The sequence below is a fragment of the Cavia porcellus genome, unplaced genomic scaffold (genome assembly GCF_034190915.1).
Source record: "Cavia porcellus strain 051 isolate PalLab524CR breed Dunkin Hartley unplaced genomic scaffold, mCavPor4.1 scaffold_1, whole genome shotgun sequence".
Lineage (NCBI taxonomy): Eukaryota > Metazoa > Chordata > Mammalia > Rodentia > Caviidae > Cavia > Cavia porcellus.
The window spans coordinates 95,191,470-95,768,185 of record NW_026947484.1 but is presented as its reverse complement, the minus strand read 5'-3'; the positions used below and the strand labels follow the sequence as shown (position 1 = coordinate 95,768,185).

Sequence of the window (576,716 nt, the reverse complement as noted above, 5' to 3'; positions counted from 1 at the left end):
TTGACATGTGGCACATGCCTGCAGTCCCAGCACTCATGAGGGTTGCCTGGGGTTCAAGTTCATACTGGGCTGGTATATTGTGAATCAAGGCCAGTTTAGATCCTTAGGTCATCAAAGGGCCACTGTGACCCCTATTTGCTGTGATTCCATATGAAAAGCACTTCTGGCTCTGAAGGCTCTGGGGCACTATCTTAATGCCTAGAAAGCCTTTGGTGCCGTGGACTCAGCTGGGTTTCCTGTGCACAGGGCCTTGGTTCAGGTGGGCCAGCTTCATTCTGGACAGTGCAGAAGTTCCATGTGACTTGATGGTACTATTGTGTTACTGTACATGCAGAGATATAGCAGTATCTTGGTTTTATTTCAGATGTGGTATATGTTTGTTAAACCAAAATGTTGTATAACAGTAATGGACACAGAGAACATAGAATCCAACTTCATATCATTGTGGGAGGCTGGTATATGTATGAAACATCTTCATTTTATTTATATCTCTTGCCCTCCAGTCCTCTCTTTCAATTTGTGGACCCATTCCTACTGATAAAAAATCTATATCTATTTCTTAATATTTGACTCATTACTTAATTTTGGTCTTCTTATAAAGCATATATCACACAGTATTTCACTGTGTGTCTGACTGTCTTTGGTCAGTGTTATAGATTCAACATGTGTCCATTTTTCCCACAAATAACTCAAATGGATCCTTTGTAGCTGAGAAGTACTTTATTGTGTATGAATACTACATTTTATTTATCCATTATCTTTTGGGGAAAATAGCTATTTCCAAAATCTAACTTCGTAAATTGTGCTGCAATAAAAATGCGTATTCATGCTTCACTGATATACGGTATCTTTTAACATATTTGAGAAATAGCTAGTAGGAAAACAGACTGGTGGAACAAGATTTCTATTTCTCATTTTCAGAGATCTTCACACAGATTTTCACAGTGGTACTAGTTTACACTGCTTTGAAAAATGCAGAAGGAAGGGGCTAGTAAAGAGTTCAGCAACAAAGCAACTGCTTGGCAGGTTCAAGGTCATGAGTTCCATAAGTGTCAAAATAATAATAATAATAGTAATAATAGTAATAATAATACGGGCTCCTCTTTCTACACAGCTTCATTAACATTTCTTATTATCTAATTTCCTACAAGTACTCATTATTTCTGAAGATTGAATCCCTGTGTTGTTTTAATTTGCATTTCTGATATGGTCAGTGATACCGAACTTTCCAATGTAGTTACTGGCCATTTGGACTTCCACTTTGCAGAAGAGTCTAATCATAACAGTTGCACATATTTGGACAGGGTCTTCTAGTTTGAAAGGTTTGATTTTTGGGTGATTATACTGATGTTAATCTTCTGCCTGAGGAGTAGCTGGTTATAATTTTTCTTATTGTGGAGAATGTTTCTCTTTTGTTACTTATTTTCTTAGCAGAGCAAAAGTGAATTTGATATAATCACATTTCTTCCTTCTTGAAGCTATTGCTTGTGCAACTATGTTTCTATTCACAAAGTCTTTGTCCACACCTATGTCTTCAAGAGTTTTACTTACCTCAAGTTCCAGCAGGTTAAGTGTTTCTCTTTTAACACTTTGATTTTTGGTTAACTTTGATTTTACTGTAATACAGTGTGAAAAATGGAGCTAGCACCAATATTTTGCTTGAGTGGAAAACAGCTTTCTCAGCAACATTTAGATTAAAAAAAAAAAAAGCTATTTTTCTTCCAGGGTAAGTTCTTGACCCCTTAGTCAAAGATCAGGTAGCAGAATATTTCTGGGCTGGTTTCTGCATCCTCTATTCTTTTCCACTACATCACCTGTCTGCCACTATTCCATTTCCATTCTGTTTTTAATCACTGTAGCTTTGTAACAGAATATGAAATCTAGGACTGGGATGCCTCCTGCTTTGTTCTTGTTGCCCAAAATTTACTGTGCCCTTCTGAGTCTCTTTTGGTTCCATATGAATTTTAGCATTCTTTTTTCTAGTTTCATGGATGTTGTTGATGGCATATTGATGGGACTACATTAAATCCATATTTAAATTATGGTAGTACAGTCATTTGGACAACGTTGGTGCTGCCTATCCAGGAACAGGGAATATCTTTCAACTTTCTGATGTTTTTTGTCTCCTTGTATATCCGTATTGCTTTTATTGCACGTTTTTCACTTCTCTGATTAGCTCAATTCCTAAGTATTTCATTATTCTTGATGCTATTGTGAATGGTATTATTTTCCTAATTTCTTTCCCACAGTGTTCCTCTTTGGTGTTCAGGAATGATACAAAGCTTGGACAAAGAATCTGCACTCTGCTGCATTGCTGAATTTGATTAAGTCTAGTGTTCTGGTGGGATTGTTTTAGAAGTTCTATGTAATGGACCTTGTCTTCCTCAAATAAGGAGAAGATGAATTCTTCTTTTCCTGTACATATTTCTTTTTTTGTTTCTCCTTCCTGATTGTCCTGGGCAATGTTTTGAATATTATTTTGAAGATGAATAGTGATAGTAAATATCCTTCTCTTATTCCTTACCTTAAAAACAGTCTTTATAGCTTTTCCATATTTGATACGATGTTGACAGGCAGTTAAAAATTTTTTTAAGAAAGGAAAAGAGAACAAAGGGTAGAATACAGAATTTCAAAAAATAACAAGAAGAAATCAACACTAATTCACATGTTACACATTGTTATACTAGAAGTAGTTGCACAAGTCACAAAATCTAAACATAAAAATGAACAGACAAGCAATGACAGCACAAACTATTCATTCTTATGAACTAACAGAATAAGTAGTATGGATATTTAACTTGCACACTTAAATATACAATCATATGTGTATACCTACAAGTTGTCTTTCTGTTTGAGCAATTTCACTTTCATTACTACAATATCTGTTGTACACTTTGGATCATATTACTCTTTCAGTTTACTACTATTTATTTTTTATACTAGAAGACAATACGATATTTAGAAATGTGACTGATTTATTTCACTCATGTTTGTAGTCTCAAGTTGCCTCCATTTACCTAGAAAAGCCTCCAGGTCATCTTTTTATGGCTGAGCAATAGTCCATTGTACTAAAATACCTCACCTTTTTCATCCATTCTGTGGTGGATGGGCATTTTGATTGATTCCAATATTTAGCTATTACAAATTTGGTGCTTCTATGTACATGGGTGTACGTATATCACTGTGACATGACATTTTCAATTTTTCTGATTAAATACTCATGAGAGAAATAGCTGGATTGAATGGGACTTCCAGTCAAAGTTTTTTGAGCAATCTTCATACTGATTTCCACAGTGGCTGCACAGTCTACATTCCCAACAGTCCCCACAGTCCTGCCAATATTTGTTATCAGTTCACTTCTTGATGGTAGTCATTTTTTCTGCAGTGAGATGAAATCTTAATGCCATGTTAACTTCCATTTCTCAAATGGCCAGTGATGGTAAACATTTCTTCATGTATTTATTTGTGATTTGTATACCTTCATCTGAGAAATGCGTATTCATCTAAATGCCCATTTCTGGAGTGGGTCTTTGAATTGGGGGGCCTTGATGTTTTTCAATATTTTGTATGTTCTAAATATAAGTCTTTTGTCTGAGGAACTACTGACTAAAATTCTTTCCCATTCTCTGGATTTTCTTCTCACTTTGTTGGTGATTTCATTTGAAATGAAAAACCTTAAATAAATGAGATCCCACGGGGCTGGGGATTTAGCTCAGTGGCCTAAGCACCTACCTTGAAAGCAGGCAGTCGTGAGTTTGATCCCTGGTACCGATAAAATAATGAAAAAGACAAAAAAAAAAAAAAAAGATGAGATCACACTTCTTGCTATAAAACTCTTTTATCAGCTTCAGGAAGTTCATTCTATAATAATTTTTCAGAAATTTAAATTATGAATGAAGATTTTTCTCAAAAATTTTGTACACTGAAGGATATGGTCTTGTCATTTGATTCCTTGTTTCTGTTTATGTGCTCAATTGCATTTATTGGTTTGCATACACTGAGTCATCCTTGCCCTTTTGGGGTAAGAGCCACATGGTCAGGATACCTTATTTTTTGATTAGTTGCATTCTATGTGCCACTATTTTGTTGAGAATATTTTTTCTTTATTCCTTAATGAGACTGCTTATAGTTTACTTGTTAATTGGGTTATTCTCTAATTTTGGCATCAGAGTTAATGATAGTGTCCATACATGAGTTTGGAAGAGCTACATTCTTTTCAGTTTCATTGATCATTTTGAGGATGACTAGTGTTCTATCCCCTTGGAAGACAACTTACACAACTGAATGGTGAATCTTTCAAGGAGTGTCGTCTTCTTAATTTGTGGGGTTTGTATTACTCTCTCCACTTCAGTGTCTCTTATTGGACTGTTCAGACTATTGATGTATTCCTGCTTCAGTTTTAATAACTCAAATGTGTTTAGGAAACCACAAACTTCTTTGCCATGCTCCAATTTATTGGAATACAATTTTCATAGTCCTTATTAATGATCTTCTGGTCTTCAGCAATATCTGTTGTGATTCTTACTGTGCTTTCTAAGTGCAATGAAATGAGTGGGTTTTTTTTCCTTCTTTGAGTCAGCTTAGCTAAATGTTTATCAATTTAATTCATTCTTTGAAAGAACCAGTTCATCTCATTAATTCTTTGCATTAGTTTTTCTCTTGATTTTGTTAATATCTACTCCAATTTTATAACTGCTTTAATGGCACCTACATTTCTTTGGACTGTTCTTGTCTTTTAGTCTGCAGTGGTAGATTATTAGTTTATTTCATTTTGATTAGTTTGTTTTAAAAATAGCTATTGTAGCAATAAATAAATTAAAAATGAAAACCTCCAAGGAGATGTCAAAGCCTTATCCAGAGCTTCCTCTATGCTGATGTCACAAGCTGATTTTGAGGAAAGAATTGCTATAGAGCCCTGCAAAAACCTGTCTTGGTAGCAGGCTATGTTCCAAGCCTTTCCTCTGCCAGGCTCTGGGGATCCTATTACCTTAATTGACTGGAGTGATAGGACCTCTTTATGGTACTTCCCAGAATTTTCTTCCCTAATACCTGTACCAGAAGCCACCAGCCAGGGCACTGTTCACGATCTCTCTACCCAAAGGGGTCTGTTTCATTCCTCCCACAGAATCTAGGCTGAGGGCCTCACTTTGCCTTCAGGCCAAAGTTCAGGGCAGTGAAGGCTGTATGAGAGGCTCCTCATACAGCCTTAGGCTTGCCTAGTATTTGGATCAATCATAGGACTGCACCTAGTGTGCTCCTAAAAAGCTGAATCACTTTCTGAATTGGATCTAGTGGCTCCTCTCTCAGATGCACAGGTCCCACTTGCTCTTTGTATTTCTTGCAGGACAGGTTTTCCCTTCTTAACAGTGAGTACTTGCTGGGAGTTGGCCAACAGCCATAAAAAAGATTCTAAATAATCCATACAGAGAAATTCATATTTAATGGGAGAAATGGGAGACTTGAGCTATTCCTCTTGATGGATTGTTGGGGCACAATTATAATGTAGAAACACAACCATAAGATGCAAACACAGATATTTCATGAGCAATTAGAGGTCTCTGGCCAAGTTACACTTCTGCTGTTTCTGCTGAATTCAAATGACCTTGATGGTGTCCACAGCCCAGCTGCATGCCTCTGATGAGCACTGAGTCAAAGTAATAGACTACACCTTAAGGCACCCTGGGCTAATTCAAGGACCCCTCCCCAGAATGTTCCTATATTATGGTAATTCCCTTAACTATGCTCACTCTGTAAGGGTCCTCTTCCCAAATATTTCTATACTATGGTGGTTCCCTAAACTATGCTTATCCTGTAAAGATCTGCTCTTCTTCCTCCCAGAGTGTTTCTATATTTTGATAAACAATTCTTTTGTTTCAAGACTATACTGCCTGTCAATATATGACTCAATGTACCTAACTAATTATGTAAAATTGATGGCTTGCTTTGAGTCTCCCATTTCTAAATTCCATATAAACTAAACTCTTCCTATATTCATGTCTGTTGCTTTTGAGGAATTATCCCTGCAACAGTCTACTGGTATGAAGTTCCAACAGTCTGCTTGTGTAAAGATTAAACGCTGCTTTCTTATCTTCTCAGTACAGCTTCCTTTCAGTTTCCTTTGGTTTGTTTTGGCCTGTGAATTTTCTGGAAACAGGGTAAGGCTGTTCTCTCCCTAGTCCTGCCTCCAGTGAGGATATACAAATATTTGTATAAGACACAAGCATAACCCCACAATTAACAAAGTTAATTAATAGCTGACATGCTATTAATTAATAGTAGGTCGATAACTGAGTGCAGGACAGTTTGTTTTGCTCCGCTCTGATTTTGAGAATTTCACACTGTTTAATAATTCTCAATATGATCTATGAAAGGATTTTGCCCCAGATAGGACACTGTAGCCCTTGGGAGGCTGGAAGGCAGAACCAAGGAACTCTATCTTGAGGTCAACTTTCTTGTCCCTAGGCAATTGAACTGTGGCACCAAATGAATACCAATGGGCTGCCAGTGCATCAGTAATGCCCCTTAGGCACCACCCCAAACCTAAGCTACAGGTATGCCCCCACACCACGTGTCTGGCGGAGAGAATGCCAGACCCGAGAGAATGCGACACCGCAGAGGGTCAGGGGGTCTCTCCCCACATTCTTAAAATTTAAAGTCGCTTTTATTTCATACTTCTTATCTTTTCAGCCACGCCAAAATTCTATCAGTCTACAGAATGTACACATTCCCAATTTAAATATCATTATTCAGGTTTGTAGAATGGAAAAGCTCATCCTAAAATTCCAATAAAATTGAAAGGGTGTCTGGATAGAAAAAACAATCGAAAAATAAAAAGAAACATGAGGCACTGTATTCTTCTTAACTTCAAAATATACCACAAAACACAGTAATACAGGCTTAATACAGGCAAATAAATATTTTAACTTTGTATTAATCATTCATCCTTATGTGTGACATCAAAACCATAACCAAAAAAAGGACAAAATACATACATTGGGCATCATCACAATTAAACATTTTCAGGCTCAAGATTACTATGAGGACAATAAAAACTCAAGTTATAGAAGAGACAGACTGTACATAAAGCACAGATACAGAATGGTCTAGTATCCAAAACATTTAAAGAACTGGTAAAACTCAATAACCATCAGAAAAGCATTTGTCCAAAGAAGGTACATAAAAGGACACAGGACAGCAAGCACTTAAAAATCTACTGACACCATTAGTCAGTAAGAAATGCAAATCAAAACCAGAAACAAATGCAACCTCTAAAACAATCTGGAATAAAAATAATTTAAAGAACATGTTCTGAAAATATGGAGAAATGGGAAGTTTCTCACATTTCTGACAAATTACTATGCTAATGACAAAGGATACAAATTTCAGATTTCTGGAAAAGATATCAAGACATAAATTACAGACCACAATGGAAAGTTTTCTAATGCACATGCTGTATTAACAGAGGCATAGGCTGAAAGCAGGAAGAACCATCAACAGACATTTGCATGTGACCAACACTTCAGAAATGAGCAGAAAATGCAAAAACTTAGATGGAATTCACAATGGAAGAAGGGATAGATGTGTGAAGATCATTGGAAGAAACAGCTAAATCAAAGATTTGGCATAATTTGCCTTTTATAAAAATAAGCAATAAGTAAAAAATAACGGTAGGATAAGATCAAAATTTTTTCCATCAGAATGGTTAAAAAATGACAGAAAAATTCTCTAGACCTTGAATTTCCTACTAGACTAGAATCTAAGAATGACAATGTTATTTTTGATACCTGCAGACAAAAAAGAGAAGTAGACTGTGGCCAATGTCCTTGTTTTAAGATTTAAAATGACTATCATATCACATATCAAATGATGATGATGACTAATTGCTTTAATTTATATACCATGCTCAGAATGATAAGGGCTTCTTATGTTTTAGTCTTTATACTTGAATCCGGTTACAGATTATTTTCTAATGGTCTAAGTGTGTGAGCAGGAAAACTGAGAACATTCCCAGAGAACTGGCCAAGAAACTTTCTAGTGTCAGCTTGATTTTTCACAAGGAACAGGCAGAAATAGCCACTGACTGCATTATTACACCATGCAGGCTGCAGGGAATATCCAACATTCTAGAAAGAACCACTGCTACTTTGTAAACACACCATCTGACTGCAAAAGCATATGATACATCATGGAATTTCACTTTCTATATTAGAAAATTTCTAAATTTTTATTGTGTGTGATGGTATGGACAGCTATTTGGAAGAAAACGAAAGACATTAAGATACCCACTGTTGATTTCCTGTTGTTTAGAAAATTTCACTTTCACTTTCTATATGCACAGAGTTAAAGGTTTTCAGGACAATAATATTAAATGACTTCCAACAACCAGGAAAACCCTCTGATCTGTGAAAATGATATACACTCCTCTCAGCATTCCCCTCTGCAATGCTGTCAGAGCAAAATCATTACCACTACTCCAAATCAGATTAAAACCTTACATTTAGTTTCTTTTTCATTTGTTACATCATTCTCTTTGCTATATTTTCACTATCAGTCCATGATGCAATTGTTGATGATGAAGTGAAATTCAATCTAATTGTCAGTCTAACAATGCAGAGAGAATTGCTTTGGGCTATTTCACTTTAAAGAGGCAGAAACTGCTCAGAAGCAGGAATCTCACAGGAAAAAAGGATAATAACACATATACATATGTAAGTAGAGTGTACTTCTATGTATTCAGAGTGCTCAATAGAGATAAAAACAAAGAAAGATAATAAGATGCATAGATGAACCACAGGATTCAGGAAGTAAATTAGTTCACATGACTATTGTGGCTCAGAAACTGCACAAAACATGGGACCATCTACAAGCAGAAGCTCCTGTGACACCAGGAGTATGGTTCATTCAATCATGAAAGGCCTTAGAAACAGGGAAACTCATTCCAATTGTAATTTGAGACCAGCAGAACAGACATTAGACTCCTAAGGGCCAGGGACTCTGCACTTCTGCATTTCCAACTGTGCCATAAAATGAAATAAATATAGTAATACAGGTTTATTAACCTGTCTCTTTTTTATTTTAGGGAGAATAAAATGAAACAAAGAAAGCAAATCAGAATAGAATAATGCAAGTGATACAAGACTTCAAAACAACAGGAAATCAACAGTGGCTACCTTAATGTCTTTCGTTTTCTTCCAAATAGCTGTCCATACCATCACACACAATAAAAAAAAAAAACAGAATAAAACTAATCAAAACAAAGGAATGAAAGCCTTACAAGTCTTCAAAACAAGATAACAGGAAATTAACCATGGTGACAATAATATATCCCATTATACATTGTCCCATTGTGGTCTGTGACTTTTTTTTTTCATTTGTCTTCCAGTTAATCACAAGATCTTGCTTCTAATAGATTAGTTTTCCAGGGGATCCTTTTTCTTCCTTCTTGTCTTACCCACAATACTACTTTCCAGCACCTGGAGCGTACCTGTCAAAGAGGCTGTTTACTCTGCTTATTGTTTTGGCATCTTCCCGGAAGCCTGATACTGACTTTTGAATTTCCTGCATAGCTCTTTGAATTGTTTCATACTTTGTAATTGATTCCTATATTGTTCATTAAAGGTTTCCATCATTTTCCAATGCTCCTTTTTTTTAAAAAAAATATACTCAACAGTTCTTTCATTATGATTGTGATTTCGTTTGCCTGAGATATTATTTCTGATCTGATTACTTTACAGTCTCATGAAGTTATTTCTTTACTTCAGTTGTTATCCTCTAGGAGATAATATGTGTGTGATTTTCATTTTCTTTCATGTCTACACTTCCCAGACTTCTGTGTAGGTTGGATGTCTGAGATTGCCTTTTGCTCCTTTGTATTCACATTTTCCTGAGTTTCTCCCAACAAGCCAGTTCTGTGGATCTAGACACTTGCCACATTGGCTGCCTCTAAAATGTGTAGGGAAATGGGTCAGGCACACGACTTTCATGAAGCCTGGGTATCAGGGTATAAGGTGGGATTTGCCCAACTCATGCAACTACACTGAGGCTTCACCAATTGTGGGTGGTGGTGGTGGTGGCGCTGCTTCTTTTCTCAACCTGGATGTCTACACTGGGATGCCCCTGATGACAGCAGGCAAATACGGTAGTGTTTATGCGATTTTCCCGATGGGCACTGGCTGCCTGAAGGAAGGAAGGTTCTCTAAGGGTGGCTTGCAGCCACATGGGACTTATCTGACTCTTTGTCCCTGCCCACACTGCTTACCTAACAGAGGTAAACTTTCCATTGGTGATGGTGGGCATGACAGTGACAGGTCTGGCTGCATCTCCCTCCTGCCCTGGCTACCCACAAAAAGGAAGCTTTCTGATGGAAGTAGCAGGCATGCATAGGCTATTAAACCTATCTTTAACTAACACAGAGGACATGTCTCCCAGCTCTATCAGGGAGGTTAAAATTGCCTTTTCTTTGCCTTTTTTGTTTTATCTGGGACTGCAGATGACTGGGTGTGTTGGAAATGTTGATTTCCCTTCAATTCATTGATATAACTGTCAGTTTCTTCTGGAAACACTGCCATAGACATGCAGAAACAACCCTTCTACTATTTCTATAGGTATACCTTCATCCAGCTGATTTGAAATAAACAACTGTCTTCACAACCCTTATATGAGATTGTGAGAATTACCCAGATTTGCCAGAGTATCCAATATGGAAACTAAATCCAGGCTCAGGGCAAACTGACAGCTGAAACTGAGAGGGACACTTTGGGAATCTCACAGTCAGGATCCTGAAGTGACACAGTGGATGGTGCTGGTTGGGAAGCAATCCATGGCTGGCAGCATTGCAAATGTGGGAGAGAGTATAGACTGGAAGACTCTTCATTGGCTTTATATACAGCATGTGGAAAAGTGTCTTTCCACAACAGTTATAGGGCTCATGGGTAACACTATTATAATAAAAGACAGATCACAAGTGAAATAGTAACAAATTTATCTAACAAAAGATTACAAGTTTTGGTAGCCATAACAAATGAAGAAAAAGAAAACTATATATATGAAGACAAAGAGAGAAAACTATATGTTAATTTTTAAACAAAATAATAATAATATATTATTTCAAAACAAAATAACAGATTAATAATGGTTAATACATTGCATGTTGTCACTTTAAAAGTAGTTGTTCACATTACAAGATACAAGCATGTGAGAATGATCAAACAATGAAAGCACTATTCTTTTTTGATGAACTAACAGAGATTAGTAGTATAATTATCTACTCTGGATATGTGTGTGTGTGTGTATGCGAGTATATATACATATACATATACATATACATATACATATACATATAATCTTTTCTTCTCTTTCCTCAATTCACACATCGCAGTTTGTCTTTCAGCAGTTTTTCATTTCAGTTTCACAACATCTACTGTATATTTTGAATCTTATTTATTCTTTCAGTTTATTACATTAGGAAAACAATATGATGTTTACACATGGGAATCTTATTTATTTCACTTATTAGTATGGTCTCAAAATGCATCCATTTACCTATAAAACACTGAGTTTCTCCATTTTTATAGTAATACTCCATTGTATAGAAATAGCACATCTTTTTTTTTTTATCCATTCCACAATAGATGGGCATTTGGGTTGTTTCCAAGATTTAGCTATTACAAATTATGCGTTTATATACATGGGTACACATATATTACAGTGGTATGATGTTTTCAACTCTTCTGTGAAAATGCCAAGAAGAGAAAGATCTGGATTGAGTGGGACTTCCAATCCTAGTTTGTTGATGATTCTCCACACTGAATTCCACTGTGGTTGAGCAGCCTAAATTCCCACCAACACTAGAGATAGCCCCCAAACTTGTTCTTAATTGATTTCTCCATGACAGACATTCCTTCTGGAGTGAGATGGAATCTCAGTGTTCTTTTAATTTGCATTTCTATAATGACCAGTAATGTTGTATGTGTTTTTACATATTTCTTCATTTTAGAAGTGCGTATTGAACTCAGATGCCATTTTTTGGATTGGGTCATCAATTGGGGAGGCCTCATTATTGTTCAGTTAACTTTTTTTTTATGAGGGACAGATAGCTAATACTTTTTCTCCTCCAATGTACAAAGCTTTTAATGAGATCCCAGCTGATGATTCTTTAAAGTACTTCCTGCATCATTTGCACTTTGCTCATGAACTATTACTATTTCTTCAAGACTCCTGCGTACATCACCATCTGGTAGGCTTTGTGTTCCTATTTGAATATTGAGATCTTGGATTCATTTTGACTATAGTTGAGTGCATGGTAATAGACATGGATCTAATCTCCGGCATGTCAAATACTGATTTTTCCAGCATCATTTACTAAAGAGGCTACCATTCTTCCAGAGAACCTTTGGCCACTACGTCAGAGGCAGCTGAGGGTCCTTGTTTCAGCTGCATCTCCTATTCAGTTCCATTGATCTTCAGGACTGTTTTTGCTAGTACCATACTGATTCAATCACAGAAATTTTAGTATAATTTCAAGTCAGGGATTGTCATGTGTCCTGAGTTGTTTTTGTTGCTGGTTTTTTGGCAGTTTGATTTTTTTTTTTTTTTGAAACAGGAATCAAACTCAGAACCTTGTGATTCCCAGGCAGGAACGGTGGCACAGAGCTATATCTCCAGCCCTATTATAGGTCTCATCTATTTCCAAATGAATTTTATGAACCTTTTCTCTAGACCTGTGAGGCAAGTTAAAATTTTCGATCAGGATTGCATTAAATCTATGTACCAATTTTGGCAGGATGGCCATTTACACAATGTTAGATCTTCATATCAATAAGCAATGGTATGTTTCCATTTCCTGACATTCGCTTCAAGCTCCTCTTCCAGAATATTCTAATTTTCAATATATAAATATTTTACACTTTTTTTAGATTGATTCCTACCTATTTCATTTTTTGGATGCTATTGTGAAAGTGCTGTTTCTCTAATTTCTCACAGTGAGTTTGTTGTTTGTGTACAACAATGCTACAGAGTTATGAATGTTGACTTTGTATCCAGCTACATTGAAAAATTTGCTTATTAGTTGTAGTAGTCATGTGATGGTGTTTTAGGTGGTTTTCTATGTAGAGTATCATATCACTTTCAAAGAGTGAAAATTAACTTCTGACTTTCCTATCCTTATTCTTGTTATTTCGCTTTTCCAATCGTTATCGCTAACGTCTCCACAACCATATTGAAAAGGAATGATGATAGTGGACATCCTTACATTATTCCTGATTTTAAGGTGAATATTTTTGTCCATTTAGTTTGATGTTGGCTGTTAGTTTGTCAAAGAGGGCTTTTATCAGAGCAAAGTTGAGATCATCTATTCAGATTTTCTCTAGGATTTTATCATGACTGAATGTTGTACTTTATCAAAATCTTTTTCTGCATCTATTTATATGATCGTATGATCTTTCCTTTGACTCCATTGATATAGTATGATACATTTATAGATTTGCATATGCTGAATCATCCCTGCATTTCTGGGATGAATCACATTTGGTCAACGTGTATACTCTTTTTTGATGATTAGAAGCATTCCGTTTGCTATTTTGCTAAGCATATTTGCATTCATTAGAGAGATTGGCCTGTTGTTCTGTTTTGTGATTGGGTCTTCCTCTGGTTTTGGGATCAGAGCAATACCTGCCTCCAGAAAGGAGAGAACTTCTTCCATTTCAATTTCATTAATGAGTTTGAGGTTTACTAGTATTAAATCTTCTATAAATTTTTTTGGAGATTTTAGCTTTAAAACCATCAGAAGCTGGACTTTTCTCTGTCAGTTAGCTTTTAATTATGTTTTCAAATTCCTAACTGATATTGGTTATTCAAAACTTTTGTATCTTCTTTATTGTTTTAGTAAATGATACATTTCTAGGAATCTGTTGATTTCTTCTATATTTCCAATTCTGTGAGAATAAAGATTCTTGAAAGTGGTAGTGCACAGATCTACATAATTATATATACTAATAATATATAATTATATATTAATTTCTGCAGAAATCTATATGATTTCCTCCTTTCTATGATTTTTGGGCTTGAATTGCTCTTTATTTTCCCCAAGTTCAGATGCAGTATTAGATTATTTGTGCTTGTTCCATTTTTCTGATGTGAGGACTTGCTGTTATGTATTTCCTACTTAGGACTGCTTTCATTATGTTCTGTAGTATCCAGTGTTTTTGTTCATTTTAATTTGATAACAAATATTATTTTCTTTAATTTTATCTGACACCTATGGATTGTTCATAAGGGTGTTATATAACTATCGAGTGGTTATGAAGTTTTTCGAGTTTCTGTTGCCATTTATTAATTTTCAATTTCATTGCATTATGGTAGGACAATATATATGAGATAATTGCATTTATTTATGCATGTTCTATAGGCTTATATACTGTCTATTTTAGAGAATGTCCCACGTGCAGCTGAGAAAAATGTGTATTATAATGTCAATGGATAAACATTCTGTAAATGCATATTTTTTGAACATACAATGTTACATTTTAATAACATTAAAATTTAATATAATCAATATATTTGTATTTCTTCAATATACATATTTTTGGCACCATCAACACAATAAGAAAGATGGATGATTTCTAACATTTTATTTTAAAGAGGGTAAAACCAAGCATAACAAAAGAAAACAAAGCAGATCAGAAGAAAACAATGTAAGTAACACAAATTCCAAAGCAAGACAACAAGATATCACCACTGGCTATCATATGGTCTCTTGTTTTCTTCTAAACACTTGTCCATATATTCACACACAATGAATTCATGTACATCAAAACAGTATTAAACTGATCAGAACAGATTGATGAAGGCATTGTAGGCCTTCAAAACCAGACAATAGGGAAATTAACAATGGCTGCCATAATGTCTCTTGTTCTCTTCAAAATTTTTGTCTATCTCTTCCTGTATGTTGAAATAAACAATAGTATTGAAATAAACAATACCAAACAGACTAAAATCACTCTAAACAAAGAATAATAGTATTACTGGATTTCACAGCATGACAGTACGAAATCAGCACTGGATACCATAGTGTCTCTTTTTCTACATAGCAGCTGTTAATTTCATCGTGCATTATATAATCAAACTGTTTAGAAGCTCATAAACAGTTTAGAAGTTACATACATGTATGAGCCTTTACATGTACACATATCTTTTCTGCATTAGAGGGAAAAACAAAACAAATACCTAGAAAAATACGAAACAAAAAAGACAAACTGTTTAGAAGTTCTCATAAACTGTTTACAAGTTCTATACATGTATGAGTCTCTACATGTATATTTATCCTTTCTGCATTAGAGGGAAAAACAAAACAAAACAAATTCTGAGAAAAACACAAAGCAAATAAGACAAATAAATAACAATAGCAAAGGGCTCAAAACACTGAAACTATAAGACTCCAAAACAAGGTGGTAGGAGCATAACTAAGGTTGTTAGTTTACATGATGATCCGCAAGAGTTCCTCAGATCACCATACAATAATATGCACAATGGTTCCAATCCAATGAATGTTAACTGTTTTCTCCAAGACCATAGAATTTGTAACACAATGATCTTAACCATCCTAAGTGTGTTTATATAATTTTTTATTTTTTTTACCTTCCTTTTTCTTTTTCCTCACTTTCTCTGAGATATTAATTTTCCCCTTTAGGCAGATTCTTGTCCTTTCACTGTATTTACTGAGTATTTTGTATCTTATGTACTCTTACCATTTCTTACACTAGAGAGACTATACAGTATTTACACATGTGAGTTGACTTATTTCTCTTACAACTATGGTATTGATTTGTAATAATTTAATTATAAATAACCCAATGTAATCATTCTTTAAAGCTGAGTATTCCATTGTGTAAAATACCACATTTTTTATGCATTACTCAGTTGATAAGAATTTAGGTTGTTTACAAGATCTGACTATTAAAAATTGTGCTGCTATAAACATGGATGCACTTATATCACTGTAGTATGATGTTTTCAGTTCTTCTGGGAATATGCCCAGAAGTGCAATAGCTAACTCAAAGGGACTTCGAAAGCCAGCTGTCTGAAAAATCTCCAGACTGATCTCTACAGTGGTTACAGCAGTCTCCACTCCCACGAACAGTGCAGAAAACTTCCTTTTGACCCACAGCCATGCCAGAATTTGTAGTTGGTAGCATTCTTGATCATGGCCATTCTTTCTGCAGTGAGATTGAATCTCAGTGTGGTTTTATTGGTATTTCTCTAATGACCAATGATGCTAAACATTTTCTCATGTACTTACTTGCCATTTGTATTTCTTCACCTAAACTGTGTATTCATCTCAGATGGCCTTTTTTGGATTGGGTGTTTGAATTTCAGGGATCTGGTGTTTTTTTAATTCTTATATGTTCTAGACAGATGTCCTCTGTCTGAGGGACAGATCACCTAGATTTTTCCCCAATTTGTGGGTTTTCTTTTGACTGTTGAACATTTTTTGACATGAAGAAACTTTTAAATATGGCATGATCCCAGTTACTGATTCTGTGAATTGTTTGTTCAGGAATTCTCTGCCTACCCACATGTCTTTAAATTTCTACCTACTTTGTCTTCCAATAGATTTATATATTGAGATCTTTGATTCATTTAGAATTTAGTTTAGTACACGGTGATAGGCATGGGTCTAATTTTAGTGTTCGGCATGTGGAGAGCCAATTCCTACATTCCTGGGATGAATCCTACTTGGTCATGGTGTATAATCTTTTGATCATTTGCTGTATTGTTTACCAAAACTTCATTAAGAATTTTTGCATCTATATTCATTAGGGAGATTGACCTTTCTCTTTTTAGGTTGGGCCTTTCTCAAGTTTTGGGATTAAAGTAATATTTGCCTCCAGGAATGAATTAGGGACAACTGCTTCTCTTTCAATTTCATTGAAGAGTTTGAGGAGTGTCAACATTAAATCTTTTTAAATTTCTTGTAAAATTCCACAGTTAATCAGTCTAGACTGGTGTTTTCTTTGTTGGTAAGGATTTAATTACATTTTCAATTTCGTTAATTGAAACTGGGTTATTCAGCAGTTTTATATCTTTTAGATCCAGATTTGGTAGTGCATGTCCACTTCTTCTGTTATCAAATCTATGACAGTAAAGGTTTTCAAAGTAGGTATTGATGATCTTCTGTATTTCCAGAAGGTCTACAGTGATTTCATGCTTTTCATTCCTTATTCCATGAATTGAGTTTTTTCTGTCCTTTTTAAAATAAGTTTGGCTAGGTGCTTATCAATTTTATTTATTCTGTCAAAGAACCAATTCTTTGATTCACTGATCCTTTGGATTGTTTTCTTAGTCTCTATTGCCTTCATTTATGCTCTGATCTTTATAAGTTTCTCCCTTCTGTTGGCTTTGGGCTTGTCTTGCTCTTCTTTTTCTAGATGTTTGAGGTGTAGCATCAGGTTGTTTATCTGTGTTCCTTGTGTTTTCCCGATGTGGAAATTCTCCACAATTTATTTTCCTCTGAAGACTGATTTCATTGTGTCCCACAGGTTGCAGTAAGATGTATTTCTATTTTTGTTTGCTTGTAGATATTGTTTAATTTCCTCTTTAATTTCCTCTGTGACCCACTGATTCCTCAGGAGTGTATTATTCAATTTCCATATGTTTGTGTGGTTTTTGCAGTTTCTTTTGTCATTAATTCCTAGTTTCATGGTGCTATGATCTGATAACATGCATGGGATATATTCTTCTTTTGTATTTACATAAGCATATTTTGTAGGCTAATATATGGTCCATTTTAGAAAGTGTTCCATGTGCTGCTGAGAAAAATGTACATTCTGATGTTGTTGGGTGGGAGACTTTGTATACGTCCACCAAGTCCATTTGTTCACAGGTGTGATTCAGTTCTGTTATTTGTTGGCTGATTTTCTCTCTAGTTGCTCTGTTTCTTTGTGTCAATGGTGTGTTAAGGTCTCCTGTTATAATTGTACTATTGCTTATTTGATTTTTCATTTGTTAACATTTGTTTTGTATAGCTAGGTGCTCCCAAATTTCGTGCATACATATTCAAGATTGTTATCTCTTCCTCTTGAAGTATTCCCTTAACTAGTATGCAGTGACCTCCTTTATCTCTTTGGATCATTCTTGGTTTGATGTTCACATTGTCTGCAAACAGAATGGCTATACCTGCTTTTTTTGGTTTCCTGTTCCATGAAATATTGTTTTCCATCCCTTGACTTTCAGTCTGTGAGTATCCTTTTGGGTTAGATGAGTTTCTTGTAGACAGCATATGGTTGCATTTCGTTTCTTGATCCATTCTTCCAGTCTGTTTCTTTTAATTGGTGCATTTAATTGGTGCATTGAGTTCATTTACATTAATGCTTATAACTGTTACATTAATGGTTGGTTTATTGCTGACATGTTATCTTTCTGCTATTGCAGCTTTATCTTTCTGTTTGTCTGCTTTGCTTAGTGGTTTTTTCCTAAGTGTATCTAAACTGTCTTTCAGTATTCTTTGCAGGGTTGGTTTGGTGATCATGAAGTTCTTCAGCTGTTCTTTGTAATAGAAGCATGTTATATCTCCTTCCATTTTGAAGGACAGTTTATCAGGGTACCTCAGTGTAGGTTGAAAATCATTTTCCTTTAGGATCTGAAATATTTCACTCCATACTCTTCTTGACTTCATTGTTTGTGCTGAGAAGTCTATTGTAATTCTGATAGGCTTTCCTTCTTAGGTGATCTGTGTTTTCTCTCTGACAAGTTTTAATATTCTATCCTTATGTTGGATTTCTGGAATGGTGATTATTATATGCCAGGGTATAGTTTTATTTTGGTTATGGCTATGTGGAGTTCTATATGCTTCACTAATCCTAATGTCAGTTTCCATTCTCATGTTTGGAAATTTCAGCTATGACTTCTGTGAATAGGCTTTTGATATCATTTGTGCTGTTTCCTTCATTTTCATTTATCCCTATTAATGGCATGTTGTTTTTCTTTTCATCATCTTGCAGCTGTTGAATTGTTATTTCCTGATTCCTTGTTTTTTAAAAAGATCTTCCTTTTTCTGTTCACCAGCTGAAATCTTGTCTTCGAGGTCTGAAATTCTATCTTCCCTTTCATTGAGTTGGTTTTGACAACTTTCAATGTAATTTTTGATTTCCTGTATATCTCTTTGAATCTGATTCCAGCATTCTGTTTGTCTCTTAAATTGTTCATCCACGGTTTCTATTTTTTTCTATTTTTGTTTGCTTGTTTTCTTCCTCTAATTTTTAAACTGTGTCTTCTTATATGTGTTTACCATCTCTTTCATTACTTTCATCATTTCTTCTTTTACCTGGGAGATTGTTTCTAATTTGAATTCCTTTAAAGCTTCCTGGAGTTGCTTCTTTATTTCAGTTCTATTATTACAGGTATTTCAGGTGTATGGCATACATTTTCTTCTATGTACATTGCTCCTAGAGTTTCATGGGATGGGCTGGAGGGTTGAGATTGCATTTTGGTCTTTCATTTTGTCATTTTCCTATATTTCTGTGTTTCAAGTGTTTTTCTAAGGCTTCCACGGGATGTGTTGGAAATCATCTGCTATATCCTAGACTCCTGGACTAAATGGAGGTTGTTGAGCATGATCCAGTGAGACGCTCAGGCCGTCCTGTGCTACCTTCAGTGTTCCAGGTAGCTAAGCATGCACATACCCACTGTGGATGATGGGCTAAAGCCCTCCCTGAGCAAAGAACAATGCCAAGAAACTCACTTCATCTGCTCTCCACTCCCTTTATTGAAGAAGGTTGGTGGGGGTACTCTACTCAGGCTGCAAAACTTCCCAAAATGAGTCTAGTGTGGCTGGGTTCTGGGCGGGTGCTTGAGCTCTAGGAGCAAACTGTGGGTGGGGAGCAGACTCACCCCAGCTGAGAGCTCCATGTATGAACTTTTTTATTGGATGATTATTAATTTTCACAGCAATTTGAAAGGAAATAAAATCATCCCTCTCATTGTGACCGGTCTTTGACCTTAGAGATGTGTACATCTTCATCATACTAAAATTTAATTTATCATCCATACTCACATTTATCAGTATTTTCTATTAGACCTCTGACATTAGAGTTGTGGCCAAATAGATCACCTTTGCTTCACCATTATTTTTAGTATTCTGTAATGATTTCTAAGGTTTGGTCTTTTTACCTCATAATCAGCTCCATATAACATCATATGAAGGCATTAACATCAAATAGATTGCTCTCTATTGAAACATACCTTAGTCAATACATAATAATAATTTTATGTATTGTTTCATTCTAGTTGCTAATACTTTATTGGAGCTGAAGCATTTACTCCAATGGCAGGTTGTCTTGTGACTCTGTAGAATTTACCAATATGTAGTTTTCTGTTTCATTTCTGGTAATTTCTCACATCTGTGACTCCATTTCTGGTGTGATAGAATTCTAGTTGAGATTACTTTATATAATTTATTAGAATCTCAAAAATCTTTATGTGACAATATGTTACAGTACTGTAGTATACACATATTCCTGAGACATTTTCAGATTTAATGTAAATTAGTTTAGAACTCTTTTACCTAATACTAAATTTGAATTAGATCACATTTCACACTTTTCTGTCTTTCACATTTTTAGAACTATAGAGTGGTAACAGTGGCTTTTCTAAGACTTCCTTTTTCTCTTGCTTTTGTGAAACTTGAAAATGCTGAGCAGCTTCTTTTATGAATTGTTCAGTCCCTAGAGCAGTGATGGTGAATTTTTTACAGACAAGGGCCCAAACTACAATGCACAACTCGTTTATTTGTCACAAAGAACCAACAGTGCAATTAAATCTGACTACTGAGGTTTTACTTTAGAATAAACCTAACACCTTTTATCTTAAAAGAAAAAGAAACCATGTGTGCCATAGCTTCACCAACACTGACCTAAAATGATCTTTCCTTGTGCCCATTACTTCTGCGGTGCTCAAATTTGATTCCATCCACAGCAGCTTCTTCTCAATGCCTAAAAAAAATACTGGCTGGTTGATTTTGCAATTTCGCATTCCAAGGACTCTCAGAATTTTACAATCAACAAACCACCTAATGTATCATCACAATGCATAAAAACCTACCCATGGTCTGCTGGAATTCTGTGACTGCGTTCTCAGTTAATATCTCTTGGACATTTGGGAGTTATTTGGTTCTCAAGTTCTTTGTTGTGCATTCTTTAATCCCAGACACTCGCTCACTGACTCTCTCTTTCTCTCTGTCTCTTACCATATAACTCTACAAGTAAACTTTACAAATCTTCAATTTGTGTATTCCTTCTCTCACATATATTATACCAAGTAGGAGGTTAAAATTTTGTCACATATTTCCTTTAATGAGAAATCTAAAACATACATAAATAAACGAATAAAATGAAGACAAAATAACATGAATCCAATAGGGAAACTCTTGGAAATATCAAAGGGGTTCAGATGAGGGGAAGGAAAAAGATGGAAAGAAGGTAAAGCACTGCAAGTGAGCAATGGACCAACATCCTCGAACAAACAATACCTTATATGAGACAGAAGCTTAAATTTTAAGTTTTAAAAATTGTTACAAATATAACAATATATAGCAACTGTACTCAGATTGTTACTGCAACAGAGCTACAAAAGTGGTCAAATGTAGTAAAAAATGACTCAGGAAAACTGAAAGGGAGAACAGAAAGTGGGAAATTCCGGTGAAACAGAGAAGACCATCCCATTTAAACAGACTGCACCCATGGAGGAAGGATACTCACACTGGAGACTTTGCTCCATGATACAGGTAACAGACAACACCTTTCTGGTTCTCATCATGACCAGCAGGTATATCCTCCAAGTCACTCTCCTGCTGGCTTTCACCACATCTCTTTCCTTAAGTTACAACTTGCTTCAACTCACGCAACAACAATGCATCAGCGGTTTGGTCTATCTGGAGCTTCTGAGAGAGGTGAAAGGAAAGCCTGAAAATTGCCACCAGGACAGGATCTATTTCAAGTTTCCAGAAGAGATCAAGCAACCACAGCATTTCCAGAAGGAGAAGGCTGCTCTTGTCATCCAAGAGATGCTTAATAAAATCTTGGGTATTTTCAGAAAAAAACATCTCCTCCACTATGTGGAATGAGACCAATGTGGAGAACCTACTTCTTGAACTCCACCAACAAATAGATAATATGAAGTTAATGATCCTGCAGGCAAGACTGGAGGACAAAACCATGATCATGAGGGACACCACAACCACTCTGTGTCTGAAGAGCTATTACGGGAAGATCAGCAGGTACTTCAGTGCCAAGGAGAACAGCATTTGTTCATACTGTTCTCCAAGGAGAACAGTAGTCCAGGCAGAACTCATCAGGACCTTTTCCATCATTAACAGACTTACAGATTACTTACAAGATTGAAGATGTGCCATTCTGTGTCCTTGGGACAGGACAATGCCTTCAGGAATTTTCATTCAGTGACTGGCAACAAATGCACTGCATTTAGAAGGACATGAGTTGGAAACAATTTATAAAGTTGTGAATTAAGTTATTTGTATTCTTATTTAAATGTTTACCTTGGAAAATAAAGTATTTATGACACAAGGACAAAATGGAAGTCTCACATTCAATTAGATTTATGTAGCCACTGATGTTAACAATTGCTGAGCAGCTAGTAGATGTGCTTTATTAAACATGCCTGAAAAGTAAGAGTTTCAGGCCCTTGTCTTTGAGGAATTTAAATCCAAGAAAGCAAAATCAAATATACAAGGCAAGAGATAATAAAGGGACCTAAACTTTCTAGGAAAATCAGTGTAACACAAAGTGTTATGGACTGCAAAGGAGGGGGCAACACAGCTTATGGATAGAATTAACCCAGAGAAGGCACTGGAATAAGTGGGAGGTCAGTAACAGGACACAAGGAAATCCATTGTCTTTCAACTGAGGAGTTAAATTCTTTTTGTTGTTGTTGTTTTGTTTTCTATCATTTTGCCATCATTTTCTCCTGAAATGATTTGCCATCATTTTCTCCTGTTTCAGTCCACTCAAACACAGTGATAGCTTTCTAGGAATGTTCAGAGCAGAAGTGAAAAATGATTCAGTGACAAATCCTGAAATTAATGAATCAGGACCTTCATGTTTTCACTGCTAATATGTTATATCGTTGTAAACTTAAGATAAAAGTAATTGAGAAAGCAATAAAATACTGCCCAGAAAAAAAAAACTTTGACCAAAAAAGTCTCCATGATATTTTAAAGTTTCTGAAACCAGTTCTTTTTTTTTTTCTTAAGGCTAATGTTATTAACCATCATGTGCAAGATTTACTTGCCCCACATTTGCTCTGGACAATGATGAGCTCAGAAGCTGAGTTGAAGTGCAATCACCTCAGGCACAGCTCAAGGTGGAGATGAGATAGGAACTGTTATGACTCAGAAATAAAAAGGAGAGTGATCTAGAAATGCCATTGGTTATTTGCTGGGTGCCTGGCTTTTCTATATTCACATACATGTCTCCTGCAGTTGAAGGCAACTGAGGTAATGAACATCATTATATTTAACGTATCAATTTCTCCTTTGTTCTTCTTTTGGGGAGCTAAAACAGGTAACTCTTTCACCCATCCTGAAAACATTACTATTGATAATATAAGGATTCTCAGTAACGCTGGGCAGAATAACTTATTCCTGTCATTTTAACACTCCTTGCATTTAGGAGTCTGAAAATACATTACCTTTGTTGTACAGATGGACGTTATGAGGCTTTTGTATTAACCCTACAATCTTCCTAGAACTAAGAATATTTCAAACGCATATGTACCTAAAAATAACCAAAGTAATAAAAAGGTCACACTTCCCTTACAGTAGGAAAATAGGGAACTGTATCTATGAATCTCTCCCTCAGTACAAGAACACAGGCACTCAGAAGACCTGAAAATACAACATGAAAAACGCATATCCCGAGAAACTATACTGTCCAAGTGAAAGGAGAGTTAAAAAATGAAACAAAATCAGAATCATAAAAAGGACTAAGTTCACCCTCGCACAGAACACACTTTCACAGCACACATGGCTGGGCGCCTGTGAAGACCCTGGGCACAGGGCTCTAAGCCTTCTCTCTGCAGCCCACAGCCTCACCCTGGCTTCTGCAGCCCTGAGCCCAGGTCCCTGAAGGAAGCCTCGCCCCCTCCAAGCCAGGTAACCTTGTCTGAGAAGGCACCAAGAAGGAGAAGCTGAGGGCGGTCCTGTCAGTTCTCTCAGCCACACAGTGCTGAGTGCCAAATCCCCCTGGCGTCCTCTTTCTTGCCCTCCGCGCCCCTTTCCCGCCCCCGCACGCCTTTCCCGCCGCCACCACAGCCCGGGCGCCCCGCGCGCCCTCCACGCCGCAGCCCGCGCTCCCGGAGCCCCGAGTCCTCGGGAAAGTACTCCTGGCCGGAAATGGCGCCTCCTCACAGAGAGATCCGGAGATGCTACCCGGGCCAAGCCCGCCGGTGCTGTGGCTGAGCCGCCAGTAGGTCCGCTGCGGGCGCCTGGTCCCTCTGACTCACTGCTTCAGCTCCTTTCCTGACGGAGGAGCCTTGCAGGGGCCTCGCGGGCCGCAGCACCCGCGGAAACCGCAGCTCAGCTATGCAGCTTCGCACTTCCCTCTGGGCTCACAGCTCCGCCCTCCCCCACCCAAGCTGCTGCCTCCTGCGGCGGTGCCCGCGCGCCCCCTCTCGGCCGCCCGCTGAAGCGCGGAGCGCTCAGAGGCCCACAGCTGTCTCCTGAGGGAAAAAGGGTGGGAGGCCCTGCTGCAGCCCTGCATGCTCACATGCCTGGAGCCTTCCTTGGGGCCTGGAAGCCAGGGAAGCAGGTGTGCTCCTATGGAGCTGCTAGTGATCCCGCCTCAGAAATGCCTAAAGGGCACAACGGGTTTCTACTCTCCTTGGAATAAAGGAGATACTTTCCTGGCACGCAACAAGACACCAGCCAACTGAGCCAGCAGATCTCCCATCTCATCTGCCAGAAGGACAAGCTTGCTGCTGGGGTTCAGGTTGTCTATGAACTACACTTCGGGAACCTTGCTCAGAAGCAGGACCACTTAAAGATGACACAGGCAGATACTCGGTTTCTCTATCCTTGGGATTTGCTTTCCTGAAAAATTTGAAAGGAATCACCTGTGCCCAACAAAAAAGGAAAACAGTTCCTCACCTTGGGAGATTGACAGGGAAGACATTCCTCACTGCTTCTCTGTCCTTAGCAGTTCCCTGGGAAAAGTTAGCAAGTGAAGAAGCAAGCTCCATTTTTTTCTCTAGCCCTGCTCTAATTTTCCAGAGTCCCAAATGCAAACTCAGCTCAGGTTTTGTTGCAGCTGAAATATATTTGAAATAAAAACATGACATTGTTTGTACCATACACTGGGCATTATTCATTATGAATAAACACCAATGTAGAAAATATGTCCTTTGTTTTCTACCAATAATGTTACAGTTTCTGATGTTTCATTAGAAATTCTATAGGAGTATCAGAAGTTCTAGAGTCTGATATTTTTGTAAGAAATATTATTAGGACACTTTTAAAACACATCTGTCATCAAATTGATAGATTATAAAACCTCTAGTGATTAGAACGCAGTGCCAGTGTCTGTTTCTTCTACATTAGAGCTCAGTGCATGAATTCCCGTTCACATCACTAGTTCTTCAGCCTACACTCATGTGGTGACTCCTGGACATAAGTGATGTCTATGTTTTGGCCTTGACATCTTCCATATATGACTGCAAAGGTGTCTATTGCACTTCGCTTACAGGGGGGAAAGCTCTAGTGAATCAGAAGGATGTGTTTTCATGGCCTTACACTCTAGGCAAAAAAAAAACTCACTTCCTTCCATACTTAATTAGTCCACATGTATTCTCATCTGATACTTAATGCCCAACAAAATGGAAGAGAAATTGTAACTGGGTGAAGCAATGACAAGTTCTTTCAATAACACCATCTTTCATTTGTACAACAATGTACTAATGATACTTTTAACAGGAAAAACAACTGAATTTAATTTAGAATTCATTTTATGAAAATAATTTTCTACCAAAGTCAAAATGCAATTTTACATATAAGACATGTTTTGCTATTTTCAGTTAAAGCATCATGAATATATATTAACAGTATCGACAGAAGGACTTGGACCACATTAAGAAATTAAAATTCTGTCCTTAACATGTGAGGAGGTAAGGAAAGCATGGATACAGCACTTTTTGCCCATTCTTGAAGATCACTGTCACAATAGAAGCGAATGAGTCTTTGATTACTACCCAGTTCTTTGTTTCTGCTTAATATTTTAATTGACACAAATTGAAATCTGATGAAACAGTTCTCCAACTCAACTAATTGTTCTCTTTTGTAAATCTTCAATATAATCTTGCAATAAACTCATTAAAGAACTTTGATGAATAAAAAAGCATTCATGTTGGGAGCCGCTGAGGCCTGTAGGAAGGAGCAAAGCCTGAGCTAGATTACCCCTCCCATCGAGTGAGCCAAGTTGGCGCCTGCTTCCTGCCCCCTGATTGCCCTGGCGACTTAAACAACCCGCTCTGTAAGATAGTCTGCCTAGCAACAACTGATGTTAGCCAGTCAGCCTGCATCGCGCGCTTTGAACTGATTGGCCACTGTTACCCTATAAAAGTGAGTGCCTCTCCCGCTACGAGAGAGAAGCACAGAGAGAGATAGAGAAAGTCCACCAGTAAGAAAGGACTGGTGGCAGAGCAGAGGCCTCGCGGGGCCCATGCGGAGACAAATAAAGACAAGGTTGCACACCGTCAGAATCTGTCGTGTGTTTTTCCTGCCGGCCAGGAGCGACACCGACACATTCATACATCTATTCCATATCAATTCACATGTTCAGTATGTAATGATATTATTTCTCTAGAAATACCAATCAGTTTTTCTCTCATAAGTGTTGACTGGTATGATCCTAGCACTGTGGGAGTTTGAATCCAGTCTGGCTACCAATTATTCATAAATAATTAATGATGCTCTGTCTCAGCATAAAAAGTAAACAAAGGGCTTTGCCTATTCTCAATGAAAAGGGCCTAGGTTCAATCCACACTACCAAGGAAATAGAATATATATATATATGTATATATATATATATATAGCCCAGTTCCTAAAGTGATAGAGGTTGAACAACCCTACATCCATTTGATAAGATGATTTCACTGCTTAAAGAAGTCACGTATATTATAGATATGAAGGCTAAAAAAGAAATGAGTCAGTTAATAAAACTTGTATTTCTGAGCTACGAAAGGTTAGACAAGAGAATACAACAATGAGAAAAGAACATTGGTAACATTCTCTGGCAAAAAGCATTGAACCAGGGACACAAAATACATTTGGATTTCAAGCTGAATAATGCTGTAATTTTGAAGGCCAAATTTCAAGCATCCAATGGAAATAGAGGATTTAAGGCCCTATCAGTGGACATACATAACAGTATCATGTCATTATTCAGCATTTTGTCCATTGAAAAAAACAAAAGTCAAAGACACACTAGCTTCAGTTCTATGCTGTTTTTGTGAAATTATTTTCTACTTCTGCAAAAATACTCTTTTGATCTCAGTCCCTCTTCTCTACATTTATTGTGACACAGCACAGTATTTGAGACCAAATACTTAAGGGAACTTCGTATAATTAAAACAGAAGCCAAGGCTATTTCCCTATAAATAAAAGGTACAAAGTAACTGACTAGAGGGGAAGCCACAGGGTTTCTCAACTGAATCATCTTGCAACATGCCCCAATCTTCAATTCTCCAGGTATCCTACAATTTTCATGGCACTAATCTATGCAGAGAAACTTTAGATCTGTGAAATCTGAGCCATAGCTTTCTCATTCCATTCTATTTAGTTCCTTATTTCATTTTTCTTCAGCTCATGTCCTCAGACTCATAGCTAGGGTGCACAAAATTTTACCAAATATATTCAACTTAATGAACATATACTCTGAAGAAGACAGAAACTAGACAACAAGACATGTCCATGGTATGAACAAGGTTACTAAGCACCATGTCTGACTTAATCAAATATCACTTTTCAGACAAAGACAGTGAGGAGATCTGAAAGGAAAGAAACTGCCATTATACAAGAAGGAGTCACCTTACTTGAACACACAAATCAGTCCAGTTGCAACTCTGGTTCTTATGTTCAGAAATATCCCCAGACAGCAGGTAACAGTTGAAGATTCAGACTGGTATTTTCTCTCATGGTGGAGTCAACAGTGACTGCATAGCTCCTGGGCTCCCTGTGCTTTCATGATTCCTGCTGTATACTGGAATAACAGTGGAACTGCTCAATGTGTGCCTTAGTCACTCATGTCTCTATTGGCTTAATGGTCTCGGCACAGGAGAGGCTTTCACTAGGTATGAAATCCTAGGTTCCTATTCTCAGGAACAAATGAGAATTGATTGACTAAGTGCTAAGATTAGTGTGTAACTTATAACAAGCAACAGGGAATAATCACTGATCTTTGAGTCAGAAGCTCTTGCTACATTTATCTGCTTTGCTTCAAACATTTTCCTATGCTTTCAACAAAAACTTGTTCTCCATCTTGCTGTGTATGAAGAACTAAGTTGCATTTGTCATTAATTCCCCCAGCAGAATATTCCTTTCCCACTCTCATTATTTTTTTGACTTTGACATGCAATTTTGTTTTCTATTTGTCAACAGTCAGCACATTAAAAAAAGAAACAACTGTTACTTTCTATGAAAAAGGAAGTGCATGATACACAGGATAATGAAATAGTCTATTTACTTTTGTACACTTACATCATTGAGTTATTTGAATCGTAATGCAAATTTTGAAAAGATCAATCTGATCCAAATCAGTATGAATAACATTGCCAAACACGTATATTCTTTGGGGATGATATAACTCCCATGTGTGTCAAAATTCATTAGTCAGACTATGAACAGCCTGAGGTATTATAATGCACTCTAGTCCTACAAATGCAGTTCTTAAGTTAATACAATGCCTTAGAACTTATTTTGGGTAGGCTTGTATAGAATTTGAAAGACACAGACATTGATTCATGAAAGATACCCAAAGTACCTGCTGAAATCCTCTGGACCATATGAGTTTGATTAGATTTTTCTTGCCATTTTATAACTGTTTCTCTAATATTGGGCAGCCACTGATTTTTTGTATTTGATTCTCAGTGTACTGCAGATTTGATTTTCCACTGAGGATCAAATCTGAAAATGTTTAGGGTTGAATATGTTCTGGGTTATGTGAAGGAAAGAGAAAATGTATTTCGTATTTAGTTCTGTGATCCATAATGGATACATCAAGAGTTACATTCAGTTTAGAGAAGAAACAGTATTTACTATATCTAAATGAGAGTCTATCAGCTAACCTAGTCGAGGAGTATTTCCTCATATTAAACAAAATTAAAGTATTTTATACTAATAATGGAAGTTAAATATATTATATTTAAGTATTTTAGCAGTTTTAAAAGAGATTTAAATGTTTCACTATAGTAATTTAACTTTTACAATTTGAAAAATAGGAATATTATGTGACTCATTTTAATTTATACAAATATATACATGATACAGAACAACTAAAGTATAAGAATATATATTATTTATAAGAAAAAATCAGAAGACATAAATTATGGTTAAATTTTTATAATAAAAGTAACTTACATTTTTAAGTTGTTAATTATCAATAAGTAGATATCATTTTACTTTTTTTATAGGCATGTTGGCAGTATACATTTACACACTTGAGAAAGATGACACATGTACATCATATATCTTAATTTCTTTCCTTTTTTTTTTTTGGTATGGAAGGTGCAACTCACGATCTTTCACTTGTCAAGCAGTGCCCATGCTACTGGGCAAAATCCCCAGCGTTTGATTCCTTTTTCCACCTCTTTCCTCTCCTTAACCTTCTCCACCTCTTGATCGCATTACCTTCAGGAAATTTCTATTTTCCTATCTCCTACATCTTTTATTTTGCTATTATCTATAATCTGTTCTTCTCAGGTATGGGAAACTACACAATATTCAAATTGTCTGTTTGATTTACTTTATGTGACATCACAATTTCATCTTTTTTTTCCAAAAACCACTTGTGTCTAATTTTTTTACCAGCAGAATAGTCCCCTGTGGCATGTAAATAACACCCTGGCTTACTCATTCATCCAATGAATTTATAGAATATAGCTTTTAAATTTAAGTTTCAGCTTAAATTTCTGTTTATTCGACCTAATATTGTTCTTAAATAAAATAGTTTCATGGTCTTCTCATGTGTAATTCAAAGATATGAATCCACTACATCAATATATTGTACACACGGATATACATATACATAAACATATTACATAGAGATGATATCTTATAAGTCATATCCAGATCAATGGATTTTAATTAGGACTTAATTTAGGAAAACAACCCCAATCTAACTATATATACCATGTGCAGTGAAGGCAATGATGAAAACGAAGAGGATGAGAAACTTCACTCAAAAGCCCAGTAGACAAAGCAAAAAGGAACAAGAAAACAGAAGTAGAAAATAAAGGAAAGGCATTTAGAAAATGAAGCTGATGAGTTCCCTATTTAAGTCATCTGAACACACCAGAGTCTTCAGAGAACCCACAGGCAAAGGTTCAGGGTCACACATCCACTTCACACAGACCAGCAGCATCAGCAGGATCCCATGGCCTGGCCATTGTCTGGATTGGTGGCCCTGCTGGTGCTCACCATCATGGCATCATGCTCTCTGGCCTGCACCCTGCCTCAGACCCACAGCCAGAGGAATGCCAGGGCCCTGATTATCCTGGAACAAATGAAGAGAATTTCCACTTTCTCCTGCCTAAAGCACAGACAGGACTTTGGATTGGCTCAGCTGGAGTTTGATGGCAAGCAGGTCCAGAAGGCTCAGGCCCTCTCTCTCCTCCATGAGATGACCAGGCAGACCTTCAACCTCTTCACATCAGAGGATTCATCTGCTGCCTGGAACCAGAGTCTCCTTGAAACATTCTGTACTGGCCTCCATCAACAGCTGAGTGACCTGCAGTCCTGCCTGACCCAGGAGGTGAGGCTGGAAGAGCCTCTCCTGATGGATGAGGACTCCAGACTGGCTCTGAGGAAATGCTTCCACAGGATCACTGTCTACCTGAAGGAGAAGAGCTACAGCCCTTGTGCCTGGGAGGTGGTCAGAGCAGAAATCGTCAGAACCTTCTCTGCAACAGAAAAACTGGCAAGAAAGATGCAAGACTAAAGAATGTGTCTAGGTTTAACACCGAAATGGTTGTGATCAACCTTATCACACTTTCACAGTTCTACCATTTGAAGACTCTCATTCAGTTTCTCTCTGTAACATGCTCTATTTGTGCAAAGTTTTCAGGAGTACTGGGCAACACTGTGTTCATCTATTTCTGAAGATGTTCTTCCAAACCTGGGAAGGATAAAAGCATCTATTTATTTATCTCCTTTAATATTTATTTATTTTTTATGATTATTAATTATCTTTGTACACAAAACCTCATGTATGCTGTTAACTTAATAAAACATCCTTTGTTCTTTATATTACTCAACTTGTGGTTTTGCTTTACCCATACATTGTAACATAGGAAAACACTATCTGTTTGTTTATTCTTTAAAGGATACTTCAATTCTTAATGTGACAATTTATCAAAACTTGGAAGATAGTACTAAATACCTATTGCCATAGAACTCAAGGTTTAAGGAAATATTATCCTCTGGGCTGCTATCTAATTCAGCTCACCCAACATGGGTGACAATGAAGCCACCTTAGACTTTGCAGAGACTGAGAGATGTTCCAGTATACACCAATGAGTCACAAAGCACAAGAAACCTTATTCATGGAGGTGATGCAACTCGGCAATCTGTTTCTTTGTATGTTGTCTAAGATAGGGTCTCAGTCTGTATTTCAGGCTTCCTTTGAATTCACTATCCAGCCCAGGCCATCCTTGATCTCACAGCTGTCCTCTGCTTCAGATTCCTCAGCACACACATTCCTGTCTTAATGACCAAACATTGTAATAACTGTTCAGATTCAAAACTTTTCATTTACTTTGTATCATTCTATAAATCTTTTTTAAGGAACCTCAGTGTCCATTTCTGTACAGTGTACCTTTTTATGTGGTACTGTGTTAAGGTAATTTCTACTCATGCTGTGCAGTATAATACTGTGATTTTATATGGTTCTACATTAGAGGATGGGATGCAACACAGATGTAATAAAAGTAAAGTCATTGAATTGTAGTTTCTTTGGCCATTTCTAAATATTGACGTATACCGATTGCAAGATAAAATTTCTCATTTCATGACTGTATTCTGTAGGGTTAGTTCATCATTGTACTTGAATCTAATTTGCTCAGTTGCAAACATAAAATTACAGTGTACCCCATGTGAGTGTTTTCTTGGGGGCAGAATACAGCCAAAAAACTCCCTTCTATCCATAAATAACTAGTCCAACTGTATTCTCATATAATGCTGATTTTCAAAACTTTTGAAAAGGAATTGCATATTGGTGACTTGTCGGTGTGAGACTACCTTTCATTCATGTACCATGTGTACTAATGCTATTTTTAATAGGAAAAAGTAATCAATTTATTTTGGTGCTCATTTTATGAAAAGAATTCTGTCCCAAAGTCTAACTCCACAATTTACATGCTGGACATATTTCACTCTTTTCAGTTCCCATGATCACAAATACAGTGAGGACAAAGAGAAGTTCATGGACCACAGTATAAAATTAAAGTTCTGTCCTTAACACAAGAAGAAATGCAGAAAGCATGATCATTTGACTTCTAGCGGGTCCATGAGTAACAGTGATACAAAACAGAAGAATGAATCTTTCATTTCTAAAGAGGACTTGTATTTCATGTACTGCTAATCCTAGTACTCTGGAGGACTGAGGCAGGAGAACTGGGCAATCAAGTCCAGTACAGGCAATTTAGCAAATTAGCAATTTAGCAAGACCCACTCTCTAAACAAAAAACAAATCGAGGGCTGAAGATGTAGCCTAGTGAAAAGACCATGCATTATATCTCCACTACAAACAAACAAACAAAGTAAATATTGATTGACCTCCTGAGATGACAGGGAATCAACTAACATAAACCTACTGAGTGACATAATTCATATCATATAAATTCTGGAGAGGTATTCTAAAAGGGAAATTGGCCACTTTTTAAAGGCCATGCATAAAGAATGAGGAATTTTCAGGCAAACCATTGTACCAGCGCTTCACAATTCTTGGTGTTTCAGTGTAAACTGGTACGCTAAATATTCTATGTCAAATTTTGAAATTCAAATGGAAATGGAACCTGAAATCCCATATGAATGAATATACATAAAGCAATGAAATGATTGTTCACCATTTCCGTGCATTTAGTGAGAATCCATGACTTCAAAGGATAATCATGAAGCTATCATTTTTAGAAAGAACACAGAAAGGCTCCATTTCAATGTTCTTTTTGGTAAAATTATTTTCCAACACAGCAAAAATACTTTTTCTCCAAATCCCTGTTCTCTGCCTCTGTCATGATACTGCCCAGTATTTGAAAGCAAATGCTAAAAATATATCAGTCTAATTAGTACATTAGTGAAGCAGTTGCCTATAAATAAAGGGCACTGCGCAGCTGAGTAGGCAGCTGCCCAGAATGTTGGTCTTCAGAGTCACTCACATGTAATGTGCTGGACTCACCTTATTTCTCAAGCAACACTTCCATTTCTTTACCACTCATCCATTCCGTGAGGCTTGTCAGATGTGCGAGTTCTGAGTCTCAGTTTCTTGATTTCACTCACATTTAGTTTATGTATTAGGGTTTTATCTATTTATTTTTTGGGGCACTGGGGATTGAACTCACGACCTCATACTGGCCAGTAAGTCACTTACACTGCTGAGTTAAGTCCCCAGCCCCTAGTTTATATCTTAAGACATGAAACCAGAGGGCACACAGTAATTAACAAATATATTCAGTATTAGGAAGATGCACTCTGAATAAAACAAACTAAGAAAGAAGATGCATATATTGGACAAGATTTGAAATAATCTGTCTAAATTAAGGAAATGAACTTTGAGTCAATGAGAGTCAAGAGAGATGGAGAGAAAAAAATCTGGCATTCCACATGCAGGAAGACACTAGAAAATACAGATCATTCTAGATGCAGCTCTGATTCTCATGGCCAAAATATCCACAGAGAACAGATAAGGGTTAGTGACTCAGATTAGCATTTTTTGACACAATGGAGTCAGCAGTAACTACACAGTTCATGAGTTACCTATGCTTTCATGTTTCCTGTTGTAAATGGGAATAAAAAGGGAATCTCTCGCTGTGTTATGTCTTCACTGATGTGTCCACTGACATAAATAGTCTGGGCACAGGACAGGCTTTTTACATATATGAAAAATGAGAGCAGTGACTAAGAAGTTCTATGATGATTTTTTAAGTGGTTAAGAGCAATATTTGACTTAGAAGCAGCATTTACAAAATTTAATGATTTATGCCTTTTACTAATATCACCGTATATTAACTGAAATGAACTAAGTGGGGGTGTCCTTTGAAACAAACATTTTATTTTCTTCTTTCCTGATATGGCATTAAGAATATTGAGGCTCTGAGTTTAATTATCTTGTAGGTGAAACCTTGACAGAACTAACACTGTTTATTACCCAGAGAGAATGTTGTGCTCTGACAAATTTCTGCTTTTGTGTATTAACTTTTGAATTGGTTAACATGTCTTCCTCGCCTCTCTGTGATGACAGAATGCACCAAACATAAAGACCACTTCCGAGCCAGGGAATCATCACTTAACTTTCAACCAAGAGTTCTTGCTACCTTTATCTACATTGCTTCAAAACTCTACCTGTGCTTTCACCTAAAGTTTGTTCTCCTTCTTCTTGGGCACAAGCGAATAAGTTACATTAGTCTCTAATTCCCCCAGCAGTACAATCCTTTCCTTCTTTCATTATGCTTTACACATTGGCCCATACTTTTGTTTGCTATTCATCCACAGTCACTGCAATGCAAAAAGAAACAACTTTTGCTCTCTATAAAAAAGAAAATGTGAGCAGATATCTGTTCTATTGCATGATATATGATAATCATGTATATGTACATCATTCAGGTATTTGAATCCTACTGCAATACAGATACAAATCAATATGAAAAACATTGTTTCACACGTATTCTCTTTGGGGATGCTATAACTTCCATTTGTCTAAATTAATTAGTTGGACTATGAACACTCAGAGGTACTACAATGGCCCTAGCAACACAAGTCTAAGGATATATTATCCCTTAAAATATCAGAAAAGAGAAGGACAACTCTTGGTCAACAATAGGAAAGACCCAGCATCATAAAAATAGCTACAGTCTCAAAATTCTGGTACAGCTTTAATGGAATCCTATTCCAAGTACCATTAGCATACCCCACAGAAATAGATAAAACATTTCTAAACTTCATTTGGAACCAGAAGAGACATAGAATAGCAAAAGCAATTCTGGACAGCAAAGGCAAGAAAGGGAGAATTACAAGTCCTGACTTGAAATTATATTACAAAATTACCATGATAAAAACTATGGGATGTTGGTAAAGAAAAAAAGAAAGAAAGAACCTTGACCATCAGTTGAACTGATCAGAGATGTATAATCAACTCCAAACACAGTCAGACACGTTATCTTAGACAAAGGAGCCAAACATATTCAATGAATAAAAGATAGTCTCGTTAATCAATAGTGCTAGAAAAACTGGCTTTCCAAATGTCAAAGACCAGGTCCAAGTCCAACACCATGCACTCGAGTAAAATTGAAATGGATCAAAGTTCTAAATATTAAAATGAAAATACTAAATCTTCTGGAAGAGAGTATAGACAGGACTCTTCAAGACATGGGTATAGGTAAAGATTTCATGAACAGAACATTAATCACACAGGAAACAATATAAAATTCAATAATTGGGTTATCATTCTAATAAAAAGATCTCACATATCAAAGGAAATCAACAGTGGAATGAAAAGACAACACCACACAGTGGGAAAAAATCTCAACCAGTTGTTCTTCAAAGGAATTATATCCATAACATATAAAGAATTAAAAGAAATTAGAACCACCCAAAACTAAAGACCCAGTTCAAAAATGGACACCTGTGAGGAATATAAACTTGTCAGATGAAGAAATTCAAATCACAAATAAATACATGAAAAATGTTCCAACATCATTGGATAGTACAGAGATACAAATAATATTATGCTGTCACACAATTTTACTCCAGATAGTGTGAGTATCATCAAGAAATCAATCAATATTGGAGGGGTATGGGAAAAACGGGACCATGCTACTTCACTGAGGAGAGTATAGACTGGTACAACTACTGTGGAAATCAGTATGGAGACTCCTCATAAAACTAGGATTACAGGTTCCGTTTGAGCCAGCTATTTGACTTTTGGGTTCTCCCTACACCACATTGATATATGCACACCCAAGTGAACAGCGTCACAGTTTGTAGTAGCAAAATCTTGGAAACAAATCAGGGTTCATCAACTGAGGAACAAATAAGATGTGCAGGGTTTTGTTTTTTAATACAATGGAGTACTACTAAAGCAAGAAAAATGGGCCATTTCTTTTTTTTTTTTTTTTTTTTATTTAAGAGGAAAAAGAGAAAAACACAAAACAAACCAAAGCGGCATAAGGGTACACGCAATACAGAACTACAAAAAAAAAAAAACAAAACAAAAAAACATAACAGTAAGAAATCACCTGCTAGTAGATTACACACTATCTTCTTGAAAATAGTTCCTCAAATCATAGTATCAAAGAACACAAGGTGGACATTCAAACAGGGAGACTGCAAACAGCTGTGTTCAATGTTCCAAAAACATTGATAAAGTCAGCTATTTAACACCCCCAAACACACTTGCTGTTATATCCGTTAGAGCTCTTTTTCTTTTTTTTTTCCCCCTCTCTTTTTTACAACAAAATTTACACATCTTGGATTTTATTACTCCTAAGTGCTTATTACTTTCTTTGGGGGGGGGGAAGAATACAGTCAAATATGGCAAAACAAAGCTGTCAGTCAATACCAAGGATAGACATAGCACATGGTGTAGAACAGAGTACAAGTTTATCAACAATGGTTATCAACGTTGTCCCTTGTTTCCTTAAAAAGAATTGTCTATCTCATTAGATATTATAAAGTTGGACAAAACAGTAGAGAACAAGACCAATAAAACTTAGGCATTGTAAACATTACAGGACTTCCAAAGAAGACAATAGTCAAACCAGAATGGGTATCTTAGTGAATCTTACTGTCTTCAAAGTAGTTGCCTATGTCTTCAAACTTGATACTATCATATAGAATGGAACAGAGTCTAATCAGTCAAAACAAGATCGTGGGAGTACTACAGGGCTTCAAAACAAGTTAATAGGAAATCAAAAAGAGTTACTATTTATATATCCTAATTTTTTTGAATTTTTTCTTTAATTAAGAGAAACATAAGAAATGACTAAATAATTTTTTTTGAAACAATAAGGGGGAGATTGAGATAAAACAGGACATAACAATATAACAATAGAGGTCACAGCATGACTGTTTCAACAACCTAGTACTTCACCACCTTATAACCTGACTTAATAGTAGTTACCATAGTGTCTTTTTCCTTCAAATATTTGGATAAAACTTCATATACTCTAGCTTCAAATATTTTCATATCAAGAAGCCCAGAATAAAGCCTTTCTAATTAATGAGTGAAAACTTTATAAGGCTTCAAGGCCACCTAATGGGGAATCATGATTACCACATATTTTTATATATTTGAATCATTATTTACATTAGGGAAACTATTCGGTATTCACACATGCGAGATTGATTTATTTCACTAATGAGTATGGTCTCAAGCTGCGCCCATTTATTGATAAATATCTCAATGTGATCCTTCTTTATAGCTGAATAATACTCCATTGTATAGAAATACCACAACTTTTTTATCCATTCCTCAGTTGATGGGCACTTGGGTTGTTTCCAAGATCTGGCGATTACAAATTGTGCTGCTATAAACATAGGTGCACATATATCACTGTGGTATGATGCTTTCAGTTCTTCTGGGAATATGCCTAGAAGTGGAATAGCTGGAATAAATGGGATTTCCAGTCCCAACTTTTTGAGAAATCTCCAGACAGATCTCCACAAAGGCTGTACCAGTCTACACTCCCACCAGCAGTGCAGGAGAGTTCCTTTTTCCCCACAGCCTCTCCAGCATTTGTCACTGTTGGTTTTCTTGATCCTGGCCATTCTTTCAGGAGTGAGATGGTATCTCAGTGTGGTTTTAATTTGCATTTCTCTAATGACCAATGATGATGAGCATTTTTTCATGTATTTATTTGCCATTTGCATTTCTTCATCTGAGAATTGCGTATTCATCTCAGATGCCCATTTTTGGATTGGATCTTTGAATTTTGGAGGTCTGAGTTTCTTTAATTCTTTGTATGTTTTAGACAAGAGGCCCTTGTCTGAGAGAGAGTTCACTAAAATCTTTTCCCAGTTTGTGGGTTTTCTTTTCACTGTGCTGGAGATTTCTTTTGACATGCAGAAACTTTTTAATAAGAAGTGGTTCCAGTTATTGATTCTGGGAAGTATTTCCCGTGCAGTTTGAGTCCTGTTCATGAATTCTTTACCTACTCCTATGTCTCCAAGGTTTCTACCTAATTTGTCTTCCAATAGATTTAGTGTTTCTGTTTTAATATTCAGATCTTTGACCCATTTAGATTTTAATTTAGTACATGGTGATAGACATGGGTCTAGCTTTAGTTTTCGGCAAATGGAGAGCCAGTTTTTCCAGCACCATTTATTAAAGAGACTGTCGTTCTTCCAGTGAACCTGCTTGGCTCCTTTATCAAAAATAAGGTGGTTGAGTGTGTTCGTAGTTGTGGTTGTATCTTCTAATCTATTCCACTGATCTTCAGCTCTGTTTTGATTCCAATACCATGTTGATTTTACTACTGTTGCTTTGTAGTATAACTTCAAGTCAGGGATTGTGATGCCTCCTGCTTTGTCTTTGCTGCTTAGAATTGCCTTTGCGATTCTAGGTCTCTTCTGGTTCCAGATGAAATTTAGGAGTGATTTCTCTAGATCTATAAGGTATGTTGATGGTATTTCTATTGGGATTGCATTGAATCTGTATAACAGTTTTGGGAGAATGGCCATTTTCACAATGTTTGTTCTTCCTATCCATGAGCAAGGGATGTCTTTCCATTTTCTGAGATCATCTTCAATTTCCTTTTTCAGTGTATTATAATTTTCACTGTATAAGTCTTTCACTTCTTTCGTAAGAGTAATTCCTAAATATTTCATTTTTTTGCTTGCTAGTGTGAATAGTCCAGTTTCTCTTATTTCCCTCTCTGTAATTTTGTTGTTCGTGTATAGGAATGCTATTGATTTCTGAGTATTGATTTTGTATCCAGCCACATTACTGAATTTATTTATTGTATCTAAGAGTATTTCAATGGAGTTTAGGGGGTCTTCTATGTAGAGTATCATGTCATCTGCAAACAATGATAATTTAACTTCTTCTTTTCCTATCTTTACCCTTTTTATTTCTCTTTCTTGCCTAATTGCTCTGGCTAGTACTTCCAGTACTATATTAAATAGGAGTGGCCATAAAGGACATCCTTGTCTTGTACCCGATTTTAAAGTAAAGGCTTTCAATTTTTGGCCATTTAGTATGATGCTGGCTGTTGGTTTGTCATAAAGAAATGGGCCATTTCTAAGTAAATAGATGCAGCTTGAGAATATATTTGAAGTAAAATAGATCAGACTCATGTGTGTAATCACTGCATTGTCCTCTAGATAAACTGAAAATTAAATGATGATTGAAATCCACAATAGATACTGTAAAACGGAAGAAATTCTTCAAAAGGAAGAGAGTAACTAAGGCGGGGAAAGGCAGAAAGAAAGGAAGGGAAAAGGAAAAAGTGATTACAAAAAGATAACATGGAAAAAATTTGCAAAATGAAAATGGAAGAGGTGTTGAAGAAAACAGAAGCGATTGGGAAAAAGGAATCAAAATATTTCATATACAGGTACAAAGTCTGCATCATTAGTAAGAGCATTATGTTTATCCAAAATGTCACAATAAACAATTTCTAAAAGGTAAAAGAAGAAGTCCCTAAGTGGGCCCTTGTTTTACAAACTCAGTTGTTCACGAGAGCTGGTTATATTTCAAACTGGTTTTAAGTCAAGACTACATTTTCCATAAAAATTAATGAAAAAACCTGTTATACACTCCAAAGCTAAAAAAACCTTAACTAAATTTTTCATTGTAACAAGGGTTATATATTATGTATAATTTATCATAAACACCAATAATCTTCCTGGTGTACTCACAAAGAAATTATACAGTGTGCCTAATTTCATACTATACACACCATTCAAGGTGACGTCATGGTTTTCAGGAAAAAGCGAAGGAATGGAAAGTGGTTCTCCTTTGGAAGGAGATTCCTTTTCCATAAGAACATCAGGAATTGGGCTTTCACCTGCATCTGGGCTCAATTGATGTTTACCTATGCTTACATAGGCTTTTCAAGAATAGCGAGTCTTTGTTTAGCAGCACATAAGCGCCTGGCATTCGGATTGTAACTCAAAACTTGGATGATGACTTGAAACTAACATTCGAATCTAAATCAACTTGCTGATATATGAAGGCAGACATAACTGAAACATCCACTTTGACTCCTTACTTCCTATTATGTGTCTTTTATTTCTCATTTTTTAAAAAAATACAACTTATAATTCCATGGGTCTTATTTCAGTTAACATGAGGACACAAGGTCACTCAATTATTCACATAAAACTCAAGTTTATGTCTTTCATCATGACAGAGTAGCAATCCACTGCATGCAAATACATAAGCTTCATGTATTCATAAATTGTTGGAAATAAAGAATGCTTCCATGATATAGGGATGGTAAATTCTGCTACTATACAATTTTCAGCTTAAAATTTTTATATAGTCATCTTAATTTTGTTTAATTAAAAACTTCACATTTTTATGTGTAAAAACACAAATTCAGTCCATAAATATTACATAACAGTGCCTTTGAATTGTAATCAGAAATTCATTTAGGAAACCATAATCTATGAAAGTGCATATGACCTGTGGAGTGAAGGAAGTGATGAAAGCAAAGTGGTGAGAAACTTTACTGAAAACTCCAGTAGAGAAAACAAAAAGAAACAGGAAAACAGAAGTAGAAAATAAAGGAAAGACATTTAGAAAATGAAGCTGGTATGTTCTCTATTTAAATCGTCTGAACACACCAGAGTCTTCAGAGAACCCACAGGCAAAGGTTCAGGATCACACATCCATCTCAAACAGCCAAGCAGCATCAGCAGGATCACATGGCCTGGCCATTGACTGGATTGGTGGCCCTGCTGGTGCTCACCATCATGGCATCATGCTCTCTGGCCTGCACCCTGCCTCAGACCCACAGCCAGAGGAATGCCAGGGCCCTGCTTCTCCTGGAACAAATAAAGAGAATTTCCACTTTCTCCTGCCTGAAGCACAGACAGGACTTTGGATTGGCTCATCTGAACTTCGATGGCAAGCAGGTCCAGAAGGCTCAGGCCCTCTCTCTCCTCCATGAGATGACCAGGCAGACCTTCAACCTCTTCACATCAGAAGACTCATCAGCTGCCTGGAACCAGAGTCTCCTTGACACCTTCTGCACTGGCCTCCATCAGCACCTGAATGACCTGGAGGCCTGCTTGACCCAGGAGACAGGGCTGGAAGAGCCTTCCCTGTTGCATGAGGACTCTAGACTGGCTGTGAGGAAATACTTCCACAGGATCACTGTCTACCTGAAGGAGAAGAGCTACAGCCCTTGTGCCTGGGAGGTGGTCAGAGCAGAAATCGTCAGATGCTTCTCTTCATCAAAAGAACTGTTGAGAAAGATGCAGCACTAAGGAATGAGTCCTGGTTTAACAAGAAAATCATTTACATCGATTGCATGACACTTTCACGATTCTATCATTTCCAAGATTCCCATTTAGGCTCTATTCATAACCTGCTTTGTTTGTCCATTTTTATCAGGAGTCCTGGGCAACATTGTGATCATCTCTATATGTTTTTCTTCCAGCTCATTTTTCAAACATAAAAGTATTTATTTATTGGTGTATTTAAGATTTATTTAACTATAAGACATTTTGTGTTTACTATGCATAAAATATGCAGACTTCTAAATTGCAGTTAATAAAACATGTTCTTTACATTTGCTCAATTTGTCAGTTTGCTTTTTCCATTTGATTTGTGTCATATGAACACTTCCTATATGTGTTTGTCCTTTAAAAGATACTGCAGATGGCAGAGTAGCAAGCAACAAACAGCCTCTTGAGAGACACCATCTAGAATTGCGGGTAGACTATCATGAAGAACACAAGAGAGAAGAAAATTGGTACCCTGGACATAGAAGAGTCTGAATTTTGAACTGAAGCTCAGAGACAGTGAAAAGGAAAACTTCATTGAAGAAGGCAGTAGCTGGCGGCGGCTTCGCCATCAGCCAGACTCACTGCTTGAGGGCAACAGTTGGAACATGGGCATGCTTGGTGGTAGTGGAAGCTGGCAAGCCCTCAGGCCTCTGTGGAAAAATTTGATGGCAGAGGGGAGCAGTGGACGTGGAGAACATTGCTGGATGCTGTTGAGTGCCAGGGACTTGGTCCTCCTGTGGAAGAGACCATTGGTTGGCAGTCATTTTGGAGCTAGGCCAGGTAAGTCCAGAATGAAAACTATTGAAAGCTTCCTCCAGAAGACTCTAGCTGGGCACAGAACTGTGCAAAAATGCTAGGATGATGGTGAGCCAAATCAGTCTGGTCTCAGGGCAGGCCTGCTAAAGTTCTCTGCTTCTGTCCTCACAGCAAAACCTGGATTGTGGAGGTGAAGTAACAGGATTTGGGATGCTGTCTCCACAGGCTCTACTAAGTGAATCCAGAGAGAATCCTGAAAGTGGACTATGTTTTTGTTTTGTTTTGTTGTTGTTTTTCTTTTCTTCTTTTCTTGTTTGATTTATTTAGTTTTTTTAATCACTCTTTCTCTTCCATCATTTTCCTTTCTTTTCTTTTCTTTCTTTTTTTTTAAGCGTGAGTGTGGTTCTTAATCTCCCTGTAGGTCTGGTTTTTGTTCTCTTCTACCTTTTATTTCTCCCAGCTCTCTTTTCCATCAGTCTTCTGCATCGATGTCTCCAAGTTGGTGGGATCCATTTTTATGCTTGGAATCCAAGCTACTTGTAATCTTTTTCTTTCCCACTTTTCTGTGTTCTCTTTAATCTATTTTGAATCTTAACACTTGAGACAGAATTGACATAATTATACATTGATATACTGAATACAATTGTTGTGCATTCTGTTGAAAAGACATGAGAAGACACTTAAACAAGACATAACCTCAGAGATTTAGTTTACTAAAGCAAAGCAAGGAAAGAGTGAGGCTGGAAAATTTGAAAACCCACACCAGGTCTCTGCAAAATGGTAACAAAGCAATTGGATAAGGCTCTGGAAAAAATGAAACCAGAAATACTCTCTCAAAACTAGCAAAGGAACATGAAAAATCCATCCAGCAACTACTAGATGAGACAAACAGAATAATTTAAGATTAATTGGAGTCAGTGAACAAGCGGGATATACCACAAATGACATTAAAAATATGTTCACAGACATTGTGACAGAAAACTTTCCTGGTAGAGAAAAATACAAATAAGTGAGGCATATAGAACTTCAATTACCAATGATCAAAACAGTTCTGCATCCAGGCATGTCATAGTCATGATTCCAGAAACTCAATACAAGAAAAGAATTTGAAAAGCTGTTAGGGAAAAGAAAAAAATCACTTATAAAGGAGAACCCATCAGATTACAGCTGACTTCTCAGTACAAACTGTCAAGTCTAGGAGAGCTTGGAGTAAAGTACTGCAAGTTCTAAAGGAAAACAACTTTCAACCCAGATTGATGTATCCCACAAAACTATCTTTCAAAATTGATCCAGAAATAAGATACTTCCATGACAAAGAATAGCTGACAAAATATATGACAACAAAACCTGCACTCCAAAATGTTCTGAAGGACATTCTAGAATGAGATAACAAAGACGACATTTCCATGAACACTAAAAGAAGGAATTCACCAGGAAAGGCAAACAATTAGAGGGAAAGGGAAAAAAGATGTGAGGAGGCCAATAGCAGGAAAATAACATGACAACGATAAATCTATACATATCAGTTTTAACCATCAATATTAAAAGTCTCAATTCACCAATCAAAAGACACAGACAGGCAGAATGGATCAAGAAACAGAGATCCAATAACATGCTATCTACAAGAAATACATTTAACCCAAAAAGAATGTCTAAGGATGGAAAACAATACTCCATGCAAAAGACATTCAGAAAAAAGCAGGGGTTGCTATTCTATTTGCAGGTCATGTGAATTTCAAGCCAAGACTGATTAAGAGAGACAAAGAAGGTCACTACATTCTGGTAAAGGGAAGTGTCCAAGAGGAAGACATAGCAATCATTAATATATATGCAACTAATATTAATGCATCTAGTTATATAAAACAATCATTACTGGGCATGAAAAATCGAGTAAGCCTTATTACAAATGTATTGGGAGACCTTAATACCTCACTCTTACAAAAAGGCAGATCAACAAGACAAAAAATTAATAATGAAAAATTAATTAATGAAAAATTCCAAGACACATATGAATTACCTAACCTGAATCCAGAACTGACAAGAATTCTACATAACCCAATATCAATACATGAAATTAAAGATGTAATTAAAATCCTGTTAACAAAGAAAAACCTAACTAAATCAAAACTTTGAGCAGATGGACTTAGTAGATTCTACAGAGTGTTCCAGCAAACAACATCAAAATACACATACTTTTCAGCTGCACATGAGACATTCTCCAAAATAGAACACATACTGACTCATAGAATATGCTTAGTTAAATGTAAAGGAACTAAAATTATCCCACACATACTGTCAGGCCACAGGGCAATGGAAATGGAAATCTGTGCCAAAGGAAACCATACGAACTTCAACACACAGAAATTAAATAGCACACTATTGAACAACCAATGGGTGACAGGTGAGATTAAAGCAGAAATTAAACAGTTTTACAGGTGAATGATAATGCAATACAACATACTGGAACTTGTGGGACACAATAAAAGCAACCTTAAGAGGGAAATTTACAGCAGTAAATCATCATATCAGGAAAACAGAAAGCACATATAAACAACTTAATGTAGAGCCTCAAATTTTTAGAAAAAGAAAAGCAAGCTCACCAAAAGCTTGTAAAAAGGGGGAAATTATAAGGATCAGAGAAGAAATTAACACATTTTAGTCTAAAAAATGAATACAAAGAATCAATGAATTGAAAATTTGGTTCTTTGAAAGATTAAATAAAATTAACAAACCCTTGGCCAAACTTATCCAAAAGGAGAAGACTCAAATCCATGCAATTAGGAATGAAAAGTGTAAAATTACAGCAGACACTGTAGAAATCTAGCAAAGCTTCTATACCTACTTTGAAAACATGTATTCTAATAAGTTGTAAAATACAGAAGAAATGGACAGATTCCGAGACACATATGAATTACCTAAACTGAATCCAGAAGTGACAAGAATTCTACATAACCCAATATCAATACATGAAATTAAAGATGTAATTAAAATCCTGTTAACAAAGAAAAACCTAACAGATTCACTGCTGAACTTTACAGGAAATTTAATGAAACTTAACACCACTACTTTTCAAATTCTTAAATGAAATTTAAAGAAAAGTAATACTCCCAGATCCATTTTTAGAAACAAGCATTACTCTAATTCCAAAACCAGAGAAGGACCCAATGAAGAAAGAGAAATATAGGTCAATGTCTCTAATGAACATTGTTGGAAAAATCCTTAATAAGATACTGGCAAACAGACTGCAGCAAAATGGCAAAAAAGAGTGTACCATGATCAAGTGGAGTTCATCCCAGGGATTCAGGCATGGTTCAACATAGTAAACTCAATAAATGTAATACATCATATTAACAGAGCCAAGGACAAAAATCACATGATCATCTCAATAGATACAGAATAAGCTTTTGGCAAAGTCCAGCATCCATTCATGATAAAAACCCTACATAAAATTGGAGTAGATGGTCTTTATCTCAATCTGATAAAACCCATCTATGAAAAACCAACAGGCAACATCTTATTAAATGTACAAAAACTGAACATTTTAACTCTAAAATGAGGAACCAGACAAGGATGTCCACTGTTTCTACTCTTAAACAACACAGTCCTGAAAACTTTAGCCAGAGCAATTAGACAAGAGAGATAATGAAACAGAATAAAGATAGGAAAGGAAGAAGTTAAATTATTATTATTTTCAGATGACATATTACTCTACCTTGGGACCCCAAAAACTCCACCAATGAACTTCTAGATTCAACCAGCAAACTTAGTAAGGTAGCTGGTTACAAAGTCCACTCTTAAAAATCAATAGCCTTCTGGTACATGAATAGCAAATGCACTCAGAGAGAAATCAGGGAAACAATACATTTTACAATAGCGAACAAAAAAATTGAAATAGCTAGGAATTAATCAAATGAAAGATGTAAAATACCTCCAAGTTGAAAACTATAGTACTCTGGAAAAGGAGGTTGATGAAGATATTAGAAAATAGAAAGATATCCCATGCTCTTGGGTAGGAAGAACATGTATAGTGAAATTGATCATATTTCCAACACTGTTATACAGATTCAATGCAATCTTACAGAATTAGAAAAAGCAATCCTAAAATTCATCTGGAATAAGAAGAGATCAAGAATAGCAAAGGTGATTGTTGGCAATAAAGTGAAGCCAGGGGCATCTCAATTCCTGACTTGAAATTATACTACAAAGCTAGTGTGATTTAAAAAAAAAGTGTGCTACTGAAGAAAAAAAACAGACATGAAGATCAATGGAACCGATTAGAAGATGCAGAAATAACTGTAGACACACTAAGCTACTTTATCTTTGACAGTGGTGCCAAACACATTCTCCAAAAGAAACATAGTCTGTTTAAAAAATGATGTTGGAAGAACTGGTTTTCACATGCTGAAGATTCAAACTGGACCCATATCTTTCACCATGTACTAACCTAATCAGAATGGATTAAAGATCTTAATATTAAAACAAATGTTAGATATGTTGGGAGACAGAATAATTAAAACTATTGAAAACATTGGTATAGGCAAAGACTTTATGAATAAAATCCAGATTGCACAGGGCTAACTACAAATAATCAGCAAATGGGATCTTTGTCTACTAAAAAGCTTTTGCACAGCAAGAGAAACCACCAACAGAGTGAAGAGACAGCCCACAATGTGGGAGAAAATGTTTGCCAAGTGTTACTCAGATAAAGGATTATAATTGAAAATATATAAACAAAAACATTAGTCCTCACAGATTTAAAGACCCAATCCAAAAACGGGCACCTGAGAAGAACACACACGTAGCAGATGAAGAAGTACAATGGCAAATAAATATGTGAAAAAAGCATTCAATAGCACTAGTCATTTGACAGTTGCATTCGAGAATTAGAACAACACTGAAACTTTACCTCACCTCAGAAAAAATGGCTAGTACTAAGAAATGAACCAATTACAAATGATGGAGAGGTTGTGGCAAAAAAGAACTCTTCTCCATTGTTGGTGGGAATGTACTCTGGGGTGCAATTACTGTGAAAGTCAGTGTGGAGATTTCTCAAAAAACTAGGTTGGAGGTCCCATTTGACCCAGCTATTCCCCTTCTCGATATCTTTCCAAAAGAATTAAAAACATCATACTGCAATGATATATGGGCACCCATGTTTATAGCAGAATAGTGTTTAATAGCCGGATCTTGGAAATAACTTAAATGTCCATTGACTGAGGAATGGATAAGAAAGATGTTGTATTTATATTCAGAGAGTACTACTCAGCCATAAAGAATAATAAACTGGACAATGTTATAGGTAAATGCATGCACCTTGAGGACATACTTATTAGCGAAATAAATATGTCTTTCATATATAAACCTCATATTGTTTCATTAGGGTGACAAGCTAAAATAAAAAATAAAACATGGATTTTGTCCCAGAGAGAATGACTTCATCCAAAGCAATGACTCCGGCCACACCTGCCTTTACTTTAACTAACTGATAGTGAACCATTTTGAATTGACTTGAATGTTTTGAAAATTTTTTATGTGATACAAGGTTTGGAGTTTCTTTTTGCATGTAAATATGCAAATGTTCCAGTATGTTTATTTAATTGTTGTGCATCCTTTCTCTATTTAATTGTTGTGCATCTTTGCCAGAAAGCAATTGTCCATTATGTGGGTATCAATTTTGGGACTTCATATGGGTTCTTTGGTGGTTTGTCTATCTTGATAGCAATGCCATTTTGTTACAATGGGTATAATTTTGTGGTAAGTCATGGGATTAGGGAGGGTTGGAACTCTAATTTTGTTCCTTTATCAAAGTTGATTAGACTATTACGAATCTTTTCTATTTCTACAGAAATGAAAGAATTAAAATAATAATTTTTAGGAAAAATGATGTTGGCATTTTGATAAAGGATTGTGTTTTCTGATCTTTATTATTTCCTTCTAATCATTTTTTGGTTTTGTTCTGTCTCTTAGTTTCAATTTCTAATGAAAGATATGAGGATATTTCCTTACTTTCTTCTTTTCTCATAAATGTACTTGGTCTTAAAATTTTTTAAATGAATAAAAAGAAAAAAAATACTCCAAACTTCAATGTACAACCTTATGAACGTATGGAAGAAGGAATCCATTTGCCCATCACTGTCAAACTCAAAATAAAAGGAATAACTTATGCTCTCATGGCCTGGGATGAAAGTGCAGTTGAAGAGTGCTCATGCAGTATGTGTGAGGCTCTGAGTTTGATCCACATCACTTCAAAAAACAATAAAATAAAATCATAGCTCACTGACTTTTATAGATAAACAACCTAAAAAGAATAATCATAGATACTATCAGATATATGAACTGCCACAGTGAAACAAAGGGAAAGCCAATAAAACCTTCTCAGGAATATATGGATGTTGAAATACGTTAAGATATAAAAATGAAAAAAATCAGACATCTAAATATCCACTGTTCTTCGAACCCATGACCTTCATTCAGAAAAAGGAAGCTGCTGGAAATTTTTGCATGGTGACTACAGTCTCAGCAATACAGGTGCTCATACAGAAAGGGTTTGGAGAGAAAAATTTAAACCAGGAGCTGGATTCATCAGGATCTAAAAACAGCAAGTGAAGAGTCATACAGAAAACAAAGGTAAAAGAGTCTTAGAGTAGAAAGATAAAGGAATGGTGATAAAAGGGTTTTTAAGGAAATCAATCTGCTAAGGGAAGGAATTTTTGGAGTCATGTAAGGCATGAATTGAAACTGCCCACTACATCTCTCCCTCCACCTAACACCCCATTCAAAGGGACCTCCTTCATGTTCCTTTGTTTAGAGATTTTTGTGTTCTGATGGTTACTAATAGGAGAGACAACACCAGGCACACACTCTCCTTCCTGAAAATACACAAGTGGCTGGTCTAGAACATGATTAAGATAGAGGAGTCAACTGGAGATCATGGAAGGAGGACAGAGATGATTAAAGTGTCTGCCAGAATCATGGCAGTCTTAGGAAATGGTTTATATTGAGCTACGTTTCCTTTCAGATCACAAGATCTGAAATCTGCATGCTGAGTCCTTAAGATTCTCTCCATAAGCAGTAATCGATTGCAGTAAATGCTGAGAACACAGAGATTTCCTAGAGGGGTACAGACAAATAAAGTGCCCCCAACGAGGCTCACACTGAAAGCATCTCGCTCTGAACACTCATGATGTACAAAGCATAGGAGATTCTATTCATGAAGACAGGGCAACTCAAGTTATGTTGAATTCTCTTCAGATGCAGGCTGCTTTAAAAATAAACAGTCCAAAAGCAACAGGGTCTGACTTGTGGAAGAGCTTTCTAGAACACAAATAAATCATGTGCATATTGGAAGGTCCAAATTTCTCAAAGGAATGAATTTTTTGAAAGAAATTTTTTATCTCAATTGACTGAAGAAAAGATTTTAAACATATGAATTATCTCTCCTTGCAGTCTGTGCATTCTGCAATGTTTATGTATATTTAAACATTGCTTCCCTTCCTAAAGAGTAGAGCTCCCAATGATCTGGATGTAGTGTTATACCTCAATAATGCCAGGTTGAGGAACGAGGATTGTCAGTGTGGGCTGTATAGTGAATTCAAGGTCAGCCTGAACTACATGGTGAGAACACACACACACACACACACACACACACACACACACGCACACTCAATTAGAGGCAGCAAAACACATGTACATGAGTAAAAAATTAGAAATCTTCACCATGAATGGGATAAAGAGCTATCTATCTCAGCATGTGAAAGTTCACTATAATGATAGCGACAGTAGAGTCATTAATAAGGCAAACAAAAAGAAGTTAAATCAAAAAGTTCATTTCTTAAGCTTGACATGGTGGCACATGGTGGCACATGCCTGCACTCTCAGCACTCATGAGGATTGCCTGGGGTTCAAGTTCATACTGGGCTGGTATATTGTGAATCAAGGCCTTTTTAGATCCTTAGGTCATCAAAGGGCCACTGTGAGCCCTATTTGCTGTGATTCCATATGAAAAGCACTTCTGTATCTGAAGGCCCTGGGGGACGATCTTAATGCCTCGACAGCCTTTGGTGCTGTGGACTCAGCTGGGATTCCTGTGCACAGGGCCTTGGTTCAGGTGGGCCAGGTTCATTCTGGACAGTGCAGAACTTCCATGTGACTCTGTGGGACTTCTGTGTTAGTGTACATGCACAGCTATAGCAGTATCTTGGTTTTATTTCAGATGTGGTATATGTTTGCTAAACAAAAATATTATTTAACAATAATGGACACAGAGAACATAGAGTCCAAGCTGATATGTAAATCGATTTTTTTAGCATATGTTTACATAAACTAATGAATACAAACATTGCCAGAGGCTGGTACATGTACATGACACATCTTCATTTTATTTAAACCTCTTCCCCTCCAAGCCCTCTCCTTCAGTTTGTGGGCCCACTCCTACTGATAAAAAAAAATCTATTTTTTATTAATTTATTCTTTTATTATAGACTCATATTTTGTCTTCTTATAAAGCAGATATTAAACAGTACTTCACTGTGTGTCTGATTTTCTTCGGCCAGTGTTATAGATTCAAGATGGGTCCATTTTTCCCACAAATAACTCAAATGGATCCTTTGTAGCAGAGAAGTACTTTATTGTGTATGAATACTACATTTTCTTTATCCATTATCTTTTGGGGAAAATAGCTATTTCCAAAATCTAGCTTTGTAAATTTTGCCGCAATAAACATGCATATTCATGCTTCACTGATACACGATATCTTTTAACTCAATTGAGAAAATAGCTAGTAGGAAAACAGAGGGGTGGAACAAGATTTCTATTTCTCATTTTGAGAGATCTTCACATGGATTTTCACAGTGGTGGTACTAGTTTACATTGCTATGAAAAATGCAGAAGGGAAGGCTTGGTACACAGTTCAGCAGCAAAGCAACTGCCTTGCAGGCTCAAGGTCATGACTTCCATCCTCAATATCAAAATAATAAAAATAACAACAACAACAACAATAATAATACAGGGTTCCTCGTTCTACACGGCTTCATTAACATTCTTATTATCTAATTTCCTACATGTACCCATTCTTTCTGAATATTGAATCCCTGTGTTGTTTTAATTTGCATTTCTGAAATGGCCAAGATTTTGAACTTTCCAATGTAGTTACTGGCCATTTGGACTTTCTCTTTGTAGAAGAGTCTAATCATAACAGTTGCACATTTTTGGACTAGGTCTATTTTGAAAGGTTTGATTTTTGAGTGATTCTTCTGCCTGAGGTGTAGCTGGCAATTATTTTTCTTATTGTGAAAGATGTTTCTTTTTCCTTGCTTATTTTCTTAGCAGAGCAGAAGTGAATTTGATATAATCACATTTCTTCCTTCTTGAAGCTACTGCTTGTGCAACTATGTTTCTATTCACAAAGTCTTGGTCCACACCTATGTCTTCAAGAGTTTTACTTACTTCACCTTCCAGCAGGTTAAGTGTTTCTCTTTTAACACTTTGATTTTTGATTAACTTTGATTTTACTATAATACAGTGTGAAAAATGGAGCTAGCACCAATATTTTGCTTGAGGAGAAACAGCTTTCTTAGCACCTTTTAGATTTAAAAAAAAAAAAAAAGCTATTTTTCTTCCAAGGTAAGTTCTTGGCCCCTTAGTCAAAGATCAGGTAGCAGAATATTTCTGGGCTGGTTTCGGCATCCTCAGTTCTTTTCCACTGCATGACATGTCTGTGACTATGCCATTTCCATGCTGTTTTTAATCACTGTAGCTTTGTAACAGAATCTGAAATCTAGGACTGGGATGCCTCCTGCTTTGTTCTTGTTGCCAGAATTGATTGTGCCCTTCTGAGTCTCTTTTAGTTCCATATGAATTTTAGCATTCTTTTCTCTAGTTCCGTATGTGTTGTTGATGGCATATTGATGGGACTGCATGAAATCCAGATTTTATTTTATTTTATTTTTTAATTTTATTTAAGGAGAAAAAGAAAAAAAAGCAGAGAAAGGGTACAAGTTATACAGACTTACAGAAAAAAATAAACAGTAGGAAACCACTAGTTAATGGATTACATTTTGTCATCTCAGAAACAATTGTTCAAGTTACAAAATTAAAGCTTATAAAGTGGACATTCCAACAGTGAGACTGCAAACAGTTCTGTTCAATGATCCAACAAAACTCAGTAATATCATTATCTATCTAATACACTTAAATATACATGCAGTTATATCATTTAGAGTACTTTCTTTTCCTCTCTTTTGTACAATGACAATTATACACTTTGGGTTTTGTTGCTCCCACAGTTCTTATTACTTTTCTGGAAGAGAGTAGAACCAAATGTGACATAACAGAACAGTCAAATCAAACGGGTGGACGTAATAGATAATGTAAAAGCATAATACTAGGTGATCAACAATGGTTACCATAATGCCTCCCGCTATCTCTAATAGAACTGCCTATATCATTAGTTATAATAAAATTGAACAAAACAGTAAAGAACAAAACCAACAAAACCAAAACATTGGAGACATTATAGGTCTTCAAAAGTAGATAATAGTCAACCAGAATGGGCATCATAATGAATCCCACTATCTTCACAGCTGTTGCCTAAACTTTCGAACCTGGTACTACAAAGCAAAACAGAATAGAGGAACATCAGTCAAAACAAGATGGTGAGAGCAATACAGGGCTTTAAATCAAGATAATGGAAAGTCAAAGTGGGTTACTATAATATATCCTGCTATTTTTAATTTATTTTTCCCTTAATTAAAAGGATAAAAAAGTAAATAATAAAATGGAGATTGAGATAAAAGAGGGCATAACAGCAAATCAGCACAGATCAAAACATAACCATTTAAGCAAAATAGTGTTTCACCACAAGATTATCCCGACATAAAAGTAGTTACCATATTGTCTCTTTCCTTGAAATCTTTGAGTATAACTTCGTATATTGTAGCATCAAATATATCAAAACAATGTAAAACCATTTAAGAGAATGACAGTATTACAGGGTATTAACTAACAGAATCAACTAACAACTAACAGGTAATCAACTAACAGAAAATAAACAAGAGTTTCTGTATAATCTCCTTGTCTATAAAAGGTTTTGCTTATATTATCATATATAATAAAATCCAATAAGATACCCCCTGTTTACACCAATGGAGACAGAAGAACAAAAGCTTGATGAGACTTCAAAACAAGATGGTACTAAATCAGTATTACCTCTTAAGACGTCATTTTCTCCAAAATAGCTGTTCCTATCATCCAATCTTCTCTACCTCATTTCTGTTGAGCTCTTTTTCTGTCATTAGTTGTCAGTTTGTCTTCTTCATTTTGTTTTCTGCTCCATTCATTGTGGCCTCTCTGCCACTACCTCTGGATTCTTTGTATTTTTCTTTTTTAGAATGTCTTGCAGTATTTTCTGTGGAGTTGAAGTGGTGGTTGCATATTCCCCTAGTTCCTCTTTATCCTGGAAGCACCTTGTTTTCCATCAATTTTCAGGGATAGTTGTGCAGGATATATCAATCTTGGCTGGAGATTATTATCTTTCAAAGCTTGAATTATTTCCCCCCATGCTCTTCATGATTTGATGGTTTGTGCCGAGAAGTCTGCTGTAATTCTAATGGGTATTCCCTTGTAAGTGATCTGTTTCTTGTCTCTGACGGCTTTTAGTATTCTGTTCTTGTATTGGATTTCTGGAATTTTAATTATTATATGCCTGGGTGTTGCTCTGTTTGGGTTGTAGGTGGCTGGGGTCCTGTATGCTTCATACAACTGAATATCTTTACCTTTTGCTAAATTAGGAAAATTCTCCTGGATTATTTCTGTGAGTAGCTTTTGTAGTTCATTTGTTTGTGTACCTACTTCTTCTTTTATGTTCTTAATCCTTAAGTTATAGACCCTCTTATCATCTTCTAGTCTTTGTATTATTGCTGTTTGTTTCTTTGTTATTTTTAAGAAGTTTTTCATTTCATGCTCCCATATTACAAATCTGCCCTCCAGTTCAGATAATCTGTCCTTAGTTTCTTTCAAGCTGTTATGCCAGTTTTCCATAGACTTTTTAGTTTCTTGGTATTCTCTTTGAACCTGCTTCATGAATTCTATGCGTTCTCTATTTTCTCCATTAAATAATTCTCCCCTCTTTTTCTGTTCTTCCATTCCACCATCTGTTTTTTCTTGGGTGGTGCTTAGCATTTCTCTAACTATTCTGCTTATGTCTAGCTTCAGGTCATTAATAACTTCATTCCTGAACTTGTCTATGAGGCTCTCGAGATAGCGCTTTATATCTATTGCTGCTGGGTCTGCTGTTGCCTCTTTCTCAGGATTGGGGGCCGAGGACCCTTTCTTGTTGCTGCCTCTTCCCATATTCTTTGTTCCTTATATATGCAAGCATATATAGGAGGCCCAGCTTCCTTCCCTGTCAGCCACAGTCTGATTGAATTGAGCTGGCTAGGTGTTCCCACCCACCGCAGCGCACCAGGAAGTTGCAGACCAGGCAGCCTATGCGGGGCCCGCCCCTCCAGGTCAATCTACCTTCAGGAGCTGGGACCTGGGCTGTGCTAGCCTACTGGGTCTCAGCCAGCAGCTTCACGTGGGCTAGGCACTGCTCACCAATCCCGCTTGAGAGGGGGATACGTGACTGAAGTCACTGCAGCGCCCTGTTCCCACAAGTCTGCCCAGTCCCAGAATGTCCTTTGTTGGAGTCTCCTAGACCGTGGAAGAGTCCCAGTTTTCCCTCACTCACCGGAGGTGGATGCACGGCTCCCCGCCCGTCCCGCTCTCAACTCGGTTCACCGTTCTCAGAACTTCCGCGTGTCTCTCTCCCTGCCGAGCCGATGCAGACGCAGTGGCGGTGGCGGGAAACCCAAATCGCGGCTTCCAATGGTGCGGGCTCCAGCTTCCACGCTGAGGCTTTATCTTTTCCTATTATAGCACCAGGATTGCATTCCCAGTTGGTTTCTCTCAGCCCAGTTCGTTCTTGGGTCACCGGGGAGTATGTCCTCTTGCTTATGATTCCTTACTCAGCACCATTCCTGAATTCTAAGCTGGGTGTTTCAGAGAGCCTCCGTAGCTGCTGCTATCTGTCCGCCATGTTCTCCCGGAAGTCCATAAATCCATATTTTAATTACGGTAGTATAGCCATTTGGACAACGTTGGCTCTGCCTACTCAGGACCAGAGAATGTCTTTCAACTTTCTGGTGTTTTATGATCTCCTTGTCATTACCATTTAGCTTTTCATAGGATGATTTTAACAGTTTTGTCCTGAAGAAAGATTTACAGCCTAGTATACAGCTTGTTTTGAACAAAGTTCCACTAAACTCCTGAGATTGTGTGTTCTACTCTTGCAGGATGGAACACTGTAGTGTTTAAACCTGTTTGTTCAAAGTTGTGGTTCCCCTTTGAAATATTTTATCTAGTTGATATGTATATTTCTTATACTGACATATCAAAGTACCCCGATAGGATACTGTTGATATTTTTCTGATCTCTTACAATCAGGCATTTTAGTTTTATGAAGTTTGGTGTAGTGATGTTGGCTACACATATGTATACTCTGTTATCTCTTCCAACTTGATTTTCCCACTAATTAACATGCAATGTCCTTCTTTTTCACTTTGATCAGTTTTAGCTTGAAGATTCACTGGCTGAATACAATTGTTAAACCTAATTGCTTTTAAAGTCATGATGCATGGCACATTGCTTTCCAACTCTTTGATTTCAGTCTGAATTTCTTTCTAAATTTAGTGAGTCTCTTATATGCAACACACCATTGCCTTGTGGTCTTTGAACCAGTTCACAAATTGGAGTTTTTTAATTGAAAATCTGAGGCAATCATGATTGAGTCATGACTGCAAGCACTCAGTTATTCCAGTGATGGCATTCAATTTGCAATGTTCACTTCTTTAGATTCTCTTTATGTTAACAGGTTACTCTGTTTCATGAATTCATCTGACTTTTGCTCTATGTTGCTATACTGTCTCAATTTAGGAGATGCTGGAGATGTATTTGGAATGCTGGTTTGGTGTTTATGTATCTCATCTTGTTTTCACTGTCATGGAATATCCTCATGTCCCCATCAGTTTTGAAAGGTAAATCTGCAGGATATAGTAGTTTGAGCTGGAAGAAGTACTGTTTTAGGGCTGGGAACATTTTATTCCACATTCTTCTGAGACTTAAAGTTTATTTTGATCAATCTTCCATAATCCTAATGGATTTACAGTAAAAGTTCATTATTTTCTTTTTCTGATAGCTTTTTAAGTTGGTCTTCTTGTTAGGCATATGTCATTTAGAATTACTTAGCCTGGGAAGCTCATTTTTTCATTGTATTTATTTAGCATTCAATAAATGCCACTACTTGCAATGCTGTGTTCTTTTACCATATTTGGAAAGACGTTTGCTGTGCTTCTATTAAACATATTTTAATAATTCCGTCCTCTAAGTCCAATTAGTCTTAGCTTAGTCATAGCTTAGTCTTCTTAACACCATATGATAGAGTGCAGTGTTTGTAGTGCACTGGAACATCTTATTGATTACATTCTGTTTTTCAACATTTGTTCTTGGCTTTATTTATTCAGTGTTATTGTTAAAACATGAACCTATTCAACTGATTTGGATTAGACTGTCATCTGTGTTGTAAAGAGAACATTTCTAATCATTACAAGAGCATCTTCAGCTTCAAGCACACATTAATCATAACTATTAAGCCTTGTTTTAAGAATTACACCTTTGCCAATACCCCTTACATATTATATTGTACTGCTATCTATGTCTTATATGAGATATGGAGGGTGGGGAATGGGCAAGAAAGGGAAAAAAGAAAACAAGAACATTAGTGAGAAGAAAGAGAATTAAGACATGTCAATAGGTTCAAAGAGACTGGATTCTGTTGGAATTATATTTATAGCTCAGGTAAAGGTCTAGCACTGAGGAGCTTGCAGAGAATATGTAGGCAGATAGAAGTATTCAGATGGATGGAAATGTATTTAGAAATGGAGGGAGTCTGTCAGATTTTCAGAACCTGTTCTCATATTTCTAGGCAGTATTGTTTGTTTCCTCTAAGCCCAACTATGTTAAGGATTATCCTCATATGCACTTGAATGGTACTGCTTCACTTATACTAGTATTAGCTCTTATTCTCTAATGCAGTTATACAATTCCCTGTTACATAAATGCCATAACACAGGTTAAAAGGAAGAGGGGAAGCTAAGTGAGATAATGAGAAAGAGAAGAAAACAAATAACAAGGAGCAAAAAGAATCACAAATTGGGAGACAATAAACTGACAGGGAGCTGGGCAAAATGGAAAATCTTGAACTTCAACTATACTGCTAAACAATACCAATAAAGAAGCAATAACCAGGGAGTTGGCCAACAGCCATAAGTAAGATTCTAAATAATCCATACAGAGAAATCCATATTTAATGGGAGAAATGTGAGGCTTGAGTTATTGCTCTTGATCGATTTTGGGGGCATAATTATAATGTAGAAACACAATTATGAGATACCAAACATAGATTTTCATGATCAATTAGCGGTCTCTGGCCAAGTTACTCTTCTGCTGTTTCTGCTGAATTCAAATGACCTTGATGGTGTCTACAGCCCAGCTGCATGCCTCTAATGAGCACTAAGTCAGAGTAATAGACTATACCTTAAGGATCCCTCCCCAGAATGTTCCTATATTATGGTAATTCCCCTGACTATGCTCACTCTGTAAGCGTCCTCTCCTCAAATATTTCTATATTATGGTGATTCCCTAAACTATGCTCATCCTGTAAATATCTGCTCCTTTTCTTCCCAGAGTGTTTCTATATTATGATAAACAATTATTTTGTTTCAAGACTAGCCTTCCTATCAATATATGACTCAATGTACCTAACTAATTATGTAACATTCAGTGGCTTGCTTTGAGCCTCCGATTTCTAAATTCAATATAAACTAAACGCTTCCTAAATTCATGTCTGTTGCTTCTGAGGAATTATCCCTGTAATAGTTCACTGGCATGAAGATCCAACAGTCTGCTTTTGTAAAGATTAAACACTGCCTTCTTATCTCTTCAGTACAGTCTTCCTATCAGTTTCTTTTGGTTTGGTTTGGCTTGTAAATTTTCTAGAAGCAGGGTAAGCTTTTTGTTTTCCTAGTCCTGCCACCAGTGATGATATACAAATATTTACATAAGACACAAGTGTAACCCACCAGTTAACAATGCTGACATGTTATTAATTAATAGTAGGGGGATAACTGACTGCATGACAGTTTTTTTTGCTCCCCTCTGCTTTTGAAAATTTAATACTGTTTAATAATTCTCAATATGATCTACGTATTGTATACATTCCCAATTCAAATATCATTATTCAGCTTTGTAGAATGGAAAAGCTCATCCAAAATTCCAATAAAATTGCAAGGGTGTCTGGGTAGACAAAACAACCTGGAAAAATAAAAAGAAACATGGGGCAATTTATTCTTCTTAACTTCAAAATATACTACAAAACACAGTAATACAGTCAATACAGGCAAATAAATATTTTGGTACTTTTGTATTTTTACCGGTACCAGAGATTGAACTCACGACCACACGCTTGCAAGGCACAAATAAATATTTTGACTTCGGATTCATCATTCATCCTTATGTGTGACATCAAAACCATAAGCAAAAAAGGACAAAATACATATATTGGGCATCATCACAATTAAACATTTTCAGGCTCAAGAATTACTACCAAGACAGTTAAAACTCTAACTATAGAAGAGACAGAACGTGGATAAACCAGATCTTGTAAGGGTCCAGTAACCAAAACATTTAAAGAACTGGTAAAACTCAATAGCCACCCGAAAGGCATTTGTCCAAAGAAGATACATAAATGGACACAGGACAGAAAGCACTTGAAAATCTGACTAACATCATTAGTCACTAAGAAATGCAAATCAAAACCAGAAACAAATGCAATCTCTAAAACAATCTGGAGTCAAAAAAATTTAAAGAACATGTAGTGAAAATATGGAGAAATGGAAAGTTTCTCACATTTCTGACAAATTACTATGCTAATGACTAAGGATACTAATTTCAGATTCCTGGAAAAGATACCAAAACATCAATTACAGCCACAAGGGCAAATTTTCTAATGCACATGCTGTATTAACAGAGGTATAGGCTCAGAGTAGGAATTACAATCAACAGATACTGAATGTGACCAGCACTTCAGAAATGAGCAGAAAATACAAAACTCTTTGATGGAATTCACAGTGGAAGAAGGGATAGATGTGTGAAAATCATTGGAATAAACAGCTAAATGAAAGACTTGGCATAATTTGAATTTTATAAAAATAAGCAATAAGTGAAAAATAATGCTTGAAATAAGATGAATTTTTTTCCTTCAGAATGGTTAAAAAATGACAGAAAAATTTTCTAGACCGTGATTTTTCCTACTAGACAAGAATCCAAGGATGACAATGCTATTTTTGATACCTGCACACAAAAAAGAGAAGTAGAATGTGGCCAATGTCCTTGTTTTAAGATTTAAAATGATTATCATATCACATATCAAATGATGATGAAGACTAATTGCTTTAATTTATAAAATGTCCTGAGAATGGTAATGGCTTTTTATGTTTTAGCCTTTATATTTGAATTTGGTTACAGATTATTTTCTAAAGGTCTAGGTGTGTGAGCAGGAAAACTGAAGCTATTCCCAGAGAACTTGCCAGGAAACTTTCTAATGTCAGCTTAATTTTTCACAAGGACCAGGCAGAAATAGCCACTGACTGCATTATTACAACATGCAGGATGCAGGGAATATCCAACATTCTAGAGAGAACCACTGGGACTTGGTAAACACACCATCTGACTGCAAAATCGTATCTTACATCATGGGATTTCAATTCCTGTATGCACAGAGTTCAAGGTTTTCAGGACAATAACATTAAGTAACTTCCAGACAACCAGGAAAACCTTCTGACCTGTGAAAATGAGACACACTCCTCTCAGCATTCCCCTCTGCAAGGCTGTCAGAACAGAGCGAAATCATTACCACTTCTCCAAAGTCAGATTAAAACCTTACATCTAGTTTCCTTTTCATTTGTTACATCATTCTCTTTGCTATTTTTGCACTACCCGGTCCATGATACAAACCCTGATTATGAAGTAAAATTCAATTTAATTGTGAATCTAACAACATAGAGAGCATTGCTTTGGGCTGTTTCACTTTAAAGAGCCAGAAACAGCTCAAAACTGGAAACTCACAGGAAAAAGGATAATAAGACATATACATATATAAGTAGAGGTGGCAGAGATTATTCTCATGTACGTCTATGTATTCAGAGTGTTCAATACAGATAAAAACAAAGAAAGATAAAAAGAAGCATAGAAAGACCACAGAATTTAGTAAATAAATTAGTTCACATGACTCTTGTGGCTCAGAAACTGCACAAGACATGGGACCATCTACAAGTAGAAGCTCCTGTGATGCCAGCAGTATGGTTCATTCCATCATGAAAGGCCTTAGAATCAGAGAAACTCATTCCAATTGTAATTTGAGACCAGTAGAACAGACCTTAGACTCCAAAGGGCCAGGGACTCTGCACTTCTGCATTTCCAACTGTGCTATAAAATGAAATAAATGTAGTAATAAAGGTTTATTAACCTATTTCTTTTTTATTTTATGGAAAATAAAATAAAACAAAACAAAGCAAATCAGAACGAATAATGCAAGTGATACAAGACTTTAAAACAACAGGAAATCAACAATGACTGCCATAATGTCTCTCATTTTCTTCCAAATAGCTGTCAATACCATCACACACAATCAAAAAAAAAAAAAAAAAAAAAAAAGAAGAAAACTAATCAAAACAAAAGAAAAAAAAAGCCTTCACGTTTTCTAAACAAGATAACAGGAAATTAAATCATTGTGACCATAATACATCCCATAATACATTGTCCCATTGTGGTCTGTTACTCTTTTCTCATTTTTCTTCCAGTTAATCACAGGATCCTTGCTTCTAATACATTAGTTTGACAGGGTACCCTTTTCCTTCCTTATTGTCTTCCCCACAATACTATACTTGAGCACCTGGACTGTACCTCTCAAAGAGTCTGTTTACTCTGTTACTTGCTTTTCTCGCATCTTCCTGGAAGCCTGATACTGACCTTTGAATTTCCTGCATAGCTCTTTGAATCTGTTTCATACATTGCAATTGCTTCCTATATTGTCCATTAAAGGATTCCAACATTTTCCTATGCTCCTTTTTTTAATCTAAGTTTTTAAAAAATACACTCAACAGTTCTTTCATTTATTGTGATTTCATTTGCCTGAGATATTTCTGATTTGATTAATTTAGTCTCATGAAGTTATTTCTTTACTTCAGTTTCTATCCTCTGGGAGATAACATTTGTGTGACTTTCATTTTCTTCCATGTCTACATCTCCCAGTCTTCTGTGTAGGTTGGATGTCTGACATTGCCTTTTGCTCCTTCGTCTCCACATTTTCCTGAGTTTCTTTCAACAAAACAGTTCTGGGGTCCCACACACTTGCCACATTGGCTGCCTCTCCACTGTGTAGGGAAATGGGTCAGGCACATGGCTTTCCGAAGCCTGAGTAGCAGGGTATAAGGTGGGATTTGATCAACCCATGCAACTACACTGAGGCTTCACCAGTGGCGGGGGTGGGGTGGTGGTCGCGCTGCTTCTTTTCTCAACCTGCATGTCTACACTGGGACACCCCTGATGACAGCAGGCAAACAGGGGAGTGTTTATCTGATTTTCCTGGTTGGCACTGGCTGCCTGAAGGAAGGGTCTCTATGGTGGCCTGCAGGCACACAGGGCTTATCTGACTCTTTCTCCCTGCCCACACTGCTTACCTAACAGAGGTAAACTTTCCATTGGTGGTGGTGAGCATGCAGGAACAGGTCTGGCTGCATCTCTCTCCTGCCCTGGCTGCCCACAAAAAGGAAGCTTTCCGATGGGCAATAGGAGGCATGCAGGAGCTATTAAACTTACCTTTAACTAACAAAGAACACGTCTCCCAGATCCATGAGGGAGGATAAAATTCTTTTCTTTGTTTTATCTGGGACTGCAGATGACTGAATGTGTTGGAAAATGTTGATGCCCCTTCAATTCATTGATTCAGGTGTCAATTTCCTCTGAAAACACTGCCACAGACATGCAGAAACAACCTTTCTACTATTTCTCTAGGTATACCTTCATCCAGCTGGCTTGAAATAAATAACTGCCATCACAACCCTGATGAGTGATTGTGAGAATTACACATATTTGCCAAAGAACTGCCTAGTATCCAAAATGAAAACTAAATCCAGGCTCAGGGCAAACTGACACCTGAAACTGAGAGGGTCATTTTGGGAAATCTCACAGTCAGGGTCCTGATGTGACACAGTGGATGGTGCTGACTGGGCAGCAACCCATGGCAGATGGCATTGCAAATGTGGGAGAGAATGCAGCCTGGAAGAGTCCTGGTTGGCTTTATATATAGAACGGGGAAAAGTGTCTTTCCCACACCAGTTATAGGGCTCATGGGTAACACTATTTTAATAAAAGACCTATCACAAGTGAAAAAAGTAACAAATTTATGTAACAAAAGGTTACAAGTTTGTGGTAACCATTACAAATGAAGACAAAAAGAAAACTATAGATAGATAGATAGAGGTAGATATGAGAGAAAAAGAGAGAAAACAATATATATGTTAATTTTTAAACAAAATAATATTAATAATATATTATTTCAAAACAAAATAACAGATTAACAATGGCTAATACATTGCATGTTGTCACTTTAAAAGTAGTTGTTCAGATTACAAGATACAAGCATGTGAGAATGATCAAACAATGAAGGCACTATTCTTTTTGATGAACTAACAGAGATTAGTAGTATAATTATCTACTCTGGATATGTGTCTGTGTGTGCATGCAAGTATATATACATATCCATACATATACTCTTTTCCCCTCTTTCCTCATTTCACACATCCCAGTTTTTCTTTGTCTTTCAGCAGTTTCTTTTCATTTCAGTTTCACAACATCTACTGTACATTTTGAATCTTATTTATTCTTTCAGTGTTTTACATTAAGGAAACAATATGATATTTACACATGGGAATCTTATTTATTTCACTTATGAGTATGGTCTCAAAATGCATCCATTTACCTATAAAAGCATTGAGTTTCTCCATTTTTATAGTAACACTCCATTGTATAGAAATAGCACATCTTTTTTTATCCACTCCACAATAGATGGGCATTTGGATTGTTTCCAAGATTTATCTATTACAAGCTATGCATCTATGTACATGGATACACATACATGGCAATGGTATGATGTTTTCAATTCTTCTGTGAAAATGCCAAGAAGAGGGAGATCTGGATTAAATGGGACTTCCAATCCTAGATTTTGATGAATTTCCACACTGACTTCCACTGTGGTTGAGCAGCCTACATTCCCATCAACACTAGAGAAGAATTCTTTTGGCCCCATAGCCCCCAAACTTGTTCTTAATTGATTTCTTCATGACAGACATTCCTTCTGGAGTGAGTGCAATCTCAGTGTTCTTTTAATTTGCATTTCTTCAATTACCAGTAATGTTGAACATTTTTTCACATACTTCACATATTTCTTCATTTTAGAAGTGTGTATTTATTTCAGATGCCAAGTTTTAGATTGGGTCTTCAATTTAGGAGGCCTCATTATTTTTCAGTTTTTATATTCCATATACAACTTCTTTTTATGAGGGACAGTTAGCTAAAATTTTTTCTCGTCCAATGTACAAAGTTTTTAATAAGATGAGATCCCAGCTGATGATTCCTTAAAATGCTTCCTGCACCATTTGAATTTTGCTCATGAACTACTACTATTTCTTCAACTCTGCATACATTATCATCTGGTAAGTGTTGTGTTTCTATTGTAATATTCAGATCTTGAATTCATTTTGACTTTAGTTGAGAGCATGGTAATAGACATGGGTCTAATTTCCAGGATGTCGAATACTGGTTTTTCCAGCATCATTTACTAAAGAGGCTATCTTTCATCCAGAGAACCTTTTGCTACTATATCAGAGGCAGCTGAGAGTCCTTGTTTTAGCTGCATCTCCCAATCAGTTGCATTGATCCTCAGGACTGTTTTTGCCAGTACCATACCGATTCTATCACAAAAGGTTTTAGTATAATTTCAAGTCAGGGACTGTGATGTGTCCTGAGTTGTTTTTGTTGCCAGGTTTTTTGCTGTTGGATTTTTTGAACCAGGAATCAAACTCAGAACCTTGTATTGCCAGGCAGCCACTGTGCCACTGAGCTATATCCCCAGCCCTATTATGCTTCTCACCTATTTCCAAATGAATTTTATCAATGTTTTCACTAGATCTGTGAGGCATGTTAATGATATTTTTATCAGGATTGTATTAAATCTGCATACCAATTTGAGCAGTATGGCGATTTAGAAAATGCTAGTTCTTCCTATCAATAAGCAATGGTATCTTTCCATTTTCTGACATTTTCTTCAAACACCTTTTCCAGAATACTATAATTTTCAAAATACAAATATTTTACACCTTTTGTTATATTGATTCCTAAGTATTCCAATTTTTGGATGCTATTGTGAAAAGTGTTGTTTCTCTAATTTCTCTCAGTGAGTTTGTTGTTTGTGTACAACAATGCTATAGATTTTTGAATGTTGACTTTACATCCAGCTACACTGACGAATTTGCTTATTAGCTCTAGTCATGTGATGGTGTTTTAGGTGATTTTCTATGTAGAGTATCATGTCACCCTCAAAGAGTGATAATTTAACTTCTCACTTTCCTATCCTTATTCTTATTTCTTTCTCTTTTCCAATTGTTCTCACTAATGCTTCCACATCCATATTAAATAAGAATGATGATAGTATACATCCTTACATTATTCCTGATTTTAAGGTGAATATTTTTGTCCATTTAGTTTGATGATGGCTGTTGGTTTGTCAAAGAGAGTTTTTACCAGAGTAGAAACCATCTATTCAGATTTTCTCTAGGATTTTATCATTACTGAGTGTTGTACTTTACCAAAATCTTTTTCTGCATCTATTTAGATGATCATATGATCTTTCTTTTGGCTCTGTTGATATGGTATAATACATTTATAGATTTGCATATGCTGAATCATCCCTGCATTCCTGGGATGAATCCCATTTGGTCAAGGTGTATATGCTTTTTTGATGATTTGCAGCATTCCGTTTGCTATTTTGCTGAGCATATTTGCATTTAAGTTCATTAGAGAGATTGGCCTGTAGTTCTGTTTTGTGATTGGGTCTTTCCCTGGTTTTGGGATCAGAGCAAAACCTGCCTCCAGAAAGGAGTTAGAGAGAACTTCTTCCATTTCAATTTCATTAAAGAGTTTGAGATGTATTGGAATTAAATCTTCTCTAAATTTTTTGGAGATTTCACCTATAAATCCATCAAAAGCTGGGCTTTTCTCTGTCAGTTAGCTTTTAATTATGTTTTCAAGTTCACTAACATACTGGTTATTCAAAATTTTTGTATCTTCTTGATTGTTTTAGTAATTGATACATTTCTAGGAATCTGTTCATTTATTCTGTATTCTGTGAGAGTAAAGATTCTTGAAATTGGTAGTGCACAGACCTACATAATTATATATACTAATAATACATAATTATATATTAATTTCTGCAGAAATCTATATGATTTCCTCCTTTCTATGATTTTTGGACTTGGATTGCTCTTTATTTTCCACAAGTTCAGATGCAGAATTAGATTATTGGTGCTTATTCCATTTTCCTAATGTGAGAACTTGCTCTAATATATTTCCCTCTTACAACTGCTTTCATTATGTGCTGTAGTTTCCAGTGTTATCTGTTCATTTTCATTTGACCACAAATATTATTTTCTTTAATTTTATCTGTCACCCATGGATTGTTCATAAGGGTGTTATGTAAGTTTCGAGTGGTTATGAAATTTTTCAACTTTCTGTTGACATTCATTAATTTTTAATTTCATTGCATTATGGTAGGATAATATGAATGAGATAATTGCATTTATTTATGCATGTTCTATTGGTTTGTATATTGTCTGTTTTAGAGAATGTCCCACGTGCAGCTGAGAAAAATGTGTATTAGAATGTCAATAGATAAACATTCTGTAAATGCATTTTTTGAACATACAATGTTACATTTTAATAACATTAAAAATTGCATATAATCAATACATTTGTATTTCTTCAATATACATATTTTCAGCACCAACAACACAAGGAGAAAGATGTATGTTTTTTAACATTTTATTTTAAAGAGGGTAAAACCAAGCATAAGAAAACAGAACAAAGCAGATCAGAAGAAAACAATGTAAGTAACACAAATTTCAAAGCAAGACAAGAGATCACCATTGGCTATCATACTGTCTCTTGTTTTCTTCTAAACAGTTGTCCATATCTTCACACACAATGAATTCATGCACAACAAAATAGTATTAAACTGATCAGAACAGAATGATGAAGGCATTATAGGCCTTCAAAAGCAGACAATAGGTAAATTAACAAGGGCTACCATAATGTCTTTTGTTCTCTTCAAAATAGCTATCTCCTCATGTATGTTGAAATGAAACAATAGCAAACAGACCAAAATCACTCTAAACAAAGAATAATAGTATTACTGGATTTCACAGCATGACACTACAATATCAGCACTGGATGCCATAGTGTCTCTTTTTCTTCATAGTAACTGTTCATTTAGTTGTGCGTTATATAATCGATTAAACTGTTCAGAAGTTCATAAACTGTTTAGAAGTTATACACATGTATGAGCCTCTACATGTAAACCTATCCTTTCGGCATTAGAGGGAAATAGAAATACCTAGAACACGAAACAAAAAAGAAAAATAAATTGTTTAGAAGTTCTCAAAAATGGTTTAGAAGTTCTACACATGTATGAGTCTCTACATGTATAACTATCCTTTCTGCATTAGAGGGAAAAACAAAACAAAAAATTTGTGAGAAAAATACAAAACAAAAAAGACAAATAACAGTAGCAAAGGGCTAAAACACTGACAGTATAGGTCTTCAAAACAAGGTAGTAGGGCATAACTCAGGTTGTTATTTTACATAATGATCCTCAGGATTTCCTCAGATCCCCATACAATAATATGCACAATGGTTCCAATCTGTTTTGCTCCAAGCCCATAGAATTTGTAGGACAATGATCTTAGCCATCCTAAGTGACTTTATATAATTTTAGATTTTTCCTCTTCCTTTTTCCTTTTCCTTACTTTCCCCAAGATACTATTTTTTCCCTTTAGTCAGATTCTTGTCCTTTCACTGTATTTACCGAGTATTTTGTATCTTATGTACTCTACACTAGGGATACTGTACAGTATTTACACATGAGTTTGATTTATTTTACTTATGACTATGGTCTTGAGTTGCCTCAACTTAACTATAAATATCTCAGTGTGATCATTCTTTATAGCTGAATAGAACTCCATTGTATAAAAATACCACTTTTTTATCCATTACTCAGTTGATAAGAATTTAGGTTGTTTCCAAGATCTGGCTATTACAAATTGTGCTGCTATAAACATGGATGCACTTATATCACTGTAGTATGATGTTTTCAGTTCTTCTGGAAATATACCCAGGAGTACGATAGCTGGCTCAAATGGGACTTCGAAAGCCAGCTTTCTGAAAAATCTCCAGACTGACCTCCACAGTGGTTATATCAGTCTCCACTCACACCAACAGTGCAGAACAGTTCCTTTAGACCCGTAGCCTCGCCAGAATTTGTTGTTGGTAGATTTCTTGATCGTGGCCATTCTTTCTGCAGTGAGATTGAATCTCAGTGTGGTTTTAATTTGTATTTCTCTAATGACAAATGATGCTGAACAGTCTTTCATGTATTTATTTGCCATTTGTATTTCTTCATCTAACTGTCTATTCATCTCAGATGCCCATTTTTGGATTAGGTGTTTGAATTTCTGGGATCTGGTGTTTTTTTAATTCTTATATGTTCTAGATAGAAGTCCTTTGTCTGAGGGACAGTTCACTAAGATGTTTCCCCAATTTGTGGGTTTTCTTTTGACTGTGCTGAACATTTATTTGACATGCAGAAGCTTTTAAATATGGTGTGATCCCAGTTATTGATTCTGTGAAGTATTTGTTCATGAATTCTCTGCCTACTCCTATGTCTTCAAGATTTTTACCTACTTTGTCTTCCAACAGATTTAGTGTTTCTGTTTTAATATTTAGATCTTTGATTCATTTGGACCTTAGCACACGGTGACAGGCATGGGTCTAGTTTTAGTTTTCGGCATATGGAGAGCCAATTTTTCCAGCACCATTTGTTGAAGAGACTATCTTTCTTCCAGTGGACATGCTTGGCTGCTGTATCAAAGATAAGTTGGCCAGGCGTTGTGGCTCACGCCTGTAATCTGAGCACTCGGGAGGCTGAGGAGAAGGATCATTATGAGTTTGAGACCAGCCTGGGCTACAAAGTGAGCTCAAGGCCAGCCTGAGCTGCATAGCAAGACCCCATCTCAAAAAGACCAAAAAAAAAAAAAAAAAAAAGATAGGGTGGCTATTGTGACTGATGTGGCTTCTCTTTTTTCTAACTCAGTGATTTTCCTGTTACTATATAGCAATTGATTTTTGAGTGATGACTTTGTATCCTGCTACATTACTGAATTTATTTCTTATGTCTAGGAGTCTTTCAATGGAGTTTTGGGGTTCTTTTATGTAGAGTATCATGTCATCCGCAAATAATGATAATTTAACTTCTTCTTTTCCTATCCTTACTCCTTTTATTGTTCTCTCTTAATTGCTCTGACTAGTATTTCCAGCAATAAACTGTATAGGAGTAGTGATAATGGACATCCTTGTCTTGTGCCTGATTTTAAGGTAAGGGTTTTCAGTTTTTGGACATTTAATATGATGCTGGCTGTTGGTTTGTCTTAGATGGCTTTTATCATATTGAGGTAAAGACATCAATTACAATTTTCTGTAAGGTTCTCACCATGAACAAGTGTTGGACCTTATCAGAGGCTTTTTCTGCACCTATAGAAATGATCATGTGATTTTTATTTTGGGAATTATTGATATGGTGCATTACATTTGTTGATTTGCATATGTTGAACCATTCCTGCATTCCTGGGATGAATCCCACTTGGTCATGGTGTATGATCTTCTTGATGATTTGCTGCATTGTTTACCAAAACTTTATTGAGAATTTTTGCATCTGCATTCATTAGGGAGATTGACCTGTAGTTCTCCTTATTGGTTGGGTCTTTCTCAAGTTTTGGAATTAAAGTAATATTTGCTTCCAGGAATGAGTTATGGACAATTGCTTCCCTTTCAATTTCATTAAAGAATGAGGAATGTCAACATTAAATCTTCTTTAAATTTCTTGTAAAATTCCACAGTTAATCAGTTTAGACTGGTCTTTTCTTTGTTGGTAAGGATTTAATTACATTTTCAATTTCCTTAATTGAAATTGGGATATTCAGCAGTTTTACATTTTCCTGATCCAGCTTTGGTAGTTCATGTTTCTAGCAATCTGTCCATTTCTTCTGTTATCAAATCTATGACAGTAGAGGTTTGCAAAATAGGCGTTGATGATCTTCTGTATTTCCAGGTCTATAGTGATTTCATGCTTTCCATTCCTTATTGCATGAATTGAGTTTTTTCTGTCCTTAAAATAAGGTTGGCTAGGTGCTTATCAATTTTATTTATTCTTTCAAAGATCCAACTCTTTGATTCATTGATTTTTTTTGGATTGTTTTCTTAGTCTCTATTGCCTTGATTTATGCTCTGATCTTTATAAGTTTTTCCCCTTCTTTTGGCTTTGAGCTTGTCTTGCTCTTCATTTCTAGATGTTTGAGGTGTAGCATCAGGTTTTTTATCTGTGTTCCTTCTGTTTTCCCAATGTGGAAATTATCCACAATTTATTTTCCTCTGAAGATTGATTTCATTGTGTCCTACAGGTTCCAGTAAGATTTATTTCTATTTTTGTTTGCTTGTAGATATTGTTTAATTTCCTCTATGACTCACTGATTGCTCAGGAGTGTATTATTCATTGTCCATATGTTTGTGTGGTTTTTGCAGTTTCTTTTGTCATTAGTTCCTAGTTTCATGGTGCTATGATCTGATAACATGCATGGGATAATTTCAATTCTTTTGCATTTACTTAAGCATGTTGTGTGGGCTATTCTAAGATCTATTTTAGAGAATGTTCCATGTACTTCTGAGAGGAATGTATATCCTGATGTTACTGGGTGAAACACTTTGTATATGTCCACTAAGTCCATTTGTTCACAGGTGTGATTCAGTTCTGTTATTTCTTGGCTGATTTTCTGTCTAGTTGATCTTTCCCTTTGTGGCAATGGTGTGTTAAGGTCTCCCTTATAATTGTATTATTGCTTATTTGATTTCTCATTTCTGTTAATATTTGTTTTTTATAACTAGGTGCTCCCAAATTTCATGCATATATATATTTAAGATTGTTATCTCTTCCTCTTGAAGTTTTACCCTAAATAGTTTATAGTGACCTTATTTATCTCTTTGTATCATTCTTTGACCCGGCCCGCAGGTCAATCCGGATCCGTGGGGCAGTTTCCTGGAGAAGGAATGGGGATTAACACAGACAGGGCCGGAGACAGAAAGATGGAGACAAGTCGAGGGAGTCCGATCAAGTCTCGTTTATTGAGGAAGTGGTCGCAGCTTTTATAGGGCAAGGGAAGGCCAGTGGGACAGGAAGAGGCTGCAGGGTGATCTCTGATGGGTCATCGTAACGACCGTGTACGTGATGTGAGCAGGAGAGGATTATGGTTAATGTAGGCACATCATGTGCCCATATGAGGGAGAGGTGGGGAGACAGCAGTGGGGCAGTCACGCTGCTCCCTACATCTCCTTCCTTTCTATATTTTTTAATCAGGAGTATGGCAGGCCCTGTGAGGACAGCACCTGTCTTAGGTCAAGGACCTCATTACATGAACCCACCCAGGCCTTACCCATCATGGGCTTGCAGGACAGCAGTTGGTCCTGTTCCTATCTTAGGCGGCCAGTGTTGTGGCATGTATGTCCTAGTTGCCCGTCTCTGGCTGCCTGTCCATTGCCTCAGGGTGGTTAGGCCACATCGTCATATGGGCCACTTGTGGGAATTCTTTCCCCATAGGTTAATTTGCCATCTTCAGCTGATGATAGTGTACCTGAAAGGGCTTTGCCATAAACGCGTCTGTCTGATTATTACTGAGCGCCATAATCCTCTGAAAAATACAAGAACCCACAGAGAGGAGAAGCAACAAGGCAGCTAGGGGCTCCAGGAGGGGTGCTAGGTAGGGGAAGAGCCCTCCCCAGAGCATGGAGAAGGGGTTACAGGCCATTTGTGATGGGAGGTCCAAATCCACCATTGGTCAAGGGTGGTCCAAGGAGGTTCTCGAGAAGGCACCACATAATCCATTGGTTTGGCATTTTCCGTAAGGAAGCACAAGAAGTTGCCTCAGGGTATGTGTTTACTCCTGGGCCTTTTGGGGGTTATTATTATTTGGCTCATTAATTTGCCTAACAAGGCTTTCGGGGAGCCATCTAGCCTCTTTGTCTTGGTGGGAGTATATGCACACTGAACCACGTCCCCATATGAGAACAGGGTCAAGGCCATGCCATGAATTAGTGAGGGGGTCTCTCCATAGTATAGAAGCAAATTGCTTTTGTGTTTCAGTATGCCAAAAATGCATGGCTGCTGACTGTCCAGAAGCATCCAAATTTTAAAAATTAAGGATGAATAAGGCATGAGATAGAATATTTTGGGGGGATCCTTGGACAGGGTACCATGATCCCCCTTTGACTTTATCAATAGTGAGTTTGAGAGAAAGATGTGCACGTTCAACAATGCCTTGGCCTTGTATGTCCTAGTTGCCCTAGTTGTGGGTCAATTGGCACTACCTGGGGCTTGGGATGCCATTGCCAGAGCCCTTGGGAATACTGAGTAAGGGTTAGGTGGGCTAGCTTGTGACCACAATCGACTGAGAGAGGGCCCTGCTGTTGTTTAGAGGGCAGTCCCGGACAAAGTGCCCTGATTGGTCACATTTAAAGCATTTACCATTATTTTTTTGTACAAGACTTGTTTGACCGTGGTGGCCATAGCTAGACCCTGGTGGTAGGCGGGGCCTATGTCGGTGCATAGGCATATGTAGTCAGATAGATCTTTCTTCTTTTTATGAGGCTGAATTGAGGCTTGGCAAGCTGATGTAGCATTCTCATAGGCTAATTGTTTAATTAGGGCTGCATTAGTTTCAACGGTGCCAAAAAGGCGCTCAGCTGCCTATACGAGGTGGTCAACAAAATCAGAGAATGGCTCTTTTGGCTTTTGTCTAATCTGAGTGAAGGAGGAGGTTATATCACCCCTGGAGGGAAGTTTTCTCCAAGCCTTCATAGCGGCCGCATTGACTTGTGCGAAGAGGCCAGTATCGTATCTCATTTGGGCCTCTTTGGTGTTAAAATCACCAGTTCCCATTAACATGGGAAGGGTCCAGGGGTTTTGTCTAGCGGCATTATCTCTAGCAATATTTTCACATTGTTCCATAAATTCAGACTTCCAGAGTAAATAATTGCCCCTGGAGAGAGTAGCTTTGGCTAAATCCCTCCATTCATTTGGAATGATCCAACCTTGGGTCATAGAATCTAAAACAGCAAGAGTGAAAGCAGCTGTAGGGCCATATCGAGCAACTGCTGTCTTTAATTTTTTTAAAGCTGCCACTGTGAATGGCATATGGGTCCTAATGACTTGTGGAGCTAGCAGCATGGCACCATCTTGTGGCTGTGCGGTGCCATCTTGGGGAAGTACGTTTGTTTCCGTCACCGGAAATGCCATTTTGAGGAGGGGCCCACCCTGATGTGGCGGAAGTGAGGCAAGCACCATTTTAGATAGAGAGTTGTAGCAGGCCTCGGGTGATAGGGGCTCAGGTGGCAGCGAGCCGCCATCTTGGAGCCTTGTTAATATATCATTTGACTCACTGGAGGGGCAAGAAGGTTTAGATTCATCTCCTGAAGGGAGCGATGTTGGCAAAGTGGAAGCGTGTAAGGCAGCTTTACCTTGGGTGATTGTTTTATCAATTTGAGGGTCTTGGCAGCGCTGTGTAAGTAGCTCCAAGATTGGGTTCCAGTAGGCAAAGGCTGTAACCAGGACCTTTTCAGGGCCAAAGACCTGATAGTAATCTTTTAATGCATTTCCTACTCTTTCCCATCCTTTTGCATCAATAGAGCCCTCTAAAGGAAACCAAGGGCAAACCTTATGAATAAATTGAAAGTACTGCAATAAATCTTTTTCTTTAGCCTTTATCCCTATTGTCTTTAAAGCTTTACTTAAATCTGACACAAAGCATTATTTAATGCCTGACCCATGCCGGAAACAAAGGAAAAGGATCACCGTCCACTTACCATGACTCTAGCAGCGCGGCAGGCTCCCACGTAGCATTGGTCACAAAACTTTTAGTTTCACTTTTACGTGCGCATCTCAGGATGGCTCCCTCATTGAGCCCTTTGTGCCAGGAGCCCCACGACAGGCACCACTTGACCCGGCCCGTGGGTCAATTCAGATCCGTGGGGCAGTTTCCTGGAGAAGGAATGGGGATTAACTCAGACAGGGCTGGAGACAGAGAGACAGAGACAAGATGAGGGAGTTCAATCAAGTCTCATTTATTGAGGAAGTGGTCACAGCTTTTATAGGGCAAGGGCATGCCAGTGGGACAGGAAGAGGCTGCGGGTGATCTCTGATGGGTGATTGTCAAGTCTGTGTACGTGACATGAGCAGGAGAGGATTATGGTTAATGTAGGTGCATCATGTGCCCATATGAGGGTGAGGCAGGGAGACAGCAGTGGGGCAGTTGCGAGGCTCCCTACAATTCTTGAATGAAGTTCACATTGTCTGCAAACAGAATAGCTATCCCTGATTTCTTAGGAGATTCCTGTTGCATGAAGCATTGTTTTCCATCCTTTGACTTTCTATAAGTTTTCTTTGAGTTAGGTGGGTTTCTTGTAGACAGTATATGGTTGGATGTTGTTTGAGCCATTCTGCCAATCTGTTTCTTTTAAACGGTGAATGGAGGCCATTTGCATTAATGGTTATAACTGATACATATTGATTTACTTTTGATATGTTATCTTTCTGCTGTTGATTTTTTTTCCTTTCCACTCTGTTTAATTGTTTGCCTTGCTTAGTGATTTATTTCTATTTTTATCTAGGGTGTCTTTCAGTATTCTTTGCAGGGTTGGTTTGGTGGTCATGAAATTCTTTAGCTGTTCTGTCATGAAAATATCTTATTTCTCCATCCATTTTGAAGGACAGTTTTGCAGAGTACATCAGTTTGAGTTGAAAATAATTTTCCTTTAGGATCTGAAATACTTCAGTCCATGCTCTTCTTGACTTCATTGTTTCTGTTGAGAAGTGTGCTGTGAACCTGATAGTCTCTCCTTTATTGGTGGTCTATCTTTTCTCTCTAGCAGCTTTTAATAGTCTGTGCTTATGTTGGATTTCCAGGATGTTGATTATTATATGTCTCAGTATAGTTTCATTTTGGTTATGGCTATTTAGAGTGCTATATGTTCACTGATCTGAATGTCAGTTTCCATTCTCATGTATAGGAAATTTTCAGCTATTTCTTCTGTAAATAGCCTCTTGTTATCATTTGTGTTGTCACTTTCTTTTCCATTTATACCTATCAATCTTACATTGCTTTTCTTTGCATCTTGCAGCTGTTGAATTGTTATTTCCTGATTCCTTGTTATTCATGAAGATCTTTCCTTTCCTGTTCAATAGCTGCAATTTTGCCTTTGAGGTGAAATTCTATCTTCATTTCTGCTGAGGTGGTTTTGACAACTTTCTTTTTTTTTTTTTATTTAAGAGGAAAAAGAGAAAAACACAAAACAAACCAAAGCGGCGTAAGGGTACATGCAATACAGAACTACAAAACAAAACAAAACAAAACAAAACGAAACAAAAAAACATAACAGTAAGAAATCACCTGCTAGTAGATTACACACTATCTTCTTGAATATAGTTCCTCAAATCACAGTATCAAAGAACACAAGGTGGACATTCAAACAGGGAGTCCGCAAACAGCTGTGTTCAATGTTCCAAAAACATTGATATAGTCAGCTATTTAACACCCCCAAACACACTTGCTGTTATATCTGTTAGAGCTCTTTTTCTTTTTTTTTCCCCTCTCTTTTTTACAACAAAACCCACACATCCTGGATTTTACTACTCCTTAGTGCTCATTACTTTCTTTGGGGGGGGGGAGAATACAGTCAAATATGGCAAAACAAAGCTGTCAGTCAATACCAAGGATAGACATAGCACATGGTGCAGAACAGAGTACAAGTTTATCAACAATGGTTATCAACGTTGTCCCTTGTTTCCTTAAAAAGAATTGTCTATCTCACCAGATATCATAAAGTTGGACAAGACAGTAGAGAACAAGACCAATACAACTTAGGCATTGTAAACATTACAGGACTTCCAAAGAAGACAATAGTCAAACCAGAATGGGTATCTTATTGAATCTTATTGTCTTCAAAGTAGTTGCCTATGTCTTCAAACTTGATACTATCATATAGAATGGAACAGAGTCTAATCAGTCAAAACAAGATCGTGGGAGTACTACAGGACTTCAAAACAAGTTAATAGGAAATCAAAAAGAGTTACTATTTATATATCCTAAATTTTGAATTTTTTCTTTAATTAAGAGAAACATAAGAAATGACTAAATAATTTTTTTGAAACAATAAGGGGGAGATTGAGATAAAACAGGACATAACAATATAACAATAGAGGTCACAGCATGACTGTTTCAACAACCTAGTACTTCACCACCTTATAACCTGACTTAATAGTAGTTACCATAGTGTCTTTTTCCTTCAAATATTTGGATAAAACTTCATATACTCTAGCTTCAAATATTTTCATATCAAGAAGCCCAGAATAAAGCCTTTCTAATTAATGAGTGAAAACTTTATAAGGCTTCAAGGCCACCTAATGGGGAATCATGATTACCACATATTTTTATATATTTGAATCATTATTTACATTAGGGAAACTATTCGGTATTCACACATGTGAGATTGATTTATTTCACTAATGAGTATGGTCTCAAGCTGCGCCCATTTATTGATAAATATCTCAATGTGATCCTTCTTTATAGCTGAATAATACTCCATTGTATAGAAATACCACAACTTTTTTATCCATTCCTCAGTTGATGGGCACTTGGGTTGTTTCCAAGATCTGGCGATTACAAATTGTGCTGCTATAAACATAGGTGCACATATATCACTGTGGTATGATGCTTTCAGTTCTTCTGGGAATATGCCTAGAAGTGGAATAGCTGGAATAAATGGGATTTCCAGTCCCAACTTTTTGAGAAATCTCCAGACAGATCTCCACAAAGGCTGTACCAGTCTACACTCCCACCAGCAGTGCAGGAGAGTTCCTTTTTCCCCACAGCCTCTCCAGCATTTGTTGTCGGTTTTCTTGATCCTGGCCATTCTTTCAGGAGTGAGATGGTATCTCAGTGTGGTTTTAATTTGCATTTCTCTAATGACCAATGATGATGAGCATTTTTTCATGTATTTATTTGCCATTTGCATTTCTTCATCTGAGAATTGCGTATTCATCTCAGATGCCCATTTTTGGATTGGATCTTTGAATTTTGGAGGTCTGAGTTTCTTTAATTCTTTATATGTTTTAGACAAGAGGCCCTTGTCTGAGAGAGAGTTCACTAAAATCTTTTCCCAGTTTGTGGGTTTTCTTTTCACTATGCTGGAGATTTCTTTTGACATGCAGAAACTTTTTAATAAGAAGTGGTTCCAGTTATTGATTCTGGGAAGTATTTCCCGTGCAGTTTGAGTCCTGTTCATGAATTCTTTACCTACTCCTATGTCTCCAAGGTTTCTACCTAATTTGTCTTCCAATAGATTTAGTGTTTCTGTTTTAATATTCAGATCTTTGACCCATTTAGATTTTAATTTAGTACATGGTGATAGACATGGGTCTAGCTTTAGTTTTCGGCAAATGGAGAGCCAGTTTTTCCAGCACCATTTATTAAAGAGACTGTCGTTCTTCCAGTGAACCTGCTTGGCTCCTTTATCAAAAATAAGGTGGTTGAGTGTGTTCGTAGTTGTGGTTGTATCTTCTAATCTATTCCACTGATCTTCAGCTCTGTTTTGATTCCAATACCATGTTGATTTTACTACTGTTGCTTTGTAGTATAACTTCAAGTCAGGGATTGTGATGCCTCCTGCTTTGTCTTTGCTGCTTAGAATTGCCTTTGCGATTCTAGGTCTCTTCTGGTTCCAGATGAAATTTAGGAGTGATTTCTCTAGATCTATAAGGTATGTTGATGGTATTTCTATTGGGATTGCATTGAATCTGTATAACAGTTTTGGGAGAATGGCCATTTTCACAATGTTTGTTCTTCCTATCCATGAGCAAGGGATGTCTTTCCATTTTCTGAGATCATCTTCAATTTCCTTTTTCAGTGTATTATAATTTTCACTGTATAAGTCTTTCACTTCTTTCGTAAGAGTAATTCCTAAATATTTCATTTTTTTGCTTGCTAGTGTGAATAGTCCAGTTTCTCTTATTTCCCTCTCTGTAATTTTGTTGTTCGTGTATAGGAATGCTATTGATTTCTGAGTATTGATTTTGTATCCAGCCACATTACTGAATTTATTTATTGTATCTAAGAGTATTTCAATGGAGTTTAGGGGGTCTTCTATGTAGAGTATCATGTCATCTGCAAACAATGATAATTTAACTTCTTCTTTTCCTATCTTTACCCTTTTTATTTCTCTTTCTTGCCTAATTGCTCTGGCTAGTACTTCCAGTACTATATTAAATAGGAGTGGCCATAAAGGACATCCTTGTCTTGTACCCGATTTTAAAGTAAAGGCTTTCAATTTTTGGCCATTTAGTATGATGCTGGCTGTTGGTTTGTCATAAATGGCCTTTATTATATTGAGGTAAAGACCATTTATTCCAATTTTCTGTAGAGTTCTTATCATGAATAAGTGTTGGACCTTATCGAAGGCTTTTTCTGCATCTATAGAAATGATCATGTGATTCTTATTTTTGGCTTTATTGATATGGTGGATTACATTTATTGATTTGCGTATGTTGAACCATCCTTGCATTCCTGGGATGAATCCCACTTGGTCATGGTGTATAATCTTCTTGATGATTTGCTGGATCCTATTTGCCAATATTTTATTGAGGATTTTTGCATCTGTGTTCATTAGGGAGATCGGTCTATAGTTCTCTTTTATAGTTGGGTCTTTCTCGGGTTTTGGTACTAGAGTAATATTTGCTTCCAGGAATGACTTAGGAAGGATTGCTTCCCTTTCAATTTCATTGAATAGTTTGAGGAGTGTCAGCATTAGCTCCTCTTTATATTTCTTGTAGAATTCTGCAGTGAATCCATCTGGGCCTGGGCTCTTCTTGGTGGGCAAGGACCCAATTACATTTTCAATTTCATTAGCAGAGATTGGGTTATTCAACAGTTTTATATCCTCTTGATCTAGCTTTGGTACTTCATATGCTTCTAAGAATCTGAGGTTTTCGAAATAGGTGTTAATGATCCTCTGTATTTCTATTGGGTCTGTAGTGATTTCTCCTTTTTCATTTCTTATTGCATGAATTTGAGCTTTTTCTTTCCTTTTTTTAATAAGGTTGGCTAGGGGCTTATCGATTTTATTTATTCTTTCAAAGAACCAACTCTTTGATTCGTTGATTCTTTGGATTGTTTTCTTAGTCTCTATTGCATTGATTTCTGCTCTGATTTTTATAATTTCCTCTCTTCTTTTGGCTTTGGGCTTGACTTGCTCTTCTTTTTCTAGCTGTTTGAGGTGTAGCATCAAGTTATTTATTTGTATTCGTTCTATTTTCCTGATGTGGGAACTCAGTGCAATAAATTTTCCTCTCAGAACGGCTTTCATTGCATCCCACAGATTCCGGTAAGTTGTATCTGCATTTTCATTTTCTTTTAGGTATTGTTTAATTTCTTCTTTAATTTCTTGTGTGACCCACTGATTACTCAAGAGTGTGTTATTTAGTTTCCATGTGTTTGCGGAATTTTTGCAGTATCCTTTGTCAATAATTTCTAATTTCAGAGCGCTATGATCCGATAATATGCAAGGGATGATTTCAACTCTTTTGCATTTGCTTAAATATGTTCTGTGAGCTAATATATGGTCTATTTTAGAAAATGATCCATGTACTGCTGAGAAGAATGTGTATTCTGATGTTGTTGGGTGGAACATTCTGTATATGTCTATCAAACCCATTTGTTCACAGGTGTGATTCAGTTCTGTTATTTCTTTGCTCATTTTCTGTCTGGTTGATCTGTCCCTTGGTGTCAGCGGTGTATTAAGGTCTCCTGTTACAATTGTGTTACTGATAATTTGAGTTTTCATTTCTGTTAATAATTGTTTTATATAACTGGGTGCTCTGGAGTTTGGTGCGTATATATTTAAGATAGTTATTTCTTCCTCTTGGAGTTTGCCCCTTACGAGTATGTAGTGACCTTCTTTGTCCTTTATGGTCATTGTTGGTTTAAAGTTCACGTTGTCTGCAAACAGAATGGCTACTCCTGCCTTTTTTTGGATTCCTGCTGCATGAAGAATTGTTTTCCAGTCTTTGACTTTCAGTCTGTGAGTATCCTTCTGGGTTAGATGGGTTTCCTGTAAACAGCATATGGTTGGATTTTGTTTCTTGATCCATTCTGCTAGTCTGTTTCTTTTGATTGGTGCATTGAGACCATTTACATTAATGGTTATTACTGTTAAATGCTGGTTAATTGTAGGAATGTTATCTCTCTGCTGTTGCATCTTTATCTTTCTGTTCTGTTTCATTATTTGCTTTGCTTAGTGCTTTTTTCCTTTGTGTATCTAAACTGGTTTTGACAACTTTCAATGGAATTTTTGATTTCCTCTACATTTCTTTGAATTTGTTTCATGCATTCTGTTTCTTATATTGTTCATTCAAGGTTTCCATCTTTTGGTGGTGTTTCTATACTTTTTAACTATGTGTTTTTTAGATGTGGTCAGCATTTCTTTCATTACATTTATCATTTCTTCTTTTACCTGGGAGATTATTTTTGATCTGAGTTCTTTTACAGATACCCGGAATTTTTTCTTTCTTTCAGTTATTATCCTTTCAGGAATTTCAGGTGTATGGCATACATTTTCTTCTATGGCCATATCTCCTAGGCTTGCTAAGGTTGGGCTGGAAGTTTAGAGATTGTGTTTTGCTCTTTCATTTTGTGATTTTCCTATATTTCTAGGATTCAAGTGATGTTTCAAAACTTCCCCAATGTGCTCAAGATCACCTGGTCCACTTTTGGATCCTGGGACTGAATGCAGGCCCCTCCTAGCCTCTTGGAGGTCATTGGATGTGGCCGCATCCTCTGGTGACTTGAGACACTGGGCATGGTCTTACCTGCTGGGAGCCACATTCCAAAGCTTCCTCCATGGGCTGGGAATCAACTCACACATATTCAGCTCCCCGGGCTTGATTTAGGCCCCTACTAGCTACTTGGAGGTGGCTGGGCATGGCCTGTAAATGCCTATTAAGTCCATTTGTTCACATATTTGATTCACTTGGGATTTATTTGCCTTTTGTGTACTTGACCTATCTCTTTTTCACAACTGCCTATGGAGGTCCCCATTACAATTGTGTTATTGCACATTTTTAATACCCATTAAGATCTTTCTTGTGCTCTTTGTCACCTGGGGACCAGCGTGTGGTTTCCTGCCGGGACCAGCGAGTGGGGCCTAGGCAAGGAATCCTGCCCTGGTCTGGGGGAACTCTCTTCATTGCCTGGGGATCTGCCTGCAGTTTCCTGCCGGGACCAGCGAATCAGGTAGGTACGGAATCCCGCCCCAGTCTAGGGGAACTCTCTTTGTCGCCTGGGGACCAGCACATGGTTTCCTGCCAGGACCAGCGAGTGGGGCCTTGGCACAGAATCCTGCCCCTGGAATCCCACCCAACTCTAGGGGAACTCTCTTTGTTGCCTGGGGACCAGCACGTGGTTTCCTGCCAGGCCCAGCCAGTCAGGTCTAGGCACGGAATCTGGCCCCAGTCTCAGGGAACACTCTTCCTCACCTGAGGGGCCAGACTGCGGTTCCCTGTGGGCCCAGCCAGTTGGGCCTAGACATGGTCTGGGGAAACTCTCTCCCTCACTTGGAACAACACTTGAAGCTTGAAAACATAGGAAAATGACAAAATGAAAGACCAAAATGCAACATCAAACATCCAGCCCATCCCAAGAAAGCCTAGCAACCACATGCATAAAAGAAAACACATTCCACATACCTGAAATACCTGAAATAATAGTAACTGAAATAAAGAAGCATCTCTGGGAAACCTTAAAGGAATTCAAAATAGAAATAATCTCTCAGGTAAAAAAAGAAATGATAAAAGAAATAAAGGAAATGCTGAACATATCTAAAGAAGACACAGTTCAAAAATTCGAGGACCTAAACAAAAAGATAGAATCCCTGGATGAACAATATAAGAAACAAACAGAATACATAAAGCAGATGCAAAGATATATACACGAAATCAAAAACTCCATTGAAAGTTATAAAAACCACCTCAATGAATGTGAAGATAGAATCTCAGACCTCGAAGATAAGATTGCAGCTAGCGAACAGGAAAGGACAGATCTTTTAAAAATAACAAAAAATCAGGAAATAACAATTCAACACCTGCAAGATGATGCAAAGCAGAACAACATAAGGTTGATAGGGATAAATGAAAAAGAAGGGGACAACAAAAAGGATGTCAAGAGGATATTTAGAGAAGTAAAAGCTGAAAATTTCCCAAACACGAGATTAGAAACTGATATCAAGATCAATGAAGCATATAGAACTCCAAATAGCCATAACCAAAATAAATCTACACCCAGACATATAATAATGAACGTCCCAGAAATCGAACAAAAGAATAGAATATTAAAAGCTGTCAGAGAAAAGACAGATCACCTATAAAGGAAAACCTATCAGAATCACAGCAGACTTCTCAGCACAAACAATAAAGTCAAGAAGAGCATGGAGTGAAGTATTTCAGATCCTAAAGGAAAATGATTTCCAACCTAGGCTGATGTACCCTGCAAAACTGTCCTTCAAAATCAATGGAGAAATAAGATACTTCCATGACAAACAACAGCTGAAAAACTTCATGATCACCAAGCCAACTCTGCAAAGAATACTGAAAGACAGCCTAGATACATTTAGGAAAAAACCACTAAACAAAGCAGACAGTTAAACAGAGTGGAAAGATAAAGATGCAACATCAAAAAGATAACATGTCAACAACAAACCAATACATAACAGTTCTAACCATTAATGTAAATCGTCTCAATGCACCAATTAAAAGAAACAGACTGGCAGAATGGATCAAGAAACAGAATCCAAGCATATGCTGTCTACAAGAAACCCACCTAACCCAAAAGGATACTCATAGACTACAAGTCAAAGGATGGAAAACAATACTTCATGCAACAAGAACCCAAGATCTTTCTTGTATAGTTGGGTGCTCTCATATTGAGTGCATACATATTTATGATTGTTACAAATTCCTCTTGAACTTTCCCACCAGAAAAGCATTCAGTGACCTTCTTTATCTCTTCTGATCATTTTTGGTTGGAAGTTCAAATTATCGGCAAACAGAATGGCTACCCTAGTGCATAGACCATCATTTTCCATCCTTTGACTTTCAGTCCATCAGTTTCTTTTTGAGTTAAATGTATTTCTTGCATATGGTTGTATCACCCAACTTTTGAAGTTTTCTCAATTTTCATGAAGTCATATTTTGGGACAGCAGGCCTTCACCTTCACAAAGAGGTATTATATAGAGCCCCTGGAAAACTAATCTATTAGAGGCAGGATCCTGTGATTAACAGGAAGAAAACTGAAAAAAAGGTCACAGGCCACAATGGAACAGTGTACAGGTAAATCTCTCACTGTTACTCAGGACCTGACAAAGTATTGTATGGGCCATTAAAATTATGGTACATATTATTTGGCTATCCCCTTATTCTTCCTAATCAACCTCAAGAAACAGGTGCATGATCAAAGCCATGATGGCTTCTATGAATAGCTCAGATGAGAAAGCAAAACCATAGAGATCAACAAAGAACAGAGAACAAGCAAAGCTCTTACTACTGCATGAATTATGACTTATGTTTTTCCTTTGGAGGCATTCAGGAAATTAAAAAGCTGTTTCTCTTAAGAAACAGTGACTTTTCATTTGGGTCTACAAGCATCCAATAGGTACATTTTTAAAATGCTATTAACGCTTTCCTACTGTATCTGTATCCTTTATTACCTTAACACTATGAGTCAGACCTCTGTTCAACTCTCTATGTGGACATACAAATAGGTGAGTCAAAAACATAGCAAGAAGTTTATTACTCATAAGTTTAATCAAATTATCTCATTCCCACTTCATCACTGAAAACTCAATGATAATAGATTCAGAGGAACATATACCTATCAGCTTTTTTATCCACTCCATTGAGTTCCTAGAAGCTCAATGACTAGAGAGTCACTGCTGTGAATCTGCAATCTCCTTGGATTGCAGCAGAGATTGCCAAGCTGAGACTCCAGTACATCCCACAGCAGAAGCAATCATCTCATGGAAAGATGATTGTCCCTCGCAACTATGGTCTTTATTGTGGAAGCAAAGATCCATGCTAGACAGTGACAGTCATTCTAACTGAAGGTCTGAGTCAAGACAACTGGGATGTGGGCAAGGGTTAAGGACAGGGTTTGAAACCAGCAGCACATAGGACTTGGCTGGATGCTCTGTCTCTTCACAGTTGATGGGAGATTGTCATCTCGAACATCTGCTCATTTCTGTGGTTAAGGAGAAACCAGAGTCTTTGCAAGAGCAGCCTGGCACTAAGTAAGTGTGAGTGAGTCAGCAAGTGGAAATAGAAAGACAGGCTCTTTCCTCTATGGAACATAAGTTTTTGCTTGTGGTTCCCAAGTTTTACAGAAACTCTTCACAGCTGAGCAAACTTTCCAGTTTTATTAAGACTTTTTATGAAATTCCCATTCACTGCATTAGTGTAGAGGGTATCAGGTTATTTTGTTTTGCTTTTTGTACTTGGGATGGAACTCATGACCTTGGTCTTGCCAGGCAGGTGATTATCCTGCTGAGCTAAATCCTAAGCCTGAGGGTACTGGTTTTCAACTGGGCTTTATGTACATTTCTGTGTCATTATTACTTGGCATCCACATTAGCATAGTTTCTTGAGGGAGGACAGATTTTACACTAGGTGTAGAACTGTAGTTAGGAGCTAACACAGTGAGTATCTCTGCCCAGAAAAATACCACATTTTTTCACTGTGATTGAAATCAGACAACAAATAAAGAAACGACAGTAATATTATACCAAAAGCTCACAATAATCATCTCCAGTTAACCATCAAAGGAGGTACTTGTAATTGTTACCAACACCAGTAATTTTCAAACCCTTTGGTTTCACTAAGAATTGACACATCTTTAAAAAATCTTTAAAATTATGGATACTACAAAGAGCCTGTGATTCTGTTCTATGTATGAATATTTGTCATATTAGAAGGGAAAAATTAAAAATGTGTTAAAAAATAACAACCATATACATGAATGCACATTATTCCTATTCAAAATTAGAACACATGTTGAAATTGATTTTTGTTCATGATTACATCCATAACAAAGTACAAAATATGTTGGGATAAAATATCTTGGAGTAAATCTCAGAAAACACCAAATTTATTAAGGCAATAGTAGAACATTTTTCATATTTAAGAAAAGCCTCCTAAAATGGCAACATACACCCCTTTGCCTTTAGTTTTAACATATATATTACTAAATATTCAACAAATGAAAACAAATTTGTGTTCTTAATGGGATTCTGAATGAATATCCAAGATCTGAGAGACAAACAGATAAGAATCAGGAGTCACAGCTGCCTGGAAGCAGGACCTTGCATTTGGAAACCACTGCACATTCAGTAGGAAGGTAGGGAAATGTGAACAGAAACTGAAAATTGCTGAAGTCTTAAAACGAAGACTTTGAAACTTTAGAAAAACTAGTTATAGGAGGACTCTTACACTTTAGAGTTGGATTTCATAGCAAACATCAAAGAAAAGTCTCCCAGTGCTTCCAGTTGGAGGGGGCCATTATGTAGTGTCCCATTCTTCCTAACAAGATTTGCCCTGGGGAGAAAGTAGCTACTCACAGCCCTAACCTGATGGAGGTATTACAAGAGACCAACTGACTGCACTGAAAGGAACATCAACAGCAGACCATTCTAGGTTCCCATGTGGGTGAGGGACAGACTCCAAGGGTAAGGGAAAGAGAAATGGAGTTAAGAGATGGAGATGTTCAGACAAACACTGGTAAACTTCACACTTCAGTGGCATAGACTCACTAAGAAACTGAGCCACGAGGGAATAGAAAAAAAATTTTTTTTAAATAGTTATACTAGTTTCTCTTAGTCCATTGTAAAGAAAAGGCTTTGTACTAATATCTTTTAGGAGAATATTTTATGTCCATGTTGTGTACACTGATTAATTAACAATACTCTGATTAAGTAAAGATACCAATACACAATCTTTAACTATTGTTATTCCCCTATTATTTTGTTATGAAAGTTTTACTTTTTTCTATAAAATAAAGCTCAATAACCAGACCAAAAACACAAAGGAATAAGAGTTAAACCAAAGCAAAACAAAACTGAGATTTAATCATAGGACTATCTAACACTTTTTTCTAAGCCACCCCAACACATTTTTAAAAGCCTAATTTAGTAGGAAAATGGTAAGACACACTAAGAGACAAAGCAAAACAATAGAAAAAGACATAATAGTGATGTTACAATTACCAGAAGAGGAATTTTGGTGTTGTTTGTTTGGTTTTGGTACCTAGGATAGCACTCACAACCTAGCACTTGCAGGGCGCTTATGAGACTCAGCTAAATCCTAGGCCATGGGAAGAAGAATTTTAAGCAAGGTTGCTTAATATGTGAAAAAGGAGGGGCTGGGAATTTAGCTCAGCGGCATAAGCACCTGCCTTGCAAGCAGGCGGTTGTGAGTTCAATCCCCAGTACCAATTAAAAAAAAAAAAAAAACTGTGAAGAAGGAATGAAGCAGATAACCGGGAAATACATACTCAATAACTGACATAAATACTAGGAGAACAGCAGAGCAACAACAATCTTACTTTTTAAAAACATTATTAGTTTTAACACTCATTTTTTCTAAAACCCATAAAAGCTGATATGCAAGGATCAATAGGCTACACAGAATAAAACCCAGTTAAGGAAGAATCACCTTATAGGAGGACTCTTATGCTTTTAGAGTTGGCTGTTATAGGAAACATCACAGATAAGCCTAGTGAGTTCCTATTTGTGTGTAAATTAGTTTATTACAAAAAAATACGTGGGGGCTGGGGATTTAGCTCAGCGGCATAAGCGCCTGCCTTACAAGCAGGCAGTCGTGAGTTCAATCCCCGGTACCGATAAAAAGGAAAAAGACAAAAAAAAAAAAAAAAAAAAAATACGTGGTATGCCTTGGAATACTAGAAAATTATGTAAGGAAAAAAAGGGTGAAATTACCTTACACTTTCAGGTTTATGTTTTTTTTTTTTTACAGTGCTACAGACAGAACCCAGAGCCTTATACATTGTAGTCAAGTAGTCCACCACAGAGTTACATTCCTAATGCTCAACCTCGAGTTTCACTAGACAAATAAAATTACTATTAAAGTGTTGGTATATTATCTTTTAATGGTTTTTACTCTACATATTTTCCATAGCTTGTTATATGTACTATTTTATATTGAGTCTTTCAATATAACATTATTTTTTGTTTTTAAATGACATAATTATTGTACATGTTCATGTGGCAGAGAGCCAAAATTATTATAGATTTATACAAAACATGGTAGTTAGCATTTCTACCTGCGTTAGTTAGCTTTCAATTATTATTTATGATTAACACTTTAAGAGATCAGATTTAGTTTGATTCATGGGTGTTTGGATGCAATCCATGACAGATTGTCCCCACTGCTTTTGTGCCTGTGGTGAGGAAGCACATTATGGCAGGAGAGAGTCGCGGAACAAACCTGCTCACTACCAGGTCAGGGAGCAAAAGAGTGAGGAGGGGCCAGGATGTCAAAATCCACTTAGAGACCACAAGAACCAAGGCCTAAGGAGCACCAAGTAGGCGATGGCTGCCACAGGCTCTGCCAATAGCTCCCTGCTGAGAATGTAGCCTTTTGAACTTGTGATGGTTAATTAATTAATTAACCAACAGTCCACTTGAGTGGGGAATGCCCAGCTGGACTGAATCAACATGGTTCTGGGCATGAAAGACTTACTTTAAGGAGAACTGATTCAGAATGGTATAGGATGGAAAATGGGAAGGAAGGATTTCAGCTATCTTCCTTGGAGGAGCTTCTCTGGGATCTGCTTCTTGTCAGAGCAGTTTCTACAATTTTTTGTTTGTTTGTTTTGTAAAGAGGTTTGTCTATTTCCTCACTTCAGATGAGCTTCAATCCTTGTCTTCATCTTAGATGTCACCTTCTGGCTTCCAGTGAAGATCCCTAAGTGCCCCTCAGGCAAGCACAAAGTCAGGAGCTTGATCTCTGGTACCAAAAGAAAAAAAAAAAAAAAAGACTGAGGAATTATGAAATTTAGTAACATTAAATTCTCTTAAGTGTACTAAATTAAGAAGAAACCTAAAGCCACTCTCTTTGAGGTATGTTGTTATCATGGGGGAAAATGTCACTCACAAATATTTAGATAGGTACTAAGTGAAAAGCAACAGATTTTGATATCACATTGCATCATCATCTTTTCAGCACTATTCCTTCAAACAAATGCTCTTGCAATTATATTTGAGTGCTACTAAAGTACTAAGTGAAAAGCAACAGATTTTGATATCACATTGCATCATCATCTTTTCAGCACTATTCCTTCAAACAAATGCTCTTGCAATTATATTTGATTGCTACTAAAGTAAAAAATCATATGCATATATCAGCATAAAAAATATACATATATTTTTTAATTTTCAGAATAATAGCATATCAATTATTTGAAATGCTCTTTTAATTACATATATTTGTGACATTGGTCCATATCAGCTAATCTTTATCTTCATGGCTCAATATTTTCCATTTTGTCTATACCACATTATTTAAGCAGTTCTCTTTCAATGCATATGTCATTTGTTAATATCATATCACAAACATTTAAAGATATTTCATGTGTGTATAACACAAAGAAACACACACACCCTCTTATGCAGGAAGAATTATGTCATTCCTAGCAATGGTATTGCCAATTAAAGGGATAATTCCATTGCTTAAAGTTTGAAATACTTTGATAATAATAATTTTTAAATTATTTAATTATTTTTCTAATAATTTTTTGAAAAACTTGCCTGTTTCCACACAGTCCCTGCTTGTGAGCAAGTTAGAGCTTCCCTGGAAAGCAGACTCAGGTCACTCAGGCCACTCACATGGTAGCTGAATAACAGTAACAATTATAGCAAACAAAGTAGAAGTTACAGTGTCATTTCTGACACAGCCTCTAAAACAGGGAGCACTGTGACTTTCACGGAGATCAGCTCAGACACAACCACAAGAGGCAAGGACACCATCTCCTGATGTGCAGAGTCACAGTCACACTCAGGTTGTCATACAGGAAGGGAGACATGGCCCCAGATATTTAAAAAAAAAATTCCCATTCTCCAGTGGGTTTAAATAAATTTATACATGTGAATTACAATACCTATTTCCCACATCCTTTGAAAATCTAATTAAAAATGATTACATCATTACTAATTTGATGTACCTTTGTATATCTTTAACACTGAACAAGTTGTCCTACATTGATCAGCCCCTTAGATTTCCATACATAGATAGAATCTGACCATTTATGAACTTTTATGGGATGATTCTTAATTTTCAGATCAATTTGAAAGGAAATAAAATCATATCTCTCATTGCAATTGTAAATATGCTTTGAAAGGAAATAAAATCATCCCTCTCATTGTGATTGGTCTTTGACCTTAGAACTGTATATATCTTCATCATACTATAATTTATCATCTACATTCACATTTATCAATATTTTCTGTTACACCTCTGACATTAGACTTTGACTAAAAAAGATCACCTTTGCTCCACCACTATTTTTAGTATTCTGTAATGCTCTCTAGGGTTTGGTCTTTTTACCTCATAATCAGCTCCATATAATGTTATATGAACCCATTGACATCGAATAGTTTGCTCTCTCTTGAAATATCCCTTAGTCAGTACATAATAACTTTTATGTATTGTTTCATTCTAGTTGCTAATACTTTATCTGAGCTGAAGCATTTACACCAATGGCAGGTTGCTTATGACTCTGCAGAATTTACCCATATGTGGTTTTCTATTTCATTTCTGGTAATTTCCCACATCTGTGACTCCATTTCTGATGTGTTAGAATTCTGGTTGAGATAGTATCTTAAAAATCTTTATGTGACAATATATTACAGTAGTGACTTATATGTGTATTCCTGAGACATTTTCATAATTTGCATGTAAATTAGCCTAGGACTCTTCTTCCTAATACTAAATATGTATTAGATCACATTTCACACTTTTCTGCCTGTAACATGTTTAGAAATATAAAGTGGTAATAAAGTGGCTTTTCTAAGATTTCCTTTTTCTCTTGCTTTTGTGAAACTTGAAAATACTGAGCAGCTTGTTATCTGAACTGTTTAGTCCCTAGAGCAGAGATGGTGAATTTTTTACAGACAAGTACCCAAACTGCAACCCACAACTCATTTATTTATCACAAAGAATCAACAGTGCAATTAAAGCTGAATATTGAGGTTTTAGTTTAGAATAAACCTAAAACCTTTTATCTTAAAAGAAAAAGAAACCATATGTGCCATAAGTTCACCAATGCTGCCCTAAAATGATCTTTCCTTGTGCCCATTATTTCTGCAGTGCTCAAATTTGATTGCATCCACAACAGCTTCTTCTCAATGCCTAAAAGAAGTACTGGCTGGTTGGTTTCACAATTTCTCATTCCAAGGACTCTCATAATTTTACAATCAACAGCCCACCTAATGATAACATGCAAAACCTACCCACGGTCTGCTGCAATTCTGTCAGTACATTCACAGTTAATATTTCTTGGTCATTTGGGGCTCTTTGGTTCTCAAGTTCTTTGTTGTCCTTTCTTTAATCCCAGGCGCTCTCTCTCTCTCTCTCTCTCTCTCTCTCTCTCTCTCTCTCTTTCTCTCTCTCTTCCCTCTCCTCTCTCTCTCTCCCTCTCTCTCTGTGTCTCTCTCTTTTTGCCATATAACTCTACATGTAAACATTACAAATCTTCAATATGTATATCTCTTCTCTCACGTATATTATACAAAGTAGAGCTTAAAATTCTGTCATATATTTCTTTTAATGAGAAATCTAAAACATACATAAATAAATGAATTAAATGAAGACAAAATAATATGAACCTAAAAGGGAAACTCTTGGAAATAACAAAGGGGTTCAGATGAGGGGAAGGCAAAAGATAGAAAGAAGGTAAAGCACTGCAAGTGAGCAATGGGCCATCATCTTGAACAAACACACCTTCTGTGATACAGGAGCTTAAATTTAAAGTTTTAAAAACTGTTACAAATGTAACAATATATAGCAACTGTATTCAGATTGTTACTGCAAGTGGAGCCACAAATGTGATCAAATGTAGTAAAAAATGATACAGGAAAACTGAAAGGGAGAACAGAAAGTGGGAAATTCCTGTGAAACAGAGAGACCATCCCATATAAATAGACTGCACCTATGGAGGAAGGACACTCACACTGCAGACTTTTGGAGACTTTGCTCTACCGTGCAGGTAACAGACAACACCGTTCCGGTTCTCATCATGGCCAGCTGGTATATCCTCCAAATCGCTCTCCTGCTGTCCTTCACCACATCTCTTTCCTTAAGCTACGACTTGCTTCAACTCCAGCAACAACAACAACGCAGCAGTTTGGCCTGTCTGAAACTTCTGAGGCAGGTGAAAGGAAAGCCTGGAAATTGCCACCAGGACAGGATCGATTTCAAGTTTCCAGAAGAGATCTTGCAACCACAGCAGTTCCAGAAGGAGAAGGCTGCTCTTGTCATCCAAGAGATGCTTCAGAACGTCTTGGGTATTTTCAGAAAAAACATTTCCACCACTGTATGGAATGAGACCATTGTGGAGAACCTCACTGATGAACTCCATCAGCAAATGGATCATCTGAAGTCAACGATCCTGCAGGAAAGACTGGAGGACAAAAACATGACCATGAGGGATACCATGACCACTCTGCGTTTGAAGAGCTATTACTGGAGGATCAGCAAGTACCTCAGAGCCAAGAAGAACAGCATTTGTGCCTGGACAGTAGTCCAGGCAGAACTCATCAGGAACTTTTCCATCATTAACAGACTTACAAATTACTTCCGAGACTGAAGATCCGCCAGGCTGGTCCCTGGGACGGGACAGTACCTTCAGGAATTTTCATTCAGTGACTGGCAACAAATGCACTGCATTTGAAAGGACAGTAGAAGAGTTGGAAATAATTTATTAATTTATAAATTAAGTTATTTGTATTTATTTGTTTACTTTGGAAAATAAATTATTTATGACACAAGGACAAAACAGAAGTCTCACATTCAATTAAATTTATGCAGCCACTGATGTTAACAATTGCTGAGCAGCTAGTAGATGTTCTTTATTAAAAGTGCCTGAAAAGTAGGAAAGTTTCAGGCCCTTGTCTTTGAGGAATTTAAATCCAAGAAAGCAAAATCAAATATACAAGGCAAGAGATAATAAAGGGACCTAAACTTTCTAGGAAAATCAGTGTGACAGGAAGTGTTATGGATTGGAAGTGAAGGGGGCAACACAGCTTCATAGATAGAATTAACCCAGAGAAGACACTGGAGTAGGTGTGAGGACAGTAACAGGACACCAGGAAATCCACTGTCTTTCTACTGAGGAGTCAAATTCTTTCTCTCTCTCTTTTTTTTTTTTTTTTGTTTAGTTTTTTATCAGAGTCAGATTTGCCGTCATTTTCTCTTGCTTCAGTCCACTCAAATGCAGTGATAGCTTTCAAGGAATGTTCAGTGCAGAAGTGAAAAATGATTCAGTAACAAATCCTGAAATTAATGACTCAGGACCTCCGTGTTTTCACTGCTAATATGTTATTTAGCTGTAAACTTAAGATAAAAGTAATTGAGAAAGCAACAAAATACTACCCAGAAAAAAAAAAACTTGATCAAAAATGTCTCAATGATACTTTAAAGTTTCTGAAGCCACTTTTTTTCCTTAAGGCTAATGTTATTGAGCATCATGTATGGGATGTACTTGCCCCACATTTGCTCTGGACAATGATGAGCTCAGAAGCTGAGTTGAAGTGCAATCACCTCAGGCACAGGTCAAGGTGGAGATGGAACAGATGTTAGTGATTCACAAGTGGAGGAGGGTTATCTAGAAATGCCATTGGATATTTGCTGGGTGCCTGGCTTTTCTATATTCGCATACATCTCTCCTGCGGTTTAAAGCAACTGAGATATGGAACATCATTATATTTAATGTATCAATTTCTCCCTTGTTCTTCTTTGGGGAGTAAAACAGGTAACTCATTCACCCATCTTGAAAACATTACTATTGATAATACAAGGATTCCTAGTAATGCTGGCCGGAATAACTTACTTTCTGTCATTTTCACACTCCTTTCCTTTAGGAGTCTGAAAACACATTACCTTTGTTGTAAAGATGGACGTTATGAGACTTCTGTATTAACCCTACAATTTTCCTAGAACTACGAATATTTCAAACTCATATGCATCTAAAAATAACCAAAGTCATAAAAAAGTCACACTTCCCCTACAGTAGGAAAATAGGGAACTGGATCTAAGAATTTCTCCCTCAGTACACGAGCAGAGGCTCTCAGAAGACCTGAAAATACAACATGAAAAACGCATATCCGGAGAAACTGTCCAAGTGAAACGAGAGTTAAAAATTGAAACAAAACCCACATCATAAAAAGGACAAAGTTCACCCTCACACAGAACACACTTTCTCAGCACACGCCTTTGGGCGCCAGTGAAGACCCTGGGCACAGGGCTCTAAGCCTTCTCTCTGCAGCCCTCAGCCTCACCCTGGCTTCTGCAGCCCTGAGCCCAGGTCCCTAAAGGAAGCCCCGCCCCCTCCAAGCCCAGTAACCTTGTCTGAGGAGGCGCCTGAGTCTTGAGAAGCTGAGGGCGGTCCTGTCAGTTCTCTTGTCCTCACAACGTTGAGCTCCAAATCCCCCTGGAGTCCTCTTCCTCGCCCTCCCCACCCCCTTCCCGCCCCCGCAGCCCCCTTTCCCGTCGCCACCACCGCCCGGGCGCCCCGCGCGCCCTCCACGCTGCAGCCCGCGCTCTCGGAGCCCCGCGCCCTCGGGAAAGCGCTCCGGGCCAGGAAAAGGTTCCTCCTCAGAGAGGTCCCGGAGACGCCGCCCGGGCCCAGCCCAGCCGGTGCTGCGGCTGAGCCGCCACTGGGCCCGCTGCGGGCGCCCGGTCCCTCTGACTCACTGCTTCAGCCCCGAACCTGACGGAGGAGCCGCGCAGGGGTCTCGCTGGCAGCTGCACCCGCGGAAACCGCGGCCTAGCAGCGCAGCTTCCCACTTCCCTCGGGGCCCACAGCTCCGCCCTCCCCCACCCAGGCCGCTGCCTCCTGCGGCGGTGCCCGCGCGCCCCCTCGCGGCCGCCCGCTGAAGCGCGGAGCACACAGCCCCACAGCTGTCTTCTGAGGGCAGCAGGGAAGGAAGCCTGCTGCAGCCCTGCCTGCTCACTTGCCTGGAGCCTGCCCTGGGGGCTGCAAATCAGGGAAGCAGGTCTGCTCCTATGGAGCTGCTAGGGATCCCGCCTCAGAAATGCCTAAAGGGCACAACGGGCTTCTACTCGCCTTGGAAAAAAGGAGATACTTTCCTGGCAGTCAACAAGACACCAGCCAACTGAGCCAGCAGATCTCCCATCTCATCTGCCAGGAGAACAAGCTTGCTGCTGGGGCTGAGGTGGTGTATGAGCTACACTTCGCGAACCTTGCTCACATGCGGGACCACAAGCAGAAACTCGGTTTCTCAATATTTGGGATTTGCTGTCCTGAAAAATTTGAAAGGAATCATCTGTGCCTTTAACAAAAAAGGTACACAGTTCCTGGCCTCGGGAGAGTGACAGAGAAGACATTCCTCACAGCTTCTCTCTCCTTAGCAGTTCCCTGGGAAAAGTCAGCAAGTGAAGAAGCAAGCTCAATTCTTGACTCTACCCTGCCATCAGTTTGCTAAGGCCCAAAGGTTTACTTGACTCAGGTTTTGTTGCAGCTGAAATATATCTGAAATCAAATCATAACATTGTTTGTACCGTATACTGTGCATTATTCATTATTGATAAAAAAATTGTCATAGGAGGAAGACGTTTTGTTTTATTACAGTTTGTAATGGTTTATATGTTGAAATTCTTGAACAGTTGTTTCCAGTTTCCCACACTTTATATTTTTCATACAAAGATTTTTCAAGATGTTATTTTTAAAAACACCTTTATCCTTTAAGTTGATGCTCCATTAATTAACATGTAAATACTACCAGTAATTAGAACACAATGTACATTGGTCTTTCCTTCATATTAGAGTTCAATACAGCAATTCCTGATCACATCAGTTGTTATTTGGCCTACCTTACACTGTAATTCCATTTGAGTACTGTCTAGATTTTGGCCTTGAAATCTTCAACATATGTCTGCAAATGTTTCCATGGTGTTTGAGTCTAATCTAATAAGTTACAGAGGGGAAAATTATAGTAAATTACAAGGATTTTTTTCATGGGCCTAACTCTAGGCAAAAACAATCACTTCCACCCATCCTTAACAAGTCTAGATATATAGTCCAGATTTGCCAAAAAATTTAAAAGGAATTCTCTATGGGCACCTTGTGGGAACAAAGCGCTAATTCTTTGAGTAAGGCTATCTTTCATTATACATTAAATGCACCAAGGCTATTTTTAATAGGAAAAAGTAACTCAACTTATTTTAGCATTCATTTTATAAAAATAACTCTCAAAGTTTAATTCTGCAGTGTATATGCGGAACATGTTTCATTTTTTTTCTGTTACCAGCATCATGAATACAGCTATAAGTAGGGAGAGAAGGTCTTGAAAAATATAAAATTAGACTTCTGTGGTTAACAACTGAAGAAATGGGGAAAGCATGATCATGTGGCTTCTTGTAGATCCTTCAGGATCATTTTCACAAAAAGGCAAAATGAGTCTTTGGTGTCTTGCCAAGTTGTTGTTTCTTATACTGATATGCTAAGTAACACAGAAACTTGATAAAAATGTTCCCAGACTTACATATTTTCTCATTTTTCCTAAATACTCAACACACTCTTGTAACAAAACTTTCTATGATGAAGCTTGATGAATTTAAAAATAACTTTACATCTGTTGTCCTTTCACCTCTGTGTGTTGTACTTAGTGGTATAGCATTTAACAATTATTGTTCCTTTCACATATATTGACTTGTGTAATCATAGTACTCTGGGAGGCTGAGGTAGGTGGATTGGAAATTCAGGTTCAAACTGAGAAACTTAGAAGTTTAGTGAGGTCATGTTTCAAAATAAAAAATAAACCAAGTCCTGGTGATAGAACTCATTGTAAAGGCTCTGGTTCAATCCCCCAGTACCACAAGAAAATTATGAGTCAGTTCCTGAATTGATAAGGACTTGGCTGATGCACATAAATTGGATGAGAAGATTTTTTTCTGTCTATAGTTATCACAAAAGTTCCTGGAGAAGTATTTTTAAAAGGAAACAGTTCAGCTATACAAAGTCATATCTCTGGCAGCTAGAAAAGTGAATATAGCCATGTATAAAGAAATATGAGGCCATTTTTAGGTAAAAACCATTGGTTTTTCAATTCAGATTAACATGTAAGTATTACATGCCAAATTTTGAAAAATCAAATGTAAATAAAGACCTCTATTCCATATGAATGGATGTAGACAGAAGTACCAAATGTTTATTCACCATTCGTTTGTGTGAAGAGACCCCACACCATCAAAGAATATTGCTGCAGTTATCACAGGAATCAAGATTTAACTAAAACAAAAAGCCAATAAAAAGTCAAGAGCACATTAGCTCTTTTTCTATGCTAATTATTGTAAAACTATTTTCTACCACCCAAAACACTCTTTTTTCCCCCCGAATTCTTCTTTGGTTCTGTCATTACATCACCCTGTATTGCGTACCAAATCCTCAAAATAAATCAGTGTAATCAACCCCAGTAGCCAAACCTACCTGCCTGCAAATAAGAGGTACCAAGCAGCGGAGTAGGCAGGTGACCTCTAGCGTGTGTGTCATCTGAGTCATCCTCTTGTAACACGCTGGACTCTCCTCATTTCTCCAAATCTCCTTCCATTTCCACATCACTAATCCATTCAGTGAGCCCTTCCAGCTCTGAGCTCTGAGCCTCAGTTCCTTGGTTCCATTTTATTTAGGTCCTTGGTTTCATTTTGCTACAGTCCATGCCTTAAGGCATATATCTAGGGTACCCGAAGTGTTTAACAAATAAATATATTCAACTTTATGAAGATAAATTCTCAAGAAGATGAAAACTAGAAAATAATCCATATCAGAAAAATAGACAAAGTTAGTGACTAAGTAACATGTCTGCCTTAAGCAAATCAGACTTAGTGGAGGAAAGTAAAGAGTTGGAGAGAAAGAATCTGCCATTCTACAGGCAGGAGTCAACTTACTGGAAAATACAGATCAGCCTACAGTCAGCTCTGTTCTTATGGCCGGAAATATCAGTGGAGAGCAGCTAAAAGCTGAAAATTTAGAGTGGGACTTTGGAGTCATCAGTGGCTCCACAGTTCGTGAGATCCTTGTGATTTTGCTTTTCCTGTTGTAAACAGAATGAGAGTGGAAGGTCTCCATGTCCTCCTTACTCACTGATGTCTTCAGTGGCTTCATGGGTCTGGGCACAGAAATTTTTAATAGATATGAAAAGGTCCAGCAGTGGTGGTGAACTTAAGGCATATGTTACTTGTTTTTCTTTTAAGACAAAGGACATTAATGTATGAGTTATTTTTTTCTGAGCTAAAACCTCAGTATTCAGGTTTAATTGTAGTGTTAACACTTTGTGATAAATATGTGGGTTTTAGGTTGCAGTTTGGGCACTTGTCTTTAAAAGATTTGCCATCACTGAGGTAGGGTATTTTCAAATGAGGATTGATTGTCTAAGTATTAAGAACGGTATCTAACTTACAATAATAAGCACTGTATATAATTTATGATTTATTCTTTTTATTAATATTACCTCTATCATCTAAATATACTATGTTAAGGAAAGTGTCCTTTAAAATAATCATTTTCCAGTGGTGTAGCTAGGGTTCATGCAGCTCAGGGTGGTACTACAATTTGTCACCCTCCAACATCTCCAAACATGTTAACTTACTTAAATAGAAAATTAAAATGATTTATGAAAAAACTGTGGATAATTTTTTCGATTATTTATTAAATAAAATTATAGTAACCTACAATGTTACGTAAAGTAGAAGATTAAAAATTCAGTGTATTTGAATCTCTACCCTATTAAAATGGAGTAAATTCTTACAATATAATTTTTCTCTTGGTCAATAACACCACCCAAATGTATGCAGTCTGGGGGATGGGCCACCCTACTCTACCCTAGCTATGCCACCATCATTGCCTTTGCTTTCCCCTGATATGGCGAGAGGAATACTTATCTTCCTAGTTTATGTATCTAATAGGACAGATCTTAATGGAGTTAACACTTGTTCCTTACCCAGAGAAAATGCTGGGCTCTCACGAATTTGCCTTTTTTGTATATAGTATGGAGATCTAGTTGTTATGCCTTCCTTGACTCTCTATGATGACAGAATGCAGCAAAGCTGAAAACAACCTTTGGACTAGGGAATAATAATTTCTCTTTGAGCCTGGCCTGATTGCTAGCTTTATGTAATCCCTTTAACCATCTTGCTCTGCTCTGTACCTGATATACATATACATAAATATATTACATAGAGATGATACCTTATAAGTCATATCCAGGCCAATGGATTTTAATTAGAACCAAATTTAGGAAAACACCCTGAATCTAACTGTATACATCATGTGCAGTGAAGGCAATGATGAAAATGAAGTGGGAGAGAAACTTCACTCAAAACCCCAGTAGAGAAAGCAAAAAGGAACAGGAAAACAAAAGTAGAAAATAAAGGAAGAACATTCAGAAAATGAAGCTGGTATGTTCCCTATTTAAGTCATCTTAACACACCAGGTCTTCAGAGAACCACAGGCAAAGGTTCAGGATCACACATCCATCTCAAGCAGCCAAGCAGCATCAGCAGGATCCCACGGCCTGGCCATTGACTGGATTGGTGGCCCTGCCTGTGCTGACTATCATGGCATCGTGCTCTCTGGCCTGCACCCTGCCTCAGATCTACATCCAGGGGAACACAAGAGCCTTGAGTCTTCTGGGACAAATGAGGAGAACCTTTCTCCTCACTTTCTCCTGCCTAAAGCACAGACAGGACTTTGGTTTGGCCCAGTTGGAGTTTGATGGCAAGCAGGTCCAGAAGGCTCAGGCCCTCTCTGTCCTCCATGAGATGACCAGGCAGACCTTCAACCTCTTCACATCAGAAGACTCATCAGCTGCCTGGAACCAGAGTCTCCTTGACACCTTCTGCACAGGCCTCCATCAGCAGCTGAATGATCTGCAGGCCTGCCTGACCCAGGAAACAGGAATGGAAGAGCCTGTCCTGATGCATGAGGACTCCAGACTGGCTGTGAGGAAGTACTTCCACAGGATCGCTGTCTACCTGAAGGAGAAGAGCTACAGCCCTTGTGCCTGGGAGGTGGTCAGAGCAGAAATCGTCAGACTCTTCTTTTCATCAGAAAAACTTACCACAAAGATGAAGCACTAAGAAAGGAGTCCAGATTTAACATGGAGATGGTTCTCATCAAGCATATCAAATTTTCACAGTTCTGCCATTTCAAGACTATCTGGAACACAGAAACAGTTTTGAAACAGTTTTGTTTCAATCATAACTATTTTATTTTTGCCCTCTTATCAGGATTACTGACCAATATTGTGTTCCACTCTACAAGAAGTTGCCCTTCCAGTTGTCCTTGTAAAGATACACACATCTATTTATTTGTCTACTTTAATATTTATTTAAACTTTTTATAAGATTTAAATTTTAAGGGGCTGGGGATTTAGCTCAGTGGCATAAGTACCTGTCTTGCAAGTAGGCAGTCGTGAGTTCGATCCCTGGTACCGATAAAAATGAAAAAGACAAAAAAAAAAAAAAAAGATTTAAATTTTATTTGTTCACACAATGTTATGCATACATTTAAATTGTGGTTAATAAAATATATTCTTTATATTTATTCAACTTGTCATTTTGCTACTTGACTAAATTTGTATCATAGAAAACTTTCTTGCATGTGTCTCTTCTTTTAAAAATTACTCCAAGCTTTAGTGTGCAATCTTATCAAAGCACAGAAATTGGTTCAAATTACTCATTATTATCAAACTCAAAGCATTAGGAAATCTAAACTTCTACTAAACTTAGCAGGAGTACTCATGCAGCATATGTGAGACTCTGTGTTTCAACCCCAGAACTTCATAAAACTAAAAATAAAATCACATTTCCCAGATTTTTGCAGATAAACCTAAAAATAGCAATCATAGTTAATATCATTCATGTGAATTGCTACACTGAAAAAAAGGAAAAGCCAATAAAATTTTCTTAGGTAAAGTGGATTGAAGCCTGTTAGGTCATAAAAGTGAAAACTCAAAATAGATTAGTAGCCATTTAAGTCAAATATCCATTGTTATTTGAATGCATGACTTTGAAATGTACAAGAAGTAAGTTGCCAGAAATTCTTGTGTGGCCACTGAAATCCCAGCAATGGAGATGCTTATGTGGGGAGACTTGAGAGAGAGAAAAAGATTCAAACTGGGTGCAGAAGGATGTACATCTTTACAGAGAAGAAAAAGAACCACCACAAAGAAAACAATGTGAAAAAGCCTTACATTAGAAAGATAACAAGACACAGTGGTGATAAAAGTGTTTTTAGGAGCTAGGTGTGGTGGCATACCTGTAATCCCACAGCACTCAGGAAGCTGAGGCAGGAGGGTGGCCATGAGTTCAAGGCCAGCCTGGGCTGCACAGCAAGACATTATCTCAAACAAACAAACTAATTAACTAATTAACTAACTAACAAGTATACTTAAAGAAACACACCTGCTTAGGAGAGGAATTTTTAGAACCACATAAAGTGTGGATTGAGTGCTTGACAGTGCATATATTAAATGTTAGAACAATAAAGTGTGGATTGAAATTGCCAACTGCAGTTTTTCGTTTTGCCTAACACTCCACTCACACAGGGCTAATTTCTGTTCATGTGCACCCTAATTTAGAGGTTTCTGTGTCCTGACTGTACTAGGTGGAGACCACACCAGGCACAAACTTTCTTCTGCTGAAAATACTCAAATGGCTTGTCAGAAACAGGGTGTGGCTGAAAGAGTCAATTGGATGCCTGCCTGGCAAGTGCGTGGTCATGAGTTCAATCCCCGGTACCAAAAAAAAAAAAAAAAACAGTCAATTAGAGATCATGGAACAAGGACACAGCTGATTAAAGTGTCCACCAGAATAATGATAGAGTCCCAGGAAATGACATCAGTTAAGTTAGTTTTTCTGTTAGACCATAAAATCTGAATTTTGGATTTAGAATCCTTCAGCTTCTCTCCCAAAATAGAAGGTAAACATGACTGACATAGATTTGGGAAGCACAGAGGTCTCCCTGAGGAATATGGGGAACAAGAGTGCCCAGCATGGTTGTCACTGAGACTTCTTCACCTTGAACACTGTTGAAGACAGTGCATCTCAAGTAATCTTAAATTCTGATAACGATGCAGATTCTTTTGAAAATCAACAGTGTAAAAACAATACAAATAATGGGAACATTAACAGGGTCTGAGCATTTGAGTAATTGAGAAAAAAGAGCCTTTTTAGGAAGATACAATTAGTAATGTGTATATTGGAAGATCCCAATTTCTCATGGGAAAAACCTTTATGAATTTTTTTAACCTTTGTTCACTGAAACAAGGACCCTGATGGATCAATTGTCTTCTTTCTTTGCAGTCCATGCATTCTGCACTGACTTAAAAAATGGGGACCCTTCCTGAAGATTACTGCTCTACATAAACACACCTGCATAAGTAACAAATTAGAATTCTTCATCATGAATGGTATTGCTAAAGAGCTACTATATCTTAGTCTGTGAATGTTCACCATAACTACGATGATGATGGATCTTTAATAAATAAAATAAAAAGGAGATTTTTTAAAAAGCTCATTTCTTGTCTTAGAAAACTCCAGTGAAGCCCACTAAAGGGCCATCATGGGCCCCACTTGCTGTGATTCCTTAGGAAGCAAGCCCTTCCAGCTCTGAAGGGTCTGGGATGGCATTTTAATGATCCAACAGCTTTTGAGGCCCTGACACATTGTGTTGATTCTGGACTGGAGAAAAAGCTGCGTGTCATTCTGTGGGTCATTTGTGTTTGTGGAAACAAGGACTTATGCCAGTATCTCAGCAACGACTGGGTTTTTATTTCACATTTGCTATATATTTGCCAAACCAAAATGACATCTTTAAAGCTTAAGCAATATAGAGAACATAGACACCATGTAGTTTGGAAAACCGCCTGTTTTGATGCCAACCATCAAACCATATTAGCTTAGATTACCATGCTAATACAATTTGTCTCGTGGTGAAGCCAACCCTAGTTGGTTAAGTAGCCCTGTAAGGGGCTAACCTCAGCTTAAAAGCAACTGTTAATAGGAATCTATTTTATGAACTTTTGGAATTGAATTCAAGCCTCTAATATAGGATTTTGTTTAAAAGCCCTAGTCTGGCATTTCCTCCCTGAGCTTGTAGGGGTTAGTGAAAACATTCGTAGGGCTGTTGTATTAAATATATACATACGTTTTAAAGAATGTACGGTGTACCTTCCAGTGAGTGAGTTATTGGTGTACAGTAGCTATCTTCTTATTTTTATATGCAGATCGACCTCGGGATACTATTTGTGTATTAAGCCTCGTGAAGTTGTCCTACCACTTGTTAGAAAATGTTGTCCAAAGCAGGAATTCTGTGGACTTAAGGGAGAAGTCTTGGAAACCATGGAAAAACTGTCATTCTCCTGTCAGAGCAGTGACTGAATGATGCCTGTGGCCAGCAGGGATGCGAACCTCTGGGCAGAGAGTCCTGGCCAGTGCAGAGTGAAGACCCGGTGCTTGCCAGCAGGGCTCCTGGCCCTGCCTCTCCGAATCAGCCGCGCCCTCTCGGCAGCGCAGCGCCTCCCTGCGCCACCTGCCCATCCACGCTGGGTGTCTGGTTCTCCAATGGTTCCTGGCCTGCAGATTTCTACAGGGAACGTCACAAGAAGAAAACAAAGTTAAATGAGCCCTCTAGGCTTTTCAAAACCGCGGTAACAGATTCGTATCTGTGTGTTTCCTGAGCCCTATTTCGGAGGTTTTAGGGAATGTCCCTGTTACAATGATGTAACAAAACCTAAAAGTGAAAGAGATCCTCTAAATCCTGTTTCCCAAACCGGCTCACAGAACGAAGACGCGGATTTGTGCCCCCTGCCGGCCACGCGTCGCAAGGGCGGAGAACTGTGGAGTACAAGCTTCGACACCTGCGGTGGGTTTATCTCCCAAAGAAAAGCAGACGTAGCACTTGAACGCTGCAGTTCTAGCTTGAGACAAGGTTTGTCCTTTTTTGGACATGCAGCCATGGAGAGAAAGGAGCTTGCATGTACTTCCAGGACTCCATCCTGCCGTGCAGTCATAAACACCTGAGAGTGCTCTGGTAGCCTCATGGCCGTTGCCTCTTAGGGTGTTTGCTGGTTTTCAAGGAAACAGTCACTTCAAAATTCTCTGTCTTTAGGCGGGCTTGGTGGTACACACCTGTAATTCCAATACGCAGGAGGCTGAATCAGGAAGCCTGCCACCACTCTGGACTACATAAGCAAGTTCAAGGCCAGCCTGCACTACTACGTTTTATAAGATCTGTCTTTAAAAAAACAAGTATCTCTGACTTTGATTTTTTTGACAAAATTGATTGCAATGTGTCCCTTAATTATAGTAATATCTTCTATGGAATGTGTAGGTAGGGAACTTCGTCACTGAGCAAATATAGACAATATTTGTACAAACCAGATACATGCCTTACCACACATCTCAACTGTAGGAAATAGCTACCACACCCAGGCTACAAACCAGTACATAATTTTACTGTGCTGGATACTACAAACAATTGTAACACAATGCTATTTAAATATACTTAAGCACAGACAAGGTATAAAAATGTACTGTAAAGATTTCTAGAAAAGTGTGCCTGCACAGGACATGAACTGAGCCTGCAGTAATGAAGTCCATCTGAGTCAGTGAGACAGAGATGGATCATGTGCAGATTTGGGACATCTCCGCATCCTAAATGTTGTACACTAGGGCCACACTCAATTTATCAATTTTATCAGTCCAGCAATAATTCAACCTTTGTTTCCTGTAACTTTTTACTTTATAATATTTTAAATATTTTTAATCTTTTGACACTAGTGTAACACAAGTTAAAACAGAAACACATTATACAAAAAATGAAGATGTACAAGAATATTTCTGTAAACATTCTTATTCTGTAAGCCTTTTTTCTAATTTTTCCTTTTTAAACTTTTTTTGTTAAAGGCACAAACACATATTACCATAGGTCTATGTGGGGTCATTGTCTGCTGCTCCAATATCTTGATCCATAAAAGTTGTTCAGGGACAATAACACGATGGAACATCTCCTGTGATAACTGTGCCTTCTTCTGTAATGGTAAAGGCCTGCCCGAGCCTCTCTTTTAAGGAGTTATCACTCTTTCCAGAAATATATCCATGGTGGTTTTATTTATTTTTTGATATTTGGTTCTTAAATGTCCCCCAAAATCTCATGTGTTGAAGCCTTGGTCTCTAAGGCATTCAGGTTCAAAGATGGGGCCTTTAAAGGTGATCAGGACATAAGATCTCAAAACTCATTAGTGGATTAATCCACTTATAATTTCATAGCTTCATGGGCTTTTGAGAAGTGGTGGAAATTTTAGGAATAGAGCCTAGTTGGAGGAAGTAGTAGTTCATTGGGGAAATGCCCTTGATAAAAAAGGTATGTTTTGTCCCAGGCCCTTTACTCTCCTTCTCCCTTTTCCCCCTTTTCTTTCTTACCTCTCCCTCTCCTCTCCCTCTCCTTGTCCTCTCTGTCTTCACAACCCCTGCCATGAGATGAGGAGCTTTGTTCTACCACACTCTCCCCACCAGGAAGCTCTGCCTGGCCACGGGCCCAAGCAATGGAGTCAAATAATCATGGACTGAAACATTTCCTGCTTCAGGTTTACATCTCTCGGATACTTTTTCATTGTGAGAGGTGGCTAACACAGATTTGCTTATAAGCAGATAAAGCTCTGTAAACATTCCTATTAAAGAATATCTTTCAATATTGGACTCAATGATTGCAAGCCTTTTTTAGTTGACACATGAAAACATATATACTGAAGGGTTATCATGTGATATTTCAAAACACATACATTGTGTACTGTTCAAATTGGATCTTTTCTTTATGATGGAAATATTCAAAATTTCTTCCTCTAACTTTTTTGAAATATACAGTACATTATTGCTACTAAATTTTCAACTTCTAAAAGAACATTTTGAAGTCTGCAAAAGTTTCTGATAATCATCTCATTGTGGATTTTCCTGAGAGATTTTCTTTTTCTTTGCAGTTTCCTTTTCTCTTATCTCTTCTTTAGCTACGTACTCATGAAGCAAGAGGAAATTTTCAGCTCAATTATAATCTTATGGGACTACTGTATGCATGTTTTTCATTGTTAACCCAACTGTCATTGTATGCCATATACATAATTGTATCCTTTATTGAATAGATCTTGCTTGGGGTTACTTAAAGAGTCTGTGCATTAATATTCCTCTCAAGATTTAGGAAACAGTCAATTTCATTTGAATAAACTTTCTGCTCCTATCTCTCATCACTTTCAATATTTTCATAATTTATACATTCATACATTTGATAGTGTACCCTAGAACCTTAACACTCTCTTCCTTTGTTTTAATTTCAATTTATATTTGATCTTCTAATTGCCTAATTTCAGACACTGTGTCTTTGAATTTGGTAATTCTTTCTTCTGCAGTTTTTTCGGCTTCAGAATTTATTCATTTCTTTTATGGTTTCTGTTTCTTTATAAACTCATTTTGCTCATAAATTATTTTCTTTGTTCTATATAGCTTCTTGTGTTCTCTTGTATTTTCTAATGCTTCTTTAAAATGCTTTTTAAAATTCTTTTTTAGGTAATTCTTTCTCAATTTCCTTGGAGTCAGTTACTAGTGCTTTATTGATTCCATTGATAGTAGCATGTTTGCCTGATTCTTCATGATTCATGCGTCTTGCATTTTTTGTCTGTGCATATAAAGAAACAAACAGCTGTTCCATTCTTTACAGACTAGTTTCAAAAGGTAGAGATCTTCTATTGATTTCCTAGGCTAGTGGAATTGCCTCTGAAATCACAGTGAAGTAGAATTAAAGCCCAGTCATGTGGCTGCTTTTGAGTCTCGACCAGGATCTTAAGCTGGCAGACCTGTTGCTAGGGTGTTGGAGCAGTGGTGTGCGTGGACCTTGCCTTGTCACTGGATGGAAGGGTGGACGTTCTACCGCTGTAGAGGTAAAACTGCTCTCACATCATAACTGAGAGGAGCTGCAATTAAGTCATAGGAATGTGTCGGGACCCCTGGTCAGACCACAGTTAGAGGGTAGGCATGAGTGAGTGTCCAACTGGTTCCCCAGACAAGGAGAACCTCTCCTTGACCGTGGCTAAGAGGGAATGGGGATGAGCCACTGGTCATTTCAGAGTTCACAGCTAGCAATGAGTTCAGCTGACCTGCTTCCCAAGGACAGACATCCATGTCTCCTGGGTTGGTTGGGAGATAATGCTGGGGGCAAGCCAAGGCCAAATAGGCCTGTAGCCACATTAATCAGAAGTTAGGGCTGATTAAGGTCTGTAACTGTCTTTTCCACGACATGGTCAGTAAAGCTGCCACCTGAGTGAAGTCTTGCTTTATCAAAATGGACTTCCTTGCTCATGTGCCCTGCTGGGGTTAGACCCCTAGCTGAATCCTAGTACTTCTACAAAGGCACTTTTGTCCATGGGGAGCTGTCAGAGTTTTGCCGTGTGGCTTCCTTTTCTGCCACTTTCCTAATGTCACCTCATACATTTCTAGTCTAATTGTGTCTACACTTAAAAATAACAAAGTATTCATAAAATATCCAAATAAGCTACAGATACAAATAAACTATGACTTATGTGTATTTATGGCTGTCTTAGTCCCTCCTCTATGTTATTCTGGTGACACTACAATGGACGTTGCAGATTTTCTAAGAAACTTTTCTGATACATCCTAAATTCTTGCTGATAGTAGAGCACTACTATAAGGTCTTCTTTCTGTAGTTAGGAGATCTTACTCTGTACCAGAGGGCTCCCCCACCCCTCAATTTCTTTTCCTTTTATAAGGTGTATTCCAAAAGAATCCCCTTCATGTTAATGTCATTCAAAGGTGTCCTGTTTTATTATAATAAAATACATGGGCCAATTTGTGCTACAGTTTAACTATAGTTGCTAGAAAAGCTAATGTTAAGTTTGGAGTAGGATATTAATTTAAAAAATTCTCTGACACTAATCATAGACCTCAAAAAGAAAAAGGCCAAGGGAAGACTAAAACACACCTTTAAGATTTAGAAGGATCTGGAGCAAAACATCAGGACACTCTGTTTAGGTCCCTAATAAAACCCATATTCAAAACAATGTCAACTTTTAGGAACTAGAGTGTCTCCTATATTTGAAGCCATCTCAAAATTTTTATTGATAAATGAGAAATATTACTAAAACTTTTGTTTGTGTACATATGGAAAATTCTGATTTCCATCTAAAATTTTAAGTGATTAAATGTTATGTTCTCTATGTTTCACTTTTGGCAGAGTCCGATGAACTAGTCTGTCAACACTGTCCCCTGGTGATATGATGGCAAGAATCATCCTTCTGATTCAAACCACAGCGGGGACTGAACTAAGACAAATTTCATTTGATCCAAACTAGTAAACTCTTGGGTATGATGTAACATGATTAACCCTAAATACCTAGTTAATATTAAAATGAGAAAAGGAGAGATAGATGGAGGGGAGAAAGGAGAGAGAGTGGGAAGGAGAGGAAGAGAGAAGGGGAATAAGAAGAGATAAAAAGATGTTTAATAATCTCATTTCTACTGTCTGGTTCCTTAAATCTAGTTTCTTAAAAATGATCAGCTACATTTTATTCACCATAATCATTCTTTTTCTTTAACTTGCTTTTTCACTCAGCATCACTTAACATACAGTGAATATTTTTAGAAGATGGTAATAATCTACTTTATTAAATTTAATGGGCATATAGTATCCTAGAATATGAAGGGACAGTCATTTACTTAACTATTCCTCTTCAACTGCACAATAATTTGACTTCAGTTATCCTTAATATAAATAATGCTGCAGCAAACAAATCTATGTGCATATTTGGAAAGAAATACTTAGAACTGTATTTGTTGGATAAGTTGTTTAAAGATTTTGGTAAATTTTATCAATCACCAATAATTTTTGAAAATTATATACTTTTATCAACAATGTATAAATGTTCATTCTTACTCAAACCGTCACCAAACAATCCCTTTTTGAGTTAATCAGGTTTTTTGTTTATTTGAATTATCCATGATCATTAGAAAACCTGCTTGTTTTGGGCTACCTTTATTATCTACTTGTATATATCTCTGCTTTTTAAATTGCCTCTTTATGTTCTTTACTTATATTTCCACTGGATTTTTAAACATTTAAATCTTTCTATGTTGAAAATACTTCCCTGTATGTTTTATGGTTTTTTCCAGCCTTGTGTGCCTTTGCATTTTCCTTATGTCCTTTACTGCATAGATTTTTAAAATTTTTATATGCCAAAATGGTTGTTCTTTTTCTTTATGATCTTTGAGTTTCAAGTTATTCAAGAAGAGCTTTCTTTCTGATGATATTAAAACTTCTTTTATACCTATTTCCCAACACTTAACAAGCTTACTTTTGTTTCATACATTTGTTTAAAGCAAGAATATTTGATTCATTTTTTATTTTTTTATTATTTATTTATTGTACTAGGGATTGAACTCCATGACTTCACAGTTGCCAAGCAGGCACTTATACCACTGAGCTAAATCCCCGGCCCTGTTTGATATTTTTTGAACATTCCAGACATCATTCTAACATTTTTGTAAACATAATTTAATTTGTTCTCATAACTGCTAAATTATTCAGCTATTTTTATTGTACTTGCTTAACAACTACATAACCTGTAGCACAGAGAAACAAACTCACAAGCTCATGGACATCAAGTTGTGTGTAACAAGGCTACTGAAATTCAGATCTTTGTGACTTCTTTTTCTCATTTGCCTCACATGAGAAATAAGAATAAATTAGAAGATATTACAGAAAACAAAACAAAGCAAACAAAAGCTGTGGTGCTAGCATAGGAACTAAGGATATAATTCCCAGCATTTAAAACAATCCCAAGGTTATGGGTTTTTTTGTTTTGCACAATCTTGTGTTTGCCAGGTAGGCACTTGCCAGGTAGCCACTGAGCTAAATCCCCAGCCCAATAATTCTGGTTTTGATTTCAAATATTTCATTCAGTTTAACAGCTCACTGTCTTCCCTCACCAATCCAAATGATTTCCTCTTTCTTTTGTGTTTTGAAAGCAACTATATTTTATTTAGTCTAAGGCTTACACTGAATTTTAACATGGAATAAATTCATTAAAACAGTGAGCTCTTTTATGTAGACAAAAGGTAGGATTCGATCCAGCAACTCTATTCTTTGTTTTCCCCAAATCTCTTTCCACTTTTTTATGAGGTATTCATCTTCACTTTCATTATCCAACATCTCACTAAACAAGATTCCATACCTTTCCAATGCTAGAAGGTAAACCAGTGAGGTAGTTTCTGTGTTATTGTTCTTTTCCTGCATATCTGCTGTGTGGCATTGGCTACCTAAACCCACATACACTAGAGAAAAATTGCGATATAATTTTACTATTAGTTCATGGAAACTCTAAGCTAACGATCATCTGTGCTGTCCAATGATAATGATAAGTTAAACTTTAAGTATACCAATAAGAATGTTACACCTCATAAAACTATTAAAGTGAGCCATTTGTACTATGTACATGTATTGATTTCATAATATTTCTTTGAATGTTAAGGATTTTTAAAATACAATCTAAAATGATCTCATTGGGACCACTAAATTAGTGCTGAGGAGTTCAATATTTCCTAGCAGTTGAGGTTTTAGCCAACCTTCACCAAGCTAATTGGGTCCCAAGGCAACTAATTAATTAATTCATAATAGGTGCCAGGAAAAGATTGTCTAAGATGACCAGACCAATTAGAGAGAAGGAAATCCTCACATGGTGTTCTTTCCATCAATTCCTCCCTCATTGTATTGTACCCTTAACATTCAACAGCACAAACCATCTTTCCAACAGAGAAAAATAGATACCAGAGAGAGAGCTCTTTGTTGTTTTTGTTTCAGTAGTAGCTAATCTAAATGTTGAGTGTAGACACTAAAAATAATTAATAGCTTAACATCTCCATCATTAATTTATATGTTTGGGCAAAATAATGTAGATCTAATACTTCTTCATTGTTACATAAAAATTCTCTTTAAATGTTTAATTGACCATGACAATATGATTCTGACTTACTCCGTGTATTTTTACAGCCTGAGGTTTGTGACACCTCCCCACCCTATTCTGTATTCATTGTTTTTGTTTTCTATTATGAGTCATACTTCCTGTTTCTTTATATTTCTCACGTTTTTGCTTGAGGAGTACACAGTTTAACAGTATAATATGCCAATTCTGGAAATCAGTCCCCTCAAGAGTTTGTTGTGGGATTGTGTTTGTTCATTTAACCACTTACTGCTCCAATTACTTAAATACAGAATGACCAAAAATTACATATTTTTCATTAAGTTTTAAAAGACAATATAACAGGAAATATTAAAACAACGATTTTATCAAAATTTTTCAATAGAAGAATCAACTGTGTGAAATGACTCCTGCCTGAGCCATGCTTGGGATAGTCAATATGTAAACAAATGCACTGCCCAAGTGCTGCTTCCTCGGGTAAAGTGTTAAGTGCTTATTGACACTTTTTAACTAATTCAGTAAGATCTCTCTTCCGTGTCATGTGTAGCCCTCAAGTATTTACTCTGGAACTGAGAGACATTCCTCAGTACTAGGACCAACCATCTCTCTAGTTTTGCCATGCTAGAGTATGACCTCAATACTCAAATAGGCTGTTTACAACTCAACCTCAGTCTTCATTTTCAGAGATTAGGGCCTTCTTAGTTATTTCCTGAGCGTTCGTAAACCTCTAAATATGCACGATAGCCCTTCTAGACTCTGAGAAGTATGCCAGAGTTTTTCAGACTCCTAAGGACATCTTGTTCCTTAACTTTTCCTTTTAAGCCTTTAAACTGGTCATTGTTTGCTCCACTGTTATAAATAACGTCTGGTAGCCACTACACTAAAACACTCATCTAGAAGTGTTTTTGATGTACTACTCTTAGGGACAGGCTTTTGACACTGGGGAATCTCTGGGACAGGTCAATAAAGATAAGTCTTTCCACCGACATCTCAGATAAGGACAATCTTTAGGACTGAGGTTTTGAAATACTTAAATCCAATTTGCCTCCTTCTGGTACCACAGATATGAGATGTTATCTTTTAAAACTGTTGCCGAGTTGAAAACTATGTGTGGGACTGGTACAAGTGACAATGCTGTAGATCTGCTGTGCTCTTTGAGATTCAGCTGCTTTTCTCAAATATGTTCTTCTGAGAAGCAGACTTAATTTCCAAAATTCTGAAAAATTTATTCTGATAAACATTGCAGGTTTTCCCTACTTTTATGGAAAGGCAAATTTTTAGAGTTACTGTTCTGCCATTGTTGCTAATAGCAGCTGCGCCCGTTTTTGTAATAAGTTTTTCAGAGCCTGACCATCAGTGGCAAAATCGAGCTGTTTTGGACCATTAGTTTGGACATGATTTCAAGATTTGACAACTGTAAGGATTTTTAGTTTCATAAAACATACTCAAATACAGCCATATTATTCTGATTAGTTTTCTATGCAAGTGAAATATTTTCTTTTGCAGATCATTTAAAGAAAATTAAAAATCGTAAGATAAACTGTAGTAGAAAGATGAATACAGATCTAAAAATATAAAGTTCTCATTTCTAGGATCACTTTTTGTTTAGCTCTTTGTGCTTCATTTATCCATTCTTTATTCTTAGGTGGGTAGTACGTCAAAATGCCTCTTCTTTTATCTCAATTTCCTGCATTCTTCGAAGCAGGAGAGCAGTATGACGCATCAATGTAACCTATTAACTAGTGATTTCTCACTGTGTATTTTTTCTTGAAATTCTGTATTACTTGTACCATTTTACTGCTTTGTTTTTTTACGTCCTTTTTTTTTTCTCTTTAAATAAAAAAAAAATTTTTTTTAATAATCCTATTTAAAAAAAATATTTCCTCTTTGGCCAGTAGATGGCAGAACCACATCAGTTTATCTCTCAGGTTAAAAGGACAGTTGCAAAACTGAGTACTTGAAGAGCAGACAAGGAAGGTTGCCTGAGGTCTTTACTCTCCTATTATTTTAGGCTGATCCATTGATTATTAAGCTGGATCACCAAAGAAGGGCCAATAGAAAAATACAGAAATAAGTATTTTGAAATAATGGCAAGATGGGCCAATCCTACTTTTTAAATTCTACAATCAGACCTAATAAGATTCAGATGCCTTCTTGGACATAAATTGAGAAGAAAAAAAACTTTAAGGGAATCATCCATTGGTGCTCCTGTACAACTTTTAGTTGTTTCCTTAATTATAAATGTATTTTGCTACAGTTTCAAATCTTGTCTTTAAAATTATGTCAGAAGACATAATCTCTAAAGAATATCATCACCATTGAAAAATATTTTAAATTCCACAATTATTATTAATAATAATAATTAAAGCCAATGTACAAACTAGATAAGAATATCACAAGGTTTATCTTAAACCTTTAAAATAAAGTGTTCATCTTACAACAATAAAAGTTTCAAGTAGATCACCATCCTACTGACTAACTGATGCCTGAAAACTTCCTATTTGAAATAGTGGCACACAGCATCCAGAATACGTCCTTAAGAGAATTTAAATTAATATCTTCATATTTTCTAAAGTCAGGAGGCAATTTCTATTCATTACCTTCTTGGTATCTATTTACTTTCTTGGACCTTCTCATCTATCTATGAACATAATACACCAGCGTAGGTACTCATACCCTGTCTTACACACATATTAGGCTCACTAAAATACAGCCACTCCAATAAGACTTTTCAATGGATGGTAAAATCACTTAAAATCATGAAACACTTTTAAATATTTATTTTTAAAATTTATGAAAATTTTAATTCAAAAGTTAAGACAAAATTGAAAGCCCTTTTAAAACATAGATTCTTCAAGAACATTGGAGAGTTAAAAAGCCGATGACGTGTAGAAAGCACGTAAAAATAATGTAAAAAGTAAAGCATAAATCTACATAATTCATCAATGAACAAATCATGTTTAAGATAATAAATACAAGTCCCTGCCGAGAGCACAATGAGAAATGCAGCGAGCGTGGCCTGCTCCCCCAGGGCCCTCCAGGCCCTTGGCCACACAGATGGTGACCAACGTGGGGAATGGATGGCACCTCAGGCCTGCCCCTGCGGGCTGGGCCAGGTTTTGAAACACAGGCAAGCCACTCCCACCAGCTGCGGAGATCATAGTGCTTCGCAGCGGCTGCAGTTGGTATGGCAAGAAGAATGGCAGCTTCTCTCTCTAGTCCAACAACTTACAACCGTGGAACAGCACTGAACTGGTCCTGGTCCTGGGGTGACTGATGTGTCCCTAGTGGAGGGGGCCACACCTCCTTGTCACTGAGAGGAATAAAAGCTTCCTTCTCCCTGGTGAGGGAGCGCAGGCTGAGGCTGGGTGAAACGTTTAGCACAGTTGCCATTCCACACTTGGCTAATTGGAAATGACCACCACCCTCTGGGAGGAGTTACCGACCTTTTTTTGTCCCCCTAATTTTAAAGGCAATAAAACCAAACAAAATGAAACAGAATAAAGCCAATCAAAACAAAACAATGAAAGTGATACAGGACTCAAAAAGAAGATATAGGAACTCAAGAATGACTATCATAATATATTTTGTTATCAATAGCTGCCCATTCCATCAGACATAATAAAATCAAACAAAACAAAATGAAACAAAAAAAAGAATAAAACAAAACCAAACAAAACGATGAAAAAGATATAGGACTTCAAGACAATGTAGTAGGAAATTAACAATGGCTACCACCTTCCCTTTTTAGACATTTCCTCTCCTTTCACTCTCAAAATACCTATTAAGGATTTTTTAAATCCCACTAACTCCTTCTGTTATTTATACTAGGGAAACAACATGATGTTCACTAGGTAGATCCAAACCATTTCACCCATGAGCATGATCTCAAGTAGTATCCATTTACCTACAAGAGCCTCAGGATTATCCTTCTTTATGGCTGGATAGCTTTCCATTGTATAAAAATAGTACGTATTTCTTATCCATTCTGCTGGGTAAGTTACCCCTGCTTTTTTTCTGGGCCCTTCATATGGAGCATTGTCTTTTTTGCTTTTGAACCAAATGTGTTTCTTGTGTACAACACATTGATGGTTCCTGTCACCGAATCCACTGTGCCTGTATTTTTATTGGTGAATTAAAGCTATATACATTAATGGATATGACTCATACGCACTGGCCCATCCCTGGCATGCTATCCTTCTGCCATTGGCCCCTCACTTTTTCTTTCCATTCAGTTGCCTGCCCCACTCGGCAACACCCCTCTGCTGTTATTTGTGGGACTGTGATCACCTTTCTTTCTCTCTAGAATATCCTTCAGCATTCTTTGTAAGATAGGTTTGGTGGTCATGAATTCCTTCAATTGTTCTTTATCATGGAAGTATCTTATTTCTCCATTAATTTTAAAGGATAGTTTTGCAGGATCTGAGTTGGAAGTTGTTTTCTTTCAGGACTTGAAACACTTCATTCCAAGCTCTTCTTGACTTGATGATTTGTGTTGAGATGTTTGCCATGATCCTAATGAATTTTCCTTTATATGTGATCTGTTCCTTTTCTCTAACAGCCTTTAATATTTTGTTCTTGCGCTGAATTTCTGGGCTCTTGATTATTATATGAATAGGTGTAGATTTATTTTGGTTATGTCTATCTGGAGTTTGTATGCCTCGCTTATCTGAATGTCACATCCTTTTCCCATGATTGGGAAGTTTTTTGCTATTACTTCTGTAAATAGTCTTTTTATGTCATTTGTGTTGACCTCTGCTTTTTTGCTGACATCTATGTTTTAAATTATTTTATTTTTCTTTGTATCATCTTTCAGCCATGGCATTGTTATTTCCTGGTTCCTTGTGGCTTTTAAGTGATCTTTCCTTTCATGATTTCTACCTGCTACCCTATCTTCAAGATCTGAAAATCTATCTTCAGTTTCTTGCAAGTGGTTTTGCTAGCTTTCAGTGGAGTTTTTAATTTCTTGAATTTTCTTTGAATCTGTTTCATGGATTGTAATTCTTTCCTATGTTGTTCATTTGAGATTTCCATCATTTTTCTATGCTCATCTTTTTTTACCTATGTCTTCTTTAGATATGCTTGGCAATTTTTTCATTATAATAGTGATTTCTTCTTTTACCTGAGATATTACTTCTGATTTGATCACTTTGGCAGCCTCATGAAGTTGTTTCTTTACTTCAGTTGCTATCCTTTCAGAAATGTCAGGTGTGTGACTTCCATTTTATTCTGTCTGTGTCTCCTAGACTTGTTCTGTGTGAGCTGGAAGTCTGAGATTGCCTTTTACTTCTTTGTTTTGACATTTTCCTGAGTTCCTCCAGGCAAGTCCACTGTGGGGTCCCAGGTACTTCCTGCATTGACTGCCTACCTGCAACATAGGGGAATGGACCAGGCACTTAGGTTTCTCCTGACCTGGGTTCTCAGGGAGGCAGTGGTATGTATGGAAGGCTACACTCCAGTCATGTGTGGCTACACTGAGATTCCCCTGATGGAAACAGGCACATGGTGGCATGACTTCACCCAGCCCATATTGGCTACCAGTCCCTGATAGTGATGGCTTTATTGGTTGTTTTAAAAAGACCTGTGTATACAATATGAAAAAGCTACTGTCAACATTTTCCCATACCTTTTTAAAGGAAAATTTTCTGCATCTGGAAATATAGATGTAAAGAAGTTGCCAATGAGTGATAGAAAATCATGTGTCTTGGAAACGTCCATTTGTTTTTTAAAAATGACAAAGGAAACATCTTCTGAAGTGACTTTTTGAAATAGAATTCATTAGACTATCTGGAGAAGCAACACTAATAGTGATATTTGTCCACATTTATTGTGTGGGTTAGAGGGCATGGAGCAGAAGGCTATGAGAAGGAAGTGTCCAGTACCAGACTGGCTACATGTAGAGGACATTGTTTGTATTGCTTTGTGCATGCATTGTAGTTCTCACTGCTATATACAGAATCTGCCAAAAAATGTATGCACACTTCAGGAAAAGAAAATAGTATAATGTTTTATCAACAGATGGTGTTAGGGAATGGGGGTTTAGCACAGTGGCATAAGCACCTACCTAGCAAATGTGGTCATGAGTTCCATCCTTGGTACAAAAAAAAAAAAAAAAACCATAGATGGTGTTATCCACATATGGGGTTCCCTAGGGAATGTCCTGTGTCACAGAAAACCCACTACATTGCCAGGCCCTCGAGTAGAAATTGAAAATGCAGGTGCAGCAATCTCAATGACCACAGTAATAAGCGGTAGTTTGCTGTGCTAATAAACACCTGGAAGTTAGTAGCCAGCTCTCTGAGCACCTCTTGTAATTACAGAGGCCAAAGGTAACTTGTATTAATCTCATGATATTCCAATAAATCTAGTATTAAAATATTTATACAAGTTTTTCTTTTCCTGAAGTGTGTATATGATTTTTTGTATATATAACAATGTTAAGTACTTTATTAAAATATCTGGTCTTTCAAGACAGTCTTAAGTGCCTGACACATGTTTAAAAGTTGAAGTAGTAAAATAATGTGTTTTGTAAATTTGTAACACTCATGAAGTGTTATTTTGTCAGAGGAATAGGCAAGCCTACCTGGAGTAGTTATGCACTGGTTCTCGAAAGCAAAGTAAATGCAGAGTACTGCACTAGTGCACTTACAGTGAGGCAAGTTGTGACTGTGCTTTATGTCTGCATTTTGTTTTACTTTGCCGTGTTCACAGGCTATGTAAAGGGTAAGTGAGTCTCCTTTCAACACCTAGTCTGCCTAGATGTTAAAAGATTGCCAGTTTTGACAAAAATAGAGTTAATGAACTAACAAATTTCGTACGCTTTGTGTTAAACTTCTTGGGAAAGATTGTCTTGTGAAAATTTGAGCACTTTAAGCCACTGGGTTAATTGGAGAAGGGAAGGATTCTAGACTAGAACACTCACATTTTCAAGATCCTTTTAACTATCATTGCATATGTCCAGTTTAATCAAGACTGCTCAGTATATATAATGGATAAATTGAGTCCTTACTTGAAATATCTAGTCATAGCTAAATGTTTAGAAGTAGCAAAATATCACTTTGTAAGTATTTTTGCTAAAATTCACATGAAGTTTTTTTTTGTGTGAATGGAATGGCCAAACCACCTCAAACAATATGGTACTGTCTGTGTTTGATGGTTTGGAAAAGGTGTGAGGGGAACAATTGCAAAAAATGGTGTTTTAGTGCATCTTGTATTTGGACATTTTTAAACATCATTTTTCTGTATGCTTTGTGGGTTTTGTTTTTCTGTGTATAAAGAGACCGTATATCAGGCAAATAAATTCAAATTTTGCAACATCTAGTCCTGATGTTAAATATGGACTATTTTGTTAAATATGGATGTAAATATTAAAGAGGTTTCCAGTATATGACGAAGTAGTTAAATTATACATTTTGTATACTTTATGTTGAAATACACAGAAAAGTTTGTCCTCTGGAAATGAAGTTTAGATTCAGTCATCGCCAACATTACAAATGCCTATACTTGTCCACTGGGTTGAAGGCAGAGAAAGAAGTGAGGAAGGACTGGTTCTAGCCCAAAATGGCCATATTTAGAAGATACCTCAGATTTTAACTATTGTCACATGCACAATTTTACTTATCAGTGTGTATCACAGCAGACAAGGCTTTAAATGAAAAATCTAGTTCTAGATACTTAGAAATACTTGGTATATTTAAAAGTAGTAGTAGAATAATACTTTCTATAAATTCCTTTTAAAATTGATGGGAAATACAATGTTTGGAAATAGAAAGTTTAAACCACCTGTGAACAGTGTACTGTCAGCACTTGTTCATTGGGTTGAAGGAGGTGGGAGGGAAAAATTGTGAAAAGTATTTTGTTAAGTGTATGGTAGAAAATTTCAGCTTCTCCACTTCTTATAGGTTACATGCATTTCATTTAACTGTGCTACACTGTTTATCTAGTGTATATACTGGACCTGTGGCCCTAATTTTATCATATGTAGTCTCTGAATATTAAAAAAGGTTGCCAAAGTATGACAAAAGTAGAGTTAGTACTCTCCGGGCATGGTGGCACACACCTGTAATCCCAGCACTCAGGAAGCTGAGGCAGGAACATTGCTGTGAGTTTGAGGCCAGGCTAGGCTACATACAGTGTTCAAGGCCAACCTACACTATAGAGTGAGACTTTGTCTCCAAAAAATATTAGATTTAGTAAGCTAACACGTTTTGTATGCTTTGTATTAAAATTTGTAGAAAGGCTGTTCTCTGAAAAGGACAATAATTATAAAATCACATTTGAGTGACACATGCACCCAATGTCACATTTGGCAAGGAGAGAAGAAATTGGAAGAAATGGAAGATTCTAGACCATAATGATCCTACTTAGAAGACACTTTCAGATATAACCATTGTTACATGTTTTCTCTGCACTGTTGTGTATATAGTGAACAAATTGAGTCTGTATTTGAAGCATCTAATCTTTCTAGATGTTTAGAAGTACACAAAGGATGTTAAAAGTAGAGGTAGTAAACAACCCATTTTTAAAGATATCTTTTCATTAAAATTAATAATGGAATACTATCTTTAGGAAATGGAATGAGCAGTAGATGTAGCTGTGCTGGTTCAGAGAGAAAGCAGGAAAAGGAAGTGCAAAGGGCTTAAATCAGTGTGGTTTTGGGGAAGTATGATTGACCATTATTCCTTATGTCTGTGCATTATATTTTACTTGCCTGCCTATGTAGTTTTATATAAAAGTAAAGGAGTCCTAATTTATATCTAGTCTTTCTTGACGTGTTGGTGAGTATGCTTGTGAATTCACAGGGTGTGGATGGAGAAGTATGCAAAAAGGAAAGCTGAGTGAGTTCAGATTGTCCTGCCATTGTTCCAGATGCACATTTTGGTTAATACTGCTGGGTGTTAAAGGTTAAGTCCTCCTACACAAGTTATATTACACGTTGCAAAGCAATCCCTATGAAAATGTTCTTTTGTTAGTTTTTAGGAAGAATCATGTTCTTGAAGTTTCCTCTTGGAGCTAGATGTGGTCCTGAGCATAGTCAGTGAGGTAGTGAAGAGGGAAAGGGAGACTGAGGGTAAGGGCTCCTTACTATCTCCATATCTTTAGAGTGTAACTGTAGGTCTGTATGTGCAATCTTAGTAAAGTACTTGGGGTTATTTTGCACAAACTTCATTATCTTGCACAGCATCTAGTCTTTATAGATGTTCTGAGGTGATAATGTATAATAAAAACTAGAGGCAGAGACTTACACACCATTTAAGTGTATTTTTGTTATAAATGATAAAAAGATGTATTTTTTACTGAGATGTATTTTGTATTTTCTAGGAAGTGTATCAGGACTTGTCATTAAGCTGGCAGCAGAGGGGCAGAAATAAGCACAGAAAGAGAGATGTGTGCAAAGCATTCTCATTTACATTTTGGTGAGGACATCAGTGTGTGCTCATTTTCTAGTTATTCTATCAGAATATATTACTAATTCAGGGTGAACCTATCATCTTGCATATATTTATATACATTTTTTTGTGCTGGGAATTGAACTTGGGACCTCAGGCTTTGCCAGGCAGGTGCTGTGCCAGAGTTAAATCTCCAGCCCTCTTTCTAATATCTTAATAGTAGAGATACATGCTTGGTGTATGTTATAGTTGAAACATTGTGTAAGCTTGAGAAGTTTAGAAGTTTTAATTAAGAGACTCAGCAGGGAGCCAGGGTTCTTACTTTGTAAATACCCTCATCCTGTGCAAGGGCAGGGCACAGAGATTTTGTGAGTGCCACACCCACCCTAAAGTGAGGGTGAAGGGGTGTGTGTGCTTATGTACAATATAAAAGAGAAGAGACCTGTTCTCCACCTTTTGCTCTGGCTGCTTTTAAAGTGATGCCTCAGTGTCATGCCACCCTGGCTTGGAGACAGCTGATTATGGACTGAAACCTCCACAACAGTGAGTAAATAAACCTTTCCTTGCTTCACTTTGGGCATCAGGTATTTTGTCTCAGTAACCAGGAAAAAAGTAACCAAGACAGTGTATTCTTGCTTTATGTCTCATTTTAAATTGAGCATTAGGGAAATGCAGTATTGTAATTGTAACTTTACCAATAATTCTATCTAGAAGTCTGCTGCCATTTTCATCTTCAGTGAAATTTTTGTTCTCAAGAAAGGCAGGATTATAATTTTTTCTACAAGATTGAGTGGGTGTGGAATATTATTGGTTATCAAAAATATTCTTGTAGCTTTTGGATTTTTTATTGGTAAATATTCATGATGTGTAGAAAAACATAACATAGATTGTATAATTTCATTCACACAAAAAGGCATGCTGTATGCATACATGAGACCTAGAAGGACATATCCAACTAAGCTGCTTGTGACTTTGTTCTTTGCTTGTCATGTTTTGTCTTTTGTAATGAAAATGTTAACTTTAAATAAATAAAGATTATTTTAACAGTCAAAAAATATAATAAATATAACCTCCCTAAACTTCCTTATTAAAGTAGTTTTTAGTTATTTAAAACACAAATCTTTTTATTTTTTGTCATAGGAGAAAAGCCTAAATAAAAAAATACTATAACAGTTAAAGGAAAAGTAGATAAGGTCAGAGGAAGATAATCCAATGAAACAAAGTGACTAAAATTGGAAATATTAATATGCTGTTTGTTAAAAAACAATATAAATAGGAAACAAGTAGAATTTATATTTAAATTATAAAATCATAGAACTAAAATTCAGATAATACACATTAAGCAAAAAATGTCATCAATATGTAGAAATGTGAACAGAACATGATAATATTAAAATTTTAATATAATTTCATTAGTCTAAAAGTAACAGAAAAATAATAAAGATGAGATTGGAAAATATGATCTAGAAGATAAAATTTAACAGGTAAGATTTTGAAATATTACATTATAGCTCAGTATAGGAAATACAACTTCTTTGATATCTAGGCAAATCATTCATAAAATCATGATATATTAGACCACAAAGAAAATAACAATTATTTTTCCTGAGCAAAAATATTCCCAGTTGCATTCTCTGACCACAATGTCTCAAATTACTTTTAAAATAATTTTTAAACCAAACACTTAGATATTTAATATCATCCTGTTAAATAATACTCATGCATTGTTTAAGGACAGTGATATGTTTTAATGTATCATTACATGATTTTGTTAATATGTAAACAGCAGATCATATGAACATGAAGTAACACAATTACAGCATGACTAGGCATATAGTTTTATAGAACCACCTTTATAGACTCAGTCTCTTATTAAGCAAAACATTATGCAGCACATGACTGTACAGTCAAGTAAGGGAGAAAAACATAAAATGAGAAATTCAGTTAGAAATGGAAATGAAAGCAAAATTCATAAAATTCAATCAGTTATGTACTTTGAGAAACTCCTAATATATGAAGCGTTTTGAACTAAAAATCAACTCAGTTCACTCTTTCAAGTTGATGTAAAGAATTCTAAATAACATAAAAATAAAAACTAATGTTTATTGAATTTTTGATCTGTATCAGGGATTGTGTTAAGTTACAGAAAATACATTTTCATCTTCAACTTGCAGTAAATAACTAATATTTACTGATCACCTATTCTACATAAGATAAGCAAACCATAGAAAATAGTTATCTTTTTTAGAAAATGCTAAGTAGCATAAACATGATTTAAATCCCACTTATCTTTTCTCAATTTCATATGCTTTTCACTGACACAAAAGTTAAAAAATACATTAGTAGATGTATTTTTACTTCAATATGCAACATAAGTGCAATCATGCAAAGTATTCAAAAGACTCATACAGAATATTAAAACACATACAGAATGATAAACACGAGTATCTTAAAATGCAAGAATAATTTGGTATGTGAAAACATATTACACAATGCCTCATTTAACATGCCATATTTGATGAATAGGAGTTTTGTAAGGATTAGTTGTCATGTTGAGTTTAAAACCAAAAAAGTGGACTCTGAGTTCTGATGCATAAAAACCTATGCACCAACCTTAAACACAATAAAATTTCTTGCATTGGTCATTTAAAAATGAAATGCTGAAACATATAGCTCTTAAATATGTATATATTTCCATCAATATCATAATACAGTAATTTGTGAATATAACTTCTATTGGGGGGGGATAGCAGGGATCGAACTCATGACCTAGCACTTGTCAGGCAGACGCTTAAGCCACTATATCCCCTAATTTTGTCACTAAAATATTTAAATATTGAGGAAGTCATCAATCTTACAGTGGCAGATTAAATTTTTTCAAAATTTCAACACATATCACAAATACTTTTGGTTGTTTTCTTGAAGAGACAGTATCCCTTTAGAATTTTTTGAGAAAGTATTTGTCAAATGACCCAATCTAAATAGCCATTGTTTCTTTCACCTTTTGAAGTAAAAATATTGAGTGGAAAGTAGTTTAGCTCGTATCTCAAACAATTGCATAAGTGCTTATCTTTGAAAGAATTATCTGGCTTCGATATGCAATGTAAGTGCAATCATGCAAAGTATTAAGCAGGCTCATACAGAATATTAAAAACTGCATAATCAAAAGACAACATTTTTACTACTTTTTAAGTGAGGTTGCATGTGAACTTTGTATTTTACTCTGATTGAAGTTCAGTAAAATATTTTCATTATAGTGAAAAATTTATGAATGTATTTTGGTGCCATTGCCTTGAGAGAGATTTAAGCACCAGCTTTTTTACCCACCATTGTTTTTGTCCCATCAGTGCAAATTGTTAACATGCTGAAGAAGGCATGTAATGTCCTCATATTGTTATGAGAGTAATCTGGGGAACATGAAACTCCTTCAAATGTCTTGGGAACTCCCAGAAGGTCATGAACCATGTTTTGATAATTGCCAGTCCAAAAAACTTTCCTAGGCCTTTTCTGACCAAACCAATCTCAAACTTTCCCTGTCTCTAAAATCCAACATCCTTCATGTGTCTATCATTATAGCCCTGTCATTTTTCCAACACTTTGGCCTGCCGTAACTTTCATCCACAGTCCAGTCCACCTGCTCTGGACTTCACATTTTACATATAAAACACTCTGAACATTATGTTCATGCTATATGGCCACTCTCTCTACAATTTCTTTCTCCCTTGAAAACTACTTCTACACAATATTCAGACTCCTGTTCACCCTTGAATACTTCTTATTACTTCTTATTACTTTCCTGGGGAGGGAAAAATTAATGAGTTAATTATGCAATGTATTGCCATAGCACCTTTTGCTTCTCCTGTATAGCCCAGAGACTGAATTTAAATACCTAATTTCATTCTCACTACTCCTTCAAAGGCTGTGTCTCGTGTTCTGATGTAAGTTCTACAAAGACAGTGCCTGGGTTGGAGTGGGGCAGGACTATGCATCTCATTCTCAAGATTTTACATCCAACCAATGCATAAACAAGCAAGTAAGATGTGAGGGTTTCTTCAAAGTGAGGGTCTTTTTTTAAAGGAAGAAAAAGTCTTAAAATAAAATTAGTGAATGAAAAATTGTATTTTTATTAAAGAGAATATGGTTGTATATTAATAATATAACACAGAAATACAAATAGTATAAGCTAATGAAAAATTTTAAATGAATATTTCATAAGTTGCAGTTATAAGGTGTCCTAAAGACCTTAAGAAATATACCAAGTACATTTCTTCTGTCTGAACAAATGCACAGATATGTTTATTATTATTGATATATGTATTTTATATAAAATTCAAGTTGTAAGGGAAGCAAAAATGAACAGTTTTAGCTATAACCGAATAACGAAAGTCTTATCTAAGACATTAGTTATTGGGAATTTGGTTTTATCTTACCTCTTGAGTTTTCTATGAGCTTGTTCATGAAGAAGCTCTTCCAGATACAGTCACTAAAACTTTTGTATCAGGTAAAAGGGGATTCCCTAAAGTATCTTTGCACACCCCTCAAATTCTAGGTGGGATCTTCTCCCACTCAATGCCCCAACCAAGTCTCCAGTCTTGCTGAAGTCCAGTGCAAAGTTTATTTAAGGAGGCTCATCCCAAGTGGCAGAGAATTCCTTCATGCCAAAGAGCTTGAAGATTTGCTCAGGCTTCTTGGGGAGGATACAGATGGTCTTAATTTTTCAGAAAAGGTTACCGTTGACCTGCTTTGCTGGGTGGTGTTTAAAGTTGGTCCTATTCTTCAGACAAGAAAGAAAAGCAGTTGACTTCATTTGGCACAGAATTGTGAATGCTTTATCAAGTCAAGGCTCTGAGACACGTCACACCTAAGAGGCCAGAAAGGGCTAGAAAAGACCATGAAGAATGACAGTGAAGACATTAGTAAATAGATATTAGTAAAATAGAGACTAGTAAATTCTGGTTAAGAAAGAGTATTATGAACTGTATCCTAGCTTCTCTGAGAATCTTCTGCCTGAAGACCTCTTAACTGCTGAGTAGGAGATTTCATTTTCTGAATTTTTGCTGCATTTTTCTACACCATTATTTTGGCTTTCCTTTTGTTCAAGGCCCTGAGAGACAATTCCTGTAATCTTTTTAAAATATCAACATTTAAATTATTCATTAAAAAGTTAGAAGTCCTGGGGCCAGAGATTTTGCTCAGTGGCATAAGCACCTTCCTGGCAAGGACAAGGTCAGGAGTTCAATCCCCAGCACCAAAGGAAAAAAAAATTAGAAGTTCTATTCAATGGATGGTTATCATCCTAACAAAAACTGAATTTGAACTAGTAATAAAACTGTCTGGATCTTCTTGATGTTCAGAAAAACTTTTAAGGAAGCTTTACTAGGTTTTTATTAAATTTTTTTCTACCTCTCTAGATTTCAGTCTTGAAAGTACTGATACACTAAATCAGTGTGTAAGATATAATCTTTATATGCATGGGTCTCATTTTATTTTCTGGTTTACCCTCAAATATCAGGCATGTTAAAATAATAGCTTTCTTGAGCTGGCGTGGTGACTCATGCCTGTAATCTTAGCAGTTGGGAGGCTGAGGCAGGAGGATCATTGCGAGTTCAAGACCAGCCTAGGCTACAGAGCAAGCTCAAGGCCAGCCTGAACTGCATAGAGAGACTCTGTCTCAAAAGACAACAATAAAATAAAATAATAGCCTTCTTGGTCAATCTTTAAACCATGGGAGTTTCACCTGATTGATGCTAGTATTGATTCACAAATGGGACACGGAGAAGTCAGTACAAAAATAGAAGTTGTCTTTCTTTATTGGAAGTTGCTTGTGCAGTTGTTCATTAAAGGTGTAGTTTCCTTCACTTTATGCTGCTAATGAAATCTGCCAAAGATACTAGACCTGAGAGAGAGCGAGAGAGAGAAAGAGAGAGAGAGAGAGAGAGAGAGAGAGAGAGAGAGAGAGAGAGAAGTTATAATATTCACTATTTAAAAGTTATTCATTGTCAAGTTCTCAAAACATGGAGAAGCATTCTTTTCAGGTAGTTTTTCAGAATCACCAGCTTCCAGGGGCCCTCCAAGTTGCTGTGCTGCTCATACTAGGGGGAATGCATGCCATCCCTGTCTGCTATTTGGACTGTGATCTGCCTCCAAGCCATGGAAACTGCAAGACCTTTACACTTTTGAGTCAGGTGGAGGTAGTCTCCATGCTGTCGTGTCTGAAGTTTAGGACTGACTTTGGACTTCCTCAATGCCTGGAGATAAGAATCAGCTAGCGATGGTACAAGTCATGGCCATCATGTATGAGATGCTCCATGTGAAGAACCACTTTACACCAGCAAGTATTATGCAATTTGGGATGAGACCTTCATTGTACTATATCATCAGTTTAAACACCTAGAAAGCTATCTGGGAAAGAAAAAGCAAGTTAAACAGTACTTGGGAAGTGAAACTTCCAGATAGGCTATGAGGAACTACTTCCACAGACTGGGGTTGTATCTGGAAGAGATGTACCACAACTGGAAGGCTGTGAGGGTGGAAACCAGTGTATGCTGATGCTTGTGATGTTTATTTCTTTATTTAAATTCTTTGAAATTCTTAACCTAGTTACCATTTTAAATATTAAATAATTATTGAACATTGCTTCTTATTTACATTTTGTACAAAACTACTATTTATTTTTTAGCTGTGAGGCAATGAAGGCAATTTTTACTTTCACATACGCAGAATAAAAACCTAAACTAAAGACTGGATTCATAAAATATCCCTGAACAAATTGAGGCAGGAGGATCACTGTAAGTTAGAGGCCATCCTGAGCTACATAGTGAGTACAAGGCCAACCTGCACTACATACCAAGACAGTGTGTCAAAAGAAGAGGAGGAGGAAGAGAAGAGAAGAAAAAGGAGAAGGAGAAGGAAAAGGAAAAGCAGTAATCTGTGGAGAAAAGCCCAGGGGCATGGGCACAGTCACCTGCTTGGTACTTGTAACAGGTGGCGATGCTCCGAGGTTGTGTACACACTGAAGTAAGCCAGCAACTCTCTGTGGATCTGGAGAGTCTTAGAGAAGACTGAAGAAAAGCAAATGTTCTTCTGCTCTTGCCCCAGCCCTGATGTCTCATTTTTCACCACTGTATCCTAAACATTTCAAGCACAAACTAAAGGATCCTTGTAATCAAAATAAGTATACTAAAATTTACAGTAAAAAGCCCTTTTATAATCCAAGATAGTTCTATATATTTAATTACTCTGATTTAACAAATACTGAGCTCATACTGTATACTGTGTACTACATCTGACACTGTGTGTTAAAATACAAAATTGAAAAACATTTTTCACTTCTGTTTCAGGTTGCACATAATCTTGCTGACCTAAAGAGAAAAAAGTGAAGGTTAGCAAATAGTATGAGTCTGAAAAATCAAGGCAATGAAGACACATTAGCATCTCTCATACTCAGACTCATTGACATTCAACCAGAAATAAAGTCTGATTATTAATGGAAATTTTTTCAGAAAAACTCAGATTAGATGGGAGAAGATATCAGGAAACAAAATAAAATTCACCAGACTTTGTGAGGGTATCCCAATAAATTTAAGAGTGGGGGTTGGTAATTGTTAATTTGCATGCCTAAATATGACCACCTATAAAATTAAGGATAAAATTAAGCATCAAATTCAAAAAGGAAGGAATAAAACTATCTCTGTTTCAACATGACATAACCTTAAATGTAACAAATCCTAAAGAATAAACACACACGTGCAAACACACTCACACAAACACAACTATCAGAACCAATGAGTGAATTCGGCAGTTGCAAGACACAAGATCAACACACAAAAAAAATCAGTTGTCCATTAGCAACAAATAATCTGAAAGAGGAAATTTTAAAAAATATTTCACTTACAATAACATCAAAAAGAATAAAATAATTGGTAGTAGAGGCAGTCCGCAGTACAAGATTTATATACTGAAAACTACAAAATATCCCTGAAAGATATTAAATAAATATAATGTTCACTGATTGGAAAATTCAATATTATTTAGATGTCAAAATTCCCAACATGATCTACAGGGCCCATGCAATCTAATTCAAACACAATTATATGGTTTTACAGAAAGCAACAGTCCATCTTAAAATTCTTATAAAAGTAAAAGAATCCTGGGAGTTTCAAAACAATCTGGAAAAATAGACTAAAGGTAGGCATAGTTCATTTTTCCTGATCTGTAAATGTAATACAAAACACCGTAATCAAAACACTGGAGCCCTAGCAAAAAGGTTCTTATACATATAAAGCAATGTAATGGAATTCAGACTACAGCAGTGAGCCCATACTACATATCCATCTGATTTTAAACAAGGGTACCTCATGTAAGAGGAAAAGAAAAATCTCTCAAAAAAATGCTGCTGACACATAGATATTCATGTGTAAAATACTGAAGCGGAACCACAAGCTCACATCTCACAAAAAGGATAAAATGTCTGAATGAAAGAACTTAATCTAAAAGTTTTAAAAGAAAACATAGGAATAAATCTTTATTTCTGATTCACCATCGACCCTTGTATATGACAACAAAAGCATAAACAACAAATGAAAAAATCAATAAATAGGACTTTATCAAAGTTAAATATTTTATGATCAAAGACTGCTATCAAGAAAGTGAAAAGTCAACCTATAAAAGGCAAAAAATATTTGTAAATCATAGATCATAAGGCTCTAACACAAAAGAAACATTTAAAGTACTGGTAAAACTTAATAACTAAAGGAAAAGCATTTTTTCAAAAAATACAGAAATGGACAAGGACTTGAAAACGTGGTTAACATTATTAGTTACTAGGGAAATGCAAATTAAAACCAGAAAAAGATGTACTGTCACTAAGAATGCTGGAGTAATCAAAAATATGGAAATATTAGTATTGATAATAGGGAGAAATTGAAAGCCTCACACATTTTGGGTGGGTTACTATGCTAATGACTAAAGATACAGAGTGAAGACTCCTGGAAGACACAGGAAAAACAAATCAAAACACCAGTTTCCAGAATGGTAAGTTGCTAATGGACACACTGTATTTGCAAAGAACTATAGGCCACAGATGGGGGGGATAACAGACAGACAGCACTAATGGAAAAACACAGAAGACATTGAAAGAACTGGACAATGAAAGAAGGAATACAGGTGTGCAGACCATTGGAAGAAAGAGCTAAATCAAAGACTTGCACAATTTGCATTTTATAAAAATAATAACTAAAATAATAAGGGCTATGGATAAGGTCAAATTTTCCTTTCTTCAGAATGGCTAAAAATGACAGAAAAATTCTCTAGGCCTTGAATGTTTCTGCTAGAATTCAAGGACTGTGATACTACTTTTAATATTTTCACACAGGAAGGGAAATAGACTGTGGCCAATGTCCTTATCTGTAGGATTTAAAATGATTATAGTATTACATATCAAACAAGAAAATGATTAATTGCTTTAATTTATGCAATGTCCACAGAATGGTAAGGGCTCTTGTGTTTTAGCCTTTCTGTTTGAATCTGGTTACAAGATTATTTTCTAATGGTCTAGGTGTATAAACAGGAAAACTGAGATCATTCCACGAGAACTGGCCAAGCAACATTCTAGTGTCAGCTTGATTCTTCATGGGGAAGAGGCAGAAATAGCCACGGACTGGATTATTGCAGGATGCAGGAAACAACTTGTAGCGTGCAGGGAATATCCAACATTCCAGAAAGAACTGTTGCTACTTGGTGAACACACCAGCTGATTACAAAGGCATATCTTACATCACCAGGTTCTTTTCCTGTGTTCAGAGAGTTGAAGGTTTTCAGAATAATATTAAGTAACTGCCAACCAGGAAAACTCTCTGATCTGTGAAGTTAAGACACATGCCTCTCAGCACTCCTCTCTGCGCGGCTGTCAGACTGGAGGGAAATCCTTACCACTTCTTCAAAGTCAGTCTAACAGCTTATATTTAGTTTCCTTTTCATTGGTTACATCATTCTCTTTGCTATTTTTGCACTACCCAGTGCATGATGCAATCCCTGATGATGAAGTAAAACTCAGTAATTGTGCATTCTAACAATGTAGAGAGCATTGCCTTGGGCTATTTCACTTTAAAGTGCCTGAAACTGCTTCAGAAACTGGAAATTCATGGGGAAAAACATAAAATAAGACATAGACATGTGTTAGTAGAGGTGGTAGAGATGATTCTGATACAGTTCTAAGTGTTCAGAGTGCTCCAGAGAGACAGATACAGTAAAATAGATAAAAAGATGTAGAGATAGACCAGAGGATTTAGTAGTTAAATTGGTTTGCCTGACTATTGTCCCTGAGATACTGCACAAGACATGGGAATCCCTTACAAGCAGGAGCTCCTGGGATGCCGTCAGTGTGGTTCATTCCACCCATGGAAACCTTGGAATCAGAGAAACTGAGTCCAATTCTAAGTCTGAGGCCAGACCTGAGAATGGAACTAGTGGTATAAGTCTTGAGGTTCAAAAGGCCAGAAAACCTTCAATTCTGCTGTCCGCCTGTGGGAAGAGATGTGTGTCCCAGCTCCAGGAAAGAGGAAAAAATGCCCTTTCTTTGCCTTTTCTCTTTTATCTGGGGCCACAGCCAATGTTGATCTTTCTCCCTCAATTCATTGATTCAGGTGTCAGTTTTCCTCTGGAAACACTATCACAGACATGCAGGAACAATCTTTCTACTATTTCTCTAGGTATTCCTTCATCTAGCTGTTTGGACACACAGAATTACCATCACAACCTCTTTTAGTGATTGTGGGAATTACATAAATCTGTCAGAGAACTACCTGATATCCAAAATGAAAAGTAAATCCAGGCTCAGGGTAAACTGACACCAGTATCTGAGAGGGTCATCTTGGGGGGTCTAGCAATCAGGGGTCCTGGTCAGACACAGTGGAAGGTGCTGGGTGGGCAGTAACCCATGGGCGGTGGCATTCCAACTGAGGGAGAGAGTGCAGACTGGAAGACTCCTGATTGCCTTTATATGGAGAAGGAGAAAAGTATCTTTTCCTCACCAGTTATGGCTAACATTCCTATAATAAAACACAGATGACAAGTGAGAAGTGTAACAAATTTATTTTTAAAAGTTTACAAGATGTGGTAGCCTTCAGAAATGAAGACAAAAAGACCGAGAGAAAACTGTATTTTTATGTTTAAGATGGAGGAAGTGGTAGTATATATTGAACAAAAGGGATTCTGACCTAATGGTAGTGAATGAGGAGAAACTCAGTACAGTGTATTTGTTCAGATCTTTCTTCACGTCTTGTCTTTTCATTCCGTTCCTCCAGGCGTAGGACAGGACTTCTGTCCCATGAGTATGACCTACTTCTAGTGGAGGAGGCCAGAGAATTCTTTTATGGCCAGCACACACAGAAAAGAGAATGGCTTCCTGACTTCTGTGGTTTTCTTGATTTCCATGATGTCATTTTGGGATAGAAGAATTTAACATCCACATCAAGATGGGGTAGCCACTGCAAACCAGCCTATTAGCAGTAAGATCCAACAAAGTCCAGGGCTCTTACTTATCATAGGAATCATAACTTGTGTTTTCTTTTGAGGCATTAAAGAATATAAAAGTTGCTTTTGTTAAGAAGCAATGACGTTTTACTTGGGCCTACAAATGTCCTATGGGTAATTAAAAACAAGAAACACTTGACATTTCTGTATTCATTTTGTATCTATGTTCTTTATTGCCTTTAAACTCTGGATTAAACCCAGCACACAGGCAAGATAACGGTTTAACAACTGTCTGTCTAAAACCTGTCTTATTAGCCCTAAGTTTGCCTAGCATATCTCATTCCCACTGCAGCACTGAGGAGAGGATGCTAAGAGATTTTTTTTTTTTTTTTAGGAACATTCAACTACCAGCTATTTCCCTCTGGTATGGGTGCCTAGAAGTCTCTAGCCATTGGTGTGAACCTGCAATCATCTTGGATTCTAGTGGAATCCAAGTGCAAAGCTGAGGCTTCAGTACACCTCAAAGCACGAGCAGTCATCTCCTGGGAAACTGAGTGAACTCCATTCCCATGGACTTCACTTGAGCTGAAAAGCCAGAATAGAAATAATGATCAACTTCCTCCAGCTCATCAGCAACCTCACACAAACTGGTCTCATTACTTTATTAATGGCCAGTGTGAACTTGGTCAGAACTGTGTCCTTCCTTTCTTCTCAAACTGAAGCTCTTCTCATTTTCTTGTCCTTCTCAAATCTATTGCCTGTAAGTTCATGCTGTTGTGTCACTTTTAATTTGCATTATCTTGGAAGCAAGGATCCGTGCTAGACAGTGACTGAGCCATTCCAACTGTACGTCTGAGTCAAGACAACTGGGATGTGGGCAAGGGCTGAGGACAGGCTTTGAAACCAGCAGCACATAGGTTTTGGCTGCATGCTCTGTCTCTTCACAGTTGATGGTAGATTCTCTCCTTGAACATCTGCTCATTTCTGTGGTTAAGGAGAAACCATAGTCTTTGCAGGAGCAGCCTGGCACTAAGTAAGGGTAAGCGAGTTAGCAGGTGGAAATAGAAAGACAGGCTCTTCCCTCTACCCAAATGTAAGTTTTTGCTTGTGGTTCCCAAGTTTCACAAAAACTGTCCTTAGCTGAGAAAAATTTTTCCAGTATGATTAAGAATTTTGATGAGATTGCCACTTATTTTATTAGTGTGGAGAGTAGAAAGGTATTGTTTTCAACCAAGCTTTCTGTACTTTTCTGTGTCCTCTTTACATTGCAACCTCTCCCATCCCTATCTTTTTTTCCTTTTTGATGGATTGACTCCAACTGTAACCAGCAGCTACCCCACAGTGAGTTTTCTCTGGCCAGAAAAATACATTTGTTTTTCTGTTAGTTACATAGGACAAGAAAAGAAAAACAGTAATGTTATAAGCTCATAATACTCATCTCCAATGTAAAGTCAAAATATGTTCTATTTACAAATATTAACACCAGCAATTGTCAAGTACTTTGATTTCATAACCAATAGAAATGTCTTTAAATTATGGAGACCCCAAAGTGATTGTGGTCCTATGTATCTATGTATTGATAGTTGCCATATTAGAATTTAAACATTAAAATCTGATTTAAAGTACACATGAAATGAAGTTATTTCCATTCAAAATTAAAAACACAATGAAAAAATAATTTTGTTCATAATTACAATAACATCAAAGTATAAAATATACTGGGATGAAATACCCTTGCACTAAAACTCAGAAAGAAAGCACAGGATTTATAATGAAGCCAACAGTAAAACATTTTTGGGAGACATTTTTTAGAATAACCCAATAAAATGACAAGATTCATCATTGATCTTTAGGCTTAATATACATTATTGAATATTCAATAAATAAAAATGATTTTTCTTTTGAAGTGCTCAATATATTTTCATTAGTAAGTTAATAAATAATACATATTCATTCCGCAGGTGGAGGAACAGACTTGCCCTTGCCTTCTGGTCTGTCCTACACAGTCTGAGTACCTACAGATGCTTCCCAACCATCCCTAGCTGAAATGTCCCTTTTTTGCTCAAAAATACTAGCAGGTGAGAGAAGTTCCTTAATCCTCCTTGATGTTCAGTGTGAAAAAAAGAACTCAATTTAAGAAGAAAAACGCATCATTTCACTTGTTTCTCTTCATCTTAATTAAATTAAACTTTAATTAAAGCCAGTTCTGTTGTAAGGAGCTTGGAAACAGCTACTGCGTCTTAACTAGAAAACTATGAACCAAGGAGGAAATCACAAGCTTCCTTTTGACCCATAGAAGTGAAGACCTAAGGCAATCTGCTGCCAAGAGTGAAAAGACAGACTGGTGAGAACCAGAAGTCACAGCTTTTTGAAAGCAGGGCCTTGCATTCAGGAACCAAGGTAGGAAAATGTGAACAGTAATTGAAAATAGCTGAAGGCTTAGAGCTAAGAATTTAAAACTTAACATGACCCAGTCCTAAGCAGATTCCTATACTTTTGAGTTTTATTTGGTTTTCACAGTAAATATCAGACAGAGAAAAGTCTCCTAGTGCTTCTACCTGTGAGGTGACCAGGAGGCCATTTTGTAGTGCCCCATTCTTTCTAACAAGATCTGCCCTCAGACAGAAGTAATTACCCAGAGCCTGGCCTGCTGGTATTTACAAGAGACCAACTGCCTGGAGTGAACACCAACTGAAGGAGGTATTCTGAGAAACACCTGGAAATGTCACAGTGCAGTGGCATAAACTCATTACTGGGACCAAATCATGGAACACTTCTACCTAAGTCCACTCCCAACCAATTTTTTAAAGTCTAATTTAGCAATAACATGTAAAGACACACTAAAAGACAAAACAAAACAATTTGAAGAAACAAAGAAAGCATCATGGTAGTGATGAAAAAGACTTACTAGTGATGTTTCAATTACCAAAAGTGAATTTTAAAGAACAGTGCTTAACATGCTAATTGCTTTAATGGATGAAATAGACAGTCTCCAAGAACTGGTGGGCAATGTAACCAAGGAAATGGAAAACCTAATAGGGAACCAAAAGAAAATGACAGCAGCAAGCAGTAGTGCATATTTTTATTCTAGAATTCAGGAATCTAAGTTTAATCCTAGCATTCAGGAGTCTAAGGCAGGAGGGTGCTAATTTTGAGTGAAGTCAAGCAATATAGTACTGTAGCAAGACCCTGTCTCAAAATACAAAAAGGCTGGGGTTGTAGCTTGGAGCATGTCTATGGCCTGAGTTTTAATGTTTCATCTCTTATAATGGTTTTATTTGAGACTTCTCCCTTTTCTTTTTTTTTTTTTTCACTCTCATCAAAGGATTGTCCATCTTGATTACATTTTTGAAACAAAACCTCCTAGTTCAACTGATCTTTCTTTTTTTGTGGTCTCTATTTCATTATTTCTGCTATTACTTTTATAACTTACTTATCTCTATATAGTGAGAGTCCTTTCCTATCCTCATTGAGGTCCAGGAAGTTTATATTTGTAATTCCATGGAAAAGTTATTGAAATCCCAATGAGTTAATCCCAATCTACACTTCCACATGGGTTGTACTGGAAGTGGTAGATTGGGATTAATTTACTGGACTTCATCAAGAAGGGAGTCGCTTGAGGATGAGTGACTGAGAAATACATAGGAAATACATGAGTACTGTGAACCGAGCCAGCAGGGAGGCCTGAAAACACTTCCACAACATGCAGAGGATATGTGAAAAGACCAATCTGCATAACACAATTGGTAGCACTTAATGTTTTGGAGGTTGGTGCTCTGGTGAAAAACTTTTCTGCCCTGGGAAGTCATAGCCTCTTACATTGAGGCTCCAACTCCACTGATAGCCCTGGAGCTATGGCTCTTCATTCCAAGCAGTTCAACCATGTTTTGGGAGTCACAGGGCAGGGAAAAGTGACTGTCACCTAGCTTCAAAGGTTACACATAAGCACACCAGCTAGCCCTATTTACATTGCTCAGAGCCAGTTCTCCAGTGGTTTTGAATAAATTCATACTTTTGTGAAGTGTATTACAATACCTATTTCCCAAGCTTGAAAATCTGATTACTTAAAAATGATTACACCATTACCAATTTGATTTATATTTGTATATCTTTAACATGGAGCAAATTTTCCTGTCTTGATTGACCATGATCAAGATAGGAAATTTTGATTTCTATTCCTGGATTCTGAGCATTTATAAACTTTTGTTTGGGGTGATTATTAGTTTTTAGAGAAATTTGGGAGAAAGAAAATTTGTCCCTTTCACGGCAACTATAATATGGTTTGGATGTTGTGCTTCCTTTCATGTTTTCATAGCTTTTTAAATTTTTTTGTCATACTGAAATTTATAACTTGTACATAGTCATACTTTATCAGTATTTTTTATTTACTTTCTGGGTTTAGATCTTGACAAAAAAAGATCAGCTTTTCTCCAGTATTATCTTTAATATTCTGAAATTTTTAAAATAAGATTTGATCATTTGACCTTGTAATCTTCCCTGTATAATGTTACAAGACTGAATATCTTGGCAATATCTTCTTAGTCACTACATAAGAATTTTTATGTACTGTTGGATTCTAGTTAAGGTTTTCCCAAGTTTAAGCTTTTTTCCAATGCCAGATATCCCCCCCAAAATTCCCATTCCTTGTGATTGTAACTACTTTACAAAAATTTAGGTTTTTATTTTATTTCTGATTCTTTCCTACATATATTACTCCATTTCTGATGTTTTCTACTTCGATTTGTATTGTTTTGTATTATTTCTTAATATTTTAAAACTCCTTTGGTGACAGTATGTTGCAGTTGTGGCCAATGCGTGTATTCTTGTGACATTTTCATTATTTGTAGATAAATAATTCTACTTTTCTTCTTTCCCAATAATAAATACGTATTACAGTCTATTTCTCAGTTTTCTGTTATCATTTCTATAGAATATTAAGTGGTCAAGGTGGTTTTTCTAAGAGCTCCCTCTTCTGTTACTTTTGTGAAATGTTTAAAAATTTACCACTTGTTTTCTGAATTGGCCCCTAAAGCAGCAGTAGTGAACCTATGGTACAGGTGCCACAGCAGGCACACAGAGCCCTCATGCTGGCACACGAGACAGGTTTCTCCAGGATCTCCCAGAAGCTGAGCATTCAGGTTTAATTGCAGTGTCGGCACTCTGATATACACAAATGGGTTTGGGGTTGCAGTTTGAGCACCTGGTCTCTAAGGTTGCCATCATTGGCCTAGAGTAATCCGTCCTTTTCCTTATCCCTTTATTTTTGTTTTGCTCAAATTTGATTCCATCTGCAACAGTTTCTTCTCATTGTAGTAAACCTATCTCCAGAGAAAGCCATGGCTGGTTGGTTTCAAAATTTCTTACACCCTACAGCAGTCCAAGGATTCTCCAGATTTACAAAGAACTTCATAAATAATCTACTATTGCAATGGGCAAAATACTACCCAGGGCCATCTTCTATACTGTGATTGGCTTTTCAATTAATATCTCTTGGCTATTTGAGAGCTCTTTGGTTCTCAAGTCCTTTGCTTTCTTCCAGGTCCTTTTCTCTTCTTTTTGATTTTGTAATTTCTGAAGCTTCACAAAACAGTAGAAATTTTCACTGTTTGTATACTTTTTTCCTCACATATACTTTATAAAATAGGAGTTTTAAAAACATTAGATATTAAAACGTTAAATGTACTTAAAGTGACATAGGAAAACTGAAAGGGAGAACTGAAAGTGGGAAATTCCTGTGAAACAGAGAGACCATCCCATATAAATAGACTGCACCCATGGAGGAAGGACACTCACACTGCAGACTTTTGGAGACTTTGCTCCACCGTGCAGGTAACAGACAACACCGTTCCGGTTCTCATCATGGCCAGCAGGTATATCCTCCAAATCGCTCTCCTGCTGTCCTTCACCACATCTCTTTCCTTAAGCTATGACTTGCTTCAACTCCAGCAACAACAACGCAGCAGCAATTCGGCCTGTCTGAAGCTTCTGAGGCAGGTGAAAGGAAAGCCTGAACATTGCCAGCAGGACAGGATGGATTTCAAGTTTCCAGAGGAGATCAAGCAACCACGTCCATTCCAGAAAGAGATGGCTGCTCTTGTCATCCAGGAGATGCTTCAGAACATCTTTGTTATTATCAGAAAAGAATTCGCTACTACTGTGTGGAATAAGACCATTGTGGATGACCTCCTTGATAAACTCCATCAGCAGATGGATCGTCTGAAGTCAACAATCCTGCAGGAAAGACCAGAGGACACAAACATGACCACTCTGCGCCTAAAGAGCTATTACTGGAGGATCAGCAGGTACCTCACTGCCAGGGAGAACAGCATTTGTGCCTGGACAGTAGTCCAAGCAGAACTCATCAGTAAGTTTCCCATCATTAACAGTCTTACAGATTACTTTCAAGACTGAAGATCTGCCAGCCTGTGTCCCTGGGACAGGACAATGCCTTCAGGAATTTTCATTCAGTGACTGGCAACAAATGCACTGCATTTGAAAGGACAATAGAAGAGTTGGAAATAATTTATTAATTTATGAGTTAAGTTATTTGTATTCTTTATTTACATTTTATTACCTTGGAAAATAAATTATTTATGATACAAGGTCAAAATGGAAGTCTCACATTCAATTAGATTTATGTAGTCACTGATGTTAACAACCGCTGAGCAGCTAGTAAATGTTGTTTATAAACATGCCTGCAAAGTTGGAGAGTTTCTGGCCTCTGCCTCAGAGGAATTTTTAAATCTAAGAAAGCTTCATATATTATACCAGGTAAGAAACAGCAAGGGAACTTTATCTTCTGGGAAAATCAGAGTGACATGGACTGTTATGGTATTGGAAGGAAAGGGGCAAACAGGTGTGACAGGAAATAGAATTTGGGGTCCCCACTACTCCTACTTTGTAATTAAGATAGAATTTGGTTGGCTCTCTTGGTAGTCAAAGAAGCAAGTCAGCTCTTGCATTCACTCTGAGCCCTTCTTCTGTTATTGGAGGAATGCCCTCTTTTCAGGGGATTTAAAAATATACCTTTGACTCCAAGTCTAAGGGTAAGAAGTCCCAGGTTTTTCTCTAACACTTAAGTGGTTTTATTTTGCTTTTCATTGCTTAGCCAAGATATGTGAGTTTCACAGAGAAGATGAGTGTATCTGTAGGAGAACAACCTTCTTTATGCCCTGGCAATCTGGCTTTTTTATCCCCAGTTTTCTTAAAAACCAAGTCTGCTCCTGGCACACACAGAATTGGCTGTGTAGCCCACAGAAGTCAGTGGGCCGCCAAGACCCATTGCTGAGACATCTTCAGCATGCTCTAGGCTACTGTAGGTGCTGCCTAGAGTCCTTGGACTTGGACACACAGAATTTTGGGGATATTCTATCTGATTTTTCTGCTTCTCTGCATCTTGGAAGCCTCACACTGCTCAAATCCAGGACAAGTACAGCAGGTTGAGTCCAGTTTAAAGTCAAAGAAAAAGCCACGAAGCAAGAGAGAGATAAGGAAATATAGATGGGGTAAAGGAGACCAATATGCCCTAGTGCTTAACCTGGGAAAATCAAGCTTTCCCAAAAGCTCTTTGGATACCTAGCCAACATGTACCAGCTGGCTAGGTTTTTTTGTCTTTGGCCCCTTGGCTCTTGTCACCCATAGCTACACTTACTGCAAGATTCTAATAGAACAGGCACTGTGCTGAATATTATGCACCTAGTTGGCTTTCATCCTCTTCACATGCACCCTTAAGCAGGAATCATTACCCTGTTCTATTATACAGGACAGGTAGATCTCAAAGAAGTTAAATAACTGCCCCAAAATGGTATAGCTGCGGAGAGTTTAAGAAAAAAAAAACACATATAGCAGAATAATAAAAGTCTTTACTTGGATCTAGGCATTTTGTCAAAGGATAGTCAAGAAATTTGAATTCCCCTCAAAGGGATCAAAATTGAGAAGATATCTGCCAGGTCCTGTTTTGCTGACAGTGAACTCAGATCTCCTCCTTCCTGCTTGAGGCAGAGTAATACAGTAGAGATGCCGTCCTGGTGGGCCTGTGCATAAATCCAAACCAGTTTAGTGCCCTATGAAACAATCAGTACTCCTTCTGTTATAAGGGGAGCTTCTTCAGAAATGGCTTGCCAACCAAAAGTATTCTAGGTCCTTCTTGCCTTGAACAAAGAAATGGACAAGACAAGTCAAAACGATGCCCAAAATACATTTGAAAAGTGAAAAGTAAATGGGTATAGGAGAAACCAGCTCTGCAGCGCCAACTTAAGCAGAACAAGAGAAAACAAGGTAAAAGTCAAAATAAAAGTACATACTGCCTCTGGGAAAAGCAGCATGAGCTACCATGGGAGTTTGGGTAGTGGCTCCCTGTGGCATCTGGTCTTCTTTCAAGTCCTCTGCATCTCCTAAAGCTTGCGAGAAGTTCCACGTCGGGGTCCTGAGACTTACTGACACTGTCTTGGGATCTCATAATTGACAGGTACCTCTCATTTCCCCAGCCAGCTTTGCCATGCCTTATCTCCTATATCACGTTCTCCTCCAGTTCCCCATTTCAGCTCCACCAGAAACTTTTCTGCAGCAGGGACTCCTTCTCCATGGAGGTGAAAAACAAAATACAGAAATGCACATAGCCAGTGGTGGGGAACCTATGGCACGCATGTTGTTTTGTTTCTGTTTAGACAAAAAGTGTTAATGTAAACCTCAGTGTTCAGGTTTAATTGCAGTGTTAGCACTTTGCGATAAATAAGTGTGCTTTGGGTTGCAGTTTGGGAACTCATCTCCCAAAGGTTTGCCTTCACTGGACTCTAGGCAGCACCTGGAGTAGCTTAGAGGATGCTGAAGATGTCTCAGCAATGGGTCTTGGCTGCCTACTGACTTCTGTGGGCTACACAGCCAAACTGAACCAGAACCTGGCCAGGTTTTGGAATGGCCTCATTTGCCTGTGAACAGGGATCAGAAGAACAGAGGCTTCTAAAGAATTTTAAATGCGATGTCACAACTGAGAATACATATCCCATCGGAATCATCCATAATACAAAAAGTATACCCGTCAGGAGTAGAGAATAAATAACAATTAAAATTAATTCTACGAGGAATAAATGAGACTAGTCTAAGGTGATATTTACATATGCTAAATAGGTAATTATGTACCAGGTCTAAAGCAAAATAAAAATGTTATTTTAGCTGGCACTACTATTTCACAAGATATTATTTTTTAAAATATCTAAGCAGAATTTTGAGAAAGTAAGAGCTTGAAGTTATGAGGATGACAACCCAAAAGACAATAAAACATCTAGAGCATGCTGAGTTTGAGTAGGTAGCCTCCAAATTAATGTATTGTAACCTTAATTCCCCAATGCAGCAGTTTTGAGAGGGGAACCAGGAAGGAGGTGTATAGGGCAGAGCCCCTATGAATAAATTTTCTTTCTTGCAGGAATTGGGTTAGCTATTATAGAAATCCAGCCTCACATTTTCTCATATGTATATATTCTTTCATCCTTTCTACTTTCCAGCATGGAAAAGTTGCAGCATAGTGAGGCCCTCACCAGAAGCTGACAAGTTGTGACTTCTCAGACTCCAGATCCATAAGCCAAAATAAACCTACAATATTTATAAATAGCTCCATCTCAGGTATTTTGTTATAGCAACAGAAAATGTTAAGACAACATATTTTTGGTGTTGGTTTGTTCTGAGGAGAAAAGAAGCCCCCTAACTAGTTCAAAACTGTGGTGCTCCCTTAAAATTTGTAATGAAATGGAACATAGGACATTTCAAAACAAAGCACCACACATGTAACTTGAAACTGTATGCACCAGTGTGCTGAGACTCTCTAACCCACTTTGTTCCAAAATTTGGCAAAGATCCCTATCTGTATAAAATATTTATGGGTGTAGATTTCTGTGTATTTCTCAAAAGTGTCCAGGTTTATAATGTCAAGTAACCTAGCGTGGCTGGAACTTCATAGTGAACCAAACTAGCAGGGACGGAAGGCAGAGCAATGACAACAGAGCCACCTTTCCCTTGCCATCTTGTACCAAAGGACTTTAAAACAGTCACAGAGTGGGCGCTGCACTTCCACTGGCATGGATTAAGAGGTGGAGCTTCCTGGGTTACCTCTTAAGCAGTGAGAGGTGGCAAACCAATAATATATAAACATGAAAATGTTGTTTAAACACATGGACAAGCAAATGCAGAGCAGCATCAGGAAATAGTCTGATAGTGTGCTTTGCAATTATTGGAGCAAATACGTAGGCACTTTATGTGACACTAAACACTTTCAGGTACTCAGATTACATCTGATCAGGGATTTACTCATAAAATACTATTTTTTATTCAGGGTCTCACTATATAGTTCAAGCTGGGCCTGAGTTCATTATGTAGACCAAACTGGCCTCAAACTCATGACGATCCTCCTGCCTCAGTCATCCGAGTGCTGAGATTATAGGCGCCACCACATTGAACCAATACTCTTTTATTTTTTGAGATAGGTTCTTACTCTGTTGCTCAGATTTCCCTTGTACTCATGCTCCTCCCCTTTGGTCTCCTAAGTGTCTGGAATTTCAAGTGTGAACCATCACACAGGTTTCATGAAATATTCTTTTTTTGTTTTTTGGTTCCAGGGATTGAACTCATGACTAGCGTGCACCAGGCAGGTACTTATGCTACTAAATCCCCAGCCCCTCACAAAACATTCTTAAGGAAATAAAAAGAGTATGCCTCAGACTGTGAGAAAATATTTCAAATCACATACTGATAAAACACTTACCTTCATAATAGGCTTCAAAAATACTCTGAAAACTCAATAACAAGAAAAAAACTCAAACGAATGGGAGGTGTATTTCAATAGACACTTAATCAAAGAAGAAACATGAATAACAAGGACATGGAGATGGTAAAGCCATCCTTGGGGACTGTTGATGGTTTCATCCAGATGATGAATATAAAGTGTACTTAGGTTGCAGAGAAGCCCATTAGACTCTGAGGGCCTCAGGTAGCCCCTGCTCAAAATGGCTCATGACCAAGGCCGTGTGTGATGCATAAGAGGTCTGTCTGGCAGACATGACTGAGTCCTAATCAGTATGGACATCCCTCTTGGCTGGTCAGATTGTGAAGAGTGGGCAACTAGTGGGTCAGAAAGTATGTGTACCCGGAACCAGACCCTGACTGTTACAGCATTTTTCTCTAAATCTTTTGCAAAAGTTCTTACTGAGCCTAAAGAATAAACTGTTTCACGAATCTTTTTGTTCTCAACACTAACTGTTGCTTTTTAAACACCAGTTTCAATGTTTCAAGTCTCCTAGAATAGTACATTTTCAACAAACTCCAATACTCTAGTCTTAGAGTACCAGTGCAGTGCTCTCTTAATTCAGTAGGACCAAGTTAATGATTTAACTAATTAATTAACTTGATGGAGAGTACTCCAGAAATTTGTTCCCATCAGAATTACCAAATCAGTAAATTCTGCCTCAATTGACATTGACTGAAATTCTTGCTTTTGTTTATTCCCTACACATAGTGCTCTTTCTTTTTCTTCTTCACAGTGATCTTTAGAAACCCAAAATATATTATTTAAATCATAGCATCTCAACAGTTCACCTAGGAATTTTTTAAAAATAGATCCCATTTCAAAATACATTCTGAAATCTGAGTGGTGGTTCATGCCTGTAATCCTGGCCCTTGGGAGGTTGAGGTGAGAGAATCACTGGTAGTTTAAGGCCAACGTGAATTACATAGTGAGACTGTGCCTCAAAAACAAACAAAAAAACTTCTTTAGACAAAGAAAAAACATGTAATAGTCCTCAAGTCATATATCTGACAAAGGACCAAATGAAAGCATAAAGAACTCTCAAAACTCAATGGTGAAAAACAAAATAACCCACTAAAAGATGGACAAAAGTTTTGAACCTATGCTTCACCAAAGAAGATACATAAAGACAAATAGGAAAGAAAAATATGATTAATATCATTAGGCACTAAGGAAATACAAATTAAAACACAAAGAGTTGACTAAGTGGTACCTGACTGTAATCTAGCCTCTTAGGAGGATGAGACCGGACAATGAGGTTAGCCAGGGTGACTTAGTTAAATTCTGTCTCTAAATAAAAAATAAAAACAGAAAAGTATGTAGCTCAGTGGTGAAGCTCATGCTTAGTGTGTGTGAGATGTGTGAGGCCCTGGGGTCAATCCCTAGTACATTAAAACCAAGCAAATCACACAGTGAGACACCACTACATACTTACTAGAATGGCTAAAGTTGAGATTCACTGTATCAAACATTTGTGATGAAATGGAGCAAGTGGGACTCTTACAGTGCCACCGGAAATAAAAAATGATACAGCTACTTTGGAAAACTATCCTGTAGTTTATTAAATAGGTAAGCATATACTTAATGCATAAGTGAACAAATCCATTCCCAAGAAAAAAGAATGCCTACACACTGGCCTGCAAATGAATGTCCTAGGGGTTTTATTTGAAGTAGTCTGGAACTAAAAAACAATTCAAATATTCATTTGTGATACTTGGGAACCAAAATGTCTCCCCAAAAGGTCCACAGTATTAAAGATTTGGTTGGATCATGACTGCATCATGAGGATCACAAGAGCTCTAACCAGTCAGCAGTACAATCCGCTGGTGAGGCCATAACTTTCTGACATTATTGGAAGGTGATGAAAACAGGTGGCAGAATTTAACTTAAGTAAGTAGATCATAAGATGTGAGCTCGGGGACTATATCTGATTCCTACCCTTCCTCTCTGGCTTTTCCCTTGCTCTCTGCTTTCTGGCTGCCATGAAGTAACTGACTTTCCTGGGCCACATCCTCTCACCATGATATTCTGCCTGACTCTGGACCCAGAAGCAAAAAAGCCAAGTTCCCATGGGCTGAAACCCCTAAAACTGTAAACCAAAATAAATCTTTCCTCCTTTATGTTATTATTATCAGATATTTTTTCACAGCTATGGAGAACTACCATAGAAGTAAATGAATGAAATTATAGTTTATGATTTCCAGTGCAATACTATTCTTCAATAAAAAGAAATGAATCACTGACGTACACAACCACATGACTGAATGTCCAAATAAGTATGCAGTCCAAAAAAGAATAAATTTTGTATCATCTCATTTCTTTTCTAGAAAAGCAAACTAATTTATAGTAACAGAAAGCCTAACAGAGCTTACCTGGATATGGGGATAGTGGTATCAAGGAACAAGAGATTGCAAAGGGAAACCACAAGAGTTCTCAAGGGACATGGATATGTTCACCAACTTGATCATGATAATGGTTTCAGGAATGTGTACATTTGTGAAGACTTACCAAAGCATTTGCTTTAAATATGTGCAGTATATTATATCAACTATGCAAAAATGCTGCTGTGCACATACACAGCTATATGCATGCTATATTTTGTGCATTCATTGTCTGTCAATGGATACCTAGATTGGCTCCATCTTTTGGCTATGGAGACAATGCTGCTATACATAGGAGTGTACAGTGTCTATTCAAGTCTCAGCTTTCACTTCTTCAGGGATACATAGCCAGAGTTGAAGTTTCTGGACAGTATTTCATAATGCAAATCTTTGCAATGATGATATAATGCAAACACAATAATAACAGCCATATTTTTTTAAGGACTTACTATCTTCAAGTGTTTCTGTTGAAGATTAGATAGCCATTTTATTTAATCCTCCTAAGAACTATGAGGAAAGTATTGTTATCTTTACACATAAGAGAACTGAGGTTCAGTAAGGATCAGTAACTTGCCTAAATCCCCAGTTACAGAGATATACTTGGAACCAGAGGTCATATTCTACTATCATTTGCTACCAAGCCAAGTGTCCTTTTCATCCAACTGCATAGTATTAATGTTGTCATTTAGAAACAACAGAAGACTGTCTCCTGTTGCTCACATTACAGATCCCGGCTTTGCTCAAACTGCTGCTTCATTAAGATCAGGGGGCCCTTGTGGAATTTTTGTGGGAAGAACTGCTGTCCTTACTCAAGCAGCTGGTCTCCCTTCCAACCTCATTCAGAACCATCTCTCTGTCTCTGTCTCTCAGTCTCTGCCTCTTCTCCCACCCTCTTTCTTTCTCTGGAGAGAAGAGCAGGAAACTCCCTGTCTGCTCCGTTGCCAGACAGGCAAAGCTTTTGGATGCGAGGGTCTGGATCATGAGTCATCAGGTTCTCTGGCACGGCCAGTTTCCCTCTCTCAGCTGCTGTAGTTTTATCTTGCTCTTGCAAGAAGGTCCCGCATGCAGTTTCCCTTTCAGTCTGGCACACGCTGCTTTCATTATCTCATAGGAAATGTTTAAAAATGAAAGTGGGTTACATTGTTTAATAGAAATAAATAGCAAATTTCTCTTTTCCTTACTTCTAATTCCTTAGCTCATTTTCTATTTATGACAATCCAGAGGTAAGACGATTTCAATGCACAAAATGATCTCATAGTCCAAAAATGCAGGAATTAGAAAAATCACGAATTTAAAATTTCAAACACTCTTTTAAAAGGAGGGAATTGGCTATACTATAGTGACAAAAGCACAGAGTAAGAAGAAAAATAAATGTGAGAGCTGGTGTAGATTGTGCCACTTTTTAACCATATAATGTTTGATAAGTCACATAAGTAAAGAATAATCACACGCCAAATTTTTCAAGATTGCTATGAGAATTAAAAGCAATAGCAGGATGCATGCCACGGTCTAGCACATGGCCATGTTTATAAAATATGCCCCATGTTGAGTTTAGTTACAAGTGATTAAAAGTTATAGGCATTACAGGGCTGGAGATTTAGCTCAGCGGCATAAGCGCCTGCCTTGCAAACAGGTAGTTGTGAGTTCGATCCCCAGTACCGATAAAAAGGAAAAAGACAAAAAAAAAAAAAAAATTATAGGCATTTCTTGCACAAAATTAGATGGGCTTCTAGAACACCCTTCCCAAACTGCCTGTTTGGGGCACAGGCAGTGCCTTTCTATGGTTAGCCTGGAATATGCCACACTGGAAGAAACTCCTTAAGAATAAAACCAACTCAATGGCAGCAGAAAGGAAAGATGCACGAACATTCATTCTTGACAATATTATATAAGTTATGCCTGAAGTCAAGTGAATCTCTAGCATGTTTAAATTATTTGAGTCTGGAAAAGAAACTAGAAACCTATACACTTACTCCGAGGCCTTTCTGGTGTATTCTTTCATCCTAAATTTTGTGAACTATGCTCCATATAGGTCTGCCTTTAGAACATAGAGAAGAAATCTAAGGCTATGGCTAACTGGCCCCTTCCTTGCCCTTCCAGCATGAGCTGATGTTTTTACACTAACCAAGATCTATGGTTTGTGAAGCTGCCTACAGCCACCCCTACTGAAGGTTTAAATCTAGGAGAGCAGTTGAATTGCCCAAAGATGATGACCAAGGTTTCAGGGTTTAAACGATTTTCTCATTTCTATCCAAAAGATATGTCATAGAAGCATGCAGGGTTGTCCTTCACTGCAACTCAACAAATACTCTTCAAGTGTATATTGAATACTAAACAATGGGCTAAGCCCTGGGCTCACACAGACAAACAAGATATGCACATTGTCCGTAAGAAGCTCATTTTGAGATGGAAGGAAACATATAAGTGTACAAAAAATTACTAATAATTATAGCATGATGACAAATGTCATTCTAATACAATGAACAATTTCCTATAGAAACCTAGATGAGAGTATGATTTCATCTATGTGATAGGATTTGAGCTGTCTTAACAGAGATAATATTTGAACTTAGACTTGCAGAAATAGTAGCCTTTTAAGATGAAAAAGATAGGAGAGAAGACATTTCACAAAAAGAGTTGAATTTGAGCAAATAATGAACACTCATGACCTCTTTGAGAAATGTCACAAATTACAGTGAAACTAGACAAGTGCCAATAAAAATGGGAGAAAATAAGCCTGAAATAATATTGGATTAGATGTTGACGGGCTAGTCAGGTAGATTGGTTTTTTAGAACCCAGGATGGAACGCAAGGTCTTACACATGCTAAGCAAGCACTTTATGGCTGAGCTGTACTCTCAACCTCATGAGCTGGATTGTTCAGGCAGAGTGGTGTGGTCCTATTTCAGGCTTTGGCAGGGGTCTCTGGTCACAGCTGGAAAGAGTGGGCTGGAGTAGGATGAGGCTGGCGGTGGAAGGGCTGCTGCTGAGGGCTGAGCACAGGACAGTGGCGGCCTGAACTAGAACCAACATAACAGTCTACAGTTCTCCGATAATCTCTCAACCTTCTTATGACATTTTTGTTTCATATTCCTGTCTTGACTCCAGTGTTGCCATAATCAGATGACAGTTTTTTGAAAGGACTGAAATTGTACTTCTCCATTAGAGTAAGACTCAACAATAGATGAGCCACTGTCCTAACCCCAGAATTTCTCAGCTCACAAAAAGACTGAGGATCTCTAATGCAGAGATCATCCAAAACAGGCTAGGTCTGCAAAGTCTGAGTAATTTAGCATTCTCTACATAAGTGTGAGGTACAAATTCATGTCTGTACAAGACAAAACATTGCCCCTATCTGACTGTACTTCACCGTTATTGTGGGAGCACTCAGAAGTCTTTCCTGTCCCATGGGGTTATTGACAAGCTCTCAACTGGGTAAGGCAGGGGCCTTGCTCTCTGCCTGTGTCCAGCAAAGCTGTGACTTTCCACCTGATGTCCTCTCTCTTACTTGCTAATGAGAAACTCCTAATCTTAGTAAAATTCAGTCTCCGGGACCAGGGTATATTTGGTTTCTAGGGTAACTGTAACAAAGTATTACAAACTGAGAGGCTTAGGCAACATAAATTTATTGTCTTATAATCCTAGAAAGTATAAGGCCAAGTTCAATGTGTCAACAGGGGCGGCTCTGTCTCAGAGCCTCTGTCCCAACCCCTGGTAGTCTGCTGAAACCGCCCTGACTATTGGTGTATCACTCTTGGTGGTGGTGGTGTGTGTGTATGTGTGTCTAAATTTCCCCTTTTCTATAAGCACACTATTCACACTGGAATAATAGTCTCCCCTAGTACAGTACAACTCAATTTAACTAATTAGAACAAGCCTTTGTCCAATCACAGTCGCATTCTCATTATTAGAAATTAGGGAAGTTATATCAGTCAGGGAGGAGGGAGACAAGGGGAAAATGAGAAACTCCCCCCAATAGTACCTCATGTGGGAGGAAGGGAATATCAACTCTTTGGAGATTTGGGAGATTTTTGTCCCAAAGGCAGGTCCTTTTCTTCACCTCAGCTTCTTCCAGCCACAATAGCAGGAAGCTGGAACAGAGACACCTTCAACTTTCCTTAAAAGCCTGCCACAAAACCAAAGTGAAAGCCAAACAACTAAAAGACCACAGAAATCTTTAAAGGCTATGAAAATTACACCTTCTTTCTACTTTGCTGTAAACTTTATAAACAGCTTAAAACACAATGTATCTGGTGTATTGGACTCAGACCAAAAGTCCTCTGTTGCACATGTGTGGATATTGGCATACATCAAGAAAGGACACGCCACACGTAGGGAGGGGACAGCATTCAGTATTAGCTCCCCCTGCCACCACTTACTCCTGCAACTTGCAATCTGCTAGACTTCAATATAGCGCTGAGTCACTTGATTAATTTCCTATTATAAATAATAAATGTGGGCTGTCTGAGAGATTCATTTTCTATTTATCTAAATTTGTTTTTTTTCCTTAGGTCCTAATTGTATTTATGAAGCTTAAAATGCTAAGCCATTTGTGCTTTCTATGGGTGGCACAAAAAAGGTCCATTCTCAGATCACTCATAAATCTGAGGCTCCGGTTGGCTTGGGTCTATGTGAAGGAGGAAGTGGCAGAAAGTTACATACTGTATCTACCACCTGTGTAGGACTTTCCAGCACAATGCCTGGCATATGGTAAGGCTCACTACACAGTAGCTTTTTTCCTCTTTGCAGAACATTTTTGTATATTATTCTTTTATTAAAACATATGATCCTTTATCCTTGTACCTATGTAGAATTTTTAAAACCTGAGATAGCTCAATCAATAATTTTCTTCTATGCAGTTAAAAATGCCAACATGCTCATGTAACTGTCAACCAAATAGAACCTAGCTCTAGGTCCGTATGTAACTCAGAAATATACATATATTGAGTAAGTGGCCAACACGCTAATCTTCAAATTCTGTGCCAAGTTAACTGTCTTGTCTCTCACTACAAAATTTCAGACATCATTGCCTGACTTCAGCTTCCCACCGCAAATCTCATGAGGTTTTGTATACCACACTGGATTTCTAGGCTGACTGCAGTCACTACCCCCTGAAACCTAGCACCAAAATTTTAAAAAGCACAAAATAAATAAGTACCAAAATAGAAAAAGATGAGGACAGTATTCCATCTGTAACTGTCATATCACAGGCAATTGTTTCCAATCTCTAATAAGCACCTGTCTCCTTTGCTATATTGCTTTCTTTTCCGATTATCACTTGGGAATGGACAAACAAGCATCTATAGGTTCAGTCATTAGGAAAACCTGGACAGAGCCAAAGCCCTTAAAAGGCTCTGAGGAGGATGATAGACTATCAAGCCATGAAAACTTCTTAGATCTCACCATTTCACTTATCGGTGATAACTTTTTAACAAGTCTAAAATCTCTCTTGATTCCTCTTCTCTTCCTCCTCTTTGTTTGTCTTTCACTCTTCTCCTTTTAATTAATAGAAATAATAAGTGATAACAACTCAAAGAGAAAATAAGAAAGGAAGGAAGCAGCAGGAAAACAATTTACAATTCTAATTTGTTGACTTTAATAAACTGGTTCCATTGATCAATTTTAAGGAGACTGCCCCATTGCATGATATTGTAATCGTAAGTGGTACCTATTTGATTGTATGTGAAACATGTTTTTCCCCACTAGTGAGTGGTACATTGGTAGTCTTGTCCTCCAGAACTGAAACAATATAGAAGGAAATGTATTCATATAAGGGCTCCCCAGATCTGGTCACATAACAACAACGTTTGCAAGGGTTCCAGGCCAAACAGGCTCAACCAGTTGCAATTATTTCCCTCCTGGCCAAATGACTCGCCCAAGAGTACACTATATTCAGTATCAGTACCTTCTGAATGGATATAAAAATTATATTTCAAAAAAATCAATCTGTCAAAGTGCAAATGAAAGATCTGAGCACCAAACAATAATCTGCTAAGTAGTAAGATTCAAAGTCTTGTAGAATTTTAATTGGCGTAGGCACTGTTACTGTTTATTAGTTCTTTTTTTTATGTAGCTGTCAGGGAGGGATTGTATTCAACATATATGAACATGAATGACAATTGAGGAATCTTTAGCTTTCTTTGTATTTATTTATTGATCTTTCATTTTACAAATATCAATTAGACAGATTGTAAAACAGAAGCCATAAGAGACACAAGGCCTATCCTCAGGAGCTCGGTGGAGCACATGACTGCAGTACAGAGACATAAGCGAGTCCATGACTAGCACCCCCAACCCCAAAGGCCAGTCTGGTTTGATCACAAATATGAGCCTGCTTTGTCCTCCTGCTTAGGCCTTCGTTATTCCCACTCCACAGTCACATCCCCTCAAAGAACAGTTGAAGATTTCAGCAGCCACCTTCAGAGCTTCTATTGTGTTTAACCTCGAGCAAGAGAAACTCAACTTCGACCACATTAAGTAACAATGAATTGCTTATAGCATCAAAGTAAATACAGCAGGAAAGGCAGTTTAGGGACCACAGGGAAAAAACAGAGATTCACTTTGATCACAACCTGCTCTGTCCTTTTCTTGTCATTATTCTACCTGACTAGAGACAGAGAGATTGGGCAATCTAGAAATCATACAGTTACTGACTATGATCAGAGAAGAAAGGAAAGATTTCAATATATTACTGCTGACTCTCACTTGTTAAGAGATAGTGCTTTCATCATTTTTGAAAAGAGGAAACAAAGTAATAGAAATTAGGTAACTTGCTTTAAGTCTTGGTAAAGAGTAGGGGCTATCCCACGGCCAGGTTAGTCATTCTGATTCCAAAACTACTTCAGTTGCACACTTCCTACCAGAGCTGGTTGAACGAGGGGATGCATGAATACGTGCCTCGTACAGCTGGGTGAAAGCTAAACCTCTTCCAAATCACCCTTAGTTCCACTCTAGTCAGTGAAATTATTGACTGTTGATAATTTCATTTTACTCTACAAGATTCCCCAGAAGTGAGACAGTTTTAGCCAAAATGAAAAAAGAAAGCCCTAAAGATTCTGTTCTGGTTTTGGTGGGTAGAAACTCCTATCAGGAAGATCATCAAGGTCTTCTCAAGAGGAAACACACCAAGAGAGCTGAGGAGTTTGGGCTGGCAACCGAATACCACATCAGCAGGCAAAAGCATCTCTGAGCACCCAAGTACTGGATGTGTTGACAACACAACCCTCTGGACCCAGTCACATTTTTAAAACACTTTGAAAATGCTGAGTAAATGTGGACATGTTCTTAAGCTCTCCACTGCTGGGAGCTAAATCTTTAGTTGCATGGAGCTGTGGTAGTTAGCAAAGATAATTTGGGTGGGCCAGTGGGCGGTCCATCTTCTTACCCTCCCTGCCTGATTCCTGATGACTGAGCTAGTCCTTCAGTAACTACTGACACAGGTGGTGGATAGATTTCTGCAAGAGTAGTGGAACAGTTGACTCAGTTATGCTGTGGTCAAAAAAGAAAAGCAATAATGGGCCCAGGAGAGATGAACCACATCTTCCTGCTATCTATCTCTGCATGCGTTGGAAGAAAAACTGTCATTTTGGAGCATCTGAATTCTATGGTAGAAAGGCAGAACCCCAGGGGTAAGAAGAGACTATTCTAGGTCACATGAAGTTTAAGCCAGTGAAATATTAAAAACACAGATAAAATTATTGGTCCAAGACAATAGATCATTTCTCCTTTTATCTATTCCTCTTCCCAGTATCTCATGACAGTAATCAAATTTTCAAGGAGTAGAATTGCACAATAGTGCTTAACAAAGATGAAACAAGACATAGACTTAATTGTATCATTTATACTCATATTTATTTCCACAAGTATTCTTGCAAAGTGATCAATGAAGAGTGAAACATAATTTAACTATTTCTTCTAAGACAACATTTAGCTACCAATAACAAATCACCATATTAACAGTAGATTAGATAGAAAGAGGTATAAACTACATAAGATCCAGTCAAGTCAGGGAAGGTTTTCAATGATGCTGCCAGGGAACTGGACTCTTCATTTTTGTTGTGTCACTTAATCGCTTGTCAATTCAAGGCCTTAACATGGCTGTCGGGCCTGAAACATTGTCCATACATTTCAGCAAAGATGTGTCTATGTGCGTGGTGGGGAAGTGTTTACCTAAATCAGGACAGCAGGAGCTCTTTCAGAATTCCTCTTTGCTCAAATGGAGTCTGGACAAATGAGTGTTTTTGGCTGGACACATTGCCTCTGTTGATAAGGAGGAAAAAAGAATAGAAAAAAACTGAGTTTCAAAAAAATTGCATTAATGTCCAATAAAATCTAGGAGAAAAAAGGCAAGTTGAGCACTGATATAATAATAACTTCATTTATTATCTTTTTTTTGTTTTGTTTTGTTTTGTTTTTTTTTTTGTCTTTTTTCTTTTTATCGGTACCAGGGATCGAACTCACGACTGCCTGCTTGCAAGGCAGGCGCTTATGCCGCTGAGCTAAATCCCCAGCCCCCATTTATTATCTTTTAAACAGAGTAAAAAGTTATAGACTAAATTCATAAAGCCATCAATATAGAGTTTAGTACCTTATTTAGAACTAGAAGGCTGAGAATAAATAGTAAAACAAAGGAAGCAAATAAAAAAGGGAGCATTGTGAAATGGGAGAGGATAACTTGTGGTTTAAAATGTGTTGCATTGTTTTCATTTCTTTTAAAACAATGTCCATGTGATACATTATAGTGCAGAAAGAGAGAAAATCCCATGAGCATGTGTTCTATTTCAAGCGGGTTAGACAAGCTAGATCAGTTGTTAAAATGCCCAACAGCTAGCTCAGTCTAACATATTTCAACACATATATGAATAAAAAATTTATAAAATTCTTTTTAAATAAAAAAATGAAGCCAAATATTTACACTCTAATAAGAGTCATGAGGGAATGACAAAATTTAGAATACTTGATGCTCTTCATTTTTGTATGACTTAGTTACAGTTTATAACTGTTACCAGTCTCTGCTGGAAAGGGCAACATATGTGATTACCTACATTTTATGGATTACCAAGATCTTGGTATCTTAGAAGCACCTCTCCAGCTATCACTTTATGCCTAAAATTCAGCTGTTAAAATTTCATTCTTGTACCTTAAAAGTGTGTGAATCAGTTTAAATGTAAACAGCAAAAAAATATTTCAAACATATATAAATCAGTGTGCATACATTTGGCTTCAGTACCTGAGGCTTCAGTAGGCCCTCGGAAGTGACGGGGCGGGCACGTGAAGGGAACTACGAGAGAGCACAGCCACCGCGAGACAGAGACAAGACAAGAGAGCGCGGAAACGAACTTCACGGACCTCATCATTTTACCAACAAAGAAGAGTCTCGAAATGTCTGTTTCTGCTGGGTTAGAAAAGTCACTTCATTTAATGTTTTTTTTTTTTTTTCTCCCTTTTCTTGTCTCTGAAATGAGAAAAAGAATACCTACCATGGATTTATCTTGGAAATATTTTTCACTTATTTGTTTTTAAGCAGTGTCACAGATTACTTGAAAAAGTAAAAGTAAGAATGAGGGAGAAGCTGGCTCTGCCGAATGATCTCAGGCCAAGTAAAAGAGGAAAGTGCAAGACAGAAGAACACCCTGGAGAAAGCAAGGTGGGTATCATGAGAAAAACCATGATGGGGGAAGTATTTTTTAGGAAGTCATAGGAAATTATGTGTGCTGGGAATGTCAAACATTATCCATTCGCCCTGAGAAACAACCATTTGCCCTGACTCCATGCTTTAAAAATTACAATTGTCCAACATTGTTATAAGAAACAAGCACCGAATACAAAATAACTGTCTAGAGATATTATTCTAGTTATATTATCTAGATATATTATTTGGGATTTCCAGTTACAGTACTTGATACATAACTTTCTAGTGATACTACTAACGGATATGGCAGTGAAAGGGAAAAGAAAACAACAGTCCAGAATTTCAAAACTGTATATTCCTTTTCACTTGGCAATTCTGCTTCAAGAATTTTATACTAAAGAAATAACTGGACAAAGTTTGAAAAGATGTTAAACGAGATGTCTATTATTTCAGATAGTAAGAATTCCAAAATTTAGAAGTACAACAAAAATTTCTAACCATAGAAGATGGATTACAAATATTTTACTACAGTTTAAAATGGAATACTATAAAGCAATTAAAATGGTTATGCTAGAGCTTTATGTATTGACTTAGACATAATTATGTACCTTACACTCTAAGTGGCAATGGCACATTTCAAAATAGTATGCAGACTATAGTTCAATTTTTGTGAGAAAATCTATACAGGCATGTATAAAAGAAAGCCCAGAATTAACATACTAGAATAGTAAAGGAATTATCTCTGAGATTCATGAAGATTCATTTCTTCTTTGTATTTTTCTGAATATTTAAAACATTCAATATTTAAAAATGACTTTTATAATAACTTAGTAATAATACAGCTATCTCAGTTTGAAAGAACGAAAGACATTGCCTGCAATCTTATTGTGATCCTAATGAGTCCTTTGCCCTAGTTTACCTTGATACTCCATTTAATCTTCCGTGTGCCTTCAGCAAAGTAAGTAAAACCATGGAAATAAGTCCTGTTTGACATAGTTAAAAGGCCCAGCTTAATTTCTGAGACTCACATAATGTTAGGATTTTATTTCTCAGTGTAATCTTAAAACATATTTACCCACTCGTAAACCTTTATTGCGAGTACAAAATGCTCTAGATTGAGATTTAGGAGGCTTTCGTACTTTTCCCGTCTCAGTACAAGCTTGCTTGGGCTAATTGCTATACTGCACTCTGTAGGGCCCCACAAGGGACTCCAGAGGTTTAAGCATGCATGAATTTTTCTTCCCACAAAGATTTAATATCTTATCTTATTTCCTTCTCTAAGATTATAATTTAATGTAAAGGACTTTGCCTTAGGGGCTTTATAGGTCTTAATGCAGAAGGTCTGGATTTAAAAACTATGTATATTTGAATTGTGTGACCTTAGACAAATTTATGGATTTTTCTGAAGTTCATCTTTGTCACCTCAAAAATGGGCTAATAGAATGATCTACCTCTTAAGATTTCAAAAATGAGTAATCACATCTAAATCCTTTGGCATAATGTTGGTATTTTTAAAGAAATACTTAGCGAGTGTTAGATTTTGTTATCATTGGTTACAGCAGTTACTCAACTCTCCTCAAAGATGAAGCCCTGGTTATCAGAGACTATATAAAGTTGAGAAGAACAAAACAAGTTTTCTGAAGTGCAGAGAGGCTTATATGTTGATAAGTAAGGATTTACTGAAAGGTTTGAAGAAAAAAGAGAGGGAGAGATGGTTCATACCCAGAGTTTCCTGAGTACTATCAAAAGATTCTTTTTTCTTTTGGTGCATGTTTGCAATACATAATAGTTAAATCAAAGGGCTTCTTAATACACAAAAACTTGAGAATCATCTTTTCTTATCATTAGTAAAAACAATTTGTTTTAAAATGTTTGACATCAATCACAACTTAGAATACTCTGATGAAACCAGCTCTACATTTCATAATAGTAGTTAAGCAGAGATTTTAATTAAAGTATTTATTTCAGGATACTCATATCCATTTAAAAATCTTCCTCAATAAATTGCATTGAAGCAGTTTTAGTACCCAGACTTACACAAAGATTGCCTGGGATTTTAGATAAACATAGATGTTTTTTAAAGCAGCACTTGAAAGTGCTTTTGTAATTGAACCCCTAGATTCTGAGTTTAAATGGAGAGTATGGGATTTACCAAATATGTGATGAAAAATCATGTTTTCATGTCCTTTCAGTTTGGCAGGAACTCTTGTTTTAATTGAAAACATTCTCTTACCACTACAGAAACCCAGAGGGCAATCATGAGTTAAGACCTGGAAAATAAAACTGAGAGAAAAAAACTGGAACAACATGTGGTTGTCATTTTCAGGGCCACAGAGACAGGAAGTGGTTTTCCACTGCTAGCTAAGCACAGGCAGGCACACACACCATGTTAATGTGGAGCCAGTCAAAACAAAGTGCCAGCGTCCTGCCTTCCTCATTCATGGCGAAGCAGGTGCTGACTTGCTTAGGACTCTGACACCCTTCATATCTGAGATAATAGTTTTCTGTTTACATTTGTGACCTTTCACAAACTCTGTGAGAGACGTGCCCATTTTAGTGACCCAGGCTGCTTTTCATAAAGATGTACCTTAGTAGGTTGTAGTACTTCCCTAAGACCACACTTACAAGTTTGACTAGAAATCTCCTTTGCTGAATTTTCTTCTTAGAAATTATTGTCTGTCCATGCCAAAATAGTAATGCTTTTTTTTTGACAAAGCCAGTTGTAAAAACAGCATTAAGATATATCATGAAGCAAAGCACCTCAAAGGAGGATTTTAAAATAACCCATAGACGGGGCTGGGGATTTAGCTCAGCAGCATAAGTGCCTGCCTTGCAAGCAGACAGTTGTGAGTTTGATCCCCGGTACCGATAAAAAGGAAAAAGACAAAAAATAAAAAAAAATAACCCATAGAAAAAACTACACTGTTCTAGTCTCCTTCATAACTTGTGCTCACTTTTTCTATCTTTGCTTTTGATCTTTCCTTATCTACTTCAGACTTGAATACTGCTTCATGTGTGCTCACTCAAACAAGGCACATGGGAATGGTGGTTCATTTCCAGCCCAAGCCAGACACCGCTGGTTGATTACCGCACACACTCCATCTAGTCCAGATCCTCAGAAGCCTCAGAATCCTTGTCACTCTAGAAGTCTCATTCCAGTTACTTGAGATAAAACTTCCTTTTCTCCAAGTTAGAACATGGTGCTTTAACTTCACTCAGTGGCATTGCCTCTGCCAGCATTTGCTATCATTTCTGAGGTCATTTCCCTCACCTGTGAAATATAATTGCTCCTTATTAAGCCTGTAATGACATAATGTAAAGAACCTCACCATACAAATGTACAGAATCATTGTGCTTCACATAATAAGAATGGGCTTTCATTCTACTCATGTTAGTTATTCTCATCATAACCAGCTTTCTCCTTTAGAAAACTCTGGCCTGCCTTTACATGGTGCAGCTTCTAGCACAGTGCCAGTGCATCGTTTGCTCTCAATAAACATTACCACCTCCATTCTTGTTGCTTACTCCTAATAATATTGCCCATTTCATCAGTGTTGGTGTTGATGGCACATTTACACTGTAATCAGTCCCCACTAAAATAAATTACAAAGCACAGATGCTCAAGAGGATTTTAAAGCAATATCTTGACAGGTTTCATATTCATTCACTCATAGGTCTCTACAACTTTCCTTCCATATAAAGGAAGAATTCTGTAATAAATGTGTCCATGGGGGAGACACCCAGGCTTTCTTCTCCATAACAGGATAAGGATGGGCTGCTGCTGCTAATGATGCTGATGATGTTGGGGGAAAGGTGATGGTAATAAACATTGATCCAACATACCTCCATACCAGTCTTTGGTCGTAATCTTTATAAAAATTTTATGTGCTAATATATGATCTTCAATTTATAGCATGAAATTGGCACACAAAGGTTAAGCAACTTGCCGAGGTCATGCACTATTGAATAAGCAGGTTATGTCACTATTAAGAGAGGATTCAAACCCAAGCAATCTGGTTCTCAGCAATTTGTTCTCATAGCTACATGTCGCTGTTTCCTCACTCTCTACTTTTCTCTTGGATTTTGTGAAGCTTTTGTCAAATACAATGGGTTCTCCCCAGAAGATATGTTATTAGCAGCAGCCTCTTCCTTGCTTGAGCCTCTTTCATTCATTTGCAAGACAAGATGGGACCTGCTCGCTGGTGTGCCAGGAAGGGAACAAGTCAGCAGAGATCCAGCCATGTTGGAACTTGGAGGGCTGAACAAGAAAGCAACCTGCCCTCCTTCCTGGCAAGTGGCAGTGGTGCAAGCAAGCAGTAGGAGCACCAGGGATAGAACAAGTCGGTGTTTCCCCTGAGCCTGCTGGCAGGCGGGCTGAGAATCAAAGGCCCCATCTCACACACTCCGCCCCTGTTACCAGCTGGATGGTTAGAGGTCAGCCAGAGTTCATGGCAACTAAGGCACATAAAGCAACTAAATGCTTGTATTGTTGGGCTGATTATGCTGCCTGGGGCCAGCGGTCTGTGTATCTCTTGGGAAGATGACCATAAGCAATGTAGCAAATATGGGGATTTCCTTCTGTCTTCTGTTTGAAGGCAAATGTTTTCGTTGTTTTGTTTTGTTCTGATTAATTGTTTTGCTCCATTCAATATTCTGTTTTGATAGGTTTCATAATGTCCTGTATTTGGTTTGATTTTACTATATCTTATTGAATGGACAACTACTGTGAAAATAATGAGATATACTGTGGTACCTATTACTGTTATCCCAGCATTCTGCCGTGAAGTTCTGTACCAGTTTCACTGCACTGTCTCGACTGGCTTTGTTCTGTCTTGTTTTGTTGAATTTTATTTCCCACCCCCACCAAAGATGGGAACTGCTCAGATACAGCCTAGTTTCCCTGCACAAGAGTATATACTTCAAGGCATGATTTTGGCTTTTAAGTGTCTCATGGAAAGACGATAGCTGTGGAAATATTAATGTGTGTACAAACTTCTGAATATGAAAGCAGCATTTGTCTTTTTTTTGTTTCCACATCTGCAATACTTGACATGGTGTCCTACACATAATCAATTCCCAATAAAATCAAGAGAAGGAGTGGGTTACTAATCCCATTCATCAAAGCTCACCTTACCACAAAATCATCTCCCGAAAGGACCCACTTCCTAGCACCATAACCTTGAGCTTAGGTTTTCAACATGTCGGTTCTAGAGGCACACAAACATTCAGATCCTAGCAGGGAAAAAGGTGAGACAGAAATGCCCAAGATGTACTCCTACCAGTTCTCCCACGCAAACAGTAGAGTAGGTAAACCTCCAGAAAGTGGTCACCGTTCTTAGACTTTCTGTCACCATTCATGGTTAGATCACTCATAAATCATCAATGTGTGTAATGCGGATTGTCTTAGTCACGTTCTCAATATCACATTCTCAGTTTCACAATATATTCCATATTTGTGAGTTCTTTTCATATTTCTAGACAGAATTGAGTATAATTAACTTTTAAAGACAGTAAAAAGATTCCTCTGATGAGACTGGATTGAATTTGGGACAAAATGGTAACTTAGTTAACAGGAATTCTTTACACATAAAATCAGTTATTTACAATTGTGCATGTAAATTTATGGGTGAAGTTTGAATTTAATGTACAAGCAACATATTTAAAGAACGTACAATATTCTTTTTTGAAAACAATGCAGTATTTCTGAAATGGTGCTATTTATCTTCCACATTACTGTGTTTCACTAAATCTTAGTCCTGCACACTTTCTTCTAAGATTAGCATTTGTATCAACACTCACATATTGAGTGATTTTCCTTATAAAAGATACTGTCCACATGATTCAAGAGCATTTCTGTCCAAGAAGATTTTCTGCAATAATTGAAACATTGTTTCTTTTGTCTAATATACTGGACAGTATTAAACTCAAAATTTGCTTAGTGTGACTGAGAAATTATTTTTGAAATTTCACTTAATTTAAAATTTAATAGTTCACATGGCTGGTGGCTATCATATTAAACTGTCCAATTCTGTGTTCTCAAGAACATAGAATTGTGTGAGAAGGAGGACATGCAACTTCTTCAAGCTTTGCTGTTCTGCTCTTCATGTAAAACACAGCATCCATAAAAGCTATGTTTATCAATTTAGTTGGCCTAGAGTATACCTTCCAGCCATGTCATTATGACACATTACACCTAATACTGTCCCTCTCGCTTTCCTATTTATCACCATCAGAAAAAAGAACTGTAGCTATTTATTGACTTATTGCTAATCTGCCCCTAATAGTGTGAGAATTTTGAGGTCATGTCCCATAGAAATGAAGAATGAAATCACAGGTGAAGGAGGCAGGGTGCAGGCAAACGTACTTAAAAGATACAAAGAAAAGGGGGAAAAAAGACACAGAGGCAAGGAAATAGAGGTCCTACTAGCCAGGAAGTTGTCCTGAGTGGATACCAGCCAGGTTCTTTGTCCAGGAGATTTAAAGGGTTTATAAGGTAGCTCAGGCCATTGTGTAACAGTATAATCTCTATCCTGTAGAAGCCCACATACTTTTTAGGCTCTAACCTATGAATACAGTGCTTGAAGGGCTCATGTGTCCTTGTGCCGATGACCTGACTGATCCCACTCTGATGAGGTCCCAGCCTGCTGAAGGACACCTGGCAGAGGTTTTTGTAAGACTCCGGAAGGTAGTGACTCAGCAGGCTCCATTTTGGACTTCTCACCTCCATTTTGGCTCCACTGTCCTTACTGCCTATAGAATCCTAACTGCTATCGCATCAGTTATATCTTATTCCCCACCTTGGAAGAACTGACCTTAACTGTTGTTAGGAAAGAGGGTTGATGAGCACCCTAACTGCTTTGAGCCTTACAGGGGCAGCCAAAAGGGGCCAGCAGTCAGGTACATTTTCTTGAGAGGTAGTCTAATGGCTCACAATAGAAGTTAGGTAGAATCTCCATGGGAGATTTCGTTTAGACCAGCTTTGTTTCCTCTGGGAAAGAGGAAACAAAGTGAATAAAGAGACTGACAGGGTTAAACAGAGTTAAAAAATATAGAGAGTATCAAGAGCATTGACACTGGTATGAAGGGTATTTAGGGGTTCAGGGCAACCCCATGGAGATTTAAAGGGGGAGCTTTCGAACCTAGACTAGGTGAGAGACTATTTCACAAAGGAGCCCATATCACAAACAAATCTAGACATTGGGGATGAAGGATGGTTAAAGAATCTGATGTCATGGAGGGCACTGGCACCAGTATATTTCTCCTACTATGAGAGAGGCAGAATATGAAATCAGAGTAGAGGAAATACTGGCCTGTTTTTGTGAGGGAGATGGCAGTGATCTTGCCCTGTAGCCACGCAAATTTAAAGTTGGATTGTAAATCTACATCAGTGGAAGAGATGTTGGATCCCAAGGTGACCGTGGGCCCATGGAGGAGGGCCTGGTTCTAGAAAGTCAATTGTCTATGTACAGAGGTAGAGGGGGTCTTGAGTGCTGATTGTGGAGTGCTTGACCTGTAATGATTTTGATAATGATTTTGAGTAAATAGAGAAAAACTAGAGATGGATTTATGTCCTGTCTCATTGAGTACAGGTCCAAATACTAGGAGAAATAAACCCAGGTGTTATTATTGGTGTCACTTACTTTTAATATTGATCCTGTCCATGTTCCTGAATAGTTATAAAAGACCACTGCTGACAGTCAGATTAGAGACGGGAGCTGAAACCTAAGGAAGAGTGATTGATTATTGAAGAGTCCATGGTATAGCCCAATAGGCACCTTTGAGCAACAGGGAGATTTAGAAGGAACCTAAGCAAATCAAAATGAACAAAAACTTAACCAAACATGCATCCTTATATAAACCTCATCCTCTAGAAATGTTTTGACATACATGGACTCTTCTAGTTTTGCCACTGTCTTTCATTTTTTTCCATCCTCACAGGACTAAATCTTATTATATCAAATAATCTCATACCAAAAGTATATCTTCATACATTTTACTTTCTTTGCATTTTGTTTTCTACCCTACTTAATGGTTTCTTTCTGTAACAAGCCTAGCAGTCCCTTGGATTTTAAAATGACCTCATACTCTATTTTTTTCCCTTTAGTCTCAGAGTGAGTCTAGAGTTGTTCTATTCTCATTAGGACTGCTAACCAACAAACTCTCAAGTGGCCTTGAGTAGCATCCTTATATTAACTCCAGCAGAGAGCAACAGAACAAGTTAACCCTGTAATTGTAGTTTAAGAACTGTCTCAATGCACAAGAAATGGTTTAAGCATGTCAACTAGACCAAAAAAACTTGAGTTTGAATCTAAAAGTAAATCTATCAATCAGCCAAGAGATGCTTCAATTTCCTCTTGTTAACTTCTCAGATTCTGCCAGGAAAGCTGTTCCCTCCCCTGCTGTCTCTAGAGATAAGTTAACCCCAACTTTGTTATCTATTAGAACCCAGAGCACCCTGCATATTGTTCAAGCACTTTTCCCATCTGATATGCAGATCATAAACCGGCCTCATGGGATTAGAACCCAGAGCACCCTGCATATTGTTCAAGCACTTTTCCCATCTGATATGCAGATCATAAACCGGCCTCATGGGACCTCTAGGATGAAAGCCATAGCCTTGGTCGAAAAGCATCAGTTTGTCTGACATTTAGGAGGACAGGAGAACAATTTGGCAGGTGGGAGTGGTCGAATCGGAAGAGTTTGACCACCAGGAAAAGTGTGATTCACAAGGGAGACAAAATATTACAGGAAAACTCCAGAATGCAGGAGCAACCCGGGCAAAACATTCATGGTATAGGAAAAGATTATGTGGAAGACATTGTATTCATTCGTTGTACAAACATAAGGCATAAAACTAGCAGACACATAGGTGCTATCTTGAGCCTGGCGGGGTTTACAGTGCTCTACTCTGTGACTGAGTTACCTTTTAAGGAAGTCTCTAAAGCAGCAGATCCCCTAATGGCCTTTGATTATCTTATCCATGTTCACAAGAGTGCAAACAGGCAATTAAGACAGAAAACAAGGTATCAGGTCTTTCTTACCTCCTCGCTCAGTTCACCAAGAAAAGGAATCATGATAAGGAAAGTCAGTTTCTTCCCACTAATGCTTCTGAAGTCCTTTCTCTTCGTCAGTGGTTCTCAGAAATTAAGTGCATAAGGACCACTTGGGGAAAGCTTGTTAAATGTTTTCTGGGTCCCATCCCCAGAGGTCCTGGATCAGGAGATTAGATGAAACCCAAGCCTGCATGTCTAACTAATTCATAGGTGAAATTTTTAATCCAGGTGAAGCCCAAACCTTGAGAACTACTGTTCTAAAAAGGAATTCCTCTCACTTTGGTGTATACCACGTCACTTAGAGTCCTTATTTATCTATAGGTTCTGATTCAGTACATTTGGAGTGAAGTTCAAAAGCCTGAAATTTGTTGTTGTAATTTTTGTTTGTTTTTGGTGATATGGGAATTGAACACAGGGCCTTTGAACTGAGGCACAAACCCAACTCTTTTTATTTATTTATTCCATCTTGAGACAGGATCTTACTAGGTTGATAAGTTGCTTAGGCTGGACTCAACCTTTTGATCTCACTGCCTCAGCCTCTTAGAGTACAAGGATTGCAAGCATGCACTAAGCCCACATTTTTAATTTGGGCCCAAGTGATGTCAGATGCTGCTGGTATGGTGAGTACTCTTTGAGTATCCAGTGCTCCCCCATAGTCACCTAGCAGTATAGTAAATGGAACTGTCTACAACTTCATTCTGTTCTATCAGTGTTACAGTCTACATTATGTTCCTTAGAGATATGCTGAAGTCTTAGTCCTCAGTACCAGTGAATGTGAATTTATTTGAAAATAGAATCTTTGCAGGCATAATAATGATAATAATGTTAAAGGAAGTCACACTGGATTGGGGGAGGCTCATCAAATGACTCCAGTTCTTAGGAGACAAGAAAAATTTGGACACAAAGACACAGAGAAGAAAGTCACATGAAGACAGATTCAGAAATTAAAGTAACACATCTACAAGTCAAGAAAGGTGAAGGATTTCCAGGAGCCGTCAGTAGATAGGAAGAGTAAATGAAGAATCTTCCCTAGACTTTGAGTTTCCAGAGAGAATGTGGACTCCATAAATCTTGATTTTGGACTTCTGGCCTCCAGAAATGGGGGATGATGAAGTTCTGTGGTTTTAAGCCACCAACTCTATGGTACTTTGTTCCAGGTGCCTAGGAAGCTTGGTTCACAAGGCTTGGCGACAAGGCCCTGACCTGACCCACTTCATGGCCAGTTTTGTCCTCACTTTGATCATGACGTCACTCACGGTCTCTTGATCTCCCATATTCCCATAGTCAGCTCTCTATTCTCTAATCTCTCTAACACACCCAAGGGAAGACACATTCCTGCCTATTCCAAGTGGGAAGAAAAACTGAGTCTCTGAGAAAAGGCTCAGGGATCACATGCCTGGGAGTAACCTGCTGTCTTTGTGCTCTCTTAGTGCGTCCACCTTTCAAATGTTCTTCTTGCAATATGAAGACTTAAAATCTCTCCTGGCATACATGAAAGATCATGTGTGACTTCAGAATTCTCAGAGAATTTTTGAAAATCTCTGAAGGCTTTTGTTTACTAGTCATGAGTTTAATAGAGAATATATGCTGTGTATGTTTCATAAGATTTAAAAATTAAGAGTACAATAGAAGACATTAGTAAAATAAAAGTAATGATGATTTGCTTTTTAAATACTGTTTGAGGAGGAATTTTTGAATCCTACCTATCGTGATACATGGTCATATATCCTGATACATTAATTTTCACAGAAATGAAAGTACATTCATGGCGAAGTCAGAAATCTGTCTGGTCAGGCGTGGTGGTACACCTGTAATCCCAGCACTAGGAAGGCTGAGGCAGAAAGATCACCATAAATTCGAGGCAAATCTGGGCTATAAACTGAGTTCAAGGCCAGCCTAAACTACATAGCGAGATCCTGTCTCAAAAGAAATCAAACAAGAAAGAGGAAATAAGGAAAGAAAAAAGAAAAACAGAGAAAGAATGCAAGCTGTCTATGGAAATTGGATTACAATAAATGCGCAATATTTTAAAAGTTTTGTTTTCTCCTAGGATACTTAAATTAAATCCAGTAGTGTATACTTAAATGCATTTAAATTTCTGAGTTTTGAACCCAGAGATGGATGACTATAACAAGCAGTGTAAGAAAGAATATGAATGATATTTGTCCTAAAATGCCATGTTACTGGGATACAGTCCATCAAGTGTAAATCTAGACCAATTATAACTACTCACCTAGTCATTTGAAAAATTAAAGGAGATACACAGTATGTAGAAATTCATAGTAAAATATTTAATACAAAGCAAACTTTACATCTCCTTTCAAAAATATATTTAAAATTAATTGAAAAAGCTGGGCACAAGTTCCTAGGAGGTTGAAAATTCCTCTTGAAACAGTATTAAAAAATTATCATTACTTTTATTTTACTCTCTTTCATTGCACTCTAATTTTTAATCCCAACACTCTAGTAGGTTAAGACAGGTGCATCAAGAATTTGAACCTAGCCTGGGAGATCCAGCAACTTAAGGAAGTCTTATCTCAATAGAAGTGCTGGGGATGTAGCTGGGTTCAATCCCTAGTAATGTGAATAAATTAATACAGTAACCCAACTCAAGAAACTTTCTACATTATTTGTCATTGTAGTTTCTTACTCCATAAGAAAACCTACACATACATATTAATAAATAACCACAGTAGATTTATTTAACAAACAAGCTATGATTTTATTTTAAGAGAAACCACAATCTTCATTATACCCAAAGTATTCAGGATGAGGTGATAGCTGACACATGAAACAAAACATGAATGTGTCAATTTCCATTGATTACCAGCAACATTTTACTCAAAAATGAGTGCGCCATGTTGTAAAAGATATAGTTTAGTGAATTTGTTAAATGTCAGCTATAATAGTGTGTCAGGCACTTTACTAGGTATATCTACCCAGTAGGATATCTGTCTATCTGGTATACACACACATACAATGGATGTTTTGGAGTGTGGAGTGAATTAAGAGATTCCTACAGAACTGGAAATGTATTACTTATTCTCAACCATTTTATTAATTACATTTAATGCTTAAGTCAATATGGTGCCCATGTGACCTCTGAAAGGGAGGAGCCAGGTGGTTTGGCACTGGCTAGAACGATAGGGCTGTCGCCTCGCAGGTGTCTTTGTGAGGGTGTTTCTGGAGATCGATGCATGAGTTGGTGGAGTCTGCCCTCAGTGAGTGCACTCACACTGAGTCCACTGAGGTCCTGATTAAGGCACTGTGCAGTCAGCTACTGCCCAGAAAGAACAAAAAGATAGAAAAGGGACAAATAACTGCTCTCTTTTCTGCAGCTAGGACAGCTTTCTTTCGCTGTTCTTGGATATCAGCTCTCCAGGCTCTTTCATCTCAGAATCTAAAACTTGGACAAGAATTGCCCCTACCTGATCCCATGACTGGTTGTCCAATGTTTGGCCTCAGTTTGAGTTATACTCTGGGCTTTTTTAGTTTTGAAGCCTTCAGATTTGAACTGAGAATACTGCAGGCTTTTCTGGTTCTCCAGTTTGCAAATAGCCTATCCTAGAAATTCTCAGCCTCCATAATGAAGTGAGCCAGTTCCCCTAACAAATGCTTTCTTGTACTATATATCTCTGTCAAATCAAATGATGTTTAGCAACAGGATACATTCTGAAAAATGGATCACAAAGTGATTTTTCTTTTTTTGCAAACATCATAGAGTACACCTCCACAAACTAAAATGACCTCATCACTAAGTGATATACCTTATGGCAACATTAACAAATGTCATGTGTCACTGACCAATATTCTGTTAGTATTTGACTACATATAACAGTCTGTCTCTGTAGAAAACTAACACAGACATCAAACAATACAACTTATTCTTTACTACAATGCTGTGAGTTGTAACTATTACTTTATAAATAAGGAAACTAAGTTCTAAAGAGATACGTAACTATTGTAGTCAGGGGTTGTGAGAACAATTAGAATCAGGACACAGAATTTATAATATTACTTTATGATGTTCACCTAGAGTTTAACCAAGAAAGTGCAGGAAATTGATCCACATAACTAAAGACCCAGAATATTCAGTCAAGGGCCTGAATCCCACAGCAGTGTCCTGCATGAATCCAGATAAAGACCTAGAGCCCATGACAATGCCTCCCATAAGTCCAATTAGAGGTCTAGAGCCCACAAGAAGGACTCACTCTAGTCTGTTTTACAGATCTGCACTGGGAAAGCCCAAAGGTCAGCTGTGGAAGCTAGAAAGTCTATGCCAGCAGGGTGAAGGAGCTGTGCTGATAGGTTGAGGGTTCTACACTGGAGCCAAGAAGTCACACTCCAAATAAGGACGAGGGCTGCCCTGAAGGACAAGGGCTGCCCTAAAAAATACCGCAGCCATCCTGAGCAACATGGGGTCACAAGCTCCTCTGATGATAAGAACAATCAAGTATATACCAGACAGCCAGCATGACAAGGTTTCTCCTGGAGATTAAACAGCACATATCTTCCCCTCCAGAGCCAGGAAAGGCTGCTTGCTATAAGGACCAGAGCTCCCCCAAAGTAAGCCACAGCCACTCTCACCAACATTAACCCAAGGTCTCTTAGGTACTAATTCCAACTAGGCCATAGTATTCATGCTATTTTTGAAAATGCATCAAAGGTACTCTGACAATACATTATTATGGGTTAGTTATCTCTTTAAAGACTTTAGTTAACCACCTGTCGTTGTTACTTTGTGTAATATATACTAGGATATCTACAAGTACTGCATCCTCAAAAAACCAACATTGTGCAACACCAAAATATCAATGCCAGAATATCAATATTGTGCATATTTTCCCATCACACTAAAGAGCAAATCAATCAAAACTACCAAGTTCTTTTAGAAACTAGTATGTTTGTGAAAACTAAGCTTACATAGCCCTGTACTGCAGCCTCCTAGGAAGTGTGTAAAACTCAAAGCTGTGCTTTGGTGAAATCTCACACATTTTGACAGTATTTTCAAGTTGTTAAAGCCAAAAAGAGTAAATACCTATCCTTCAAACATCTTCAATGCAGTATGTTTTGGGGAGAGCTAGTGATTTTCCTATCCAAATATTATTGATATTCAAGAAAAGTTTTGAATACATTTGTTCTCAGAGAGAGAAGGAAACTGCACATTCCCTAACCTCTTTCCCACATTCCAGCTCCAGATATACCCTGTTGCTGGGGATATAGCTCAGCAGCATAAGCACCTGCCTGGCAAAGCGCAAGGTCATGATTTTGATTCCTAGTACCAAAAAAAAAAAAAAAAAAAAAAAAAAAAAGTCGTTGTAGATATACCCTGTCTCCAGTGCCTGAATAACTGAAATCACTTTTGCTCTACAGCACTCTTTCCCTGAGTCTTCAAACATGCAGTCTCTCAACTGTGGATAAAAAATGTTTCCCTTGGTAGTAATATCCATGATTTTTGTGGAATAAGATTCTTTAACCATCCCCAAGGTGTCTTTATGGGATTACCATTATGGGATTACCTACAGACGTTCTCAATGGTAGCTGTTTCAAATAACATTAAACCTCATGACATGAGTATCTGCTCTTCACATTTTCCCTACAGCGGGGGGTGTGTGTGTGTGTGTGTGTGTGTGCAAAGATTCTTGTGTTAAGGAAGCTGAAAACATGATGAAGAAGCAGATAAACAAGTCACCGCAGTATAGCACCAGTGAATGTAAAGCCTAAAATGAGAATGAGGATCTAAGAAGGAGAAGATAGAGAGAGGCAAAGGACAACTGTGGGGCACAGAGGGCTGAGAGGAGAAGGAAGTGGTTAAGAGCTGGCAGGAAAACCAGGAAGACAAAGCTCGAACTTCAAATGTTTGAACAGCTCGACTGTGAATGCAAAGAGAGAGACAGGGCAACAGCTGGAAAGGAGCTGGGAGCCAAGGAGAGGCCTCTGAGCACGCATCTGAGCATGCACCTTGAGGGGGATAAACTTAATTGCTTTAGTACGAAGATTGTTCTCGTCTGGCTAACAGCTGCCATGAAAAAATTGCGACTGATGGTTATCTCAACAGCTTCAGATGTAATTAAATTAATTTGGAGAGGAAAACATATCCTCTGGAGCACTGTCTAGAATTTTAGATTAGTGCTAACAGCCAAAACTCTGTTTGTTTAACCAATACCACCTTTAGAGTTTTAAAGCAATTTTTAATTTAGCATTTGAAAAATAATTATGTACTAATAGTCTTAAGGTACTATTTGTTGGACGAAGCTTGAGTTCAAACCCTAAATTTTCTGCTCATTCAGCAAGGTTAACTCTGGATACCATCCTTCAATTATCCATATTCCAGTTTCCTCATTATAAACTGGAGATTTGATAATAAATAGTACTTCCATGGCAGCTTTCTGGAGGAGCAAACAAATTAATGCAGATACAATATTTGGAATAGTGATAAGCAATAGTAATTAGCAATCATCAATGTTATAATTAGGTACACCATATTTTGATCTTGTCTTGATCATAGCTATCTCACTTTACAGATGAGGGAAGCAAGCTACCCATGAGTACATTATTACAGGGTGTTCTGTGAGCGGGATTACAGCAAAGATCTCAAACATTCATTCTTACACAGCCCAGTTTCTAAAAAATTTGAATAGACTTTTATAGCAAGGGTGCTATCATTCCAAAACAATCTGGACTTCTTTTTTTAAAAAAAATTTAGGCACAGTTTCTTCTTTTTAATCACACCTCTGCTGGGTCACATGATTTATAAAAGTTAAAGCAAACCCAACAGTACTGAAAAAAAATAAGAACAGTAAAGAAAATAAAAAGAAATGTTTGTAATGAAGCATCCAACTTTATATTCATAAGCATTCCTAAATCAGGCACGGTGGCATACACCTGTAAATTCAGGAGGCTGAGGCAGGAGGATCATTGTGAGTTTGAGACCAGACTGGGTTACAAAGTGAGCTCAAGGCCAGCCTGAACTACATAGCGAGAATTTGTCTCAGACCAAAAGCATTTCTAAATTCATTGAGTCCTTGAGAGAGCTATCATCTGAACACAAACACAACAGTACACCAACACTAGTGTTTTATGTCAGCAACACATCAAGGAAAGAGTTTTTGTGATTTCCATTTCATAGAATAATCACAAGACTCCTATTCACCCCTAGAGTGCTATAAACTGAGCATGATAGAAGATTCTGGTCTTAGTTCAGCAGATTCAAATGCTGAAAGAAATACAGATGGTAAAGGCCAGGATAAGGAGGTCACAGTTGGAAACAAGGAATCTGTTGGCAATTGAATTATAGACTATGTGTGGTATGCTCTGGTAGATAAATGCGTCCACATTTTGCCCATGAACTGAGACTGTACCACTCTGAGATTAAGGGGGTGGACTAAGTAAACTGGCTGAGGAACTGCTGGCTCTTTATAACCATATTTACTGTGCGAATCAGGATTGAGAGGTAGAAATAAATAATTTGAATTTTTTTACTAGTGGCCAAAAAGAAAGTGCCTATAAAGTTAGGCCATGAAATACTGGGGAAAAGGAAAACACAGTTGCTAAAATGATTACTGTTATAAAAAAAGAAGCCAAGTACTTTGCAGCAGGACAATAGGAAGGATGCCTTGAGGGCTCTGTGTGGGCTCAAATGTGCAAAAGTGAAAGATTTGCGTTGAGAAGAGGCCCAGGAAGCCCAGGTCATTCAGAAACAACTAGAAAAGAGGTACGGGGGTCTGACTGCTCAAGCAGACAGGAGAACTTGATGTCATCCTCTTGCTGTTGATTTTACAAGCATAAAGAATGCAAGAGCTGTAAGGTCAGGAAGGCTTCTATTGAGATTTCAGAAGAAAGCCTTGGAGGCCGGATAGTTCGCCTCTGAGAGGGAAGCTTGTGAAAATGTGGGAATGGAACAAAAGTGCAGTGGAAAAGGCAGGAAGTTGGACAAATTAGTGCCACCAACCTCAGCATCACTTGTGCTCATCCAGAGAATCTGCAGAAGGTTCCACACCATCCTGTGGCTCCAGGACTGTGGCTGCTGGTGTCACACGTATCTTCATGCCTCATTATGAATGTCCTGGCAAATGTCTTCACATCCTCTTGCTCAGGAACCATGACTGCTTGTGCCACCATGCTCAGCATCCCCTTTGCCTGCACTGGTAACCATGGACTCAAGGTTATAAACTCCAAAGGGGACCTTCCCTTGATCCTGTGGGACAACTGTGGTTAGTGCTAGGGATTATAGCACTGTTTGGCCACTTCTTGTAGCTATGGGCCACACAAAGATATCTTTTTCAGGTTCCAAGGGATAACACAATGGTATCCCTGGTCATGCAGCTGTGGATGAGTCTGTGGGCTATGGATGAGTCCTTCCCTAGCATATGTACAAGAAATATTTTAGTTTTTGGCTCTATTATCCATATGCCTAGAGGTATTAGACATTAGAAGGCTTCTCTGGGTTCCGTGTGCTGGGAATTGGTGCTTTGGAGGGTTTATGACATTCATGCTTATGGTTCTGAAGATACAGGATATACTTAGGAATGTTCCTAGGTCACCAGAGCAAACTTTGATGGATAGAATACCTGTGACACTGGTAGTCTCTGTTCTGGAACTTCAGGACTTTGGTAAGACCTAACCTTGTCCATACAGACAAGCCTGGATGTCACCAAGGTATTCTGCTCTAGTCCCAAGGCCATGGTGTAAGAAGCAGCCTTTCCGTAATTCCCACTGAGTGAGGGCAGGTAGTGCCAGAAATTGGGGCTGCTGCTAACCATGTTCCTGGAGCTCTAAGACATGGTTTGGACCTTTCCCAGCTCCTGATGGACAGGTGCAGGTGAAGCCAGGACTTTGTCACAGTAGTGATGGGCTCAAGACCATGAGCTGGGGAGGAGAGCTTCCCCTTAATTCCTAGAGGGCAGCTGCCTGTGGGACTCCAGTGTGTGGCTATCACTGCTGATGCTCTGAAGCTGTAGGAGGAGAGGTCTTCTGCCCAGTGAGACATAATAGTCCGATGCCTCTAGTGGTGTCAGTAGGCCAGCTGGCTGTCAGGCTGTCTGGCAGAATTATGCCTAAGAGTGGCTACTGCAGTAACATAAGATATGAGGGTTGGAAAAGGCACCAAATGAGTTCTTTCTACAGAAGAGAGCAGTCATTGTCACACCAGCCAATCCCACCATGTGGGTTTAAGTCCTGTAAGGACTACAGAAGTCTTCCTGCAGTCAGAGCTGCCTGATTGCTGATACATTTGGACTTGCTGGCATTTCCTGGCTCCTCTGTTTTTGGGCATTGTGGTGTCCCCTGCTCCCAGTCATAGAACTGGAGTTAAACTTTCCGTTTACTTTGCCCTTTTCTCCAGGTTACCCTCCAGCTCTGTGCTATTTAGAGTCCTCATCACGTCCTTCCTGATTTCCAAGGTTCATCTTCAATTACTTCCCTTGAAATGTAGTTTTTCTTTGATGCTCTGGCCCTTGTCTGGGGCAGAATCACATACAAGGCACCTCTATGCCATCATCTTGAATCACTTCTCTTCGAGAATGCCCACCCGCATCACTGTAGATAGCATCATGCAATAAGTTATAGCAGGGATTAAGTTCTTGGTGAAGGATTAAATTGCATTTAGTACTTAATTTTAAAAATAATGAAAATGGATACTGCATTTCACAATAATTTCTATTAAACGTCTTTAACATTTTGTATTTCTATGACTAAGCATCAGATGCTGTGTAGAAAACTCACCTGTATAATTGATTCTGATTCTGGACATAACAGAATAATGAATAACTTACTATGAACAATTATAATACTTGACATAATATATGAATCAGTCGTTTTCCAGCACTAAACAGAAGACTGCATGGCAGCGATACCTCCAAGAAGAATATGTAATGTGAGCTACATGTTTACACCAACCTCTGCCTTGGGTTATTTTCTAAGCTATGGCTCAAGAAAGTAAATCCTTATTTATTTAGTTGAGGCCAAAAAAAATCTTTAGAGGACATCAAGCTATTTGCCACTATTGCGTGCCAGCACAAAATTCACTACTTTTTTTAAAAAGACAAGAAGATCAAAATTCTCAACAAATATCAATATAATTTAATAATAAAAAATTTTTACACATGAAGAAGCAGGAATATCTAATGCAAAAACAAGAAGAGACAGGTCAACAGAATAGACTCCAGAAATACTTCAGATGTCAGAATTATCAGACTTGAAAATAACTATTATAAATATGTTCAAAAGTATAAAGGAAAAACTATGTAGGTAAGTGAACAAATAGAAATCTCAGCAGAGAAATGGAAACTATTATTTTGAAAAGTAATGAAATGTAAGTTATATAGCTCAAAAAGATAACATGTTAGGTGAAGAATTAGAAAGTCTAATTATTGATTGATATTGCAAAAGATCAGTAAATTTGAAGATAGATCAATAGAACCTATAAATTAAACTACCTAGATAAAAAAATGATCAAAGTAGAGCCTCAGTGACTTGTAGAAAAATTTATTAGACTCCTTTAAAAAAAAGACCCAAGCAGGGAAAAATGCTAGACAACATAACATGAAAATATTTTTCCAAGACTGATAAAAATTTCATAGTCTAAGAAACTCAACAAAACTTAAGCAAGTAAATATGAAGAAATCACATCAAGCTAAAATATCAGTCAAATTGTTTAAAATCAAAGACAAAATCTTCAAATTAGTCATGCAAAATCAAAGCATAATGTAGAGGGAACAATACTAAGAATTTCTACTAGCATCTCATCAAAAATGATGTCAGCCAGAAGATTGAGGAATAATGTTTTTAATGTGGTGAAGGAAAAAAAATGCAACTATGAACCTAGAATTCTGTGTGTAGTGAAAATATCTTTCAAAATGAAATAGACAAAAACAAAGAATTTATCACCAGTCCCTTATATTAGAAAAACTATAAAAGGAAGAAAAATAATACCAGATGGAAATGGAATCTATATAAGGAAATGAGAGATCCTGGAAATGGTAAGTATAAAGATCCCCCTCACTTAAAAATTTATTTAAAAGATAAACAACTTCTCAAACAAAATAATTTATAATGTATGTAAAAATTTATAATGTGTATAGGTGTAAAACATATAGTAGAATATAGAAATAATTGGAACAGTGACTGTACACAAATTACAGCATTCTGATGTAAATTTCTTACAATAAATGTAATGTGCTACAGTAATTCAATGTAGATTACAAGTTAAATATGCAACTGGTAAGTCTCAGAACAGCCACCAAAAAATCAGCAACAACACAGCTAAAAATCTAATACAGGAACAAACTAAATCTCACAAAGAATTGATGATTCAAAAAATGTTAGATAAAGAGAGAAAGGTTAAGCAGAACAGACAGAAAAAAATAGTAAGGTGGTAGAAGTTAACCCAGTAATACTATTGTATAAAGTATAAACTAAATACCTTAATTCCAAAAGCAGAAATTGTCAGACAGGATAAAAAAACAAAATGCTGGGGCTGTGTGTGTAGCTCAGTAGTAGAGCATGTGCTTAGCATGGTTATGACTCTGGGCACGACCCCCCCCCCCAACACTCTTCCTAAAAACATAAAACCCAACATCGTATACTGAATTTATAAGGAATACTATTTAAATGTATAGAAAGAAGCTAAAAGTAAAAGAATAGAAAAAGATGTATCATATAGTCATTTGCCATAAAAATCTAAGGCAACTACATTAAAATTAGATAAAATAGACATCAAGCCTAAGAAAATATTAGGAAATATATAAAAGGGTACCTCGTGCAGGGTCCATCCCATTAATGCAAGTTTAGTTTATCACATAAACAAATATAATCTCAGTAGATGCAGAGAAGTCTTTTGCCAAAATTTTACACCCATTCATGATTTTAAAAAGACTCAAAATTCTCAACCAAGTAATAATAGAAAAATACTCCTAATTTGACAGAGTAGCTACCAAATATGTACTGCTAACCTCATATGTAATGAAGAAAGGCTAAATCATTGATCCCTAGAAACAGGAATAAGTCAAGGATAGCTACTCTCAACACTTCTGTTCAACACATTGCCTTGGGCCTAGATGGGATAATAAGACAGGTAAAATAAGGCAAGCATCCCTGAGAGAAAGGAGCAAATTTAACTTTATTCATAGATGGAATACTGTCATTCTAAGTAATTTACTAAATATAAGTATCAGAACTAATTGGTTAATTTAGTGAGGCTACAAAAGACAGTGATTATATGTAAATAATTGTCCTCCCAAAGATAACATGAGAAAATATATTGACCATCTTATAAGCAGCAAAAGTTACTTAGAAATAACAGGAGATTCTTATGAGAAAGAAAAGTTATAAACTAGACTTTGCCAAAATTAAAGCTTCTGCTCATCAAAAGGCACCACTAAAAAAATGAATTGTCCCAAATTATGATAATACTTGCAACAGGAATATATGGCAAAAACCTTTCAGTCATAATACATATATACATTCTATAATTCAATAATAAATACACAATTCTATAAAAACATGAAGAAAACATTTGAACAGGAATTTCAGAAGGGAAGATTAAAAAATGGTTATTAAGTGTGGTTATCAGTCATCAGGGAAATGCAAAGTAAATTATAGTGATAGACCATTATGCAAACCTGAAAAGTTAAAATTTAAAACACTGATCATGTCAAATGTTAACAACAATGGAAAACGCTATTGCTTTACCAGTGGTATGTAACATAGTACAATTTCTTGGGGAAACAATTTGGCAATTTCATATGAAGCAAACATGCATTTTTCAGGATTCAACAATTCTACTTTTAGGTAATTACCTACACAAATTGCAAACAAATGTCTACATGTAGACCATGTCCAAATAAATGTCCAAAAATTTTGATAGATTCTTTGTAATGTTCCCAAATTGAGGACAATCCAAATGTCTATTGACAGAATAATAAATACATTGCATTATATTCATAAATTGGGATAATATTCAACAATAAAAGTGACTGAACCACTGATAGAAACAACTTGAATGAATCTCAAAGCATTATGAGCAAAGGAAGCCAGATATGAAAGAGTCATAGTGAGTGATCCCATGTGTAAGTTTTAGGTTAGACAAAATGAATCTGTGATGATAGAAATAAAAGCAGTCATAATGGAGAAGGGGAAAGAAATTAATTAACTTAGATATAAAAATTTTCTAAGGTGACAAAAATTCTCTACATATTCACAGAGTATGGATTATCTTGGATATATTCATTTTCAAAATTCACTGATTTTCATATTCAATGTTTGTTTATTTTACTGTATGGAAATAGTGCTTGATATTTAAAACCTGTAGGATATTTTATTTTTTTGAAGATGCCCCACTGTCTATATTTTATTTTCCCAACACTTTATAGAAGAAAATCCAATTTTCAATGTGCATTCTTAGCACTTTTGTCAAAAATCAGTTGGATGCAGATGTATGAGTTTGCATCTTGGCATGTTCTTCTGTTCCATTAGTCTGTGTGTCCTGTTTTATACCAATACCAGCATGTTTTGATTACCATAGCTTTGCAGTGTATTTTAAATTCAGATAATGCAATACCTCTTGCTTTATTCTTTTTGCCCAAAATCTCTTTGGGTCTTCTGTTTTGCTTTTGTTTTGTGGTTCCATATATAGTTTGGGATTATTTTTCTAATTATATGAAGAATATAATTGGTATTTTGATACAAATTGCATTAAATGTATAGATCACTTTGGGTAGCACGGACATTTTAACAATATTTATTGTTTGAACCCATGAACATAGGATAACTTTTTGGTGTGAGCGTGTATGTGTGTTTATTCTCTTTGATTTTTTAAATCAATATTTTAGAGATTTCTTTGTGGAGATCTTTATAATCTTTTTTATTAAATTTATTACTAGAATTTTGGTTTGTTTGTTTTGTTTTGTCTTTGGTAGCTATTATAAATTATATTTGTTTCCTGATTTGCTTCATTTAATTGGGTATCAACATATACACTACTGATTTTTTAATGATGATTTTTGAATGTTTAGCAACACTGCTAAATCATTTACTAATTTAATAGTGAAACCTTAGGGATTTCTATATACAGTGAAACATCATTTTTATCTGCAAAAAGTGACAATTTGGCTTTCTCCTTTCCAATTTAATTACAGCTCATTTCTTCCTCTTGCATAGTCCACAGGTAAAGACTTCTAGTACTGTATTGAAAATGCTGAGTGTTGGTCTCCTTACTGTGTTCCAGATTGATAGAAAAATATTAACTTGACTATTCAGTTTGCTAGCAGTCTGTTGAGGATTTTTAGATCCATGCTCTTCAAGAATATTGCATATAAGCTTTCTTTTCTTTTGTATCAGGGCGATGTTGACCTTGTGAAAAGACCGTGAAAGAACTGCCTACTCTCCACCACTGCAGCTTTCCTGCTGTGTTGTTCTGAAATCCTATGTTATTTGCATTGTTTTGCTCTGATCTGCTTTGCACTGTTGTGTTCAGTCCACCGGAAATTTAATTTTTATGTAGTATGTGCCAGGAGTCCAACTTTATTTTCCCCCCAGATGGACTAAACACATGTGTCAGCTATTTCTTAAATAAACACTCCTTTCCTTGTTAACTGAAGCTTCATTTTTATCTAACATTATATTCTGATGTATACTAAATTCGTCAATAAGATCTTGATTTTTTTTAGTTTTCTCTTTATTCCAATGCCATGATGTTATGATACATTGTCTTATATTTTTAAATATTTTTCTTGTGATATATTTTATTTGATTCTTGAAACTATCTCTATTATTATTTATTATTGTCTTGGCTATTCCTGGAAATGTATTTCTCTATATGAACTTTAAAATTATATTATTCAGTTGTATAGTCTCCTTACTATTCTAATTATAAGTCATTTGGGGAAATTGTTAATTTGAGGGATAGTAAGAATCTGTCCAAGAGCAAGATATATATTTTCTATTTGTTTCACTTTTATATATAATGATAAAATTATTTAATGCCCTTCTTACAGGACATATCTTTCTAGCTCATTTCTAGGTATCTTGTTACTATTGTAAATGAATTTATAATTCTGTTTTCCTTGAACTAGTTATGGCTTTATAAAGAAAGAATTTATAGTTTTTAAATAAAAACAACAATGCAAAACAACAAAGCATTTCCAACCACAGTCTTAAAAGTTATATACGCGATAAACATTATTCCTAATGGGTAACCATTATTCCATTATGCTCTTGAAGAGTGCCCATGTAAGTGTTGTTGTAATGGACTAATAAACCTTAAAGATCAATAGATTAAATTTTGGAGAAGTTTAAGTGCCTACTATTTATGTTAAACTGAAGTTTTCCTTTTCCTCTTTGACCCTGATAGCTAATTGGGTAAAGATGCAATTTAGCCCTTTTCCTTTTCCCTGTAGCTCCACTCTAGAGAGACCCAGGCTCCCTTACCTCTAGTACCTTCAGTCAAAGACAGGGAAATTAGTTTCCCGTGTGTACAGCATGCAAATGGAAGTACAGCTTGCGGATAACAGAACTGTGTTTCTGCTCTCTGTTTTGTTTAGCTGATCTTCATCTAAAAATCCAATCAAGATATTCATATCTGGCTTCAGCTTTGTCTGATCGTTCGCAGCACTGTCTAGTCCTGAATCTACCTCTTTCTCCCCTGTGTCCTCCTATCTCCAATCAGTTCGGTACTTCCTCGTCCACTACATTTTCCTTTTTCTTTCCTTTTTCCTTACAGTGCCAGGGACTGAACTCAAAGACACACATGCTAGACAAGTTCCCCACCAGTGAGCTAAGCTCACGGAACTATGACTACTCCTTACTACAGACATGTGGTGGGCATTTTCTGGCCAAAGGTTTAAATTCTTGAATTTCATGCAGGTGATCACCCTTTTGCCTACCATTACACACACTTTCTTAGTCCCACCTCTAATCCCTAGTTTCCTTGTCCACAGGCTTTCACACAATTTGTCAGGCAGTATCCTGGGTTCTACCTTAAAAGGCTGGAGCAGGTTAATTTCTTTTTTATTTATTTATTTTTTATTTTAAAGAGATTAAGACAAAAGAGAACATAACAAAGCAGATCAGAACAGAACAATGTAAGCAACACAGTATTTCACCACAAGACAACCCAACATTAACAGTAACTACCATAAGGTCTCTTTCTTTGAAATAGTTGACCATAATTTCAGACCATAATTTGATACAATAGTATCAAACATAACAAAATAGTATAAAACCAAGAGAATGAAAGTATTACAGGGCATTCAGAACCAAATAACAGAGAACGAACAATGGCTAATATTTTATCTCATTTTCCATAGAAAATTTGTTTATACTATCACACATAATAAAATCCAATAAGATACAATATCATTGAACCAATGGAAACAGAAGAACAAAAGCATGGTAGGACTTCAGAGTAAGATGATATTAAATCAGCACTGGCTATTATAATGTCTTGTTTTGTCCAAAATAGCTGTTCATACTATCACAGATAATAAAATCAAACAAACCAGGATAAAAACATTCCAACTAATGAATGCAAACATTATAAGGCTTCAAAGAAATGTAATGGGGAATCATGATTACCATAAAATCTTATGTACTCTTACCATTTTTTACACTAGGGAGACTATACAATATTTATACATGTGAGTTTGATTTATTTTGCTTATGAGTATGGTCTCAAGTTGCACCCATTTATTTATAAATATCTCAATGTAGTCATACTTTTTAGCTGAGTAGTACTCCATTGTATAAAAATACCACAACTTTTTTATCCATTCCTCAGTTGATAGACACTTAGATTGCTTCCAAGATCTGGCTATTATAAATTGTGCTGCTATAAACATGGGTGCACATTTATCACTGTGGTATAATGTTTTCAGTTCTTCTGGGAATATGCCTAGGAGTGGAATAGCTAAGTCGAATGGGACTTCCAATCCCAACTCTTTGAGGAATCTCCAGACTGACCTCCACAATGGTTGCACCAGTCTACACACTCACCAACCATGCAGGAGAGTTCCTTTTCTCCACAGCCTCACTTTATGTGCTCTCAACTCCCCTGACTGAAGAAGGTCACTGGGTATAATCTAGTCAGGCTGCAAAACCTCCCAATCCTAGTTTAATATGGCTGGAAGCTGGCCGGGTCCTTGACCAATGGAAGTGATGATCTGAAACTCTCTTGGGGCTTGGGATGGTGAGCAGGAACTCACTCCCACCAGCAGCACAGTTCCTCAGATTGAAAGAGGGTCACAGCAGGTTAATTTCTAGGCTTACCTGGCCCTTGGTCTCATTTTCATTTGGACCTTGATAGTTATCTCAATTGATCCTCATATGGGAGGGGATAGGACCTGTAGTAGGAAAGGAGCTGGCCAGGGAAGTGGCTTGGTGGTAAAGCACTTGCCTGTTATATATAAGACCCTGGTTTTTGTCTCCAGTGGTACAAAAAAAAAAAAATACACAACAGGACTGTGGCTCAGAAGGGCTTTAATGCTTGTCAGACATCACACAAGTGAAGTCCAAATCTGAACGGAAGCCTCTGACTATAAATTCCTTGCCTCCTGTAACTTCTGATTCTGAGCATAACAAAAAAAGAAGTCTACTCTTTTACAAAATTATGGACTCCTTGAGAATGGAGACTCTAGGTTTTTGTTGGTAAATTCATTCTGTCCCAAATATTCAGTAAGGACATACCTACTATAAGGTCTTGTGCAATATTTCTGACAAACAACAATTCTGTAGAAAGTATGCACAAGCAGTAGAGTGAAAACATGAAACCAAATCATGAACAAAGTAGTACAAACATTAATGGCACCTACGGTTTATGGCTTTTCTAGAACAGCTTTCAAAGAAATTCTATATTTGAGATACGGAATTAATCATACTGTTAGAGAATACAAGCGCCAAATGACTGAAATTTTTATGATTTCCTCACCCAGTCTTCTTTAATACAGAGAACAGCCAACTTTTGAATGCAGTATGATGTGCAGGAATCCGAGGGATCGGCTTTTTATCTCAACTTGAGAAATTCACCATGCAAGGAAAGAGCCTGTTTATATTTCTTTTGCAACCGGGTTTTAGAAATGTTATTAAGTTTTGCAAATGTACAATGTGAGCTATGTTTGTCTAGAAAAAGTTAATAGCTTTTAGATAATATGTGAGTGCATAAGTTGTTTATAAATTTATCTTTGGTTTTTTTAACTTTCCTTATTTAAAAAATGGATTAGATACCTGTAATTCCAGCGGTCTGAGAGGCTGAGATAAGCAGATCACAAGTTTAAACCCAGCCTGGTCAATTTAACCGGAAATATTTCAAAAGTAATAGATAAAAAAAGAACAAACAGACTGGGAATATAGCTTACTGTGAAAACTCTGTGTTCAGTCCTCCACAAAAACAAACACATGCACACACGCACACACACACACACACACACACACACACACACGCATGGGTGCGTGTATTTAGAAAACATGTTGCAGTTCTGCTTTTTGATCGTATTTATATCTTAAAACCACAAAGTCTTGCATTTTTACATGATGTTTCATTTTTAAAATGCCTTGTTGGTAGGAATGTAAGCTAATACAACCACACTGTGGAAATCAGTGTGGAGATCTTTCAGAGAACTAAAAGTAGAAATTCCAGGGGACCCAGCTATTCCTCTATTAGGTGTCTTCCTAAAAGAGTTAAAGGCATCGTATTACACTGATACATTCACAATTCAGAATAATAAAATCTTGGAAGCAGTCTGTATGACAGATGAAACATATAGAAAATGTGATGTTTACACACAGTGGAGGGCTGGAGATTTAGCCCAACAGCTCAAGTGCTTGCACAGTAAGTGCGAGGTTGTGAGTTCAATCCCTGGTACCAAAAAAAAAAAAAAAAAAAAAAGGGAGAGAAAATAAAAGGACACTTAACCTGGTAGAGTACTACCCTACCAGAGAAGAGGATTAATTTGAATAACCTTGAGATTATAATGTCAAGTGAAATAAATCAGACATACAAGTGTAAATATTACCTAGATTCTCCAACATGAAAAGCCTCAAATATAAATAAAGAGCAAAACTAAAGCTAGATAATAAGTAGGAAGTGGGATCTTTTCAGTTGGGAAGGGCATCAAGAGATGGGAGGTGGGGGTGGCGGGGAATGAATGGCTGCATGACTGACATGTGATGTGCCCATGCACCAGCTCCACAAGATGGCTTTCATGATCAAGTCCTACAAACACGTACTAATACAAAGACTGAAAAATGCCTTCCTTCAGAGCACCAAAAAGCAAGACTGTCTTTAAAAGTGTTCAGAATATAACATAAATAATTTTATCTAATGTCATCATTAGAAAATTATATTCTTTTGAAACTGTATCTACAACCCAGATAAGGTTTCAACTAAAAAAGTAGATTTTATCTTTTAAAAGTTACTACATTTAGGGTTTTTTTTTAGGGTGGACTCCTCTAAGCAGTTTATAAGGTGAATTAATCTAAGAGAATCACTTTTTCGCTAAGAGAAACTTGTAGGAATAAGAAGTATATACAAATTTAAATAAAGCCTTGACTATATACGTGTAACAGTGATAACAATTTTGGAATCTATTCATGTGTTATTCTCTTTGTATTTCTCACCTGCTGGAGCTATCTTTTATCTCAAGAGACTTGCACATACTGTAGTAAAAATGTAAAAGGGTGGAATGAGCTCACTCGCAAACTCTTCCTATCAAAATGGGACTTTTGGTCCCTAGTGACCAGTAGAACTGAGAGTTGAACACTGGAGAGAGTAAATGGAACTCCCAAGCTTCCCCCAAAGACTGGCTTTATGATGATAAAACTTTGAGAGCTGTGAATAAAGCATTAAAGTAAGCACCAGAGACAGAGACCAAGGACATGACCATAAGGGGATACATACCTGCCCAAGGGACTAGTGGACTGGCTGCTAGGGTGAAAGGAAAGAGAGTCTTAAAAACAAAAATAAAGCATGAAAAAGCAGAAAGTGGAATGAGAGGGGAAGCACACAGGACTGAAATCTCTAAACCAGAATCTCTGTTGTTCCCTTTCACCCAGCTCCCTGCCTTGGGTTTAAGCCAAACTACCAAGTTGGTCCCAGGTATAATGGGGATGGGAGGTCCCTGGGTAGAAAAGCTTAAGAGACCCAATTTTGCAAGCCAGAAAAGAGAGTGCCTCAGATTTTGTGCCTGGGCAAGCCAGCTTTACCTGGTCCTGGCTCTGCGCTGAGATGGGATTGTGGTCATGGAAACACCCCAAACAACAGGGAAAGGCAAACTGTAGCGCAGTAGCCTGCTTTCCCAGGCAGGAACAGAAAAACCTGGGAGCTCTTACAGTAGCTCCACATTCAGAACAGGTCTGTGTTCAGAACAGAACTGTGTCCAATGCAAAGCAGGAGAGACAGGCGAGCCCACAGACAGTCAGGACTGGTGTGGCTGAGGCCCCAGAGCTTGCTCCAGAGGTTTCCGCCCAACTACCTAGGGGAGAGAGGAGACAGAGAGGTGGTGGCCTGAAGGAACAAAGGACTAGGAAAGAAGACAGAGGGAGGTAGCAGGCAGGACTACTTGAGTTCAGACTCACTGAGGCTGCATGTAGTGCAGTAGTGCTCTGACTCAGTGCAACAACCAGAGCCCTTCAACAAGAGACCGTCAGGAAACTCAGTGGCCATCTGTGGGTTCAGTGCACAGATCAGGAGCCCATTTTCTTCACATTTAGGTCATGCAAACTGCCATACACACCTTGGTACTCTAGAGAGTAGGGCAGGAACTCAAGAGATTCAGCTGCAGAGTATTGAGTCCTTTCCATTGGTAAGGATTTTCTTGGTTTTGTTTACCTTTGATAAATGGATACTGTTTCATGAACAAGAATAAATCAGTTCTTCAAAAACAGATAACAAAATGTTTCTCTTTATAAAATGTTAGTATGTTAAGCTATAATAGCTTTACTAAAGTGCAAGACAACCAACAGACAGTAAAATCTGTAAATTTCAATGTGATAGGGTTTAAGATACATACCATCACCACACTCCAGACAGAGACCATCTCCATCCCTCCCCCTCCTTTGCAGTGTGTCCCTCAGGTCCTTCCCGTTAATCCATTCTCAGGCGGCCACTGATTTGCCTTCTGTCGCCGTAGACTAGTTTCCATTTCCTAGAATTTAGAGTAGTGAACTCATGCAATGAGCACTCTTTTTAAAATCTTATCCTCAGCATAATTATGTTGAGTTGCACCCCTGTTTTCCAGATGAGTAATTCATTTCCTTTTCAATTGCTAATATTCTATGCATGGCCATATCGTGCTTATCTGTCTGTTCTCTACTGATGGACCTTTGGGTTGTTTCTAGTTTGGGGTCATTTCAAGTAAATCTGCGCGTGACAGTCCCAGCTAACCTCTTAACTAACATTTCAGGTGGTGTGTCTTTTTAAAGTAGATTTCTTTACGTGTGCGCAGTGGTATCTCATTGTGATTTTTATTTGTACTTCCCTAATAAATAATGACTTTTGAGCATCATTTTATGTTACTTACATTGCATTCTTTGGTGAAGCATGTGTTCAAATCTTTTGCCCATTTTTATTTTGTCCCTTGTCTTCTTATTGACTGCTGTAAGTTCTCTCTATATTGTTTGCATACATGGCCTTTATTAATCACACATGTGATAGTTTCTCCTAGTCTGTAGCTTGCCTTTTTCTTCAGTTAAAATTATCTTTTGATGACCAGAAGCAGTAAGACATTCTTGATTAGGTATTTAAAAATTATCTAAGAAGAATCTATGAAAAAAAATCCAAGAAATATCTCCCTGTTCGACAGCACAATACTTTTTCTATGTGCTTTCCTCTAGAAATAGTATTTTTTTAGCTTTTACAAGAATGTTAACATTTGGTTCTATTACATACAATATAAAGCATATTAGTACTGCAAACAGATACTGAACAATTATTTGAAATAAGTTAATAGAGAATAGTGGTGAGAATTTGGATGTCTAAAAACAGACTAAAGCTCCAGTGCAGGTTCCAACATTTATTAACTGTGTGAGCTTGGTCAAAATAATTAACCGGTCTGACTCGTTTGCTTGGTTTTAAAAGGTAAAAACAGTTCATATCATATAGGCTGATCTGAAGATTATGTGATATAAATGAGAAATGTTGTTACACAAATACAGCAAAGAGTACCAGAGTAAAATGAACTGGGTGGGAAGAATGTTCAAGGCTTAGAAAATATATTGAAAGATGGTTCTGGCATAACTGAGTGAAACAGTCACATTTGAATACATTTGCCTTGGAATAGGACAGGGATTAAATTGAGGAATTTCTGACGCAACAAGGCAAGCATGTAAGCCTTGGGGTTTGGTTTTCTGAATGGAGTAGTAAAGGATGTTGACAGACTAGTTCATTGGACTCTGCCAAAAGTGAAACATAGAGAACATAGCATTTAATCACTTAAAATTTTAGATGGAAATCAGAATTTTCCATATGTACAGAAACAGTTTTTAGTAATATTTCTCATTTATCAATAAAAATTTTGAGATGGCTTCAAATACAGGAGACACTCTAATTCCTAAAAGTTGACATTGTTTTGAATATGGGTTTTATAAGGGATTTAAACAAAAAGAGTGACCTGATGTTTTGCTCCAGATCCTTCTAAGTCTTAAAAGTGTATTTTAGTCTTTCCTTAGTGTCTTAGTTACTTTTAATTCGTGGCTGAGACAAAATATCTGATGACCAATGTTGGGAAAGGAAAGGTTTATTTCTCACAATTTTTGGAGGTTTCAGTCCATACTCTCCAAGGCAGGGTGGCATGGCAGGGCTGTAGTTCATGATGGCTGCAAACAGCAAGGCAGGAACCAGCAAGAGAGGCACACCTTCTTCCTGCCATTACGTTACATCCTGACTCCACTCCTAGGCTGATGTAGCACTCACACCCCCATTCCAAGCTCTAGACAATGAACCAATCACAAATGCATAATGGAAATGCATGAGGCCTGGGGGCCACCAGCATAAACCATGACAAAGCCTCTGCTTGATTTTAAAATATTGTTTGTTGATTGTTGGCTTATTTTTTGTTTGACAATTACAAAGGAGCTTTTTATGTGTGTGCAGGAGAAAAATGTAGTTCCAATGATGCTTATAGGATGGCCTTGTAGGCATGGTATAGAGAGAGGATTCAAGAAAGGCCAGTTGCTTTTCATCCTGGTACTGGACATCCAGAAACTAAAGTGCAATGCTGGTGCTCAGTAGACAATCTTCGAAGAATAAAATCAATAGTATTTGACTGCATTGAGAGACACAATAATGTCACCCATAATTTAAACCCATGTAGCTAGGAAAATGGTGATTTCTCTGTGGGAAATAAGGCAATGGTTTGGGAAGAAAGAAGTAACCCTATCTTAGCTGGAAAGTAATAGAATGGTTTCATGAAGACAGATCTAGAAGCAGAGATGACATTCATAAAAGAAGCAGGGCTGCAGATAATACAGTTGTATCTTGATACTCATTGGCTTTAGAATTAGTCTGACCCAGTATAAAAGGCTTATATTAGGCCAAGAAAAGGCTGCTATTAGCCCAGTAAAATGTGAAAGTTTTGGGGAGAACTTTCACAAATTATTTCTAGTGGGAAAATTTGGATTCTGTACTTGTTGGTTTGGGCACTTGTCCTGCTTTCCAGAATGAATTAGCAAGAAGTATCAAGGTCTCACTGAAGTCAGAAGTGGTTAGGAAGGCGATAAAACCATGTGTGGCGAGTGTCTGTGCTTAAGGATAACACAGTGACAAAAAAAAATATGACCAAGGGCAGCCCCAAGAGAGGACCCATCCAGAGAGACAGAAAGGGCAGAGCGGTAGCAGAGTGTGGGGAATTGCAGAGACATAAAGGCAGGAGAGGAGAAAGTGTGAAATACTATCTGCCAAGGAGGCGGAGCTGCGGGGCTGTTTGTAGTAATTTTTCCACGCAGATTTCCCATTCTCTCTCCCACCCCACTCCAGATCTGGGACTTTCTGGGTCTCTGCTTCCCCCAGAGCAGAAGTGGTCTTGATAGATTCCCTACCAGTGTTTGAGAACTATTAGTTTGTTCTTCAGATTAAATACTCCCTAAAATCAATGACTGTTCAAAAATGGGGTGGAGTTGATTGAGTATGTTTGGCACTCAATTTAAGATAGTGCTGAAGAAATAAAGAGAGATGCAGAGTAGAAAGGCCTTTGTTGTGGGGAGGGGAGAACTGCAAAGGAGTGCAGGTGGGGTACTCAGAACAAAAAGTGAAGCTATCTTTATCAGGTTTGGCTGGGGGAGGAGTTTGAGAGGTGGGCAAAATGACAGATCAACAGCTGATTTGAAGGAGCATCTGCCTGTGGAGACAGAAAGATTTACCGGGTGGCTGGGGATGGAGTGCTTGGGTGTTTGTGGAGTCTTGGGATTGGAGAGGGTTTGGAGCATGCACTAAAAGGGAGCTGGAGGTTTATCTCTGGAATGAGAAGGAGAAAATAGAAATCACTCTTGGAGAGATAGGTTGCTTCTCTGGCCTCAGTTGGGTGGACGTCAAGTTATCCATAGCTTAGCCCCAGGCTAGAAGACTCTATGCAGAGGGGAGGGAGGAGTGGGCTGTCAGCAGAGTGATGTAGGAAAGGGACAAAGGGTATCCTGAGAAAGCAGTTTCAGGAGGTTGGGAAGCCATCCCCCAAGGTGTTATGGAACAAGATGTCAAGTAATGAACTAAGTACCTGATTATGGGAGACAGCAAGCAGGGAGTTAAGAGTTTTAATTCTAAGGTAAGAGTGATCCGAGTGTGTTTCTAAGCTGTGATGAAAGGTGATGGAAAGGAGAGGACGAAGACCAAAGGAGACTAACCCAGCAGGTTTGAGAAGGGAACCTGTTATTCTACAGGCAAGAGGTAAATCCTTGGTGGACGGCAGGGAGTGAATCATTTCTCTGCACTATAAGAAGGTGCAGAGAAATCCAGGGATGAAAGGTGTTTGTAGTGACTGGACTATGAGAAAGAAAACTATGACCTAATGGGGGGAAATATTCACCTCCTTTATCAGTTTGTGCGACCCACGGTAACAATATTTTTTAAATCTTTATCTTCCTTTTTCATATGTGGGGCAGTAGCTTCCAACTCCAGTGAGTGCTCTGTCCCACTAGGTAAAAGCCTTCTTTGTGTGTTTCTGTTTTAGGGCAGGATAGTCGGCAGACGGTCCCCATCTTATCAGTGAGGGAGTTCACCTGACTGTGGAGCGGGTGATGAGGGATACAGAAGGTTTAGCAGTGCTGGGCATAGGGTAAGGAGATCAATGCAATGTGAATAAAATGATTTGGCAAGCGTCAGTAAGGACTGAAGGCGGGGATGGATTTCTGAAGGAATCACATCCTACATGGAAGAGGTGCTGGGGACGCATCATCACCAGCCTCGTTTCTGACTCTCTCACAGGTGAGTTGTATAGAGACGCCCACCCTAGGACCCGCGCGCCCGGGAGGCTTTGGGACGGGCGTCAGTTAGTTTCAATGCTCCAGGTGCAGCTCGGGAGCACTGCTGTCCACGGGGCTCTCCACGAAGAACAGAGTCGTGATCAGAGCTGTGGTCCGGAGGCCGCCTCGAGCTCTCTCCACGCCCCGCTCAGCCTTCATGGCGCGGCGCTGCGCTGCGCGGAGCAGCAGGAACTGGGTTTTCATCTCCTGCCCGCGCTAGCCCTCAGGCTGGTTCTCCAGCGCTGCTGAGCGTGCAGAGGCCCCGCCCTGCCTCGCACTGCTCCGCCTCCGCTGCCAGAGTCGCTTCCCGCAGGGCGCGGAGGTCCCGGCGGCGGCCCCCCATGGGGCGCGTGGCGCTGCCCTCCTGGCTGCAGCCCAGGTAGGACGCCCCGCTCCGCGGCGGCCACAGGGGAGGGCGCGGGAAGAGGGGCCCCCGGGGCGGGGCCCCAGCACCCAGCACCCAGCACCCAGCAGAGCTGCGCAGCCCTGCGCCCACATCCCCAAGAGCTCTGACCGGTAGTATCTAATTTAATTCTCACGGAAGCCCTGGGAAGATTCTTTCTCCCGTTTAGACGAGGAAATGAGGAGGCCTGCGTGGCCACCCTCTCCCTCTGTGCCCCTCTGCCAGGCCTGCTTCCCTTGGCTTTGCCCTCCCTGCGTTGAGGGTGAGTTTTGGATCTTCCCGCTGTAGAAGCCGCCATCCCCTGTGACTCCAGGGAAAGTGATTCCCAGGCAGAAAAGTAGGGTCCAGGAGTGCACGTGTCTAATGGACAAGCCAGTGCTTCCCAAGCAGGATGGAGGAGGATTTCCACTAACTCTTGTTCACTGGTCATATAAAGCCACCGCTACAAGATACGGCGCCTGCCTCCAGCGTATTTGCCTTGTTTCTCGAGGTTTCACATGATCCACCAGAAGTGTCTACACTGGCAGGGCCACATGTGAGGAACTCTTGGGGACAATGCAAACAGTGCGTTCCGTTCCCAACTCCCTCAAACCGTGCATCTGTCAATGTTCGCTTAGTCATCTGCCCGGCAGCCCACAGCGCATTTTTAAACTTGACTTAACTTCCTTTTTTTCCCCCCTGTTGGCTTGAGTAAACTATTTGCTACGCGCATGCTGAAGGAAACTCTCTCTGCCTTTGCAAAATATAGTGGGAGGCAGTGGGATGGTACTGACTCTGACCGCGCAGTGCATCCCAAACTCGGGTCCAACACTGAGTTGTCCACCCTCCAGGACTGTGGGTGTCAATGCTGTCTTCTCAGAACCCTAAACAGAGTGTTAGGTCCCACACTTAGCTGACTGAGCTACTCGAGTGTGTATGGACCTTATGAATTCTTCTACATCCATCTTTTCCCCCCAAATATTTGATGTATCTTTGCAGCTATTGCTTTTACCCCTTGGTGAGCGGCAAGAATAGAACTTTATTAAAGATGAAAGTGGATTTTGAAAAAAACCAATATTTTGTCTTATGCAAATATATTCATTTTAGCAGATATTTGGTGGAGTATTATGGATCCCTTTAAAAGCAAATGTGTTGGGGGGTGGCAACCAAAGAAGACTCATTTAGAAGATTGCTTTTGCTCAGATGGACTAGGACAGGAAAGGACGTGTGTATCATGATGAAAAGGTAATTATAAGAAAAGTAATTAATGGCTTTGTCCTTTTTTATAGGTATAGGAAGAATGTCTATCTTTTCATCTATTATTTAATCCAGTTCTGTGGCCACTCATGGATATTTACAAACATGACAGTCAGATTCTTCTCTTTTGGAAAAGGTAAAACATCAAAATGGTGTTTTATTTTTAACTTCTGATCTTTGTTTTCATCTACAAGTACTTATATTAACATTTTTTCCATGAAATTCACCTAGCAGTCTTCTTTTTTCTAAAACTTATATTTTCCAGTTTTGTTTACTGAAAAACCAAAATCTTTTTGAAGAGAAAAGGTAGGATAAGGGAAAGGAACTTGACTTTTGCCCAAGTTGGCAGATTGCCCTGAAAATGTAGAGATATCATTGAAATAGTGCCATTTTGCCATTCCTTTTTAGTTCTGCATGAAATCCTAGCAAATTTGGGGTGTTTTGAGGAAGTCTGTAAACTGCAGTGTAGCAGTTTGTGCAGGGTAATCAGGATTAATCAAATTCTTCCAGTGTTTTTATTCCTCAGGTTTAGGGTAACTGGAGACTACTAGTAACTGAATGACAAATGTTACTCTCCCAGGACATTCTTTGACCCCTTTCTGAAGTGAGTATAAATGACACACTTGTCGGTGACTAATCATTTACACAGGAGCTAGTAATAATGACATAAATCATTAGCTTCCTCCAATTTCCTAAAAAGTAAAAAAATGCTCTTTTAAGGAGCATTCCAATTTTTAAAAAAATGAATCACTAAATGACTGTAAAAATAAGTCTCTTCATATTGTATCCCCTCATGAGTAAGTGTCATCACGGTTTACAGCGTTGGGTGAGTTGACAATTTGAGCAACTGCTGGTTTCAGCTAAAAACAAAACACGTAGAATATATCTGGAAAAAGCCATGCTGTGCTCATCAATTCAGACTTCTGTATCTTAAGGAAATTAATCTACTCCAAGGTACCATACGCTGTTTTGTTCTAACTGAAAATTTACACACAAATTCTTAAAAAATTTTTTTAAAATAATTATTAATATACATTATACAAAATAATGGGTTTCCTTATGACATTGCTATTCATACATAAAACATGCTTTGATTGTATCTACCCTCCCTAAAACCTTCTAACACCCTCGTCTTCCTCTCCTGGGCCCCTTCCCCTTTGTTAATAGTCCCTACTCTACTTACATGTCACAGTTTTCCTGAAGATTCTGCATGAGAACACATGCAGTACCTGCTACAGATGAAGTCATGCCTTTGTTCTTAACCTCAAAGATACTATAATCTAATGCTGGATTTTAAACTATAAGCATTAAGACTTTTCAAGCAGAGGAAAACAGGAGAGGGGAAATTTTTCTTTGTTTTTTTTTAGGGGAAAAAAAGCCATCACTTCTAAGTTTTGGAAGTTAGCTAGAGCTGTGTGGACTACACACCACTCATGACAGGCATCCAAAGCCAAGGACTCTGAGGCTGCCTCTGCTTCCCAGTGGGAAATGTTGCTTTAGTCAGTGGTGGTTTTGGTTTTTGTAGTGGTAAGGGACTCGGCCTCCTGTGTAGGCAAGTACTTTGCTCCTGAGCCATACCCTAGCCCTTATTTCTTAGCGACCCTGCTCTTCTTAATATGGAAGCCCTAATTATTCAAGAAACACAGCTGACACATTGAAAGGGAGAGTGAGAACAACTAAGTTGCGGGGGGTTGGGAGGGATTCAGCAAAATTCATGAGTCCATATAGCACAACAGCAACCTAAAACCCTGAACTCCTGACACCTTCTGCCTTTTTCCTTCACAAAGCTGTGGAATTGCCAGTGCTCTGCTCCTGCAGGTTCAGGCAGTTGATAAAAGTGTGGGCTGACTGTGCTTCAGGAATTGCCTGTGAGGAGAATATGCAATCACAATATGCAATATATTAACCGTTGTTAATATTAATTATTATTAACCAATGTCCTATTAACTTGTTTTGAAATTCCGTATTATTGGTTTTTATTTATTTTTTCCTCTTAAAAAAAATAATAGTGTCCACTTTAGGTTGCTGCTGAGAAGAGAAACTCTTATTTCGAGTTTGACTGTTGCTTATATCAGTGATTGACAGGCAGGAAAGCCTACATTGCCCCTACAAGTTTCTAATCATGGTGGGATTTTATCTTAAAACTTAAATCAACACATTTACCCTACTTAGAGGAACATTTGTTTTCCTTTCGTTTCAGCTCCAAGGGTAGTATTTCACTTGGACCCTCTGTAAGGCAAACTCCTGTAAGTTTTGATCAAGGTCCAAATTCAATGTTTAAAACAAACACAAAACCAGAAAGCATTAGCCAAATATGCATAGGACCCAAATGGTAGATGCACTTGGTATTTGGTATCACGGCACAATTAATGTCATTTCTGTAAGGCTGCTCTTACTGGGACTGCCGAGCAGCTTCTTTAACAAGTTTGCCCTCAACCTACTTGCTCTTGAGGTGGCTTAGACTCCTGCAGATCACTTTCATGTGGAAACTACTTTAGAAGCTCATCATGGGTAATACTCCAGCTTTGGCTGTAAAGACTTTTACTTTTGGAAGAGGGTCAGCTAATGCATACTGTAGTATGAAGTGCTTCCTTTGTATTCCATTCTTCGTAATTTTGTAGACTAGAAAAATTTTCATGTGTGCAATCTCAATTTTCACTCAAAGTGCTGCATAGGGGCACTGTGATCTAGTTTTTACTTATGACAGATGTATTTTTAATCCTCCAAACACAGATTCAATGATCGATACCTTTTATGCCATTGGACTTGTCATGCGACTTTGCCAATCCATTTCTGTCTTGGAGCTGCTGCACATATATGTTGGTATTGAATCAAACCATCTTTTCCCAAGGTTTTTGCAGGTAGGCTTTAATCCTATTATTATTACTAATACTAATACTATTATAGGATGTTTAATTTTCAACTTTGTTCTATTTACAGTCTTTTGGTTTTCATTACATGGAAGAATTACCTTATTTTCAAACACTGCACAATGAGAACAGCTAATAGGAAGCATTAGAGGTGGTGATGCTTATTGATCTGTGCATGCCATTTATGTTATCCTAGGAGGATATTTCATGGCCATTTCCCACCCTCAATATGTCACTGCTCATGGTAGTATAAAATGATGGAAAGCCATAGAATTGAAGCCATTCAGACTTAATTTGATGCCCCCGTCTTCCAGAAACTGCTGTAGGATTATGCAGCCCACAATCATTGACTCTTGCCATGAAGAAATGTAACACACAATACATGGTAAAGAGTAGATGATTAAAACACAAACACTTTAAAGAGTTTCCTTTATCTCTATCCAAAGATTGGAATATTCCCCAGCCATTTTTTGCTCATTCCACAAGTTTTGACCGAATACAATGGAAAGGGAAGATATCTAGTACAACATCTAAGGCAGACTTGGTAGTCACACAGACCCGGACTCAAATTGCAACTTTTCCTTTTTCTGGTTGGATAAACTTCAAACAAACCATTGAATCATCTGAATCTTACCATCTGAACCTGAACCATTGAATCATCACATCATGTGATGTGAAAATAACATACTTTATAGAGTAACTGAGAAACATGGGTAGGAAGAGTTGATGGTACCTAGTTAGCAATACAATACTTTGTACCATTATTTTTTCTGTGATTCCCTTTACAATGCCTCTAGCCTAGCCTACAAAGTTCTTTTAAAGGCAGCCTGAAAAAAGATTGGAAATTTACTTGTAAAGCTTCAAGTAGAAAATCATTGCTGAATTAAGGAAACATACACACACAAAATATTTTCTACAAGAAAGAGGAAGTAGTTAAAATACTATGAAAACTTAAAACATATAGATAGCAGTATAATCCTAAGAGATCTAATAGGAAATCGACATTAATAAAATTAAAAATATTTGTGGGGTATTTTAAAACATTTATTAAATAACAGTAGAGAAGTAGCCTTCACTGGGATATAGACATCTTAAGTGTATCAAATGTAAAACAGGAACCTGAGCAATAGTGTACAACATTGTAATACTGTAATATAGTTAATGTAATACCATGGTAGTCTGAATAAAACCTAGAAAGAAGTTCCTGAAACAGATTTCCTCACAGAAAAAAGATACAGAACTGTCCCAGAAGTTACATATAATTTGGAAATAAGATTTATTGGTATTTATGATTTATTGAACATCTGATGTACTTTGAAAAAATTAAAGTGCCTATTGTATCAGCCTCCCTAGTTTTCAAGAACAAAATTAACCCTGCTTAAATGAAAGTTGTATTCTGTCACATGCAATTATTTCACTGGACATATGATCAAATTTACCTAAAATCTGTCAATTTTCGTTTGCTATGCTTTTAAGGACTTTTTACTTTTTTGACTAACTTCGCTAATGCTATTTTATGGTAAAATAACATTTTCAAATACATATTGACACTTTTTAAGTGAGCTTGCAGTCTTTTTGGGAGTGCATTTGCTTTTTGGTCTTGATTCCTTGGGAGGGTTAACAAGTCAGGGATCACCACATTAGAAGACAGTTATCATTTTTATGCTGGTTATTAGTTTTTTGTGATTGTTTTGCTTCCTCTTTTGGTCTCTTTTATATATGCTTTTTACTGCTATCTTTTATTCACTTATCTTTTCCATGGTTCTCAGAATGGAAGTGGTATTGAAAAGGCTACAAAAAACATGTATGTCCTAAGTTTCATTTTCTGCCCCCTTCCTTTTTTAGAATTCTGCAGGCAATTACAAGTCCCTCACTATGAGATGACTCTGAGCCCTCTGCTTTAAAATAACAAAACAAGACTCTGTGGTTGTGTAACCATTGTTGGTTTTCCTGTTTCCACATTTTTAAAGAAACTGTAGTCAGAGCAGCTGAGCTATGCTCCTGGTAATCACAGCTGACTGCATATACAGTAACGTGACAGATGCCTAGTTGGCCAGCTGCTTTCAAGGAGCTTAAAACCACACCTGCACCACTGTGACATTTTCTTAGTACCTTCAAGAGATTTCTAAGCCTCAACTGAGTTGCCACTTTGAGAACTGGTTTTCCAAAATACCAAATAAGTAATTCCAGCTGACAGAAGAAATGGATTAGCTAGCTGAACAATTAGTATCATACATATCAAGTGCTAGTGGTGTGTGAATAGGGGGTCAGAGTGTGTCCTGTGCATTTTTAATTGCTTTTACACTCACATCTTTATTTTGACACGAAAGGGAAAAGCCATGAAATTTTAAAATTACAATTGTGGAAAAAAAACCTCAATGACTGAGACAATAATCATTTAACACTGGTATATCATTTAACACTACTACAGCAGTGATGGCAAGCCTCTTAGAGCTTTCAATGATTTTAAATTTTTAAGTGAAAAGTGAACAGATCATATTCAAAATGATGATAGATGGATATACTTTGAAGAAATTCTCAGAGTAATAGTTTTTCTCTATCTCTGAGAAGTGCTTTCAGTGCAAAGACTTAATCTGTATCTGAAATTAAAATTCAATTTTATTTCCTTCCCTCTGTATCATTACAAATTAACTGCTTCATGTGAATTAATTTTAGAAGTTTAACAATTTTTTAAATCTATAAATCTAATACTAGAAATTATCCTTAAATTACTATACCTACAGAATTTCATTTATGAAACCGTATTACATGAACCATTTTTATATTTGCTATCTATTTCTAATAAGGGAAAATGGGGATCCACTTACCAAAAATCACTCCAAAAATTCATAGTCACAAACTAAAGAGAGCAAAGTTGAAGGAATTCATAAAGGGTGTTTTATACTCTTCCAAGAAAACTCAGTTTCTATTTAGCTATGAAGGAAATTTGCATTGCTAGACCCTAGTTTTCTGAATATTCCATAAAATCATACACATTTTTCTGAAGTGTTGCTTTAATAATAGACTTTATTATTAGAGATAAAATTGCAGACGATAGTATTGAGCAGTAAAATTCTTCAAAATTTGAAGCTTCCTGGAATGAATTACACATACAGTTCATTGTATCGATAAGATTTTAGATTTTTCTTTTTCTTCTTTTGTATTTTTTTTGCACTTAATTCATGGAATTCATAGAATAATTTTCAAATGCTAAAATTGACTTTGACTTTTATCCACTGGTAGTCTTTATGTTCAAAATGGTTTTCCTATAAATATACTAATTATTAATTGTTCTTTTAATATCTTACATTTATTTAGGGCTTTCTATGTGTCAAGTGCCCTCCCATATATATTAAAGTATATATTAGAATATATATATATATATTAGTATATATTACAATTCTCTCTGCATGTAAATATATATAAATATATATTACAATGTGTTATTTAAATGATTTTGCCTTGCAGAGGAATGTAGTTGGTGGTTTTCAATATGTAGAGATATATCTCTGAAGTTCTCAAAATAAGTCTTTGAATTAAAACTATTGTAAGATTCTAGCATGTCTCCCCAAAGTGTTGTTTTACTTACTTCTTCAATATCTTGTAAATGCTACCTGCCATTTATACATTAACCTTAAGTTCTGGATTCCCACATGGAACATAAAAGTGCAAAGTATTCCTATTTTGCAGTTATCATACTTTTCAGGGTATCACATCATCACCATGTTTATTTTCCAAAGTTATGGGATTTTTACAATTCCATTTATTCTGTCTGTATGAGTTGCAACGTGACAAAACCCTCTGTTAGGGTGGTCATATTTTTAAGGATTTATTAAAAATGACAAGGTGCTTAGTTTTCCCAAGTGTAAAGGTCTAAATAATAGTTATCATGGAAATTAAATTAACATTTAAAATATCTTCTCAAAATTGTTTTGTGTCAATTAGAAGGCTCTGATTAGAAGGTCTAAGTTTTCAGAAGGTCTTTTAAAGAATAGATTGTCGCCTGCATGGCAGGTTCTGGAGTAGACCATAAAGCAATAAAGGTGGAGTGTTTTAGAACAAGTGATTAAGAATCAAATCATCTAGACTTTTATACCAGATTTGTAGGAAAATCACATTTCATTTAAACTTTCATTTAATTACTTTCATTTCATTAATACATTTTCAGTAAAATGTATGTCTTTTATAAAGGCAGAAAAATAACAGTACCACATAATTCTTTGGGTCTTTATGGAGAGTAAATTAAATGATGTATGTTTAGAACCTGGCAAGAAAGTAAACTATAAATACTTTTATCCACTTAGGAGTATCTCCTAAATTGTCTCATTGTGTTGACATTTAATGTGCAAATAAGAGTTAAGTAACTATCAGATAGTTTGCTAATTATGCCAACATTTATACATGGAAGGAGGCTTCATATATCCACATGTCCATGTGCTTAGGTTTGGGGGATTGCCAATTGCTGATTTGTACGCAACTGAAAATCCATCGCTAACATTCACAGGCCTCAGTTAAGTTTTTCAATACACTGAGTTTTATTGTGCAGTCTCCCTTTCTGGAAATTTTCTATTCTGTCCTCAACTGAAGACCTGTATGACACAATGGATACTTTATAGCTCTGGAGGTCATCAGACTTAGAATACATGTATTTTCTGGTCTGCCACTTGTTAAGTTCTCTGTATCCTCAAATCCTATTTATAAAAAGATGCAGTGGGCTCATGTTGGAATATTTTATTTAGAAGGGACTCTAGATATTGTCTTAGTAAGAGTTAAGCTTTTTTCAGTAAAGAATGTAATTAGAAATGTATCCATGTGTATCTTTTGAGAGTTTTAGGAAAAACAAAACAAAACTCCAGTAAGTTTTCCTAATTACCGAGCACTGATAAAATGCAAGATGAGACAGTAACTACTTCCTTACTGCTTAGGTTTTTTCATTTAAAGGCTGCCAGGCATCATGACAGTGAAGTTGATCATTTAGTAATTATACTTGTAATTCTGCAGAATTCATTATATAAGGTGTTGAATTAATAAACTAGGGTATTACATTAGAAAGACTGAGCAAAGAAAAACTTCTATGTAGATGGCTTCTACAGACTGACTAAAGTTTGAATCATACTTTAGTTCCCCTTAGCTACTAAGCAGGGGTCTTCTTGACTCACCTCTGTGGTCATAAATATGCTGATAAAGCTTGCACATGTGAACTTCTGATCATGTGGCTGTTGGCAAATCTTGGATTTTTCTATACAAACAGCCTATGATTCTGACAGATTGTCCCAGTGTTTTTTCCCCTTAATCAGCTTTTAAAATAAAGACAGCTACTGAAAAATATAAAGCAACCCCTTTATATTTTTCTTTAATCTCATATATATTTTCTTTTGTCCACTGGGAGCAAAGCAAAATGTTCTATAAAACATACAAAAATATAGAATATACAGGACATTAATGTAAGTTTTACAGTTTACAGTGGGGAGAGGGGACTGTATTTTATTGAGCCTAATAATTGGAGGTAAACCAAAAATGTGTGAATTTTCAGTGATTTGTAAATGCTTACTGACTTGGAATATGTAATATACATTCTTAGAATATGTTAAACATTTTTTTTCATTTTTTATTAGTGTATGAAGCTTGAGATTATATTACACCACTGAAAGAAATCCTATAATGGCTTCTCTATCTGATGAAACCTAAATTTCTTAGCTTGTCACCTTCCCAGCTCACCCCCAACACACTGTCACTTTTGTCTTTTTCTTCTCTTCTCTGGCCTCCCATCTCTCAAGCCTCTGTGCGGTCAGACCACTGCCTATGCTCTTGCTACTCCGAGGACGGCCTTTCTCACACCCCAACTGCAAACTCCTATCCGTTTTTCAGGACCCAACTAATCCATAGCCTTCTTTGCTCGGGCAACAAATATGACACTCACCTGCGGTCCCATGTGTGCCACGTACTGTGTATAGTTACTTTCTCTGCCATTGCCGCTCTCTGTGGAGCAAGGAGCATGTTTTCATTACAGAATCTAATGCACAGTGAAAGCTGAATAAAAGCTTGCCAAAGTTAACAGAAACACATGTGCATGTGGCAAGGGGAGAGGAAGTATCTTAATTCAGAGATATTTTCATTCATTGTATGTACTTTGGAAAGTAGAGAAAAACAGAAAGGAAGAAATAAAATTTATCCATAACCCAGCTCTCTCAGAGACAATCATTGTTAATAATTTAGTATACATAGCTCCAGCTAAAGCATACTTTTAAAAGATGCTCTGGTTTTAAAAATTAGAAAATTACTTACATGGCTTAACAGATGATCCTAATTCTTGACTCTGCTGTTCATTTGTTAGCTCACAGAAAGAATAATCATCCTTTTTGTGGTGATCACCAGTCAAGAGGAAATCCAAGAAAAATATGTGGTGTGTGTTTTATTCATCTTTTGGAATCTACTGGATATGGTTAGGTAAGAAGGCAAACTAATTTCTTAAGAGGAGGCCAAAGTGCTTTCTACACTGAAAACAGTAATAGCTCCTTGTATTTGGTTACTCTGAATCAGACAGAAGAACTATTTTATCTTGATATGAAAATGCTTTTTAGTGCTTTCCAGAATGGGCATGTCAAAATAATAAAAGCCTATCATGGTATTACAAGACAAATCAGCACCTGCAGGTTTTCAGCAGAAGGCTTGGCGCAGCACCAACCCGGAGCAAGCCTCATGTTGTGTGCTAAGGAAAGGCACTTCTTATGACTGCTCTGTACACACTGCTTCCATAAGCAAGCAGGACTTTTATTATGTCACTGTCAGACCTTATTAAGTTGATTTTTATGGATTCAAGAATATTTTAAACATAGGACCTTGTCTGTCTGGAACAAAAATATGCACTTTCACATCTTTTTGTATGTAATTACAGTGGGTCCAAAATGGTTCAAGTGCTTTCGTGGTACTCTAGGAACTGTGGCCCTAGACAGTCTTTAGTTTCCTCTAAATTCTAAATCTTTACAGTGAGAGGTGCTCTTTAAGCCCTTTGCTTGGTGAACTGCATCACTCTTTGGGATAGTGTCCTAATTTGTACTTTAGCTCCTAAAATGACCTGTCACCCCCACATGAAAGTGCTATATGTGAATAGGTCACAAGAGTCCAAGATTTTGCCAGGTATGGTGGTGCATGCCTGTAAATCCCAGTACTTGGGAGGCTGAGGCAGGAGAACTGCCATGAATTTGAGGCCAACCTGGGCTACATAAGTGAGTTAAAGGCCATCCTGCACTACAGAATGTGAACTTGTCTCAAAAAACCAATACCTTCCTCCAACCCCTCCAAGATTTTATATTAATTATGTATTATATTAGTAATGGCTGGATTAAAATGTCTAAATAATGGGTAGAATGCCAAGAGAAATGAATAAAATATTTAGCTGGATTAAAATGACTATACTTCATTGTATATATCATTAGTAAATTATTTCTCATTTTTCAAGTAGTTTTGTAGACTAAGTGCAAACTTTGTTTTTGGTACTGGGAATTAAACTGAGGACCATGCACTTGCAGGCAGGTACCTACACTAGTTATGGCCCTGTTCCTACTAAGAGCAAACTTTATGGGCTTTGTAGCCTATGACTCACTACTAATACGATGTTGGAGCCTCACAGTCTTTTAATTTGTTGGAATATGAGTATGCTTGACTCTCAGAACTGAATTAGTCTGACCCAGCAGAGAACAAAAGAACTTTTGCATCAAAACTGGTAGCAAGCTATCATAGGATGACTCTTGGATACACAGGTAAAACACCTCAAGATGAAATTATTTGCTAAATGTCCCAGGCAAAACACTTACCTTGTATTTTTCTAACAGCCATATTGAGATATAATTCAAATACCATAAAATTCACCTTTTAAAAGATAAACATGTGGGCTTTATTATATTCAAAGAGATGTGCAACCATACCCACTATCTAACCTGAGAACATTTTTATTACCCCAAAAGCAACTCCGTACCCAGTAGTAGTTACTTCCCATTCCCTGTAGTGAACATACATGTACAAGATTTTGTGTGCACATCTTTTACTTCCCTTATGTCTTAGAATGAATTTTTTTGGGCTTCTGGTTTGAAATTTTAATTTTTTCCACCTCTATAAAATGAGTGCACCTAATCTCTCCTTGGGCAATTCTTTAATGAATGAGTTGACTTGCAAAAGGTACTTGTGAAAAGTTGACTGCTAACATCATAGTTAACTGTGATGACCAGAAGCAACAGGAAGATGTACACTCTTTCCTCCTCTAGTCAGCATTGTATTGGAAGCTCCAGCTATGGCAATTATCAGTGAAATAGAACATCTTACAGACAGATTGGGAAAAAAGAAGTAAAATTATCTCTACTGGAAGATGATATGCCAAATACAGGAAAAAAAACCCATAAGGGACACACAAGTTTATAGAATATAAGATCAATACAAAAATCAATTTATTTCTACACTTGCAATGAACTTTCTTAAAATGAAATTTAAGGAATTTTTGTTTAAAATAACAGCAAAGAGAATAAAGTAGTACTTAAAAATGAATTTAACAAAAATGTGCAAAATATAAGGAAAATTATAAAACTTTGAAAAATTTAAAATCTTAGTAAGTGGAAATATACCACATTGGTTGAAGACTTAATGTTAAGATCCAAAACTCCCAAAATGGTGTGTAGATTCAATGCAGTCCCTCTAAAATTCCAGCTGGCTTCTCTGCAGAAATTAAGAAACTGATCCTAAAATTCATAGGGAAACACAAGGAACCTAGGCATAGCCAAAACAATCTTGGAAAAGAACATAGCTGCAGAACTCACACTTCCCAATTTTAAAATTGACTACAAAGTAACAACAACCATGAGTGTGGTACTGGCATATGGAACAATCATGGGATTACACTTGACAGTCTACAAATAAACTCTCATTTTTGGTCAATTAAGTTTTGACAAAGGTGCTAAGAGCACTCAATAGGGAAAGAATCTTGTCAGTGAGTGCCATGAGATGAACTGGATATCCACATACAGTAGATCTTTACCACAGCTATGAGGGTGTATGGACATAATCAAGTCACAGTGGCTGCATACATGGGAATACACAGTAATTTCCATTAATCTGTACAATAAAAAATTAAACACTTAGAAGAAAACACACAGCTGAATCTTTATGACTGCAGCTTTGGCAAATATATTGTTTGATATGACACAAAAACCACAAGCAACAAAGGAAAAAATATATAAACTAGATTTCCTTCAGAATGGATCTTAATATGAGAAGATCCCTATCCACTCTTGTTTCTAGTAAGAGAAAAAAGATAGTAAGATGCTATTTTTCAGATTAAAAAAGTGTGATAACATGCAATGTTAATGAGGGTGTGGACCACGAGTATACGTATATGTATAGTAGTAAATATGCACATACCTAGGCATATGAAAAAGTATTTCTAGAAGGGTCCATAGGAAACTAGAATTACTCATTATCTCTAAGCAGCTGGGTCTGGAGATGGGAAAGGTTAAGTTTTCTCTGGTCATGTTTTCAAGGTTCTTTTTGGTTGGTTCTGTCTTGCCATGTATATTTGTCTATACTAGTGATTTTTACAGTGTGGTCCCTGGATTGAAGTCATCAACCTCACTTGAAACTTGTTACTAATACGCATTTTCAAGTTCTACCCCAAACCTACATTATCAGAAACTCAGGGAAGTGGGGGTGGGGGGGTTATAACCCAGCAACTTGTGCTCTAACAAGACATCTAAGTCATTCTGATGGATGTTGAAGCCTATTCTATTCAAATAAATACAAATTTGCATACTGCTTTGTCTACTACTTTACAGTGGTCAGTTTAAAGCTGCCTACTTTATCCCAAACCAGCTTCAGAACCAGCTCTTATAATTGATCATGTAAGTTGGAACAACAAAAGATACTGAGGGATGCCAAACAGAAGTCAGATTTTAATATTGAAAATCTTGAAATATTGATAAACATTTGTGTCTTAAAAACAAACAAACAAATAAATACCTATCTGCTTACTTGCTGCATAAGATTGGTTTGGCTTTTTAATAAAATTGAAGTCACTAATCAAGGAAACTTGTAACTGTAATTTCTTGTGAGGGGGTAATAGTTACATTTTTGCTGTATTCAACCCTATAATTACCTATGATCCATCCTACAAGATAAGCCAGAGTGACAGCGGTCCCCACCACCATTTTTTAAACCTTTCTTCCTTAAATTACAGGGAATACAAGTATATAGTTGCACAATTCCAGTTTTATCCCTGTATTTATGTAGTAAGGTATTTTCCTGTTATTTCCCAGACATCAGCAGCAAATGATGCTCCTAAGCTCCTTCTTTCCTTTCAGGTACACATACAGCATGCTGGCAGTCATAGGAACGTCCTATGCCATCTTGACATGGCTCAGTCAAACACTGTGGATGCCCATTTATCCCCTGTGCGTTCTCGCTGAAGGTAAGAAAAGACCTGTATTGCTGACTGACCAAAGCCAGTGGTAACAGCTCCCTAATTTTCGATGATTAAACTGGTATTACTCAATGTACCTTTCTTGGCATATTTCCCTTGCTACCTTCAGAGGCAAAGCTGGAGAGGGAAGTAGCACTGTACCATGGACAAAGCACTGGATGAAAAATAAAGACATTTGAGTTCGAGCTTTACCTTTGTTGTCTATGCACTTGAGATAACCTATTTATTTATTTATTTATTTATCCTTTTTATCAGTACCGGGGATTGAACTCACGACTGCCTGCTTTACAAGGCAGGTGCTTATGCCGCTGAGCTAAATCCCCAGCCCCGAGATAACGTATTTAACCTGAGTCTGTTACTGGCCAAAGAGGCATTAAGCATTTAGAAATGCTATGATCTTTTATGTTTAATACATTGTGTTGGTTACTTTTCTTTCATTGCTGGGACAAAATACCTAAAACTCAAAGTTAAGGAAGAAAAGGTTTATTTAGCTCACAGTCAAAGGAGATTTCAGACCATGATCAGCTGGCTCCAAAGCAGGATGTCATGGCACAGGGGCAACACTTCAAGGTAGCAGAAGACAGCAAAGCAACAAGAACAAAAAAGGTGCAGGGGGAGCAAGCCTCTTCTTCCTTACGTGGTAAGCTGGCTGTGCCCTTTGGATAGGAGTAGCACTCACACCATCTTCCAGCCCTCCTCCTGCACAGGCTGAAGAGGTTTACAAACTAAGGACCCTGGCCCTCTGCTGTAACACTTAGTTAAACTTCTGACTTACTCCAATTGACACAATAAACAACATCCTGAAGTGGTAATGGCGTGTCCTCGACGCCCCAGGATGGAGAGCTGCTGAGTCACTTAGTTAAGCTTCTAGACTTCTCAAGTTGACTCAGTGTACCAACAATAACACCCACAGGATTTCAGTTTAGTTTGGCTAGACTCTCTTTTCCACTTATCATCTCCCATGGCACTTTTGGAGGAAAGTATTCCTTGACTTGTCAAGGTAATTCCCTTGGAACAGCGTCATGAACTGGTCTTCTGTGGGTTCTATCTCAGTTGTAACTAGGTATCTGCATGATTTTCTGACTAGAGAATGTTTTCTGACTAGAGAATTTTTAAGATGCATGAAGGTACAGGGATAGACTTGTTTCTTTGCTTTCTTCCTTTCTCTTATGCATTAGTGTACCTACTCAACCAACACAGATGACCTACTGGCTGCAGCACAAAGTAGGCTAATTACATATATTAAATATAAACCTGAAATTGAAATCAAATAATTAAAATCAGCAATTTGAAAAGAGTTTGAGTATATTTGGAGCTTGTATCTGCTTCTTTCTATAACTGATTTGACAGATTGTTAGGAGCTTTCGGGAAGTCATGATTAAAGTTTTTGAAAATGAAAAGTATAAAATAATAAGCATGTTAGGTTAACTAAAGGAAAACATAAAACACATTTTGTATCTATTGGTGAGCAAAGAAGGTAAGCTTGGTTATAATTAATCATATTAGAAAGAATTTAAAATTTTTTTCCCAAAAGGAAAACTTTATAGAGTATACTTTCATAAGAATTCAGCAGATAATCTAGAAAACCCCCGAAAGCTGATTGTCTATTTTTTTTAAAGGAAAAAGGAATTAAAATGTGTTGTATACGTATGTCAGTTCTCCCAAGGAATGTAAACACTGTTTACTACAAGCATGCAGTAACAGAATGAAATATTTTACTTATTGAACATGAAGTGCATTCCTTTGTTACATGAAATTACTATAAAGGACATAAAAAGAGAATGGTGGAATAATGGTCAAAGGATATAAAGTTTACAATATGAAGAATGCATTTTTGAGATTTCACAGTAGGATAGCTGTTCTTAGTAAATGTGTATTTCAAAACAGTGTAAACTTCAAATGTCTTCCTACCCAAAGTAAATGAAATGATAGGAAGGTTAGCTTGACTTCATCATTTTGCATTTTAAACATGCATTCTATGATTTGTCACTTAAAAGTACAGCTATAATTTGTCAAGTAGAATTAATAAAAATTTAAAAATAAAATTTAAAAAGATTACATAAATGGGTAAAACTATGACTAATCCCTTCTTAAAAATAAGCAATGAACAAATGAATGCATAGGAAATCATTCCATTCTTGTGAATTCTAGGCCTACCTTTTTCTAGGAAAGCCATGTTCTTACATAACTGCCATACAATCCATATTCTTTTAGTAGATTTATAAACTTATAATTGCAAGGTAACATTTTGTGCAGAAAAATCTAGAAACATCAATAATGTTTAATATCAATGATTAATTTAGGGTTGTAGAATTTTTAAGTCTGTAATTTTATCTTTATGTTTCTATATATTTCCAAGTGTACTGCAATATAAAAGATGCATTTAAGAAAACTTTATCTGTTAATAACTAGTTTAAAAATATTAATAAAGTTAATTTTTAAATATCTGTAATCTTCCCATACAAGTAACACAGCTAAGCAATTATATGATGAAGTGTTAGAGACTTAACATAAATCTTAGATGGCAAATTTGTATCAGTTGCAGGTCCTGTACCATTGCTGCTTGTGCCTGACTGCTTTTATTTCCTATCTTTCTTTTAAAAAATATTTTATTTTGACATAAGTTTAGGTTCACATGCTTGTACAAAATTGCCATGTACTCTTCACCCAACTTACCATAATGATAACATCTTACATAACACAGTACACTATCACCTTATCCCATGGAATGTGAAAAATCTGCACAACCTCCATTTCTATCTGATACCAGCTTCCTCTTTCAAAATATTTTTGGCCAGCATTTCTATCTGAATTCCTTAGCATATTTCTTAAATACTACTGAGGCCTATGGAGGAAGATGATGATATTCCAAGACCAGTTACACTGATAAAATGTTGGGTGAGCCAGATTCGGTGGTACAAGCTTGCAATTCTAGGACTCTGGGTGTCTGAGAAAGGAGGATTGCAAGTTGACATGCTGCCTGCATGAGACATGACTCAAAAATGACTGGGGATCTAGTTCAGCGTGAAGATCTTTTTGTTCAGTCTCCAGTACTGAGAAAAAGTTAGGCAATACCAGTTTTTTATTGCAGAATCTTAATTTGATTCTCAGACTCACAACTTCAGTGTTCAGTGTGTGTTGTGCTGCTCCAAAGTAAAAATAAATGCAGCATTTTCCAAATTCATTTGCTTATCACTGCTATTTGTGGCAAGGGTGACATATGTATTCTGAATTACCCTTTTAAGAAATACTATGGTCTTGCCACATAAGTACAACATAAAATATACAATGTAAAAATTTGGAAAGTCACACTGCTATAGCTGCCTTGCCAAATTAATCTTGTTTCTATTTCTATAACAAACTGCAACATTAGCAATCATCAAAAAAACTGTCATTGTCAAATTCAAAATATACTGCAACTATGGAGACATATACACGCATCCCCTTAACAAGGAAGGAAACTTTTGTATTTTTTTTCTTTAAACAGCATTCACCATCTACCAATCGCTGCCTTATTTTGAATCATTTGGCACTTTCTCCACCAAGCTGCCCTTTGATGTAGCCATCTACTTTCCATATGTGCTGAAGCTGTATCTCATGATGCTCTTTATAGGTACGTGGTTGTTTTATTTTTCCACTCTTCCTGTTCTTTCTAGTTTATGCTGCCATCTGCTTTAATAAACGAGTTGTAAACATGAAAGAGACCAAAGAGGAAGCCTAACATGATGAACTAGATTGTGCTGTTAAAGGTTTTAGAAGTTATAATGCTTTGAGCAAGACATTGCAAGACCAAATAGATCACTGTTGCACTGTATGAACGGCAATGGTTTTACTACTAGAAAATATAACTGTGGAATGAAATATAGAAGTTTTGACCATAAGCACTAATATCTACGGAGTACATGTCAAACTGAGCAGGACTGGATATTTCTAATTTTCCCATTTATATCTATTCTTTCCTGTTTGGCCTTACACTTTAGTTCTTCCTAGCAAGCAAATGGGAGTAGGTGCTAAGATTCAAGAAAAATTTATGGAACAAAACTTTGCAGTTGGGTGGGATTTCAAGAGGCTGAACAGAGGCACCCAGCACTCACCAGCAACAATGAAAAACCAAAGCAACAGGTGAACAGCTGCATTTTGATGTGAGTGGTCATGGGAGAACACTGGAAAGCAGTTGGAGAGAAACTAGAAACTCTTACCATTCAGACTTGGAACTATAGCCTAGTAAGAGCAACAAATAGCCTAGTACCCACTGACCTGGCTTCACAACCTGGGGAAGGAGAGTCTCCCCTCTGTAAGAATAAGAATGAGAGGGTTCCAGCAAACTCTTATCAGTGCACATACTGGCAATCCTAGCTACTGGAAAGTTTCACAACACTCACAGGTTTCCAGCTTAATATGCTAAAATCTGCACATTAGCACTTTTTTGAAAAGGATTTCCGATAATCCCTAGCAAAACTCCAGGGTGCCAAAGCCAGGAGAGATCTTGGAAAGAGGCATGTCTGAATTTGGACAGCTGTGGATGTTAGGGCTTCCTTGTTCAACCTCTCAGGCTCTGCAGACATCCCACTGCACTGGCCAGTATGTAGCTGCCTTAGCAACCAAATCTGGCCCAGGAGAATGAGTGAGTAAGACCAACTGTATATCCTGCATGATAGGAGGCAGGTGAAACAAAGAGAACACAGAGCACCACTCTCAAGAACCTGGAGTTGGGGAGCTCTGCTCTGACACCAGGGATAAAGACAGTCACTCACCCATGTGGTTCCTGCCACCCCGCTACACTCAGTGCTGTGCACAAGTGCCTGGCACTAACAGGCCTGGGGATGAATTCCTGGTTGCACTCCTGCCCTATATAAAGGAATATCTGAAGAAAGAATATCTGAGCTTGAAGATAAATCTTTTGACATATTCCATTGAGGCAGAAAAAAGAAGAGAATACTCAAGAGTTTTGAGATGCCATTAAATAAATGTCTATATCATTGGAATACAGTAAGTCCCCAATTTGTAATGGTTTCCATTCAGGGAGAAGTCCAACAAAGTGAGTCTTACACACCTTTGACACATACACAGTGTTCATTGCTTTGAGCTCCCTAGCAGTCCCCTCCAATTCACTGCTTTTCCTCTTGATTCCAGACATCCTTGGCTCTGACTGAGCACCGTACTGATGCACACCAACACACGGTACAGTACTCACAGAGCAGCACAACTGTGACAAAGTCAGGGAGACACATGAGCTACTTCCATGATCTGTTCCCATCTATGAATGTTTGCAATGTGAAATTGGTTCATATCTGTGTGAAAGTCTCATGTTTGTAAGGAAGGAATTTACTGTTTCTAAAGGGAAGGAGCTGAAAGCTAAAAGACATGCCATGTACAGGAACCTAATTCTCAATGGATGTAAACATTATATGTCATAAACATAAGATTAATATTAAAAAGAAAATGGGGAAAAGGGATTTAGAGGAGGATGGAGTTAGGAGCAAAGGGGAAAAGGCTTAAGAAAACAAGAAAACATATATATATATATATATATATATATATATATATATATATATATGTGTGTGTGTGTGTGTGTTTGTATGTGTGTGTGTGCGCGCGCGCGCCCAGTACTAAGATGAGTGTAAACTGCATGCAGTAGAAATGTACTAAAAAACAAACAAACAAACAAAATCACAGACAACCTACTCATTAAAATAATAGCAGAAAATCCTCTAATCTTTGGAAAGACAGAGACACCGTAATATAGAAGGCGCATAAAACTCCACATAGACATGACCAGAAAAGAGCTTCACCATGAATATCAACTCATGTTTTCAAAGTATAGTACTCAGGAGTAATTTTAAAATATGCAAGAGAAAAGTGCCAAGTCCAAATTCTTTAGACTAATAGCAGGTTTCTTAACAGAACCCCTATAGACCAGGAAGGAATGATATGTATTTTAAGTTCTTTAAAAAACTGACAATCAAGATTACTGTTCCAAGGATCTCCTTCAGAAATAAAGGAGAAATAGACTTTTCAAGATAAGCAAGCATTCAGGGAATTCATGACTAGCAGACAGGCATTTCAAAAAGTAAAAACAAACAAACAAACAAAAACGCATAAGGAAGTCCTACATCCAGAAATGGAAGGAAGACTACATCATGATAGCATCTGAAAGTGTAAGTCCCACTAAAAGATTCCATAGACAAAACAGAAAAAGGAAAGAACCAAACATAATGAATACAATAGACCATTAAATCACAAAGATGAATAAGAGAAGAAAAGGATACTGGAAGAAAATCAGAATAACAGACACAAGTCCATACATTAAGGACCATAAATGTAAATGGACTAAATTCTCCAATTAAAAGATACTGACTGGTTGAATGGATTAATAAAACTAAGGCCTAATAATAGGTTATTTACAAGAAACTCACTTTGCCAGTAAAAATGCATGTTCAAAGTGAAGCTAGAAAATTATATATCCAATAAAATGGATAAAGTGAATAGAATTAATTATGCTTAAAATACGTTTTAAGAAAAACACTGTAGAGACAAATTCATTTTACAAAGATCAAAGGATCAATTACTCAAGATATGATAACTGGAAATCTAATTACAACAAATAAAAGAGTGCTTAATTTTATAAAACAAACACTATTGGAACTAAAGTATTGATTCCAACATAGTAATACTGTGGGACTTCAATACCCTACTCTAGATGGTCAGCTCATCCAATCAGCAAAGAAACATCGGAGCTAAAGAATATACACAGAATATTCTGTATAACAGCTGTAGATTGTCATTGTTTTCACTGGAACATGGAACATTATCTAGAACAGACCATATAACTAGGGCAGTGTTGGTAAACCTATGGCATACACACCACTGTAGTCTGTTTGTATCAATGAAACCTCTAAAACTGAACTGGTCATAAAACACTGAACTATGTCATAAAACAGAACTTAAAATTTAAAAACTTTAAATCATATTGTTTGTCTTCTGATCACAAAAGGATGAAAAGAGAAAATATAAAATGTCTGAAGTACCTGGACACTGGACAAACCCTTTCAAACAAAGAGTGAGCCATTAAAGTCAGAAGAGAAATTAAATTTCTTAACAACAAATGGGAAAAAACCACAAGAAAATTTGTGGGGTGCAGCAAAATCAACACTAAGAAGTTTGTAGCAATGATTATGTGCATAAAAAAATAGGCTTCATATAAATAGTCTAACGGTACATTTCAAGGACTTCAAAAAGCAAGAAAAAACTACACTCAACGTTAGTTGATGGAAAGAAATAATAAAAGTCAGAGCAGAAATAAGTGAAATAGATTTAAAAATACAAAAGATAAATGAAGTAAAAGGTAGTTCTTCAAAAAAAACTGACAAACTTTTAAGTAGACCAAGAAAAAAGAGCTCCAAAACAAGAGATGAAAGAAGAAGAAGAAGAAAAAAAAAAAAAACTACAACAGAGATACAAAAGATCAACAGGGATTATTTTGAGAAACCATACACTAACAAATAAAAAAATCTGCAAGAAATGGACACATTTCTGGACATGTGACTTACCAAAATTCAATCAAGAGTATATTGACTTGACTAGCACAAAACAGAGAATGGATCAGTAATAACAAGTATCCCAACAAAGAAAAGCACAGAACTTGATGGCCTCATTGATGAATTTAATCTAACTTTTAAAGAAGTAATGTCAGTTCTTCTCAAATTATTCTATTGCATTGGAAGGAAGGGTAGCTTTATAAATTCGTTTCATGAGTCCAGAGGCCAGGATTACCCTGTTACCAAGACCTGAGAAGTACATGACAATAAAAGAAAACTACAGACCAGTATCCTGGATGGACATAGGTGCAAAAGAAAATAACCTCAAGAAGTAGCTATATATAAAATTCAGTAGCACATCAAAAAGATCATATACCACGATCAAGTTGGTTTCATTCCAGAGATGCCAGGATGCTTCAAGATATGCAAATCAATAAACACAGAATATTCATACAAATAGAATGAAGGCTAAAAACCACACGATTATATTAACAGATATAGAAAAATCAAAATCTTTTTGTGAGAATTCTGAGCAAATTAGGTATAAAATGATTATATAACAAGGAAAAAGCTATATATAACAAGCCAATAACCAGTATCATAATGAAGGATAAACTAAAAGCATTTCCTCTAAGAACACATCAAAGGTGTTCACTCCCATTTTTTAAATTCAGTATATTACTATAAGTTTTAGCTAGACCAGTTAGGCAAGAGAAAGAAGTCAAAAGCATAAAAACAGGATGGAAGGAACTCATGATGCCTGTTTGCAGATGATAAGATTCTCTATACTGAAAAAAGACTCCATGAAAAGTCATTGAGGGTTAATAAACTAATTCAGTAAAGTAGCAGGTACAAAATCAGCATTCAAAAATCAAGTAATTTTTCTAGGCACCAATAATGAATTTGTTGAGAAAGGAAGAAAGACAAATCCCATTTACACTACACACACAGTACCTGTAAATAAGGGAATGAAAGACTTCTTCATTGAAAATTATAAAGTACTAATGAAAGAACTTTAAGACAGTAAAAGATCCTTTCATGCTCATGAATTGAAAGAATTAAAATTGTTAAAGTCATATTAATTAGACTGATTTACAGATTCAATACAATCCCTATCAAATTGCCATTGACATGCTTTATGGAACTAGAAAAAAGCAATCTTAAAATTTATATGGAAGCAAAAAGATGCAAAATAGCCAAAATAGTATGGTATTAGCATAAAAACAGACACAGAGAGGAATACAACAGAATGCAGAAACCAGAAATTAACCCATGAATCTACAGCCAACTGATTTTTGACAAAGTTGCCAAAAAAGATATATCAGAAAAGGGACTATCTCTTCACCACATGGTGCTGGTCAAACTGGATATCACAGAAGACTGAAACCTGACTTCTATTCTTACCCTGTACAAAAATAAACTCAAAATAACATCAAAGGTCTGAAACTACTACTTAAAAAACATGGAGGAAACAATGCAATACACAGTATTGGTCTGGCTAAAGATTTTTCAAAAACACAAAAAAGCAGAATTGACCAATGGGATTAAACTAAAAAACTGCATAGCAAAAGAAACAATAAAGAGACAACCTACAGAATGAGAGAATGTATTTTTCAGCTGTTCATCTAACAGAATATTCAAAATATATAAAGAACTAAAGAAACTTATTTAAAGTAAATAACCCAATTAAAAATGAGCACATACACTGAAGAAATACAAACTGCCAATAAACATATGAGCAAATTTCAGTATCACTACTGGTCAGTGAACTGCAAAGCAAGACTACAGTAAGACACCATCACACCCTTAGAAGGGCTGTTATAGAAAAACGGGTAACAAAACATGCTTACAAGAGTGTGGAGAAAGACTCTTATGCACTATTGGTGGGAATATAAATTTGCATAGCCCACTACTGGGAACAGTATGGAAGTACCTAAAAAATCCCTGTATTTCCACTCCTATTTATTTAAGAGAAATGAAACACACAAAAGAGATAACCTGCATGTCTATCTTTTTTTTTTTTTTTTTTTTTTTTTGTCTTTTTCCTTTTTATCAGTACCGGGGATGGAACTCATGACTGCCTGCTTGCAAGGCAGGCGCTTATGCGGCTGAGCTAAATCCCCAGCCCCCTGCATGTTTATCTTTATTGTGGCACTACCCCAACAGCTAAGATAAGGAATCAGTCTAGGTGTTCACCAACAGATGAATGGATACAGAAAATATGGTGTTTTCTATATCCATATCAGGTATCAGCCAATTCCATAACAATGGGTTATTATTCAGCCATCAAGACAAATGAAAGTTAAGAAAAATAAAATTCTGACAATTGCAGAAAAATGGAGGCAGCTGAGGGACCTCATGTTGGGTGAAGTAAGCCAAACTCAGAAAACTATCACATATGTCTCATATGTGCAAACAAAGAGCTGACATGAAAGTAGAATAATGATTCCTAGGCCTTGGAAGAATGACAGTGGGTACGAGGGAGGGTGATTGCGTATGATCAGGGCACATTGTATGCATGTATGGAGAGAATACACTGAATCCAATTAATATGTGCAATTAATATGCTAACATTTTAAAAAAAGAATAAAATATTTACAAAAAACCTTAAAGAGTAAAACTGCTAACAACATTTTTTGATTAATTAGTTTTGCAGGAAATTGGGAAAAATGTTTCCATTATTAAATGTCCTCAGCTCTAACATTCATAAAGCCTCAACACAATTATCTCTAGGATGTAATAGTTATCTGATATAAAAGAACAACCTACATAGAGAGCAGACTAAGGTAACACTACAGAGGTAGTGAGGAGAGCTAGCCTGAAAAACATTTTGTGTGTTAAAAGTAGTAAGAGGAGAGTTTAATTTACCTCTCCTCCTGCATAAAATCTGGATACTACATTAAGCATTCCTTCTTCAAGCTCCCTCGTTTCTTGTCCTTGGAATTCAGGCAGCACTCTATGTTATGAAATCATGGCTATTTCCAAAGATTGACATAATCAACTTTTCTATTTGCCACTTTTTTTCCTCCACCGTAGGTATGTACTTCACCTACAGTCATCTTTACTCAGAAAGAAGAGATGTCCTCAGAGTTTTTTCCATTAAAAAGAACATGTGAAGCATAGCACTGCAATGTGACATGAGAAGAGATGGGATTCAGGGGCAGCAGACAACACAGGAAGTATTCCGGTGGAAGAATACTACTTAATAAAAAGCGATGGCATTAAATAATTACCAAATTCTAAGTGACAACAGGTTTTTTTTCCTCTAAGACATAAACTCTGTACATCTTGCTTTCAAAGTTGTGAACTTTATACAAGTTACATCTATACTGAGTGAAGTCTGATTCTTTTACTGTAAGGTTGAGGAGGAATAAGTTCAATAAAATTGAGAAACCAAACTTTATTACCTGAATTACATGTATTAGTTTTCACTTCAGAGTTCTCAAACAGTAGCAGATCTATAGGAAAGAAGCACTATAAAATAATGCTCTGCAGGTGTCTAGGATGTCACACTTCATAGACAAATGTAACTGCTCATGGAACTAATAACTCAATGTCCACCTTAAATATTAGATATATTTATGAAATTAACTTCTTTTGAAGTCCTATCTTAGCTTGGGCTGCTATAACAAAATCCCCTAACTGGGTGGCTTACATAATATTAATTTACTTTTCATTTTGGAGACTGGGAGATCCAAGATCAAGGTATCCACCAATTCCATTCTTTGGGTTTTTTTGTTGTTGTTGTTTTGTACAGGGATCGAACTCATGACCTTGTGCTTACCAGGTAAGTGCTTGAGCCACTGAATTAAATCCCCAGTGCTTTCTTAGATTTGTTTTGTTTTTGAAAAGGTCGAGCTTCAAAGCAGAACTTTATGGCTCTGACTTTTTTTTGGTACTGGGGATTGAACTCAAACAACCTTGCACATGCCAGGTAGACACTTACACCACTGAGCTAAATCCCCAGCCCCACAATTCCATTCTTATGAGGCCTCTCTTTTTTTTTTTTTTTTTTTTTTTTGTAGTACCGGGGATCGAACTCACGACCTCACACTTGCCAGGTAGGCGCTTATGCCGCTGAGCTAAATCCCCGGCCCTCTTTTTGGTTTAGAGATGAATGCTTTTCTGCTGTATCTTCACATAAGACAGAGATCGACTTCCTTGCGTTTCTTTTTATAATGACACGGGTCTTATTGATGAGGGCTTTACCCTAATGGCGTGATTACCTTCAGAAGCTCTGTGTCCAAGTATCACACTGAGGTGAGGGCTTAACAGATGAATTTTTGGAAAAATAGATTCAATCTATAATTCTGCACCTGGCTCCACCAAATTCACATCCTTATCGCACACAAAATACATTAATTTTATCCCAACAGACTTTATTCATTCCTGCATTAACTCCAAAGTTTCATCACGATATTATCAAAATGAGGTAGGCAAAGCCAGGCAAGTGGTGCACACCTGTAATCCCAGCACTCGGAATGCTGAGGTAGGAAAATCACCTCAGTTTAAGGCCATTATGGGCTGCAAAGTTCCTGGCAGCTTGAATTACAGAGTTCCTGTTTCAAAAAACAAAAGAAAATTAGGTAGGTGATACTCAAGGTAGAATTAATCCTGAGGCAAAATCTTTTTCTAGCTATGAACCTGTGAAGCCAAACAAGTTACGAGCTTCCAAAACGTAGTAAGTCTAGTGGTACAATAGGCAAAGGATAGACACTCTCATTGCAAAAGGCAGAAAGAGTGACAGTTCTGCAGTAGGTCCAAAATTTAGCAAGGCAGACTCCATGAGGTCTCAAGGTTCAGAAATAATCCTCTTTGGCTGGAGGCTGTATCTTCAGGACCCATTAAGACAGAAGTCTTCTCCCCAGGTCTCTGCTTGGGGAAATCAGGCCCCACACACCTTTGGATGGCCTTGACCCTACGGCTCCAGGAAACCACCTGCCTGTTTAAACCAAGGTCATGACTGTCTGTGGAAACAAGATGCATTCCTGATGATGTTAAAGTCACCGTTAGAGTCATTCTTTCTTTGTCTTGAAGAATAATGTACATTCATGGCCAAAAATCCAGTCTTAAAAATTCTCAGACTTCCAGCTGCCTTCATTCTGTTTTACCTCCACTTTTTCCAGTTGCAACTAGCGGTGTTCCCACCTGAGTGGCTGATTAAGGCTGCATTTAATATTCATGTTACTCATTGGATGGTCTATTGCACCCTTAAGTGTTCTCTTTAGAATGTTTTCTTAACTTTTGTGATGGGGCATGCTGAGAATTCCCCAAACCTTTAAATTCTGGCTAGTTTTGGTTAATAATTATGTCTTTCAATCTACTTCTTGCTTATCCTATTTTACTGTAAACAACAGGAACCAAGCCGCTCCTTTAACATTTTGCTTTGTGTTCTCCTCAGCTATATACCCAATTTCATTACTCATAAGTTTCACCTTCCACCAATCACTAAAATAGAAACACGATTCAGCCAATTTCATTGCCATTTATAACGAAGATCCCAGTTTCCAATAAAATGTTACTGGTTTCTATCTGATACCTCATCAGATGATCTTTACTATCTTTATTTCAACCAACATGCTGTTCATGAAAAAAAGGCTTTGTCTCCAGCTTTATTCAATCCTTTCTCTCCCACAACAAAATCACCTTTATCAATCCTAAAAGGCAGGAACAGCTACTTCCATCATGCACCTTACCTCTTCCAGTTTCTATGCATTACTTCATTTCAAAGCTGCTTCCACATTTTTATGCATTGATTACTACAGCAGCCCATTTCTTGATCTCAACTGCTATCTTAGTTTTGGCTACTGTAACAAAATCCTGTGAATACTATGCCTTGGGTAGCAGAAATAGGTTTCTCACAATTCTAGAGACTGGAAAGTCCAATATTGAGGTGTTGCCCATTTCAGTTCTTGGTGAGGCTCTAAGATAAGAAATGATCTTCTTTATGGTTTGGAAATGGATATCTTCTTGCTGTATCCCCACATGGTGGAGAAAGAAATCACCTCTCATGTCTCTTCTTATAAGATCACTATGCCCATTCTTGAAGGCTCCACTGCATACTGTCTTGCTTCTCCAAAGCTCCATGCCAAATAATCACTCCAAGAGAAGTAAACTTTTAGCAATTAACTTCAAAAAATGTTATTAATAGCCTCTTAGTTACCACATACCCATCATAGTACAAATAAAACACAAAGAAGTTTTAGGCATTTGCATGGATCTCAACATCTGTTTCAAATACACACTTTCCAAATCAAAAGTCAGAGTGTTTGGATATTTCTGAGAGACAAACCAAAGCTTAAACCCCACACATTAATTTGTTAGTATATGTCTGCATGGTATTTATCTTGGCAACTTGTGTTATAAAAACTAACAGAAAATGACTTTTAAGGAAAATTTCCTTTTGTGTATACTTAGGAACATCCATTATATAAAAAGCAGAGACCTCTAGTTTCTGGAGAACAAACCAAAAATCTTGAGAAATTCATTTCTTACCTGAGATTGTATAGTTAACCAAAGGGGAGGCTCTTTTTATTCCGCTGACCTATATTTGGCATATTTCGATTTTACAATCTTTCAATTTTCAAATTTAGAGTCTGCAGAGGTTCCAAAACAAAATGTGGGGGTTAGGGAAGAGTGGTTAGACACTTTTTTTTTTCAATACTGGGGGTTGAACTCAGGGCCTTTTCACCAAGCTACAACCATGCCATCCTCTTTTGAGATAAGTTCTTGCTAAGTCGCTAAATTGCCCAGGCTAGATTTGAACTTGCATTTGTGATCACTTGTCTCAAACTCCTGAGGCACTGAAATCACAGACATGCACCAAGGAAATATCTTACTCCTCCCTTTTGTACTCTTCTTGTCAAGGGCAGGAGGGCAAGCTTTGAGAAGAAACTGGGCTGAAAAGAACAATCTGAGTTTAGAAGTCCAGGCTGAGTCTTCTTTACCTCACTTGGGCATTAGCAATCTGTGACTACTGATTCAAGAATGAAAAAAGGTAGTCTTTCAGTGCCTGCCTCCTTTTCAGTCTTTCTCCTTGCAACCATGGTTTGCAAGGTGATCCAGGAATCTAATGTCCATGAAGACCTACTCTCAACTTCCCAGTTGCCTAGTAACATGAGGCAATGGAATTTGATGGTTTTTGCTTTCAAATCTGAGTGATCAAATCTTCACTAAGTTAAGAGCCACAGAAATAGCTTTGGATCTTAGGTTGCAGGACCCTGGTTCTAGGTGAAGATCTTCTATTCACTGGATGTGTTTACTGCATTTTAAAGTAGAAAATACAGTGGTACCTCGGTTTATAAACTTAATTTGTTTCACGGTTTTGGAAAAGGTGACTTTGGTTGTGTCTGTCACCTGATGGGGAGTTTGTGAACTGAAGCAAAATTTTGCCCAGTGCTTTTGTTTGTGAACCAAATTGTTTGCAAACAGAAGCATTTTAGGTATTGTGGCAAGAGTTAAGCCAATGTAATCAAAAGCTCTCATGTACTAACCTAATGGAAAATGGTAGATGAATTTTAACCTCTAATCTGTAGGAAGTAACAGAGCATATATAGGTGTGGGTAGAAGGAAGCTGGCTTGTAGTGTAAGTTTTCTACCCTTTGCTTCCTTTAAATTCATTTCCTTCTAGCTCAACCTCTAAGAAAATAATATATTTGGAAAACAAAACTAGAAGAGCTGTTTTTAACCTAGGTGACAGGTGTATTTGGTGACAACATGAAAGCCCAAGCCACATGGAACACTGGAAGTTCCATGGCGCTTGTGAAGCACTGGGCTCTGCACTATGGAGTGATAGACACACAGACACAGTATTTCATTGGTGTAGTTTTTCTTCCCAACAATCTCATATATGTATGTATCAGTATGTTGTATACTGGTAAGACAAAGCCCTGATTAATGGGTGCAGGAAGGAAGGATAATTAGCAAACAGATAAAATTTAAAATGTTGGCTGAGTCTTAAACCCTCAAGTGAAATGCAACCCTTGAACATATGGTTACAGAACTTTGTTTAATTTAGGCCACTTGTCATGCTGATTAGGAGATTTGCACTTATCGAAAAGATTGATCCTTAAAAAAGATATGTGTCATTCTTTTCCCTGCCTAGTGCTCCATCAGATTTCTCCTGGGGACACCTAGTTTAGATGGTTTGGATGGAACTGCCTGTGCCCTCTCTGTTCAGGGACTTAGGAGTGGACATACAACCCAGGCCTTGCAGATGATAGGACTCCTCTTCCTTGGGCCCAGATAGTTGCTCAGAGACTTACAATAAAGTGACCCAGACTAAGCCAGAATCCTTTCCACATTGCTTCTGTCATACTTGGGGAAAGATACTTTTCCTTAACTTTGAGGTTGCTGGAAAACATTGTGCACACTATGTAAAGTGATTCTGAGAGGCACAAAATCTGAAGGCATCATTGGATTCATTAGACATAGCTGTACCTCCTAATATCTACTCTTAAAGTTTTTGGTTTGAGAGTTAATATTCTGCTTTCCTGGACAAAGCTGTTTTGAATTGGGTAACTTTCACTTGCATGTAGAAGAACAAAGGTAAGAAAATTATAGCCATCACTAATGAACCTGACTTAACTAATACTCAGGGTCATGCTTATTATTTCAATGTGTACAGTATTTCCAAAAAGAGTGTTTTATCATGAGGAATAAAACTTGTTTCATTGAGTCAATGAATATCTATTTAGAGATTTCACAGAAAAGAGATGAAAACACAACTGTCAATCACTATAGTTTGCTTTTGTTGGTAAAACTTTTCCACTTGCCTTAATACAAATAACAGTCACATGTGCAAAATTCACAAGATTATTTTACTAGAATTTAATAGAGAGATAATACAGTTGTTTTTGCAAAGAAAATCTTCATGTTGAACTCTGGCAAAAACAAACAAACAAAATTCAAGTTTCTGTTTCAGTCTCAACTGGGCAGGATGCCAAAGAAATGTACCCTTTTCCTGGCAATGCCATGCCATGCTGTCAGGAATATGGCCATCTTTTCTTGACCCTTAACACAGGACCAATACCTCAACAATCCTGGACAGAAAATCTGAAAAATTTCTTCCATTTATGTGGTTTGCCTCATTCAGCTAGGTATGCTGCTGGCTACTGCATAGCTATTCACCAACCATAGGCTCTGGTCCACACCGCCTTCTTCTTAAACTCCGGGAGAGTTCTCAAGGACAGCAGGGTGGCTAGGGTTACAGAAAACAAAGCACACTGTTGCACTGGCTGAAGCTGTGCTTGCAAAGACCATTTTGATCAAAAAGGTGTCAGGACAGAGTTGAATTTTTCTCACTTGGCTAATCTTCCATGCTAAAAGTCCCATCAAGACTTAGAAGGATTTTAATGGCAGAGAAGTATTTAAAGGATTGGGAGCTTGTTTGTTCATTTTTTTAAGTTAGCCTGTAATCAGTTCTTGGCAAATTTTTCAGCTTTCAAAACTGGAAACTGACCTTTCTGGATTGCTGCTGCTGTTTGCTTTCATGATGTGTGTGTAGACTACATGGAAGTCTTCTCATTGTAAAAATCTACTGAAGGTGTGCTCTTTTCTAGGTAAATATGATCATCTTCATCATGTGTTTAATTAAAGCAGAAAACAGACAAATAAAAAAACCAAGCCAGGTGTGATGGCGCACACCTGTAATTCTAGTACTTGGGAAGCTGAGGTGGGTGAATTGTCTGGGCTATGTAGTGAATTCAAGGCCAGTCTAAACTATATAGCAAGACCATGTCTCAAAACAAACACCAAAAACAAAAGAAAACAAAACAAAAATCTCCAAAACCCAAGGCCCATAAAACAGTTGAGCTCATGTGCTCAATGGGGTGAGTATGACTGTGCTAAAGTGTACTTGGACATGTATTTACAAAGCTACACATTTCATGATCTGTCACCAGTCCTGTCAAGGATCAAGCATTCTGGTTAAGTCCTCTAGGTAACTTATTATACATCTTATTTTAGAATATTCATATATGCATATTGAGATACTTTTAAATATAATGTGACATTATTTAAAACATAATGTAAATCTAAAATATCACGTAAGTCAGAGTTCAAGACCCAGAGTCAGAGTTATAAGTTCATGACTATATAATCAGGTGAACACGTACTTCCTGGAACCAAACGCTTTTCTCATTTGGTATCAGTTGTTAACTCTGTAACCTAAAACAGTATGCGTTTAGAGCAACTGATGGCATTATGGACCCATGGTCATTAAAAATTATTCCAAACTCCCTGAGCACAGGATGAATAGAAGAAGTCCTTACGGCAAGTCTCTTAGGATGGACTCATTCTGGGTTCTCAAAAAAGTTCGCGTGGGGCACTGTTCTCTCCTCGGAGTGCTTTCTCCTTCTCTTGGAGAGACGTTGGAGGATTAGAACCAATGAATTCTTGCTTGTTTGGTAACCAAAAAATATGCCACACTTAAAGTAAAATTTGGACCATACTAGGAATCTAGATTGGCCACATAAATTATTACGCAGCTGCTGAGCAAGGCCTTTGAGGGCACTGTCTAAAACGTGTCAAGGACAGAGCAACAGTCCCTGGCTCCAAACCTTGAGTCACACGTGACAAGCAGAAGCCATCTCAGGTCACAAGCCAATTCCCAGATGGCGTCTCAGATATGAGTAAAACAATTTACATAACTTTCGTGGTCTTTCGTGTTTGAAAGTCATTGTATAACAAAGTCAATAGGGAAGAATAAAAGACATGAAAATCACTTGAGTGTCTGATAGTATGAGAAATGCCTAGTTCCTTTGTAGAATACTATGCAGTCATCAATACGAGTTATGAAGCCAGTACAATAACAGGTTTAAATGCTTAAAAATGTTAAGACAGTAGTACTGAGATTGTTTATGTATATTTTATCAATTGTATATAATTATAGATACGTAAAACAATGCTTGTACAATACAGATACTTCTGTGGAAATTATCAGAATTGTCTTTGGAAAACGAGACTTCATTTCTTATTCCCATTCTTTTATTTCTCTGAATTTACCTAATTTTAATTAAAATAATTATTTTACCATTACAATAAAATGTTTTAGAACTATTTAAGTCAAAGTTAAAGGCACTTTAACTCCTTTCTTGGTTCAAAAATGCCACTTTCGTGGTCACTCTAGATTGCTGAGCTAAACTAAGCCAAGCCTTTCAGGAACCAATATACACACATATGCCCTTCTGCATCACAAACCATGGATGATTTCTATCTGCAATGGACATAAAGCATGAAGTAATACCTTTTAAAAGATCCCTGGACTTGGTTGACAGAGCTTCTTTAGGACTTTCCATGATATTGAATAGCCAATCAATGAACTAGAATGAAAATGGACAATGTCAGTGAAGAAAACACTACTATCAGTATGACATCAGTCAGTCCTTTGGGCCTGCATCCATGAGCAAAACTGCAACTCCTACAGGTAATTCCTGCCTGGGCTGGGGAGTAGAGATGAAACAGGGACTGAGCGCAGGAAAGGAACAAAGTTCACATTTAGTCAAAGACCTCATAAAGTCTTAACAACTTCCCCTGCTTAATACCATGTGACCTAAAATAGATTTTAAGATCAAGTAGACAAGGATCCAGGGGGTCTGGGTGATTATGTCTACTCTGAGAGGCCCAGAGAAGATCACGGCTTTGCCCAATTCTATTTCCAATGAATAGCACAGCCAAGATTTGAACCTGGCTCCAAAGCCCTATATGCTTTTGCATTATGTGGACTCCATGTGCATTGGGCCTACATTCCAAGGTTGGGGAGTAAATACAGAACTCAAAAAACATGAGCTCTCATACTGAAACAAAATAAATATCTGTAGATGAGCAGAATTGGTGCCCAAATGAATATGAAATAGAAATTTAAATGCAAGAGAAGAGGTTTAAAATAATTTAGCTGGAGCCAAGTGTGTTAACTGAATAAATCCTACAATGAGGTAGAAACTCATAGTACTCATGGGTTTGACTGATTTCCCAGGATGCAGCCAAAATTGTTTTTGCATTAGATGCAAAGTAATTTCATCAATGACTGAATATTACTCATCTTGGCTCACGGAAAAACACATTACATTAGAAATAGGTATTAGCCAGTCAGTCGATGAGAAGCTGAGTTGAAGAAAGCAAAACAGAAAGAAAATTTTCTTAATTTCTTGCTTTGGTTAAAAATTTTTCTTTATGTTCCTTTTTACATTTTGTTTTATAATATTCTACTAGTTGGTGAATAAATCGGCCACTACAAATAATCTAATTGATGCAAGATGTTTCCTCCACTGTACTCCAAAGTGAACCTGGTGTCTCAGTCTAGAAATAACATGCAAGGAGACCACATTTAAATTTATGCTGATTTAGAATGAAACACACAATCCAAAACTTGGGGTACCAATACGTGCTTATCATATTTAAGGGGGAAAAGTATTTATTTGAGATATTCTGTAGAGTTATGCATAACAAAGCTGTGGGTTTATAGCTCAGAAATGTTTTTAAAGATTAATGTTCAGCTTTCAAGAATAAGCAATAAAAAGTTAGTCTTAAGCTTTCACCCTCATGAAAAATCCAGTTTTGATTAAGTGGGATTCAGAAGGGAACCTTCCAGCAAGAGTATTACAGAGGGCAAAACTATATAATGAGAAGTCTCCAAAGCACAGTATTCTGCTAGTGGCCTTGGGGCCCCATATTAAAAAACCAAAAGGTTATTTCCTATAGTTCAGGTTTTCCTGAGGGCAACAGCAATCATATCAGGCCTTTAAAAAACTCTGTTTGGTACCTATCACAGACAAGGGGCCTGGGCAGGCCTCAGTCTCCGAGACTCTGCATCTAGCAGATATTCAGGTCTTAGTATTAAGGCCTGTAGTGTGATTCAGGTTTCACTCAACTCCCACCTCAATTCTATGGCAGAACTGTGAAAGACAAAAGCCATCTGCCCCGAGCAGGTGGCAGCCGACCTCACCTTCTGGGTCTGTTCCTTCCAGGGTTCCTTCTGTAGCAGCAGCAGCATGCTATTGGGGAAAAGAGTGAGGGCCTCCTGCAGAGTGACCCTAGGGATTTCACTTTTGCCAAGGATGTTTGATGCTGGTCCACATGGGCCATCTCGATGCCATGGTAACCAACTAGCACTGAGGCCAAGGAGAAGTGGAGCCTCATGGTCTGCCCACGCCACCACTATGGTCGCAAATATCAGCAGCAAGAAGTCCAAAGCCTGTGATGGACACAGAAGCCACATCAGACGATGTATTATAGCAATTCAAAGTAACACATGTTCACATTCAACAGCCCCCATCACGATACAAGGGCATCTTCTCCTGTTTCGTCCGCTCCAAAAGAGGAACCGGACTGAACAACAAGCTCCATTGCCATGCTCAATGAAGACCTTTCAGGGCTTTAGATGGTTTCTATGGTCTCCTTAGGTGAAGACGAAAGGTCCAACAACTTCATTATTATTGTTCTAACATTTCTAGGAGAAATATAATTTATTCCTTATCACATCAACATCCAAACACTCCTGATTTTTGGTACTTTCAAAGAGATTAAGAAAGACATTTACTGTTCCATGGCCAAACTAACATTTCAAAATACATATTATTTTTTTTAAACAAATCTCTCTTTATGATTAAAAAAATCTGGATGGACTCCATCCATTTAAATTTTAGGCTAATCTACACACTTGTAAAAAAGAAATCTAAACATTAGTAACACTAGTAACTCTAAACACTAGTACCCTCTGAATTGTTGAACGACTATGATTTAAATTATATGTCTTTCTGCTAATCTGTATTCTCTATGTCTTTTAAGGTTTTTGTAAGAAAACAGTTAATAAAAACACGAAGTACAAAGAAGCAGATTATGCTGATTTTAAAATGACTCAGTCTCTTAAAATTCTACTCTAATGAACTGAAATTTTTAAAAAATTAAGAAGATACACAACTCTTCAGGAAAACTGGGCAGATTTTCAAAGAGCATTCCAGATCCTGCGAAGTTTACTTACCATGAAGCACGCTTATAGAAAATGTTTTGCTTTTACTAAAAAAGTACAGCAGCACATTCAAGAAAATGGGAATGAGAAAGAACCATCTTCCTTTTATTTATTAACTTTTCTTTTTTTCAAAACTCAGTACCAGAGCTGCTTACTTCTTTGGGTCACAGACCATACTGTAGGTATAGAGAAAATTCTTTTCTAATATGTGTACACACGCAGTACAGTGCACGAAGTTTATGTGCACACACTCAGGAATCTCTTCCACACATGGCCAGACCTGGTACTCTCACATCCTTTATGGGATGAAATTTAAGTGTATGGGGCCTTGGGTTTCCCTCCAGTGGGTATCCTTTTGGTTCTGCTTGTCATAGGGCCATGTTTTGCAAAGGGCAGTCCCAGGGGTCTCCACAAATATGGTAAGAATATCTGCTCCCTGTGGCACCAGAGAGTCATTGTCAGCATTTCTCAAAGATAATAGAAAGGAGAGAAAGAAAAGCTGCAAGTTGCATGCCATGGTTTGGATCCTGAATGTTGCTCCCCATAGACCACGTGTCACCCATCTTGGTCCCCAGAGTTTGTTACTGGGAGTTAGTGAAATCTGGGGAGGTGGGATCTAGTGGGAGGTCTTTGCGTCATTAAGGTTTGTCTTAAAGGGGACAGTGGGACATAGCATTAACAGGCTCAAAGTGACGGGGTCCATTGATCATGGTGAGAATCTCCAAACCTATGAGCCAAAACAAAACCTTCCTCTTTAGAGGTTGATTATAGGAGGCATCTGTACAGAGATGGAAGGTTAACTAACACACAGCAACACATTCCTTTTAACGTAAGTTCTGTGTGTTAAAGATACTCTAAACCACTGCTCTAGGTTGTACCTCTTCAAGTACCACATTCTGAACAGACGCTGACTTGTAAGCAACATTTCTGATATAACCCATCAGTTCCAGGAGCCACTCCATTCTCTTCAGCACACCTGAAATGAAAAGGATATTTTCTTGCTTATCATAATTTTGCTTTGAAATGGAAAACAGAACAGCAATAATTGCCTTAAGTAAGGCAGAAACCTGGTGAAGATTCCATTAAACAGTTTTAAGTTCCCTTGAATTGCCTGACACTTATGATTGCTTCTGAGAGAGTTGAGATCTTTCATATCATATAACAGCATGTTAGTCTTTTCTCTCAAACAGGAGAGGGATCAAGTGATGGAAAGAAGCAGTGGGGAAGGGGATGAAAAAAAGAATTAAGAGGTGTTAAGAACATGTACCAACTCCCTACAAGCAAAGGAAATGTCGTGGACCGCAAACATGTACTAATAAAAAAAACTGAGTTACATATTGTTATCTTAGAAGTAGTTGTTCAAGTTACAAAATCAAAGCATAAAAAGTGGATACTCAAACACTGACAATAACAAACTATTCTGTTTGATGAACTAACAAACACTTAGTAGTATGGTTATGTGATTTCTTTCTAAAAATTCTGTATTATTTCTACCCTTTTTTCTATTTTGCTTTTATTCTCTAAATAAAAAAAAAAAATTGAAAAGGTGAATCTATCCTTTATGGTTTCCCTGCTCACTAGTTATGTTTATTGAAGCTTCTCTCTCAAATTTAAACACACTGGGAGAAATATGATATGCCAACTAGCCAGTAATGTTGAATTTGGGTAATTACTTGTTTTTATAGACTTCCTTTGCTTAAATGTTCCCAGTTTTGCCAAAATTACAGAAAAAAGCTATCACAAAGATATAAAAAAAAATATAAAAAACTAGCCATTGTAAGGTAACTGGAGAACAAACATCAGCATAAACATTGATTTTGTACTTTAAAAAAAATTTTTAATGGGGATTCCTAGCACAGTAAAGATTCCTCAGGAAGACTTGCAAAATTTAGAGAATAAAGAAAAATAAAAATTGAATATTGCAATGATGTGTGTCAGTTTTCCCTTAAAACGATGAAGATACAGACATAGATGGGGAAATGGATACATAAACATAAGTAACTTGCCTAGGATCAAAAAGGCTTCTCAGCCACCTCTGACCCAGGAGATCCAGGGAGCTAAGGGATAGCTGTTTCCAGGTGTTTATTACAGTACGATGTACCAAATGGCCCAAAAGTTGTACCGTATGACTCACTGCAGAGCTTCAGGCTCAAGGACACAGGTGGCTTGCACAGACTGTAGTATTTCCGCCTTCAGGAGGCTCTCCTACTGCAGGGATGGCGAACCTTTTAGTGCTCTCAGTGCTAACAAACAGCCTGCTGCAGTATGTGTGCTACCACCATCCTACAGAGTAACTATTCAGTTTGGTGGTTTCACTTTGACTATTTATTAAATGACAATACAAAAGCCATTTTCATTAAATCATCAGGCAGAATTAATCTATATATTATGTGTTTGGGAAACTGAGTTAAATAGGCAGACACAACATTTGTTTCCATTCTTGAGGTGCTAGAGGGCCAAATACAATATAAAAAACTCTCAAGAGTTCATTGCCACATTCAAGAAGGAGGTTCTGTGAGCTGTAACTGCTCATTTCCGTCTAAGTCCTCTTCATTTGGGGTGAGAAGGCCTAAACTGTGTTGAGAAGCACTAAACTAACTTTAAGTCGAGAAGGAAAGTACAACTTAAAGAATCAGGTCAGTTCTGTGTATGTCCCTGATGTTGGCGCAGGCTGGCCTCACCTGTGTTTGCATGGCTCACAATCCGTGCCTGGTACAGGCTGAGCATCATCATCCAGGCCAGGGCCTCCTTCTCGTGGTGCTGCACAGCAACACTGAGTAAGTCAGTGAGGCTCATGAGGGGGAACCGTCCTTGAGAGACTAAGTACAGCTTGACAAAGGCAGCCTTTTCCATGTTGCTCTACAAAAAGCAAATCATTCAGTCTCTATTAAATTAACTGAAGTGGCTACATAACCTCAGGGCAAGGGCACACAGAAAGAGTGAATTTGATGCTGTTATTCCAAAGGCAGAAACTGTTCATTTCCTGCAGCATGTGACCTTGTCTGCCTGTGTGCTATATTAAAATGCACATACAATAAAGGGTTGTCATGTCATCTTGTTTCTTCATAAAAAACATGATTGTGTTTAGACATTAACAGCATTTAGGAAGCATACACAAACCACATAGCTAGCAAATATGATACTTATCCTATGCGAAACACCACTCTAAGCACTGAACATATATTAGTCCAACAATTCTCAAAATACTATACACAGATCTCTAGCGATTCCAAGACCACTTAAAAGGTTCTGTGAATTCAAAACTATTTTTATAATCATACCACACTATCCTAGAACTCACTGTATTTTTCATAGGCACTTTTAATTTTTTTAAAAAGCCAATTCTGCTTAACATATCCTTGTAAACAATAAAACAATAGTAGTTTCATTAAATCTTAGCCCTTGGGTACACATCTTTCTAATATTTTATGAGACAAACTGGGACATATGCAAAAAGAATTTCTGCTGTATATGTAAGGACAAAGGTTGTTCCAAGGAAAAACACTTGTATAAGACTGAGTTGTGAGTTAAAATAGAATCTAATGGAACACCATTTACTGAAAGGATGATGGAGAAAATATGCTTAGTCAAACTTGCTATTTAGGAAGTGAGTCTGTTGCTTCAAGGAAAATATCTAACAGTATTTTTTGCCTATGATAAAATCTGAGCTTTCTAGCAAAAATTAGAACTTTAGAAAATCTGTAGTGGCTATGATAAGGTTCTTGATATGAAAAAGGTATTTCTGGTAAGATTGGTAGAGATATTAACAAATTTGGAAGGTCTTGAAAGCCCAGTGAGCCAACATTTTCCAAATGACCACTGTATGATATAAAATCATACCTGGGTAAAGACTGAAGTGTAAGACAGAACAAATGTATTTTAATATAACAATATAAAAATTTGATTGACATGGTTTTGGATTCCATATTGCAAATAATTTTTAAGAAACTATTAACACACTTCCTCACTCCAACTACATATCTGTATGAGGTTGAGATTTCTTCACATCAACAAAACTCTATCACACCAAACTGAATGAAGCAGCCATGAGAATCCAGCTGTCTTCTGAACCAGACATTAACGATAATTACAAAAATGTTAAACAATGGCTCTTTTCTCTCAACTTTGTGTGTACATTTTTTAGAAAATATTTTTTATCATTTGTGTTAAAATATAATATTTTGAGGTAAGTATTTAAATATTTTCCTAGTTTTAGTTTCTAATAAAAATACGAACATACATATACATAATACAAATGAAAGCTCTTTGGAGTCCCCAATACTTTTTAATAAAATAAAGTGTTCCTAAAACCAAAACATTTATTATATCAATCGTTTGGCTCACATACTAGTCCTCTGCAGTAGATTACTGTCATCCCTTTACAGAAGAAGAAACTAAAGCATAGAGGTTAAGTAACTTAGCAAAGATCATAGAGCTACTGCAGACAGTAACAGCTGGAATTTAGAAGGCCTGGCCTTTTAGCACTACTTCTTATTTCCATTCTTTCCAGCAAAAGAAATAGAAAACTCTGGCCTCAGTGGAACAGACTAATTCTTTAGGGGACATCAGGAAGCAGTTTAGTACATTTTAGTGCCAATGTTCTGAATGGTACATTAGCAACCCAAACAACACAGCGACCTTTAACTCTAGGTCCCAAAAAGTAAATCACAGGCAGTATTTCCTACTATATTATGTGAATGTAAAAACAGGATATGCAGTATTTAGTTACATAAATATAATTATAATAAATAATTACTAAGTTCTTGAACTGTTTCATGTACTTAACATGTTTTAAGTCATTTAATTCTCAAGAGAACACTAAGCAGTAGATGCTATCGTTTTCCCTTTATAGATGGGGAAGCTAAGGCAGAGAGCGGTTATGAAGCTTAACAAGGTTCATATGCTAATAAAATGCAGAGTTGGACTTCATATCTGAGCAGTGAGACTGTAATCCATCTCTTAACACTTCCTTATACCGTAACTGTTTAAAATACAGTAATCTACAAAATACCGATACTCCAAGTACTCTGAACAGTGGCTGTCAACCTTAGTACACACCAGCCTCATCTGGAAAGACTGTTAGAACAGACTCCTAGGTGTTACCTCTAGAGTTCCTAATGAAGTTAACATGGAGTGGGCTTGAAAATTCACATTTCTAGTCTGTTAGCAGACAGCACTGATGCCACTGGTCTCAAAGTCTACTACTATATCATACAGAAAGTCAAGGATCCAGCTGATTAAGTAAACCTGCCATAATCATAAATAACAAGATGTCTACCAGTTATTTGTGTGAGAGGCGGGGAGTAATAGTATTAGTTGTATACAAGGTTGCATTCAAATAAGTATGTCAATTGGGATGCAGTTATGCTACAAAAATTTTACTGCTTATCTGCAACTTAAATTTAATAAAACATTTTATATTTACATAATACAGCAACTTTACTGAAACACTACTTTCTGCTCATTCATCATTTGACTAGGTAAGGGGTACTTCTAAATTATTCTGTGTCAGGGCTAACAGCGCTGGCTTTTCAACTGCTCATCTACATTCCCAAAGAAGAGCACTGAGTACAAAAATACAAACATGAGGACAGAACTATTTATTTATGCCTTCCATGCACTAGAAAGTTCTTTGGCCAGAATGTTCCTATTCTTACTAGTTTTGCTTTGAAGAAGTTATCTATAGGTTTTGATAAAGTGAAATAAATTGGACTTAAAAAGTTACTCATCTATCTATCTATCTATCTATCTATCTATCCATTTATATAACACGTACCAATCTCAGTAGCAGGCTGGGTGTTAGACCTCACAGTGAAAGAGAAAGACAATTTTCTGAAGTTAACCAGTAACAAATACAAAGCTAAACTACCTTTAGTCAAAAGGACAGTATAGTCACTTTTTCGACTGTAATTTCTTCATATATGGAGACAGACAGAAACAGAGAGACAGAGACAGAGACGAGGGAGAGAGAGATTTGTTATTACCTTAGTAATTTGGGAAAATCTGCTGGCATCATCATCTGTCATTTCTGAGAGGCACTTTGCCAAAATGATATACAGCTCTAAGCAATTTCTCTGTTAAAAGAAAAATCCCAAGCATATCAATATACAGTGTAAAACAAGAATAAGTCTATTCTCAACATTGTGACAAACTGTTATCACAGTGAACAGCCCTTGATGAGATTTTAATTTTAACCAAACCAGAACATATATAGTCAATTTTCTTTAAGAGCATCTTTCCAGTTGCTTTGGGTACTTTTTGGCCTGTATTTTTTCTGCTTATCAGAATTCGATTTTTAAAGGGGATTTTTAATTTCTTTGTAAGCATTTACTTCAAGTGTCTAACTGGGGAGTTAATGGTAAGCTATTTTATATAAACGATGTATTGAACTGTATGCCCCATGACTCTCCAGTTGCAAAGAATAAAGATTTGTTTGTTGATCTTTTACAGGTATCTGGGTAAAAAGGGCTAACAGCAAATATTTCCTGGTGCAATGCTGGTTAGCCTGCTTGTAAGCACGCTCAAAATTCTGGTTCCAAACACTAAGTCTCAACTCAGATCTTGGAAGCAAACACACTTCTAGTGAAGTTTGTAGTTATTTCTTGCTAGTCTCTCTCCCACCCCCATATTTTTAAAACATACACCTCCCACTTTGCCAAAAAGGCTTTTAAAAAAAGCCCAAACTTAAACTGTCAGGAATGTAAACATTTTTGTTCCTCACCCCAATCTTATTTGGCAGAAGGTCAAAAATCTTCCCAGTAGCTTCACAGAGCAGATTCCAGAGGTGATGGGTAGGGCTAGGCAGTTTCATAGCCTGGCTCAGACCCTGTAAGGCACTTAGGCATAACTCAGGATTGTACAGTGGGGAATCTGCTCTAAAAACTGCCACCAGGAAGTTTTCAACAAAACTCTGAATCTGTTCATCAGTAACATGTTTTATCCAGACAGGCACAGATACCAGGAGGTATTTCTTGATATTCACCTGGAAGTAAAGCAGAAGAGGTCGAGTATAAACAGGTGCATCTGGGTTTGCGGTATTCAAAGTTCTAGGCTGGTGATGGTGAACCTTTTAGAGACAAGCACCCAACTGCAACCCAAAACCCACTTATGTATTACAAAATGCTGGCACCACAATCAAATCTGAATGTTCTACAGCTTTGATGATGCTGGGGTGATTTGGCTTATATGCTCACAAAGGGGATTCTGTGTGCCTGCTGTGGTCCCCCACTGCTCTATGTTATCACTGTGCCTGTGGGTAGACTCAAGAAAAAAAGGCCAGCTCCTCCCCCTCCCTCATTTTCCCATAGCTTCGTGGCTAAACAGGTCACCAACAGGAGTAAGTCTGTTGCAGTTACTTCTGATCCAGAGTGACTGGTGTGTATGTGATGTTTGCCAGACTGTCTGTGGAACACTCAGTTTAAACTTAGGATCTTTTCAAAGGAGAGAATAAAATGCTCCTTCTAAAAATACATGACCATTGCTGCTCAGTTTTAAAAGATCACATTCTCCAGCAAGAAATGCCCCTAAAGATGAAAAGCTCATTTTCTGGAAATCAACTCAACAGAGCATTTAATATAAGTAATTTGTTCTTCTAAGGAAACATAAGGAAGTAATAAGCAGAACTAGTATGCGGAGGCAACTGCTCCCAAAGAACCACTAGCTGAGCATGGGGAACTAACCAAGGGTTCTAGGAGTTCAGAGACTCAAGGAGGGTTTCAGCTCTGCTCTCTGACAGAGGATTTAAGAAACTGTCCTTCAAAAAGTCTTATGATACCGAAGGACAGCAAATAGAAAAAAAGTATAAAAAAACAAAATCAGTAACTTTTCAAAAGAATTTCATGCAGTTGTCATCAATTATCTGAAGAGCTCATTTTAGTTTTTTCATTTTGTTATTTTGAAGAGAGAAAAAAACACAGAAAAGAAAAACAAAAACCAAGAGACATACCAATAATGAAGAGGTCCTTTTAAATATGTCATTTCAGATCATTTTGTCAGAAAATAAATTTTAAAACTTGTTAACTAATAAAGATAAAAGGAAAGATTCATAACCAAAGACAAGTGCAGAGCTGCAGAAATCTAAAAAGGAAATGTAGAAAAATGTCCAAAGTTCAGTAAAACAGGCTATTCAAGATATACTTGGTTCAAAAGAAAGCAAGAGTTAACAAAATGGGCTTTGGGGTCAGTTAGATTTTTAACTCTTATTTGTTAACTATGCAAACTTTACCTGACCTCCATTTGTCTCAGTTTATCAACCTATAAAGCGGAAATTATAAAACGCACGTCTCAGAAGTAAAATAAGTCAGATACAACAGAAACCATATTATACTCTAAAGAATTTCCTATATATATGAGATTTAAATGTATATACAAATTCTTTTTAAAAAGGCAACATTATAGACAAAAGATTAGTGGTGGTCTGGGATTGGGGTTGGGAGTACAGATTAAAAACACACTATGAAACGTATGGTAGAAATATTCTTAGAAATGACTGAAAACTCCAATGTACTAAAACTAAAAGTTTATACTTACAAGGGTTATTTTTAGGGACTATAAAATTATAACTCAATAAAGTTATTTAAAACATTGATCTGTTAGAACTGTAGAGATTAAACTGAATGTCTATTATTACACACTGGGTGCTAACAGGTACTGGGTCCCTAACAAGAACTCAGTAAATGGCAGGTAGATGGGAGCCACTTGGAGTGACAAGGTGGGGTAATGATAAGACGGACAGAAAGGATGCGGACCACAGTGACATGCACCTTCAGTGTAAGAAGATAAAAAGCAATACAAGAGGCTAAAAAAAGCCATAAAATCGATGTATCTAGTCTTTGGACTAGATACAAAGATTGGGAAAATAATTAGAGAGCTTTGCACTACTTTTGAGAATTAAAGCCACCTAGAACTGAAAACCCGATTTTGAAAAGAATTCAAAGATGAAGAGTATTTACTTTATAATCAGCTGGTAAACATTTGAAATTATGGAATCCATTTATCTGAGCTTGAAATATACACAAAATTACTACCATCACACGTGTACACATTCTTATTGTGCTCTTCCTGTCTATTCCCACCTATACCTGGAAGTGCTCACTCTCTCTTCTCTATTAAAATGCCAGGTTGGGCTTCATGCGAGCTGAACACCCCAGCAGAGAGTTTCACTCTTTCTACTTACACTCTCACACCTACTTCTCCTTAGTGGCTCTGACTTGATTCTTAACCAAATCTTACCAAGCCTTCCAGGCTCACCTTAACTGCTACCTCGTTAAAGCTCATCTTAACTCATTATGTGGATGAGTCATATGGGTGAGTCCAGTGCAAGTGAATTTGCCTGTTTCTTAGAACCCCTGAAACAACAATGGATACCATATAATCAAATATAGATCCAGATAACTTCATATATTTCTAGTTGCCTCATCTTGAGTGAGAAGCTTTAATACCTCTGGTCACATTTACCTTTTTTTTTTTTTTTAATAAATGATAGCTAAAATATAAATGGGAATGGCAATGGTGAAACACACCATTTTCCAAGCCACGGGCCAGCTACCACCAAACTCAGTTTTTATAAAATCTCTTTTATCCACTCTTGATTTTGAGCAAATGCTCATTTTCTCCAAAAAACTTTGCCTTCCTTTTACTGAACACCCTTAACTACTACATACACTCAAACCATTGATGAGTGGTGGCATCACCCACAAGCCCAACAGCGCAGCTGCGCTTGGAGAGGTCTGCGCCTGGGTCACCATGATTTCAAGGCATAGCTGCTGCACCTCTTCACCTGGAACAGAAGAAAGGAAGAGAATCTCTAGACCATGGTGGCTTCTCTGACTCATTCTGAGGCTTTAATGTCCACATCAAAGCATCTGCTTAGGTAACTTCTGCAAGTGGCAGAACTTTAATAAAGCAAAAGGAAAGAGACCGTATTAGTGATGAGACAAAGAATGTCTCCAAAGATGTCACAGTCTCAAGTCTTGGAAATGGCAATGACCTTAAATAGCCAGGGAAATTCCTCTTATGGTAGCTAGAGAACCAACCACTAATAAAAATATGAGAAATGGATGAGGAAAACATAAAGACATTCTAGCTAGAAGCCTCTTGGTCCCTATTTTTCTGTTCCTGTCCACTTCCTGTTCAACACAGAAAGAAATCTGTGTATGTCTGGTAGCTTACAGATATAGCCACCTCCTTTGGTGATCAGGTCTTTTCAGTAGTCTGAGGCCCATTTAGTAGATTTATTTTCCAATGATATTTTTTTCTACCCAATAGGGCGCCATCATATGTATAAGACATGAATTGAATTTGAATAAAAACATTTACCAAAAAAATGTATATAGAGGACCAGGGATATAGCACAGCAGCACAAGCACCTCTCTGGCAAGTGCAAGGTTCTGAGTTTGATTCCCAGTACCAAAACAAAAATGTGTATAATCATAAACATCTTTATCTCTTTTTTTCAGTTTTAATTTTTACTTCTACATGTTTGCAGTACATAATAATTACATTCTTTGTGACGAGTTGGTGCACACACATAGAAGATCTGAATTCTTTTTTTATTTTATTCTCCTTTCTTTCTTTCCTTGCCTCTCCATCTCTTTACCCCTTCCCATCTGAAGAAAATACATCTCCTTACTTCCTGTGATCTGTTTTTTTATTTTGCTTTTTGTTTATATTTTGGGTTTCTCATGTAAAAGGAACCAAACATTATTATATTATAAAGTCATTCTGTACATCACAGATAAGTCAGTATCTACTATAAGTGAAACAGAAGCTACGGCAAATGTACATACACAATTTTACAACACTGTTTAAATTGTCCAGTTCCCTCTCTTGCTCCCTCACTCTGGAATTGTGGCAGGAAGCAAGCATATGAAATTATAATTGCATGTGATAATTCTATTTGTTATAAGAGCGGCTGCAGTAGGTAAAGAAGAGGTGCTGGTGTGTACTCCCTTTGCCACTCACCACCAAGAATCTCTGGTGGGCAGAATAGTGCACCCCAATCATATCCACATTTAATCCCTGGAACCTACAAATATATTACCCTACATGCAAGTGAACTTTAGAGATGTGATTAGGGTTAAAGATCTTGAGACTGGGAGATTATCCTGGATCATTTAGGTGGGCTCATTACTCACAACAGTCTTTAAACACAGAAAATCTTTTCTAGCTGCAGAACCAGAAAAAGGGCAGTGTGAGAAGGCCTCAGCCATTCATAGTTTGTTTTGTAGATGGAAAAGGGGGCTACAAGTCAAGGATGTGGGGGGCCACTAGAGGCTGGAAAAAGAAAGGAATGGATTTTCCCCCCAGAGCAAGGTTCTGCTCTGCTAGTACCTTGAATTTAGTTTGGTGAGAATCATGTTGTACTTCTGGCCTAATGAGTTATAAGATAATCAACTTTATTCTGAGGTACTAAGCCTGTGTTAAGTTTTTACATTAACAACAGAAAACTATGAGAGCATTGCACACAGTGCTTTGTTGAAAGCTACAGCTCTAGAAGTATGATTACCACCAAGCAAGATGCACACCCCACTCAGGTGCTGTTTTTGATGTCTGTGTCCTTATGCATCCTCTCCTCTCTTAGCTGCTGGAACTCAAAGCCTTAGTAAGAGTAATCCAGCTACCCCATCTAAGATGAGAAACCTCAGGACTGTGATGCAGTCTATTTTTCTACCTTGTTATATTTTAAAGGAAAATTCAGTGACCCAAATACAATGATATTTACCAAAATTTAGCCTCATAAGTGGTGAGAGAAGTGCAGCCCAGTTCGCAGGAGGATATTGGTAACTTTCTCCAACAGTTGCTATGGGTTTCATCACTATTTTGAGAAGGGAAGGAGGCACAGCTTCAGGACCTGTAACAGACAGTAAAAACCAAACCAAAACAAGACAAACATCACCTTGGCAGCATCAAGAGAGGGGAAAATGTCAACTTTCCCTTCTTTCTTTAGGTTTCAAAGAATTTGATGTCAATATTCAATTGTGTCCAACTCTTTAATTCTGTGCTTTGAATCTCAACTCTACTTGCTACAAAATCTTTCTGCCTTGTTCTTTCTCATCTCTAATCTTTCTCTCTTATCTGCACAGAAATATTCCACACTTTTATCTAGCAGTCCTCCACATTCCTATGTCTTTTTATCCAGTTTTTTTTTTTTAAAGAGAGCAACTTATTCAATATTATTCCCTCACTGCCCACTTACTCTAATGCCCTTCCAAGGATTATGGATTACCCACAGCCCCTGTGGCCCTAACTCATTCTGTTCCATGTGATTCTTTACTTCTTTTGCTTCCTAACCTGTGCCACAATGACTGTTCTAGAGGTAAGCAACAACCGAACAATGGCTAATCCATGGGCTAGCCACTTACTTATTACCATCAGCTAGTACCATTACTTTAATGCCATATTCTCTTCTGGGGGGGGGGTTTGTAAAACTGAGAGTTAAGCAGAATATAAAATGTAGTCAGGATGGGAGGTGATATTAAAGGACACAGAAAAGTTAAAGTATAATGGTCATAAACAGCATATAAACATGTAGAAGAACAAGAAGGAAAAGCAAACGCTGCAGCAAAAGACAAATCAGCATCAGCAGGAAGAGCAGTCAGAGCACCAAAAGGGAAACATTAAAGACAAAGAAAGAAAAAAGGAAAATCACCTGTAGGAAAATGAGGAGCAGGCCAAGATCAGCAAATAAAGCACCAGAATGAGAAGAAATTTAAACAGGCAGACACAGAGGTAGAAGCAGAACAAACAGCTGCAGAAAAGAGAAACATAGGAAAAGAACGTGTGGAGGCAGAATCAGCAGAAACAGAATCAGAAAACAGTGGAAAAGGGCAAAGCAGAAGTAAAAGCAAAGTCAGCAAAAGGACAAACAGCTGTAGAAGGGAGAAGATGGAAAAAGGAAACAGAGGCAGAATCAGTAGAAACGAGAACAGACTCAGCAGACAGTGCAACGGGGAAATCAGCTCAGTAAAAGGAAACCGCTGCAAAAAGGAGAAGCAAGGGAAAAAGGAGAAGCAGACACAGAATCAGTAGAAACGAGAACAGACTCAGCAGACGGTGCAACGGGGAAATCAGCTCAGTAATGGGAAACCGCTGCAAAAAGGAGAAGCAGGGGGAAAAGGAGAAGCTGACACAGAATCAGTAGAAACGAGAACAGATCAGCAGACGGTGCAACGGGGAAATCAGCTCAGTAATGGGAAACCGCTGCAAAAAGGAGAAGCAAGGGGAAAAGGAGAAGCTGACACAGAATCAGTAGAAACGAGAACAGATCAGCAGACGGTGCAACGGGGAAATCAGCTCAGTAATGGGAAACTGCTGCAAAAAGGAGAAGCAGGGGGAAAAGGAGAAGCTGACACAGAATCAGTAGAAACGAGAACAGACTCAGCAGATGGTGCAACGGGGAAATCAGCTCAGTAACGGGAAACCGCTGCAAAAAGGAGAAGCAAGGGGAAAAGGAGAAGCTGACACAGAATCAGCAGAAATGAGAACAGACTCAGCAGACGGTGCAACGGGGAAATCAGCTCAGTAACGGGAAACCGCTGCAAAAAGGAGAAGCAGGGGGAAAAGGAGAAGCTGACACAGAATCAGTAGAAACGAGAACAGACTCAGCAGACGGTGCAAGGCAAGAAAGCCAAAGTGAAAGCAGAGTAAGCACAAAGGACAACTAGTTGAAGAAAGGAGAAGCACGGGACCAAGGAGAAGCGGAGGCAGAGTCAGCAGAAAGGGGAACGAATCTCAGACAAAGTGGGAAAGCATAAGTGAAAGCAGAGTCAGCAAAAAAGGAAACAACTGCATAATGGAGAAGCATAGGACAAAGAAGAAACAGAGACAGAATCATTAGAAAGAGGAAAAGAATCAGCAGATAGTGAGGACCAGGAAAACAAAAGTGGAAGCAAAGTCAGGAAAGCAACCACCAGGTACCAAAAGGAGAAGCACAGGACGAAGGAGAAGCAGAGACAGAGGCAGCAGAGGGTGGATGGGAAAAGAGCAGAGACAGCAAAAGGGCAAAGAGCTGCAGAAAGGAGATGACAGGGAAAATGAGTAGAGGCAGAATCAGCAGATACTGAAAAACACAGAAGTGGAAGTGGAAAGAAGCAGAGGCAGTAGAATCAACTAAAACAAAACAGCCAGTGAAAACTCATACACAAACTGGGCCAAGAACTTGAAAGGACATTTCTCCAAAGATGATACACAAATGTCCAGCAACATATGAAAAGATGCCCAACATCATCTGAACACTGAAACAATGGAGATCACAATGACACAGATATCACTTCACCATTAGCATAACTATGCTAAAAGCAAGCAACAAAAAGACCAGAAAATAACTAACACTGGCAAAGATACAGAGAAACTGGAACACTTGTGCACTGTTGGAGGGATTTTAAAATGGCATACCCACCATGGAAAACAGTATGGCAGTTCCTCAAAGAAGTCTAAGTAGAATTGTCTTAAGATTCTACAATCCCACTTCTTGATATATGTCCAAAAGAACTGAAAGCAGTGTCCTGAGGAAATATTTGCACATTCATGTGCATAGCAGTACTATTCACAAGAGCTAAGTGGTGTGAGTGATCCAAAAGTCCACTGAAATGTAAATAAAACACATTGTCCCCTTCATCCAAGGGGGACAAATTCTAAGACCACCAGAGGATGCCTGAAAGTGTACACTGCTTCAAACTATAGCATATGTACCATACTTTCAGTTTTCTTATACATACATACCTATGATAGTTTAATTTATAAATGAGACACTGTCACAAATTAACTAGCAAAACAGAACAAATGGAGCAATAAAACATAATACACCTTATGAGGATAGTCTCTGTCTCACTCTTTCTCCCTCTCCCTCTCTCTCTCTCTTACACACACATACACACACAATTATCTTATTAATCTGTACTTATTGTTCTTCCAACAGCTACTCTGAGATGACAGTTGGGAGCACTGTACGGCTTGTCTTCGGCATATTCAAATTGCTAGCGTCACTGCTCTCGTGCTTTGTGGATTACTATAGTTTGAGTGTGCTCCCCAAATTTCACATGTTGTTAGCTTGATTCATTAATTAAAATGACAATAGTATTTTAGAATGGGATCTTTGGGAAAGAATTAATGCAATGGAGCTAGAAATCAATAGCAGATTTCTGGGAAAACTGGAAATTTCAAATGTACTCTATCAACAAAGAAATCACATAAAAATTAGAAAATTATTGAGACAAATTAAAGTCAGAATACAAAATACCAAAACTTACAGGATGCAACAAAAGCAATGCTCTGAGAAGATTTACAGCAATAAATGTCTATATTTCTAAAAGTACAAAGAACTCAAATCAATGTACAAATTTGTATCTCAAGGAACTATGAAAACAATAGCATATATAACCAAAATTATCAGAAGGAAAGAATTAATAAAATTGAGAGTCCAGATAACACAATGTATAATAGAAAATCAACAGAACTAACAAAACCAAAAAACAAATCTTAAATAAAATTTAAAATGTTTACCTAGCCTGAGAATAGAAAGAAAAACATAAATGAATAAAAATAAGAAAGTATATGTATTTCTATTGACCTTACAAAAAGGATTATAAAACAATACTAAGAAAAAGTATATACTGAGATAATTTAAGTAGAAAAATATCTAGAAACACACAAATTACCAAAACTGAGTAACTGAAAGTATGATCAGTCCTATAACAAGTATAGATAAATCCAAAATCCCTCAACAGAGAAAAATCCAGAACCAGAAAGGTTCATTGATGAATTATATTAAAGACTTAATAAATATCAATCCTTTTTAATTTCTTCTTAAAAAGAAAAGGACTGTCCTAACTCATGAGACTGGCATTAGCTAATACCAAGCCAGACAAAAATATCGTTAAGAAAATGAAACACAATATTCTTTATAAATATAGGAGCAAATAATTTTTAAAAAACATGGCAAACATGATTAAAAGGAATACATGCCAAGATCAAACAGAATTTATCCTAGGTTTCATAGGTTGTTCAGCCTAAGAAAATCAATGAAATAAACTTTAATAGAATGAAGAGAACTTGAAAACCAGGTAGGCTTTCAATTGGTATACACCTTTCCTAATTAAAAAAATATATTCAAAAAACTAAAATTAAAATTGAATTATTTCAACATGATAAAAAGCATTTGTGAAAAATCCATGGCTAACATCATATCCAGTGATGAAAGGCTTTTCCTATACAGCCAGGAGCAAGACAAGACGTCCACTTTCCTCACTTTGTACAGATGTTCTAGTCATAACAATTAGGAAAGAAAAACTAAAAGACATTGAGATTAGAAAGAAAGCAGTAAAACTGTTGTGTAGATGACATGATCCTATATATAGAAAAAACTGAAAGTAAGGGTATAGGATCAATACACAAAATTTAGTTGTTTCTCTATTCCAACAGTGGATTATTAGAAAAGGAATTTAAGAGACAATTCTACTTGCAATAGGGCCCAAAGTGAAACACAAGAGACATAAATTTAGCCCAAACAAAAGACTTATATTTCGAAAGTACAACGTATTACTGAAGGAGATTTAAAAAGTCTTAATTAAATGGAAAGAAATCTGGTCATGAACTGGAATATTTAACATCATATTTAATGAGAGGTATAAGCCAGATGTAGTGGCACACACCTGTAATCCCAGCACATGGGAGGCTGAGGCAGGAGGATCACTGTGAGCTCGAGGCCAGCCAGGTCTACAAACTGAGTTCAAGGCCAGCCTGAACTGCATAGTGAAACCCTATCTCAAAAAGACAAACAAAAACAATAGTAACAACAACAACAACAAAAAACAAAAAGAAGACGATAATTAGTACTCAACATGATATATGAATTCTATGTAATCCCTATCAAAATTCCAAGGGCATTTTTGGCACAAATAGAAAAGTGAATCTTCAGATTAATATGGAATAAGCAAATCTTCAAATTTATATGGAATTGTAGGGGTCCAAATAGCCAAAACAATCTTGAAAAAGAAAACACTGGAGGGCCAGGGGTTTAGCTTAGAGGCATAAGTGCCTGCCTTGCAAGTGTGTGTGGTAGTGATCTCGATCACTAGTACCAAAAAAAAAAAGGAAAAAAATTGGAGTATTCACACACACACCAATTTTAAAACTTACTATTATGCAGAGATACACTAATCAAAAGTGTGTGGTAGGGCTTGGCATACTGCTCAGTGGCTCAGCATCTGCCTGGTAAGCACAAGGTGGTGAGATCGATCCCTAGTACCAAGAAAGGTAAAAAAAAAAAAAGAAGTCACACCTTAGAAAATTGTGTTGTATAGGCCCATTAAAGGACAGGACCTACAGACCAACATAATGAAACTAAGAGTTTAAACATAGGCCTATGCATTTAGATACAATTATTTTTTCCACAGTGATGCCAAAACCATTCGCTGGGGAAAACAGTGATATCTTCAACAAATAGTACAAAGTCAAGTAGATATTGAAGTACGAAACAGAAGTTCAGTATCTACAAAACAATATCCATAAAATTAACTCAGAACGAACTAATTGAAATGTAAAAGCAATTCCCTTAAATGAATGTACTCATGTACTGCAAGCATGTATTAATTAAAAAAGGGTAAAATAAAATATATGTATAAAAAAACAATAAAACCAATCAAACTCTTTGAAGAAATATAGGAGTAAATCTTCAACTCTGGATTTAGGATGTATTCTTACATATGCACTAAAAACATGAGCAACAAAAAAGAAATAGACACTTTGGACTCTATCAAAATTAAGAACTTTTGTGCATCAGAAGATATTATCAAAAAAGTAAAAAGACAACCTACAGAATGAGAGAATTAGCAAATAATAAATATGGGTCTAGTACCTAGAATATACAAAGAACTCTTACAGCTCAACAAAAAAGGCAAACTAATTGTTAAAAAAATATAGTCAATTACTTTGAAGATAATTCTCCAAAGAAAATATACAAATGAACAACAAGAACATGAAAAAAACTACTCAGTATCATTAGTCATTGGGAAATGCAAACCAAAATCACATGAGATACAACTTCAGCTACAATCAGAATTGAAAACAGGTGTTCAAACAGAAACATGTGCACAAATACTAAAAGCAACACTATTTCCAATAGCAAAAGGTAAAAACCCAAATTCCATAACTGATAAACAGATAAAATATGGCATAATCCATGCAATAGGTCGTAATTCAGCTGTAAAAAGGAATGAAGTAGTGCTGCCCACAGCAAAATAGCTGAACCTTGCAAACATTATGCTGAGTGAAAGAAGCTAGTTAGAAAAGGCCAAACATGATTCCATTCCAATAAAATACGCAGAAAAGGCAAATCCGTAGAGACAGAATTTGCACATTATTGGGTGCTAAAGGATAGGGGAAAGAGTAAAAAGATGGTAACTATTCAGTCGGCTTAAGGTTTCTTTCTGGGGTGATGAGAATGTTCTGGAAGGAGACTGTGACAACAGCAGTACAATGATATGAATGTGCTAACCACCACTGACTCTACTCTAAAACGCAACCAGAACAGTCTCCACATTCAGAATGTCTTCTCCATGAAGCCAGCCACTCACGTGCCTCCTAAGGCTCAGCTGCTTCTTCCTGTGAACAGAGGAAGGTAAAACTGGTAGTTTTTCTGTAAGTTCGCTTTCCAATATTTTGCCTCTAACATTGTTTTGGTTTTCAAAACTGTTAAGACTGAAGATACCCACCCCTTTTCTATGTTGCTACCAGTAATTGTTGCTTTACTTCTGTTCACCTTTAGATATAATACTAGGGATACAGGAAATACAGTCAAGGAGTTAACCATTACCATCTGACAAAGAAACATATCCAGTTGAACATTTTTTGAATATTCATCAAAAATCAGGTACCACTGCCAGCAGTACAGATAGCTGAACAAGACAGAACAGGTCGTATGCTCATAGAACTTATATTCTAGTGACAGAACAAATTAAACAAGGCAAAATCAGATATGATCAATTCTGTGATTAAAAATAACATGACAGGCACTAACTGGTTGGCTGCTCACATAATGCAATGCTGATTGTACATTTCTGACAGATATTTCTACATAATGTCTGCTGCAAACTGGAGTGTTTGATTTCACACACAAAAATCCCCAAAATTAATTTTTCTTTTTAGGGTCGTTTTGATAACATGATTCATAGAAACAGCCTCATGAAGTGGCAAAACATTATAGTAAGTACTCCTGAATATCTGTCAGGAATAACATAGAATTACATAGAATAACATGTTTCCTATTAAGATACATTAGGCTGAGCATGGTGGCACATGCCTGTAATCCAAGCACTCAGAAGGCTGAAGAAGGAGGATCCTTGTGAGTTTGAGAACAGCCTGAGATAAAGTGAGTTCGAGACCAGCCTGAACTGCATGGCAAGACCCTGTCTCAAAATAAAAAACAAAAACAAAAACAAAAACAAAAAAACACGTATACAATTCCATATTGGAAATTATTACTTCAAAGCAAATTTGTATTATTTTAAAAAATCAAGTGCTTTCAAAATTACATAAAATTTTATTCCAAATCTTTGAACAGAGTTCACTACAGAAATTTTGCAGTTTCTAGAGGACCTACAGAACCAGGAAAAGGTATTCAACCTGTCCTCTAATACCAAGACCCTCTGACAAATATGATCATTTCTTAGATGTTTTACTGCTTATACAATGAGCTCTCTTCTGACAAGACAAGAGAACTTTCTTCATTAATGACTCCACTTTTCTATAACTTTACGTGTTGTTTCTATATTCACTAGAATGACCTGATATATAACCAGGTGTCAAAAATGAGAAGAAACTATAAAATGGAGAACAGAGTTAAAAGTATGTAGTGCTATAATGCAATAAATCTTCTACAATTTAAAGGGTAGAGAATTTGGGCTGGGTAACATAACTAGAGTCACAAAAATTTCCACTGCATTTGCAGGGAACAAATTCTGATATAAAATGGAATGGAGAGATATATAAAAACTTTTAAGTAACAAAGAAACTATTTGGCAGTTCCAGGCATTTGGGGGAGGTATAGAAGAAAGGGAGTCTCAAACTCATGGAAAGCACAGTTACTATTTCTTTCTCCAGGGATCTTTAGCATTGAATAAAAGAATCCAAATCTATAAAGAGGAATGATCACTTTTTTTTATTTCAGAGCTCTGTCTTTCCAAACGAGTGTCATAGATAAGAAGAAACACTGGAATGCTTTATGAGCAATGGATTTGAAACAGAATGCCTATGGCTAATTGTTAAAAAGATCCAGATGTTTTAAAGTTATAAAGTTGCTTTAAATCTTTTATTCATTTGATACTCAAAGCTATCAATGGCATATCTGAATATAATGAATTACAACCTACTTTGGCTACAGAGAGAATCAGAGGATCGGATCTCAGTGTCACAGTGCATATCATAACTACTTCATGGGAAAAAGGCTAGTAATGACCAGACTAACAGGGGTCTATATATCCTCTAATTCCAAAACATTGTTCGTGTGACACAGACATGTCTTCACTTTCTCCACTGTCAGTGTTGCTAGAGATGATTCAGATTATCCACAGATTATTGTGTGTGTGTGTATATGTACCCACACATGTATAAATAATTAACGGTATAAACTAACAAGTACTTGAATACTATCACATGCCAGATTTCTATTATAGCATAGAAGATACAGGGTAAAATATGTTCTCCCTACTCACTGAAGAAATTACAGTCTAATGAAAGACAGGTAAAGTACTATGAAAAATATGTCAGAAATGGTTACATAAGAAGTCTAATTAAAGAGCAAAATAAAAGACAAAGAATAGAAAACAGAAAAGTCTTTTGAAATGAAGAAGTCAGAGAAAGGGGAGAGAGAAGAGAGTAGAGGAACATAAAAAGAATTAAGATAAGTTATGTATACATACTAATACCATATCATGAATGTAATCATTATGTACTAAAAACATATATTGATAAAAATTAAAATTTTAATAAATGAAATCTAATTTGAGAACACAAAGGAAGGCCCAATCTTCCCCCACCAAAAGAGTTTTTTAAAAAATGAGTGTTCAAATCAAAATGTAAAAGATGAGCAGGATTTTTCTCGACCAAGTCCATAGAAAACAGAGACAAAGATAATTATAGTACCACATATCTGTGCCAACTGAGAGAAACTTTGCCCTTTGCCACAAACCACTCTACAACCAAGACAGATGCAGAAAACAACCGATTTGAAATATCAGATACTAGAAGCTGGTGAAGTATTCTGTCTTAAGAGCAAACCTTCAGAGTATGAGAAGCAAAAACATCAAGGGCCCCTGGGGAGCAGGAAAGCCTCTAAGCAGGTTAGCGGCCAGTGGCGGTGAGAACCTGAGTAAGAAAGACAGCTCTGCAGGATGACACTCTGCGGGCACACAAGGTTGGTCACATAACGTGGACGAGGCAAAGGAGGGAATATATTGGGGATAACAGAAGCCAAGTTTGTGAACGTCAGAGAAGGGAGGTAGGAATATGAAAAGAAAGGTAGAATAAATTCCGGTGGTTCACAATTGGAACAGCAGACACTGGTGTGAACTCAGGATTATATATAGATAGAGCTAGATATATAAATACACATAGAAATGAAACGGAACATATATTTCCTAGCTCTGTTCACCATAACAGTGAAACACAACGTACCCAGATCTTAGCTTCTAAACAGCATTCTTCATTAAAAGGAACCTGGGTTACCTGGCTATTACAGAACTGAAACTACTACGTAAAAAATCTAGAAAATGCCTTGTGACACAAAGTAAGGAAGAACTCAGAAAATAATGGGGTCACAAGAGCAAGTGGAGGTGGCTTTTACAGATCAAATCTGGGACAATTTGAAGACTGAAATAATCAGTAAAATTGAATAATAAATAAAACAGGAAACAGTCCACACTATTTAAAAAGAAGGGAGAAAATGGGGGGAGAAAAGAGAAGGAAGGCAAGCCTTTTCCTTATGGCAGAACAGCTACTAAAAATATATATGCAATAATAAAATTTTTAAAACTCACCTTTTGCCAACTGTCACAGTAGTAATTAATTCAAGCAAGATACATTACTAGACACCAAAACTAATGGGTAAAAATAAAATGAAATATAGGATACTTACAAAGTTTCAAAATATCTCCATGTAACATATTTATTGATGATAAAAAAGACTTTTTCATTTGGAAAAACCTGGGCCTTGGCTAGCGCTCCAAGGTAGCCTACCACACTCAATGACCCCCCCACTATGGCATGTGTCTAGATGTCTCCCCAAGCCTCATGCAGCCACAGGCAGGGCTTTCCAGAGATGGCTGGATGTAGGGTGTGTGCCGCTGGGATCAAGAGTGTGAACTTGTGAATTAGTCCAATGATTGGTTTGGCAGAGTTCTGAGTGTGAATAATGGGAAGGCCTGTACTGCTTGTGAGTTCTCGCCATTCTAAGAGGGAATAGTCTGTTTAGAACATGAAGGACAAGAAAGAAGGCAGCTATCATTGCTGCTTGCTATGCTACTGCTTTGCTGCATGCCTGTCTTCTGTCAGCCATGAACTGTTTCTCTTCTGTGATGCTCCTCTGCTATATCACCCTTCCTTGGAGCCTGCCAACTATGAGCTTAGACCTCTACAAACTGTGAGCCAAAATAAACATTTCCTCCTTTTACCCTAAGTGTCTGGTATTGTGTCTCAGCAGTGAGAAAAGTAACTAAGACAGTCCCCTAAGTTAGACAAGATAAAACAACCTAAAAGACATTTCCTTATCCAAGTGATGAAGGTCAACCTCACTGTGGAGGGAGATGGACATCTTATACCACCTGATGAGATACACTGAGACGAGCAGAGCCCCATTCCTCTGATTTTCCTTCCAGAAATTACTGGCCAGATTCGAAGATGAGAAATATCAGGCAAACTCAAATTGAAGAACATTCTAGAAAAATAATTGGCTTCTAATCTTAAAACAGTGAAATCACGAAAGTGACAGGATGAAGAACTGTTTCAGATTAAAGATAGAAGAGACATGCAAGTGAAATGCAAGAATCATTCTGGATTAGACCTGTCTCTATTAAAGATGTCACTGAGATTGTTAGTGAAACTTCAATGGGGTATTTGGGTGAAGTTTAGGAATATGAGAGTTTTCTTCTTTCAGTCAAGATAGTTTATAACTTCTCTGCAAATTTTGCCGACTTTTCTGTATATCTGAAATTATTTCAAAACAAAAGGTAAAAGATATAAATTCTAAAAATGAAATTAATATTTAATACTAAATATATGTAAAATATATTTAATACTAAATATATATAAAATATACTTAATATTAAATATATGTAAAAAATATTCACTTTCTTCTGATAATGAAATGTAAATAATAGTAGTCTGCAGTTATACCTCCTTGGTTTTTATTATTATTATTATTATTATTATTGCTTTATCTATGTCATTTTGATATTACAACAGAAGGGGTTTATTCTTTGTTTCCTAAATACTATTGCATACAGTGACACATAACTTCTTTAAAACTCTACAGAGAAGATTCAGTTATTTTTCTCCATTTCACAGAAGCCATTGGGGCATAAGGACTTAGGTGGTTTGCCTGAAGTCACATACACAGCATGCAGTTGAAGAGTGATTTGCACCCATGTAGCTGGGCTCTCACACTTTTACCCTCGATGTTAAAAGACTGAACTGAAAACTGGCCCAGTTCTTTTGAAGAGTAAAGAGATCTTGCCAAACTTCTAGCCACCAAATCCTCAGGCACACTAATAAAGTGCTGAGAATATATCTTAAGGGAAGCTATAGCAGGAGACGGCTACATGCATAACAATGTACATTATAATGGAAAAATTTTAGATGACAAATAATAATTTATCATTTGATAAAATCTTCTAAAGCTACTTAAAAATAATAATGATGGAAAGATATAGGAAACATTTATGCTGTTAAGTTTAAAATACAAAGTATATATGAGTACACATTAAATATAATGTATAAAAACTGCATTAATATCTAACAATATCTATCAAGAATCATGGGATATCAGTGACTTTTTCCCTTCCAAATATTTTAGTGATATTTACAACAAAAATAAAACTCAAACTCACAGGAAATACATGAGGAATAAATGTCCAGAAAGCGAGGCAATAGGTTCTTTGCGTATTTTGTCTAAGCCTCCTTTGGAGGAGATGGGTGTGATTTTGTACATTTACAAACCATTAAAGTTTTTAAAAATAAGATTAGATAGTAGAAATTTTATGAACAAACATAACTGATGCATATACATTCAGAAGGATGGGGCTACCTATAGTAGCTATCTCTAGGTAGTGATATTATAGGGGATTCTTATTTTCTTCTTTGTATTATTTAGGGTTAAATACATGTACTCATTTCTAATAGTATTTTTTAAAGTTGTAAAATATTATGAAGTTCAATTATTCCAAAATTATGTGCAGTCTTGGTAACCACATAATTTTACCACAAAATACACAACTTTGTCATATCACTTATTCTATAATTAGAATTCAGTAGTTCTGTTTATGCAGTTAAACACCTTCTCTGCAAATGTATTTCATGTTAAGAGTCCCAGCATAATGACAATAAACCTACTGATGATTTATGCATAAGCCCAGGATTTACACACACAGTTCACTAACCAATGAATTCATATTAAGAAATGCCATTCATAATGATTGTATTACATGAATTTAAATATACTTTTCTCAGGTAATACTTCTTACTGTGATCTTTAAAGCCTAATTATGAAATACAAGCTTAGAAAGTGTTAGTCACATTCCCCAGAAACAGAATGATAACAAAAATAATCCTATTATGTAGAGATGTCTGATGACAGCATTAGAAATCAATTATTACATTTATTAAGCACTTTTAATATGTTTTAAAAGAAGTGAACAAAACCCTAAGTTCAAGTGAATAAAATCTTGATGACGTTTGAACATAATACAAGTTTGAGAAAACATAAAGATCATACGTCAGTAAAAAGAATAAAAGCATAGAACAAAAGGAAAATGGGAAGAAAAATTAGAGGGCTGTAGAGGCAAAGCAATCCCCACGATAGCAGGAACTAAATTGTGAACAAAGATTTCAAGCCTACATAGTTAAGAACTGTCCACAGAAGTGGAAAACAATGATGACAAAAGTTAAGGAATAGCACATCTAACAGTAACAGCCTAGGGTTAACAGGGAGGAAAAAAGAATAGCACAAGGTATATGCAAAAATAGTTATGCCCTGTTACGGTTTGTGTCTGGAGATCCCCCAAAGTTCCATACAGCCACGGGGGCGGAGGTGCTGAATCTAGAGTTTGTGATTGATTCATCGTCTAGTGGTGGTATTATGGGTGTGTGTGCTACACCCACCCTAGAGTGGGTAGACTACATACGATATAAGGGACAGAGAGTCTTCTCTCTCTCCTTTCTCTTTGTTCTTGTTGCTTTTGCTGTTTTGTGGGTGCCATTAACTGTTGCTCCTCTGTCAACTGTCACCCTGTCTTGGAGCCAGCTGATTATGGACTGGAACTTCCACAAACTGTGAGGTAAACCTTTCCTTCCTTAATTTTGAGTGTCAGGTATTTTGTCTCAGCAATGAGAGAAAAGTAAATAAGACATATTCAAAATCATGAACCAAATTCTTTCAAAACTGAAGGAATTTCATCTACCTGCTGTGGTTTTATAGTGCTGACCACTTAAAGAAATACATGACCAGGAACCTCTCACATGTTCTATCACTGAAGTAGTAAAGTGAATATCCGAAATGAGAAAAGTCCTAAGTATTAAACAGCAGATTAACAACAGATTAATATGCTCACTATCTCAATCTGATTGGTTACAATGGAAATCACAATGCCCAATCTCATCCTGGCATTAGAGTAGACCAAACAGAACCCACATTTCCCACTTTCCCATGAGCTCTTAAAGTTAAAAATAGAACACAGAGGCAATGAAACCATTCCATCCTTGAAGTTCTGTTTTATGCCTATCCCAAGCATGATTTCTATTTTCTAAAACAATTTCTTCCTCAAAAGAGTTCAGCAAAGTTGTCATCCTTCTTACTAGCAGCCTCAACCGGCTTTGGTGAGTGACATCCAGACATTTAAACTCAAAAGCTGCTTCAGAAGAGAGTTATTAAAATTCAAATGAGCTAGGCATATTGAAGAAGAAAACTCTCGTTTGCATGCACACCTACGCTTTTGGCCATCCCATTTAGTCCCATAGAGCAGGGTCTGGTTTTGTTTTTGTAAATGGGCTTCAGAGGCGGAGGTCAGCCTCCCACGGCCCGCACTCCTCTGGGGTCATCGTTAGTAATGTGTAAGGCTGAATAGATTTTTCTCTGAATCTAGTCAGCAAACCTGACAAGAAGGCAGCCCTCTCCCACAACCTGAAAATACCAAAACTCAAATAGTAATATGGCATTTTTTAATACTTCATTTATCTGTGTTAAAATAGTTTTCAGCAAGACTGCACATCATGCCACCATGTCCAGTTCACCTGATTTCTCAGTCCTACAGTGAAATAGTTCCTGTTGTATCATGACTGCAAAACTGTAAAAATATGACATTTAAACAAGAACTCTGCCGTAAGATTCAGAGAAAGTTCATTTGTGCGAGGAAATAGGAACTTCAGGAGCCAACATAACATTTTATGTACCAGAAAAGCATCTTTCACTTTACCTAACAGTTTTTATTTCTCATAGAAATGTATCACATTACCAAAATTTTACAAGCTAGCAAAGCATAACCTAATAAAATATATAGCAAAAATGTAAAGTCTTAGTAGTCTAGCCATGGGAAGTTTAGATGATAATTTAGTTAAGAATTCAATTTCTTATTAATGAAGCATCTCTCTTATATCTAAAGTAGACTTAATTATGACAATGTAGTCAATAAAATAATTTGACATTAAATATAAAATTGTTATATTATATACAACAATAATATAATTACATATTGCTTTCACTGAGGATAATTAAAAGCAAATAACGCTAACTCACAACCCTAGAATAACAGCATATATCCTAGAACTCCCAAAACTAAAGGGAATTATCTTCAGGCTATGAAAGCAGTTTATATCTAAAAGCTTCAGGCATTACTGTATCTAGTAGGAAATCAAACAATGTGATCTTTACTTTCTTTCCAATGGTAAGATCTTATTCTTCCATTAGCTTCTTTAATCAAAATATTTCCTCCAGTCTATACTTTTAATTCACTTTACAACTCTTTTTCTTTCAAAAATTGTAAGTCTTGCCATAAGATAGTCACTCATTTAAACCAGTCGAGAAAGAAATGAAACAGGCAAATATCAATGAATAACCATTACATTGGGGCTGGGGATTTAGCTCAGTGGCATAAGCATCTGCCTTGCAAGCAGGCGGTCGTGTTTGATCCCCGGTACTGATAAAAATGAAAAAGACAAAGAAAAACAACAACAACAACAAAACCCATTACATTAATGAAGCTGGTAACTAAATTACAACATATTCTATCTTTTTTTTTCTACAATGCTTCAAAAGTATGTGTCACAAAAGAACACTTTCTCAAAAACTCCATGGTATTATTCTGGTTCCAGTAAAAACAAAAGACATATAATCTACATCTCTAAATTGCTTATATTCTAGTGTGGCTGGTAGCAACACAGAATCACAAAGGAACAAATAGGTACAGAGAAAAAACACACAAAAAATAGGAAGTAGCAGCAGAAATTTACAGTGTAATCATATACAGTACAGAGACAAGAGCTACTTCCAAGACAGTTCTGGGTTAGAAACTGCACCCAGGTGTGTTTTCTCTGGTGAGAGCACACTGTCACTTGAAATAGACAGAAAAAGTAATGTGTGTTTTATATTTCTGAAGGGCCAGATAGAAGATTAAGGCATCCACAGAACCACTGGAATCAGAGACTGTGACTAGAGATAACAGAATGTGTATGTTTATACAGCAATTATTGTACTTAGCTTCCTGACTCCAACAGAAGGTTAGTTTAGCAGAAGAAAATACCCCTTGAGATTTGTATTGTTCAATCCCACAGAAGCATGACTAGGGAACATAAACTTACTTAACATGTAGTAGGAAGGATAAAATCCAACAGATGTGTTCACTTGCCTTTTTTTCCTCCTGTAATGAGGAAGCCAACGGCTGCTCTAATAAAACTGCTTTCAGGCAAATAGCTATAGTCAGTAGGAACTGTGGAGACAGAAAATGATCAAATTAACTGGTGAACTTGGCAGGACTAATGAAGGAGAGATAACGATCTCATGGTGCCATCACGGTGCCATATCAATGTAGAGACAAAGTAGAGATGAGATGTTTACGCTGTTAATCTCAGCACAATACTCTGTGGCTACAACTAATTCTATTAGTTTAGATGACTGGCCTTGATCACTTAAGCTATACAGCAAATCTAAGTGGTGGTAAAATGAGTAGAGGCTGAAAAAAACATCACAGAGGACGAATACATAATTAAGCTGATTTAAAAATTCTTTCCACATTGTCACATCAGTGATTCCCAATGTAGTGACCTCCTTGGGGTCATCAGAAAGTTTGCTGTGCTTTCAGACTTCAACCTCTGTTGCAGGCAACTCTTAAGGACAGATAAATCAGATATATGAGCCAAGGAAATTCAACCACCAGCACTCACACACCAATCTCTTACCTAGTACAAAGGCCTCTAAGTGATCTACATGTAGTTGCCTGGCCTTTAATGGTGAGGAAATGATATTTAATACTGTTGAATCCTGAGAGCCTCCTAAATCCTTTTCCTCCCAGTTCCCCATAATTTTTCATAAGATGGTTGTTACTGCAATACAATTGGAAAATTCCATCAGAAACAAGTAGCTGTACTTTTCCATACAGTTATTTTTTCCAGAAGAACCCAAATGTAGAATGATTGACTACTACCTGATCTGAGTCTATGTAATGGAAGACAATTTAAAAAACATATATACAAAAGCAAAAATCAGACAGAAATAAATATATGCTAATATACCAGGACACTGTGAGTATCCTGACCTTCAAAACTAATACTATCAAGGCTTTTCAACATGATTTTTTTCACATTTTAATATGACAATTTCCAGCTCTCTAAAGTTCTTTACATTAGGAAGTCTATAGACCAGTGTCCTATTTCTACATCTGCAGAATAAAGTGAGAAAAACAGTAACCACAAAGGCTTACAACCATGGCATTGTTGTTAGTAGACTATCTGACCATCAGGGGTAAGTGAAACCAAATTTCAGTGGGAATCTTCAGCACCTAATCTCTCAGCCCTGGGCCCAAGATAGGCACGGGTCAAATCTCTATAAAGAGGAACGAGGAGATATAATCCCCAAGTACAAACATAAATTAAGCATGTATGGATCACAAATATCAAAAAGCTAAAAACAGAAAAAGGTCCATTGTATTATGGATTAAGGATTTCAATTCTATGGCTGAAGAAGTGCACATCTTTAAATGTAGGTACTCCATTATTTTTATACAACCAGCACCAGAAAAATTTTATATATTAAATTAACTTCTTTATATATATATAAAATGTTATACATTAAATTAAATTTCTTTATATATATATAAAATTTTATATATTAAATTAAATTTAATATATAAACACTACACCACAACATTTAGTAAAATAAATCTGCTCCACTCTTCAAGGACCCACTTTCTCATAATACACAGAATTGTCGCTAAACTAATTCTATATGTCATATAATTCTTCTAAGCCTCACATGCTTCGTTTGTAAAATATGGGGTTAGACTGTCTACACCAGTGGTGGTAACCTTTGGCATGCGTACTGCAGCAGGTTATCATTAAAAGCTTGAAAAGGTTTGCCATCACTGGTCTAGGCTATCCTCTAAAAGAGGCAGAGAGGCTGAGTGAGTATACAAGGGGTTTGGAGGTCAACAAATCTGAATTCAAACCACATGTCCACCATATTCCGACACGTGGCCCTAAGTCAGGAAGCTTCTCCACATTCCATTTCACTCTGTTTAAAGTAGAGTGGAAATACACACCACTTCGGGTTGTTGTGGAAATTAATGCTCTCAGCAAAGTACAGAGCTCTTTTAGCTCCAGCATTTTAAAACTTTAATCTTACCAGAGGTTCTGCTCTGATTTGAGGACAGAGTAGACAGATGAAGGTGTCCTAGAAGCCAGATTGCATTTGTCTGAAGACCAATCACCCCAGAGACACTGATGACCTACAGATAAAAATTTAACAATTCAGTGATGGACAAGATTCAAGTTCCATTCAATAATAGGTCATACAGAGTCACTAATCTTTCACGAGGTGGTAGTTCAGCTGACAAGATGTGATATGTGTCTTATACACTAGACCTTGGTCATGTAGGTGCTCAATAAGTGTTGCTAAACTAATGAATGAACCACTCAATCAGTGAGGGTAGGAAGTGCTAGTGTTAGTGGTTTTCTCAATTTCATTGAGTTAGAATGGTCTCAAAGGATTTTTCAAAAAAGTACTAAATGAAAATTTAAAACTAGAAATGAAAGGCAGGTTACATAAGACTAAAATAAGTTCAGGGATTTAGCTCAGTGGCATAAGCACCTGCCTGGCAAATGCAAGATCATGAGTTTGATTCCTGGTACCAAAACAAACAAACAAAAGACTAAAATACCTTTAAAAACTAGGAGACCTTATTTTGTTCTCTTTAAATAATTTTCCATTACTGCTTTATCATTCATAAGCATTTTTAAATTAATAGTTTCCATTTACAGAGTTCTCCAGGTACACAAACTTAAGTTTCAATAAAATTCTTTTTTGAAAATTTAAAATTCAATAAAATTCATACATGGAAAGAGCTTGTTCAGAGATTTATGTTCGTTTTTAAAGCATGAATTACTAAAACTCCTTTATGTGGTGGACATTATAATAGCCATGTTTTATAAGAAAAGCTATAAATGAAAAGATTATAATGTTCTATATAGGGTAAGGGTGCCAATCATGCAAACAAAGTAAAAATGCTTGAAAAAAGATATGACTGAATATTAGCAGCAATTGCTTATTTTGGAGGACCATCAGTAAGATATGTTTTAGTTTTTTTCAATCTGTTCTTCCACATTTTGTGCAATGACATAATTTTTTAAAATAAAAATCTTTAAAGATATAAACACTTGGGAGCAGATGAGTGTGCTTTTTATTTTCTGTGAATAACCATGGCAGTGCTTTACCCAAATACTTTTTATCAGTAACTTTTATCAGTGAATTAGTGCCTCAATCATTCTTCCTAGATAGCTGATCACCTTGATCCTCTTCCAATTTCCCTTGTCCCAAGTGTCAAATGTTGCTTGCAGGTCAGGTTTTAAATTTTAAGGGAAATCTATATCACCTGAAAATACCAGATTTTTTCCAGATACGCTGTAGGTCCGTGAGTGAATACAGATCCACACATCACGCTCAAACACTCTTTCAACTCAGCACAATAACCAAAGATTTTCACACTTTCCAAGTAAAACATTTTGGGTCAAGTATAGGAAAAAAGATGATTAGCAGAAGTATGTGTTTTCTACCCAAGGATTTTAAATTCTTCCTCTTACCTGAGTCAGGGTTCTAATGACCTCATTCAGTCTGCCTTGAAAGTGAGAAGACTGCATAGCTTCTGACTTCAGCTGGAAGAATAAGGAGAAATATCCATCACCCCCAATAAAGAGTAAACAATTATATTTCCAACATATAAGCAATATCCTTAACTAGGGAATAATTAATCATATGTCTTTATATTCCAAACACATGAGTTATGAGTCCCTCAAGGGCAAGGCCCATGCTTTATTTATCAGTGATATCTTAGCACTTATGCAGTGTGGCAGGTAGCAGTCACTCAATAAACTTTTACTATATGAACAAAGAACTTCCTTTACAATTACTTATTAATGTATAGGCACATACGCCCACTGTAAAATCATTGTGCAGTTAAACATGGCAAACTTAAACAGATGCAAACTGGAGTTTCTGTGAATGATTCTTTAACTTTCTTAGCATTCAGTCACTTTGTTCAGGCAGGGAATTTATGGGAAGTACCTTTACTGGCAAGCTTTAATCCAAACACATCAAATAAAATAAAAGACTACATCCTACAGAAAGAATTCTTGGCCAAAAATACTTTTCATACAGCAAGGCTTTGAAAAGCCCAGTATCACTATCACAATGAACATGTATTTGTCTGTCCTTAGCATATGAAGACCATGGGTAATCTCTCCGTGCCATGAATACATACACCTTTAGATTCCTTTCTTTACCTGTACAACATCCCCTTCAGAGCCAACCACGGCCACCATGCCATGAAGAGCTGCCAGACAAAGCATTGTAGGGGTACCCTGAAAACAAAGGATCACAGTATGTCAAGAGAAAAATACTCCTTGGGGTTGGATTCTATACAGGTTATTACTACACAGAGAAATAATTTGTGGAAGTGGTACTGAATGTACAGAGTCATAATAACCTGCATAATTCAAGCAAAAGTCATAGTAAACTAAAATAAAGTAACAGATGAAGGTTGTTAGATCCTAGGTGGCATTTATTTTTATTTTTAAAAAACACAACATCATTTTAAAACTATAATACTGACAAAATATCCAATTTAAAAAACAACTATAGTGGTTGACAGGATGTATTACTTATACAGGGTTAAAAATATACTTTTCTTTCATTTGAAATTGCCTGTTCTTTTACTATTGAACTATATTATAGTAGTGCCTAAAAACAGTCTAATGTAATAGTTTTTTCTTTTATAAAAATACAAAATGGCACAAAAAAGGTGACCTCTACCTCTGAAAGAACAACTCTGATCCAGCCAGGAAGAAGTTTGCTACCTAGGTCTTCAGCTTTTCCATGTCCACACACAGACAAACCATGAACTATGTTTCCTAAGGCCAGGGAAAAACCTGAGGTCTGTAGGGGGATGAGAAAAGGAAAAGAAAAAAGACAGAATATTTATATACATACAATATATATATATGTATATATATAAACATAAAAATATATATATGGCTCAATATAAGCATTTCTAGGGGTTCCCATCTCTCTTTCAAGTTCTTTCACCTGAAAGTCAGAGAACACACACACACAGAGTTAGCAACAAAACTTCAGAGTCTAATTGCCAGGAATTCATCTGTGGTGAGTAGTTTGTCTTAGGAAATACTGTACTACCAAGGAACTTAGTTCAAACAATCCAAATACTCAGAAAGAGTGAATGGTGAAAATACCAAAACAGACTACACAAGGCCTAAATTCCTAAATAAGAAGAGAAAACATTCCACAAAGAGTGCAGCATATGAAAAGTTTTATATTTTGATTTTGTAAAACATTCTAAATGCAAGAAAGCAATTATACAACCAAAAAACAGTAACAATACCAGCTAACCCACTATGGTCAATCTTAAGTGTTCAGAGAAACCTGTTAAAAAGCAAATCCAGTGGGGAAATTATATAGAATGTGTGACTAGAGGGATATTTTCTCAATTTTTTTATTGTAATGAAATACACATAAAATTTACTATCTTAGCCATGGAAGCCTCCATTTCTCCCTCTCACAGCCCCTGCACGCATCACCCTACCCTCTGTCTCTGTAATTCTGACTGCTCTCAGTCCCTCATGCAGGTGGAACCACACAATATTTCTCTTGTGACTGGCTTATTTCATTTAATGTAATATCCTCAAGGTTCATCAATGAACAATAAACCATGTGCATGAAAGCACATGTCAGAACTTTCCTTTTAAGGTTGAATAATATTTCAGAAGGACTATCTTCAGAGTATTTCATTTGTAGGTATTTAAATTTCCCTGTGCAGGGGCTGGGGATTTAGCTCAGCGGCATAAGCACCTGCCTTGCAAGCAGGCAGTCGTGAGTTCGATCCCTGGTACCGATAAAAATGAAAATGACAAAAAAAAAAAAAAATTTTCCCGGTGCAGATTTAGTATGGGCAGAGATTTTCTGCCTTCAATTTCCTGAAGTTTGACTTTACAAGACTTCTTTATGTGTTCCTACCTTCACAAATTTTTGGTGCTAGCCTCACATAACTTTTATATTCCCTAAATATATATCTTAAAAGTATGTAAATATAAAGCAATAGTACGAGAGAGAAGGGAAAAAGCCTACCAATACATTCTCAAAGAAAAGAAATCTCTACAGAGATGTCAGGGGGTAAAGAGAGATAAACAAACAAAAAAGAAAAAGAAAATGTGTGACTCTTGGCTTCAGTAGTGAGAGAAAAGAATAGTTCAAAGTTTCTCACGTATAGACATGAAAAATATCGCATGATAGCCTAACACAGAGTAAGTCAAAAGCAGGATTCAGCAGCAGCATGAAACCCACAAAGCGCAAATCGAGGCACATATTCCAACCTGCTGGTTGTTCTCTACCAACATTCGAAGCTTGTCCATGATGTCTTCAGCCTCCGCAGCCTCTATGATGCCAGCACTGAACGCAGATGTGCACACACAGCTAAGGGTGTAGGCCAGGACCTGCAGAGGAAGTTACAGCAGAAAATGTTCTTTTCATGAGACAAAGAAATCAAAGAGCATGACTTGTTGACACTGACATTTTGCCAGACATACCCCAGGATAAGAACTTCAAATCCATTTATCACAGGCTGGGAACATTATGTTCATACATTTAATAACAATGCCATGATGAGTATCACTACTTCTACTTAAATGAGACCTTGAGGCTCAGTTACAAGCAGCCGGCAGACAGAAATAGGATTCAAACCCAGCTCTTCAGTCACTGAGCCAAAAAGTTTCCTCAATGCATTGTGCCAGAGCACAGCGCCTACCAACACCAGAAGGAAACAGGTAGTAGTGGACGCTAATGATGGCCTCACACCCTACCCAAGGTCACATGGGAGAGGATGTCCAAAGAGGTGAAACACAGCTACGTTAAGATTTCCCAGGAGAAGTGGTGCAGCATGATTGCAACCAGAATGTATATTTGGGAGTTCAACTGTGTAAAATGGGGCTAGTACTAGCTATTTTCCAGTGCTGCTGTGACAATTTAGCAAGTAGATAAAACAGATGAGTAAACAAAGAAATCAATGAATATATATATAAATGGAAAAGAATCTTGGCAGTGGAGACAACACTTAGGCATATATCCCAGTTGGCCATTTACCAGCTAAGTAGCGCTGAGGCAGTCACTCAATCTGAGTTTCAATTTCTGCAAGTCAAGGAGTCTTCATCCCCTCCCCACCACCTTACATTTTCATAGTAAACCCTTACTTAGAAGGATGCTATTAAGGTACACTAGAAAATTCAACTCCTAGTGAGGTCCATGCATGAAAAGTGGAAGCAGTTTTCAAGGTAGAAACTAGACAATAAAACATCAGAAGGAAGAGGGGAAAAAAAAACTGCTCGTTTAAGGTCTTATAAATCAAACCATCAAAGCGGACAGATGCATCGCTTATAAAAACCTTGCTTTTATGTATCAGCCAAATTGCTCTTTGGTCACATGATTTTCTCCTTTGGCTTGAAAAAATATGTACTTTTAAATCATGCTTTCCACCGCTTTAAAAATGGAAATGTGGTGCATGTCTTAGAACAAAACTTCACCCTCTGTGCCCCAAAGAAATTCACCAATTCAACCAGTCCTATTGCTGAGAGCAGAGGAGCTGAGCAGGGAAACACAGCAGCCATTATGTGCTCATCAATAGCTGGTGGGCAGGCTAGGATAAAACAGATCTGCTCTAATGAGAGGGAGAATCTGGCCAGGCCACGAGGTCACCCCTGCTCCTCCCAAAGCAGTGCAGGCAGTTCAGCTTCACCTGGGCACCACACAGGCCTAGCATTCCATCTAAACACACACAGATTGTCTCACGTACTCTGGTTCTGCAGTTTTGTGCCATATTGTGCAATAAAGGAAATTTCCTCAGTAATTTTTCATGCTAGTGGGCAGTTAAAAAAAAATCAAATCCCTTTTGATCTGTAATAATTGTAAGCTTTTTTTTTTAAGTTATATTTGGTTTGGACACTGTTCTAAAAATCTCCATTTACCATTTTTCAGAAACTGCGGCTCTTCTTAGGAACAGCCTTCTAGTGATGCTGACTTGGGTTTCTGTATTCATTAAAGGCTCTTATCTCATAGGCAGCATTTAAATCTAAGTTGCTTTATACAGCTGCACAACTTGAAAACCTCATGATTTAATATAAGTTGCTCACCACTCATATTTTCTGTTTAGCACAGTTGAAACAGAGAAAGAATTTAAGCTACCCAAAAAATGAGTGAAAAATAAGCAGCGACAAGAAAACAAAAGATAGCAAAGGGAAGAAAAATACAACTTCCTCTCCTACCTCCTGAAAGGTCCTGCTCTGGCTCCCGCTGTCATCCAGGTACACAGACAGCTTCCGCAGCGAGGCTGCCACATGAACACGAGACTCCACGTGGCTGCTGTGGCTCATGAGAGACAGGACAAGTCCAACTCCCAGTATACAGCCTGTGCTTGGGTACCAAAACAGATGAGGGGTTAGAATCACGAGAAAGCCGCATAACTGCTCTTTGATTACCACAGGGTTCACAGTGCTCCGAAACCGAAGTCAGATGACAGGATTCTTATCTTTCTACCAAGTCCTTAAAAATGTGCTCCATGATTCATGACATATATATCTGCCTCTCCTCTCACCAGAAAACTTCATATCAAATAGGTATCCCTGGCCCAGTGCTCTCCACTCACTGGACAAAAACAAAACACAGGAGATGGTATGACTGAAACTCTATGAGGAAAAGAGGAGACAAAAACCAGCTGTTTTTCTGCCATGACAGAAAGGCTGTTGAACTTTTCCATCTACCTATGCTGAGTACACTGTGATTATCTGCAAAAGGAAAGAAAAAGATACATTTCCAGACAGGAGCTGAAGATGATATCTGACTAATAATGGGAGATGAATGCAAGGCATGATTAGGAGGTACCACTGAGTGCTTCGTGTTTCCTAGTCAACTTCAACAAGTGGAATTCCTTTCTTAAAGAAACTGTGTATTCATCTGTGCACAATGACATTAATCCTTCTCTCCCCTCTGATCTCTCAGAGTACCACTGGGTCAGAGGAGAAAATGGACAAATGACAGGCTTGTCAAAAGTTACCCTATGTGACAATTCAATTGGAATCTGAGGCTTTGTGCCCCAATTCTGCTGAAAGAATACATACCATTTGAAGAAAGGAATTGTTCTTTCATAGAACTTCAAGTTAGTATGATAAGATGATGCCTGTGGAAATTTTTTTAAAAAAAGTTTTTGTCATCACTGTTCCTTTGTAACTGGAAGAAACACTGAGTTCTCCTAATTCCTCAACCCTGAAATCATCACAGTGTCTGCTGCTTAACAAGATGCGTCTCAGAGCATTACTCCTACAGCATATTCCAAGTCTCCATTCCATGTCATTTTTCTCTTAAATGGTATCTATAATCTTGGATGGTGTCAAGAACCCTCCCATCATTTTAGGAATGTATTACTAACCTTCCCCAACACCTCTGTGTAAATGAAACATCTACATTTGATCATAGAGGCCCAAAAGGATGGGCAGTCATTAGGGTTGGCTCAAAGGCACACAGAGAGCTTTGAGCAGAGCATGATCTGAACAAGAGGACTTTTGGTTCCCAATCTTCTGTTTTACCTGTCAAACCTAATACCCATCTCAGTTGCCTGCATGAAGCTTGTGAGAAGACAGCATATCTTCAAGAGTTTTTATTTTTTTATTTTTAATTTCTATTGCATAACAATATGGCTTTAGAAAACCCTTTCCAAAGAAGCTCGTGATATAATCATCCCTCACTAGCCAGGCAGATCTGCTCCTATAGCTTACATGAACTGAACGAGCTCAGCTTGCACACTGGATTTCCAATCAGTGAAATCAACATTATCATCTGACAAATTTGCTTTTAAAACAAACCAGATTTCCAAAGGAAGAAAGGCTACTCCTTATTGGTATATATTCAAAACCTTTATTTTAATTTAGAACCTACAGGGAAGTTTTTTCTAAGCTATCATTCTATATTCATGCAGACAAAAATTTGAAAGAATTAAACTAAAGATATAATTAGACACAGACTGATTACTTTGACAGTTTTGACTGTTGCTCTGCCTCTGACTATGTAATTGCTACTTCTGCTTAAGATTGCACATGTGACTTTCTCAGGGCCAATTTATGTGCCCCGGAGGAAACCTCTTTAATACTCTTCCCAGCACCCTGTCTGAACTTACTTTCTACAACCTTGTAAATTCTGATGAGGATGATTTGGGAGATTGTATGGCTTCTATCTCTGTCCTAGCCTGCAAACTCTATGAGAGAGTATTCCTTTTCTACTGTTTCCAGATGCATTATCTGTAGTACCTAATACAGTGTTTGATGTGGATAGGTGCTCAACCAAAACTTACTAAATGCTTAAGCACTGACCAAATGCAGAATTGAACAAAAGTTTAAAGTGGATGGAAGCTCTATAGGGAAGAAACAAAAGAAAGTTAAAACACACACATGCACACACGTAAGACCTGATATTTATGCTTTAGTTGTAGGCAAACCATAATTATGAGTGGGAAAATCTGTAAAACATTTCTAAGATTTGATCAAGAAAAACTGACTTCTATTTCTTTGCAGAAAATTTAAAAAGATGGGCTGTATTTTGGGGAGAAAGAATTCTCTTAAAGCTGACTCAAGTAAGAATTAGAATTCAGCTTTCTCAATAAACAGGCAAACATTCAGTTCCTGCTTTTCAAGTTATCCTGGACAAGTCTCTCTCCCCTGATTGTTGTCTTTTTCATTTTTCTAGCATCCCAAAATGTACACAGGTACAAAGGCTTAGAAAAAGACAATTCATCTTCCACATTTACCTAAATATTTTCATAGAAATTACTATTAGATGAGGTTATCAATCTAATTGTGACTGCAGTGATAGTTCAATTCTATAGTATATGGATCTATAACCTAATTACGGGTACACATGTCCCCATATAAATATGTTAAGAGTGTATGCATCGGTACCAGAATAAATCTGTTAGACTGCACGCATCAGTTACTTTTTAACAGTTTTTTTCTACTTTTTCTAAATTTCTTAGTATAGCCATAGAAAGTATGCCTAAGGCTGTATTCCTTCCGATTTCAAAGTCTTATACATTTTAAAGTATTTGTCCTACATCTTCAAGATTGCCGCAGGCAGCTGGGTCACTGTTGCTATTAGTTTGCATGTTTATCTCATTCTAGGTACTTTCAGATATGTCTACCATCTCCAGACCAAGAATAATTTGGGCAGTGAAAAAGCATTCACAGATTTATGTCCATTAAAAACAAAAATGAGTTATTTTTATTCCTCAGATAAGTGGAAATAAAAACACTACTAATATTAAGTATAAAGACAAACTTTGAAATTGCTAACATAAATATTCTAGGAGAATACTAACAAATGACTAAGAGAATTTGAGTTTTAAAATTCTATATCCTATAATGTCATTACTTATTTGACTTTCTTTCCAGAGTATATTGAAATATTATCAGCAAAATGAAACTCTTAATGTGTTGTTGAATCAACTGAGACACAATGATAATTTCTTCTAGACTAACCAGGATGAATGTTGAAAACCCTAGCTTATTGTTGGCAAACCTGGCAAGACCACCTAATAACCAGTTCTAATAATAATTAACATTTGCCCTTTACAAGTGCTATACAAATGTTACTGTATTTGCAACAGCTCAGTAGTAATTAACCAAACCTCCTCCTGTGAAGGGCAGAAAGACAAGTTAGGGCTAAAAGGACAGCAATGGCACAATGAGTGACCACTAGATGGCAGCAAACCTCTAGTGACAGGGACACTAACACTGGCCAGCCAGGTGCTCAGCTCTCTCAGCAGGGAAAAGTCCATGAAATCAGGGAAGCGTGGTGAATTTGTTCTGGGTGAATTCTATCACTTGAGGTAACATGCTTCAAGATCTATGAACCACTTCCTATTAATGCTTCCCCTGTTTTACTGGAGGGAGGAAGCCCTGGACTCCTGCAATATCCATAGACAGGAAAACTTTAAAGCCATGAGCTAGGCATTTAGGAGGACTGTGAGTAGTTAGAAGACCAAGAAAAAATAATTTTATTTCAACCCTTTCATGACAGGAGAACAAAAAACAGTAACAATAAAACCCATCCCACTGTCAGGTGTGAGACTGCCTATTTCTAATCAAAGCTGTTCTCCACACTGTGCTATGCAAGAGAAAGAAACGTGACGTCAGACGACCTAGCATCCTCTCCAGCTCTGCCACTCAGGAAGCATGTGACCTTGAAAGAGCTGGCCTCGGAGTCACTTTGTGAATCAAACAGGCGGTGATTCTTATGTTAGCGTTATAACTGAGTCATGATAACTAAATAAGAAATAGATAAGAAATATGCCTAGTTCAGTACGTGGCTGCTAAGTGTCAGTTGAGCTTGAAACCTGAAACAGAAGAAACACATACATAGGAGTGACAACCACAAAATTTGAGGGAATAAGGAAATACTAAAGATTTCATGAACTGTAGGAGTAAACGGTTTGGAGAAGATACATGAAAGCTTAACTGGGTTCTGATAGATAAGCGGGGCTATGAAAGGGACAGGAAGTGTCTGATGACTCTGTTCTACTTTCCTCTGGGGGACTACGTCCCTGTCTAGGCCCACCTTTACCTCTCCCAACTATAACTAACTGTTCATTAAGAAGGTAAGAAAGTACAAACAAAGAAATAATCTTAGCAATAACAAAAATATATTTTTAAGTTAGATATGCTTAGTTAAGTGATGTTTTAAGTGCATAAATACCTGCACTGTGCATAAGTAAGTTATCACCCTATTCCCCCTATATTCAAATAATGTTCTTGAGATCCATTGAGGATAATATGTCAAAGTCAATCCTAACTTTTCTAACTGGCTGAAAGTCTGCAGCATTTTAATTGCAAATTTCCCCCAACTTTATAGTATCCCAAGCTACATGAATATCCTGTGTGAGCGGAAAGCAAGAAGAACACGCGTGGGAGAGACAGCAAGAGAAAGACAGTGAGAGCGAGAGGTAAACAATGTCACAAAAAAGCAATTAGCTTACTCCTTGGTTATAAAAGGCAACAATTTCAGGGCGTGGGTTAGGCTTAAAATCTAAACACTTTAATTGACCTACACAGCAGGAAAATGTTCCTATCTCACCTGTTATTAGCCATTTTGTATATTCCAGAGACTTCCATAATGTCATCAAACTCTCTTTGATATCCACCCCCTACCTTTAGAGATTTCATTTGATCTCTAAAAGTGTTTCTTGGTAAATTGGATCAATGGTTCCTATGCAATCCTAGCCTGTCTGTGGTGAGGAACCCATAACCACCACCTACTAAGTGGACTTTTGACATTATTAATATATGATGAAATAATTTGTACATATAGTTATTTTATCATTTCATTTGATCTTTTGTTAGTGTCACCCAAACAGACTAGATGGTATAAATGTGGAGGCCAGAAATATAAACACCGACTTAACTCTTCTTTTTATCAGTGCCCATTATACCAAAGATGAGTCAATTAATATATTAGACATTAATAATCTATTGTGTGCCCCAAAATTTCAAACCTGAGGCTCCAAAATGTGGAAATTCAAAAAGGTACAATGTAGGTCTGTGTTGGGCTCAACATTTCAGAAAGCCTAACAAAACCATATATTCACCCCCACAAGTCATATAGACATCTAGCTAAATCAGCATTTTATATTGCACTGATTTGTTTTTTATTTTTGATATCAGGGATCAAACTCACAACCTTACACTTGCCAGGCAGGTACTTAAGCCGCTGAGCTAAATCTCTGGCCCTAAATGATTATTTTAATACTTTAAAAATTATTCTGATTAGTCCTTTTCATTTTTGTTATTTTTTACTACAAGAATGAGGAAACAAATGTTTACATAGTTTAACAGACAAAATCTTTAAAAAACGTGAGATGGGGGAAGGAATGACCCATTATTGATAAGAACCCCTGGTATAGCAAAGATTTGTTTTCATTTTAATTTTTCAGCTGATGATTTTTATAGGAAAGTAAAAATCATCAAAAATTCTCCTTAATCAAATCAAATTCAAATGATTTCAGAAGATCTTTAAAAAGGTTAAGTCATGCATCCAGGTCCCCAGATACATGCCTCACTTGATAGGTAGAAGATAATACTAAGGTCTTAGTAATACAAAGACTAAGCCATAAAATCCTATTTGCCACCTTGTATATCAGCAAAATACTGCCAAAACATGGTTTTTAAAATAAATAAGCCTTAATTATGAAGTTTTAAAAAGTTATTGCTGAAACCTCTCCACCAAAACATTGAAGATCCAAACCCTGTATTTCACTATAGCATGCAAGATTTATGTCACAGTAGAAACCAATCTCTAAATGTCTGTTAGAACAAAAATGGAAACAACATACTTATATTCGAGACTAGTGTCAAAACAGCAATTTTCCAGGGTATCCAAAGACTTCATCAGAAGAAGGTTCATCTGTTGGCTAGATATATCACTGCATAATGACCAAGAAGGGAAAATGAGTTATAAATGTTCAACAGTTCAAAATATTTAGTATGAAATACTTTGCTTACAGTGTTCTATGCAAAATGTCAGCATTTCTTTTTTAAAAAACGTTAGTAAGTAATAATAATATCAGTGATCCTATATACTTACTTTGTAGATAGAGAATCTAATTCAACTAGGTTGAATTCAATTCAATTAGGTTTCAGAACAGTACAAGCATTTATAAACTGATAAACCCTAAAGCTTCTACTTTCGATCTTTCTCTTCATATTCAAATTTTCAATCATAGAAAACTAAAAACCAGAGTCAAAATTTCAAACCTTTCTAAGAATGCAAATGTCATTTCCTACAGAATATTTCATAACCTATTAAGCTGATACGGTCAATAATCATTTCTAACCTTTTTCTTGTAAAGCTTGTTACTTCTAATTTAATGTCTCATTTGTAGTTTTTATAAGTTGTTCCTTTACTTATATGTTTTAAACAGAAAATTCTAGCTATACATTTTTCTGCTTTTACATAATAATTTATGTGGTTTTTGTAACATCTTGGGGAGAAATTGTACAGTGATGTAAAGATTAAAAGGTAGCTAGTTCCATGGCTGTTTTTCTAAGCAGAGTTGTGGGCCTCATCACTCACACTATTATTCAGGGCTCCCTACATCTCAGCTCTCAGTGCTGCCGCCCCTGGGCATGCTGGGTAGAATGCCAGCACTATGAATGCCAGTCAGAAAGCACTCTGAACAACAGCCGCTCAAACCAAGGCTATAGCAATGTTGCCCAAGATAAAGGATTACACACCGCAATGAGACAGACTGACAGACTGACAGACAGACAGACAGACAGACACACACACACACACACACACACACACAGAGATTTAATAGTTACAAGTCTGATTAAAATTTTTCTTTGGAGTAAAACACTGCATATTGAATTATCTTAAAAATGCTATAGCTCATACTTGTAACCTCTGGGGGTTATGACAAAAACAAGAAACTTGAAATAATATGTTTTCTAAATAAGTCTTAGATTGCAATTTAAATTCAGGAGGCTTTTTAAATAAGCCTTAGTGAGGAAAAAAATGGATTGATTGTCATAATTCTTTTTTATAAGGTGATTTTTCATTCTCTGAGAAACAATATATTGTCCTAATCCTACTCCCATTAAGAGGTCATTTTGGGCCACTTACTTGATTTTATAGGCTATTCAGTTATAGTATTCAAAACATTTTATTTTAGGAAAAAAAGGTAAGCATTCTCCAAAAATGTAATTATCAATGACATTTTAATTATCTATTAAAACATCTATTAGTCCAGAAAGGCAAACATTTCAGATTCCATTCCTCAAAAATGTGAAACAGTGGAAGTCATAAATGTCTTAGTGACTATAATATTAATATTCAGGCCCTACAAATAAAGATTCTATCAAAGATTAGAAACATTAGGCAAAATTAAAATCTGCAGTTATTCTGGGGTGCTCTCAAGAAGCTCTCTGGTGTCACTGCCCAGGGCTTTCTGCAAATATGAATTCACATAAGACAGACAGGGACAGAAGGAAAGCCATGGTAGGAACCATGATCAAGTGTGGTGGGGCAATCACTGCAGAGTTTTGCAAGCAACATGATTAACCACGAGTGGAAGCTTGTTGGCCCTAATACCAGCAGAATCTCATCCTAAGTTAATGAAGAAGGGAGCCAGGATAGGATGAAATGAGATGCCTAGAATTAAACTGCCACTGATCATTTTTAGCTGTAAAACATGTTGCTTGAAAAGCCACCAAAGGAGTCTGAACACAGATGGTGAAGAGACTGTCATTTGTATTATAGTAGCAAAGAGGTGGGGGAAGGGTCCCTTTCAAGTTTTAAATCATTAAAAATACTTTATGTTCTATCAGATACATGAAATATGTACCAGTCCATCCCCATGGAAGGGCCAATTTTATGGTATATCTAGAACCAATCTTGTATGTATTAATGCTGGCGAACAGAACAAAATGAATATTCTGGGCATGTTTCATTTATGACTACAGAGACTAAGCCAGTCATCCCAATTATCTGACAGATGTTTTCAGGAGCTCAAAATGGTCATCCAAAGTATACCGTCTCTCCAGATCAATAGCAGGTCTCATAAAAGTTTCATGTATCAGTGTTTGTGCAAAGTGATATAAATTACAAATGTAACCTTAACCACTAGTTTCAAACTGTAATCTAAAAATTACATGTCTTGTAGTTTTTCCACACCAACACCAGTTTTTGCTTCAAACTGCTAATTTCTGCCAACCAGGGAGGTTTAAGGACATATAACATCACAACAGGATGTCTCTCTACTATCTTATTTTCAATGCAGGAAAATGGGGCTAAATTCCAAGCACTGACATCAAAATATTTATGATAAGCAAATATTTATGTGGGATCACACTAAAATCAATCTGAATATATATCACTTTAAGGTCTGTTATAAAACAAGGAATAGACAATATGAATAACAAAACTAAAACAGATTAATACACAAGCAAATTTTGCCATTTAGTGGAATTTTCCACCTGAGCCTTTGATATTTCATTAGTGGCATTCAAAGGTAAAGTCAACAGTACAAAAATGAACAATCAAACTGAATAAAGCACACAGCACAGATTAAGACTCTTTAAGGATTATTAAAATATAGCCAGGGAACAAGATAAAGCAGTATTTAAAACTGAGTACATGCAGTTCTCAGAGAATTTCAGGGATTCCCAACAACTTAGATACAAGAATTCCTCAATCCTTTTACAGTGATTTTCATAAAAGATCAGCAATTATTTTCATCCCATACAAATGAGGGGCAGAAAGGAAGTTTTTCTTTACAGATTGCACTGTAAGATTAGACTTTTGTTCACACCTACAATACAGATGTACTTGGGACTTTCATCTAAGCATGAAGTCATTGTCAATCAACCAACCACTTAAATAGCAGCCCTTAAAATATGCTACTATCGATATAATAGTATTTTAGAAAGACAAATTCACCCATAATTGCAGAATAAAGGTTCAAATTACCCATTTCAGAAAGTTTAGCAGCTATCTATTGTTCAGATAATAGTGTTTAGGAATGTATAAGGATGCAAAATCCTTCACCTAAACCACAAAGGGGAAAACGGGAATATTTTAATAAACTGTACCTGAGTTTCTCTTCGCATAGGCGAGAGAGAAACATCCCCAAAGCAAGGCCCATGTGGATTTGCACGGCTTGAGATTCATCAGCACTTGGTTTCCCAGGTAACCTGGCAGTCAGCATGTTCAGGATTTCCTCAACCTTCTCTTTGCAAGAGCTAATGAAAACCGGCACAAGAAGTGACAAAGCCACGGCAGCAGCAGAACGGGCAATAGCACTCGCTGTGTTTTCACCGGAATAGGATTTCTAGGACACGCAAAGGAAGAAAATAGGGAGTTAGTCTTTTGTTTAAACCATGAAGGAAGCACACCTCTCACAAAAGTGTGTGCAACAATGCAAGCTCTTCTTAGATCTGCCCCACGGGTCAAGAAATAAAAATAAAAGTAAATCTAAATATGTTTGCTGTAGATTATGTTTTCACTCTGTGAAACAAACTGTTACTAATTATCAGTTAAACAAAAAAGTCTTTTAAATACGAAAAAGGAAATGCAAGCCTTTAATGTTTAATGGTTGCGAATTCTCTAATTATATAGGCTAAAACAATTTCAGTGATTTCAAAATCCTATATATATATTGAAAAATCCAAAGTGAAACTATACAACTTTGGAAAAACCAAGAAGCTACACTGTCAGTGCTCAAAAAGATAAAGAGTTTTCCAAGAAAGAGGAAAAAAGTATGGAAAAAGAGTTTAAATTTAGTAGAGAAATGTGTGTAAGTTTCCTGAAACAATCTACTGGCACATCTCCCAAAATTTTTGGTGGGAACACTTCCCAGTAGATGGATTATTTCCTACAGGGGGCTAATTCCCTTTAATTAAAAAGGAAGTTGAAATCCTAAAAGCCTCTGGTTACAAAGCAATAACCGGCTACTCAAAATGAAATGGAGAGCTCTATATGCTCCTATATATGTAATTATGGGAAAAGAACTCAATAACAGCCCTAATAAAATGACAGGACAGCTGAATATGAACAGATTCTATAAGAATCCCATGTGAGACAGCTCTATCAGGCATTATACACATTTATAAATACACCTCAAGTGGGGGGAGAAAGCCTGTTTATTATTCTTCACGCTTAGCCATTTAAAATTTCAGACACGCCATAATAATAGTGTTGTTCCTAGCAATGAAAGCACATTAAAATATGTTTCTACTTCCATGTCTATTTGCTCTCTAAGCCATGGTATTTTAAGGATTAAGTTGAAACATATACTAAGTTACATTTTAAATTACTGTAACACTTTTGAGATGATACTGTTATTCAAAATTTTGAAGATAAAGGAAACAAAGGAAGTGACTTGAAACAGGACTCTAAAAAGTAAAATAATGTAATCACCACAAAGGTAAGAGGAACTCTGAATTGATTAGTAAAAAGCTTACCTTATTGGTTTGCAAGACTAAGCAGAGTTACTAGAAATTTCATACATCTTGTTCTAGTACATATCTGAACCTAATAGTTATTGCAAAAACCTCCATATAATCTTCCAAGCAAGTATGAGAGAAGTTACTGCTTCTTTCAGCAAAACTACCTTATAATTTAATTCTATATTATCTGATAAGTCATTTTTTCCCCCTCAAGTATGGTTAAAAATTTAGCACCAGACTCTAAGCCCAGAAGAATACATACCCGGTCCTCCCCAAGGGCAGGAAGACAGAGGCACCAACTGTATGGAGAAGACCATAGGAAAGGGATTTCAGGCTAAATTTGTGGTCTTAGCAACAGTTCAGGATTTGGGCTGAATTTTATTCAAATCAAATATAATCCTCTGCACTCAGCTGATTGTCCCATGATCACTATAATTCCCTAAGCAATGGATACTGGTAGGGTAAAACCAAAATAATTCTGGGAACAGATGCAGAAATAAAACACACCCTGCAACCAAGAAGGGAAAAATTAAATCTAAAAAAGTGTATTTCAATCTTGCCTCAAATCTCAGGAAACAAACATAAAGAGGGAATGACTGGGTAAGCTGGTGTTTTGTTATAATCAACATTACTTTGAATTTACAGACTATTTTGCTGTTTTCAAAACATTTTTATACAACTTAAATAATTTGATCCTTAAATATCCTTCAAAGAGTTGGCAAAGAATGAATTTTTACTTTAGTCTTACAAGTTAAAAAAAAAAAAAGAATAATAAGGGTCACATATTATATCAAGATTACAAACTACTAAGGGGATGAACTAAGGCAACAATCATTACAGATGACATGTTCAATCCTCTTATTTTATAAAAACAAAAATGGCTAAAAGAGATTCAGAGAAGTTCTTGTGGTCATATACTCTAAAAAAATAAAACCATGACTAGAAACTCTCTTGAGTTCCCATATTCTACAACTATAGCTCTTGACCCTGACTAGACATTAGAAAAACCTATAACACTGTCAAAATGCTAATGCTCAGGGTAATTCTGGAGCAGTTAAATCAGAAGTACAGTTTACGTGTTACTTTTTCTTTGGTCACATAGATGTTCTTCAGCTTCTCAGGTAATTCTAATGGATAGCTAGGGTTGACAATCATCACACTATACACCATGGATTTCATACAAACAACTGTTGTCAGAAAAGTCACTCCTTGGTTTTCCCAATTTTTAAAAATTTTTTATTTCTTGCACTTACATGATAAAAGCAGGAGAAAAGCTGTCCTCTGGCTTGGTAATGGCTATCCACAATGACCAGAAGTGTATTAAGCACCATGGAAACCCATTCTTTCATTGGTAGAAAATTAGGTTGAACCTATAGTTACAGAACAACATGAAATGATGATGAAATAAAGAAAACAAATCTATAATCCCCTTTGAATTAAATAATAAACTATCATTATAAAAAAGTAAACTTCATCTACTTATACTATATGAAGTAAATACACATTTGACTAATACATATCCTCACCTGTACGCTAATGAGAACAATATTTATTATTTACGTAAGACTTAGCTAGAGTAAGTCATTAGGAGTGTAAAAGAGATATCCAAAACATTTCAGAAGTTTCCTATGTTCAGTGAATTATGGTATAAATAATGTGGAAGTTATAGAAATGTACAAAAAAGTAATTCACAATTTCTAAATTTTATCACTTGTCATTGCACAAATAGGGCTTGATCAAAATCTCTAGCATTTTGGCTTACTATCGCCATATAATTGTCCTTCAACAATCATGCCAGTGTTCACCGAGCTACATTCACAACATTCACAATATTCACCTATCATGGACATCTACAATTAAAATGCAAAATACAACTTTTTAAAATCTGTAAACACTGCTTATGTATCATTTTTGATAGTATTATTCACTTTCAGTAAGCCTAGAGAAATCAGACAGGAAAACAAATGATCTTTAGTTTAGAAAAGAAACAAGTGAATGCAAAATCAAAATCCTATGCACCCCCTCAAAATATTCTTTCATTAAAAAGCAAATTTGTTATAAAAGTCACTTGTGACCACCAGGTATGGTGGCACATGTCTGTAATCTCAGCTTTCTGAGAGGCAAGGAGACTGCATGCCTGAGCACAGGCTGGGTAGCTTAGTGAGAACCTGTCTCAAAAAAAAAAAAAAAGTAAAAATAAAAATAAAATTAAAGGGACTGGAATATAGCTCAGTGCAAAGGTCCTGGGTTCAATGTGTGCGGGGGGGGGGTGTCGTTCATGATCACAGGTGTCAAAAGCATTCATTAACTTATACAGTTAATGCTCAACCATGCAAACTATAAAAGTCAACCAGTCTTAAGTATATCTTTAGAAGTTAATTGTTTGAATCAACAGAGGACTTTATCTTAAGATTGTTAGTTGTTGGTCATAAGCAGGTTTGGATGAAGGCTTAAAATTTCTACGTCAATCAAATAATGAAGTTTTGAATTTGTATTAACAGCCAAAGGCAGGGTCATCAAAAATAAAAGCAAAGCCCCCATCTGTAGGCTGTAATAGGCTTCTAACTGTGGTAACAATGGAAGTTAGAGGTAAGCGGAGAGACAGAACCTGGAACTTAAAACTGTGAATTAGGTCACTTTACTACTGAGGCAAATTAACACAGCATTATTAACACCAAAGTTAAGGGATCAAAGAAAGGGGCATTAACTTTTTAGTTGTAGATCTACCTAGTGTATATATAGTAATACAATACAATAGTAATACAGTAACACCATCTGGTTAAGTATTGTAATCCCCATTTTACAGATGAGAATGTGGGCTTTGAAAGGCAAGATTACTAGACATAGGACATAGTAGAAGTAGTAAGAGTTAAACATAGGACTTTACCATTTCCAAGTCTATGCTTTTTAACTATTCAGCTACATTGTTTCCTGATGATAGCTAACAGATAATGGAGCTTAAAACAAGAATAAATGCATGCCTTTTTATTTTGACAGATATAAATGATCTGAGAAAGTACATTGGAAATGAACATTGGCCAGCTTGTCACATGTTTAATTAAGAAATAAATGCCTTGCAAAAATGAATAGGCACTTTATCATTGACATCTATAATTAAAATGCAAAGTACAACTTTTAAAATCTGTAAACACTGCTTATTTGTCATTTTTGACAGCATTATTCACGTTCAGTAAGCCTAGTTAACCTCCTCAGATTGGTTACCACTGATGTAGTCCCAGAAGGACAACCCCTGTTGCATAAAATTGGGACCTTCAAATGGAAATGACACTTAACTGTGAAGGAAGAAGCAAAACAGAAAAAGCAATAAACAAAGTCAGGAAGACAGTAGGGCTCACAGTAGAAAGAACCATCAGGTGGTAGAACTTGGTGCTGCAGTTGCAGAAGCTAACTTTGTAAATCCAGGGCCAGGCTGCCTAAAACCAGGGGTAAAGAGATAACCAAAGCCCACCTGGTTTAAATCACTTTAACTCACCTCCAGTGTGCCATCAGAATCTGAGGCAAGGCTGGCTTCATGTTTGCATATGACGACAGCAAGACTGCTTAAGGCTAGTAGTGCATTGCCTTTGACCACTGGACTCTCTCTGTTTTAAAACAAAAAGTTCCAAGAGGTGACTTAGAGAGCATGAGCCATGGAAACAGAGGTGGCTATCAGAGGTGGCCAGAGAAGGTCAAAAAGCACATTCATTCCTGCTCTGGATCTCATAAATCCAGATCTGTTTGTTCCCAGATGTTAACTTTTATACTAATGACAGTGCTGATTTGTAATTCTTCTTTTCAGTGTATGGTCATCATGACATTTTGTAACTTAAAAAAACCTAGGCTCGTATATCTAAGTTCTTCCTAAAATTTTTATTTCATCATTTGACATGCAATTTCCTGAGTTATCTTCTGTGCCATCTTTGGCCAGTGAAAATTTATCAGCAACCAAGGACAACTGTATGAATAAGCCCAGCAGAACACAGTGGCTGCCAGCTTTTCTGAAGTACTGGTGAGTGGAAGCAGCCTCTTGCAGGCCAGTGCAGACAGCACACTTTACTGCATGGCAATTTTCCTCAGTGATTACTAACCTCTCATTTTTCTCTCATGCTAAAGCCAGTAACTCTAAGGCTAGTTTGTAATACAGTTTGGGAATCAAAAATAAGATGGGGGCAGCGAGACATGTTTTTAGATTATTTGGAGAATTTTCCTGTCATAGCATTCAAATGAGTTTTCTATTATTAGCAATAAAATTTTTTATTTTCATTTCAGAATCTGGCATCAAGAACACTAAAGCATTTTCATATTTACTCAGCACTTCAAATTGTACATTTAGCACTGTTCCATAATGCCAAGCTGATCCTATGGATGAAAGTACCCAATGAGACACTAATGAGATGCTATTGCCCTGCCAATTCTGTCAGAACAGAATGCAGGCAGCAGGGCACCCATCCAAGGAGTTTTGTTCTCAGGCTTATAATTGTGTACTCTCATAAACACACAGAGCCTGAATTGAGACTTGAACGTAAGTCCACTGTCTGTATTCAAGAGCCCTACTTACCCCAGTGTAGGACCAGAGCGGGTAATATGGGACAGGACTTTCAGTTCCTCTTCCCATGCAAGCCTAGCACCTACTTCTACCTTCAATCTATGGACACAGCTCAACAGGTGAGTCAGGGGGGAGTGCAGATAAAAGGCTAGTGCATGTGGGTATTTTGCACTTTTGCTTCCATTTGATAATAATGAATTCAGGACTTACTTGCCATTACCAAGTCCTTCTAATTACCTATTTATCTGTCTCTCCTCGCTTGTGTCCCTATTATTCTGGACAGTTCAGCTTGGTGAAGGCCTGCTCTGCACAATTGTTCATTTTGTTCAACCCCCCCATTCATTTTTCTATGAGATCTGCCATAAATTAGTAAGATATCAGCATTCTTACTGAGGAGTGAGGGAGGAGAAAACTGGAAGGAAGCATGAGGTCTCAGCATATGGCTCTGCTCTAGGTTTTGTGTTAATTTAATACTTACACAGTTAATAACAAAATACCACAAAGCAAGGGAGGATTTAGGCCATAAAATCATTTTATAAAAATAAAAATAAACATTTTATAGTATTTCTAATGCAAGTTGAATAATAATATTCAAAAAGTTCTGGACTGTGGAGCTTTTTAGATTAAGAACACTCTATTTGTAAAGTCTATGCAAATATGCAAAATTTGAAAAGCTCTGAAATCTGAATTACTGCCCAAGCATTTCACGTAAGTGTTACTCGATCTGTATGCTTTCTTTTAACTGAGAGTACCCTAAGGCCTGTGTGGCTACACAATGAAAATGAATTCCCTAATTATATACTTCTTAAAAAGTTTTCAGCTCTCGGTGATCTCAGACCTAGATCCCCAGTCTTTGGGAACTGAACTCATGTCTGCACACTTGCCAGGTGAGTGCTTATGCCACTGAGCTAAATCCCAGCAAGATCCCCAAGTCTTTATAACCGTACAGATAACATATGATCACTTGAAACTGCATATTAAACAAGGATATTACACAATAAGATATAAATAGAATATTTTAAACCCTAAAATTCTCAAAGGGAATTCATTCTCAGTTTTAAAACAGTACCCGAAATATTTTATTTACAAAGATCTCCAGTCTGGATATACCTTAGCAACTATATACTGTTGAAAAATGGAAGACAAAGTATTCAAAGTCACTAGTAAGTAGACTTCTGGTTTCAAACTGAATGTATGTTTGAATATTCATCTTTAAATACAAAAAAAAAAAAAAAAAAGAAAGAAAGAAAGAAAACCTGTCCTACTATCTGTAGAATATCTATAGGCCAAGCTACAGGTTTCAAATACCATAATGAACTCTTGATTATCTCTGCATCCTCCTCATGCCCAGCACAATGGCTTAATATATATAATGTTAGAGAAACAAACTCAGGAGGAGCTTCCCAGGTGAAAAATCTTCAACTGGTCCATCACCCTGTCATTCAAAGAACTATCACTACCAGTGAAACAAGCAGTGATTAATTTGCATAATAGCATGTCAGCATCAGTACAGTATTTATCTAGGCAACATCACTGACATTTTAATTAAATTGTTCTTTGGAACAAAGTCATTAACCTAATTAAAAAGCACAAAGAGGGATAAACTTCAACAGTGCTTTCTTAGGGACAAAGTATTACATTACATATTAGTAAAGTGACCCAATCACTAGGGGATTTTTATCTTCGGGTTCAAGTCTACTTGATAACAATGAAAACAAATTTCCATCAATCATCGGGTTTTATCTGTGTTTTGATTCTTCCTTAGTACTAACTCTGAGGCTTGAAAAATGCTCTCAAATAAGCAAATCAGTTTAATTTCATGACTAGTGTTTTATTTCCTGCATTTAACTCGTGATTCTGAACAAAACAAGTCCCAAATAGTCTGTGATAGTCATGATCCAAAAAACCCAAAACTCAGTTGCCACAGGGTAGTAGACAGTTTTTTATCTGGTTAGAGAAACCAGTAAGGAGAAAGAGAGAAGCAACGGTACTTTTTTCCTGTTCTGTCAGTCATCTCTCAATGGTATGCCCTGTTCACCTGCTGGCATACCTCCTAGTATACTAGGATTGCCCAAATAAGAAAAGGTCTATAGAGAACTTTGAAATTTTTGATGAAAAGGTACTGATGCCATGAAAACATGAATTATTTTTACACCATATCACTGAGAAGGTGAACAAATTCTCCTTAGGTATTAGTCACAAAGTGATGCTTTACAAATCCGAAGATAAAAGCCATGTTGAAATAAAACTTTAGAATGGGAAGTGCAAAACTACTAGAAAGACAAAATTACAGCTTAATAGAAAATTGCTCATTTCTTCAGCACTTGAGATTTTTGCTACAAATGTCAGAGCACTGTTTTTAACAGGATATAAGTAGGTTGAATAACAGAAAAAAAACTGTGAAAGGTAAAGGTCAAAGACAGCCCCCACCTGCAGCTGAACGCCCCTCCCCTCCTGCAGGCAGCTGAATGCACTCCCACTGTGCCTCCAATTCACCAAACTAGAAAAGCAGCGCCAGCCAGTGCCTGGAAGCTTTGCTACAGTTTTCTTTTCTCTCTTTCCTTCTTTTTTTAATTGGGGGGGGGTGGAGGTGTCTATAGGACAATTTATGTATTTATTTTCAATTTTTTATTATTATATAATGATTACATTCCTCATGGGGAGTTGGCACATATACACAAATCTACAGATATTTCCCAGTGTCTCCCACAAAACTGAAAACAGGAAAGGATTATCAATTCTCTTTTCCTTTGTTCAAAAGACAGGAGACTGAGTAGTGACCATGTTCTGAGATCAGACTTCACAGTGAAGAGCCTCTTTAAGCAATTACTAGTAGAAAAGCTGCTTCTAAGGCAGACCATATTTTTGTTTTTGCCTTTTTTTATATTTTTAAGACAAAATCTACTTAGCTATACAGGAGGTTCTGAGATACAAGGATAAACAATACTGCAACTAAGCATTTCTGTGTAACATGTACTTTTTAATTACACATGAAATCCTCTAGATCAAAGGTGTATCTAATATCATTTGGAGACTAAGAAGAAAATAAGTCAAACAAATGGCAACAGCTAACAGTGACTGGGAAGGGCGAAGTGAGTGTAACTGACATGTAACTTACTGCCAGAAATGATTTGTCAACTTGTTAACAAAGGAGTCTGAAGATATTGTAAAAGCAAGTTCATTAGGATATAATTTTCTTACTAATAACTAGCTTCATGTAAATAAAAAGCCTCAAGTAGTAACAGTTAAGTAATTTTTTTTAGAACAACCATTGGGATATGATTGAAACAGTCTTTTTACTGGCTCTCTGCCTTAGCCTTGAGTAGGTAAAAATTCAATTTTTAGATACACTTGGTCTCAAAACTTTAAGGAAATAAAAGGAAATGCTACTCTTGATATATTTGCAGCTGCACAGATGAAATTTTGTAATCTACTTGTAGACCCCATATAACTTACATTCTCTAGAATTTCCTTTTCTCTTTCTTCCCTGAAAAAAAACTAATCCTTTAAATTTAAACCAAGGCATGTGGCATTTTTTTCAGGTGTCCAACAAGCAGTTAGCCTTAGTGACTCTTGGTGTATTCATGTTTGTAGCAGTCCCTCCATAGTTGCATGAAAAGACATACAATAAGAATTAACAATATAAGAAAGAGTAGCCACTCTAAAAAAAATCCCTGAAAAATATTTTATAATCATTTAAGTTATAAAATGGCTTAAACAGAGAATCTACATGTGTCTACCAGGAAAGAAAGCATTTATGATAATGTTTTGGTAAGAAAATAAATGAATCTTACTTTGCAGCAGTCTTGGTGATTTCATCAGTCAACATGTCCCTAACCCTGCAATAAAGACAGAAAACCAGAATCTATATAAGAGCAAGAACTTCATCTTTTCTTTTTATTCATCAATTAATAAGTACCTCCAACAATGACTTCAGCAGTTAAAACTTAAGTATATAGAACTTTCATGCAAGAGGAAAACTTGTAATGAGGTCTCTTTCCTTCAAAGAGAGCTTCTTTCAATTCCCTAGACAGAGCCCTGGAGACAGGGAAGCAGGTGAACACCACTGCAGTGGGAAGTTCAGGCAGCACTGTGATGGTAACCTCTCAAACTGAGGGGAGAGGACACACCTCTGCTGGCTTCCGCTCACTCTGCTCTTTGCAGGATACAATGAGTAAATGGGTATCTGCATCTAGGACATGGTCCTCCATTAGACACCAGATATGCTGGCTCCTTGCTCTTTGATCCTCAGGCTCCAGCATAAGAAAGACATATTTGTCATTTAAACTGCCCATACTATAGTATTTTCTAATACGGTAACTAAAACTGACTATGACATTCTCAATCTCTTTTCTGTACAAAGCTTATCAAAACATTAATTTGCTATTTCCAGCTGATACATATGGAACATTATTATCAAACCTTAGTTACACATCTTACAAAAGCCAGAATAAAATAATACTTGTGGGTTGAAAGGAAGATATGGCTTAGTTAAAATAGTCACAGAATAATTATTTTCCAATGTAAGAAATGACAGATAAAAATGAAAACCAGCCATTGGCTATCAAATTTACATATTTTAAAGGGTCATTTAAAAAATTTCCCATTCTCTGGTTACTCTTACGGCAGCACTGATTACTACTTTTCTGCCCACTTTACTGATTCCTTCTTCATCTTCCCCACTTCTAAATGTTGAAGTGGTCCAAGGCTGAACTGTCTGAAACTTCTCTTTTTTTACTCACTACCTAGGTAATCTGTTATGGCTTCTATCTAGATGTCCCACAAAGCCTCATGTGCGCCTAGGTGGGGCTTTACAGAGGTGGCTGGATCTAGGGTGTGTGAATGTGGATTCTGCTCTGATACTAGGATTAGGATTAAGGGTGTGTGGTACTAAATTAATCCTCTGACTGGAACTAACGTAGTTCTGGGTATAGATAATGGAAGCCCCACTCTGGTTCTGGGTGACACCAATCAATAGGTTGACAGCCTGGACAGGACACTAAAGGAGAAAGGAAAGGCAGCCTGGCTGTTGCTATTTGCTGGTTTGTTGTCTCCTATCTGTTTGCTATGATCCATTTCTCCTCTGTGATGCCCCTCTCGCATCACCCTGCCTTGAAGTCAGCCAACTGTGGTCTGAAGCCTTACAAACTGAGAGCTAAAATATACCTTTCTTCCTTTAACTCTGAGAGTCCAGTATTTTGTCTCAGCATAAAAAAAGTAACTAAGATATGATCTCATCCAAAATAATCACTTTACCACCAATATGCTGATGATTTCCAGACTTAGACATCTGGTCTGACCTCTTCCCACAACTCTAGGCTGGGTGAACAGCTTAGCTGATGTCTCTAATTGGCGGTATCAATGGCATCGAGGCCCTAATGAGTCTGAAATCTGACTCCTGGTCTATGCAGACTTGCTTTTCTACCTTCATAAATGGAAACTTTATACTTTAATTCAGAGTCAGAATCTTAAAGAGTTATACTTGACTTTCTCTCACACTTTTCATTTAAGTTATTAGCAAACTTATAGAGTCTGTCTTCAAAACAGATTCAATTTACTTAATTTCTACCTTTAAGACCGTAGTCCAAAACTTTGTATTTTTTGCCTGAATTATTGCCATGAGCACCTAATCATAAGTCCCAAAATACACTTTCACCATAGAATGATCTTTCTAAATTATGAGTCACATCCTCTGGTTTAGATCCTCTAATATTTCTCTAACTTACAGTGAACATCCTTTACATCAAAGACCATCCATAACTGATCTCTTGGACTTCTCTGCTTTCATGTCCTTTTACTTTTTGTTTGCTCTTTTCACACCATGCTGGCGCCCCTCGATGGAATCCCAGGGCCTTTGGATTTTCTGTTTCCTCCTCCTGCAATGCTCTTCTGCAGCTATCAGTCTGGCTCACTTCACCATTCTTTAGATTCATTCCAAGACCATATTCATTAGAAGCGCTCCCAGAGCTCCCTATAGGAAACACACCACCAACTGTTCCCCAAATCACCTCAGTCCCATTCACTCTGTACTCCCTTCAGCCTATGTTTTTCTTCTACTAATCAAAACCCAATCATATTTCCTTTGTTTATTTGCTTATTATGCACTTCCACTCAATAGATTATAAGCTTTGGAAGAACAAAGGCTTTGTTCACTGCACTTCCTCTGTTCTCATAATAACACATGGCATGTCAGACACTTAATAAAAAATACATTTTGAAATAATAAAAAGATGTCTTTATTTGGATTTGGGACTGTGTTCCAACTTGTGACACACTGTTGAAGCAAACATTTCAAAAATACTTCATCAGCAGTTATTCCAAGTTAATTTGTAAATTTTCTAGTCTATGTTAATGTTTAAAACCTAGGGACCTAACTCCTTTATAGTCACATACACATAGCCTAGGAGTTTCACCAGGGACTGATATACATGGTTCTAGTTTGGAATATGTAGCAAATATACCATGCCCAACAAATTAACACTTTCAGAAAAGGAAACTAAAACCTGACACAAAACACCATATAAGATCAAAACTCAAAATTTTCATCTCTTAATTTAAATCCAATATCAGACAGTTTTTAACTGCGTTTAAAAAATAAATCTAGAAAATATAACTCAGAATAAATTTAACAAGGGTCGGTGATTTAGCTCGGTGGCAAAGGACCTGCCCGGCAAGCTCAAGGTCCTGAGTTTGATTACTGGTAATAAACCCAACACACAGTGAGTGCTTCTCTATAAGTCAAGTATAGATCTGTAGAATAAAGCAATCTGTGGCTATAGATAAAGGTATTTAAGTTCTGGGAAGCTTACTTAAATTTATGAGGCTACAACATAAAAATGACAACATGTTTTTCCCAATCTACATAACAATTTATGTCATTTTTATTACCATTTTTAAAAATTTAGTTTCTTTTATATTTTATAGTTGACTGTTTTGGGCACTTAGAATTGAACCAAGAGCTTTTATAATGAGCTGTCTCTTGGCCCTTTTATATTGAGACAGGGTCCAAAGTGCTGGGAATGCAGGTGTGCATCACTGTATCCATTCTTTAACGTGCCAGCCCTAATATATTTCTAGATCACATACTGGTGATTCCCCAGGGCGTGTCCAGCAAAGATTTTAATGGCCTACATGGCAAAGTTGCTCCAAATATCATGAAGACATCTTGAGGAAGGGGAGTGCAGAGGAGAGGACTCCTTGGCTAATGTGAGATACTATAGCTTTGAGTGGGAGAAACAAATTCTTTTGTTGCTGTTCAAAAGCATATAAAATAATCCGTGACAAGGGACAAATGGAGAGCAAACAAACCATTTCGACAGTGCATTAGGATAAGAATATATGGCTGTGTGCATTCACCACTTATATCTGTGAAATTCTGCATCCATGGGTTTAACCAATTATAAATTTAAAATATTCAGGAAAAAAACTACTTGTACTAACCACGCAGATTTTTTTTCTTTCCAGAATTCCTTAAACAACACAGTATAACAACTATATACATAGCAATTACATTGTAGAAGGTATTTTTTTTTAACTTTTTTTTTTTGTCTTTTTCTTTTTTATTGGTACCAGGGATCGAACTCACGACTGCCTGCTTGCAAGGTAGGTGCTTATGCTGCTGAGCTAAATCCCCAGCCCCTAGGTATTGTTAATACTCTACAGATGATTCAATGTATATAAGAGGATGTTCATGATTACATGCAAATATTACATTTTACATAAGGCACTTAAGTATCTATGGATTTTGGTATTGGTGATGGATCCTGAAACCAATTCACAGGCATATAATTTACAAATAAATCTTTCCCTATTGCACCTAGGAGTCTGAGAATACACCTAGCAGATCTCCCATTGTTTTCCAATTTGGGTTCATACAGAAAGTGAACTTCTAGTGCTAAGGCCTTCGCAGTCATCACCATTCCCACCCCTGACTCCCCGAAGCTCACTTCCTACAGCAAATGATGAGCCGCAGAACGGCAGCCCCTTACCACAGCCAGGCTGCATTTTTTTTATATTGCACCTCCTCAGGTCCTTCTTTTCCATGTTTTAACTGCAGCTCCAGTTCTCCTATTCGTCCCTGAAAAAGCAAACATAAATCAGCATGCGAACTCGATGGCTGAAATGATTTTAAAACTTCTTTGGGATATACAGTGGCCTCGTGTACTTCTGATGAGATATTAGACTGTGAAAAAAGACACATAAGGAGAAATAGTCACATCACTGCCCAGGTGTTTGTACATTCACTGGAGGTACATCCTGAAGAGAATGTATGTCGGGCAAGTTTAGTGCAGAGAACTTCATTTTGGCATAGCTATTAAAACAGATTTGAATTTCATGAGTCCCACTTTAAAAGTCCTCTAGATGGTAATGATCTGCCTTTGTCAGCAACCAAGATCTAGGTCTGCACAGACTATAACAGAATAGCAAAAAATTAGTTGGATGAAAATCTTAACACTTAAAATGCAGATAATATGCAACTAAAGTTATACACTGACAGCTCCATGTTACATTTCTATTTTTTTTAGTGAACTTACAAAATTAGACACCACATCTCTCAACTGCTACCATGTAATGAAAATATAGCTAATATTGTTCCTTTAAGACCAGTCTTCAAATACTTATATCCTTTTAATATTTTTACTCTCAGTTTTATTATGATCAGATACTTACTCCTTTATTCCAACAAGGGAATAAAAAAAGAATTAAGATGTGCTCTGTGCAGGTACCAACTCTCCATGAGGAATGCAAACATTATGCACAGCAAACATATACGATACTAACAAAAATTTTTAATACAATTAAAATATTAGTTTGTTGATGGACTCTAAATTGGATCAGAACTCACACTCAGGATTACTGACCAATACCTGACCATCTTCAGACATGTTCATACTGGATTATAATCGCATGAGCAATGAGTCTTGTTTACTTCATATCTTCATCAACATTTGCAAATATGAGGCATTTATTTTTTACAATTCTGTTTAATGCTCACAAGGATTTTGGTTTTATTTCACTTTTTACCAATGATATTGAGCATTGAAGAGATGTTCATGTGTTTATCAAGTATCTGGATTTCCTATTTCTGTCCATTTTTCTAATGGTTGTTGTTTTCATATTTGTTAGTTTTAAGGTCTGTTTTACAAAAGAAAGTTATATATCTCCCTGCTCTAGGAAGAAAAGCATTACAGCTTGAAGGGTTAGGGATATAGGCTCTGGAATCAGACTAACTTGGTCTAATGCCATTTCACTTACTGTAAATCTGGTCAAGTTACTCCTCACTAAGCATCAGTTTCCTCTGAAACTGTACCCTGTACCTACCAGTTATCTCACAGTATCAGAGCATCACATTAAACATGGTGGGCAAAGAGGAAAGTGTCTTCTTAGCACAGTGACTTTTAACAAATAACACCTACCATTATTAGATTTATCAGTAACAAAAAATCCCCACCTTTTTAAAATCTACTTATTAAGTCAATTTTCATAAACATCTGAATGCCATCTGAAATAAGTCATGGCTTTAATCTGTATAATCTCATGAGTAAAAGTTATATTTAGAATAGAATATGTGTTCCTTATATATTTTCACTAAGGAGCCTGGGAGCTCAATGAGAGCAAGGACAGCTTTAACATCTACATAGTCCCTGTATTTAGCACATCTTTTGGCACACAGTGCTGGGACTTACCAGTTCAGGCACCTGATATTGGATGGATACCTTAAGCACATCTTTCATAATTTGTTTATTCCAATAATAACTATCCCCATCTCCACAGTTCATAAAATTCTAGTCCTTTTATTTTCTCCTCTTTCTCTTAGAAGAAAGTATCAGAGGTGATCAAAATATTTATATTTATATTAGTTTTTAATAATTATACTGGCATCCCAGGGGGGCAGGCTTCTTAAATTATAACTCTTTACTTCTGACACATTTATTTTCCATAATGTTTTTCCATGAAAGATAAGGGACAAAAAACTCAAAAGTTAAAATCCATTTACAAGTAAACAAAACACAAGAAAGCTAGAATATGCACAGCTTCCTAAGAAGGGCCACTTTTCTATTTTCTTCTGTACTCATAAACCAACACAACCGTTCTATTGTGAGTCAGTTAATGTATTTTTCTTTCTCTGAGTTTCTTCTGTTCCTTCCAACCCCATCCTGTAGAATGTTTCCCTGACCCCTTCCACCACAACCATGTTAGGCTAATTATCCAGATGCAGCCTGCTTTCCTACTGTTGATCTACTAGGAACACAGATCCAGTGTCACTCCACCTGGTCACTTCCGCTTTGGCCCATGATGAACAAACAATGAGAGAAGAAAAAGGCTGAAATGATCAACTGAATTGAGGTTTGGGGATTGCGTACAAATATATTCATCTTTCTTAATTTTTATCTCTAATCTATACAACCAAAAGCTTGCTGACTACAGTGTGCAGTTTCACCTAATTTACTATATTTTAAGAACAACATGCATTAGGAATATAGATCAGTGGTAGGCATGTGTGAGACCCGGGATTTAATCACTAGCACTGAATTAATAATAATTTTTAAAAACTTTCAAATAGAGACTAATTAATTAGGCTCCTCAGTTTCTTCCCTAGCTTTGATTTCAGATTAGTTGGCAGCCAACTAACCAATTCAGGAAACAAGTGCCTACAGTCTACTCACTTTTACATCTTTTCTGTTCCAGGTTGTATTCATAATCTAAATAGATATTTTAGCAAAGCCTAGAGACTTTAATTTCTTTAGCATCCTACAAGGACAACAAGGTAAAGAAGAAAGCTCCTTGTCAAAATGGCTTCTGACATTTCAGTTAGCTCATATCTACATATTTCATCTTAATGAGAGAAATCCACATACCTCCCCCATGTCAAACACATGGATACACTATAATTCAAACATGCCAAGTTTCTGTGGAAAACTTAGATAAGGCTGGAAGCAGGTATCTAAATAGAAGCCTATAGTAGTTTTCAGGCATCAAACTCATTCATCCCAATCAGGCTCAAGAAGGTAACACAGAATGTACCTTTTAGCATGTCTCCTAGGATTAACTGCATAAAACACAGTTCCTCTAAATGATACTCTATTTTAATGCTACGAAATATGCCCAGCACCAGATGGAAGTAACTACAAGTCCTATGCAGTAGAAACATTCTCCAGAAATTCTTGACAGACAAGGAGCCTGACAGTTGCTCCAATTCTTCTAAGATAGCATAAAATCTAAGTATGTGCACCCGTTTTAAAAAACTATTTAGCAGTTAAAACTCATTGACATCTTCTCAAGTAATAGTGATAACCTAAAATACATCGCTATATTTTAAGATTATACCAACAAACTAAAACACATTGCGGTACTTTAAAATAATACCAAAGAGTGTCTCAATATAGTCTGTTCTTTCAGTTTCACTTTGTTCAGACTTGCCACAATTCTCAATGCAAATGGACTGAGAAATTCAAAGTAAAGAGATCTTAAGTGATAAACAAATATATGCACCATCAAAACAACAGTTAAAAGGTAGAATAATGATTTACATTGCTAAAAATAATCAGCAGACTTTTCATAGAGAGTTCAGTCTTTTAAAATATTAAAGTAATTTGCATTACTTGCCATTACAAATAATGATGTTCTTAGGGAAAACCACGACCCAGTGGAAAAAACTAAGGCTCTGGAGTCAGACAAATCTGGGTGAAATTCTAGTTCTTTCATTTACCAGCTGTTGGATTTTGCTGTATTTTCCTAGCTAACCCTTTTTCCCATCTATAAACCCATGGTATCAACATACCATACAGTTGATAATACAATGAATGGGTCTCAGTGAGGATTAATTGGAGTATTATGTTAAGTGCTGGACACACTAATTATTTAATAAATATTAGCTCTTATGCAAAAAGTCATGGATTAAAAAATCGATTCCAGGACATGTGCAAGAATGATACCACAGCCTATTTATTTAGCCTTTTATATTCTAAGATCTAAATAAAATTCTTAGTGAGTTCTGCAGGAAAAGGTATTCCTCCCTTCTTCAGGCAGTTTGTTACTTCTACTAATGCACTGAAGACACTGTCCTAAAACTGCTGGTAGATGTCAGCCTCCTTTACTGGCCTGGCACTCACTAGACTCTTTATTTTCCTCTGTATCTCACATACTCGGTGTGGGGCTTGGCCAGGAAAAAAAATGCTCCATCAATCTCTGGTGAAGGATAATACTGGACAGAACCCAGGAAAAATGTGAATGCAAGCAGTATGCATTCTGATTTGCACTCTGATTTTTCTTGAGTACAAACTGTAATCGGCTAAGGCTATGTATTAATGATGTTAAAGAAACATATAGAATCACAAGTCATTCATTCATTCACTCATCAATCTATTCAAACATGCTCAGTGCCCAGACACTATAAAGATCAAAAACTTAGTAACATAACAATAAGCAAATGGCAACAGGGGTGCAAAAATCAACTTTGATTGTTAGATTGCAGTGCATTTGGGAACCCATCTAAAACAGTGTTGCTCAAAGTGTGGTATAGACTGCATGTGTTAAAATCACCTGGAAGCTTGTTAGACTCACAGACTCCTGGGTCACCAATCATTTCAGAATCTCTAAAGATACTATATTTCAGTGCTTCATAAAGTCTAGGTTCAATAAACTCTTCAACAGCAAAGTTTTAATTTGATATGAGAATACCAAGGCCCATCAGTCATTCTTCCTACCCCATTCTTACTGCCCCCATACCCTGTTTTAGAGGAAAGCTGCTGTCTTTAGTAATAACACCATAATTCCTGAGACCCCATGAAAATCTTATTTTAGGACATAAATTAGTTCAGTAGCATTGGATAGTTTTCTAGTATCCTTGACAGTGAACTCTAGCCTAGAGAAAAGAACTGAACTAGTGGTTCTATTATTACCTGTTCATGTAGTCCCCAACTAACTAAAAGTTATTTCTAATTTTGAAAATCCACAAAATATAATTTAAAATATTATATTAAGTGAAGTCAGATTGGATATTTCTTATTTATTTAGTAAGCAATTATAATGTTTTAGACATGTACGCTGGGTGTGAGAGACAGCAAAGAAGAAAACACTGATCTATCCTTACAGAGCGCTGAGACAGTCAGAGGTCCCAGATGAACAGCATGACCAGTGTAACAAGGACATCAAGAAGAAACCCAGAGCTTCTGAGGAAATACACAGAGGCTTACAACCCATTGCTGTGTGATGAGGCACACAGGTCCTTCCCAGCAAATTAATCTGAATAACAATAGAAGTTATGTGGACAAGCAGGGAATGGCAGAGACGGCAGAGTCTAAAATAAAAATTACAGTGTCCATCCACGCCAAGAGGTTAGGGACACCTGCTGACTTTGGGAAAAGAAAGAAACTGAGTGACACAGAAATGTAAATACCTGGGAAGAGGGTTAAAAAGAGGCTGACAATGTGGGCTTATCCAGCCTAGGAACCTCAGGATAAAGGGAGACAATGAGCTCAGGCTGGAAGACCCTGAAGTTGAACTGCAATAGGACAGACAAGTGGGGATATTCAGAAGTCAGCGGGACAGAAGAGCAGGAACTCAGGAAGGAGCTCTGGGTGAGAGAAGCAAATTTGGAGGCTGGGTAAAGATTCAGTGGTTAAGTCTCACATTCCTTTATCATTTTATTTTTTTATTTGTGGGTTTTTTTTTTTTGTTTTGTTTTGTTTTGTTTCTGAAACAGGGTCTTGCTCTATAATCCAGGCTGGCCCTGAACTCAGAGCAATTCTCCTGCCTCAACCTCCTGAGTGCTGGGATTACAGGCCCGTGCTACTACACCCAGCTCACTTTCCTTTATGAGCAAAATAAATAAAATAAAATGAACAAAAAACTGCATTTCTGATAGTGCTATAACATTCAATGCACATCTGCTGCAAAATCTGAGGTAGGGAGGAAACACTGCCCACACAAAGCCAACCATCCAATGGCATCCTTACCTGTAAAACAGCATGATAAGCCCGATCCATGTATGTGAGCCAGGCTTGTGGGAGAAAAAGTGCACGATGCCACTCAGAAGGCTGGGTGTGAACCTGTGGAAAAAGCATACCCACATGTTAGACTACAGAGTATTAAAACAGAATTAAACTAAACTACATCATCAATTCCTTCTTTCTTTTTACTTAAGTGGTTTAAGTTCTAAAACAAACCAAATCAGTCCTGGATCAAAACCACAAATATTATCTTTTGGATATTTCCAGAAGAAAAGAATTTGGAGTTGTGTAAAGACAAAATAAAGCAAGCCTGGAATTTTCTAAATTAAAGCAAATATAATACTACAATAACAACAAGCTAAGATGTATGTGTAATACAAATCCATCCTTGAAAATTAGTGGGAGACTCTGGAAAACCGCTTACCAAAGTCAGGATACTGGGTATTTTCTAACAAATCCTCCTAGTAATTTTGAATAAAAATAAATATTGCTCACGTTGTAGATTTCAAATATGACAATTTTTGAAGTAATAAACTTAAAATTGCTAACAGAAATGCCATTTGTGTAGAAACCACAGTGGTAAGAGCATGCAAATGAGTAGAGCACACAGCAATTGTGTGTACCACTAGATAAGTGCCCTTTAATCAGTGTGGGTAAACAAGAGAAAAATGATATATGCCAACACGAAAATCCTACTTCTAAATAGAGGCCCAGACAAAACATCTGGTTTTCATAGTCATTTCTGTTTTTACCTGTTAGTATATGGCTATCTCACAACAAATCTTTCCAAGTTCTGCTGTTAAGGAAAGATTACTTAAGAATAACATTCACAGCGCATCACATTTCATGCTTCCTATAATTCTTCTCATCAAAATGCAAACAACTAAAACTTTAGCCTGTGTTCTGTAGCCCTCAACCCCCCCCAAAGAGAGAAATTTATATGTAATTACCCCAGAATCACAGTAAATAATGCTTAAGTACATTCTATTGCATTATAAAAATTAATTTTCTCAAGTGCCTTGTGATAGGGAAGATAACAGCCTCTCTGATAAGTATAGTTGGTTCCCATGGCCTCTGGAGTGTTCTTTAATCTCAGTCTTAGTGAGAGCTACTATCAAAGGTACTGTGGAAGGATGTAAGGATTATCAACCATTGCATGTGTACAGGCAGCTTTCCAGCTAGCAGGAGAGGCAGACATAGCCACAGACAGATTACAAGGCAGAATTCTGAATGGGAATGAAGAGAACAAGTTTAGTTTTGACTGCCATTAATCATTTCTCATGCAACTGCTATCTTTTTTTTTTTTTTTTAACTAAAACTCAAACAGTATGAAATGGAGACTGTGTATGACCTGAACTTTTAAAAACTATAAAGATTGGTCTTTCTTCTTGTTTTCTAATTAAGTGTTTACTGTGCCATGGAAGGTGGTGGAAACCTTCTCACTATGTCCACAAAACTCTCTGAAAGAATGAATCCTGCAATCCCTGGCTCTTTCTCTTGCTATCCAGGAAGCAAATGATATAAAACAGGCCACCTATGGATCTGGGGAGGCATTTGTCAGTTCTTGGCCCTGCTCTGTTTCCAAAACATGGGCAATCCTTTATCCTATCAATTATATTCCTCTTTCACATAAATGTTAACTATTGCTAAGCCCTATTTTAGGACCTGGATTTTCACAGAAACCAAACTCAAATATCACACACAAAATTTTTTCTTTAGAATCTCAAAATAGTTTAGAATCTTCCTGCCAAATAAACCATAGGAATCACTGCATCACTGAGAATGTCCATAGCTTCAGTAAAACTGGCAAAAAAGAACACTGAATGTTTGGGAAAACAACAGTCTCAATAGCTTCTTAAAATTGTATTTAAAAAAGGAAAGGATTATGGAAAAATGTAAATGAGCAAATCAAATATTCAGCCTCTGAAAACAAAAACACTCAGGCCAAGAAACCTATTTTAAAGGAGGTCATAAATCGGAAGGTGAAGCTATTCCTCCTTGTGCTGCTCTGGTCACCACTAAGAGTGGACACAGAGCTCAGAATACTCTAGCCTAGAGGCCACTTGAGGTCCCCATGTTCCAAAGGATTAGCTCTAAACTTAGGTTCCTTGGAGTTAGTTGTGAATAAATCTTTGCAAAAATGCATTCTTTTGCTCTTTCCCTTAATGAAGAGAAACTGAGGGGAACAGTTAGCAGAGAGTGACGCTCTTACATTCCAGTCGTGTCACAGGCAAAGGGCCTCTTTTGACCATTTTAAAGCTATTTCAACTCATTATACAGTCACTCAGATTGCCTGTATTTTAGGTTAATGTTGCTCAGCTGAGAGATAAATTCAATTAGCATTTATAAAGTATGAAAATTATGCCTAATTTGCTGTATTTGTGAGATGCCTTTGAAGGAAACCAATCAATGAAATAATTTAGAATCATGAAGCTGTAACCTAGTTACTCAAGCAGATGATAAAGCAAGGTCTACAACCACCGTGTCATCAAGTTTTAATAAATGCTTGAAATTTATTTTTCTTTACACATACTCTTATAACTGACAGTTGTATGAGGGACTAATGAAATGAGCAAGTAGAAGACAGAGTGTATAATGAAACATTACAGGTTGCCTAAAAAAGAGGGCATGTGAAGAAAATATGCAAAGGAAAAAAGTTGCCAATAAAATACACACTGGGATGGAAGCAAATTATAAGATTAATTAAACCAAGTAATCAAGGAAGATCTTGAGAAGGTAAAGTCTCAACAAAAACTTGAAGGCGGGAAAGGATATATATATATACTAGTGAGGTAATAAAATGGTTCAGCTGCTATGGAAAAGTTTGGTGGTTCTTCAAAACACTAACAATAGAAGCACTAATCCAGGAGCACCACTCCTCGGTAGAACAAATGAAAACAGGTATTAAAACAAAATGTTAACACAAACGTTCACAGTAGCACTTTTATAATAGCCAAAAGAGAGAAACAACCTTAATGCCTATCAATGGGCAAATGATGAACAAAATACAACATATACATACAAAAACATTATTTGGCCATCACAAGAATAAAGTATAGATATATGCTATGAAGCTCTATTGTAGATGAACCTTGAAAATATGCCAAAGTGAAAGAAGTCAGCCACAATAGATCAAATATTCTAGATATATGAAATATCCAGAATAGGCAAATCCATCAACACAGAAAGTAGATTAGTGATTACTAGAAGCAGAGCAGAGGCAAGAGAGGCAAACGGAAAGAAATAGGGATCAAAAGTGATTGTTTCTTTTGGTACTGGGGATTGAACTTGTGACATCATGCTTGTCAGGCAGATGCTTATACCGCTGAGCTATATCCCCAGCTCCCTTGAAAGTGGCTATTTAGTGGGTATTTGGAGGTGATAAAAATGTTTTGAAACTAGACAGAAGTGATAGCTTCACAACACTGTGTACCATAAGGCCAGGAATTACACAGGGTTAGTCATACACTATGTGATGTCACCTAAATTAAAAACAAACAAAATAAATGAACAAACCTAAGGTACAGCAAGCCATCAGGCAGGCACCCAGCTAACCTGTGTAGGGAATGGAAAAAAGGTGCATAAACAGAGCAGACAGCTAGCGTGGAGGACAGCAGGAAGGAAAAGGGCTTAAGAGAGGACCCAAGAGTTCAGAGCCCTCTAGGTCACTCAAGACTTATTTTGATCTTACCAAAGGGACAAACATTTAAGGTTTTAAACAGAATGATACAATCTAAATTATACTGTAAAAGAATGCCCTGACTTCTGTGTTAAGAATAAGAACAACAATGCCAGAGATCGAAAACTTACCCAAGGCTACTGCAATAATCCGAACAAGAGATAACAGCAGCTCAGACAGAATGGTACCAGTTACAATGTACAAAGTTGGATTTTGAAAATTTGGCTCTGAAGTATTTCCGTCCCACTCTAAATGTTAAGACGATAACACATGTTACAGCTTTTGTTTGGATGTCCCCCAAAGCCTCACGCTTCGTGGTGGATGAGTCCAGCATTTATGATTGGTTCACTATCTAGTGCTGGGATGGTGGTATGAGGGTTGCACTTGCCCAGGGGTGGGCAGCCAGCATATAAAATAAGGGAGGGAAGGAGGTGTGCTCTTCCTGTTTTGCCTTGTTGCCTTTGGTACCTGCTGCCACCATGAACAGGTGCCCCATGCCATGCTACTCTGCTTTAGAGCAGCTGATGATGGACTGAAATCTCCACAAACTGTTTAGCTAAATAAATCCTTTCTTCCTTCATTTTGAGCATAGGGTATTTTGTCTCAGCAACAAGAGAAAAGTAACCAAGACAGTACATAAGACAGAAATACCAGAAAGAATTTGTTTAGATAAAGTGAGGATAAAAGCTACAGTTTAGAGTTTAGCTCTTTTAGTAACCAGTGCCATGCTGTGGAGGTCCCCAGGACACTTTAAAACACAATTTTAATTAGAGGGACAGAAAAGGGGAGGTGATTATTAGGAGATGGGGCTAGAAAAAATGCTTGACTATAAAAGACCATGTATGAATTTCTTAGGGTGCTAGAACTATTCTCTACTTACTGCAGTTACTTCTCCCACCTCTGTAATGCCAGGACACTATTGTCTCTCCTGTAGCTCTACAGATTCCACTTCAGACTATTTGCATAAGGACCTTTACCTCACACAAGCCTAAGGGTAAGAAACCATGCTCTATTCATCCCTCCCAAGGTACCCATAACAGTGTCTTATACCTAAGTGTCTAATTAAGCACCTGCTGAGTTTAACAGAATCAATTATACAACATTCTCTAATAAAAAAATTCTTGTCATATTAAGACCTTAACACCACATGTGAATAAATGCAGAAAATTATGATGGTCAACTTATTAATCATTCTGGAAACATAATGTTAAATAGCTTTTTTAAGTTGACACAGCTAAATGCATTAAGTTGACACAGCTAAATGCAAACAGAAGTTGTCAAGGACACAGTAATTTGAAACTTTATAAACACATGCGCAAAATGTTCTAGCCAGAAAATGTTTAATTCTAGATTTAAAAATAATATAGTAACAATGCAAAAAAAATTTTTTTTGTCTTTTTCCTTTTTATCGGTACGGGGGATCAAACTCACGACTGCCTGCTTGCAAGGCAGGCGCTTATGCTGCTGAGCTAAAACCCCAGCCCCAACAATGCAAAATTTTAAGTGAGGTATTATAAACTTTGTTCTGAAATTCCCTAAACATTTTTATTTGTATCATATAGGTTCTGATTGTGTATATCTAGACTACTAGATTAACAGACAACGTCTTAGAATCACATTTGAAAAATGTAGGAGAATATTGGGAGAGAAAATGAGAGTTTTCATGTTTCTCACTGATCCACGTTTTATCTAAGAGGATTACATAGGCACCTAGTTTTTAGTTAACTTACAATTCATAATATATTGCCCAGAAATTTGAGTGTGTTCTGTCTCTTAATGATCTTAACAAATTTAATTCTAACATTTACAAGGAAATAAACATTCTAATAGGCTTCCATAAAATGCTATAAATTAAGTAAGAAAGACAAGCTTTGGATGACTTTCTTTGTGGAACAAGAATGGCACAGGTAGAGAAGCATTTAAATCTGACAGGTAACAAGTGTGTTCTACTAAATTGAGAATCCCAATCCTATAAAACAAGGCAGTGCTCATGCTTGTCAGATGTACATATCATCAAAAGGATAAATGTATCAAAAAAAGAAAAAAGGATTTAAGTTGCTACAAAAACATACAAGTAGTGAACTATATTTGACTTTGTGACACAGAGGTTTTACTAACTTTCCCAGAAGAAAAATCACTTGCCCTTAGTTTTAGAGATCCCAAAAGCCACTGAATGCCCCACTGCTTATACATAAGAACAGCCTTAAATTTTCTATTGGTAGTAATTTTGTTGGCACAAAATAACTTTTTTTAAAAAAGAATAAAAGAAATACAGAATTTCAAAACAAGATGATAGAAAATTAATAATGGTCATTATATTGCATTTTGCTATCTTCAAAATAGTTGTTCAGATACAAAATAACTTTTGTTATTCTTGTTCCCTGACAAATAGCGAAAAAAGAAGGAATAAAGGAAAAAAAAGAAGAAGAAATAAAGGAAAGCTTGTGGAAGACATAGGTTTAAAGTAAAATGATACTCTTCTTCCCTTTGTAGGTGTTTTGAGACTAATATTCTCACTTTCTCTTTCTGTCTTGCTCTTCCCCCACCTCTCCCTCCAACATTCTCTCCCACCTCACCCTGTTTCCCATCAGGGTAACATTAGCTCAAAAGCTGACAATTCAATCACATCTCAAGCAACCACTTACCCTGTTATTTAATAGAAGGGGGAAACCCAGTTACCATAACAACTCACATCCACATGGCAATTACGGAGTACCTAAAATACAGCAAACCCTACTTTTCACAGTATTTTCCAGGGAGAATTTGTAATAAGCATAGACACAATTTCCCTCTATTACTATTCTTCACAATTTTCATCTAATTGTTTCATATTGCATGAATGCTAACACAGCTTCATCTACTTCATAAGAAACCCATGTGTGTCTGTGTGTGTTGTTTTGTTAAGAGTAGGAAAAATTTATTGAAAGATAGGTTCTGTCTAAGAGAGATAAAAGGGGGCCTAGAAAATGGGTTCTTCCCAAGAAAAGTGTTTTTAAAATAAGGAACTGAGACAAAAGAGAAAATATTTTTTTATATTTTAAATAGTTATATGCATTTTGGGGCATAAAGGAAGAAAATTTAAAGAAAGCAAAGGGAAAAAATTTATAAGGCCAAAAGAATTAAATAATGATCACTTTAAAAGAAAACAAAGACAATACAGAATCAAAGATTTTATTTGAGGTATCATTTCCAGTAAATCTGGACAAGTTTTCTCTAAAGTAAAAATGAAAAAACAGCTTATTACCTAATGCTGAGGAAGAAGTACGGTTGGGTAGAAATTACAGGGATAGGGAAAATTTGCATGTGCCCCCAAATGGAGAAAATAATGAAGCAAACCTGCCATTCTTATCCAGGACAAATTAGGATAACCCTACTTGGTGAGAAGTCATGTCAGTGTTAGAAATGCCAAAGAATGAAAGTCGGCAGCAAACTCCAGGGAGAGAAACTGTCATTCACCTTCAGCTTTCTCCTCAACAGGAGCAGGGTTAACCTCAGGACGAGAAGAAGATATAAATCAGAGCAGAAGAGGCAAGTCATGCAAGCTCGGGGAAGCCCAGTAGATCTGAGATGACTACTGATGGCCCCCTGTTCAAAGGAGCACAAAGAGGGCACTTCTATTTCAGAGAAATTTAAATGAGACAACAATTAAGCAAGATCACTCTGGTATGTTAGGCCCAGTCCAAATAAGGCTTAGGTTTGAGATTTTTTTCAAAGTAACATGGGAGAATATCACTTTAAGAAAAGCTCTTGGGCATCTCTGCTTGTCAGGATTAATACTGAGCAAGTGAGAAACCAACCAACCAAAAGAAAGGGCCGAGGCCTGGGGTGTAATTCAGTGGGAGAACACTTTCCTAGCACAGGCTAGGCCATGGGTCCCATCCCTAGCAAAACTAAACAAATACATGTAGAGAGACAAAAAAATATAATATTTTCCAAAGGCATTTATCACAGATTACACTGTATAACTAGTTCATTCTGACACTGAAAATAACTTCTTTAAGCTACTGCCCAGTTTGTGAAAAGTAGCAACAAAGCATTTTATGTGAAAATACACCTCAGAACATGAAGAGCAGTGGTTGTCAGTCTAGCACATAAGGAGCTTAGAAGTCACCATTCCATCCCAACAAGTAAAAAGCTGAGCAAGCTGAAAAATCAATAGCTCTTCTGAGATCTAGAAGAAAACTGAGGCTGCAGAACAAACAGCAGCTCTCTGTTTTCCACCTCAGGGCAGATGCAGAATCACAACTTACTGGAGTACCTCTATGGTAACCAGTGCTAGGGTGGGACAGCTTGAATTGCAGTTGATGAATGACTTGATGTTAAGTTTGGACAAACTGGAAAACTAGAAATTCCAGGTTTAAATCAGTCACTGGGGGAGCCCACACTTTTATCAGTTTACTTCCAGGGGCTCCAGGATTTATTTCCAGGTTCTCATAGTGAATAAAGGAGTAAAATCACCTTGTGCTTCCTACAGGACAGGGGAAAAGCACTCTGTTCTTCTAACAAAGCCTAATCTAATAGAGTTTCACCAGAGCCTAATTAAGTTGGGGTAAGAAAAACATTCAATTGCAATATTTTTTAGCCTTGTCCTTTAGCAAAAGAAAAATATACAACTCTAGCCAGCTCTGTTCATCCTGTCCTATGTAAGACAGTAGAAGTTTATAGGCTTACTAAGGAACCAAGACCTGGGCTAGGAATATAGCTCAGGGGCACCCTACCTGGTACAAGATTCTAAATTCAATTCCCAGAACCAAAAGGAGAAGGAGGAAGGGAAGAGTGTGGGGGAGGAAAAGACGAAGATGAGAAGACAAAGAAAACAAAGATGAATAAGAACAAAGAGGAAAAAACCCCCGAGATCTAATTATATAATTATTGAATGCTTCCATTCCCTATCCCCACACCTTATTGCTATACTACTGAATCTATTTCCCTTAATTCCTTTTACCACTATATCATGTCTAGTTATTAGGGGAAAAAAAAACTACAAGGCATACAAAAATGCAATAAGAAAAATAGTTTGAAGAAATATGGAAAGCATCTGAATAAGATGCAAGTATGTCATGGATACTGGGATTATCAAATTGGGATTTTCAAATAACCATAATCAATATGAGTAAGACTGTAATGGATAAATAATAGTAAGAAGAGATAATGTAAGAAGATAGAAAAAATTCTAAGAAAAAAAAAATGAAGTGCTAGAGATCAAAATCACCATAGCATAAAGAATGTCTTTGATGGGTTTGTTAGGAAACTGGACACAACTGAGGAAAGAAGGTGACTTACTAGAAGCCTCAAAAACTGAAAACCAAAACAAAGAGAAGATTACAAAGAAAAACAGAACAGAATACCCAACAACTGTGAGAGATCAATATAAGGTATAACATATATGCAGAAAAAATATTTGAAATAATACATAATGACACGAATTTCCCTAAATTAATAATAAACATCAAACCTTAGACAACAGTAAGGTATAACATACATGCAGAAAAAATATTTGAAATAATACATAATGACACGAATTTCCCTAAATTAATAATAAACATCAAACCTTAGACAATAGTAAGCAGGATAAAAGCCCTACAAACTATAAGTGGTCATATTGTACCTGAACTCCAAATCAAAGCTAAAGAAGAAAAATCTAAAAAAGTCAAGAAAAAACTATATTGCTAAAAGATATTACCAAGAAACCATGAAAGCAAGAAGAAAATATATTTAAATATTTTAAGTGTTGAAGTAACAAACTACCAGTCTACAATCTGTACTCTATGAAATGATCTTCAACAGTGAAGGAAAAATATTTGCTTAGACAAACAAAAATTGATACAATTTCTCACTGGTAAACCTATCTTTCACCAGGAAAATATTTTTTTAAAGAGAGAAGGATAATAATACAGAGTTAAAAACATAGATATAAAGAAAGGAAGAATATTAGAGAAGGAAAAAGAAAGGTAAATAAAAACATTAATAATAGCTAATAGTTTATTCAAAATGGTAACAGTAGTAATGCATTTCATTACACATGCCTATGTCTAAGTGAAACGAATGAGAAAATTATACAAAGGATGAAAGAGAGAAATTAGAGTGGTTTATAAGGTACTTGCACTGTGTATGAATTAGTATTAGTGTCATCTGCAAGTAAAATTGGGTTATTTGTAAATGTATGTTACAGTGGGGCATGGTGGCATATGCCAGTAATCCCAGCACTCAGAACACTGAGTTCAGCCTGGGCTACAAAGTGTGTTCAAAGTCAGCCTGAAACATAGCAAAACAGTCTCAAGAAGACAAAAAAAATACGTTATAAAAACTAAGATAGACACTAAAAAGAGAAGCAAAACTGATAAGCTAACCAAAAAGGGAAAATGCAATCATAAAATTTTCAAACAAAACCACAAAACAGAAAAACAAACAGAAGACAAAATTAAGTGGGCTGGGGATATAGCTCAGTGGCAGAGGTATGAGGCTCCTGAGTTTGATTCTTGGGAGTAAAAAAATTAACAAAAAATAAAATGAACACATGGAAAATAATTTAACAATGTAGATATCAATCAAACCATCTCAATAATCATTTTCAAAGTAAATAGTCTATATGGACCATTGAAAGATAAACAGTCAATCAAAAATCAAGGGACTCAACTATGTATCATCTATAAGAATTCCATTTTAAATATAGATGAAAAGTAAATAAAGATATCATTCTATTACTAATTTAAAAAGCTTGAGAGTCAGGATATTAATCTCAGCGCACATTTCGCAGCAGGAAAAGTTATCAGGGATTAAAATGAGTCTATTTTCCAAGAAGGTATAACAGTCTTTAAAGTTCATGTGCCTAACAGCAAAGCACAATAATATGTGAGGCAAAAAATGATGGAACAGATAAATCCACTGTTAAAGTTCAAGGCTTCAATAACTCCCTCTCATGGATGCATGAATCCAGTAAGCAAAAACTCAAGAAAAACACAGTTGAACTTAGTAACACCATCAATCAACTACCATAATTGACATTTTTCAAGTAATAGCAGAATATATTCTTCTTAATCTCACATAAACTCACCATGGTAGACCACAATCTGGCCCTTAAAATGCACTCAGATTTAAAAGACTGGAAATCATACAACATTTGCTCCTACACTACAACGAAAGTTAACCAGAAGTCAGCATCAATAAAAATAGCTGCAAGATTCCAGTATTAAGAGATTAAACAGACAAGTTATTTAAAATATTTAACCAAAGCAAAAAGAAATTTTAAAACCTTCTAAGTTGGCTGGACATGGTGGCACATGCCTGTAACCCCAGCACTTAAGAGGCTGAGGTAGGAGAGTCACTGTGAATTCCAGGCCAGCTTGGAGTACAAAGTGTATTCAAGTCCAACCTGAACTGCATAGTGAAACCCTGTCTCAAAAGACAAAAAAGAAAAAAAAAAAATCTGAATTAAATAAAAATTTAAATGGAACTTATGAAAATTTATACCAGCTAGAGGGAAATCCAGAACACTTAATGTATACATTTGAAAAGAACGATTTAAAACCAATCACCTAACCTTCCCACTTATGAATGTGGAAAAATAAAAAGAGCTATTTAATCCAAAATGAGAACAAAAAAGAAATAATAACAATTAGAGCAGAAATAAATGGAATTGAAAGAGCAACTAACCAAAACTAAAAGCTCTTTCTTTGAAAGTTAAATAAAATCAGTAAGTTTCTAGCAAACTAAGAAAGCACTAGTTTGAGGCATGTTTGCTTAATACCACTAAAAAACATTATGGAAGAAATCGTGCTGACTCTTTACAGTCTCTACCATAAGATAGAAGCAGATATTGCAAAACTCACCCTATAGAACTAGCACTATCTTAAATCTAAAACTATGGACATTAGTAAGAAATGAAAGTCACACATCAGTATCTCTTATGAACACAGATACAAAAGACTTTGGTAAAATGTGAACAAATTGAATCTAATAAAATAAAAATTAATTATATACCAAACACAGGTGGTATTTATTCCAGTTATGGAAAGCTGGATCAGTCTTCAAATTCAATTAATATATAATCTCTACATATCAACTAGTCAAAGAAAAAAATTAGATTCTGAAATCAATAAATGCAAGAAATCCAACTGATAAAAACTCTTAGTAAACTAGGTTTACCAAACTTTATCCTGAACTTGATAAATAATATCTACAAACATTTCATAGTCACTATCATATTTAATGGTAAGAAACGACAAGCTTTTCCTCTAAGATTAGGAACAAAGCAAGAATGTCTCCCTCTCATCATTCCTTTTCAAAATCAGACTTTAAATCTCACTAATATAATAAAACAAAATTTAAAAAAGAAAAGAAAATGTACAGTAAAGGGAAGGGAATAATAAAGTCATCTTTATACACAGATAATACGAGCATAAATATAGAAACAATTTTGAAATAAACAAAAACTCTAAAATTATTATGTGATTATATCAAGATTAAAGAATGTAAATAAGTAAAAATCACTTATCAGCAATGAAACATTAGACAATGAAATGAAAAATACCATATCATTTACCATATCACTCCAAAATGAAATACTTCGCTATAAATCTATAAAACTACATACAATACCTATCTACAAAACTCTAATAAAAGAATCCACAATCAAATAAAGAGATACTCCATGTACCTGAATAGTGACTCAAAACTGTCAAAATAACATTCTTCCTAATTTGAACTATAGATTCAGAGCAATTCCAATAAAAATCACAGCAAATTATTTCATGGCCATTAAGAAACTGATTCTAAAGTTTATACTGAGAGACCTAGAAGAGCCAACATAATACTGAAAGAAGAATCAAGTTTGAAGACTGCCACTACCCTACTTCAAGACTTACTACAAAGATGCACTAATAAAGATAATGTGATATTGATAAATGACCAGATAAATCAAGGGGAGAGCCCAGTAAAAGGTCATATAAACAGTTAACTGATCTCTGACAAGAGAGCAGAAGCAACAGGAATGTGGAACAATAATAGCTATTCAACCCAAAATAATAGGAAAAAAAGAAACTAAGAAAATAATAAAAATGAGAATAAAATTAATAGATAATAAAAATTAAAAGCAATACAATGAAGAAGAGATGTAAAACAATACTATAAGATTCCCAAACATGTGAGAAAAATCTGTGACCTTGGGTTGGGTGATGACTTCTCAAATATCAAAGGCCAACAAATGAAAAAAGAAATAAGCTTGACTTGGTTAAAATTTAAACTTTTGCTTTGCAAAATATACTACTAAAGAGATAAATGCCACAGACTGGGAGAAAAGTGTTGAAAAACACATATCTGATAAAGGTTGCTATCCAAAATTAAATATATAAATATAATATATGTGAAAATTCAACAACTCAAAAGCAACTAGATTTAAACATGGACCATAAACCTTACTGGAAATCTTATAAAGACACAGAGGTATTTTAATTCTTATGAAGAAGGTAGGCATGGTAGTGCATGCCTGTAATCCCAGTACTCGGGAGGCTGAGGCAGGAGGATCATGAGTTTGAGACCAGCCTGGGCTACAAAGTGAGCTCAAGACCAGCTTGAACTTCACAGCAAGACCCTGTCTCAAAAAGACAAAAAAAAGAAAGAGAGAGAAATGCATATGAAGAGCTGTTCTGTATCATACGTCATCAGGGAGATTAAAATTCAATCAATGAGGTGCTACTAACATCTATCAGAATGGTCAAATCTATAACACAACATTAAATGCCTGTAACAATGTGGAGCAACAGAATTCTCATTCAGCACTGATAGGGATGCAAAATGTATTGTCATTTTGAAAAACAGCTGGCAGTTTCTAAGAAAACCAACCACCTCTTGGTATACAATCCAAAATTACACTCCTTGGTATTTATCCAAAAGAACTGAAAGGCACTGCCACACAAAACCTGCACACTGATTGTAAAGTAGTTTTATTCATATTGCTAAAACTTGGAAGCAACCAACACATCTTTTGGTAGGTAAATGGGTAACTGTAGTACTTCTAGAAAATGAAATATTGTACATGCTAAAAAGAAATGAGATATTAAGCTATGAAGAAACAGAGAAAATTTAAAAGCATAAGGCTAAGAGTAACGAGTCAATCTAAAAAATATAAAATACCATACGATTCCAACAATATGACATTCTGGAAAAGATAAAAACTATAGGGGTGTGTAAAAACATCAGTATTTACCTGGAATTAGGGGACAGGGGAGATGAATAGGGATTTTTTTTTAGGGAAATGAAACTATTCTGAGTAATGGTTTGCATATGCCATTATGCATTTGCTCAAATCCACAGAATGTTCAGCACCAAAAGTGAATCCCAATGGAAAGCATGGACTTTGGTGATAATGACAAGTCAACGCAGGTTCACCTAGTTGTAACAAGTGCAGCATTCTGGTGGGGAGTGGGGCAGGACAGAGGAGTATATGGCAGTGCTCTATATTTTCCACTCAGTTTTGCTATGGACATAAAACTGTTTGCAGAATAAAGTCCATTAAAATATGAATGAAAAGTATTTCTGCATTTAAAATTAATTTCTTTTAGCCATTTATTCACTCACTGTCCTAGTTCTGGCTGCCGCAAGGCTATAGAGTGCTCTTCAATAGTGTGGCAGACTGGACACTGTGGCTGAGAGGCTACAGAATTTCCTTTAGTGATATATTCCTTGGGGATGAGAAGAGGGAAGGAGTGGTTAGACCATACAAATGCAACAACAAAAGCCAGTGCACAAAGGCATGGTCAAAGGTCACTATGATCAGTTATAGTTACATATCACCTAACAACAGAGCTATGTCCTGAGACATGGTGTCGTCAGGCAACTTCACTGTGGAAACGTGACAGAGTATACACAAAATGAAGATGCCTGTGGCATCACTAGGCTATACAATTTCACAGGACCATTGTTTATGTGACCAATTGTTCACTGAAACGTCTTTATGTGGTACCTGACTATATTACCCTTACCTCCAACTTAACTGTAACATTTCCAAAAAAATGAAAACTATCGCAATAAAAGTACTTATAAAATAGAAAACACATCCAATTAATTAGTTATTAAAATAACTAATTCAATAAACATTTATTAAGTCCTTACCATGTATCAGCTTTGGAACTGCATGTAAAGAAAAGAAACTCATGGATTTTCTGGAGTTTACACATTAACAAAAACACGCTAATGTGCTGTACACTATGCCACTCAAATCCACCCTTTAGTATGAGTTGGTCAAGGTAGACAAAGATAGAAAGAATACTTTCACATACATGGGATTCAGTTATAAACATTTCTACAAAGAAATCCAGGCCCACACAGTTTCACTAGAAAGTTCTACTAAAACTTAAGACATATAATAACAATTCTTGATAAACTTTCAGGAAATAGAAGAGAAGTGAACACTACCCAAATCACTTTACCAGGGGAGTTTTACCCTGATAACACAACCAGGCAAAGATATTATCAGAACACTATAGAACAGCATCTCTCATGAGAACAGATGCAAAATTCCTTCACAAAATATTAGCAAGTCAAATGCAGCAATATATAAATAGGATAGAACATTATGATCAAGTGGCATTTATCCCAAGAATAGAGTTGGTTTGCACTAGAAAACCAATCAAAATAAATCATAATATCTCAATAGATGTAGAAAAGGGATCTGATACAATTCAATATCTATTTGTGATGAAAATTCTCAGCAATTTAATACTGAAAAAAATATTCTCAGCCTGATAAGGTATCTACAAAATGTCTACCCTAATATTATATTAGATGGTGAAACACTGAATGTTTTCCCTAATCTTGTGGATGAGACAAGAATCTCCACTCTCACCAGTACTATTCAACATTGCAGTTGAGGCCAGAGATAGTATAATCAGGCACTGAAAGGCACGTAATAAGAAATTAATTAGAACATCCTCATTCATAGCTAACATTATAATAAGAATAATCTACAGAAGAGCTACAAGCATTTCTAAATGAGTTTAATAAGGTCATAGTAGAAAATTATGTGTATTCACACTACAAAAAACAGTTACAAATTCACCCTCCCCCTGTCTGATTCCAATACCATCAAAACACTTAAGAGGCCAGGTTCAATAGTAGATGCCTGTAATCTCAGCTATGTGGGAAGTTGAGGCAGGAGGATCACAAGTTCAAGGCTAACCTCAAGACTCTCTCAAAATAAAATTTTTTAAAGGGTTGGGGTGTAGCTCAGTAGTAGAGCACTTGTCTTTCATGGATGAGGCCTTGAGTGTAATCCTCAGTACTAGGAAATAATACTTAGAGATGTGTTATATTTATGATATTTAACAAAATGTGTCTAAGATGTAGAATATGAAAACAACTAAATATGTGCAAATATCTTAAAGAGGAAAATACACTTTGTTCTTGGATATAGAGACTCAGTATTACCAAGATGTCAGTTTTCTCCCAAGTTGACCTACAGATCTATAGATTCAATACATTTACAATTAAAATCATAGCAGCTTGTGTGTGTATGTATGTGAATTATAAAAGTTGACTTAAAATTTATATAGGAAATCAAATGGTTTAGGATAGTGAATTCTTTTTTAATGGAACCAAGTAAGACAGTTTATACTACAGTTCACAGTGCTATAGTAAAATGACAGTAAACTGTGTGTTTTTGGTGAAAGTATAGACTTAAAGATCAGTGGGATACAACTTACAGAAATAGACCCAACTATATATGGGCAAATGATTTTAGACACACATACTTAGGAAATTTGGTGAAAAAAGGATAGCATTTTCTACAAATTTTCTATCTAACACAAATATTAACTCCAATGGATCACAGGCTAAAATGCAAGCCTTAAAGGATAAAAATTCTACAAGAAAACATAGACTATGTGCTATCGCTTGTGTCTAGATGTCCCCCAAGCCTCACGCAGTCACAGGGGGAGCTTTGTAGAGGGGGCGGAATCTAGAGTGTGATGTGCTGGGGTCAAGGGTGTGTGATGAGCAAATCAGTCCACTAATGGATATGGTGTTATTCTGGTAAGGATTAAGAGTGTAAGTGTTACATCCACCCTCGGATAGGTAGCCTGCATAAAATAAAATGAACAGGGCTGGGGATTTAGCTCAATAGCATAAGCACCTGCCTTACAACAGGCGGTAGTGAGTTCGATCTCCGGTAATGATAAAAAGAAAAAAAAAAGAATAAAATAAAATGAACAGAAGAGAGCTACCATGCTCTTTTTTTTTTTTTTGTCTTTTCTTTTTTTATCAGTACCAGGTATCGAACTCACGACTGCCTGCTTGCAAGGCAGGTGCTTATGTCGCTGAGCTAAATCCCTAGCCCCAAGTGCTACCATGCTCTTATCTGCCTGCTTGCCATGGACTGTTTCTCCTCAGCAATGCCCCTTTGCCATGCCATCCTGCCTTGGAGCCAGTAAACTATAGACAGAAACCTTTACAAACTGTGAATCAAATAAATCTTTCCTTCTTTAACTTTGAGTGTCTGGTAGCTTTGTCTCAGCAAAGAGAGAAGAGCAACTAAGACACTATCCATAAATTAGTTAATTGATAAACTAATCTTCCATATACTAGAATATTATTCTGCCACAAAAGAAATGAAGTACTCATACATGCAACAACATAAACTTTAAAAATGTTATTCTAAGCAAAAGAATAATACACTCAAAACACATGTAATTTTAACAACTAAAAAGATGGTCAACATTATTATTCAGAAATATCCAAAGGGGAGCTATGAATTAAACTCAAAAGGGAAGTCATTATCCACCTACAAGAATAGACATAATTTAAAACACTAAGAATTGTATCAAGCCCTGGTAAGAAAGCAGAGCAACTAAAATGCTTCTGTTTTGCAGGGCTGAAAATGAGACAGCCTCTAGGAAAACAGCAGCCTAGTGTTTTTTATGAACTTAAATATGGACTTAGCACACAGCCTAGCAATTTCATCCTAGGTTTTATTTACTTAAAAAAATGAAAATAAATGTCCACACACAGACCTTTATGAGAATGTTTGTAGTAGCAGGTTTATTCATAATCATCAAGAACTGGGAAAACCTTAAGAATCCATCAACTAGTGATTTAGAAAAAAAAAAAAAACTGAAATTCTCAAGAAAGACTAAAAGTAAAAAAGACATCATATAATAGTGGTGGGAACCAAACCAGAGTTGAAGCAATTTCCTTGGAAAAATCCAGAGGACTGCAACAAAAGAAAAGCTAGAGGCAAGGAGAAGACTTCAGAGCTATTAATTGGGGAAAGATACAAAGCAGTTTTAAAATGTTCTCTGATTGACTGGGGAAGAGACTCTCTTATCTGCAGCTTCACAGTTACCTGTGGTCTGAAAATACAAAGTTGAAAATTACAGAAATAAGCAGTTCATAAATTTTAAATTGCACACTATTCAGAGTAGCCTATGAAACCTTGTATCGCTGCATTCCAGACTACATCATCCCTTTGTCCACTGCAGTTACACTGCATACACTTCAGTACCCAATTTGTAGCCATTTGGGTATCAAACTGACAGTTATGATACTGCACTGCTTGCATGCGAGTAGTCCTTCACTTAATAATGGTCCCATGCTTGAGAGTGGTGATATTTGCAAGTTAGGTCAGCTGCAGAGAAGCTGTAAGTGGGAAGGGCCAGGTTCTCAACTAACAAGGAAAAACTGTATGCTAAAGATGCTAAGCTACGCGGTGAAAACAAATCTACCAATGAAATTGCAAAGAAGGGAAAATAAATCTGGCTACTTTTGCTATCATAGCTCAAGCTGCAGTTAGAGCCACACTGCATGAAAAGTACTTAGTTAAGATGGGAAGGGTATTACTGTACAGAATTTAATACTATTCATGGTCTTAGGCATCCACTGAGGGTCTCGGAACATATCCCTCTCAAATAAGGGAGGACCATTGTAAAAAAGCAATTTAATAGCTCCAGAGCTACAGGGGATTTAGCTCAGGGGCATAAACACCTGCCTGGCAAGTGTGAGGTTGTGAGTTCGATCCCTAGTACAAAAACAAAAACAAAAACCCTCCAGAGCCTCATTTCTAGGTTCAATGTCCAGATTCTTTACTTCTCATCTGATGACCTTCACCAAATTAACAAGATCTACCTCAGAGTATTAATACAAAGATTATATAAATAATGCAGATGTTCCCTCAATTATGATTCTTAGGTGATCACGACAAACTTAAATGCATAGAGTACGTTTAATCAACAACACTATGACTTCACTGTACAGTACATTATAGGTAGTTCACCTTCACGATCACATGGCAATTTGATACCATAGCCGAGCATCAAGAGAAAGTATCATCTTGTGTCTTGCTAGCCCAGGAAAAAATTCAAATTCAAAATTCAAACTATGGCTTCCACTGAATCTATGTCATTTTATACTACTGCAGAGTAAAAAAAAAAAAAATCGTAAGTGGAAACACTTTAAATCAGGAACCACCCATATGTACAACAACTTTAAATGGTTTATAAGCCAATTATAAGCTGTTATTGCAATCGTTACTCTTATTAATCAGCTCTTAAACTCATATTAGACTTTGTAACATAGTTTAAGAAACTGTATGGCTCATTCTCTTTCTGTCTCTCTTTAAAACACAGTTGAATTTAAGTATGAAGAAGATAGAATCTGAACTAAAACCCTGCAATAGATATGGAAGAATTCTGCTCAGTATGTCTTCTAGTTCCACTCTAAAAATAATGCTTTTATTTTCTTGTCTCTTTGAAATTCTAGGGCCACTACAATAAAAACTGTTAAGTATTGCAAATCAAAGACTTCCTTTACTAAAGTATAGAGCATACCTCTTAAATTCTGATACCATTATCTAGGATATGTTCTGCTATTTCTCACTATAACACTTTCTCTTCAGTCTATTCTGATGGTGACTTTTAAAATCATCTTTAAGACTTCAAATTCTGTTTGCCTTCAAATACCTTGTACAGCTCACAGACACAAAAGGGCATCATGTCTCTCCCTTTTCTTTGTCAACTAATGAGATGCCAGGGAAAATGAATGTGGAAATCCCCTGTGTTTTTCCGTTTCATAAAACTAAACTTCTCTTCTTCTGAAAGAAACAATATTTTTCCAACATCTTTTTTTCTTGGTTAGATGAATAAAGATGTTTTACTCCAAAGAGTCCTCAGCCAAGTATTTATACCATTTCAATTTTAATTATAGGAAAGGCAAATGGATGGTACAGGATAAAGATGGGTCTTTCAAAGCCTTCTGTACTTTGCTATATTCTTACACAGGTGGCAACTGGTGTAACTGTGATATTTTTATTCACTCGCACATTTTAACTTATATAAACCTGACTGAGTGTCATGAAATTTTTAAAAACAACAAAAGTATACATTTCTCAAGTTCTTTTCACCTTTCCTCTTCCTCCTGGTTTTGCTACTATCTTGCAATGGTCAGATTTCATGCAAGTCATTTAGCAATATCAAATGACTTTATCTTTAAAAAGTAGTGGAAAGAAAATAAAATAAACACTAACGGCCTTATTTTTTAAAAATACTATTATTTACCAATAATTCCACTCATAAAGTATAAATACTGGTGCCCTACATACAAAGGATTAAAAGTAAGAAATAGAAGTTTTGTTTAAACAATAATTTCGAATTTATTGTAGTCAATGGAAGTTAGACATTGAAGAAATAAGCTAAATATGTAGATACTAGCCCCTAATAATTAGGCTATGGACTAAGAGATACATCAAGGTATTTTAGCATTCTACTCAGTTGGCTAATTTGGAACTTTCAAAAGCAATTTAAAAGACCAAAAAGTACTGTATAGTGTGACATGGTGGCATATGGTAATCTAGTACTTGGGAGACTAAAGCAGTTGGATCACTGATCACCTGGGCCAGCCTGAACATAGGGGGATCTTGTCTCAAAAACAGAAAACAAAACGGGTACATTAGTTATAACTAAGGAAAACAATTTTCACCTACATAAGCATAAAGTGAAGGAGAGAGACTCTACACGTAAAGAAGAGGCTGCTGGGAAGTGTGGCGAGGCACCTACCTCATGTATAAGTGCAAGGGACATCTGCTTGAAACTTCGCCCCCTACTGGCCATCAGTCGAGGCAGTGGTTTGCCATCTTTACTCTGATATGTGGCAACATCATAGCAAAACAGCATACCACCTTTATTTAAAAAAAGAAAGAAAGAAATTTATAAAGACTTTTATTATAGAGAAACCTAGTTGAAGTAATCTGGATAGAAAGCTAATGAAAAGATAATTTCATAAGCTCACTTACTAAGCAAATTATGATAATTTGACTATTGCTAAGGAAATAAATAAACATCAAAAGCCAACATTTAAAGTAGGGCTGATGATGACACATGCCTGTAACCCCAGAATACTGGGAAGTTAAAAGAAGGGGATTAAAAATCCAAGCTTAGAGTGCTCAAATTACAAGAATTAGTGTGCTCTACTTACCAAGAACCTGTCTCAAAATTTAAAACAGGAGGCAGGTGACTCTCAGTGGGAAGGACTTGGTTCAATCCAAAGTACCAAGAGAAATTTTTAAAGTTAGCTTTAAAATATCATTTACTTACAAGGTACTTACATGTAAGTAAGTGTAAGTATAACATCTATAAATAAGTGAGTAAATTTTTATTTAAATTTTTTAAACTATCGGTTCTAGAGATTTCATTAAGGTTTTTTTCCTAATATTAATTTCACTTAGAGGAACACACGCACACATTAATCTTGTACATTCCTGATAACACGTTGTCCCCTAGTCTACACCCACAAGTGGCCACGCTTTCCCTCCTTCCGGCGCTCACATGCCTTCATTCCTCCCCGTCCCTGCCCTGCCCACTGGGCAAATGCATTCCTCTGAATCTCCAGAGGCAAGTGGCCCCAGAACCAACCAAAAGGGAAGCAAAACCTGTAGCAACCCTTTTGTCTCCTAAACTTTTATATCTAATTTCTCTCACTAAATCTAACTTTGGTGAGAATCACTTGTAATTAGTAGTTGTTACATCTTCCTTCTATGTTCATCAACAGTTCATCATGCAAATATTCTATATATATTGATCAGCATTATTTCTGTGGCTGCTTTTGGATTTATCCCTAAGAATAAATGGGCAATACAGCACAAATTTTCTCAGTGCCAGTTTTTCCGAAGCATTGTCACACTAACACTGCCCAAAGCACTTCTGGTTGTTCTACATATTTACTTTTCTCCATTCCCCATTCCAATTTCTGTTTTCTTTTGAAGTTTCTTCTAATTTCACAAAACCTATTGTACATTTTGGATCTTATTTGTTTCTATTAGTTTCTTACATTAGGGAGACAATGTGATGTTTATACATGCACATCTGGTTTATCATTTACGAGTATGGTCTCCAGTTGCATCCATTTACCTACAAAAGTCTCCTTTATCTTTCTTTATGGCTGAGCAGTATTCCATTGTATAGAAAGACCACATCTTTTTTATTCATTCCTCTGTTCATGAGCATTTGGATTGTTTCCCAAATCTACCTATTAAAATTGTGCTGCTATAAACATGGTGCATACATATCACTGTGGTATGATGTTTTTAATTTTTCTGGAAGATAACCAAAGAGCAACAGCTTGGTTGAATGGGACCTGCAATCCTAGTATTTTCAGGAATCCCCACACTGATTTCCACAGTATTTGCCCAGTCTACACTCACACCAACAATGGAGAAGGGTTTCTTTTTCCCCATAGCCTCACCAGTATTTGTTGGTTGATTTCTTGATGATAGCAATTCGTTCTGAAGTGAGATGGGATCTTAATTTGCATCTCTAAAATGACCAGTGACAGTGAAGATTTTTTATATGCTTATTTGCTGTTTGTATTTCTTGAGCTCAGAAGTGTATATTCATCTCAGATGTCCATTTTTGGATTGGGTCTTTAAGTTTGGGGATTTGAGTTCTTTGTATGTTCTTGATAGTAATCCATTGCCTGAGGAACACCTGGCAAACATTTTTTCCCCACAATGTGAATTGTCTCTTCATGCCGTTGGTGGTTTTTCTTGCTGTACAAAAGCTTTTTAATGAGATGAGATTCCAGTGTTTTTTGTAATAGTTCCTGTGTGATTGAGGTTTTATTCAAAAAGTCTTTGCCTGTACCAGTGTCTTCAAGAATTTTACCTATTGTATCTTTCAGCAGATTTAATGTTTCAGTTTTAATATGTAGATCTTTGATCTATTTCAAATTCAGTTTTTAGTGCATGATGAAAGACATGGATCTTGATCATACGCAGAGCTAGTTTATACAGCACAACTGTTTTTGGCAACTTTGTCAACGATAAGGTGGCTGAGTATGTCCAAGGTTGTTTCTGCATCTTCTAATTGGTTCCACTGATCTTTGGGTCTGTTTTTTGTTGTTGTTGTTGTTGTTTGTTTGTTTTTTGCCAGTACATGCTGTTTTCATCACAGTAGCATTATAGTATAATTTCAAGTCAGTGATTCTGATGTTCCCTGCTTTGTCACTATTGCTCATGATTGCCTTTGTTATTCTTGGTCTCTTCTCATTCCAGATGAATTTTAGGATTATTTTCTCTAATTCTGTGAGCTATGCTATTGGAATTCTGAACAGAATTGTATTAAATCTATGTAACAGTTTTGGAAGTATGGCCATTTTCACTATAGTGGTTCTTCCTATCCAAGAGTAAAGAATGTCTTTCCAATTTTTGATATCCTTTCAATCTCCTTCTTCTTCAGAGTACTGCAGTTTCCAATGTAGAGATTTTTTTCAATCTTCACTAGGTTGATTCCCAGGTATTTCATATTTTGTTTTTTTGGAAGCTATTGTGAAAGGAGTCGGGGCCCTAATTTCTCTGTCACTGAGTTTGTTATTTGTGTACAGGAAGTCTACTGATTCTGAGTGTTGACTTTGTTTGCAGGTACACTACTGAATTTGCTTATTAAATATAGCAGTCTTTTAGTAGAGTTTTTGGGGTCTTCTATGTCATGTATGATGTCATCTACAAATAATGATAATTTAACTTCTTCCTTTCCTGTTGTTCTTTATATTTCTTTCTCTTGTCTAATTGCTCTGGTTAAAGTTTACATGATTATACTGAGTAAGAGTGGAGACAGTGGACATCCTGATCTTGTTCTTGATTTTAGAAAGTTTTCAGTTTTTCTCCACTTAGTATGTTGTTAGCTATTGATTTGTCATAGACGGCTTTTATCAAATTGAGATGAAGAAAATCTATTCCAATGTTCTGTATGATTTTTTATCATGAATGGGTGCTGGACTTTGTCAAAAGCCTTCTCTGCATCTTCTTAGATGATCATGTGATTTTTGTCCTTGGCTCTGTTAAAATGGTATATTACATTTATTGATTTATGTATATTTAACCCATCCCTACATTCTTAGGATGAACCCCACTTGATCATGATGTATAATCTGGACTATTTGCCGCATTCTGTTTGCCAGTATATTATTGAAGATTTTTGTATCTACGTCCCTCAGAGAGATTGGCCTCTAATTCTCTTTCTCAGTTTGATCTTCTCCAGTTTTAGTATCAAGGTAATGTTTGCTTCCAGGAATGAATGTAGGAGTCTGCTTCTCTTTGATTAAAGAATTTGAGAAGTAGTAGTCTTAGATTTTCTCTAAATTTCTTGTTGAATTCAGTGTTGAATGCATCAGGGTCTGGGCTTCTCTGTTGCTAAGTTTTTAATTATATCTTCAATTTCAATTATTGACATTGGTTTATTTAGGACTTTTATATCCTCTTGATTCAGCTTTGGTAAGTCATATGTCTTAGGAATCTGTCAATTTATTCTGCTTTTTTCCCATCTTACTAGAATAAGTTTTCACATCAGAAATAGATGGTCTTCTGGATTTCTACAGAGTTCATTGTGATTTCACCTTTTTCATTCATAATTGTATAGATTTAAGTCCTTTCTTTCCTATTTTGATAAGGCTGGATAACGGTTTGTCAATTCTATTTAATCTTTCAAAGAACCAACTCTTTTTTTTTTTTTTTTTTTTTTTTTGTCTTTTTCCTTTTTATCGGTACCAGGGATCGAACTCACGACTGCTTGCTTGCAAGGCAGGCGCTTGTGCTGCTGAGCTAAATCCCCAGCCCCCAAAGAACCAACTCTTGATTCATTGATTCTTTGTAATGTTTTTTCAGTTTCCAGTGCATTAATTTCTGCTGTAATCTTTATATTTCCTCCCTTGTGTGAGCTTTTGGCTTAGCCTGCTCTTCTTTTTCTGGAAGTTTGAAGTTCGTCATTAAGTTGTTTTTTTGCACTTGCACTATTTTCCTGATATGAGTATTTACTGCTACAAATTTCCCTTGTAGGAATGTTTTCGCTGTGTCCCATAAAGTTGCAGTAGGTTGTATTGTTGTTATCATTCAACTGTAAAAAATATCTAATTTCTTCTTTAATTTCATCTGTAACCCAGTGGTTGTTCAGGAGTGTGCTATTGAATTTCCATGTGTTTATGAAGTTCTTGTGGTTTCCTTTGGCATGAATTCCCAATTTCATTGCACTGTGGTCTGATAGTATGCATGGTATAATTTCAATTCCTTTGCATTTACTTAAACATATTCTATGAGCTAGTATGTGGTCTATTTTGGAGAATACCTCATGTGCAGCTGAGAAAAATGTATATTCTGTTGCTATGGAGTGGAATTATAGACATTTACTAAGTCCATTTTTTCAAAAGTTTAGTTCAGTTCTAATATTTTATTGTTGACTTTTGTCTAGTTGATCTGTCTTTTTGTGACAGTGAGGTATTGTGATCCCCAATATAATTGTATTAGTGCTTATTTCATTTTTCATGTCCATTAATATTTATTTTATATAGTTGGGTACATAGGTATTTGTTGCATACATAGTTATGATTCTTATCTCTTCCTCTTAGATTGTTCCCTTTATAAGGATGTAAAGACCTTCTTTATCCTTCTTAATTAGTCTTGGTTTTAATTTCATTTTGTCAACAAATAGCTACCCCTGCTTTTTTCTAGGTTCCTATACCATGAAGTATTGTTTTCCATGCTTGAACTTTCAGTCTATGAATTCTTTTTTGAATTAAATGTTTCTGGTATGCAGCATATTGTTAGATCTTGCTTCTTGATCCAGCCTGCTAATCTGTGTTTTTTGGTTAGTGAACTGAGACAATTAACACTGGACAGTTATAACTGATAGGCAATTGAGTTATCCTTGTAATGTTATTTTCCTGTTCTTCTCTTCTTTTTCCCTTCCATCTGTTTGTTTGCTTTGCCTGGTAGATTCCTTCTTTTGCAGTTCACAGAGCTGTAGTCCTTGTTATTTCTTTCTGGAATGTCCTTCAAAACATTTTGAAGTACTTGTTTGGTGGCGATAAATTGCCTCAGATATTCTGTGTCACTAAAGTATATTTTTTCCCCATCAGTTTTGAAAGATAGTTTTGTAGGGTACATCCATCCGGGTTGAAAGTTGCTTTTCTTTAGAACTTGAAACACTTCACTCCAAGCTCTCCTTACTTTAAGAGTTTGTGCTAAGAAGTGTGCTATGATTCTGATGGGCTTTCCCTTGTAGGTGATTCAGTAGTTTTCCCTACCATCTTTTAAGACTGTTTTCTTGTACTGAATTTCTGGAATCTTGACTATGATATGCCTGGCTGTAAATTTTTTTTTGATGATGGTTAACTGGTATTCTATATGCCTTATTATCTGTATGTCAAATTCTTTTTCTCTACTGGGGAAGTTTTCTGTTATGATGTCTGTGAACAGTTTTTCTTTTTAAATATCATTTGTGTTATCTTTTTTTTTTATTGACTTCAATCAATTTAAAGTTATTCTTCTTTCCCTCATCTAGCAGCTGCTGGATTTATTTCTTATGTTCATTTGCTATTTTTGAGAAATATTTCTTTTCATGATCACTAACTGCAAGTCTGTCTTCTATATCTGAAATCCTGTTTTCAAATTGGCTGTATGTGCTACAAATACTTTCAATGGAATATTTATTCTCCTGGACATCTGCTTGAATCTGCCTTATGGATTCCATTTCTTTCTTGTGATAAGCATTCATGGCTTCTATTATTTTCTTAAGTTCCTCTTTTGGTCTGTATCTGCTCAGAGTCCCTAAGGGTGGTCTTCTTTGTGGACACTACCTCTGCAGTTATTTGAGAAATTATTTCTGATTTGATTTTTTTCCAGATCCTCCTTCAATTGCTTTGTTACCACTTAAGAGAGGCCAGATAGCAGCCTTTCAAATTGTCTCACCTCATTGTTTCCTGGGTTTGCCTTGGTAAACTGGATGCCAGGGGTTGCGTCTTGTTTAAGTATCTTCTCACTTTCTTTTCTTTTTTTAGTTTAATTCCTGGAGTAATGCTTGTAAACTGCCTATAGTGTGTTTCTTTATTGCCAGTATTTAGAACCCTTAGGTAATGACTACTTCTGTATCTTCCAGATGTAGCTGGTTTTTCGATTTTGAGTGTGATAGAAGATCCTCCTCTTCACTTTGTTGGAGATGAGAAGTCATCACTTGTTTGGCCCAGTCCCTAATTCTCTGGCACTGTGCCACAGTATTTTCTGTGATCCTTAGTAAATCTCAGTCATAGACTACGAGGAAAAACAGCTGTTTAAAACAATTATGTCACTTTTGGGTACCGTAGTACCATTAAGCATCAAACACAACCTAGAAAATTTCCAACTGAACTAACCATTAATTTGCTACTTTTAACCATATAGACTAGATTAGTGGTTATATAACACAATTAAAATAAACAAAAAATTATACGCAGTATATAGGTCCTTAAAATGTCAATTTTACCCTCAGAGATTAAAATTTAAAATGGGTTAAGGAGAAAATAGAGAAGTGGAAGAAGAGGAAAATATTAAAAGTTTGGAAGACAAGGGGAGACCACACTAACTTTGGGAAACTGGTGCAGAAGACTGATGGGAAAGAGAAAAGGAAGATATAAAAACAAAACAGAACCACATTCAGAAAGAGGCTAAAAACCATGTTTACACTCATATAAAAACAAAATCAAACAATGAAGGAGAAAAAAACCAAACAAAAACAAAACCACCACAACAAAAAACAACAAGAGAGAGACAAAAAGAAAAGGAAGAATAGAATCCACTTCCTGGTTTATTTCTGTTGTCACTAGTAGACAACTTATGGAGACAGAGTCCTGATCCATGCTGATCTATCCCAGCAAGCCAGCAGTAGTTTTTTGGTGGGCAGTAGATAATCTTAGGGAGCCTGCACTTTCTGGTAAAGACTCATTCAGACAGCAGCCAGCAGTGCACCTTCTGTGGGCCTGAGTCCAGCTGGGAGCTACTAGATGGAGCCAGCAGCAGCTCTGAGTTCTAAGCTCAGCTGGTCCATCTGCAAGATGGCTCCAGGCTAATCACTCTCTCATGCAGGAAGACTGCGCTCTCTGCACTCACTGCCAGCCAGTGCAGTCCTTCACTTCCTCTGCTGCATCTCATGCAGACACACCTGGGGCCACAGCTGTCACTGTGCTCTGCAGGTTTGAACCACTCCTCTCGCACAGTGAGATGCCTCAGGGGAAAGGCACTGCCAAGTACCTCCTCCTTCTTTGTTGAAGTTTCTCCATTCTCCATGGGCTTCAATTTGTGCTTTAGATTTAGATCTAGAGGACCCATTTCCCTTTTCTTATCTTCTTCATATTGCTATTTTCCAGTATCTGGACAGCTAGTCTCAGAGAAGCTCTTTCTCTGCTGCTATCACTCCACCATCTTGGCGCTCCTTCTCCTTCCTATATACTTTAAATAATCTCTGCACTACTTACAATAGCTTATATGATGTAAAGCCTGTGCATGTCTACAAAAAACACTTTTTAAAAAAGATTATTTGCATTCCCTGGTTTGCTAAATCAAAAGATGTGGAATTCAGGGACACATAAAGTATCGAATAGAGTAGGAATGTAATGGTATCTTATTTACATTTTTCTGATGTTGAAGAAGTTGACCATCTTTTCATATGTTCCATGCAATCACTAAAATCTTTACTAGTTTCTCTTTCTTTCAACAGGCCCAGGCATGTGCCTGGACAAGATACCCAATCCTAACCCACAATCAGAATCAGTAAATATCCTCCAATGGGGGAAAAAGTGTTCTCAAATGTTCATCCCACTCAGGAAATTTAGCCTATTTATCTGTCTTTATTTCCATAGTTCTCTGATGCCTTTTAAAATATGTTTGTTTTTATAATGTATCCTATCTTGCCATGACATCCTGTTTGGAAGTGACATGTAAATCATACATTAAAATCCAGTAACATGATGCTATACACTGTTCCTACCTGCAAGGCCAGGTTTCAATCCTGGTTGCTTATTTGTTTCATACATCTTCAATATAAAATTCGGGATTCCTGCTACAGTCTTTCCTTGGTCCGTGCGGACACCTCCTTTTAATGCAGAGTGATATATCCCCCGGGGCATATTCATCATTTCTTGCTTCACAAGTGATATAAAAAATTCTTCCAAAGCTGAAAAAAAGATAAAAGGAGATGAAAAAGTTAATACAGTGTTTTGGAAACTAAATATTCATTCTTAATTTTTATATAAACATTTAGGCTATAGTTTGGTTGAATTTCACATGATGAAAACTCTTGATGAAAACCCCATCCCTTTCTTACTTTTCCCAAATTAGAACAGGGCATGAAGTTGTTTAAGCTTAGGTGTCATTCTTAATTCCAAGTTTTTTGTATGTGATCCATCTTCAAAGTATATCACAAATTCACCCTTTTCTCCATTTTGATTGCTATTACCTGTGTATCATTATCTTTCTTCCTCATGTATACTAATATAAAAACCATTTATTGGTTTCTTTTTGTTATCACCACTTCTAAAATCTTTCCACTCACCAGCAGCTAGAATATTAACTAACATTCCCTTCCTAAGGTCATCTTATGGTTTTTCACTGTACACAGAATAACTTTATAACTTTTGACCATGATGATCATGACATTCCCTCTGACCTCATCACTACCAGCCTCTGTCCTTATTTCTGGAAGTTAAAGCTACACTTCCAAATAGCACTTTCTATTTCTCAAAACCACAAAGTTTCTATCTAGAGCCACCAAATTTGCTGTTCGTTTCATCTGCTACAGCATCATTTCCAGATTCATGTGACTGGCTCCTTCTTGTCTTTTAGGTGTTTTCTGGGAGCCTTTTAGGATCAAACATCATTCCATAACATTATCAGCAGCATTATTATTAAAAAAAAATAATTGTAATTAAGTCCAAGATCTCTGCTGTTTCTAACTTAATTATTAAAAAATAACACAGAAATGTAGGATCAGAAGACAAGAGGATGTACAAAACATATACAAGTGTTATTTTCCTAAGGACCACTAGAGGCTGCCCAATACAGAAACAAAAACAAAGAAACACGAATGCTAAAGAAATCTTGTGGAGTGCAAAACAAAAACCAAAGCCAGTGAGTGTGAGAGAGAGAGTGCTTTTTACAGAACAAAAGCAAGATTCTACCTCACTACACTGGAATTTCATTTTGCATGTGTCTATCTAAAAGTCTCCTTTAAATGACTATGATTAACTTAAGGTCACCAAATTCTCCCTGTAATACCTAAAGTGCTCAGTTCTGTCCTTCCTATATACAGTAAAACCTTCCTGGATTAAACCAAGTTTCTCTATTCAAATCTCAGAGAGTATCTGTGAGAGGGGTGGTAATAGTGGTGCTGGTTCCATTTATCCCTTCAGACCTGCTCTCTGCTCTTCCTAACACCACTCTGGGCCCTTCAAGCCTAACTTTTAAGAAATTCACCAACAGCCTCCCTTATTCTCTGGCTTCTGTGGGCCTCAACCAACAAGACACACTGGCAGGAGATCAGAGGCTAAAAACAGTATTCCCCAGATGCCTTCCTGCAGGTTACTGCAGGTTCCTACAGGTTCCTTGAATCCCTCTGCAGAAGGCCCTTGACTCCCCTTAGGCATCTTGATTTGTGATAAACATAGTTTCTTATTCTCCCTCCCCCTAGGATATTAGGCCAAGGAATATTAACCACTCAGGGATGATTCACCATCTGTAGAGAACTTCCCTTATCTCTGACAACACAATCGTAAATAGTTTCTTTATTAAACCTCTCCTCATTTGTTCCTCTGAATATGATCTACTTTTCCTGTTACAACCTTAATACAAAATCTAACCAAAAAAGATGAATACCGTCTACTGTAGGTCATATTCCCCAGTTCCTGAATACAAAGGCACAAGCATGACTGCTTCAGGCTAGGGGTGGGAATCATTTTTTTGTGAGGAAAGCCGCACTTTGGTAAGAGAAAGTAATTCCGTAGTTTCTCAGAAAGAACAGCATTCAGGCAATACGAACAAGAACCAATTTGCACCCAAAAATGGAAACTTATCTCTTGTCAAGCTCTATGGCAAATTAGAGATTCTTAAATAACTAGCCCAAAAAATATTTTAAATGAGGATGGGATACTAGGAGTTTGAATGTAGATGGTACACAGAATATCCTCTTTGCCTAAATACTAAGCCAGCAACTAGAGGGGTTTTTTATCCATTATAGTCTTTACCAGGTGAGTGCGGGTGAACCTCTTACAGAACTAATGATACTAACAACCTACTGCACTATGAGTGCCACAGGTTCGCCGCCACTGCAGGCTCTTTCCTACAGAGGCCAGGTAAGAATCAAAAAGGACGTGGAAAATGTGTCAGACAAGGAGTATGAGACATAAATGTTTTAAGCAACGCTGGTGTCTGTCAGCAGGTGAGTGCATAAACAAACTGCAGTACATTCATACGATGAAATACCACCGAGCAACTAAAATAAAAACAGTGATACAGGCAACAATTTGGAATGAGCTCATGGACAGTAAGTTAAATGAAATAAATTTAACCCCAAAAGTTAAAATCTAGTAAAGTCTCCAATGCAGTTAATCATATTGTGCCAATTACAATTTTCTGGTTTTAATAACATATTACGGTTATGTGAGATGTTATCAGTAGGAACAGCTAAGTAAAAGATACATGGGAACACTCTAAACTATTTTCGTACCTCCTTAATGCCTAAAAGCCTTTTAAAACAAAACTAAAAAACAACAACAACAACCCTAGGAGCTGCGTGTGGTGGTGCATGGCTGTAATCCCAGTACGTGGAAGGCTGAGGCAGGAAGATTTCCATGAGTTGGAGGCCAGCCTGGATTACATAATCAGGTCAAGGCCAGTTTAGACTACACAGCGAGTCCCTGTCTCAAAAGAAAAAAAAAAATTTAAAAACCCAATACTAGTAATAGCCCTACTAAGATTCATGCAAATTATTGCGCTTTAAATGCAGCTGTTCTTTGGTTCATTTAAAAAGAATTAAGAGAAGAAAAGGGACAGGGTTTTCTAATTTCAATGTAAGTCACCTTTTTGTCCTCGGTGACTAGTGATTAACATATGTCATTCACCATGTACTTTGTGTTGTTGATATTCCTATCCCAGAACCACAATCCTAGCTTGTATTTTAGTTCTCTAGTTATCAGAGGGAAAGGCAAGCACAGAAAAAGGGAAAACTTTGTCCATGGTGATGATTTGCCAGACACTTAGCATAAAGACCACCTACCTAACTCTATTGATTGCTAAACAACACAACTGTTGATCTCAGAGTCTCCCTTCTTCTCAGGAAAAGGCAATGGGAACTACCAAGTACAAACAATGCAGAAGAGCCAGCTGATGGCCGGCACAGCACAGCACATGCTGGCAGGACAGGAACAGACGCATCTCAGCAACTGAGCCTCTTATTCCTCATGCCTCCCTCTCTCCTACGGCCTCCAACACCACGGGACTGCAGTGAGGGCTACATGGAAGAAGGGAAAACGTCACAGGGAAAAAAAGCCCCAAAGAACTTTAACTCTAAGGTTGCTTGAGGGTACAGAAGTTATATCAGAAAATGAGACCTTTGCTTTCCTTGAACTCACTATTAACCTCAGGAGAATTCCTAAAGACCTATGAGATAGGAAGTGGGGAATAAGAAAACAGAGAACAAGCTTCCATGGGTTGATCTAAATGAAAGGAGGCAAGAATTGGGAAGAGATTTGCCTAGAAATAGATAATACTCAAGTTTGCTCAAGTTCGCCAGGAATCTTCAGGTGGGGTGAAACAAACAAACAAAAAAAAAGCAGCCAACATTATAAGCTAATGTGATGACTATTAAAATAAGGTAAATTTTCATAAAACTTCATTTTCAGAAATTAAATTTTTTTATCCATAAATATTCAAGTAGAATAAAAAGTAAAATATTGGATAATATTGAAAATCTATTAATTACAATGGATTGCTTGGGGAATATTTAATAATCAGAAAATAAAATTTAAAATAAATAATATAAATTCTCAGTCATTATACACCAAAAAATTTCTCAAATGGGACCATCTATCATTTCTTGGGTAATAGAGTAATAGAAGCAGGTGAATATTTCTAAATATGACATCCATATAGAATGATTATCACATTATACACACTGGAATACTTTTTTAAAAGGCAAAGTTTCTAAACTGAGAGGCCACAAAATTTGATCCATTTTTTTAAAAAGAATTTGTAGTTCTCAAATATCAGTAATATATTTGGAGCACATCATAAAAAGAAAAAATTTATAATTATGGATCTACCAAGTGTATCTCTTACTTTGCACTGAGCTTATAAAATGAAGATGATTAATTAAACCAGCCCAATAACCTAAAGTCACACTGAAGACATAACTTACAGAATTATTCAGCTTTTGAAATGAATTTTAATTATGAGTAGGAACAATTTCTTTTCTTTTCTTTCTTTTTTGTTTTAGACAGGGTCTTGCTATGCAGTTCAAGCTGGCCTTGAACTCACTTTGTAGCCCAAATTGGCCTTGTACTCACAGTGATCCCCCTGCCTCAGCCTCCTAAGTTCTGAGCTTACAGGCGTGGGTCACTATAGCTGGCTTGAAAACAATTTTGCAAACTAATTTCCAATTCAATTTTATTTGAGTCTAATATTTTTGGTGAGTTTGAATACAATACTCTCAAGCCATACTTATAGAACAGATGGATGCATTTAGTATTTCAATTAGAAAATAAGCACTTACAATTAATGTACAGTATGTACACAACACAAAAGAACACAATCCGAAATGTCAGTAAAATGCTAGCTTCCCTGCAGCCATATAGAAGTCACCTGGTAAAACCAAAGGTGCAGTAAGTGACAACAGTTTCAGATAACAGGAGCCAGGAACTGAAAGATCTACATCCTCCTCATCTTCATTTTCATCTAACTCATCAGGAACTGGGACTTCCGGTCTTATCTGAAAAATAAATGGTAAGATATAGAGATGATACTACTTTCGCATGTAAAGTCTTTGTCCTTTTTACCTGTCAAGATTTAAACACTGTTAAACTCTATCACTCCACAATGTTAAAAGAACATAAAAATTAATATTTAAAAATCTATTCTTGTACCAGTCAGTTACATGGTAGACTTCAGTCATGCTGCTAGATATGATTTCAGATCTATTTAAAGAATTAATAATAATTCATTAAGAAAATCACTGTAAGCTAGTATATGTAATCATTATTATAGAAAACTAATATAGTTCCACAACAATAATAAAATGAAAGCTCTGATATGTTCAATATATTAAATTTCTATGGCTTACAGTTAAATATTTGCCTCTTCTGATGCCTTTTGTAAATCTGTGATTCCAGCTATACTTCTATGACAAAGCTTAAAATCTTTCAGTGGAAACATAATAGAGATCAGGGAATGTTGAAGTACTCTGGTTGATGTTTTTCTTAGACTTGGCAGTTTGTTGCTACAGAATATAAAAACACTGAAATGTGTAATTGGGAACTATACTTTATTGTGTCTAATTTGCATTTTGAATATTTTGTGATTGGTCTGTGATTAAATAAGTTCATGTAAACCAAAAATAAAAAATGTAAAAAAATTACCATTACTGTAGTTTCTATAAGATATAACTGTTCAGCAATTAATTAAATTTTTAATACTTTCAATGACATACCACCATAATGCTCATATAGAGATAATTAAGCATTAGGGGAGAAAATCAAAATGTATAAAAGTGGTTGCTATAACCATAAACTGCCAGAACCCAGTCATTACCATTAGCCTGTCTCCTAGAGTTATTTTTAGAAATAATTAACAATTCCTGCAGACTGCCTTCTTCATAGGTCCCCAAAGCCCGGTTTCATTTAGGAACTGCACTGAGTCAGGATTCTTGCAGCGGGATAAAGGAAAACAGAGAGGAAATGTTTCTCTTAAGCATAATAATCTCTACTCTGATGAAGCCTTTCAACCATAACTAGATTCTCTTCATTAGTAAAGAAAGAATGAAAGCAACTTGACTATCTGAGTACTTTCCAGAACAAGATTTAATTTAGAGACAAAACTGAGTAATTCTCTGAGGGCTGACATAGCCACACTTACAAGAGGTGCAATCAATGTGCTCCAGCTAGGGTGTGGCAGCTTTCATTAGTAACACTGCATTCTACAGATACTCTGGTGTTTAACAAATTCTGGTTCTGAGAAGTAGGCTTTCCCAAGTGGATCTGATTTTATACATACTTGGAATATGCTAAGTTTGGTGTGATCGAGTTGTCTTAGAGATCCTAACAAATCCTTGTGGCTTAAAAAGTGTTGGGTGTGTGCCTCTCTGTCTTGTTTCCTGACTTTCTGATGTATTGCAATATCTCTGGAAAACAGTAAGACACAGTAACATATGGCCCAGCAATTCCACTCCCAGGTATATAACCAAGAGAAATGAAAATACATAACCACACGGAAATGCTTATGGCAGCAGCACGAACTTGTAAAAGCTGCAAAATGTAAGTAAACAAAATGTTGACCAGCCAGTGAAGGTATATTCACAATGCAGTATATCCATGTAATGGAATATAATTTGGAAAAAAGATACAGCACAGATATATGCTACACATGAAAGAACTCTGAAAACATACTAAGTAAGGAAGCCAGTCACAAAAGAACATATCCTGTAATCTTCAATCCACAAGTACAGAATAGAGAAATATATAGACAAAGTTGGTTAGTGGCTGCTTAAGACAGCAAAAGCTAATGGGGACTGACAGCTAACAGTTTCTTTTAGGGGGAAAAAAAAAATGTTCTGACCTTAAAATGGAATTGCTCTGTGATGAGCTGCACAATTCCTTTAATATAATTATAGCACTGAAACAATGTGTACTTTAAATGGGTGATATGCATGGCATGTGAGTTACATGTCAACAGAGCTGTTCAAAAAAAAATTGAGGCAATAGGTAAAGGAGGAGAGGGGAGTAGGCAGCAAAAAAGGTTAGCAGCAGAGAAGGAGGAGGACAATGACACTGCAAATCACCACCTCTGCTGTGACCAGCAGCACCTAAGTGAAACTGTGCTTTGGGGACCTATGAAGACGGCAGTCGGCAGGAATGGTGTGGAAACCACATCGAAAGAACAAATATTCCCAGAATTATTTAATATAAAGTGTAATGCTCTTCTACACTGTTCAGTCCCGCTCACTCAACCTAGGCCATCAATACTTTTCAGAGCTACTAAAGAGTTACCTGGTTGGGGATAAAGAAAACTGATCCACCCCTTGATCTTAATGTAACTAGATTCCTAGGAGCTTATATGGTTAACTGTTCTTCCCCAATATGGATGAATTTTAACAAAAATTATAGATGTAAAGTAATTTAAATATAGATGATAAACTCTACATACTTAGAATGATACGATCACCTCTTCAATTTTATTTCTTCAAAGGTGAGCAGATTCCTCTGGATAAATTAGTACTTTTTATTAGACTTTGGTTCTATTACTTTTTTTCTCTCCTCTGCTACCTCTTAAAATTATTTTTCTTATATCTTTCTTCATGTAGTAACATGAGGCTTTTCCCTTGGTATGTGTGCAATTATTGGATAAGTGCAATGTGAGTACAACTAGAGAGAATCAAGAATCTGTTGATGTTTGAAAATTTTGGCAATTGTATTACATTAGCTACTAAACCATCCACAAAAAATTACTCATATTTCAAATACACTTACACAACAAAGCCCTTCCAATTATAGATAAGCTTTGTTTAAAAAAAAAAAAAACACAAGTAGAAAGCCAAATATATGATGACAAATTAGTTTTTAAAATCTGCTTCAAACTGAATATTGGAAAGAGTAGCTTACAAAACGGCTCACAGTGGATTCTGAGCCAGATAACCTTTCAACCACCTTTCTATGTGTATAGCCTAAGAAAATCCAAGAGCCTCTGCATAAACAGAGGATTTTAATTTGGAACATGTCAAGTATCTGCATAAATTCAGTTAAAAAGAGAAACAGCTTCTGATGAATGCAGTGACATTCACTTAAATCAAAGCCAAACGGGTTACACCATGTTTATACTAACCCTGGATGCATAATGAGTTTTATATTTCTTCTAAAATTAACTCCAGAAATCAACAAAACAATCTATGTTATCTATAATAAAGTTTAATTTTTAAATAGCTGAATATTTTTAATGAATTCAAGTCAGAGACAAGAATCATTATCTTCTACCTAAATGTTTATCCATTGCTGATTATTTTATCAGAAAAAGTTCTATATAGTTTTGTTTGGTCGGTTGTTCTTTTTCAGAGTGAAAGATACTAAAGAAGGCAGAGGACAATGGAAAAATAGCTAAAAATAACAGAAATAAAAGCTAAAAGCAAAAAATTCCTCTTGCCTATTTTTCTGCATTATAATCACTAAGTCCTCAAAGAAATCCCATTGAATTTTTGAACTTTAGATTTGAATTGTAAGTGATTAACAATAATACTATTACAAACCAACAAAACTTATGATTTCATTCAATATCCCCGGGTCATAAAATAGGCCCTAGCACTTAGCATATATCCAATAATTAAACTAATACAAGTGTTTGTGTCCATGACCTCTAGACTCACAGACTTTAATAACCAACTAGTGGCAAGACTGAGTTCATGAGTTTTGTTCAAATACTTCACTCAGGCGATGTCTCAGTAAGCTCTACAATCCAGTGATTTTTTTTCTCCATCTTACTTTAGATGCGCTGTTATCCACATTTATATCTTTCTTTTGACGTCTATCATTTCTCTTAGTCTTTTGGTTCTACTTAACTTTCAATTTATAAAGTTTAATGCTCAGCAATTAACAAACAATATTTCCTAAGTAAATTTTTTAAAATGTAATATTCACCAAGTTAATTAAATTATAATTCACAAAGGTAGCCCCCCTTTTACAAGGACACATTATGGTTTTTTATATATATATAATTTTGAAATTCACAGTGGGCTCAAGTGTTTAGTTCCCAAGTTGCCACAAGTGGAGGAAAAAATCAATGCAATTTCACTGGAAAAGTGAACCCTAACCTTAAATCTTATAAGTCAACTGCCCCTTAGTGCAGAATGAGTAATTTCTAACAACAAACAAAAAGATTTTACATTATATTACATTAGATTTTACATTATAGAAGTTCTTACATGAAAGAAATTCTAGAAACATTTGAAAATACATTTATTAAATAAGTCTCCATTCCATATCATTTCCATCAGCCACAAAACAGAGGCAGAACACTGACCTGTTTGTATCCTTAGCCTTTGGAGACTTATTAAGGATATGAACACATTGACCACTTTCTATACATTTAATCTTCAGACATCCAAACAACTAAACTGAAAATAGTAATCAATAAAAAGAAGAATGCAGGGGGCAGTGTTAGAAGCAATGAGTCTCCATGAGGGGACAGCTCCTCTGCATCAGAAGCTTGAGTCAGAGTGAGGAAGAATCTCCAACCACTTACACCCTCTCCATATAACCTCAGTTGAGTATATTCACCACAGTAAGATGGTGCCAATTTTTGGAGAAGCACATATATCAGAAGGAGATTACAAAAACAAAAACAACAAAAAAAGAAATAGTAAAAAGGATAAGCCAAATGGGTTTCTTTCTAGCTCTTTCACACTGATTGTAAAGACGTAAAAGTAAAAAGAAACTCTAAGTATACAACTACTAACTGTGCTGTAAAGTACAAAGAAATATTTATGTCTATTCAACTATTTATGGCTGTAGAAGAGTTAGAGTAACAAAGTACCGTTGTGAACACTTGACTTAGGATAGCACTTAGACAAGTAAAACTATAACAAACATACTCAGAAATGAATATAATCTTACAGTCACAAAATATAAACATGCCAATATTTAAAGGATTACACAATAAACAATCACGATTTAATAAAAGCTATTGCTCCAGTTGGACTGTTTCAGCAATAATTGCTAAAAACAAAGATAGTTTTCATGTCAGGATCTAGATAAGCAATGGCATATTAGAAATAATCATAAAAAGGCATCTCTCAAAGTGCTATAGCTAATCTACTGGTAGATATTTCCATACCAAATTTATGTGACTTTTTTTTTTGTTTTTAGTACTAGCTATTAGTACTGTTAGTCACTATGGTACAGCTTGAATCACATCTTTTTTTATTTTGTAAATTTTATTTTAAAGAGAATAAAACCAAGCAAAATAAAACAGAATAAAGGTAATCAAAACAAAACCATGAAAGTGATACAGGATTTGAAAACATAATAAGAAATCTACAATGCATCTTGTTATCTTTATAATTGCTGCCCATACCATCAGACACAATAAAATCAAACAAAACAGAACAGAATAAAACCAATCAAAACAACACTGAATTAAAAAAAAAAACAAAAAAACAAACCAGAACAAACCAAAACAGTGAGAATAATATTGGATTTCAAAAACAAGATAAAAAGAAATCCCCCATAGTTGCTATATTGCATATTGTTATCTTTTTAATAGATGCTCAGACTAATGGTTCTAAGGCCTGTAAAGTCAATCAAACAATACAAGCATTAATTTGTTTTTGTACCTCAGTTGCTATAAACTCAACCTGTGTTACTCTGAAATAGCCAGTTGCTTACAGTGGGGGAGGGGGTGGGCTGGGTGAGTGTGCAGTCCTTCAGTCCCAGTGACTGTTGGCTAATGGGAAGGGTGAATTGGCTTCTTGTTTCTCCTCCTGGGCCCTGCATGGCTTCCGCCAGTGAAATCACATCTTTTTAAAGTATGATTTATAAAACACTTTTACTTAAGCTCTTCCATTTGTAATCACTGCATTGCAAATGAAGAAATCTACTTTTATGAGTCTTCAACAATACAGAAAATTCTGTTTTACTTCAGACTTGGTTTTACTTAATAGCCCCAATTCAATTCAATAAGCAGAAGTTTGCCAGTTCCTACTGACATCTAATCTTTGCATAAACTCAAATTCAGAAGAAAAAGCTAAACCCATTCTAATGTCTGAGGATACCAAGAAATTCACATCAAACCTTATTGCCATTTGATCTCCAGGAGTTTCTAGCTAATTGTTATAGTTCGTATTGAGATGTCTCTTAAAGCCTCATATGATCATAGGTGGCACTTTTCAGACATGATGTAGGATGTGTGGTGCTAGGATTAATGATGCGATATTGGAATTAAGCAAGCAACGCTGGGATTAAGGGTGCCCCACCCTGGCAGTGCTGCCCAACCTAAAGCCAAGTAGCCTGGATGGAGTATAAAGGACATAAAAAGGGCTACTGCAGTTATTTACTGCTAACACGTCTGTGCTGCTTTCCTCTTTCTCCTGCCTACTCTGCTATGCCCCTCTGCCATGCCATACTGCCTTAGAATCAACGGACTATGGATTGAAACCTCCAAAAACTGTGAGCTAAATAGACCTTTCCTAATTTAATTTTGGGTATTGCATATTTTATCTCAACAATAAGAAAAGTAACTAAGATTTTTGCTACCACAGATGTGGGGCTATTGCTGTGTGGTTCTGACTATGTGGTTCTAAATCTGACTATGTGGTTCAGGAGTCTTTAAAATGACTTGTGGGAAGATTTGGAAAGGTTTTTAGATGCTAGCTAAAAAAGTAGCCCTGGAATGCCTTAAGTTCTACTTGATGATAGATTCTGGTCAAAATTCAAGACTAGAAGGCTGACAGAAATGCTGCTGGTAAAGACAGGTTTCATCTGGGAAGGACTGTAGTGGCTATTAGACTCCAGACCATGTGTGTTATGCTTTGGCAGAAAATTTCTGCATTTTTGCTTATGTCCAGAGATTTTGCCTGAGACAGAGATTAAAGGCATCAGACTAACTAACCTTTGAGAAAAAATTTTAAGGCAGTCTAATATTGAGGTGGTGGCATAGCTATTGTTGGGGATTTTTAACCAGATCTATGTGGAGAATCAAGAGCAAAGAGCCCAACAGAATGATTTAAGGCATTTTGAGTTTGGGCAAAAAGGAAGCTCCAATAAAGCTGTAGACTACAAAGATGGAGCATAGGTGAACTTAATTGCCAAGAAGGAAAAAGGAAAAAGGTAACAGAACATCACAAGATCTAGCAGGACTCCACACCTTGCAGCCTCAAAACTGCAAAGGTGAAATACTTTGCTTTGGGAAGAGAACACCAGAACAACATCTTTAGAATGGTGGTGGTTTAGGGAATTTGTCCCTCAGGATTGGGTTTACAGTGCTCGGCAATCCAGGCATTTGCCCACTACAGTCAAGAGAGAAGGGATCCTGGCTACTCTGCTTGGAAGTATACTTTGGCATCACCCCACATGGTGCTAATTTTAGGTGCAAGAGTTTTGGGGATAAGAAAGGTTCCCACCCAGATTTCAGAAGAAGACCTGGGAGGCTTGAGAAGGCAGAGTGTGAAGCTGTCATTGTGAAGCAGATGATACAGTAGTGAACCCACAAGGCTGCAGAAACCAGGAATATGTATTATCTCAGGAAACCCCAAGAATGGAGGTAAGCCAGATCAAGAGAGAAGCCATGAGAGCTGCAGCCACCCACAGTGCCACAGGGGAGGAGCACCCCAAGCCCTTCAGAGTTTACGTCATTCGATGGACTGCCTTAGATACTGGAAATGGAACTACAGGACATAATGCTTGCCAGTTAGATTCTGGATTTGCTATGGTTCCATTCCTTTGTATCTTCCGACCTGTAACTTTTAGAATAATAATGTTTCTTTTGTGCTACTGTATGTTAGAAGTGTTTAATCTACTTTTCATTTGTACGGGGGCTCACAGCTTAAAAGTTTACCCTAAATCTCAGAAGACACTTTCTGCAGTGCTGAAACTGCTAATATTTTGGCAACTTTTAGAAATGAATTAAATATCTTTTACATAAAGTGATGTGTGTGAATCTTGGGGGCTGAGGAGAATGTTACAGCTTGTACATATTTGGTCTTCCCAAAGCCTCATGTGGTCATAGGTAAGGTTCTTCAGAGGTGGCTGGATCTAGGGGGTGTGATGCTGGTATTAAGTGTGTGTTGCTAGGATTAAGAGTGCCCACAATGAGTGCAGTTCACATTAGCCAAAAGGCAGGTAGCCTGAATGAAATATAAGGGAAGGAATGGTTGCTGTTGCTGCTACTTTGCTGTTTTGCATCTGCCTCTTGCCTGCCAAGAGCTATTTCTCCTCTGTGATGTCCCTGTCATGCCACCTTGCTTTAGAGCCAACCAACAATAGACTGAAACCTCTACAAACTGTAAAACCTTTCCTTCTTTAACTTTAGCTATTGAGTATGTTGTCACAGCAACGAGAAAACTTTACACAACACCAAGTTTGTCTTTATACTCTGAAGGTATTCATTAAACATCTGTGTGCATCTGAACTAGTACTAGCACTAATTTTCAAAGCAGATACTGAATACTTTTAACATAGGCTAATAACTTAAATGTAGTTATATTAATTAGATGCAAAAAAGGAGGCAGATTTAATTTGCAACTAAAATAAACTTTATTTTTAAAATTAAGATCATGTCATAGTGTGTGCTAATCGCTAAAGACAGTGATAGTTTTTCATTCAGTTCTCTGGAGCTAAATGATATATTTTTCCATACTATATTAATAAATAGCAGGTTCCTCAAATAGCATTATTTTTTTCCATTTTCTTGGTTTCGGGATTGAATCTAGGGCCTCGCTCACGCTAGGCAAGTGCTCCACTACTGACTGAACTCTTCTCCCAAAATAGCTGCATGGGTTTTTTGTTTGTATGTTTGTTTATTTGTATTTTATGTCACGAATAAAGCTTGTTAGCTACATAGGTGGTAGAAAATCTTTATCTATGCAGACCACACTTAGATTTGAAGTCCAAGATGATATGAAGACTTGGGAACAAAGTGGTTCATACAGTATCACAGATCTTCAGGACCAAGGCATTTACCAATCATCTTTAGGAAACTTCATTTGCCTTCTATCTTCTTCCAAGAGATTTAGATTCATTATCTATGAAGTCTAAGTCCTCTAAAGTCTTTTACATATTAAACAAATAATAAATACAAATTTTTACCTTGTATGGACAATATATCTAGGTTATATAGACCATCAGGTAAGGATCTCCACTCCTACGGGGATACAGTTATAAAACAGCACACTAAGAGATGGAACAAGAAGGCAGAACTGCCTACCTTTTCAGGTAGATGAAGGATGGTGTGTTCTCCTGCACTAAAGTGGGACAGAGATTTGTATGCAGCATTTGCTATAAGTGGGTCCTAGAGAGGATAAAAGAAAAGCAAATAAACACATTAAAAATATATCAAACCTCAGATCTGGAAAAAGAAAGAAAACCTTCCATCACCAGCCCCATGATTTTATGGTCAACACTCTGGAAATGGTATGCAAGTCTTGTTTAGGGCAAAAGACATCCACTACACGTTTTTAAGAAAAATCAAAATGAATGTTAACATTCATTCCAAAAGAACATATTATAGGGGGAAGAGTAAAGGCCTGAAGAAGTAAGGACAAGTACAAAAAATTCCCAGCCAAAAAAATCTTCCATGGAGCATATGCCCCAAATAAAAAGAGAAAACAGCATTGGGCAAAAAGGTCAGAGACACCATGTTTTGATCCCAGTTTGGACATTACACATAAGACAACTGGTAATTGCTCAGGATCTGATGCAATAATATGGCTTAGAGGAAGGAGAATGAGGATTTAGAGTTGGAGAAGTCTGGGTCCGGATTCTGGTTCTCTACCCATTAAGGGGGCAAGTCAATTCTGTGGATTCAAAGCTGATCAACTCATGAGTCAGGTGTAGTGGCACCAACATTGTCTTCTTGTCAACAGCCTGACATTTGTTGGTTTGGTACATTTGCTGGTAGGGAAGTGACAAAGCACGAAAGAGAAAGGACCATAGAAAATACGAGATAATGTCAGCATTCCCTCTTCATGTCTGTCAGATAATACCACCCCCAGAAAAAAAAAATTAAGTGTAATTCATAGTAAAAATGTATTAACGAGCATAAATTGACATTAATTTTTATAAAAACCTAAAATTACACATTTTGTTTAGCCAAAAAGCCATTATAAGAGTTACTATTTTTTTTTCCTAAGAGTTTATTTCACAATTCTTTCCCCAACTTTCTACTGATTTGCTGACACCCTTTGGGATTATACCTTGCTTTGAGTGTGAGTCCAGAGGAAGCTGAGTACTTGAACTTTAAAATTCTGAAAAATCAGAAAAACAAAAAGAAAAGTTTTCAGACAAAATTAAAACTGAGACTAGGAAATGTGAAGTAAAAAATAATAGAAATCAGACTATTTTTAAGCTTTTATCAGTGTTAACTCAATCTGTGTTTACCTATCATTCAAAAGATGAAAATATTGGGCTGGGGATTTGGCTCAGAGGTATAAGTGCATGCCTGACAAGCACAAGGCTGTGAGTTTGATCCCCAGTACTAAAACAAAACACAGTGAAAATACTCAGAAGAGACTTATCACCTAAAAACACTGATAATTTAAACACTTTGAAAATTTAAGATTATTAGGTCTACAAAACTAAGCACTTTTTACTGATCCTTCAAGGACTACTACAAATGTCACTCTGTCATGTCACTGCTCCTAATTTCCTTCCAAGGACAGAGATTACTTTTCTCTGAACAGCCATATGGAATGTGGGACACTTTATCATCTGGTATGATTTACTACAATGTACTCTGCTTAGGGCAGTGACTGTGTCCTGTTTCATTTGAAAGACATAGAACACAGCCCAGAATAGCTCCATAAAAATGGCAAATATTTAATAAATAACTGATTAGTATAAAAAGGTATTTGTCTTCCAAGACTCATAGACTCCTTCATTTTGGTCATTTCTTTTAATTTCTTGCCCTTGTAAATCATATATAATTCTTCTATATCTTCCTGCCTTTACATACCCTAATCTTCAAACTTCAATCAGAAGCAGCATCACAATAATTTTTCAACATTACACTCTAATGACTAAAGTTTCCCTAGATTCCTCGTAAATGTTTTACTTCCTCCACCACACTCATTGACCTTTGGTTAACTGTAATCATCAAATGCTGTAATTATCATTGCTCACATCTACCCCTTTTAACTTTTGAACTTCTGGAAGTTCTCAACATGGTAATCCTAAGGAAATACATGGTATGTAGCTAGAGAGTGCTGGGTTCAGACACTAGCTTTCACTTAGTCACTAAAATCTTGGTTAAATTACTTGCCTGATATAGATTAGATATGCAATGAATATTGGTTTAATAAATGGATAGGCCTCGCTAGTATTTTCTGTTATACAATTTTTAAAAGTTTTTAAACTTCCCATCAGATTTTTTTATATCTTTTTTTTTTTTTTTTTTTTTTTTTGGTCTTTTTCCTTTTCATCGGTACCGGGAATCGAACTCAGGACTGCCTGCTTGCAAGGCAGGCGCTTATGCCGCTGAGCTAGATCCCCAGCCCCCCCATCAGATTTTAGAGCCAATCAGTGCAAATTAACTAGGAAAGTATTGGAAATTTCATAGGCATTCACAAAATAGTACATAGTATTATTATATTTCCAAGGCCTAGTACAGTTATCATTAATGTACTCAGAGTCAACGAATAAGTATATCAGATATAGTACAAAACAGCTCAAAAACCAAACTATAATTGAATCATGGGTGCTATTTTCAACAAATTATTGGTTAATGGACAAAATTAATATATGTATACATATAACTATAGTATAACAAAGAATTAAAGCTCTATAATGGAATAAAGAATTTCAAGAGCAGCAGACTTTGGCTTAGAGACAAAGTTTCAAAGGATGAGACAAGTTAAAACAATTATTTCCTAAAATAGATTTTAAATTCAGAGGTAAGAAAGGTGTCTAGACAGAGGGGACACATGAACAAAAGAAATGAAACAGAAAAGTTTGAAGGAACACAGGGAAATGACAAGTGATTTCATTTTTCTGGAACGCAGGGTACAGGTTGATAGAGTGTAGCCTGCTGGCTCATTTTAGCTGAACACAGGCACTGATGTGACAGGGGCTACAAATGCATTGGAAAACTAAGTTCAACTCTGGCTGATGACCAGGTCACTGCTCAGCAGCTAAAAAACAACAACAAATTATCTGAACACAAATAAGAGAAGAGGAAAGGATAGAAGGGCAGATGGAAGTACAAGAAGGCAGAGGGAAGTCCAGAGAGCAGGATTGAAAGGAGATAAAAGAAGAGATAGGGAGGACCAAAAAGACAGAGGGGAATGTCTTTCCTTCAAAACTGCATCACTTCTGTTTCTAATGGGACTGTCACTGAAGCCAGGTCTCTGGACTGGGAATGAAGAGCTGGATGAAACTGCCCCAAAGCAGTCTATCTGAATAACACAGGAAGTTTAATAATACATTAGCTTGAAAGCCAACCAGAGGAATGGAAACTCTGAAAAAAAATCTAGTCCAAAAGACAATTCATATCCATGGATAAACAAATGTAAAAAACTAACGCAAAAACTACTCCATACGTTACCCTGTAGTAAAACAGCAGAGCAGAAGTGTATAATTTCATCTCTTAAAGACAGAATATAACTGCACAATATGCCCTTACTTGAGGTTTTTGTCTTTGCTCCTTATATAACCCTGCGAGTTCTCTGACTAGTACCCAAGATTTATAGTCATAAAAATAAAAAACCCTGTCGGTGAACTACATACTGTTTCTGGTTTTTGTTTTTTTTTTTTTTTTTTGTTTTGTTTTGTTTTTGGTATCTGGGATGGAACTCACAACCTTGAGCTTGCCAGGCAGGCACTTACGCCACTAAGCTAAGTCCCTAGCTCCCTTGAACTACATACACTAAAAGTCAGAAATTTATTTGTTAATACCCTGTAAGAAAAGCCCACACATCAGAATAAACTCAAGATACTTTCATTGGTTTAGTCATTTATTCAATAATTACTTACCAAATATATATTAGGTATCTAACACTGTACTACCAATTTAACTTCAGCCAAGACAAATTTGATTTTATTCACTATAGAGCGTTAGAGTTAGAAAAATACTTTCCTATAATTCTTTCTAATCGTATGATCTAAAATATATAAAGAACAATAGTTCAGGGGCTGGGGATTTAGCTCAGTGGCATAAACACCTGCCTAGCAAGCAGGCAGTCATGAGTTCGATCCCTGGTACCGATAAAAAGAAAAAAGAAAAAAAAAAGTGTAAAAATAAAAAAGAACAATAGTTCTTTACTAGTACTAGACTAGTACTAGACTCTTACGATGTGATAGTTTGTCAAAGGCTGTGAAGCATTCAGTCAACCTAAAGGTTCAGCAAGACTCCAAGTGAAAAGTCACTTGCTGCTCTCTGAGGGAAAAGCAGCAAAGGTACAAGTGAATGAGACCATAGCTTCCAAAAGTAGAGACGTAAATGTCACTTGCCATCCTCTGATTCATTTCACTCATGTAGACATAATGTAGAGAATGCTAAGAAGCAATGTATGAATCTATAGCAAGGCTCCCACCAAGTGTTTCAAAGAGACACTGAAATGACAAACGCTGAGTAATTCATAACACTGGGAACCATCCTGCCTGTACTAATGTCTTCATGACTTATTCTCTAGACCTTAAAACAGTAACAAAATTATTTTAAATTGTTAGCCTTACAAACTATATTATTTAAGAAAAAACTTTTAAAAACATACATTTTAAAACCTTGACTATATTGTCATTAAAACTTGGTATCTTTTATGTTCGTAAGTCACAAAGACTCAGATATAAAATTATATATCTTCCTTTTCCTAGTGGTTCATAAAAACATCAACATGTTCTCAGAACAAAACTTGCTAAAGAATTTCTGTCAAACAAAAGATTTTAAATGTTTACTCCTATAGAAGTTATGATGTCACACATATTTCTAAAGTAAAAAGAGACCATTTATTAAGCATATGCATACCTCATATTCAGCTGTATTAACAGTTAAGGAAGGAACCAGAGAAAATAGCTCACTCAGGGTTTTCAAAATGAGAGGTCTTGTGTCACAACTCAGCTTTGGGGAGAGAGCATTCCAAGTGGAACGAATGCAAACGACCTGTGAAACAAATTTAAAAAGTCAATACCTTACAAAATCCCAGCTCCTATAAAGCCATTAGATCAGAGTACTATATTTCATAAGGAAACAAGAAAAAACAAAAAACAAAACAAAACAAGGACATTCTGAGAAATTAAGAGTTAATAAGGCACTATCTCTTCTAATATAATTTTAAAACAACATAAACTGTTGATGATCCAGTCTGCTACACACAATTGCTTTTTTATTACTTTGTTTTGGTTACTCAAGTAGTAACTTTCATTGTCCCCCAACCCTGCTCTCACACTCACACACACACACACACACACGTGCGCACACACGTGCTTTCACACACACACACACACACACACACACACACACACACACACACACACACTCCAGATTAGCTATACATATACTGTTGAGAAACCACTCTGCGAAATAAAATAAAATGGCCAGATAACACCAGCATACTTCTAAAGTCAGTTCTTAATAGTTTTTCAGGTCTGAGGAAACTATATTGCCATCTAGAAAATCAGGTATTAATAATATAAATCAAGTATTCTCAATGAAATCATCTTACAAGCTTTTAAAGGAGCTCAGATTTTTAAGAAGCTGCTAAACTTTAAAATTAAATTTAAAGCCAACAAAAATGGTTGCATCATTTTCAACCTGAATCAGTTTTCTGACACAAGTTTTTACTGATTTCAATAGCTTGTTTTAAGGAACCCCAAATGCTTGTAAGTTCAATTCTAGTTACAGCACACAGTTTTGTGGTTTTTTCATGTGATATTTTATAAAAATTTTAGAACTCAAGCAGGAAGAGTGCCAACCCAGACCAATTACACACAGTTTAACCAGGTTTAGCCTTTCTCAAATCTCTTAATTGCAATTAATACACAATTTATCTCTTTCTATAAACATAAATTATTTAGGAAAACTACATGAGGTATTAAGTGAAAAGATGTCAAAGATAAATGAACAGTATATCTTAAGGGATGCACATTTAAAGAGATGCTCAAAGGAAAGACTGTTTAAAAACTTGGATTCAGTGCTTGTGGTTTTATTTTTTTACTTTCCATGAAACAGCAAAGAAACAAACAGTCTTTGATTTGGAATCCACTATGTGATTTGAATTCAACTAATATTCACTAAGAGCACAGTAACAGGCATAGTAACAGCACATTCACACAAAGAAATGCCTCTGATATTACAAATTATCAATGCTTGAATTTCTTTTTTTTTTAATCCTTAAAAAGCTACCAACTCAGTAGAAGGCACATGCTCAGATTGGTAGATAGTACTAAACAGAACAATGAAATATAAAATGTAGGCTAACTCTTCAAAGAACCTATGAGAAAGAAATATAATTGTATGTCATTCTGCATTATATAATTTAATTTGAACCATTTTAATAGAAAACAGTTTCAAGAGGAATCTAGGGAGGAAAGAAGTGCCAATGAGCACTTCTTTCCCTAAGAAGCAAGCCCCTCTGCAAACTGGTGCCATACATGGGTGGCTGTGGGGACAGCCTGATGCCAGCCTTTTCCCATGATTCCGCACCATTTGCAGACTGCAGGGGAAAAGAATAAGAAGTCAACAAGACGCAAGCTCTCCCTGTGAACCAGCACCATGTGCAGGCCACCACCACCAAGGGACAGCCAGACCTCAGCATGCAGGCTGGAAAACAAGAAGATCCGAGCCCCAATTCCACTCCCGCCATAAGCGACCTATTGATCCAGAGAAACACAGGCTGTGATGATAGCTACTGAGGTAAAGCACAATTTAATACTTGTGTTTAGTGTTTCACTGACTGCAGATCTAAAGCTGGTAGACTAATCATATATTCAGAGGATAACAACACACAATGTAGCATCTATGGGAGGTCTCCTTCTGAAGGTGGTAGCCATTGCTAATTCCCTATTGTCTTGTTTTGAAGTCCTCTTTCAGTTTTTTTTTTTTTTTTTTTTTTGGTGCTGAGTTGGGTTTTGTTCAGTTTGGTTTGGTTTGGTTTGGTTTTATGATATCCAATGGCATGGGCAGCTATTCCAAAGATAACAAGATCTATTATGGTAACCATTTTGGATTTACTATTACCTTGTTTTGGATTTACTATTATCTTGTTTTGAAGTCCTTTATTGCATTCATTATTTTGTTTTTATTGGTTTTATTCTGTTCTGTTTTGTTTGATTTTCACTATGTCTGAAAGTATCTGTAGCTATTTTGAAGACAATGAGAAGCATTATGGTAACCACTGTTGATTTCCTATTGTTTTGAAGTCCCGTGTCACTTACACTAGTTTGCTTTGATTGGCTTTATTCTGTAGTATTTTGCTTTATCTTATTCTCTTTAAAATAAAAAAAAAAGTGCCAGTGAGTGGGAAGAGGTTAGTCTTGGGAAAGAACCCAAGATAAACATGGACAGAAATCATGCAAAGGTAATGTAAGGATATGGTAAGCACATGAATGAATGTATAAAAACATATTGTAGTAATGAAAAGGCATCAATATTAGTGACTAAAAGCTTGGTATTCAGAATAGCTAGAATAACAAGGCAGTTTGTAATAGCATCAATAGTAATAGTAATTCTATAGATTTCTGAGTTGAGAAACTTAAAATGAAAAAACACTCCCAAAAGATTCTTGCAGTAATTTTTACAAAGTCAAAGCACTTCTTTCTTTCCTCATATATATTTCTATTCCTTACTACTCTATAACATATAAACAAAAATTCCCCCACTTTCCCAAAAATTTTATGCTCAGTAAACTCACTTATTCCTCCTGTTTACTACTCACTTTAAATGTCTACCTAATTCCAACCTATGCCATTTGAAGACCTACTTTAAATTGTGCTTCCTCAATTAAACTTTATTTTAAAATGCAAATCCTCATGTTATTCCAGCTTCTAACACTTAAAACTCTGTGCCACCACATTTAGCATTTAATTATAGACTGTCTGGTATTGTTCACTATTTTCGTGCATGGAAATTATCTCAACTAGGTATTGAGTTCTTAAAAGGCAATGACTACATCTTCCGATTCTTGTTCCCCATTCACCTAGCAGCGTAATAAGTATGTATGAGATTATCAGTATTCATCAAGTACTGGAGGCACCAGAACACTGATGAATGGAAAAATCTGAAGTGGAGACTAAATGAACTGAAAGAGCTTAAAGAATATGCTGGAAAGCGAGATGGCTGAGGGTAAAGGCCTGGGCAAACTGTGACAACCCACACAGAAAAGGAAGCAACTGGGAGGAGCGTGTGGGTAGGAGACGGGAGGCAGAACAGTTGAATCCTGTTTGAGATATTAATGGGAGTTGATGAGCAATCCCAGAGAAAAATATCCTACAGGAAGGGAAAAAAGACAATTTAGATGTGAAGTCCGTCAAAAAGTCTTGTCATTTGAGTGCTTCTGTAAGCCAAGATCCCACATGAAAGTGCCCCTCACATTGCCACAAACATCCTGAGGCACAGGGTGAAGACCTTCAGCAACAAGTTCCAGAAAGGAAAGCCTCTCCTTTCCAGGAATGAAGCATAAGTAGAACAATTTAAATTTTTTAAAAAGTCATAGGACTCATTGGCCCAATTGACAGTAAATTATCCTAAACATAGTCCAGATACAAGAATTATAAAACATAGAAAACAATTTCAAAATTACTACTATAGATTAGATCTTAAATGTTCCCACAGGCCCGTACATTAAAGAATTAGTCTTCAAATTGGTGATGTTAGGAAGTGGTAGAAATTGCCAATAGTTGGGGCACAGTTGGGGTTTTAGGTTCCTGGGACAGGTCTTTGAAGGGGACTGTGACAGCCTGGTCTCTTCTCCCTTCACCCTTTTGCCTCCCCCACAGGTTGAAGAGGATTTACTTCATCACCTGCTCCTGCCTCATCTCAGGCTCTAAAGCAAAAGTATTGGTTGATTAAGAACTTAAACTATCAATACTGTGAGTCAAAACAAACTTCTGCTCTTTCTAAGTAATGTACCTTGGGTATCCATCAGAGTAACAGAGAGCTGACTAAACAGAGTCATACAGCACTGAACAAGCTGCTTGTTCATTTTTACCAACATTTGCAAAAGAACTTTAATTTTTAAATGACCCTTGTAGAAATGATGGTTTCTGGGCTGGGATAGAGAAAATAAGTCTGGAACATCATATGGTGTGCCTAAAAAAAAAATTTTTTTTTTGAGACAGGATCATTGAACTCACTATATAGCCCATCCTGGCCTTGAACTCACAGTGATCCTCCTTCCTTAGCCTCCCATGTGCTGAGATTGTAACCATATGTCACCATGCCCAGTTTGGAGCATCATATTATGCCAGAAAATAAGGAGATGCTCAAAGAAAGATGTGGTCTTGAGAGAGCACAGGAAACAGAAAGAGTTCCAAGAGACAATGTAGAGTGGTTTGAATAACAAATATTAACAGTGATAATTAGCTCATAAATTGCAGCACAAAATAAACATCCACGACTTCATTGCATAATTGAAAATAGAAAGAGAGTAGTATTTCCTTACAAAAAGAATTCAAATTAATAAATTTAAGAGCAATAAGGAGATTGTCATCCAACACATACCACAGGAATCAGTGCTATGTGCATGATCTAGTCACAGGCACTGGTGTGAGCAAAAGATTAAGGATAGACAAATTACATAATTTCAAAGTGTCTCTCCAGGGAAATTTATTAGTTATAAAAGAAAAATAGTAACTTTGTAGCAGAGAAATTAATATAAATCATCAAGGTTAATATCAACAGTATTAAATGTCATGTCCTCCTTGGTGTGACAGCCACAACTGTTGAACCTCAAGTCGAATCATGAGAAATCATTGCGCACACCTCAATTGAAGATAATTTGATAAAATAACTGATGAAAACTCTTCAAAGTATCAAAATCATGAAAGCTAGAGAGACTCACAAACTGACACAGATTGGAACAAACACACTTAATTGAATTCTGAAACAGATAAAAGCACCTTAGTAAGAAAATTAATGAGATATGAATAAAGTCTATGTTTAGTTTATAGCATTGCGCTAATATTAATTTCTTACTTGTGATAGCTGTTCTCTAGTTATATAAGTAAGATGGTCACATTAGAGGAAACTGCATGAAAAACATACAGGAAATTCATAACTTTTTTTGTTTTAATAGAAGACTTTTTGAGATATAATTTCCATATCAAACACTTTTCCATGAAGTATACAATTTAATGGTTTTTGTACTCACAAAGCTGTATAACTACCTCAGTTAATTTTTGAATATTTTCATTACCCCTCCCAAAAAACCTATATGGTATTCAGGAAGGAAAAAAACAAAAAGTAAAACCACAAAAAACCCACTGTATCCATTATTCACTCTTCAGCCCCTTCCCTGCCTTCCAATCTTCACCATCCAAGGCAACCACAAGCCTTTGTATCTCTACGAATTTACCTACCTTGGAACTGTCTTATAAAGAGTTTCATATAGCATGTAGTATTTTAACTGAGTTGTTTCACTCAGCATATTGTTTTCAAGATTCATTCATTTTGTACTAAGCATCAGTATTTATTGTTGAATAATATTCCATTCGATTTTCATATCTCTCTGTACTGTTTTTTGGACTTTTCTGTATACTTAAAGTTGTATCAAAATAAAAGGTTAAATAACAGGTGGGGTGGCAAATGCCTGTAATCCCAATACTTGGGAGGATGAGGCAGGAGGACGGTTGCAAGTTCATGGCCAGCTTGAGCTCTCAAGGCCAGCCTGAACTACATAGTAAGACCCTGTCTCAAAAAATAAATAAATAAATAAATAAATAAATAATAACAGGTTAAAAAATAAGGGAAAAAGCAATTATAAATAATGGCTAAAATTTTGCAAAATCAATAAAAGGCATGAATCTATACTTGAATAGAAGAAAGAATTTTTTTAAATATGAATAATTATAGTACAATTGTTAAACATTAAAAAAAAAACACATGATCTTCAAAGCTTTTTTTACTCAGAAAATATAGACTGCCTGTCAAGGAATAATTTAGAATAACAACAGACATTTCAAAATTAGTAAGTCCATGGCGAGGGATGTCGCTCAAGATCCTGAGTTCAATCTCTGGTTAAAAACAAAACAAAACAAAAAATTAGTAAGTACAGAAGACCATGCATGAAGTCTGTAAAGTGCTAAGGAAAGTACCAGCCTGCAATACTAAATACACTGTTCAAGACTAAGACCAAAACAAGCAAACTATACATTAAAAGATGGGGGGAAAATTAAAAGATACAGGGAAAAAATCTAGAAATAATACAAACATAGCGTTGTTGTTTTTTTTAAACAAATGACTGAATATCCTTCTTAGTTTGTCTATTTTGGAAAAACTCATTCTATGTGCTTACGTCATGCATAGTTCATTGCTACAAGAGAGTGATAGTTTTTCTGTTATTCTTCCACAAGAATCTTAGCAAAACTACTCAGTACAGATTAAGGGGAACCTACGCATATCAAGGGGAACCTACTGTGATATACAGTACTAGAAAGAACACATTATTGGAGTCGGAACCCCAGGCTCTCCCATTTGGTAGCTGTGTACCTATGGCAGTCATTAATCTCCCTCAGTCTGTTTCCCCAGTTGCAAAATGGAAATAATACTAGTAACACCTGCTCTGTGTATAGCATGAAATCAGAGTAAAGGCCATATTGAGACAATTGTATGCAAGCATGCTTTATACAACTGGAAAAGATGGCTATTGCTGTTATAATCACTGGGGGGAAAATGAATCCTAAAAAGAATTAAAGCTTTTGCTTCTAATTCCTATGCTATAAAAATGACTCTGTTCTTTTACAGACAAACAAATAACTATCTCCTAATTTTACTTTCAAAAGCTATTTCTAGAAATTCCTGAGAATAGCCTACTTCTTTTGTCCAATTCTTCACTCCAGTAGAGGAAAAGCTTTATAAAAGGCTTTAGGCTATGAAAACTGCCTTATTTGCCCTTTTCATAATGAAGGTAAAAGAAACAGCCTTCACAATTAAAGGATTCAAGTCATCATCATGCAGTGCAGCCCTCTTAAGCTAATTCAGTACACACAATTCATAAAACAGGATGCTTCTGTTACCAAAGTACAATAACAGGAGCTAAGAGGGAGTTTAAAAAGACACAATCGATGGAGCAGAAACAATGGGAAAAATAACATGCTTTCTTATCCTAATAATATAGGGTTAAAGGTTATAAGTATTAAAAAATGACTAGCATAGGTTTATTTAAGCAATTTCAGTCTTTTAATGTCTGTATTTAGTTTATTATGAAGACAGTTTTATAGTAAAAGAAAAACAAGTAGGTATAAATATTGAATATTCTAAAGTTCTTTATAATCTAAAAGGAAGTAATTTGAAAATTTCTATTATAGTTGATTAAATTTTGTTTTGTACATGGCAAAGAATGCAAAGAAACATTTAAATCCCAAACTACAGCTTTAGTACTCAAAATTATTTGTACTTATGGTACAAACACTCATACTAACAACCCTGAACATCACTACATCATTTCCAAACAATGAACAAGACTTTTTATTCTGTATTTCTGAGAAATTATTTGGTAGTTTGTAATGCATACTTATAATTCTGATATCTGAATAAAAAAGACTCACAGTTGTGTAAGTGACATGAGTAAAAACAGAGAGGCATTTATTAGACAGATTGATCTAGACTATCAAGCCCCCTGAGGGACTCAGTTGCCAGGGACGGGAGGTTTCTTTTTCACTCCCCCTAGTGAGAAGTTGCAGGTTCCCTGAGATACCTCCCCATGGGGAGCAATATCTTCCAATGCAAACTCCATTGATTTCTCTGCAGGAGCAGAAAAAATGACATAAAAAGCTCCCTACAGAGACATTCACTTTTTAGTTTTGCTACATTCCATCTGGATTAATTATCTATTTCTTGGTGGACATTCTTTTCATATGAAATAGCAAATCCACAGTAAAAATGTGTCAAAAACATCCTTTAACAAGAAATTGATTACTGCTTTATTCCCCTAAAAGACTCAAAAGGATGTTAAAAAAAAAAAAAGAAAGAAAAGAAAAGACCAACTCTTCCTTTTCCTGTAAATGGAGGTTAGACTCCAAAGTGATAAAAGAAAATAATAGAAGTATAATCAACATAGCTTAAGGCTCAAAACACCACACTGCTAGATGAGTTCAACAGATAAAAGCAAAGCACACTGAGTGTCTACAAGAGTAAAATGCCATCTATCTAAATTTTAGAAAGGGCTAAGACATTGAGGAATATGTTTTATTACTATTTTGTATTGAAAAATGAACGCTGTATAAAAATTGATGAATTACGCAGTCACTTCAGAGACTATAACATTTTAGATAGCAATTTTAAACTGCAAAGATGAAGCTTTAGGAATGCCTATTTAAGTTTAGTCCTATTTAAAAGACACAGTTCCACAAGTGTATTTCTAAGTAACCACTGTTTAAACAATTTTATTATGTGTCCAATGAAAATAATTCTTCCAGCTCCCCCAATTTATCCAGAGATTTAGAGATAATAATAAAGATTAACCTTTTGGGCCTGACTGGCTTACACAGATCTACCTCAGTTCCCTAATAATAGAAAGGAAATATATCTGTGGCCCTTTCAATCAAAACAAAGAAGCTCTATTTTAGGAAAACCAAAATTAAGACAAAACCTACAATCTACGAGTTCAAGAAAGAAAAAAAGTTAGCAGATCTTCTTTAGGATTTATACTTTATATTCAATATTAGAAATCCAGGAAATCACAACAAAAATGTTCCCCTAAAAGAAATTTGAATAATAAAAATAAGGTTTCACCTATCAGTACAAATATGCCATCTAGCATAGTGCTTAGGCACATGAAAGCACTCTCCACAAAATAAATTTGTTGAATGAATGAATGAAACCAACTAGCACAGGGTTCAACACTTTTTCTGCCAAGAAGAGCTAATATTTAAAATTTAGAGGCCCACACAATCTCAGTCATGACTACTGCCTCTGCCACTGCAGTATGAAAGTAGCCTTCTGTTTACAACAGAAGCACATAGGCATGTCAGTCTTCCAAGAAAACTTTACTCAAAAAACAATGGATTGTATTGCCTCAATCTACTGTTTGCTCACCAACCTCTGGAACTAGATATGTGATTTTTCACTAGATACAATTTATCAATTATGTTAGACCAATGCTTCTTCACCTTTAATGTGCATTTGAATCTTTTGTAAAGAAGGGATCTTATTACAGAAGATTCTCATTTAGCAGGTCCAAAGTAAAGGCTAGGACTCCTTATTTCTAATAAGCCCTCACATGACATAAAAGTTGTTGGTTAGGAAACCAAACTTTAAGCCATGCCCCACCCTCAGTCCCACCCTGTGAGCCAGCAGAGGCCCCACCAGCCAGGGAAAAAACCATGATGGAAGCCACACTCCCCTCAGTGAGCCAGGAGGTGTACAGGCTGGGAGAGAATAACAAGCCCATGCCCTCACATCAGAAGCAACTGGCTGATTCAGAGGAACACAGGCTGAGACAATAGCAAGTGAAGTAGAGAAAAAACCTAAAACTTGTAGTGTTTGATTGACTTTGCAGGCCTAAAGCCAGCACAATTAAAAATTTAGAGGATAACAATATGCAATAGAGTGACTATGGTAGATTCCCTGCCATCTTACTTTTGAAATGCAACATGAGGTTTTGATTTGTTCTTCTGTTTTATTCTCTTTGAAATAAAAATATTCTCACCTCAAAAAAGAAAAAAAAGTGAAAACCAAACTTTAAGTTATAAGTTATTAAACTGCATTAGTGAATTTACCTTTGAATTTTCAAAAACAATTAGGAAATTATTAGATAACAAGCTCTATGTTTTACTGAAATAGTTCCAATATCAGGAATTTGTGTGTGCTGCTCCACAAAACAGTCAAATTAACAATGAATTCAACCTTCCACATTACTCTTCTATGTAAAAGAGACACAAAAAATAATGTGACAGCACATATCCTGACATTTGGTTTTAGAAACAGGGACATCATATTTTCTAATTCTTTTCATTTATAGAAGACACTAGACATTTCAGTTTTTTGGTACTGAGAATCAAACTCAGGAATTTGTACTTGCCAGGCAGGTGTTTGTGACTTAGCTATATCCTTGGCCATAGATTTTTAAAAAATGTTTAATACAACTAAGTAACACTACCAAGATAACTTGAAAAACTTACTTTTTGATATTTTTGAGGTGATAACTTTTGGGATTCATACCAATTAAACATTCAAAGGAAAAGCTTTCACTAGTCAGATGAGATAAACCCTAAGCAGTAAACAACTTAAGAATATCTAAGAATTTCATGTAATTCAGATTTGTTTACTTTCTTCAGTTCAATAAATGTGAGCTAAACAACTTTTGTATCCTAAGTGCTAACTTAAGCCCTCGAAGGAAAGAAAAGCATAATTGCTCAAACATACCTTTTACCTTCAAGGAGCTTTTAGGAGGTAATAGAATGTAAAAAGTAAACAAAGAGGGGCTGGGGATTTAGCTCAGCGGCATAAGTACCTGCCTTGCAAGCAAGCAGTCGTGAGTTTGATCCGTTGTACCGATAAAAAAGTAAATAAAGATTACAAAACTTTTGTGCTGAGAAAAACTGCAGAGTTAAAAGCTAAATGTACAAGCGGAAGTACCTTGTTAAAGAAAAGAGGAGATAATATTGTAGAGTCCCAGGGAGAGATAATAATGAAGAATAACTACATACCAGACATTGTTACATTTTTAGTTTCTAATTATCCCAGTTTAACCACACAAAAATTAAATAAGTCTTTTCAAAGCATAATATAAGTTGGTAGCAATATTTTTTGCTCCTACAATTCCTAAAGGAGTTTTGGAAACTATGTGAGTTGGCATCTAAAACCATAAGCTTAAGAATTGCAATAGACTTATTTTCTAACATGGAGTAAATATTGCCAAATTTAAAATAAAACTGCTAAAACACTCTACTAAATTTATAAAATTGGATAAAATGCCATAGCAACTTTATAGCTATCATCCATCTTATAAAATACATATGAAAAGTATCTCCTTTAGCAGTCAAAAATTTTATGTAATTCTTTTTCCTATCAAAGTTGCAGTTCCAGTTTAGTTCTTCCTCAGAGTTTTAGCCTAATATATTTTTATAATTGCAAATCTGTAATTGATCACTTGGTTATGCCCCTACAACAAATTAAAATTATTTATCTTTATGCTGCATAGGTTAAAACTGTTTATTTTTATTCCTTTTGCAATCACTAAAAATTAGACATAGGAATTGTTTGGGTGAAATAGATTGTGATTTGATTGAAAAATGCTTGTGCAATGCTGGGGGCGTGGCTTACAGGCAGAGTGCTTACCAAACATGTGCAACGCCCTGGATTCAATCCTCTGCACGGGGGTGCTGGGGGTGGGGTTGCACACTTTTCTGAAATTGATGCTTTAAATTATCCCTATGCTTTTTTGACATCCTGAAGGTTTTTACCTTAAAAGCAGTGAACTAAGAAAGATGTACAACAAGTAGAGATATGTCTTCTTTTTGCAGTGGAAAAAAAGCAATTATAAAAGAAGAGTTGCAAAAAGAGAAACTGTGAACTTGGGCAGACAAATGTTACTGAAGAATACACTGTGACATTGAAGAAATATAGTTAATATAAACCATGGCTGCCTACTTCCTAGAAAGTGTTCAAATACCCCAAGTTCTGCTGGTTGTAGATACTGCTTTAATGAACTGTTCATTGCAAACTGAAGGTGCTAACTTCTTGGATCCAAGTCTTCAGACCATTGGAAATCCAAACCACACTTTACAAAATTAAAATTAAAATTCTCTCTAAAATCCTGCAAGTCTGAGTGAGTGATTAATGTCACATTTAATTATTCTCAGAAGTCTACACTGCAACTGACTTTCAGAAAATCCCAGAAAAAAATACATGTGTACTACAGCAGTGGTAAAGGAAACTTCCAAGAAAACAGTCCACAACTGCTGGGGAAGAGGAAAGGATGGACTGATTTCCAAAAGTCCAGCTGCTATGGCAAAGAATTTCAAAAAGACGAGGAAACAAGGACACCAAGAAAATAGCATAATAGTATAAGCAAGAAAGTAGAGGGCCTCTGGAGTCTCAGAGGGGAAGATGTTCAAGGCTCTGTTTACCCAAGAAAAATGAAAAACCAAACACAAGAATAGCCCACTGGCTTTGTCATAAATAAAATCTTTTCTTACTTTTCCACCAACTTTTGTTTTACACTATTGCCTATTTTTTAAAAAAATATCGAAAAGCACTGCTTTTTACTCCAAGTCTTTCAAACCTAATTGAACATATGCATCAGACACTCAAATCTGCTAAATGATGAAGACTCTGCAAAAATTAGGACATGAAACCATTCTCACAGTGTGGCCTATGTGAAATAATAATAATGACAGAAAAAAACATAAGTGTTCCACAACAGGAAATTCATTAACTCCATCACAGCCATGCGTTCACTCGATTCGATGCCTAAAGTGCATTAAGTACATGACATGGTGCCCAATATAAACTTTGGCTGAAAAAAAAAGAGATTACAAAAGAATACATATAGTATGGTCCTTTGTTCATTATACATGCGTGCAGTGGTTTTCTCCATGGTTTATAGGTGATTTTTAATCTGCTTTTGCTTGCCCATATTTTGACTTTTCTGCTCTACGCATAAAACATCTGTCTTACTGCAGTGGTACTTACCTTTAACATGTCTTTCTTTAAGGAAATATATATTCACTTTATTACTTTGATTAATCATTTTCTATAATTTTATTTGGTTCTCTATTTTCATTTATCTTACATAAAGCTTTATTTTCAAATGACATCTCAATTTATTTTTTAGCCAGGGATATAGCTCAGTGGCACAAAACCTGGCAAATGCAGGTTGTGAGTTTCGATTCTTGGTACCAAAAAACAAGGACTTTTAAATTTATTTTTAAAGCCAGGCACAGTGGCATATGCCTATAATTCCAGCACTTGGAAGGCTGAGACAGGAGGATCACTGCAAGTTCAAGACCAGCCTAGGCTACAAAGTGAGCCCAAAGCCAGCCTAACTGCATAGTGAGACCCTGTCCCAAAAAGACAAAAGAAAATAATTATTTTTAAAATGACATTTGGTGAAATAATCATTCTTTTTTTCAAAAGTACTGAGGTTGACATTTTTTTCTATCCATCTACCTAAGTTTCTTTTACAGGGAAAATGCAAGTTTACTATAGCTGTTCTTATTTTACAAAAGAGATAAATTTCTTCAACTATACATGAAAAACCTAATGGAATTACTAGGACAATGTGGCGAACATATGGCATCTGTGGGATTAAGTTCTTTTCTTGTAAGACAAAAGACGTTTTTTCTAACTAAAACCTCAGTGGTCAGGTTTAATTGCAGTGTTGGCACTTTGTAATAAAACAAAAAGTAAGTTTAGGCTTGTAGCCTGGCACTCATTCTCTAAAAAGTTCACCATCGCTCTCCTGGGATATTTTATATTCTTTCATTGAATGGCATGATTTTTGCTCCTACTTCTCCAAAGCATAGCCCAGGAATTAGCAACTATTCCAGTCACATCAACTAAATATACTCTGCTGGTAACTACATAATGCCTAAAAACTTACCAGGAAAACACTGCACAACAAAAACAACATTAAGTAGATAAATTAAAGAACACCCCATAGGGTATTCAAAAAAAAACCAGAGCTACATGCTACAATATGCATGAATCCTGAAAATGTTATGCCATATAGAAGAAACTACCATAAAGCATCAACTTTTGGACATTTATATAAATGTCCAAAATAGACAAATCTACAGAGACAGAAAAGACATTACTAGTCGTGTAAGTGTGGTGATGGGCATGATGGAGACAGAGATGGTGTGGGTAATAGCCAGAGGGTACTAAGTTTCTTTTCACACTGAAAACATCCTAAACTTGATTTTGGTGATGGTTATACAACCCTGTGGATATAGTAAAAGCCACTGAATTGTACATTTTAAATTGGTAAACTTCATTGTATGTGAATTTTATCTTAATTCTTCTTAATTATCTTAATACAAGAGAATCTTAGATTTAGCATGACTGCAAGGGACTAGATGTTTCACATCAGATAAATCTAGGTTTTCACCTTGCCTGTCCCACTAAACATTTGTGTGACTAAGTTTTCCTTACTGGCAAAATGAATATGAATGCCTAACTTATAAGGTAAGGGAAGGTGTTTTAAAAAGACTTAGGATAGTTCTTAGCAATGAGTAAGCACTTTAATGTATGCTCTCTGCTTTGGTATTAAGATTGTATTCTGTTATTATTTAACTCATTCAAAGTAAAAGCTTTCACTACAGTCAGATGAGATAAACCAGTATAATGGCTGGTGCTTAGTGCCTAAGTTGGTTGTGGCACTAAGCTTTGAGACAGAGAAATAAAAGAGATTTGAAGTTTTCTTTGACTATATTTAACCTAACTTCCAGGATAGACTGGGCAGACACTTTATATAGGAATAAAGAATATGCGGGTCTCTGCATTAATTTCTGAGTTTCAACCCTTGGAAATACTAAGTGGAGCCACAAAGGAATAGACAGGTCACATATGGCGAAGAGTAGAGTACTTCATGAAATAGTTACATCCTAGCCTGGCTTCACTTAGGGATATACATGAAGGGTGTACTTGAGTACAGAAAAGGTCTGAAGACTCTTTATCACAACTCACTATCTCATAATACAAGAAAATAAATGTAAATTTCTGTTGCAAAAAGTAATAAAAGTTAAGATTTTCTTTATCATCTATTTCAATGCATCATAAAGTTTACCCTCGGGTAATTCTAAAAATTATCAATGCTGCCTACTTATATTAGCATACATAGTACATAATTCAAAGAATCAGGAATTTAGTTATAAAAGTCAGCCAAGTTTTCTAAAGCAAGAATGAAGATACACATGAAAAACTGATATCCCATATAGAAGAGTATAGGAAAAGGAGCATTCCCATATAATGCAAGTAGGAGTTCAAATGACAGAAATCTTTGTCTATGATAACTATACATCACTGAACCACAGTCCCACTTCTAAAAATTTATGCTAAGGAAACATTACAGATACATGCGAGGGTTTAAGTCTTAGGATAATCACTGCAGGAATGCAAATGATCATTAAAAAATTACAAATAAATTTTATACGTCAATTTTAGACTTGATAAAAGGATAAGACATTTGGGTATGGTGGTGCCTACCTGTATTCCCAAGACTCTGAGAGGCTGAGCTATGAGGATCACAAATTTGAATCCAACCTGGGCAATTAATAAGGCGCTGCCTCAAAATTTCAAAAAAACTTAAAAAGGAGGGCTAGAGATGTAGCTCTGTCTGAAAGCCCTCAATTCAACCCTCAGTACCACGAGAAAGATGAAAGAAAGAAAGCAAATACATTAAATGTACAAAGACAAATCATATAGCTGTTAAACTATGCATGAGGTCTGATCAAAATACATGGTGATATTTAAATTAAAATTTATTATAGTAAAGAACATGTTAGTATTAATTCCCATCAAAATAATTTCCCTTGCTTCAAACATACATATTCCATCATTCTTGTCATTTTTTAACTCATTCTTATTAGTACATGTTTTTGATATATAGTATTTACATTCTGCTCAGTGATTTGAGATATATATGTGTATATATTTTATATGGTTTTTTCTTTTTTGGTACCAGGGATCGAACTCACAACCTCATGCTTGCCAGGCAGGCACTTATGCCACTGAGGTAACGCCCTGCCCTTTATGGCATTTTAATGACATTCTTAGATTACTATAAATCCCCTAAATTTCTAAAGCAAATTACATCTCTACTTTGTAGGATTCTTCACACCTGCAAATATCTAGCATAAATAGCTAAATTTCCTGGGGGAAAACACATCTGCCCTTTTTATATAATTGTATGTCTAACATTTAACATTGTCTTGTGCATAGCATGCACACAATTAAAGGAATAAATAAAAATCAAGACTGTCAGCTAGTTAGAATATATTTGGATTATTTCTACTGTCCAACTATTATGAATAAAGCAGCTATGAATATTTGTATATAGACTTTTATAAGGAGTTATTTTTACCCAACTTGGATATATCCTTGAAAGGAGCTTTCTGGTTCATACAGTAACCCAGTGATTAACTTTTGAAGAAACTAAAGTTAGTTGGCTTAGAAAGCAGGATTCTCTTCCCTGGTTCAATGCCATGTTTCATTTGTTACTTTAAATCGATCCCTCTTTAAAATTGCTCTTTGAGCTTGAGACATAGCTCAGGCACATAGCCAATTGCCTGGTAAGTGTAAGGTCATGAGTTTGATTGCTGGTACCAAAAAATAAAAATGAGTAAAAATGAGTAAATAAACAAAATAAAAGTGCTTTGCAACTCCTCACCATAACTCTAACCAACCCAAAGTACTGCTTAAGTAGTTCATGGTTAAATATGTCTTTGTACCGCTGAGCTATTCTTTTTTTAAAAATTCTTTTTATTTATCAAGCAACAGGCACTATTAATAAATACTTTCTGGCATACCAACACATATGTATACATCTTTATATACTACATACATGATCTACAGGGAGGAAACCATCAAAGTAAGTAAATTTGGAAGAGAATTTAATAAAAGAAAATGTGTAACATCTTCAAATTCAATAACTTTTGAAATTTCATATGGTATAAGTATATTGTAGGGATATTTTAATCTTGGTACAGAACAATTCATGTAACAGTAAATAAACATATGCCACACACTATAAGTATTTAGGAACACGCAAATCAAGACCACAATGGTACCATTCCACATGTGTAGGTTAGCTCTAATAAACCAACAATAATAAGTAGTATTCAAGGTATGGAGAAATAGGAAATCCACATTCCTTTCAGGAAGGCAAAAGGTTGCAAACAGTTTGATTGTTCTTCAAAGTTAACCACAGAGTTGCTAGGTGAGCCAAAAAGCCCATTCTTGGGAACACGCCAAGGGAAGTGAAGACATTGTATCTACTCAAGAATTTGTATACAAATCTTCATAGCACCACTATTAATCTGATAATAGCCAAACAGAAACAGTGCACATTTAGGAAGAATGCATAAATGCGATACAGCTATATAATGGAGTATTCTTTGGCTACTAAAAATGAGATTCTGATGAACCTTAAAAACAGCAAGCTATGCAAAAGAAACAAGACACAAAAGACCATGTATTTTATAATTGCACTTGCATGAAAAATGGGCAAATTGTAGGAACAGGAAATGTCTGAAAGGGCCTATGAGAAGAGATTGCTGAGAGAGACTGCTAATGGACATGGACTTTTTTTTGCCAACTGTATTCACTTCCTAAGGCTTCTGTAACAACTTACCATATACTTCATGGCTGAACAAAACCACAAATTAATTTTCTTTTTAGTTTTAGAGGCCAGAAGTCTGAAATGAATTTTATGGAGGCTATAATCAAGGTTCTTTGTGGAAGCTCTAGAGGAGAATCCACTTCCTGGCTTCTGTAGCTCTGGAAGTTGCCTGCACTCCTTGGCTCACGAAGCCTTCTTTACATCCAGCACTTTCTCCCTCTTTTTTGGTTGTTATGTCGGCATTGTCTTCTTCTGTAGGCAGGGACACTGCTGAGTAAGTCCAGGTAATGCCCAGATAACAAAGGATAATCTCTCTACTTTGATAGCCTTACTTTCTTTTTCTTTTTTTTTTTTTTTTGGTCTTTTTCTTTTTTATCAGTACCAGGGATCAAACTCAGGACCACTTTCATCATATCTTCAAAATCTCCTTTGTCATTATGTTGAGTGACATTTACAAGTTCTTGAGATTAGAATCTAGATATCTTGAAAAGCCATTATTTGTCCTACCACAGAAAAACATTCCAACTGACAGCAGCAATCAACACACAATTTGGTAAATATACTACACTAAAAAACACTGAGTCATATATTGTAAAATAGTGGATTTTATGACATGTAAATGATGTCTCAATTTGTTTTTTAAAGATACAGTTGGCAGAAAAAAGTCAGTTATTAAAACAAAATAGTAAATAAATAAATTTTTAAAAACAAATATTAAGTAGTTTGTAGATAGTTGTGGTTTTTTTTTTCTTTATCAGCAAACTGTTGAGTTATAGATAGTTGTTTTTAGGCATAAAAGAATGAAGAAATTACACAAAGTCAATGAATGTTAAGAGTACTTCAGACAAACCTTAAAATAGTCCATATTTGGATTCAGCATAGCTAATAAAATGATGGAGAAATTCACCTAATGCATCAAATGCAGTGCCTTACATTCTAACAAACATATCCAAACAAAGATGGCATTATAAACTGTCTATTGTGGGTCCTATCTATCTTCTCTCAGGGCACCTGGCTACCATAGGTGACACATGATCATCTGACGCAAACACAAAAAACTATCAATTCATGTAACAGTACTGACAAAGTTCAATTTCTCTCCTTTGAAGATAGAATATAATCTAAAATATCATAGCTTTCCCCATATCTTGTGGCAAGCTTCCACAGAACGCACTTTAAAGACTGCTGTTCTTGACAATCATCCCATGCTTCCCAACTGAATGTCCAAGTCACTGAGGAACTCAATAAAATACTGTCAGACTCAGGCTTAATCTCTAGAGCTACTACATACTATTACTCTGATGTAGTAGTAACTTGGAGAGAATAACTGAGATAAACAAGTGAAAGGAAAGATGAACTCCAACTGATGTCACAAGACTAATATAAATGAAATCGAATTTATAACATCATTTTGTTTGACCTGTAATTCTAAATTTTTAGACCAAAGTCATATGACCTCATCTATTGTTTAAGTGGGAAACTTTCTCAAATGACAATTTACATAAGTAGAGGTAGTGTGCCAGGGGTTTGAATGAAAGGGAACAGTGCCCTGAGGAACATCTTACCCATGCTGAATTCAGAACTTAACATTATGCTATGCTACTGTGAGACTTAAGGAAGAAAAAAAAAAAAAGACTATATAGAATGAAATCATCTAAATCTCAAAAGATAATTAGTATCCAGTCTCAAAATCTGACAGACATTTTTTATTTTTATGGTGCATGTTTGCATTACAAGACTGCATTCCTTGTAGGGAAGTGGTACCTATACATAAAACATCTTAGCTTTTTTCATTCCCTTTACTTCTCCTTCTCACTTCCTTCCATCTCTTGGTTCCCTTTGCTATTATCAAAAAACAGTCTATCTCCCCATTTCCTATTATCTTTGGTGGGGGGAACCAATCAAACTCACAACCTCATGCCTGACAGGCAGGTGCTTATGCAGCTGAGCTAAATCCCTGTCCCCTATTATCTTTCATTTTCTTGTGTGTTTATATTTTAGGTTAAAGGCTTTCAGATGATACTCAATACCACAGTTAATAGAAATCTCTCAAATTTAAGAATCAATGAATTTTAAAAAGAAAAAACATATATATCAACTAAATACTACTTCTGGGTATGCATGCTAATGAGACATTCTAAGAAATTCTGTATCCATGCAAAGATTTATGGAAGTCTCGATGTCTTAATTCCAAATATTTCTTAAGCAAGTTAAGTTTCTTTTACTAACTGCAACAAACATGATTTTAGTTTTCTAATCAAGGTTAAATCTAATCTGGAGGGGCTGGGGATTTAGCTCAGTGGCATAAGCGCCTGCCTTGCAAGCAGGCAGTCATGAGTTCGATTCCTGGTACCGATAAAAAGGAAAAAGACAAAAAAAAAATCTAATCTGGAATCACTTTAATTTGTATAAACTGGTCTTTTGGTAATATTTCATCCTAGGCAGGGGTATGGAGATATATTCATATTTTTTTGAACATATTTATATAGAACAAAATTTAAATAGCATATATAAAAATGCCACCTTTGAATTTTTTTAAAACATGCAATCCCAAGACATTTAACAGTACACTAAACAAAATGCTTTTAAAAATAGACCAATTAATTTCTTGGAAGGTTCCAAAATAATGCTTTCACTCACATCTCAAGATTCAAAACCTAATATCATTTATTCTACTGGCCTCTTTCAGTGATTGCCTCTCTACAATGTGTCCTCATTTGCCCCCAAAGAATAACCTACATCTTGTATTAGCTTAAATCAATATATTTCATTCACTGGAATGGCAGAATGGTTCACAATTAGCATCATTTTAATCATGTCATTATTTCCAGCTCAGTGGTATTTATTTAGATGAGCATAATTTGCGACCACTAAGCTCAACTCCTCTGATGTTAACTGACATCATTAAAACCCTCCCAGTGTCCAAATCGTTTGATCTTTTAAAAAATATCCTCAGTTTGGGCCTGAGAGCCGGAACTCACTGCTGGACACTCTGAACAGCGTTCGTGTTCTGTCACAGACTATTCACATTAGCTAATAATCCTGCGATGTGACTCTGATTCAAGTGAGAAAAAAATTTTATACAAAATTTCTTTAAATACACACAAAGAAATAAAAAATAGATAAAATAATATACACATAGCAGAAAGACACCCTAAATATTATAGCCTCAAAAGTTAAAGTCACATACTTTTAAGAGCAAAGTAACTTAAAAGATCATAACAAATCTTGTGATTGACAAATAGCAGATGACAGAGGACAGGGAATTGAACAACAAAAGCAAAACCATAAAGTGACAAAATTTCAAGATCTCAATTTAACATTCTCTTACTGTAAGTTTTTTTACAGCATCAACTATGATTCCCAAATGCTTTCCTTAAAAAAATATATAAAAACAACCAAATAAACAATAGCAGAAAGCAAAATTCTGTTATATTTTAAAAAGCACATTATTTTTATTCTCCCAAACATTCCACACATGGCTTGTAAAGGCTAAACAGTATCCATTATGCAAATGTAACATGGTCAGTTAAAATTTTATTTCAAAAATGAAAATCGTATTTGAAAATTTACTTACGGGAGACAAAGTATTATAATACCCACAAATGTTTAATAAAAGGCAAGTTCCTGCTGTCCTTTTAAAGTTAAAAATAAGACCAAACTACAAGTTTCAACTGCAAAGAGTCATTGTGTAGTATATAAAAAGCTCAGCATGGAAATAGATTCAACAAATGCACAAAAAGAGTTTTCATGCCAGGGAAGAACTGGAGGCATCAAAAATAGGTCCAACTACAAATAACATAGCGCTCAGTTCAAAAAGACCAGCAAATTCATTCTCTAATGCATAGCAAATTAATCAATTCCTCTGCAATGTTAGACAGGCAATTCACCTTTAAAAGTCCCCACAAACAAAACATAAAAACAACAAAAGAGGTTCCAGAGTATAATAAATACCAAATCCACAGTAGGCGACAGAAGCCTTACTGTACACAGCTGAGAAAACCTGCCATCAGACAATGGATCACATTTCCATACTAAATTATATTTATCACGCTAAAAAATGGTTAAACAACATGCAAGATTTCTATTGGCCATTTTATATCACACTAACTCCCTAAAACCTCCCAAACCCGCTGAGTCCCATTGAAAATTGCTACACCCCATGGTGCTCTGAAAGAGACCCCAGACAAAGGGTTAAGATGATGGGAGAGGCAAAGACAACTACCTTCCACCATGATTTCAGAAAATAAATAAACAAAAGAGGATAGAATAGCCAAAACATAACCCTGGCACAGGGTGTTTCCGGGGAAATCACTGCTGTGACAAATGGCCTGAAATGAACTCTTCCAGCGGTCAAGAAACCCCAGGAAAGGCCCCTCCCCTCATCTATTGCTCAATTGTACAATACTCTGCTTTGAAAATATAACACTCATGGCGCTGGGCAAGATGAAAGAGCTTTTCTTCATGATTCTGCAACGCCTATTAATTTTTGCTATAACAGACTCACAGCTGATTAAGAAAACACAGGGCTATCAATGCTTCACACTCCCATCTTACAACTTTGAGAAAATGTTGTAAGTGAATAAGCCCACTTTTTAAGCACAACGTGATGATTTTCATTTCTGTGCAAACTATATTCTATTTGTCCTCTAACCCTGGGCAATTTGTTTAGACCAGAAGATATTTTCCCTTTGAAAGAGCGGCAATGTTACTTGGCTCCTGTGCAATTACAGAATTATCTTTCAGAATACTAGAATTCATTCACTGTCATTTAACATACAGGCTGAGAAATCCACAATTAAAGGAACAAATTTAAAATGTTCCCAAGGTACACTCACATTTCTATCACAATTGATCAAGCCATTTGACAGAGTAGGAAAAGCACAAATTAATGGAAAAAAAATATTTAAATCTCCATTACTATAAATTTCTATGATAATTTTATTGTTAGATTGTCTAAACTCATCATCTTTTACAAGTTTATTGTGACATTTAACATAGCACATAATTTATGGCAAGTAACAAACAATAATGGGAAACAAAAAAACAGCCTTTGTAATTTTGATTTACCTAAGTAGAAAAGTACAGATCTTAACTGAATGGTCTAATGAAGTTTGACAAGTGACATACACATGCAATCAACATTCCAAGACAGAGTTCAAAAAATTTTCTAGTAAACACATCATAAGAAAAGAGATGAAATTTTTGACTCAATATTTTGTATGTATTTCCAACTAATGTCTAAAATAATTTCAAAATGTAATCAATTTTTAACATACTATGATATACCATTATGTGTGATTTAACAACAGATATACATCTAAGAAATGATTAATCAATTATCAATGCCATCCCTGTGCAAACGTAAGAGTGTATTCATACCAACTAAAACAGCAATGATGTCACTAGGTGACTACTATCATATATATCATCCACTGTTGACCAAAACATTGACATGCAGCACATGGCAGTATTTTACATTTTTTGTACTATGTTTCACACTTAGAACTCATCACAATTTGGATTAACCACAGTTCAAGTGATCACTAGATACATGTGGCTACTGGATGATGCCACTGTAACCACCATTCAAAAAATGTCTTCATGTTCTTTCCAGTTTAGCCCCTACTTTCACTCTAGATCAATCACTACTCTGACTCCTATGCCACAGATTACAGTTATCCATTCTTAAATTTCACAAAGGACTCAAACAGTAAAGGCAGTACATTCTTGTCTGGCTTCTTGCACTGAGCATGTTTTCAAGAGCATGTTACAACTGGTACGACTAGCAGTGATCTGTTTTACTCTCTTGCAGAATACTGTTCTATTTTACAAACATATAACTTGTTTACTCACTGGCCAGCTGCCAATATTTGCATTATTTTCAAATATGATGTCATTGATAAAGCTAAAAATAACCATTCTTAAATAAGCCTTTTTTGTTTTTCTGGACATATTTTCATGTACTTGGATAAATATTTACAAGTGGAATTGTTGGATCATAAAATAGATTTTTAAGTTCATCTTTCTATAAGAAATTGTCAAATATTTCTCTACAGTAATTGTGCCATTTTGCATTCCTGTCTATGAGATATTCAATTATTTCCCATCTTTTCCAATATGTGGTATTGTCAGTCTTTTTAATTTTAGTGATTCCAGTGCTGTATTATACTTCCCAACGATCAATAAGTTGAGATTTTTTTCATGTTTACTGACTAATTATGGAACCACTTTTTTGAAGAGCAATTCAAGCAGATGAAGGGATAGATTTTACAAAGACAAACTAAGATCATAAATGAATGTACTTGTGATGCTGAAATAAGGAACACACTTCCAAGAACTAATTAGGTCAAGCAAATGATGTAAATCCAAGCCAAGGGAGCTGTAGTAAATTAGAGTACATGCACATCTCAAGGAAAGAGGTTTTCTGTACCAACTGGTCACTGCCATCTAGAAGAGGAGGCCGGGTACTATCTGATCTTCCTGTCTTATGAAGACAGTATAGATATTTCATTTTTCATTAACATTGAATTAATTTTCTAGATATTAACTCTATAATCAAACAACAGAGACCATAAATTTCCAAACTTTGATTTGCATAAATGTTAGCAGTTTTTATATGTGGACAAACATATTATTATGATAAACATTAAACCATTCATGATAATTAATGATTACTGGTTAAAGACTGCATACCTATTAAGGCAAGAGCTGGCTATCTACCAAAGGCAGATGATCAACACATTTTGACTTGCAAGGTAACAATGCCCCAAAGAAAGAAAAACAGAAACAACTGGCCAGGGAAGCTCCTCTTTCCTGATCAACTTCGCTAAGTGCAGAACTTGAATAAATATCCTCATTCTTAAATGTTTACTCACATAATCTATTTTTCAGTTTTGTATGAGAATGAAGGTAACAGCTAATAACAAATGCTTCAGTAGTCCTACCTAGGAATGTCTATGTTATTTATGGAGAACATTGGGAGTGTTGCCTACCTAGGAATATCTGTGTGAGGAGAACAGAAGAAAAGGACATGTCAGTAAAAATGTAAAACAGTATACTGGTTTGGAAAACACTCTGGCAATTCTTTAACAGCTAAACACAGAGTCATCATATACTCTAACAATTCCATCTTAGATACATAATCAAGAAAAATAAAACATGTTCATACAAATGCTTCTACATGAATGTTAAAAGCACCATTATTCTTAATACCCACAAAAATGGAAACAATCCAAATGTCCATCAGCTGATGAATAAATAAAATTTGATATGCCTATATGCAATTCACTCTTACTCAACCATAAAAAGGAATGAAGTGTTGTTATATCCTACAACATGAATAAGCCCTGAAAGCATTATGCTAAGTGAAAGCCAATCACCAAAGGCCATATATTGTGTGACTCAATTAATCTGCAATGTCTAAAATAGGCAATCTATATAGACAAAAATGGATTAATGTTTTGTTAGAGCTGGGAGGTATGTATTTAGCTGTTAGAAGAGGTTAGGATATGAAGCTTAATAGATGTGGGGTTTCTGAGGTACTGAGAAATGTTTCAGAATTCAGTGTAGTGATGTTAACTCTGACTGTTCAAAATGTCACTGGATGATATAGTATAGATGAATGAATTATACAGTATACAAATTACATTGTATCTCAATATAGCCCTTTATGTAAAATACAAAAAAAGAAAGGTAGCAATGAGCCTTTCTCCTTTAGTCCCAAACCACCTATTTCTGCCACCTGGTTGAAGGTTGGGGTTTAAAGAATTATTTCATAGTGAGTCTGTTTCTCTCTGCACCATTTCTGAATTTCAAATCGATTAAGATACTTAATATCATGTTCTCCTTATCAGATTGTGCACTCACAGAAAGCCAAAAAACAATCTTATAAAGCTCTATATCCAGAGAGCCTTGCCTGGCTGGGTTAGTGGCTTTTGTACTCCATCTGGGGAGTCGAAATGTTTGCTGATTCAGCGTACAGAGCTGGAGGATGCTACATCACATCCTTTCCCTTACTCTTTCTACCAGACAAGGAATACTGAACACCTCTGAGGGTCTGGAATCCTTCTTTTTGAACACCTTCTATATATGTATGTTCTATTTGAATGTCTTAGAAGAAGCAATTATCTTTATGAGATTATGATACAACCAGGATCCTTTTTACAACCATAAGTACCAACTCACATATCTCTAAAGCAAAACAATAACAATCCTATTTAAAAAAAAAAACTATAAAGGAAAACAGGCTGAAGTATGAGTTTAAGTAAGAACGCTAAGAGAACAAGATGATTTCCAATGGATACTCTTTGAAAATAATCATGCCAAACACACAAATGATGTGAAAATAAAATTAACCAAAACATATAACTTTTTACATGTAACATGTAACCAAAACATGTAACTTCTTGCAACTCTTAAAGATCTATAATAGATACACTTACACACATTTCCTCCTGTTGTATTCATAATCATAGGATAAAACTCATTATGAGCAAAAAGCAATTTAGATCTCCTGCTAATGACAGTGTGAAGTGTTTGAACATAAGGAATTCTGGATTTCTTGCAACAAGCAAAATGGAATGTGAAAGTTAAACTGGACTGTCAACTTGACTCGTTTGAGAGCCACTTTGGGGATTGGTAAAATATATTTTTGGGTGTGTTTGGGTGGGGTATGGAGGTGTGACCTTAAGTGCTACACTTGGTCCCTGGTCCCTTCCTCTCTGTGCTGCTTCTTTGCTTTGGTTCTCAGCTAGAATGAAGTAAACAGCTTTTCTCTATTACACTGTTCCATAGTGCTGTATCCACCTGGGAGCCAGCTAACCATGTACTGAAATCTCTGGAATTGTTAGCCAAATTAAACTTCTCTTCCCTTAAATTATGGATGATGAATATTTTGTTCCAGCAACGGGAAAGGTGATCTGTACAGGCCACCATAGTAAGAAATCATGGCCTGAATTCAATATAATAGTGAAACAGCTGAATTACCCTTGCTAGTAACGAACAGTACCATGAGAAACAAATTTGGATACAAATAGCTCCATTCCATCTTTCCTTATCAGGCCAACATGAAAAAATTGCTACTAAATAAGTTATTTTATAAGATCATAGAAATATCTTTAAAACTCAAAAATATTTACTCTGAAAAAAAATAATCCAAAAGAAGGAAACAATTTTACATATGTAAATTACCTCTTAGCTTATTTATAAGAAAATGAAAATAGGAAATAATTTAAAAATTTAATCAAAACCAATTTTTTAAAAACTATTAATTACTTACATTTTCACTCAAAGTTACACATTATAATTTGTATCAACATTAATTATTTCTAGAGCTGAGCCACACCCCCAGTGGTAAAGTGCATGTCTAGCATGCATAAAGCCCTGAGTTCAATCTCCAGTACCACCAAAAATATTTTTTTAGCAAAAGGGAAAGAAAATGCAAACTTTTAAACTATATGTGTTTAAAGAAAATCTAAAAAAGAGTATAGTAAAATAAAAATGGTTTTGTGATAATCTAATGAGGGTATTTTTTATTAGCCAAAGTAAATGTGATTCTATAAAATTTAACATCTTTATAAATAAAACAAAAACATTTTAGCACATCTTTAAAAATATAAAATATAGGGGCTGGGGATTTTGCTCAGTGGCACAAGCTCCTGCCTGGCAAGCACAAGGTCCTGAGTTTGATCCCCAGTCCCAAAATATTATCAGTGAAAACACTAAAAAGTAATGTTTACATTCGATGCCTATGCAAACCTAAATAGTGCCAATTCTTATGAATTAATCCAGAAAATCGAGAAAGGGACAGGAAGACTCCCATATTATGCTCATAAACGAGTACAGCAACAATATTGTAATATAAGTTCAATTTAACACAAACATGATCAGCAAAATCACATGATGATAGGTAGATTATACCTCAATAAAGTGGTATTTAAAAAAATAGTGATTGTTTGGGAGTAGTGATGCATGCATGTAATCCTACACACCAGAGGCTGAGACAGGAGAATCACTGCAAGTTGAAGGCCAGCATGGGATACACAGTAGGTGCAAGGCCACCCTGAACTATGTAACAACACAGTGTCTCAAAGCAACAACAACAAATAATTAAGATACAAGCTTTGAATTCACATATATCTGAGTTTGAATTCTAGCTTTACTACATTTTACCTTTATGATCCTGGGCAATTATTTAACTTTTGTCAACCTCTGAAAAGAAAATAGAACCTATCATATATGAGGTTTGTAGTACAACTTACATGAGTTAATAAATAGATTTAGTGTAGAGTTTACCAGATAGAAAGCACTCAGTAAATCAACAGATGCTTTCATATATGTGTGTGTGTGTGTGTGTGTGTGTGTGTGTGTGTGTAAATTTAGTTTTCAGCTGAAAGTGTTCTGCTAATTTCACACAAAAGGAAAATGTGAAGTGAACAGAGTAGAAGAGAAAAGAATACAATATGTGTGGTCCATCTGTCTTTTATACAGTTGAACGAGCTCTCTTTGAAGTGAAAAGCCACTGATCAAGCTCACACTTTCTTAGCATCCCTTCCTTAGAAGCATCAGGGCAGAACTGTTTTACTCACCATTCCTACAGCAATGAAACGTAACGTGGCTAATTCGAGAAGTTAAGAGCAATGAAAGAGAGACTATTTTAAGAACCTGGGTAGACATTTTTCTAAAATGGTTACACGACTGAAATTGCATAAGATATGTTAAATATATCTACCATTGCCAAAACAAATCCTACCAATATGTAATATTAACATGTACTAGCAGTAAAATACGATGTAAAAAATAGGAGAACATGCTCAGTATCATTCGTCATCAGGGAAATACAAATAAAAACACCATGAAATGCCAGCTAATATTCACGAGGACAATTATAGTTTTAAAAAAACAGATAAAAACAAGTGTTGGTGAAGATGTGGAGAAATTAGAATTTTCATACATTGCTAGTATAAATGCAAAGTGGCTTGGCAGTTCTTGTAAAGGTAGAAACAGACTTACTACATAACCCTACAATTCCACTCCTAGATATGTATTTTCAAAAAGTAACATATATATATATATATATATATATGTTATATCATCATTATTCATAGTCAAATAATAAGAGCAATCTTATTATCCATCACTTGATAAGTACATAAATAAAATATGCCATAATCATACAGATTATCGAACTATAAAAAGAAATGAAGTGCTTAACATAACACGAATGAATTTTGAAAACATAATCAAAAAGGCTAATCACAAAGAATGTATACCATGATTCTGTTTTCACTATAAGAAATGTTCAGGATAGGAAAATTCACTAAGAAGGCAGAGAAGTGGTTGCCTAAGGCTGGAGGGAATGTGGCACATGCTGCTTTGCAGGTTAAAAAGAAAAGGATGTGAGATCTAGGGGGCAGGTAACGAAAATGTTCTACAACTGGTTGTGATGATCCTGTATAACTGTGAATATATTAAGACTGAATTATACACATTAAAAGGATGACATATGAATGTAAATTGTATTTCAATAAAATTACATGGAAAAAAGAGAAAACTGCTTCTCACCGCCATTATTAAGTAAAAAATAACATAAAATTAAGGTAAATGGGGATAGGGTGAAGCAAAAAGTGATGAGACAAGAACAGGGTAGGGAAAAGAGAACAAGGGGAAATAAAAAGTATTGCAATGTGGAACTCCTCATGATGAATGGAGAGTCAGAGACTGCAAACATGTACTAATAAAAATATTCAATTAAAAAAGAATACTACATAGAAAAGACAAGGAAACGCAAATATGAATTTCTTTGCAAGTGACAAACTCTTTGCTTAAAGGTAAATCAAAATTATTTTCTTTCAGCGCTTGTATTTCTCCAAAAGACAAAGCCTGGGAATTACAAAAGAACATGATAGTTGAGTCTTACTTTTATAGCCATGTGACTTAAATTAAAGTTACTTCAGTTTCCAGAGCCTCTGTTTCTTAATTATAAATAAAATTTTATAATTCCTATATCACAAAATGTTCAAATTCCCAATAGGTACCCAGCAAATATTAGCTGTAATATTTTAAAGTACAGTATCCTTTAAAAACTTTTTATGAAGTCCAAATCTACATGTTGGTAGTGTTAAGAATAAATTTTTCTTTTCCAGCTCCAGACTGAAAAATTATATCCTCATCTTTATGATCTGCCAAGATTCCTAGAACTTCTCTGGCTTATGTTTAGCAAAGCAGCACCAAAGAAACCCATAGTGGAAATACAATCTTTATCCTAACAAATTTGGCAATTAGAATCCATCCTTTAAAAAATGTAATTGCTCACTGGTGGCTATGTAAATAAGTAAAAAATAGTAATTGTAGACTTAATCTGATTCTATGAAGGACAAATGAATTTTTTGATCATGACTTTGAAAACTGAAGAGTTAGTTATCAAGCTTAAGGGGAAAACACATGCCTTTTTGTACCAAAGCAAGAGTAGGAAAGCCCTGCAAAATCCAATTTCAAATGGTTGTCTATCTGAGGAATTTTTCTCAAAGCTGGATTTAGTTTATTCACTTATCCTTATTAATTTGTTCTATTTTGGTATTTTAGGCTATATTTCTATAATCCTAACAATATTTGATTAAGGATCTAAAGAGTAGTGGGAAGACAAATAACTACCAAGTGCTGCCAGGAAATGGATTTATAACTCTGCTGAATACTTTCATTTTTGAAGCTGGTGGCTGTGACAATGTCTTATACATACTATCATTAGAAGATAGTGTAAATAGCCTCACAGAATGCATGCTGACTTCTGAGGACAGTACGCTGGGCAAAAAGCAAAAGGTTAGCCCCAAATCACTAAGCACAGCCTACAAAAATCTGCTGAACTGAGTAAATTTTACAACTTTAATACACATCACAGAACTCAACAGCAGTGGCTTCACAAATAATAAAACCTTTAAACAAAACAGAAACATACACTGCCACTATCACAGCTCACCATAGAGAAATAGGTCATTTTTCCTTATTTAGAAGCACATAAAGCTATTCATTACCAAACATTTTAAAAGAACATTTTTATTACCAAAATTAACAGTAATGCAGTTTCAACATATAACAAAAATATGGACATTTCTAATATTTATAAAGAAAATATGGCATATAGCACATTTGACTCTAGTAATCATCAATAAAATAGTTTATCCTTCAGTTAGGAAACATAGATGCAAAAAAAAAAAAAGGTGCAAAAAAAATCACCATTTTTTAAAATAAAATGGAGCTTACTGTTGGTATTGGTTTATAATTATTGCCCAGCTTGTTACAGAAAGAATTTAAGGGAGCTAACAGCTACTGTTGGATAGACAACACAGTGAATTTTCATTTCATTTGCATCATATCAGTTGAAATTTCTTAAAAAGGGAATTTTTGTTTTAAAAGGTATATGGGAGCTGGATTTCATAACTTAAATGTGTGTTAAGGGCAAAGCTTACTGTGCATTTAATTTAATATTAAATCAAATGTGAGGATACAATGGGAAATAGAAATGCTTATAACTAAGCAAAGAATGGAATATAACTCAGTAAATAAGAGACCAGCTTTGTTAAATGCAATGTCTATACATCATTTCTAAATTCCTCCAGAAGACAAAGAAATATGAGAAGTAAAGTAGCAGGTAACATAGTGTGCTCCAGGCTATCTCTGTAGCTAATGGTTTGGATTAGGGAAATGGATTTGGGGCTAAATACTCAACAACTCCAAATAGTTTCCTTAAGTACATGATGAAGTAGCAATCGCTCTAGTAGTGAAAGGACAGAATACTATTTAGTGGAAGAAATTAAATCACTGTCATATATTATGTTAGGTGAATGGGGAAAGACAAATTGTTTAGAACCTCCTTGATGGCACTATTTCCATTTATTCATCAGAAAAAAAGCTCAACATGTAGAAAGTATTTATATGGGAAGATATTTTCTAGGTATTTTTTTACATGTAATCTTTTATCCTCATCTGAAAAAACAAATGCTTTGTGAGGTTAAATAAATTAGTTAGAGGACATACAACTAACAACATGCAACTCTCAAGAGTGCCTAACACCAAAGATACTTTCTACCACATTAGGCAATACTTTTTTTAATCTCCAGTACTAACCACAATTAATGTTGATGTCTTACAGAAATAAAATGAGACATGTCAGTGCCAAATTCAGGGCATTACTTAGCTGTTAATAAGAACTGACAGACTATAGAGGCTTACAGGATGGCTGGAGAAAGCAATGAAATCATGGAAACAGTAAGATAAAATTACTGTCTATTTAGGAAAGAATAATTTCAGAATGGAGCCACTGACTAGCAAGGAAAAAACAATAAAAAGGAAATATTTCAAAATGGTTTTTAAAAAATCAACTTTTAGAGGTAGAAGTATATAAAAGATTCTTTGTTCTCCTAAAGCTTCTGTTCAAAACTGGCTTATTAATAAAGTTTACCCAGGAATGCAGGGATGGTTTTGCATACATAAATCAATAAACGTACTATACTGTATCAACAGAGCTAAAGACAAAAAACACACTGTCATCTCAATAGATGCAGAAAAGCTTTTAATAAAGGCCAACACTCAGAAATACCCTGCAGAAAACTGGAATAGATCATCTCTACCTCAATATGATAAAAGCCATCTATGACAAACCAACATCATACTAAACAGTAAAAACCTGAAAGCTCTCACTCTGCAATCAGGAACAAGACAAGGAAATCCACTATCACTACTTCTATTCAATACAGTTCTGGAAACATTAGCCAGAGCAATTAGAAAACAAAGAAATAAAAGGAACAAGGATAGGTTTAATGCAATCCCAATCAAAAGAGTTAGCATACCTCACAGAACTAGAGAAAACATCCTAAAATTCATTATGGAAACAGAAGAGACTTAGAATAACAAAGGTAATCATGGGTAACAAAGGTAAGGCAGGAGGCATCACAATCCCAGACATGAAATTATACAACAAAGTTACTGTGATAAAATCAGCATGATACTGGCAAAAAAAAAAAAAAAAAAAAAAAAAAATCAGACCTGAAGATCAGTGGAACAGATTAGAAGAAGATGCAGATACAACTAAAAAGACACTCAGCCACCTTATCTTTGACAAAGAGGCGAAACATGTTCACTGGAAAAAAAAATAGTCTCTAACCAATGATGCTGAAAAATTGATTTTCCACATCCTAAAGACTAAAAGTAGACACATATCTATTACTATGCACTAAACTAAAGTCAAAATGGATCAAAGATCTAAATACTTAAAAGAGAAACATTACATCTACTGGAAGTCAAGACAGATTGAAATCTTGATGACATAGGGGTAGGCAGAGAGGTCATGAACAAAACCCAAACTGCACAGGAAGAATCAACAACTGAGATCTCATCTGATTAAAAAGCTTTTACATAACAAAAGAAACCAACAGGGTAAAAAGATAACTCACAGAATGTGAAAAAATGTTAGACAATTGTCCCTCAGACAAGAGACTTCTGTCCAGAACACATAAAGAAATGAAACAAACTCAGACTCCTCTGAATTGAAAGACTCAATCCAAAAATGGGAATCTGAAATGAATACACACTTCTTAGAAAAAGAAATACAAGCAGCAAGTAATATATGGAAAATTGTTCAATGTAACTGCTCACTCAAGTAATGCAAATTAAAACAGCACTGAGATTCCATCTCACTACAGAAATAATGGCTATCATCAAGAAATCAGCCAATGCTGGTGAATTTGTGAGGAAAAAGGAACCCTTCTACAATGTTGATGGGAGTGCAGACTAATGCAACTGTTGTGGAAATCAGTATGGAGAACTTCTCAAAAACTAGGATTAGAGGTCCCGTTTGACTCTACTATTCTTCTTCTGGGTATCTTCCCAGAAGAACTGAAAACATCATACTACAGCAATACATGTGTACCATGTTTATAACAGCATGATTTGTAATAGCTAAATCTTGGAAACAACATAAATGCCCATCAATGGCAAAATGGATAAAAAAAGATGTGGTATTTTTATACAAAGGAGTACTACTCAGCTATAAAGAAGAATAAACTCGAGGCTTTCATAGGTAAAGTAGATGCAACTCAAGATCATACTCAAACGTGAAATAAATCAGATGCACATATGTAAACGTCATATTGTCTCCCTAGTGGAAAAATCTAGAAGAGTAAATAAAATCCAAAATGTAGAGTAGATAATGTGAAAGGGAAAGGGAAAGGAACTGTTGTTCAAAGGAAAAGAACAACGGGGATGGAGGAAAGGAGAAAAAAAGGGAAAAGACCATATATATATATATATATATATATATATATACTTGATAATTACACTACTAATCTCTATTCATTCATTGAAAAGAATGGTTTATGTTTTCATTGTTTAATCAATTTTTCATGCCCACATCTTGTAATCTGAGCAACTACTTTTAAGATTACAAAACACAATATAGTAACCACTGTTAATATCCTATTATTTTGTTTTGAAATTCTGTATTACCTATTTTATTCTTTTCTCTTTTTAAAATAAAAAAGCTTAAAATTATTTACTAGGAAAGCAATACGATTAGAAATTAACACTTCCCAGTCCCAGATAGCTAATGAAAGAAATAAAAAACAAAAGTCCTAGTTTCTATGTTATAGTCTCCTGTTGTTTTAGTCTTCTGATATAAAGCTCTAACTTCTTTTCCAACTATGAGCATAAAATCTGAAAGTATTATCCTGAGCACACATCAATTTCTGAACAGTGATATTATTCACTGTCTGCTGACTTTAGTTTTTACACAAAAGAATGTAAGTTTATTCGCAGACCAAGATCTGAAGTAAATACATAGCTTCTCTCTAAGGTTTACTTTCCTCAATCGTAAAATGGTGTTAATTCCTGTACTGTAGACTTGGTGAGGAATGCAGATGAAAAATATCTGCTACAGGGACATGATCATGTAAACACTCAATATTATGGTCGTAGTTTGTATTATTACCAACCATAATTAGCATAACCTGAAGATAAAAATACTTCATTAATTCTCACTTAAAAATTACAGTATATATATTTAATGTGTGAAAAACTTGGGTTGCATCAATGAATGGGTTTTGAGGTGATTACCATATTTCTTTAAAATATTAGATTCTCCATGCTACACTGTAATTCTGGATAGAGTCTAAAATTTGAAAATGGTTTTTAAGCTTAGTTCTAATATTCATCCATTCTACCAAATCTAATCACTAGGGAGGAAAGATTCTTTTGCTAATCTTTAAGCCAATAATAATTTTTGTTGGCTTTGAAAGTGCAAATGACCCATGCCCATTTCCTTATCTTACCTGATTCTAAGGAGCTCTAACTACAAAATTAAGGAATAAACATACCTAGATTATATGAGTATAAAGTTCCTTTTTATCTTGGCAAAAATAAAAAGAACAAGGAAATTCTGAAAGTCAGGTTTCTTTGAGTCTCTAATGAATGTCTACATGAGAAGATGGTTGAAGACTCCTCTCAAAAGCATTTGTCAAGTAATGTCCTGCTTTACATTTCCAAACAAAATTGAGAATTAATATTCAGAGTTCCAGTTACCTGAAGTTAATTTTACATCCTTGTAGCCACTGGGTCTCAAACAATATTTTCTTCAAAGCTATACAAAACAATTTAAAAAACACTAACCTCAGCTTGGCAGAGTGCATGAAGACCTTGTAACACCAAGGCTGCTGGTGTGGCTTGATCAGGCTTGGTACATTCATTCAGCACCTGAGAAATAGCTGCCAGCATGTCTGCACCATGCTGATAGGGCCTGCAATAAATTTAAAAACAAAACAATTTAAAAACAAAACTAGAGCAAAGAGCTAAATTAGAGCCAGTTCTTTTGCCTGAATGAAAGGCATCAATGCTTTATTTTACCTTTTTCCTACTAAACGTTTATCCTCAAATACTAATACCACATGTTTTCTTCAACATTTTACATCATAATCATTTCCACTTTCTCTGTAATGAATACTGTTATTAAAAATATTATCTAAAAGTACTTTTTAGTAAAGTTAATACTCCTTGTATCACAGATCTCATCATCTGAATTGAGAAAAACTCAATCTATAAAAATGATTAAAAGAACAAACACCTCATTAAGGTAACTAGCAAAGACAGAACTATTTATTTTTGGCTGTTGCTCTCATATCGGATATGCACAATGAAAGCAGAGATTTGTGGTCAGAAGATGACTTATGGCAATAGTGATACTAAGGTGATGACTTTAATGACAATGACGAGGATGATAAAATACCAATACAAACTATGAATGGCTGAGCACCGACTCCACATCAGGCACTATGCTAGATACACTCTCATCTTCCTTCCTCGCTCCTCCTCTCCCACTGAGTCCACATGTATTGTACCGTCCCTGAACACCTTTAACTTCACAGATATAGTCTCCGAATCCCTCATTACCCTCAATATAATGCAGTATTTTAAATAATAAAAGGCCAACTGATGAAACTGCCTCATAGGATTCTATTGTTTCACAGTCCATAAATGGAAACAATTTTCCAAAACCAGAAAAATTCAATGTATGTAAAGTAGTAACTAAAAGGAACACTGAAAAGTTGTAGACAGATTTGTCTGTGTCCAAGATGACTACACCTCAGCCTCAAGTGTGTACAATGAGGAGGTTAGTTAACACGGTAAAGTTTTCCCATGCCAGTCCTCAATAAAATCCTGGATGATGGCTAGACACCTGTAGCTTGGTATAATTTAGACTGACATTACTTCTTATGTGCAGAAAGACCGAAGCTCAAGCAGAGGCAAGAATACTTGGGCTTAGATTCTGATAAATTCTGGCTGAGATTTAACATGAAAAGTGATCATCCATGTTGTGAGCCTCTGAGTCACCCTGTAGCCATTGACAGAAGTGACAGTGATGCTCCCTAAAAATCTGTGAAGCAGCGCCTGATCAACATATGACGCTACAGGACTGCAAGTAATTTCAGATGCATCAGTTTATTTCCTCTACAAATATTTTTACATCACTCATGTAAGGAAAAAAACATTTGGCAAGCTAGGGCTATGCTAGTTCTATTTCAGTCTTATCTCCTCTACCCTATTAAACCATAATTGCAATAGCACAGTCAGTTCCTATCTTCATGTTTACCTAAAAACATAAATTAGAGGAAAATTCAATGTCATTTTCATATTTTTTTTAATTCTTGTAATTCCATACAGTGAATTATAAATAAGGCCTTGCCTAGTAAAGCTACTAATAATAACTAGGCATACCTTAGAGAAATACCAGAAATAAGAGTTTATGATTATATTTAGTTTTCAAAAATTCATATACAGAAAGAAAAGATGATATCCTATGTTTGCTGTAATATTAAATTATTGTCCACACAGGGAAATAACTACCCAATGAACCTATGTAAAACTAGACCTGAAAGGAAAGACACACTTGTTTCTCAAAGTTACTTGCCAATAGTACCTAATTTCACAAACAGAAAATGTGAATTGAAAAATAATTTATTCCCACATGCAATAAAAAGATTAAGCAAAAGCATACCATGAAATGCAGCCCCAAGGGTTAACCACATCTCACCTTTGCTTACATATGTCTCTGATTGATGCTGCTTTCGCGATCAGTTTCTCCCACTGGAGCTCTTTGCTCACATTGAGGGAAGGCGCATCAGATGTGGCCATGAATCGCTGCAGCTCCGGATACACGCGATCCTAATTAGGTAATATCACAAAAAGGGAATTTCCCAACTTGAGTTCAGCAATCATTATCTGCTTTTATGCAGCATTTTTACTTCTAAATCTTACATTTGCATTGGAAATTATAATTATAATTTCTTCTAATCAGCAGAGAAGAATGCTGTTGTGATTAGTGAGGATTTTCCTACACACCCACGTACTGTTCATCTCATAAAACTAGAAGTGGCTAAATTTCACCCTAATTACAAAGGATCCAATCACAAACATATTTCTCTTACTTTCTCACAAAATGAAAGATAAATTTTAGAAATAACATTATTTTATATTCTCATTTTTTTCTGAGAACTAATCACAAATGATTGAATTCTGAATGAAATATATCACAATAAATCACAACTGCTCAATGCAATCATTAATGCATTCCACTCATATCACTAAATCAAAGCACTATCAAACATGATAGCTGTCTTCTGTGAAATAAACATGTTTAATACTCACACAGGGTATATGTAAGTTTACCTGCTTTTCCCACAAAGATGTCAACAGGCGCAAAGTAACAGCTCTCAGCTGAGGAGTGGTCCCAAGGAGTTGGATTACTCGCAGAATCTGTCCTATACACACCTAGGAAAATGTTAAAGAAGCTTTGGTTTCATAAATGTTAATGTAGCCACTCTCAAGTTTTCCAAAAGCATTTTTAAACATCTTGTTGAGTGACATACACTGGAACAGATGCTTACTGAAATATTAACCTCTTCTAAGATGTTAGACAATTTGGTAGAAGGTAGTTAGTGATTCTGGGGGCATGGCACCTTATCTCAGAATTGTCAATACGAAAACTTGGATATTAAGTGATCTAAATGGAATTATTTCTTAAACATTATAATAAATACTTTTGGTTTTAGATATTACGAGTTGTAAAACATGGTCAGACAGGGGAAGTAGTGATCATGCCAAAATTTAGACTTTAAAACTTCACAATACAAAACAGAATTGAATGTACTACTCAAATCTTGTCCTTGACAAAACAAAAGTAAACTGGTTAATATACTAACCTTGTGAACACCAAGCATAGGTAAGGTATACAATATTTCATTGTATAATACAGGTTCCAGTGGTCTTCCTAATTTGAACATTAAAACTGGAATCAGATTTGGTACCTAAGATAATTTAAAGAATATGTTCATTATGACTTGTTCTAAAACAAAGCAATTTATAAAGCAATCTATTATTTTCTTTTTTTATTGAACAAAGTAATATGATAATGAGCAAATTAGAAGGTGTAAAAGTATCAGCTATTTTTAATGGAAATTTTATAGTACTAGTAATATTCCACTTTTATAATTACTTCCAAATACCAATTAAAAAGCATTTTTCTCAAATGACTATCACATTAACTCAGAGGAATACAAAAACTGCTACATATCCTACCCCAAAATTTATAATTCTAAGAGTCAAAATTTAAACTATATGAATAATAAAATAATTTCACATACTGACATACTGTAATCAACTAGATTCTCTAATAATCAAAAATCAGTGTGCTATAACAAACATTAAATAATAAAAATTCCTCTTCATTTCACTCTGTATGCATAATTTAATAAAATAATAAAAATACGTAATTCATGGATCACAAAGCTTAATATTAAGATAGTAATATTTCCTGCCTGGCATGGTGGTACATGCCTCTAATCTCAGCACTTAGGAGGCAGAGGCAAGAGGATTGCTAAGAGTTCAAGGCCATCGGTGCTACCTATTGAGTTCAGGACCAGCCTAAACTACATAGCAAGACTCCGTCTCAAAAAACAAAAACAAAAAAAAGTCAGTGTACTCAGAATTGATCTACAATTGATCAATATAATCCTGATCAAAATCTGAATTAGCTTCTCTATAAAAATTGAGAGACCACTGCAAAAATTCCTATGTAAAAACAAGAGACTAAATAGGCCAAAACAATCCTGAACAGGAAAACAAAGTTTGAGGACTCAAACTCTAGCTCCAAATTTATTAGTGAACTACAATAAAATAATATGTCTCTGGTATATGACAGAACTATAGGTCAATGGAATTGAATTCAGAGTCCAGAAATTAATGCTTTACATTTATAATCAACTTTCAACACAGAAGTCAAGAAAAAAAGTCTCTGGAAAATAGTGCTCAATTCCACTATTTTGGATATCCACACGCAAAGGTATAAAAATGGACCCCTAAGTCACATCATATGTAATAAATGGATTTTACACCTAAAATGTAAAAGCTATGTCAGGCACGGTGGTGCACACCTATAACGCCAGCCTTGCAAGGCTGAAGCAAGAGGAACACCACAAGTTTGAGGCCACTGTGGGTTACATAGTGAGTTCAAGGCCAGTCTGGATTACACAGTGAGACCATGTCTCTAAACCAAATTTTTTAAAAATAAAGTAAAAACTAAAACTATAAAGTTCTTTAAGAACATTTAAACAGCATGGTGGTACACGCCTATAATCCCAGCACTTGGGAGGCTGAGGCAGGAGAATGTTGCAAGTTGGAGACCAGCCTGGCTACAAAGTGAGTTCAACACCAGCTTGAATTGCACAGCAAAACTGTCTCAAAAATGAAAAAAAAAAAAAAAGATCATAACATTGAGTTAGGCAAAGCTTTCCTGGTTATGATACCAAATGCACAAGTTCCCAACAGAAAATGGATTTAGTCAAATGAAAAATATCTGTCCTTCAAAAGGTAACATAAATATACTGAAAGGACAAACCACGGGATGGGGGCAGGGATATGTGCAAACCATACACATAACAAGGGACTGCATCCAGCATATATAAAAGATTCTTACACCTCTGCAAGGAAAAGACAACTCATTTAAAATGAGCAAAGGATGTAAATACATATTTTTTAAAAGATAATATATATACTTTTATATAATTAAACAGTTATATAGTTAACATTATTAGCCATAATGTAGTACAAATCAAAACCACAAAAGACACCATGTCACACTCAAGGGGAAAATTGCAATCAAAATGAAAGACAACAATTAATGTCAAGAATGTGAAGAGACTAGAAGTCTCAAATCCTGCTGGTAGGAATGTAAAGGAGTCCCTTTGTAAAATAATCCCTTTGGAAACCAATAAGGTACTTCCTCAAAGAGGTAAACAGAATTAACACACTACCAATCTTGCCCCATGTGTCTACCCAAGAGAAAAGAAAACAAAGGGCAAAAAACCCCTTGTAAATGAATTTACATAGCAGCATTGTTCACACTGGGAAAAAAAAGAAACAATTCAAATGCCCAATCAACTGATGAACAGACAAATAAAATGTAGTAAAACTAACAATGAAACATTACTCAGCCATAACAAGCAATGGAACACTAACACACACTAAACATGGATGAACCTTGAGAATATAAGGCTAACTGAAAAAAATCACAACAGTTCACATGTTGTATGATCTCACGTATGTAACTGAAATGCCCAGAATAGGCAAATATAGAGAGTACATTAGTACTTGCCTAGGACCTCGTAGAGGAAGAGTCATAGAGAGGGAAATAGGGAGAGATTGCTAATGAGTATGGGTCTCTATTGAAAAATTGTCTTCTAAACTGCTACATTTCAAAGATTTGTTATCCAGTCTTTGTTAATTTCCACTATCTGCTCTAATCTTGGAAAGCCTGTTCCTTCTAAGCTTAGAAGACAACTACTTTAATTCAATGTCAAGAAGGAAAAATATTCTCTTAACCCTACCACCAAACAAGTGACAGGAAAGCGTGGGTCATTAATGACCCTGACCATGACAGAGCTCAGCAGCGTGTGGAGCAATGTGTGCAGCGCCAGCCTCGCGGCACACAGCCAGGATTTACGGTGTTTTTATCAAGTGCTAGGGCTTGATCTATCACAGAAATTCTATCACTCTCACCTTGAGCAAATGAAGGAGACAAATTTCTGAACTGGCTTATTTCCCATTTTAATTAAAAACAAAGGCTCTCTTAGATTGCCTTGCACTGGTCTCAATGAATCATCCCTCTGCTGGAAGATTTCTACCAAGACACTCTGACAAATTTAGTTCTTGAATAGGCAATCAGTATATTTAGTGGCATTTTATAAAAGTGTGCTTACCTACGTGACCTTTAAACAAAGGGTTTATTTATATGGTTGGAAGGGAAATAAAGTACTATATTTATACCTACGAGTGTAGTTCCTTTTTAAGAACTATGACCCTAAAGAAGTATGTATCTTCTTCTCTGTCCAGTTCAGAAAAAAACAAAGATAAAAAATTAGCATGTGCAGGGCTGGAGATTTAGCTCAGTGGCATAAGCGCCTGCCTTGCAAGCAGGCAGTCGTGAGTTCGATCCCCGGTACTGATAAAAAGGAAAAAGACAAAAAAAAAAAAAAAAAATTAGCATGTGAAATTCTTATAGGAAATAGCCCTAGTCTTAATATAGTCCTTGAGACACAATAGACCAAATTTAGTGCCCAGGTAAATGGAAAGAAGGATACAGGGATTGTTTTACTACAAAAACAGAGACATAGGAATATATCTGTGGAGAACTTTTTTTCTTCATATAACTTCCCATGGGCTGATGGATTCCTAATGAAACAAAATACATATGTGCTTGTTTACTTGAGATGTCACTACCAGCTTTTGGAATTCCTGCTCTTGAACTACTACTACTCTTCAGGGGCTAAGATCAGTCTGCACATATGCAATGCTCTCTCTTTTTGCATTCAGAGTTCAAATCCTTTGTGAAGAAATTGATTTAGAATGATGTCACAAGCATTCCCATAAGACTATCAGCATATTTTTCAGTAGAAATTTTGCACGTCAGAAGGAAGTGGGATAATGTATTCAAAGTAATACATTAACACTGCCAATCAAGAATACTATATCCTGCAAAACTGTTCTTCAAAAATGAACAAGTAAAGATATTCCCAGTTAAACAAAACCTGAGAGTCTACCACTCTTAAACCCAACTTACAATAATGTTAAGAGAATCCTTCAGGTAAAGTGAAGAGAAAGGATGCACAACAGTAACATAAAAGCAAAAACAAAAACAAAAAAAAATACACACACACACACACACACACACACTTTACTTGTAAAGGTGAATATATAAATAAACATGAAATCCTGTAATACTATAATATGGCTTGTAAATCTCTTAATTCTGGTATATATGAATTAAAAACCAAAAGTATAAATAACTATAACTATAAAGATAGCTACAGAATAAGAGAGACAGAAAGTATTGAGATGGCATGAAGTCCTAAAAAGTGTCCCACACTGGCAAAGGAGCTCTCCGCTAAGCTTAAGGGAGGCAATAGGTTCCAGGAGCAGGGCTGGGACAGATGAAATTTGCAGTCAGAAAGATGGTGGTGGCTTTCCAGTCACACACTAGAAAAGGAAAGTCTATGGAAGGAACATACAAAAATGTCCACAATACTTCCCCAAAATCAGTTAAGGCAATCAGAGTCACAAAGGCCTGCAATGGGTCACTCCTGGAGCACAGCTTCCAACCAGGACACGGTTCAGAGGGAGGGACAGGCCTCCCCACTGCAGGCAGGCAACGGCCTGGTCCACAGAGGCGAACTGCTGGGAAACTTACAGTCAGATGGTAACTCCAGTGAGGAGGGAACTGTGTGGGCACAGTAACAACAGGGGGAAGGTTTTCATTTTATTTTTATTTCTGTTCTTATTTTGATTGTTATAGTAACCTTGCTTCTTTGTTTATTTGGATCAGCTTGGGTTTTTTTTTTTTCCACATAGTTCTTGCTTCTTTATTGATATGGTTTTGTTATTTTTACAAGTTTTTAGCTCTGATCAATTTCTTTAGGCATTTGCTTGTGTTCTCTCACTCTCTCTTTCCTTTTTACTCCCTCTCCTTCTTTCACCTCTTCTCATTACCTCACCTCCTAACCCTCCTCCATCTCTATGCCTAACAGCATATAGATAGGTAGGTAGAGACAGAGAGAGAGAGAGAGAGAGAGAGAGAGAAAGAGAGAGAGAGAGAGAGAGAGAGAGAAAGAGTACATCAGAATATAAGAACTAACTAGTGGCCTAACTCAAAACAGGACAGATCAAGGGCACATCAGGGTAATCCTTAAGAAAGCTTCTTACAAGATTCAAGTAAGTCTATGTACAAATATGTTAACAGGTTCTAAAAACTTGAGAGCCTCCCTCAACCTATAAATACACTTGTACTCATCTGCATACTTCCGCCTATATAAACTCTCAAAGTCCCTCAAAGCTGGCCCTTTACTCTGCCTATAAAAATAACCCAAAAGAGTCCAAACTCCTATTTTCTACCTAGTGACATTTCTCTTACCATCCCTCTTCCACCTGATATTCCTGTCTTTCTTCCCCCACCCTCCACATCACAAGAAGAATCACCAACAAAAGTATAAAAAGGGGGAAATTATCAAAACAAGTTTTAGTGTTTATGAATGATGTATGTTTTGATTTGTTAACAGTGTTATAACCAGTATAAATTCTCTCCTTACAACCTAGTAACAGGATCCAAACCTTTTATGGACTGAAATGCTAAACAATACTTGATGATAATAAAACCAAAAATACAGCACCAGAACAGAGAACATATTCTTTAAAAAAAGATCTTCATACCAGCAATACCAACAACAAATTCTCTTCATTCTATTTCAGCCTCAATACACACACACACGCACACGCACACGCACACGCACGCACACACACACACGCACACACACATGCACACGAAATATGAAAAAACAAAGCAACAAAAGGCCTCCAATAACTCAGTTCTCCCAAAGCAGATGCAAAGGGCACTGATGAAAAAAAATATCAAACACCAAACAGCTGAGCTGCACAAAATGATTAAAGAGAAAGTAAAGAAATTCAGCAAACTCAAAGATGATATAACACAAAAGACAGTACAACTACAAAATAACGTAACCAATGTGGAAGAATTGAATAAAAAATTGGAAGAGCTAACCAAAATGGTTCAAAACTTGAACAATAAACTATCGAGAAAATAAGGCTTCATGAAAAGGTGCCAAGCAGAAATCCAAGAGATAAAGTGCCAAATAATTACTTCACAATACATTTTACTCAAAATCCCAGAAGTCCAAAGAGTCTTAAAAGATATTAGATAAAAACAAAACCATCATTTCTACAGCTACACTAAATAGGATTACAGCAGATTTTTCAATAAAAATTTTGTAGCCCAAGAAAAAGTGAAGTGTTTTAATTCCTAAAAGAAAACAGCTTCCAATCCAGACTAATATATCCTGCAAAACTATCTTTAGTTGATGGAAAAATAAGGACATTCAAGGACAAAGAACAGCTTAAGAGATACATGAACACCAAAACAGCACTCAAAAAAATTCATGAATATCCTACACAGAGATAACAAAGACAAAAATCTGAACATAATGAATACAAACAATCAAAGTGAGTAGTAAATCAAAAAGGGGAAAACAGAGGAGTCAACAAAAGAAAATAAAAGGCAACTGTAAGTCAAAACTATCCAGTAACAACTCTCAATATAAATGGCTTCAACTCCCCAACTGAAAAACACAGAGTAGCAGACTGGATCAAAAGTACAAAATTCAAGTCTGCTAACTTAAGAGACTCATCTAATCCAAAAAGAAATTGGTAGACTGAAAAAAAATCAAAGGATGGGAAAAAAAATACTCTGTGCATCAAGATCCTCAAAAGCAAGCAAGGACAACAATTTTATTCTAAGGAAATTTAAAAAAAAAACTTTCAAGTTAAAACTGATCAGAAGAGGTAAAGAAGATCACTAAAGATTACTTAAGAGAATAATTCAATAGGAAGAAGTAACAATTGTAAATATTTATACACCAAATATAGGTGCACTAACCTTATACAACAAACTGCACTGAACACATAAGATCCAACAAATACCAATATAATCATAGTAGATGATTTCAATACCAACTTTCACTAATAAACTAAACATTTAACAAAGAAATCAGAGCTGAACCACACCTCTGAACAAATGAATTTAAACAGGTATCACAAAGCATCCACACTATAACAGAATACACATTTTTTTCAACATCACACAAAACATTCTCTAAAATAGACCACATACTAGCTGATAAACCCTGCTTAAATAAATGCAAAAGATGCAAAATCATCCCACATACACAAATTCCAAAAGGAAACACAAAAATTTTCAACCAGCTGGACACTAAATAACTCAATTTTGAATACTCAATGGGTCATGGAAGAAATTAAACCACTGCAAAAATCAAATGATAACGCCAGCACAAAATACCAAAGCTTATGTGACAAAAGCAATGCTAAGACAGAATTTTACTGCCACAAATGCTTGCATTGGAAAAACAGAGTAAGCTCAAATGACCTACTGGTGCCCCTGAAGCTACTACAACTACAGAAACAGTCCAGACCCAAACCAAGTACAAGGAAGAAATTCATAAAGATCAGGGGAAAAATTAACAACATTGAGACTACAAAATAACACAAGAATCAATGTATCAAAGAACTATTTCTTTGAAAGAATAAAGTAGGCAAAATCATCTAGCAGCAAATGAATTAATAAAGAACATGTGGTGTTTATACACAACAGATTACTGCTGTTCTATAAAAAAGGATAATCTAAGCCATTTGTGGGAAAACAGATGCACCTTGAGATGATAATGTCAAGTGAAAAGAATCAGACACCTGTCTTAAATATCACATGGTTTCTCTTATATGAGAAACCAAAAGTATAAGTAAATCAAAGAGCAAAATAAAAGACAGATAACAGAAAACAGAGAGATAAATCTTTTGTAAAATGGGAGGGGCCCAAGAGACACAGAAATAGGGAAATGGGATGTGAAAAGAATTAAGATATATATTTAAGTATATGCACTGACTCCCAGCAAACAAAAATTAAAAAGACATAATTACCTCAGATAATACACAGTAAGTCAGAAGTATCACAAGAGACAAAGAATAATAGAAAATATCAACTCCCCAGAAATATGTAACAATTATATAAACATATACATACATATGTATACACAGATACACAACATCAGAGCATAGAAATATACAGAGAAAACAAGGACAGCAACACAGTAAATAGAGGATTTCAATATCCCATTTCCTAAAATGGCTAAGGAAACAGGACTTGAAAAACATGAAAAAAGATGGCCTAAATAAATACATATGGAATAGCAGCTATTCAACAGCAGTAGAATATGTGGTCCTCTCAAGCACACATGGAACATTCTTGAGGACAGATCACAAAACAAGTCTGAACAAATTAAAGACTGAAATATTACCAAATATTGTTTCCACAACAGAATGAAAGTAGAAATTGTAACAGAAAACTAAAAATCCAAATATATGTGGAAATTAGGCCAAAAAAAAATTCTTACAAATGAGTACAAGAAGAAATCAAGAAGAAAAGTATAAACTGTCTTAAGATGACTGAAAATACAACATACCAAAACTTACATACATAATGCAGCAAAAGATCTAAGATGAGTTTATAGCAGTAAATGCCTACATCAAAAGAAGAACAAAGAACCCAACCTGACTAATTTAAACTAACAGTGAGATACTGTCTCAAATAAACAAAATAAATAAATGATAAAAAAAAAAAAGCCAATACCCTGTAAGTGATGCATACTGTATGCTTTTCAATCTCAGTGAGTCTGTGGCTGATAATGTGCTTTACATCAGATTTGGAAGATGTGTGAATCCCCCCATATTGAGATATAATACTCACCTATATAATATACTCATCTACACAAGCAATCAAGTAATAAAACTAGAAAAATTCAATGTTTTTGAGTTTAATAAAATAGCAAATTGCTCAAAGAACCCAAAACAATGAAATCATTAGGATATGAAAAACTATGTGAGATAGACAATAGTAAATATAACACTAATCCATACAAAAGGGAAAAAAAAGAATACATGGCCAACAGAAGTTGACCCAGTATACAGTATGACCTCAAAGCCTGACTTTTCCACTTTTCTTTAGTTTTTCTTTTCTTTTCTTTTCTTTTCTTTTTTTTTAAGACAGGGTCTTGCTATGCAATTCAGGATGGCCTAGGGCTCACTTTGTAGCCAAGGCTGGTCTCAAACTTGCAAATAATTCTCCTGCCTCAGTCTCCCAAGTGCTGGATTATAGGAGTGCACCACCATGCCTGGTTTTACTTTGTTTCTTTCATGACAAAAACTTTGAAATTTAAAATAAGTGTAACATCTTATACCATGAAGGTATAAAATATATGGACCTTTTAAAAGGTCTTAATTTAGTGACAAAAGATTAATCATTAGCAGTATGATTGGAAAATACAGTAAATATGTAGTTTTTAAAATTGTTATTACACATTCATTAATCTCCCATAAAGTACCCTACCCTGTTTCTAGACACAGTTAGACCACTGTTCTTGCCACTTTCTGAAGAAGTTCTGAAAGTCCTCTTTGAGGCATCTTTTTTATTTTAAAGAGAAAAAAATAAAACGAAATTTCAAAACAAGATAATAGGAGGATAACAATGGTTAACACATTGCATATTGTTATCTTCAAATTAGCTAAACAGAGTACAAGACATAGCCATTTAATTGTCCAAACAATACTGCACAAATCTTTCTTTTCAATGAACTAAGAGAAATTAATAGTATAACTATCTTAACTATCTTGTATATTTTTACATAGTTTTTTCCTTTTCCCTTCCTTCTTTTCTTTGTCCCATGCCAGTTTCTCCTTTCTTTTGAACAGTTTCTTCCCATTTTACAATATCTACTGTACACTTTAGATCTTACTCTTTCAGCTTCTCAAAATACATAGACAACACAATGTTTGCACATGTGTGTCTGGTTTATTTCACTTAAAAGTACGGTCTCAAATTCCATCTATTTACTTATAAAAGCCTCAGGTTTGTCCTTTTTATGGTTGAGTAGTATTCCATCACATAAATTACATCTTTTTATCCATTCTCAGTTGATGGGCATTTAGGTTGTTTCCAAGATTTAGCTATTAAAAATTGTGAGGCTATAAACATGGTGCACATACATTGCTGTGGTACAATATTTTTATTTCTTCTGGGAAAATACCCAGAAGGGAAAAAGCTCGGTCAAATGGGACCTCCAATTCTAGTTTTTTGAGGAATCTCCACAATAATTTCCACAGGGGTTGCAGCAGTCTACACTTCCACCAATAAGCAGAAGGGTTCCTTTTTCCCCAATGCCCTTCCAGCAATTTTATTGGTTGATTTCTTAATAATAGCCATTCTTTACAGGGTGAGATGGAATCTCTGAGTTGTTTTCATTTGCATCTCTCAAATGACTAGTGATGTTGAACATTTTTTTTCATATATTAGCTGTTTGTATTTCTTCATCTAAGAAGTATATTCATCTCAGATGTCCACTTTTGGATTGAGTCTTTAAATTTGAGAGGTCTGATTTTTTTGAGTTCTCTGTATGTTCTCCATAGTAATCCTTTGTCTGAGGAACAGTTAACAAATACTTTTTCCCACCTTGCGAGTTGTCTCTTCGCTCGATGGTTTTTCTTGTTGTACAAAAGCATTTCAATAAGATAAGATGCAAGTTGTGGACTCTTTGTGATAGTTCCTGTGTAATCAAGGTTTTACTCATAAAGTCTTTACCTACACCAATGTCTTCAAGAGTTTTACTTATTCTGTCTTCCAGCAAATTTAATGTTTCTATTTTAATATTTAGATCTTTGAGCCATTTCAAATGTATGAGTCCTATTTTGAGCATCTTTAGTTAGGCTATTATTGCATTAATGTCCTGAAGCAATTCAAATCATTTACCCTTCACAGTCATTTTTACTTTGAGAATGATCCAAACATTGCATGATGCTAGATCTGATTAAGAAGGTAGATGAGCAAACACTGTAATGTTTTTAGCAGTCTGCCTTTCCACATGAAGGCACTTGTCAGCAGCATTCACTGTATTTTTTTAAAATTTTTATTGATACATATTAGGGAATCTGTACCTGTACACAATAAATCTTAATTTTTTTTCCCATTCTCGTTTCTCTTCCATCAAATCATCTCCCCCTCCCCATTTACAGAAGTTTTATTTCCATTTTTCTTTCCATTCTTTGTTTTTCTTTAATTTTTCTTCCTTTCTTCCCTTCTCCTACCCCACATTGTTCCACTTCCCATCTGAACAAGTTCTTCCTACTTTCTAACATCTCCCCTCCATTCACCATATTTTTTATCATATCTCATAGAAACACTTGTAAATAAGGACTTCCAGAAGTGCTTCAGAGAGTTACAAGAATGATGGGATAAGTGTATTTCAACTGCTGGAGAGTATTCAGAGGGGGACTAATGGCAATATACCTTCTAACTTCTTAAAAATGTATAGCATATTTTAATCATATCTAGCACAGTTTACATGAATAATGATAAACAAATGACCTGGGGCTGGGGATTTAGCTCAGCGGCCTAAGCACCTGCCTTGCAAGCAGGCGGTCGTGAGTTCGATCCTTGGGACCGATAAAAATGAAAAAGACAAAACAAACAAACAAAAAAATGACCTGATTAGAATGTTATATCTCTCATAGTTATGAAGGCAGTGAACGCAAAGATCAAAGGGTTGAAGCCTTCATGACGTAATATCTCTTAAAGGTCCTACCACCCAACCCCATTACAATGGCTATTAAATTTCAGTGTGAGTTTTGTATATTTCTTGTTTGGGGGGGGGTGTTTGTTTGTTTGTTTGTTTGTTTTTTGGTACCAGGGATTGAACTCACAACCTCGTGCTTGCCAGGCAGGTGCTTATGCTGCTGAGCTAAATCCCTAGCCCTAGAATGTTATGTTAATCAATACTACTATGCAGAATGAAGTTACACTAGTGAAAAAGGACAAAAAAATTAAAAAGCGTTGACCGAAATTTTTTAAAGCAGTTAATAAACATGAAGACTATTGATTCTATTGTTTGGAGTAGACAATATAGTATACTTTTAAGGAATGACATAAAAGAGACTTAGCAAGCTCTTATCTTGCATAATCTTCTGTCTCAAGGAACATTATCAGACTAGAGAAATGAAATAAACATTAGTAAGAGACACAGACATCCATAATAGAAGCACACAGCACAAACCAACTGAAGGAAAGCAGATTAAACAAAGAATGCTGTTAGAAAAGCTGATTGGCTAAAAGATAAGGGTAATCCTAACATTATTATGCAGGAAAACAATTCTAGATGGATTTAAGAAATATAAACAAGAAATTGATTTTTAAAAATTTAGAAGACATGTTAAGTAAAAGTTTACATGCCTTAGACAGGTAAGAAATACTTAGCTTTAAAACACTGAAAGACTACTAAATATCTAAGTCACCTATTGACTGCTGTGACACAATACCTGAGCCTATCAAGAAAAGACAGACGAGATCGGGCGCGTTCAGGGTGGTATGGCCGTGAGAACATGGCGGACAGATAACAGCAACTACCGGAGGCTCTCTGAAAGACTCGGCTCAGAAGCCAGGAATGGTGCGGACTAAGGAGACATAAGCAGGTGGAGATATGCTCTGCTGACTCAGGAACGAACTGGGCTGAGAGAAACCAACTTGGAATGCATTCCTGGTGCTAAAACAGGAACAGAAAAGCCTCGGTGTGGAGGCTGGACCCCGCGCCATTGTAAGCCGCGATTTGGGTTTCCCGCGTCGGCTAGCTGCCTCTACAGTGGCTCGGCAAGGAGAGAGACGCGCAGAAGCTCTGAGAACGGCAATCTGCGAACGGCAGGGAGGCGTGCACTGACTTGTGGTGAGGTGAGTGAGAGAAGCTGACACTCTACCACAGTTTGACTCCAGCGGAGGACTTTCTGGGCCCGAGCAGTCCTGAGGGAGCAGGGCGCGGTGGCGACTCCAGCCACACATCCCCCTCTCGGGCGGGATTGGTGAAAAGTGCCTGGCCTGCGTGACGCTGCCGGCGGACCTGGTAGGCTGTCCCAACCCAGATCCCAGAGCCTGACGGTGGCCGGGAGGGGAGACGCGTAGGCTGCCTGGTCCGTAAATCCCTGGTGCACAGCGGTGAGCGGGAACACCTAACTGGCGCAATTCGATCAGGCTGTGGCTGACTGGGAGAGAAGCTGGGCCTCTTATATAAGCTTGCATATATAAGGAACAGAGAAGAAGAGGCAGCATGGGAAGAGGCAGCAACAAGAAAGGCTCCTCGGCCCCCAATTCTGAGAAACAGGCAATAGCAGACACCGCACCAATATACATAAGGCACCATATAGAGAGCCTCATAGACCAACTCAGGAATGAAGTTATCAATGACCTGAAGCTAGAAGTATGCAGAATAGTTAGAGAAATGCTAAGTACCACCCAAGAAAAAACAGGCGGTGGAATGGAAGAACAGAAAAAAAGGGGAGAATTGTTTGATGGAGAAAACAGAGAAAGCATAGAATACGTGAAGCAGGTTCAAAGGGACTACCAAGATACTAAGAAGTCTATAGAAGACTGGCATAACAGCTTGAAAGAAACTAAGGACAGACTATCTGAACTGGAGGGCAGACTTGTAATATGGGAGAATGAAATGAAAAACTTCTTAAAAATAACAAAGAAACAAACAGCAATAATACAAAGACAAGAAGATGATAAGAGGATCCATAACTTAAGGATTAAGAACATAAAAGAAGAAGTAGGGACACAAACAAGTGAACTACAAAAGCTACTCACAGAAATAATCCAGGAGAATTTTCCTAATTTAGCAAAAGGTAAAGATACTCAGATGTATGAGGCATACAGGACCCCAGCTACCTACAACCCAAACAGAGCAACACCCAGGCATATAATAATAAAAATTCCAGAAATTCAATACAAGAACAGAATATTAAAAGCTGTAAGAGACAAGAAACAGACCACTTACAAGGGAAGACCCATCAGAATTACAGCAGATTTCTCGGCACAAACCATCAAATCACCAAGAGCGTGGGGGGAAATAATTCAAGCTTTGAAAGATAATAATCTCCAGCCAAGATTGAGATATCCTGCACAACTGTCCCTGGAAATTGATGGAAAAACAAGGTGCTTCCAGGATAAAGAGGAACTGGGGGAATTTGCAACCACCAATTCAACTCTACAGAGAGTATTGCAGGATATTCTAAAAAAAGAAAAATACAAAGAATCCAGAAATAATGGCAGAGAGGCCACAACGAATGGAGCAGAGAACAAAATGAAGAAGACAAACTGACAGCTACTGACAGAAAAAGAGCTCAACAGAAATGAGGCAGATAAGATTGGATGATAGGAACAGCTATTTTGGAGAAAATGACATCTTAATAGGTAATACTGATTTAGTATCATCTTGTTTTGAAGTCTCATCTAGCTTTTGTCCTTCTGTCTCCAATGGTCTAAATAGGTTGTATCTTACTGGATTTTATTATGTACAATAGTATAAGCAAAAACCTTGTAAAGACAAGGAGATTATACAGAAACCATTATTCATTTTCTGTTAGTCGATTCTAAATACTCTGTAATGCTGTCATTCTCTTGAATGGTTTTACATTGTTTTGATATACTTAATGCTACAGTATACGAAGTTGTACTCAAGGATTTCAAAGAAAGAGACAATATGGTAACTACTTTTAGGTTAGGATTATCTGGTGGTGAAACACTATTCTGCTTAAATGGTTATGTTTTGATCTGCGCTGTTTTGTTGTTATGCCCTCTTATATCTCAATCTCCACTCCATTATTTACTTTTTTATCTTTATCCTTTTAATTAAAGGAAAAAAATAGCAGGATATATTATAGTAACCCACTTTGACTTTTCATTACCTTGATTTAAAGCCCTGTATTACTCTCACCATCTGGTTTTTAACTGATGTTCCCCTATTCTGTTTTGCTGGATAGTATCAGGTTCGAAAGTTTAGGCATCAGCTGTGAAGATAATGAGATTCATTATGACGCCCATTCTTGTTGACTTTTATCTACTTTTGAAGACCTACAATGTCTCCAATGTTTTGGTTTTGTCGGTTTTATTCTTTACTGTTTTGTTCAATTGTATTATAACTAACGATATAGGCAATTCTATTAGAGATAGCGGGAGGCATTGTAGTAACCATTGTTGATCACCTTGTATTATGTTTTTACATTATCTATTATGTCCACCCTTTTGACTTGACCGATTCTGTTCTGTTATGTCACATTTGGTTTTACTCTCTTCCAAAAAAGTAATAAGAACCGTGGGAGCAATGAAACCCAAAATGTGTAATAGTCATGGTACAAAAGAGAGGAAAAGAAAGTGCTCCAAACTATATAACTGCATGTATATTTAAGTGTATAAGATAGAAAATGATATCACAGAGTTTTATTGGATCAATGAACAGAACTGTTTGCAGTATCATTGATGGAATGTCCACTTTACAAGCTTTAATTTTGTGACTTGAACAATTATTTCTAAGATGACAATATGTAATCCATTAACTAGTGATTTCCTACTGTTCATTTTTTTTTCTGTAAATCTGTATAACTTGTACCCTTTCCCTGCTTTTTTTTTCTTTTCTCCTTAAATAAAATTAAAAAAAAAAAAAAAAGAAAAGACAGTCCTTGTTTTCAAGTACCCACAACAATAGAGTCATCACTGTTGTTATTGATTGAATAAGTGAAACTGAACTTTGAAGTTTAAACACAAAGAAAATACTTATTACAGACAGAAATGAAAATATAATAAGAAAGCAACATTTAAATGCTCTTTGATAAGTACAAAATACTAAACAGACTACATAGATAGTGGTTGCTTTTTTTTTCAGAAAGGAACAATTTTAGATTCCATGGCCTAATACAGTAAGCAACAGCTACATATGGCTATTTGAATTAGAATTTAAATGAGAAGTAAGAAAAAATTGAACTTTTATTCCTCCATCATAACTAGTCAAATTTCAAATGTTCAACAGTCAAATGATTCTACCATATCAGACAGGACAAATTACAGAACATTTATACAATGGTAGAATGTTCTACTAGATAATGCTGTCCTAAAAGGCTGACATGACCAGAAAGGCCTCAAAGACACAGGCAAAACCTAAATGCCTATCAATATGGAAACATAATATCTGTATCTATATAAAATGATACATTGTGGAATATGAGTCTTCAAAAGCTACAAACTAGATCTACATAAACTGACAGAAAAGTGATCATAGCATATCAATGAATAAAAAAACATCAATTGCAAAGGAACATGTAAAACATAATGCCCATGTGTGTCTCTGTGTGTGATGTCAGTTTCTGGAAGGATGAGGCAGACCTAGTACAATGCTTAGATGCTTTACTTATACTTAAAGAATATTACTTTAGAGGGGCTGAGGGTTTAGCTCAGTGGTGTAAGCACCTGTCTGGCAAGCACAAGATCATGAGTTTGACCCCCCCAGTACCAAAAAAAAAAAAAAAAAGAATATTACTTTAGTAAAATAAAATGTTACTTTATTAAAATTACTTTCAGCAACACTTCAGTAAGTGATGGGACTAAAGTGGAATTCAAGTGATCAAAGGAAGGTAATCATTATACACTACAAACATTCACTAACAAAACAATTAAAATTAAAGAAGACTGGAATGGAATGGAATCCCCAGTAGATACAGACTGAACCAGGCAAGGCTCAGTGTAAGAATGAGACTGAGAGCAGATTTCCTGTTCTAAGATGACAGTTGATGCCAGGGAACAAAAATGGATGGTGCTTCTTCCTAGTCCTCCTGACAGGGTATTTTTTAAGGTATTCCTTCTTCCTGCCTCTTGAACCTTGTAGACGTGCCTCTTTCTTGAACCTATTAGTTCCACACTAAAATATTTACAATCACGAAAAACAATTTTAAAGGATAACAGAGTAAATGTTTGTACCTTTCTAATCAAAGAATAAGTACTGTTTATTACTCTCTGTGCACACCTTTATTTCAGTATCCACTGGACTGGATATTCAAAGTGCAGTTAGACTTAGCCGAGATGTAACTACAAGGATAAAATACACACCAGATTTGGAACACATACCAAAAAAATGTATTTCAGTAACTTTTATTTAACTCAGTGTATTTGAAATATTTCAATAGGTTAGTTAATATTTAGTTAAAAATAAAAGTTACTAAAATGCAATTTTTTGGTTACTTATTGAAATATTTCAGATACACTGGGTTAAATAAAACAACATTAACACTGATTATAGCTACTAGAATTTTAAACCTACCAATGTAGCTTGCATTTTATTTCCACTGATGAGCACTACTCTTTACCTTCTTTCTGCATCAAAATGTAATTTTAAACAGGCACACAAGCACAGATAACAGTTAATATGTCTTTTAATGTGCTTGTAGAATACATGATGATGATAGCCCTTTTTGGGCAAGAAACATGTCTATCTAGCGAAACAGACTAGCATTAGAACATAAGGTAGCAAATAATTGTAGAATGAATAAAATGAGTGATAAAAACCAACTGTAATTTTCATAACACATAACTTTTGTTAAACATGATTGTAAATTGGGTACTATACTCTGGATTATTTCATTTAACCCATGTACTGAATTTAATGACGTGAGTCCTTTTGTAATTCTCATTTTAAAGATGAAAAACACATTTATGGAATTATTAAAGAATCTATTTTAAAATATTACAAGAAATAAAAAAATTTAGGTGGCCTATACAGGAGGTATACAACTTTCTAGAAATAATTTTTATTGAATATCCTCTATTGCATGGTTATAGTAGATGCTGTGATGCTAAGAAGAATGACAAGTTAATGCAGCCAAAATATTAACAAGTATACACTAAAGCCTGTTACAAATAAATCCCACTAGAACTACAGTATGTCCTACAAAATTATTATTAAACTTGGCTCAAAACTAATAATCTAATAAGATGAAATGCATGTTGAATTTAGGTAGTCATTTGGAATTAAATGTATAAAAATTACATCTGTGTAAAACTTAACAATATTTTACATGTACAGAATTTCCTAACCCTTACAATACCCCAGAGAGGTTATCAGAGGTTGGCAACACCAACCTCTGATTAGAGGTTGAGTGGGATCTTCAAAGTACTTGGGTCAGTGACAGTGAGCTTTCAGTGATAAAGAACAGCCCACTGCAGCATGTGTGCCACAGGTTCGCCACCACTGACTTAGATTCATTATTCGATACAGGGAGGCTTATCTTACAGTTATTGTCCTGGATTATTTTCTTGGAGGCAAGGGTCACTAGATAGGCCACCTACAAAATTCATTCTTAGTTTTCAGATTTCTAATGTCTTCAGAGATAATGGCTTGTGAGCTGAACAAAGGATGCGGGTGGTACGATTTACAAATTTCTAAAAGGCTTGAAGAGGGAGGCTTTAGGAACATCTCACTTTTAAAATAAAAAAGACATTAAAATTAAAAATAAGCCTTGTTATTCAATAATTTAAATAACACCAATCAAAGCTAAGTCATCTTTACTGGGCTCCTTTGTGAAAATATACTTATTATATTCAAACTTGACACACCTTAAAAAATAAAGCAATATGCAGAACACACTAAATGGTCAACTTAATTTTTAATGAGCAAATAACATGACAAGAATGGTTCAGGTACTTGTAAATGCTAAATGTCTGGGTATGTCTTCATTGGCTTTTGAACAGTTTCAAAGAGCAGACATGAGGAATCATTAGCTCTTAGCACATATGAGCCTGCTCCAACGGCAGCCAAGAGAGTTGCCTAGCAACAGTACATTTTGCATCTCTCATCATCCCCAAAGATGCTGCTGCAGCAGCAGCTCGGTCAAGCCTCTCATTAGCAACCTGACAAAGGGTTTCTATCTACCATTTTACAAAATTATTTTTATTTCCAAGCGAAACTCAAATATCTATGCATTATTCCCACTGACAATGTATTCCCTTTCCTCTATTCCTCCTTTTTCACAACCTTCATTTCAACAGCTATGTTTTAATGAACCCATCAAAATACCTTTAACAAAAGCAGACACTATGAAACCCAACAAAATTGATATGCCTACTTGTATCACTCTATCCATAGCTTTTGGGTGATAATGTAAGGAAGCTTTAGAAGAGAAGAAACTAAAAGATGTTAAAAACCAAATAATAGGAAGAGAAAAAGTGAGATACTGTTCTTCTAAATTAACAACAAAATTTTGTATCTAAATTATTTGTAAAGCTATCCCTGACTACATTACATCGACCTTTTCTCCACAACAACTAACCTCAAACATCTAGCAAAGAAAGAAAGAAAGAAAATTCCACAGTGGTAATAAACTATAATATATGGATTGACAGATTATAATGAATATAATCTATTGGAAGGGACCTCTGGTTCCCACTTTAATAACAGTGTTAGAGAACATCACCTTAGATCAATATTATTCACTCACTTCTGAAAACATGTCTTAAAATATTTACCATGCACAGTTGCCATACATTGCCACATGACATTCCATTGGTGCACTAAAGACCTTTAAAACAAAATAAGCAGATAGGCTTTTCATTTCATTTATCTTAGAGTACTTAATAGAAATTCTGGCACAAACCACAGCTACTCTGTTGTCTGAGCTTTCACGTTATCATAAATTTCCTTTTAGAAAAGATTACAGAATGTGCAGGACATGTCACAAAAGACAAGTGTGGTCCTCATAGACACAGATTAAGAATGATGTAATGTGGGATATTTATAGGCAACTGCTATCATAAGAAATCAAAATAGGTAAAATTTTTTAAGCAATCTGAAAGGAATAATGTAATTTTTTTCCTTGTGCCCCTCACATTTTCTCTATATACAAACAGCAAAGAATGAATCTTCAGGAGGATTCCCAGAAGGGTGTCATTTACCACTAAAATATTTCATTCCAGCAGTTGAAAGACCATAAAAGGGTGAATGTCCTCCAGAGCCTTTAATAACGGTAATAGATCTTGTGTTACTATTCACAAGTGACCTCTCAGTCAGGCGATTTAATTTTTCCCCCTACAGCATGGTTGGTTTCACACACAGTGTAATAACAGTTTTTGCACAACAAGACAATTCATCCGATTAGAAGGATTGTATTAAGTCTTTCATGAACAGCATGCGTCACTACAACTTCAGCTAGAGTTTGATTTAAGACAACCTAATACATGCATGTGTGATTCTTCATTTTTCTACTGTTTCAAAAAAGATTTCCAGACTTTCTTTGGCAATTTTGCAGGCTACTGCCTGAACCCTCCCTGGCTTCAAACGCTTACTGAGTGCTATAAAACAAGCACCAAGGATTCTCCACAAGGCTCTTTTTTTTTTTTTTAATAAGGGAAATTCCACTAACATCTTAAAAAGGACAAAACAAGAAAAATGACAGAAAGATCATACTTGATTATTGCAACTACTTATAACTTTCTAATATTTCAACAGTGCACACTAATTATACAGACTGTATGACACTGCTGAGAAAAGCTTTAGCCAAAGTGAATTTTGAGCCTTCATTAGTAAACCTTAGCAAAGCATTAAAAAATACGAAAGTGGAAACCAAAGGTACAGGCATGAAATAGGCTGACCATCTTGTGATGTCTATTACTATAAATGGTTCAGCATCATCAAATGTCCATAGAAGACTAAACCTAAGAGTATCTACACATTTCTCCTTTCCAAGATGAAGAAATTAGAAATGCAAAATCCAGACTCTCCCTAACAAAAGGCGACAGCAATGTGTGCTGGAATTCTCAGGGGTTCCCTCAACCTTACAACTTTTAATTGATGCTGATAAGCTTGACTTCCCACCTGCCTCCAGTCATCTCTGGCAGCACAGGCTCCGCTGGGAAACAGTATCATCACTCCTCCACTGTAGTGCTGGGGTGTCCTGCAGGGATTCTTTTACATGATAAGCAGTCCAAGACTACAAGATTAACTTTTTAGGCTTTGAATGCAGGTGAGACACACTCTTCTGGTTCAATTGTTTCCCAGCCTCTGGGAGTCCTGATTCTTATAGTAGAGGCCTGCATAGTCCTTTAAACAGCTCCACAAGACCTAAGACAATCCCAAGGTAGTTCTCTTGCTGTCTACATCCTGCTATGGGAAATGCTAACATGTATTCTGGTTTGACAAATTCTAGGCATGTGAGCCAATTCCAACCCTGCAGCACTCTCTCCTTTTCTTCAGTCAGCCAGCCAATCACTTCCTTCTAGATTTTTCAGACAATGTCCATTTCACCATATTAACCCATTCTAACCGTGTCCCATCTTAACTGGAGGGGACACATGTTAAGTGGAACTGGTGAGGGGAAAGGATGCATGAGGTAGGGAGTAGGCTGAATCCCTATCACTAGGTCTGAGATGAGGTGAAACTTGTGGCACTCATGGTTTTCCGACAATATTCTCCCATGAATTCTCCCACTTTTCTTCACCTAGCGTCTCATATCCTGACTTGTGCACCATTAAAATTATAGTTCTTATACATCCAAGTTTATTCCTACCACACTACAAGTTCTGCTGGGTGTTCTGTCTTTTACTTTAGTGTATCAAAGACTCCACCAAAACTTCTATTTTAACATCTTGCTATATAACTTCATCTCCACTAGTACTTCAAATTCTCATTTCTAGCCGGACTGTAAGGCTCTTTCTAACCTTGCTTTTAAATATCTAAATTCCATCCTATATATTGCAGTTTAATGGAATGACTTACACTCTTTTGTCACCTTACTGTGACCTGCCACATCAGTATTTTTACATAAATTCCTTATTTTGCGTTTTCCCTTTCTCCTAAGTTTCAGGACAAAATACAAGCCCCCTAATCTAGGTTGCAGAGGCACTTACATACCTCCACAGTGGCATTGTACAAAAGAGTAATTTTGATGCTTCTGATATTCTACCGTGCCCTGTCATTCTTAAAGGTAGAAACTATATCCTTTCATTTTAGCATCCCCAATACCTACAATAGGAGGTTTGCAATAAACATATGTAGAGCAATTAAATGACTTGAAAATACTTAATAAATAAAATGAAAACATGGCATCCACTGCATTTCAAGTTGAATGATTACTGCACTTAACACAGATTAAGCTACACCTCTACCATTAAAAATTGAATATAATTTTACACTAAGTAAACATAGAGTAAAATGTTACCAGCATAATTATAATTAATAATAATTCAGACTTCTAGAAATAATGAAGGTAACAAGACAGCATGAAGGAAAAATGCTAAAGAAATAAAATTCTCTTACTTTTACATATATATTGTAACAAACTAATTTGCCAAGTGTCTCCAAGTATGAGTCCCTGTTGGTATCTTAATGAGTAGATAATCTGATCTTTTTAAATTGGCACATTCATTGTACTAATGTAAATGAGCAGATCCAAACTGCCTAAAATAGTAGCTTCAACACAAGCTTATGTTTTAACTCCAAATTACCCTAAGCCCTAAATTAATAGGATTCATTTAATAAGATTTTATTATAATAGAACCTCAATCTAAAACTGTCCCTAGACTCCAAATGCTCTATCAGTTTAGAGACACATGACAATACTGGAAAATAGCGTAGTTTTCTAGATTTATCTAATAAAAATAAGTGAATTTATCTAACAATAAAACAGATTTATCTAATAAATGTATGTTAATTCAACCAGCCAACAAAAACCCAGAACCTGTCCAAAGCTACTGTGAAGCAAAAACATGTGAGATACAGTTTCCATTAAGAAATTCCTCTCATGAATTCTAAATCTAATTGTATCTTCTCAAAAATTCCCTTTGGAGATAGCTTATATTCACAATAACTATATAACACTTTAAAATGCTAATTTTTCCTTATTAATCTCAGTCAGCTTTAGTGTTGTTATATGTGATAAATTCAGATTGCAAAATATTTTAATGCTTCCTTTCTTTTGAGACAGAGGGAAAAATGTACAAATCATCTTAAACGCAGAAGTGATCCATTCCCACAAGAATAGCAGCAAGCAAACATGACAGGACACATGGTCTCCAAAAGGCCAACCAATACAGCATAAGCCTGCAATACAGGAATCATTCCAAGTCTTTGTGTCTGGCTCCACTTAACTTGCAGCTATGCCTACCCTTCTGAAACCAACTGATTTCAGAAAACTCAACTTCTTTATATTGACCATTCTGAAAAACTGGCAAGACTTTATAATTTTATCTATCAGGAAATGTTCAAAATTGTCACTGGTGGGATAGAAGCCGAGTATGGTTAATAGACTAAGGGACAGCAAAAGTTTCAAGACTTCTGGTAAAGAATTTATACAAGTTTAAGAGATTTGTAATTGAGCTTTCCCCCAAATCATGACGGAATATCTGAGTGACAGGTATGGTAGCTATAATTTTGACTATGCATTGCTGGCTTTCTTTGACTCCCTAATAAGAAAATTAAGTCTGAAATACTACAGAAAGTTCTGGAAGTGTAACTATGGTTCACAACGTAAAAAACTATTCCATAATTGACCAGAAATATTTTCCATATTTGCTCAACAAAAGCGAATCATATGTCTTGTACAAAAATTATTTTAAATTCCCTAGATGATGGAAACAGGCAATATATTCTTTCCAGGGCTGGGGATTCAGCTCAGCAGCATAAGTGTCTGCCTGGCAAGTGTGAGGTCATGAGTTCGATCCCTGGTACTGTACACACACACACACATACACACACACACACACACACACACACACACACACACACACACACTTACCAATGCATTTCAAAGAACTTGTATTTCTCTAGCAACTACCCCTGCCAGCTTCAGCTGGTCTTTTTTAGGACTACTTGGACTTTTCTAGTCTTGCATGACACCCTGTATTTTCGAGCATCATAGCACTTAGCACAAAGTATATTTATGCCATAAGCAACTCAGTAATTCTCCTTTTATTCAAAGTTTCAGTTGGTTATGTATTCCAAAAAGGTCTTCCATCAGTACTTACTGGGCAATTTCACACCTTTTAAGAGCTCACATTGATAGTATAACTTGTGAAACTTTTTCAGTGATTCTGCCCAAGTCAACAAGGCATAATTTTCTAAACATCCCATAATATTTTCTCAAAACAATACAAAATCTACTTGCCGTTTACTAAAAAAGTGTCTTTAATTTCAGAGTCTAATTATGAACATTAGGGAAAGAAACTGCTCAAAAGGAAAGAACAACTGGGATAGGGGAAAGAAGGGAAAAAATTATATGTATATATACGCACAAAACATAACTATACTACTAATCTCTGTTAGTTCATCAAAAAGAACAGTTTGTACTTTCATTCTTTGACTGATCATTTTTTTCATCCCCTTATCTTATAATTTGAACTACTTTGAAGATAACAATATGAAGTATATTAACTAGTGTTAATCTCCTATTATTTTGTGAGTGTTTCTTTGTCTTTTTGAGACAAGGTCTCACTGTGCAGTTCAGGCTGACTTTGAGCTCACTTTGTAGCCCAGGTTGGTCTCAACATTGCAACAATCCTCCGAGCTCAGCCTCCCAAGTGCTGGGATTACAGGCATGCACCACCAAGCCCTGTCTATTATTTTGTTTTAAAATTCTGTAACATCATTTTTATTCTTTTTTTTTTTTTTTTTTTTTTTGTACCAGGGATTGAACTCACATGACCCTGTGCTTACCTGGCAAGTGCTTGAACCACTGAGCTAATTAATGCCTTGGCTCATTTTAAATGTTTTTTTACAATGGAAAAAAAATATACAGAAGAATGACTCTCAACCTTTAGGCAATAATTCCAAGTAAGCACGCTTTGGACACAGATTTACTTGGACTTTCCCAATCTTTTCCTTTTGCTATGCACTTACAGGAGTCATGGTTCTCTGTGTGTACGTGGATTCTATCTAAGACTTACCTAATAAAAAGTCAGTATAAGAAAATATGATAGAGGTAAAAATAGTCATGCAAGTTGGAAGATCTGACTATATTTCCAACAAATGTAAGGCTTTTTCCTCTGCAATTTACTGGATCATGCTGTATTGTTAGTAAAATGTGCTCACCATTTCAAACATTAACAGTAATTGGTTTAACTGAAACTGGTTGAAAAATAGTAGAGCATCTTGGGTAAGAACACAAACTCAAACTCCACCAAATATTAGCTGTGTGACCTATGAGGGAAGGTTCTCAAATTTTATTCCTCAGTGCCTAAAATTAGGAGTACCAAACTCAAAAGGCTGTGTATAGTCAATAAGCTAGTTAATACATGCAAATAAAATGATTGCAATGTCTGGTACATAATTAGCATAGATAAATTTCACTTATTGCATGTGTACTACTTTGTTCAGAAAGCAATTTCTAGATGAGTAGACAATGTTTCAGCATTTTTAGCACTAGACATCTTTTTGGTACAGGGAATCAAGCTCAGGACCTTGTACTTACCAGTTAGGCACTTGTGGCCCTGAGCTATATCCCCAGGCACTAGCACTAGATACTAAGAATTACAAAATAAAGAATTCTTCCAAAATATCGACTTGGTTGTCCAAGGCCTATAACTGAGCAGAGCTCAGAAACTGATCAAACTGGCAAACACTGCCAACACTCCACTTTGGGACCTGAAGCACTATAAGTAAAACTTAATAATTAAATATCTTTCTGCAGAAAACTTGTTGACATTAATCAGAATTAAAGAATTCACAAAATACCAAAACTAAACATCTTACAATCAAAAGATCATTAAACCTCAAATTAATTAATCATACAGCAGAGTATCTGTAACATGAATTCCAATCTAAAGCACCAAACATAGCCATCATGTGTTTTAATAAAGTGTTATTAAATCTATCAAATAGTTTTTACACATTTCTAATAGTTCAAGTTATACTTTATGGTCAGCTTATAAATGATATCAATACATATACTGTCAATCCTTTCCAAATTACTGTTTTTGAAATCAATTGGTTTGATAAACTGATCTTATATTGGGCCACACTGTTAAACTATTCTATCCATTCTAAAAGCAGGAACTTTTTAGTAAATTTCCTTGTATTTACTGTCTAAATACTTAGAGCTTTGACGTTTTCCTCTTTTTAATCTCTATATAGCTTTTTCTCCCCATGAATTAACAATGGTTTGAACTTCCAGAGCAGTAGAAAAATCATGTAGATTTTTTTTCCAGTGGACTTGCTGACTTGGAATTTTCTCATTTATCATAGAACAAAACACCTCTGTTTAGTCTATGTAAGGCTTTTTACACTGTATTCTATTTCATCTATCTATCCTTATTGATAGTATTACTCTGCCCACTATGGCTTTCCCACTGTACTGCTTCCCATGTTTCAAATAACAAAGATTTTAGTTTCAGACAGTTATATAGTTTTATGTAAATAATTATTTCAAGTTACCATAAGATTTACTATATATGCTGATGATCATTCAACATTTTTCTTTGCTTTCTTTGGTTGGTATTTTATTTTACAGAAATACACTCTGGAGAATCCCCAACTTCAATAATATCAGCAGACAGGATATATTCTTATATACTTCTACGTCTTAAAAAATTCCTTTATTGCCACTATTCATAAAAGGGAGATTAAGGGGAAGAACATGCAAGAACCAAAATTATTTCCCTGAGAAACTGAAAGATAGTATTCCAAAGTACTCTGGTGCCCAGTACGCTGCTAGTGAGAATCTAATGTCAACATGATTTTAAGTACATTTTTCTTTTCTCATTCTTCTCTGAAATCTCTTAAGACTTTTTCTTTATCCTGAAAGTTCTAAGCATCTGTGTTGCTTGGTTTTGAAGATCGTAACAATCTGTGACTGGTGGTTTCCCGCATACAAAACAAACCAGCTTAGTAGAGGAGTTTTCTGTCACATTTTAAGTTTCTGTCCTTCTATTACTCTCAGATTCCTCCATCCTAGATTTCTTGTTAGACAGATTTTAGAAAACTATAATTGATCACCAATCCGTTCACTTTTTCTCAATTTTCATCTTTTTACTCTATATTCTAAAAATGTCTTAGAACATTCTATAACTCTTTAATCTAGGAATCACATATCTACTGTGGCAATCACATATTCAATTTCTGAAAACTGTAGTTCTCAGATGTTTCTTCCTCACATTAGTTTTGCATGACACAAATACATGTAAAGGCGGGTAGGGGTGTAAGTGCTTGCCTCACATATGTGAGAACCTGGTTTTATTCCCTAGTACATGTGTGTGCACAGACAAACTATATGTATCTATTTGTAGATAGATAAGGATATATATATATACTTATGTTTATAAATTATTTTATTTTTCTCATAATCTGATGTCTTATTTATCCATTGATATTTGTGAATCAAGGCCAATTTGTTTTTAAGGAGCTAGCATAGGAAGCTTTTGCAATACAAAAAAAATCTTTTCTTAAATAAGACTCTCGTCTGATTTGAAGGTCTGAGGTGTATCAGCTAGCAGCCCAGTCAGCATACCTGGCCACGGTACATGAAGGCAGAGAACAAAAACTTCTCTTCATCCTTCCTTCTTCACTGCTAAAATAAATTTTTCTTCTGGCAACAGTCTACTTCAGCATATTTTCCTTTTAAGCAGAATTCATTGTGCCTACAATAAAGTTCAAAGTACCATGGTCTTCTCTGACTCTCCTCTTGGGAATCTTTCCACAACACTAGAAGCCCCACGCTCTGAGTGTTTTAGCCAAAAAACCAACCTGCTGGTGCCTGATAATCAGAGGGAAGCAGATTCCACTGCTCTGAATGCAGTATTGAACTCTTCCTCATCAAACCCCACCCCCATCCTTTCCCATGTTCACTGCTCAGAGCATTTCGTTTAGTATGCATATTAGTAAGCCAGCAAGTAACAATAACATTGGCTGAACTGAAAAACCATAATAAAACTTTCCTTCAATAAGAATTCTAGTAATTTCTTATTTGCAGATTTATCAGAAGTAACTCAGCACAGTATTAATACCTAGGAATGGCAGGAAATTGACACAGGACTGCTTCCTTGACTATAAACTCTTGGTTTCCTGCATACAAAACCAATCAGGAAAACATAAAAGGGCTCAAGTGCCAGTTAAAAACATTTTATTCTACAGTTATCTACAAAAGATGTTTAAAGAAAAAATAAATATACTGCCACAGAATGTGGGTAGCTGCATCTTGCGCTTGTATCTCGATCTGTCATTCCCTCTGTTTAATTGTTGCATGCCAATAGGCTCATCCTAGTTTTTCTCTAGACATTATTTGTGTTATTGCTATCAGGGAACAGTCGTTCAACACTTCCTACCTCTAAAGGTTTTTTATTAAAAGTATTGTACATTTTGCCTCCTCTTTGCTGGTGTGAAGAACACAGGAAGCAGACTAACTTCAGGAGGTAGCAATTCATAGAGCTCAATGACAATAGAACAGAATGCAAAGTGTCCAAAGACTCTTTGTGCAACTTCTTTTATGGAATATATTTTCTCACAGCAGTAACTTACAGACCATTAAATTTCACACATTTTCTATTCATTTTCCATGTTAAAATATGGCTTATGACCCTAAATAGAACCATCTTAGGATTCTGCCCTGATAGTCAACTTAACTATTTGGTAATAAATGACTCTGAAAAGACCAAAAAGTCATGGACCATGAACCTGCCCACATAAGTGATTTTTAATGGCTCAAATGTGTGTACACTTTTTCAAATGGAAAAAATTAAACCCAGAAAAATTACATGAGAAAAAACAAAATTATCAAAGAGTGCACTCACTTTCACTAAATAAGATCTAGATTTAAAAACCAAAATGCAAAAAAGAAAAAAGACCTCAGAGCTATATAATGCAAATAAATATAAAACAAAATAAACAAATACAAGTATTATTACTCCTATACAAGAGAAGGTTAAATGGTTACCAAAAACCATTTAATTGAAAAAAAGGCTTTGAGTCTCATGACATTCACTTTTTTAAATCCATCAGTGAGAATAAGTTTTACAGAAGGAATCTGTGGTTATCTCAAGTCAAATTTATGAGGTTGTTACCACCTTACTTCACTCATGTGAAATCTAAAATAGCTGATCTCATAGGTGTGAGAATACAATGGTAGTTATCAATCAGGGCAGAGGGACAGGGAAAGTTTGATCAACTGGTAATGTACAATTTTATATTTTATGTATCAGTCAGAATTCTTTAAAGTGAATAAACTTTTGCTCTTTAACACAGTGCATTTTAAAAATTAATTTAAAAAAAGAAGCTGATATACCTTACACACAGTATTGGAGTTATTCTACTGATAATAAGATATCAAATCATCTCAGCCCACCTAAAAATTAGTAATTTCCATGGTTAATGTTCAGTTCAGAAATTAAATATTTTTACATTTTTACTTGACACATAATTGTACATATTTAGGGGGAACGTGTGACAATTTCATATGTGTATACAATGCATAAATAAATTAATTAGCATTTCCATCCTCTTAAGCACTTATCCTCTATGTTGGGAACCCTTGGATTCCACACTTATAGTTATTTATAAAATATATAATACATTGTTGGACTAGTCATCCTACTGTGCTATACAGAATGCTAGAACTTATTTTTTCTATCTAGTTATGTTTTGTATCTAACCTCTTCCTGTCCTCTGTCCTATCTTCTATTTTAAGTACTTAATCTTGCCACAGATTATATATATAGGTAGAAACAGGAAAAACACATATTTTCTCAGGGCCAAAAACACTAACAAGCAGCCTTATTTCTAAAGGAGAATACAACCATTAGTCAGATAATCCTCTCTCCATATATTTATAAGACATACTATCAGGCATCTGGTAAGTCCTGTAAAGCTTCTGTCCCAGGTACACACAGAAGCCGTCAGAGTAACTATGGGAGGACCATTTCTGCAGGTCAAGGTCAGAGTTGGCAAAAAAGAAAGGAAATTACAGGAAGGGAAATGAAAAGTAGCACTCTGACTGAGAGTATTAGAAGTCAGATACAGTGAGGCATATGGAATGGATAAGAAAAGTGCTACTGGCAATTCAGTTCTATTGTCCTCTAAGAATGCATCTGAAGTATACAGTAAAGATCACAGAGGCAGGCAGGCTTCTGAACAAGTGAGACATCACTGCACAGATATACACCAGGAGGAAGCAGAAGGTCAGTCACTATTTGTTGATCAACTTAGGGTCATTAACTTCTTCTTTAAGGAGGGGACACCAGTCTCCAACATTTTCTAACTGTCCACAGTCATGTTACACAGGTGGGTCAGTCATTGGCTGAGAGTTCAAACTCTGACTTGATAATGCCCTTGAAAGGGCAATAAATTAAGATTCAGAGAAGTCCTCATTAGGCTGGGAAATCCACATTAACCTGAATTAACTCAGTAGCGCCTATGCTCAACATTCCCTATCATTGATTTCGTACCAGATGTGGCCAGATCCTAGACAAATCACAGAGGTAGGAAAATAGCTTTCTGACAATGAAAAGGTTAAGGTTAGCTGGACATTGCTATATAGGAGCCATGAAGACACAAGCTGCAGTCACTTAAGCATCTCTGAAGGCAACATGGATGACTTACATCAAAACATGAGTAACTTTGCTAACAGTACCAGAAAGGTAGGAATTATCATTTTAAAATAATCAAAAAGCACACAAATCCACCAAATGCTCTTTCTAGGGGGAAAAGACCCACTAATTTAAGGTATACAACTCTCATATAGTATCAATGAAAACTATTATGTGACAGTCCCTCTTAAAAATACATTAATGTGTTTAAAGCTATCATGACTTTCATGGAAATCCACTCAGGATCCTCATTCTTAGATACTTCCCCTGATCACTTTGACATTCACTCCCAGAATGTAAAATCACTGAACTTTTACTGAGTGCTGCCTAACCTGAGCTTGTTTCTTCTGCAAAGTCTGTCTCAGTGTCTGGAGCTGTGCCACCATGCCTGATGATGCTTAGAGTTTTCTATAAAAACCATATATGAAGTATGTATTTGCATTTTTGTTGACATTTCCCCCCTTTTCCATTCCACCAAGGATGGCTGATCAAAGTGTCTCATTATCCCCGCATGACATTTGGTCCAGTGTGGGCACATGATCCATAATTTCAGCACTCAGGCGGTTGAGGCAGGGGGTTCACTGCAAGTTCAAGGCCAGCCTGAGCTATACAGCAAGTTCAAAGGTACTCTTAACTACATAGCAAGACCATCTCAAAATCAGAAAGACAGACAGACAGACAGAGACAGAGAGAGAGAGAGAGAAGAAGAAGAAAGGGTGAAAGGAAGAAGGAGGGAGAGATAAAGCAAGCAAACTAGTTAAAGGATTATCAATAACTGCTAATAGAATTTCTACACATGGGGGAAAAACGTCCTTATGTTTCTTTCAAGTGTTGATTTATATTGCCATGGCTTTGGGTAACTAGTTACTTTAGCATCATCCTATGTATCTAGTTAGCCCTAAAATGGTACTCACAATCTCAGGTTCCCTGCAGACCACTTAACCTTCAATGTCTTCAATAACCCTAAATGTAATAAAACTAAGGGAATCAGAGAGACTAAGGATGAAAACTCACACCGGGAAAGGGAGCCATCAAACTTCATAATAAATTAAGAAGTAACAAAATCACAATTTAAGTCACTTTTTCCTAGAATACTAATATAGTATTATCAGTGGATAGTAATCATTTGCATTACTATTAATTAGTACTACTGAAACGTAAATGCTTAGTAGCCAATTAGAATTAATAACAGAACAAAAGTGTAAATACATACTTCATATATGGTTCATTTCTTTCAAAGTTGTCAAATATTTTCTCTCACAAGACCTTATAGTAGAATTCTTCCAATAAGTCAAGATACCATTGAAACACAGTAACTAACATACTGTAGACAATAGAATCCTACTATAGACATTAGGTGACCACCGAACAGACATGAAAGAGAGCCTTGAAATTCCTAATGTTAACTACTTACTTAGCCTTACTACTATCTAAAAATTTTCTTTTATATGAACTCCTCCCTGAATTTGAGCCAATGACTGCTCTTCTTTTAATAAGGTGATAAAGAGTAATCCGCAAGAAACATAAACACATTTTATATAACTCATCAACTAAATGAGAAAGAATCGATAGTAAATTACAGCTTTAATGTCAGTTTAATCTGTTCTGACATTGTATAGGAAACTTGTTTTTTCAAAATATAATATTCAGCACTTTTTTATTGCTTTACTTTATACTGAAAGGTTAGCAAAACTGTATAATAAAGTCACTTCATAAGGAAACGTGAGGGGAGAGGGACTATGCTGTATTTCTAAGACACTGCTCTTGCCCTTTTCCAAAACCTTAAAACACTTCTAAATTCTAAGGATGCTGCCTGCTACTTATAACCAAAAGCATCAACCTTAAATTTCAAAAACCAAATGCACTTACAGAGAAAGAGAATAGACTACTGTGATACATACTTTATATCAGTAGTGCACACAGATAAGGTAATCCACTGTGTTATTTCAAGAGATCCTTCTTTTGACAATCTCTAGACATTACCTATACATCAATTATTCAAAGGAGATTATCCTACAATTATTCAAAAGAGATTATCCTACAAGGTGTCACCACCAAAATAAAACATTGATTAGAAGTGGAACCAGAATATAAAAGGAAAAATAAAGAAAAAAGGAAATTGAAATGATGCACATTACGCATGTACCATGAAATCAAGATACTCTGAATACATTACAGATCCATTTAGAGAATCAGAACAAAAAGACTGCTCAGAGTTTAAAAATTTTGTACAATATCAGCATTTGGTTACTTGACAAATAGGAAGGAGCATACTTGACAAATAGGACAAGTTGGGTACAGAAAGGGATTTCAAATACATTAACTTCACCTTACTGGAAATACATTCTAAAGAATCTATCTGGGGGGGAGGGGGTAAGGGGATGGGGTGGGTGTCCACAAAAAACTATGCTAAATATATCATTAAAGGGAGGTGGGGAGTCTTCTTAGTTTCTAAGTGTTTTCTTCTTACAGTCAAGTCTTGCGCAGATGGGAAGAAAGATTATTCACATGCACATCTCTGCATATAGATTAGTCCCACACACAGTGATAAACCAGTATTTTGGGTGTATTAAATGACTGAGTGAAGACAGAATCAAATTATAAAATGTTAAAAAAAATATTAATACCTATTGCATAGGCAGCTTTATTCTGAATTAATCTTAGTCTACTTTAAAAGATTTAAAAAATTAGAATTATTAAAGATATGTATATTGCAATAGGTTGTAAAAGTTAGAAAAATCATTGCAAATGAAAAAATCCACCAAAAGAAGGAAGAACTAAAATAGCATCATATGTAGATTTCCTTCCTTTCATTAAGGAAATACTTTTATCATGAATTATACATCAACTCAGAGCAAGTAGAAAAAATAAATTGAGATGATAAAGATAGAAGGAAAAAACAAAGAAAATCCAACTATGGAATAATTTAAAACTCTGATGTACACAAAATCAAGCTATGGCATAATTTAAAACTCTGATGTACATAATCTCCTATGTAAAAATAATCTACTAATTCCAATAATTAAGCCCCTTCAGTTCCATTGTCTCCTATTTACCTGTGAGGAATCTGCTTGAGCCAATTCTGTGATGACCTTCAATATCTGGTGAAGATTTGGTCCTTGATCATCAACAAGGAGGTAAGCTAGCAGAAGAAAAACATGTGTAGGGACCACTGTGGTAATAGGGAGCAAAGACTCCACTGAAGCCAACCAATCACTGGCTGCCGACTCTTCACTCATGACTTCAAGAATCCTACAGGCTGTAAATATTGAGCCATAAATGCTGGTTACAGGGAACCTAAGCCTATAGGAGAGCTGAAAAATAAACACAAAAAAAGGCATGAATATATGAGGTAATTCTGATATTCACTTTTATTTTACATTTCATTTTAAGAAATCATTTCTTCCAGCAAAATGAATACAAACTTTTAAATCCTGCCAAAAAGCTGTTTCCCCACATTTGAGCTAATAGGATTAAAGAAAGAGAAAAACAGTTGTTAGAAGGAACTAACTCTAGTACAGTTTATCACAAGTTTTCTTCCTCTTTACCTTTTATTCCTACTTAAGGTACAAAAATAGGAGATTAATATACAAGACCAGAAGTAGCAGTGTTTGGAAAAAGCCACTATCACTAAAAAAAACAAAACAAAACAAAAACATGTTCAGCAAAAAGAAGACAGAAAAACCACTGCATTTGCCCAGCTCCAACCCCTCACAGAGTCCGCCCAAGGCAGATGGTACCCTTGGACAGAGGACAAGTCATATCTGGAACAGGAAGAAAATATGTTAATAGGAACAGAGTTGGTTCAGCTAAAGACTGCAAATGCATTAATAATTGTAAATAGCTTTTAGAATTAAAAGCAGCCTGACAGTTCTAAATTGAGTTATAACCACAAAAGATGCTATATTTCACTGAGTCTGAGAAATGGTTTCTTATAGAACAATAGTAGTGCAGTCAGGGTTACAGATTGAACAGAATGTTGCATTACACTGCATGCATGAATGGTCCAGGAGGAGCCACATACACTAATTACACATGGTCTACTAATAAATCTAAAACATGTACACAGTATCATACTCAGGGTTTACAAGGAAAAGATTTAATATAAGACACATAATTTGTAAGATTATTTTATAATATTCACCCAACAGGTCAAATGCAAAAGAGTACAGGAAATCTGTCCACACAGTAGAGACTCAAAGAATCCACTGAGGGCTTGGATGCTGCAGCAATGTACTGTGGTCTAACTGAAGACCTAGAGCTCATGGCAATGACCTCCGTGCATCCAAATGGAGGCCTAGAGCCCACTACACTGTCTCATCCAAGTCTGTATCAAGGATCTGTGCTAAGAAGGCCCAAAAGTCAGTGATGCAAACTAGCAAGTCTGTGCCAGTGGGACATCAGCTGTCAATCCACCACAAGTGTGATAAGTAAAATTAGAAATCTCTAGATTATAACTGTCCAGTTACTAAAGGCCAACATATTTGAATGAAAATAAATGAAAGGATGAGAAGCAAAAGTTAAACTTTATAAAAATTTGTAATAACAGATTTATTGAGACACAATCACATACCATAAAATTATCTCTTCTAAAGCTTACAATTCAGTGGATTTTAGAAACTCATAGGGTTGTGTAACAATTAATATGTAACTTCAAAACATCATCATCTCAAGGGGAAACCCCATGCCCCAAACAGTCACTCATTTCCCTCTCCACTCCTCCCCTAAACCGTGGAAACCACTAATTACTTTCAATTCCTATTCTGGTATTTTATATACTAGAAACCACAGAATACATGGTCTCCACATGTTCACAAAGTTTATCTACATCATAATTTGCAGCAGAACTTCATTCCTTTTCATTCATTGGCAAATAATACACCATTGTATGACTATGCTATACAGATAACTGGGTTGTTTCAATTTTGGGTTATTATGAATAATGCTCTGAACATGGCTGTAAATGTTTTTGTGAGAATATGTGTTTACTTCTTAAGTATATACTCGAGTAGACCTGAAATTTATTTGAAATTAATTGCTCTGTAAACAAATGAAGTTCTGTCTCTATTGATAAGATTTTCAAAATGAAAATACAATTCACAGATGCCTAGAATGCTATCATTTTTTTAAACAGGGTTAAGAGAAAGGACTGTATGTTTACATTTGCTTATATATGCAAAGAAAAGTATATAGACAGTCACAGAAGAAATTAGTAACCACTAATCATCCTCTTGCATTTTGGAGGGTAAGAACTAGAACTCTGGACTTAAGACCAAGAAAGAGGCTTCTCAGTGTATATAGTATTTTACGTTTTCAAAACCGTATGAATGTATTACTATTTCATATGTGCATACAAATGTGTGTACTATTTCAAAAATATATATCCAGTATATATATATATATATATATATATATATATATATATATATATGTTTATGTACTGTGAAATAATATATATTACATATAATACATGAAGTCTAAAACCTGAAATAACGCCAATACAACTATATCTCTATAGTTCTATCTCTCTTAAAACTTCTCTTCCCAAGAAAATTAAATTCATTAATGCAGAGGATCCAGTTCTTTGAACTAATGACAGGCAGCACTGAACCTGAGATTTAAAAAATTCAAACTTGCATAGCCACGGCAGCCCTTAGTCATCAGGTAGGACTTACTTTCATCATTTATAAAATTTCAGTAACAAATAACTTTCTGCCTAGATTAATGAAGTACCTAATAAAGAATCTAGCATAGTCCCTGAAATTGCAAAATACAAAGAAATCATATCCCTATCATCATGGGGAAAGGAAAATAAAATCAATGGACATAAAAGAACATAATCTAGAAATTCCCATGAACCATAAATTAAATAAAAAATGGGAATATTATAGAGATAAGCAAGAGCAGACAATGAAAGCAAAAAGCAACCCCACATTGTCTGAAGTACTGTGTCCAGGACTAGGTGCTGTTTTCCATTTGTTTATTTGCTTTACTATGGTGAAACCAACAGAAGAAAAGTACAAGATTAAACAAGATGTCACAAAACCACCGAGTGACAGCAGCTCGTCTCAAGGCCGGAATGCAATGTGGGTTTTCTCAGCACCAGCACAAAATCCTGCCCTTCACCTGAGGGAAGAGCTATGGAACAGCTGGCAGACCCTGCCTTTCAGAGGAAAAAGTAGTTCTCAAAAATAAAAAGCAAGTTAAAAAAATAATAAAAATAAAAGTGGTTTGTATTTCGTGAATTCTAACTCAATAAATAAAGAAATCATAGAAAAACAAAAATTAAATATATGCAACATGGTTATGCAGTTTTCTTTGTTTTTGTTTGCTTTGCTATTTTTTTATTGTTTTGTTTTGTTTGTAGGTACTGAAACCAAGGACTTTGCACTGAACTATAATACCACCTCTCTCTCTCGCTCTCTCTCTCTCTCTCTCTCTCTCTGTCTCTCTCTCTCTGTTTGTTTTTCTGAGACAGGAATGTAAGATATTTTATAGATAGAAGTTAAGAATATTTTAAAAGCCTTCACTAAAAATGTTCAGGTACACTGTGTCAACCATAAGACAGACTATAAAATAAAACACATTTAACTAAAGGAGTCTCAAAAAGGAATAATGAATGTAGGCGAATGATATAGGTTTTAGTAGTGGTAAAGAATAAATTCATCTATAATACTAAAATAAGCTTAACAAAACTTGGAGAGAAGATAAACTCAGCCTTGGAGTATTCGTAAAAGTAGGATAGGTCCTTGCACTTTAGGAGGCTCACAAGCTTGAGCCTAGGCAACTCCGTGACTTAGCAAGACCTCGTTTCAAAACTCTAAAAAAATTTTTAAAAGGAACAGAGATTACAACTTAGTGCAAATGCCCCAGCTGCAATCTGCAACACCAGCCAAAAAAGAAAAAGAAGGAAAGAAAAAAGTTTTTTGCTAGAAGTTTCATTGATCTCTTATCAAGCTAAAAGCAGAGGTTGGACTAGATCAGACCCCAACAGGGTTGTTCTGGTCCTAGGTTTCTCCCAAGGAATCCAGATCACAGCTGCGTAATTTGGGAGTAGTTTGTTATAATCAACATAGCCCATACCATGTTGTTCTAGGTCATTCAGCAAACACAATATCTGTCTTTATTAATTCTTTGTCAACGTTCAACAAACCTGTATAAAATCCACTTGACTTCAACTTACTATTAATTTACTGTTGACCTTATTATTAATTTACCAAAACACTGCATTTACTTACAGAAAGATGACAAATTAGTGTAGGAAGAAAGGAAAAGTGAAAGCAATATGATGTAGGCTAGAGTCAAACAGCCAGAACACAAACTTCAGCTCTATCCTTTCTCACCTATGGAATCAAGTTAGTTAACCTCTCTAACCTGTTTCCTGCTTTGTAAAATGAGTATTTTAAGAGCAACCACAGGACTAGTATTGTATCTCAGTGGGAGACCGCCTACTGGGTATGTCTAAAGTCTTTTGGTTTTATCCCAAGGACCACATTGGAAACAAAGGAAAGAAGAGAAGAGAAGAGAAAAGGAGAGAAAGAGAGAGATCACTTTTTACCCAAAAGCATAGCCAAAATAATAAAGAACATTTGGCAAGAAAGGGGAGAAGGTGGACCCTGATAGAAATACAAAATAAATCCCAGCACTTGGGAGGTTGAGGCAGGAGAATCATCTGCAACTTTGAGACCAGCCTGGGCTACAAAATGAGCCCAAGGCCAGCCTGAACTGTGTAGCGAGACCCTGCATTAAAAAGACCCAAAAACAAAAAAACAAAAACACAGTTTCTCAGTTAACAGAGCTGTAATATGACTTAGTAATTCTGCTCCTAAATTTCTATTGAAGAGAAATGAAAACACATACACAAAAACTTGTACATTAATGTTCACATCATATTCACAGTAATCCCAAAGTGGAACTAATTCAAAAGTTTATCAACAGATAATAGCAAAATAAAATGTGACATATTAATACAATAAAACACTTAGCCATAAGAGGAAATAAAGTAATAATGGATGAAACCTGAAAAATTATGTCAAAATTTAAAAACTAGTCACAAAGAATCATTTATTATATGATCCTATCTGTGTGAAATGTCCAGAGTAAGCAAACAGAAAAAGTGGGTTAGAGGCAGCCTGGAGTGAGGAGAGAGCCAGGGTGTTAGGGCAGGCGATTAAGGGCTGAGACGTGCAGCGTAGCAAGGGTGTTCCAAAATTAATGGTGGAAGAGGACACACAACTGTGAATACACTAAAAGCCATTGAATTGTATACTTTAAATGTGCAAAGTCTACATGAATTGTACTTAAACACAGCTGTTCAAAAATACTTGGCTTCTCATGACGGGACCCTGGTGAGTTATTTGCCTTCTCTGTGCCTCTATATCTCAGATAAAACAAGATCATTGCAATTACCTACCTTGAAAATATATATATTACCTACCTTCAAAAGCTTTGGGGTGAAAAATAAGTTAATATATGGCAAAACACTTAGAATCGAGCCTGAACATATGAAGTACTCAATAAAAACCCCCAAACTAAATGTTTTGTTATTCATTTTACTATCTCCCAGAGAGGTTCAATTACTTGTTCAAGACCACACAGCTGGAAACTGGGAGAGGCGACATGAAGGATCTATTTTAGAATTCTTATGAAAAACATAAATTGATCTGTATAATTTATGGTATACAATAATGAACTTCACATTAGTTTTGAGTAGGATAATGATAATTCATTGTGAATTTTGTGATTTGGTTGGGCGGGGGGCATGTACCAGTAATGGAACTCAGGATCTTGCTCTTACCAAGCAGGTGCTATGCCACTGAACTATATCCTGGCTCAAATTCTGTGATTTTTAAGACAACTATTCAGGGCTGGGGATTTAAGTCAGCAGCTCAAGTGCTTGCCTGTTAAGTGTGAGGTCATGAGTTTGATCCCCGATACAAAAATAAAAAATAAAAAACAAGGCAAATATCTAAATATTTGCTGCCTCATACAACTCCAAGGAACCTATTACCAAGGACTCAAAAGTATCACACTCAATTAAAACATCACACACTTTTAAAAACACATGGTAGATCCTAGAACAATCGCACAGCAATGAAGTTTGTCCTCCTTAAACATAGAATTTGGCTCTGATGACTCCTTTCCCACTTCTCACTAAAAAAGCTCTTCTGATTCTGTCCCGCTGGCTGCACCAACACTCACTGTATCACCTCGGCTCCAAACCAAACCCTTCTCTGTCCGGCTCTGCGACACTGCAGTGGTACCTTGTCAGCTCTCCTTTGCCCTCTCGTACAATGCTAATCCTTGCCATTAGAGGGCACAGAAGAGATGCTGCAGGGATTGCAGAGAAAGGGCTCTCTCCAGGCCAAGTCTTTGATTTTTTCCCCCCTAGCATGGCTGCCAAAGGCATGCAGGAGACCCAAAAGGTGGCTTTCTCTGAACCCAGTCTGGCCTGCAACATCCTAACAAACTGATTCATCAACAAGTTGTAGCAACAACTCTCTAAAAAGGTCTGAATCCCAGCCAGAATGGGGTAGGGAGGGGGATCCCCTCTAATCCCTTTCTTGGGTAGTCCCTCTCTCTCTCCTTCAGTCTTAGAGACAGTAGCTGTTCCCTAATTTCAGTCATTAAAAACCTTTTGCTAGTAATTTTTTGTATGAAATTTTCCTCTCTTAACTAGACCCTGACACCTGTGCTTTCCTTTACTTCCCCATATTCTTGTAGAAGAGGTAGAAGGTGAAATTTTCAGGCACTTTAGAATTTACAACTAGTGTTTGATTTTTTTTTTTTAAACACCTAAAGAGAACCCAATAGGTGGTTTTAAGTATTACATTTAGTAGCTTAAAAAAATGATGCTACTTTTCAATACATTGTATTTTTAAGACTTTTTAGATTATGTTAATATTTGATTTTTTAAATGAATAGCACATTTGGTATTTTGCATTGTATACCTTAGATACTGGAAAAATTAATTGTGTTTTACTTCAGAATTAGTAAAACTTTAAAAATTGGAGAGAAAATTACAGAATTGCCCAGCATAGGATATATAATCTTGTTTTTGTCCACCAAAAAAACTATACTCCTAAAAAATTGCTACAGTTCCAAATCAAATGCTGCCAGTCACAGTCACCAATGGAAAAAAGTGATTAAAGAAAATGAAAACCTGTGGTTTTTTATACAAAGGCACTTCTTTAATAAATGTGCTCTTCATGGAATAAAAACATGTGACACATAGCGGCATACAACTATATAGCTTTTCAGAGAACTGAAGCAGGAGGATCACAAGCTCCAGGCCAGTCTGACAATTTACAGAACTTTATAGTTTAGTGGCAGGGGACCCATGGGTTCAATGCCTGTTCCTTAAAAAAAATTACTAATGTCTATTATGTACCAAACAATGGGTCAGATATTGTAAAAGTAAAGATAAAGAAAGAAATTTTAGCTTATTTTAATATTTAAAAAAAAAAAGAAATTGAACTTGGCAATTGGCTAGAATATTTTTAACAATAGTTCTCCATGATCAGCTCAAAAACTTAAAGCAGATAAAACAGAAACACTTAGAATAAAAAAACTATAAGAAGTTAACAACTGTTACAATTTAAACTTTAACAGTTGAAATTGTTACAATTTCCTAAATGCCTCAGGAAAGTGAAAAGAGCCAAGTCTCTTTCCCTAAATGAGCTCTTACGAGTTAGAAACACAAACATGTAACCTCTTAATTAACACACAACATATTTTGTACTTGACTAAATGCAAAAAATGCTGGGGACAAAAGGAAAAGCAATGAATTCTGTCACAGGGAGACTGAGCACATTTGGCTGGGTCTGAAAAGGCAGTTCAGGGAGAGGACATGAAAGACTATTATGTATGAAAGCAAAGATTCAGGAAGAGACTTAGAGAGTGTGGGGCAAGCTGAATTGATAGGTGTGTTTGGAGTAGGGTTCCAGACAGGTGCAGGGAGAAAAAGCCAACAGTAAAATATGGCTTAAATACTTTAAAAGGGTGATCATATATCACTAAAAGCCTCAGGAAAGCATCACACTATCACAAGGAAGATGTTATAGCCCTAATAGTATTCCTTCCTTTTCTCTTTTCTTTGCCAGCTGCTAAAGAGAAAGTCCAGGTACTAGTGTTGATAAAGATTCACACACACAAGTAACCCAACACCGACAATACTTTTAATGGAAAAGGTGAAATTGCCAATGCAGAATGAGGTAGATCGCACTGGGAAAGGCATGCGAATCCTTGGGTATTAGAGTTAGGATGATACTCACTAAACAACACTTGGGAATAAAAGGGACAGAACTCTCAGACGCCATATAGCCTGCCCTGACCCCAACTACGTTCAGCAATCCCCTCTTTATTCTGTACAGCCAAACCAAGAGGTAAGAAAAGGCTATTAGGATTCTTCAGTCACATTTTGTTTGCCTATTAAAGCTGATGCAAGAAAGAATAACTTCTTTCTCTTAGTGCAAATCAATTACTGGTTTCAAGTTCCAACATTTTAATCAAACAATCTTGATGTTAGGAAGCTATAATACAATTCAATATTAGTATAATGACACACTGATTTCTACTACAGCTCTAACAAGCAATAACGACTGCATTTTTACTACCATGACATTCAGCCATACACAGTAAGAGGCATTTCACTTTTCCGGATGAAGCAACAATCGGTATTCTGTCTTGTACTTATGTAGTATCTCCCTCTATGGAGACTTAAGATGTTTCACTGGCTTTATCTTTATTAAATTCTCATCCCATCCCACAAAAGTAGGAGTTCAAAAATAATAATACACGATACAGGAGGCAAAATTCAAAACCAAAAGACCTCAGGCCTGCCCAACACTGGCCTAAAAAATCCAATCACTAACCCAACACTGAGAATTCTTTTAACAGGAAAAGTGAAATTGCCAATGCAGAATAAGGTAGATAACACTGGGAAAGGCACATGACAAGACCACTGCCTTACAGTTGGGGGTGGGACAATATGACATAACAGGAAACACCAACAGCAATCACTTCTGGGAATACAAGTCTTAGGGAACACTGATTGTGGAATGTCCAGGCATTCATTTCCCACCATCGACTGCTCCAGATTTAACATATGTTTTTCTTGCTAACAGTAACGAAAAAGAAACGAAGATTCCATGTGCAAATGATTTTTTAAAAAATAAAAAGGCACTAGATTAAGCATAGTTTCTACTCTGCAAGATTCCTCACAATATTTAGTGACTAATGTGTATGGGAATCTTAAGAAGGGAAAAATAATTGCACAGCATTTCCAAAAATTATTTCACAACAAGAATACCCTCCTTTCTCATAGTTGAGAAGAATTCACTAATATCCCTACATTGACACAATGGTAAGGTTCAATGATAAGAGTTTACACACAAACACACCTTCATCAGGAGCTGAAGGGAGCTGCAGAGACAGAAACTCACAAAGATACTAAGACAAGCAAAGATGAATTCATTACCTTTTGGTGGTCATTCCTGTGACACTCCTGCTGTACCATTTCTAAAAGGGTTAGGGCCAACTGCTGCCTGGAAGGACCTTCTTCTTCCGTGGACATACAGTCTTCCAAGGCTGCAGAAGATGATATCTGAAGAAGTGGCATCACAAGCACCAGAGATGACTTTGGGATTTTCTGACCCTCAGCAAAGGAGAGGACCTTCAAAGCTAATCATCAAAACAACAATAATTCACAATTTTAAAACTAGTGTCATGGTCCAACAAAATGCTATTTTAAGAATAACATGCCAGAGATTTTATTTGCCTTTTTACTACTGATAAATCTCATTGTAAAAGGAAATAAACATTATTATCTGAAACAAGATATATATATATATGAAAAATTGGTATGCTTAGAGAAAATATACATCATGTATTATATTTTGTACATCAATTGCTTTTTAGATCAATATAAAAATTTTAATATACTTCAACAGGTGTCCTTCATAATTTCTCAGTGCCTGATATTACCCTTAATAAACAACCAAGAACCAAAAAAATCCTAATGAATAAATAATGAAGTCAATACACATGTTGCTCTTATAAAAGTTGAAAATTATAGTAGCAGATGTTTAAGTGAACAGCATGGTTAAACAGGACTCCCCTTCAGTGGTAACGTATGAAGCAGATCACAAAGTCCTAAGCTCATAATCAGCATCTGAGACATACCCATTTTTAATAAAAGATTCCTTTTTTTAACATGGAAACAACTCACACAACAGAAACAGATATCTAGAGGTACAATAAATTAGCTGAATGTACAATATCCCTGAGAAAACTAACAGAATAAATTAAGAAATATATATACTCTTTTTACAGTATTTTTGAGGTTACTACAGGAACATTGATTTACTGATTAGCTGTTATTTATAAGTCTCAAAGCTAAATTATCAAAGTAGGCAAATGATTTCCCCCATACTCACACCAATTCAACAATTCTTAAATCACTTCTAAGAGATGTCATTGTTTTATTTTAAAATCATTCTTAAGTCAAACCTTTACATGATCTGAAGTACAAACAGTTGTTACTTTAAGACTACTAACTTATCTTTTTTGTCTAAATAATGGTGTTAATGCATAATTCTTTCACAGATATTAAAATCACTGCTTAACAAAAGGGGAAATTCATGTCATTGCTATTTATAGCTTAATTACTTATAAACAAGGCCAGTGATAATAATCACAAAGCATATATTATATTAATACTGTGCATCTAAAAAAAATTTAAAGAAAGACTAAACAAAACAGAAAATGGGTAAAAATAATACATACTTTCAAAGAAAAAATAAACAATAAGAAATCACTAATTGATGCTTACATATTGTCCTCTTACAAATAGTTGTTCAAGATACAAAAGTGAAATGTACAAAGTGGGGATTCAAACAGCAAAACTGCAAATGGTTCCGTTCAACTATCCAACAAAAACTTAGTAATATGGTTATCAATCGTACATACTTCACAATACATGCAGTTATCCATATCTTTACTTAGGTTGAGATTAAACAAGCCATAGCAGGCAAAAATCACTCTGAACAAAGAATAACAGTATTGCTTGGTTTCACATTATAACACTCCACGATCAGTACTGGATATTTTAGTGTCTTTTCTTCTTCAAAGTATTTGTTCATTTCATCATGTGTCATAAGATCAATTCTCATAAACTGTTTATAGGTTCTACACATGCGTGAGTTTTAACATGTATTTCTATATTAGAGGAGAAACAAAACAAAGCCAGACAAAACAAAACATTCCTATAAACATATGAAACAAAAAAAGACATATAAAATCACTGTACAAGGAGTTTGATAATGGTTACCATATTGTTTCTTTTTTTTTTAACAACTTTGCTATTTGAACCGTATTGTCTCTTATTATCTTCAATACAATTGTCCATATCATCAGACATAGTATAATTGAACATAGCAGTACAAATCAACATTAATAAATACAAAACTTTGTAGATAGTGTAAAACTTCAAAAACAGGTAATAATCAAACCATAATGGGCATCATAGTAAATCTTGTCATCTTCAGTGTAGTTGCCTATATTCTCAGACTTGATACTATCAATCAATAAGGTTTGAATAAAATCTGTCAATACTAAACAGCAATCAAACAAAGCAGATTCAGCTAAGATCAGTCACGATAAAACAGTCTAAGTTATACAGTGCTCCAGATTAAGTAATAGAAAATTAAAGATGATTACTGTACTATATCCTGTTGTTTTTGGGATACCTCTCTGTGCCCTCAGATCTAGTGCTTGTAGACAAATGGGGACAGAATAAAATCTATCTAAGCAGAGTGGTGCAAGTAATAAGGGTTTTAAATCCTGATACATGGGCTGAGGATTTAGCTCAGTGGCACAAGTGCTTGTCTGGCAAGTGCAAGGTCATGAGTTTGATCCCCAGTACTGAAAAAAAAGATACACCATTAACAATATTCTCTGCTGTCTTTTTAAAGACTATTCCTCTCCTTTCACTCCCCCAGTGTGCACTGTGCATTTTTGGGTCTTACCAACATCCTCAGTTTTTAGACTAGGGGGACAAGCTGCTATTTACCTAAGTGATTCTGAACGTTCTCCCTCCTGGACTTGATCTCTAGTAGTATTCCTTTACCTATTAGAGCTTATCTTTCCACCCTATCCACAAATACTGCTCGAGTTGCCCCTATTACTCTCTGGTCCCCTGTCATATAGAGCATTGTTTTTTCTTATGTGATGTTCGGTACATTTTTCAGATTAATTATATTTCCTATAAAGAGCATTTCAATGGACCTTACCTCCTGATCTGCTCTGCCTGTGTTTCTCTCTTTTTGTTTTTTAGCGTATCAAGGCCATCTGTATTAGAGATTATAGCCTACCTTTTCTGCCTCATTTCTGTTGTGCTCTTTTTTCTGCCATTAGTTGTCTGGTTTTCTTCTTCATTCCACTTCATTCCACTTCATTCTATTCAATGAGGGCTCTCTGCCACTGTTCCTGGAATCCTGGAACTTTCTCTCTAGAATGTCCTTCAGTATTCGCTGTAGAGTTGGATTGGTAGTCACGAATTCCCACCGTTCCTCCTTGTCTTGGAAGCATCTTGTTTCTCCATTAATTTCTAGAGACAATTTTTCAGGGTACATCAATCTGGGCTGGAAGGGATTTTCTTTCAGGGCTTGGAATACTTCCCTCCAAGCTCTTCTTGATTTAATGGTCTGTGTTGAGAAGTCTGCCATGAATTTGATGGGTTTTCCTTTAATAGGTGATCTGTTTCTTTTCTCTGATGGCTTTTAATGTTCTGTTCTTATATTGAATTTCTGGGATCTTGATTATTATATGCCTGGGTGTAGCTCTGTTCTGGTTGTAGGTGGTTGAAGTTCTGTATACCTTATACATCTGAATATCATTTCCTTTTCCTACATTTGAGAAATTTTCCTTAATTATTTCTATGAATAGCCTTTGCAGCTCCTTTGTTTGTACCCCTGCTTCTTCATTCACATTCTTTATTCTCAAGTTATAGATCCTCTTGTCATCTTTTAGCCTTTGTACTGTTACTGCCTATTTCCTTGTTATTTTTAAGAAATTTTTCCTTTCATGATAACACTTTACAAACCTGTCCTCCAGTTTGGATAATCTATCCTTAGTTTCTTTCAAGCAGTTTTGCCAGCTTTCAATGAAGTTTTTTATTTCCTGGTAATCTCTTTGAACCTGTTTCATGTATTCTATATATTCTTCATCAAAAGTTTCTCTCACTTTTTTGTGCTCCTCCATTCTTCCGTCTGTGTCTTCTTGAGAGGTGCTTAGCATTTCTTTTATTAATCTACTTATATCTTCCTTTACTTGGTTAAATATTTCACTTTTGAACTTGTCTCCAAGGTCCCAAAGATATCTCTTTATGTCCACTGAAGCCATGTCTGATATTGTATGTTTGCTGTCCTCAATCTCTTTTGTATTTACCTCTTCTAGATCAATTTTCTCAATTGGGGGCTGGGGACTTTTTCTTGTTGCTTCCTCTTCTCATGTTTTTGGTTTCTTCCATACAGGCATATAGAGGAGGTCCCAGTCCCTTTCCTTGTTGGTTATGGTTCTTCTGAAGCATGCTGGCTAGGTAATTCTGCCCACTCCAGTGTGTTATTGAGGTGCAAACAGGGGCGGCATATGCTGGTTCCTTCCTTCCAGGTCAATCAAGGCTGAGGCCTTCATTGTGTTAGTGTGTGCTATGTGTAGGAATTGGTTTGGGACAGATTATTGGGTCTCAGCCAGGGGCATGACCCAGGCCAAGCATACTCCACCAGTCTCATCTGGGAAGGGAACAACTGACTGAAGTCACTACTATTCTTTGTTTTTGCCAGTCCTGCCGATTCCAAACGTCATCCCATTGGTGCCCCTTTCCCATGGAAGGGTTTTATTCCCAGCACATAGGTCAATGCAGGTCCCTTACCAGGTCTGTTCTCCGTTGGGCTCACCAAACTCCAACTTCAGTGCAACTGCACTTCAGTGTGACTGCGGTTCCAGTGCGTCGAAGCAGCAGGAGTTCAGGCGTGTTGAGAGCACAGATTCTCAGCTGCCTCAATAGTAGCCCCGAGACTGCATGTTTGACTGGTTCTTTTCCCTTTAGTTTCTTGCTGGGTTGAGAGGAACCATCTCCTTCTGTCCAGGACTTCCCATGACGTGTTATTTCGGCAGCTGAGTTGTCTGTCTCAGGGAGCCTCTGTATTCTGCTCTTATCTACCTGCCATCTTTATCAGAAATCCCAATACTGTGCATTTTAAAAATCTGAAACAATCATTATTCTCCTGACTATCCTATTTTTTTGAATATCCATTCCCAATATACAAATGGTTCTTCCTTGCCTTTCAACATAACATACTGGCTCAATAGTTTTCAATATAGTTAATTAACCTAACCAAGGTAACTTCAAAACAAATGTTGGTTTACAAGATAAAGAAAAGCTTATTATATAACAAATAATAAAAGTTTTTGAAAGTTCAATCTTACATCATCGATTATTACATATACATCAGCCACAATATTGGTATGTAGCTTCAGAATTTAAAAAGTAGTTTATCTATCGCTTTGGAATTTTACAGAGAAGTCCAGAAAAGACAAATCTACACAAACAAAAGACAAGACTAGTGTTTTGTCTTGGGCTAAGAGTGGAAAGGAGAACTAATGGAAATAGGCATAAGAACTTTAAGGGGGATGATAAAATGTTCTAAAACAAGATTATTGTGCTGTTTGCATGAACCTATAAATTTATTTAAAATACTGAGTCATATAACTTTAAAATAGTGAGTTTCATGATATGTAAATTATACTTTATTAAAATTTTTATGAAATAATAAATATGGCAGTCATAAGTAGCAACATGGTAAATTATATGTGGGAAGATCCTATGTGTACTTCTATAGAGAAAAAAAGCAAAAACAGATCACAAAGAGACTGATAAGGAGTGGCACAAAGGACCATACCTGCCTTAAGGCTGTTAATAGAAAAACAGAATAGTACTCAAACTCTGAAAGTCAAAGATCTCCTCCATATGCTAAAGCTGTTTCCAGGCATATTACAAGTGAAAGAGCAATTTGACCTCAAAATCATGATGAATTAAAATGCCTAGAAGAATGAAGTATACACTAGGTATTTATCTTAAGCACTCTGTAAAAATGAAGATGAGAGTATATCAATATATCATGGCTCTACACAATCTAATTTAGATCCATGCCCCATTATTACACAGATTGTATTGGATCAAGCAAAGGGAGGCAACATTAACGAAAAAGCTACATTTTATTTTTATATATTATAACCTAATAAGCATCAAGCTACACAACAAATTCTGGTATATGGAACTTTGCACTAGATAATGCCTTAGACTTAAAAAAAAACTACTTGGTAAAGCTTAGGGAAACTCCAAAACAGAAACACAGTACACAGGATATCATGTTACACTCTTGCCAATATTTGCATTATATTTATATTTTATGTTATGTATTTTTATTTACCTAGATTTAAGATTGGTTTCTGCTGACTTGCTGGTGTCTGTAGAAGAAGTAAAGCTATTCCAATGATAACCAATTCAACAGGAAAGTCCTGAAATAAAGCAACAAAAAAGGAGTTGAAGAAATTACCAGAACCATAGCTTTAAAACTTGTCTCCAAAAATAATATATTTACCATGAACAATCGCCAAATTTCTATAAAACACTTTGTACAAATCTATGCTAAAGAAAGAACTGGTAAACTGGGCATGTTGGTGCATGCCTGTAATCCCAGCAGTCAGGAGACTGAGGAAGGATTGTTGCAAGTTCGAACCATCCTGAGCTACAAAATGAGCTTAAGACCAGCCTGAACTGCGTGGCAAGACCCTGTCTCAAAAAGACAGAAAAGAAAAGCAGAAGAAAAAATTGATAAATGCTGCACAGACAGAAAAAAACTTAAAATATGTTTTAACTTAAAATATTTTATGATATGGCCAAAAAGAAAGGAGCTAAAATTACAATAATTCTAAGAAAAAAACTGCTTAAGAAAACAAATTGGCCAGTCCTCAAAGGAGTCAATCTTTGTAAACCATTGAAAAATTACTTGAATGTTGAATTTAAAATAATTCATAATTCAATAATTCAAAAATGAAAATAAAAAAAAATTATTCATTTCTGAAAGATAGCTCAGTTTAGCTACTTACTAAATATAGGCATGATTTATCTATATAGCTTACATAATGAATTACTTTTTAATAAATCATATTAAAATAAGAAATATTAGTGCCAGAGGGGCAGAAATTATTTTTAAATTACAATATTATATTAAGTATATTTTAAATGTAGCAATGTCATAACCATAGAAACATAAAATCATTAAATTCAAGAAGTATATGAATAAAATAAAGTATATGAATAAAATTTTTAAAATGCACATTAAATCCTAAGAAATAGGTTTTTCCATGACAAAGAGCATCTTAAGAAATTCATGCAAAAGAAAATAACAGATGGGTGATCAGTAGTAAAACAAATCTTTCCAAGATCTAGAATCCAGACACTGGAAACTTATAACTTGCTAAAGAAAAAAAGATGAGCAGATCACTAGGAATCAGAGAGGAACTGCCAGAAAAAATTAGAGGCTACAGAGTAGTTGGAAAGACATCCACAACACTGAGAAAAGAAGTAAACCATCTGGACTCTCACTTGCTCTCAAGACTGAGGAGAGGGGAAGCAGACTCTCTAGAATCAAGGAGAGCACCCAGAGATGTAAAAATCCAGAGGGAAAAGGCAGCAGAGCTCACAGACTTTGTAAACTGCAAACACCCTGGAACTTGGGGCGCCAAGAGGACTCCTACACAACACAAGTGCAGGTGCTACCACATTACCACAGTACTTAATTAAGGTGTCTTTTGGGAAGGGACTCAGAACAACTAAAAACCAACTTCAGGGGCTACCAGTGTTACCCTCCAATAGAGACTGCTTAGGTGAGAAACAGCCACAAGAGACAGCTGCAGACAGGAAGAGAGATAGGAAGCAAGCGCCTGAAAAGTCTGAATTCAGGCAGAGAAGGACGTGTGCAACATCCCCATGATGAGAAGCTGGTCCCTGGGTGACTTGCATCAGAAACAGCTGGGTCTGAAAGACCCTGTCAGCATTAGGTACTGGAACCCTTGTCCTGCATTCTGCATCTAGCACAGACCTGAGGTGGGACTGCCTTAAGTATCCACCAACGTGAGCAAGGACGCGTGGGGGCCTTGACATTGGCATAGCCAGGGGTTGACAGAGGAGCCTCTGAAATAGGGGCACAAACCATGGGCCACAGTGGTAAACGGAACACGTGGAGACTTGCTGGACTCCAACACTGCAGGTCTTTGAAGGAAACTACTCATTCAAGAATACGAAGGAAAAATTCTTTTTTCGTTGTTTTTGGATTCATTTTCTTCTTTTTTCTTTTTTAATTCTTCTTTCTCATACTCCTTTTTTTCTCTTTTCCTTTTAATTTCTTCTATTTTTTAAATCACCTTCTTTTTCTTTTTTCCCTTTTTTCTTTAAGCTTCTAATTCTCATTGGCTTTATGTTACCTTTATTTAATTTTATAAATATCCTTCCACTCTATAATAGGATACTTTATCTCAGTTTTCTCTCCTGCTCCTCTTCCACTGTTTAATTTTTCAAATTTTTTCTTTTTGCATTCTCTCATTCCTAAAACCTTTTATCTTTCACAGAATAACCACTAGGCTTAATAATCTCTGTAGAGTTAGTTAACTCTGTTACTATTGTTAAACTCTTTTTTTATCATTAGTGGAGGTATAGTTATCACATTTAGTAGATATTTACTGCATGTCAATATTTGGTTTGTCTTAGGCTAGAAAGAGCACTTGTTATGGCTTGAACCTCGATGTTCCTCCAAAGCCTCATGTAGTCAAAGTGAGGATTAAACTCCTCACTGGTTGAATTAGGTGGTTGAATTAGGATGTATGTGATGCTGGGATTAAGGATGCCCCATCCTGGGTGTGGGTGGCACCATCTAAAAAGTGGGTGTGTTGGATAGAATACAATGGAACAGAAAGAAGCTGGTTTTTGCTAACTTCTTCCTGCCTTGCCTGGACTATTTCTTCTCTGCAATGCCCCTCTGCCATGCCACCCTACCTGGGAGTCAGCCAAGTCTGGAATGAAACCTCTACAAATTGTGAGCTAAGTAAACCTTTCCTCCCTTAACTTGTGAGTGTCAGGTATTTTGCCTCAGCAATGAGAAACATAACCAAGACAATACTATAACTGTAGATGTCTAAACTTAAGGGCATTACTGGTTCCTGTGATGTGTCAGTATCCAGTTTGTCTTAGACAATATCACTGTTGCTGAAATACTTGACATTGCCAGGCTTATACAATTGTTGGTATTAATAGATGTTTTCTCTATGTCAATACCCTGGACATTAAAAATACTGCTGGACATTCACAAAGAACTGAGTGGTAGATCAATTACACGACACACAATTCCTTTCCCATATTAACTGAGGTGATCAGATCTCGTGGTAAAGGCAAAGTACAATAGTTAGGCACGCTTTAGGTGGATCACTGACCAACAGACTAACTAAAGAGATCTCTGTACTAGCAGCAAAGTCTTCCCGCAACAGAGAACAGAACTTCAGCACAAAACTAACAAAAACAATAGAAACCTGAGAAGACGAGACAGCAAAATGCCCCCAAAACTCCCACTTCCCTCAAAAATCAACCTATGGGGCATTTAAAGGAGGAAAATAAAAGCCATACAGTCAAGTTATTTGAAAGGAAAATGGAAGATTAAAAATAAAAAGATTTATGAGGAGGGCTCACAGAAAATATAATTATAGATATTCCCTGTTTAATGACTGCTCAGACTTATGACCCATCTGCACTGTTGAGACTTACAACCTGCCAATTGAACCTATGATCTTTCTTTTTTATTAGCCATCTTGTACAATTTGCTTAAAAGCCCTTTTTCATAACATATGCCTTATTTAGACAGTACTGTAATTAATGCTAATTATATTAAACAGTGCTGTAGTTTTATGTCATACATGATAGTGCTCTACATATAAGCACTGTACAAACAAAAGCAAAATCATTAAGTTGGAGTTTTCTTTGACGATTTCTTTGTTCTAAATATTGGTATGTATATGCTACATACAATTACTCATTTAGAGTTCAATTCATTTAGTGACCTAGTTGCAGGAACATAACTATACTCAGAGAATACACATAATACACTAAAAAATCAGGGAAGACAGAAGAGAGGAATAAAAAGCTGGCTGAGCTAAACAAAACAATATAAAACATTAGTGACCAACTTAGCAAATAATAGCCCATGAAAAAGTTGCAAACTGAAATCCAGGAAATTAAAATAATGAAAGTATAGGCAACAGAAGTGACAAATGTAAAAACAGACTATCATAATGGAGTTAATAGATATTTACAGAATGCTCCCCCCAAAAACAGAATATACATTCTTAGAAGTACATGGGTCTTTCTGCAACATAGATCAAATGCTAGTCAATAAAACATTTTTAAGTATAAAAAAAATCAAATTTTGCCATACATATTATTACATGATAGTGCAATGAAACTAGAAATCAGTGGCAAAAGAAACCACAGAAATTATGCAAATACATGGACATTATTATACAGCTTCTAGAATCAAATAATAATGTCAGTATAACATACCAGATCAAATGGCACACAATCAAGGAATCTTAAGAGGGAGTTTAAAATTGTGAATGTCTACATCAGAAAAACAGACTAAGCCCCAAAAAGTAATCTAATGATGTACCTCAAGGTCCTAGAAAGACAATAACAATGTAAATCCAAAGCTACTACAAGGAACGAAATTATAAAGACTATAGGATAAAAATTAATTGAGTTGAGACAAAAAAAAAACACACATGCATGCACACATGCAAAAATCAATGAATATAAGACCTGGGTCTTTAAAAGAATAAACAAGACAGACAAACCCCTAACCAATCTTACTAAGAAAAAAAAAGGGAAAGAAAAGATACAAATTAATGCAACTAGAAAGGAAAAGGACTAAAAAAAAAAAAAGAGGAATCCACCAAAATCAAAAGATTAGTAGTGACTACTTTTTTAATGAAGAATTCAGAAGAAATGGATATAAATGAACTCTGAAAAATAAAATGAGTAAAACTCTTAAAGATAAAAGTATAGAGAAAGACTTTCTGAACAGAAGCTTGATTGTATAAGAAATAATGGCAAAAATCAACAAATAGGATCACACCAAAAAAGAGACAACCTACAGGAAGGAAAAAAAATTTTTTTACTGGCTATTCTTTGGGCAAAGGACTAACGTCAGTACATATAAAGAACTTGAAAAAAAAATTACATCCCAAAATGAAAAATGGACAACTGAAATGAACAGATACTTCTCAGAAAAAAAAGTACAAATTGCTGGCCATTAAGGAAAAACAAATAAAACAACACTGAGATTCCACCTTACTCCAGAAAGAATGGTCATCAAGAAGTAAAATAATAACAATTTGGTTCACAAACAAAAGCATTTGGCAAAATTTTGTTTTTGTTTGCAAACTTTACATAGTGACAAAACAGCTGTGGCCACCTTTTCTACACCAACACAAATGTGGCCATCTTTTCCAAAATCATGGAAAAAATTAAGTTTATGAACCAAGGGAGCACTGTATTTACACACAATGGACCACTAAAGAATGATAAACTTCAGTCATTTGTGGAAAAATAGATTCACCTTGAGATCACAATGTAAAGTGAAATAAATCAAACACAGCAGCTCAAATTTCACATGGTTTCTCTTATACAAAAACTCAAACCATAAATAATAAGCAAAATAAAAGATATAACATAAAGTTGGCTGATACAACTTTTTCAAATGGATGGGGGAAACAGAAGATAGAAGGAGGAGAAGGGATGAAAAAAGAATTCAGATGTATCATGTACATGTACCAACTCTGTACAAATAATGTCATCATTATATACTATAAACAGGTACTAATAAAAAAATTAGGGGAAAACCAAGAGAAATCCAGCTAAAATTACGTCATTTTGAAATTTCACAGAATAACTTACAGAGTTAAAGTACCTATAAATCACAAGAGACAAAAAAAAAAAAAAAAAAAAAAATATATATATATATATATATATATATATATATATATGATAGCAGAGGCATATTGAGCAGCACTTGAGAGAAAACAGTTTTATTTGGCACACTCAGAAGTGATTGTCTCTTATACATCAGCTTTACCACTTGCAGAATGAAATTAATCAACTGTGAAATCTCCCAATGTGTTTTGTAGCTCTTGAAGAAATTGCCAAAAAATTAGCCACCTTTTTATAAATGGAATCTATTCCAATTTGTGTCCTTTAGGAATATATATGTTCACTGCCCTGAGACAGAGTTGACAACAATGAAGCAAGTCTCATCTATTTGAGGACAATAAACGCATTTTAAACCAATACACTAACACCGCATATCATCTGTCATCATGCCATTTTTTTCCATTTTGCCATCAATTTCAATTTCTGCTTGACCATATAAAACAAAAAAGGCAGCAAGAATATTTAAATTCCACATTCACCAGTTTCCGAGAAGATCAGAAGCAAATAAAAAGCATTAACCTATAAAAATGCCATTGCTAGAATTCTTTTTTCCATGAGCAAGCATCACCACATTTTGCAAATGGAATAGCAATTCCAAAATGGAATAGAAACATTTTTAAGTGAGTAGGATTTAAGATATGAAATCATAAATGAAAATAACCTCTGGGAAGGTGAAACTGACCTGAGCAAGACAGAGGATAAGAGGAAAAGATCTAGAAATTCAAGGTATTAAAATTAAGGAACTGTAGCCAGGTGAGTTAGTCATCAATGTAATCTCAGTCTAAGGGAGGCCAAGGAAGAAGGATCCTAATTTCGACTCAGGCATGGCAACATAGTAAGACCTTGTCTCAAAATTCAAAAAAAAGAAAAAAGAAAAAGGTCTGCAGATTAAGCTCAGTATGAACTTTCTGGGTTCAAAACCTGGTACTATAAACAAACAAAGAAGCAGTCAATCTTGGAGAATTAGACTAGACATATCTTAAATTACTTACAATTTTGAAACGCCACAAGGTTTTTGTTTCATTTATTTTTAATGATCACCAATGGATGATACCACTTAAAGAGGTCTCTTAGTAAAAGTCCTGATTACACATCTCATGTGCCACTTGTAATGCAACAGCTGGCTCTGCATAGGACCAGCTAGGTTTCCCATCAGACTCTACCAGATACCTCTTGGCATTTCACCCAGAAGGTCTTGAGACAAGGCTTGACAAACCATGGTAGCAACAGGATCTCACAGATAAATGCTTCCCCTTTATTCTGGATACTTCTACAGAGGTCTGAGACACTGCATAAGGACACTCAGAAATCAGTAGTAGTAGTATAATCAGTAACAGTGGCCAACTTGACAATGCTTGTGAGGGCTGGCCCACATTTTGTATTTCACTCATTTTGTCCCTTCTCCACCTGCTTCCTGAGATCGCATTTTCAAATAAACTCCAGGTTTATCAGTCTTTGATTTTTGAGAAAAAAAAAGCTCTGTTTTTGTCTTTAGAGAAATTCATGCTAATACAGAATTAGAAAAAGAAAATAAAATACAAAAGAGGTAAATGGCTTTATACTTAGCCACAGAAGTCAAAGGATTTGTAGTCACAAGAAACATTTGGTGTCCATACATTCTGTCCGCAATTTAAATGAAAGATACTGCTGCATATCATCTGTATACAAGGCACTAAGTATATGTGCTGACTCCAGAAAAACAGGTACTGTAAACCAGATAGTCCCTCTTCTCAAAAAATGTACAGCCTAGTCATGGAAAAATATTTAAAAAGAAAGTGAAAACAAGGTAAAAGAAAGCTCATGTCCTGCAGCAGCCAGAATGGAGACGACTGCCAGCTCACACATTCCCTGACAACCAGGGGTCTACTACCCACTTTACCCTGTCCTAGAAGCCACAGGGCTCTAATCTTTCTAAAGTCAGAATATTTAGACTATCCACATTGAGAGTAACTTAGTCTCCTTCTATTCAGTCTCATTTTTGCTTAATTTTGCTGATCAGAGCACATGTATTTTGCTTGAAATCAAACTTTAAAATCTGGTCATCAGAATTAGCAACTAATAGAACAAATCTACCAAAACTAATCCAGTTTTAGAAATGAATCCACTGAATGTACAATGATATTGGTCTGGTATAACAGTAGGAAGAGAACAGAGGCAATAAGAAAAGTAAAAGCAATGTCTGAACTGAATATCCAGCTAATAACCCAGTGGAAGATGAAAATATGCATAATCTCTAAGTATACATTAAGGCTACTTTATTCTACTTTACTTTATATGAAACTAACATGCTATACAGGCCTTAAAGGCTATGTTTTCAAGTTAATTTTCCTCATTTTTTGTGCAAGTTTTTTCACTCAGTAACACTGGGATGAAAGTGGGTGGCAAGACATTTTTAACACCAATATAATTTAACAGTTCTACTTATTATTTCCTTCTAAAATTGTTACTATTAAACAAAAGACACAATATAAAGATAACTTTCCCTCACAGAAATCCTTTATTGTTGTAAATGAAGGGAGTATTCTGGGATTCTAGAATCAAAAACATTTGTTTAATTTGGACACAAAAGCCAACTTTACAAGATAGATTCTGACTGGCCAAAAATAGGATAATTTAACCTTCAGTAGAGACAATATCTTCCATAGATGGACAAATTCCCATAAGCTTAAATCTATGAGCGTACACACACAGATACCTTTAAAACTAGTAAATGAAGGGAGAGAAAAAAATATATATTCATCCTGTTTCCTATACAAACACCAATACTGGATAACCAAATGGTAAATGACAGAGAATTTCTTTTTATAGAAATACTCCAGCTAATAAAAGAAGAAAAATGATAGAACTAGAACACCACCACTTCTGCAATTTCTATGAGATAATAAAAATAAACTTTGAGTATCTACAGCTACTAACATTATCAATAGAAAAGCGATGTACATGATGCATCTCTGCATGAAATAAATAGCACTCCTTATATTCACGGAACAAAAAACAAAATAAAACCACCTAAATGTGATCAAGCCTCTAGAACTAAGTACATCTGAAAAAAGAAACATTAAAGTACACTAGAAGAATGCAGTCGTAAAATCCAGAATGTAGAAAATGCTTCAGCTCACATAAGCTATGTTTTTCAGTATCTAAGCTGCAAGGAACAAAAGAGGTAGGAATGGAATGAAAAGGTACTATCCTTAGTTTAAAAGTACCTGAAAACCTGAAAGGCAAACACACACACACACACACCCACACACACACTATAACTATATTACCGTGCTCAGAGATAAATACATAATAATGAAATGTAAGTAAATGGTTACTATAATAAGTCAGGATAGTCAGGAAACACAGGAGATTATACTTAGGAGTGGGCTTGTGAAGAACTTCTAGGGTGGCTATAAAAGTCCTATTTTTTTGATCTGCAAGGTGGCTACAAGGGTATGTACTTCATATGCAAAAGTATCAATGTTTTCAGTTCACCTGAAAGTGGTAATTTAAAATGCAGACTTTTTACCCTCACTAAGACCTGCTAATTCAGTACTCTATTTCCAGGGACAGGTTCTAGCCATTTGCATTTTTGGGTAAATTCTACCTAGTGATTTTTTTTAAACAGAAATAGTATTTAGCTATTAATGAGCCTATAAACAAAAAAAAGCTGCCATTTCAAAATAAAAACAAAATCCCAACTCATAGCTATTTACAGTGATACATTGATCAAAGCAATATACAGACTTGTTTAGTTATACGATTTTAAGTAAATGTTTGCAACAAATATGATTTTTTTTAATTCAACAACATTGCAGAGCTTAATACAGAGTCTTAAGGATAATCTAGCAGCCACTAAGTTTTTCTTAAGTCTTACTTAATCTGTTATTTCTACTTCAGGTAAGCAAGCAGTCTTTCACACATTCAAACACTGGAATTTCTGGTTGGTAACATATCAGCTGGCTTACGTTAAGAAGCCAATCACTGAAAGAATATTATAAGTGAACTGTGAGAAACATATTTCTGTTGTGTAAGCCAACCAGTCTGTGGCACTTTGTTATGGCTTCGTAAGAAACCCTCCTCACTTATCGCCCTATCTGAAGCCCTCTTCCATTTTCCCACCAGAATGACCTTCCCACAAACAATAAGGACTCTCTCTGCTGAACAATCTTCAACAGCATGCCACTGCCTAGAAGACAAAACGTAAACTCATCTGGTGGCATGTGAGACAGACTCAACCTTACCTCTCACACCTAAATTCTTCAAAAATACTCAAAGTAATACTCTCGTTTTCTGAGCAGGTCATGTCTGTATGCAGATGATATTCTCCCAGTCAGCATACTCTTTTCAACCTCTGGCTTGCAGCAGGTAACTCCTATTTGGTCTTCAAATCTCAACTCATGCATTACTTCCGTTTACTGGTGCTTCTATAATACTTTCAATAAGCTCTCATAAAAGTATTTATCTTATGCTATGAGAATTACTTATTTGCATGTCTATAAGTCTCTTCAAGTCACGGAATATATCTTTGCAACCATGTATTTTATAGAGCCTGGCATATAGTAATTGCTCAATAGTTGTGTTCCACAAACAAAAATGCCAAAAAAAAAAGTGATAGATTTGTAACTGATGTTCCAAAGAGTGCTTACCAACTCATTTTTATACTAGTATGACCTAATTAGATCAAATCACATCTGAGAAGCAATAAAGCAAATGAGTACAAGCACCCACTTAACTGAAAGATTCAATTAAATAATAACTGAAACATTGAAATTTCTCACTATCCTTACCTCCTTCAGAAGTTCAACGCTGTGCTCTAAAAGCTGAATTAAAGAGGAGCACTCCCCAGTTATCTTTAAGCTGACTTCACAGACACACAATAACTGAAGTGTCAGCTGGGTAAGCTGAATTTTCCAGAAAACAGGATAATGCAAAAGGCTTGAGTACACTTCCTTGATAAACAGCATTGCTTCCGTTGTCTGTATCATGTCTTTCATCTGTTTAATAAAGCCATTATATAATATTAAAGTAATACACAAATGACAGGATAATTTAAAGCTATATAAGATGTTTTTAACAAAATAATTTTCTTTAATCCCATAAAGAAAGGCTTCAAGAAGATGGAACAAGTTATATAACAATAAGATACACAATTCTGCTTTTTCTCAGTAATGAAAACACAATTTCCTATTATTATTTTACTACTGTCTGGCACAGATTCTTTTTGTTTATTTTTCTAGCTTCCCTAAATGCAGATGTCTTACAACAAATTATATGACAGTGCAAACAGAAGTGAGGGAACATGTTGAAGAAAATTAATTAAGAACTGGTTCATATTTCTAAGTTTTTGTTGAATAGTTGAACAGAACTGGTTGCAATCTCACTGTTTGAATCCCCACTTTATAAGCTCCACTTTAGTATCTTGAATAACTATTTGTAAGAAGACAATCTGTAATCATCAACTAGTGATTTCTTACTGTTTCTTTTTTTCTTTAAAATTATATACTATTTCTACCCATTTTCTGTTTTGTTTAGTCTTTCTTTAAATTAAATTTTTTTTAAAAAAGACACTATAGTACCCAGTGCTGATCATGGAGGGTCATGATGTGAAACCCAGCAATACTATTATTCTTTATTCAGAATGATTTTAACCTGCTTTAGTTTGTTTAATCTAAACATAAATGAAGATATGGATAACTGCATGTATGTTTAAGTGTATAGGATTGACAACCATGTTACTAAGTTTTTGTTGGACAGTTGACAGAACTGTTTGCAGTCTCGCCGTTTGAATTCCCACTTTATATGTTCCATTTTTGTATCTTGAATAACTATTTGTAAAACGACAATATGTAAACATCAACTAGTGATTTCTTACTCTTTATTTTTTTCTCTGAACATATGTATTATTTCTACCTATTTTCTGTTTTGTTTAGTCTTTCTTTAAATAAAATTAAAAAAAAAAAAAAAAGAACTGGCTGTAAATTCTCCTTCTTACAGTTCCAACCTGGAAGAGATACCTGGAAGTAAGGTAAGATTTTATTCTAATACACAGAGAAACCCTCGTCTGCTACAAATCTGGTCAAGCAGCCTGAGCTGAAAGCATCAAACAGCAGCATTCTTAGAAGATGTAATAAAAGACTATATTCAGATGACAGAGTATCTTCTCAACAGGCTAATGTATTATCTACAAAAGACTTGGGAGCTCTTAAAAATCCCAATTTGATTCAAACCCAGCTGTTCTGATCAAAATTCCAGAGTTGGTATTAAGGGTATGGTCCTCTCACAGACACACTTGCATTTCCTAGAGATTACAAACAATAAACCATCTGCTTCAATCAAGATCCTTGTGTCTGTTAAATTCATCAAGAGGAAAGCCTACAGTTGACCAGCTGTATCCTTTACCAGTGGTTACCACCAAAATAACACAAAATTGCTCTAAGTTATACATAGAGAAAAAAATCAGTTTCTAGTAAATGAGGAGTGGGTATTAAAAGATCAAAGACAAAAGAGTGGCAAAAAAAGATTATTTTAAAATGTGAGCAGTTTCGTAGCTAAATTATTTTGCTTTTTACAAACAGTAGAAAACCCTAAACATCTTTAAGAAAGAGCCTCAGAAAGTTAATAGTAAACGCTCTCTACTATTTAACATTATCAGATGTTTCTTTAAAGTGTTTTGAAGTAATTGTCCTATCTTTATGTAGAAATAGATCATGTGGAATTTATAACATGAAACAAGTCACAACTATAATTAAGAAAACAATTCCACGAATATAAAATGGAAAAATAATTGGTATTGGAAGAAAAATAAATAGGAGTTCCACTGACCATGCAGTGACTATAAACCAATAGGACGGTATGACTATTTCTCTAAAAACATTTTTTAACTAAAATGTGATTCTATCCAAGTATTTAATATAGGTCAGATCATCTCAACAGCAATCAGCTCTGTCTATTCAGCTCAAAGAATAACATTTTGAGAAAAAATAAAGTAGATAATTTCTAGCAAAGGACACTGACAAGTCTAAAAATTATTTCCTATGGAGAAGGAAAAAAACTGGTGAAAGAAAAATGGAGAAAGATAGGGGAATGAAAGGGAGAAAAACAAAACAAGGTAGGATTCAGACAGGCTTTTTTAAACCTTATTTTGTTTTGTTATGGGAGGAATAGAGACTAATGGGTAATTTTTAAATGAAGGTCAATAGAAGTACTTGGTAAAAACTAGCTGCCTTGCAAAATGAATGTACTTATTACCAAAACATCCAATTAGTGATAGAATGTCATCTATCACAGAGTACATAAAAAATATTTGTAATAAGTGGGGAATGGAATTGAGTTGCCTCTAAGATCCCTTTCGACTCTCAATTTCTTTATTTTACTAAAAGCTGATCTGTTACAGTGACTAAATGCATTTATGTCCACTAGTTCCAAATGGTTTTTTTCTTGTATGTCTCAGTTATATTAACACAAAAATTCCCAGAAATTTTCCAGAGCTCATTTCTACTAGTATTTTAGTTTTTCATGCAGAAGAAGGCAAATATTTACCAATGAACACAGAACAAGGTAGTATAGGCATGGTATAAATAAACATTCAAGACTTTCTGCCTATACATTGTTTTATTGCTCACACAAAACAAAAGCTTTCGAAAAGCCACAGGAGAATTCGTTTTAATTAACTTCTCTTTGCCTTGATTACAGGAAAGCCTATTTACGAGTCACAAAGGAAAGATTCACGCTAGTCACTCCTTGCTAGCACAAACTTAAAACAGGTCATCTGTGACTTAAGTGATCACTCTGAAATATATTCATAGATTCCCTCCATCAGCAGAGCAGCGTGATGCCCAGATTCCAGGCAAACAGCTAACCCAATTATGGAATGGAATACCTGATAAATGTGTCTCTACACTAAAATCACAACACTGTGGCAACTCAGATTTTTTTTAATCTGTATTTGTAGACATTAGCTCAAATTTCTCTCTCCCCTGAACTCCGTCTGCATTTTATCTACACCCCTGTTAACAATCTTTCATCCATGTACTTTGTTACAACTTCATATACTTTTTTCAATTTGTCCATTATACTGTGGGCTTCTCAAGAGTGGGATCCATCGGGATCATCACTCATGTCATAAAGAAAAAGGTAGAAACTCTAATCTAGCTCTCATCTTGCTAAGTTTAGCATCCTCAGAGCTATCTCTGCCCAGAGAATAATTTCTTAAAATTTAAAATATTTTTTTTCTATTTTTGTCTTTTTGAGACAGGGTCTCACTATGCAGTTCAAACTGGCCTATGGCTCACTTTGTAGCCCAGGCTGGCCTCAAACTTGTAACAATCTGCCAGCCTCAGTCTCCTGAGTGTTAGGATTATAGACATGTGCCACCACACACAGCTTCATAAAAGTATTTTAAATTTACATACTTCCCAATATTTAGCCCAAGGAAAAACATAATTCAAAACCTCCCCTTAATAATTTTTTCTTAAATAAAAGGGAGTTTTCATTCCTTCTAATCTCAATATGGATTGAGCTGATTTATATTTCTGTGAAGTTAGTTCACATAGTTTATATTAATATTAAGCCTAGATTTAGTTCCTTTATCTTCTCCAAAAGATCACAAGTATTTCTAGCACCAGAATTGTCTGAGTTTGCCAAATCACCTAGAATTTAGAACTACTTTATGTTTGATAATAATAATCAACACTTACTGGTGCTGACACACTAGGGAAGGAAGATAAAGGTCTTACCTGCAAGCATGGAATCATGTCGCAACACAGCTGAAGTATCTGTTGTTCCAAAATTGACGGCTGTGCTTCGTCATGGAGAACCGGGGGTTGAAGTAGGACTTTCAGCAGGGTAACTCGAAGGTGAGCATATTCTTGTAATTGAAAGGGCTCGCAATAAAGATACCACAGAAATGGTGCCATTATTTGGATACATGAAACTTCTGACCTGCAAGTTATGTGATGGTTTAGCCAGTTACCAAGTCAAATACCTTATCAAACAGATAAATGACAAAACCAACTTCTGGTTCATTACATACCATAAATTACTATACAACCAGGTGTGACAGCTTTTAATTCTACTATTCCACCATTCCCTAACTAGATTTATACCAAACATTCCCCAGTGCACTGGGGGAAACGAATCCATAGTGATAAACCACAAGCCAAATGCCCAGAACCAGGAAAGTCTCTTTTTTGCACAGCAGCTACACTACTTCGGTTACTGGTGAACATCAGAACTAAGAACATTTTTAGAATTATAGATGTCAGGATCTACTCTCCAGGAGTAAGACACTGGCATGAATTTTTGGAAAAAATTTAAGGTAAGAATATATGTATAACCAACTCCTAAAATCATCCTAACATAATTATGATGACAGTTAACATGTACTGTACTCCCCATTATTCATGATTTCACTTTCCACGGTACGTACCCTCATTACCCAATATTGCTTACTCAATATTAAGTGGAAAATTCCATAAGTTACAAATTACACACCTCAGTAGGGTGATGAAATTCACACTGTTCTAGTCTGTTCCTCTCAAGACATGTATCATCCCTTTGTCTAGCATATCTGTGATGTACATATTAATCATTCAGCAGTCATTTCAGTTATCACATAAACTGTCATAGAACTGCAATGCTTGTATCCAGATAATCCTTATTTTACTTAATAATGACACCAAAATACAAGAATAATGATGCTGGCAATTAATACGTGCCCCAGAAAACCTGTAAATGCTTCCCTTAAGTGGACAGATGATAGTTCTCATTAAAACAAAAACACTATATGGTAGATTGTTAAGATCTGTGATAAGTTACATTTAATTTTTCCTTTATATTAAAGGACAGTTAAAGGGCATTCTGTTGCCCAGGTGACCCTGAACTCCTAGGCTCACATGATGCTTCTACCTGAGCTTTCTAGGTGGCTGAGACTACAGATATGTGCCACTGTGTCGATTTAAATTGCTGCTAATCACTTACTGTGCATTGCTCTAGAAATTAAGCTTTAGCGTAGGTGTTTACATTGCTATGGAGTGCTCCCCACAAGCACTTGTGTGCTGAGAGCTTAGCTCTGTGATGTAGAGCTTTCAAAAGGTGGAGTCCAGTGGGAGGCCCTCAGTTCACTGTCAGTGCTGCCCACAGAAGAGACTGAGGAATTTCTCATGAGAACCTTGAGTTCGTTCTATCCAAAGCAAATACTTTTTGAGCCTAACCCCTGAAACTCTCTCTCTGACTCACTGCTTAACAACATGACATTTCCCTTCTCATCTACTTCACCACCATGACACCATCCACCAAGAAGCCTCTCCAGAGCCAAGCAGAACTGGTGCCATGCCCTTGAACCTTCCGAACTAAATAAGCCCCCTTTTCTTTTTAAAGTTACCCAGCCTAGTGTAACTGGTACAGTAAATAAAAAGTGACTAATATATATGTATAGGAAAAATATATAAACTAATACATACACATACAGACATCAGTATTACCTGTGCTTTTAAGCATTCACTTGGTGTCTTCAAATGTTATTTCTCCATGGAAAAGGAGTGGCAACTATACCAGCTCATTTGTTAAGCATTACAATGTGAAAACTATTGAGCTTTAAGTCTGTAAATTAATTTGATCTATATCACAATGCCATGAATAAAAATTATTATCCCATAGCAGGTAAATTGAGGAAGAAGCAGTTGAAGTAATTGCTAAGGCCGTCCTCAGAAGCGTTTTCCACACAAAGGAGCAAGATTCTACATATCTATCTCTTTTATATGTATATTTCACATCATTTTAGATTATACTATAGCAACTTCTAGTCTAAAGCCAATAACATGCCAGAATGCTCTTCAAAACTAAAAATCTGGTCATATCATTAACCAGCTTAAAATAATTTGGTTTGGACAAAATATTTAGTTCAATTCACAAACCCTCTGATAATTTGGTCTCTACTTGTTTTTCCTGCCTCACTTCTTGTACTTCCTCAACCTCCATTGAACTCATCAAACTTTCAAGTCTTTAATCAAGTTATCTAAACTTACCATTAATGTTTCCTCTATCTGTAGTATACTTTCCCTTTTGTTTCTCTGTTTACTCCCTGCCTAATTTCTATCACTCTTTAGTTCTCTGCTTTACAATGGCAGCCTGACACTGTTTTCTTGCAAGGAGACTTGCTCAGGTCTCTGTTATGTGCTTCCACTGCACAACGACTTTGTATCATTACATATTTAATATCCATAAGCCAAAGAGGGCTTCTGTGTACTGCATATCACCAATAACAATATATATCAGGCTTTAAAAGAAATGTGCAATCACTTAATTAAATCAGCTATACTTAATTACAGAATAGTTTTACAATTATCATGCATCCATTAAATGAAATAACTTTCATACTTATTTAAAGTCAAAATGGATCAAAGATCTAAATATTAAAATGGGAACACTAAATCTATTGGAAGAAAAAGTAAGTTCAAATCTCGAAGACATAGGGGTACACAGAGAGTTCATGAACAAAAACCAAACCACACAGGATATACTTCAAAGAATCAACAACTAGGATCTCATCTTATTAAAAAGTATTTGCACATCAAAAGAAATCACCAACAGAGTGAAAAGAAAACCCACGAATTTGGAAAAAATTTTAGCCAACCATCCCCCAGACAAAGGACTTCTATATAAAACATATAAAGAATTTTAAAAAGTCAGGCCCCCAAAATTCAAAGACCCAACCCAAAAATGGGCACCCGAGATGAATATGCACTTCTCAGATGAAGAAACACAAATTGTAAACAAATATATGAAAAAAATGTTCAATATTATTCATTTAAAATGTAAATTAAAACAACAGAGATTCCATCTCACTGCAGAAAGAATTACCATCATGAAGAAATCAACCAGGGCTAGGGGTTTAGTTCAGTGGCATAAGGGCCTGATTGGTAAGCACAAGGTTGTGAGTTCAATCCCCAGTACTACAAAAAAAGAAAGAAAAAAAAATCAACCAATAAAAATGCTGATGGGGCTGTGTGGGAAAAGAAACCTTTTTCCACTGCTGGTGGGAATGTAGACTGGTACAACCACTGTGGAAATCAGTGTGAAGATTCCTCTAAAAACTAGGACTAAAGGTCCCACTTGACCCCGCTATTCCCCTTCTAGGTATTTTCCAAGAAGTATCAAAAACATGATATCATAGTAATATATGTGTACCTATGTTTATAGTAGTGTAATAGCTAAATCTTGGAAACAACCCAAAAGCTTATCAATGGAAAAAAAAGATGTGGCATTTTTATACAATGGATTACTACTCAGCTATAAGGAAAGATAAATTTGAGGCTTTAATAGCAACTAGAGACCATACTCATAAGTGAAATAAACCAGACTTGCATGTGTAAACACTGTATTGTCTCGCTAGTGTAAAAAACTGAAAGTAAATAAAATTCAAAAGGTACAATACATTGTGAAAGGGAAAGAAACTACTCAAAAGGAAAGAACTGGGATGGGGAAAAAGAAAAAAGAAGGAAGGGTAAAGATCTGCCTGTACCTGCTAGGTACTGCCACTGGAAGTCCCTTTCCTATGGGCAGCCAGAGTGGGCAGAGAGAACCAGCCTATTGCCTCTACCTGCTGGGTACTGCCACCAGAAGCCTCCTTCCTGCAGCAGCCAATGCAGGCAGAGAGAGCCAGACAGATCCACCTTGGCCTGCTGGGCGCTGTCACCAGAAGGCTCCTTCCTACGGGCAGCAAGCAGGAGCAGGGACACACAGCCAGGTAAGCCCTGTGCACCTGTTGGAGGCCCTTGCTTCCTTTGGGCAGTCATCAACCATCAGGAGAATCAGACAAACACACCCCTGTATGCCTGCCACCATTGCAGGAGTCCCAGTCTAGACACACAGGCTGAGAAAAGCAGCTCCACCTCCATGCACCCCTGATCATCGGGAAAGCTCCAGCACAGCTGCACAAGTCTGGAGAGGTCCACCCCACACGCTCTGCTACCTCCCTCTAAATCTGAGGTCAAAGGAACCTAGATGCCTGTCCTATTCCCCTACAGCCAACATGGGAAGTATCTGGGGTCCAACAATCAACTTATTGTAGGGAACCCAGGAGTCTGTCAAGATGAAGTAGCAAAATGTAATCTCAGACCTCCAATCCACACAGAACAAGTCTGGAAGATACAGTCATGGAAGAAAATAGAAGTCACACATCTGAAATCTCTGAGAGGATAAAAACTGAACTAAAGCTTCATGAGATTGTCAAAGCAGTCAAATCAGAAATAATGTCTCAGGTAAAAGAAAAAATCACAAACATAATGAAAGAATTACTCCACATGTCTAAAAAAGACATAGATTAGAAAGAAAAGAGGAGCATAGGAAAATGAAGGAAACCTTGAATGCATATAGAAAGGAATTACAATGCAAGAAACAGATTCAAAGAGATATCTAGGAAACTAAAAAGTCAATCAAAAGCTGGCAAAACCACTTGAAAGATACTGAAGATAGACTTTCAAACCTTGAAGACAGGATTGCAGCTAGTGATCCTGAAAGGAAAGCTCTTTTAAAAATAACAAAGAATCAGCACACAACAATTCAATGGCTGCAAGATAACACAAAGCAGCATAATTTAAAAGTGATAGGTATCAGTGAAGAAGCAGAGGTCAACACAAATGAAATTAAAGGCTATTTACAGAAGCAATAGCAGAAAAATTCCCAAACATGGGAAATGGATCTGGCATGCAGATAAGTGAGGCATATAGGACTCCAACTAGCCATAACTACAGTAAATCTATACCCAGACATATAATAATCAAGATCCCAGAAATTCAGCACAAGAACAGAGTATTAAAAGCTGTTAGAGAAAAGAGACAAATCACCTATAATGGAAAACCAATCAGAATCACAGCAGACTTGTCAACACAAACCATCAAGTCAAGAAGAGTTTGGAGTGATGTGTTTCAAACTGTAAAAGGAAACAACTTCCAAACCAGATTGATCTACCCTGCAAAACTCTTTCAAAATTAATGGAAAGAAACTGGGGCCTCGGATTTAGCTCAGTGGCTCAAGCACTTGACCGGTAAGCATGAGGTTGTGAGTTCAATTCCTGGTACAAAAAAAAAAAACTTTTTTTAATGGAAAAATAAGATACTTCCATGATAAAGAACAAGTGAAAGAATTCATGACTACCAAATCAACCCTACAGAGAGTGCTAAAGGATATGATATTCTAGAGAGAGATAAAGATGAACACAGTTCCAGAAACAGCAGCAGAGGAGCACTGCCAAACAAGACAGGCAATTAAATGAAGGGGAAAAGTGGAGGGCCAACAACAGCAGGATGGAGACAAACCAGTGTATGCTGGTTGTAACCATCAATGAAGATGGGTTCAATTCAGCAATAAATAGAAACACAGGGAATGTGGATCAAGAAACAAGATCCATCGATATACTGTACACAATAAACACATTTAACTGGTAAGGAAATTTACGGACTGAAAAATCAAAGGAGAGAAAATAATTGTTCCATGTGACAGGAGACCAGAAAAAAAGCAAGGATAGTTTGCCCACCAACCACAGAATGTTAAAAAAGTTATGTTGTTTTCATGCAGTGGAAAGCTACCCAGCTACAAAGTAGAATAATTTCGAGGCTCTTGTAGGTAAATAGATGCAACTGGAGATCATGCTCATGGGCCAAACAGTATGAACTCATGAGCTTGTAGCACAAGAAACAGGAGTTAATGGGATCCAAAAGCAAAATTGTTATTGTAGGAGTGATAGGAGAGGAAACACCTGGTAGGGAAAGATGGTAACTATTGTTAATTTCTTATTGTCATGACTTGAACCTTTGTATTGTATTCATAATTTTGTTAGGTTTGGCTTTGTTCTGTCTTGTTTTGATAGATTTTACTTTGTCTGATAATATTTGCCTCCTTAACATAGTAACTAATCACCACTCATATTCTTATTAAATTACCAAACCACCTGCATAACTTCTCAACAGTAACTTAAACTAAGTTAACTAATGTAAATTTAATTCTCAAGAAACTAATAGTCCACTTCAAAATGCACCAAAATTATCAATTTCATCCTGCAAAGAATAATTTCAATTGTGTAAAAGTAGATTTGGGGTGACTAGAATTATTCTTTATGAAATTATTTAGAAATTCATATTCTAGATAGCATACTCCAACATCTGAGAATTTAACTTAAAGGAATAAGACAATACAAATCTATCAATAAGTAAGTCAGAATCAACTAATGTTTTTTTCCTTATGAATAGCTACATGAATTTCATTAGAACAATGCCTTCCCATTCCCAATGTAATACTACTTTGAGATTTAAATAACCAAACAGTAAATTACCTGATTAACCAAAGTATTGAAAAAGGGATGCAGCCTTAAGAACCAAATCATATTTCCCTATAAGGTCAACATTGAATCTAACCACTGAACTTGATTTGCTTTTCATCTAATTCCATTTATAACCAGAGTTATGGAAATAAAGTCTTTAACCAAATTATCACTGTACATTGGATTAACACAGTTGTGGGTAGAGCTGAAAAAGGGAAGACCCACCCTGGGTATGACAGGCATTACAATAGGCTTGTAGGGGCTGGGGATTCAGCTCAGCGGCATAAGCGCCTGCCTTGCAAGCAGGCAGTCGAGAGTTTGATCCCTGGTACCGATAAAAACAAACAACAACAAAAAAAAAAAAAAATGCAAATAATAGGCTTGTTGCCTGAATGGGATAAAAAGGAGACTAAAGGAAGAAGGCTCGTTTCTGTTCCCTCAAAGGAGTTGCAGTCTTCACCTACACCTTGGATGTCATCTGCTGGCTTCTCGGACAGACTCCTCCCTTCCAGTGCAGAACCTTCAGCCTCTCATCACGGATTCCGCTGCCTTCTCATACCAACTCACCCAAGACACTACAGTGAGTTCCAGGCCCTCAACCTTTGATAGGATCCTTCCAATCTCCCAAGTACAGACAGCCTTTTGTACTCTTCCATATTTGACTCTGCTGGCAGCCACTGTAAACCCTCTTGTAAATCCTTATATATCTACATCTTATATTAAATGTTTCTTTGGTGAACACTGGCTGATACAGTGGCCTTTTTCTTTCTTCCTTTCTTTCTTTTTGTTTTTATTATTAAAGATCTTAATTTTTTATTTATTTAAAGAGAAAAAAGGAAATAAAAAAACAAAGCAGTAACAGGGTACAAATAATACAGAATTTCAAGAAAAAAATATACAGTAAGAAATCACTAGCTAATAGGTTACACATTGTCATCTTAGAAACAGTTGTCCAAATTATAAAATTAAAGCATATAAAGTAGACATTCATACAGTGAGATTGCAGACAGGTCCGTTCAATGATCCAACAAAAGCTCAGTAATATGGTTTTCCAACCTACACACTCAAACATACCTGCAGTTATATCCCTTAGACCACCTTTCTTTCCTTTCTTTTTTGCAATAACAATTACACTTTTGGGGTTTTTTTACTCCCACAGTTCTTATTACTTTTTTTTGAAGAGAATAAAACCTAATGTGACTAAACAGAACAGAGTCAGTTAGAACAGAAGGATGGGCATAGTATGATGTAAAAATAGAATACCAGGTGATCAAAAATGGTTACCATTGCTATTTTTAAAAAGAGTTGCCTATATCATCAGGTATAATAGAACTGATCAAAACAGTACAGTACAAGACCAATAAAACCTACACTGGAGACCTTACAGGACTTCAAAAGAAGATAATAGTCAAACCATAATGGGCATCATAGTAAATCTTTTTGCTTTCAAAGTGGTTGCCTATACCCTCAAACTTGATATTATCAAACAAAATAGAATATAGTAGAATCAGACAGAACAAGATGGGGAGAGCAATACTGGGATTCAAATCAGGTTAATAGGAAAAAAAAAGTTACTGTAATATATCCCACTATTTTTAAATTTAGTTTTCCCTGAATCGAAAAAAAATAAGAAAAAATAGAATAATTTTTTTTAAAAAAGGTGGAGATTGAGATAAAAGAGGACATTGTAACAGAACAACACAGGTCAGAACCGAACAATTTAAGCATCATTGTGTTTCACCCCCAGATAATCTAACATAAGAGTAGTCACCATAGTGCCTCTTTCCTTGAATTATTTGAGTGTAACTTCGTATACTATAGCATCAAGCATATCAAGACAGTGTGAAGCCATTCAAGAGAATTAAAGAATTACAGGGTATTTAGAACCAGTTAACAGAAAATGAACAACAGTTTCTATATTATCTCTTTGCCTATAAAAAATTTTGTTTATACTATCACATATAGTAAAATATAGTAAGATACAACATGTTAAAACCAGTGGAAACCGATGTCCAACAGCTTGATGGGACTTCAAAACAAGATGATATTAAATCAGCACTAGCTTTTATGATGTGTTGTTTTCTTCAAAATAGCTATTCGTACTATCACCAATACTAAAATCGAACAACCCAGGTTAAAACGTTTGCAATTAATCAGTGAAAACATTATATGGCTTCAAACCAATATGATTGGGAATCATGATTACCACATACTTTTTTGTATTCTTATCGTTTCTTACACTAGGGAAACTATTCGGTATTTATACATGTGAGTTTGATTTCTTATGAAATACTTATGAGTATGGTCCCAAGCTGCATCCATTTATTTATAAATATCTCAATGTGATCATTCTTTATAGCTGAGTAGTACTCCATTGTATAAAAATACCACAATTTTATCCATTCCTCAGTTGATGGACACTCAGGTTGTTTCCAAGATCTGGCTATTACAATTTGTGCTGCTATAAACATGGATGCACATATATCACTGTGGTATGATGCTTTCAGTTCTTCTGGGAATATGGCCTAGAGGTGGAATAGCTGGGTCAAATGGGGCTTCCAGTCCAAGCTTTCTGAGAAATCTCCAGACTGACCTCCATAATGGTTGCACTAGTTTATACTCCCACCAACAGTGCAGGAGAGTTCCTTTTTCCCCACAGACTCTCCAGCATTTGTTGTTGGAGGTTTTCTTTATCTTGGCCATTCCTTCAGGAGTGAGATGAAATCTCAGTGTGGTTTTAATTTGCATTTCTCTAATGACCAGTGATGGTAAACATTTTTACATGTATTTATTTGCCATTTGTATTTCTTCATCTGAAAATTGTTTATTCATCTCAGATGCCCATTTTTGGATTGGGACTTTGAATTTTGGGGGTCTGGTTTTTTTTTTAATTCTTGATATGTTTTAGACACAAGTCCTTTGTCTGAGGGGCAGTTCACTAAGATTTTTTCCCAGTTTGTGGGTTTTCTTTTCACTATGCTAGAGATTTCTTTTGATGTGCAGATCTTTTTAATAAGATCCCAATTATTGACTCTGGAAAGTATTTTCCCTGCAGTTTGAGTCCTGTTCAAGAATTCTCTACCTACTCCTATGTCTTCAAGGATTTTACCCAATTTGTCTTCCAATAGATTTAGTGTTTCTGTTTTAATATTTAGATCTTTGATCCATTTAGATTTTATTTTAGTGCATGGTGATTGGCATGGGTCTAGTTTTAGTTTTCGGCATATGGAGAGCCAGTTTTTCCAACACCATTTATTAAAGAGACTGTCGTTCTTCCAGTGAACCTGTTTGGCCCCTTTATCAAAGATAAGGTGGTTGAGTGTGTGATAAGGTAGTTGTGGTTGTATTTTCTAATCTATTCCACTGATCTTCAGATCTGTTTTGGTTCCAGTACCATACTGATGTTACTACACTTGTTTTGTAGTATAACTTCAAGTCAGGGATTGTGGTATCGCCTACGTTGCCTTTGTTGCTTAGGACTGTCCTTGCTATTCTAGGTCTCTTCTCGCTCCAGATGAATTTTAGGAGCGCTTTCTCGAGTTCTATGAGGTATGTTGATGGTATTTTTATCGGGATTGCATTGAATCTGTATAACACTTTTGGGAGAATGGCCATTTTCACAAATATTTATTCTTCCTATCCATGAGCAAGGGATGTCTTTCCATTTTCTGAGATCTTCTTCAATTTCGTTTTTCAGTGTATTATAATTTTCCCGTATAGGTCTTTCACTACTTTTGTGAGAGTAATTTCTAAATTTTTCACTTTTTTTGGTTGCTAGTGTGAAGGGTGTGGTCACTCTTATTTCTCTCTCTGGGACTTTGTTGTTAGTATATAGGAATGCTATTGATTTTTGAGTATTGATTCTGTATCCAGCTACATTACTGAATTTATTTATTGTATCTAGGAGTTTTTCAAAGGAGTTTTGGGGATCTTCTATATAGAGTATATGTCATCTGCAAATAATGATAGCTTAACCTCTTTTCCTATCTTTACACCTTTTATTTCTCTCTTTTGTCTAATTGCTCTGGCTAGTATTTCCAGAACTATATTAAATAGGAGCGTTGATAAGGGGCATCCTTATCTTGTACCTGATTTTAAAGTAAAGGCCTTCAATTTTGGGCCATTTAGTATGATATCGGCTGTTGGTTTGTCATAGACAGCCTTTATTATATTGAGGCAAAGACCATCTATTCCAATTTTCTGCAAGGTTCTTATCATAAATGAATGTTGGACCTTATCAAAAGCTTTTCTGCATCTATAGAAATGATCATGTGATTCCTACTTTTGGCTCTACTGATATGGTGTATTACATTTATTGATTTACGTATACTGAACCATCCCTGCATGCCTGGGATGAATCCCACTTGGTCATGGTGTATGATCGTCTTGATGATTTGCTGCATCCTATTTGCCAATATTTTATTGAGGATTTTTGTATCTGTGTTCATTAGGGAGATTGGTCTGTAGTTCTCTTTTTCAGTTGGGTCCTTCTCTGGTTTTGGTACTAGAGTAATATTTGCTTCTAGGAATGATTTAGGAAGGATTACTTCCCTTTCAGTTTCACTGAAGAGTTTGAGGAGTGTTGGCATTACGCCTTCTTGGTATTTCTTGTAGAATTCTGCAGTGAATCCATCTGGGCCTGGGCTCTTTTTTGTAGGTAAAGATTTAATTATGTTTTCAATTTCATTAATAGAAATTGGGTTATTCAGTAGTTTTACATCTTCATGACCTAGCTTTGGTACTTCGTATGTTTCTAGGAATCTGTCTATTTCCTCTGTGTTATCAAACCTTTGAGAGCAGAAGTTTTCGAAATAGGTGTTGACGATCTTCTATATTTCTATAGGTTCTGTAGTAATTTCGCCTCTTTCATTCCTTATTGCATGAATTTGAGCTTTTTCTTGCCTTTTTTAATAAGGTTGGCTAGGGGCTTGTCAATTTTATTTATTCTTTCAAAGAACCAACTCTCTGATTCATTGATTTTTTGGATTGTTTTTTCAGTCTCTATTGCACTGATTTCTGCTCTGATTTTTATAATTTCTCCTCTGCTTTTGGCTTTGGGCTTGACTTGCTCTTCTTTTTCTAGATGTTTGAGGTGTAACATCAGGTTATTTATTTGTATTTGTTCTGTTTTCCTGATGTGGGAACTCAGTGCAATAAATTTTCCTCTGAGAACAGCTTTCATTGCATCCCACAGATTCCAGTAAGTTGTATGTGTGTTTTCATCTGTTTTCAGGTATTGTTTAATTACTTCTTTAATTTCCTCTGTGACCCACTGATTACTCAAGAGTGTGTTATTCAGTTTTCATGTGTTTTTGGCATTTTTGCAGTATCTTTTATCATTAATTTCTAATTTCATAGCGCTATGGACCGATAGCATGCAAGGGATAATTTCAACCCTTTTGCATTTATTTAAATATGTTCTGTAAATTAATATATGGTCTATTTTAGAGAATGAGCCATGTACTGCTGAGAAGAATGTGTATTCTGTTGTTTTTGGGTGGAATACTCTGTATATGTCTATTAAGTCCATTTGTTCACAGGTGTGATTCAGTTCTTTTACTTCTTTGCTGATTTTCTGTCTAGTTGATCTGTCCATTGGTGTCAATGGTGTGTTAAGATCTCCTGTTAGAATCGTGTTACTGCTAATTTGATTTTTCATTTCTGTTAGTACTTGTTTTATATAACTGGGTGCTCTGGAGTTTGGTGCATATATATTTAAGATAGTTATCTCTTCCTCTTTGAGTTTTCCCCTAACCAGTATCTAGTGACCTTCTTTATCCCATCTGATCATTATTGGCTTGAAGTTCACATTGTCTGCAAACAGAATAGCTATCCCCACTTTTTTTCGGTTCCTGTTGCATGAAGTATTGTTTTCCATCCTTTGACTTTTAGTCTGTGAGTATCCTTTGGGTTAGATGGGTTTCTTGTAGACAGCATATGGCTGTATTTTGTTTCTTGATCCATTCTGCCAGCCTGTTTCTTTTAATTGGTACATTGAGACCATTTACATTAATGGTTATAACTGTTATATGTTGGTTTATTGTTGACATGTTATCTTTCTGCTGTTGCATCTTTCTTTCTGCTCTGTTTAATTATCTGCTTTGTTTAGTAGTTTTTTCCTAAATGTATCTAGCCTGTCTTTCAGTATTCTTTGCAGGGTTGGCTTGGTGATCATGAAGTTTTTCAGCTGTTCTTTGTCATGGAAGTATCATTTCTCCATCCATTTTGAAGGGCAGTTTTGCAGAGTACATCAGCCTAGATTGGAAATCATTTTCCTTTAGGATCTGAAATGCATCACTCCATGCTCTTCTTGACTTTATTGTTTGTGCTGAGAAGTCTGCTGTGATTCTGATAAGTTTCCCTTTATAGGTGATCTCTCTGACAGCTTTTAATATTCTATTCTTTTGTTTGATTTCTGGGATGTTCATTATTATATGTCTCGGTGTAGATTTATTTTGGTTATGGCTATTTGTAGTTCTATATGCTTCATTGATCTTGATATCAGTTTCCAGCCTTGTATTTGGGAAATTTTCAGCTATTACTTCTCTAAATATCCTCTTGACATCCTTTATGTTGTCCCCTTCTTTTTCATTTATCCCTATCAACCTTATGTTGTTCCTCTTTGTGTCATCTTGCAGGTGTTGAATTGTTATTTCCTGATTTCTTGTTATTTTTAAAAGATCTTTCCTTTCCTGTTCACTGGCTGCAATCTTGTCTTCGAGGTCTGAGATTCCATCTTCACATTCATTGAGGCGGTTTTTACAACTTTCAATGGAGTTTTTGATTTCCTGTATGTCTCTTTGTATCTGCTTTATATATTCTGTTTGTTTCTTATATTGTTCATCCAAAGATTCTATCTTTTTGTTTAGTTCCTCCAATTTTTTAACTGTGTCTTCTTTAGATATGTTCAGCATTTCCTTCATTTCTTTTATCATTTCTTCTTTTACCTGAGAGATTATTTGTAGTTTGAGTTCCTTTAAGGCTTCCTAGAGTTGCTTCTTTATTTCAGTTACTATTATTTGAGGTATTTCAGGTATGTGGCATGTATTTTCTTCTATGCACATGGCTCCTAGGCTTTTCTGGGATGGGCTGGATGTTTGAGATTGCATTTTGATCTTTCGTTTTGTCACTTTCCTATATTTTCGAGCTTCAAGTGTTGTTCCAAGTGAGGGAGAGAGGACTGCCAGGCTGGGACAGGGTTCCACCTGTGGTTCTGAGGCTCGGGTTCCAAGGCTCGGCCAGACTCACTTTTCCTGGCAGGAAGCCTAGACCTGGCCCCGAGGCGAGGGAGACAGTTCTGCCAGGCTGGGACGGGATTCCGCATCTCTTCCCCACTCACTGGTCCCAGCAGGGAACCGCGGCCTGGCCACCAGGTGAGGAAGAGCTTAATTTTTTATTTTTATGAGAATAAAACCAAACAAAACATAATAAAGCCAATCAAAACAAAACAGTGAAAGCTATACAGGACTTCAAAACAAGATAGCAGAAAATCAACAATGGCTGCCACATTGCCTGTTGTTTAGTAGACAAAGTTTGAAGGGTAGCCTTCTGAGAACTAGAAAGCAGATTTCATGATTCACTGTATCTGCCAGAATCTTGACCTTGACATTCTCAGCTTCTAGATCTATGAAAAATAAACTTTTGTTGCTTATAGACACACTATGGAATTTTATTATAGTACTCCAAGATGAATAAAACATAAGGTTTCCTGTATCTCCTTAAATTTTTCGGTAGCAATGCATATGTCTTAGTTACTGTTCTCACTGCTGTGACAAAATACCTGCCCCTCAAAGTTAAGGGAGGAAAGGTTTATTTAGCTCACAGTTTGTAGAGATTTCTAGCAGGGTGGCACATGGCAAAGAGGCAACACTTCATGGTAACAGAGCACAGCCAATCAACAGAAGAAAAAGGAAGACAAGCCTCTTTCTGTCCCTAATCTTGTATTCAGCATGCTGGGATTAGGATGGTGCCAATCCAAACAGTTCACTGATCCAGCAATCACCCATCCTTAATCCCAGAACCCTTAAGCACAGCATTATCCTACAAGTCAATCACACACTCTAGATTCAGCTACCTCCAAAAAAAGACTCTTACGACTGCATGGGGCTTTGGAGAGCATCTAGACACAAACCATAACAACATCCTACCTAGAAATTCTATCTAAAATTGAAATTAAGAGTTTAGAAATGATATTGTAAGAAAGAATTCTTACAGAATATTTTAAAACCTTCAGAGCAAGAAATATTTGCAGGTAGCTGGTGAATATAACTCAGGCATTTCCAGGACAATGGTATCCCATCATGACCTTACAATTATGTACTTAGAACATAATTTATAAGACACTCTACAACCCATTATCTGAGCCCTGCAATTCATAAGTTTCCTTTACAAAAACTCCACATTTATAAAGGATCTAAAAATGTGGTGGTACACACTATTAATACCAAGAATAATAAAGCACAGTACCTGCCCTCAAGAAGGTTTCAGTTAATGCGAGGATCTATACGACTATGTGGTTAGTGTAGTAATCTTAGAACTCACAAGTGTAAGGCAAGTGTGGTGCCATATGCCTGTAATTCACCATTCGGGAGGCTAAGGCAAGGATTGTGATGAGTTCAAGGCCAGTCTGAGCTGCATGGCAAGTTCAAGGCCAGCCTAAACTACACAGAAAGACCCTGTCTCAAAAATCAAAACAAAACAGAAAAATCACAATTGTATGAGCACACAAGAAAGACACCTAATCTACTTTATAGTAAGTAAAGACTAAACAGAGTATACATAAGTTTTAAAATAGAGAAACCAGACAGGAAATGAGTATATAAGAGTCAAGAGAATAACATAGATAGAAAAAAGCAAAAGTATAAAGAGAAGAGAACAGCACTGCTTCTTGGACAAAAGTAAAATAAATCAGTGTACTGCTAAAGCATAAACTTAAAACAAATACGAGATAAAATGTGTGAGACATGTAAGAACCATTCCAGTTGACTATTATTTTCTTTTAAAATCCTGTAATGTCTCCAATGCTTTGGTTTTATTCTTTACTGTTTAGTTCAATTTTATTATAACTGGCAATTCTTCTTAAAATAGCAAGAGACAGTATGGTAACCATTGTTGATCACCTTGTATTTTGTTTTTACATTACCTATTATGTCCATCCTTTTGACTTGACTGACTCTGTTCTGATATGTTGCATTTGGTTTTACTCTCTTCAAAAAAAGTAATAAGAACTGTGGGAGTAATAAAACCCAAAATGTATAATTGTCATTGTACAAAAGAAAAGAAAAGAAAGTGCTCTAAAGGTTATAACTGCATATATGTTTAAGTGTATAAGATAGATAACCATATTACTGAGTGTTTTTTGGGTCATTGAACAAAACTGTTTGCACTCTCACTGTTTGAAAGTCCACGTCATATGCTTTAATTTTGTAACTTGAACAACTATTTCTAAGATGAGAATATGTAATCTATTAACTAGTGATTTCTTACTGTTTATTTTTTAAATTTTATATTACTTGTACCCTTTTTCTGTTTTTTTCTTTTTCTCCTTAAATTAAAAAAAAAAAAAAGAACCGTATCATACACAGGACCTACCAAGATATATTAGGTTTTACCCTGTAGTCCAGGATTTCAAACTATGTCAGGAATCAAAAAAAAAATTTTTTTTAGTAGGAAGTTTCTGTAAGACATTGTGGTCATTATGTTTAATTGACAACTTAATGGACTTGAGAGCTGCTTAGAGAATTAGTAAAGCACACTTCTGGGTGTGTCTGGGTGGGCCGAAGGCATTATCTTGGGCACTCTATATGGTTGCTGACCTCTTTCTCTCCAACCCTGTTCCCTTGTTCTACTTCTTGGCCACCACAAACTAAGCAGTTTTATACTATTACACACTTGCACCATGTCCTTTCTGCATTAGAACCAGCCCACTATGAGCTTAAACTTCTGAAACCATGAACCAAATTAAACCTTGCCTCCTTTATATTGTAGTTACTGGGTATTTTTTTTCCAGTAACAGGAAAGCTGACTAATATACAAAACCGGTTACCAGTACAGTGGGATTGTTGCCTGGGGTATACCTCACCATGTGGTTCAGAAATATGTGAAACTGGTTTGCAGAAGTTTGGAAGATCTAGAAATGGATAGATAAGCCTTAGAATGTCGAAAGCAGAGCTTGATGAGTGATTTTTATCAGTGCTCAAATGACCAGAAAGCTGCTGGGAATGCAGACAGTACAGTAAAGCAGCTAGGAAACCAGACAGATATGAGCAGAAGACTGGAGGTACAAAGACAATGTTAGGAACAAGTAGTGATGGCCATATCAAGAGATGGTGATAGTAAAGGTCATGTTAATTAAGTATCACTTTCAAAGGAAGGCTCTAGAGGGACCTGGAATAGAAGTTATTTGTGTTACATTCTGGCAGAGAATTTGACTCCATTTTGCCAAGGCTGTAGGAAACTGAGTTTAAGGGTAGTAGGCTACTAATCTAGTAGAGGAAATTTCAAAGCAATCCAATGTTCAAGTTATGGCATGTGTATTACTGCATTGAGTCAAGAGCAAAAAACAAAGCAGTATCTGAAATTTTTTAAATTTTGCCTAAAAAGAATAAGTAGAGTTGAGTCCAAAGGAGGTATGATAGTAGCTGAAGAGACTGGCATCATTAAAAGAGCCAAGTAGTCTGTACAGAAACAAGAGGATGCCTTAAGAGCACATCAAAATGAGCAAGCCCCCATCCAATGCAGGCAGCCTCTGAATGCTTGCAGGACTAAACTGGTGGGTGTTATTGGTCTCAGGGAGCCTCCAAAGCTCTGAGGCAAATAAAACTCTCCTCCAAGCTGCAGATGTCAGGTATTTTGTCCATTAACAATAAAGCTGGATAATATAGGCATCAACAAGGAAGTTCTACAAAAATAGTGCTGAAGGAATGAGGAACATTGTGTTACTTACCTGAGATACTGCAAATACAGTTTGAAATTCACAACTGTAGTAATCCTTGCAAGAAAGCAATAAAGTAAGATTTGCCTTCTTGATATATCATTCTGATAAATGTTCAGAGAATAGATATGAGCAGGACAAGATTGAGACAAAAACAATGTTTGGAACAAGTGATAACAGCCATAGACAAACATGGTGAGGTCTTGAACCAGTGCAATGTTGTAAGGATAGAAAAAAGGGAGTAACCCTGAGGACAATCAAGAGGCATGGATAATGCAAAACTGCACATCTAGCAGCTAGCTGAAACCTCCTGACAGTATTGCTTGATTCTAAGTGGCAAGTTTCTTATTAACCAATATCCAAAAGAAAGAATCTATCTCCTTAAATGCATTGCGTAGCAGTTTACTGAGTATTTCTAGTAAACTTTCCAACCATTAACTAATGTTTACCTACTTCAATAATAACTTTTCTAGTATTCAATATTTCAATAGCCAAAAAATCATGTAGAATTTTTTTTTACTATTCAAAAGAGACTAGAAAAGCTAAACTTGCTTTGACATTTCTTTGGAAGAAAATATTATAGTCATAGCGGCTGGAACAAAGGAAGGAAGGAAAGAAAGAAGGAGGGAGGGAAAAGAAAGGAAGGAACGAAGGAACAAAGGAATGAAGGAAGGAAGGAGGAACCAGCCAAGCTCTAAAATTAACATACACCATTCTGTCTCTCTATTTTACTTTACCTTTCAGGACATTGCTGGAAAAAAGCTGTCAGCTGCTGCAGAAGTACTGGCCAGCAATCAGGCCTGTGTTCAAGCACAGTGATCAAAGGCTGTGGATGATTTCTGTAAAATACAGAAAGTTACATTGGAAGCTGTCATTTTAGGGGTACACATACTCAACACTGAAATACAGCAGGGAAAAAAAGCCAATAATATCGAGAGAGACCGTTCCAGGATTCATAACTGTCATAAAACTCACTCTCTGCATTAGTTACAGGGTTGGTTCATTAGAAATGACTTTCTATACTCCTTTTATCTAATTGCTTTTTTGTTTTGTCTTGTTTTGGTTTGGTTTTTGCAAAAAAGAAAACCTAGCATCTCAGAGATCCAAACTGCAGAATGGGTTCTTCAATTTAACCAAATAGTATCACTGGTCAAGGTCCTGAATTCAGGCTAAAATGCGGCCCGTGATTCCTTCCTTCTTAGAGGTCCAGGGCCACCTCAGCCTTCTGCCACAACTCTCCAAGCCTGGAATCTTCCATTTCCTCTAACATTATTCCCACTAGTAGGTTCTACCTCTCCTGTTTCCACTTACTGGTTCCTTCTTAGCACATGGTCCTGTGCTACTGCAGCATATTTAAAGGTGAAGAGAAAAGAAACTATTCTTCTCAAACAAAAGACCATCCATACTGAAAATGTCTACAATTGCTTCTGAATGGAGATACATTTTTTTATTTGGAGTATTTCCATGGAGATGCATATATTAAACATAAAATCTGAAATCTAGAGGACTCTCAACAAACAGCGATAAACTAGGGGAGAAAAAACCCACAAGCACAATCATTTTAAATAGCTCAAAAAGCCTAACGTAATTATAAATTTTTCAACTTTTCAAACTATGGATTATAGTAATATAAAGGTTTCACTTATTATTGATACAGTTTGTCTCTCCGAGAAATTTTTAAAATAAATTTTAAAATGCTCATTGTAAAAAAATTCAAATACAGAAATAATATTTTTAACATAAAAAGAATTAAATGCATGCTATTTTCTTTAACCTTAATTTATTGTTTGTTTGTTTGTTTGTTTTAAGCCAAGGTCTGACTGTGTAGTTCAAGCTGATCTTGAGCTCACAATGTAGCCCAGGCTGGCCTTGAACTCATGGTGATCCTCCTGGCCTCAGCTTCCTGGGTGCTGGGATTACAGATGTGCACCATCCTGCCTGGCTGTAACCTTAATTTTTAAGCCAGAAATACATTCCAGTAAGATTTTTTTTAATCAGACTATCAGCTACATGTTTTACTTTTCATGGACTTACTCTTCATAATGCTGGGGATTGAATCTAGGGCTGTACACAAGCATTGTAAATATTCTATCACTAAACTACATCTCCAGCCCCTGAGTATGATAACTTTACCAGCAACATCAGCATCACCTAGGAATTCTCTGGGTGCAGCCCAGACCTAATAAACAGTCCTCCAGAATATTCTGATACATTGCTGTAACACAATGTTTTACAACATCGGCTGCAGGCTAAATTATCTGTGGAGTTCTTAATACCAACATCCAGTCCCAGACATCTTGGCACAGCTAGGAATGGACTGATACATTAACAATATTTTACAACTCTACAAGTAAGTTACATGTGTTGTTGAGGTTGAGAATTTCATTAAGTCAAAAAACAAAAACAAAACAAAATAAGACACTGAAAAGTGCTCACTCGCGCATGCTCTCTCTCCCTCTCTCCCTCTCTCCAAAACAAAAAAAATACAACAGATCTACAACATGGAAGCATTCATATTAAATGCCTCTGTGGCACTACTACACAATGTCTGGATAGTACAACACTTCTCTTCACGTCCAGCTTACCAGGCACTTGCCTCACGTGCCAGCAGCCTCCTGCCTAATGAAGCACAGGCTATTTCTGACAGGTTACAGCCATTACCAAGGACTGACTCTAAGTAATATTTTATGTCCAAACTCAAAAGTCATATCAAAGTCATAGTTTCAAATCCTACAACTTTGATAGTTAAACCCATCTAGAATTGCTTGCCACTCTAGTTGCCACAGATATTAAAATAAATATGTATTATAAACCTTAAAAACCACCCAGGTATATCACATCAGATGAACTTCTTAGGCTGAAAGTTCAATAAGTCATGTTCAATAAAAACCTCCAAAGGAAAAGGAAAGACTGGCAATAACAGTATTGCTACAAGTTTCTTCTTCTGATAAGTACTGTACTAATGTAAGGAACACCAGATAGGGTCTTTCATTAATCTCCAGCTAATGACCTCTACGGGGATTCCAGAACAAACCTCGAGTTGGCACAAGTTTTTGTGTGATCATAAAGCACTGACATGCTTTTCAATATTCTTCTAAGTCATCTCCTTCCTCTTGCTACCCCTTACTCAAAATAAGTAAATAAATAAGTGAATAAATAACTAACTACTAAGGGTCTCAAAACATGAAGTTCAATAACAATTAATTAGTTCAACAGAAAAAAATTATAAAGTAAAAATAGAAATGATACACGTGGTAATCAACTCTTACGATGGGACTTCTACTCAGACTGACTCACTTTAGATTTATTGTGTAAAACTTAAGTCCTGCTTTGCTAGCTATTGAATTTATAAGATTCTATTTTGTATCTTAAATTCTAAATAGGAGATTAAGTAGAATGCAGTGCAATAAAGATTATCCAGATTAATTACTGGTTTAGGCCTCTGGGTAATTACCTTGTCTAGATAATTGATTATATCCAATCTAAGTGACAGTATTGTACAGAAAAACACTATTGATTCGGAGAAGCTGAAAATCTTGAGGGTGAAGGGAAGTTCAAAATAAAAACACTGATTCTTCTTGTTGACTAGCACATGGTTACTAACAATGCACGATTTCAACTAAATACAACTAACTGAAAGCAATTGTAACTGGCAACTTTTTCTTTTAATACTTTAAGCATAATGAAGCAAGGAGCTAAATCTCCCTTCTGAATCATCAAGTTGGTATATGATGACATACAGGCAATAACAGATAAAGCTTTATGGTTAAGAAACAGAACGGATACACTTGTTAATTCAATAAATTGAACTACTACCACATATGAGAGTTTCTTAGTCATATCACCATTAACATTTAGGCTAAATAATTCTTCATTGTATGGGCTGTCCTATATACCAAACAGTGTTTAGCAGCATCCCTGGTCTCTTCCTACTAGTAACAGTCTCTTAGCTATGACAAACAAAAAATGTCTTCGCATATTATCAGATGTCTCCTGTGGCACAAAAGTGACCCTAGTTCAAAACAACCTCCTACATAAATGACAAGTACTACAGAAGCACAAAATAAATAAAGCATGGTACCAATATCAACGTATTATAAAAGACTGATTCTAATTTCATTCTGCCGTATCCTGGTAATCAATCAATCAATCAAGATTTTTAGCTTCTCTGGAAAATACAATTAATAAAAACCAACATTAGATGTAGAAGAGTAGCAAGACGGTAGGAACTAAAAGCTTAAAATAGAAAACAAATGTAAAATTATTTCTTTACAAAAACCTTCTTCTAAAATAAATGGTATTAAATAATACAAATGCTAATTTGGGCATGAGAGAAAATGAAATTATTTTCCTATTTAAAATATTATTATAATTAGAGCATTTCAAATGGCATAAGGCTAAGTATAGTTCACTCTTGATGTATTCAAGGACTGATTATTAAATTTATGGATTATTCAAGATTTTTCCTTTATACTCTCATTTACTATTTATTAGTCATTCCACTTTTCAAGTACATCCAACAGAAAAAGGTCAAAGTAAATGGAAGGATACACAATTTAAACAAGGCAACAAATTTATATTGAAAATGTTACTAATTAAAAATAAAAGAACAGAGGAAAAAAGAAATAATGTGGTACTTAAAAACAAACAAAACAAAAAAACCTGTATTGGTATACACCTGTAATTTTGGCACTCTGGGAGCCTGAAGCAGGAAGATTAAAAATGTGACGCCCAACCAAGCAACATAGTGAAATCCTGTCTCAAAAACATAAAAATATAAAGGACTGCAGATATAGCACAGTGCAAACATCCTGGATTTAATTCCCTGAAACAAAAGGAAAGAAAAGAAGCCTACACAAAAGCAAAACTGGGGGTCATGCCTTAACATTCTATTATCTTCAAGACTACTACTCAAATTATGGTGAATCAGTTGATCAAAATCCTTTATTAAACTGAGAGTGGTGATACAGGCCTGTAATCCCCGTACTTGGGAAGCTGAGGCAGGAAGATGGTTGAGAGTCCAAGGCCAGCTTGCACTATGAAGTGAGACCCTGCCTCAAAACAAAAAAATCCTTTATTAAAATGACTATTCAATCAACCTGATCACTTGTAAAACTAATAGTGGCAGCCATTGAGCTACACAAGTTTTGAAGAAAAATAGATGGTACATCATAATTATTTTTATATAAGCAATGGCTATGTATCATCATTGGAATCATTTACTATTATATGGCCAAGTCCTTATCTCAGATAAAGCTAAAAGTGAAGAGGTAGGATGAAACAGTTGGGAATAGAATATAGACAAAATTAAGCAACAAGAACCCCACATTTACATTCTGGTTGTGCAACAAATCAAGGAATAACCTCTCTCAGTCAGTTTCTTCCATCTGTAATGAGACTAAAGTGCCTATCAGAGCTGAAGTTATATAACCCATGCTACCTATAAAAACCCCAAACATAGAATGCTCAGAACTAAAAGTGAACCCAAACTCTACAAAGGCAGAAAGCTACTACTAATAATTCTATGTCAAACTTAAAAGACTCTAAATGCAATGTCTGCTAAAATCTAAGACCTGAGAAAAGAGGTCTCTTTTTTACAAAAATGAGGAAATTCTAAGATAAATCATCCTACCTTTCTTTATTTCAGGGAAACAAAAAGTGCTGTGTCTAGAGGAGTCTACAGGAATTCTTAAATCAGAATTTCTTAATTCCTGAGACAGTAAATAGCTCTGCTTACTCCTTAAAAGACAGTAACATAGTTTCTAAAGATCAAAATCAATAGAAACCAGATAACCAGGTCAAGCTCCTTAGCCTCTAGAGCCTATAGTGTCTTCTTTACTCTGCATTTTCTGCGTGCCCCACTCCCCACAAGAATAAACCAATTTGTTATACATGCTTTGGCACTTTCCCATTTTTTAAAATTTACAAATGTTTTGCTATTTTAAGTAGAGCATGCAACATAATACTTAGCAAATAGAAGTACTCTGTAAATACACACTACTATAATTATGAGGGTAAGTTTGTATCTTAAACTACAGTGTAAGCCAGGTCTATGTGCTCTTAATCTTTTTTTTCCTTTCCTTTTCAAACATACATATATAACGAACATGGTCCTCCCCACCCCCAATCTTTTCATACTCTTAAACTGGTTCATTCATGTCCTGGATCAAGACAAACCAGTTTGTCGTAGACTCTCTAACATGCTATCCCAAAGTCGAAACTGTTCAGAGAGAGAAAAAGAAAAATAGAGCACAAAGAAAGCATGCACAGTTACTATTTAAGACATTCCAGTGCTTCCCAGTCTTTGCTAATACTGTCAACAGCACGGAGCAGTGCATGTATCGTAACAGAAGGCAGCCGGGAGGAACTAGCGATTTATGCATGGTTCTGCTAGACTAGTAGAGGCAACGATAAAGTATGTAACTGACTTCACTTTTCCAAGAATAAATGTATCAATCTTAATAGAAATGAGGGGATGAAAAAAATTAGACTCCTGGTAAGTAAATGAGAAAGCAAAAGTTATTTGCAACCTTTAGTTCGCCCCAACCTCTTTGCTACATCCCTGAATATAGGGAAGCTATGATTTGATTTACATCATAAATTCAGCGACAAGCACAGGCTGCCTTTTCTGTGTGAGGAAACAATGCCTGCAGTCACCATGCATTTTCATGTATGCAGCTGTGACCCTGGCACTTTCAGAAGCATAGCATAGCACTTACTACATCAAATATGCATTTTAAAAGCATTTCTCTACCTGCTCTGAATTTTGATTTGAGAGTGCTGGGTTAGAAGCTGAATTTTTTTCAGTTCCCACAGATAAGTTAAAAGATGCATAGCAACAAACAAATTTATATTACTATAAAAAGAAAAACATGAATCAAGGGGGAAAAAATCAAACGACAATGAACTGTCATTTTAACATTTTTTAAAATAGATTTTATGTGCTTTCCACACAAGTTCCTAAGCAGAAGATTTAAAGCAAAAGTGATTTTCATTTTGACATTTTTGCCTGACTACATTTTTTTCTTCAGGTCTAGAAGACAGGGAACATATATGAATTCCTTGAAAATACATTTCATATTACAATGCTTCTGCTCTCATACTGAATCTTCCCCAAGGATCTCTGTTTTTGAGAGCCAGGATTTTAATGTAAAGCTGTCTGCCAATGTCAGAAGTCTAGAAAATTTTTAGGTACATAGTACCTAAATTTATGAGCAAATTACCATACCTACATTTACATTAAACACCTACATTTAAAACTACACCTACATAAGTACTGATTAGTAGCTATTGCTAAGTAAAAGACTGTATAGTATGTATAGCTTATTTTCAGATAAATTAAATTATAAATTCCAGGTGCACATCTCAGGTGATCAGAACCATAAATTGTGAACAAAGACTTTCCTAGTGAAAGACAGGAGAGAAAAGAAGAAATAAAAACAGAAGCAAAACACAGCTACACAGAATGGTACTGCAAAGAGACAGATGGTCTTGGAAAATATTATTGGCTATGCTTGCCCAATTACTGCCCTAGCTTCCTTTTCATCCTTAACTCTGGTTGGTTTTATTTTAGATACACACATTTTCTAAATAATACCTAATTACATTCATATTAAGGATTTGTTACATGTAAGTATCTCAACTTAACCATTTTTATCCGGTAGGCAAAGGACCACATCTGACAATGATACTCATTTCCCATCCTCCGCCTCATGGTTTTTATCTTTTACTTTTTATTTTTCCACAGGCCCTTTGAAATTATATGAATAAATTTGGGCACATATATGCACATACATTTTCTAGGAGAAAGGCCAAAACTTTTAAGAGATTCTCAAAGAAAGTCCTGGAAACCCCTCAAAAAAGGTATAAATTAAAGCTTATAAATTAAAGTTTATCTAAGGTAATTGCTACAGTTCAGCTTTGTTAAGCTCCTGCTTTCAAAAACACTGCAAATACAATTCCCCTCCCAAAAAAAGATTATGTGTAATGGGTTCTTCCCAGAAATGGTGGCTCCTTGAATATTTAAGTTTTGAAACTTCAGCAAAATAAAATTAATGTATTCTACTGATTCTAATCCAGTATGGCAGTTTGATTGTGCAGTACAAATGATTTAATAATGGTACCAGGCTTGCTTTATGCTAAGTAAAATCAAATATCCACATCCCGGGGACCCTGTTAGATAATACATTCAATTATTGAAATATTGAAAAAAGTAAAATACTCACTTTGATAACAAAAGTGTATGATAATAGCTGGTGGCTGTTCTGTGTGTGTTTGTGTGTGTAAGTGTTAGAAGCTTCTAAGCAACTTCACTAAGAAATTGTAAATGTAATAGAAGAACTTATGTATAAATGAAAAACAAAAGCTAAAGAACTACTGTCACTAACTCAACATTAAGGTTCACTTTTAATAACTGACAAAAAGTAATTAGCTTTAGAATAATGTAAAATGCAAAAATACTAAAAAACCATTTCTCTTAACAATCATAAAAAAATTCCAGGATAAATAAAATGTATTATACTCATGCGGTAAATGAAAAGGAATGAAGCACTAGCACATGCTACAAAATGGATGAAACCCCGAAAATTCTATGCTAAGTGAAACAAGCCAGACATAAAAAGGTCACATATTGTACGATTCCATTTATACGAAATGTTCAGAATATGCAAATAGAGATACAAACTGTTTTCCAGGGTTTGAGGGCCAAAGGCATTAAAGAATGACTGGCCATGGGTATTTTTTCCAAAGAAAACATTCTAGAAAATAGTGATAGCTAGATAATTGGCTGAATATAATAAAAATCACTGACATATATATATATGAATAAGTTTTAATGTATGCAAATCACATTTTTAAAAGCATTAATAATATTCTAAACAGCCACTCACAATTTATTGATTTTTTTTAATTTTAGCAAAAAGTATCATGTGAAGTTTAAATATAAAACTAATGTAAATGTATTAATTTGGATTTCCCTCAGGCAGAAAATAATTTCAAATAAAGTGTCACATAGACTATAATTTCTGCCACTAAAACATTACCTCTCTGTTTTGCCTCTGATAAATGTGAAGCAGGGAGTGGTGGAGTTGGGAAATCACTATCTTGGTGTCATCAAATGAAAACCAAAATGGTGAACTTAATGAGGAACAGGATATCTGCATGGCCTCAAAGCATCTTCCCCAAAGATTGCTTATTAGCAACAATAGGGGGTTGTTACACATGCAATGGAGAAATCAGAAAACATACGAATGGGGTGATCAAAGTTAAAATCACTAATGAGGAACAGGATGGACAGGCCACAGCTATTATCTATCTATACAATACTCAATATCTATACAATACTCAATAAAATAAAATAAAATAAAATAATCTATACAATACTCAATAAAATTATCTATACAATACTCAATAAAATAAAACAAAATAAACACAATGGCTATGAAAGGCAAAGAAAGCATAAGAAACTGCTTCAAATTTTTTTAAAAATATCACAACTAAAGGCAGCACGTGTATTTAAACTACATCTTAGGACTAGGGATGTGGCTCAGTGGCAGAACTTTGGATTCACCAGCATCACCAGAAAGAAAAAGAAAAGACCTAAAAGGAGAAAGGACACATAAAAGGACATTATTGGGAAAAATGACAAAACTAGATAGAATACGATAACATAAATGTGGAAAAATGCAAAAATACCAGAGATTTCAAGTAAAGAAGTCTTTTTTAAAACTATTTTTGAAACAGCCCCAAAACTTTAAAAAATAATTTCAAAGCAGTAAATTAAACTGAAAGGCCTCAAACCAGGCATAGTGGTGCACACCTATAATCCTAGCATCCTGGAGACTGACACAGGACAATTGCCTCAAATTGGAGGCCAATTTGGGCTACCCTAATGAGTTCAAGGCCAGCCTAAGTATATAGCAAGACCTTGTCTCAAAAAACAAACAAGAGGGAGAGAGGGGAAGAGAAGGAGAGGGAAGGTAATGTGGGGGGGGGGGGAGAAGAGCAAAGCAATGAGTGAATTTAGCATGGCATTAAATAACTCAGTCTTTGCCATGGCTTTGTGTTTTCTAGCCTATGCCCATCTCCCCCAACCCTATATCCAGGCATCTCCCCGCCTTGAGCACTGAACTCAGCTACCCTGCTTTCTGTGAAGTCCTGTAGTATACCAAGCTCTTTCAGACAGCAATGTGCAGGTACTAGAGAAAACACTTCCTGCACTCTTCATGTGGCTGGCTGCATGTCATTCTTTAAAGCTGATGACAAGAGAAAATTCTTAGAAAAAGCCAATTATCACAATTTTAAGATGGGAGTATATTTTGATACCCACAACCATCAATTGGTCTTTGTGCATTTACATTTGTGCCTATTTGGTACTTGCTCCTGTTTCTCTTTATTCAAAAAACCTAAAGAATAAATTTGCATTTGGTGTTAAGTCAAAGAATCAATATGAACTGCAAAGCATCTTGGCCTTTGGACCACATCTCTCTTAAGTTCATAAAACTAATTCTCCATGCAAACAAACTAAATAACACTACAAAATTGATGAACACATACTACTCAGGGTACAGCCATCCATGACTACTGGCCTAATCACCCACTTCAGAACATACCATCTGCCAAATCATTTAATATTCCCTTATTTCAGAAAGTACAGCTTGATGCTGATCAGACCAAACCCTCCCACAAAAAAGATTCTTAACATTTGATATTTGTGCGTGTCAGCCACTGTCTGGCACATCAGAATGAAGCATGAATTTTGGAACAAGCAGTTACTGCTCATGAATTTGCAGCTATTTCCTCACTTTAGCTGAGGGAAGAGAAATTTTTAAAAGACTGCCATAATATGAATATGCAGAGAAAAAATTAAAAGCACATGATAAATTTCAAGGAGGAAAATGACAAATTACAAAGCAAATGAGAAAAGTGAGCCTCTGATAATATACAAACCATAAAAATTTAGTTATTCAGCCTTCCAACAAAAATACTAACCAAATATCTATTCTCTGCCTTACTACCTATATGATTAATATTAGAGAATGATTCAACATTAGTTAAATATAAATGTTATAGAGAATGAGGTTTTAGTAAAATACAATTCCGAAAAACAAAAGGGGAAGCAAAAAGAAAGTCAAAATTAAAGGGTATTTCAGTAGTAACAAAATGCTAACTAACCTAAAAATTGTTCATAAATAGAAAAGTACTTCAAAAGTTCTTACACATTTATGTACTCAAACTAGAGGTCATAAACTCATTGCCCACAAATTGTACACTCTGAACTGAATGCTTTGCCTGCCTGCCTTGGATTTTTTAAAATTTGAATTGGTTGCCAGCATTTAATCAGACGAATTCACATCAAAAATCTTACCAATCTGCATGTAAGCCCCATTGCCTGATTGTAACAATGAGGCAGTCATTTTCCACCCTACCTGCACTCTGGGAGTCACACTGGAGCTCTGGATAAATAGCATCTCGGCCTGACCTTCCCATTGTTCTTAGTAATACCCTCCCACTACTGCTGGTAAATAGGCACGTATATGTTTAAAACTTGCTCTAGTGCGCAGCTAGAGTTGAGACTCACAGGACTCATGTTTTACAATCACAATAACCAAATATACTGAATTGTTCATCCAGTTACCCCACCCTCAAAAATAATGACAACTCCAGCCTCATGAAAATAACGCATCTGATCTGTTTAAGTCACAAGGCTCAACAAGGATTGCCTAGAAAAAAGTTCTGGTTAAGCAATGTGAGCTTTACTAGCCATATACACTGTATTCCAATGTTCCTTGAAGTATGGTCAGTAGATCACTTGAATCTAAATCCCTTAATAAATTATAGATGCATAGACCATTTCTAGACATACATATGCAAAACTCACATGAGACCCCTATGCACAGTTAACTGAAAATCAGTGTCAGTTTCTAAAGGAGTGTTCATGACTCTTTCCTTCTGCTCCTACAACCACCCACCCACCATCTGACCATGAATATGAACACATGTTGAGGCCATGGAAGTATTTCATTGAACAAACAATCTTACATTACTTTCTTACATCTGTAGTTGGCTTGTTCTTCTTGCACTGTTTTTCTTTTAGAATTTTTCTTTGGTCCTGCTCTTGGCCTCTCCATTATATATGGCTGACATGATAGGACAAATTTAGTCTCTTGATACTTAGGAACACAGAGATCTCTTGCCTCCCAAATAAGGGACTAGAAAGACAGAGGCATTACTGGACCCTCTTTACACCACCCCAATAAGATCCCTACAGAAACATGTGATGCTATCCAGCTCTTAGGGGCTGGAGAAATCCATATCACTGAGCAACTGGATAAACATGCTGATTCCTGACTTTCACATAAAACTCCTGAATGAATGAGAATTTCTGACAATTGGGACAACTGGGACAATCCTTAGATCGCTTCTATGAATATGAAATTTGAGAATCATTAAGCCCTAGGTAAAACAAAAAGAACACCTTTTCTAAGATTCCTTCAGGAAATTGATAAAGGCCAAGAGAAGCCAGTGACTAGGATTGCTGATCCTCGTATTTTCTATTTCCATACTAGCACAACTTATGCAACTGAGTATAGACCCATTTAAAATGACCAAATATTCTACTTTACTATCATTCCAATTAATGAGCCATTAGGACAAAAAGAAGAAAAACTTAAAACTCTAACTGTATACAAGGGAATTCTTTAATACTATAAAAACATTAACTTCATACTCACAAAGCTTACAGTTATCTATTATACTACTTCTATTTTAAATTAATCCTACATCATAACCATAGAACACCTCTCAGAGGAGTTCTAAGCCCTCATATCCTTTTAATGCTTTCTTATACAGCTCATCAGTCCCCTCTCCAAGGCTGGATAATATTGCTAACCAACATGTGGCAAAGAAGGCTCTAAAACAGCATGACAATTTTATGCTTGACTCAGGTAGTCATAGCTCTCTTGAGGGGAAACTGCTCTTCAAGCTCACCTCTCTTCTGTTTCTGCTATCCACAATTCCCCCTGGAGAAACTTAAGGCTCTTATGCAGTCAATTACACTCTACTGATTTACGGCACCAAACAGCCATTCACATAAGGGCTCTCCATAAACATTACTGGATTATGCCAACTCAGGTGACTGATTCTGGACCTCTTAATGTGCCACCCACCTAAAGACAAACCTTCTGTATCCATTCTTTTTGGCTTCTCAAATTAAACTCCCTATTCACACCTTATACCTATTGCCTTTTAAAAACAAGACTGCAGTTAAAAGAACCACCTACAATAGAAAGTGAATTATAAATAAAACAAGTAAAACATTAAAGATGACTAGAGGTTCAGCAATCTGACATTGAGACAATTAGAATGAAATGAGAGTGACCTTAATTGCTCTGCAGGGTACGAAAAATTCTTTTATCATTATTGAAACCAATGTATCTTAAACATTTCAGCGCCTGTGAGTTACCCAGAACATCTTCCTAAAACATTTGCTCTGATTCACAGAGTCTGCAATGGAGTCCAAGTCACTGCCTTCCTAAACAACCTCCCAGGCAGCGCTGATGCCATGTGGTTCTGCCACTGGGGCAGGGAGGAACACAGGTCACTAGGGAGCTTGTTACACAGGCATCCTGAGTGTGGCCTAGAATAAGGACCATCTGCTGTGCAGCAAGATCCCCAGTTAATCAGCCCGTGTACTCCAGAGCACTTGACTGCAACATTGCACAGTGTGAATCAGACGCACCTGATCCATTAAAAACACCAGGCCTCACTGCAAAGATTCTGATCCTGTTAGTCTCGAACATTTGACTCTTCCAGTGTTTTTTTGTTTCTAAGCACACTCAGGTTGTTCTAATAACCAGCCAGTATTGCGAACCCAAGATTATAAAAAAAAAAAAAAAAAAAACACTCCCTGGGAGGGAAATATGTTGTGACTATAAATGAGTGAGGAGTTTTTTTATGGGATGATGAAAATGTTTTGAATTTATTATGGCAATGGTCATAGAACTCAGTGAATATACTGAAATCTACTGAATTCTATATTTTAAATGAGTCAATTAAATATTATGTGTATTATATCTCAATAAAACATACAAAAATTAAATTTAAAACTTTGATAGCTTCTCTATTTACAAATAAATAACCCTCATTAAACAACAATGAAATGAAATTGTGTTCTATGCTAGAATTCTGGCCCAAGACTTTGAACTTCTAGGGGGTTTTTTGTAACTTCTTTTTAAAAAGGAAGAAATATTGATGTCTTTCCAGAAATACTAAGATCTGCTCATCTAAAAGATCTATTCTGTTCAAGCTACTATGTGAAGGAGAAACCTGAATCTTGTATTATAGAAGAGTATTGCCATGTTTAAATTTTAAAAAGTATATTTATCAATTTAAAATTTTACCCTGCCCAAAAAAAGTTTCTTCAGTATTTTCAAACAAATAACTTTCCAGGGCTGGGGATATAGCTCAGTGACACAGAGGCTGCCTGGCTGGCAAGCACAAGGTCCTGAGTACGATTGCCAGTACCCACTGAAAGAAAGGAAGGAAGGAAGGAAGGAAGGAAGGAAGGAAGGAAGGAAGAAAGAAAGAAAGAAAGAAAGAAAGAAAGAAAGAAAGAAAGAAAGAAATTTCATTCTGCTTCTTCTAGTTAAAAATAAATCAATAAAGGCTGGGGATTTAGCTCAATGGCACAAGCACCTGCCTGGCAAGCACAAGGTCATGAGTTCAATTCGCAGTACCAAAAAATAAAAAAAAATAAAAAATTTTATAAACAAATCAGTAAATTCATTGCACCATATTCTTCCAACTTTTTATATGCTTGAAAATATTCACACAACATGCTAAGAAAAATACATAAATTCAATCTTGTTTTTAAAAATATGCAAATCCAATTTTGTTTTTAAAAATCAATAAACTTTCAATAGTGAACTCTAAAAATAAAAAAATAAGCAGCACTAAAATTATAGGGAGATCATGGTAACATATGAAATGTTGTTTGCTTATTATCAAAAGGAAAGCAGTACAAATACCTGTAAGCAAAAAGCACTACTCTATTTTAGAGATTCTCACACAGCTTTTGACAGCTATGGTGTCAAAGTCTCAGCACTATGGGCACTGTAATCTCAAACTGGTCATAGTCACTAATACCTGACTTCCTTTCCCTGCTATGTTTCCACAGCCCAAGTGAGGCATCTTCCCTCCAGAACCCAATGTGTTCTTTACGATTCCATAGTCTCACCCTTTGGAAACAGGCACATTCTGGATCTGTCAGCAAAGAGAGCTCCTTGGACAACATAAACTGGTTATTGACACTTTCCAGATCCTCCACGAACCAAGAAGCCCCTCTCTTAAGAAACAACATTCTGGCAGTACCATGATTCTTCCTTACCTTATAATAGCAACTATTATAGCTGCTGTTTTCTTTTCTGAAATAATTCTATTTTATTATATTCTTATTCTTATTACATTCTATAAAGACAAAGCAAAGACAAATATTACTAATCACTGACCTTGTCCATGGTGTTTGGTAGTTGGATGAACAATTAATGACAAGAACTGAGGTATCACTGCTGTCTGCAAGACTACCAAACACTATCAGCAAAGTGTTCTGGCTGGAAAGGGTGGCAAGTCAAGAAGCAAACAAAACCAGTAAGTTCTAGCTCATGTGTCAAGTATTACATGAATGACAAATACAGGAACAAAATTTTCTCATCAAAATGTGTCAAGCAGCAAGTAAGACAAATTTCAAAGCCATCAAGTTACCCAGGTATCCCTGTGCTTGTATAGTGAGAAAGCTTACTCTCATGCCTAGTCTTAATCCCTCCTGCTTCAAGAACACTTCATTGTTCACAGTAATGGGAAGACAGTTGCATACTGGAAAGCAAAAAGAATAATTTGAATTTGAGTGACCAATTTCAATCCTAAAGAAGTAATCCTGAAACCCGTATTAGTGATCAACTCTATCTCAATCCTCTTTGAAACAGGATCCATAATCATTATTATACTGCTGAGTTAAACAACCAACTCTTAATGGATTATCATGTTTCACATCATGCCTTAATAATTTACTTTTTTTTACAAAGACAGGATAAAAGACTTACCTAATAGTATATATATTTTGAATGTTCTTTCCTCCACCTTGACCTTCCTTTAGAGCTTGCAATTGTAATAATTTCATAATGGCTTTTATCAAACCATGTGTATTCCTGTAAAGAAACAGAATAACATGTTAAATGTTAGACATAAACTGAAGATGCTAATTATTTATTCCTATGCATATGCATGTGTGTGTGTGTGTGTGTGTGTGTGTGTGTGTGTGTGAGTGTGTTGCTGGGGATTTAACCAAAGGCCTCACACATGCTAGGCAAGAGTTTTACCACTAAACTTCACCTCCAGCCCAATCCTGCCATTTTCAAATAATTGAACACTTGCCACCCACACTGGACAGTAGCCACCCACAGGCAGCCAATTCATTCTACAGCACAGCAAAGGCCCATCAAACACACTTGAAGGAGGAAAACACCGCAGAATCAAACCACTCAACTATCAATCAACCCCCTATACACTCTTGGGAGGAAAAATCAATCACAAAACAACAGCCCCATGATTTCAAGCAGTGACCACACCAGTCACCCATAATGAATGATCAAGTACTGCACTATGGCTACCATGGTCCCCATGTCACTACTGAGCATTGACAATACGGCTGGTCCAAAGTGAGATGCATGAAAGTCATGTTGGCCTAAAAAGACTCAAACTAAAAAAAGAATATAAAATGTCATGTGTAATTTTTAACACCGATTACATGTTGAAATAATATTTTGATATATTGGGCTACATAAAATATACTATTAAAATTAACATCACTTGCTCCTTTTTCCTATGGCTATCAGAAAATTTTGAATTATATGAGACTCAGTTTTGTGGCCCATGCTGTATTTCCATTGCACAGTAATGTTTTGAATACTAACACAGTTTAGTTCCTAAGAGAACTCTTTAAAGTGTTGTGCTTTCCCTTGCAGTTAAAGCTTTTTCCAATTTTTGCAATGGTTTGTTTTCCATTTCATACGGAACCTCTTATGACCATGCAGTACAGACTCACAGATGAATCTTTTGTGACAGGTAGCACATGTACATGGTGTCTCTGCATGGATAGTCTCATGAACAGAGGTCTTGATACTACATGATAACTTTTCCATAAAAATCCTCTCTCCTGTGTGCCTTCTCTGATGGACATAAAATACAATATGATGTTTATACATGTGTGTCTTATTTATTTCACTGATGAGTATGTTCTCAAGGTATGTCCATTTACCTATGAAATACCAGTTTATCATCATTTATAGCTGAGTAGTACTCCATTGTATTTAGGTTGTTTCCAACATCTGGCTATTATACACTGTGCTTCTATAAACATGTATCATTGTGGTGTGATGTTTTCAATTCTTTTGAGAAGATATCCAGAAAGGGAATAGCTGGATTGAAAGGGACCTCCAAACCTAATTTTTGAGGAATCTCTATACTGATTTCCACAGTGGTTGCCCCAGCCTGCCTTCATTTTCTGTAAGCAACTCAAATTTATCCTTCTTTATAGCTGAGTAGTGGTCTTTCATTTTCTTTATCCATTCATCTGTTGATGGACATATAGGCTACTTCCAAGATTTAGCTATTATGAGTTTTACTGCTATAAACATGAGTATATATTACTGTATGATGAAGTCTTTAACTGTTTTAAGAGGAAACCTTGAAGGAGAATAACTCAAATGGAATTTTGAGGACTTGCCATACTGATTGCCATAGTATTTGTATTTCTTTTTTCTCCCTGCAGCCTCACTAGCATTTGCTTTTTTGAATTCTGTTTATCTTATGAAAAATGCAACAAAATTTCATAATAATAATAATAATAACAATAACAGTAATACACTGTGTATTATCTTCAAAGTACTCAAGAGTACAAGGCATAAAAAGATTTTTAATGTTAAAACCAATTTAAGACTTTTGAGAGAAGAAAAAAATATTCAGATGTATATAAAAATTTAACTGCTGTGTTGAAGACAACCAACCACATAGCTAAATCCACCACACTGCAAATTAACTTGTGAGAGAAATCTAGAAATACTAGATGTCTCCTGTGACTTAATATATGAGCAGCTGCAAGAAGTACCTTCTGGAAGATACTTATTCTTTCCCTTTCTCCAACCTTAACAAATTTGTCATACATGAAAATCACTGAATAATAAGAGTTCTGAAACTTTACTCACCCCTCCAAACTGCTTCTAAAGAACAGATGCAAAGCACAGCCTTAAAGACACAGGGGAAATAACAGCCTCCAAACAATGTTTTTAAGGAGGAGGAAAGGGACTAAAATATACCAGCTATGCTTAGACTCTTGAGCTCATTTTAATGTTTTATAAAAGAAAGTCTGACTGGTCATCATTGAAAGGATGACGAAAAGTAAGAACTCATCCTTATAGAATTTAACAAAGAATTACGTATGTATATACAGAAAGACTTTACTAATAGTCTTTCAATCATAAGTGAAGAAAATTATAGCATTAAAATGTTAGTAAATGAGTTGATAGTCCTAGTCACTGAGATGAACAGTCACTAACCTCATCAAAACTGATAGCAATCAGACACTACGTGTCTCCTAATGGACAAACACAATACCACCTATGAAAGAATCCTCCCTTTAGGAAATACTCTGAAGCCCAGGGCTAGGCACATGTGTTATATTCAAAAAAAGACTAGTTTCCTTCCTTAACCTCCCTTCCCCAGCAACTAAGGCAGTGGTTACTTCTATTTATTCCTGTTTAGAAAGATGATTTGTAATTTTCATTTAAAAATTTTCTAAAAGAGGTGGGCAGAAAGCACAAATTACCCTGCCATCCCAGTGGAACAATTATGTTATCTTTGACATTGTCTCCATCCACCCAATGTTTCCTTTCTCCATCCCTTAGAGCAATACACACCTAGTATCAGTCACTTACACTTAAATGTAATTAGATTTCATGCTGAACTTGAATTGATTGACAGATACCTATTTCCAAGATCATGGCTGGCCCCCAAATTCAATCTCAGTGTAAAGCCTTCCTCTAGAAAACCATGTAGCTCTCCTCTCTGTTTGAGAAATAAATATCCTCACTCATAAAGTTACTGTATAAAGGATCCCACCATACATACATTCATACAATGAAAAAATAGCCAATACAAAATTAAATTGCTTCTGCCAAAAAGATACATTTAAGTCCCAGCCCTCTGTTGCCATGAACACATGTTTATTCATAAGTAGGGTCTTTGCTGATAGAGTAAGTTAAGGATCTTGAGATGAGCTCATCCTCAACTAACTGGTATCCTTATAATACAGGGATGCTAAACCTTTTAGAGCTTTCAACAATAATAAACACCTCCCTGTGGCACCGGTGTCATATGTTCGCCACCACTGTTATACAAGAAAGACCAGTCAGTCACAGTGGCACATGTCTGTAATCCCAGCATTCAGGAGGCTGAGGCAGGAAGATCACCTCGAGTTTGAGGCCAGCCTGTGCTACATCATGAATTCAAACCAGCCTACCTATATAGCAAAACCTTTGTCTCAGAGAAAGTGGAAGAGAGACCGAGAGACAAGGATACAGAGACAGAGAAAGCCAGACAGAGACAGAGATAGAAAAGATCAGAGGGTTATGTGAGATACAGGGACAGAGAAGAATACAGAGGCACAAAATGGAATTATGCAGCCACAGACCAAGGGGCACAAAGGATCATTAGGAGGCTTCAAAAGCTAGAAGAGAGGCAGAGAACAGATTGATTATGGTCATCTGGCTGACAAAACTCTGGAAAATAAGTATCTGTTATATTAAACCATCAAGTTTATCATCACTTTTTACAATAACCCTGGAAACTGATAGCTCCTGGCAGAGGGACTGGTCCAACTCCCAGTCTTACCCTTCGTAATCTGTAATTGAGGCCAAGGAACTTTAGTCTGAGTCCAGCTGTCCTGTACACAGAAACAGCAACCCAGGAGCAGGAGGTCCTCTGTAACTAGGGAACAGTGAGTCAGGCAGCAGCAAGACAGAAGGATGGAACACCCAGCCTGTATCTAGCTTGTTTCCAAGACCCAGGAATATTCCTATTCTTGTATTATATGACACAACCCACCTTGTCTTAGCCCCTTTGTTAAAAAATAAAATACAGGAAATAAAAGAAAGTGGGAGGGAGGAAAGGAAACAAGAGAAAGAGAAAATGAGAGAAGGGAGAAAAGAGAAAAGAAGGGAAAAGAGTGGAGAGCAGACAAGGGAAAGGGAAGGGAGGGAAAATTACCCTTTGACACTTAAACTAGTTCAGTGCATTTGTGTAACTGGCAACCAAAAGGCCCTAATATGCTCAGGAATCTGCTGCCAAAAACTCTTCAATAAAGATCAGCTGGAAGAAGTCCTTCCTTGGACAAGTGCCAAGAAAAACTAAATTTATTTAAGAACTCTTGGAGAGTGAAGGGAATGTCAGACTCAGCCATAATCACAGTAGCAAAGGACAATACAAAAAGGAACCTCAGTGTTCACTGGGCAGAAGAGCCAAGACTCAGATCCTATTTTGAGACAGAGTGTGAGTTAACAATGAAATATAGAAAATAAAGAGAGAAAAAACAGGAAAAAAGAAATTTTTTAGTCAGGCTGTACAAATTACCCTAATTGAAACCACTCAAGCAAATTGATTTTCATTAGGCAGATTATGACATGATCACTATTGTGCATATGAATAACATGTATCAGGTTTCTTTTGTTTGGGGTTTACTTAATTACAACACTAAATATGACTCATATAAGCTTAGTCTCCTTTGGGAAAGACTACAAATAAAGTTTAATTACTTGCTTTCAAAATATATCAAATATGAGGGACAAGGAAGTATTTACATTAGACCAAGGGAAGAATAAAAATAAAGGGCTTAAGTTTAAGAAAATGACATGAGACCCCAAAAAGGGGCACCACGGAGTCCCTGGATATCCTGGAACAGATGTCCTAAATGTGGTCAGATCTCTTTAACTAGACAGGATTTAAGATCTCTGAAAAATATACTTTGTCAGCCTGAAACACAGTAAGTCATAAGTGAATAAGAGATCGATAAACATTAATGATCAAATCAGATCTAAATTCTTTATAAAGTTATGAGAAAGCAGAGACAAAGAAACAGAAAGAGAGGCAGAAAATTTTAAAAATAACACTTCTAGGGAACTCAATCTTAAATAATTGAAAAAAAAAGTGCTTGTTTAAAAAAAAAATCTAAGAAATGTTATTGAGCTTTTGCTTGAAACGTTCTCCATAGTCATTTGTCTTCTAAGGAACAGAAAACAGCCTGATTTCTTCTGAAGCATTTTTCCATTATAAAAGTAACATGTGTTCATTAGCCACTGTTCTTAAATCACCTCGAAACATCTTAGCATAAGACTCTTAAAATGGAAGATTTTGTGACAAACAAAGCCTTCAGCCAGATCACTAAACTTAAGAAATAGGGCAGAATGTCCTAGATGAGAAGAGTGGCTGGAATCACTTTTCTGTTTATGAGCTTCAAGTCGAGAGGGATTCTAGTATTTTAGAAAAAGAAAAAGTACTGAAGAAACGAAAAAAAGAGAACTTTTGCAAATGACCTAACAGGCTTTAAAGAAATGTTCATAAGACAGCAAGCATGAGAAAATAGGCATGCCCTGGTAATCCTGACACTGGTTAGCCAAAAGTGAGCAATGATATTGATGTATACATAAACTCTAAAATCATCTAGGATTCATGAGTAATAGTCTAATACTCCAACTACAGATTAAATGTGCTGTCTTCCCTCATAAAGGCATCCTTCCTTAGTTCTTTTCCTGCCAGATAAAATAAAGGGAAGAAGCTAAATAGCACACAAAAGCTTCAGTAATACAAGATATGAACAGTGTGTCTCCTTGGTTGCTACCCATTTCTACATAACAAAGTGATCAAGTTTCCCAAGGAACAGGGTCAACAACAAAAGAGAAATCTCTAAGAGATGGAAAATTTCTTGGTAAATTATCCTAAATCTTCAAGTAGTTCTCAGAATCATTTCTAGTCATTGGACTCTTATCGATCCATGATTAAAGACTCACTGACCCACCAGTTTTAGTCAGGACCCACTATGGTAATTTTTAATACCTTCTGCAAAATTTCATTAAAAAGCAGACTTTAGTTTTCTCAGAAAATATGTTTCAATATTCTGTACTTTTTTATACCCCCAAAATACATCAACCACATATCCCTCCTCTCTCTAGAAGCACAAAAGGCACACAAATAAGGTGCCAGCCTAGTTTATAACCTTCCTACCAACCACATTTTTAAAAGAAGCGGGGTGGAGGAAAGTGAGCTGAAATTACAGGCTGTCATGACACCTCAATATGGAAAACTGAATACCTGGTTCCACAAGAGAGTAAGATTTTTATTCACAATTCTGTTACTAAGCAACTGTAACAATGGCTGCATGAGCTTTCCGGGAGCTGGCATAGTCAGGGGGGCAATGTAAGGAAAGAAAAGATGGGAAACAGCTTCTCAGGGATTCTCTATCTCAGGATAAATTCGGTATAAAAGCAAAATCAAAAACAATCTAAATTTAAAGCAAAGAGTTCCTCAAAGGACAAGAAAAGTATGCACTACAATGATATATCATTCACTTTAATTACAGTTTTGGTTAATTTCAAAATTCACGTTCAGTGGGTGATAATGATTTCCTTACTGTGCAACCTCTGTGGTCTCTTTTCCTTCACCCTCCCCAGGGGAAAAATTTTCTTTTCAAATTTCCTTACTGATTAAAAGAATATTTTAGCGGCCTTAAATCTACTTCATTGTTTACAGAAGCTATAAAAACCAGTTTACAGTTGTTTCATGTTGCCTGGGCTTTGAACCGAGAACACACTAGGACATCAAACTGTTCCTTTGACGAGAACAGTCTCTCAAGCAGAGCCAGACACTTTCCCAGCCACTCCTTCGAGTTTAGACAACCGGAGCACTGCAAATGTCAAGTCTTTTTTTCGAGTTAGACTATACAATAAAGCAGCTCTAAACCAATGTGGGCTGGGTTTCGGGTGGGAGGGGGACTTCGACACGTGTTCCTAGGGCATGTGACACACTCGACCTGCCAAGGGCCCAGGAGCAAGTTTCTTAGCTGACTTCACCCAGTTTTCTGTTTTTCTTTGAAGTTTTCCACTGAAATGCTAAGAAACCTCCAGGAGCCACATCCTCTATCTATTCTATAGAAGGCTTCTTTTCACTTCAGCTTTTCCTGTCCCCAACTCCAGCCCCTTCTCAGCTCCAGAAGAGTGTGATGTTAGAATATAGGCAAGATGGGAAAATAAGGCTTTTGAGTTCTTTTTCTAAGTCAAAGAAAAGCAATCACGGTGAGCTCAGTTCCCAAGGTGCCTCTAGATTCTGCTAAGCCTCTATCTTAAAAACAAAAATCCACAGACAAGGAGAAATTTTAATAGTGGAAACTGAAAACTCAAAGTGACTCAGTCAAAGTTACTTCTGCTTTTAGATCCCAAAGATAGGGATGGTTTTGTCTCAGAAGATTCCCTGAGTGGTATCTGGAGGAGGCAGTTGTTTGAAGCGCCTGTTCTTAATTAGCTTGTATTTCTTAAATTGGATTCTCATTTTTGCTTTTATAAAAATACATAAACAGTACAAAGTTTAGTCTTTGTAATTGCTACAAACCTCAAAGTTCTGCTACTTGAAATAAAGCTAAAAATTCTATTTTCTGACAATTATTCCCTCTACTGGCAGCAATAAAGAAAATTTAGCACTACGTAACACACTTTATGATCAAACTAATTCAAAAACTAAACTGGAAGCCAGGCATGGTGGCACCTGCACGTAGTTCCCATACTGGGGAGGCTGAGGAAAGAAGCTGCCTGGAGCCCAGGGGTTTTAAGACCAACCTGGCCAATACAGTGAGGCTCCCTCCCCCTGCAAAAAAAACATTACATTATAGAGCTTCAGGTTCTCCTCTAAATCTCTGTGGCTGTAGTTAAGACTACATGAACTTTCTCAGATAAGAAACTTCAAAAATATATAAATAGATAAGATAGATAGATATCCTTCCATTCTGAAATTCCTATATTTATGTATTTCAATATTCAAGATTTTTTTGCATATTTTGGCCATATTTCCAAAGAATTTTGAAAACCAACAGTCATCCTTACAGATACTATTATTCTTTGAAGTACTTGTCTATTCTTGTAAAAGACTGGAAACAATAGAGACTCCATAAATTATAGCTTATACATATATATATAATGGAATATTATACAGTTAGAAAAAATTAGAAAGCTCTTTATATATTTTATGTAATATATATAATATATATGATATATTTTTAATGAAAAATGCAAAATAAATGACACTATGTATAGCATACTGCTATTCATTTTTTGAAGACGAAAATATACACTCCTATAAATTTTTAGTTATACCCACATGAATACCTTTAAAAAGACAAGCCCTAATGATAGTCTTGCCTCTGCAGAAACAATAGAGATAAGATAAAACAGACTGTGTCTCATATAATTAATATGAGTGTATTACCAATTTTTTAAGAAACTAAGATTACTAACAATTATAAACAGGTGGTACATGATTAGCAAACCTAATACTGGACAGTCAGCCTGACATGGTGGCACATGCCTTTAATACCAGCACTCTGAAGGCTGAGACAAGAGGACCGCCGTGAGTTCAAGGTTAGCCTGGGCTACACAGTGAGTTCAAGGCCAGGCTGAATGACATAGTGAAACCCTGTTTCAAGAAAAAAAAAAGAAGAAAAACTGGACATGGTAATGTAAGTCTGTGATCCTACCACTCAGGAGACCAAAGCAGAAGGATCACATATTCAAAGCCAACCTGGGCTACAGAAAAAAACTTTCTCTCAAAAAAAAAAAAAAAATCCTCTTCAAAACCAAGGAGACCTTTGACTTATAAACTCGTTCATTCCCAAGAGCTGGTTGTAACTCCAGTTCAGGTTCCTCTACACAGCCTTCAAAGTCTCTCTCCAGTATACAGGCAGATCTCAGTGTCCCTAAAGAGACAATGGCCCAGGATATATCATAACCCCACATAGGAAAGAATGTTGTAATGTTCCTTCCAGCACTCTTTAAGGGTTAAATCTGTATCTGAGACCACTTGGAAGCACAAGAAGCCATAAGTTAAAACTAAAATTCCGGTCATAACCCAGGCTGTTCACATGTGAAACCAGTTGTAACTCAAGGATCCACTGTACTTTTGAGTGATGGTACGGTGGTGCACACCTGTCATACCAGCATTCTGAGGCAAGAGGATCACCACAATTTTGAGGCCAACGTAGGCTACATAGGTAGGGAGTTCAAAACCAGCCTGAACTATGTGGTGAGACCTCATTCCAAAAAAAAAAACAACAAAAAACACTTTTTACTGGGCACAAATAGGATCCTCTAAAAGTATTCTGTCTATGTTTGTCTGTGTGTGTTCTGTGTGTTTAGAAAGAGAAAACAAGTCACTTTTTAGCCATGACCCAACCCTCTCTTATTCAGCAATATCTGGCCATCTACTACACATCAAAGAGTATGATTAAAACAATTTAGCTCCACTGAGAAGAGGGAGGTATTAGGCAAGAAAGGGATATCTGGGTGGTTCCAAGGACACCTAAAGCACCGCCAGGGAGAGAAGGAAAGGAGCACTCCGTGCAGAGATGGGCACGTGCAAAGGCTCAGGAAGGGCACATGGTCATCTGTGACTGAGCAGAGGGCTCAGGGCAGCAAATGCAGCTTGGACAGGACAAGAGAGCCTGTCTGAGGACTTACCATGCTACAGGGTTAAGACTCATAACTATAAGCAATATTAAAAGGAAACTCAAGGTTCCAAAAATATATAAAGAGATGCTCTGAGGGGACAGAATAGGATTTATGAAGGAAGGTTAAAAGATTACAGGTATAAAGCTTACCAGATTTCAAGCCCAGAAAGGCAGCTTCCACAGACTGATAGCTATAGCTATTCTCCATTGCCAGTGAAGGTAGAAAAAGGATGAATCATTCAGCTCTATTATACTGCAAAAATGGTGAGTAGAAACACTGAGACAAGTTCTCCCTTGGAGAAGGAGGGAAGGAGGAGACCGGATGGGGAAAGAGGCAAAAGGCAAGAAGCCCAAGTGATTTAAAGCAGGAAAAATGAGGGCTTTCAATAAAAAAAAAAAAGAGAGGGCTACAAGACCATCATTTAGCAAGCAGTTAAATTTTGAATTTTAACAAGGAATTAGTGAATCTGCTTTCAAGAAAGCCACATTGTCAACAGATCAAACATGGAGGGAAGAGTACCTGGTAGACGGAATCAGGTTGAGTATCCCATTGAGAACATAGCTGAATTCTGCGTGGTCTTGAGCAACAAGTGCCACCAGACCCTCACAGCAGGCTGTTCGAACCACCACGTTATCGCTGCAACATTTCTCCCACAGCAAGTTCAAAGCAGGAGTCTGAAAGCAAACCGACGATGAAAGGACACTTTTGATGAGCAGCAAACACACTCATGAATGCAGCCAGTTACCCACCTGTTAATTCACTCACAGTGGGATCGCTTTGCTGTACAACAGCATGCCACTCTGTCACTCTGTTCCCAGAAAAACTAAAGTCAATTCACCAGTACAGGGAATGGATGTGTTCTGATACAGTAATCCTCTCACTGGGTATCTGGACAGCAAAATCAGGCTGTGGCAGCCAGAAGCATAACTCAAGTTCAAGCAACACAGCACAGCAAATGGGTATTCTTTAACCAGACACTAACACTACTATCTATCACTTAATCTAAGTTGAACTCTCCATATTATCTGTGTTTCATGCTGTAAATAGCAGTAACATCTTCAGAAAACGTGCCTGTACTTCTGTCACCAACCTTATCACCTGATGCACCACCCACAATGCTCCTGCCACAATCCGGTCAAGTCCAACCTGGGCCCTAATGGTGCCAGCATCTACTCATAGCAATCACCAGAAGCCAACAAAACTGTTTTGTACAAAAAAGACACTGTGACTTTTTTCCCTCGCATTGTATATTTGTCTATTTGTCTTCTTTGATAGGAAAAAACCAGAAGACCACCTAAGCAAATACAAAATTTTATTTTTGAAAAACTCTATAAAAGCAGAAAAGCTAGCTTTTATAATTTTGTCAGAATCTCATGAGCCCCCAAAAAGGTTCACTGATAACAAAAAATCTATATTTAAATATACTATGAGTTAGGTTCCCTCAGATTTACATAAGAATTTTCATTTAAAAAACAAAAAGAACTTATAAGGTAGCTATTTTGTCCATTCTCTGGACACAGATTATTGGGCAAATATATAATGGGGGAGTGAAGATGCCTAGCTCCCGAAAAGAATGAAAACCAACAAGATATGATTCCCATCTTCCCTCAGTAGTTCACTGAGAGTCTTTTCAGTCTTAGAAACAATACAAATAATGGGCAGTCACAGTAAGGAGATATTTATATTCTGTTCTTCTTTTTTTGTTTTTTGTTTTTTTTTTTTTTTTTTGAGACATGGTTTCACTACACAGTTCAGGGTGGTTCTGAACTCACTTTGTAGTCCAGCAGCCTGGCCTAGAACTCTCAGCAATCCTCCTGCCTCAGCCTCGCAAAGCTGGGATTCTAGTCACACACCACCACCGTGGCTGTGTCTCTAATTCAGAAGTAAACTGTATAGACAAGATCAAAGGGCTCTAAATGTCATTACTCCATTAACCCTGAAAGACTAAATAAATAAATAAACTTTTACCTCAGGAAATACTCTGTCCTCATGGAAGTAAGCATGCACTTATTAGTGGTAAAGGAAACATTTAGTTACAAGGATTTGACATTTAGTAAATCCCAGCAGTTTAACTAAAACCACTATATAATATGATTATCAGCAGGACTACGATCAAAGTTCTCAGAAAACCTAATTTATGCAACTACATACAAATACCGTAATACCAATGTGCAAAGCATGCCCCTACATGTACTTTTACATGTTGGCAGAAGCTACAAAGAAGTATGACTTAGAGTGGTTAATTAAAAAAAAAAAAAAACACGTGAGAAAAAGAAAATACATTTATTTATGTTGTGGGGGAAAAAACAAAACAGAAAGCTTTCCTCATTCATGTGGTTGACAAAGCACACCCAGCGCGCCTCTCTCAGTTTCTCAGCAGCAGGACAAGATGGATGACACTGATCAGCCTGGGCCCGGACGCTGCAGCATCTCAGGCTTTACTTCGGCTCTGGCATTCACCTTCTCTGTGTGCAGGCTGGGGGTTTTCCTCAGCTCTGAATGTCAGTATGTGACCTTTGAGACTTATAACTCACATTTGGGGCTGACCTGAAGCATGAGAACACATCTACTATGTTCATTTTCTCTGATAACCAAAATATTCCTCAGAGGTTAACGCTATCAATTTTCTCTAAAGCATTCATTTGCACATTTAACCCATGTAGCTTTTCACTGATAGTCATAAAGTAGTCTCCCTCACTCCCTCTATGTCTCACTTCTAGAGAGTGTTGTAATAATTTTAAATGTTAAAAGAATGTTGTAGGGCTGGGGTGGTAGCTCAGTAATAAAGTGCTTACTTAGCCCACAGGAGGCCTAAGGTGCAATTCCCAGCATAAACCCAAAGATACAAAACAGAAACAAAAAAAAGGAAAACAAATGAACAAATAAAATCAATAAAGTTCTCTCAATCCAAAATCTATGGTGACCTGCAGGGAACGGTGGTACATGCCTGTAATCGCAGCACTCAGGAGGCTGAGGCAGAACTGTTGCAAGTTCAAGGCCAGCTAGACTACAAGAGTTAGTTCAAAGCCAGACTGACATGCACAGTGTAATCTTGTCAAAAAGACCTCCCTTGTCAAAACACACACACACACACACACACACACACACACACACGCACGCAAAAAAAAAAAAAAAATCCTATGTGACCCAAACAATGACAGAAACAAGACAACTGCATATGTGATCCAGCTGGAGCAATAGCTAAATAGAATTCAAGCCCAAAACTAAACACAGACCTGGTTTGTGGACTGGTGGATCTTTCCTGAAAAATTATTTTCCTTTAGGACTGCAGCAATAAGATGACCCACAGCCTGAAAGACAAACAAAATTAATGAGCAAATCCCCTCCAGACACTCTTTCCAAATAGTACATTGGAGGTGAGTAACATCGATACACCTTCATACGAGTAGGGATATGCCAAGCAGTCAGCTGGGAATAAATGAAATTCCTATTCATTAAACGGGAACTCTGTAGAAGAAACTAAATTAAGCACTTCATGTATCAAACTTGTAGTTTTCAGAACATCTCTTCAGATAGGCATTATTGCCCCACACTATCAATAAGCAAACTATAGTTTTTAAATGTTAGAAAAAATTATCAGGTTCTCAGTTCAAATTGCTGTCATTTGAGACTGCTTAATCTATTAAACCATGGGCCGGGGATATAGCTCAGTGGCATAAGCACCTGCCTGGCAAGCACAAGGTTGTGAGTTCAATCCTCGGTACCAAAAAAAAAAAGAATTTTAAAAAATCTATTAAACCATGAAACAAATGAGAAAACTCAGTTTTTAAAATCATCTTTGCATCTAAATGAAATCCATCACATTTCAACATGCCTTTAATAAAGACAGAGAAACAATCATCCCCATTTAATGGCTATGGCCCATTTAATAAACTTTCAATAACATGAACCGCTAAAATTTTCCTGTATCTGCTTCAGTCAAAGAGTCTAAAATTAAATTCCAGAGTCTTCTAGCAGTACTGATTGCAAAAGTACATAAATACTATTACCACCTCAGCTTTATAGCCCTAAGTCTTCAGCACTACCCAACACTGCGTCTGAGAGCCAACAGGACAGTAATAATCAGGCTGTTCTGGGTATAGCTGGGGAAAACGTCAACATAGCAACTGTCCATCCTTCATTTAGGGCCATGTGTGATATAGATGAAAATAACTGCTAGTCTTGCAAAGTCTTCAGAGACGCGCAAATAAAAATGCAGCACCTACGCAGCATGAGTGTGTGCACACTGGACACTGGAATGGATTTAAGACTTCAAAGCTTGAAGATTTCAGTTTTACAAAACAGCCACTCATTTACATAAATATTAAAGTTCAGTTCAGTTTATTGTCTTTTATGTTCTAGCAAAAGGCTAAGTAAAAGAACTATAGACCAGTAGCTCGTTTGAGTTCTTGCTTCCTCAAATATACCATATTTCATTGACAATTCATACTTCATTAATATCATTTTATTAACATCTTTAACATACAATGTTTTTTTACCACTTAAAATTTTGTTTTCATATTAATAAAAGAGCTGTTTTGGAGTCATTTAGGAAACCATGGCCAAGTTCATCAATGTAGAGGCAGGACTAATTGTATTTCAACTGCTGCCATCAATTACTAGATGGGATCCAAAAGCAAAGCTGTTAAAATGTAACAAAACAAAAAAAAGGTGTGTGAATCAATGAACTGTGGCGGTAACACTGAACAGTTGTTACAAAAGAACATTAAATAGTATGTGCCGATTCACAGAGAATAGGGGCAATAATAAAAGCCTAATAAAACAAATGTAAAAAGCAACACGAACCCCAAAAAGCCTTACTTCATGTTTAGAAAAAGACCAGAAGAAAATAAATTGAATGTTATATGCCCCTCTACTTTCCACCAGGTTCAGTTTATTTAATTTTACTCTTCTAACAAATCAGAGATACTAGCCTGAATTGACCTGAAAATATAAAACACAAGGATAAATCAGCCTAGACTGGCATTTAAATTTTCCATAACAGAATCTAAAGGCATTCTACAGTTAACAAAACACACACACTTTCCACTTAACAGTAATACATGTAGTCGTTCTTAATATGCCAAAGAAGGGACTCCAGGCACAGAAGCATAAAAATTGTGGACAGTGTCCTCCAAGCCTTCATCTTGCTTTTCACAGTAGGGATCTGTGCTGCACAGAGGAGGCTATGACTCCAACCCAGCCAGGCAGAGGGGAATCTTGCATAAGGAGTGTTCTACTCCTCATGGAAGGGTTCCCCACTGCCCAGCTAAGTCAATGCCCACAGCAGCCATCTCCGAAGTGAACTCCTGCAGGTATCCAAGATGCTGTCCATCAGTCAGACTTCAGCTGGCTTCTGCTGGCTTCTTAGGTTTATTCTCACAGGAAAAGACAGTAAGCCAGCATGGCACCTTGATTAACCAGAGCCCTTCTAATTAGATAATGGCTAATCAGAAAACCTCTTTAACTATTGTCTTACTGAAATGCTCTCTAAAATAATTGCCAGAATCTCCTACTTCATAGATAGATCAAATTTTTCAATGTAGGATATTTTAATTACTGAATATTATTATAAAAATGTATTATTCTTAATACTTGTACAGCAATACATCTTTTTAAATATTAATGACTCATATCTGTGGGTGTATAACCATCTGCTATCTCCAATAATTAATTATAGGAAAAAAAATTCAGAAGCCTACTAGTTAATCAAGGTTTTAGTATCTATAGGAAGAAAAAGAATGATAAACAGAAGCTTAGACTGACCAATTTCAAGTATTTGCTTTGCTATTTTAAATATTTTTTCAAATTAACATATAAAAATTGTGTAGTAAAATATATCTCTAGAGAAGAATAAAAATTTCCACTAAAAAAGAACTTTAAGTAACCACCCACCAAATAGATTCATTTGTTACTATGAAGCAAAAATAAATAAATGAACTTACCTGTGACTGAATAAGAGAATTTGGAAAATCAAACCTTTTCCTGATATCATCTGACATTTTTGCTTCTTTTACACGTAGGTGTTTAGCTTCTGTAACCAAAACAAAACAATAATGTTAGTCCTACAGTTGGTTTGAATTGGAGTTCAATCAATTATTTCTCAAGTAATAGGGATGTAATTCATCCCAAAGACAGCAATGGAAATGAAACATAGGTTCTGTGGCATAATCCTTGGCATAATTTTCATTATTAACCACTTCAGAACTCAAATGTTCTGACAATCAATTAAAAATGCCCAAAAGTTTCTAGTTTTTTCATGACAGTCAATCTGGAAACAGTTTAATTCATACTGCATTATTTTTAAAGATATCCAAAAATTCAACACATTTCAGATAAAAAGTAATCTTTTGATGGATAACAACTTATAAGGGAAAAATCAAACTGTCAGGCAACTATGTCTTTTTTGGTACAAACTATCATTCAAGCACTAAACCAGCTGCTAATGACAAGTGTGACACCTAGGTGAACTTATTTCAAAAAGTACAGAAATGACCTAGAAACTCATACATCAAAACACACAGCTTGCCTCCTAAAAAAGTAACAAACAAGCAATTAGCACGAATTTTAATATTTACATCACACCTCTCATTCATAGTGGGCTCCCAGAACACATACACACACAGTGGAAGGGGGCAGATGATGAAGACATCAGACTACTAAAAGTACTTCAAATGGAACTCAATTGATTCAATATCCATGCAGTTATGAATCAACCAAATTACACTACTTTGAAAAATAAAGTACAGCAGATCACCTATTTTTGACAACATAATTAAAAATAGAATTTATATCACAATATACTACGCATTATGGTTAGGATATGGTTTGAATGAATCCTCAAAGGTTCATATGTTTAAATTTAATCCTCATTGCAGGCTATTTGGTGACTGGAAACTCACGATATATAGTACTTAAAGGTGAGGTTTTTAGGTAGTGAATAGGATTACACAATAGGGTCATCAGAACGCCGACCTCATGATAGAATACCAGTGGCTCCAGAAAAAAAAGAAAGACCAAAAGAGACACATGTGCATGGTCCCTTGCTCTGGCCACACACTGAATGCCCTGGGCTACCTCAGAACTCTGCTAGCAAGACCAATGCCAGACGTAGGTCCTTGATCTTCCAAACCTTCAGATAACTGAACCTCTTTATAAAGTTAGTCTCCGTCTTTATTGCTGTGAAACAAACTGACAATATTCTAGATTACCTTACCAAAGTAACAAAGGACAAAAACAAGCTCTCTTGATCTCAAAAACAGAAACACCTTGTGTTAAACCTTATACCACCTTCCAACTTCTTTCCTTAACTAACTTTTCTCTTTCATCTAAAGCTTAACTCCCTGAAGGAGTAATTTATCCTGGCTTTATTCTTCAAGATCCATGGCCAACTTTACTTCCTTCAGTTTGATATGCCAAAGCACTGAAACAGCGTGTTCCAAAATCAAAAACTATTTCCGATCCATGCCTACTTGGTAGTTTAACTGAGTCAACAGTTAAACTACCAATTTGCCAACTTGCCAATTGTACTGATATCAATTTTCTCAGAATTTTCTTTTCCTTTGAATTCCGTAATACCATATCAGAATTTCCCAAAGTGTCTCCCTGAGAAACCCAGGAAAAAGAGATTTTGTAGAAATGGAATGGTGGTGGGATTCTGTGAGGACACATATTCACATCTTAAAGAGTCTTACATTCATTTAACAAACACTCCTTAGATGTCTGCTTTGTACCTAAGCACTATTTCTAGATACTGGGACTATATCATATACAAAGTAAACACAATCTTCATACTCATGGAGGTTACAGTCTACTGGGAAGAAGCAACAAACAAAAAGTACTGTATATAAAATGCAATGCATTAGAAGGTGATAAGTGCAAAGGAAGAAAGAAAGCAGAAAAAGGTGGATAACAAATGGGGAAGAACACACTTTCACCTTAAGTAACTAAATCAGGATCAGTCTCTCCTAGAGAAGATGGCATTCAGACAAAGAACAAAAGGAGCAAAGGAAGTAAGTTTGCCTAATTAATACAACAGATATTTGGGGGAAAAAGGGCACAGGAATAGGAAACAGCACAAAAGCCTTAATCTAAGAGAGTGCTTCAGACTTACTTAGAGGGAAGGAGACAGGCATAAAAGAGAGTAAAGGAGAAGGATGGTAAATCAGGCCCTGAGACCATAAGATGTCAGATTTACAGGCCCCTGGAGGAGCTGGTGCAGTCACCCTAAGTGAGATGGGAAGCTACTGAAGAAATAGGACGCAAAATTTAATAGAATTGATTGAGGTAAGAAGTGATCAGATTCTGGCTACTTCAAGGGAAAGACAACATGGATTCCATGACAGTACAGAAGAAAGGACTCAAGGATGACTTCAAGGTTTTTAATTTGACCAGTTTTATTAACCTCAATCCCTTTGGGCAGTTTATATATTTAAAAAGTTCTACATTACTTCCTACCATAATAAAGTTTTGGTTTTTGTTTTTTTACTACAATAGAAGAATGCCTTTGCCATCAATTGAGATGAGGGAACAAGTTTTGTGGGGAAGATTAGAAATTCCAGTTTACATAGTTAAGTTTTAGATGCCCAATAGGCAAGAAGAAGTACCAGGTAGAAAGTTATATATGTGAATCTGAAGCTGGAAAAAAAAAAAGGTGTTAGTTTGAAATAAAAATAATGTATATTATTAAAGTTAAGAAGGACATTCATTCAAGTCTGAAATAGAACTTCTGTTCTAGGCCCTCTCAAATAGTTTAATAGCCTAAAGTTCATCAAATTTACCTGTTCATACAATTATAGAAACACCTGTTCTACACAACCAACCTTTCATAAGTTACACACAAGAAACACTTCTCTAGTAACCGAGAAACTCTGCTTTCCCAGCTCCTCCTTTTCACCTGTCCACTCTGCTCCCCAAGTTCCAGCTGCCATATTTAAATCACCCCAGCCTCTCTGCCCGGTACTGTCTTCCCTTTGTAACTATTCTCCTGCAGCTATCAGCTTCTTTCTAGTCCAGATCACCAAACAGTTTCATGCTTCCTCGCCTGGAGTTCTAAACCTCCAGGCTGGGGATGTCAAAGACAATACATTTCATCTGTTAAAATTCTTTCCAATTCACTTCACTTTTCTTCCAGTTTTCTTTGCACAATTTTCTTCGCCAGTCTCTAAATCCAGTCAGCTGCAAAGTCCAGTGTATTCTTTCTGACATCTCAGCACACTGGTCCTCCCTGCTCCAGACTCATCATCTTCATTCTTCATGCCAAGCTATTCCAGTAGCTGTTTGGTCTTGGGGCTCTCCATGCTTGAGTTCATCGATAATGGTTGTCAGAATAATTGTCCTGAAATGCTATTTCCACCACATCATTTCCTGGTGAAGACTTCATAGTGAGTTTTCAATTGCCTGTCAGATTAAATGCAAATTCTGATGCCTAGCTGTTAAACCCTCTATCAGTGGCCACCCATTCAGCTTCATTTCCATTCCTGTAATTCTAATCTAGCAAGAACAGTTTTCAAAATGGCCCACGAGCTCAAAATCTGCTCTTTCCTAAGGAATTTGATTTACATTTCTCTCCCATGTAGCATCCCTTCTCTATTTATTTCCACTATTTAAAGATTATACTCCTTCATACCACGTCTTTGTTTAGCCTCCCTCTGCCAACTAGCCACATTCAATGGTAATGTCTTCTACAGTCACGTGACTACTTTAGGACTGGAAATCTTTTTCTATAAAAGGCCAGATAACGACTACTGGAATATGCCAAAGCAGCTATAGACAACACACAAACTGCCATGGCTGTGTTCTGACAAAACCTTTTTATAAGAACCGGCCTCAGGTGGGCCAGTTTGTTACCTCCTGGTTTACATAATGACTTTTAATTAATTTGACAATTTTTTGACAAATTAATATCCAAATTTGTTTGTATTTCCAGGATAAACATATAAATAAATTATGTATCTTTTATTATTTAAAAGATGGCAAACTATACTTTTTCAAAGAAAACAAATATTTTCATTTATTTCAAATTGGAAAGAAATATGTCACATTGGGATTTATATGAGGCATAAAGAATGACATAATAGGCAATACTCTCGGTAAAATAAACAAAAAGAAGTGATTACTCTTTTAAAAAACAAACACTAGATAAAACCGTAAGTACAATATAACATGTAATTCAGATCATAGGGCCCAGGCAAAGTTTTCTAATGACTTAATGTGACTGAATAGAAGACAGACTTTAGAGTATTGAAGAGAAGCAGATGGTTAGGGATGTATCACAGAATAGACTTATTCAAATGTCAGCAGTGATAGAACTGCAGAAGAAAATGTGGGGCTGCACTCTCTGAGCCAGGCACAGGATGCTGGAATTCCTATCTGGGACCAGATGAGCAGTTAGTTAGGCTAATAATAGCTTATTTTAGCAGACAAAAGCTGAGCCATCCAAAAAGAGGACCTTGTCTTTAGGAGGTGGGCCACCGTGGTTAAAAGTGCCATTTTTATCAAAATTACCAAAGTAGAGATATCAGGTACCTATGTTTACAATAGACAGCCCCAATTTTAGTGTCACTTTATAGAGAACACATTTTAAACATCTACAGTAACTTTATCTTTCCTAATAGCCATTAAGCAATCTCAAAACCACTTTCAAAGCTGCAATATGATTTGATATCATCCTTGACTTGCTATCCTCGGACTACAAATTGCAAGTGTCTTTCATAGGCAGGAGACTTATATTTCAAGGTTAATCACAACCATTTGGCGTTTCAACATATAAAAACAGCATATTCTCCTGGGGAATTTTTTTAATATGCATGTTTGCTTTAACATTAGCAGCATAGCATGTGTCCTGTTTTATTTTTAATCCCAACTTCTTTTTGACATTTTACATATTAAAGAAAAATAATTTATATATTACTTTTTATCATGCCATTCTTATTAAAAGTAAATTGATCACAATATGATCCATAAATCATATAATACAAAGAAGCATTTGACTTTCAAAAATTTATCTCCAACCTGTCATTTGTCATTTTTGTCCATCTAAATCTAAATCAGAAAGAGAATTTTAATGGTCCTTAAATTCCCCCATGAATCAAAGCATTATGTTTAATATAAGCAATATCATATTATCTGCCAAGGTGGTTCAGCCTCATAAGAATATTTCCAAGAAAAAAAATCTATGAATTGAACTTCAGAAATAATAAAAGAGTAGTACATAGATAAAGTACATTAGATTTTCAACTTTCCTTCTCAGTTTCCCTAGGATATGAAACCATATAGCATGTATCACAAAAGTATGTGAAATTTCAAATGTAAGGCATAATCTGAAAACAAAAGAAAATCTAATTATGTGTACAAGTGCAATGGAAACCCAGCAGAGGGAGTAATCAAAACTGATTATATAGTGCAGTTAGAGGATGGAGGACAGGGGAAGAGGAAAGGGAGGATCGAAAGAGCACAGAGGAAAAACTTTGAGAGCTGTTAACTACCAGATTTCCATACAGGAAAAACTAAAGGATAGCAATCTAGGTGGAAGGTAAGGCTATATAGAGTACATCCTTAAAACTATGAGTATCCTTAAAACATGAGCAGTGTCAGCAGCAGGCAGATAAAAAATATATGCTTCATTCACATTAATCAGACTGTTACACAGACAAAAAATTTAGGATTTATTTTCTTTGAAATATCTTTGCAATTACTAATTATGACTCTTCCTCCTTCAACTTAAGCTATGAAAACCATCAACCTAAGGATTTTAAACACACAGTATAGTCCCCCATATCTTCAGGGGACACATTCCAAGATCCCCTGAAGATGCTGGAAATCACAGAGAGCACTGAACCCTACACACAGGAGTTGTGATGCTGCAGCTCTGATAAGTGAGACACCCATGTGTGACTAAAGGTGCGCAGAACACGAGGGTGGACCTACAGGACAAAGGGATGATTCATATCTCAACCAGGAAGGACACAGACGGACGGCATGAGCTCTCACCACACTACTCAGAATGACATGCAATTTAAAACTTAACAGAGTGTTTACTTCTGAAATCCTCCATTTAATATTTGCAAACCACAGTTGAAATCACAGAAGGCAAAATTGGATTTAAAGGGAAACCATTATATTTTGACGATTTTTTTTCCTTTTTGTTTGGATGGCTTACAGAAAGCTGATGAATACCATCAATGACTTTAAACTGGGATTGGGATGCAGTTCAATGACAGAATGCTTGCTTGCCACATGTAAGACCCTGGGTTCAATCCCCAGCACCACAAAAGGAAAAAAAAATGTAATAATAGTAAATTTCAGCCAATTTTATAAAGTTATCAAGACTGTGACACAAGAGTATATTTTAGACTCCTAGTTAACTGGTCTTGCCCTCAAAAATGAGAAGAAAAGGATGTGATTATAGTTTCCAAACACATACCTTCTGCCTACCAATACTGCTATTTTCCTTACTGTTCTATTTAGCTTCTTACCTTCAACTTCCTGTTCCCAAATATTTCTACACACTTTCCCTAGGATGTGGCACCTTCATTTCATATCCAATATCAGATCCTGATACCTACTAGAAACTCAAGCTTAGCTTCATCTCTTGCTTCAAAATCTCACTGGGTGTGGTGGTGTGTAGCTACAAACCACCCTATTTCAGAGGCTGAAGCAAGAGAAACACTAGCTCAAGCCCAGACTGGACAACTTAGCCAGATCCTGAATCAAAATATAAAAAGGACTGAAAATATAGCTCACAGTGAAGGCCCTAAATTTAACTCCCAATACTGAGAGGAAAAAAAAAAGTCTTAACTGTCATGTACATGTCCAAATTAACAGGACAAGACACTTAGAACCTTCCTCCAGAAACTATTTTCTTTTTCTGCATTAACAGAACTGTAACCCAACTAGCTTCATATTATATACCTACCCATGAGAAAAGTTAAGTGTGACCGTGTGAGTGACTTCTCTCCAGCAGTGGGGGCAGAAGTGGTGTGCCATTTCCAAACTGCATCCTGCTTCCGTCTTCCCAAGCACAACCAGGTTTGGACAACAACTGGATTAAATTATGCACATGAAGACAATATCTCTAAAAATACTGTCAAAGATACAGGACAGAAGAAACCCAGATTGCTAATAATTAGTGCAGAGCTGCATATCTCCAATTCCAACCAGTACATGAGAAAGAAAGAAATTCTTTCTTGTTTGAATCATCACATTTTGGGGTCACTGTGTTGTAGCAGTCAGTACCTCCTTAACTAATATAATGGAACTGACATCATGTCGCATTTATAATTTTCTTCACTGAAGAAATATAGAAACAGTGTCAGAAATGTTAAAGCAACTTTCCAAAAAGGGAAATCATCATAGGAGACAGAGTTCAGATGAAAAGGAAGGCTTTATGACTACCAATTCAATGTTTTTTCCACTGAACCATCACTAACACGAGGCATGACCAACATGTTCCACATCACTATATCATGTCCCAGGAATTTTAAGATCTATAATTCAAGCACTAAGCAAATTTAGGTGACTATGAATTCTTATGATCTCACTGGTTGTAATTTACTAAAAGTATATCAAGTCAAAATCGAATTCCTGCCTTTACAATTCAGTTCCTTCTCAGTTAATATCACACGCTACTTACTCACAGATTTTGAAATGAGAGTCTAAAATAAGATCAAAGGCAGGAAATTCCAAGTTAGACCTGATTGTTGTTCCAGAGAATGAGGCATTAAAGAAATAAAAGTACAACTTGATTAATGCCAATTTGTTAAAATATTTTCTCCAATTATTCATGAATAATACTTTAAAGTGGCATGTGCATATTTATACTCTGAATGTATAAGAATACAGACAAAAATAGCTTTCTAAAAATCTATCAATCAGCCTTCAGGGAAGTTTCCAAAGTTAGTTCTTTTTTGTTTTTCCAATATTGTAATTTTTAAATATTTTTGTTCCATCAAAAGAATTTAAAAATGTTATGAAATATTTTTAAAGGTTTCATCTATAACAAAATAATCTTTATTGTATACTTACATTAAAATAGATACCAAATCATTTTAAAGACCTTTTATGTCTAATCTGAATAGCATAAACTCCATATTCATAATTCAAACACCATTTAGTTTATCTTTTCTATTTTGTCTTATTTTAGACAGTGTCTTACTATGTTGCCCAGGTTCCTGGGCTCAAAATACCTTCTCCTCTCAGCTTCTCAAATAGCTGAAACTAAGAGATATGCACCTCTGCACCCAGCTTCAATACCATTCAGTTAGCTAAACTTATTAAAACACTATAGAATGTATGTTTTGGTATTTTATACATATTTCCCTCCCTCAAAAATGCAAGTTTTGTGCGCTAGTTCTCTAAAATAATTTACTTGTTAGCAAATGTCTCTATGGTACAAAATGAAGTATTTATGGAAGAATGATAAGGCATGTGAGATTTTCTATTAAAATGGTCTAGGAAGAGTTTGATCCCTGGTACCAAAAAAAAAAGGTCTAGGAAAAAAAAACAGAATAAAAAATAAATCAAAAATACCTAAATGCTAATGATGAATGGGTAAAGTTCATAATACTACTCTATTTCTATATATGCTTGAATATTTTCATAACAAAAACTTTTTCTAGAAAGAAAATATATATGGGGCACTGAACTAGGGGCCAGGTAACACACAAAGCACTTTATGTGGATTAACCCATCTAACCCACAATAACCTGAGACAGGTACATATTTTACAAAGAAATGGAGAGATAGCGAAGTTAAATAACTTTCCCAAGATTATATAATAAGTAGGGTACAGTGGGAATTTCAACGTAAATAGTTTATCTCTCTGGGATATACATACACTAAAAAGCCTGAAAAATGTGAATCATGGGTAATCTTTTTTTCTCATCCTCATTTCCCAATTTGTCATCAAAAACTTTTTTTTTTTTAAGAGACACACTCCAGAGGCAGGAGATTAGGGCATGGTAGACTGGCTAGGAAACAGGCATTATCTATTAATGTGTCCCAGGACACATGCACAGAACAGATCCCAAAGCTCTATATGTGGACCCCATCAGACAGTGAGGTCTTCAGTTCCTCACAGAAAATGAGCAAGAAAGCTTAGCCCTGACTTCAGCCTGAGGAATGAGACATACAAAAGGACAGTAACCATGAGCTCTCTACTTCTGTGCTCTCTTCACAGTGGTCCACTCTTACCCTGCAAAGTAAACTTTTTTTCCTACTTTTAGTTGGCCAAAGCTCACTCAGTAGGGCATGTTTCTTTTCTTACAGTTAATAAATGGTAAACTACTTATCTTTTGCACTGGTCTTGACCAGTTCTTTGTTCAATACACAAAGAAACTAGCAACCACCTCTAGGAGACTCCAGCACCAAACCCTAGTAACAGTCTCGTTATTTTGCCCCTGCTAGCATTGAATTCCTGCTTTAGCTTCTAAAATAACTGGGAATACAGGTACACACACAGCATGAGACTTACTTTGCAACCTTAATAAATTTACTAAAATATCAAGGTAAAGTGGTACACAGTTCTAAACCCAGGACTTTGGAAGCTGAGGCAAAAACATGGACATAAATTCAAGGTCAGCCTGGGCGACATAGTGAGTTCAAAGCCAGTTTGAACTACATATCAAGACCTTGTTTCAAAAAAAAAGAAAAGAAAAAATAAATAAAGTTACCAAAATATTAAAATCTTTATTCAGATTCTAATACACTTTTATAAATATGGGATATACCTTTTATATATGCAAGTCATTGCAAGCTTTGAAATCTATCATTAGAGTATCAAAATGAGTAGCAACAAAGTAGGAAAATCTTTTAAACGATAAAAAACTTAAGAGTTTGCCATGTTTACCAATGCTTTATGGAAAGAATAATATTGAAAAAGGGTCAATGTAATTTAACCAGATATGTTCAATGAGCTTTAGGCCATTTTAAAACTTTGTTTTCAGAGCAAAACATAATTACCATAATTTTCCCAATTAATGTAGTCTCTTGGGAAATTTCAAACCAAAACAAAAAAATTTAACGTTGAAAAGAATTAAACAGAGTGATTACAAGTTTAATGGCAATATTTTTCTTGATTACTACAAAGTGACTAATCAAACTTATTTTTTGTGAAAACTAAATTATTAAATTAATGTAGAATAGAATAGTTATACCTTAGTCTGTTTAACTTACACACTTAATATTACTAAAAACTGAAGACCAAATGAACAAGGAAATTTTCAGCATATTTCTCGCGTACTAACAAAGTCATTCTAGCTCAAAATGGATATGAAGGATATCTCCATACTGTAGCCCTAAATGAATATAATCACAAAAAGTAATCACCACACTGTTAAAAGAACTATCCTAAAAATGATCAAATAAATAATATAAACAGTGCACTGTAAAGAACTGGCTTACAATGTACTATAAACCCTAAGACTGCATGTAGAGAAAATGAATCACTAATCTGATTAGCTTACAGTTTTTCATAGCTCTGTATTACAATTACAGAGCAACATGAAACAGCAAACAAGCCCATGACAAGAATACCATAATTATTCTCATTTTCATATGAAAAACTAAGAGAGGCAAAGAGAGGTCAAAATTAATTGCTTTATTATGTAAGAAGCAGAGTACAGATATCAACAGTCTCTCAATTTCACATGCTTAATCTCTCCTATATTAAGAATAGTTGTCACAAAGTTTTTATAAAATTAAAATAATCCATTAAAGTACTTCACTCAGAGCCAAGCAATAGGAAATATTTTTAAAATGTTAGCCATTAGCATTTAGTCTGAATCTAACACCTTCGTTTCTTTATTATATCTTGATAAATTTCAGGGAATCAAATAAATCTTTATAAGATTATAGGCATACACCACCATGTCTGGCTAAGAATACCTGTTTGCATAGTGTTAAATCAAATTCCCAAAGCAGTTCATCAGCATTTGTAAATAACTGTATCTATGAAATACCACAATGGCAAAAACACATAATCAAGTCTTAATATGCAACAATTACATATTAAAGGAGCACTCCAAGCCCAGAGCATAAGACACAAATTATCACCTCTATACTCTTATTCTGTGGTACCATCACAATCCAAATATCTTCAACAGTTGCATGTTTCTTGATTTTTATACTTTTATTTTTATTTCATCATTGACAATTCAGCAGTTAACACAGAAGATAAAGAGCCATAGGCACTTTAATCATGGTAATTGGCATCAATCTATATTTTTATGTTTCTTGCCATTGATATGAACATTTTTATATTTACATTTTTACACTTTAAAAAAACAGCAAATAATCAAATAAATGAAAGCAATTATTTACCAAATGATTTCTCAAACACCACCACACAGAGAAATGCTTCATGCTCTCAGTGAGCTAGAGAATAGAGACAGAGAACTATGTACATGGATGAGTTCCCATGTAGAAACAGTTTGGAAGAACAGTAGAGTGTTCAGGAAAAAATAGGTATCTAAAAACAGCAGGATCAAGAGGAAACTACTGCATGTTCTTCCCCAGTTTCTGAGGCTGCTTCAAAAAGCAAGGCTTAAAATACAACTTGGCATAACATTCCAAGCAAAGAGAACATAAGTGTATGGTGTAGAGGGACAAATCAGAAGGTGCCTCAGTCTATAGCGTCCCTTCCAACTCTGAGAGGGCTATAATCTCTCCTGGAGACATGGAAGAACTCTCATGCTGAAGGACTAGTGTTCATCTCTATAGCGGCTGCACCTGCTCAATGCCAGCAATGAAACAGCTCAAGTGAGAAGGGCTCCTCTCACCAAGGCCACTACACTAGTGTCCTGCACTTTGGAGACTTTCTGTGTCTTGTTTACCCATTGTAGGGCCCGGCACATAATAAATGTTTGTTGAATTACCATGTTTAAGAACAGTACCTAATGCACTACAGGCTCAAAAATGTCAGAATTGTGATTGTGTTGTTTTCACATCAACTATTCAAAACAGAAAGTGAGAAATATAGAACTTATCTTTCTATTTAATTCTTACAAGATCAAAATGAATAAAAACCAGAGTAGAAAAATAAAAGTTTTAAACAACTTTATTTCCAAATTAATACAGTAATCTAAATTCAGTTACCAACATATTTAGAGTTGGAAAATAATAGCTCATCTTAGACATACCCTCATTCCCACTTTTTTTTTTTAACTGAGCAAGTAAATTTTGTGTAAGTAGCACAAAGTTGAACTTCAATCAAATTCAAATCCCAAATTCATAGAATGCACACTGGTGAGAGTTTATTAAACAATTTTTCATTTTGGTACTTTTTTAAATATTCAAAGGGCATATGCAAAAGTTCATCAAATTTTGTTCATTGTTTCCAGATGAATCCAATACAGATAAAAAATGGACCTTTGTTACTTGAATACAGCCTAACCTTTACATGAATGCTATAATTGAAAGGTATTATTTATCATGCTCTGCCCTTAATCTTCTATGTATTACATCCCTTTTAAAACTGACTGCATATATATACTTCCCATTTGGATAAGGGACATTTTAAATAATTACCCAAAGAAGCATCATTTACTAATTTTCTATTATTTAGGTAGCACTACTCATGCCGTTCTCATTTGAAGGGTGCTTAATAATTTGATATTAACTAACCTTCCCAACAATCCTAAGTAGATCATTAGCACATCATTTCATATAAACACAAAGATACCACTAAGCCTGTTCAACAATTAGAATAGGATCTCAAATGAAATGATAATGACAAACAATTGATAACAGTACAGCATGTAGAATGTATTTCAGATAAATTTAAAGTTTCTTTGGTTTTGTTTCTTGGCTTTTTGCTTTTCTTTGTTTGATACTAGGGCCTCATGGACATTAAGCACACATTCTACTACTGAGCTACATCCCTATCCCTTAGAATTCTTTTTAAACAAAGAAAGCCATGAAGTAATATGTAACTCATGAGAACTGCTTTTTAATTCCACCAATTTTTAAAACCCATACAAACCATTTCACATATACAGGCTTAACAGCTTTTCAACACTCTGTTGAAAGTAAATGACTAACCAGCTGAATGGTCCCGGCCATTCCACAGGCCAGTAACCCCCAATGAAGCCCAGGTCAGAGTTTCATTTCACCCTCAAAGATTACCTTGCCTCTCAGCCCAGGTTCAAACATAATTTATGAAATTGCTCCCAATCTGACTTGCCTCCTAACTTCAGATCAACTTAGCAATAAAGCCACCAAAATAAGACAAAGGATACTATGGTTTGTGGACCCAGAAGAGTTTCCCCAGATCCCATCCAACATACTGGATTTTATAGGGAATCTCAGCACAGGAAGCTGAAAGTCCTCACATCCAAAACTAAACCACTCTAAGGGAGTCAGTGAGCTTTCTGAAGACCATTCACTGAGCATCTGACCAAAGCATCTGGCTATTCTCAGTTGTATCTCAAGATGTAGCACACGTTCTTCAGCTTCTACACATCTTCCATTTCCATTTCAAAAGTGAAGCAAGGGTACAAAAGGCTAAAAAGCATGCTTTGTACAAAAGTAGTCAGTGAGTGATCTAAAAGGTATAATGAGGAATGTGTACATGATATATTAATCTGTAATTTTAAGTAATACTTATAGGGGGCTGGGGATTTAGCTCAGCGGCATAAGCGCCTGCCTTGCAAGCAGGTTGTCGTGAGTTCGATCCCCGGTACCAATAAAAAGGAAAAAGACAAAAAAAAAAAAAAACTTATAAAAAGTGTTTATAAAGAAATGCTTATGATAGAGTAAAAAACTGGATGTTGGGAAACCAAGCAAGCAGCTCACCTCTCTGGTAAGCAGCTGCGGTGTGGCTGGCTGTGGCCCTTCCAGGGGGAGAGCCACCAGTGTCTCCTGAGATCCACGCCATGTTGGAACTTAGGACCCTGGAAAACCAAGCAAGCAGCCTGCCTCCCCACTAATAGTGAACCTACTGGTGCAAGGCCTAGAGTCAAACATCCCACTTCCCCTACCCCGCTTCCCCTGTCCCCCCATCAGCAAATGGGAACCAGAAATCTGAGCATCTCTTGGGAGGTTGACCATAGCAAATAAGGGGGATATCCTTCTACCATCTCTTTGAAGGCAAATATTTTTATTACTGTTTTGCTTTATCTGATTAATGGTACTGCTCTATTCAATATTCTGTTTTGATAAGTTCTATAGTGTTCTGTATTTCATTTTATTTTGATATACATGATTGAAAGAACAACTACTGTAAAGATAACGAAATATACTGTGATACCTATTACTGTTATCCTGGTAACCTGCTGTGAAGTTCTGTACCAATTTCACTACACGGTCTCAGTTGGTTTTATTCTGTCTTGTTCTGTTGTATTTTACTGCTTTCAAAAAAAAAAATTGGAGGAAACTGGCATAGTAACAAACAGAGCCAAGATATTATATTATATATCTGTATGTATATGTATATATGCACATGTATATAGGCACACACAAACATAATTTTTTAAATAGAATATGGTTACATCCTATTAACATCCTCCCTTACATTTGCAATATTTACTTTTCTCTACAATAGGTATGTATTACTTTTCAATTAAAGGGAATTATTAATTTACTGTTAGAATCATAAGATGAATTTTTGTCTGTACAAGAAATTAGTGATGATATTTACTCACTTGAAACTATGGTTTTTTATCAGTGTTGAAACAGGCAGTTGCATCACAGCACCAGGATTAAAAAAAATTCTCTCTTGATCCAATTATATCACTTATTAAGAACTATTTAATAAGAAAGTCACACCTTTGAGGTATTAGAAGCTATAATGGTTCTGCAGAGTTACAAACAAGCAAACTAATGGAATTACCTTTGATTCTAAATTGCTTGTGAGATTAATCGATCTGTCCCAGAAAAAAATTAAGTGTTCCTCCAGTGTGCTCAACTTTCTCCCTCATTCTAATCAAATACATTAGCTGCAGTCTGTAGTGTATGTATTTTTAGTTGCTTAAATCACAGTTCAAATGTTTTTATTTATGTCATATTTTAATTTTCCAATGCATATACAACATAATATCTAAAAAGTAAAAATGTAAGTCACTGATGGGTAAATTTCAAGGAAGTCTTTATGTTTTGTCATCTGTCAAAATTTTTCTGCTACACTGACATTTAGATAGGCATCAGGAACACATGCACAGATTTAGACCTGGGGTTGGGCAAAAGAAGGAATACATGTTAACCTTAGTGCAGAATCTTCTCTACACAAAGACAGCTATCAGTTTTTGGCCTTGAAAGTCTGAGAATGCAGTGGATGTTACGAATATGGAGTTGGGGGCTGGGGATTTAGCTCAGCGGCATAAACGCCTGCCAAGCAGGCAGTCGTGAGTTCAATCCCTGGTACTGATTAAAAAAAAAAGAGAGAATATGGAGTTGGAATTCTGGGAAAATGGCAGAACGATAAGCAGCAAAGTAAAACTGCCCCAGCTCACACTGAGTGTGGAGGATTCTGTCCTCCCACAGAAGTGGACAACTGGCTGGGCGCCATTTTGGAGTCGGGCAGGATAAGCCTGGAACCAGAACTGCAGCCAGCTTCATTCAGCCACTCCTAGCACAGAGCAGATTGGTGAGAATTGCTTGGACTGAGTACCACCACTGTGCCATCCAATAGCCAAGGCCGAGGTTTCCCCAGGTTATCCCTAACCAATCCCGCCCATGTGGCACCCACTAACATGGTGAAAATTCCCAGGGCTTAACCAGCTCAGAAGGAAGGAGCCAGCCTTCCCTGTCCCTTTTTATACTCCAGTAGTCACCAGCAGATTGGGGAAAGCAGCAATCACTAGCCAGCACGCTTCAGAGTAATTATAACCAATACAGGAAGTGCTAGGGACCCCACTACCCACTTGTCTGGAAGAAATCAGGAACATGACAAGAGGAAGAAACAAAAGGCAGTCTCTGGTCTCCAACCCAAACAGTCCTGGCCCAGGAGAGGTAAATACAGAAGAGATCAGGAGTTGCACACCTGCAGTTTCTGAAGCAACAGCATCTAACATAAAGAAACAACTTCGTGAAATGATGAAAGAACCTAAAACAGAAATGCTAATACAAGTAAAGGAAGATATAAGAAAAATAAAGAAATGCTAAGCACTGCTCAAGAAGACACAGAAGAATAGAGGCACACAGAAAAAGGAGGGAAACATTTGATGAAGAATATAAAAGTAATTTAGAATACATGAAACAAATTCAAAGAGATTACCAGGAAATTAAAAACTCCATTGAAAGCTGGCAGAACTGCTTGAAAGAAACTAAAGATAGACACTAAAACCTTAAAGACAGGTTTGCAACATGGGACCATGAAAGGAAAGAGCTCTTAAAAAAAAAAAAAAAAAACAAGGAACCAGAAGTAACAATAGAAAGGCTAAAAGATGACAAGAGGATCTACAACTTAAGACTTAAAAATGCGAGTGAAGAAATGGGTAAACACAGATGAAATACAAAGGCTATTTACAGAAATAATTAAAGAAAACTTTCCAAGCATAGGAAAAGGAAATGATATTCAGATATATGAGGCATACAGAACTCCAGCCAGCTATAACCAAAATAGATCTACACCCAGACATATAATAATCAAGATCCCAGAAATTCAACACAAGAACAGAATACTAAAAGCTGTCAGAGAAAAAGATCATCTATAAAGGAAAATCCATCCAAATCACAAAAGACTTGACACAAACCATCAATTCAAGAAGAACTTGGAGTGAAGTATTCCAAGTCCTAAAAGAAAATAACCTCTAACCTAGATTGATGTACCCTGAAAAACTATCTCTCAAAATTAATGGAGAAACATGACGTTTCCATGACAAAGAGGAACTGGGGGAGTTCATGAATACCAATCCAACAGTACAAAAAATACTGAAGGACACTCTAGAGAGACAGAAAAAAAGACCATAGCTTCACGAACAACAGCAGAGGGGGCTCAATGAATGGAGCAGACAGTGGAATGAAGGGGAAAAGTAGACAATCAATGGCAGAAAAATAGCATGGCAGAGATGAGGCAGAGAAGGTTGGCTATAATCACTAACATAGATGTCCTCAATACACTAATAAAAAGAAACACAGACAGAATGGACAAGGAAATAGGGTCCATCAAGAAGCTCTATATAAGAAGTATAATTAACCTGAAAGAAGGTTTATGGACTAAAAGTCAAAGATGAGAAAATAATGTTCTCTGTGACAAGGAACCAGAAAAAAAAAAGTGGGGGTAGCTCACCCTTCAGCTGCAGATTGGTTGGAAAGACATAACACTTTTAAGCAATGGAGAACTACTCAGTTATAAGGAATGAAAACTTTGAGGCTCTTGCAGGTAAATGGATACAACTTGAGATCATGCTCAAGGTAAAAAGTTTCAGAATCACTTAGGTGAATAGCAGGTTGCCTCCCTAATCTAAAAACTAAAGGGATACAAAATGTACAATGCACTCTTGTGAAAGTGAAAGGGGAGCAATTGTCTAAAAAGGGAAGGAAGTCAACATGGTTAATCCATATCATGATTTGAAACCCATATTGTTTTCATAGCTATGTTTAGTTTGGTTATATTCTGTTCCAGTATGTCTACTGGTACTAGATTTGAGGGTATGGACAGCTATTCCAAAGATAGCAGGAATACTATGGTAACGATATCTGATTTCCTATTAACTTAATTTGAAGCCCTGTATTGCTTTCACTGTCTTTTGACTGGTTTTATTTGAATCTATTTTGTTTGATCACTGTCTTGTTTTGACTGATTTTATTTGAATCTGTTTTGTTTCATAGTATCAAGTCTGAGGGTATAGGCAACTACTCTGAAGACAATAAGATTCACTATGATACTCATTCTGGTTTGACTATTATCTTCTTTTGAAGTCCTATAATGTCTCCAATGTTTTGTTTTTATTGATTTTGTTCTGTATTGTTATGTTCAATTTTTTTATGCCTGATGATATGGGCAATTCTATTGAAGATAACAAGAGACATTATGGTAACCATTGTTGGTCACCTTGTATTTTGGTTTTAAGTCATGTACTATATCCATACTTTTGACTGACTCCATTTTGTTTTCTTTCATTTGGTTTTATTCTCTTCAAAATAAATATAAATAAATAAATAAAGATAGATAGATAGATAGATAGATAGATAGGCACCAGAAGGAAGCAGTGAGCATTCAGACAGAAGAAAGGAACACTCAGGACAGTGACAGGCAGATGGGAAGATGGCCCTAGACTGGAAGAGGAACCCAGGCTACAAGGATGTTGTCATGGGGCAAATGATGGCGCCTCTGGCACAGAGAAGGCATATTTGGCTTTTGGAGTTTTGTTTTCTTATTCTTCAATACTGAAAACTGTCCCACTATTGCCAGCCCCCTGTTTTACTTTTTATCTTGAGATACTGTCTCACTAAGTCATTAAATTGCACAAGTTGGACTGACACTTGTGACCCTTCCTCAGTCTCTGGAGTGCCAGGATTATGGGCATGTGCTACCACACCCTGATGTATTTGTTGAAACTATACCCATAAAAAAAGAGAAAAGGGAAAGCGGTGATATACAGGATATTGTCTATACGTATATATACATGCTTTCATTTTATATATTTTTCTAGATTTACCTAAGTATGGTTAACAAAACATTATATATTCATATTTCCTGATTGATCATATATAACATAAATGTTATTATTTTGCTGTATACAATGTGAAACAATAACTGGAATCGACATAATTAATCATCAGCTCATCGTGATCATGTTTTTATGTGTGGGCTGAGAACACTTGAGATCTCTCCAAATAAATTCCAAGCATTAAACACACTGTTATTGAACTACTGTATAGCCGAAAGCTGGGTGTAGCGGCGTAAATCTGTAATCCAAGCACTTAGGCTGAGGCAGGAAGGACTGCTGTAAGTTCAAGGCCAGCATGAGCTACACAGTGAGTTCAAAGCCAACCTGAACCACATAGCTAAGATCCTATAGTCAAGGAAATAAACAAAAAGACCTACACTACAACAATTTAATACTTGAGGGCTTCATTTAGTCAAAGAGTAAAAACCTTCAATACACAGGGTTGTATTTTAGGGGTTCGGGATTTAGCTCAGCAGTATAAGCGCCTGTGTTGCAAGCGCGAGATTGTGAGTTCAATCCCCGGTACCAGAAAAAAAAAAGAAAAACGATAAGTACTTTAGATATATTTTGACAAAGGTCCTGAAGGACTAGAGGTAGAAATGTAAGTACAGTAGAGGATGATTACAAGGTTCTTAGTTTAGATAACCAAGAAAAAAGTACCCATATACTGAGATGCAAATGACATTTATTTCACTGTTTTTAAAAGAGTCCCTCATCTTTTTGTAAAGTAAGGTACCAATATATGAGTCTTTTAAATCCTTGAACTACAATTTACTTTTGTCCATGTCTACAAAGAAAGGATATATCACAAAAAGATGCCAAGTACAGAAGGTTCAAGCTTCATCTACTTCTCAATTTTACTTAGGGCCAATTGTGTCTACAAACAAGAAATGCTAAAATATGTAGTCTTGATTGCAGTCTGAATTTATACTGAATTAAATACCCAATTCCAATGTTGCCATCAATATCTATCCTAGTCCCACCTACTTTCCAAATCCTACAAACCCACACTGGTCCTTTAAGCCCTAACTTCCCAGAAAGCTTAAAAATACTATCAGCTGAAAATGGGGGAAGACAGGAAAAGAGAGAGAGAAGATGTAGATAAATTTCAGTAAGTGGGTAGGTAATTCTTGCTTCCCCACTTTCCCACTGTACATTCTAATTCATTTCTTCCTTCCCAGTTTTATGCCAAATTTTCAATTCATCTGAAAGCACTATGTATGTGTATAAGTATAGGATGGGAAGCAGAGAAAATGTTAGTTGTATTGCCAAAGGGAATGTGAAGAAAAAGGAAAATTTACAAGTATTTGTTTCTCTTAAAAACCATTAAAGATACAAAGTCACGTTACAATAAAATGAATCAGCAACTGTTGCTAAAACTATTAGGTGAAAGGATAATAGAAAACATTATATTGGAAGGATTAAGGTGACCCCACCTAAACCTGATTCATCTTAGCATCACTACAAGCAACTCAGTCTTCTCAACAGGTGACAGACTGTGAGAATATTCTTGTCTACAGAATCCAACATGGGTCTATGCGGCTCTCTATTACTAATGATGTCAGAATTTGTTATAGGTAGGAATTTGCTACCTTTTACAAGAAAAAATGACTGTTTCTCCAACAATTCAATGACAGGACAAACAAGTGGTAAGGGAACTGAAACAAAACAAGAAACTTGAAACATTTACTAGCTACACATAATTTGGGATTTTTTTTTTTTTTTTTTTTTTTTGGTTTGTTTTTGGTACAAGGAATCAAACTCAGGACCTTACACTTGCCAGGAAGATGCTGTGCTATCATAATATATTCCAGGCTGAAAACTTTATTTAAATTCTGATTTCAAAAACTTAATAGTAGGGCCAGGAATTTGTTCAGTGGCTCAAGTGCTTGCCTGCTAAGCATGTGGTTGTGAGTTCGATCCCTAGTAACAACAACAAAAAAAAGATTATCAAAAACTTAATTGTAATATGACAAATTTGGCATAAATGAAAATTCAGAAATACAGAGAATTAGATAATAGCAAAGAACTGTTAATTTTATCAACGTTGACAGGTTAAAGACAGTTTAAAAAAAATTCCTTATAATTATTTTTTAAATACTATAAAAGAAAAAATGATAGAACAAGATTAGCAAAAAATTGGTTAAAACTAAGTTCATTTGCTATATTCCCTATTTATATATGTTTAAAATTTTCCAAAGTAAGATGTTTCTACAAATACAGAAAAATTTAAAAGTAAGTAACTAGAAATCATAAGGTTGCAATATGAACTATTAAAAAAAAATCATTACCATTCACAATTCCTACACTAAGTGATATATTTTCCTGATGGCACAAAATAGTACCAAAATGAAACACTTAAGAGATTACACTTTTATTCATAATCATTAATTTTAAATGTTATACACTTAGTTTCATAGTTCAGACTGATTTTATAATAAGATTAGTCTATAAATTAGAATTTTAATATACTCTCATCCGAACTTCTCAATCAGATTGAGGGGACAGTTCAACAGTTTAGAAAGGGTTTCAATGTTCTGCCTTAGACTATTCCTTTCACATATTAATTGTTTCAGCTTTGCTTTTATTTTGTTTTTTGCAAGGTTAGGGATCAAACCAGGGCCTTGTATATCCTAGACAAACCCTCTACAATTGAGACACATTCTCAGCTTTCATCTTTACCTTAAACAACAATATTATATTTACAATACAAAAGGAAGAGATTGTTATTAAGTATCAAGAGCAGGTATTCCACTAGTTGAGTAGAGACTATGACAACTCTCTTACAAAGAATAAAAAGACTGGGTACAGAAGTATGCTGTCTAAAAGACCTCTAAAAACGGGAAATCACAAAAGTACGTCCAAAAGAAGTCCAGAAATGTCTTTAGGTAATAGCCCAAAATCTATTCAGGGGCTTTTCCATAAAGCAAAGAAGAGATACACAGGTGTATTAAAGGTTGTGGGGCTTCATTCATTCATTCATTCAATAAGCAGTAGATGCCTACCTTGTGCCAGACACTGCAGTAAGCACTACGCATACAGACAAAAATCCCTGCTCTTCTAATTATACTAGTGGAAAGAAGGCAAGAATAAACAAATAGTAAATTAGATATCATCTTTGAATACAAGTACTATGTATAAAAGTAAACTAGGGCAGGAGCGAGATACAGTATTAGAAAAGGGTTCTAAAGTAAAGAAGATGGTCAGGGAAAGGCTTACTGAAGTGACACTCAAGCAAAGACTTAAAAGATGAAAGCACAGTTCATAGCATCTGAAAAGACTACCACAGAACCCATAGGTAAAGCTTGCCTCCTAAGTATGAGCAACACCAAAGCTATAGCAGTTGGAAATGAAGACAGAAAGGCAACAAATGCATCAGACCTGGAGAGCTACTTTGAGTCACTACAAAGACTTTTTCTTTAGGTGGCAATGGGAAGCCGTTAGAAGGTCTCAGGCAGAAGTGAAAAGAGATCTCACTCATGTTTAATATGTTTAAAATATCACTGTACTGATACATGCCTGTAATTCCAGTTATAAGGAGGGCTAAAGGAAGAGGATCACAATTTCATGACAGCCTAGGCAATTTAGCAAGACTCCTATCTCTAATAAACAATATAAGGAACTAGGGATGCACTTCAGTGGTAAAGCATCCCTCTGTTTGATGCCCAGTACGGAAAAAAAAAAAAAAAACAATACACTTAAAAATCATCACCGTGGCTGTTGTGCTGACTGTCCTGAAGGTGGGAGGGCAGAAGCCACTGGTTAGAAAGCTAGAGCTATATTCCTAGCTTTATTTAAATTTTGATTTCAAAAACTGAACAGTGATATGACAAATTTGGCATAGATGAAAATTCAGAAATATAGACTATTAGATAATAGCAAGGAACTGTAATTTTGTCAAGGCTAATAACGATATAGTAATATACTTAAAGGAAAATGCCCTATAATTATTTTCTTCAATAACTACTGATAGAGTGTTTACTGAGCATGCATGCCCTGGATTAATCTACTATCCTACTGGAAATAAGGAAAGAAGAGAGGAAGACAGGGAAGGGAAAAAAAGCTGTAACCGATTGCAAAAAGGTTTCAGATGCCTCCCAACCCCAGGCCTCAAGACCCTTTACAAACTGACTGTAATGGTTGGCACACTGTGTCAATGTGAGGCTTTTAAAGTTTGAAAGACTCAACAGGCAGCAGGGGCCTCACTTTGTGAACATCCCCAGCCTGTACAAGGGGAGGGCATGGTGTGAATGCTACACCCACCCAAGGGCAGCTAACTTGCTTACAAAACAAAGAGGGAGGAGACTTGCTGTCTCCCTTTTGCGCTTCTCGCTTTTTCTGTCTTCTGCTGCCTTGAACTGTTGCCCGTCTGCCATGCCACCTTTCCTTGGAGTCAGCTGAGTGTGGACTGAAACCTCCACAAACTGTGAGTTAAATAAACCTTTCCTTCTTTAATTTTGGGCATCAGGTATTTTGTCTCAGCACCAAAAGTAACCAAACACTAATTTTGCTGCTTCACTCATTAAAAAAGAAAAAAAATAGTAGTAATTCCAGTACTCAAAAGGCTGAGGTAAGAGGACTGTCATGAATTCTAGGCTGGCATAAAACAAAGAACAGCATGTTTGTGTGCAAATGGATACTACCCAGCAACAAAGGAAAATGTAATATGGTGGGAGAGAGACAATGGAGTCAAATCCTTTAGTAGGTAAAAAGAATGAGATCTGGTATGTGAATGACAAGCTGTACTTAGAAACACAAGCCAGACAAGGAGGTAGATGCCACCAATCCCAGCTACTCAGGAGGCTGAGGCAGGAGGATACTGAAAGCCCAAGAGTTCAAGGCCAGCATGGGTAGCATAGTAAGATCCTGTCAAAAGAAAGGAAAAGTGGAAGGTAAAGGAAAAAACAGAGGAGAGAAGTGGAGGGAAGGGAGAGGAGACTGAAAGAGGAGGGAAAAGAGAGAAGAAGAGAAAGTGTTCAGCAGACTCTAGACCCCAAAATTAGGGGAGGAATCAAAGGTAAATGCAGGTATCTCCACCTCCCCATCCAAAACAACTGCCAATCATACTCCAGGAATTTTTTACACCAGTGAGCTCTATTATCAGCCTAAGAATACGTAACCTTCCTAGCATCCTACCAATAATACAAGAGTCATTACAGGTGGTAAAAAGTATCTGCCAAAGTAATTTGCAAGTTCAAAGGTCAACGAGATGCACGAAAACAAAAAGCCCCTCCTTTTTCTGACAAACACAGATAATTACTGGAAACATAAATGTTGTTTTTTAAACTAAATACTACTATGACAGCTCTCCTAATAAAACAAAAACCATAATGATTTGATGAGCAAATACTGACTTAAAAAGTTTCATCAAAACTTGAAATTCAAACTACTTCAAAGATAGTCACATGCTTCAGAAAAATCATGTCACTTTTAACCCCAAATCTAACCTCTTTTTAACCTGCCTTCTTCTCTATTAGTCATCCCTTTCTCTGACACCAGCCAATAAGCTTTCTTGGATCCTCAGTCTCTCAAAATTAGATGTTCCCCCCACACACACATACACAGACACACTTCTCTCCTAGGCTAAATGAAAACTAAACTCTCCTCATTGGGGCACTATAGCAGAGACCAAATCATTCTTCCAAGCTGCGAGACCAAAAGAAAGTTTCCATACCATTTACCTGGGAGTGCATCTCCATCTCTTACACACTTGCACACTACCACCGGCAGTCTAAAATCTCAGACACCAAGATCATAGGCTCTCTTCACCCTGACCACCACGATCCAGGATCCATACCGACATGAGTGATCCTCCGACACATGAGACTGCCTCACTGTTTCCAAACACCTCCACTTAGGCATCCACATGCATGGCCAAACGCAGTACTACGTCAGCAACCTAAATGTTAAACTCCAATACAGATGCTCCTCAACTTACAACGGGGTTGTATCACCATAACTCACCGTAAACTGAAAATAGTGTAAGATGAAAACCTATTCAGTACATCCATCCAATCTACTGAGTCTCTCACAGTACACTGCAATTATTAGTGATTCCCAGGATGTCTAGGACTAGGAGCCATGGCTCACTGCTGCTGCCCTTTTGAGAGATTATTGTACTGTAAATATCACCGGTGTAGGGGCAAAAAAAGACCAAACTTTAGATTCCTCTGAACATATACTGCTTTCCCACTGTAATATAGTTTTAAAAAATCCTAAGGTGGATCACTTAGGAAAAAGTCAGGGACCATAGGTATTCTACTGTGACCAGAGTATTTCTATCTGTTCAGTTCTTTTACCTATAAACACTTAGATATTTACTTTTAATCCTTTGAACTAATTATTTCTCTCAGTCTTTCATCTCCTCCTGGCTTTCTTTCCCCCTCTATCCAGTCTAACCTTCACATCCCATCAATTACACTTCCCTCTTGCCAATGTTTTTAACACCCTTATATTCCTACCATATGTTACCACAAAATCCAAATAGATTCACAGGCTCTGGTACTACTGAATTTTTCTGCAGAAAGTTACACAATTCAGTGAATTATTAGTATTATAAGTCAATGACCTGGGCCTATCTGGCTAACCTTCCCTAAATCTCTGTCTCTCTGTCTCTGTTTCTGTCTTGTCTCTGTCTGTCTGTCTGTCTCTCTCTGACAGCATCTTGCTACATAAGGCTGGCCCTGAACTCATTTTGTAGACCACGTTAGCCTCGAACTCACTTCAATTCTCCTGCCTCAGCCTGAGTGCTAGGATTACAGAAGTGCAATAGCACACCCCGCCTCCCACTCTCTTGCGAGCTCTCTTCCCTACTCTCTACAGCATCTGACAGTTACCCAGCCCTCCTCAAACTCCCTCATCTCCTCCAGCTTCTATGTCAGTAGGCCTTTCCTCCTCAGTCGTTATCAGATTATCTCCCTTGTACAGAAGAGCTTCCCAGGTTTCTCTTCTATTTTATTCTTTTGTATTCTATAAACTCTTTCTGAGGTATCACATCCACTCTCACAGTGCCTTAACTATGTATATGTCAATAGCATCCTAACCTCTACATTTAGGCTAGAATCCACCAAACACTAGACCAAATCTGCCTTCTGCCCACTGAACAGGACTAAATACATGACTCAAAGCCATATCCAAGATGGATCTGTTCTCCTCAGACAATTCCTACCTTGGGAAGTCTTCTTTGACTCCAGCTCTTCCTCATCCCCACATCCAACTCGATACCAGCTTATCATCCCCTGAATCCATCCTCTTCACTGCATTTTGAGAGTTGTAGCATATCTTACCTTCACAAACAGCTACCTAGTGGGCTTTTCTGCCTTCTCCAATTCATTCTTCTACAGTTCATTCTTCTCATTGTAATCTTTTAACATTCTTCTACTTAAAATCTCTTACCTATGGATCACCGCTGCCTCCAGCATAAAGCTGAAAATCTTTAACAGTATGGAGGAAAAGGGCCTTCAGTATTTGGTCCTTTTTTACCTATTGAGCCTCATTTCTCTATTCCTCAACAGATTAGAAGTCAATGTTCTAATTGGATGCAGTGACACACCTATAATGCCAGCACTGAGGGAGGCTGACATAGGGGCACCACAATTCAAACCTAGCCTGGGTAATTTAGTGAAACACTGTCACAAAAACAAAAATAGAAAGGGCTTGAGATGTAGCTCAATGCAAAGGCCCTCGGTTCAATCCCCAAGGCAGAAAAAGAAGAGGAGAAAGAGGAGAAGGAAAAAAAAGAGGAGAAAGAAAACGAGAAGGAGCTGCAGCAAAAACAGCAGCAGCAGTGGTGGCAGAAGCAACAGCAGCTGCTGCTCTCAGGCTTTAAACTCAAGCTAACTGAACAAAAGCAAATATAAATTAACAAACTAAAAAATCATAAATGTCATTTTATGACTTCTATGCATCTCTGGGAGGTTAAAAAACTGAGACAAAAGGCAGAAGAAAGACTGAAGGGAGGGCAGGGAAATGGGGGATAAAAAGAATCAAGTTATATCATGTACAGGTACAAGTTCCTACAATGAATAGGACCATATGTATATCTAAAATGTACCAATAAACTTAGTTTTAAAAATTGACCCATACCTGTAATCCCAGCACTCAGGAGGCTGAGACAGGAGGATTGTTGCAAATTCAAGACCAGCCTAGACTACAAAGTGAGCTCAAAGCCAGCCTTTGAGCTGCATAGCAAAACCCTGTCTCAAAAAGACCCCCAAAAAAAGTGAGACCAAAAGTACTTGGGGACCACATTTATATGAATACTTTGCTCTGTAGTTTGAAAATAGGTGAGATCTTCCATCATTTTGTTTAAAAAGTTTGTTGTTCAAAGTCATTTAATAGAAAGAAACCAACAAACATCTCTTGTCCAATTAGTTTAACAAATCTAATCCTATCATGGAAAAGTTAACCTGACCTCCAACCATTTTATTACTAATTATGAATCACAGATTGATATGATATTATGTGTGTGTGTATATATATATATATATATATATGTATATAACTGTACTATAGTTTACTGTTCTAAATGTCTCTGGATCTATAGTCATTTTTAAATAACATCCTATACTTACAGACTTCATTTTTCAAACCCCTAACAGTGACATCAGCAATTTAATTCAACTAATGGTTTGTGGACAATATCCAAAAAATATCATGGGGATATAAACACTGCCTCAGATGAAATACATTAGAAATCATCTTATACCTAGAAAAACACCAACTGGAGTACTTATATGTACCATCAATCAGTCAACAAATGAAGAACTGCTGCATCATTTTCTTATTTTTATGGCAGAGTAATAGTTTATTTACTTTGTGCTTTTCAAGCCTCAATGAAAGGCACCAATTAATTAAAAAACAATGTTGTTGATATAATAAATATTGAAATAGAAATGCTATTGGTAGACGTTAGCCAAGCAATAGTAACTAACATTAACTAGGCAAGCAAATAAGCAAGGCATTAATCTACACAAAAAATCAAAATGCTGTGAAAACTGCATTCTTATGCAATTTTTTCTTACTGTTTTTATAATTATTAGCAATTTCATGATTATTACACTTCAAATTTTAGGCAAGTCATAGTGCTTTCTTTGCAAGAATCAGATATCAATTGTAAATCTGTGCTTGCTTACTATATAAAAAATGAAAAGTGGACAAGATTGAGCGGTCTCTGAAACAGTAAAACATACCCTTGTTTTTTAAAAATGGTCTTTTCCCAATTGTTAACACAGCTCCATAAATATGCCACATGTCCATCCTTTCCTTTAGTATCTCAAAATTACAGAATACTTCTAAAAGCATCCAGACCTAGACCTGTTATCTTTCCTGGTGGTAGTTGTTATCAGGGTTACCCCTCAAGTCTATCTTGGCTCAAAGCTTATTAATTAAGTGAAAGGAACACTGAAGAGCTCTCTTTTATAACTAAATCCAGTGCCTAAAATCGAACCGCAGAGCCAAAAAAAAAAAAAAAAAAAATCCATCTAATTCTTACCAATTCATACAACAAAACTGGCAGAACAGCAGAGCATGTGGATTTTGGTACCTGGCCTAAGACCCTATCAACGAATTCATCAAAGAAGTTTTCAATGAATCAGTGAATGACGGCTTGATACTTGGCAGGATGACTTCATTAATTTCAAAATCTTCGAATTCAGGAATCTAATTGAGGGTCCTAGAGGACAGAGCTGAAATGACTCAAGGAGTAGGTGCAACATAATTGCAGGTCTCTGTAAATTTCCGCAGAGCAGTTGCGGACATTTCAAAAATATTCTTTCCTCGGAAAATTCCCACAAGTGAAGAGAACCAGGGAACCAGGAGATCTGAAACAGGCTCTGCTCACCCATAAGCCTTTGCATTAAAGTGAACATGACCTGCATAGAGTCCCAGGGTATTAGGAAGTAGTCACCCCGCCAGGCAGGGCATGACAGGAATCTCTAACGCCATCCCCACTGGAACCGGTCAAGAAAGAGTGAGGAGACTGCAACCTGCTGCAGGTAGGAAAGTAAGCAAGGACGGCGCCGAGCGGTTTCGGGATCTGGACGCCGCTGAATTCCTACCGCAGGCATTACAGCCATCACTGCCCCGGCATTCCAGGGCTCTAACCGCAAAACCCTCGGTCCTCCCGACTTCAGGGCTCAGACAAGCAAAAATCAGGGCAAACTAGGTCGTTCCCTTTCCCAGCCTCCCCACATGCTCCACTGCCACCACATGCTCCACTGCCGGATCTCACAGCAAAGCCCCAGGCCCGCAAGGCTTAAGCCGCCCTCCACGCAAGCAGACAGGCCGCAGGCAGGCGCGACTTTGTGACTCCCGACCGGCAGTCAGCAGCCCGCGGAAGGCCGCCCGCCAGTCCGCACCGCTTACCTCCCTTCTGCCTCAGCTCAGCCCCGCACCCGCAGCCTGACGTGGCCCGCCCCGCCGCCGCGAACCCCTGGGGGCGGGAACTACGGAAGACAGCCAATGAGCTGAAGACCTCGAGGGTCTGCCCCGCCTCCTCCGGCTTCGGGCTGCCGGCCCCCTTGCGCGCAAGCGCGTCTGAGGCCGGGCACTGCAGCTGGGAAGAGGTGCGGCTGCTGCGCTTTGCCCCCAGCCTTCGCGCCAAGGCCGAGCGACTGGCCGGGTCTGGCTGTGGGGTAGCGAGGAGCTGGCCTAAAGGAAAGCGGACTCAAGAAACCTTCCTGCAGCACGCGTTGCTCTGTTAGCAGCCTGCCCCTAAACAGTTTGGGACGATACGGAGCAACTTGATAGTAGGAGAATTTTGTGACCAGGAGAAAGAAAAAGGTACCAGTAATTAAGGATTCAGAAAATTTAAGGCAGACAGCCGACTTGCTGCAGAGCCGCTTGGTTCTTCCCCTTGTAGCTGCTGCTCCGTATTTTTAGTTCATTTGGCCAACGCGGCGCACCGCGTCTCTCGACAGGGCGCCTCTTGAACAGGTGACGGAGCCCTGGCATTTCTGTTGATTTAATCTGGGAAGAGCCGGCTCTAATAATTGTTACTGGTTGGGTAATTTGGCCTAATACTTACTAAGTGCCTTCCAGAGCGCACAGATGTGCATTTTTCTCCCAGGAAGTGGAGGACGGGCCCTCCCACGTGAGAAGATTGTAACCCAGACCTGGCACGACGGCCCAGAAGCCGAAAGAAGCAGCGTGAAAAAAATGAGAAGTTATGAAGCGATTAACAGAAGTAGAAATTATACACAAGACAAGAACTAAGACAGTTGTAACACGAAATGAGTTAAATTGATGGTAGGTCTACCTTTGACAATCTTAGCCCTTTTGATCTTCCAAAACATAATACGTTGGACAGAGTCTGACTTAGCTGTTTCTGAACTCTGATGAGCCTTTAGTAGCATTTGAGGAGCTTTAAAAGAAACCCCTGAGCCTCACCTCAGAAGATTTTGATTCATAACTACTGTGGGATCTTGGCAGTGGTAGTTTTCTTAAATTTTCAAGTTCATTTTGATGTGTTAACAAGAAATTCTACTCACTTGTCTAAGGGACTTGGTTTCCTGTACTTCACCTCAGAAAAATAATTACATACCCTAGACTACTCCAGTTCTCGCAACCTGTGTTGCGTTTATTTTGTAATAATTTGTCTGTTAATTTGAAGCTTCTGATAGATTCAATTTGTTATCTTTTGGAAGAAAGGAGTTTTATGAGGTTCATAATTGCCTTTTTGATTTTACTGAGTTTGATAATACTCTCAGTCTTTTAGTCTTTTAGAACAATTTTAATGCTTCCCTCATCTGTTCCTATATAACCTTGAGCTTCATTAATCAGAGTTATGATTGAACGTGAACTGTGTACACAGCCCTGTTTTAAGTATATCTGTTTAATTCACAGAATAACTTTATGGGGCAAGTACAATTATTATTCACATTTTATAAATAAGGAACCTGAGACACATGACATGAAGCAGGCTGACCAAGCTCATCTCCTAAGCTAATGGCAAAGCCCAAATTTGTGTTCACGCACCTACTTCTCAATAAATAAAAGTTTTGCTTTGACACATAGGCTACCTGTAGGAGTATGTAGGGAAATACCCACTTTTTAAAAATGATGGTGAGTCTACTTTTGACACTGTTTTAGCACATTTGGTCTTTTAAAACATAATACTCCAAGTAATTATAAACAATGGAACTACAGTGCTCAGTGTGTAGCAGACCAGGAAGTCCAAGCAAGGAGCCAGCAGATGTATCTGATGAGAGCCTGTTCTTCGTAGATGGTGCATTTTAGTGTCTTTAAATAGCAGATGGGGCAAGCAGGCTCCTCAATTTTTTTTCCTATGCTACTGGGGACTGACCTACGGCTTCTTGTAGGCTAAGCACACTCTCACACCACTGAGCTACATTTCAGTCCCCTCGAACCTCTTTTACAAGGGCACTAATCCCACTTGTGACTTCTTCATGTCTGCCAACCCCACTTCTTAATACCATTGCTTTGGATATTAGCTTTGAACATACAAATCTGAAGCACACATGAATATTGACAGTAGAGCAGCAACCTTACCCTGCCTTCAGATTTGGGAGAGCTTTGAAAAACAGATTGCTAGCCCTAGAATCTAGAGCTAACTTGACTGCCCCCTGTCTTTTTCTTCACCCTTACTAAGTTTGTTCTTTCCTAAAAGGAGTTTCAATTCATCGGGGATTGTTTCACCATTTAATCTGTGTAACCTGTCACTATACCGGGCACTGTGCTAGACATAAGAGATATCAAGAAGATACAATGCAGAGTCTCAAGAAACAAGCTTATCTTGGCACCCAAGTTAGGAATCGCCATAATTACTTTGACAAGACCAAAGTATAGATGATTAGAATAACAAAGGCTTTCAGAAGCTCCCAGTGAAGAAATGCTTATTGACAAGGTGCTGAAATGGAAAATGTACTGAGTTTTCCTACAAATAAATTTAATTTTCTAAATTATGCTTTATGAGATTATATTTTGGTTTCTTTGTTTTGAGATGAAGTTTCATTGTGCTACTCAGGCTGGCCTCAAACTCCTGACCCTTTGCCTCATTCTCCTGAGTAGCTTAGATTACAGGTATGTACCACTGTACTCAGTTTTTTTTTTTTTTTGTACTAAAGATTGAACCCATGCTCAGGAAGTCCTTTATCACTGAGCTACATAGCCTGACTTTTTAATGTTGAAAATGTTCTCTCATATAAAATAATAATTATGTTATAGTTGTTGAGAGTTTGGGGTTTTTTTAAGGATATCAAACTCTTATGTTGGATCTCAAAATTTCTTGATGTTTCAATAATTTAACCTGTCAATTTATAGAGAAGGAAACTAAAATTTTAGAAGACTCAAGCTTAATCTTCAAGATAATGCAGCACAATAGATACCAGAAAAACTAAAACCCTGGCTTTCTCACTCATATCTGTTTCTACTAAATGTCCACTAGAATGACCCACTTCACATTTTGGGCTGGAAATTTTTTAAAGTAACAATAAATTTAAAAAGAAATTGAGATGAAGTATAGAAGACAAACCAGAAGTTGTTCTAATAGACCACTGATGCTATCCAGGAAGAAAAGGTTCCTACCTATTTAACTTTCCAGCTAAATAGCCTGCTTTGCTTTAGACTGAAAGCAAAAGACAAGCCCTAAAGACTATAGCTATAATTTATAGTTAAAATTTTTATTAAGATGAGACCTAAAAAGTGTCATTTTGGTTGACTAGAACACACCACATCTGATACAAATGGTAGGACTCATTCAAGTGAAATTCATCTGAGAAACAGGAGAGAGAGAGAGAGTAAACTCCCATGTAAGTGACATGGAGTGAGGAGGAATCACGTTTATTTATATTACCTGCAAAGGGAGATCTAGAATTAATACCAGAAGATATACTTTAAGGGGAAATTTCAATTAAAGAATTAAAACATGTTTCAAATCTGTGTGTTATTTTCCAGAAAGTCATACATGCAAATGACCTCTTTAATTTTTATATTTTCCAGTCAAAGTCACCACCTCTAAAAGATAGGCAGGCAGGCAGTATTGCTCTGTTAAACTCCTTATATTATGATGGTCCCTGAAGGACTTAAGCAGTTAGTTCTCTATTGTACAAGATCCTTTAGATAAGTACACTTTTTGAAGTCAGTGTGGAAGAGCCTATTGACTTTAACAACAAAAAAAAGTAAAAAAAAAAAAATGTATCCACTCCCAAATCATTAGCAGAACTGAAAAGAATATGCTAACAACAAAAAAAGAAAGACTCTCAGCTGAATTCTGACTGTAAAGAAAGGTCATGTCACCCCCAGCATCAGGAGAGACACAAAGCCTTGAACTCAGACCCATGCATGCTGGGCTGGCTGAACACACCCACGCATTCATCAGTGAGACACAAGCCTGGGAGGAGAAGTTCAATGTTGAATTGCAGGGCTCTACTGTCAATGCATAGCAGAAAGCAATCTAATTAGATTTAATTAGATGTGAGGATATGGCTCTAACCGATCTCCATTTTTCTCAAAGGAAAAGCTAAAATTCTTACAAAAAAGCCAACAAGGCCATACATAATCTGCCTCCCTTGCACCGCACAGCTCTATCAGCACCTGCACACAGTTAACTCTTAGATCTTGTCTTCAGTGATATACTCAGGTTACCCTGATTTCCCACAGCTGGGAGATCTTGGCGATTGCCCCAGATATCTTCACCACTCGTTCCATCAGATCATTCAGATCTGTGCCATGGTATTACCGCTGGATAAGGCCGGAAACAGATGGCATAATCAAATTAGGAGAATTGAAAGAGAGTTTAATAAAGGATTATAAACAGGAGTGTAGGCAAGAACTTAAAAGATCACAAGGGAGACTCAGCAATATCACAGATCCAAAATCACCCCTTAGATGAAAGGAACAGGGCCAGGGAGTATTATAAATAGAAGCTGTGTACTCAAGACTACTAACAGGAACTGGGGCATTTGGTCTGGCAACATAACCATTTTATAGAGATGCAAAATAAGGGGTTGTAGGGAACTAATACCTTGATTTCTCCTGCATTCACCCCTTGCCTTCTGATTTTCTGAAGCAAGGAAAGTTCACATAGCTCAGTTTTCTATGGGCAACAAGAAAGCATCACTTTGATTACCTGTAAAAGATTTTTCTGTAACAAAACACTCAGAACTTAGTTGCTTACAATCAAAATTATTCTCAAAATTCTTTGGCTGCCTGAAGCTCCATTATCTGAGCTGGCTGTGCTGGCCTGTTTATGTATCTGCAGTCAGCCTGAAGTGTGGGTAATCTAGAAAGGGCATCTCCAGGTGCCTAGAGCTTTGCTCAGTGTGAACTGCGGTAGTAAAGATATGTAGCCATGTATCTCTATTATTTGTAGCCATTACTATTTTTAATATAATTAAATACCATAAATGTTTACTGTATTCATTCATTTTCTGTTACTGTAACAAAATACCTGAGGCTAGGTACTTTTTGAGGCCACAAGTCCAAGATCAAGTGGCCCCATTGATTCATCCTCTACTAAGGGCCCTGTTGGTTACATCACATTGTAATGGATAGCATCATGGTGGGAATAGATGAGACAGGAAGGGATCACATGGCAAACAGAAAGCCAAACAGGGATCCAGAGGTCAGGCTCATTCTTTCATAACAACACTGTCATGAGAAACAAGTCAGGGTCCCATGAGAACGACCTTAGTCTTTCCAAGGGCAATGGCCCTAATGAACCAATCACCTTGAACCATGTCACACATTTAAAGCCTCCACACCAACTCCCATGCCACCACACTGGAGAACAAGCTCCCAGTTCAGCACAGGAACTCTAGTGAGCCACACTCAAATTATATCCAAACTGTAGCCCTTACTACTATCAACATTAGCTCAACAGAATTCCCATGTTGAAATAATTCCAGTATTTATTTGACTCAGCAATCTTCTCAGCCCAAGAAAATGGATCATGATTAATCTCAGTCACAGCTCAGAAAACATCTTTTCTGAAATGGGCCATGTGATGGCATGATAACAGGCGGGCAACTTGTAACACCAGCTTAATTCAATCAGCGTGGTGCTGGTTATGGACGGCCCACCTGAGGATTGTTGCCAATAATATAACAAGGAGAGCTAGCAAGGAAGAGGTTGTGCTGTTGACTGTCCCCGAGAAGCTTGTCCTACTGGCTTTCTTGATATAAAATCAGCTGTTCTCATCATTGGAGGAACTCAGGACCTCACTGTTTCTGAGCAAGGCTGCAGTTCTTTTCAGGGGAGCTCTGGTCCTTACTTTAAGTGTTGCTTCCTGGCTTTAATGCACATCCCTCAGCCTGCTGGCACAGATCCTTTTAGCTTCCACTCACTTTTAGGATTTCTCAGTGCAGATATATGATACAGACTTGCATGACACACCATCATCGGGTCTAGGTCTCCAATTGGACTCATGGAGGACATTGCCATGGGCTCTAAGTCTTCAGCTGGACTCATGCAGGACATTGGCATGGAATCCAGGCCCTCAGCTGGATATTTTGGATCTCCCACATCATTTTTGCATTTGAGTCTTTTGGTGAATATTATAAATAATCCTATAAACTATGTGGCCTGCATTAAATCCCTTCCCTTGCAAACCCTGACTACAACAGACCAGAAAGTAAATTTGCCTTATCTTTTTTGTCTTACTTCATATAATGCTTCTAATTCTTAAATGTGTTAGATTCAATAAAACAAAGGGAATAAAAGTACTTTGAATATGTGCTGATTGATAAATAGGTAGATAGATTGCATTTTAAAAAGGCTATATAAGCACCTTGAATGTAAGTTGATAGTTCATTTTATTTATCAATTCATGTGTTATGAGGCCTTAGGTTGCTTCCATAGCTTGGGTACTTTGAGTAATTCTGCAATGAACAAGGGAGTGTAGAGACCTTGTCAAAATACTTCATTTCCTTTGGATGTATATTCAGAAGGGGGACTGAAGCAATTTCATTTTTAACTTTTGAGGAACTTCCACGCTATTTTCCATAAAGAGTATACTAGTTCCCACCAAAAGAGTTGAAGCATTCCCTTTTTTTGAAAATTCTTGACTTACTGCCTTTGCTAACAGGTGTAAATTTGTATCTCACTGAAGATTAAGAATATAGAATATGTTTCATACATCATGAGTCATTTGCTTGCTTTTGGAAAATGTTCAGGTCTTTAATCAAGTTATTTTTTCTTTGGCTTGTTTGTTTACTAGTTCTCACTGTTGATTTGCATTTCTTACATAACCTGAATATTAACCCTTTTTAAATGTATCATTTGGAAATCTCGCGAGATCTCACGGCAGCTGTGGTGGTGGCCGCTGGGAAGTTCATGATAAGGGTGCTAAGAAAGAGAATGTAAGATGGGAAAACTATTTTTACTGAGTCTCTTCAATAGGCCACATATAAAAGGTCTCTCATATTCTTTGTTGTCAGTGAGTAGAACACAATGAATCACGGAGGAGCTCTGGACACTGAAGATGAGCTGGGACCTCTAGCACATCTTGCTCAAGTCCCCAAAGTGAGCTCTAGGAGCTCCCCTTGCAGTCCAGTCAGCATCTACCCTCTTTGAATGAAAGGAACAATGAGATTAAAATTTTTAGCTGGGCATGGTGCACACACCTTTAATCCCAGCATTAGGGAGGCTGAGGCAGGAGAATCACCATGAGTACAAGGCCAACCTGGGGTACATAGTGAGTTCAAGGCCAGCCTGCACTACATAGTGAGAGCTTGCCAAAAAAAAAAAAAAGCTCTGCACCCAGGGCAGGCCGAGAGAACCAAGAGATTGGCCTCTGCCTGCCGGATGCCAACACTAGAAGGACCATTCTTTTGTGTGCCCATTGTGGGTTGAGGGAGACAGATCCACCTCTGCCTGCAGTGCACTGCCACCAAAAGGCCACGTCCTGCAGGAGGCCAGCATGAGCAGAGAGAACCAGCCAATTTGCCTTCACCCTCAGGGAAATGCCACTGGAAGGCTCCTTCCTGCAGGCATCCAGCAGGAACAGAGATACTTAGCCAGGTAAGACCTGTGCATCCATAGGCCAAAACTGGAGACCTTAGGTTCCCTCAGGCAGCCATCACCCACTAGCAGAATCAGACAAACACATTCCTATGTGTCTGCCACCAGTGTGGAAGTCCCAGTATAGACACACAGGCTGAGAGAAGCAGCCCCACCTCCGTGCACCCCTGATCATCAGCAAAGCCACAGTTTAGCTGCATAGGTCTAGGGAAGCCTGCTCCACACCCTGCTATCTCCCTGTAAATCTGGAATCAGAGGAACCCAGGTGCCTGTCTCTTCCCCATAAAGTGCCTAGAGGCAGCCAACAGGGGAAGTGCCTGGGGCCTCCCAACCAGCTAGTTGGGAGGAACCCAGGATTATGTCAAAACAAAGGAGCAAAAGGCAAACAGACCTCTATCCCACACAGAATAAGTCTGGAAGATACAGTCATAGAAGAAAATGGAAGTCACACCTGAAATCTCTGAGAGGATAGCAACTGAAGTAAGGAAATAACTTCATGAGATTGTAAAAGCAGTCAAAGCAGAAATAATGTCTCAAGTAAAAAGAAATCACAAATGTACTGAAAGAATTGTTCCACAGGTCTAAAAAAGACAGAGACAATAAAGAGGAACATAGGAAAATAATGGAAACCTTGAATGAATGTAGGGAGGAATTACAATGCATGAAACAAATTCAAAGAGAGATCCAGGAAATTAAAAATTCAATTGAAAGCTGGCAAAACTGCTTGAAAGAGACTGAAGATAGACTTTCAAACCTTGAAGATAGGATTGCAGCTAGTGATCATGAGAGGAAAGATCTCTTAAAATTAATAAAGATTCAGGAAATAACCCAATGGCTGCAAGATGATGCAAAGAAGCATAACTTAAGAGTGATAGATGTAGGTGAAGAAGCAGGGGTCAACACAAATGAATTTAAAAGGATATTCACAGAAGTAATAGCAAAAAACTTCCCAAACATGGGAAATGGATCTGGCATGCAGATAAGTGAGGCATGTAAGACTCCAACTAGCCATAACCAAAGTAAGTCTACAAGAATAGATTATTAAAAGCTGTTAAGAAAAGAGACAGATCATCTATAAAGGAAGTTTGGAGTGAAGTGTTTCAAACCCTGAAAGAAAACAACTTTCAAACCAGATTGCTCTACCCTGCAAAACTATCTTTCAGAATTGATGTAAAAATAAGATATTTCCATGGTAAAGAACAACTATAGGAAATCATGACCACCAAACCAGCCCTACAGAAAGTGCTAAAGGATATTGTAGAGTGAGATAAAGCTGACCATGGTTCCAGGAACAGCAGCAGAAAAGGAATGCCAAACAAGACAGACAATTGAATGAATGGGAAAAGTGGATGGCCAACAAAAGGAGGATAACAGGGCAGAGACAAACCAATGTATGCCAGTTTTAACCATTAATGCAGATGGCCTCAGGTCAACAATTAAAAGAAACACAAGGAGAGTAGACAAAGAAATAAGATCCATCGAGACACTGTACACAAGAGACACATTTAACTGGAAAGGAAATTCATAGACTGAAAATCAAAGGAGAGAAATCAATTGTTTCATGTGACAGGAGACCAAAAAAAGCCAGAGTAACTTACCCATCAACTGTAGAGTGGATAAGAAGGATATGGTATTTTCATACAGAGGAAAATTACCCAGCTATAAAGTAGAATAATCTCAAGACTCCTGTAGGTAAATGGATGCAACTGGAGATCATGTGCATGGTCAAAACAGTTTGAACTCGTATGCGTGAACCCCAGCATAAGAAACAGAAGGAGTTAATGGGAATCAAAAGCAAAATAGTTAATGTAAGAAAAAAGGGGAGGAAATACCTGGGAGAGAAAGGTGGAAACCACTACCAATTTCTTATTGTCTTATCTTGAATTCTTACATTGTTTATACAATTTTTTTAGGTTTGGCTTTGTTCTGTCTGACAGATTCTATGCTGTCAGATGGTAGGGACAGCTATTTTGGATATATTATGGTAATCATGGTTTCCTATTATATCGCTTTGAAGTTTTATAATGCTTTCATTCATTTGTTTGGTTTTATTCTGGTTTGTTTGATTTTATTATGTGTAATGGTATGAATAACTATTTTGAAGAAAATAAGACATTATAGTAGCCATTGCTACTATAATGATTTATTATCATCTTGCTTTGAAGTCCTACCATGCTTCTGTTCTTTTGTTTTGATTGGTTCTATCCTGGTTTATTTTGACTTTATTTTTAAAATTTTTTTTTTTATTTTTATTGGTACTGGGGATCGAACTCACAACCATGTGCTTGCAAGGCAGGCGCTTATGCCACTGAGCTAAATCGCCAGCCCCTATTTGACATTATTATGTGTGATGGTATAGACAAATTATTTGAGGAAAATGACATATTATAGTAGTCATTGTTCATTTCCTATTATTTGAAGTCCTGTAGTGATTTCATTCTTTTGAATGGTTTTATACTATATTGTTATGTTTGATATTATTATGTGTGAAGGTACGCTCAACTATTTTGAAGAAAAGAGACATTATGGTAGCTATTGTTAATGTCCGGTTGTCTGGTTGTGAAGTGCTATGTGGCTTGTATTGTTCTGTTCTAATTTGCTTTATTCTGTTCTCTTTTGTTTTATTTTCTTTAAAATAAAAAAAAATTTTTTAAAAGACACAACGCAAAACAAAAAAATTTTATATTTAGACATATCATTTGCAAATAGTTTCTCCCACTTAGTAGACTATCTTTTAACTCTGTTATTTCCTTTGCTATGCAGGCCTTTAATTTGATTGCAGTCTCATTTGTCTATATTTTATTTTTGTTGTCTGTGCTCTTGGTGTCATACCCAAAAATAGTTGCAAGGCCAACGTCAAGAAGTTTTTTCCTGTGTTTTTGTCTAGCGGTTCTACAAATTGAGGTTTTATGTTTAATTTTTGAATCCATTTTTTATTTTTTATATGTTCTTTTTTTGTTGTTGTTTTGTTTTGTCTTGCTTAGAGATTGAACCAGGCCTTTTCACTAAACTATATCAGCTACATCCTAAGACTTTTTTTAAAAAGGTTTTTTGTTTTGGTTTTTGGTGCATTTTGTTTTATGTTTTTGGAAACAGTATCTCACTAAGTCACTACTTTGCCCAAGTTGGTCTCAAATTTACCATCCTCCTGTCCAGCCTACAAAAGTATTGCAAGTTCAAACATACTATATTCTACCATATCCAAGTTCTAATTGCTTTTTATACATGGAGTGAGAAAAGGGTACAATTTCCTCCTTTTGCAGTGAATATATACTTATCTGAACACTATTAAAGACACTATTATTTCCTTCATGTATATTCTTGGTACCCTTGTTGAAGATCAGTTGACTATAGAGTGTAAATTTATTTCTGAATTCTGTCTTCTGTTCCACTGATCTCTTGGTCTCTTATTAGAATAATACACTTTTTTTGAGAGAGAAAGAGAGAGAGAGAGAGTCTTGCTGTGTATTCCAAGCTGGCTTTGAATAATGCAGCCCAACCTAGACTCAAACCTAAGATAGCCTCAGCCTACTGAGTACTGGGGTTACAGGCATTCACCACCATGGCCCCCTACACCAATATACTTTTTTTTTGATGTTGGAGTTCTAAAAACATAATTATGTTTCATTAAAAATTTTGTACATTTTAATGCATATGGAATTTTATATCTAGATAAAATAACACATTCAAAATTTACCATTTATACAAATTGTTACACAATAACAAACAGTGGGTTAGTAACTAAAATAAATGACACTGATTTTTTTTTTTTTTGTCTTTTTCCTTTTTATCGGTACCGGCGATCGAACTCACGACTGCCTGCTTGCAAGGCAGGCGCTTATGTCGCTGAGCTAAACCTCCAGCCCCCATGACACTGATTTTTAAATGACACTGATTTTTAAAAGGTTTCACTTTTTAATAAAATTCCCCTGAGCATATAGAAATAATTTAATTTTACCTTTTAGTTAATCTACAATTAGAAGTATTACAAATCAAAATGATCAATTTTGAATTTTTCACAAAACGAATTCACAAAGTCTTATTTACAGAAATGAAATAAGAACAGTTTAATCAAGAGACATACTGCATAATCAACATGTTCTTCTGGCTAACTGCACAGTGGCGGTCTAATCACAGCTGGGTATTATCCATTAATAATTCACACATTCAAGAACAGATCAGTGACTAAGCCTTAGTTGTTTATTTATTCTGGCATACTGTCACATTAAGAAGCTCCAAAAGAGGAAGGGGAGTCAAACAGGACCTCCCTTTTTCAGGAATTGTAGTGGCCAGTTTGTTTGATTTCTCATGGGAAGTTGTTTAAATAAGACAAATACACATTCTTAACAAATCCACTAGCATGGCCAACCTGCTCCATGTTTCTACTTGATCAAAGCAGACCTTACCTACTGTTTCCCAAGCAGCCTCTTTCTGAAGGAAGTCTTTTGTTTTTAATTTTATTTAAAGAAAGACTAAACAAAACAGAAAATGTATAGAAATAATAAATACTTTCAAAGAAAAAATAAACAGTAAAAATCACTTGTTGATGATTACATATTGTCCTCATACAAATAGTTATTCAAGATACAAAAGTGAAACATACAATACATTGGGAATTCAAACAGCGAAACTGCAAATGGTTCCGTTCAACTATCCAACAAAAACTTAGTAATATGGTTATCAATCCTACACACTTAAACATACATGCAGTTATCCATATCTTCATTTATGTTGAGATTAAACAAACCATAGCAGGCTAAAATCACTCTGAACAAAGAATAATAGTATTGCTGGATTTCACATCTTGACACTATGGGATCAGCACTGGGTACTGTAGTGTCTTTTTTTCTTCAAAGTATTTGTTCATTTCATCATGCATTATAAGATCAGTTCTTGTAAACTGTTTATAGGTTCTACACATGCATGAGTCTTAACATGTATTTCTATCCTTTCTATATTAGAGGGAGAAACAAAACAAAGCCAGACAAAACAAAACATATTCCTATAAACACATGAAATGAAAAAGACATATAAAACCACTGTACAAGGAGTTCTACTGTGGTTATTGTGTTGTCTCTTGTTATCTTCAACAGAATTATATCACCAGACATAGTATAATTGAATATAGCAGTATATAACAATATTAATAAAAACAAAGCTTTGTAGATAGTGTAAAACTTCAAAAACAGGTAATAATCACATCAGAATGGGTATTGTAGTAAATCTTGTCATCTTCAGTGTAGTTGCCTAGTCTCTCAGATTTGATACTATCAATCAAAACAGTTTTGAATAAAATCTGTTGATATCAAACAGCAATCAAACAAAACAGATTTAACTAAGATCAGTCATGATAAAACAGTATAAGTTATACAAGGCTCCAGATTAAGTTAATAGGGAATTAAAGATGATTATTGTGCTATATCCTATTATTTTTGGTACAGCTGTCTGTGCCCTCAGATCTAGTGCAAGTAGACAAACAGGGACAGAGTAAAATCTAAGCAGAGCAGTGTGAGTAATGTGGGTATTAAACCGTGATATACTATTAATAATATCCTCTGCCATATTTTTTAAGACTGTTCCTCTCCTTTCACTTCCCCAGGGTGCACTGTGCATTTCTGAGTCTCACCAACACCCTCAGTTTTTAGATTGGAGTGGGCAACCTGCTATTTACCTAAGTGGTTCCGAACCTTCTCCCTCCTGGACTTGATACCTAGTTGTATAACTTTACCTATTAAAGCCTGTCTTTCCAACCTATCTACAATCTATTGGTCGAATTGCCCCTATTACTCTCTGGTTCCCTGTCACATAGAGCATGGTTTTCTCATATTTGATATTCCATCCATAAACCCTTTTTTAGGTTGAATATATTTCCTATAAAGAGCATCTTGGTGGACCCTACCTCCTGATCTACTCTGCCTGTGTTTCTCTCTTTCTCTCTCTCTCTTTTTTTTTAGTGTATCAAGGACATCTATATTAGAGATTATAGCCTACATTCTCTGCCTCATTTCTGTTGTGCTCTTTTTTCTGCCATTAGTTGTCTGGTTTTCTCCATTTTCTGCTCCATTCATTGAGGCCTCTCTGCCACTATCCCTGGAATCCTGGTACTTTTCTCTCTCTCTACAATATCCTTCAGTATTCTCTGTAGAGTTGGATTGGTGGTCACGAATTCCCCCAGTTCCTCTTTATCTTGGAAGCATCTTGTTTCTCCATTAATTGCTAGAGACAGTTTTTCAGGGTACACCAATCTGGGTTGGAGGTTGTTTTCTTTCAGGGCTTGGAATACTTTCCTCCAAGCTCTTCTTGATTTGATGGTGTGTGTTCAGAAGTCTGCTGTGATATTGATGGTTTTTCCTTTATTGGTGATCTGTTTCTTTTCTTTGACGGCTTTTAATATTCTGTTTTTATATTGAATTTCTGGGATCTTAATTATTATATGCCTGATTGTAGCTCTGCTTTGGTTGTAGGTGGTTGGAGTTCTGTATGCCTCATACATCTGAATATCATTTCCTTTTCCTGTGTTTGGGAAGTTTTCCTTAATTATTTCTGTGAATAGCCTTTGTAGTTTCTTTGTTTGTACCCCTGCTTCTTCATTTAGATTCTTTATTCTCAAGTTATAAATCCTCTTGTCATCTTCTAGCCTTTGTATTGTTACTGCCTGTTTCCTTGTTATTTTAAGAAATTTTTCCTTTCATGATCACACGTTGCAAACTGGTCTTCCAGTTTGGATAATCTATCCTTAGTTTCTTTCAAGCAGTTTTGCCAGCTTTCAGTGGAGTTTTTTTATTTCCTGGTAATCTCTTTGAACCTGCTTCATGTATTTGATGTTTTCTTTATATTATTCATCAAACATTTCTTTCCTTTTTTTTGTTCTCTTCCATTCTTCCTTCTATGTCTTCTTGAGAGGTGCTTAGCATTTTTTTTATTAATCTACTTATATCTTGCTTTATTTGCTTAAATATTTCATTTTTGAACTCGTCTATGAAGCCCCAAAGATATCTCTTTATGTCCACTGATGCCATGTCTGATATTGCATGTTTACTGTCCTCAATCTCTTTTGTATTTACCTCTCCTGGATCAGTGTTCTCAGGGTTGGGGGCTGGGGACTTTTTCTTGTTGCTTCCTCTTCTCATGTTTTTGTTTTCTTCCATACAGATGTATAGAGGAGGTTCCTGCCCCTTTCCTTGTTGGTTATGTTTCTTCTGAAGCGTGCTGGCTAGGTAATCCTATCCACTCCAGTGTGTTATTGAGGTGCAAACAGGTGCAGCATATGCTGGCTCCTCCTCTTTGGGTCAGTCAATCTGCTGAGGCCTTCACTGCATTAGTGTGCACCACATATAGGTAATTGTTTTCGGACAGCTTATTGGGTCTCAGCCAGAGGCATGACCCATGCCTAGCATACTACACCAATCTCATCTGGGAAGGGAACGACTGACTGAAGTCACTGCTGTTCCTTGTCTTGCCAGTGGATACAATATTTCTAAATAGGGCTATGGATTTAGCTCAGTGGCATAAGTGCCTGCCTTGCAAGCATGTGGTCATGAGTTCAATCCCCAGTACCCATTAAAAAAAAAAAAAGAACCTTTCCATCACAATATTTCTAAATAAGTGTGGTTGTGGTGGGTGCTGGAATCATTGTGCAGCTTGAGGGTCTCCTAGTGTCTTTCCTATACTGAAGGAAGTCTTTTACTTTGAATTGATCAAGTAGAACTTGTGTAACACAAAGTCTCTTTAAAATTGTTTGCATTGTTATTTTTTGGAGATAGGCATTGAACCCAGGGTCTGCCATATATCAGGCAAGTGCTGAACCATTGAGCTATTTCCCCAGCCCAATTCTATTTTGATTACTATAGCTTTGTGATTTATTTTGAAATCAGAAATGTGGTGTTTCCACCTTTGTTCTTTCTCAAGATTGCTTTAGATTTCTGGGTGGTTTTGTGGATCCATATATATTTTAGGGTATTATTTCCATTTTTGTAAATAGAATTGCATTGATCTGTTGATCATTGTGGTACAGACACTTTGACAATATTAATTCTTCCAGTTTATAAATATAAATGTCCATATGTCCATGCAATTGTCTATCTCTTTAATAAACAGATTGGGAGGATAGGGGTATCTAACTCATGGCCTTGTGCTTGCCAGGCAGGCACTTAGCCTACTGAGCTAAATCTCCAGCTATAAATGGATTTTGATGTATGGAATTTTCTTTTCCATTTACTTGAAGATGCAAAATATGTTTATGGAACTATGAAATCATAGTTCCAAGCTCAAATGAGCTTGGAAAATATATCATTTGCAAATTTTTGAGGAAATGGAAATCTCACTTCTGTTTTAAATTTTGACAGGATTGAAAGTGTATCAAGCAGCCTGGCATTGCTTGTGATTGAAATAGTATTAATCTTCCACAGCATAAGATTTTCATATAAGCATTATTTTGTTTTGTTTTCCTTTTTTGGTTCTTTTGTTTTTGTTGTTTTGGTACCAGGAATCAAACTCAGGATCTTGTGCTTGCCAGGCAAGTGCTGTGCCCCTGAGCTATATCCCCAGCTGTTTTGTGATTTCATATTGAGAGATATGATAAGTCTGTAGCAAAATCTAACTTTCAAAACCATTCATGTACAATAATACTGTTTGAGAGCGGTTTTTCACATTCCAAAATGTTTCACTCTCCAGTCTGCATTCAAAAACTGTAATGAAACCTAACCTCTGCTAAACCATTAAACTGCAGTATAACAGGCCAAATCAGAATATTCATATTATTATATATTTGACAAAAGTTAACATAACTAAAAAAAAGGTAACAGAACTATAATCATTAGATCCTCCAGATTAAATACAGTTCCTGCTGAAATTGCTGTCTCAAAACCACACAAACAATTAACACAGTATCTGCAAATTACCTGCTGATGAGCAATACAATAAATAATCATAGGATATACTACTTTGTTTTCAGAAGCATTGTACATTTGCTCAAATAACCCTTTCTGCTCTACAAATATTTTTATCACCATCAATTATAATGGATCTTAGCAGATTCCCCTTCAGTTTATATATTCACACATAGTAGCTCCATACAATTCAGAGAGCAGATTTTTTAATCATTCAAACTCAATACTGAATCCTTAAATTAAAAAATAACTGAGTAGTGTTTCTGATATTTGTCAGTACATCAAGAGCCAAGAAAATCTCTTAAAATCATTTACCTTAGTTTGTTTAACCCTAATTTTATTATTTTTTAATTTTTGTTTTGAAGAGAGTAAAACCAAATGAGAAAAAAACAAAATGGGATCAGTCAAAACAAAAGGATGGACATAGTACATGACTTAAAACCAAAATACAAGGTGATCTACAATGGGTACCATGTCTCTTGTTATCTTTTGTAGAATTGCCCATATCATCAGGCATAATAAAATTGAACATAGCAGTAAAGAACATATCAATAAAAGCAAAACATTGGAGACATTATAGGACTTCAAAAGAAGATAATAGTCAAACCAGAATGGGTATCATAGTGAATCTTATTGTTTGCAAGTAGTTGCCTATATTCTCAGACTTGATACTGTCAAAAAAACAGATTTAAATAAAATTAGTCAAAACAAGACAGTGAAAGCAACACAGGGCTTCTGATTAAGTTAATAAGAAATAAAAAATTGTTACCGTAATATATTCTACTATCTTTGGAATAGCTGTCCATGTCCTTAAATCTAGTATAAGTAGACAAACTGGAACAAAATATAACCAAACTAAACATAGCTATGAAAACCATATGGGTTTCAAATCATAATATGGATTAACCATATCCACTTCCTTCCCTTTTTAGACAGTTCCTTCCCTTTCACTTTCACAAGGGTGCATTGTACATTTTGTATCCCACTAACTAGTTTTTAGATTAGGGAGGCAGCCTGCTATTCACCTAAGTGGTTCTGAACCTTTTTACCCCTGAGGTTGATCTCAAGTTGTATCCATTTACCCACAAGAGCCTCAAAGTTTTCCTTCCTTATAGTTGAGTAGTCCTCCATTGCATAAAAGTGTTACTTCTTTCTAACCAATCTGCAGCTGCAGGGTGGGCTACCCTCACTTTTTTCTGGCTCCCTGTCACATAGAACATTATTTTCTCATCTATGACTTTCAGTCCATAAACTGTCATTCAGGTTAATTATACTTCTTATATAGAGCATCTATCTTGTTATCCACTCTGTCTGTGTTTGTTTTTATTAGTGTATTGAGAACATCTATGTTAGTGATTATGGCCCACCTTCTCTGCCTCATCTCTGCCATGCTATTTTTCTGCCATTGGTTGTCTACTTTTCCCTTTCATTCCACTGTCTGCCCCATTCAATGAGCCCCCTCTGTTCTGAAACCATGCTCTTTTTTCTGTCTCCCCAGAATGTCCTTCAGTATTTTTCATAGTGTTGGATTGGTGGTCATGAACTCCCCCAGTTCCTCTTTGTCATGGAAGCATCTTGTTTCTCCATTAATTTTGAGAGATAGTTTTGAGAGATATTTTCTTTCAGGGCTTGGAATACTTCACTCTAAGCTTTTCTTAATTTGATGGTTTGTGTTGAGAAGTCTGTCATGATTCTGGTGGCATTCTGATGGGTTTCCCTTTATAGGTAACCTATTTCTTTTCTCTGACAGCTTTTAGTACTCTGTTCTTGTGTTGAATTCCTGGGATCTTGATTCCTATATGCCTGTGTATAGATCTATTTTGGTTATAGCTGGCTGGAGTTCTGTATGCCTCATATATCTGAATATCATTTCCTTTTCCTATGCTTGGGAAGTGTTAATTATCTCTATAAATAGCCTTTGTATTTCATTTGTGTTTACCCCTGCTTCTTCACTCATGTTTTTTTATTCTTAAGTTGTAGATCCTCTTGTCATCTTCTAGCCTTTGTATTATTACTTCCTGGCTCCTTGTTATTTTTAAGAGATCTTTCCTTTTGTGATCTCACGTTATAAACCTGTCTTCAAGGTTTTAGAGTTTATCTTTAGTTTCTTTCAAGCAGTTTTGCTAGCTTTCAATGGAGTTTTTTTTTTTTTTAATTTTGAAGGTAATAGAAATACAACAGAACAAGGCAGAACAAAGCCAACAGAGACAATTTGGTGAAAATTGGTACAGAACTTCAGAGCAGGTTACTAGGATAACAGTAATAGGTGCCATAGTATATCTCATTATCTTCACAATAGTTGTCTAGCCAATTAGATATAGTGAAATCAAACCAAAGACAGAACATTATAAAACCAATCAAAAGAGAATATTGAGTAGAGTAAAAGAATCACAATGAAACAAAACAGTGAAAACATTTGCTTTCAAACAGAAGATAGGAGATTTCCCCATATTTAGTATATTACATACAGTCATCCTCCCAAGAGATGCTCAGATCTCTGTCCCCAGTTGCTAATGGGGATGGTGGTGGTGGTGTTTGATTCCCAGCCCTGCACCAGTAGGCTCACAGGAGATGCTGACTGCTCTTCTCCTGGTTCACACCAAGAGAGGTGCTTACCAAGAGGGCAGATGAATTTCTCCTTTGGGCAGCCTCCTGGGTTCCACTATGGCCATGGCCAGATCTCAGGGGCCACTGACTGGTTCTCCTCCTGGCTCATTCCAGAGGAAGGAGCCTCAATGAAGTTTTTAATTTCCTGGTAATCTCTTTGAATCTGTTACATGTATTCTAGATTTTTTTATATTCTTCATCAAAGGTTTCCCTCCTTTTTCTATGCTCTGCTATTCTCCCATCTGTGTCTTTTGAGAGGTGCTTAGCATTTATTATTTTTCTTATATCTTTCTTTAGTTGTATTAATATTTCTGTCACAAAAATAGTTCTTTATGTCAGATGGTGCTTCTTCAGAAACTAGAGATGTGCAACCCCTTATCTCTCTGTGTTTACTCCTCCTTAGCCAGTACTGTGTGGGTTGGAGGCTAGAGACTTCCTTTTGTTTCTTCCTCTTGTCATGTTTCTGATTTCTTCCAGACAAGTGGATAGTGGGGGTCCCCAGCACTTCCTGTATTGGTTACAATTACTCTGCAGCATGCTGGCTAGGGATTGCTGCCCTCCTCAGTCTGCTGGTGCCCACTGATGTATAAGCAGGAGCAGGGCAGGCTGGCCCCTCCCTTCTAAGCTGATCAGCCACTGAGAGTCTTCATCTTAGTGTGTACCAGGCAGAAGGGATAGCTTTAGGGAAACCTGGCAGTTGACTGTTGGATAGTGCACAGGGGTGGGATTCGGTCCAAGAAATTTTCACCAATCTGTTCTGCACTAGGAGTGGCTGAATGAAGCCAACTGCAGTTCTGGTTCTGGACTTATCCTGCCCGACTCCAGAATGTTACCCAAACAATCGCCCACTCTAGTGGCAGGGCTGAGTTCCCCGCGCTCACCACAAGCCAGTGCAAATCTCCTGTCCCCCGCTTGCCTCCACAACCGCATCCTCCTGCAGAGGCCCCAGGCTTGTGTCTTCGGACTCCAGTGGCGTTTTGCCCACAGCAGGAATGACTCTGGTGAGAGTGCTTCTGGCTACAGCCTTCTGTCCATGTTTTTCTTTTCTTTTCTCTCTCTCCTTTTTTTTTTCTCTTGCACAAACAGCATCTGAACTGTTTCTCCCAGAGAGGCTTTTTATTTTGTTGGCGTATTGATCCGCCATCTTTCCAGCTTCCCCTGTTTAACCCTAATTTAAGCTAATCATAGTTCTGTTACTTCTTACAAGAAGATATGGCTTTATGCTTTATTTTTATTTTTAAGCCACATTATTTTAATTTTATTTTAAAGAAAGTAAAACCAAACAAAATAAAACAGAATAAAGGCAATCAAAACAAAACAGTGAAAATAATACAGGACTTCAAAGAGGGTAATAGGAAACCAACAATGAGCTACCATAATGCCTCTTGTTACTTTTGAAATTGCTGCCCATACCATCAGACATAATAAAATCAAACAAAACAGAACAAAATAAAACCAATCAAACAATTGAATAAAACAAAACAATGAAACAGAACAAAACAAAACAGTGAGAACAATATTGGATTTCAAAAACAAGACATTAGTACTGCCTTATGAGACATACAGAATCATATTTCTAGATTTTACTGTATACTAGAAAGAGAGGGTCTTATAAACAAGAAGTAAGTGTTCTTGATTCTGGCTTCTGCATTTTTGGAAAATGGGTAGAGAAGCAACTTATTCTCTTATTGCTTCTCTAGATTTGGTCAGTCTTCATCCCACCTAATTCTAGAAAAACCTCTTACCCAGGTACTTATTAAATAGGTATGGGAGCCAGGGGCAGAGAGGTGACTCATGCTTCTCAGATTCTAGTCCTTGAAACTATAATTCAGATTGTAAGGTACAAAATCCCATAAATATATTCAATCAAAGGAAGGATTAGTGTAAGAAAATAATAATCAAGGTGTATAGTTCAGTATTTAGAGCACTAGTCTTGCAATTGTGAGCTGTAGGATTTGATCTCCAGCACCACCAATAGAAGTAATCAAAACCTAAGAAGGCCCTCACTCTCCTGACCTTGCACTACACCAAGGGTGATGCCTCTGTATGTTTTGTACCCCAGATCCTCACTTGACTTACCATAGTCTAGTCCAGCTGTAGCTCTTTGTGGAACACAAAGCCTGCGAGGGAAGTAACTAAAGAATTAAAGATTTAAGAGCCAGGAAATAAATTCTCCTTCCCTTCTATCTCCCATCTTCTGACTGCCTCCCATTTTCTCACTGCCTCTCTCATGGGCTAAAGTGAAGTCGAGGGCAAGAAATCCCTTTTAATGCAGCTCATGAAGGTCAGCCAAGAGCTAGGTGGTGAGGCTAACAGTGGACCTAAAGAGACAGAAAGTATCCTCCGTAGGCTGGGAATAAGAAAACCAGCAAGTGTGTTTAGGGGTGTTAAATAGCTGACTGTATCAATGTTTTTGGATCATTGAACACAGCTGTTAGCAGTCTACCTGTTTGAATGTCCACCTTGTATTCTTTGATACTGTGATTTGAGGAACTATTTTCAAGATGATAATATGTAATATACTAACAGGTGATTTCTTACTGTTATGGTTTTTTTTGTTTGTTTGTTTTGTTTTTTTGTAGTTCTGTATTACGTGTACCCTTACACCGCTTTGGTTTGTTTTGTGTTTTTCTCTTTTTCCTCTTAAATTAAAAAAAAAAAAAAAAAAAAAAAGAAAACCAATAATGATGGTCTAATGTGATCACCACTCCTAATGCTATGCATTTTATTTCCGTCTACAGCACTTACTTTTCAACCTTCCAACTTCATTTCTATTAAGAGTCCTCTCCTTAAAATAAGGAAAAAAGATTTGTCCAGATAAGTCAACATTCAACCTACTGAAAATGATAATACAAAGCATAGGCCAACTCCTATGTAGAAGGTGACCTCCTCAGAGACAGTTATTTAACTGGTTCCTGACAGCTTCAATTACCACTAATGGATTTATTCAGTGGCCATCATGCCCTGTTATCATACCATTTAGGACGTGTACAACCTTTATAGTCTATCTTAATTCTTTTCCTTCTCACCACTGCCGGTAGGGTTTTTTTTTAAAATGTGTATATAGATGCTATTTTACATCAGAACATTAAAAACAGAAATATAACAATAGGTAGCTCTGAATAACTGTTAATGATCACCAGGAGTACTTTAATGTATAGTACAATAATGCTTACAGATAAAGTAACTTTATTTAAAGCATTAGACACTAACAAAATGTTTCCACGGTATTCACATTTCCATCTGAGTAAGTTAAGAGACTATCCTTGTTCTTGCTTTTCTTGTTGTTAGGATGCAACCATTAAAGATTAGATAATTTGGGGATCATTTTTCTCTCTTATGAGTACACATTTCAAGAGTTTATTCTAAAGTCTTATATAGGGAAAACAAAGGGAACTTTGTCATCACAATTTAATTCTTCATTCTTAAAAATACTGAAAGAAGATGAGAATAGAAATGATTTTCTTCTTTACTGTAATAAAACAAGGAAATATACCTATTTATTAGAAGTTATACAATTAAATTGTATTTCATCCAGAAAGTAATACAGTGACTTGACTCTCCCAAGAAGAGAAACAGCAAAAAGGTGTACTTCCTTCTTCTTCCCAACAAGCACTTAAAAATATGTTCTAGTGATATCTATAAGAAAAAAAATTAAAGATTTTTCTCCACTGCTGTTATCTGCAGGAGAATGATATTTTTGATAAATGCAATAAAGAATTCATTCTTTTTAAGGCTGGTTTTAATTTATTTATTTTATACTTGGTTTTTATTCTGGTTTGTTTTTCTAGTCATTCTTGTTATTGTTTTTATTGTTGATTTACAGGATTTTAAACATTTTTTTAACCCTGTGAAAGTCTGAGGTTTTCTATGCATAATCTCACCATAGCCTTTCCCTAAAGCAATATTCCTTCTGGCAACAGAGACCATGCCATAAGGTCTTCAGTGCTCAGCTAAGAAAGCACCTAAGAGATACTTGGAATTTCTGAGTGGTTTCCTTGGTGATTCTTTTCTGTTCCCTCAGGGATGTTCTTAGACACCGAGCTAACATTGTATAATTGGAATGAAAAACTCTATTGTCAGGGATGTAACCCAAAAATGTGGTGGTGGTGGGCTAACTTTGGATCGAGCTAAAACATGAGAGATGAACCATTCATTGAGTACTCTTTTGCAGTTTAAATACTTGTTTTAAAAATTATGTAGCACAAATGCAGTCTCTCTCTCTTTTGGGTTAATACATTGGTGAATTTCTTTTAACCTTTTGAGCCTGCTAATGAGAATTATAAAAGCCAATTTCAATCTCCAACAAATAAGTGAATAGTGTTCAGCTTGCAAAAGTACTTATCCTTAGATTACTTATCAGAATATTTTGAGCAGACTGAGAATTTTCATTTCTAATTAAGATGGCAACATAAGACATAGCATAGCACACACATTTCACAAAAGATTTTTCAGTAACAAAGAAAAGAGTAGTTAGTGACAGATTGCTAGTTGGTTTAAAAAGGTTAAAAAAACCAACTAGCTGGTTGATTATTAGTTGTTTCAGAGAATAATGATAGGGAAAAAAACTACTAAATTTGCCCAAATACAAAGTGACCTCAAATTTAAGTCAATCCCTTGATTCCTTAATGAGAAGATGTAAATATAGTTCTTGTTTTTTTGGTTTTTGCTAACTTGAATATGTGATATTTTAGGAATACTGAATATGATGTATTCACATGCACATTTATGAATTCATGTTATTTCATATTGTTTCAGAATGTTTTCCTACGTGAGTCAGCTTTCTGTCACTGTGGCAAAACACTTGGGAGAAACAAAGGAGGAAAGATTTATTTTGGCTTACGATTTCCAAGGTTTCAGTCGATGGTCCCTGGGATCCATTAGTTCCAAGCATTCAGGAGGTAGAGCATCATGGTGGAAATGGCTATGATGGAGCAGAGCTGTTCACTTGTGGTCACTGGAAGTATGGGAGAGGCACAGAAAGTCTACCCTTTAAAGGCATCCCCCCAAGGATCTATCTTATCCAACTACACCCCACTTCCTAAAGTTTCAGTCTCCCAGGAGTGCCACCAAATGGGGACAAGGCCTTCCATGCATGATTTTGTGGGAGACAGGCCCAGGCTGTGCTGTTTCCTAATGGTGTGTACTGGACAACATTATTCATCGTATTTACAGCCATCTACCATCATTAATGTTTGTATCACAATTATTTGAACCACATTTTAAATCATCATTTTTTTAACATACCATCTTTACTACCATCTAAGTTGCTTAAGACTGTTTACTGAATCTATTACAAGCTCCATTTGAAAATTTCTTCCTGAGTCATAAGTATCTATCTGAGCCAGGTATAATGAAATATGCTTGTAATCCTAGCACTCAGAAGGCTGAGGCAGGAGGATTGCCACGAGTTCTATTTTAGGTCAGCCTGGGCTACATAGTGAGTTCAATGCCAGCCTAAACTACGTACTTAGACATTGTCTCAAAATCATTATCTATTTGATTAAAGCAGTTATTTACATTCTTACTCTGTGTAATATTTATTATTTTCACCAACTTTTCACTGAATAGAATGCTTAACATCATTGGTAGTTTAAATGATCTGATAACCCTACAAGACTTTTAATAAAGAAATAAGCAAACAAAATCCAGCAGTCTTTTAACTTATCTCTTCCCACTCCTGGTTCTAGATCTTTAGTAAAACATCTTTGAAGTCTGTTAAATTCTCTCCCAACCATTACTGTTTACTTTCTAAATTCTAAATCAGATTTAGATTCTATCCATAATTTTTATATTTTAAAATATGGATTAGAATTTAATGTCATATCTCCAACCCTCGTGGCCTTTTCAATGTAAGTATGCTGCTATCTGTCATTGAATTGATGTTTAATGTTTATATTATTATGATTATGTTAATGTTATTTCATCAATGAGTTACCTGCATAATACAGTAACATTTTTATTTGTGTGCAATTTTTGGTTTTTACTAAAGTCAATGATTTGCCTCGTCTGTCTAGTCTTCATTGGGTCCGTTAATCAATTTATTCTCAAACTGTCAAGGAAAGCTGAAAATCTCTGTTCCAATGTCTAGACGCTCAAACATCAAGTAATCTATGAATTACATTAGGAAATTCCTCCTGAATCTCTGTTTTCCTAATTTTTCTCTAAGTCAGCTCAGCTGCACACTGTCATCATAGTGCCTCCTATTCTCTCCTCTTCCTCTTCATCATCAAAAGCTTTTCACTGCTTTCCTCTGATAGATCTTTTTTCTTTTCCCCATATGCACTTCAGTTTACATTCTCTTTAGATTCCTAAGAGAGAAAAGATGAAGAGAACAATTTTGAAGCCTCATAAAGGTGAGTACGTGTGGGACTTTGTTCCTAGTTTATTCTATTAAGATTGGGGTGCTTCATTCCAGGTAGATACTTGAAATATGTCACAATCTGATTGTCTTCCTATCTTGGGATGGGTCCCATGTGCACTTTTCTTTTGATGAACCTTGTTTGACTTCTCCTGCCCTTTCGTTCTTGTCTCTAGCATTTATAGGTTGATCAAGAAGACTCTTATAGAAAAGGGAGCTTAAATTAGATTAAATAAGGCAATGTGTGTGTATCTAGTGCAATAATATAGTGACACTAGAGTGATAAATGTGTGTGTATATATAAATGCATATATAATTGCATATGTATATATAAATGCATCTGCATATTTTAAAGCATATGTATATTTATATGCTAAATAAGTGTTTTCTTTTAAGCTAGGTAGCCACCTCTTGCCTTCTTTGAATTTCATTGAAGGTTGCAGGTAGTTAGCCTGGATTCTGTGTGCCTAGCTTACTCCATGCTCTGCCTATAAGCTCTTCCTGAATTAATCTCTTCATAAGAGATCATTCCTTCCTTTATTGTAAATTCTTATGACATTTATGCTATCTAGTGCTGCTCTACATCTGGCATTAGCCAGTGAATCTAACTACAGAGGCAAAAACCACTTTTAGCAGGATTTTTTCCTAATTTCTTTAACGAAGTCCAACAAGGCCCTTATTCTACTTTTTTCTCTGCCTACAGACCTCTATCCCTACATGTCCCCTCTCTGAGACATCCATCCAACTGCAGTTGAGGAAATGACAATAACCAGTCTGGCTTCTTCAGGCTGAGTGGGGTTGCTGTTGGGCAGAAGTCTTCAGCAGGAAGGGCTACCTAATGGGCCTCGACAAACATAAGGAGACTCCAGCTGCTGTTTCATTTGAAGCACTATCAGGAGTTTTATGGCATTTATTCTTTAATGTACTGCAGGCTTCCTCTTGATTCCCAGCCAATACACCAAAGATGTTGCAGTGAGATAAGCAGCTATCCAGGATCAAAACCTCGAAGTAATGAATCAGAGGAATGGAGTTTAAGAAAGGAATATAATTTATTTATAAGGAGAAAAAAGCAGAAAACAGAACCAGGCTGCCTCAGAGAGAGGGCAAGGGGCCTAGATAAAGGCCTCTATATTTCACTTTTTAAGAGTCTTTTCATTCTGTAAATATTTTTATATCACCCTGTTAGCAATTATGAATAAAAATTTTCTTTCTCTAAAAGATTCATTTTTTAATAATTGTTTTTATTTTTATTTTCCCCAAATCATCTTAGCTTTTACAAAGTTACTTGTTTTTGTTTCATTTTTATTAGTTATAATGTAATATTGCTCTAATTCCCGAGTAAATTTGGAGGTTTCTGCCTTCAAAATGGTTTGCTCTTTTTTCTTTCTTCCTTTCTTCTTTCTGCTTTCTATTTAAATTTCAGCTTTCTTTTTTTTTTTTTTTTTTTTTGTCTTTTTCCTTTTTATCGGTACCGGGGATCAAACTCACGACTGCCTGATAAGTTCTATAATGTTATGTGTTTCATTTTATTTTGATATACATGATTGAAAGAACAACTATTGTAAAGATAATGAAATATACTGTGATACCTATTACTGCCTGAGTTTGATCCCCGGTACCGATAAAAAGGAAAAATGCCGCTGAGCTAAATCCAAGGCCCCCTAAATTTCAGCTTTCTCAGTTCTGTTAAGTATCAGCTTTCTCAGATACTGCTTCTGTTTTTCAGCTTTCAAAATATTATTAATGAGGGCTGAGGGTTTAGCTTAGCGTTGTTATATGCCTGCCCTGGCAAGCATGAGGTCGTGAGTTTGATCACCAGTACCAAAAAAAAAATGTTATTAATGTCTCTGATATGTTGTCACATCTGTCCTGTTCTTTATTCTTTTGATCTTAATATCATTTTATTCCTGTATTGCCATTTCTGGAGGTGACAGAGAGAAACTATTTTCTTTGCTCTATTAAATCTAATTAGAAATCTGTATTTCTCTTCAAAGGCATCTTACCCCAAAATAACAATAGTAACAATAATAGTTATAACCTTTCCACATTTGTGACTATGAGACATGGTTGAGTCTGTTGGCATGCATTTTTTAAAACTGATTCTTTTTTTTTTTTATTTTGAAAGTAGTAAAATACAACAGAACAAGACAGAATAAAGCCAATTGAGACTGTATAGTGAAATTGGTACAGAACTTCACAGCAGGTTATTGGCATAAGAGTAATAGGTATCACAGTATATTTCATTATCTTTACAATAGTTGTTCTTTCAATCATGTATATCAAAATAAAATGAAACACATAACATTATAGAACTTATCAAAACAGAATAAATATAATAGAGCAGTACCATTAATCAGAATAGAGCAAAATAGTAATAAAAATATTTGCCTACAAAGAGATGGTAGAAGGAAATCCCCCTTATTTGCTATGGTCAACCTCCCAAGAGATGCTCAGATTTCTGGTTCCCATTTGCTAACGGGGGCACAGCGAAATGGGGGTAGGGGAAGTGGGATGTTTGACTCTAGGCTGCGTACCAGTAGGTTCACTATTGCTTAGCAGAGAGGCAGGCTGGTTGCTTGGTTCCCAGCTTCCTAGTTCCAACAAGGTGTGGATCTCAGAAGACACTGGTGGTTCTCCTCTGGAGGGGCCGTAGTCTGCCACACTGCAGCCCCTTACCAGGGAGGCAAGCTGCTTGCTTGGTTTCCCAGGGTCCAAAGTTCCAACATGGCACAGATCTCAGGAGACACTGGTGGATCTCCCCCTGGAAGAGTCACAGTCTAAAACTGATTCTTGATTTAACTTCTTTAAATATTCACGACTTATGAAACAACATGCTTATTAATTCAATTAACCTGAGAAATTATTTGCACAATACAAGAAAGGGATTGTGCAAAACTTAAATTAAGGTAACCCAAGAGAGAATGTGTGGAGTTTCATATTATTATGGTAAATGTTATATTTCAAGGTAATACATTTCAGTTATATCCTTGATAACATAAGAGTAAACCCTGAGACAACCAAGCATATAACAAACCTTACTTTTCTTCAAGACCAACCTTTATCTCATGTTAGAGCTTAAACTTATGCTTTCTTACTTTTCACCAACATATGTACTCATTTTCTTCCTTTTTCTCTCGTTTCTGGATTAAAATAGTACACATATATCAAAGGGTTATGTACTGTTAATCTTCTCCTGACCCAAGATACAGCACAATTTCAAGTGACTAAACTGAGACTGCTGCCTTGTGTTAGAGGTGAGTCAGCTGATTCTATTTTGACAAATGATACAGAGTTTGGCTTAATTCTCTTAAACTTGTAAAAATGCAAAGTCAAGCACAACTTCCTAGAAAAGAATGTTTATGAGTTAGAAACTGTGTTTATCACTATTATAAACTACTATAAGACTCAGAGAACTATTTATATACATTTCAGGATCTTAGACCTATTGACAATCATTGTTAGTTTTAATATAACTTCAAGTAACATTTTAATTTTAGCTTCAATAGCCACTAAGCCAATAATTCTAGCTCTACGAAGTCTTTAGCAATCAAAATGGATGCTTAATTACCAGAAGCCTCCATGCTAAATTCTTTTCCCTCCTTTATCACTTTCCTTTTTAAGATAATCAAAAATATTTCCACTAGTTTATTCATTATACAGCAGAATACTAGTTTTTTGGTTTTTTTGTTTTTGTTTTGTTTTTTGTTTTTTTTGGGTTTTTTTGGTGCCAAGGATAAAACTCATGACCTCCCGCTTGCCAGGAAGGTGCTTATGCCATTGAGCTATATCCCCAGGATACTAGTTTATCTGCTAAAAAACAAATGTATTTTCCGTTATACATAAAATTATGTAAAAAGTTCTCATCCTGGTATTTAAAAGAAAACTCTGAGGCAAATTTAACATGCAATAAACTACACATTTAAAGTATACAATTTAATATGCTTTGACATGGATTCACCTTTGAAAGCATCATAGCACTCTACACAACGTGAAGCCTTCCTCATGCACTTGTCTTTTCTCGATTGTTTGTTTGCCTTATTTCTTTTGAATACATTTTAAACTCTTTAGAAAGACAGAGGAAGTCCTTCTTGTCTTTGAAGTCCTCAAAGTGCTTAGCAAATAATATGCACTCAAAAATGAATAGCTGTTTCTATTAATTCTAATTAATTTAATAATTAATTCTAATTAATTGTGAAGTCTAACTAATTTAATAATTAATTAAAGAGAATTGATTATTAAAATAATTAGCTGTTTCTAATTGGGGCGTGATCTGAATCTCTAAATAGAGACAGTAATAATGAACTATTTATTGCCTCTTCCTTTTATAAAGGAGAAGCCAGTGGTGGTGGTACACTTATATAATCTCAGCTATTTAGAGTGCTAAAACTGGATAATCTCAAATTTGAGGCCAGTCTGTGCAATTTAGAGAAATCCCTGCCTCAAAAAACAAAATAAATAAAGCCTTACTAGATATCAGATTGTTTAGTCAATATCATATCACAAATGCTTAATGAACTTAATAGTATAAATTATTTCTATTTTTATGTAGGTCCAGAAGTACAAAACTTTTAAGAAGAAAAACATATTTACATAGCATTTGGATTATATTTGTTGCAGAATTTTGAGAGGGAGAAACAAGGCTTAACACTTTCACCTCTGTGAGAATTAATAGTAAAAGCAACAGTGTCAATATTTTTACTTTATTTGAAATTGTCTTAAAATGACTTATCTGATCTCATTTAAATAAAACAAATTAGGTAATTGGCAATACTTATTTAAGAGATGTCATTGATTACTTGCAATAATAAAAATTAGAAAGATATACAATTGTTATGTATCTTTTCTATTATGAACATTGGGAGGAAAATGTATACAAAGCATATTTTGTTAGGATACTTGAGATATTTTCTAACATAAAATGCTGCGCTATTTCAATCTTCTCCTTTCCCTGCTCTACCTCCTCATCTTCCTCCACGTACTCCTTCTTCTGCTCCTTCACTTCCTCCTCTGTCCCCTCTCTTCGTTTTCCTTGTCTTCTTCTTTCCTTATTCCCTAACAGAGTGTTAGTGCATTCTAGGCAAGGGTTCCATCACTGAACTACATCTCAGCCCTGACATGTAACCAATTAATAAAATGTGTATTAAGAAGTTAAAGTCAAATGATAAATAAGCGGATTGCTAATCTAGAGTCAAGTGTCTGTGTGTGTGTGTGTGTGTGTGTGTTTGTGTGTGTGTGTGTGTTTGTGTGTGTGTGAGTGTGTACATGTGGTAGGTAATATGGACAAGTAGAAGTATATTTCATTAAGGAAAACAGTGTCATTTAATTTACTTGCATTTGTAAACATTTGTATCCTTCACATTGTCAGAGGTATAAAAATCTTTGGTTTTTTCTTCCTTTGTTTTTCCAAGAAGTGCTGCTGTTAGAATTGTTAATTTAAAGGGTTACATTCTAGACCATTGGACAGGAATAATTTTCTGTTACTTAAATTAGTCCTTTAAATGTAAATATCTTGATTTTACCATTAAGTATAATTGAGCAATGATATTTAAATCTTTATGATGTTACCAAATGTGTTCTTTGTTTTCTTTCCTCCAGAAGTGGACCTGGATTTGAAGTTCAGATTTTTGTGATGTTTTTGAGGGTAAATGCTGTAGAAAGCTGTGGAAGGAAGCAGAATTAGAGGAAGAAAATGGAACCCAGATGCAGGCTTAACAAAGAATCCAGTGAGCCAGGCTGGGATCCCAGGAGCTAAAACTGGCCTTCAGAGTTTCCCCTTATAAGATTAAAATGTTCCAGCCTTTATGCCTTTGCGTCACTCAGTCACAGATGCAAATTATCTTGGGGAGGACTTGACAATAACAAGGTGGGGTTTTACACCTGAAACACAACCCGAGGAGCTGACAGCTAGCAGCTCTGTGCTGGCTGCATCTTTCCACAGCTGTACAGTATAATCATCCCTCAGAATTCACACAGGATTGGCTCCATGCGTGCTGTGAACAGCAAAATCCACAGCCACTAAAGCCCTTTATATAAAATGTCATAGTGTTTGCATACAGCTTACAAACATGCTCCCATATTCTTTAAATCACATCTAAATTATTTAATTCAATGTAGTCCTAGGTAAATAGTAATTACATCATCTAGAGAACAGTGATAAGAAAAAAGTGTGAACATGTGCAGTATAGATGCAATTATTTCCTTAAATATTTTCCACCCACAGTTATTTGAAACCACACACAGGGAGAGACAACTACTTCATTCCCTGAAGAGGGGTAGGGTTATGCATCTTTTTGTCACAGTATGGTTTACAGTTTGTATATACATACCCATTTAATGTTTGGCAACGCATTCCTGTGTTTTAAAAATGAGGACAATATAAGAGTTTATATCAAAAATCTGTCCTCCCCACGATCTGTGTATATTTTTTTCTTGAAGAACGTACATTATATTAATTTTAAAACAAAAAGTCTATTTCAGACACAGAGATGAGCCATTGGCAATTGGGTAATATACTTGGGAAAAGAACTGGCAGCCTTCATGTGGAGAGAAAGCTAGAGACTCATTGTAGGATTAGGCACTGACAAGCGAGTGTCTGATTCATTGCTTCCTAACACACTTTTAAAGCTGTAAAAGCAAGCGTGTCAGAGAGTCTAGATTTCACTTTTAGAAGTTTAATAAAGGGAAAAGGCTGATTGGTACGGGAGCGGGTGTGGTGGCACACCTCTCTAATCCTGGCTGCTCAGGAGGCTTAGGCAAGAAAATCGTTAAGTTTGAGGTGAGTTTGGGAAACTTAGTCTCTGCTTAAAAATGGACCATGGTCTTATCCCATGGTTAATGTCTGTTAACCTGTCACCAGGAACTGCATGCACAGAGTTCACCACCGGAGAACTTGCCCTTCTGTCAGGGCGCCCTGTGGTTAGTAAATGGCTCAGATCAGATCAGCTGGGGTACCCTGGGTGGCCCCATCACTTAATTCTTCAATGAGGTCATGACATAATGGATCTTCATATATTTTCAGCAATTCTTTATGCAAGCAAGGCAAATATCATATATATTTAGGATTCTTCATTTGCTAACTGTTGGCACACATGGTTTCTCCTGAGCATTCTCTTACTGTCTTTCCAATGGCCACTTTCTTTCTGTGTCCTTACCCTTTAGGTGATTTTGGGTGTCCAAATTTCTTTTTCTTAAAAGAGATGTGTCAACTCTCTAAAGGTCCTTATCTAAATACGGTCATAATCTGAAATACTTGCAATTAAGACTTCAGTGCAGAAATTTGGAGGAACAATTTAGCCTATAAAAATCACCTGCAAACCAAGAATGTAATTTGTCATTATAACATGTAAGTCTACATGTAATGTGGCCTTTGCCATCTCTCCACTTTGTTTTTTTCTATTTTTTTTATGTCACTTTAAATTTCAGGGATACCAAATGCTCTATGGCTCCTCAAACATCCTATCTTTTTAGTGCTCCTGGGTCCATCATTGTCACTAGTCAGCTGTTGCTCGAGCTTTAATTCTTACCCTGAATATTTTCATGAAATTGTTTTTTTGGTTTTTTTTTTTTTGGTACCAAGGATCAAACTCACAACCTTGTGCTTGCCAGGCAGGTGCTTATGCTGCTGAGCTAAACCACCAACCCCTTTTCATGAAATTTGAAAACCTATATATAGCTGCTATTATGCTATGGTGTTGGTTTGATAAAAATTCACTGTATTTTCTGGTATCTTATTCTCTAACAAAAGAAGTAGTTGTTCAGCCTTTTTCTTCTGAATGCTGTTTTCTGTTCCTATAACAGAATAGCTGACAGCACATAATTTATAAAGAAAATAAATTTATTTGATTCATGGATTTGGATACTGGGAAGTTCAAACCATGGCACTGGTATTGATGAGGGCCTTCTTGATGCATTATAACATGGCAGTAGGTATCACATGCGAGACCAGTAACTTTACTAGCTCAGATCTCTTCTTTTCTTATAAAGCCACTAATGCTATCATAGGGGCCCTACCTTCATGACCTCATCTAATTGTAATTGCTTCCTAAAGTCTGCACATTTGATGACTATAAATATATGAATTTGCAGGTTAATTTTCAACACATGAAACTTTAAGGGACACTGTCAAACCACAGCCCCTCTCTAGACAAGAAACAGTCACAAAATGCATGTTGGCAGAGAGGGGTGAAGAACCGCACTCAGCTTTAGGCAGAGTGGGCATGAGGAATTGAGTGGGCATTATCCCAGCAAAACTTGCCTCTTGGCAGAACCTGAATCTTGTCTACCCCATTCAAGAGAGGGGACTCAGCCCCTTGGCAAGGACACAGAGCACCTGGACAACAGGACCAGATGTGTGTCCTGTTGACTCAGGCAGCCTTTAGAAGACAGCTATTAGAGCTACATTGTTTAGGCAGCCAAATAAAAACCAAAATTCTCATTAAGAGAAGACAGCTATTCAGGAACCAGGCTACCCACTCATGGGAAACCCACCCATGCTTTCAAAATGTGTGGTTTACAATCAATTACACCTTCATTTCTCAGACAGGGCACTAACAGGTGAATTCCAATCAACACATTATAATCGAGCTGTATCATCAGCTTTAGATTCTAGGCCAACTGTTTCAATTCATTTAGGAAACAGTGTGGTATCCAAACAAACAGTCTTGCTGTAAACATACATTAACTTTCAGCCAGAACTCCCATCTTCCAGTAATTTGCCAAAATGATGAACATGAAGGGACAGAGGAGGGGAACCTGATATATGTTCTCTAGGCCTTTTAGAAAACATAGGATTGTTTCTTGGCTACATACATGTGAATCTACAAAAAGCATGATATTGTAGACAACAAAAGAATGGGTACTGTGCAAAAAGGAATGCCACACAAATATTACCATGGCAAAAACAAGAAGAGTTTACAGTGTTACTATATGCTGTTGATATTGTTGTAAACAAGAAACTTAAGGGCAAGATTCTTGCCAAGAGGATTAATATACGTATTGGGCACATTAAACATTCAAAGAGTCATGATAGCTTCCTGAAACATGTCAAGGAAAATGATCGGAAAAAGAAGGAAGCCAAAGAGAAAAGTACCTGGGTTCAACTAAAGCGCCAGCCTGCCCCTCCCATAGAAGCACACTTTGTGAACACCAAAGGGAAGGTAGCCTGAGTTGTTGGAACCTGTTCCCTATGAGCTCACGGCATAAGCTGGGGATGGAGCACTGCCATTTGTACCTAATTGGCAGCTAAATATACTAGGCGTAACTTAAAAATAAAAAAATCATCCTGTGTTGTAAAGATGGTTTTCTTAATTGAACAGGTATGTGGTGCCTTTACCTAAGAAACAAGTATTTGGAGTAGATTTTCATTCTGCCTAGTTAATTGTGTTAGATCTTTACCCGTCAGTGTTTTTCTTGCTGAAAGATATTATTGAGGTATTGTGTAGGTGTATACACAAATGGCCAAATATTTATGAAATATTTATATTGGCCTGAAGATCCTGCAAATCACCATGGAGAAAAGATGTACCCAGTAAAATGGAAGTCAGTTTGGTTAAATGAATGGAAGTCCATTTCAGTTAAATAGATTGTTTAAAGCAAAATATAAAAAAATTAATAAAAACATATATTAGTTTCCTATGGAACTAGCTCCAAAAAGAGATTGACTGGGACTTCCACTTTTCTGAGGTCTTTATTTCTCATTTACCGGTGTCCTTGGTAATCCAAAACTCACAAAACGGTTTTGCGCCAGTGTGAAAATATGTCCAATTTAATTCAGGTATGTCAGGGTCTTGGATTGTAACTGTATTGTAACAGAAAATGGACTCCTCAGCCAGTATAATTTCAGTTTCTTAGTTCCACAGGTAATAGTCCTGTTCCAGTTCTGGTTGCTTCTGTCTCTTAGAAATGACTGGTCACTGTGATGCATAGCTGGTCACTGTGATACATATTGTATAAACCAATCCCCAGTTGACAAGCCATTTTGCTTCTGTACTTTCTGCTTGTTTATCCCATATAAGCCCTAGACCACCAAAGATAAGGACCTGATATTTTGGGAATGATTCTGATTGGTACTTGTCGGGGTAAATAAATCTGCCTTGAAATCCTGCGTGTCATTTCAGTGTTCTGTTTACCGTGGCGATGTTACATTGCTTTGTGATTACTTGGATATTAAGCCACGCTGAATCTTCAAACCATTTGTTTTGTCACTAGTATGACTTGCTCTTATTCCGCTCTGCAATGATTTTCAGGTACAGGAATAGTCACATTGCCTTATTTTTCTAAATCAAATTACAGCAAAGATGATCCCTCCTCCCAGTTGTCTGAAATTTTTGTTCTTGTTTTATGGGGCTTTTTTTGTTTTTGTTTTGTTGTCCTTGTTTTTTGTTTGTGCAGTACTTGAGATTGAATTTAAGACCTTCACACTGAGCTATGTCTTCATCTCATTGCTTTATTTTTTATTTTGGGATGGCTTCTTGTTAATTTGCTAGTTGCCCAGGCTAGACTCTGTGTGATCTTCATGCCTCAGGCTTCCAGTGTGCTAGGATTACAGGTGGGTGCTACCATACCCGATCTAGCTAACTTTTGAGGCAACGTCCCTCCCTAGTCTCAGGCAATAATCAACTAAGCAATGATGCCTTCCTCTGACATAGGATGCTACCAGAAGTCCTAGTCCATTACCTTTGAAGAAAGCAGCTGGGTGGTATAACGCTTACTGCAGGCTGTGTGGCCAGACTCCAGACCCATCCTTGGAGAATGACATGGAGGGACACAGGGAACCACTGGTGACCCACTTCCTGTTGCACACAGGCACCCTATTTCCTGATGCAAGATTGGATCCCCTTTAATGATGCTATAAAACTCTCAGACACCTGAAAACCAGTCTCTCTTAGTTTCCAAGGAGACCAGTTCTGAGCTTGAGTCCCAGACTGCTCTTTTTGACAAGCACAGAATTCATGGATTTGAATGAAAGAGGGAAATTACCTTTCCTTTTTTTGCTGATGTGACTTAATCAGAAAAAAGAAAACACACCTCTATTACACTTTCTAAAGTAAGAGTTCACAGTTAGTTATTGTTAGGAGATTTAAAATTTTCTTTTTCTTTAAAGAAAAGTCACTCCTTGGGGCTGGGAGCATGGCTCAGTGGCAGAATACTTTCTTAGCCTGTGCAAAGCACTGGCTTCAATCGCTAGAACTGGAGGAAGAAAGAAAAGGACAGAGGGAAGGAGGGGAAGACAGAACGTCCCATTCTCACTCTGAAATAATTTTTGTTAATCTTTTATTGACCACTACCACATTCTGTTCCTGAAGACATTCTGTCGCAGTGCGCCTCTCACAGAGTCCTTTTATTTTGCATATCTATTCAGGCAGGAAGTTCCTCAATAAGGTGTTATTCTTTGTTTTGTGAACCATTGTAAGTCCAGTTCCTACCATGTTACTTAGTGATACACCAGAGATGGTGATAAAGAGGGCCCTTGGTATCTTTCATGTACTCTCAGAGACCAGGGCTAAATGCAGATGCTAAGAACTGCCAAATGTAGGGCCTGCCATTCCTACCAGGATTTAACTGATCCTCATCATTCCTTGAGATGCAGCAAGGCATCCTCACTGGGGAGAGGCTGGGCAGCTGCTCCAGGCCAGCTGTTCCTGGAGAAGTGCCAGGGGAGGAGGAGCAAGAGCCAAGAGACCGAGGCAAAGGAGCCGCTTGTTTCCCACCATTTGAAGGGCCCTTCCTGCAGTACTAGTTACCTGCAGTACTGCTGCCTTGCTAGTAAGAAGACAAGGCAGTTTTACCTGCATCCGTCTGGAACAGCTCTAACATGACGTGGTCTAGAGCACGCATGGTGCAGCAGACTGTTACCATCAAAAGCTCCAAAAGGTTCGCCATTTGTCATAAGCACATGCTGGGCGAGGGCAAGATCATGAGCTCAATCCCCAGTACAAAAACAAACAAACAAACAATTTAAAAGGTTTGCCATCACTGCTCTATGACTAAGTGGGAGAAAATCAACGTGTGAAACAATGCATGTAATATGTGTCATTTTCATTAAACAACTAAGGATCTATTTATCTATATATTAGCTTTCATAAATATAGAACACATCTGCAAGAATGTGTAAAACTTAGGGGCTTTTGAGAATGTGTTAGAAATGCAGAAGCTCAGCTCCTACCCCAGACTTACTGAATTGGAATGTACCTTAGAAAAAGGTCTTCAGTGGTTTCCAGTGTGCACTGCATTGAGAAATACTGTTAGAGATGCCAAGAGCACCCCAGAGCTGTGGGGTGCCCCAGCTGTGTAATCAGGAGGTAGACCAGTTACTTCACAGGTATATTAGAATACTGATTTGGTTTAACAACTTTTAAAGATAAAAAGTGAGGTATTGGAAAAATCCAGACAATGTGCCTCCCAGATGAGAAGCCAGTACCTTCCCGTGACTCCCGTTTCACCCTCCAGTTGTCCCACTTCTTGATCTCTAAGACTTTTCTGCTGCACTGCCACCTAATGAGATAATGCTAAATTAATAATTTGCCCCAGAATAGAATTATAATTAGGGTGCAGCCTCAGAATTATTTTTATCATTTCCCCAATAAGCAAATGTTATGATACAAATAAGAAGGGGGACAGCACTTTATCATTTAATTTTATTTACAGGTTGGAATTTGGTTACATATTCACAGGATAAAAGGAAGTTTAAAGGTATACAAAGTAAAAATTTCTTATTGGTCTCTATACATCCTTTATGCTATTTCCTCTTCTAGAGATCTCAAAAGTGAAAAGTTTTTGCATATCTTTCTGGACATAATTCATACATGTAAACATAATTTACATTTATTTTTCTTATTGATTTAGTACTGGGAATCGAACTCAGGACCTTGCCAGGCAGGCGCTGAGCCACTGAGCTATATTTCTGCCCTTCTTATTTTTAAATGAAAGATAGAGTAACATACATACATACCTTGCTTTTTCTGAATAACATTAAATCATGGGGATCATTTTGTATCATGTAAGTAGTGTTTTAATAACTGCTCCATTCCAATGCGCAGTATGAACATCTAGTGTTGAAATCTCTTGGTGTCAGCAGCAATGCTGTAATGAGTAATCTAGCCACATGAATGAATAAAGTCTGGGATAAATTCCAAGAAGAAAAGCCCACTGTGTTACATTGTTAATTCTATAAGATAGTGCCAAGTTGTCAGATACGCTCTCATCTACCAATGAAGGAGAGCCCATTTTCTAATCAAAACTTTAGGTTCTTGCAAATGTAATTCTAAATGATATTCCAGGGCTGCTTATATGCATTTCTGATTTTAAAAATCTTTTCATAGGGAGTGATTTATATTTTCTTTTACATTAACAGCTTATGGGTCTTTTCTTAATGATTTAAAAAACAATCTATATATTAGAAAAATTAGCATCTGCCTATGGTCTGTGTAGCATATATCCATTTTTCTCAGGTTGTCATTGTCTTGTTTGTTTGTTTGTTTGTTTTGGCAGTGCTGGAAGGGAGCCCAGGGCACATGCAGGCCAGGAAGGAATCTAGCACTCAGCTACACCTTTGGCTCTGTCATTGCTTTATTTATTTATTGTTTTTCATCCTGGGAATTGAATCCAGATCTCTGCACTGAGCTCTTTTTGCTTTTTTTTGAAACAGAGTCTCAAGCCTAAATTGGGTAGGCTGGCTTGCATTTGTGAACCTCCTGCCTTTACTTTCAGAGTGCTTGGATTGCAGGCACATACGATCAAACCCAGCTTATCGTTGTCTTTGTTGTACCTTGCAGAATTTTATTTTTTTGTAGTCTAATGTGTGAACCTTTTCTTTTAGGATTTTTGAATTTTGTGACATATAGTATTTAGGAATAACCTTGCCTCCCTGATTTACTCTCTTGTTGCTGAGACAAATTATCTAACACCCACAAGTTAAAGGAGGAAAGGATTATTTGATGCCACAGTTTGAAAAGGTTTCAGTCTATAGTAAGCCGCTTCCAAGGCAGGGAGGCACAGCACAGTCCAGGAGCAGAAGCAGCAGTTCATGGTGTGGCGGACAGGAGGACGTGAACAAAGGCAGCCTCCTGTCTTCTCTCCCTTTTGTTCCTTCCAGGGTAAGGTTGGCGATACACCGAAGGTGGGTCTGCCCTCCTCACTAAATCCTTTCAGTGATACCCAGAACTATGCCAAGCCAAACAGTTGACCCAGTCAGTATCGTACGTCTGTGATCCAGTCATTCTCCAAAGCCCCACCTGAGAGTGCATGAGGATTTGGGAAACATTTTAGATATGAACACTTAAAATCCCTTAAACATTTTGTTTTGTTTTGAGACAGAGTTTGACAATGCAGTTCAGGCTGGACTTGAACTTGCAGCAATTTTCCTGCCTCAGCCTCCCGAGTGCTGGAATTACAGCATGTGTCCCCCCCCCCCCGCCTGGCATCCCTTTTTTATTTTAAAAGAGCCTCCTAGTTTCCCAAAGTTGTCTGCTAATTCTTTAAGTTCCATATTTTACATGTAAATATTTGATTTACATTTAATGTAGTTTAACTTAATTTATTATATAAATTAGCAGGTAAAGCTCCAAAGTTATTTTTCCACATATTTTCTAGAAGTCCAAACACAATTTTCCCCACTGATTTGAAATGCTGTTTTCATAATTTATTAACTCCTATTTCTGAATTGTTATAGCTCTTTCTAGACATCCCCCCCAAAAGCTTCGTGCACTCATAGGTGGGGCTTTTTGAAAGTAGCTGGGTCTGAAGTGTGTGATGCTGGGATTGGGGTATCTGATTGCTAAATTAGCCCACTTACTGGTTTGGGAGCCCCTCTGGATGTGATACGATATAAGGGACAAAACGAGGGGTGCCATCTGTGCTTATGGGTAGCATGCTGCCTTGCTGACCTCTGCCTCTTGCCCACCATGAACTGTTTCTCCTCTGCGAAGCCCCTCTGCCATGCCATCCTGCTTTGGAGCAGCCAGCTATGAACTGAAGCCTCTACAAACTGAGAGCCAAATAAGCCTCCCCTTTAACTTTGGGTATTGCCTGTTTTGTTTCAACAACAAGTAACTAAGACATGAATGTTGTCATTTGTTCCCTTGACTCTCTTCAATGTATACAAGTGCTGCTGTGTCACTACAGTCTAGGGGTTCTTCCTTGCTTCCATAGTTGTTATTACTTGTTTTTAATAAAATACACCGTGGAATTAGACTGCCTAAAATAAAATCATTTTACTTTTAATTGAATTGGCCTCTGTGTGACAGTGAACATTCTTATTCAAGACCATGCGATGACAATTCATTTCTTCAGGATTCTTTTGGAGTTTTCCAATTGCAAGTAGTTTCTCCTAAATAGTTATTTTTCAAATATATTTCTTCAGTGTTTTTAAGAAAATCTTTTTTTGCTTTTCTAATATAGTTTTCAGCCCAATTATATCTCAAACTAGTCAATATATGTAAATAAAATTTCAAATTCAGCCAATTTACTGAATGGTATTGTCTCTAATAAACTTTCAGTTGTCCCAAGTTTGCTAGGAGTGAAATAATATTTACCAAAAAAATAATCTTATCTCCCAGCCTTACATTTTTTATTCTTGTTTTTTGTCTCCTTTCTAGTTGTGGATGGCTGCCATCTCCAAAATAGTGTTGAACAGTGGCAACAGTTGATATTGTCAGCTAACTCCCAATCTTAATGAAACTGTTTCATTTTTCTCCTTAATTTGATCCTGGATTTGAAGTAGATACATTTTGTATACTGTTACAGTTGATTGTGTGTCAATTTAAGTTTAAGTGACTAATGAATTCATCAAGGACCCTTAGAGAGACATGGTACTCTGGTGCAAATTAGTAGTGATCATAATTAATTTTCATATCATGGCTATGAATAGCAAGTGAGGCAAGTTGAGACAATGATATACAAGTTTCATGTACTGTATATTTGTGAATTATAAAATATTTTCACGTGCATTAATTATCTCACTGTATCCCTATGATAATCATGAATTAGGAACCTTAGGCATAAAAAAGGTTCAGTTATGCTGAGCATGGTGGCATAGACCTGTAATCCCAGTTACTTAGGAGGCTGAGGCAAGATGGTTGCAAGTCTGAAGCCAATCTGGGCAATTTAGCTAGTCTTTGTCAAAAAAAAAAAAAGGATAGGGCTAAAGTTGTAGCTCAGTAGTACTGTGTCCCTGGGTTCAATCCTCAGTACCACACAATTAATAAACATGTAAATAAAATTAAAATAAAAATGTTTGGCTACAAAGCAAGATTTAGAACAGAAGTTTATAGATATTCATTTTAGTATACTTTTTCTAATTATTAGGCTATCTTCTGGCTTCTATCTGATTATTAGGAGAACTATAGTAATAGTAACATGTTCTCACTTTGAAAACACAAAGAGGTTAAGAATAAAAGTGTATCCACTCTTACAGAATGGTGAGTATTTTCTGGAAAATCCACTCTGTATTTGGTATCTCCTGTCGACATAGACTGTTTAAACTACTGTTCATTCTTGTAGTCAAAGCACTAATTTCTTCTCACTATCAGATGAGTCTAAGGACAAAGAAAGTTAGTCTAGAGGCATGGATGAGAGTTCACAGAGTGCATGTGACCACTGAAGACACAGGACAAAGTGCGATAATCCAGAATAATGTATTACAAACCGGGTGTGGTGGCTTATGCCTGTAATCCCAACACCTGGGAGGCTGAGAAGGAGGATTGTCGCAAGCTCGAAACCAGCTTCGGCTACAAAGTAAGCTCAAGGCCAGCCTAAACTGCAAAGTGAGACCCTGTCTCAAAAAGACAAAAAATAAAAAATAAAAGAATAATGTACTGCAGAAGGAAAAGAGAGGTAAACTGAAATGAAGGTCTACATAGAACACTTCTATAAGAAGGGTATGTGGGAGAAAAGATCATAAGTAACTGAATAAGAAGGAACAGAAAGAGTAGAGAGAAAGCCATAATGAGCTACTAAAACAACAGGGAATTTAAATTGTCAATGGGATCAAATATCTTAAGAGAGTAAAGTAACTACAAAATTGAGAAGTATCTGTTGAATTAGTAAAAGGCAATCACAAGCAAATTTGGCAGGAATAATATCAAGTGGTATAACAGCTATTGTCTGCCCAGCATGCCTTTCTTCTCTCTCCATCTGGCAGCAAATCTTGCCTCCCTGTCCAGAGAAGCAGGCGTGTGACTCAGGCTGTGTGAATCATAGCATCACTCCTGTCTAGCTGTAGAGCTAGGTAATCCTCACTAATAGGCATATTGCTCAGGCAGGGCCAGTCTTTCTATCTAGAAGCAACGGGATAAACATCTTTCTTTTCAGATAATGGAAATATCATGACGGTGTTGAACTACAGATACATTTTGAGAGCAATGGAGAGGCAGAAGAGGAGAGGAAAGAGAAGAGGGAGGGAGAAAGAGTGGGAGTGTTATGAGAGGTTCAGCCATAGATCCAGTCATCTTGCTTTCTCTTCCCTTTTTGTTTGTTTTTTTGAGACAGGGTCTCACTGTGTAGCCTGGGCAGCCTCCTGAGTGCTGGGTTTACAGGTGTGCACCACTATGACCAGCTTCCTGTCATCTCTGGTAACAGTCTTGCCTCATTTTCGTGATACTTAATTCTCTTCTCTTAATTCTAAACTACTTCGCGATCCTTCCAGTAACTTCTACTGCTTCTCCTTCACTTTTTTTTTCTTTTAGTAACAAAAGAACTAGGATTAATAGGTAGGAGTCAGACTGTAATTGGCTTGGAAATGAATAATTTAAAATATCTCAGAATAACCATAACAAGAAATGGACAGGAACAATATAAATAAAACTATAAAATTTACTGAAGATCATAAAAGAAGACCTGAATAAACGAGAGTCCTACCATGTTCCTAGGTAACGATGACTATCATAAAGATGTCAGTTCTTCTTAAATTAATTCACATATTTAATGCAATGTTAATCAAAATCCAAATAGGATACCTCTTGAAGCCTGAAAGGGTGATTTTAGAGTAGGTTAGCTAGAAAAAATAGAGAAGAGCCAATACACACTTTTTAAAAGGAAATTGATGAGGATTTGAGGATCACCTCAAAAGATTCAATAAGGATACCCATACATTTTTGCTATATGTAACTAAAAATGTCCTATAATGAAGATCTGTCCCCGCATCCCATGTATTTTTTTTTTTACAGGTCTCAGTTTGTAATTTATGCTGGCCTTGAACTCATTGTGTAACCCACACCAGCCTCAAACTTGGAGTGATCCTTCTGTCTCAGCCTTCCAAGTGCAGGGATTACTGGCATGTGCCACCACACCTGGTTCACACGTGCATTATAAGACACAAAGAAAACATACCTAACAGTATTAATAGTTTAAATATTTCTAAACATACATTCAGAGCAGAATAAATAGATATTATTACTTATAAAAATGTTGCAAATTAAAAAGTTGGCATTATATTGTAATGCATAAAAAATGTTCAATAGTCCAATCTCTTGTGAGAAGTAAAATTGTTAGCTGGAGGTTTTAGCTCAGCGGCATAAGCACCTGCCTTACAACTGTGTAGTCGTGAGTTCAATCCCTGGTACTGATTTAAAAAAAAAAGGTAAAATTGTCAATGTATAACATGTATTAAAATTAATTCCTGATGGTAAATGTGAGACATGTTCAATGCAAAGCAAACAAATATTAAAATATACACCTGAAACATAATCAATGTTTATCAAAGTGCTAGTTAAAAAAGTAGAAATTTTAGGGAACCATTTACTTCTTGAAGGAAGAATTAAATCTAAGTACAAAATCAGTGGGGTAAATCACAAAGGAATCAAAATGAAAGATTTGACAAGATGAAACATGTGAAAGTCTCTCTAACAAAAACTATCAAAAACTAAAAAGTAAATTACAAAGCAGAAAGATCTTTCAAATATCTGACACAAAAGTCTGTAGCAGTTTAAATCAATAAGGTGTATAGCAGTTGGAATCAATAATGAAAACCCTAAAACTTCAATAGAAAAAAAGTGTGGATAAATCTTAAAGCAGAAATGTAAGTTATAAATTGCTATGTGAAACAATTTGCATTTAATAGAGCTAAAGTAGTACAAAATACAACATCAATAACATTTTATTTTCCTAAAAAGAGAGAGAGAGAGAGAGAGAGAGAGAGAGAGAGAAAGGAAAAAAGAAGCTGGATGTGGTGGTACATGCCTACAATCTGAGCTGTTTTGGAGGCTGAGCCAAAGGATCACAAATCTGAGGCCAATCCAGGCAATGTAGTGAGACTTTATCTCAAGAAAAAAAAATTTTTAAAGAGTGACAGGGTATAGTTACTGCTTGGTACTTGTCTAGCTTGAATGAGGTCCTGGCTTCAATTCCAGGCATGGCCAAATAAACAAAAACAAAACCAAACCCTTGACATTTATAAATTTAAAACTGATTAGGTTGTTTTACAACAGAAATGTGACGCTGGGTGTGGTGGCACACAAATCAGTGATCCCAGCACTCAAGAGACTGAGGCAGGAGGGTCACAGCACCTTTTTTAAAGATCCATACTCTCTGACCCAGATTCCTCTTCTAACTGGTGATGACAAACCTCTTAGAGTTTGTAATGATAACAAACAGCCTCTGCATGTGCACCACAGGCTCACCACCACTAAAACCTATTTTAAGGGAAAGCATAGAGTGTAGCTTTTAATCTCAAAAGAATGACTACCGTGATAACAGAAACCTGCACCCCAAAAAGAAAGGAAAGATAAGAAATGTGAGGAGTGGTTCTTGTTTTTATGTTGCTTAACCTTGTTCCTCAAAATCCTTGAGAACGAAGGTCAAGACCACCCCAGCCCACTCCAGTCATCTTTAGTTTCTGTTCCTTGCACAAGAAGACAATTGATTAATATAACCCCTCTGGATTGGAATGTGTGTTCCTTCTTCTTCCTAGATTAACCCACTGTATAATTTTTGGTAAGAAAAATTGATTGCTTTGAGTCATTGTAGTTTGCTCTAGTCTAGTCGGTGTGGAATTAAAATAGATCCAGTATTGACACCTTTCAGCATGTCTCTTGAAACATAATCTCACAATAACAAATCCTTCTGGGATAAGAGCATTGGTGAGATTTTTTTTTTTTTAAAGAAAGACAAAGTAATATTTACTAGTAAATCAGGCAAAAATTAGAAGAAATTTACTGGTCTTGATACTAATCAGTAAGACAGAACTAGTTTACATGGTGCTATGGGTAAGTGACCAGGGAAAGATGATCTAAACACAACAAAATTTAACATCCCAAGGAGGTCTCTTGAATCTTGTATTCACTGATCAAAGCCTTTAATACTGGTGACTGTTCCTTTCTTGATTTCTTCCTCACCCTTCACAATTTCACTCCTTCCTGGCATTTTTCATTTGCCGCACTCTCTACTGGTTAAAAATAATAGTTGGAAACATTAAATTAAATTAAATTAAAGTTGGGATAGTACAGATTTATTTTACTATGGTAAGAGCTAAAAAAATACTTGAACATGAATTATTTATCATGTAATGTTTTTCGTGCATGGTCCAGGCATAACATGGTGTCATAGTAGTTTAGGAAACCCAAGATCTTTTAGTGTTTGACATGTATTGGATATGGCCCTCGTCTATATGATCCAAATCAGATCAAAATTATCATATTTGCATTTGACCCCATGGAAGCAGGGAACATGCTCATGCTTCTTTCTTGTAGAAGGCATGACACGGTGGGGGGGGGGATAAGCTAGTCACATGGGCACAACCGCCTGCCTGTATGGAGGTCAGGAAATACATCCTGTTTTGAGGGAGTCATGTGCCAAGCTAAACCTCTGTTGTAAAGAAAAGTAGCGCTTTCTAACAGTTTAGACTGATGCTTATTAAACTCCTTTCTTGTAGTTCAGATATATTTATTCAACTATATGTGTATATATTCACATACATATGCAAGAAATCATGAACTCAGCATTCATGTTACTCATCACAAATAATAAAAACTAATTTAATGTTCTTGAGATCTCTATCAGGTTCCAAGCTGACTTTGTGATATTCCCCAAATTTTCCTCCTTCCTATTTAGATGATTTGTACCATCCTTTAAACAACTGTGCAAGTTATAAGTAAAGTTGTCTCTCCTTTCTCATTAAAATGGTCTCCATACCTATTCAAATCTACCACCTGAAAAGGTTTCCATCCTGCCATTTTTTTCCCAACTTACTTTACTGCCATCTGGAACTCACTCTCTTTAAGTTGAGATATAGCACGGACACCATAAAGAATGTAAGATGAAGTAACATAAATGTGAACCTCAATGAGTTCTACACATGCATATGTGTACTCATCGACTTGGTCACCATCCAGATCAAGATGGCTCTCAAGTTTCTCTCATGTCCCTTCCCAATCCAGTACAAGTGCTCCTGTACGAACGTTTGGGCATTTTCAGAATGGCATCCTATGCGATAAAATCACTGACCATCTTTCAGTTTATCTCTCTGTTTCTATCTGTACTTCTGTCTGTTATTCTCTCTGTCTGTGTGCATGTTTTGTATCTGTAAGCACATACATGTTTATAAACATACATATCGATTCACGTACATACATATACATATTTATCCATGCCCATATGCATATACATATACATATTTTCCTTCTGCCTCTGAGAGTTCACCTCATTTTCTTCCTCCCTCCCTGCTTCTGATGCCATAATTCAGATCTGAGATAGGATATCATTTATCAAGAAGACTTGACAGTTGATATTGTATGAGAATTTTATTGAAGAATCTTGTTATATATATCTTTAGGAAAAAAGGAAAGAAATGTTATGTTGAACGTGTATAAATTTAGAATATATTATTTGGCATTAATAAATAAGAGATAATTGTTTTATTAGCTATTAAGACATAATCACAGAAAATTCCTAGTGTTTGTATAAACATTGCTGCTGTAAGTTAGCTATAGGAGCAAAATCAATTATATTTAAGCCCTAGTTCTTTTAAGTAGATCTTAACAGTAAATAAGACATAGAAAAGCAAATCTATAGATATTTGTTTTTAGCTAATTGTTAATAATTTATATACAGTAGATTATACATACTTTGGTATAAAGTTTGATGAGTTTTCATAATTGTATATGTATGAGTAACCAAAATTCCAGCTGAGATGTGGAACTTTTTTAGCACTCTAAAGGTTCCTTTGTGCTCTTTAATCACTTCCTTCAAGAGGCAGCCACTCACTAACTATAACTGTGTGTTAAGGATTTTTTGTATTTTTTGGTCTTTTTGAGACAGGGTCTCACTATGCAGTTCAGGATGGCATTGAGCTCACTTTGTAGCCTAGGTTGGTCTTGAACTCATAACGATCCCCCTGCCTCAGCCTCCTGAGTGCTGGGATTCAGGCATGAGCCACCATACCCTGTTTAACTTAAGGATTTTTAAAGCAATTTCACTTTACCTTTAAAAAAACACTAACTTCTGAGGCAGGAAGATCGTTCGTGGTAAATTGGAGATAAGCCTGGGCTCCAAAGTAAGCTCAATGCTACCTTGAATTGTACAGCAAGACCCTGTCTCAAAAAGATAACAAAACAAAACAAAACAAAACCATTAATTTCTTTTTGAGAAATCTGTATATAGACTAAAATTCAGTTCAGGCTGGCCCTGAGCTCACTTTGTAGCTCAAGCTGGTCTCCAACTCACAATGATCCTCCTGCCTCAGCCTCTGAGCACTGGGAGTACAGGCATGAGCCACCATGCCTGGCTAGGAATTGTGATTTTGATGGTAACCGCAACTTAGATTGAAAAGCTCTGCTGACAAGATTGCTGTCTTCTACTTCCCCAGATGAAGGAGGTTTTAGGCTATTTTTTCGATAAACATATGAACAACCCACCAATCTTCCCTGTCTATGGGCCCATTTATCTCGACAGAAGTTTCACAGCACGGTACTGTCATAACAAGGTCATTTCAAACACTGAAAGAAAAAGGCCAGTAGACACAGACAACAGAAATTTTCTCTAACAATCAGTACTACAAAAACTTACAGAAACAATTGAAGAAAGCAATGCTCTCAGCTGGGTTAACAGAACTTTCAAGTTTACAATTGTCTCTGCTTTGTGAAAAGGACATCTTCTTTACCATTCTGTCAGAGAATTTCCATTTCCCCTTCTCCTTCTGCCTGGCTTTCAGAGATCTCTGCAGTGGTCTTGTTTGCCCATCTGCTGCAATCAGTACAAAGCATAGGCCTGACAACATTCCATGATGTTTATTCTGAGATCACCTGAGTTGAAGGTAAGACCACACGCTAGCAGAACTAGATTTTAAGGTTGCTTTGTTGTGTCTGTTTCTATACATAGTGTTTCCAAATTTATCGTGGTTATCTGTGCATTATTATATGAAGTAAAGTGATAGAATTTATGCTCAGCAAGCACAACACCTAAATTCCATCCCCAGTACCAAAACACAACACAAAACAGTACTCATTTGGAGTTTGGTGTCAGGTTGCCAGGGTTCGCATTTTAGGGTAACCAACCATTTTGATATTTCTAAAACTAAAGAAGTTCACAGGGCTACAGAGCTTGTCAGAACTAAAAGCAGGACAATGATCACCCTACAATGTGGCAAATCTATGACACACATGCTATGTAGACTCTATCACTGATGGCTCTAAAAGTTCACCATCACTGTTTTAGGATTTTGCGATTTAGTGACTATGTGACCTTACACAAAGTACTTAAAACCTCTCAGTGCTTCAAGTGCTCACACTTAAAAGGAGATAATAGTTTCCAGCATCATAGACATATACTGGGGTATTGAAATAAGTTAATATTTATAAAATGCTAACAATTTCTGCCAGGTATGTGCTTATTAAATAAAAAATTAAAGAAGACATCATTTTCTTTGAGACATAATCTCAGTGCTCAAACAATTCTGTCATTCTCTTAGAGGCTTATGAAAGTCTATTTCTTGTTAATGTATACACTTATATCTATATCTATATAATTCTCTTTGAATTTTCACTGTCTATTAATTTTTACATATACCATACATACTAAAAAATAATCTTTCCATAGTAGCGTTGAACTAAAATGGCATGAGTGTGAAGTGAGGGGTAGAAAGGAGGGTCTCCTGTTGGGAAAGGTGTCCCAAACCCCTACTCTCTTTCCTTTCTGCCCTTATGATGCCTTGAACAATGCTGCATGACATAATTATCCTGTGGTGTTGGAATTGTGTGTTTATTATTGCACGGGAGCAGGCTTGGGGTGGGCAGTGGGCAGGGGGCACAAGGAGACCCAGAGCTGCAGCTTACTGCCGTGAAAGAAAAAGAGCTTGGGCCAGAGAGACTGAAAATTTCCACCAGAAATGAAAGAGCCAGTGAATATGAAGACTCTACTCACCAGATTAATCGCTCCTTTCTGCAATGAAGGGGAGTGGGTAATCCTGGAGAAAGAAACCATATTCTATGGGGGGAAGTGTGGATTACAGATTTATATCCCCATCAACACCACTTAATGAAATGCCTCCTTTAAAATATTTGTTAATGTTTTGAAGCTTTTTTTGTGTTTGAAACCCCTAAAGTTCAAATTTAGAGCAGTTCACTGCTCTGTCTCTCTCTCTTTCAATGTCTCTGTCATCTGTCAGTTGCTGTCTCTGTTTTTGTCTCTCTGTCTTTTCTATTGGTCTCTTTGTCTGTCTCTCTGTCTGTCTCTTTTCTGCAGATTGTACCCAAGGCACCTCATACATTCTAGAGAAATAACTCATGACAAAGAATGAAGCTCAGGGGCCAAGGATTTAGCTCAGTGGCATATGTACCTGCTCAGTAAGTGTAAGTCATGAGTTTGATTTGCAGTACCAGTAAGAAAAGAATGAAGCTCATGTGAATTTAAACACCTAATAAAATCTGTAGGTTTTTCTTGAACCCTAAATATGTCAGTCAAGTTTTCCTCATTGTTACAAAATACTGGCAAAAATCAACTTAAAGGAGGAAAAATTAATTTGACTCACAGTTTCCTCCGATATTTAGTCTATAGCAATTTGACTCGTTTCTGAGTTGTGGTTGATGCAGAACAGCACAATGGGGCTCACCAGGGCAGCAAAATCCAACCTCCTAACAGACCAAGACTGAGACCGGGACTGGGACCAGAACCGGAACCGGGACCAGGACCAAGCCCAAGACCAAATGAATGCCCAGGGAAAATTGGAAAGAAAAACAAACAAACATGAAATTTAGAGATTTTTAAAAAAATAATGCTTGTACCTTTGACTTAATAGCTGCTTTTGGCCCACCTTTATTTATCATGGAAATTAAATTTTGTGTCCTCAGTTTAATTGAGAAACTATTCTTGGGCTGGGGTATGGCTCAGTGGTAGGTGCTTGCCTCACATGGAGAAGGCCCTGGATTCTATCCCTAGCACGATGACAGAAACCAAATCCAACCGTACTGAAATTCCCTTTTTCTAGCTCTATCATAAAATAAGATGCCTCCACTTTGTTATTTTAGGAATGTCTGCTGTCTTGAAACTCTGCCAGTTGGAGACAACCTCTGATGTCAAGGAACTTCCTTTTTTGAGAAATGTGGTTGGCTTAGAATTACTTCAGTTCCCCAGTTTTGCCAAGTGTGCTCGCTTTGAACCAAGAGTTAAATCATTTTATCTTTGACAGTAAGGAGTAAGTAAGCCAACTTATATTTAGGTCAATACTTTCAGAAGGGGGGAAAAAGCCCTGCTAAGGTGGAATTAATACTGTTTTGTAATGTTTTTCTTATATCTTCATTTTAGTTCAAGGCACTCTTGACTTCAAACCTACAAAATTAAGTAAAGAAGGCTCAGTGATTACTTGCACATCTGCATTTTCAGGTTGCTTCCTAAAACGCACACAAAGCTTTTCAAAATGATCATGTGATAAAATGTCAGAGTAGAGGGGAAAAGATGAGGGTAAAGATCACAATTGAGTAAAATCTGGAGAAAGAGTGTTCTGACTTACCCAACTGGAAAGATGAGGATCTGTGTACCTTCAGCCTGATGGTATAATTAGTAATGCCAGAGTCCTGTGTAATGATAAATGTTCTTGCTTTCCCTTTGTCTTGCTTTTCCAAATTGTTACAAAATTCTAACTCTACTTATATTATTTTGTTCGTATTTTTTTTCTTGCTATTTAACAACCAGATCTCTTGTAGGAAAATCTATCATCTTGAAGACTTCAAATAAGCTAAGTTACTTGTCAATTTGTATTTTTTTTTTTTTTTTTTTGTCTTTTTCCTTTTTATCGGTACCAGGGATCGAACTCATGATTGCCTGCTTGCAAAGCAGGCACTTAGGCCGCTGAGCTAAATCCCCAGCCAAGCTAAGTTACTTGTAAGTTTTTCCACACTACCTTTTATCAGATTTTCTTATTTACATATATAATTTCTAGCTTTTATTTATCTTATCTCTCCACTGACCAGTATCACTCTACTAAAATTATCTTTCTGGGCTGGAGATGTAGCTGAGTGGCAGAATACTGGGAAAAAAATCTTTGCATTGAATTCTATTTAAAGTTGCAACTGTAATGGGCACAAAACACACAATGAATATTTGTTACATCAATGTACAGTGTTAGGAAAACTGGCTATTTTTCTGTTTTGTATTTTTCTAATGGATCTGAACAACAGTTTTACAGATTGTTGAATCTAGGGAGAAAAATATTCCACACATGAATATGGTAATTGCTGTTTTACTTTTATTTAGGATTATAAAAATTCCAACATCTTGGAATTCCAAAATATAACAAGTATCAAAACCTTTAGTATCTAGATAAAAAATTTGTGCCAAGTTGTTGAGTCAAGGGAGACAAAATGATTCAGAGTACTCTGGGGGTATGATATGAGAACCATCTTTATACCTTTCTCCTGCCATGTGTATATGATCACTGCCTTAAGGCTTAACTTTAGTTTTGGCTTGAAGTCAGACCACTGTGTGAACTCTTTAATCAAGATGTCTGGCACACAGTAAGACCAGTACATAGCTTTAAATATAGAGCTGTACAAGAGAATTAAGGGTCTTGACTGAAGGAAAGCTTAAGAGGTCCGATAATGTCAAAAAAGATACCTCTGGTACCTTTTGTTTATAGAGTAAGTACAGGTTGGGTAAGAACCACAACACAACAACTGATTAATTAAGAAAGTATATGTACTATGTTGTATGTAATTATACCTTCCATGCAATGGTTGCTGGATAAAATCAAAACCAGTCTCTAAATGCTTTTCCCTTAGAGTAAAACTATTTTTCTATGATACTATTATATTTATAATTCCCATATATCTAGTTTGGATTTTTTTTTTAAATTTTAAAGTAGTTTGGATTTATCTCATTTTTTGCTTATTTAGGGCTAATTTTTTCCTTTTCTATTTTTACTCAGTGATCTTCATTACCGATAGCAGATGTTTCAAGAAGGGAGGGGTCTTTTGGTACATCCTTGCCCAAGCTTGGCAAGGAAACCTAGAACGCCACTCCTCTTTCCACATTCCTCTGTCTTGTACCTGGCTGGCAAACAGTGCTCACGATGATGATCCTGGACCTAAAATGAGACTCTAAAGAGCGCTGTGTTCAATCTTCTATCTGTGGAAAAGTGCTGGCCAGTCTGTAGACGCTGCATAAGCTGTACTCCAGCAAGCAAAGGTCCTGTTTCCTGATTCTGAGAGGCAACCTAACAGGTATTAGGGGAAGTAACCTTAGTATGAAGTGAGAAAAAAACATTAGAGTGTTTCTAAATAGCTGAGGCCACTCATCCAGCTTCCCTTGAGCAATAAAAAAGGCAAGTCAGTGCTTTATAGTGGGTCAGTGAGGAAAGCAAAGAAAAAAATCTAAGTTAGACAATGCTGATATTGGCAGTTTTTGAATGCTATTAAACATACACATGTACATCTGTACACACACACACACATACACACACACATTCTTTTTGAGAAATGCTTAATGGAGCACAATTAAGCAGTTTGTAGCACTGAATGACCTTTAAATTGCTGTAATCTAATGGGAAAACCTTTCTTACGCAGCATCTACTTTTGAAAGAATATTCCATGAAAATATTGTCACTAATTTAGCAGGGCATGCTAAGCCATGCCATGTGTCCTGCTCCCCTTGGAGTCCTTCACTGCCAGAGAAAAGCTGAGATCACGAAAGATGCTGACCTCAAAAATGTCAGTCCATCAAAAGCCATCACACTATTGTAATTCTAAAACAAATCTGGAGATTGGCAGAAGGGAGAAGCATAAAGTAGATAAAGCTTCAAACTGAAAAAAAAAACCCAAAACCTAAAATTAGAGAAAAGGAAAGAAAAAAGTGGTTTTAATCCTTTGCCTTCTTTAAAAATAAAACTTCTGCTAGACATAGTGGTGCATGCCTATAATCACAGCATTTGGAAGGCTGAGGCAAGAAGCATCGATGTGAGTTTGAGGCCAGCCTGGACTACAAAGTGAGCTTAGGGCTAGCCTCAGTTGCATAGTGACAGTTTGTCTCAAAAAAGACAAAATAAAGAAATAAAAATAAAACCTCAGGTTGTAGGAGTAGCTAAACAGTAGTCACATACTTAGTGCAGGCACATGGAGACACACACAGTCTTTCAGATTACAATATTTTCATTTTCCATTTTACCTGCTTTCGTTCTCATTACTGTGTTTTTTTTTTTAAGATAGGGTTTTGCTGTACAGCCCAGGCCAGCCTCAAATTTGTGGTGATTCTCCTCATTTACTCTTCATTTAGCGCTTCTAGGATTACAACACTACTGGGATTACAACACCACTCCCACCTTCCACATGGCTAAACACAAACCAAATTTAACAAACCAAAAGTACCAAGGGTTTGGGATTTAGCTCAGGGGCATAAGTGCCTGCCTGGCAAGCGTGCGGTCATGAGTTTAGTCCCTGTATCAAAAAAAAAACAAAAAAAAAAGACAGAAACCTTGAGTGTCATGGTCATCCAAAAATATTACTGAGGAAACATACAGAGTGGTAACTTCAGAGACCAGCCATAAATCAAAGGTCAATTTATCCCTTAAAATTTATATTTCGAATAAAATAGAGACAAATCTACAGAAGGAGCAGTACAATGAACTCAATTCTTTTGCTTTATCTCATTGTTTTTATTTCAGTTTATACTTGTAACTTATGTTCTTGATTATTATTTTGACTAGTTTACCTGAGAGTAGGTTGTAGACACAACAATTCTTTCCTAAATACCTCAATGTGTATTTCCTAACAACTAGGAGATATCCCTTCCAAGAAATGTAACCTTTATACAATTGTATCGTCCCATATATAGTACATGTTTACCCCTCTTTATCTCTCTCAGAAATTTTCTTTAGGGTGTTTTTTGCTTATAGGTTTGTTTGTGTATTTGAAATCCAGTTAAGTATTAAACATTATATATAGTTCTCTTTTTTCTTCAGCCAGCTTTGTTGGTACTGGGGATCAAACTCACGATCTTGCGCTTGCCAGGCAGGCACCTATATGACTGAGCTAAATTCCTGGCCATAGCCAATTTTAAAAGTGAGCATATTCTTACTTTTTTCTTTTAGCTTGTTTGATACTGATTTTTTAAGACATTAGTCTGTTATTATATAAAATGCCTATTATCAGAATTTATTTGACCTCCTCTTCACAGTTAAATCCAAGATAATCACTGAGGGCAGGAATCCTATTTGGGGACGATGTATGCTTTTTGTTGCATCACACCAAAGGACACATGATGTAAGCTTTTCCCACTGTTGGCAATGGTCAGTTTGGTCACTTGGTTTAATGGTGTCCAAATTTCTCCACCATAAAATGCCTCTTTCTTCCTTTGTAGAATGAGATGAGATTTCATCAATAATGTAATAAAAATCTTTCATTCAATATTTTTGACATATATTTAAAAAGTTTTGTTAAATTTATTACTGTACCAGAGGCAGGAAAATAATGACTTCTATCCTTTTTTCTGGGTACATATAAGTATTTTTCTGTGAGAAAAAGATTTTTAGCTTTCTTCTTTTTTTTTTAGAATCATTATATGGGGCTGGGAGTGTAGTCCTATGTCTTATATACATGAGGCCTTGTGTTTTGATCCCCAGAATAAAGATTTTTAAAAAGTACAGGGATCATTATGAAATTCTAGATTCTTTTTGAGTCTATATCCAAGTATCCAAATTTGACAGGTTGGAGCCCTAGACAGTAAACATTTTATTTGGAAGTATTCTCAGTACATGTTTGTAATTTCAGTAAATATTTTCTTTTTTTACTTTTTTTAATTTTAAAAGGAACAAAACAGTCAGCCGGATGTGGTGACTCATGACTGTAATGCCAGCACTCGGGAGGCTGAGGCAGGAGGATCGTTGCAAGTTTGAAACCAGCCTAGGCTACAAAGTGAGCTCAAGGCCAGCCTGAACTGCATAGACAGACTCTGTCTCAAAAATAAATAATAAATGGAACACAATAAAACAAAACAGAACAAAGCAGATCAGAACAAAACAATGCAAGCAACACAGTATTTTGAAACAAGACAACAGGGAATCAACAGAGGCTACCACAATGTCTCTTGCTTTCTTCGAAATAGTTGTCCATATCTTCACAAACAATGAATTCAAACAAAACAAGATAGTATAAAGCATATTGAAACAATTTCCACTATTTTTTTTAATGTAGGGGTTAATTTCAATGTCATGACTAAATCTTTTTTTCTTTCTAAATAGAACCATAAATGAATAGCCAGGGTTTATTGTTGTATGCTTAATAATATCTTTTATTTGTTGTAGCAACCTATCAGTGGTAAGTCAATAATTATAAAATGTACTGAACTAAATGACAGTAGTATAGGCATTGCATACTTGTATCTTGTTTTGAATAGACTTAAGAACAGGGCTGGGGATTTAGCTCAGTGGCATAAGCACCAGCCTGGCAAATGGGATGTCATGACTTTGATCTCTGGTACAAAAAAAAAAAAAAAAAAAAGACTAAGAACAGTGACTGACCTTCAATGAAAGTTAATTGAATGCATTAAATTAATAATAAAACTAAAATGTCAACATCATGAAATATAAGACAAAAGATTAAAATAATAAATATTAAAGGTCTAGTTGTATAGAAATACAAGTTCTTTTGCTATTCATAAATGATTTTTACATTGTTGTTACAACTTGAAATTTCCTTAAAATTGTCATGAATAAAGTTTAGAGAATAGTCTTTCATTAATTTTTCCTGATTTGATTTCACAGAGGATATATAATAGAACTACAATTAGTAATATGCTCTAAGACTTCTTTTAGTTTAACACATTGGTAAATGAATAGTCCTTAGTTCTTACCCAGTAACATTGCTTCCAAGATCCATAGTTCCTTACCAAAGCCTCGTATATCTGGGATGACAAATTGGCTATTATAATTTAGAAGTTTTTTCTTTATAACATTAAGAAAATTTAGAAAAAGCTCCAAAAGAGAAAGGATGGATTAATATATAAACATTTTTTTTTCTGTGAAAAACTGTAACTGAAAACTGACAAATAGATGCAGTCATATGCATTTGGTATAGTTAAAAAAAACTGTGTCTAACATAAATTTACATTTAAAACCCCACACATAAATTGTGTCATTGTGGATTATCTACAAAGTGGGTAATATACTCAGGATTATTCTGGGCTGACTGTAAATAGCTTAACCCAGCAAGGATACTTGATCCTACTAGAGGGTAGTAAATCACTTACTTCTCAGAGGCTTACAATTTTTTTTCAAGCCACTGTCACTCCATCTAGTGCATGGAAAGGAGTAATTTCTTCTTCCAATGTTTCTTTTGCATTTCAATTGAAGTTATTGCATTGCCTTTTAGGGTTAAGAAACTGCATTAGTTTAGAAGGCAAAACAGAGCCTTACTGCATTGATATAATATTTATATGAAAATAAACCAAAGTTTACTAAAAATCATAGAGATTATATAAAGAATGATGGAAAACTACTCAATAGCCTTTCAATAGATGCCAGAGATGCATAAAGATATAAGTAAAAGGGTCAACTTTTCAGATTGTTCACCAGCAAGCAATTTCAATTTGTTACATGTTTTACTACAACTAGCAGTGGGGTTCCTATATATTTTAGGGAAACATTTTCAATAACATTCTATAAAGTAACCCCCAGATTGCTGATCTCACATAACATCCTCTATTAATTTTCAGGCCTTGAGGTGCTGTTTTTATTAAATTAGGGATACAGCCTACCAAATTAATAAATTATTACTGTGGAGACACTCTTGCCTTCTGAATGTATAAATGCATCGCTTAAATGACTCTCAGGGAATAATTTACACATGAAGAAGCTCTGGTGGTTAAAAGAGCCTTGTGTGTTTCTTATTTCTGGAAATAGTTCTTTAAGTGGATATCAAAGCAACTGTTTATTTCAAAGTAGTCACAATTCTTACTCTTCTGGCATTCCCAACACATTGTAACATTTTGAACAAAAAAACTGCATAAGAAACAGGAAAACAGTTCCAATTTAGTGTCTATATTCATAATCTGGAAAAGCTTAGCTTACTTTCATTATAGGATTTATGTTTTCCTCCAAAAGAATTACAACAAAATGAGTATGGAAAATACTTCAGATCAAGAAAAAGGAAATTGAGGAATTAGCTGTGGTTGCAAGACAGATCCCCACCTCCTTTTTGAAGCATTCAAACGTGGAATTCAGGGAAACTTCACCTAGTTTCTAACCTTGTGCTAGGGGTTTTCTCATATTTGGGCTGGTCATATCAGATTTCTGAGTTGTTTGTTTATGTGGGACACATATTTCTAGCTCAAATTTAGGCATTATGAAATGAAAAAGAAAATAATTTTGGCGAAAATTTCCCCCTAGGTTATAAAGCCTGCAATAGCAGAAAGCCTGGAATTCCTTACATTGTTAGAGCCCAGTGCTCTGAGCCTAATGCTCTGTGCCTGATGCATGGAACAGTTTTTGTGGATGCAGTACAAGGAAAAAGCACAAT

General features: G+C 36.4%; 7 protein-coding genes, 3 long non-coding RNA genes and 1 pseudogene across 14 annotated transcripts; 10 read left to right on the top strand and 1 right to left on the bottom strand.

The window, feature by feature from the left end:
• Positions 1-30,650: 30,650 nt before the first annotated feature.
• LOC100730474 (interferon alpha-4-like) lies at positions 30,651-31,214 on the top strand. Its single transcript, XM_003472225.4, has one exon. It carries the CDS (start codon positions 30,651-30,653, stop codon positions 31,212-31,214), a length of 564 nt encoding a protein of 187 aa, XP_003472273.1.
• Positions 31,215-41,348: 10,134 nt separating this feature from the next.
• LOC100728098 (interferon alpha-4) lies at positions 41,349-41,920 on the top strand. The gene has a single exon (XM_003478851.3). It carries the CDS (start codon positions 41,357-41,359, stop codon positions 41,918-41,920), a length of 564 nt encoding a protein of 187 aa, XP_003478899.2. The 5' UTR covers positions 41,349-41,356.
• A 49,623-nt stretch (positions 41,921-91,543) lies between these two features.
• On the top strand, positions 91,544-92,197 carry LOC111757491 (interferon beta). The gene has a single exon (XM_023566036.2). It carries the CDS (start codon positions 91,628-91,630, stop codon positions 92,195-92,197), a length of 570 nt encoding a protein of 189 aa, XP_023421804.2. The 5' UTR covers positions 91,544-91,627.
• A 6,867-nt stretch (positions 92,198-99,064) lies between these two features.
• On the top strand, positions 99,065-99,877 carry LOC100734169 (interferon alpha-10-like). The gene has a single exon (XM_003472238.2). The coding sequence runs from the start codon at positions 99,184-99,186 to the stop codon at positions 99,703-99,705; it is 522 nt and encodes a 173-aa protein (XP_003472286.2). The 5' UTR covers positions 99,065-99,183; the 3' UTR covers positions 99,706-99,877.
• A 37,374-nt stretch (positions 99,878-137,251) lies between these two features.
• Positions 137,252-137,963, top strand: LOC100734449 (interferon beta). Its single transcript, XM_003472239.4, has one exon. It carries the CDS (start codon positions 137,327-137,329, stop codon positions 137,876-137,878), a length of 552 nt encoding a protein of 183 aa, XP_003472287.2. The 5' UTR covers positions 137,252-137,326; the 3' UTR covers positions 137,879-137,963.
• Positions 137,964-188,990: 51,027 nt separating this feature from the next.
• Positions 188,991-214,675, top strand: Hacd4 (3-hydroxyacyl-CoA dehydratase 4). Of its 2 annotated transcripts, none has more exons than XM_003472169.5 (7): positions 188,991-189,142; positions 190,435-190,538; positions 193,136-193,263; positions 199,607-199,719; positions 203,616-203,722; positions 207,222-207,347; positions 214,309-214,675. In XM_003472169.5, the coding sequence occupies exons 1-7, from the start codon at positions 189,105-189,107 to the stop codon at positions 214,386-214,388; spliced, it is 696 nt and encodes a 231-aa protein (XP_003472217.1). In that variant the 5' UTR covers positions 188,991-189,104; the 3' UTR covers positions 214,389-214,675. The 2 variants fall into 2 exon arrangements, with proteins under 2 accessions (XP_003472217.1, XP_063107972.1); XM_063251902.1 differs by lacking the exon at positions 188,991-189,142 and adding an exon at positions 189,260-189,279.
• A 5,395-nt stretch (positions 214,676-220,070) lies between these two features.
• On the bottom strand, positions 220,071-518,423 carry Focad (focadhesin). 4 transcript variants are annotated; one of them, XM_063251882.1, is made up of 44 exons: positions 518,320-518,423; positions 489,292-489,380; positions 486,583-486,657; positions 483,866-484,020; positions 473,630-473,734; positions 458,270-458,371; positions 440,019-440,223; positions 436,071-436,277; positions 425,696-425,783; positions 419,683-419,885; positions 410,261-410,518; positions 376,852-376,956; positions 376,319-376,420; positions 375,684-375,814; positions 373,766-373,892; positions 338,635-338,769; positions 334,871-334,921; positions 333,883-333,966; positions 324,565-324,691; positions 319,700-319,885; positions 311,471-311,592; positions 290,759-290,851; positions 284,789-284,877; positions 280,595-280,639; positions 275,748-275,856; positions 273,508-273,624; positions 270,899-271,137; positions 267,640-267,729; positions 261,533-261,680; positions 259,592-259,711; positions 258,018-258,140; positions 257,489-257,566; positions 256,790-256,861; positions 255,336-255,438; positions 253,345-253,425; positions 236,961-237,089; positions 234,901-235,016; positions 231,960-232,220; positions 231,223-231,312; positions 227,920-228,097; positions 226,117-226,214; positions 224,216-224,464; positions 222,518-222,593; positions 220,071-220,471 (listed from the first exon to the last, which is right to left on the bottom strand). In XM_063251882.1, the coding sequence occupies exons 2-44, from the start codon at positions 489,346-489,348 to the stop codon at positions 220,398-220,400; spliced, it is 5,403 nt and encodes a 1,800-aa protein (XP_063107952.1). In that variant the 5' UTR covers positions 489,349-489,380; positions 518,320-518,423; the 3' UTR covers positions 220,071-220,397. The 4 variants fall into 4 exon arrangements, 3 of the variants coding, with proteins under 3 accessions (XP_063107952.1, XP_003472230.3, XP_063107959.1); XM_003472182.5 differs by lacking the exon at positions 518,320-518,423 and adding an exon at positions 496,263-496,434; XM_063251889.1 differs by lacking the exons at positions 220,071-220,471; positions 222,518-222,593; positions 224,216-224,464; ... (4 more) ...; positions 234,901-235,016; positions 518,320-518,423 and adding an exon at positions 496,263-496,464 and having other exon boundaries at positions 237,057-237,091; positions 253,346-253,425.
• On the top strand, positions 339,947-350,974 carry LOC134476586 (uncharacterized). The gene is made up of 2 exons (XR_010048421.1): positions 339,947-340,521; positions 350,289-350,974. It is a non-coding gene; the product is annotated as an uncharacterized LOC134476586 (long non-coding RNA).
• On the top strand, positions 431,366-436,798 carry LOC134476591 (uncharacterized). The gene is made up of 2 exons (XR_010048425.1): positions 431,366-435,503; positions 435,582-436,798. It is a non-coding gene; the product is annotated as an uncharacterized LOC134476591 (long non-coding RNA).
• A 54-nt stretch (positions 518,424-518,477) lies between the features above and the next one.
• Positions 518,478-520,877, top strand: LOC134476580 (uncharacterized). Its single transcript, XR_010048406.1, has 2 exons — positions 518,478-518,736; positions 519,023-520,877. It is a non-coding gene; the product is annotated as an uncharacterized LOC134476580 (long non-coding RNA).
• A 31,628-nt stretch (positions 520,878-552,505) lies between these two features.
• On the top strand, positions 552,506-552,990 carry LOC100734728 (large ribosomal subunit protein eL21-like; annotated as a pseudogene).
• Positions 552,991-576,716: the final 23,726 nt, after the last annotated feature.

What these genes read in the sequence shown, in the direction of transcription:
- LOC111757491 (XM_023566036.2), top strand. Translation starts at nt 91,628, where the DNA reads ATGGCCAGCTGGTATATCCTCCAAATCGCTCTCCTGCTGTCCTTCACC.
- LOC100728098 (XM_003478851.3), top strand. Translation starts at nt 41,357, where the DNA reads ATGGCCTGGCCATTGACTGGATTGGTGGCCCTGCTGGTGCTCACCATC.
- Focad (XM_003472182.5), bottom strand. An exon ending in TTAATACAGCTGAATATGAG is followed by an intron (nt 334,922 to 338,634) that starts GTATGCATATGC and finishes CTGATTTTTCAG; the next exon opens with AATTTTAAAGTTCAAGTACT. An exon ending in GATTTTCCCAAATTACTAAG is followed by an intron (nt 228,098 to 231,222) that starts GTAATAACAAAT and finishes TGCTTTTTGTAG; the next exon opens with AGCAACATGGAAAAGGCTGC.
- Hacd4 (XM_003472169.5), top strand. Translation starts at nt 189,105, where the DNA reads ATGGGGCGCGTGGCGCTGCCCTCCTGGCTGCAGCCCAG. An exon ending in ATTCTTCTCTTTTGGAAAAG is followed by an intron (nt 190,539 to 193,135) that starts GTAAAACATCAA and finishes CTCCAAACACAG; the next exon opens with ATTCAATGATCGATACCTTT. An exon ending in CCTGTGCGTTCTCGCTGAAG is followed by an intron (nt 203,723 to 207,221) that starts GTAAGAAAAGAC and finishes TTCTTTAAACAG; the next exon opens with CATTCACCATCTACCAATCG.
- LOC100734169 (XM_003472238.2), top strand. Translation starts at nt 99,184, where the DNA reads ATGGCATCGTGCTCTCTGGCCTGCACCCTGCCTCAGATCTACATCCAG.
- LOC100734449 (XM_003472239.4), top strand. Translation starts at nt 137,327, where the DNA reads ATGGCCAGCAGGTATATCCTCCAAATCGCTCTCCTGCTGTCCTTCACC.
- LOC100730474 (XM_003472225.4), top strand. Translation starts at nt 30,651, where the DNA reads ATGGCCTGGCCATTGTCTGGATTGGTGGCCCTGCTGGTGCTCACCATC.